This window comes from Lepidochelys kempii, chromosome 8 (assembly GCF_965140265.1).
Source record: "Lepidochelys kempii isolate rLepKem1 chromosome 8, rLepKem1.hap2, whole genome shotgun sequence".
Taxonomy (NCBI): domain Eukaryota; kingdom Metazoa; phylum Chordata; order Testudines; family Cheloniidae; genus Lepidochelys; species Lepidochelys kempii.
In genome coordinates this window covers 95,475,836-95,945,986 of record NC_133263.1, presented here as the reverse complement: position 1 = coordinate 95,945,986, position 470,151 = coordinate 95,475,836, and the positions used below count along the sequence as shown (strand labels likewise).

The following is a 470,151-nucleotide window of genomic DNA, read 5'->3' as shown; positions in this document are numbered from 1 at the left end:
GAAAAACAGCAGGTTGGTTTTGGAATTTTTAAAAGGGATATGCTTGAGATTGAAACGCCATAGAACGCCCCCTGCTTTAACAGTTGTTACAGTGGATAGATGTTACCATCAGGATTCTATTTAAAATAAAAAAACATTCCTTGCAGGAGAGATGAAAACCCCTGTTATAAATAACCCAGTTTTCAAATGTGCTATTAATTCACACACACAAATTAATTTACAATGTCATGCACAAATCCAGGCTTGTTTTTATTTTAAATTTACTGAAACACAAATAGTACAAAAAACAAAGCCAGACAAATTCTTAACCAAAGGGGATATCTGAGGAGATGGGTTCATTTTTAAAGACTGATAATGTCCCTTTAAGGCAGCACAAAAACCATGAGTCCTTTCTTATAATGGTTTTCAAATGACCTCCTAAATTAAGACAGCAAGGTCAAACTGACCACCCATTAACTAGTGGTGTGCTCAGCCGTTCCTTCATAATTTACAGATTTGTTTAATAAAGAAAGAAAGAAGTCCCCCAGATCAGTGTGATTTTTATCTTACAAAAAACAAATCTCTTTTCAAATGGAACTAGTAGCCAGTATATCCTGGACTTGGAAAAACAAAAGAAAAATCTCCAATCCACTTTAGATACCAAAAACATAATAGGTGGCCAGGTTCCCAAGATCAAAGGCTCAGTGCGATTCCTTCGGTCCTTTTTATGGGAAATTTGGCAGATAACTGTACAGGATTCCAGATAAATAGGACTATTCTACCTAACACACTCACTTAGGGTTACTGTACTTTGGATGCAAAAACTGTGTTAGTTATTTCGGAAGCAGTTATAGATTCATTTCACACAGTAGATCCATCATGCATACAAAAAAGCAAAACGAAACCAACTACCTACTTTAAAAGAAAATTGAAGCTGCAAATAGTTAAACCCTCAAAAGTTAGGAAATGCTAGAATTAAGGTTGCATAATTAAATAATAGCATATTTTTCCACAGGACGTCTGCCTCATGCAGTGGACAGGATGAATGATGCTCACCGAATGGGTGACTCTAATATTTTGTTTTCTCCTCATTGGCATGAGGGCCACACACTGAGCATATTCAGTGCAGGGTGTGGATGGCATGCAGGAAATGCAGAATTGTTAATCCCCTCCTGGGCATTTCTGTGGCGCTCATCACCATACCATCAGAGTGCTTCACGAATGTGAGTTAATCTATCTTCACAATACCCCCTGTGAGGTGAGGGGTAGCAGTATCCCCATTTTACAGATGGGGACCTGAGGCACAGAGATTAAAGCAAAAATTGTCAAAGGTGTCCCCTAAGTTTAAGGGGCAAAACTTGAGACATTGCACCTGAGTTTTCAGCATACTAAGGCTATGTCTATACTGCACTTTTGTTAAAACTTGTCGCTCAGGGATGTGAACACACCTCCCCCCCCCCCCCCCCAGATGACAGAAGTTCTAACAACGAAAAGCACCAGTGTGAACGGTGCTTCATGGGCGGGAGACGCTCTCCCGCTGACAAAGCTACTGTCCCTTGTTGGGGTTGGTTTTATTTTGTCATCAGAAGAGCTCTCTCCTGGTGACAGAGTGGCTACGCTGCATGTCTTACAACAGCGTAGCTATGCCATTGTAAGTGTAGACACGGCCTTAGTACTGTACAGCACTTAACATGTTCAAAGCACAGCCCCCGCTGACTTCGGGTGCAGCTGTGAGCACTCAGCACTTCTGCAGATCAGACACCAGCTTTTAAATTGCAAGGCACACACAGTGGCCACCTGTGAAAAGTTTGGTTTATGGGAGCTGCCCAGCATCACACAGAAACTCTGCAGCAGAGACAGGAATAGAATCCAGTTCTCCAGGGCACCATTCAACTGCCTGAACCACAAGTCCACCTTTTCTCCTTCTGCAGTTCCCAACCTCATTCACTCCACACCTTCTAATGCATCCAGGTTCCATGGCCCACTGGGGACATTAGTTGGCAGCTCCTTCATGGAACTGCAAGCATGGGCATGTACCCAGCGTGGTTCACAAACTCCCGACACCTGCCCCTTTTGTGGCAAGAGGGAGACCCTGGCACACATCTATGTAGAGCGTGTCAGGTTGCAGCTCTTCTTCCGGCTCCTTCAGAACCTCTGACTGAGGTTCCGGCTGCACTTTTCCCTGCACCTCCTGATCCGGGCACACCCCATCCATTGGTCCATCACATCATGGGACCTTCCCATCAACCTCCTCCTAGCACTGGCCAAGATGGCCACCCATCATATCAGGAGGAGGATGTTGGACAGATGTTCTGCAACTGTGGGGCCCATTTCTGTTCCCTTGTCCAATCATACCTCTGAGCAGATTGCCCTCGGACAGCATCCACTGACTCCCTAAACGTCTTTGAGGAGTAGTGGACGTTGTTGGGGGCTTTCTGCTTGGTGTCCCCTTCCGGTTACCCAATTTTTACCCTATGACCTTCAATCACTCTATAGCTGACCTATCAGTCAGGGCCCTTAAAGAAAACCTGCACAACAGTCTGCACAAAAGACAAGTCTGGGAACTTTTCATAACTTTGCTAGACACTAAAAATCATGGACTGAATATTGTAATAAGACATAAATCCATGTGTCTAATCTGTAACTCACTACCCCCACAACTACTTCTTCCCCACTTCCTTTCCGCCCTATGACTGGAGGGCTGTTAACGAGCCTCTTCATTTTGAATGGTCCCTTGAAATGTGTTAACTACTTATGCTAAATCTGTTCCACCTGGTATTTCCCAGAGACAGACTGAGTACATTTCCCAGACCTGAAGAGCTCTGTATAAGCTCAAAAGCTTGTCTCGGTCACCAACAAAAGTTGGTCCAATAAAGGGTATTACCTCACCCACCTGGTCTCTTCAACCCAAACTTCTAGTATGGCAAAGTTACAACCAACTAAAAATGGGGCCCTATACTGGGAAAAGCGTTAGGTAACTTTAACCATAGGCAGCACTGCCAGATCTTCCTAGAACGACCTTGTTAATATAAAGGTGGTGTGGCAAACAGGGTTGAAGTTTGTTCACTTATGTGCATGTAAAGATATGGACTCAGGTCCCAATCCTGCAACGAGATCCTAGAATCACAGAAACGAAGGGTTGGAAGGGACCTCATGAGGTCATCTAGTCCAGCTCACTATGCTGAGGCAGGACAAAGTAAACCTAGACCATCCCTGACAGGTGTCTGTCCAAACTGTTCTTAAAATGACAACCTTCCTTAAAAACCTATTCCAGTACTTCATTATCCTGTTAGAAAATTTTTCCTTATATCGAACCTAAACCTCCTTTGTGGCATATAAAGCTGATTACTTCTTATCCTACCATCAATGGACATGGAGAACAAGTGATCACAGTCCTCTTTATAAACAGTCCTTAACGTCTATGAAGACTTATGTTCCCCCTCAATCGTCTTTTCCCAAGACTAAATATAGGTCAGATTTTCTAAACTTATTTTTATTACTTTCTTCTGGACTTTCTCCAGCTTGTCCATATCTATCTTAAAGTGTGATGCTCAGAAACGGACACACCAACTGAGGCTTCAGAAGTGCTCATGAAAGCAGGAGAATTTCCTCCTGTGTCTTACACACAACACTCCTGCTAATACCACCAAAAACATTAGCATTTTTTGCAACTGCACCACTTTGTTGGCTGGTATTCAATTTGTGATCCACTCATGGCATGAGATCCTCTTAGCAGTACTTCCTACTGCCTAACAGTTATTCCTCATTGTGTATTTGATTTTTCCTTCCTAAGTGAAGTACATTGCACTTGTCTTTATTGAATTTTACCTTATTTAATTCAGACCAATTCTCCAGTCTGTCAAGGTCACTGAACACTAATCCTGTCCTCCAAAGGGTTAGCAAAATCTCACAACTTGGCGTCATCTGCACATTTTATAAGTGTACTCGCTATTCCAGTGTCCAAGTAATTAATATTAAAATGGTATCAGACCCAGGACATGCCCCTATAGGCCCACTTCAAAAACATCCCCCCAGTTTGACAGCAAGCCATTGATAACTACTCTTTGAGTACAGTTTTTCAACCAGTTGTGCAGGCATTTTATAGTAATTTCATCTAGACAACCTATTCCTAGTTTGCCTATGAGAATGTCACATGGGACTATGTCAAAAGCCTTACTAAAATCAAGACAGATGGGGAGGAAGCTGTAAATGTGATCTATCCAGCCAATAATCCTGTCATATAGGAAGTTAGGCTGGCTTGGCATGATTGACTTTTGACAAAACCATGCTGGCTATTTCCTATAAGCCTATTATTCTTTAGGTTCTTACAAACTGATGGTTTAATAATTTGATACCTGGAAAGACACAGAACCAAGTTAGACTCATTGGTCTATAATTTCTTGTATGCATGCTCCTGCACCTATTCCGAGCCCTTGTTAGGATATAGATATTCAGGCCTGTCTGTAAAGACCTGTACTCTAATTTAGGTGTATTCTGATCACTTCGCTAATTACAGAGGTATAAAAGAAAGAATCAAAATCACTGCCTGCCGGTGTAAGGGCCTTCTCTCACTGTGACAGTCTGAGGCCCTGTTCTTAGGCTAAGGCCTTTGGCTAAGCAGCAGAAGCACCCATAAACTGGGAAGCAAATGGTCACTTCCTCACATTCCAAACTAAAGGAGTACTAGTGGCACCTTAAAAAGAAAAGGAGTACTTGTGGCAACTTAGAGACTAACCAATTTATTTGAGCATAAGCTTTTGTGAGCTACAGCTCACTTCATCGGATGCATACTGTGGAAAGTGTAGAAGATTTTTTATATACACACAAAGCATGAAAAAATACCTCCTCCCACTCTCCTGCTGGTAATAGCTTATCTAAAGTGATCACTCTCCTTACAATGTGTATGATAATCAAGGTGGGCCATTTCCAGCACAAATCCAGGGTTTAACAAGAACGTCTGGGGGGGGAGGGGGTAAGGAAAAAACAAGGGGAAATAGGCTTGAATAGAGACTGGGAGTGGCTAAGTTAATTGTATCCAATTTGCAAATGAATTCCAATTCAACAGTTTCTCGCTGGAGTCTGGATTTGAAGTTTTTTTTGTTGTAATATAGCAACTTCCATGTCTGTAATTGCGTGACCAGAGAGATTTGACTGGTTTATGAATGTGTTAATTCTTGACATCTGATTTGTGTCCATTTATTCTTTTACATAGAGACTGTCCAGTTTGACCAATGTACATGGCGGGGGCATTGCTGGCATATGATGGCATATATCACTTTGGTGGATGTGCAGGTGAACGAGCCTCTGATAGTGTGGCTGATGTTATTAGGTCCTGTGATGGTGTCCCCTGAATAGATATGTGGGCACAGTTGGCAACGGGCTTTGTTGCAAGGATAGGTTCCTGGGTTAGTGGTTCTGTTGTGTGGTATGTGGTTGCTGGTGAGTATTTGCTTCAGGTTGGGGGGCTGTCTGTAGGCAAGGACTGGCCTGTCTCCCAAGATTTGTGAGAGTGTTGGGTCATCCTTCAGGATAGGTTGTAGATCCTTAATAATGCGTTGGAGGGGTTTTAGTTGGGGGCTGAAGGTGACAGCTAGTGGCGTTCTGTTATTGTCTTTGTTAGGCCTGTCCCTCCTCAGGCCCTACGCTACTAGCACTCCCAGCTACCTTCGAGACACCACTGACTTCCTGAGGAAACTACAATCCATCGGTGATCTTCCTGATAACACCATCCTGGCCACTATGGATGTAGAAGCCCTCTACACCAACATTCCACACAAAGATGGACTATAAGCCATCAAGAACACTATCCCCGATAATGTCACAGCTAACCTGGTGGCTGAACTTTGTGACTTTGTCCTTACCCATAACTATTTTACATTTGGGGACAATGTATACCTTCAGATCAGCAGCACTGCTCTGGGTACCCGCATGGCCCCACAGTATGCCAACATTTTTATGGCTTACTTAGAACAACGCTTCCTCAGCTCTCGTCCCCTAAAGCCCCTACTCTACTTGCGCTATATTGATGACATCTTCATCATCTGGACCCATGGAAAAGAAGCCCTTGAGGAATTCCGCCATGATTTCAACAATTTCCATCCCACCCTCAACCTCAGCCTGGTCCAGTCCACACAACAGATCCACTTCCTGGACACTACAGTGCTAATAAACGATGGTCACATAAACACTACCTTATACCGGAAACCAACTGACCGCTATGCCTACCTACATGCCTCCAGCTTTCACCCTGACCACACCACACGATCCATCGTCTGCAGCCAAGCTCTGCAATACAACTGCATTTGCTCCAACCCCTCAGACAGAGACAAACACCTACAAGATCTCTATCAAGCATTCTTACAACTACAATACCCACCTGAAGAAGTGAAGAAACAGATTGATAGAGCCAGAAGAGTTCCCAGAAGTCACCTACTACAGGACAGGCCTAACAAAGAAAACAACAGAACGCCACTAGCCGTCACCTTCAGCCCCCAACTAAAACCCCTCCAACGCATTATTAAGGATCTACAACCTATCCTGAAGGATGACCCAACACTCTCACAAATCTTGGGAGACAGGCCAGTCCTTGCCTACAGACAGCCCCCCAACCTGAAGCAAATACTCACCAGCAACCACATACCACACAACAGAACCACTAACCCAGGAACCTATCCTTGCAACAAAGCCCGTTGCCAACTGTGCCCACATATCTATTCAGGGGACACCATCACAGGACCTAATAACATCAGCCACACTATCAGAGGCTCGTTCACCTGCACATCCACCAAAGTGATATATGCCATCATATGCCAGCAATGCCCCCGCCATGTACATTGGTCAAACTGGACAGTCTCTATGTAAAAGAATAAATGGACACAAATCAGATGTCAAGAATTAACACATTCATAAACCAGTCAGAAATCTCTCTGGTCACGCAATTACAGACATGGAAGTTGCTATATTACAACAAAAAAAACTTCAAATCCAGACTCCAGCGAGAAACTGTTGAATTGGAATTCATTTGCAAATTGGATACAATTAACTTAGGCTTGAATAGAGACTGGCTAAGTCATTATGCAAGGTAACCTATTTCCCCTTGTTTTTTCCTACCCCCCCCCTCAAACGTTCTTGTTAAACCCTGGATTTGTGCTGGAAATGGCCCACCTTGATCATCATACACATTGTAAGGAGAGTGATCACTTTAGATAAGCTATTACCAGCAGGAGAGTGGGAGGAGGTATTTTTTCATGCTTTGTGTGTATATAAAAAATCTTCTACACTTTCCACAGTATGCATCCGATGAAGTGAGCTGTAGCTCACGAAAGCTTATGCTCAAATAAATTGGTTAATCTCTAAGGTGCCACAAGTACTCCTTTTCTTTTTGCGAATACAGACTAACACGGCTGCTACTCAAACATTCCAAACTAGTCACATTGAAATCCGGTGCTATTAGGCTGTTAGGAATACAATCCTGTCCTGATAATGCCTATCACCTCCAGAGAAAGGGAAGTGCCTAGAAGATGTAAAAGGAAACTTAGTTTGATAGCATCTTGTCTGGCAAGAACTCACTTATCAATAGCTGGGATGTGAAATCCTCATTTCTTTCAGAGTAACAGCGTGTTAGTCTGTATTCGCAAAAAGAAAAGGAGTACTTGTGGCACCTTAGAGACTAACCAATTTATTTGAGCATAAGCTTTCGTGAGCTACAGCTCACTTCATCAGATGCATACTGTGAAAAGTGTAGAAGATCTTTTTATACACACACAAAGCATGAAAAAATACCTCCTCCCACCCCACTCTCCTGCTGGTAATAGCTTATCTAAAGTGACCACTCTCTTTACAATGTGTATGATAATCAAGGTGGGCCATTTCCAGCACAAGTCCAGGGTTTAACAAGAATGTCTGTGTGTGTGTGTGGGGGGGGGGGGGGTTTGGAAAAAACAAGGGGAAATAGAACAACATTATGCAAGGTAACCTATCACTGTAGTCCCGATTTCCCTATTGTTTGTCTGTATAATCTGTCTCGTTCTGTGATTGTTTCTGTCTGCTGTATAATTAATTTTGCTGGGTGTAAACTAATTAAGGTGGTGGGATATAATTGGTTAAATAATCATGTTACAGCATGTTAGGATTGGTTAGTTAAATTTCAGGAAAATGATTGGTTAAGGTATAGCTAAGCAGAACTCAAGTTTTACTATATAGTCTGGGAACAGGGAGTGGGGGTGTGGAATTGGAATCATGTTTTGCTAAGGGTGGGGGTGGGAATGGGAACATGGACATAGGTAAGGCTCTGTAATGTCAGAGCTGGGAAGGGGGACACTAAGGAAGGAAACTGGAATCATGCTTGCTGGAAGTTCACCCCAATAAACATTGAATTGTTTGCACCTTTGGACTTCGGGTATTGTTGCTCTCTGTTCATGCGAGAAGGACCAGGGAAGTAAGCGGGTGAAGGAATAAGCCCCTAACAGCCCTACTGAAGTCTATGGGGCTCTACACAGCTGTAAGAATGCACCTACACAATTCTCATTGCAGCATGGGGGCCTTAAAAAAAGCTTGGCATGATAGTTTTCAGTATGTCCTTTCCTAGCACCACTAAAAAGCAGATCAGCCTGCAATCTAGCTATTTTCCTAAATATGTTTGGAGCAGTGACCTCTGCTGGCAAACAAAAAGATTTGAAAAGAGTTATCTGCTGTCCTGTTCACCAAGTACACAGACCATTAAATTAAGCTAACCTTCTCCAAAACACCCCCATAAAATTACACTGTGCTAGCTTAGCATTGGCTATCCTATGCATGGCTGAATTACAGTGGAAAGTGATCCTTAGATATAATTTGCATCATCCTTTGACTGCCTTCAGCTTGAAAGGTGCTATATAAACTCCCCAAATCCTACTGAGTTCTCCCCAGAATTACCACCATGTACCAAATACATTAGCCAGTGAATGGTGCTTAAGAACCATTAGACTGTGCAAATAATAGATGTGATGAATGACATTTTGACACCTTGTGGGAGCTGTATATAAGTTGTTGTATGACCCATCACTTTTGCTCAGCATACTCTGTTACTTTAGGGAAGTTTACAATTGTTGATAAACTGGGGAAGAAAAAACAAATTCATTGGTCAGAGGTTGAGACTTGAAAAGTTAAAAAAAAAGAGACAAACATCAAAAGTAGAGAAAAATAGAGGGCAGAAGGGGAAAGACAGCTGATAGCCTCTGCAGCTGTTTGTGTCTGAGGGGCTAATCATGGAAGGAGGCACTGACCTAGAAGCCAGGCATGCCTCTCAGCGGCTGGGAGCTGGCTGCTCCACAAAAAGCTATTTGTAGGTTACAGACATTGTGCCTTGCTCAATGCAGTCTCTGTCCAAGAACACTACTCTGAAGGCCGAGACCGCTTCATTTCAGGGATGTATTTAGGCTTTGAGCAGAGGTTGAGAAATCATGCACCAGCTTTCCAGAGAGAAAAGTGGCAGGCCAACCGGCTAAATCTCAAAGTTTAGCTACCTTTGCCTACTAATCCCCTGTGGATACTTTGTTCATTCAGATCCTTTTCAAAGTTTAAGTGAGCTGTAGCTCACGAAAGCTCATGCTCAAATAAATTGGTTAGTCTCTAAGGTGCCACAAGTCCTCCTTTTCTTTTTGGAAAGTAAGAGGTCCATAGGTTTGTAAATAGCAAAGTTAATTTTACAATCCCACTTCAATGATTACTTATAATAGGCCCAGAACTTCAACCTTTATTTTAAAAGAAAACTGTGCACTTCAACAGCAGCTAGTTAAAGCTGCACCCAGCTCATTTCAGACATTCTGCTACCGTTAACTTTTTTTAGAAAGGTGACGGGTTCATAAAATTCTCACCACAACCAACCCCACTTGGTTGGATTTACTTTCACTTTCAACAGACAACATAGTAAACAGCAACAGCTCAGCTTAGTGAAGCAGGTCTTGCCACTTGCTGAATGCAGTTTGCCTTATATGAATTGAACTAATGCTGAGACCCAACTGTAGAAATGTTTTGCAATTTCTCCTCCACTAACCACACTGCAGACTGAGGCTGCAGTGATGGACAGGACAAAGAATCCCAATTTCATTTCAGACACAGGTTGCAAATAAAGGCTATTTTTATTTAGAGGCAATTGTATGTAAAAAGGCTGTAAGTGTTGATCTATTAGGCTCTGAGGGAAGTAGTAATTATCAGGCAGTAAAAAAAAAACAAACATTAAAGCAAATCTGGTCTCCCCCACGTCCATTTGGGCTGTATAGTAGTCCCCTCTTCCGTTTGTTACAGAGTAGGCATATGGATTTTATACCATTTAGAGATAAAGCAAAACAAACAAAACTAACGCTGTATTTAACAGGTTTCAGAGGAGCAGCCGTGTTAGTCTGTATTCGCAAAAAGAAAAGAAGTACTTGAGGCACCGTAGAGACTAACCAATTTATTTGAGCATAAGCTTTCGTGAGCTACAGCTCACTTAACAGTATCTCATGCTCATAACCCTATCAAGAATGTGCTTAAGAAGGTAGGGTGACCAGAGGGCAAGTGTGAACAATCGGGACCGCGGGTAGGGGGTAATAGGTGTCTATATAAGAAAAAGCCCCCAAAATCGGGACTGTCCTTATAAGAATCAGGACATCTGGTCACCCTATAAGAAGGGCAATGCCACCAAGGGTAAAGCTATGAAAAGAGAGACATGGACTCTTCTGTGACTTTTAATAGCCATCCTTTTGAGCAGAGAGCTGTAGCTTTTTAAAGAAATCACACAGTAATCAGTTCTTGCCTTGTAAAGTACCTCTCCAGCTAGTTCACACAGGATTCAGCAAATCCTACTCAATAGTAGTTGGGGGAAGATGTGTAAATCTCCATTGCAAAACAAGGGGGACCAACCTCAAACATTTAGTTTCAGACAGAAGTGTGCATTTCAAGACTCCTGGTATCAGCCATAATACAACTGGTTACAACTCATAGTACACAGGAGTTCTTCCTCATGTGCACCTTCCTACTGTACTGCTAAGACAACAGGTGCAGATTTTTTAAGTGTTTGAAACTTTTAACAAAACCATTTGAACAAGTCAGTACTAAGATGTAACTCATTGAGTTACCAGACCATATTTTGGCCGAGGTGTACAGTGTAATAATGAAAAATGAGTAAGTCAAATTACAAAAAAGCCAAACAGGCAACAACAAAAATCCTGCCCAAATGCCAGGCAGACCTTAAATTCAGTGGAAACCTTAAATTACGTGGGATTTAAACATCAAGTCCTTAAACTGAGGTTATCAGTTTATAGTAAATGCCAAGAGCACCATAGATGTCTCAAGTCTGTTCGTTTTTTAAATATAAAACCCTAATGGGTCACTGCAGAATGAACTACTTGCTACCTGTCATCAAGTGGCCACTGAATGCATCCGATGAAGCGAGCTGTAGCTCACGAAAGCTTATGCTCAAATAAATTGGTTAGTCTCTAAGGTGCTATAAGTACTCCTTTTCTTTTTGAGAACAGACTCTGTCTTAGAATGTACTAACACAATTAGCAGCTTGCAAGTTTCACACAGAGGGAGAGAAACAGCACCAAAAACCAGGAGACCTCCTAATTAGTAATACCCTGGAATTTAAACTATGGGGAATCAAACTCATTTGTGATTTTAATACAGAACTTCTTTAATATGATCCAACAGAGCCTTAGAATTGCTATTTGGAAATTCACTAGGCAAGCTTTACTAACTTTAATGTTTTCTACATGTCTTTATGTAGACCAATTTAATTTAAAAACCACTCATCAGTAACAATTCTGCACCCTCTTGAAACTAATATCCAAGCTGCTCGTTTCTCAAACTATATAGTTTATAAAGTAAACAGTACTTGCTTGTGTTCTTTAGATATGGCTTTCTGCACACCATTTTGTTTTGCAGCTATTTTGCCATCAGACAATAGCTATATCCTATAGCACAACGTTCATACTTTTGAATCACTTAATGCACTAACTCCTTGCACTAAAGAATGCTAAGGGCCAGATCTACAAAGGTATTCAGGTGCCTAAAGATGCACATAGGTGCCTAGTGTAAGTGTTACAAGGGGCATATCTGCATCTTTAAGTGCCTAAGCACCTTTGCAAATCTGCCCCTCATTCTTTAATATGAGCTTCCAGGCAAAACATACCTGGTAAAACAAGTGACAGATTAACCCTGTTCGCCTCAAAAGCGGGTACTAATCTCAAGATGAGAACTGAGGTTTCTTCAATTGCCAAGAATATTTAAACAAAGACATTTTTAAAAAAAGAGCTTTATTATACAAAAGATCAAGTAAAGTGATCCAAACAGAAGATTTTTGTAATTCTGCTAACAGTTGAATTCCATGATTTACATTTAAAATACACTTTTTGAAAAGGCCGCCAAACAAGACAGGAAGACTGATTAATAAGTCCCACTTTCTTCCAGTTCAAGAATGCTAAACATGTACTGTCCATCTGTAGCAGTATCAGCAACGTAACCTATTTAATTTACTTAACTATTCTTTGAACTCCAGGAACTGCTGAAGTCTTTTCTTATGCTCTGCAGACACTTGAACTTCACTAGAACAAAATACAAGCATAAAATTAATTGTACATTAACATGTTACATCAACTGTAGAGCAAAGCCTCATGTCAAAACATTTTAAGTACAAGCTGAAATCAATAGTTGGGAGTCCATTAGAAATCTAGAAAACCCAGCTGTGTTATATAATAAAAACCTACATTCAAATATTAAGGGCAAAGACAAGCAAGTTCAGATTTGGAGTTAGATACTTTTTAAACCTGCTCTCATGTATGAAAGTATTAAATAGTTTTTATTACTGAAAGGTATTTGTTCTTTTAAACAAGATCCTAAACAGTAATTCACTTATAAGTATTTAACAAATTCATGCAACTCTTCTCCCAATGTAAACAATCTATTTTAAATAGATCTCTCTGGAGTCTGCAAAGGAAAAATCCCTTATAAAGTAGTTGTTGCTCATGTGTTAGTGTTACTTTCAAAGTTAATAGCACGGTGGCCAAATGCCAACAGAAGAACGATGATCTCATAGTTCATGTAACTTCCATCGACTCGCATGTCCACAAATTAGGAATGAGGCTGCCTATTGGTTTTACAAGAACAGCACAGCCAGCCAGAGCCCGACAGTCAAAGCCCCATGTTTGGGGGCTATCAGGACTCTACAGATGATTATCCATGTGAATACTACACATTCATCGCCATTAGGAGGGGGAAATCGGAAAATTCCCTTTGTGTTTTCAACAGCTGAAATTGTTACTTGATGTCCTGTGACGGTCCCCCTATTGGTGGGACTTGCCTTTCCATAGGTACACTTGGGCCATGCCTACCCTTACAAGCTTAGAGCAGCACAGCTGTACTGCTACCCGCGTGCTGCTGTACGAGCTCTCGGGGAGCCATGTTATGCTAACGGGAGAGAGCTCTCCTGTTGACATAATAAAACCAGCTCAATGAGCAGCGAAAGCTATGGCAGTGGAAAAGCATCTCCTGCCAACACAGCACTGTGCACGCGAGTGCTTAGGACGGCAAAACTTTTGTCGCTCGGGGGTGGTTTTTTCACACCCCCGAGCAACAAAAGTTTTGCCGACGTAAGTGCTAGTGTAGACATGGCCTCTGTTATACATTCATTTAAACAGAACCAAGCAGGAAGCTGCCAATACCAAAGGCCTTACTTTAGATGTTCTCCAAAAGTAGTAGTGACCCGGTATATCGCCGTTTTCAGGGATGCTCTAAGCGCAAATCGTAGCGTTTTGTAGGAGGTATCCATCAGACTTCCTGAAATCCTGGGTGGTTTGCTGGAAGCATGGGGCAGCTTGAAATGCTTATCTACAACCTGGATTGACAAGTGAATGAGAAGAACTGTTCTGCCGAATCCATTTCAAACAAACTCTAGCAGCACAGGTGGTTGTGCCAAGTAAAGCGAAGAGACTAACAAATAGCAAATTCAGAAGTTTCACCACTGACGAGTAAAAAAAGATTGGAGACAGCTTGACCCAGCATTCCTTCTGCATCTTGGCCAATGGAAATACAGGAGCAGACTTTCCATAAATGGAGAATCTCATTTTATATTCTTTGAATGCTGAACATAGTACAAACAATGAAGTAAAAGGAAGAATTCCCAACTTTGCCATGACTAATCTTTTAGAAATAAGGAAGCAGTTCCATTGCATGTTTTTGGAATGTCTTAGGCTGACTAATTTTAATTCTCTCTAAAATTCTGAGAATCTGCCATTAAGACAGAACAGTGATTACAATAAATGGCACATAACATTACCTTGGAGACATCTGTGTGATTAACACACTCCCAAATACATCATGTACTGATACGATAATTGCTTCTAGAGTAATGCTTTAATATTTGCTGAGAAACATGGAACAGGTTTGATCTCCTGAAATTTGCTGGCTCTGAAATTGAAATGCTGTACATTACATGTGAGGGATGTCTGTGATCAAGCTGAAGATTAAATCCTAAACGCTTATGTTGACACTATAATAATAGTTACTTCCATGAGACAATGTTTATAATTGAGCATTTTGTATAATTTATTTAAAAAACTTTCCAAGTGCAATGTCAGTTAAGAAGGATCTAATGAGGTATTTATTCAGTCTAAAAAAGGACTCTGGTGCTTTGTTTAGCTTAACTGAAGATTACGATAAGCCATTTTAAGTGGTGACAGAAGTGTTTCATTTTAAAGTCAGTCAGCAGTGCCACAGTGAGACACAGGAAAATGAACAGGAAAACTTCCCCCTTGAACTAATGTTGCACTAAGGAGATGTCAAGGATCCTCACCTCCTGAAGAGTCAGTAAGGTATTCAGAATAGCTGGCAGTGTAGTTTGGACAACTCCAAATCTGTCTTCAGTAAATGAGGCTGCTACCAAACGAGATAGACCTCCAAGCAAAGAAAGAAGTTAATATTAAGTCTAATATAACTAAGACCTAACTAATCTTAATTTAGCCTCCAAAAACGGAACAAACATGCTGCAATTCTAGGGATTTAATGGGCCAGATCCTGGCCCCCACTGCAGCTTACAGCATCTGCAATCTGAAGATTCCACTAGTGTGGGGGAGATCCCTCGAAGTATAGTGCAGCCAGGTGCAGGTTACAGCTGTCCTGAGGCTGCTCTAACTTGCTCCATGGTATAAACTATCCCCAGATTTGTTGCCTTAGCTGCCCATCTACCTTTGCTGCCTTCCCCATCACCTTGCAAGTCTTACACTTAGAGATCACCAGAACTAGCTCCATAGCTCTAACTAAGCATTATCCCGTTAGGAACCATTAACAGTTAGTTAACCCACACTGCCCATTTTGTATGGGCAATACTTCCTCCACATATTGGTAAAACTTCCACTTTATTTTTTTAAATCCCTTCTCAAAACTTACCTCTGCCAGGATACCCACAAGTCACTTCCATCTGGCACTGGTAGGTAAATGGCAAGCTGTCACATCTGTTTTTCTGCCAAACTATGTTTAATTTATAGTTCTTATCCCCCTGAACTCACCCTTGTCCCCTTTGTCTTTTGAATTCTGTCTTATGTAAATTGCCAGTTTTCTAGCACAGGGATTGCAGTGTTTAGTTTGCTGTACAGTGCCTAGCCTAGCACAATGGGGTTTCTAGGTACTAACATAATATAAATAATCAGTCAATTATGTTGGTCATGACTAGGCAGATTGCCAGCAGGAATTATTGCTATAATATCTATTGCTCATGTGTCTATTTAAAAAACTCTCCAAACTGGGCAAATAGCTATCTGATGCAACCATGCGTTTTCATCGCTGTTACCTTTGTTCTCTCCACTCCACCTCCCTCTATTACTTCCACCTATTGTTTGTCTTAACTCAGAATGTAATTTCTTGGGGCAGGCACAGTCTTCTGATGTTTGTATAGAGAATGCTTGTGTTCTTAAGATTACGTTATTGTTTAGTATCACAGCATCTCACACTGCTCTGAGATTATCCAACAGGGAACCAGTATAGTGCTGGCTTCTGTGCTGAACAGGGAAAAGTACTGACAGCGTGCGCCTTAATTGAAAATGGGTTTCCTTTTGTGGTCTTATAGTACAAGTTCAATGTTGCATACGCTTCACTAAAACAGAAGTAACTTATTGCCCCAGAGGGGTATCAACTGTGGGGATTAAACCCAGGATTTTTGGATCTAAAACCATGAACATCGACTGCTTGAGCTAAAAGATCCAAGTCTGCTATTGGCTTTGAGCTAGCAGAGTCCGATCTATATAGTCCAGCCACTAGAGGTGGACAAACAGCCACATGGTGTGAGTGTGGGTTATACTTACAATAGAAGAGCTTTATTTAAATCCATTTACATAGTAATGGATACAGCAAGTCTGGAATTGGGGCCCTTTCATGATGTCCACTGCTATTGTACCACAAACCCAGAATAACGAATACAAATTCAAATGGAAGTTGCTTACCTTCTAATGCCCAAATGTGCATTTGGGCATCAGAAAAGACAGCCTGGATCAAGGCCTCTGGATGCTGAGGAGAAAGCATAAGATTTCAGAAAAGCATATAGGTCCCCCCCCCCCCCCCCCAGTCACCCAGCCAAAGTTGTTTGTTTCAAATACAACCCCATACATTCTTTAACAAGACTATAAATGCATGCCCAGTATACACAGTTATACAGTGTAGTCCCCATCGAAAAAGATTTGCTATAGAGTTTTATTGGCGTCTACTGTAGATACCGAACCATTTAACTGGGACTTGCCTTCTCTAAATAGTTATACCGCGCTCATCTCCATTGCAGATGATGTCCACCATGGGATCTGCATGCCTGCACAAAATAACCACGCTTCAAAATGCGGGGCAGACCTAACCCAGGATCTGGCAAGCTACTTGTATTTATGTACCTCCTTCCACCCTGACAGAAAAGGCTGCAGGACCCACCTGTAAAACAGGCAGCCCTCAGAAGATGCATGGGAGGCCAGGGCCATTTAAAAGCCCTGTACAGGCACATTAGCTCTGCCTCCCGAGTGGTACCCCCAGTTTCCTGATTGCAGTTGCCCACGAAAACCATGAGTGGGGACTTCACAAAAAATAGGGCTATATAATCTGTTCTGACTAACTTCAATGGGGCATGAGCAGTGCTTAATTTGTAATGAAAGAGGTGCTGGGGCTGAAGCAGTTTTTTTACTTTCCTAACAGACACAGCAAGCCCAGAGGTGCCGGGGCTATGAACTGCCAACCCTAGAGATGCCGGGGCTCAGCCCTGGCACAAATTAAGCCCTGTGCTTGAGGGACAATGTACATGCCATAGCTCCACTGACTGGCCCAATATAGCCCAGTCTCTACCCCAGACTTCAAAGAGGTCTCTGTGGGGCCAGAACTGGGAGGCATAAAAATTGCCATGAGGCAGCTGAACCCCTCCCTTGATCCTAGGCAGAGGAGATCTGCTTGCAGAGGGTCCCTCTGTGCAGAGACATGGGGGGACATGACCTGACCCAATGGTAATGCTCATTTAAGTCTATGAAAGATTAAAATCAGAATTAAGGGAAATCCTTTGAATAATTTTATCACATTATTGGATCACGTATGTCAATTAAACTAAATCTACAGTTTAAAAAATACTGAGCTCTATCTATCTATTTTATTTAATCTTTTGTGCCAATATTAAGATTTTAAAAAAAAGTTTCTAGCAGGTTGACCATCTGACGAAAGGATTTATGGAAAGTTCCCGTTGTTTGTCCACATCACAAGAACCAACCCCCTGAGAAGTCTGGTTTTAAGTGGTATAACAAGAGACTGTTATCTAGCAGTTAGTGTAGTGATATGAAGTCAGGATTCCTAAATTCTAATTTTGGCCCTGATGCTATGTGGGACTTTGGGGAAATTGCAATTTATGCACCTCAGTTTACCTGTATAGAAGCATTACTGTTCTTTCACACATGATTCCAATATTGGAGGCTTCAGTACAACAGTATGTAAAATGCAGTAAGACCTTGGAATAAAAGATGTTCTAGAAATGTTACTACCAAATTTAGAGGGTTCACTTAATACAGGATTAGAACCCACTTCTGCCTATGTGTTTCTGGTGTACCCAATCAAATGCTGTCACAAAACATACATTCATCCTTACCTTGCTGAAGAAATACATTATCAGCACTCGTTTTGACAAGAAACTCCTAACCTGTGTAAAAGAGCGAAAAAATGAAGATTAAAAAATAAATATACACACACACACAGGCAACCTTTCTGATATGCAATTTAACCCTTCCACAACCTTATAGTCCCTAAACTTTCTACACAGAGAAGAGTGTTTTGAAGAATTAGGATGGTTTTTAAAAAAATTTTTAAAAAATTAAGATTAGGTCAGATAATCTGAGGAGAAAGGTCATACAATAAGATGAAGTTTCCCTTTAAAAAAAACAAACCAAAAAACCCCAATCTTACATGCTACATACAAACCAGTTAAAACCAGCTTCTGTTTTTGTAACGCAATTTTTACTCCACCTGCTCTTGCTTGTTCTGGAGCCATGTATAAATAAAGCTTGGTTGAATTGCTTCATTACCAACTCTTGCAACAGAGATCACAGGGAAGGACGCTTGAGGAGAGCCAGTCATTTGCAGATCTACAAGAGAAATCCAGTCGAGTTTGAGAAAAATAGCTACCCTCCCCATAGACCGATCATTTAACTCCAAAGATAAGGATTTGTGCAGTCAAGACAATATTTCAATTATACCTACAGAGAGGATTGAAACCGAAGATCCCCACCTGAACTTGATGTCCACAGCTTTGGTCCTCTTCTCATAACATGAGGACTTTGGACTGATCCATGCCAAGGAGAGTTTAAATCCAGAATTCCAGCCTTGCGATTTAGAGCAGGAGAACTGAAAGGTGAACCAAAAGAGCTTCCAAGATCAGATGTAGATGATGCCTTTAGAGGCAAGAGGGATGATTTAACCAGGGAAGGCACGTGGGCTCTAGAAACGACATTAGACCTCTGTGTCTGGAAGGCCATTTCTTCTGTAACAGCTGCTTCTGGTGATAAAGAACACATTGCATGGAGACATACAAGCTGGCATATGTCAACCCATTTTTCTACTAGTGTCTCCCCCAAGGTTACTATTCCCATAGCTATTTCAGCACTCAATTTCTGGTGAGAGTTCTTAATGCAAGATATACGGTTTCCATTGGAAGTCTATTACCACCATTACATTCAGAACCCTTACTTTTTAGTCTATATTCAATCTCATCTATGGATTTAAGAATTGTAAAGCTAAGGGGGACCTTCATGGATATATATATATTTTTTTAATACACACCAATACAGATTGACATTTTCTATACAATATTTGTGCTTCCAGTTCTTATTCTGAGACAATTTGGTAAACAGCATGTCTAGCCTCTCCTTAAAGTGTTATTTGCACATTCCTACACCAACACTAGCTGAATCATAACAGCATGTCTTTTGGGGGTATGCAGGTTTAAACCTCATCACAACAGCTATTGTGAATCTTCTCCCATACAAAGATACCTGAAGATCTCAGAGATCTTCCTACTTCTCCTGTAGATGGCTGTTTCACTCTCCCATTTGTAGCTGCAGCTTCCTGCTGCATAATCAGCTTCTGCGTCAAGTCACTCAAAAGATTCAAGCACTCTTTTGATATTGCTGTCCAGTTGTGAGGATGCCCACCTACCAGAACACAGAAAAATTATTTGAAGGCACAACAGATGTTCTCTCTCTACTCAAGTCACAGGTACCACCAAGCCTGTTTTGATAGTTGTGTTTATGTTCTGCTTTTACTTTTAGTACAAGCTTAGAGAATTATCTGAAACATGACATTCCTAGGAAAGCCATGCTGCATTTTCACCCTGAGAGAGCTTTTAGTGACCAGATACGCGACAGACAGTTGCCCAAATTCTACCTTCAAGTCACACTTGCTGCTCCCAGTAATCTCAATGAGAGTTTCATGGGCAGGTTGGAGGGCTGAATTTGGGCCCATTAGTTGCTTAGTAGGTTTGAGACTTAAGACAACCAAAAAAGTGATGTCAGTTATGGTAATAAAGAGATTTGAAGCTAGTCCATAACACCAGAATGCCTGATGAGGTGCAACAAAAGTTCCCCAATGGACTCAAGACAGTTTTTATTGACCTCCTACAGCATCTCTTAGTATGTTAGGAGTCTCATACACTTTATTTTATATCACAGCAACTGTTTGCTTTCACAGCTGCAGGGTTGATTCATTTGTTATGCTTGGTTCCATCTCACTTACATCCTCACAGTAGGCTTTTATGCACATCTGTTATACTATCATTTGGTTTAAACTTATGATCTGTTATGCCAATACCACTCTGCTTTTGATACTGTAGGTCGGGGTGGCCAACCTGTGGCTCCAGAGCCCCATGCGGCTCTTCAGAAGTTAATACATGGCTCCTTGTACAGGCACTGACTCTGGGGCTGGAGCTATCAGTGCCAACTTTCCAATGTGCTGGGGGGTGCTCGCTGCTCAACCCCTGGCTCTGCCACAGACCCTGTCCCCATTCCACCCCTTCCCGCCTCACCTCCTGAGCCTGCCATGCCCTCACTCCTCCCCGTCCCCCCGAGCCTCCTGCATGCCACAAAACAGCTGACAGAGGTGTGGGAAGGGAGGGGGAGGCGCTGATTGGCAGGGCTGCCAGTAGGTGGGAGGCGCTGGGAGCAGGGTGGGGAGCTGCTGACGTATTACTGTGGCTCTTTGGCAATGTACATTGGTAAATTCTGGCTCCATCTCAGGCTCAGGTTGGCCACCCCTGCTCTAGGACCCACCTCACAGTTATCATTTAACAAACAAACAGCAGGCACTAGTATTTGGCGAGTTTAGTAGAGGACACAACACTATCAAGGCTCCTCAAAATGATGCCAGGGTCTTTTTATATATAAGTCCCCGTGGTTTATGAAGCATGCTTCAAATTAGTAGATTATTTAAAAAAAAATCTTATGATTAGAACAATTCTTAAAAGTTTATAACCATGGAGAATTAATTTTACCAATACCTGGCTGACTGAGGCTGAAGACCTCTTGTCGTCGCACAGGAGAATACTGGGAAAGTAACATCAAGTCCTGTAAGGCCAAGAACTACAAAGGAGGAAAATGTTTTAATAAGTTATAAAAACAAGTTGACCATTTATAATCACTTCAGTCAAAATCTACTGGTTTTGTTTTTGGATTTCAGCACAGAATTCTTCCTAAAAATGCTATCCCTAATGAAGTCAATGGGATTTGTGCACAGATACCATAACTGTGGGCAAAACTCAGCCACATGACTGAAAAAACATTTAAATCAGGCTGAACAATGGGAGAATGATTCCCTCACTTTGACCACTGAAAAAAGATTAGTTTCATAGTGGGGCTGTTGAGTGAATCAGAACTTTGTAGGAAACTCTGCAGACTTTATGCCCTTTCATTTGTCATTGAGTAGTCTAAAGTACCAATTTCTGGCTCTAGTGGTTAAACACAAGACAGAAATCATGGAATTTACATTGAAACGAAAGCATCATTTTAAGGTACGTTCTCTCTCTCATTGCCTGCCACGGCTACATAACAAGTTAGTCACGCTATTTAAAAATTGTGTCAGTGCTTTTCTGAACATTTATCAAGGACCAAATAGATGCCCCAAAATATTGTGATTCAGTGATGCACAGACCTCAATGGTTCAGGAGCCAAATTAGCAATCAACATTACCCAAAAGAGCCTCAGTAGTGTGAATTCATTGTTTCATTTACTATAATACTCTATATTCGTACTACATAAGCATCCTGATTGATTAATAATTATATCACACAGTGATTTAATATCATGTGCTCCAAAAAGCAGCAGGAGACACACTAAGGAGCCACTTGCAGCTCCCAAGCCTGAATATCACTGGTGTGATTTCTCAAATCCTGCAGATATAAACAAAATGCAGTTATAAATTACACTTTTAATAAAGATGAGATTACAATTTCAGGAATCATTACAAACTAGGGTTTGCACATGTTAAATTCTGTTGATGGTCACTTCTCTTCTGCAAGCCCTCTTCCAAAATGTAATAGAACTGGAAACACTGGGAGTTGTAATGCATCTCAGCGGTAGTGTTAAAATAAGCTATAAGTCTCTGAAATCATTAACTACAGCACTTGCCTGTGCAAGGAAATATTCTCAGCTAGATCATTTGTAAAACACCAATTTGAGACTTCACACCTCAAAATAAAAGCAACCAATTTAGCAAATTGGTTCAAGCACTATATTTGTCACTTCAGAACGCAAAGTTCTACATTTATCGTGGTTAAATTCACAGGACGTTTGCCACTACAATTTGTGAATAATGTTAATTTTGTGTTATTGCCTTTTAAGAAATATATATTTTTACTGAGGACAGGAAATCCAAGGAAATGTTGGGTCTTGAAGATAGGAAACAGGGATAAACAATAGGAGATATGCAGCAGCATCAGAAGCATTGAGTACACAAAAATGTGCATATATTTAATCTCATACATGTAATTCTGAACAGTGCCTATTCACCTGACAAAGATACAAGCTTGAAAAGCAGTTAACAAAAAGTGAATGGAATTTCATATATGCTCTGTTTTAACAGAAGTGTTCAGTATTGTACACACACAATTGACTACATGATATAAAATACCAGAAACTGCTTCCTTCTACCTAAATTAATCTTCCTTCAGCTTAAACACTGATCCTGTACCGCAAACAAACATAAGGTATCACTATGAAATCTACAGACAGAAGTTTAAGCACTGCACAATGTTTCTGACTGTTCTGAATTAGGCTGATTTTTTAAAGGAACATTTGCTGCAGTCAAAATTATTATACTTAAGTCTCCCATTATCTGCAGTCAGGGAGTCTTAGGGTATGTCTACATTACAAAACTATATTGACCTAAGTTACGTTGACATACAGCCACCACAGTAATTCAATCACTTTTATGCGTCCACACTACGGTCATTGCGTCAGTGGTGTGCATCTTCACAAGGAGCGCTTGCGCTGATTGAACCGTCAGTGTGTGGCATTGTGGGATGGCTTATGAAGGCCAGCAACAGTCGATGTAAGCCATGCAATGTTTACGCTGACATTGCATCGACCTAAGAACTATGCCTCTCGTGGAAGTGGAGTTAAGTTGGCATTGTGGGTGAGTTACCTCGGCGGGAGCTACATTTTAGTGTAGATACTTACAGAGTTAGGTCAATGCAAGGCAGCTTACGTCAACCTAATTCTGTAGCATAGACCAGGGCTTAGCGAATACACATATAATATCAACGTGGCAGTTCAGATACCTTTATAATAAGGGGAGGGTTGCTGTTTAAGATTTTAGGCAGGCATTGGTCTGTTTCCTCAGCAAAAGTTGGTTGAACAGGAAAATGATGTGCCTGAAATTAGAGAAAACAACTAAATTTGTTCATAGAATCATAGAATATCAGGGTTGGAAGGGACCCCTGAAGGTCATCTAGTCCAACCCCCTGCTCGAAGCAGGACCAATTCCCAGTTAAATCATCCCAGCCAGGGCTTTGTCAAGCCTGACCTTAAAAACCTCTAAGGAAGGAGATTCTACCACCTCCCTAGGTAACGCATTCCAGTGTTTCACCACCCTCTTAGTGAAAAAGTTTTTCCTAATATACAATCTAAACCTCCCCCACTGCAACTTGAGACCATTACTCCTCGTTCTGTCATCTGCTACCATTGAGAACAGTCTAGAGCCATCCTCTTTGGAACCCCCTTTCAGGTAGTTGAAAGCAGCTATCAAATCCCCCCTCATTCTTCTCTTCTGCAGGCTAAACAATCCCAGCTCCCTCAGCCTCTCCTCATAAGTCATGTGTTCTAGACCCCTAATAATTTTTGTTGCCCTTCACTGGACTCTCTCCAATTTATCCACATCCTTCTTGAAGTGTGGGGCCCAAAACTGGACACAGTACTCCAGATGAGGCCTCACCAATGTCGAATAGAGGGGAACGATCACGTCCCTCGATCTGCTCGCTATGCCCCTACTTATACATCCCAAAATGCCATTGGCCTTCTTGGCAACAAGGGCACACTGCTGACTCAGATCCAGCTTCTCGTCCACTGTCACCCCTAGGTCCTTTTCCGCAGAACTGCTGCCTACCCATTCGGTCCCTAGTCTGTAGCGGTGCATTGGATTCTTCCATCCTAAGTGCAGGACCCTGCACTTATCCTTATTGAACCTCATCAGATTTCTTTTGGCCCAATCCTCCAATTTCTCTAGGTCCTTCTGTATCCTATCCCTCCCCTCCAGCGTATCTACCACTCCTCCCAGTTTAGTATCATCCGCAAATTTGCTGAGAGTGCAATCCACACCATCCTCCAGATCATTTAGGAAGATATTGAACAAAACCGGCCCCAGGACCGACCCTTGGGGCACTCCACTTGATACCGGCTGCCAACTAGACATGGAGCCATTGATCACTACCCGTTGAGCCCGACAATCTAGCCAGCTTTCTACCCACCTTATAGTGCATTCATCCAGCCCATACTTCCTTAACTTGCTGACAAGAACACTGTGGGAGACCGTGTCAAAAGCTTTGCTAAATCACTAGTTATATTATGCAGAACAAACGCTGAAATAAACCATTAGTGAGAGACCACAGTCAAGTTAATTTTTGTCATTTGCCAACCTGACAAGCTACAAAACTATATACCCAAAAGCTTTGACATCTTGTTAAACAAGCCGTGGTTTTTAATGCAGCAAAAACGGACTTCAATATCTATTTTTAAACTGACAAGAATCAGACAAGTCACTCAATTTATCTTAATACCCTTCAAATAATCCTTGTGGTTAAACATTAGGGACACCATCCCATATTTTACTATGTCTTACGAAAAAGCCACAACATAACACAAAGTGATGCACAACCGATTACCAGAAGGGCAGATCAACCTAAACTGTATTGGTCAAATAGCAAGCTCAAAGTTAGACATAGTTAGCTGTGTCCTAAGGAGTCAAGGTCATTAAAGGGGCACAGTCAGTTTTAACATTTCTATAACTCCTTAGGTTAAAATTATTTGTTTTAAATCATCTAATTTAGCTGTCATTCTGATGCTCACATTTGATACTTCCGGCTTTCTGGTTCTCATGCTACAACATTTAGACTGCAAACGTTGAAGGGAAATGTTTAAATCCCAACACAAAGCTGATTTAATTCCATTACAAGTATCCATCAATGTACTTCTAGTCACATTACATTTAGTTAAAATGATATGATGTACAGTTTGGGCGTAGACTCCCGAGCAGTTTCAGATTTAAAGCAGACTATCCTTGAAACCATTTTTTTTCTTCCCTCCATTTCTAAATAGAAACTTTAAGTTCTATCACATTAAAAAAACAAACAGCTAATAAAATGACTTCAAGCAGAATACGAATTGCTCTAGGAGACCTACCAGCTTACACCACATTCAACTACTTTTGGTGAGCTGAACAACCTAAAAAAAACCCCACCACATCACCTTCTATGGGTAAACAAACTTTCCCTGTGATCTCTTCTGTTGAATAGCCAAAAAATATTTTATAAGGAAACCTCAGGGTCTAGAGGCAAGTTTTGAGGCCTTTAATAAATGGGACACTTTCTTCAGAAAGTTCCAATTTGGAAATTAAGGTGGACTTAAAACAGACCAATAGAGAAACTAAAAATGCCAGTTTTAGACTCTCAACAGGGCAGCAATAAATTATGTGGAATTCTTAAGGATTCTACAAAGGTGCATAGGAAAATGTAATTATTTTTAAATTATACTAAAAGCTGAAGTAATCATATCCCTGGATTTCCTGAAGGACTTGAGAGGGAGGACTTCTATAAATTCATTTGAATCTTTGTATTTCATTAATAAACTTTAATCCTCCTATTTGAGTCTCTGAAGTTGTTTTTATTAAAATAAACTGCTTTGGCTTTCAATTTTTGTCATGCTTGCCTTACTGATATTACCCTGGCACAGTCTTCTAATCACAGAAAAGTTACTTATATTTTGAAAAATAAAGACCAAATTCTCCCAGTGTTCTCAAAGTAAAGGGGAGTACATATCTCCTCTGATATTGCTAAAACTTCCTGCCCATGTTTGTAGAAAAACTTCATTGCATTCTGAATTTGTTTGTAGGTCAGTATTTCCCAAACTTTTGGAAGTCACACTACCATTCAGGAACATGAAACCAACTGCAACCCCTTTCAGCCCTGCCATAAGTTGTCAAAGGCCTGCTCATATTTTACATTTTCACAATACAACAACACCTCCTCTCGTCTTACATGATTTTATGACTAGTAAAATGATTAATGTAGATATTTAATCATTAGCATTTGAGCTAGCACCTATTGAAATAGGGCAGTTCAAACCTCAAAGCTATCGTTCCAGGATCTCTGAAAATTGAGGTAGCCATCACTGCATCAGTTATAGTTGACTCACATTTTGAAGGTTTTCTCCATCTTCATACCAGCTAGAGATTTTGAATGAAAGCTGACACTCTGAACAACTGAGATGCCTGCCCCATATTTTAAGAAAACATTGCTTTAGGTTTTAAAACCTCAGCCCTTTTTTTTCCTGCTAAGCTGCAGCTCAGCAAAGTCTACGAAAAAAAATAATGTTATGGGGGGATGGGAGGGATTTTTATTCTCTGCTGTCTTACAAAAAAAATATCTAAACTAGACAATGAGGAATAAGACTCCAATTCTTTACCATTGGGACTCCACTGTTTCTTTTATTGAATCATGGTCTCAGCTTTAAATACATTATGAGTCATATTAAAATAAATCTTTTTAGCCATATTAATTTGATGCTTAACAATTAAGTAAAAGAGAAGAAAAATTTATTAATTCCCAAGATGCTTTGAAATCTCTTTCAATAGCTCAGCCTGTATTCTGTTAAACCAAAATTGTTTGCATTACAGAGTTATGTACTTTGGGGACTTTGTTTGAAGTTTCTAAAAAGGTACAGTTCACCAAATGTTGGCTGAGCACATGATGCTCTCTCATTTCAAGTTGAGCTACTGCAATAAAAAACAGATATTCTCCAAATATTAGTTTTCCATTTAAACTGTAGTTGTCTATAGACGCCACAACCTTTCTATGCTATTGGAAAGGGGAAGGAAAATGGTTTAAACAATCAAAGAGGGGATGGGAGATATCCATCAGCTAGTCTCTGCATTAAAGCATGGGCCCTGCTCTGTAATGTTTGAGAACCACTGGTTTAAACTATTCTAAGTGAATATTGCTTTTAAACATAAGCATTTTTTCCCCCACAACATTGATGTCTTCCCCATATAACAGTCACCCAATACTAACCTCTGTAGCATAGATTTTGAAGAGTAGCCATGCAATGTGCCAAGTAATCAGAAGAAATATACCACATAACCAGGTATGGTAGAGCAAGGATAGATCCAGAAGACCAGTAAGTGTGTCAAGAGGATGAAGTTTACTGGGGGTAAAAAAAAATTTGGATATATCTCTCCAAACACATTTAGTATTGGAAAATGCTTATAATTGACTACTGCAACACAAAATATTTAAGGATTAAAGCTTACTATGAGAAATTTAGTTACTTGGACAAACATTTTATCAAAAACCCATTTAGTTCTTTTTACTTGTTAGCACTGATAGCTCTGTAAGATCCAAAACTCTTCAGTCAACTAACAGTGATGTTAAACTCCCAACATTTGCCATTTTAAACAAGGAATTGTCATAAGTAAAGAGATTCTACAAAGACTGGGAGGAGAATATATACGGAATACATGTATGTGATGTGAGGGAAAAATATTCCCTTCTTGTATTCTAAAAGGCAGTCATTTGTACTACTTACCTATCTGTATGAAGGTCCATTGTGGTACTTATCCATGCTCTTGGAATGTAACCTAAGCAGTAACAGAATGACATGTAAAATAGATCTCAAACTTTGAAGTGTACAAAAAAAGGCTAGTAAGAAATTTCATGTCAGAATGAAGGTAGATTATACACAAATGAAGACTGGCAACATGTGTATAGTGGAAAAAGGTGATATTTTTCAGAGACTGACTACAAAAAGAATGGATGTCTTTTAGGATTAAAGCCCCTGACTAAATCAGGAGACGTGGACTCTACCCCTCAGTCTATTAATGGCTTCTCTAAGGGTCTCATACAAGTGACTTCTGTAACAGGGCTAATGCACATCTACTTCACAGGGCTGTTACAAAGATAAATGTCAGTACAAGACTTTGGAATCTTCAGTGGAAAATGATCTAGAATACTTTGCATTTCCAAAGTACCGTCATTACCTATAGAATATAAATATGGCAAGTGGAAGAGGAATACTTCAATATCCTTTAGGCTTAGAATACAAAATGGCCATGATTGTGTGGCTGAGCCAGTAAGCCATTCATCTACACTTTACCATAATGGTGAAAAATGCTTATTTTACTTACCTAATAAAAAAACCTAAGCACCCTGGACAAGTTATGTTTAGGGCTGAATAATAAATATTAATTGGTTAAATAATTCTCTTAGTATATAGGGACAAGAAAAAAAAAGTGTCAGAACTCTTACCAAAAAAATAATATGCAACACAGATGTTTCTAACCAAGTACAGTGATTCCACACAACTACGTTTAACCAGCAGGGGCAAAGATCTTCTGAAACGTAAGTACTTGTATTGCTAAAAAAAAAAAAGATAGATTAGTTGAAGCACTCTGCATTCAAAGGAAATCAAGTATGATAAAGTCCTCAAACAAATGCAATCAACCTGAAGTCTAGTCAATTTTAAAAGATTAATTAGAAGTAGTTTCGGATGTTGCCCATAACTCCTGAGTCCCCCGGTTGTAGTTTCTGCAATTGAAATCAGAAAGAAAATGTGATTGTACAGTCTTTTTCCCTCCCCTGTTTCTGTGGGGGGGGGGGGGGGGAACACAAGTAGAAAAAATTTACCACACAGAAGAAACAGGGAAATTGACTATACATACACACAAACACAATTAATTTGTGCCAAATGCACAAAGTAAATTGCGAATGGAGGAAAGTATGTTTCTTCTCTATTCTCTTAATCAGAGCCTCAGGTGTTCTATTCTAAAAAGCAGGAAAATATTCAGACAACAGTAGGATTTTTAAGTTTATGACAATCCTTCAAAACCATGAAATAGAGGCAGATAGTCATATTACATATTTCCTTTGGAAACTGAAAAGAGTCTCACCAATAAAATGTATGCAAGATTTACCTTCTCATTTAGATAAACAGTCTCAGAAAAGGAGAGTTGCCAATATGAAACTGCAAGCTTCTAAAACTATATCAGATTTTATTATAGGAAGCACATGTAAATTTACTGACAAACCAGCACAAAACATGGTGTTGATACTCTTAATTTAGTTTAAACCTGGCATGTATCAGTTTAGTTTAACTAAATCTGTTTAAGACACCTTCAGTTAAACCAGTACACCTGTGTTTAGACCAAGCGTTGGTCTAGAAATCAACTGGGATCCATTACTGCTCCTAGATTCTGAGGTAGTAGCAGTAGCAAGAGTCTACCTCTTCAGGTACCCTTCAAAAGCACCCAGTAGCTTCAGCTAGTGCAGAATACAGCAGCCCACAAGCACTATACACATGTAACCGTAGTGATTGATGGCTGACTTTTTGCTTGAGTGTGATTCAAGCGGTTATGATTTATGTTTGAATTAGTTTAGTAACCTATTCATTGAAAGCTTGTTTTTCCCCTACATCATGAGGCTTAGAATACACAGGCCACTCCTGATGCAAGTTCCTGGAGTTAAACTCAATGGCAGGGCATTCTCACATCTGGAATTCACTACCACAGTGGTCCACCTGAGCCAGAATTTACCATGCTTCAGGGCTGTGTAAATTTTACTTGGTTGTAACAGTAAGATTTTTGGTTTATTTTAACATTAGGATTTTATGGGATCTGGGGAGGGATTGCTAGGATTTAAGCTAAAAGCCTTGTTTGGTTTAATAAAAGAATGCAAGTGCTTGGCCACTGGCACCCACATATGTTTTGATACTGGAAGTAGACCAAAAAAAATAAACAACCCTCCAAGTTTACCCTTTGTCATTTGAGCTGATTAGATATTTATCTTTACAAAGATTTTTAGCCTCTTACCTGTATGATTGGAAATGGCAAATAGTTCATATTGTTAACAAGGTACAAGAGACTATAATTGTAGCCCATGAAAGCTCCAGACAGCAGGAGGAAGACGTGATACTCATTTAGGCACATGTGTTGAACAGCACCATCTAGGCTAAAGTAAAGAAATGATTTATAACAACATATAATACTGTAAATTACTATTCTAGACTTCATTTTAGCTTCTAACTTTAGTTAAGCAGAGCTTTGATTTTATTCATCTGATTGGTGTAAATGAAAAATATTCCCAAGTATCAGCGAGGGATGTATACCAGAGCAAGTTTTATCCGAGCTGCTAGTCCTATTATCTGTTCTTGCTACTTGTCTATCATGGGGTGGGGGGGACTAAGATCTTCTGAAGATGCCATATAGAACAGGAGACAGGTTCTTAGGTCATTTTACAGCTGAAGGGTCATTTGACCTTTTCAGCATTGAACCTGCAGCAAGGGAGATTTAGGTTAGATCACGGACACTCAGACTGAGGCTTGTGAGCCACAAGTAGCTCTTTATGTGTCTCCTGCAGCTCTTTGCAATGCACGATATTAAAACACTGATTTAATTATTAACCTAAGTTATTAACTGACCAGGATGTTTTTACTACATTATTAACCAATTGTAGCTGATAAAATAATACTTGGTCATTTTACTGTGAAATTTTTTTATATACACCTCTACCCCGATGTAACACGGTCCTCGGGAGCCAAAAAAATCTTACCGCGTTACATGTGAAACCTCATTATATCAAACCTGCTATAGAGGGCTGGGTAGGGAAGACTGTGCCTCCCCAAACAGCCTGGCCCCGCCCCCTATCCAACCCCCACCTACTTCCCACCCCCTGACTGGCCCCTCAGAACCCCGACCCATCCAACCCCCAACCCCCTCCCCCCGGCTCCCTGTCCCAACTGCCCCCCTGAGACCCTCTGCCCCTTATCCAACCCCCTGGCCCGGTCCCCTTAACACGCTGCTCAGAGCAGAGTGTCGGAGCCAGACATGCTGCCGCCATAGGTGCCGACTCTGAGTGCTCCAGGGCTGGAGCACCAATGGAGAAAAATTGGTGGATGCAGAGCACCCCCCGGCAGCTCCCCGCCTCAGCTCACCTCTGCCTCGGAGCATGCCACCGCTCCGCTTCTCCCGCCCCCCCCACCGCGCCAAACAGCTGATTCACAGCAAGCCTGGGAGAGAGGGAGAAGCGGAGAGCTCGGGGGAGGAGAAGCGGAGCAGAGGTGAACTGGGGTAGGTAGCAGTTCCTCTGCCCCCCCCCCCACCCCGGTTACTTGCTGCTGCCCCCCCCCACCCCCAGCTCACCTCCGCTCCGCCTCCTCCTCTGATGCCGCTCCGCTTCTCCCCCCTCCCTCCCAGGCTTGCACAAATCCCATCGTACCGTTTAAATATGAATATATAGTACTATAGTAAATGAAACAATGAATTCACACTACTGTGTCTCTTTTGTGTAATGTATACCAATTAAGGTTGTGGAATCCCCCTCACTGGAGGTTTTTAAGAACCTGTTAGACAAGCCACATCAGGGAATGTCTAAGTATTCCTGGTCCAGCCCCAGCGTAGGGGGCTGACTAGAAGATTGAGATCCCTTCTAGTCCTACATTTTTATGATTCTATAGTCCATTTCTATTAATAATCATAGTAACTTAGAGGGTCAGGGCTTCTGGTCAAACTTTAAAAAAAAAAAAAATTATCCACAGCAGTGTTTGTAAACTAATCACTTGTCATTCTTCACTGAAGTACTCTTCTCCTTCCAGTACTCATACTAAAGCAAGTTTAAGAACAGACACACAATTGCTCATCTTTTGCTAGAAGTTAAAGGGTTATTTCCTCTAGGAAACGTCCAGTGAACTCATTTTAGTACAAAACGGTACTACTTGCACAATACTTGGTTCCACTATTAACAAAAAAAGTCACCTTTCTGAAGCTGTGCAGGGTAAAGCAAGGAACTGGAACTTCCCCTTAGTCATAACTGCAGCACACCATGCCATCAGCATTCCCATTATAGCATGAACAACCGAATGGATAACTTGCCGTGGGTGAATAATCTTTCCTAACAGTGCTAATCGAGAGCAGGGAATAGAAGGCACAACTGCAAATAAAAAAAAAAAAAACCATGGAGGATTATCATCTACTGCTAAATAAAACTCATAGTTTGCGTTTCATTTGCATGTGATACCTTTGACACCACAGAACACTTTAGTTATAATCAACCATAAGCTGATATAAATAGAGAAAAGTAACTCGGCGGCACAGAGGAGAGTTTCAGGCGTATGAAGTAGCACAAGGATAACAGCAGATCCCCTTCCTACTCCAAAGTGCAGTTATATTAGTGGGGCAGAGCAAAATGGCTGGTGAATACATGGAAATATATAGCACTGGAACAAGCTTGTACAGAATTTTGAATTGGAAGAGGAGCCTGTCCAGGGGACACTGCTCCGTTACTACATTCACCGCTGGTGATCTAACTTCCCAAATGCAAGTGGATTGTTGAGGCTACATACAGAATCCAAATTTTATGGAAGAACCTGAAATTAAAATAGTTATTTTAAAGAGGATCAGGGGTTTTTTTATTCAGTGTTTCTGACCAGAGCAAGTCAATTTGACTATTAGGAAGTGTCTAACACTGATGCCACCATTAGATACCTAATTAAAATAAGCTTTAAGGCATTCCACTTTCAATCAATCCATACAGCACTGTATAAAGCCAATACATAAAGTATAAAAACAAAATCCTTCAAGACAGTCCTCTCATTTAGCTAAAGGTTAAATATCTTGTTGACAGCAATTTTCATAACTCACCTGCATAAAATTCAACATTGAAGATGCTTATTATCAGTATCACCAATGACATAAGAAGGATACAAAAGATGACATAGGAAGTATACCAATCATTGAATGAATCTAAAATGAAAGAGAAGACACTGTTCATAAGGTGCAATAGTACAGTATAAAGCTATGATACTAGCAAATGTTTAATACTGAGCATCTAGGTACATAATGCATAATCACAATCAATAGGTTCTTATTTCATTAAGAATGTAGTATTTTGTAATGTGCAGCTGCACAGTGGTTCTAGATAAACAATCATACTTCAATGAAGCATGTTGTGTATCTTAGTAATTGGATTGGTCATACATGAAAATACAGAATCTTGCAATTTAATTTGGACACATGCATGTATTTCTAACATAGCTGAAGAAATTCCCCTTTCAGCAATAGCACCCATACCTAGACAAACCTTACTATGAAAATTAAGGCCTGGTCTATACCACAAAGTTAGGTCGGTGCAAGGCAGCTTACATGGACCTAGTTGCACACGTGTCTGTACTTAAATCCATCTCCCACAAATGTAAGTGCTGACATAACACCAGCCCCCGAGTGGTGTTGAGCCGTGGTCAATGTACTGGGTTCAATATACCATCAGTGTACACACTGCATTACCTGTTGACCCTAACAATCCTCCAGCAGCTGTCCCACAATGCCCAACAGACCACTCCAGCCACAACTGTGAATTCCACTGCCCACGGGTCACAGACTGAAAGCTCCCCCAGCCCTCCCTTTAAAACCCCAGAGAATTCCTGAAATGCCTTTTCCCTGGTTGTCCAGCTTGGTGAGCACTCCTATCTGCTCTCCGTTGTTGTGCACAACTGCCCCGCTAGCCATGCTGGCTACACGCTCCAGATGTGCTCTGACCTGGAGTAGACAGCAGACATTCGATCTCCTGGGTCTGTAGGGAGAAGAGGATGTGTAGGCACAGCTCTGATCCAGCTGTAGAAATGTCAACATCTATAAGCAGATTGCTTGGGGGAGGCAGGTAAAGGGGTATGACAAGGACCAGCAACAGTGCCTCGTGAAAGCCAAGGAACTGGAGCGGGCATACCAGAAGGCCAGGGAGGTCAACAATTGATCCAGTGCGAAGCTGCAGACCTGCTGCTTTTACAAAGAGCTGCATACCATCATTGGGAGAAAGCCCAACACTATCCTGACCATCACCATGGATGCCTCTAAGGCGCCAGAGTCACAGGCCTCTACCATGAACAGAGAGAAGGAGGTGGTGAATGAGGAATATGAGAGAAAGGCAAACAGGGGGGTCAGGCTGTGTCATGAGTCAGGTCCTGTTTTTGACTCCACCGCAGTCCAGCCAGTCCCCGCAGTTGAGCACAGGCATGCACAAAGCAGGGGAAGGAACCTCAGATAAGCATGAAAAATTTTTTCCAATTACACTGATAGCACCCCCAACTTAGCAAGACACAGCTACTGACTTTTCATTAATTCAGTGGTTTTCAATGTGGGGTGAGACTATGTCTAAGATTTCCATAGTGGTCCATACTTTCATTTGGAATTTTTTTTAAGGGTCCACAAGTGAAAAAAGGTGAAAACCATTGCATTAATTTACCTGTACTATAAAAGGTAGTGGTACAACAAAGACGTAGAGCTGATATCTGCTTCTCATTCCCCTCCAGACTGAGACAAAGGTGGCCATGCAGAGCAGTTTGTTTACATACAGACGAAGGTCCCTTGAATCTCCTGAGAGCTCTCATTGAAACTTGCATGGAGGTACTCTGCAGTCCTCTCCTAAAGGTTTCTAGGGCTGGCAGTCTTATTTCTTCCTCTGTGGTAGAACACTTTCCCATGCCATTTGGTGAGGACTTCAGCAAGAGTCATTGCCATAAAGAGGCTAGCAGCATACAGGCCTGGGAAGCTTCGGGATGCCAATAGCAGTTGTGTTCTCTGCTTTTGTTATCCTCAGGACTGAGATATCAGCTAAAACAACCACCACCACCTGTGGAAAAGGGTGCCAGTGCTCTGTACTCAGTTTCATGCAACCAAGCAGTTCCCTCCTTATTTCCCTCACCCCTGGCGAGTCATATTCACCATGACTGGTGCCATGAACAAGCACTCCGAAAAAAGAGTGCCAATAAGCAGGTCTTACTTAAACACCTAGGGGAGCAAAAGAAGGGGGGAATTCTGAATCCTAAGTTTCATTTTCCATTCCTACTATACGGACAATGGTACCTCTATGTGTTTTACGTGGTGATGTAGCTGTTGAGGCCTTGAGAGGTACAGTCTCCAAGTTTAACAATCCCAGGCTCAACTGCCATTTCAGTCAGTGGAGAACTGCAGCACAATGCCTCCCCGCCATGGCCTCAAGGCCTGCCTGCCTACCCCTACCACTCCACACTGGGGGAAAAGCATCGACAACCACAGCTTCATATACACTGACCTGGGAGAGCCATGGTTGATGTATGGGTAGCTACAACTGACAGTGTTCCCTGCTCTTGTTTGTTTATTGAGATTCTAAATGATTTTACGTTAAAATGTATTTACTTTTAAATTCTTCAGATTTTTTGTTTGTAGCTGTTTTTGTAACTGAATACAACTCTCTTGTTTTGAAAATTATTCATGTTTATTAGTTAAAAACATAGGGTGGATAATGCCTGCTGGCAGTGAGAGTAGTGCTGTTGTATACTCACAACCCATAGGATCAGTGCCAGTCGTCATCATAAATGACCTGTCATCATAAAATGTACAGCAAACACCACAACATTATTAACTGCACTGTCAGTGATATATGCACAGATGTGCAGCAAGCACAAATCCTGACAGATCCCCAAGCTGCAGCACCAGGTTGAGCACAGTACACCACAGCACATTACAATGGCTAGCTGCTGAAGCGGTCTTTCAAAGCCGCCTTATGCTACCCAGCTCCTCACTGAGCTCATTTAACAGCCCTTGCGTCTGACTGTTCAAACTCAGACAGCCAGTTCACCTCAACCTTCTACCTATGCAATAATCCCCCCCCGGCTCCTGCCTTTGCTTCACAAATATCATGCAGGACAGAACAGGCAGCTATAACCACTGGGATATTTTTCACACTGAAATCCAATCTGGTGAGGAAACAATGCCAGCACCCTTTCAATCTACCAAAAGCACATTCAATTCTTATTCTGCATGTGCTGAGCCTGTAGTTGAATCTTTCCTTGGTGCTGTCAAGGTGGCCAGTGAATGGCTTCATGAGTCAGGGATAGGCTGGATCCTATGCCTACTGCCATTTCAACATTGCCAACGGTAATCTGCTGGACAGAAGAGAAGGTCCCTGTTTGTAGCTCTGTGAATGCTGTAGCTCTGCATGACAATAGCCCCCCACTGTGGATTTTTCTACTCCAGAATTACTTCCCACTGATTGGTAGCAATCCAAAGCATTGCAAGTTGACAGTGTGAGCATTACTCGCTTCTCCACTATCCGTGCAGTTCCCAGTTTGGTGTCCATGCGTTGGACGACGGGGTGGAGGGGAGAGCTCAGCACACAGATCCAGGCACGTGGCCTTTTGCATCCAAAAGTTCTACAGCCACTGCTCATGTCCCAGACCTGCACTGCAATCCAATCCCACCAGTCAGTCCTTATTTCTCAGGCCCAGAAGTGGCACTTCCTCATCCGCAGCTGCTCGGTGAACGCTACCAAGAACCTTGAGTTGGTTCTTGCTATGTCTCAAGGCAAACTGACCACATGGAAATCATCAGGCTCCCCGCAGTTCTTCTTGCCACTCTGCAAATACTGGAGTATCATGCATCCTATGCTTGCAATGGTCATGACCATAGTGCAGAGCTGTGCAGGCTCCATGCTTCTGTCAGAGATGGCCGACAGTGACAAGTGCCATGCAGGTTCATAGGAAATTGAAAATAGATGCTAAAATTATAGGATAGAGATATTATGGGATGGATAACACTGAATTATGGGTATTTGACCACATTTCTCCCAGTCACCCTTGTGAGACTCCATTCTGCCCCACCATGCATTGCCAAAACCACCCAAAAGACAGTGCACTGAACAGTGGCAGGTTATATACTGGGATACCTACCCATACAGCACTGCACTGTGCATCAACACAAGCACTCCTAGTGGGTGCCTGCATCGCCAACCCAAGGAGTCAAGTATGCGCACACACACACGCAATATACTAACTGTGAAGGGTGTATGCCAAAACTTGTGTTGGCAAAACTTTTGTCGTGTAGAGAGGCTTACAATATTAGTTATTTGGTAATTACTTTTTGTTTGTTTATTCCTTTTTCGGAAGGGTAGGAGAAGATGACAGCTCCCTGAAAGCCTGAATGTCACAACTACTAGGATTTCCAGTTGGTGTTTACTAGAGACCATCAACACCACTCCTGTAAACATACGTTTTCCTTTTGCACTCTATTTAATATGTAGCATATATTTATCTCCTTCCTCAGACACTTTAACAAACCATTGAACCTTTGATAAAGATAAGTATCAGCCTTTATCATTTAAGCACCGAGTTAAGTTATATATTGGAAAGCATATTTACATATCAGTTCCCACAAATTTAGAAAGGTCTCAAATGCAGGTAAACCAGTATCCCTAGAGCACTGATTCTCAAAACTCTGGTTCACCAGTGGTTCTACAGAGCACCTCAACATAACTCAAAGAATTAAACACTTTGAAAACCAGACAGTGGAGGGTGATTTATGAGATGAACTTTCACTTACAAAGGATTCCACAGGGAAAAATAGTTGGAAAACAGAGTTCAGTAAGAGTGGTGAATTTAAAAATTAAGGACTTGATTCAGTCTTGAAATAAAGTGATTCCCAGGCTACGCAAGCCCTCCAAAACTCAGTTTTCAGCACAGTGCCGTTGCCAATATAGTTATTTTTAATTTAATCAGAGCATAAGCAGCAAGCAGAAATAGAATACTTTAACAATTGCACAGAGGGTTAAACATTTCACGTGCAGGGAAGGACACCTACTTGAAATCCATTGTACAGGATGAAACAAGTCAATGCTGCTAATACTTATGAAGACTGCCGTACACAGAGGTAGTAGTAGTATTGACCAGGCAATACTAGCAGCCACTCTCCAACCCAAAACCTAAAAAGACAAAGGAAAACATGAGTAGGAGTACAGTACAAATCTTAAATACTGTCTCTGTAAACCAAATACCAGCCAAACCACCACATAACCCAATTTATCAGAGAAGTCAGATACTTGTGCAATATTGTCCACACCAAGCATTCAAAAAGCATGCAGCTGGTCCCAATAAACCATGAGATTAACCTAAAATTCATGAGATTTTAGAGATAATAAAATTGGGGTTCTTTTTAGTTGACTTCTGGTTTGTGAACTTTTATTGTGTTTTATTATGGCAACTGCATCGTGTTTTCAAGCTTTTCCCTGCAACCATGAGAGTTAGAAACATACAAGTTTGATTTTTTTAAAAAGGAAAACCAAGGATTGGTCTATACCTAAAACTTTGGTCAACCTAACTATGTCACTCAGGGCTGGGAAAAAAATTGCACCCTCATGACGTAATAACATCAAACTAACCCCCTCTATAGAGGCAGTTAGGTCAATACATGAATTCTTTTGTCCACCTAGCTACCACTGCTCGTGGGGGTGGACACACTCCAGTAATGAAAAAATCCCTTATATTTCTACTGCAAATGCCTACATTACAGTGGCATAACTGCAGTGCTGCAGCTGTGCAACTTGTAGCATAACATACCATGAGAGTCTCACATAATCAGTCAACTCCAGCAAAGTTTGTAGTAAAATGGCAAGAACTGGTAATGCTGCTTGTGACCTGCTGCACACGTGAAAGCGAACATTTGTGGCAAATGGCAAAAAAGAATGAGGACCCATGATTCATTGTTCCTGAAGCAAGATCTCTTTTGATTGTCCCCATTATGTCCTGAAGTTAATTTTCAGGCTGGGATCTCCAAGAACCCGAGTTTGGCGCTTAAGAGCCATTGAAACGCAACAGGATTCAGGCATTTAACTCCCTTTGGCACCTGCAGAATTGCAGCTCCCAGGGGTTCAGTCACGTTCCGGATCCCGCCGCCCAAGGGCGGCCAGTCACTGCGCACCCCCCCGCCGCCTGCGAGGCCCGCATTACCCAGCCGGGCACCGGCATCGAGTCCCGCCGCCCCCTACCGACCCAGGCAGGCGGCGGGCACTGCGATGCTTTCGGCCAGACCCGCCACTGGCCGGAGGTCCCCGCTGTGCGCAGGGCGGGCTCCACACACCCGGTGCAGTCCAGGGCACCAGCCCCAGGCGGCCAAGCCCCGGGTAGGGGCCCTGACGCGCGGGATCAGGCCAGGCCACGGTCCACCCAGCTCCCGTAGGATCAACCCCGCAGAACAGCCCGGGGGGGACCGTCGCTCGGCCTAGGGGACCCAGGACCGCTACTCCGCTTCCTAGGGGCGAGGCCTGAGGCGGTTGCCCCGACAACCGGGCCTGGGGCCCCTACGCTGCCGCAGGGCGGGGGCCTGAGAACGGCGCGGGGCGCGGCCCTCACCTGCCTGAGCAGCGCTTGCTGCTCCCCACCGCCGCCTGCCCTCATAGTCCCTGCAGCACGAGCCCCGCTGCCGCCGCCATTCAAAGCCGCCAGCGTTCAGGCCCCCACTTCCTCCTCCTCCGGGGCTGCTCATCTCGCTGCCTGTTGGAGCCACCCATCAGGCGCTGCGAAGGCCAGCCCCCGCAGGGCCCCCACAACCGGAAGTGACGAGGGCAAGGGAGCTGAAACTACAGCCTCTGAATCGGGCAACGGCCGAGCTTGCGCTGTACGGGCACGACCCGTCCCGGGCCTCCCGGCGTGCCTCGCGCCCAGCTCCCGCTGAGTGACCCGCGTTAGCGCGGGTCGCCAGACCGAGTCCAGTCCGGCTGTGACTTGGGTGGGGGGCCCTGGCGCAGTCCCGGGCTGCAGAGCTTTCTTTTAGCCCGTGTGTTCTCACACACAGCGCTCATTACTCACTCCTGCCCCTGGCGCTTCCTCAATACTGCTCGTGTGGCGAGGAACTGACCGTCGCCCTGGGCTCTTTCCACAGCTGAAGGGGACACAAGAGGCTACGTTGTGAGAAGAGTAATGGGATGACCCTAAGCAACCAGAGCCGTTTGAAGGCACTGCACTGCTGTGGTTTAAAAAAAACAACAACAAAACTTGTGAAGACAGAGGGAAGCGGAAAGAGGAACCACAGGGGCCGGCTGTTTAAAAAAACCCGCACATATACAACACTAACACTTCAGTAAAAATGAAATCTCAAGCTCACACAGCACAGAAACTGACTTGTGATCGCCCATAATGAGATCTCGTCCCATAATTGTCACAAACAACAGTAGGACAGTGGCTTCAACATGCCAATTATATTTAACGTTGTTATTTAAGCTCCAACATAATACCTCTTGTTAGGCAAGGTGGTTTTGACTCTTAGGAGTTTCAGCTGGACATTAAACTTGATAATATGAACAAACATCTTGTTGCATAAATGATGTATTCATCAAACATCCAGAACAAACCATTTGGGACAGATTTTTTTCTCAGACTAGCATAAATCTAAAGCAACTTCAGTGAAATCAGTAGAGTTATTCTAAGGAACTGTAGCAGACCCCAGAATTTAGGAGCCAATTCCCCATGCGCACATACTTTTCTTAGAATAAGCAGAGACTATTACCTGGAAACATTTTAATTTTTTCCCCTGTACCTTGTTAAAAATCAAAACTAGTAAAGGAAATGGAGGACACCACAACACTTGCAATCAGTATTTTGTTCTAGGAAAACAGAGTAGGGGGGCTTCTTCCAACAAGATTTATCTGTTGTGAACTGATGCTTTATATTAACATTTAATGTACATTACACACCTGTTGCTTTTTCTAACACCCATCAACTTGCATTTTTGTAGTCTAATACGTAAGCAGAGCATCTTTCTGTTCAAGTGTGCATCAAACAACACTGTAAAGGAAAAGGAACACTGAAAGCCAGGGCCCCCTATGGCCCATCATACATCTAATCACAGATTATGGGTAAGGCGTGTTTTTTTTTTAATTTAAAGAGAAAAATCTGAACAATTCTGCACCTATTACTTTTGAATGACTTTATGAGAGCCCATTTTTTCCTCTGTAGTTAATGGCTAATTCCAGTGCATGTATGCAATGAGGAAAGCAACTATCATTCTAGCAGTATCTTATACTTAAAATACTGCAAATTTAAATCCAACAGTATTTAAATTAAGGCTGTAGGGGTATCTATTTAATGATTAGAAGAGGAAGTGTTTACATTGCAGTATGTGAATTACACAAGGAGTGGTACAATTTATCTAGAGCAATACTTAGCACTTTACCAACTTTAATATTAATTCTTCCTCGGAACACCTGCCTCATTTCAGAAATGGGGAAAACCAAACAAAGACTGAGACACAGAAATCCTTGTAATGTATATATAGGAATAAGAAATCTTCCTTTGTCAAAGGCCACACTGACAGGAGGTGATGTTAGAACAGAGGTTCTTAACTCCTTAATTGGTCCTTAGTCGGTTAACCCATACTGTTGTTGACAAAACATAATAAAGCTACCACACACATGGGATTATTAGATTTCAAATACGGCTGTCTACCGATTAAAAAAAACTAATCATGATTAATCGCACTGTTGCTAATAGAATACTATTTATTTATATATATTTAGAATGTTTTCTACATTTTCAAATACATTGATTTCAGTTATAATACAGAATACAAAGTGTACAGTGCTCACTTTATTTTTTATTACAAATATTTGCACTGTAAAAAAAATAGTATTTTTCAATTCACCTAATACAAGTACTGTAGTGCAATCTTTTTATCATGAAAGTTGAACTTACAAATGTAGAATGATGTAAAAAAATTAACTGCATTCAAAAATAAAACAATGTAAAACTTTAGAGCCTACATGTCTACTCAGTCCATCTTCAGCCAATCACTCAGACAAACAAGTTTGGTTACAATTTGCAAGAGATAATACTGCCCGCTTCTTGTTTACAATGTCACCTGAAAGTGAGAACAGGCACTCGCATGGCACTGTTGTAGCCAGCATCGCAAGAGATTTATGTGCCAGATGTGCTAAAGATTCATGTGTCCCTTCATGCTTCAACCACCATTCCAGAGGACATGCGTCCAAGCTGATGACAGGTTCTGCTTGATAACGATCCAAAGCAGAGCGGACCAACACATGTTCATTTTCATCATCTGAGGCAGATGCCACCAGCAGAAGGTTGATTTTATTTTTTGGTGGTTTGGGTTCTGTAATTTCCCCATCAGAGTATTGCTCTTTTAAAGACTTCTGAAAGCATGTTCCACTCTTCCCTCTCAGATCTGGGACAGCACTTCAGATTCTTAAACCTTAAGTGGAGTGCTGTAACTATTTTTAGAAATGTCACATTGGTACCTCCTTTGCCTTTTGTTTCTTGACTTTAGCAAAGCTTTTGACACGGTCTCCCACAGTATTCTTGTCAGCAAGTTAAGGAAGTATGGGCTGGATGAATGCACTACAAGGTGGGTAGAAAGCTGGCTAGATTGTCGGGCTCAACGGGTAGTGATCAATGGCTCCATATCTAGTTGGCAGCCGGTATCAAGTGGAGTACCCCAAGGGTCGGTCCTGGGGCCGGTTTTGTTCAATATCTTCATAAATGATCTGGAGGATGGTGTGGATTGTACTCTCAGCAAATTTGCGGATGATACTAAACTGGGAGGAGTGGTAGATACGCTGGAGGGGAGGGATAGGATACAGAAAGACCTAGACAAATTGGAGGATTGGGCCAAAAGAAATCTGATGAGGTTCAATAAGGATAAGTGCAGGGTCCTGCACTTAGGACGGAAGAACCCAATGCACAGCTACAGACTAGGGACCGAATGGCTAGGCAGCAGTTCTGTGGAAAAGGACCTAGGGGTGACAGTGGATGAGAAGCTGGATATGAGTCAGCAGTGTGCCCTTGTTGCCAAGAAGGCCAATGGCATTTTGGGATGTATAAGTAGGGGCATAGCCAGCAGATCGAGGGACGTGATCGTTCCCCTCTATTCGACATTGGTGAGGCCTCATCTGGAGTACTGTGTCCAGTTTTGGGCCCCACACTTCAAGAAGGATGTGGATAAATTGGAGAGAGTCCAGCGAAGGGCAACAAAGATGATTAGGGGACTGGAACACGAGTTATGAGGAGAGGCTGAGGGAGCTGGGATTGTTTAGCCTGCAGAAGAGAAGAATGAGGGGGGATTTGATAGCTGCTTTCAACTACCTGAAAGGGGGTTCCAAAGAGGATGGCTCTAGACTGTTCTCAATGGTAGCAGATGACAGAACGAGGAGTAATGGTCTCAAGTTGCAGTGGGGGAGGTTTAGATTGGATATTAGGAAAAACTTTTTCACTAAGAGGGTGGTGAAACACTGGAATGCGTTACCTAGGGAGGTGGTAGAATCTCCTTCCTTAGAGGTTTTTAAGGTCAGGCTTGACAAAGCCCTGGCTGGGATGATTTAACTGGGAATTGGTCCTGCTTTGAGCAGGGGGTTGGACTAGATGACCTTCTAGGGTCCCTTCCAACCCTGATATTCTATGATTCTAAATCTGCTGTTTGTTTTAAGAACACTTTCACATGTGCTAGGTCATCATCTGAGACTGCTATAACACGAAATATATGGCAGAATGCGGGTAAAACAGAATAGGAGACATACAATTCTCTCCCAAGGAGTTCAGTCACAAATTTAATTAACACTTTTTTTTTTTTTTTAAACGAGCATCTTCAGCATGGAAGCATGTCCTCTGGAACAGTGGCTGAATGTTTAGCATATCTGGCACGTAAATACCTTGCAACACCAGCTACAAAAGTGCAATGCGAATGCCTATTCTCACTTTCAGGTGACACTGTAAATAAGAAGCAGGCAGCAGTATCTCCCATAAATGTAAATAAACTTGTTTTGTCTTAGTGATTGGCTGAACAAGAAGTAGGACTGAGTGGACTTGCAGGCTCTAAAGTTTTACATTGTTTTGTTTTTGAGTCCAGTTATGCAACAAAAAACACAAAATCTACATTTGTAAGTTACACTTTCACAATAGATTGCACTACAGTACTTGTATGAGGTGAGTTGAAAAATAGTATTTCTTTTGTTTATCATTTTTACAGTGCAAATATTTGTAATAAAAATATAGAGTACTGTACACGTATTCTGTGTTGTAATAGATATCAATATATTTGAAAATGTAGAAAAACATCCAAACATATTTAAATAAAGGGTATTCTATTAAGTGCGATTAATTTTTTTTAATCACAATTAATTTTTTGATTTAAATAGTGTGAGTTAATTGCAATTGACAGCCCTCATTTTAAATAACCTCTGGAGTTCGTTATAGGTGAAGCTGGTAGCGTCACCTATAGGCAAGGCTGCCTGCCATTACCCATTTACGAGCGTTGGTAGTTGTTTATAATGGATTTTTCAGTGTGGTAGCTGAACTGAAAAACAAAAAGTTTCAATCTGAGTTTTCATTTTTTTCCTCACCAACAACTGAAAATTTCATTCAGATTGACTTGAATTGACATTTTGGAAAGAAATGTCACTTCTACTCAACTTTTTAAAAGTCTCCATCCTCCCTCTCTTTTTTAAATTCAGTCAAAAATAATTGCTGAATTCACAAATAAATTGGATTGCCTAGAAACTACGTGTTTTGGCACATTCACTATTTGCTGAACAGATCTGAGCTAGCTCTAGCTTATAACTTACCAAACTGTTTAGACTCAAGTTTCTCACGTTGAGTATGGGCGCCCCCTCCCCTTTAAGTTTAAAACACTTTAATGCCTTAGAGCAGGTACTTGAAATTTGGAAGGGAGGTCATGCTGATGCCAGAAGTGTGCTTTTTGCAGTCGTTGTGAAAGTTCCCAAACTTGGCCAAGCTGTAAACCTTCAAAAATCTGAGTGCCTAACCTGAGTTACCTGGTTCCAAATTTACTGAAGTGCTTAATGCTCATAATTGCAACTGAAGTCAAGAAACGTGTTTTGAACACATGAACTGCTATAAAAATAAGTATTCAGGAAAAAATTAGAGCTTAGGTGTTTTAAATTGGGAACCTGAAGATAGGGAACACTTGACAATTCTGGCTTTATACTCTGGCTCAACTCTGCATCTGCATCTGGCTCAACTCTGCATCTGTAAAATAGGGACAATATTACCACTTAATCTCAGAGAGGCATACAAGGCATTCTGTGGGTATGTCTCTACTTCAATCTGGAGGTATAATTTCCATCTTGAGAGACATACCGATGCCAGCTCTCATCAAGCTAGTATACTATGAACAGAAATACAGCCACGGTGGCATGAGCGGCTACCCCTCCAAGATGATAGCCACCTGCAGGTGTGTCTAACTCCTCGAGCCACGGCAACTACATTCTTATTTTTATCATGGGTATATCTCCTCAAACCAGAAGTTTCACCTCAGTCTCAAAAGACAGCTATACCCACTATGGTGAGAGAAACCCCCATGATGAAATTATTAATTTTATATTCAACGTGGGGCTTGGATTGTGTGCATTAAATAATGAAATGTGAGGGATAAAAATAAATAGTGAAAGTAACCGTTTGCCGAGTTCACTGAATGAGGCAGAGGTCCTGTGGAAAATTGTCACTAATTACACAATCACATACTATCAATGCATACACACAAGGGGGCCAAATAAAGGTTGCATGGGAAACCTTAAGTCTGGCAGTAAACGCTTGATGTGCAACCTTAAAATGATCTTTTAAAACAAAGTACATTTTTAAAAAGTGTGATTTAAAACTAACTCAGCAAAATTCTCTCCTCCATCCTGGTTTGTAATTTAGTCTTGTAAAATGAAATTATCTGAAATATGAAAAATCCCAATAGACTGACAGAAGTGAAATTGTACAAGCTCTTCAGAAAAAAGTTCATTAACAAACATCTCTCACCTGTGAAAGAACTAAAATTCAAGACCACCCTCAGGAGCATTTTATTCTGAGATATACACTGCAATGAGTGCAAGGTATGCAGAAATTAAGAAAAAAGAAAATCCCTGTACAAGGAATAAGATCAACAGTATTAGAAGTCTAGTAGCATTCTGATGAGCATTTAGATGTCCATGAGTCATGTAACTGTACTGGCTCTTCCTTTTTCAGTTTTTGCAATTTCCATTTTCTTCAGTGAAAAAATATCTAAAATAAAATTACTGTACAGATGGGGAATACAGGCATTGTAATCTGAAAAACAGAGAAGTAGGACCAATCAATATGAAAATTCTCCACAGATAAGAGATTAAAGAGTGTACATGCATTTGTGTCTAAAAAGGGTTCTGCCGTACCATTGCAGAATTCAATTAGCCACTGGGATAAATTACTTTTTGGAGGAACGTAAAATCTTCAGTTTATTCATTATCGATAATCATGGTAAGTAAGGGTAATTAGATTGCGCCTGATCTTTGCTAGGATTAACTGGTTACACTGAAAAGAAGTCTAAGAACAAGTGGCTAATCAATAAGTACTAATAATGCTCTACTAATTTTCACACACACACCCCCAGCCCCCTTTGGTCTTCAGCCTTCCGTGGACCAGCTCCTATGGCATCGGCAGTATCCCTGGCTATCAGGAAGCAAGAATTCACACCATCCCACACAAGGAATTCAGTCCATATGCCTCAGATACCAAGAGAAACATGTTCAGAAAGAACATCAATCTCCCTATATACAGAAGCTGGTGCTGTGAAAACTATCATGTAGAAGTTAGGTTAGACATTCCCCTATCTTCTGATTTGAATGATAATGAAACAAAGGTACAATTTATTATCCCTTAATTTTTATTTTTTTATTTTTTTTTAAATAATTTGGTTTGCACAATATGTATTTACTTTTAAATAACCTCTATTAGCCCTTCAGCAAGTACAAAGTTTTTCCCCAACTTAAAACTCTTAGCAGAAATAAATATTTATTAAGTAGAATTTTTTTTTGGTAATATTTGTTTACTGAGGGTAAACATCAAGAAAAGGTAAAGCATCTAAGGAAGAGTTATTTTGATAGCCATAATATATATTAAAAGGGGAAATTATTGAATACTGAATGGTATATGTGTACTGATCAGCACAACATTTCTAATAAGACCCACAGACTCTTTCCAACTTATGTGCAGTAACACAAGTTCAGCAAAAATGGCCCCAGACATTTGTCTTCCTAATATTGGTAAGATTTTTGAAAAAAAGTGACTATAGAGCTGAAAATTTAGATTTGATTCTTACCTTATTTACTGAGTCTTTGTTGCTACTATTGTTCCATTTTGAGCAGCTGCAGTAGGTATAAGAACATTCAGGTCAGGAGCATCAAAAAAGTATGCCTACATTATTAGATGGGAGTAGGAGTGAGAGTTAGAAACAAGACACAACTTCACCTTGACATGTTCATTTTCACAAGTTATATTTTACGCAGATACAGTTTTAGCATTTAGGCAAATTTTAGCTCTTTTCAAAAAGTCACACATTGTTAATTCAAAGGGTTTCTGTGGAAGGATCTTGATGTCAGTTTATTTGGTTGCTTGTAATTTTACTGTTGGAGAAGAAAAGAAAAATACCCACCACACAGAAGCCCCACTGAACTTCCGCTGGAGATTGCCGGTGAAATCCTGGCCCCTCTGAAGTCAATGGCAAAACTCCTATTGACTTCATTGGAGCCAGGATTATGACCTCCATACGTTGTAATTTGCATTGTACTGAATTTATGTACTTTGGAAGGCTAAAGGGTTTAACAGACCTTCTTGGGTTTGAACCTGTGGTGCAAAGAATCTAGCTATTTCAAACCTGAAGTTTGGATGATGCCTCCTCAGCTTTGTACAAAAGGGGGAACAAAACTAGTAGTAGTTTATGTTCTCTTCATTACACTTAGCACTAGGTTTTCCTGTTATTCTACTGGAGCTAGTTAGTTTACAGAGATAGCAAGTTTTTATCTTACACATAAATAGAAAACACTATATACACTGAACATTTTATCATCTTTAAAAGAATAACCTTTATACTTACCTGAATTAGATGTTAATTGCATATGATACAGATTAATGCTTTAAAAGGTTGCTGTCATAAATGCAAGGGATACTTAAGACTGCTATATGAGGAACAATTTATGCTAAAAATGTAACCATCATTGCTACTTTTATGTAGAAACTCTAGGAGAGAGATCTACAAAACATTTTGTGCTATGTTTGAATATTCATGCTTGTCACATGTATTGAGTTTTTTTTAGAACAACATCCTTATGTTTATGCTTTGCAATTATCAAGAGATCTGCTAAAACAAAAAGCTCCACAAACCCCCTTGATTTTAATATAAAGCGGTTATTGTACAGATTGATTTAATGCAAATAATATATATCTTAGATGCTAAGAAAGAACATTATCATACCAAACAACCAATAGCAAGCAGGGCATGAAGTAGTACAACAGTCACCATAGTAGCCAGTGCAATCCTTCGGTTATCGTCTCTAACAGCAGGCCAAAATGTCATTACTAAAACTGACCCCGAAAGGCACAGAGCAAACATTACCAAGATCCATCGTACAGCTTTTTGTGGAATAATCCACAAAATCTGTTTAAAAAAAAAGAGAGAGAAAAGGCCTTATTAAATATCAAGATATATTTATTTAAGTCACTATTTATAGCATAACAGCTCCATATATCACATCCATTCACCAGAACTGTTAGCAGGTACTATTCACGCTTCATTTGGCACCAAAACATAAAGGCTTCTATCACCCAAGCTAAGAGGAGACTCTCCATTAGCTGTATCAGTACCAAGGTTTACTAGCTGGAACCAATGAAATAACTGTAACAAATAAGAACTAAAGATTACAGTGAGAGCACTTCAATAAGAGTTCCACTGGTTTGAAAGAATTTACCAGTCCCTGAGATATTCTCTAAAATGAAGAATTCTAGTGTAAGTGGTAAAAATCTGTTGACATTTTTTAGGTTGCCAACTCTATGTCCTGTAGGCTGCAGCCACTGAAGGAACACATTACACAGATAAGCCGGTCTAGTATTCCATCTAACAGAGATAAATGGCATAAATACACAATAGGCAGCCTGTTACATAATTTAAGGAGTTAGAGTACTCATGTCTCACAGGATACACATATGAATGTCATGTACTTTCCAGCCAATCTTTTCATTTGGAAGGTAAAAACATATACCAGCCAACATAGCCACGTAAACTTTCCATTCAGACAACATTTAATAAAAATTCTTGAGATGTTTAGAATACATTGGATGATGCTCTTTAGGCCATACTTACAGCTGTTGGAATATAAATAAAGAGTGAATAGCCATAGACACACACTATCTCAAGAAACGAGTAGGAGACGATGCTCATAACTTTGCTATTTCTCCACATAAGGAATCCCCAGAGAGCCAGAGGAACCAGCCAAGCATAAGCATAGATAGCTGTTGCAGCTATGGACACTGTAAAGAGACATTAAAGAGATTTAGTAACACTAAACACCATCATTAATTGAATTTTTTGCTTCAAATTAAAGTGCTACTAGGAACAACTAAGATTACTTTAAGGAACAATGGCAACTTTTGCATTTATGTCTTTTTTTTTTTTGTTCTTCTTTTTCTTTTTAAAAAGTCTACCACTATTATAAATTAGTGCTTAAGATTATAGGGGAAAGGTTTTTTTTCTGTTTTCAATGTTTTTATTTTGACTATATAAAAATGACATCAGTTTCAGTATTTTCTGTGGGTACTCAATTTGCCATTTGTGTGGAACCATGGAAAGAAAAACCCACTTAAAAAAATAGAAAAAGAATATTAAGGACCACAAAAACTGGGAGGAGAGCTCAGGAGGTGTAATATCTGAAGCTACTTTTAATTCATTTATTTTAAATTGACAATATACCTTTAAATATGTCATGCATTTAAAAACAAGTGTTCTTTTATAGGTATTGCATTCTCTTTCACAATATAAATGAGAGCCAAAGGACAGGCAATTGCTTACCCACTCTCTAACTTCATTAGAGCAACTCATAATGATTAAGCTTTCTTTACTGATTTTGCATCCCATCATGAAGTAGGAACTTCAAGCCTTTTGTTAAGTGGACTGAGTGATTATTACTGTATGATCTGCTGAAATTCTATTTAACTTCTTACATGAACACTATCTATCAAGAGATGTCTATACACCTACAACTTTAATTATTTTTGCATCTCTCTGGAAGTGGAAAGAGACCGTTATCAAAAAGTTAAGATAAAGCAAAGCTATGACTTCTACATACAGATTTGTTTAAAAAAAAACCAAAAAAAAAACACCCTAAGAGATAAGGAAACAAGAATGAGAACTACTTACACACCTTTTCTGAACTCAGGCACATACCGATATGCAGGTTTACCCAGATGGATGAAGAAATTTGAAAGATTACCACTAATAGCAATGGCAAAGACTAATGTGGCACATATCCAAAATGGACCTTAAATGGAAACAAATCAATTTAACAACAAGGTAGTTCTACTGCACCCCACCCTTGTACTAATTTTAACAAAAGAATGAATTTCAGTAATGTAGCTATTAAATAAGGTTAATGTTACAATTGGTACACACCATAAAGATCTGGATTGCTGCGTATATATAGTCTTACAAAGTTTTTTCCTGGTATTGGGAAAACCGAGCCTTTTATTCTATCTAGGACCTAGGAAAAAAATACAATCATGTTACTGAAAACGAGAAAATGCACTATGAAATAACTATAAAGCATCTATAAATATTAGTCCACAGTTAAAACTGTTAAACCGCTGTAATTCCCTTTGTGTGAAGTAAGAACTAATATGAAGAACAATTACAAACCTGATATGTATCCACATCAAAGAAAGTCTGGTAGTATTCAAATGTCCAGAAGGGGGCACTTTTCTTCTGTCCTGCAAGTAACTTGTAAATAGGAAAGATAATTCAATAGAAATTATTACAATCATCCAATTTACTTAGTAAGTCATTTAATGCCCAGTAATATTACTTACACCATAGTTAGAAATAATTCTCTTACTTCCCATTATTCTCTCTCTTTCTTTCTCTGGTATTTGTTAACAGCAGAAGATATTTTCTATGGGGTTGCATATTCTAGATGTGCAAATAGTTTTGAGATTCCTACCTCCTTTTTGGTTAGGAGGTTTACAAGTAATATAACTTCCATTAATAATTAAGTGTCTTGTTCAACTAGCCTTTCAAGTCTAAAAACCTCAACCCCACCCCTTATGCTGTATTACCACCAAGTCTCTTGAAGTCAACTACATCTGAGCTTCTTCCAGTCGCCACCTTATAATAGGTGTAAGTGGGAATTAAAGTATGTACTTCCATCAGAACTGACAGAACCACCAAAGAAGTTCCCTGCTCCTTCCTGATAAAAGTGTTGACTGTTGTAAAAGGTATTTAGATACTTCATGTTGATGGGGGCATTATAAATGTGTTATTATTACCTCAGTTTTATCTGAGTCATCAGTCCCCAGTAACTCATCATCCTCCTCTCTCCTAGAGTCTTGCAGAAGGCCATACTGATTCTTGGGGTTTTCACTAGGCTCATCAATACTTATTGTGGTGGCATCTGGGTTTCCTGCCAGCAAGTTAGCTGCATCATCAAATTCTGAAAATAAGCACATTACAACAAAGGTGATTTTCAAGGTTAAAAAAGAAAAAAAGCTTAATTTTAAGACTGATATATCATCAATCCTTAGGCCTTGTCTACACTGAAGTTTAGTTGATGCAAGTTACACCAACAATCCAAAACCACTATAATTACATTGCTTGTGTATGTTCACACAACGCTCCTTCTGTCAGTGGCGCGCATCCCTAGTTGATGCTCTAGGGACTGACAGAGAGATCGAGAGAGAGCAGTACACTGTGGGTACCTATCCCACTGTGCTATTCGCTACCTTCTGCAGCTAGGAGTTGTGGGAAGACAGAGTGGATTGCAGTGCAACATGGGTGTGGGCTCAACAGCCCATGATGCAGTTTTTTCTGTCCCATCATTCCATGGGCTTCTGATTGCGTTTCACACCATTTTTCAACAGCCCCTGCAGAGTAATTAGGCATTTCAACATTTCCGTTTGCTCCTCCATCACTTTTATCATCCACTTCTGGCCGATTAAAATTGCTCCTGGCTCTCCCTCCTGTCCTGCGTATTATATAATTTTCATTTACAGTCTCTCTCGACACCCTGTGTTCTTGTTTTTCGGTGTCTAAGGATTGGAGCACCTCTCAAAACGGGTCTTTCTTGCTCCTCCTCACCCACTTTGCCAGTGCATAGGGGGTTCTCCTGAAGGCGTCTACAGAAGCACAAGAAACAATACACAGAAGCATGATTGTTAGTGCACTCACAGCATCGAATCATGACAGCATCATATCATGATAGTAAAATACACCTCTTTTAAAATACAAATCAGTTTCTCACTGTCCCTTGGCAAGAACATAGCTAAGGGAACACCCTAAACATGGTGAGTTCAGCCGGGGCGAGGGTGAAAGGGGGGACAAAAAATAGGGCAAAGGATCTAGGTGTTTTTTTAAGGGGATCACTGCAAATGACTAGGGACAAAATTGTAAATTCTGCCACCATTTTCTACAGGAGTGGGGGGGTCACTGAAACCAATATCTCACTCCTGAAAGCAAGCAAGAACGCAAGGGTAAATCTGCAGGCATGCGGCTTCAGACCTGGTCCCTATGCTGGTTGCCTGTTTGACAATTAAAGTGGGAAAGTTTCTTACAATGGGGGAAGGAATAAAGCAGCTCTGCCAAGGAACCTTCAGCAGAGGATTGGTGAGTACCTCCAGGAAAGTTTCCCAGAGATCTCGCTGGAGGATTCTCATGAAATCTTAGTGTGCATTAACACATGGATCCGCCCTACTGCGTAGCTGCACAGGGGAATGTGAAGCACACACAGACACAGCTAGTTGTGTATATTTCTATCCCTTAACTCACTTCTAGCATACAACAAAGCAAAGGACAGCTATACCTCATATAGCTGAGCAGCATCAACTCAGAAAGATCACTTACCAGAGCTCCTCTTTCCTGCATCATGTGTGCCAGAGATGGAGTGGTGGGACTGGCTCGAACCCTCCTGGGTCAAGAAGAGGTCCTGGCCTGCCACTGTACAGGACAGCCCATCGCCTTTCACATCTCATCCTCCAACTCAACCTCCTTGTTCACCACTTCATTTTCAGGGTTGAATCCAGTCTGATGTCTCCAGCCCCCCCGAAGTGTCCATGGGGCTCTTGGTGATGCAGGTGGGTTCGCCGCCGAGGATGGCATCTAGCTCCCTATAGAAGCAGGTCTTCAGTGCAGCATCTGAGCAACGGTTTGATTCCCTTGCCTTTTGGTACATCTGCCTCAGCTCCTTTATCTTTGCACGGCACTGATGTGTGTCTCGTTTGTAGCCCTTATCCAACATGCCACAAAGTTCCTATGGCTTGAGTGGAGCTGGGACTGCACAGCCTCCTCTCCCCACAGCGCCAGCAGATCCAACAACTCAAGTGTGCTCCAAGCGGGAAAGTGTTTGCTGCGTGGAGCCACCATGGTCAGCTGCGAATATGCGATGTGAGCTCTCCACGACAAGCAAACAGGAAGTGGAATTTCAAAAATTCCCAGACCTTTAAAGGGGGAGATGCAGACACTTGTGTATCTGGGTACAAGGCAGTGGGGTTTGAACTGCTGACCAGAGCAGTCCGGATGGGCACTGTGGAACACCTCCTGGAGGCCATTTACAGTGACATAACCAAGCGCAGTGACTACACTGACAATTTTATTGTTAAAACTTTTGTCGCTCAGGGGTGTGAAAAAACACGTCCCCCCGAACAACAAAAGTTTTAACGATGAAAAGCACTGGTGTGGACAGCGCTTCGTCAGTGGAGCCATGCTCCTGGCGACAAAGCTATCACCCCTCGGTGCAGATGGTTTTATTTTGTCGCTGGGAGAGCGCTCTCCCAGAGATAAAAAGCGGCTACACAGCGCACCTTACAACAGCGCAGCTGCAGTGGCAGAGCCGCACCATTGTAAGATATGCGGTGTATACATAGCCTTTGTCAAGACAACTTTGTTTCTACACCTCTTGCTGAGGTGGTTTTATTTTGTTGGCAAAGCAAGAGAGTTTGTTGGTGGAAGGAGCACTGTAGTGTATAAACCTCCACTGTTTTGTCGATGAAAACTGACTTTTGTCCACAAAACTCTGTAGTGTAGACAAGGCCTTAGGGTTCATGTTACTAGCGTGGGCATGCCAAGTGTGAATGGTTTCCTAAAGCATCAACTAGCTCAGGTTAAGCTGGGTGCTTGTTCAGTTAATGGAGTGCTCTGCCTTCTCTCCAACTAGTCTGCCTTCTGTGTGCTAACTATATATCACAGACTTAGCTCCCCATCCTTCAGTCAGAGTCACTGGACAGATCTTTATATCCACAACCAGTCAAGTGGGGCCCTGCACTGGTGCAGGCAGCTGCCTGTGCAGAACTGATTTATGATTAGACAGCCTTAGTCCTCAAAGATATCTGCTTTAGAAATAACTTTATCTTTAAAAATAAGTTTGACACTATGTCCATTTTAAGGTCTGATCCTATGTATAGGTGAGAACGTTCTCATCTCTGCACCCACTGAGCCAGTTCTGCTCAGCTTCAGCTCCGAATTTACATGAGTATAACCAATGTTTTCAGTCAAGATAGAAATAACATTTAATCGCCTAAGTTCTTTGAGATGCTCATCTAAAAAGATGCTATGCAAGAGTGAAACAGTTAAAGACATTATTTGTGTAAACTTGTGTTACTTAAACTCACATTCACAGGGAACCAAAGCAAAGGCTGCAAGCACTTTAAAAGAATCAATTACTGTCACTTGTTCATTTTTCTTAACATGAAAGTTTTGGCCCAAGTGTAATTTGACAATTTACCTTGAAACTTTAAATCATCCACAGTCGCCATTCATTCACTAGGCTCTAGAATGAGTATTCAGAGCTTTAAAATATCTGAATAGCAGATCAAAAGTTAAACATCTAAAATGAAAAATAAGTGACTGAAAATATTTTTTAAATGCAGTTTTTCTCTCACTACATTGATGAAACAGGTATTTGTAGCTTCCCCCTCTCTTCAGCATGAATAGTATAGGTAGGGTATTAAGATTTCCTGCAAAAACATAGAAGTTTAGATATTACAATGTCATTATATTCAGGCATATAAGGAGATTTAAAACTAGTTCTGATGTTTGTGGTAATGAAGATCCAATACCACAGAGTAAGGGTTTATCCCTAACATCCTGTCCAAATACCACTTTGGCTAGTTACAGTTTCCTTTCTTTTCCTCCTACTGTAGTTAATATTAATGTGATATTCTTCATTTCTTGTCCTAACCTGTTGTACAATGTTCCAGTGCACAGTTAGTCAGTTTCACCCCAGAAAAGGTGTATTTCCATGGTGGGCACATATATTTCAGCTACCTCATAGGAGTGTTATAGAGTGCAATTCATTTCTGGAGTAGTATGCAGACGCTCAACTAAGAAATGTAGAAATTATTGAACAGCTGGAGGGGGACACTCAGGGGGCAGTTTCCATCCTTCCCAAGGGTCCCTGCATCTTCAGGCTGGCCCTAAGCCACAAGCAGCAGCCAGCGCTGCAGGGACAGACAGGCAGCTCCCACGGGAGGCTCGGGAGTGGTCATAGTCCCTCCTGGGCTCGTCACACACGGGGGACGTATTGTCCGTTCGCTCTACGTCAGGTGGGGGTGAGTCTGGCAAGGATCCCGGAACATCTCCGGGGAGCGGCTCCTCCGTGCGGGAGACAAAGGGCGGGGGGGGGGAGGAGACGGGGGTAGCTCCCCTACTAGCATCCCCCCGAAATGCACCCGCCGGGGGAGGCGAGGAAGGACCCGGGCACAGGGGAAAGGGAGGAGCACCTGGACCCCCAGCCCAGCCCGCCGACCCGGGGCCCGGCCTTTGCCCCCCCGCCCCGGCCCGGGCCTGCCCTGCACGCGCCAGCCGGGGGAGGCTCTCCGCGGCCCGCAAGAAGCCGGTCCGGGCCAGGGCTCTCACCTGGCGGGGCCGAGCGGCTCGTGAGGCGGCGGCGGCGGCGGCCTCCAGGAGCTCGGCCGGGCGTTGAGGAGATCAGCGGAAGGACCCAAGGCCACCGCGGCCGAGCTGTGTTGCCGGAAGCGAGACACTGACGGCTGCCCCTCGCTCCGCCCTGTGACAGCGACAGGAGCCCCTTGGCTGCGCCAGCCAATCAAGAGCTCAGCTACTCCCTTCCCCCCCCGCCCTCTCCTCCGACACAGGCCTGAGCCCCGTTGGTAACGCCGGCCAATCAGGAGCTCAGCTCTCCGCGCGCTCTCCTTCTTAAAGAGGTAGTGCAGGCCCTGGGGAGGGGATCAGTGGGAGCAGCCTGCGTCACCCAGCTACGCGGGCAGTGCCTGATGACGTGCTCGGCAGCTGTGACCAGCACGAGCTGGGCAAGTCACCGCCCCCTCCCCCCCCCAGCTCATGCCAACAGCACCTTTACATACACGTACAAATCCTCAGCCCGTTGCTGCTTCACAGCTCACGCAGTACAACTCCTTTAAGAATTGTTACAGATTAAAAATAAAAAAAAAAAAAAAGGCGGGGGGTGGGGTGGGAATGTTTCTGGGATCGCTTCACTTGTAAAGTCAGAGAGTCAGGATTTGATTTTATTTATTTGGTGAGTAGGGGCAGGAGGGAAGGAGTAACAGGGCAGGGGAGATTCAAGCAATAGTCCTGATGTTTTTGTAAGCTTCAAAACGTGCTTAAAATAGTTTTGTTTTGTTTTTTTTTGGAAATCTATGTAGCGTTTCCAGAATGCAAGGATCTACTGGGGTGAACTGCATACCTCATGTTGATAAATTCTTTATACCACACTGACATATATAAATACATCTTTCTTTCAGGAATTATGTTGAAAGGGTTCGTAGAAGAAAGGGTTAAGTCTTTAATGACAATATCAGGGATGAGAGAATGTTTGCTGAACATACAGAGCCTTTATTAATTAATGAGCCAATGTTTGTACAGTGCTTTGAAAATGAAAACTGTTTTATAAGAGCTAAGGCAGCTGGCCCCAAACCTGGAAATTTATTCATGTACTTAACGTTAAGCACAAGTAGTCCCAGTGACTTCGGTGGGATTACCTATGTGAGTAAAAGCAAGTGCTTATTTTCAGGATTGGGTCCCAAGTTATTATAACCTTTATTCTGCCAGAAAAGCATCCAGTATGTAAGTCAGTCCTCTCATTTGTAATGCATGAATCCATTTGGGAATAAGCCTTAAATGTGCATTAATACAATTAACAGTAATAAAACATTCTTTATTGCAATTAACATCCTGATTTATTTTCAAGATACACAATGTAGTAGTGGAGTATATTCTGTTCTCATTCACACCCTGTGCACTGACATGTGTGGGACTGTGAGAGGGTAGAATGTGGCCAGACACGTGACGACTTTCCAGCCACTATTGTCTTAGCGGCAGCCTCATTTCCCCTCCTCCATTACCTTTGCTCCCGCTCGCTTACACGGTTTCCCTTTGGAAGCAGGCTGTCTGCCTCAGACAAAATGTTCAGAATCAGGGTCATTATACAGAAGACCTTGATTCTTTTGTATGTATCTCTGTGTGTTGCTGTTGGTAAAATGCTGATGATATTGTTCCCGGAAATGATGAAAAGATATATTCTAAAACAGGGGCAAAAGAGCAGCATAGGCATCAATCCAAAGTTCAGCTATGAGAATTGGGGTCCGACTTTCTTCAGCTTGAAATATTTACTCTTTGTTTTGAAAGTGAAGTGGAAAAAGCTGGAAGATGAAGCATTTGAAGGATATAATGCTCCCAACACCCCCGTGGCAGACTTCAGGGATGAAATGCATCACATCCTGGACTTCATGCAAGGTCAGTACAATCATCCAAATAAGTTGAGTCCTCATAGTTAGGATGGTAAATTAAATAGACCATTATATTCTAACTGTTTGAGACATGATGTCTGGCGATTGGGAGACTAAGTGATGGTTAGAGGGTTCAATTACAGAATCTGCAAGGCAGTTTAGATTAAAAGTAACTATCTTCAGAGGGATTTGTTAAGTAGAAAAGAATATATCACATTCTAACACTGGAGTTTCTCAACCATGTACACATTCTGGTGGTTTTAGAGAAAATCTTTGTTTGTCTTTGCTACTGCACTGTTACAGTTTTCTAATGCATACAGCTATTAAATTTGTGGCCTGCTGTCATGGATGTTATGGGGAAGCATTTACTGAAAACCAATACAATAACTTGTCCTGGTGAAAGAAGAGGCAAATATAACCAGAACCATGTACTTAATATATTTTGTATACTGTTATGCACAAGTGGAGAAAGCCTGTACACCACCATCATTAATCAGATTAAAGTCCAGAAAATGGATGATGTTTGTTACAAAATAATGCTGAGGGAGAAAAATTTGGTTTGTACTTTGTCCTCCACTTTTGATCTTTGTAGCACACATTCTTAATCATTAACCTGCATGCTCTAGTATCCAGTATATTAACCAGGGCTTAAAACCCCCAAAAAACACAATTTCAAAATTGATATAGCATGGTTTGAAAATCAGAAAGGTATATGAGCAATGTATTGGGAAGTGGGTCCAAGATTAGACCTTTTCAGAGTGGGATAAAAGGATACCATCAGATTTTGAAATTAAGCACAGCCAATAAGGAGATCATGCACACTTTCAGATTACATTATATGACTCTGGACTAAAATAGATGTTTTTAAGTCCTTGGAAGCACTCTTAAATCAAAAGGAGTACTTGTGGCACCTTAGAGACTAACATTTATTTGAGCATAAGCTTTCGTGAGTTACAGCTCACTTCATCAGATGCATCGATGAAGTGAGCTGTAGCTCACGAAAGCTTATGCTCAAATAAATTTGCTAGTCTCTAAGGTGCCACAAGTACTCCTTTTCTTTTTGCGAATACAGACTAACATGGCTGCTACTCTGAAACCACTCTTAAATCAAGGTCCTGCAAACACAAGAAAGTGTTCTTGTAAATATTTGTGCAGAAGCTTTTTGTTAGGTCCATGCATAAGTGTTTGCGGGATCTGGCCCTTAAGCACTAAGCAATCTGGGGCAGGAAACATTTACTTCTGTGGCTTGTACAGAAGTTATTTAATAAATAATAACAACAAATAATTAGAGTTCTGCCTGGACAAGAAAATTGCTGAATCACATTAAAAGCATGAAAGCCTGGGATACATTATCAAAAATATGGTTAAAGTTTTCCCATCTGGATGTCTATAACTATGCACCTATAACAAAATGTAGACATTTAAATAAAAAGGAACTGATTTTCAGAATCTCTACCTTCCCCTGACATCAGCTGGAGCTGTGAGATCACAACATTTCTGAAAAATCAAGACAGTTGTAATTAGGTGCCTACAAATGTATTTGAGAACCTAAATTTAGGCCTTCAGGTTTGAAAATTTGGACCTTCATGGGGTTTATTCGTTAAGGAACATGCATAATATATTTTAACAGGTTTCAGAGGAACAGCCGTGTTAGTCTGTATTCGCAAAAAGAAAAGGAGTACTTGTGGCACCTTAGAGACTAACCAATTTATTTGAGCATGAGCTTTCGTGAGCTACAGCTCACTTCATCAGATGTTTACCGTGGAAACTGCAGCAGACTTTATATACACACAGAAATCATGAAACAATACCTCCTCCCACCCCACTGTCCTGCTGGTAATAGCTTATCTAAAGTGATCAACAGGTGGGCCATTTCCAGCACAAATCCAGGTTTTCTCACCCTCCACCCCCCCACACAAATTCACTCTCCTGCTGGTGCTAGCCCATCCAAAGTGACAACTCTTTACATAATCAAGTCGGGCTATTTCCTGCATAGATCAAGGTTTTCTCACATCCCCCCCACCCCCATACACACACAAACTCACTCTCCTGCTGGTAATAGCTCATCTAAACTGACCATTCTCCAGGTTTAAATCCAAGTTAAACCAGAACATCTGGGGGGGGGGGTAGGAAAAAACAAGAGGAAACAGGCTACCTTGCATAATGACTTAGCCACTCCCAGTCTCTATTTAAGCCTAAATTAATAGTATCCAATTTGCAAATGAATTCCAATTCAGCAGTTTCTCGCTGGAGTCTGGATTTGAAGTTTTTTTGTTTTAAGATAGCGACCTTCATGTCTGTGATTGCGTGACCAGAGAGATTGAAGTGTTCTCCGACTGGTTTATGAATGTTATAATTCTTGACATCTGATTTGTGTCCATTTATTCTTTTACGTAGAGACTGTCCAGTTTGACCAATGTACATGGCAGAGGGGCATTGCTGGCACATGATGGCATAGATCACATTGGTGGATGTGCAGGTGAACGAGCCTCTGATAGTGTGGCTGATGTTATTAGGCCCTGTGATGGTGTCCCCTGAATAGATATGTGGGCACAATTGGCAACGGGCTTTGTTGCAAGGATAAGTTCCTGGGTTAGTGGTTCTGTTGTGTGGTATGTGGTTGTTGGTGAGTATTTGCTTCAGGTTGCGGGGCTGTCTGTAGGCAAGGACTGGCCTGTCTCCCAAGACTTGTGAGAGTGTTGGGTCATCCTTTAGGATAGGTTGTAGATCCTTAATAATGCGTTGGAGGGGTTTTAGTTGGGGGCTGAAGGTGACGGCTAGTGGCGTTCTGTTATTTTCTTTGTTAGGCCTGTCCTGTAGTAGGTAACTTCTGGGAACTCTTCTGGCTCTATCAATCTGTTTCTTTACTTCTGCAGGTGGGTATTGTAGTTGTAAGAAAGCTTGACAGAGATCTTGTAGGTGTTTGTCTCTGTCTGAGGGGTTGGAGCAAATGCGGTTGTATCGCAGAGCTTGGCTGTAGACGATGGATCGTGTGGTGTGGTCAGGGTGAAAGCTGGAGGCATGCAGGTAGGAATAGCGGTCAGTAGGTTTACGGTATAGGGTGGTGTTTATGTGGCCATTGTTGATTAGCACTGTAGTGTCCAGGAAGTGGATCTCTTGTGTGGACTGGACCAGGCTGAGGTTGGTGGTGGGATGGAAATTGTTGAAATCATGGTGGAATTCCTCAAGGGCTTCTTTTCCATGGGTCCAGATGATGAAGATGTCATCAATATAGCGCAAGTAGAGTAGGGGCTTTAGGGGACGAGAGCTGAGGAAGCGTTGTTCTAAATCAGCCATAAAAATGTTGGCATACTGTGGGGCCATGCGGGTACCCATAGCAGTGCCGCTGATCTGAAGGTATACATTGTCACCAAATGTGAAATAGTTATGGGTAAGGACAAAGTCACAAAGTTCAGCCACCAGGTTAGCCGTGACATTATCGGGGATAGTGTTCTTGACGGCTTGTAGTCCATCTTTGTGTGGAATGTTGGTGTAGAGGGCTTCTACATCCATAGTAGCCAGGATGGTGTTATCAGGAAGATCACCGATGGATTGAAGTTTCCTCAGGAAGTCAGTGGTGTCTCGAAGGTAGCTGGGAGTGCTGGTAGCGTAGGGCCTGAGGAGGGAGTCTACATAGCCAGACAATCCTGCTGTCAGGGTGCCAATGCCTGAGATGATGGGGCGCCCAGGATTTCCAGGTTTATGGATCTTGGGTAGTAGATAGAATATCCCAGGTCGGGGTTCCAGGGGTGTGTCTGTGCGGATTTGATCTTGTGCTTTTTCAGGAAGTTTCTTGAGCAAATGCTGTAGTTGCTTTTGGTAACTCTCAGTGGGATCATAGGGTAATGGCTTGTAGAAACTCGTGTTGGAGAGCTGCCGAGCAGCCTCTTGTTCATATTCCGACCTATTCATGATGACAACAGCACCTCCTTTGTCAGCCTTTTTGATTATGATGTCAGAGTTGTTTCTGAGGCTGTGGATGGCATTGCGTTCCGCATGGCTGAGGTTATGGGGCAAGTGATGCTGCTTTTCCACAATTTCAGTCCGTGCACGTCGGCGGAAGCACTCTATGTAGAAGTCCAGTCTGCTGTTTCGACCTTCAGGAGGAGTCCATCTAGAATCCCTCTTTCTGTAGTGTTGGCAGGGAGACCTCTGTGGATTAGTATGTTGTTCAGAGGTATTTTGGAAATATTCCTTGAGACGGAGACGTCGAAAATAGGATTCTAGGTCACCACAGAACTGTATCATGTTTGTGGGGGAGCCGTATGGAGTGGAAATCTATCAACTGCATGAAGAAACTTGTACAGATACAGACAGACATCATCTTCCTTTCCAAATGCAAACAGATGGACATCGTACCAAAAGGACTGAAGGTCAAAAATCCATTACAATCTACATACCACACAGACTATGCTGACAGCTTGTGCCTCACGCTCTCAAAGAAACTGCGGAATCACCTGATCAAGATCCTCTACAGCAAACAGGGAAAGATTAAGAATGAGCTCTCAAAAATGGATACTCTCATAAAGAACCAACCTTCCACACAAACTTCCTCGTGGCTGGATTTTACTAAAACTAGACAAGCCATTTACAACGCACACTTTGCTTCTCTACAAAAGAAAAAAGACACTAAACTTTCTAAACTACTACATGCTACAAGGGGCCACAGCAATGGTTCCCTCACCCCACCTAGCAATATTGTTAACCTATCCAACTATACTCTCAGCCCAGCAGAAGCAGCTGTTCTATCTCGGGGCCTCTCCTTCTGCCCCTCCACCCCCACAAACATGATACAGTTCTGTGGTGACCTAGAATCCTATTTTCGACGTCTCCGTCTCAAGGAATATTTCCAAAATACCTCTGAACAACATACTAATCCACAGAGGTCTCCCTGCCAACACTACAGAAAGAGGGATTCTAGATGGACTCCTCCTGAAGGTCGAAACAGCAGACTGGACTTCTACATAGAGTGCTTCCGCCGACGTGCACGGACTGAAATTGTGGAAAAGCAGCATCACTTGCCCCATAACCTCAGCCATGCGGAACGCAATGCCATCCACAGCCTCAGAAACAACTCTGACATCATAATCAAAAAGGCTGACAAAGGAGGTGCTGTTGTCATCATGAATAGGTCGGAATATGAACAAGAGGCTGCTCGGCAGCTCTCCAACACGAGTTTCTACAAGCCATTACCCTATGATCCCACTGAGAGTTACCAAAAGCAACTACAGCATTTGCTCAAGAAACTTCCTGAAAAAGCACAAGATCAAATCCGCACAGACACACCCCTGGAACCCCGACCTGGGATATTCTATCTACTACCCAAGATCCATAAACCTGGAAATCCTGGGCGCCCCATCATCTCAGGCATTGGCACCCTGACAGCAGGATTGTCTGGCTATGTAGACTCCCTCCTCAGGCCCTACGCTACCAGCACTCCCAGCTACCTTCGAGACACCACTGACTTCCTGAGGAAACTTCAATCCATCGGTGATCTTCCTGATAACACCATCCTGGCTACTATGGATGTAGAAGCCCTCTACACCAACATTCCACACAAAGATGGACTACAAGCCGTCAAGAACACTATCCCCGATAATGTCACGGCTAACCTGGTGGCTGAACTTTGTGACTTTGTCCTTACCCATAACTATTTCACATTTGGTGACAATGTATACCTTCAGATCAGCGGCACTGCTATGGGTACCCGCATGGCCCCACAGTATGCCAACATTTTTATGGCTGATTTAGAACAACGCTTCCTCAGCTCTCGTCCCCTAAAGCCCCTACTCTACTTGCGCTATATTGATGACATCTTCATCATCTGGACCCATGGAAAAGAAGCCCTTGAGGAATTCCACCATGATTTCAACAATTTCCATCCCACCACCAACCTCAGCCTGGTCCAGTCCACACAAGAGATCCACTTCCTGGACACTACAGTGCTAATCAACAATGGCCACATAAACACCACCCTATACCGTAAACCTACTGACCGCTATTCCTACCTGCATGCCTCCAGCTTTCACCCTGACCACACCACACGATCCATCGTCTACAGCCAAGCTCTGCGATACAACCGCATTTGCTCCAACCCCTCAGACAGAGACAAACACCTACAAGATCTCTGTCAAGCTTTCTTACAACTACAATACCCACCTGCAGAAGTAAAGAAACAGATTGATAGAGCCAGAAGAGTTCCCAGAAGTTACCTACTACAGGACAGGCCTAACAAAGAAAATAACAGAACGCCACTAGCCGTCACCTTCAGCCCCCAACTAAAACCCCTCCAACGCATTATTAAGGATCTACAACCTATCCTAAAGGATGACCCAACACTCTCACAAGTCTTGGGAGACAGGCCAGTCCTTGCCTACAGACAGCCCCGCAACCTGAAGCAAATACTCACCAACAACCACATACCACACAACAGAACCACTAACCCAGGAACTTATCCTTGCAACAAAGCCCGTTGCCAATTGTGCCCACATATCTATTCAGGGGACACCATCACAGGGCCTAATAACATCAGCCACACTATCAGAGGCTCGTTCACCTGCACATCCACCAATGTGATCTATGCCATCATGTGCCAGCAATGCCCCTCTGCCATGTACATTGGTCAAACTGGACAGTCTCTACGTAAAAGAATAAATGGACACAAATCAGATGTCAAGAATTATAACATTCATAAACCAGTCGGAGAACACTTCAATCTCTCTGGTCACGCAATCACAGACATGAAGGTCGCTATCTTAAAACAAAAAAACTTCAAATCCAGACTCCAGCGAGAAACTGCTGAATTGGAATTCATTTGCAAATTGGATACTATTAATTTAGGCTTAAATAGAGACTGGGAGTGGCTAAGTCATTATGCAAGGTAGCCTGTTTCCTCTTGTTTTTTCCTACCCCCCCCCCCAGATGTTCTGGTTTAACTTGGATTTAAACCTGGAGAATGGTCAGTTTAGATGAGCTATTACCAGCAGGAGAGTGAGTTTGTGTGTGTATGGGGGTGGGGGGGATGTGAGAAAACCTTGATCTATGCAGGAAATAGCCCGACTTGATTATGTAAAGAGTTGTCACTTTGGATGGGCTAGCACCAGCAGGAGAGTGAATTTGTGTGGGGGGGTGGAGGGTGAGAAAACCTGGATTTGTGCTGGAAATGGCCCACCTGTTGATCACTTTAGATAAGCTATTACCAGCAGGACAGTGGGGTGGGAGGAGGTATTGTTTCATGATTTCTGTGTGTATATAAAGTCTGCTGCAGTTTCCACGGTAAACATCTGATGAAGTGAGCTGTAGCTCACGAAAGCTCATGCTCAAATAAATTGGTTAGTCTCTAAGGTGCCACAAGTACTCCTTTTCTTTTTGCGAATATATTTTAAAGTACCTTCATACTAATTTGCTGTACAGTAGCATTTAGAGACCTCAGCTGAGATTGAGAGCCCATTGTTCTAGTTGCTGTACATACATTTAGTAAAACAGAGTTCCGCCACCCCAAAATGCTTACAGTTTAAGGCTTGGATCCTGCAATGAACTCCATTTAGGCAGATGCCTGCACCTGTATGGAGCCCCATTGACTCCATCAAGACTTTGTGTGGGTATAGGAGTCTGCCTTCATAAAACTTATTGTAGGATTGGGGTCTGAATAAACCGGATAGGGCCGGGGTAGGAGAAGGAAAGCATTGCTATGCCTATTTTATATACTGATACTGAGGTACAGAGAAACTAACGGCCTGATTTTCAGAAGAGCTCAGCACCTTTGAAAAATCAGGTGATCAGTGACTTTGCCCAAGATAATACAGGAGGTGTGTCAAAGGCTAAGAATGGAGCCCAGATTTGAGCCCAGGCCTTAACCCTAACGCTGTCCTTTCTCGCATCACCCAATTAACATGATACTTAAAAATCGTTTCATGTCTGTTACAGACAACAGGCCTTTAGTCCTGAATTTTGGAAGCTGCACCTGACCTTCATTTCTTTTCAAATTCAGCGAGTTCAACAAGCTTGTTGAAGATTTTAACTGCATAGCAGATTTCCTTATAATCTATATTGAAGAAGCTCATGCAACAGGTACAGTATAGAAAGCAAAACATTTAAATGTATGATGAAGCATAAGATATGGATCCTTCTGTCCGAATCATGGTAGGGGGAAGGGCTCAACCGCTCTGGAGCTTACTTCTGGTTTATGTTTTATATTCCTAAAAGTTCATGCTTCAGGGATTCAGCTGGCCACCCACAGGGGTCAGGAAGGAATATGTTTCCCCCAGTATAGTCTGTGTTTTTTTTTAAATCTCCTGCCTCTAAAGCATCAGAGATGGTCAAAGCTGGAGATGAAACATTAGATGAGGATGGCCAGGGCACCGACCAGTCTCTCTCTCTCTCAGGGTTTAGCTGGCTAACTCTTACTCACAAGCTCAGGGTCTAAATGATCACTATGTGGGGTCAGGAAGGACTTTTCCACCAGGTCAGACTGGCGGTGTCCTTGGGGGAAGGGGTTGCCTTCTCTGCAACATGTGGGTGTGGGTCACTTGCCAGGATTATCTAGGTATCTATCACTTAATCATTTCCCAGCCACTGCAGGGGTTTGAGGCACTGGTGCACTTGCATGTCTCCTATTCTCTGCCTGTGGCACATAATTTAGTCACCTCTGGGCTCTAAATTTTTCGTCTTATTTCAGTTGTTGGGTTTAGTGTCCGGGTGCTGGGTGGTGTTGGTGGCCACTTATATACAGGAGGTCAGAGTAGATGATCTGGTCCTTCCTTCTGGCCTTAAACTCTATGACTCAATAATAAAGTATATTTGAGAGAAGAATGAAACTGCAGACAGGATGGAAAAAATCTACTGAAATTCAAAGTAACAGTGTCAATGTGAAGAACCAGTTTTGGGCCCTTATCCTGCAATCACTTGTGCACATGTTTAAACTTTACACATAAGTTGTTCAGTTGAAAATAAAATGAAGATACCCATGTGTAAAGTTGAGCACATGCAAGTCTTTTCTAGATTTGGGCCCTGATCTTAGTCTGCATATAAGCAGTGGTGAGCTAGAGCCAGTTCGCACCAGTTCATGCGAACCAGTTGTTAAATTTTGAAGCTGGTTTAGAACCGGTTGTTAAAGGGGTTCGGTAAACTGCGGCCCGTGGGACTGTCCTGTCCGTCCCGCCTGAGCTCTCAGCTGGGAAGGCTCCCCTGAGAATTTCTACTCACCCGGCGGCCCTGTGGCCCTTCGGTGGTATTTCGGCAGCAGGTCCTTCAGTCACTCCAGGTCTTCGGCGGCACTTCGGCCTCGGGCCCTTCAATGCCACCAAAGACCAGGAGTGACTGAAGGAACCAGTTCTTCAGGTTCTGGCAGCTCATCACTGCATATAAGCACATCAGAACAGCCATACTGGATCAGAGCAGCAGTCCATCTAGCCCAGTATACTGTCTTCCAACAGTGGCCAGTGCCAGATGCTTCAAAGGGAAAGAAGGGAACAGGGCAATCTCAAGTGAGCCATCCCGTTGTCCAGTCCCAGCTTCTGGCAGTTGGAAATATAGAGACACCTGGAGCATGAGATAATAGCCATTGATGGACCTATCATCCATAAACTTACCTAATGCTTTTTTTAACTCAGTTTTAGTTTTGGCTTTCACAACATCCAATGGCAACTAGTTGCACAGGTTGACTGCATTGTGTGAAGTACTTCTTTGTGTTTGTTTTAAACCATCTGCATATTAATTTCATCAGATGACCCCCAGTTCTTGTGCTATGTGAAGAGGTAAATCATTTCCTTATTCACTTTCTCCACACCATTCATGATGCTATAGATTTCTTATCATATTCCCCCTTAGTCGTCTCTCCCAAGATGAACAGTCCCAGAATTTTTACTCTCTTCTCTTATGGAAGTTGTTCCATACTCATAATTTTTGTTGCTCTTCTCTGTACCTTTTTCAATTTTATCTTTTTTGACCAGAACTGCCCACAGTATTCAGTATGGGTGTACCACAGATTTATATAGTGGCATTATGATATTTTCTGTCTTATTATCTATCCCTTTACTAATGGTCCTAACATTCTGTTAGCTTTTTTGACTGCCACTGCACCTTGAGCAGCTGTTTTCAGAGAACTACCTACAATGACTCCAAGATCTCTTTCTTGAGTGGGAACAGCTAATTTAGATCCCATCATTATGTATGTGTCGTTGAAATTACATTTTTGAATGTGCATTATTTTGCAGTTATCAACATTGAATTTCATTTTCCATTTTGTTGCCCAGCTATCCAGTTTAGTGAGATCCCTTTGTAACTCTTCGCAATCAGGTTTGGATTTACCTATCTTGAATAATTTTCTATCTCACTGCTCACCCCTTTTTCCAGATTATTTTTGGATATGTTGAACAACACTGGTCCCTGTACAGATACTTGGGGGACTCCGCTCTTTACGTTGACGTCCTGAAAAATGACCATTTATTCCTACCCTTTGTTTCCTGGCTTTTAACCAGTTATTGATCCATGAGAGGACCTTCTCTCTTATCCCAGGACTGCTTACTTTGCTTAAGAGCCGTTGATGTGCGACCTTGTCAAAGGCTTTCTGAAAGTCCAGGTACACTATATTCACTGGCTCACTCTTGTCCACATGCTAGTTAACACCCTCAAAGAATTCTAATAGATTAGTGAGGCATGATTACCCTCTACAAAAAATGTGTTGACTCATTCCCAACATATTGTGTTTATCTGTGTGATAATTCTGTTCTCTGCTATTGTTTAAATCAATTTGCTTGGTACTGAAGTTAGGCTTAATGGCCTGTAATTGCCAGGATCACCACTGGAGCTTTTTTAATAATCAGCATCACATTAGCTACCCTCAAGTCATCTGGTACAGATGCTGATTTAAGCTATATGGTACAGACCACAGTTAGTGGTTCTGCAATTTCATATTTGAGTTCTTTCAGAACTCTTGGGTGATTACCATCTGGTCCTGGTGCCTTACTGCTGTTTACTTTATTATGTCTTTAGCTAGTTGCTCTTCAAATTCTTTCTTGACCTGCCTAATTATGCTTTTACATTTGACTTGCCAGTTTATGGTCTTTTCTATTTTAATCAGTAGGATTTAACTTCTAAATTTTAAAGGATGCCTTTTTGCCTCTAACCACGTCTTTTACTCTGCTGTTTAGCCAGAGTGGCATTTTTTTGGTCCTCTGTTCTTTTGGGAGGGAGTGCTCTATATTTAGTTTGAGCCTCTCTTGTGATGTTTTTAAATAGTTTCCATGCAATTTATAGGCATTTCACCCCCTGAGACTGTTCCTTTTAACTTCCATTTAACTAGCTTCCTAATTTTTGTGTGGTTCCCCTTTTTGAAGTTAAATGCTACTGTCATGGGTTTCTTTGGCAATTTCCCCCCTGTGAGGATGTTAAATTTAATTATATTATGGTCATTATTACTAAGCAGTTCAGCTGTATTCACCTCTTGGACCAGATCCTGTGCTCCACTCAGAACTAAAGGAAGAATGGCCTCTCCTCTTATTGGTTCCATAACAAACTGTTCCAAGAAGCAGTCATTTATGATGTCTAGACATTTTACCTCTGGATCCTGTCCTGAGGTGACATATACCCAGTCAACAGAAAAATCGTTGACATCTCCCATTACTGTTAAAAAAAACATTTGGGGCCTTGTCTAGACTAGGAAGTCAACACATTAGTTTTTAGAAGTCCGTCATAGACAAGGCATACTGCTTTTAACATGTGTGAAAGGGAAGACTTTAGGCTTTAATTTAAGCAGTTTAGCACATATTAATTAAAAATATGTATTGCTTTGTCCACGCTACAGTTTTAGCTAAAACCATACCATTTATCCAGGCTAGAGAAGGCCTTGCAGAACACAATCTCTCCACTCTACCAACATTCTAACAATGTGCCACCTTCCTATGTCTTATTAAATAGTTGTGGAACAGCTGAAAATGACTTATTCTCTAGTTTTTAAAAAAGCTTGCTTATGTTACCCATTTTACATTTGAAATATTTAAATAGTATTTACACCATACCAATTTGAAGGAATAAAATGATTTGTGTGGGTTAGCAATTGTTTGTATATTAATGAGAAAGACAGACTAACTAATTTTCAAAATCAGTTTAAAATTTCTAAGTAACATACTCCACTTCCAGAGATCTGAAATCTGTTACTAGAGGACCAGAAACAGCAGTGAGTAGCAGCCAGTCAGTGGAATTGTTAGAACTCCTGTGTACTGATGGCTATCAGTTGGAAACTATATAAACACCAAAAAGAAAAGGAGTACTTGTGGCCCGATTAACAAATTTATCTGAGCATAAGCTTTCATGAGCTACAGCTCACTTCATTGGATGCATGCAGTGGAAAATACAGTGGGGAGATTTTATATACACAGAGAACATGAAACAATGAGTGTTACCATACATACTGTAACAAGAGTGATCAGGTAAGGTGAGCTGTTACCAGCAGGAGAGCGGGGGAAGGGGAGAATCTTTTTTAGTGATAATCAAGGTGAGCCATTTCCAGCAGTTGACAAGAACGTGTGAGGAACAGTGGTGGGGGAGTCGGGGGGAAATAAGCATGGGGAAATAGTTTTACCTTGTGTAATGACACATCCACTCCCAGTCTCTATTCAAGCCTAAGTTAATTGTATCCAGTTTGCAAATTAATTCCAATTCAGCAGTCTCTCCTTGGAGTCTGTTTTTGAAGTTTTTTTGTTCAAGAATTGCAACTTTTAGGTCTGTAATCGAGTGACTAAAGAGATTGAAGTGTTCTCCAACTGGTTTTTGAATGTTATAATTCTTGACATCTGATTTGTGTCCATTTATTCTTTTATGTAGAGACTGTCCCGTTTGGCCAATGTACATGGCAGAGGGGCATTGCTGGCACATGATGCCATATATCACATTGGTAGATGTGCAGGTGAATGAGCCTCTGACAGTGTAGCTGATGTGATTAGGCCCTATGATGGTGTCCCCTGAATAGATATGTGGACACAGTTGGCAACGGGCTTTGTTGTAAGGATAGGTTCCTGGGTTGGTGTTTTTGTTGTGTGGTGTGTGGTTACTGGGGAGTTGTTGCTGGGGAGTATTTGCTTCAGGTTTGGGGACTGTCTGTAAGCAAGGACTGGCCTGTCTCCCAAGATCTGTGAGAGTGATGGGTCATCCTTCAGGATAGGTTGTAGGTCCTTGATAATGCGTTGGAGAGGTTTTAGTTGGGGGCTGAAGGTGACGGCTAGTGGCGTTCTGTTATTTTCTTTGTTGGGCCTGTCCTGTAGTAGGTAACTTCTGGATACTTTTCTGGCTCTGTCAATCTGTTTCTTCATTTCAGCAAGTGGGTATTGCAGTTGTAAGAATGCTTGATAGAGATCTTGTAGGTGTTTGTCTCTGTCGGAGGGGTTAGAGCAAATGCGGTTGTATCGTAGAGCTTGGCTGTAGACAATGGATCGTGTGGTGTGGTCTGGATGAAAGTTGGAGGCATGTAGGTAAGTATAGTGGTCAGTAAGTTTCCGGTATAGGGTGGTGTTTATGTGACCATCGCTTATTAGCACCGTAATGTCCAGGAAGTGGATCTCTTGTTTGGACTGGACCAGGCTGAGGTTGAGGGTGGGATGGAGATTGTTGAAATGATGGTGGAATTCCTCAAGGGCTTCTTTTCCATGGGTCCAGATGAAGATGTCATCAATGTACTGCAAGTAGAGTAGGGGCGTTAGGGGATGAGAGCTGAGGAAGTGTTGTTCTATGTCAGCCATAAAAATGTTGGCATACTGTGGGGCCATGCGGGTACCCATAGCAGTGCCACTGATGTGAAGGTATACATTGTCCCCAAATGTGAAATAGTTATGGGTGAGGACAAAGCCACAAAGTTCAGCCACGAGGTTAGCTGTGACATTATGGGGGATACTGTTCCTGGCGGCTTGTAGTCCATCTTTGTGTGGAATGTTGGTGTAGAGGGCTTCTACATCCATAGTGACAGGTTTCAGAGTAACAGCCGTGTTAGTCTGTATTCGCAAAAAGAAAAGGAGTACTTGTGGCACCTTAGAGACTAACCAATTTATTTGAGCATAAGCTTTCGTGAGCTACAGCTCACTTCATCGGATGCATACTGTGGAAACTGCAGAAGACATTATATACACAGAGACCATGAAACAATACCTCCTCCCACCCCACTCTCCTGCTGGTAATAGCTTATCTAAAGTGATCACTCTCCTTACAATGAGTATGATAATCAAGTTGGGCCATTTCCAGCACAAATCCAGGTTTTCTCACCCTCCGCCCCCCCCCCCCACAAACTCACTCTCCTGCTGGTAATAGCCCATCCAAAGTGACCCCTCTCTTTACAATGTGTATGATAATCAAGGTGGGCCATCCATAGTGGCTAGGATGGTGTTTTCAGGAAGATCACTGATGAATTGTAGTTTCAGAAACAGAAGACTGCTGAATTGGAATTAATTTGCAAACCGGATACAATTAACTTAGGCTTGAATAAAGACTGGGAGTGGATGTGTCATTACACAAAGTAAAACTATTTCCCCCACCACCCACCCACTGTTCCTCACACGTTCTTGTCAACTGCTGGAAATGGCCCACCTTGATTATCACTACAAAAGGTACCCCCCACCACCACCACTCTCCTGCTGGTAATAGCTCACCTTACCTGATCACTCTTGTTACAGTGTGTATGGTAACACCCGTTGTTTCATGTTCTCTGTGTATATAAAATCTCCCCACTGTATTTTCCACTGCATGCATCTGATGAAGTGAGCTGTAGCTCATGAAAGCTTATGCTCAAATAAATTTGTTAGTCTCTAAGGTACCACAAGTACTCCTTTTCTTTTTGCGGATACAGACTAACACGGCTGCTACTCTGAAACCTGTATATACACACCATATTTCAAATTGTACTTACAGCGTCACGGGGGCAATAATCTTCTGAAATCTATTTTAACTCAGAAGTTATGTGAAAAAAAATTAATTCCCTCTGTCACAGGTGTTATAATTTAACACTTTACACTGGTTAACAAATCCCTATGTGGTTATATCGGATACTCACAGAGCTAGAACTTCAAGATAATCAGACGCCACCTTTCATTATAAGCCTACCATACATACACAGAGAGAGAGACAGAGAGAGTTTCACTTTTATATCTATATCTATATAAGGTGCATATTATCATCCCTATTTTATAGACGGGGAAACTGAGGCATAGATAAATGAAGGCCTGCATGTTTGGAAGGGTCCACTTATCTTGAGTACCCAACTTGACAACCCTATGCTCTCATTTTCAAAAGTCCTGAGCACTCACAGAATCCCATTTATCTCAGTGGGAGTTGTCAGTGCTCAAGCTCTGATCAATATCTGGTTCTGTAGGTCTCAAGCTGGGCTCCAAAAAATTGAAGCCTCCCAAAATTATGCTGACAGTTATGAAAAATAGGGTAAAGTGACTTACTCCAGAGTCAATGGCAGAGTGGTATGAGAACTCAAAGTTTCCCACTTACCATCTCCTTTATGAAGGGCTTGATACATTCAGTAGGCATGTGTAACCCTCCCTCGCTGTCAGTCTCTGAGGGAGGCCACGCCTCTTTGCTACAACTGCCTTCCTGTAAGTTTAAACGTTTTGCAATTTCTTTGGTTACTCATGTTATTAACTTAGCTATTGGAATTATATCATATATAGATTAGTGTGCATAATATTACAGGCAGGGCTAGTAGCCCTGCCTGTTGAGTTTCTCTGACACTTCCCCTTATAAACTATTTTTCAGTTGCTCATAACTTTGCCAAACTATCTATTTGGGCTGAAATTTTCCATGCTGGGTGTCTTCTCTCAGGCTGGCGTTTTTTTTAAATTTCAGAAAAATGCTTCAGCTGTTTCCAAGAACAAAGCTAGGAAAAAAATATATATTTTGCCCCTATTAAAAAATTCAGCAATCTTTCCTTTAGACAGATTTAGTAGAGACTTGAAATTTGGCAAAGGGTGGCTTTTGTGTGAGGGATATACCTTTTGCAATCCCTGTGAAAATCCACCCAACTTTGGCCAAGTTATAAACCTTAAAAAAAAAAAAAAAAATCACAGTTTGCACATGCTGAATAGAGACTTCTTAGATTTTCAGCAGCTACATTTCTGAAGATCCTTTCTGAAGTGGGCATGTTCCAGCTTGGGGCTGAGCAAGACTTTCCCTGCAAATGCAGCTCCGGGCTGCTGAGACCCATGCTGGGTTTGAGCACCTAAGCAGAGCAGGGGGATGGTGTCTCCTGTGCTCTCAATGGTATGTGATCATGTAAATGAAAACTGTATCATAATACATATGCTCGAGCGGTCTGAATTAAGGTTGCACAGGCAATCCTAATTCTGGCATTTCTTCATTTCTGAGTGCTTGACTTTGCAACCTTGATAACGTTCTATTAAATTGATTTTTGGGGCATGTACACACACAATATATAATCACTCTCCCCTCTCTTTTTTTTTTTGGAAGATGGATGGGCTTTTGAAAACAACATTGTTATTAAAAATCACCGAAACCTTCAAGATCGAAAAAAGGCTGCACAATTTCTTTTGAAAGAGAATCCTTTATGCCCAGTGGTTTTAGATACTATGGAAAACCTGAGCAGTTCAAAATACGCAGCTCTGCCAGAAAGACTTTATCTGGTGCAAGGAGGAAAGGTTGTCTATAAGGTAATGAACTCTGAACACATTACAGTGTGGTTTTAACTTTTAAAAATAGCCCTGTAATATCCCATAGCATATTTGATGGACAAGTGATTAACATTTTTCATTGTGTTCCATTTCTAATAACGTTAGTTATCTTTAAGCACATTGTTCATTGAATAATGATTAGCAACAAAAAAGTCTTGGCATTGATGTATATTTTTTATGTATGTCTTGGCTCTGCCTCAGTATTTATGTTGTCCTTCCTAAAGAGACAAAGTGAAAGCCTACTGAGCATAGGGCTGGAAACAAAGAAACCCTACATTCTAACTCCAGCTGTTTCCCCAACTTGTTGGCTGGCCTGAACCTCTGCATAAAAGTCTACTCATGTATAAAATGAGGACAATAATACTTACCTAGCTCACAAGGCTGTTTTGAAGTTTGAGTTAATATTTGTATAGTATTTATAGATATAAAGTGCTAATTATTATCTGGTAGCTGGAGACCATGCCTGTTACAAGAATCTACTTCTATTTAATTTAGATTATCTTTCAAGTTTCAGCATTAAACTTTCTAGTTAAAACCTTATTTTACTGTGTAATTTACTATACTGATATATATCTAAAAGTTTGTACATAAGACTTTAGGACAGACTCTCTACTGTACCGTTTCTGCTTGGTGCGGAAGAAAGGGTGGCCATTAGGCAGCCACTTAAGGCTCCCTGATGATCTAGCTGGCTCTGGTGCAGGCTGCTCTAACCTGGCTCTGCTGCAAGCTGCTCTAACCTATGCACAGCTAGAAATGGGTCTCAAGGGTTCATCTACCAGTTGAACACAGTTGCAATGCAACACGCTCAGGTCACTCCTGCTCCTGCACCAGGGCTTTTGGGTGAGTGTGGCAGGAGATGGCTGTGCCAACTATGCACCACTGGAGACTCCCCCATAGAGTATATCTGAACAATCCTGTATTTTATTTACTTTACAGGGTGGAGTGGGACCTTGGAATTACCATCCACAGGACATACGTGCAATCTTGGAAAAACTAAAATAGGTGAACAAATCAGAAGCCCCAAAAATAAAGTGGTCCATCTGGAAAATGTGGTCACTGAACAACTTGCTCTGGCCTTTTTTAAAATATATTTTTACTGCTGTTTATTTTAAAATAATTATAGAAATCAGAGGTTAAAAAGAATATATACTCACCCAAGAGAAAAAGAAAATGGGTAGACAAGGATATAGTATGAGTTACACCTTATTCAAGAATCAGACATCAATATGGCTTGATTCAACACCATTTGAAATTAATGGAAAAGCTCTCTAAGAATGTTAGCCCAGATATGGAGTCATAGCTGTACCCATCAGCTACAGGTCAGCATACAGGAAATACAAGTAAAACAAAACAGAGAGAGAATAACAGGAGTAAAGAAATCAAAAGTGCTTTTATAGGTTTCATCACTACCCTGTTCATACACCCTTGGTCCAAAATTTTTCATATAGTGAAATTACTTGTCTCTAAAAAAAATCCCTGATGTTACTCCAAATGTGTAATGGCTTTCATACACCCATTCTTAATTAGTTTAGGTAGCATCTGATATAATAAAACTTAATATTAAATAACAGAAAATAACTTGTGTCTATATTCTCTACACCTTGATTAGCTCAAGATTTCTTGTAATTAAAATATGAAATAGTGAGTGGCAAGAAAAAATATATTTTATTCCACTGACTGCACCTCTAATTTAGTGCCCAATCCTTCAGCTCTGATGAAGGTAAAATTCCCACTGAGATTAATGGGAGTTTTTTGCCTGCTTTAGGACTGCAAGATTAATCCTTTTGAGTTTTGAAACGTGGCCTTATCAGTGAAACTTTACTAGTAATGCATCCTGGTGCCAACAGATTCAGATAATGTTCAGTATCACTGAGACAGCAATGGTACAACGTGTTATAACTAGTCACTGAAGTACTTTTTGAAACTGAAATCTATAAAATAAATATTACTAATTAAAAGCCATACAAATGGCTTGGATGAATGTTGGAGTAGTGTATTAGCAAACAAAACAAATGATTGCACATTGATCACTGTTTAAAAAAAAAAATTTCTATTTACAGGCAGTTTTTCTAAATGTTCACTTGCACACACCCCAGCAGGTTTATGAATGAAACAATTTGTATTAATGTACATCAGCATTGGTTCTATTAATATTTGTTTATGACAGTCATAGCATAAAGCAAAGGCAGCTGTGACCTGATTTGAGAAAATATTTATAGAGGCAATGAGCTAAATAGGAGCAATTAAAATATATTAAACCATCTCGAGTGGCTTCAGCTTGGTATTTAAATATTTCAGTAGAAGTTATAATCATCCTCTTTTCTTACCTAGGGTCCTCAGCTGATGTTAATGAATTTTGGAAGGACTTCTTTTAGGGTTGGGGGAATGACCTCAAGTTTGAATATTTCACACTTTTATTTTTTCTGTGAGGGAAATATTTTACAGAGAAACAAATATTCAATGGCATTTTAAAACAATGTATCTTAAACAGCCTTTTAATATCAACATATTGCAATTCAGAAGTGGAATCAATCGTATGTTAGTGGTTAAGCAAAAAGCAATTGTTCATTTGTACTCTACATTGGAAAACTACAAATGTATTATCAGAGTTAATGGTTATACTGCATTACACATTAAATTGCTGGGGGAGGGGAACATACTGGAGCCATATTTTAAAAATCCATTTTAATATAATGTTTGAATAATAAATATATCCTTTATGCTACAAATATCATTACAAAATATTTGAGGCAATTGTGTAAATTTGATATTAAATATTTTCTGCTACTCCTTCTGCCATCACTGTGTGCACTGAAACAAAATGATCAAAGGCAGATTTGATGATGAATCGCAAGTAGGTAGCTTGGAATTCAGGAAGCTGTAGAAGAGAAAAGGAGCTTATTATTTTCATTGTAATAATATAAATGTTCAACAAGCTTCTGCAAAGAAATTTAAAATATAACAGAAGGATCAAGACATTTCTGCATGTCAGTTTTCAGAGCTTTCTTGGGTTAGAGGAATCCAAAATAGCCCTTCTCTTTCCTTTGAATACCTGGAACTCATGAAACTTTGAAGACAACAGCTGGACCAAGAGAGATTACCACACTTCTTCAGATAGATATTTAGCAAAGTTAGGAGCTCTAGCTATATGGATTTTTATACCATAATGTAGAAGCACATATCCAAGACCTAGGGATGTATCCAAACCTCTAAAATAACATGTATTGAGTTGCGCGAATTGAATGCATTTTTAACTAGTCTATCCACCCCAATTACATGTGGCACTAATGCTGTATGTTGAATGTACTCACATAAAATTCTTCCGTTTGAAGCGCCCCTTCTGTGTATTGTAAATCTAGAAAATAAATTTTATATCAAACAATGAGTTAATATATATATACACAATGCTGTGATAAGTTTCTACTGGACTTGAAAGTTCCTGGAAGTTAAGGATTGTGAGTTTACATTGTATGCAAAAATTATTAACAAGCTGATTAAAGAATACAAACCATTTTAGTAATGTTCCAATTTAAATATACAAACAATTAAACTGGTTTTTTAAATGTTCCTATGAGATATAAAAAACTGTGTTGCATTATACTACTCAAATATGCTTTTAATTTTTGAGTATTAGATAAAATGTACAAGTAGTACTTTTAGCACATATATAGTAATTTATATCTTCAAAGTACTGTACAAACAATTAATCCTCACAATTGTCATTTATGGAATATAGGTAATACAAATAATAAATACATAAATAATAAAATAGCCCTATTTTATAGCTGGACAATCAGAGAGCGAGGTTAAATAGCCCACCTCAGGTGACAGAGTGAATCAGTGACATAGCTGAGATTAGAATTAAGTTATGCCTGTTTGAATAGGATATAAAGGGCCAAACTGAGATCAAGACCCCATATTGTTAGGCACAGTTCTTCGTAACATCCTCAGTACACTAAATATAATTCAAAGACACAGGAATGAACACTTAATCTTATCACAGGATTTAATTTTTTCCATTTTTCTTACATGTGGCATATGGTTACACAGTTTAAACAGCTCATCATCATCATACTTTCAGTGTTTTATTATTTGTGGACTGGCTAAGGCTTCAATCCAGCAAACACTTATGCACATGCTTAACTTTAGGGCTCATAAGCATTGGCAGGATCAAAGCCTTTGTCTTTCTAGACAAAGGTTTATTAAATGTCAAAAACTATATGACTCAATTTCTGTGATATAAAATATAGCTAACATTTTAAACTTTCTGCTATTCTAGTTTTCATTATGCCACCATCCTCACTTGATGTCAAAGGAGCCAACACAGAGCCCAATCCTGCAAACATTTATATATAGGGCCCTACCAAATTCAGTCCATTTTGGTCAATTTTATGGTCATAGGATTTTAAAAATGATAAATTTCATGATTTCAGCTATTTAAATTTGAAATTTCATGGTGTTGTAATTGTAGATGTCCTGACCCAAAAAGGAGTTGTTGGGGGTGGGGTTGCAAGGTTATTGTAAAGGGGGTTGCGATACTGCTACCCTTAACTTCTGCGCTGCTGGTGGCTGTGGTGCTGCCTACAGAGCTAGGCAGCTGGACAGAGGCAGCTGCTGGCCAGGAGCCCAGCTCCAAAGGCAGAGCTGCCGCCAGCAGCAGCGTAGAAGTAAGGATGGCATGGTATAGTATTGCCACCCTTACTTCACTGCTCCTTGCAGATCTGAGCCCTCAGTCAACAGCCACCACTCTCTGGCTGCCCCACTCTGCAGGCAGAGATAAGGGTGGCATGGTATGGTATTGCCACCCTTACTTCTGCGCTGCTGTTGGCGGGGTGCTGCCTTCAGAGCTGGGCATCTGACCAACAGACGCTGCTCTCCAGCTGCCCAGCTCTAAAGGCAGTGCAGAAGTAAGGGTGGCAATATTGTGACCCGCCTAAAATAACCTTGCAACCCCCCTGCAACTCTCTTTTGGGTCAAGACCCTCAATTTGAGAAATGCTGGTCTCCCCTATGAAATCTGTATAATATAGGATAAAAAGCACACAAAAGACCATATTTCACAGTGGGAGACCATATTTCATGGTCCGTGACATGTTTTTCATGGCCATGAATTTGGTAGGGCCCTATTGAAATCAATGGAACCACTCACATAAGGAAAGTACTTGTATGGATTAGGCCCATAGCATAACAGTTTATGCTTTTTTTTTTTTAAACAACAAAACAGGGTTTCCTGATAGTTTAAATAATGAACATTCAAATATAAACCTAAATTTACAAAACTCGGGGTTGAGAGAAACTAACAGAAGAGTGAAAGTTCGCAAACAAAGATTAACCTCTGCCCCTATCCTCAAATACCTACTGAGCACACAGCAGCACCCAATTTAACATTATCCTGATATAGATTGTTGTGCTCTGGAAAATGTTTTAACTCTCTCAACAAGGCAGTTCTATTGCTATACTGTTTCAAGTCGCACTGTTTTTTCACATATAATTTTAATGTGGATTTCCAGTATATCACTCTGGTAACATTAATGGAATATTCATTTTTTTATGGATTATGTCCATAGTAATAAAAACAGCCAATCACAATCCTTTCCAGTATACCAAACAAATGTTATAAACTTTATTCTTCTAAAGGTATAGAAATATTAAGACAATGAGCAAATACATAAAGGCCAACATAATTTCCACCCAATCAGAGCTGCTCCACATTTGATTACTTACCTTTTTCAGTACACACTTCAAAATCTACTGGATCTTTAGATAAGCTTTTCTCAATCCTCAAACTCCGCACTAAAATATATTTAAAAAGAAATCAGCATAGACTGAGCACTGAAGTCTACCTAGTTTCATGTTACTGTTTTACTAATAACAAAAGTACTTAACATCATGTATGACTTTTCATCTTCAAAGAATTTTGCCAACGTTAGTTCGTTAACAGTATCCTGTTGGGTATGTAGGTAATCTTATCATCATCCTCATTTTACAGGTGGGGAAACTGAAGAAGAAAGTTTAAGTGATTTGCCCAAAATCAGCTAAAGCTTGAGTTCCTAGTTCCTGGGTTCACAATACTTCTTTTTCTTTTTTATAATATCTTTTCTCACATGATTACAGAAATTTGACAAAATGTAAACAAAGGAGATAGAAGTTCATACTATGAAATTAAAAAGCAACACATTCAAAACAGATAAAGAGAATATACTTTCTGATGAAACATAATTAATTTACTGAAGTGTTTGAAGCAAATTATTAATTATCATTTATAAGAGAAATAGTACAATAAAGTTACATTAGCTAGGTTAAAATTATCAGGTCAATTTATCCTCATGCTTCAAGGCATAAATCACTAGCTCAAATCGGGAAAAATAATTCTCTTCCTCAATATATCATAATGATATGATGCACTATTAGGAAAGATGTTCATCTTTCTCCAGCATATCCTGCTTCCCCAATTGGGCCATGCAACATACTGGACTCAAAGGATCACTGGTTTGCTGTTTTAGCTACATTCTTGTGTATTATTTTTTAAACTATTAGCTGCAGAATGTGATACTACTATGAAAATTAAAACATGAAAATACATTGTGTTCTTACCTAAGTAACACTGAATTGTGAGTTTGCTGATTTTTACACATTTATGAAAGCTAATAATGAATTCCTGGGGGAACATTCCTGTTGTTGTCCAAAATGTTTCTGAACTTCTGTTGTTAAAAAAAAGCAACACAACTTTTTATTTGTTACATTAAGTACGATATATTTGTGAAAGAATGAGATCTGCAAAGTAATTTCTATTTAGGCTCCTTTGAAAAGGAACAATATACATCTGAAGATTCATTACAATATCAATGTTTACCATATCTTCTCTTTCTCTTACAAACAGCCTCTATTTCCTTTACTACTTGCAAGTCTGTTCATCACAGAATATTCCCAGATTCTTGAATCTGACTTCTCATTGGCCACTCAGTTCAACAGCCTGTCTAAAATTTGGGTTTGAGTGACTCTCACCTAGAAAGATCCTATTTAGATTAGCTTCATTGTCATTCCCTCCCTTCTCCTTTCTGCTGCATTTCCCATTCCCTCAATAACAACAACAAATTCTGGCAGTTAAAGACAATTCATACCTGCACATTACACCACGACTGACCCACCCATTATGATACAGTCTTAATTACATGACTACATACTATTTTTCTGCAGAACCCCTGCCTCATTCAGTGCACAAGATGGATGGTGCTTTGGGAATGAATCAGGATTGTGCAGTGAAGGAGGCTGTTGTCTGTAGGATCCCTGCTTCATTTGTTGCAGACGTTGAAGGTGTCTAGTGAATGCAGTGGAAAACTGTAGGAATAGAAAGGATGGTCTTATATTTAAGGCAGATGAATGCTGCCCTGGAGAAACGGATTCTATCCCTACCTCTGTCATAGATTTCCTAGGTGATGCTCGTCAAGTCACTTAAACCAAACTTTTCACAGATGGCAACTGTGATTCCTCATTTTCTAGGTGCCAACTTTAGATCCTGGGACTGAGCACTCACAGCTGCAACTGAAATCACTGGAAGATGTGCTTTGAACACATAAAGTCCAATAAAATATTAAGTACTTTGAAAAATCAAGCCACATGTGTCTCCTATTGGGCACCCGCAATTATTGGACATTTTTTACCTTACTGTCTGTGTGCCTCAATTCCCTAGCTGTAAAATGGGGATGATAATAATGCCCCCTCATCTCACAGGGATGTTGTGAAAATTAAGGACTATTTGTGAAGCATTCAGATACTATAGTGGTGAACACCACAGAAAAATCCATAAGGAAATTAATAAGAACATAAGAATGGCCATAACGGGTCAGACCAATGGTCCATCTAGCCCAGTAGCCTATCTTCTAACAGTAGCCAATGAACAGAACAGGGCAATTAACAAGTGATCTATCCCCTGTTGCCCAGTCCCAGGATCTGGCAGCCTAAGGCTTAGGGTCACCCAGAGCATGGGGCTGCATAATAATTCCGTCTTCAGAGGAGGCTTTGAATAATGTGCAGTAAATTAGGCATAGGGCCACAAACTGAACAACAGGGATAAAAACAAATATTGAATAGCTGTGCATTAAGTGAGTACTGTCCATCCTGTGCACTGATTAAGGCACATGTCCTGTGGAAAAATAGTTTGTGGTCACGTAATTACATACGGTATCATATAATACATATACATACAGGGACCAAAGTAAAGTTGCACTGGCAACCTTAATTTGGTAATTCCTCACTTTTGAGTGCTTCACTTTGCCACCTTAATGTTCTTTTAATGTAATGTAATATAAAAACATAATAGCATAAAATCCAGTGAAAGAACAAATGAATGTTAATGACACCAAAGCACTTTATTTCTCCAACAACCTTGACTTACATAAAGAACCAAAAATCAAATCTTACCCATCAATGATGTTTTCAGGGGGGTATTTTTCATCACTTGATGTGGCTAGAACAACTTCAGCCCCTGCAGAACTAAGGCACAGGTCTGTTGATTTCATCCTTTCTTGTTAGCCTGCATGAGATTAAAAAAAAACAAAAGAACGTTCTTAGAATATCACTGAATGGAAGTGTCTGTCCTCTTGTTGCCTAGCAGCCAAATTCAGTCCCTAACAGGAATTCAGAGAAACCATGTTACACTCTTTATGAGCAACAGTCTAGTCTGTCTCTTTTAAGATCTCTATGATTCAACCACCGATATTTCTTGAGTTACAGTCAAAACAGTCCCCTCACACCACACTGCTGCCCACAAATAGTTCCAGTTCTAAAGTAAGAGTAGCTGCTTGCATTTCTAATTGTATTCTTTATTAAAAGACTGAAAATGCATTTTACATAGTCAAAAACTCCTACGTTCTAATTAAGAAATATAGTGACAAGGATTTAAGTAAAAATACTTTTTAAAATCATGAGTGTTTGCTGTAGTGCTGCCAAAGTAACCAAACTCCTAATAAATGATAATATATAATTATAGTACTTTGTGCTTTCTATAGAAATCCCAGAGAACTTTACAAAAAATAGTTAAGCCTTGCAATAAATATCTTTATAAGTTAAAGTATGCCTTTTCCCTTCTGGTATTCCCCCTATTTCCTCGGTATCTCTTCAGTTTTCCTATTTCTTTCCTGATTGTAGGTATTTTGGACCCTAATCCTGCAATGAGATCTATGTGGGTACAGGTCCTGGGTCTTTGTCATGAGAGTGAACAATGAATTATATGTGAGCTGGCAGGGTGATAAGACATCTAAAAAAAGTCAATGTCATTTTGAGCTGAATACACAGAGGCATTATGTCACAGAACAGAGAACTGATAGATTTTCTCCATATCGCATTGCTGAGACAACAGAAATAACGGATTCAGTTATAGGGAGCTGAACACCAAAAAGTTATAAACAGTTTGCAAGGAATTCAGGGAATGGCAACAATAATTAGGAGACTGGAAGGCCTTATTCAAGAACATTTAATAGAACAATGACTAGGGTGGATAACCGCCTGCAAGTGTTGGGAAAAGGTAACAAACAAAGAGGGAGAAGAATCATTTAGGGATGTCAATGGAGGAGTCTAAGAATAGTGGGATGAAACTGAGCACATGATAATTTAGGCTGAATCACAAAAAAGGTTTCCTAAAGGGGTGAGGTCAACTCTGGAATAATTTCCCATGGGACGGGATGTCCATCACTTAATTTAAATTTACACTAGTCCAAGCTTTGGAAAATATGAGGGACAGGGCAATTATACTAACCTCCATCATCTCCTGGCATCCCTCAGCGCCTCCCCATGTCCCCTCCAAATGCCAGAGCCACCTCCCAATACCCCACATCCCCTCAGCGCCTCCCCATGTCCCCATCAAATCTGAGAGACCCCTCCCAATACCTCACATCCCCTCAGCACCTCCTCATGTCCCCTCCAAATCCCAGAACCCCTCCCAATACCCCACATCCTCTCAGCACCTCCCCATGTCCGCATCAAATCCGAGAGTCCCCTCCTAATGCCCCACATCCACTCAGTGCCTCCCCATGTCCCCTCCAAATCCAAGCCCCCTCCTAATGCCCCACATCCCCTCAGCGCCTCCCCATGTCCCCTCCAAATCCAAGCCCACTCCCAATACCCCATATCCCCTCAGCGCCTCCTCATGTCCCCTCCCAATCCCAGAGCCCCCTCCCAATACCCCACATCCCCTCAGCGCCTCCTCATGTCCCCTCCCAATACCCCACATCCCCTCTCCATGTCCCCTCCCAATCCCAGAACCCCTCCCAATGCCCCACATCCCCTCAGTGCCTTCCCATGTCCCCATCAAATCCCAGAACCCCTCCCAATGCCCCACATCCCCTCAGCGCCTTCCCATGTCCCCATCAAATCCCAGAGCCCCTCCCAATGCCCCACATCCCCTCAGCGCCTCCCCATGTCCCCATCAAATCCCAGAGCCCCTCCCAATGCCCCACATCCCCTCAGCGCCTCCCCATGTCCCCATCAAATCCCAGAGCCCCTCCCAATACCCCACATCCCCTCAGCGCCTCCCCATGTCCCCATCAAATCCCAGAGCCCCTCCCAATACCCCACATCCCCTCAGCGCCTCCCCATGTCCCCTCCAAATCCCAGAGCCCCTCCCAATACCCCACATCCCCTCAGCGCCTCCCCATGTCCCCTCCCAATCCCAGAGCCCCTCCCAATACCCCACATCCCCTCAGCGCCTCCCCATGTCCCCTCCCAATCCCAGAGCCCCTCCCAATACCCCACATCCCCTCAGTGCCTCCCCATGTCCCCATCAAATCCCAGAACCCCTCCCAATACCCCACATCCCCTCAGCGCCTCCCCATGTCCCCATCAAATCCCAGAGCCCCTCCCAATGCCCCACATCCCCTCAGCGCCTTCCCATGTCCCCATCAAATCCCAGAGCCCCTCCCAATACCCCACATCCCCTCAGCGCCTCCCCATGTCCCCTCCAAATCCCAGAGCCCCTCCCAATGCCCCACATCCCCTCAGCGCCTCCCCATGTCCCCTCCAAATCCAAGCCCCCTCCCAATGCCCCGATGCATCCGATGAAGTGAGCTGTAGCTCACAAAAGCTTATGCTCAAATAAATTGGTTAGTCTCTCAGGTGCCACAAGTCCTCCTTTTCTTTTTTCCATATCCCCTCCAAATCCCAGAGTCTCCTCTTCATGCCCGGGGCCCCTCCCACACCCCCATACTCCGGGCTCTCTCCCCACAGCCCCTCCATTACCCTGTCACCCCAGCCCCTATCTCCCCTGGGTCCCCGCCCTGGCCCAGGGACTCGCCTCTTGTCTCGGGCGGAGACGCCGCGCGCTCCCGCCTGGGGCTCCCGCGGGCTCTCTGTGCCCGCGCGCGCGCTCCCCTCGCTCAGCTCCCCCGGCGCGTCCCCGCTCTCCCCTTTGTGGCCCCGGGGCGCTCCCGGGGCGGGACTGGCCTGTGTCGAGCCCCGGCCCTGCGAGCGGCCGCGCCGAGCGGGGGCAGGTAGGCCGGGGGTTCGGGCTGGGGGGCTCGGGGAAACTTTCCCAGCGCCCGCGAGAGCCCCGGGCTCGGAGCGACGGACCCCGCGGGGCGGGCCCAGGGAAGGGGGCGCTGCCCCGCCAGGAGCGAGCGGGCGGGCACGAACCTACCCCGGCAAGGGGAAGGGGCCAGCGGCCCGAACGCCCCCCCGCGCCCGATGTGGGCACCGGGCGGCTGAGGGGGCCCAGCCGGGCGCGGCCAGGGCTGCGCGGGCCGGGCTCTGCGCCCTGCGGCACGGCCCTGTGCAGAGGGGCAGCAGACGCCGGGCTGGGGAAAGGTTCCGCGCAGGAGCCCCCACTGGGGCCGGGCAGCGCCTGTTGCATCCCAGAAAACAGCCGCCGACCGCCCGCGGCCGCCAGGTGGCTGCGCCGAGCCCATCCCGGCGTCAGGCAGAGCCAGGCGCTGCTGCTGCTCCGCGCCGCCGAAGGGGGCAGACGCCGACCCCTGGGCATGCCGCTGCCGGGCGATGGTGCCTGCAGACAAAGTGTCCCCCTTTGCAGGCCCAGCCGGTGTAATGGCAGTGCAGCTGAAAACCCCGCAGCCCGGCCTGCGGCGTTGAGCAAGGAGATGGGGCACGAGGCAAACTTCTGTGGCGCGCTCACACTTTGCCTCAGTCCTAATCAGTCATCCTTTTAAGGAGCAGGCCCCATGTGCAACGTACAGGACTATTTGTGTGCAATAGTTGTAATGTAATGAGCTGTAGCTCACAAAAGCTTATGCTCAAATAAATTTGTTAGTCTGGAAGGTGCCACAAGAACTCCTTTTCTTTTTGTGAATACAGACAGACACGGGCTGCTACTCTTAAACATGTTAGTACTGTTGATCAAGGAGTACTTGTGTGTGGAAAAGACCTGTCATTCTGAAGCAAAAGTCCTGAGTTCTAGTCCCCATATTTGTTTTGCTGGCAGCTGAGGTGTATATGTATCATACGCAGCTTTCACTGTACGGTATGGGTACACTATAATGTGCTGCCTAGGGCACCAAAGGAAATTAACTTGGAATTGATATCTTTCCAAAATAGTATCATTTGTTTCAATTATTTATCCATCTCTCATTCTGTTTTTGCAGAAACTGTCAAGGGGAATGTCTTACTGCCTCAAGTCTGAAAGCCTTTTGGATACAGGCCCAATATATGTGCGTGAAAATGGGCACCTGTACATGGTAAATCAGGGTTCTGGAACTGTAAAAAATGCCACTCCAAAACCAAGGCCTTTTAGACTGTTTTCCAAAGGATTCTCTGTGGAGCTTTGTATGAACAGAGAAGATGACAGCGCAAGGAGAGAGAGAACAGATCATTTCATCTTTACTTATACTAAGGAGGGCAATCTCCGGTACTCAGCCAAGTCTCTCTTCGGTCTAGTGTTGGGTTACATTTCTGACAATGTTGATCATATTGATTCGTTGATTGGCTTTCCAGAGCAGATTGCTGAAAAGCTTTTTTCTGCTGCAGAAGCAAGGCAAAAGTTTACAGAACCAGTTACAGGACTTAGAGCACTACAAAAATTTACTGAGGCTTATGGAAGTCTGGTGCTTTGTTCATTATGTTTACAGAATAGGTAAGTGCATTCAGTTATGTAAATGTGAGTCTCCACCAGTGTTGTTGCTTAAGTGTTTCATTTTTTTACTTAAATATAAACATTTTCTTGATTTGGATTATTAAATTATATTTGTTCACTCCATAAAGTATTGTTGGTAAATAGCGCTTGATTTAATTCTTATGTGTAATGCAGAACCCATAATACTGCCAGTTAATCCTCCAAATCCACACGAACACATTCGACAACCGGAATTGAAGGATAAAACCTGCAGCTTTATTTTTAACATGCTAACGTTTGGCATTTGTATGGTGCAGGATAGTTTTAGCCATGTCAGTCCCAAGGTATTAGAGAGACAAGATAGGTGAGGTAATATCTTTTATTGGACCTTCTGCTGGTGAGAGAGACAAGCTTGTCTAACTTAACGTACCTCACAGGGGTGTTATGTTAACAACTAAATTATGTCTGAACTAATAAAAATCCTTCTCTGTAAGTATTTAAACATTTATTTGGACTTGTGTAGCCAGCAAAACTTTCCAGCACGCAGTCCTAGGGGGCTATTCCATGTCTTCTATTGCATTTTATTTTAAGGGTACCAGTACCCCCTAAGGCACGGGGGAGAAAAGGATAGCCTTGTAATTATATCACAGGTTTTGAAGTCAGAAGACTAGTATTACAGTTTATTACTATTTGTATCTAGAGGTGTTGCATGCCCTCCATATTAAATACACCTTGACCAGGAAAGTTCTCCCTCTCCCCTCTTCTCTGGACAAGTTCTAACTCAACAAGAAAAGTTTTTCCCTACAAGGCTTAAAATAGGATAATACCCCTCTAAAACCTTGTCCCTGGTGAAGTACCTTCCTATGTTATAACAATTTGTTGGGGGTTTTTTTGTACATTCACACAGTTTATGGTCTTTTCAGTCCTTTAAATATGAATCAGTATAAATCAAAGCATATAGGCTTGGATGCCAAAGGTGGCATGAGCAATATAGGAAAGGTTTAATAAAAAACATCAGGTGATCCAGGTGTCACTTCATCCTCAGAATGATCACATTTCTTGCCAGTCTACTCATGAACTACCCTTTTCATGAGTGAAAGATGACTTCTGTTGAAGGATCTTTGTGTCTTCTTTATTTCTCTAGTCAAGGCTTTTGTTTTTGGCCATGAAACATCAGTTTTACCATTTGGCAAGCAGTGCTGCCAGAATTGGACTGATATAGCTTGAGATCTAGTTGTAATAGCTGTCTTTGCAATTTGAAGTCACTAGTTATGGAGCAAAGTATTTTTTGAGTCAGATCAGAGCCACAATGTTGGTCTAAGACACTGAGTAAGTACTTGAGCATGTGTTCCACATGGGCTGCAGCCTGGGTAGATAATGAAGAGAGCATGCTCATTTGGGGCATTTTTCCCATGGCAGCTGGCATTATGCCAATATGAGTAGGCACCTTCTAGGACTGTACCTTTATGCATCTAAACGTTGATAGCTTTCTGCTCTTTACAGATATCTGGTTATTTCTGAAAAACTTGAAGAAATTAAGTCTTTCAGGGAGCTGACCTGCTTGGATCTTTCCTGTTGTAAACTTGGAGATAACCATGAATTGCTAGAACATATCACCAAAGAAGCTCTGTCTAGGTACCAATTTATTTATATGTTTAACTGACCAGCATTTTCTTTTCCATCACCAAGAAATTCACAGAATCACAATCACACTGTCTCTTTAAAGGAAAGTTTTACAGGCAACAGACACTTTTATTGGGGTTTTTAGTTGTTTATAAATTCTCTTCTTCAGGTGAAAAAAGCAACCATCAGAACTAATAACACAAATTGTATGATATCAAGCATGTATTGAGTCTTTAGACATGATCTACAATTATGAAAGTTTGAAATAAAAGTACTCTACTATCTAATATAAAGACCAATTGTTTTGCATATTTTTCATTTTCTGTTTATATTATACACTCAATATATAGTATATTCATATATATTGCAAAACTTAGTTTTCAACTCTTGTAGACTTTCCCTATTAAATTTGCTTATTGATTTTTTGGGAGAAAACTTTACCAAAATAATCGTTTTAACTGAATCAGTATGTCAGCATGAGATATTCCTAATTTACGTATTTTGTCCAGTATGTGTTTGCTAAAATGTTTATATAACAGTCTTTTCAAGCTACCAGAGATCTAAAAGGTAGAAAATTGTGGAACTTTATTAGATAAGTTAATTATGTTTATGAATTAATAACTGTTGTTACTACATAAGACTTCCATGCGTTTGATTCAAGGTTGTTTTTAAAAGGATGCTGTGGAAGTGTATCTATAAATTTTTGGGGATTTCATTTATTCTTGTTTGCAATACTTCCTTGTATCTCCTACCAATTTTGTCCTTTCCTATATGTCAAGCAAGGATTTTCTTTCTCCAGTTTTGAATGGGTTTGAAATTGACAAGCCTAATTGTCCTTAACTTCTAGTTACAAAGAATCTTATTGCTGGTGTCAGCAAGCTGTTGTGTTCCAGTGTTTCCTGTGTCAGTGAAACTTTGGCAATAGTTTGTTAGGTAATTGCTTCAGCAGAGCCTTCAGAGGCAACAGGGAAAATACCAAAGAGGCCTCTTGTTTTATTGGTCCTTTTAATATCAGCAAGCGAGTGGTAGATTGAGCAGGTGTTAGGGGAAGATTGTAGACTTTTCACATGAAATGCTAATAATTTTACTAAAAACTTTGAAATTATTCCTTTACAAACTAACTTTACATTCCTTATCCTAGTGTAACTCGGCTCCTCCTGAAGGATAATTGTTTGTCAGATGCAGGCCTTCGCAAAATGACAGCGCCAGTTCGAGTGATGAAAAGGGGACTTGAAAATCTCTCTGTATTAGATTTGTCTTGTAAGTGTGTCAAAGTGCCTCATAATTTAAATTTAGAAAAACATGATTACTTCTCATCTAGGGTTCCTCCTAGTGAATATTGAAAGCAGACAATTGTTCAAAATTAGCCCCTATATCAGGAGTCCAAACAAGGACTTCATCGACAACTTGCCAGAAGCCACATGTTGCACCGATAGCCTTATCCTGCTGCACTGAAGTCAGTGAAGGCAGAATCAGGCCCTTGATTGGCATAAATACAGCATTTAAATGAACATTTATGCATTCCAAAATGGAACTCAAACTCGTCAATATCCAAGCTGAGTGACTCAGTACTAAATTTGTAATCTAAGTTTTGTATTTTACTACTACTACTACATGACATGAACCTAACCTTTGTCTAGTCTTTCTGCTAGGATGGTCACTATTCGACAGGTAAACTTTTTACATGGAGAACAAGACTAATGGCTTGGCTACACTTGCAAGTTACAGCGCAATAAAGGAGTCCCGGGCGCACTAGCTCACTACCTGTCCACACTGGCAAGGCACGTAGAACACTTTGACTCCGCAGCTACAGCGCTGCTGGTACTCCACCTTGGCGAGTGGAATAACATTTGTTGCGCCCTCGCTGGAGCGCCGCAGCACCAGTGTGAATGAGGTGTTGCTTCTCCTAAAGTCAAGTGGCCACTCTTGTCATTGTTTGGAATCGGCTGTAGAAATGCGGAAATGCACTTTGAAAGCTCCATTTCTGACAGCCAGCTGCTTATCTGCTCTGAAACAAAGCAAGCCATTAGTGTGGAATGCTGTGTGAGAGAGAGAGGCAGGGGGGGTCTGCTGCTGTCTGAACTTACAAGACAGCATGCTGACATGCTCTCAGACCCCCAAAAACCCACTCTCCCCCCACATACACACAACACACTCCCTGTCTAACTCCAGCCGCCCCCCCATTTGAAAAGCACATTGCAGCCACTTGCATGCTAGGATAGCTGCCCATAATGCACTGCTCCCAATGATGCTGCAAGTGCTGCAAATGTGGCCACACCAGTGCGCTTGAAGCTGTCGGTGTGGACAGACTGCAGCGCTTTTCCTACTGTGCTCTCCGAAGGCTGGTTTAACTCAAAGCGCTCTACAACTGCAAGCATAGCCATGCACTAAGGTGACAGTCTTAGTCTCAAATACAACATCAAAAGAAAATTTTCAGGACTTGACATTAAAAAAGGGTACTGATTATAGGTGGGGCTCACAGCACCACCCTGTTATGAAGGTTGCCTGTCACTTCCTATCATGTGTTCTCAGTTGCTCATAACTTTACCATACTTTATCCATTTGGGGTGAAATATTCTATGCTCGGTGTCTGATTTAGGCTGATTTCTTCTGGACAATGATTCATTCAGCCATTTCCAAGAACAAGGCTAGGGAAAAATGTTGTTTTGCCCATGTTAAAAAAATTCTGGCTGCCTTTGCTTTGAAAAGCTCTATCACCTCCATGCTCTGGATAGAGACCTGAAATTTGGAAGATAGGGGCCTTTGGTGAGAGATGGGCCTTTTGCTGACCATGTGAAAATCTGCCCAAATTTGGCCAAGTTATAAGCCTTTGAAAAATTACAGTGTGCACATGCTCACTGAACACTTTTTTTAGATTTAGCAGTTAAATTCCCTACAATTGCTTCTGCACTGAGCATGCTTCAACCTGGAGCTGAGTAGAACCTTCCCTGCAATTGCAGCTTTGTGCCATGCTGGGTCTAAGCACCTGAAGTGAGATCAGGGAGCCTGTCTTCCCTGTGGTCTCAATGCTGTCCCCCACTGGACCAGGCAGTATGAAGGAGGATGCTGTCTGATTCAATTTTTTTTCCATTTTGCTTTTTTCGGAAACCTAAAAAAATTGCACACAAAATGCTACTTTAAAAAACACTTCAGGTTGCAAAGTCAAGCACTCAAAAGTTAGCCTTAATTCTGATGTTTCCTGTCTGTGTAACCCTAATTTGGCCCCCTTGTGAGTATGCAGTATGATAGTCTTTAGTTACATGAGCACTTACTATTTTTTTTTCCTCACAGCACCCCTGCCTCATTCAGTGCATGGTCTGGACCTACTCTGGGGATGAGTCAGGGTTGTATTTTGAAAGATACTGATGTCTGTCAGATTCCTGCTTCATTTGCAAAAGTTGGAAGATGTGTAGTGAATGAGGCAGGAGACTACAGAAAGAGAAAGGGACAGTCTCTCAGTTAAGGTAGTTGAATACTGCGCTGGAGAACTGGATTCTGTCCCTGTGTGATAATGGGCAAGTCATTTAAAAGTCAGACTTTTCACAGGTGACTACTTGCTTGCATGTTCCTCATTCTCTGGGTGCCTGACCTGAGACCCTTGTGACTGGCTTACACAAGTGCTGAGCATTCACAGCTACAACGGAAGTCACTGGGAGCTTTGACTATGTAAATGCTATATAATGCTAAATAGTTTCAGAAATCAGGTCCTAGTTGTTTCAAATTAGCCACTCAAAAGGCATGGATACTTTTGACCTTAATTTCTGTGCCTCAGTACTTCATTTGTAAAATGGGGATAATAATTCCCCCTCTTCTCACAGGGATGTTGTGAACATTAACAAATGTGTGAAGCACTCATACTATTGTGATGAGTGCCATAGGAAAGCTCATGAGAAAAATAATTCTGTCTTCAGAATAGGTTTGAATATTATGCAGTAAATAAAGTATAGGGCCACACATTGAACAAGGAGAAAAGAAAATATTAGGAATAGTTGCTCATTAAGTGAGCAGCCTCCATTCCATGCGCTGAATGAAAAATATGCAACCATGTAATTAAACACTGGATCATAATGCATACACCCCAGGGGACTGGATTAAGGTTGCACAGGCAGCCTCAACACTGGCATTTCCTATCTTTTGGTGCTTGACTTTGAAGCCTTACATTAAAAGAACATTAGTTTTCATGTGCAATAAATGTGTATTTACATATGCACAAGTATGGCTTATTCATTTATAATGCTTAACCTAATTGAAGCGATCTATGAAAGCTTAATTTTGCTCTGAAGAGGAAAAAAAATCAGTTTCAAATAACTTTCAAAACATGGAGCATGTTAATATAAATGTGCCAGAATAGCTTATAAAATATTTACCAGGGGAATAATTGCTTGCTTGCTAGTATAACATTTATATTGTCTTTTTTCCATGCCTACATCTTAATACTTTAAAAAAAATCCATTTTGCAGGACACACTTCTATAGTCATGCAACTTAATCTAATCTTTTTTGATTTTATAGGTAACCCTGAAATCACTGATATGGGAATTGGGTACCTTTTTTCTTTCAAGAAGCTGAATTATTTGGATATTTCTGAAACCGGTCTCAAGGTAAAACAGAGTTTCCACCCAAGTCTGTTACATATATATAGCATGATCAAATGCTTTTCTACACAATCTGCTTTATATTCTTTTTCCACTAGGATGTTAAGGCAGTCATTCAGAGGCTCCAGACCCAAATAAGCTTAGTTCATTCAAAAGTGCCTCTGAAAGAATTTGATCATAGTAACTGCAAAACAGAGGGATGGGCAGAGCAGGTATGTTCATTTTTTGTTTGTTTGTTTGTTGCTGTTTTAATTTCTACAAAACCGAAGTATTTGTCCTTTTCAGTCACAAGTCATTTCACCCAGTGAGGTTCTATATCTTTTTAGTACTTAACTCTGAGAAAACAGATGTTAAAGAGCTTAGAGAATGAACATGTTCTGCATTCTTACATGCCAGAGGAAGTATCCAGAGGTTGCATTGACTGTTTGCTGACAGCCAGGATCAAACCTACATTTGCAGAGAATAAAGCAGAGTGCAGGTATTCTCACTTTGTCAAATAATGTGCTCAGACTGGGAAGTCTCTGCGTGCACCCAGTGAGATCACTTGAAGCAAAATGAAGCATTGCATGCTGGAGCTTCTGTATGGGCAGCTTTCAGCTGCATTATAGAACTCTGAGCCACATTTGGATGGTATGGCACACTTTGTTTACCCTTCTGTTAGGGAAATTGCAATTGCAGGGATTTCATTGTAACAGACTGGGGTATATCTATACTACAGAGACTGTATTGGCATAGCCACATCCCGATAACTATGCCAGCATAACCGCACAGCGTAGACACAGCCTTCAGCAACTGAAGGGATTTTGCGGTGGTATAGAAACATTACCTCCCTGAACAACGGTAGCTATGTTGATGGAAGTATTCATTCATGGACATAGCTGCGTCTACCCTGGGATTAGGCTGGCATAGCTACATCTGTTGGGGTATAGTTTTTTCACACCCCTGACTGAGATAGCTATGTTGACCTGACTTCTAAGTGTAGACCAAGTCTAATACCATGTCTGTGGGAGGAAAGTTGCACTAGTTTAATTAAATTGATTTTAAATCAGTCTAGTTAAACTGGTGCAACTTGTGTGCGTGCCATACCATCCAAACGTGGCTCAGTGTTCTATAATGCAGCTTAAAGCTGCCCATACAGAAGCTCCAGCATGTAAGAGGAGAATCACAACCATAGATACTCCTACTGTAATGGAAGTGTTGTAAGGGGACATGTTAGCTGCGGGTGTTTTTTCTGTTTCTCCACGGTCCTTCATCTTGCTTCGTATATACATCAGAATTCCTGTTTGATAAGATAGTATTCGTAAGAATTAGAGGAAGGAATATTTTACTTAGGTTGCTAATACTAAAAGTTTTTACTGAAAACTAGTGTTGCTGTATAAGTCATCTCTGACGAGTAATAAGGCATAAAAAAAGCTAAAGAGTAAGGTGTAGAGTTGTTTCTGATGATGATTTCCTTTAAGAAAATCATTCAAAATAATTTAAATCATGTTTCAGACAGTGTTGCAGTGGGAGCAGTTAGCTATGAAAACCGTCAAGCCCAAGGAAAACTTGAAGTCCAGAACAGCAGCTCAACACTTCTGTACGTAACTGTGTGAGGTTCTGAATAACTTGTTCATTAAATTTGTACATTATTTTTACACTAAACTTATTTAAAAAAACAAAACCAAATAGTGGCATATTGAATGTACACCTGCAGCCACTTGTGAAACTGAGCGTTTTTCACTTATACAACATCTTTAAAGTTACAAAATATCTAAAAAGTGATGGACCTTGCTTTTAGTGAATATATATTTTTTATGTGATGGAATATGACTTAGGTAAATCCAACTCACTGACAGCTTGAGCTCAAGTGCGTTGAAACCAATGGGAGTCTGTTGGCCTCAGTGGGTTTTGGGTTAGTTCTTGAGGCAGCTGGAATCTGGTGACTCAGGTCATTTTCAGCTTGGTCATCTGACTTTGTACAAAGTGATTAAGTTAAGCACAAAATCCTCCCTTTGTAATATGATTAGCACATTTCCCAACAAAAAATGAGTAATATAAAACAATCTTATGTGTTGTATTGATTAAATACAACCAAATATTGAAAAATTGATTTCATTTCTAAATATTAAGGATTTGTAGGTGTATTAAAACATGGCTTAACAAATGATGACTAGCTTTTGTGCCAAGCACATACTGAATTAGAGAGCAGGCTTAACTCTGTGTTTTGGGTTTTTTTGTAGATGGAAAGAGATGCAGGATAGAAGAACCAGTCAAGAGCACATTGGTGCAGACTAAAGCAAAAGCTTCTGAAAACTTGCAGTTCTACAAGGATAAAGTACAAAATTGCCATTTCCCTTTATTGAAAAAGGAGGCTGCAGCTAGCCACCAATTAAAGAAAAATAAAGAGAAAGGTTTAACTGAACAAGAGAGAGAACGAACTTCAAAGCAGACACACACGTGCCTGACCATGGAAGATTGGGACTTGTTGAATACCTATTGATTCAGAAAGATTTCCCTTTTTTCCTGGTGGTAAAGTTGTTAGAAGTATCAATATGAATTTGTGTATGGAGAAAGGAGACAGATATTTTTTAAACAGCAGTAGCATAGCAGCAAATTATAGCTACTTGTGTTGGGAGAGGGGAGTGCTAGACCCAAGAGGTGGAGAGATGATCATTCTAATGTATATTTTCTATACATAATAATTTTTTCAAATAAATTTTGTCATCCTTAACTAATGCCTGTGACATGCATAACACATTGAGGGAAATGGTTCCCCTTAAGTCTTGCTCCGTACAGCATCCCCAGTGGCAGAAACTCATTATCACTTAGCCTGACTGCCTCTCTTCTGCTCAGTAGCACTCTACATAACACCAGTTGTAGAACTTGAAACTTACTTGGGTTGAGAGATTCTAGTTAGTCAGGTCCTTTTGCTAGTGTGAAAGCATTGTGGGCGTCAGAGTTTGAAGTCATCAATATGGTAGCAAGTATGAGTCTGACTAATCTATGTCTGTAAAATGTCATTTGATTGTATAAATCCTTATCTAGGTAGCACATACACCTCACCCTGTGAGCTGTACCCAAAATGCTGTGGATAGAGCCTAACAAAGAAAAGAGAATAAATTTATGGGAGGGGTGAGATATAAAGTTAAGTAACAGCTAATTTCTGGCAGACAATTACTTTGGAATCAAAATTGTAACATGGAAATGGGGAAAATATTGCAGTTTGGTGCATTTCAAGATTAAACTCTACATTTTACTCTGAGTTACAGCGGTAGAGTTTATAGAGTTAAGGTTCTCTTTTTACAAACCAATCAGTGGCACTTTACACTTGTCATTTAAGAGACTTTTGTGGATTGAAACATGTTTAAGCATGCAATTATCACTATCTAGAAACGTTTATATAGAAAAGTATTGATGTAGCTATGGGAAGTGTTGAAAACATGTTGAATTGATCTACTGCATCTAAAACAGTTCTAAATTATTCTACGTAAATCGAGTGGAACCTCCTAACTCTAGTTACCTTGAGGTCTGTCTGTCCTACAAACACTAAAGCTAAGAATTTCAGTAGTGATTGTGGGTGCCTAACTTAACACCTTAAAGTTAGGCACCTAAAAGTTGAGGCACCCAGAATTACTAATGACTTCTGAAAATTGTGGCATGATTATTAACGCCAAAATTTTACTTCAGTTTGTTTCTTCTAGTAGCACTTAGATATCCCTCTGGTAATTCTTTCAAATAGCTGTTTTCAAGCCAGACACACTCAAGAAGTGCATCCTTGGAATTTGTAAGCAGAGTTTCTTTGTTTGGGGGGGGTCTTTATTTCAACCTGCTAAAAAGACAGAAATATACAGTATTCCCACATTCTCTGCTTGTTGTTCTACTGACATATTTGCACTCAAGTCACTACAAAGCAAAACAATTGTAAAAACAAAGTAGGTTTACATGCATGTGCCATCCAGGAGAGAGTCCCAGCACCATCTGGCTTTCTCAGGGTCTCTCTGCAGGGTATGGATCAGCGTTCCCATCACACTCCCCATCAGTACCCAGCCCAAGCCAGGGAAGCTAATGATCCAACCAGGGGACCAAATTCAGTGATGAATCCTGGTCACGTGCCACCCTGAGGCATGTATGCTAAGAAGGTCTCTCCATCTTGTGCAAAGGTACTACTTATACTCCTATGCCTTTCTCCATCACATGTTGCCAGAAACTAGGGATACTAACAGTGGATGCCATGTTGGACAACATTTACCATCCTGCCTTGTTCTCAAAAAGACAATGGCTGGAACCACCCACCAAAAGCACCTGATTCTTCACCACCAAGCAGCCCATGAAATTGGCCTTGGGTCCTAAAGCCAATGTGGGCTTTTTTATAAATGCCCTGAGACTACTTGCTCCCTTTTAAGGACTGTTCCCAACTGTTTACATAGGCAAAGCTGGAACAGGGTAGTACTGGACATGGAGGGTTTGTCCCCTTCTAAGCCTCCAAATTCTGTGCACCCCCCTGCATTTAGGTTAAAGATCTAACAGATGAAACTATGTGCATGATAAGATGGAAGACAGACTGAAAGTCTTATACTTAGATTTGTTATGGTAATATAGAGTAAAGTCTGACCAAAAAAACCCCCAGGGTTGTTTTTAAAAATAATGTTGGTTAAATTCTTTTTAAAAATCAAGGCTTCAAGGCACTTTTTATGTTCCCAGCCTCAATATTGATCACTAACTCTTCTCATCCTGTCACTTCTGCTCTTCTTTGGGACTAACAGACGTCATGGCTGTAACTCACCAGTAGTGGAAATCATAGTGTAGATGGGGTTCAAGCATTTCTACCACTATGTCATCTAATCCTACTATGGCTTTCAGGGGTGGTGAGTTAAGTTTGTGGAGTTTGCTAGCGTAGACACAACTTGTAGTTTAAGGAGTGAAGCTTTAGTCTCCTACTCTCTTTGGTTTGACCCTGCAGGTAACATACTAATTCCCATTCTGACACACATGTCCTCACTGTCACATTTAGTCATCCTAAGGGACATTTGTACGTCTAGTTATTTAGGTTTCTTTATAGGCAGTGTTAAAAATATTTGAGGAAACAAGCATCCAGATGTAAGCACAGTGTAATGCCAGCTCCTGTGTTTGATCTATGGATATTGATATCTGACCATCAAGGAACCTCTGTATACCCCACTAATTCTGGTGCACTGCCAACTACTGATGAAACTGAGGAGAAGCGATGTAGTTATTGCTTAGGTGAACACCCCCTGAATATAAGAAGACAGTACTATGTGATGGAGTTCTAAGTTCTCTCACTGGGAAAAGTTACTCAGCCTTTTGGTCTTCTATCTTATCCCTCTATACAAAACTACATTCTGGTATATCCTTCATGAAAGCTAAATTCACTCTTAAAAATGACTGCACAGCACAGCATTAATATTACCTCAGCTTTTGTGGACTAAAGCAGTGTTTCACAACAACCCGTCTGTGGACAGGTGCAGGTCCCTGAGATCTCCCTGATAGTTTAGGAAGGCCGCAAGCTGGTTCTTGGTATCAAAAAGGTTGAGAAACACTGTTCTAAAACCACCCAAATAAACCCCCAAAGCCAATCCTGCTAATGCACAAATTCTTGGAAGAATTAAATGAGTGTGATGATATATTTAGGGTCATTTCATATTCTAAACTGTTGTGGGGTAATTGTTTTGCACTGCTAAAAAACTGCTCCTCTTCACCAGTGAATGAATGAACTATATATATATAATTCTGGTCAGTTTGAGGTTAGAGTATTCTCTGAGCTTGAAACATTCTATACTGATGTGCGTTATTCTTTGGTGATAGTTAGCTGCCTGCTGCATTGACTGAAATGATTTCTGGTACTATTATTGTCACACCTTCCCATATTCTCTAGATCAGTGGTTCTCAACCAGGGGTACATGTACCTCTGAGAGTACACAGAGGTCTGCTGGGGGTAGATCAACTCATCTAGATATTTGCCTAGTTTTACACCAGGCTACATAAAAAGCACTAGCGAAGTCAGTACAAACTAAAGTTTCGTACAAACTTGATTTTACTGCTTTGTATACTGTACACTGAAATGTAAGTAGAGTATTTATATTCCAATTGATTTTATAGTTATTGGTAAAAATGAGAAAGTAAGCAATTTTTCAGTAATAGCGTGCTATGACACTTTTGAATTTTTATGTCTGATTTTGTAAACAAAGAGTTTGAGTGAGGTGAAACTTGGGGGTACCCAAGACAAATCAGGCTCGCTACCGCTCTATATCCTCTTCTTTCTGAAACTCCAACTTCTTTTCTCCCTCTTCAGTCTACCTGAGCAATAATTTTAGCCACCTACCATGCCTTGTTTCCACATACAGATTGGAAGAGAAAAAAAAATCAAAATATTTCCTAAGGCATAATTTACTCCAGAACTGTTAGCAAAGCTAAATTCCATACTCTGCGTTGTCTTAGCACTCTGTGCAGAAAGTGTAGCCTAGTGAGAACTTGAATGATATATGCAAGGGTGCTATGCTGCTCTTGTATTGTTATATGAGGTTTTTCTCAGGGAGCTACGGATGTCAAAAGTCAGAATTCCACCCCTCCCCTCTTATCTGTGACATGCCCTCCAACTCTAGTCCATACACACTTTAGTTTCTGTTTTGTCATATCCTTCAAGATATACTTCTTCCATGATGCTCGCAAGAAACAAGTCTATAATGAAGAAATACTTAAAGAGCCATCTAGAAATATACATGCTTAAAAACTAGTTACATGGTTAGGGTTACTGCTGTAAGCCCTATCCTTTCCCAGCCTGCTCCCTGTCTATTGATTATGATGCCCGATTTTGGCATCATGTCTAAAATGAGGCAGTTGGTTCTTATTTGTTCTATAAAACACCTAGAACACTTTTAGGTGTTATACTACTTACTCAATATTTTTACAAGAACATAAAAATTACCCAGAAAGATCAAAACAAGTGGTCCATAAAGGTCAGGATCCTGTTTCTGACAATGGCCAGTATCAGACACTTAGAAAAAGGTACAAAAAACCCAGTGGTAGACAGTTACAGGGTAAGATTCTTCCTAACTCCCTTTAGTTAGTGACTGGTTTATGCCCTGCAACTTCAGGGTTTATATCCCTTCCAAACACTGATTATTTTAATCCTTACTAAAGTAACTCTGGATGTTCTCATCCATAGAAGTGACAACCCATTTTTTGAAACAGGCTAAACTCTTGGCCTCTGCAGTATCTTGTGGCAATGAGTTCCACAGGCCAATAATGTATTGTGTGATTAACAAGCCATTTTTATCTTTAAAAAAAAAATAGGCTGCCTTTCTATTTCCTGGAATGCAGCACATTAGGTGCAGCTCACTTGTACCTATGACACCGGAGGGGAAAAAAAGCCATGAACCCTTAGGTGAAACATTTTTCATTATGGGCACTTCCAAGCTGTCACAAAGCATACCATAAGCATACATAAGCAAACAGCCTAGGACTTCAGAACCCAACTGGGACCTGATCCAACTTCCACTGAAGTCAACAAGATGCCATTGAGTTCAAGGGGAGTCGGACTGAGCTCATATGTAGGACAGAAGGACCAGCAGTGTTATCTCCACATCCTCCTTACTCCTCTTAAGAAGTGTGCAAATATTATTCCCCATAGATTGCCACAGAACACTCCCTTGTTTAATATGGGGAACACAAACTATGATTATAACAATTAAAACAAAACAGGCTTAATTTACCAACCCAATATCAGCTTTACTGAAGTGTTAAATTAGGGTGATTTTCAAGTCAAAACTACTGAGCATGACCTGTATTTCAAATCCTATTAATCTGCCATTAGTATTCAGACAGCTAGGAATCTCTAATTAATGTTTTGATCTTGGACTGGAATTCTTAAATTCTGAAGTGAAAATATTTACTTATGCAACTAATGCTTTCTAACCATGTCTCCTCTTAGCTGGGGCACTAAATACACTGCAGCATTTTATACAAATGGGGAAAGGAAGACATCCATTATAGCTTGGTTTTACGTCTCTGCAGGGATAGGTTACCACATACAACTTTAAAGGTTGCTACAGTAGCTGTTCCATTACATAGTCTTTTACTGTGTCATTCGAGATAAAAGTATGAGTCAGAAAACAGTAAAGCCATTTTACAAAGGATGTTTCAGATCTACTGTTGTAACCCAGCTACAAACAACAATCAACATTCTCCATTTACACAAGTCATGGGGACACCCATAGTTTTAGATTGCACAGGCCACAGAGAAAAGGAACAGACTGACATATGCATGGAGGTGGTGGTGGGACTAGGGAAAATACTGACTGATGCTTATTTCTGGCTTATTAACATAGATCTATTGTATTTACTATAAAGCTGCGCGTCTTTCAAGCCTAACATCCCTAATCAGGAATGCACTGGCTGAGATTTTCAAAGCAGTCTAAATGGATTGCATCTTTCTTTAATTCCAGTGGAAGACACCTGTGTAAGCTTCTTAGACTGCTCTGGAAGTCTCAGCCACTGAGCCGGTGACGGCGAGTTCACTGGTGTGCGAACAGTTAATGGGCTCGGTGTCACAGAGAAGCAGATGAGACACCTGATCTTTCTGTGGCCCACTTCTCCAAGGGCTGCCACTGAACCGGTTTTATTTTCTCACTTCAATACTTCCTGGTACAAGCCATACAGTAGCCGCCTTACCCTGTGGTTGCCCTGAGAGTAGAAAGCTGCCACTCCACAACTATATCTTTGTAAGAGATTAAACATACTTTAAATCCTAGCACAAGGCTTACATTGGCAGTAACAGGTTATATGAAGAGAGAAAGTGGGGTTCATTCTTCCGTCATAGGGCACCCCCACCGCTTCCATCTTGCTCTGTGTTTTTCTTTTTACAGACTGCATAGACTCTGCTTGTAAACCCCACCTGTGGTTCATTTACATCCTCCCCCCACCTTATCTACAACAACGTATAATCCTCACCCCTTGAGGCCTGGGACAGGAGAGGGAGGAGCTCTCTCTGGGCTCTGGTGCTCTCCCCCTCCCCCTCCTTGCCCACTTCCTTCCTGTATCGTGTTCTGCTCCCTAAGCTAATGTGTTAACTAATGTTTTAATTATCTCCAAGTCTGACCCATTCTAATCTGTCAATTAGGCGCAGTTTCATCCCCCACTTTTACTCTGGGGCAATTTAATTGGTGATCCAAGTGCAGGTACTGTCACTGTTGCCCCGCAATGTGTCCCACAGCTCCCGCGCTCACCTGACAAAGATTTTTCTTACCACACACTCTCCCTCCCTTACCAGAAGGGCTTCCTTGTGGGGTTCTTCCTCTGTATTCAGGATGATTATCCAGGGCCTCCTTATAGGGTCTGCCCTTCTCCACGGGCAGAACACACACTTAGAATTGTGGGGACAACCTCCACCCACTGTTCTGGCCTACAGGTCCTCACACCATTAGCCCTCCAGAGTGCCCCTTGTCCTACTCTCACCCCTTCTGTCTTGTGGTGGGCTCCCCCCCATGCCCCTGGTTCTCCTATCCCGCCAAACTTAACCTGAGCTTTTTCCCCTTGGTGTACCTGTCAGGTGGTTCGAAGGGCTACCCAACCCACATTAATGATCTCAGGTTATCTTTACACACTGGGCCTATGTCCTTATTTTCCATTCCTGCCCCTTCAGTGTCTCAGGGCTCTCCCCTTATGTCTTGGCATGCATTCTCTTGTCTAGTAGTGCCTACACCTTGCACCTTGTTTTCCTTCCTGTCCCCCTCAGTCTCTAGGGTAACTCTCTTGTCTTGGCTTGTCTCTTCTTGTCAAGAGGCATTTCCCTACCTGGGGCCCCCCAATGCCAGCTTGTCTTCCCAAAAAGAAGGGCCTCTAGTTGGTGCCCAACACAATAGGGAGGTGTAACCTATCTACTACCCCTACTTGTTTCCAAGTGAGCATCCCATGGACCTCCAGGGTACCTCTGCCACAGGGCAGTGCTATTTATCCCTATGGACACACACTAATTTCAGACTACCTGGAACCATCCAGTGGGGTTTAACCAATGCCCGCTGGACCAGAAAGCAAGGTGGGGCTGTGTCTACGAGGCCCCTTTAACACTTCCTCCCCACCATCACAGAAATGGTCGACAGTTTATTTTCTTTCCCCTGTCTGAGAATCCCAGCCCAACCACCGACCTTGGCAAAACACCTTGCATTCCATGTATGGACAGCCTCTTTTCAAGTGTCCCCGCTGCCCACTCCCGGTAAAAGGTAAACGTACGAGTACTTGTCAGAGCTTCTCTGGGCTCTTCTCTCTTCTTCTCTATGCACTTCTAGGCAGGGGGTTCCCCACACTTCTTCCCTGGATCTGATCCCCTAAATGGTCGGCCTTCTTTCCTGGGGAAGCCTGCTTCCCCAAACTCCTCTGTCAGTTTAACTGCTTCATCTAAGGTTCCTAGCTGATGCTGTCTGACCCAGACCTGCATGCTCTCAGGGAGGCTCCAAAATCAGAGCATTCCTAATCTCCCCCACAGTTTGGGTGTCCAGTCTCAGACATCAGACAGCCCATCCATCTCACAGCTTAGAACTTCTGTCCATACTTTTCAGCAGACAGGCCCACCCAATCCAAGATGGCTTCCTTCACCATCTTGTAGTCTGAGGCTTGCTCATATCCACCCTTCCAAAGGTGCCAATTAATGCATTGGGGTCATCCATAGGGGTCATATCTTACAGAGGCCAGTCCCTGTACCCGTTTGCCGTTCCCTGCCATGGGACTCACTACCTTTGTCATCGCTGCTGCTGCACAGTCATTTGCTCTTGGATGAAGTCATACAGGCTTTTTTGCTGTTCTGCCTGCCAGGCGAGCAACACTTGCCTCTCCAGGTGGTGACACTACTGGAAGCTTTGCAAGGTCTTCTGCATTCTCTTTTGTTGTTCCGCCAGCCATTGCAGGTTCTCCTCCATTATCCAGGCTGCCAAACCTGCACATCAGGCCCTCCCCTGGAGGCTCTCTGTCTGTCCAGGATCTTACCTGTACAAATCCCCACATGTAAGAGCATGTCCCCTCCGCTCCTGTCTCTCTCTACACACTCGGGCTGCTTGGAGACTCTCCGCTCAGACACCACCCATGGTGTATTTACAGTGTTCCCCCATCACCTTTACAGGTGCAATAATATATAATTCCTCAGGCTACCAAGGCTAGGAAAGGAAGGAGATCTCTCTCAGGCCTGGGCTCTCACAGCCTGCCTCTCTCTCTGGCTCCCCTTGCCACTCCCTTCCTGTCTTGTTCTACTCCCTCGGGTTAATTTGTGCTTTACCTCTCCCCAGCCCATTCTAATCTGTCAAACAGGCACAGCTATCCCCCCGCTTAGCCTGAGGTGATTTAATTGGTGATATAATGATCAGTGTGGGCACTGCTGTTGTTGCCCAACATTCTGACACACACCCCAAAGGCAAACTTGCTTCAATCCATGTTTCCATTTCTCCCTCTGTTCTGGCCCTTATTATTAGCTGAACAACGTACAAACAAAGGAAGATAAGGTCCCTACCATCATAAACTGACCATCCAACTCAGACACATAATACAGGCAAAACAAACAATACTCCACCTGAGGGACCAGTCTGGAAGCCTGACAGAAAGATAGCCTTTAGTAGGTTGTTGCTGAATGGCTTTGCAGGCAAAGTGGTTTTGTAAGGTGGGTTTCTCCTCTCTGCCTTTTCCTCTGTTTGAAATTGTAGCTGTTTCTGTGTTCTGCTTGGTACCTGTGGTCATTCATTTAGGCATCTGGTTTCTGCCACAGAGCACTGGGTTTTCTGCTTGGGGATTGTGAAGAGGTCCTGCTCCTAAGTGCTGAAGCACAGAAAGGACATGATGATGGACACTCGAAGTTCAGGGCTAGAAAGGCTCCCATGTAACACTTGCACACGTGCAGAGCTCAGACTGTTCTACCCAACTCTAATGTACACTTCTGTGCTCACCTCACTTTTTGGGGTGGCCCTTTGCCCACCATCGCATCTTGTCCACCTGACCCCCTATAAAGTCGCTACTATTTCACCGTGGGATGAGCAACTGGGTCTTACACATACACCTGGAGGGACTGCTTTATGATCAGTCACAAAAGGAGATACTACAACACAACGTATACAGTACTGCTAACAAATGGTGTCTCCGTCCCTCACAACAACAAACTGATGGAAGAATACAGGTAACATTTTTATATCACTTATTTTAAAAGCCTTATATTAAAATTCCCCCTCATTTTCACATCAGAAATAGTTCTGCAGAAAAGAAATAGACCCAATTTAATTTCAGGGGATATTTACCACGATTTATTTTTTTAAACAGGTAGACAGCAATGCGACCTGGTTTCATATAGTTTAGAGCTATAAAAGACTCAGGAAATTTCTCCTCCTTTCATGCTAACAGATTAGTGATCAATTAGCAATGACTGCTGTTATCAAAACCAAAAAGAGTGTGAGGTCACTTATTGGTTTTATTATTATTTTAGTTGATACTTAATCTGTATTTGTCGTTTTTTTCCCTAAAAAGGAAAGAAAAACTGTAATTTCCTGTCTACTGTAATTTCCCTCCTCTACCTGCAGACTTGCATATACAACTCAACAATCACAACCTCAACCCATAGGTAGCACTTTGTATCTTCAAAGTACTTTACAGGTGGTAACTAGTTTACCATCACCACACCCTGGGAGGTAGAGCAGTATTATTATCCCCATTTTACAGATGGGGAAACCAAGACATAGTAAGGTGAGCGACTTGCCCATGATCTCACAGCGAGTCAGCAACAGACAGGATTAGAACTGTGCGATTCCTAGTTTCCAGTCCTCTGCTGAGTCTGTTATATAGTACTCCTCCTCCTTTCAGTGCTGTTGCATGGTAGTCAGGAAACCACTAGGCCATGCCATTTTCAAACAAAAGCTTCAACCCAGGGTATTAAAGCAGCAGCAGGAGAAGACTAGCAGGTGAGAATGCAGACCATGCCCTGAGGGGGTGTAGCTACCTCTTGGCTCTAGGTACTTCATCTATTGCAGGCATACTCATCGGACCAGTCTGAGCAGTGCTGGATTCTGTCTCGGCAGAGGGCCCTGGGAATGCAGGTGCAATACTCGTAAAACACTGGTGTGCAGCTCCACCACTGAGTCCCGCAAGGAGGGCAGCTAGCCACTAGGGTGAAAAGAAAACAGGGGCCATTGGCTCTTCTGCTTTTCTTATGTTAAAATTTATACTTTACGTTGGCAGATCTGAACTCTCACCTAATAGATATCGAAAATACACAAGAAAGAAAAGCTTTCACCCAGCACCAGAATATTTAACCGTAAGCAGCCACCTAATTTCTTAGAGGCAGTAGATACGGGTGGGTACACGAACCTGCCATGTAAAAGGGTCCCTTAGTCAGTACTATCTCCAGAAGTCAGGGACAGTTAGCTACCAGTGAGAGGAGCAGCCAGTTAACATTCATGACATACAAATGCCATTACTCAAATGTTACTATCTGTATATCTGAAACTAGCTTCCCTAGATGCAGCTGCTGATATGCATCAGTTCAGGTCTGCATGTTGTGGCTGAGATTTTCAAAACAGGCTAGGTGATTTAGATACACAATTCCATTAATTTCAGCAGATGTGTCTGCCTTTCCTAGGCTGCTTTGAAAATCCTAACCTTTAGCTTCAATTTTCAAATAGGCACCTTTTTAGGTGTTAAATTCCAGCTGGCACTTAGTAAGCTGCTGTTCATAAGAATCAGCCATTAGTTTTGAATTTAGGCAGCTGATTACAGTCATTCTTTGAGAGAAAATCAATCCAAAGTCAGCGTACACCAGAGAATGAATGGCTCAGGGGATTGGCAATGGGCTATGAAGCCTTTCACCTCTAGGTCGTAAGTCTGAATATGGCCCAAGTTGTTAGTGATCAAGAGTTATTAGCATCAGATGTCTGCTTGGCAGCGTATGTGACATTAAATTGGTGGTGACAATCCAGTGACCATTGAACAGATGTCTACATAACAAAACCACCATATCTGGCATGCTTGTTGACAGTCTCAGCAGACAGACCAAGGACTGAGAGGGTCATAGCACCTGAATGAAGGGCAAGGTTGAAGTAGCTTTGTGGGATGACTTGAAGAAGTCTGCACTGTTGTTACTCACATTCTATCTATCTCAGGGGTTCTCAAACTGGGGGTCGGGACCCTTCAGGGAGTTGTGAGGTTATTACATGAGGGATTGCGATCTGTCAGTCTCCACTCCAAACCCAGCTTTGCCTCCAGCATTTATAATGGTGTTATAAATTAAAAACACTTTTTTATATATTTAAGGGGGAAATCACACTCGGAGGCTTGCTGTGTGAAAGGGGTCACCAGTACAAAAGTTTGAGAACCACTGATCTATCTTGTGGGTAAAAGGAGGATGTCAGTCTCTGAGATTGTCAGTCCACCATCCTTTACAAACACCAAGCCCTTCAACTATTTTTTACATCAGTGAAAAAAAGTGGCTGACTTACAGGCCCCCTTTTCATCAGAACAGTCTCCACAGTCATTTGCGCCATTACACTTCTTATCAGCATAGATCCAGTATACAGGGTTGCTGCAGCGGAAGATCAAGTATCCTGGAAGGCTACTGGGCAAATCATCTACAAGATGAGACACCTGAAGATGGTGAAATGTTCTGACTTCACTCAACAACAGTTGGACATAAATATAATGGCTGAGAAACCAATTATTAACTATTAATATTATTTTACACTTCTATGTTCTCCTTCCATGCAAAGATCTCAAAGCACGTGAAAAATATTAAACTACATGACCCCCCTGGTAGATGGAGGGAAATGTGCTTATTCCCCATTTAAAAATAGGGAAACTGAGGTACTGAGCGTGTAAGTGACTTGCCCAAAGTCTCATGGGAAGTTTGCCTCAGAGCCAGGTGTACAGACCAGATCTCCTGGTTCCCTGTCCGCTGCTTTAACAAGACCATCTGTTCTGTCACTGACTTAGCCATAAATCAAAACCAGATCTTCCACATGCTAACACGATGCTCTGTCACTAGGGCCATTTAATCATATTATGAATAACTTCATCAAAGGAGGAGGGAGGCCTCATGATTAAGGCTCACAAGTGCAAATCAAGGGACCTGGACGCTTCTGGTTCTGGTTCTCCACAGACTCCTGGTGCAGCCTTGAACAAACTGGTCATTCAGCAGCTGGGTTATGAAGAGTTCTGTTCAGTTATTCTGTGCTAAAGTATGGAGCTTTGAGTATGGGGGAACATGAGGAAACCAGGGGTTGTGAGGAGCATGCACAGGAGGACTGGAGAAACCATCACAGGGAGAAGATGTTGAAAAAAAAAAAAAAGCTTACTACATAATTTCTCCTGCTCATCCTCTCCATTAACACACTCTCTGATTCTGTTGCAGATCCTACTGGCTGGAAGGCAAGTCACTCTGTCATCACATAAAAAGCCAGTCTGGTTACCTGAAGTCACACAGAAACGGTTCACTGAAAAGAAATCAGGACATAAATGAGCTTAGATACTGATTGATCTAACTAGGGTGATCAGATTTTACAGGGACAGTCCTGATACTTGGGGCTTTGTCTTATATAGGTGCCTAATACCTCCCACCCATCTTGATTTATCACAATTGCTCTCTGGTCACCAGATCTAACAGACATTTCCACATTCACCAAGAGCACAAGGCCCAGACCAAAAAGATATTTTTAACCAGAAGAAAAAAATTAAGAACTTCAGGAATTCAGTTGCCACCCTGGAACTGACCAGCGGTCTATTTATACATGGATCCTACCTGCTAACATGCTCTTCTACATTAGAGGCCTAAGTGTATTAAAATGTGATTACGCCACCCACACAAAGTACTAGAGATTTACAACAATCCTATTAAAGATCCAAGGACAAGTGTACATTCCGAGTAGTGCGCGTCACCAAGAGTTTGGAATGGAGCAAATTCATCTCTCTCCTTCTCTTCCTCTCCCGTCTCCAGGTTTCAAGTGGCGCCTTCTATGTCTAACTTATTGAAAAAATGGCAGCACTTTGGCTGGAGGTTCACTAACTTGTTTAGACAGAAAAAAATACCAGACTGACCTGGAGTGGGTGGTGGGAGTCCAAATGTGACGGCAAAACCAATGACAGCACCTACGACGCCGAGTGCAAGCAGTGCAATAATGGAGATACAGAGGCATCTTCGAGTACAACTTAAACATGCCCTGCATTCATGGCAGTGATCTGTGACAATAAAAGGGACCTAAATGTCAGAGGATTCACAAATGACGAGCAGGGGTTAAAGTGAGTTGAACATTGTAAACTGCAGTTTAAGCAAACAGACTGCAAAATTCTCACATTCATTCATTATTCAAAGTTATTCCCTAAGTTTTTGAGCAAAGAAGAACTGGAAATATTTGAAATTCAAAACATGTGCTGTGTTGGTTAGTTTCATGGATCACGTGATATCATTTTTGTTACATGACTGACTGTCTTATGGTACTGGGTAACAAAAGCGCACATACTGGCAAGTATAATTTAAAATTGAGAATTCTCATTGTTGTTGGTTACTATTTAGAATGTCCTTTCGGCAAACATCCGAGCTTAACATTTGGTTTCATAACTACTTATTATTATTTGTATAGTGGTGTTGCCTAGAAACCCTCGTCACGGACCAGGACCTCATTGTGGTACGCACTGCACAGACAAAAAACAAAAAGATGCTTCACGCGCCAAAGAGCTGACTCGTGCTAACTAGGCTTGTTCACTAGAATATTTCCAGCAAAACGAACACAACAGGAGTTGAACTCAGTCAGAGCAAATTTAGGTTTAAAAATTAATGTGAACATTCACCAAAGTTTTTTTTACACCTCAGCTCTGCTTCTAATATCTCAAAAATCTATGAGCATAATCAGTTGTTAAGGATTTAGTCTGTGTGTTCTCTCTCTGTCAACACACTCCTTAGTAATGCTGTCAGTGCCAGCAGACCAGCGACACAGTAAGTTGAAACAGAGGCGATAATGTGCAAGAACTGAATGAAAGGTTAAATTCAAAACTATACCGAACATATTCAAGTGGACTGTGAAATGAGAAGAACTTTGCTCCCCTACAGTATCTTTCCTCAAGGAAGCTCAAAGCCCTTTACAAAGGTGACGGGCGCTACTCTAATAAAACCTAAAGTAAAGCAAGCTATTGTCATTTTACAGGTGAGGGTAACTAAGGCACAGGAGAGTTAAATAACAGAGAAAGTCCGAGGTAGGGCTAGGAGTAGATCCCCAGGAGAAATGCTGGCCCATTAAATGAGTGGCAAAACTCTCATCAACATCAATGAATTCTTTGCATCAGTGTTCACCGCAGAGGGTGTGAGGGAAATCCCCACACCTGAGATGTACTTTTTAGATGACAAATCTGAGGAGCTGTCTCAGACTGAGGTGTCAATAGAGATGGATTTGGAACAAACTGCTAAATTAAAAAGTAATAAGCAGGGCTCTACCAAATTCTCTGCCATAAAAAATGCGTCACAGACTGTGAAATCTGATCTTTTGTGGGCTTTTACCCTTTGTTATACAGATTTCATGGGGAGATCAGCAGTTCTCAAATTGGGGGTCCTGACCCAAAAGGGAGTTGCAGGGGGGGGGTCGCAAGGTTATTTCAGGGGGGTCGCAGTATTGCCACCCTTACTTCTGTGCTGCCTTCAGAACTGAGTGGCTGCAAAGTGGCAGCTGTTAGCCAGGCGCTCAGCTCTGAAAGTAGCGCCCCACCAGCAGCAGTGCAGAAGGAAGGGTGGCCAGACCACACCGTGCCATCCTGACTTGTGCACTGTTGCTGGCGGCAGCTCTGCTTTCAGAGCTGGGCTCCTGGCCAGCAGCTGCTGCTCTCCTGCCGCCCAGCTCTGTAGGCAGCACCACCCCCAGCAGCAGCGCACAAGTAAGGGTAGCAGTACAGCAACCCCCCTTAAAATAACCTTGTGACCCCCCCCACATTCCTTTTTGGGTCAGGACACCTACAATTACAACAGTGATATAAATAGCTGAATTCAAGAAATTTATGATGTTTAAAATCCTATGACCATGAAATTGACTGAAATGGACTGTGAATTTGGTAGCGCCGTAGTAATAAGTCACCAGGACTAGATGTATTGAATTCTGTAGGAACTCAAATATGAAATTGCAGAATCACTAACTGTGATATGTAACCCAATGCTTAAAATCAGCCTCTGTACCAGATAATGGAAGACAGCTAACGTAATGCTGATTTTTAAAAAAGGACTCCAGAAGCAATCCTGGCAATTACAGGTTGGTAAGCCTCACTTCAGTACCAGGCAAATTGGCTGAAACTGTAGCGAAGAATAGAATTATCAGACACATTGATGAATACAAAATGTTGGGGAAGAGTCAAAATGGCTTTTGTAAAGGGAAATCATGCCTCACCAATCAATGGAAAGAGGTAAATAGCAGAGTGCCCCAAGGATCTGTATAGGGACCAGTACTGCTCAAATTATTCATCAATGATCAATTATTCGTCAAAGGGGAAATAGTGAAGTGGCAAAGTTTGCAGGCAATACAAAATTACTCAAGATAGTTAAGTCCAAAGCTGGCTGCAAGGAGGTACAAAAGGATCTCGCTAAACTAGGTGCCTGGGCAACAAAATGGCAGATGAAGTTCAATGTTGATAAATGCAAAATAATGTACGTGGGAAACCATAATCCCAACCATACATAAAAAAGATGGGGTCTAAAGTAGTTGTTCCCACTCAAGAAAGAGATCTCGGAGTCATCATAGAAGTTCTCTGAAAACATCTGTTCAATGTGCAGCAGCCATCAAAAAATCTAACAGAATATTAGGAACCATTAAGGAAAGGGATAGATAATAAAATAGAAAAGTTTATAATGCCACTATCTAAATCCATGGTACCCCACATCACAAATACTGCGTGCAGTTCTGGTTGCCCCATCTCAACAAAAATATGTTAGAATTGGAAAAGATACAGAGAAGCAAAAAAAAAAATGATTAGGGGTATAGAACAACTTCCATATGAGGACAGATTAAAAACTAAAGGGGAATATGATAGAGGTCTATAAAGTCATAAATGGCGTGGAGAAAAAGTGTTATTTACCTCTTCACATAACATAAGAACAAGGGATCACCCAATGAAATTAATAGGCAGCTGGTTTAAACAAAACACAACACACAGTCAACCTGTGGAACTCATTGTCAGGGGAAGTTGTGAAGGCCAAAAGTATACTGGGTTCAAAAAAGAATTAGATACATTAATGGAAGATAGGTCCTTCAATGGTTATTAGTCAAGATAGTCAGGGATGCCACCCCATTCTCTGAGTGTCCCTAAACCTATGACTGACAGAAACCAGGACTGAATGAAACCAGGACTCTTCAGTTCATTCCTTCTGAAGCATCTGGCACAGGTCATTGTAGGAAGACAGGATACTGGGTGAGATGGACCATTAGTCTGACCCAGTACAACTATTTTTATGTCCTAATGGAGCAGGATGTTCCCTTAGGATATCAAGACTCCTACTCTCACCACTAGCATGTTACATTCTGCTATAGGGACCAAGCCAATACTAATGAGAAATTGTTACAGAATAGACCCTCACAATGACTACTTAAAGACCAGAGAAAAGAATTAGAGAGTTGGGGTTGTAATAGACCATTTAAAAAAAAAAGAAAAAACAAAGCAAAACCTAGGAAATGAAATGCTAAAACTGCATTTTTACAACCTTAAGGTTGCACAGTTAAGTGCCCAAAAGTCAGGAAATGTGCAAGTTAAAGCTGACCACAAACCCTTAGCTCTGTTCCCTATACACCATATTATGTCTACAAATTCAGCATCACATTTCCATAGCATCACACGTTTCTAAAGTAATCGGGGGGGAAAAAACCCTTATTTCAGTATGTTGTTTGAGAAACAGTATGTAATCTCATAATTAAAGACTGTCATAAGACATCAGTCCAAAGGAGTAGAATGCATGTTCCACCTTATTTTTTTCTGACCGTGAGTGTTTATCGGCAAAATTGTAATGTTGCATTAACATAGTGTTTGCATTTAATTAGCAATTTGTCAAGTGCCAGCTGTGCTCAGTGGTGTACAAACAGGAATGAAAGCATGGTCTTTGCCCCACTGTTGTTGAGATTTTGGCCCCATTTGAAACACTCACAATTCACCTTTGTACAAAGAGTACACAGGGAACAGTTCATCTCCAAAGGCAAACATTTCAGAAAATCATGAGCATGTGAAAATAGAACGTGTGTTTATGACAGGAAAGTGTTTACAAACATTAAGTATAATGACTGCAACCAATGTTACCACTGTGAGAATTATAGCAATAAAGTGCCATTGCTTCCCGACTTTCAAATATTTCCCACTGAATTTTATTATTTTCACATTTTTATTTTTAAATGTACAACAACCAACAATGGCTGAAGCTGGCAATGCAGATGTCACCCAGATGAGTATAGGACATTGTTTTTTTTAAATACATGAAGAACTTGCAGGGCGTTTAGACATTCTTCATGAGTCTCTTCCTTCACAAAAAGATTCCGTTGCTACAAGATGTTGCATGCAGTACTATGTACCAAATAGCATGCCATTTCCAGATCAGAAAGAGGCAGTTTATACCCATCAGTCTTATATTCTAGACAGTTTTCCTATCATTAGTAAAAGAAAAGCCACTCAAGAGACTGTAAAACATTACATTCTTCTTATCCACATAATATAAAATACAAGTATCTATTGATTTCTACTTCCTTTACCAAGCCACTCAATTATACTTTGTTAATTACCTCTTTCTTCAGGGGAGAACTTTGTTGAATCAAATGAGATTCTACCAAAATTTCTCTATAAAAAACAGAAATAAAATACATAGCTTAAAGAAGCAATGTTTACAGGTAATTTCAAATACTGTTAGTTACATTTTTCTGGTGCTTCTGTGTCATTTTATACAGGAATACATTTTATACATCTCATTACCTTTACATAAAAAGAAAGATCATTTCATCTTAAAATGTGGAAGATATTTCATTAACAAAATGGTTGCTAGATTGTCTTTGCATCTCATTCACCCATTTGTAAAGCAAAAGCTAATAAAATTTCAGCATTTAAGATAAATGTTTTTCTTTTGGTGGAATTACTTTTATTTATAAACTATTAGATATTGTACAGCAACCAGCAGGAAAGAGGCCAGACAAACTGAATGCATATCAGCATTCTTTAAAAAGTCATTACATTTATCAAAGGAGATAAAATTACCTGAGGATGAGTTCTGCTCATATTTAGGTATAGCCACAATGTTTTACTTAGTAGTAGTTGTAAAAGCCTTGGAATTTTTTTCCAGGACAGGGTTCAGCCATACCATTTACAGGCAGATCGTCTTTCAGATGGCTCTGTTTTAATAGGAGTCTACACCATGAAGGGCACTGCTGCTGTGTTACTTGGTTACTAAGAGAAACAGAGGTAGACAGGAAAGAGCCATTCTAATCTATAGTCATACACATATGATACAGGGCCTGATGGATGGCAGGAGAGGCAGCATCAGCATTTTCTCTGGCTCTGGGCGGAAGTGAGAGGGAGTTGGGTGGTCATAGCCTGGTCCCTAGTGGACACATTAGCAAACACCACACCGCTCAGCACAACTAAAGCTGTACTTGGAGCTGGGCTGGCAGGGCGGGAGGAGCTTTGGCAGAGCTGCAGGAAAGGCTGTGGTCTGTCTTCATTAGCTGGCCCCAGCCAGAATGCTGAGTGTCACTGTGTTAACAAACAACCTTGAAGTTATTGTGTGCTGTAGACACTAGGTAACTGCCATAGAGCGTTGGTGTGGGATTTCTGGAAGTGTTTGTCACCGGCCTGACTTTGCTCCCACTGAAGTGCGTGTACAGCTCCCACTGCCTGCTGTGGGAGCAGAGGCCCAGAGGCACTTTGGAAAAGCCCGTCCTTCTGACCTTGCCCATCTGATTCCATTTTTCATCTTTCTGCCTTCATTGTCAGGGAAAGACGCTCCCTTTGGTTTGCGGGAAAGTTCTAGAAAGGAAATAGACAGCAGTGCCATGATATGCGGCCCCAAGCTGAAAGGGAGATTAAAGCAACCAAGGACAATTGTGTGTGTGGCAGGTAGGAAAGGGACAGATCCTTTCCCCAAAACAAAGACACCATTAAAGACCCTCCTCCCTCATGGAATCCCAGAGCCCAGTCGCCAGCCCTAGCCCAGATATCTACAGTGCAATTTTGTAGCCCTCTGAGCACATAAGATTTATTGCTTGGCCCAAACATACAGCAAACATTGAATGAGATAAGGTCATGCTTCATTTGTGATGAGATTCTAGGTGATGCAGCAGTTTCCATATATTTAAGCACCTTGGGCTACCCTTTACCTACCAAGTTGAAATTTCCAGGCCCATAGCACATCTTAGGTCAGCCTCTGGCTCACACTGATGCTCCCCTAATAGTTCAAGATTGCCCTTGCAGTCTCAACAACATGATAGATACTGTCCAGGCATAAAGGGCTAGTTCCTGCCCCTGCAAGGTTTACGGCCTAAATGACTGTTCTAGGAGAACATACTCTGGCAGGGGGAAGCAGACTGGTGCCCTAGAAGTTTGTTAAAGATACACCATACAAACCATTTATGGAAATACTACATATAGCCAAAATATTGATCCAGCGGTTTAAGGAGTTTTGTAATATCCTCAGTTGGGGTTGCTGTTCCTCTTTGGGAAGACTACTACGTTGAAAAAACAAAGCCACAAGCGGCTTGGCATGCTGTCTCCTTGCAGTTTTCGATATGCTAAACTTTCTAAGCTTAGACCTAAAATGGTGGTGTAAGTTAATGCACAAGGATTTTCAATTAGATGTTCTGGTACCCAGTAATGCTGAGTGTAATTGCCTATGACCACAACACATACAGAATTTACAGCTGCTGTTGAGGAGAGTAAGACTATAAGGATGTGCCTCTATAAAAATAGGTCCTCCCACTTGGCTCGTCACATAAGCTTTTTAAAAAGGCAGAGTGTCAAAATAGGAATGAAAAGAATTTAGTAAAATCCCCAGGCAGCACATGCTCAGGGAGGCTAGTTATCCAACATCCTCTTCTTGGATCATTCTGAATAATTGGAATGATCCTACCCCGCATGATCACATTCAGGATCCAAAGCAGAGTTAACAAATACTCATAGCTCCATATTCTGCTGTTAAGTCTAAGAACCCAGCAAGAACATTTCATCTTTTATCAGTCACTAAGAAATCAGAGACCAGCATACTCTCTGCTGTACCCTACTAGATAACACTTGGGTTTACGCAGTGGGATTATATATAAATCACAGCTCAATTAGGAACTGCCTTTGGCCAAAATCAGAACCTTTGTACCTCAGCTTCTCTGTCTACTAAAGTAATATTTGCCAGCCTTGTAGGGTGATGCAAGCCCTAACTAGATGGATGCAGAGTAATAAAGTCAGTGGAATAGATAAGCATATAAGCTTATGACTTCCATTCACCTACGACTCTGATGGTAAAATAACTAAGCTATGGCCACTGTACCATGGGGAGCAGGAATTATCAGTCTTTTGTTACTTAAATCATACAGTGCTTATTGAGCAACAGACATGCTAGGATTCCAGTTTCTAAGTTTAGATGTTTTTGAGTTCTCAAAACAAAACAAGAGAGAAGAAGAGGTCACAAGTACATTAATATGGGGAAGAGGAAGGTGAGGAAGTAGTTGACAATAGTAAACAATAGTTAACAATATCTTAAAGCAATTTGCTAAAGTTTTAATTTTTGGGCAGAGCCCAAGCCCAAACCCAAATCACTGCACACAAAATTAGTGTTTCAGAAAACAGAGCATCTGAAAATAAGGAAGTGGAATAGAGATTGTTCTGCCATCTTAAAAACTGGTAAATAGGACCTAGGTCTGCTCCAACAATGGTTACAAACTACTGTATTTTCAAACGCCAAGATGACTGAATTGCAGTCTGTATTTAGAGTAGGAACTTCTGGCATTAATTTTATTCTGATAACAGAAGATATATCTGGATAAAACCTGAAATTTATAATACTGTGAAAGTCTGGTTCTTTGGACTACAGAAATTATATTATAGAAATTAATACCTTGAGAAGTTCATTACAGGAACTCAACTTTTGCAGGTGTCACCCATAGAAGAGTGTTACTGAGTCCTGGACTTCAGCATCTATTCATTGTATAGTGACATTTCAGGTAAGTAGCAAGGCTCAAGACTTGAACTTTTATATCTATTGGTTGATTTTTTTTTTCTTCCTTTCATTTCTGGTTTTCAGAAGTTTAAGCAGATATTACAGCTCAAAATAAAAACTAGAAGCTGTTGATTAACCCAAATATAATTAAAAATTTAAACATTTGAAAACATCCACCTTTAGAAAGATAAGTTAAGAAAAAACAGTTTTACACTCATGAGTTAAAAATTAAAGTCATTGACATAATGAAAGCTGTACTATACATAGTACTGAAACAGGCAACTGGACAGTTATACTTTCAGTGAGGCTATATAAACACGATTTCCAGCACTCTCACATCACAGGGAAAACAGATTCAATGCTACATAGATGCTATATTCAATGCTAGTTATAAGTCAAGATTTGGGATAATTAAAATGTCTTCAGAGACTGCACTGCAGACAAAGTTAGTGCAAAGAATACCAGCCATAGCCACAGCCTGGTATAAAGTCTGCATTTGTACCTAAAGATTTTAAACTGTCATTGCACAAGTTACATTTGATACTAGCACATCAGCATTCTGCATTAAACAAGGCTGTGTACTGATGTCTGAAGTACATAACTGCCTAGAAATGAGAGTCTTAGGACTGATTACTACTACACATATAGAAAAAGCTATTTTTCTGCATCAGATTATGGAAGTGTTTTTAAAGCACTGCACAACCAACCATCACATTTTGAGACCCTTGTATAACCTAGGTATTTAATAAAGACATCACGTTAAGAACAGCATTTCACTCCAATTTTCATGGTTGTAAGTCAGATCCTCTTTCAATGCCACATCAACCAAAAGTTACTATGTAATTGGGCTTAAATTCAATGTTTTATACAATAACACACTAGACCCCTTGAAGAATTAGATTCTGAACTTCTTACGCCTTCATGACAAAAATGTTTGGTGCACACAGTTTTGAAGAGAACACCGATTTGTAGCAGCTCTATGTATGCTGAACACATATAGCAAGCACCACAGTGTATGTGGTATGCACTCTAAGTATGGACCCATAATACATGATCTATAACCACAATAATATAGTCCTCAAACTTTAGAAACTCACCCTTTTCTAAACCTCACTCTCAACCAAACTTAAAATTATTCTTCTGGTTTTAATTCATGTAATGAGCTATTCTCTGGAACATCTCAAGTATAATTTTTGCTAGAGTACAAAAACTATGCAAAACCAGTAGATTTCTATGGCCTACTTCTTACCTGAATGTAGACATAATCAGACAAAGTTCAAAAAGTTAAGGCTCTGAGATAGAATTTTGGCCAGTTTCTAAACATTTGCAAAGAGACTTTGTAAGGAAAACCATCACAGTCCCTTCTTGCTTATAGATGCCTAGCAGGCACCACTAGATCATAGCAGCTATAGTAAAGAACAAAACTGTGTTGGACAAACTAGCTATAACAATATTCTCTCATATGGTTACTGAATTGTATTATTTACTAATGTAGCAGAATGTGATCAGGTGGCATATATTGGGGGGATGCTGTAGATGAGTCTCATACTGAGTGCATCATGGTTAATTAAGAGTCATAGCGAAAGGCTACAGTCATTCTACTTTTCTAAATCCATTCTCAGTTTTCAGTAATCAATTTTTTTCTGACAATGGAACAACTGGACCCAATTAGTTAATCAATACAGCAAAGGGAGTTCCTTCAGAAAAAGTATGATCTAACCTAACAAGCTATTGAAGAGTTTAAGGCTAAAGTTTGTCAGATGAATAAATAAGCATGTCACTTGTGTGTGTGTAAAAGGATGTGTCAATGAGTCATTAAAAGCTTGCATTTCTGACAGTCTGAGCTCAACCTGCAGTACCTCAATAATGCTCTGCATATTGATAACTCTAGAAAAAATATATTTCTATTTTTGGGAAAAGGGTTTTTCCCAAACGGATAACACAATACAAACGGATGAACGGATAATACAAAATTTCTGCAAATAGTTCTATAATTAATGTTCTTAGTTCCTCACAACTGAAAATGCCTGACCTAAGCATCTTCTGCCCACTTAGAATTTATATTCTACTTTTACAGAGCTAATTCTGATCTTTCATCATAGAACAGTTAGAAATGACTGATTGAAAGTGCCATGGTAGAAGTGTAGAGAGCATGCTTACAGTTTGTGTTAAGCAAAAAGGACACATTACAAACTCCAGTGAAAGCAATTACATATATTTGAAAAAAAACAAAACAAAAAACAAAACCCTGCAAATTAAACATGCCATTCTCTTCACTACTAGAAGAAAACAAGGATTCCATAACAGACTGATTTGTTGATTCTGTAACTTTATTTGCATTTAAACACTGACCGCTATGCCCCGCATCTGAAGAAACCATAAAAAACCACCAGGAGTTGATAGAACTGCTAGAATTAGTCTATTAAATTCTTTTAAACTATTTAAATTGCTGAATGAGCCAGATTAACTTTTGTGGGTAGAGGTCCTGCTTCTTCCTGTTCATCAGTCTTGCATCGAACAACAACAAGGGCAGAAGCTGGGTATCTGGTCAATTTTTGTTCATTCGTGTATTCCAAGTCTCCATAGATGCTCAACTTCTGAAATAATTAAACTTATTTTAAAAAGATCATATCATTACAGGTTCTGAATGCAAGACTCAAGACATGCTTAGCCATAAGAACACAGAAAGGCCATAAAAGGGTCAGGCCAACAGTCCTTCTAGCCCAGTAGCCTGTTTCCCGACAGTGGCCAATGCCAGGTGCTTCAGAGGGAATGAACAGAACGGATAATCAAGTGATCCATCCCGTTGCCCATTCCCAGCTTCTGGCATATAACTATGAGCATACATTTCTCAGGGAGGTTTTGAAGGTCCTCAAAGTAGCAATGCTTCAACTCTTACTATGAAATATTTTCCATGCTATCTAAAATTCACGTTCACAGTTGAGTCTGAGTCCCAGGCTAGGACTGGTATGTTCCTGTCAGAATGAGTGTGGTACTTGCCAGTCTTGCATATTTTTAGAGGAAGGAAAGTGGGAAGATGTCAATTCAGCAAGTCCCTTCTCCCCTCCTCCAATCAGGTTCCTGCCACTCATGCCCATAGGTTCTGACCATTCTCAGCCTTTTCACAATCTTATTAAAACCCTTTTAATGGTTTAGTGAATGCTCCCGGTAATCATACTTCTGCTCTGGCAAAAAGGTATTAGAAACAAATTTCCAGTTGTCAAACATGGTTACCATGGGGAAGAGGAGCCAATGGGAGCTGCAGAGCCAGCGCTTGGGGTGAGGGCATCGCACGGAGCTCCCGAGGTCACCCCTGTGCATAGGAGGCAAACACGCCAGCCGCTTCCAGGAGCCATGCAGAGCCAGAGCAGGCAGGGAGCCTGCCTTAGCCCTGCTGACTGGATTTTTAGTGGCCGGGTCAGCACCAGGGTCTCTTTTTGACTGGATGTTTCAGTCAAAAAACAGACACCGGGCAACCCTACGGCCCACAGGTAGATCTAATTGAGTATCACTGCCCTAAGCACTGGGATATGGGAGGGTATTAGATCACATCTTAATCTCTTTTGCTGAAGTTGTTCCACTCTGTGTGTGAACACTGTAATTAAACAGTTATTGGAATAAGGACACAAACTTGGGTTTCCCACCTCCAAGGTGAGAGCCCTAATCATGACACAGCAGTCACTTCACTGTCTCTGTCACTTATACAAAGTGGAACAGCTTCAACAAAATGCTTGAATAGTCGTTGGGCTAAAGAGTGAGAATGACTATAGCCTCACGGTTATGGGCACTCACCTTGGAGATGGGGGACTCACATTTATGTCCTTGGTCCAATGACTAATTTACTTACACACAGTTGAACAACTTTGAGAGATCGAGACCTGCCCCAAATACCAATAGGGCACGCTTCTGCCAAGTGGGAGACCAAAGTTCAAATCCCTGCTCCAGAGCACGCAGAGAGGGGAACACAGGTCACCCACATCCCAGCTAAGTGCCCTATCTACTGGGCTAAAGACTATAAAGGGAGGCACCCCCACAACCTTCTCCCCCCATTTTGTGAATCTAGACCATACATTTATCTTTATTTTTAAAATGTCACAACACAAAGTGCTTCATTTTGAGGCAGATGAAACATTTTGTTAAACCCAGATCAAAATGCACCGACCTGATCTGCCAACATTTTTAGTTTGATTCTAGCATATTTTAATTTTGCAGAACTGCCAGTGAACCAAAACACCAGCTCTATACCTAAAGACCTTAGAGCATTTCAGGCAGTAAGTAATACGAATAACTGCACGGTGCCGTAAGCTATAAAATAATTAGCTTTACCTCAGATGGAACATACTGCTGTACCGCTGTAGCAACAGTAGCACAACAAATCCAGAGTAGCACCAGTACGGAGAGAACAAGTGTAGTCGTTAAAATCCAGCCAGAGTTTCTGAAATGTAATGAACATCGTTAAAGTTGTTTAACAGGTTAAGAAAACAGGATATTCCTAAAGACATATGCTGGCCTTTACCAATCTGCGTTCCCAGGTCTAGATCATTCAGTTGAATGCTTCACTGGAGGAGCCTGGGAAACCAGCCTCCCACCCCACCTTAGCTACCAGTCTTCAGGTACAGGATAGGGAAGCAGAACTAATCAAGTCTGGCAGTTTTTTTACTAGATCCCAAGCTGACTCCTGCTTTAAGCTATTTAGCATACAAATCTCTCTATTAACTGCATTTTGTATGCATGACAGCTAAATCTCTAATCTCTCTTTCTGCCTTAAGAACCTCATTATGCCAGGGAAATAGCAGCCAAATGGTTAGCACAATTCTAAAGAACATAACGGCCATACTTGTCAGACCAATGGTCCATCTAGCCCAGTATCCTGTCTTCTGACAGTGGCCAGTGCCAGATGCTTCAGAGGGAATTAACAGAATATGACAACCGAGTGATCCACCCACTGTCATCCAGTCCCACCTTCTGGCAGTTGGAGGTTTAGTGATACCTGGAGCATGGGGTTGCGTTCCTGACCATCTTGGCTAATAGCACTGATGGACCCAACCCAGTTACACTTTTGGCCTTCACAACATCCCAGGGCACTGAGTTCCACAGGTTGACTGTGCAGTGTGTGAAGTATTATTTTCTTTTGTTTGTTTTAAACCAGCTGCCTAGTAATTTAATCTGGTGACCCTTAGTTCTTGTGTTATGTGAAGGGGTAAACAACAACATTTCCCTATTCACTATCTCCACAACATTCATGACTTTATAGACCACTATCACATCTCCCTTTAATCATCTCTTTTCTAAGCTGATCAGTCCCAGTCCTTTTAATCTCCCGTCATATGAAAGCTGTTCCATACTCCTAATCATTTTGTTGACAGTTGATGTTGATAAATGCAAAGTAATGCACACTGGAAAACAATCCCAACTATACATATAAAATGATAGGGTCTAAATTAGCTGTTACCACTCAAGAAAGATCTTGGAGTCATTGTGGATAGTTCTCTGAAAACATCCACTCAATGTGCAGTGGCAGTCAAAAAAGCATACAGAACGTTGGGAATCATTAAGAAAGGGATAGATAATATGACAGAAAATATCATATTGCCTCTATATAAACCCATTGTACACCCACATCTTGAATACTGTGTGCAGATGTGGTTGCCCCATCTCAAAAAAGATATATTGGACTTGGAAAAGGTTCAGAAAAAGGGCAACAAAAATTATTAGGGGTATGGAACTGCTGCCTTATGAGGAGAAATTAATAAGACTTTTCAGCCTGGAGAAGAGACGACTAAGGGGGGGATATGATAGAGGTCTATAAAATCATGACTGGTGTGGGAGAAAGTAAATAAGGAAGTGTTACCCACTCCTTCTCATAATACAAGAACTATGGGCCACCAAATGAAATTAATAGGCAGCAGGTTTAAAATAAACAAAAGGAAGTATTTTTTGACAACGCAAGGTCAACCTGTGGAACTCCTTGCCTGAGGATGTTGTGAAGGCCAAGACTATAACAGGATTAAAAAAAAAACTCGATAAATTAATGGAGGATAGTGTCCAGCAATGGTTATTAGCCAGGATGGGCAGGAATGGTGTTTGCCAGAAGCTGGGAATGGGTGACAGGGGATATATCACTTGATCATTACCTGTTCTGTTCATTCCCTCTGGGGCACTTGGCATTGGGCACTGTTGAAGGGGTAGATGGACTTTTGGTCTGACCCAGTACGGCTGTTCTTATGTGCCTTTTCTGATTCTAAAATATTTTTCAATGTGAGGTGACTTGAACTGTATGAAGTATTCAATATGTAGGTGTACCATGGATTTTCTGATTTTTGTATCTATTCCCCTCCTAATTATTAACATTGTTAGCTTTTTTGACTGCTGCTGCACATTGAGAGGATGTTTTCAGTGTACTCATAATGATGCCAAGATCTTTCTTGCAACTAATTTAGACCCAATTATTTTGGATGTCTAGAAGTGTGTGAACGCATCTGGCTGCTCAGTAGCAAAGATTAAAGAAAAAGAGCAAAGTTATATTTATCCCATCAACCTAGAAATAAAGTAAAACTGCTTATTTATACAGCACCTTTCACACTAGACAATCCCAAAGTACTACACAAATCAATCACTTCACCTTGACAGGCAGCCGGATCTAGGAAATCAGTGAAATTAACAGTTTGCTGCAAAATATCAGTAGTGTGGGACAGGAAATGACAAATATCATGGTCAGCTTAAATTGAATGGAGAGATTAGGTTGGCCAAATAGCCAACAAGTATATTGTGGCTAATATCTATTTTCTTGAGAAGGGAGCAGTGAGCTCTTTAACACAAGTGCTCAGAACCTCCCTTTTAGCATCTCCTCCAAAACATCATCTTTCTTGAACACAGTTCTGTCATTTTGAGATTTTTCTGATGGAGGCAATGACATGTAAAATATATGGGGAAGGAATGTCATCCTACCCTTTAAGCTTTTATAAGACAGTAGAAGATACATACATAGAAAGACATTTGAAAAAGCTCTTGCTTTCCTCCTCTTCAAAAAATCCTCTGTGTGTCTGTGAACCTCCTGGCTGTAGGTCTGCTGAAATATCACAATGACAGCTCCATTATAAGGTTACATTTAAAAAAACAACAACAAAAAAACACCCAAGATTTATGTTTAAAATCTCTAGTCTCATACAGTCCCTGTCTATATGAAGACATTGATAGTAGACAACTTCTTTAAAATGGTTCTAATTCCAGTGTGGCAAGGGCATAAATACCATGCTATATTTAAAATACATTTTAAAAGGAGTTTACTACTGTGGCCTTTGTTGCAATGTACACAGGGTGACAGTGAGAGTGACAGGCTGCCCATAATGACATGCACTTTTCCCTTTGTAGAAGATTTGACTTACTCTTGCACGTTATGAATATTTTCATTTGCACTCTAAAGAACCCAAACCAACTTACAGGATGTTTCGCTCAACAACGATTCTTTCAGATCTGTGGTGTCCTGTGGAATGTATTGAACTTCTGGCTTTGACTAAAACAATAATGAAAATTGTAAGGTCTTGTTTGTATTTCATAAAGCTTCAATTAACCATAAAATTAGTCATCCCATAAGCATCATTTACATTTGCAAAAGAAATGAGAAAATTTTGTGACACTACCCATTTAAGTTAATTTTGCTTTCTACATTGCAAATCCAGTGACCACTACAAAGATAGACTGACTGCTGCCAAACATTAAGCATGCAGTTACTTTCTGAGACTGCTCTACTAACTGTTCTGTGATTGGAAGAAGCAGGAGATCAACAGTTAACACCCAGGACACACAAAGTCTTGTAAAAGTAAAAAAGCAAGCAAGCACCTGGAATATAACTATTTTGCCATCATCTGCTTGAAGGTAGAAGGTCCATGAGGAAGTTATGAAGCTCTGTGCTGAGTCCATCATGTCACTCCAGAATGATCTCACCAGTGTCAGAGGGAAAAGGAGATGAATCCTTGGCATCAGGGACATTAACTGTAAACACATCACTAACTGGTTTTCAATTTGTTCTGTACATATTCGAGCAATTTAACACTGTCCCCAATAAGGTTTTAGTCTTTAAATAGAGAATTTCTCTCCATCTTTCTACACACACACACACACACACACATTAAATTTGAAAAAAAAAAAAAGAGAATGTGAGCAGCAGAAAACAAGTAGGTGGCATTTGACAAACATGCTACATGCTTACTTGCTCTTGTCTCAGTGCAGCAAATGGCTGCTGATTCTGGCACCCAAGATGGCAAGCATACTGTTCATCGGACTGGGAATATGCTTCAGTACAGGCTGCAAAGAAGAAAAGTTGTGTAAATTGGAAAATAATTTCACATTTTAAGTCAACAACTGAAAGCACGAGTGTAAGGTGTAGGTACAGTCTGATAAGGACTCAAGTGACAATTTTAAAAACTCCCAATCCCACCTGAGGAATAATATGAGAGCAATATACCAATGCTGGTACTGGGTTCTTTGGGCTGATGCAATCTAGATGATTGATCTAGAATAGGCATAAAGCTGGGTTGTCTAAAAGCTGAGTGCAGCAACAGCATTTGGTCACAGAAATGAGGAAAAGCAAAAAACAAACAAAATAAAGAGCAATTACTGGTATAGTAAATTCCAACAGAGTGACGTAAATTAACACGGCCTCAACCCAGTAGAATAGGCAAGGATTTTGTTCCAGAGATGGCATGGATTATCAGAACTTGGGCTGATAAAACCCTCCCACAGTACTGTGGCCTTCCCTCCCACATACTATGGAAGAGTTTAAGTTTTGCTCCAGGGGATGGAACTGGGATCCCAGAAGGAAGTAAACTAACAGAGAAATCCATCAAACTTCAGAGAGCCATAGCATAACAGGGAACAAGGGAGGGTTTGCCCATCAGTGTTGCATGAGTATAGTTAGACTTTCTATACCAATTTCAAGCTTTATCAAAAATGTAAAGTCAGTTCTGCTCTTATTTCCAAATATCTTTATCCAATATTTAAAATAAAGGACTAGCAGTACAGAAGCCAGAAGATTTGTATTCTATTTGTGGCTTAGCCACCCACCTGTATGACCTTGGGATAAGTCTCTGCATCTGGGGAACCGAAGCACAGAAGTCAAGTGGGGATAATCCTCTCTCACTAGGGTATTGGGAGGCTTAGGCCAGAAGGCACAAAAAGAACAGACTTGACAAGTAAAAGTGCATACCAAACATTAGTACTATCTATTTCCTCACAGGAGAGGAAAATGAACAAGCATAGAACCAGAAATGGGCAGTCTATGGAAACAGGGTAGACAAAGATCTGGCAGGGAATGCACAGTAATCAACCAAATATCTGAGTGTGGAGGTCTCAGGAGCCTGAGCAACAGTCCTATGGTAAAACAGTCACAAAGTCAGACAATGGCAGCCACAGAAGCACCTAGAGACAGAACTGAACAGAATGATCAGGAAGTGCATCACAAAGCACAGGACAGCCACCAAGCAATGAACAAAATCAGTGTTCTAAGATCACTGCAAATGAACAGGCAGAAGGCAACAGTCCAGGGTGGAAATGTTGTATAGGAAAGGAGGCAACAATAAAGACTCAGCTCTACATTTGGACTTTTGCTGCCTCACCCCTTTTTATGATCTCCCTTGATTGGGGTTTGGCAATTGAAAAGAAATGCCTGTATCACAGCTGTGCAAAGGATACTGCTTCTCTGCAGCTCTCGCCTATTCCCAGCTCATATAACACAGCTCTGTATTGTACTAACATGCCTTTCCCCAACTCTCTCTGCTGTTGGAACTTGCCACTGCCCCTTTTGCCTTCAGCACACGATTTTAAAATGTGCTTTTTTTTGTGTGCTCTTTTTAGTGCTGAGTTGGCACTTAGGGAGAGATGCTCCCTCTCCTGCCTCGCTTGCTTGGCACCACGCTTTTGATCTCAGTACTAGCTTGGTATATAATTTGTAACAAGTATTTTCACAGTTTTAACTATCAACATTCTTCTCTGATCTTCAGATAATTAATCCTTTTAAACAATTAGTTATTCATGAATGTTTGATATTTAATGGCTTAATTCAACAAGACATACACCCAGCTCCCAAGTTGTTTAACTATATGAAAGGCAGAGAATGTAATTAAGATTTGTTTCTCTTTCCATAGTAAAGAGATTGTAAATTTGGGTTGAATGAGGCCATATTAGTGATGTAGTACACAGTTCATCAAGATTTGTGCTTTGTAAAGCAAACATTTCAGCTGAAGTAAATACAAACCCATACGTCCCAACAAATAGGGCTATGAAAATCATTGCAACTGATGTCATTTATTATGTTATGTCATTGCATAATGTTACATGGAGTAAAAGAGACACTATTAGTTTGAAAATTACATTGTCAGCTAACCATTTTACACCTAATATGGTTACATCACCTAAGTTTTTCCCTTGGCCAAAGGACCCTTATGTTTTAAAGGCTCACAAAGCAGAAATCCCTTTTAAAAATTTGAGAAATTTTAATGAGTGCTCTATCAAACATTTTTTTAAGAGTAATATCAATTTTAAAAAAGTCAAATTGACAGTATCCCTTTATACTTTTCCACTCTTCCCTTCATTTGTCTCTTCATATTACATCTTGTGGAAAGAGCACAGAATTATCTTACCAGAGTCACATTCCAGTTTGGTCCGATTCAAGTCAATTCCATCATCCACAAACTGACAAATAGAAAACAGTCTGCAGCCTCGCTGACATGCATACAGTTCCTCTTCCTGGGAAGTTACAAGAAAAGCAGGGTTGCTAAAGAGATTACTAATACTCCACCCAAGAACCTAGGGTAGCAACAAGCAAACATTACTACTTTTCTGAGTACTATAAAAGCTACCTTGGAAATTATTCTAGCAAAAAACCCCAAACAAAAAGAAAACCTTAGAAGTCAGCCAAACACCAAGGTCTGTACAGTCTAGAACAAAAGCAAATTCCAGTTCTTTAAAATTATTGGGCAACTTTGATATGGACTTTCTTAGTCCAAGCAGAACACGGTTCTTTATTCAGCAAGGAGCCAGCCTTGAATAGACAGATCACTAAAGTCAGCAAGTTCAAAAATGCATTTCTGAAAAATGACAGCTTTAAAAATAAAGGTACTAGCTGCTAAAGAATCGAAGTAGAACCTATTAACCTAATCCATACAGAAAGTTGGCAGTCCTTACCTCTCAAAGATTTAATGGGAAATGCTACCAGTGAGGAGTCATAATGCAGGTGAATGGTATATTGTCAAAACACCAATTATTTGTTATGGGATATAATTAGAAGTAAAAAGAGTTGTCAAAATAAGTAACCAGAGTATATTTTGTGGCGCACTATTCCTGTGTCATGGCTACTTACTTGTCAAAATATCCAGTCAACATACTATTTAATGGTTTTGCTGAGGGAAAGAGAGAAGAGTATTCCTTTATGTAATTACAAAACAGATACAGCAAGTGTATAAAAAAATGTATATCAATGTTCTTATTTGATTGTCACCCTCTTTCTCTCCTTTCATATGTTACAGTCTTAGACTGTAAGTTCTTCAGGGCAGGGACTATATCGAGCTCTCTGTATAATGCCCCTATCAAGATTATAGTATGGTAGCATTCAGAAGACAAAGTAAAAAACAACTTAATGCTTCTCCCAATAATTAATGAAGTGCTATAGTAGTTTGTTTCACAAGAAAATACTCACTTAGCTGTGAGAAACACACTCTTTTAATTACTAGAAGTACCATGTGGCAGAGAAATGGGATCTGTGAGGTAGACTTCATTTGAGGGCTTGTCTAGTCACAAAAGTTGTATAGCTAGAGCAGTACTGGTGTAGCTCAGACAATACAACCCTCCGAGTGTGGTCACAGTCATACAAGCATAGCTTATTTCCTCATGGAAAGGGGAATAAGCTACACTGGTATATGGCACCTTTGTATTAGTGTAACTACAGCCACGCTAAGTCGCATGAGTGTAACTAGGAGTTGTAACATTATAACTATTTAGATAAAAAAACATGCCCCCAACTAGAGTAGCTATACCATACTGGTAGAAAAACTGTGTTTAGATGAGGCAAGTACCTACTTCCCTGGTATCTTAGAAATTTTGCTTGTTTTTTTTATAGCAAAGCAATAAAAATAGAGAGTTAGAAAAATATTCCACATTGTGAAACTCTTGTTACTACAAGGTAATATCTTTTACTGGACAAATTTCTGTTGGTGGAAAGCACAAGCTTTCAAAAAGCATCTGACTTCTTTCCACAGACCTGAAGAACTTTGTGTAGTTTGAATGTTGGTATCTTCCTCCAACAGAAACTGTTCCAGTAAAAGATATTAGCTCACCTACCTTGTCTCTCTCATATGTTAGGACCAACATAACTAGTTGTTTGTAGTGTTGCTGTAAACCATTAGCATTGTTCTGCATTTGACACCATGTGAATCTGTTAACAGGAAAACTCAAGACAGGTCTTTTGGCTCTCTCCTCATCCTTATGGTTGTCACCTGCTTTACAGGTGAAGACAGGACTTTGAATCAATTATTAAAGGAACAAGGCAAACACACCACACCTTACCATATAACCTCTTGCAAAAAAACTGGTGTGTTTCTTTCAGACACAGATGTTCTATAGGTTTTTGCAGCATAAAATATCAAAACAACTGCCAAACTGGGTCAAGATTTTATTTTTTTTAAATAAAGCCTAACAACTTTGACTGTGTCTCTAACAGAAATATCCTGCTGCAGAAAATATGCCACAGATGTTGACATTCATATTGAATTGGCTTTGGCAGGTATGATGCACACACAGATTATCCTGATAAGTCTTAATAAAGTTTCTCTTTCATGAGTTAAACAAAACAATGAATGTATTTTTCCAAAATAAAAGTTTCCTGCCACCTCTATTTCTATTTGGTAGCTTAGTGGTAGATAGTGCTTAAAATCAACACAGGATGGATTGTTTAAGTCACAAAGGACTCAGTAGGAAGAAAATTGTGTGTGTCATTTTATTGGCCTCTTTATGATGTATACTATAATGATGAGCTCAAAGTGTTTAGTTTTTTTAAAAACTCTAAAAGCTACAAGAAACACCAGAGTTTCAACTTCCTTCAAAAACTTGCCAAAGTCCTCCAACAAAAACCACTGGAGTCTGAAATTTGATCTGCAGTAGGAAAAGATTTGGGGTTGGAATTAAGGAAGAAAGATGTTTAATTTTACAATGATTCAAATTCCCAAACTTTGGCCTTTTTTGCAATTGGTATCATACTCAGACATCTCAACTTGGGGCATAAAGTTCCATATTCTTGATACACATTTCATTCCATCCACACAAGTCTTTGTTGCTTCCACTCATTGTTGAGGTATACACATCACAGTTACTGACTCAAATCCATGATTATGTAGTTTTATTCTAAAAATATTAATTCCACACTTCAAACTTTCTGCTCTATTACCCTTCTCCCTCATTTGTTATTTGTGCACCCCACATTTTGAACTCAACTTGTTTTACTTTATTCTCTATCTGCAGCAGTATATTATCAGTCAAAAATTCACACAAGACTGAAAAGAATAATGAATTTTCCAAATTCCAACAATAACTCAAAATTCTATAGAATCCTGAACTGATACTGAACCTCAATATGAAACAGAGCTAGGGGGAACAGTTTTCCAACACCTTCCTTTTATAAAGATAGATACCATGAAAGACATCTGCCTAAGTTAACTAGAACCCGGGAGTGGGGGGGTTTGGAGTGCTCATTTTTTACAACTCTTCAGACTTCATCCTCTATAATTCAAATGTTTTATCAGTGTCATGATTCAGGACTTTTTACTTGTCAACACACACAGATATTTTGTATGGTTTTAAAGCCAGAGCAGCCCAAATCAAGTTGGTATTGTTTCTTTGAGGGAAGGAGGAAGAAGAAAACAGGACACATGGAAACCCCACAACAACCTCTTCCCCCAAGAGATTATATTTTACAGAGAGATTACCGACTGCTACACAGAGCTCTTCCTCAGGTCTACTTCCTTCCCCAGACCTGAAGAAGAGGTCTGTGTAGTTCAAAAGCTTTTACCTTCCACCAACAGAAGATGAACCACTAAGAGATATTACCTCATCTAGTCCAGGGGTTCTCAAACTGGGGGTCAGGACCCCTCAGGGGGTCACAAGGTTATTACATGGGGGGTCATGAGCTGTCAGCCTCCACCCCAAACCCTGCTTTGCCTCCAGTATTTATAATGGTGTTAAATATATTGAAAGTGTTTTTAATGTATAAGGGGGGGGTCTCACTCAGAGGCTTGCTATGTGAAAGGGGTCACCAGTACAAAAGTTTGAGATGTGTATATAAAGTCTGCTGCAGTTTCCACGGTAAACATCTGATGAAGTGAGCTGTAGCTCACGAAAGCTCATGCTCAAATAAATTGGTTAGTCTCTAAGGTGCCACAAGTACTCCTTTTCTTTTTGTTCTAGTCTATCTATATCCCGTGGGAAGGGGCCCGCGAAAGGAACCGGGCATATCTCGGGGTTGGTGTGTGTAGGGCGAATCTTCCTGGCCGACGGCCCCGTACCTAGAAGCACCTGCTACCAGATAAGGACTCACCAACAACCAATGGACCAGGGTGAACAAACCTCAGAAGCTATCGGGCGGGGGAAGCGGGTCTTCCTCATCCCGACAAATACCTGAGAAGTCTCTCTTATGTTCCGGCAACACTTGCCCAGCTTGTCATGCCAACTGAGCCTCACTGAGTTGAGCCACATCAGGGACGGTCCCAGCTGGGGAGAAGCCGGGGGAGCCCGGCGGAAGGCCCTTCGCCTTGGGGCCAGGGTGGAGGGGGCGGCGTCTGGCTCCGTGCCGGGCGGGGGACGGCACTGGGAGGCCTGTAGCTGGAGGAAGCGCCAAGGGAGCCCCATAGCGCAGGAGCGGCTGGGGGAGGGGAGGCCCGTACCCGGACAGGCTCGTTCGGGAAGGGGGCAGCGGGTGGGGGTCCCGTACCTTGGGGTAGGTGTGCAGGGGGTACGTCAGCTGACAGGCCCGGTGGCACGACGCCGTGCTCCCCAGCGCCGAGTCAAAGGCCTCGGAGGAGCCCGCGGCCGCCCAGCTCCTCCTGCAGACCAGGAGCAGCAGAAAGAGACCCAGCCCCGACAGCCTCCCCCGCAGCGCCGCCATCTTGCCCCTCCCTCTCCCACTTCCGGCCCTGCGGTGAAGACGGGGCTCGAGCGATATCGCGAGAGTTCCCTCGCCGCGGGGCCTGACGGGAGACGCAGTTTCCCGGTCGGAGGTGAGCTGGGCAGGAGAGGGAGAACCGCCTTCGCCGGGAACTACGAGGCGAGTCGCTTCCGGGCCGGGCCGCGCCGCGCCGCGCGAGTAGGTTCGGGGGAACCGTGTAACTGGCCTCCCGTGGCCTTCGGGGGTCGCTGCTGCCCAGCCCGGGCGCCCGAGCCCCGCCCCGCAGTCCCCGGCTCCCCAGCGCCGGGCAGCCGAACACCGCTCCCGTCGCCGCCCCTCCACGCCCTGCCGGACGCCCCGATTCCATCCCTCCCCGGGCCCCTCGACTCCCCCCACTCCCGCAGGCCGGGCCCCCCGACTCCCTCCCTCCCTCCCTCCCGCCGCGGGCCGGGCCCCCCGACTCCCTCCCTCCCTCTCGCCCGCCGCGGGCCGGGCCCCCCGACTGCCTCCCTCCCTCCCTCCCTCCCTCCCGCCGCGGGCCGGGCCCCCCGACTCCCTCCCTCCCTCCCTCCCTCTCGCCCGCCGCGGGCCGGGCCCCCCGACTGCCTCCCTCCCTCCCTCCTGCGCCCTCCCGGGGCCAGGCCCTCCAAGTCCATCCCTCCCCCTGGGGCATGAGCCGGGCACCCCATGCCCGTCCCCACGGTGCATGTTGTAACTCGTAGCCCCGCCCCTTTGCGTACCCGGCAGCGTCACCCCAAATCTCCAGCCAGCCCCAGGGAGCCACGGTAGCAGCCCAAGCCCCCCCCCCATTCCCCCCCGATTGTCTTTTGTGCCCAGCAGCTTCATTGAAGTTGGGGCTCAGTGTAACATTGCCATCAAAGCCCTCCCCCACCTTTCCCCCTATCTACCTGCAGCTCAGGCGCGGAGGTTAGTTTTGCTGGTATTCCTGTCAACAATCTGCCTTTAAGTTAAAGCAATATTACCAATACAGTTTCATAAAAGAAAACGGACAACTGTTTTCTCACTGAAACAGCTGCTGCACCTAACCAAAAACTTGGAGACCTTTAAGTGTCCATCATGGATAGATTTGTGATACGAAAACCCAAAGCCCAGGAAAGCCCTAGGAAAAGAGATCCAGGAGCAAAGGTTTACAAGCAAGCCACTATAGAATCTCTGAAGGTAAGAGTGGGGAGGGCAGAGGGAATGGATGGATAAGAGATCAGTATAGTATTTTCAGTATAGGCCTGATGTAGTTTACATAGCAACTTCTGTCCCAAAGGATCACAGAGCACTTGAGAGAGTACGTACAGCACCACTGAAATGCTGCTGCCTCTGAGATGGACAGCAGCCAAGAAGACAACAAACACTCAGCACAACAGCCAGGAGAAAGAAAATGTACTCCAAAGACGCTGGAGCAATGGCCTATTACAAAAAAGGCCATGGAACATTTAATGTGTATCTAAAGCAGATAGGACGTTGTTTTTTAAGCTCATCTAATGCACGTACACCATAAACTGAGGCAACATCAGATTTGGGTCTTGAAAGGATAATGTGTTAGATTCACCCTGCTGAGATATGAAGTTACAGTTTTAGTGAGTCCAAGTCATTTATATCTGATGCTTAGATGTGGGGCCCCCAAGGAATAGGCCTCTGAATTTCCTTTCGGACCATTAATGCTAACATGGGATTACTTCCCCCCGCTTTCTCTAGGGCAGAGGTGGGCCCACGGGACCGTCCTGCCCCGCCCCTGAGCTCCTGGCCTGGGAGGCTCATCCCCGGCCCCTCCCCTGCTGTCCCCTCTTCCCCATAGTCACGCCGCTGCGCGGCTCAATGCTCTGGGCAGCGGGGCTGCAGAGCCCGGCCTGACCCAGTGCTCTGTGCTGCGCGGCTGCCTGTCCTGGTGCTCCAGGCAGCGCAGTATGGGGGCAGGAGGCGGGTTGGATAGAGGGCAGAGGAGTTTGGGGGATGGTCAGGGGTGTGGATGGGGTCGGGGCGGTCAAAGGGCCGGGAACAGGGGGGTTGAATGCAGGCAGGGGTCCCGGGGGGGGGGGCAGTCAGGAAGGAGGGGAGGGGGTTGGATGGGGGGGCAGTTGGGGATAGGGAGTGGGGGGGGTGGATGGGGCAGGGGTCCTGGGGGGGCAGTCAGGAAGGAGAGGGGGGGTTGAATGGGGTGGTGGAGGGCAATTAGGGGCAGTTAGGGGTGAGGGGTCCAGGGGCGGTCAGGGAGAAGGGGCGGTTGGATGGGGCAGGGGTCCTGGGTGGGCAGTCAGGAAGGGGGGGGTTGAATGGGGCAGCGGGGGTCTGGGGGCCGTCAGGGGACCGAGAGCAGGAGGGGTGGATGGGGCAGTGGTCCCCGGGGGGCCGTCAGGGAACAGGGGGGTTGGATGGGGCAGGAGTCTCAGGGGGCAAGAAGCAGGGGGGATGGGATAGGGGGTGGGGGCTGGGCCATGCTTGGCTGTTTGGGGATGCACAGCCTCCCCTAACCGGCCCTCCATACAATTTCAGAAACCTGATGCAGCCCTAAGGCCAAAAAATTTGTCTGCCCGTGCTCTAGGGTGAAATTTTCATCCCTAATCAGTATTTCAGAATCCAATGCAACAGTCCCATTCAGTATCCTGTAAAATTGGGCACAGTTTAGTTTAGCCCTTTCACTTGAGCATTAGAAATTCTGTAATTAGAAGTGTAAGTGTGTGTACCTGCACTCTAGGATCCTAAAGGGCTGATGACCAGTAGCAATTATTCTATAGACTTCAGGCTTTATTTTATGAGATCTCCTAGGCTAAGACATGGTCAATAGTTCAATGAAAATCCTCTAAAGGAAGCCCAGGTTGCTGTAAGAAATGGTGTTGGTCATTTAGGTAACACTTCTCTCCCTACTGAGCCAGTGCTCCACCACACCACGAGGGGGCACTGGATTGCTGGAAATACTATTTGTCAAATAAATATGTGTGGTCATTGAAGATCTTATGGCAAATGTTAGCAAGGTGTGGTGTTACTCCTGTTGTTCTGGCCAAAATTCTAACTTGGGTATTTACAATCAGCTCATGTCCAAGTTTACCTGTGGCTTCAATTTTAGAAGTGATTTATTTCCTTACCTGAAAACAGTCATGTAAAGTTGACACAGAATGGCTGCTCCATTCCTCCCCACATATGGCTGCTGTTCAGTGGTGTGTGCTCTGTCAGTAAACAGTATAGTGGATAGGCTCTCTCCATCAGATTGAGAGGCATTCTATAAACAATGGTCAGATATTTGGTGACATGAGTACAAGATTCTGCATGATATAAGCTTTCTGAAGAAAAGATTTAGAATTTGTTTTGAAAGTTTTATGATTAATCACAAACAAAAAACCACCAAGACACAAACATAGGGTCAAATTTTCAGCCAGTCTCAGGTGGCCTGTAAATCTGTACATATAGATTTTGCAGCTCATACAGAGTAATTGCATAACTATCCATGTGCATAAGCATTTCTATGCTCATAATTCTGCAGCTGCTAAGAAAATGTAGCTGAAACTTGGACTCATAATTAGTTGCAGAATACATCTGTACAGTGTACAGTTGAGTATATGAGTCATTCGTAACCTATGGGATGTCATAATGCTCCAAGTAGCAACCCTAATACTAGAAGCATCATCCAGGAGTGCCATTCATCAGGCGCATGATTGTATTTATAAATGTTGTATTTAAAGAATGTAAAATGTGCATACACTATTCAAATAGGCAGCAAGAATGCATTTTGAGACACATTTAGAATGTATAGGTGGATCCAACACCACCCTCTCTGTATAGGATTAAAGCATTTGACAGAGATTCTCTGAGACATGTATTTTTCCTGAATCTCCACACTGAACTGGCTTTAAGATTTGCAGAACTTCATGCTTGATGGGGAGACGGAAAGGACACAGGCCAATTGGCCATTAATAATAATTTATTATTTGTATTACCATAGCACTTTTGATAGCACTCTTCCCCTTTTGATTTTGCTAGAAGTGGGAATGGGATGGTGAGTTTTCTCCCATTCAGGTCCTAAGTGCAGAAGTTTAAAAAAAAAAAAAAGAGTAACTTGCATTTCAAGAGTGAGTGAAATGATTCCTGCATATCCATTAGTCAGTCTGTATCTGAGCATTTCTAACGTGCCCATCACTGTAGCATCTGGGCATGATATAGATAATTGAAAAGGGCAATCTGTGGGTAGAGGTGCATGCTTTTCACCCCTCTCTTCTTACACCGCTTTCTTGAGTGGCAGTTTTTTCATTGGTTTCAGAGTAGCAGCCGTGTTAGTCTGTATCCGTAAAAAAGAAAAGGAGGACTTATGGCACCTTAGAGACTAATCAATTTATTTGAGCATAAGCTTTTGTGAGCTACAGCTCACTTCATTGGATGCATACAGTGGAAAATATGGTGGGGAGATTTTATATACACAGAGAACATGAAACAATGGTACTCCTTTTCTTTTTACGGATACCATTGTTTCATGTTCTCTGTGTATATAAAATCTCCCCACTATATTTTCCACTTTCATGCATCCGATGAAGTGAGCTGTAGCTCATGCTCTAATAAATTTGTTAGTCTCTAAAGTGCCACAAGTACTCCTTTAGTTTTTTCATTATTTTCCCCCTGCAGGTTATTTTGCAGCCAAGAGATTATTATTATTAATTGTGATATCACTTGTGTCCCCAGTCTTGGATCAGGGCCTTATTGTGCTAGGTGCTTGCAAACAGAACAGAAAAATTTTGCCTTGTACCAAAGAGGTATAATCTAAATATAAGACAGAGGAGAATACAAACAGCATATCAGCTGCATAACCATTGCTGAACGATTGTAAAAAGTCTTGCACTACATCTTACACGTAACAAGACTCAGGCTTCTTGTAATCTTTTATTTGGGAGCGTCACTGCAAGATGTTTGGGGTGAAAGGCACTATGTAAATGCCAGATACGTTATTGACTGGCTTCTTTCAGTCCCTCTGTGGTGCTCCCTAGCTCCTTTTCTGTACCTGCTCTGAGATTTCCGAAGTCAAAAACAGAAGTGGGGCAGATTCAGGCCCTGCCTGGTACTAAGTTGCTACTAACAATATTATAATTAGCTGCTTCCCCCATCCACTCCTTCTCATCCCCTCTTTATTAAGCCATTTATACAGTGGGCTTCCCAAAGTCTGAACACTTACATAACTGTCTTTTTCTAGGAGACATTTGCAGCTAATTGCCCAGTGTTTGGCAGAATAAGATTAAGAATCTCACTTTGCCCTCTAGATATTCCTGTCCTGATTTACAACAGGGAGCTGCTCTCAAGCAATTACCCATCATTTTGGACCATCACATATTCTGTGCTCTGGTTCGTGTCATGATCAATAATTCATGTGTCGATAACAGCCCCATTAGCTGAGATGAAGACCAACATCTTTATTTGCACTAAGAATATTCCACTTTCCTAATGACTTTTCTCTTTCCCAGAGAGTGGTGGTTGTAGAAGACATAAAAAGATGGAAATCTGTCCTGGAGCTTCCTGGCCAGTCTAAAGATAATTTGATTGAAGCTTTGGAGGAATTAAAGAAGAAAATACCTTCTAAGGATGTGTTACTTTCAACAAAAATAGGTGCACTTTGTATCTAATTTAGAGTGTGAAAATGAGATCGATTTGTGTCCTTTGCTTGTTGGATTTTTCCATACACATGGGAATTGTTGACACTATTTTTCTGTAATGGTCCTAAGCACTTTACCTTATTGTTGAATAAAATCCTGGTGGTAGGTAGCTACGTGGTCTGCAAAATTCTTAGTACAGCGAGGAAAGAGTTCTCCTTGAATTATTCACAGTTATTTAGGGCATGGCTACACTTGCAGCTATAGAGCGCTTTGAGTTAAACCAGCCTTCCTAGAGCGCAATAGGGAAAGCGCTGCAGTCTGTCCACACTTGACAGCTACAAGTGCTCTGGCGTGGCCACATTAGCAGCTCTTGCAACGGTCACAGAGAGCAGTGCATTGTGGTAGTTATCCCAGCATGCAAGTGACTGCAATGTGCTTTTAAAATGGGGGGTTGGGGTGGAGTGTGACGGAGTGTGTGTGTGTATGTATGTGGGGGGAGAGTGGGTTTTTTGGGGGGCTGAAAGAATGTCAGCATGTCTTGTAAGTTCAGACAGCAGCAGACCGCTCCTCCCGCCTCTCTCTCTCACACACACAGCATTCCACAGTAATGGTTGCTTTGTCTCGGAGCAGATAAGCAGCCGGCTGTCAGAAAAGGAGCTTTCAAAGGGCATATCCGCATTCCTGCAGTGATTCCAAACAATGAGAAGAGTTTCAGAGTAGCAGCCGTGTTAGTCTGTATTCACAAAAAGAAAAGGAGTACTTGTGGCACCTTAGAGACGAACCAATTTATTTGAGCATAAGCTTTCGTGAGCTACAGCTGATTAAGTGAGCTGTAGCTCACGAAAGCTTATGCTCAAATAAATTGGTTCGTCTCGAAGGTGCCACAAGTACTCCTTTTCTTAATGAGAAGAGTGGCCACTTGACTTAAGGGGATTACGGGGCGCCTCATCAGAGCGCAGTAATGCAACACCTCGTTCACACTGACTCGGGGCGTTTCAGCCAAGGTGCAACAAGTGTTAATCTTCTCGCAGAGGTGGAGTACCAGGAGTGCTCTAGCCATGGAGTCAGAGCACTCTATGTACCTTGGCAGTGTGGACGGGTAGTGAGCTAGGGTGCCCGGAGCTGCTTTAAGTGTAGCCAAGCCCTTAGATGTTGGCTGCTTATAATCAAGGGCTGGGTCACTCCCTTCCATGGTAAAATATGTGGGAGAAGGACTGAGGGGAAGGAAATCTCCACAAAGTTCCTTCTTGATTGGTTTTGGGTGGTTGCTCCCCTGTGGAATGAGATGTGGAACCCATCTGCAAACCCAGAGAAGTTCCCAGGATCTGCTGGAGGCCCAAGCCATCAGCATAGAGGCCCTGCTCCTTAGTACAGCTACCTCGGTGCTCCTTTCTTCCCCAAGGGATCCCCAACATGGAGGGGGCTACATGCTTACAACACTGACACAACTTGATTAATTTTCACAGGACCGGGGGACAGGTTGTGATGTGAGACCACCAGTTCCCTGCTCTCTTTTTGTGCAGATCCTGATCTTGCAGAGATCAACCCAGATGTACTGGAGGGGGAGAGTAGCAGGGCCAGGGCTGACCCCCCTCCTTTCTGTGCAAAAGCAGTAGGATCTTCATGCAGAGGGTCCTCTCTGCCTTCCTGGTCTGAATTTTGTAATTTAATTTGTCATCTGTAGCACATTCAGCCTTTCTATATCAGGTCTGCAGCAGTGACAGACGAAGCACAGTTGTGCTGTATGAAACCCAAGGAGTAACAGTGACACCGTCTGGCCAATAGTGTTATCAGTTAGAAATGACCACCAAGCAGAAGAGGAGGAACTGTGCCTTCTGCTTTGTGTTACGTCAGGGGTTTTCAACCTGTGGAATTTTTTATTGGAACTGATTTTTTTTTTTTTAAATTGGAATTTTTTAGGGATCCGCAAATGAAAAAAGGTTGAAAACCACTGTTAGGTAGTGTATCCCCTTTCAAAAGGCACATTTCCTTGTGGGTGCAGTAGCACGCTGTTTCAGAGTAGCAGCCGTGTTAGTCTGTATTCACAAAAACAAAAGGAGTACTTGTGGCACCTTAGAGACTAACCAATTTATTTGAGCATAAGCTGAAGTGATGAAGTGAGCTGTAGCTCACGAAAGCTTATGCTCAAATAAATTGGTTAGTCTCGAAGGTGCCACAAGTACTCCTTTTCTTGTAGAGCTCTGTGTATTTCCGTGGGCATGAGAAACGTCACTGATGGTGACTGGAAAACAGCAGGAAATCATTACTTCCTCACTCGCATGTAAAAACATTGCAAATATCACCTAACATCCACTTCCCCAAAGAATTTTTCAGCAAACATTTTTATTCTGTGTGAGCCAATCCTGAAGGCTTTACACTAGATTTACCATCTAAGTACTCATATAGCCCTGTATTGTCTGAGCACCTCACTACACACCTCTGATCTAGGAAAACGCTACTCCCATTTTACAGCCGGATAACCAAGCACGTAGGATGTTACTAAGGCAAAACCACCATTGAATCAGTGAATAAGGACTCTGCAAGTGTTGGCCCCAGTGTTTTCATATTTGCATTTGTGTTAAGTGCTTGGTTTTCTGCTGAAGCTGTCTAACGTACAATGCTTTGTGGCTGTTTTGTCACTAATGTGCACTGACAGGTCTGGATTACGCTTATCTACCCACCAAAGTTGAACGAACTCTCTTGCTGTTTCTATTTGACAGGTCACACGGTGAATAAGATGCGCAAACATTCAGACCATGACGTGGCCAATCTCGCAAAAGACGTTTACACTGAGTGGCGAACTTTCATCAAAGAGTATTCAAACAAACCATCGATAGAAGTCAGGAGTGATCCCAAAACAGAGACTCTCAGGAAGAATGCACGGAAGCTACTTTGCAATGCTCTGGAACTAGAGGTAATATTCTTAATACTCCTTTATTTTTATTAGCTTAAAGGAGAGTACATAGGTAGCTGCTGCATTGAGAGATCTGTTATTGGGGGTTTTTTCAAAAGGAGTTAGTTTTCCTTTGCCCAGATTACTCTGGCTATTGAAAACAAAGGTGAAAATGAGTCTGACCTTGCTCTCATTTACACACTCCGCAAACAGGACATCTGTGTGTCTGTTATGCTTAGATTGTATAGGGGAAAGAGGACGTTAATATGGAAAACTGTACATCCTACTATTTATTAGCTATAAAACCTACAAAAAAACCTCTTGGTTGTTCTGTGTTTCAGGGAAATTGTATTTCAGTAATTAAGTATTTGTAAATTAAAACTTATTGCAAAAATGTACAGAGAGGGGTCAATAATATATAAAGTGGTGGTAAATACTAGATCCTTGTGGTATCTTTAAGTGAATGAACAAGACGTGCTGTAAGGCTTAATGATTAGTTTGCCTGGTGTATTAAACTCCATCATAATTATCCTTTTAATTTGTTCATTAATTATCCTTTAAATAGCAAGTCAAGTGGTAGGCAATCAGGAGTTACAAGGCAAAGTTAAAGGTAATGTGTTCTTTAGCTTTATCTGGCCTTAAGAAAAACAAACACTCTGGCCAGTTAATGCATGAATGGTATGTTCTGAAGGGAGTTCTCACCTGTCCCCTTCAAATAGGGGTATGGTGGGTTAAAGGGGGGATATCTCTGTGGGGATGACTCAAGAGACTGATAAAAAAGAGAGGCTCCTTAATGCACTAGGTGGATTGTTCAAATCCAGCCCTTCAGATCTGTGTCAGTTTCTAGCACAGGGGCCAGGTGGTATGAACAGACAGGGTTTGCAGTGGCACAAGGTGCCTACAGTCTACCCTCTGCCAAGGCAATTCATGCCACTTCAAAAATAGGCAGTGCTGGGTAGAGACACCAGTGGCAGGGCAGGGCCGAGATTAAAACTGCCCTCTCCAAATAGGACTCAATGAAAGGATGGCAAGGAAAACATTGTCTGCTCCCCCATAGGCATGAATCTCCTCAGAATGCAGCTATCATCGGAGAGGTGTGGTTTGCTTCAGCATGGGTCAGTTGGCTGTATAGACAGTCACGGGGAAAGGAGGGAGTCCAAGAATTGGGAGTACAAGAACAATGGAGAGGGGAATCTGCAGGTGGGGACAGAGTACAAGGACTAAGTGGGTCAGCAGGGGATGTACAAAGACATGGGCAACTGGGAGATGGGTAGCAGAGGGGGGATAAAATGGGGCAAGGACTTGGGGGGTGAATAATACTCTAATAACACTCCAATGTTTTGGAGTCTCCCAACTGCAAAAGTGTGGGAGATTCCCCATCCCCATCACTAAAGGCAAAAGTGAAATTAAAAGTGTGGTGGGCAGTGGAGGTTTCATTTCTTCCTTTATTGTTTATTTCTTACATTTCTAAGCTGTGCCAAATTACAGATCTTGGCACATAACTTCATAATTAACATTTAGCAAATCCCTTTCTGCATTCTTAATTACACCTCCTTCCACACACACAGCCTGCATTTCCCTTTATAGCACCAGGCAAAGCTCCCAAGTATTTGGAGTGTCTTAAAATTGCTTTTAGGATCGAGCTGAAAATAGTATTCAAGGTGCCTTATATCAGAAAGATCAAATGTGAGATTTATGGAGACAATGCACTGTAGTTTGTAATTGCAGTTGAACTTGATACCCAAAGCTGGTTGCAGATTAGTGTCCTGTTGTGAGGGCAAAGCATTGCCTCCTAGCTGGAGATGTGAATGAGTTCCCTGCGACTGACCAAGTTGCTTGTTCCTTAATTGCTTGGGTGGAATTAAACTGCTCTTCCTGTTTCACATGTGATGGGAAGTAGATTTCCTTGAATTTGAGCTGATTAATGAAGAAACTCTGAAAACCACCGAACTCCAATTTCAATCAGTTGGTCTCCTTATTAAACATAAGGATCTAATTTTACACTTTGCTGTTTTCAGATTGATCACCCACTGGCTGAAAATATTGAGCGAGAAGCTTTTCATCTCTCTTCCCGTCTCATTAATGCACCATATCGCAGGACAGTACGAGCCCTAGTCTTCACATTAAAGCACAAACCTGAAACCCGAGCACAAGTGAAAACTGGTGCGCTCCCAGTCAGTGCGCTTTTACAAAACCATAAGAAGTGACTCAGAGTGCCTGATGGTGGACATGGGATTCACGTGCCTATGCCACATAGTGGGATTGAGAATTCCTTGTGTTTTAAGAGAGCAGGAGCACTGGTAATGTTAATCACTCTGCCATTGTAAGGACAAGATATCTCAGGATGGTGTCTGGGGCAAATTCAGTGGAGATGTAAGCGGTGGTGTAAATTAATCATCTGTGAGTCAGTGGACATTTGAGGGAGCAGAATGGGTGGGGTTGTAGCAGGAAAAGTACATAGGCCTCCCCTACTGTGCCTTATGCTTTCTTGTTGATTACCTTTCCTGCGACAAACCCACTCTTCTGGTCCCACAGAATGTAAGTTACATCAGCTGTTCAGCATGTACCTTGTATCAGCTTGCACTGGCAGAACCACACATCACTTGCACCCCCATTTGTCACATCTGAGGGCAAGTCTACACGACAGTGTTACATCAGGGTGGCTGCACTGGTGCAGCTTTGCTACTGTAGCACATCTGGGAGAGCGCTCTCCCATCCCATAATTACTCCACCTTCGCAAGAGGCAGAAGCTATGTTGGCGAGAGAGCATCTTCCATCGACACAGTGCCGGTGTGAGCAGCGCTTAAGTCGCGGTAACTTGCGTCACTCGGGATGTGCGTGTGTGTCTTTTTCACGCCCCTGAGCGACATGAATTACATCAACTTAAGCAGTAGCGTGGACCAGCCCTCAGTGTGACTCCCTGTCTCTTCCAGGAGCCATGAGCATAGTGGAACTATCAGAAAGGAGCAGTGATGTTCAGGGCCAGTCAGAAGGGGTGGGAGTTTACAATCAGAAGTGAAGGTGATGACTGACAGCTCTAGTTAACTCAAGTTCAAAGTCATGTTCCCTGCAGTAATACCCAGGTATTCCCAGAGCTAACTGCTTAGCAAAGTGAGGGGGCTTTTCTTCACTGTATTCCAGAGTTGGGGACTCAGACCATAGTCTTTTTTGTCTGGCCAGCTTTATCCCACTGCATCCCAAAACCTCAATGTCTCCCTAGGCCTTCAGGTAAACGAGGCCGCACCTGTATTTGCTATGACACTTCTTTGCTGGATATTCAATGAGCATCTCACCTTAAACATCAACTCCTACTTCCTGATTTATTTAAGCATGGTGCTTGTTTTTTGTTTGTACCAATGTGAGGAAAGCGTGTAATGAAATCTCTAAGTATAATTCAGTGGGAGAGTAAATCAACCTTTCATAAAGGCTCTTACCCCCCACAATAGACTAAATATTAATACTTTAGAGCAATTATGTGAACAACTTTTTAAGCAATAAACAGATTTTTAACCAGCACGTGTTTCCAGGTATTAATTAGTGGAAGCGTTGTCTTTTCTCCAATTGCCTTAGTGCCACGAGTCATGTTGTTCTTGATACGCATGCTGTTCCTGAGGCTGTGGCAGACACAGTCTCTCTCTGCTGTGCTATGTGTTCTGACTGCGTGCAGGCTGGTCACAGAACATAATCAATGAGATGAAACTAAAAGACTAGAGATGGCCAAGTACTGGGAAAAGTGAAACTTCTGTATTGGTGGCCCCGGAAGTGTGATGGGGCAAGGAGTCCAACATGTCATCGTAATGTCAAGTTGCTTCAGGAAGTACCTCTCCTAATCACTGCTGGTCAGGACTTGTATTGGTGTCTGTCTCACAAAGTGCCACTGAGTCAAGAGCGACTGTAAGTTAGGTGTTCACAACAGTCCACATTCAGATCCTCTCCTCCAAGAAAATGAGAGAGAAATGATTATCCACCCAGTTGTATCTGCCAGCTCCTTTTGTCTCCATGGATATTAAAAGCTGAAGCAGCACTCCACTCCAAACTTCATGGGGTCACTGCCTTTGCCCAGCACTGCATTCTCCAGACACCTTAAACTACTCAATTCTTTTTATTCATTTCAAAGCAATGACTCCCTAATTTAGAATAGTGTAATACAGACATTCATTTAAAATTAGAGATGGGTGGGCTGGAAACATGACTGAGTCAGATGTTGGAAGATGGCTATTTGCAATGCAATGAGTAACAGTGTGTTCTAGAGCATTAGGGGTGGATGTATGACTGATCATTAGGGGAGTAATAGCTCAGTGAAGACCTAACGCTTGGTCTGCTTGTTGCTACCCAGAGTGCCTAAACCACAATCCACTTCTCACAGGTAACTGGACCCAATTGACACAAGTTAAACACTCAAAACCATGCTGACACAGTAGCATGTCAACAGTATGCTGGACTGGCATGAAGGCGGTTCAGGATCAACAGGCTCTGCATTAGTCCTTAGGTTTTATTCCAGAAAGGCCATGGCTTGGTTTCCAGCTCCATTTTTGATTCAGGTCAATTTTACTCACTCTTTCTGTTAGATGTATGCATTCAACTTGAAATCACAAACATTAGGAACTTCCAACCATGGAGAGAGCTTTTTCCCACACAACTCTGTTGATATTCTAGCTGGGCTCCAGTCCTTGGCCCAACCTGGCCAAGTTGTGTTGAACTGTGTGGCGATTTTGGAAGGTGAGCAAAGATCGAATAGAAAGTGCAGGGAGGCCCCAAACTCTTCTTTGCTGAGGCAGTGAAAGTGCGACTCGAGGCAGAACTGTCTCTGGGGTGCCCAAGCTGTGATTTTTTTTTCTTGAATGATTATTTTAGGCAATATGAAGTGCAGTTCTACCCAGAGAACTGCCTGAGTACAAATGGCCCTGGCTCAGCCAGGAGACTTGCTCCCTGTGTACACTCAGAATCAGCTCCACTTCTGTTTTTACTTAAAGTTCCCCACTTAAGGGAAAGTGAGCTGGTTTCTTGGTGTAAACCAGTGGCTCTCACTCTTTCCCCACTACTGTACCCCTTTTAAGAATCTGACTTGTCTTGGGTACCCCCAAGTTTCACCTCATTTAAAAATGTACAAAATCAGACATAAAACTACAAAAGTGTCACAGCATGCTATTACTGAAAAATTGCTGACTTTCTCCTTTTTACCATATCATTATAAAATAAAACAATTGGAATATAAATATTGTACTTAGAGTTCAGTGTATAGTATATAGAGCAGTATAAACAAATTTTAGTTTGTACAGACTTCGCTAGTGCTTTTTATGTAGCCTGTTGTAAAACTAGGCAAATATCTAGGTGAGTTGAGGTATCACCTGGAAGATCTCTGAGCACCCCCAAAGGTAGGTGTACTCCTGGTTGAGGACCATTGTTGTAAACAATCATTCCAATTAAATTCCAATCAGTTACAACGAGGCAACCCAAAGGTGACAGAGCTAACTATGGCTTACAGCACCTTTATGCATCATGGTGATAGGTGGGAGAGGGGAAAATACCTTAGCTAGAGTGACTTTCCATGGCTGCAGTTAGAAAAAGCTTATTTTTATCTGTAAATTGAGCACATTTGACAATATACATGGAGCCCCATTAATGGCCTTTGGATAACGTTGCTTTTCAGAGTAAAACCAGATTTTAAGTTCAAGTGCAACATATGCATCAAACATACAGCTGGTGGGTCAGACTCAACCCACCTGGTGTGTTCATTTGGCCTCCATAACGCATTCAGACTGGGCAGAATCGCAGCTTTTATTTAAACTGAAAATAAAAAAATTCCTCATGCTTATGAAGGAAACCTTTCCAATGCAAACCAAGGGTAAAGTGATGTCACAATGCCTGCCTGATTCTGCAATCAGCCTGAAAGAACGTTTCTTGGACACATGAACTTCTCTGCCCCCTATTAATCTCATTGGAGTGTTGTCTAAAATGATGACAGTCTCATGTCAACATTAACAATTGTGTTACTGATAACATTGGTGATGGGAAAAAATTCCAGGTGGGGGAGAGGTTGGAACTGGGAGTAGAAGGAGGGAAGGAAATGCAGAGAGAAGAATAGAGAGAGACAGAAAGGAGGTTGGGGAAGGAAGAGAAATAAAAGGGCAGAAATAGCAGTGGGCCCACCCAGGAGTATGCTTTCCCACTGAGTGATAGTGAATGTGGCAATGGAATACTTAAAAAATAACTATCTAAAAATTTAGTTACTTTATAGAGACCCAATTCCCTCTTTGAGCTCCACGCAAACCTCTTACTGACATCAGTAGGTGTTCTGCTGTGGATGGAGGTGGGTATGGAGTTCCAGATTTATGCTTCCGTTTATGGGCTATGACTAAATGTGGAATTCAACCCACTCCACACAATCAATTTGACACCCACGAAGGGAAAACCATGCATAATCATCCCTTTTCCTGCCAAGTAAAATTACCTGACGAATAACGCTCCCTGTTAGGAGACCCTCAGCAAGTGGCATCTGTGACACAGGGGGTTAATGCACTAGACTTACAGTGCAATTCCTGTAAATTGCTGGTCATTTTCTACTTCTGGTTTTGTTTTGTAGCAGTTGTGTGAAAGTGGGCCAGCCAGAGTGCCAGCTAGGCACTTCCTAAAGCCAGGGACTCTCCGCAAGTCTTTGTTCTAATGAGGGGAAGTCCTGTTAGATTAAAAGAACCAAGAGAACTTCACAGGTGGCGCTCTTCATGAGAATGGTTCTGGGCAAGCTGGTTTCCTTTGAACCAATTTTGTTCCCTTTTTAAAGAGGAAATTTGAAAAAAATCGAGTACTAAAAATAGTCTGGAGAAGATGTTTGTTTCCTCCTGCACCCCTGCAATTAAACCCAGCCCACCAATAGTGTGAGCCAACACTGACCTGCAGGGTGAATATAGACTCATTGCAACAAGTGAAAGGAGACTGGAGACCTTCTCCTGAGGTAAGTAAGAGATTCTTTCCTGTTATTGCTTATCATTTTGATGCTTCTTGAACTGAATGGCAGACAGAAGAGCTGAGTTCATCCTCTTCTGGTTACAGCTAAAGCAGCCTTGCCAGGGCTGATTTTTATCCCTAGCTAAATAATTTGTCTTTGGAATGACTAGGGGTCACCAAATGGGAGGTATTTACAAGTGATTTCCCCAAGGCAGTGATGCCCAACGAGAGCTTTAATCTTCTGCCAATTACTCACGTCAGACAGGAAGTACAGAGTTAAGACATTCCACATTAGTTGCAATGGGGCAGTAGACAGGTGCTGTAATTTCTTTTTTAAAAGACTTCAAATATTATTCTCCATCAAGAGCCTGGTCCTGCAAGCTCTCCATGCACAGAATGCTCACTGTCTGCACTGGGAATCCTGTGGCTGAACAATTTGCAGGCTCAGAACCACACTAGATGGTGATAAAACATTATTAACCAGCTGTGCGCTGCATATTTCCTTAAAGCCCTATGCATTTGGATGATGCTTAAGGACATACTTGTGACTATCCATTTAGGACATAGGGCAGGGATATTAAAGAGACAAGGAGGGTGAGGTAATTTCTTTTATTGGCCCAGGTTCTGTTGGTGAGAGACAAGCTTTTGGGCTTACTTTGAGCTCCTCTTCAGGTCATTGAAGAACACCAATGCATAGGGAAGGGAGGACACCCAGCCCACCTGATGTATTTGTGGCCCTCCTCAGAGCCTGCAGAATCTAATTTTTTCATTTCATTCCTGGTTGGGAAGAACTGAGGATAACTGATGCAGTTGTTGGGGAGGGATAGCTCAGTGGTTTGAGCATTGGCCTGCTAAACCCAAGGTTGTGAGTTCAATCCTTGAGGGGGCCAGTTAGGGATCTGGGGCAACAATTGGGGATTGGTCCTGCTTTGAGCAGGGGGTTGGACTAGATGACCTCCTGAGGTCCCTTCCAACCCTGATATTCTGTGAATGTCTGCTTCAGGCAGCCTAAACAGTAGCTCTCAGAAGTGTTGACTCCCCTGTTCAACATTAGTCTTATTGGTTTGTTGACTCTGAAGCTGGATTGAGGGGAGTAGGGGTCCTCCATTTATAACCCAGCCCATGGAGCATCATTAAGCCTGGAATTTGGCCCACTGTACAGAATGAGTGCAATGTCCTGGACTCCCATCCACCCCACTAGTATTATTCACCATTTCAGTTATACTATCATTGATTATTTATGAGCCCCACTCCTGTGGGCGCCCATGGTACAAGCAAGATCACCCATGGCAAATGAAGCACAGAAAGGCTCCAGTATTAAAAAGGCCTGTTTAAATATATATTAAAAGCAGTTCTCGCACAGGTGCAGATACACTGGTTCATCTTCAAGGCCTTTTACAGACATTAACCCACACAACATCCCCATGAGGTGCGTAAGCAGGTATTAGCTTCATTTTATGGGGGAAGGGGGGAAACTGAGGCAGAAAAGTGATGTGACTTGCCCAAGGACATTGAGGGAGTGCCAGGATTATACTGCAGGAGTTCCTGTCTTTAAATCCTATGCTGTCAGACCACTAGGCAGTGCCTATGAGCTCTGTCAGTTAGACCAGATTATGGGATAATCCTTGCCAATTAGAAATTATTATATACAAACCAATAATCTCCATACATAGAGTACGCCTTGAATGGATAAACATCTAGTGCTATGAAGCTGTAAACATTAAAATGGCCAAGCAGTTTTCCCACAGGCCAATATTTATCTTAAGATGAATTTTCACTAGCCCAAATTCTAAACCCTTGCACTGTTTGGAACTGAGCAGGGAGGAGTCAGTGAGGGAGAAGCCCTGGGAGAGGGAAGGCCAATGTCACATGATTCCAGGGTCCCTGCCACATAAATAATGTGCTGCAACAGACCTGAGGCTTTGTCCAAAGCATGGGCTGAGCAGCACAGATGTCAGGATAAAAATCCCCTTTCCAGACTGCTCTGGGAAAGCCTGCTACAACCTGCTGGTTTTCTGGACAAGGCTGTTGCTAGCACAGCTTCAGCTCGAACACTGAGAGCACCTATGGGACAAGTCCAGCCAATCTGCTCTCATTTCCAATGATGAAATGATCCCAAGGCAGCAGCAGCTGGGTCACTGTACACATTAACCTGTGGAACTCATTGCTCACAGAGAACATAGCTAGCAATTAAAGAGAGGAAAACCCTGCACAGTATTTTATGTGCCTAACCATCCACCAAGGAACAGAGAGCTCTCTCCCCTGTGAACTCAATCCCCCCCTTTACTGTGACGTGGCTGAACCTTAGCACTGTTAGGAGGCCTCAGTTTTCTGCTCAATAAACATAACTCATGCTCCATTATCCTGTGTGCAGTCAGGGAGCGCCTTTCAGATGGGCATCTCAATGCCTTGGAAGGCAATAATCAATGGTGCTCCCCACCACCCCAGTACCAGTACAACCATTTTTGAAGAGGGGTGACCAGAGCAATTATGGGGCTCCCCAAGGGCATATCACAAGTCATTCTTAGAGCTGGGAGCAGACCCTAGCAGTCCTAACTCCCAGGCCTCTGCTCTGACCAACAGGCCACAGTGTAAAGGGCCAGTTGCTCAAACAAAGAGAATGCCTCTCATAACCATAAGAGAGAGTCATCACCAACCACACTGGTTCTCCACCTAAGCCCCCGACAGGCATCAGGGGGACGTCTGACCCATCCAATGTGTCAGCTACCTGTGAGTGAGCCACCAAACCCTAGCCGGTCCTTGAGTTTTTCTTTTCATGGATCATGTACCAAATCACAGAGGGGAGCAAGAAGCGCTTGCTTCTTCCAGTGCATGGTATCATCAGGAAAGCTGAAGCCCTGGATGTTTAAAATAAGCTAGAGACGGATCTCTCAATATATCGTTGCATTTTTAATTGTCCATATGCTCAATCCATTATGTTTCTCCAGATGGCAGGGATGCTTAACTACTACTTCCTCATCTGGGCTGTAATAATGAGGATCTCTGGCAGGCACCTGGCACCGAAAGGTAAAATACAAGGTCTACGCACTGTAAACTAAGAAGCAAAAGAGGGGTGAATTCACAGCTTCTAGCCGTTGCTTGCAATTGAGATCAGTTTAATCATAGGGATGTGATCATTCTATTATTATTTGTATTGCAGCCACACCTCAGGATCCCAATGATAGACCCAGCCCCACAGTGCTAGGTGCTGCACAAACGCAGCCCTGCCCTGCCCCCGAAGAGCTTACAACATTGTGTCCGACGCTAAATCCCAGTGCGGGTAATATTCAGTGAAGTCTTGCTAGTGACAGAGGGCTTGATCCCAGCACAGGGCAGATATGGGGTGTTGTGTCTACAGAGGGCTTGATCCCAGCACAGGGCAGATATGGGGTGTTGTGTCTATAATCAGAAGGTGGAAAGCGATGAGCAGGCCAGACAGTGTGAGGAGACTGATCCTGGATGACATAAGCGCTGTGCAGCTGCCATGCTATCCGGCCTAACAGCAGGAGCAAAGCCAGAGTGGGAAACATGCAGGTCAGCAGCTCATTAGCATGATGGGTCATGCTTGGACCCAGGTCTCTGACCACAGCCTGCCCTGCGTGTGCATATAAGTAAAGGAGCAAGCACGCCAAGGGCTTGGAACTTGCTGCCCTGCAGTATTCTTAGTACTCAGCCTGACTTGCCTGGACACGTAGCTTCCATTTGCGCTGGAGTGCATCAACTCGCTGCATGATGGGCAAGGACTTGCAGGGTCAAAGCTACAAGAAAGGGTTCTGGGCAGTGGGAAGGCCAGGCAGACGGGGCTGGGCACTGGCAGCTGTTTCTGTTCCCTGAGGTGCACAGGGGGTCAGAGCTCCACAAATAGCAATCTGTGTATCAAGACCCTGAGGCCTTAATCCAGGTGTTCACAGTCACTGGGGGAAGATAAACATAGCATGCATGTGCAGAGAGCCACACTGCTAAATAACATACCTTTGTGGCTTCCATTGGCTTCCTCCCGCCCCAGATAGCAAATGCTACTTTTCCATTATATGGACCCAGGGCCTGCACAAAAATAAACACGTCAAATACATAAAATGTTCGTTTTAAGTATAGCAGAAAAACAACCGGAGTGATACTTTTTTTGCACTCTTATCCATCAAGATAGGTAAACAGATGTTTGCTTCTAGAGTTAGAACAAAACAAACCCCATGTGGAGACTGTGCCTGCCAAGGTCCAGCCTGGAGCAAATTTTACAGCTAAATTATAAGCCCCTGAAAATAGTGTCTTAGAGTTATCACTCCACGAGACACCTAACTAGAGGCTGGAGGGGAAGACAGCCTGGCTGTGATGAAGGCTAGGCAGAGACGATCTCCGGTTTAGGCTGTGTAAAAAGGTAACGTTCCCCCTGTGGGTATAGATGTATATTCGGGGGATATGCAAGATGAAGTGCAGTAAGATTATTGTGGCTTTTTTGAATGTTAACTCCTCCCTACATAGAGCATTCTGAAGATTACCAGTAAGATGCTCCCTAGTTCCGGTGGCATAATGAAAATGGCCATTGATCTGTTTGATGATATATCACTCCATTCTCCCCTTGCACTCTCTAGGAGCTTCTTCCTCCTTACACCTGCGGTGCTTAGTGCTTTATCCAAAGTGCATGTCATGCCACTGGACTCCACAGGATGGTGCTGCATCCAATACAACATTCCACCTCAGATATAAGAGGAGGTAAGTAAAACTGGGTGAAAACTTTGTCCCAGCTATGAAACATGAGCCTTGAATTATTGCATGTTTATGGGGACTCCACGGCATCCAGCAAAGGGGAAGTAACTCTCTTTTTTTGACATTATATAATTCCCTGCACAGAGTTCCCCCTCTTTCCCTTTATTCTAATGTATTGTGAGTGGTGTGGGCTGCAGTATTTATTTTAGTAGCTGCACTGTACTGTCCCCTCAGATGGCAGGTGGGAATCAAAATAATTGTCTAAGTACCTTTCCACCCACAGAGATAAATTCTCCAGCATTGGCCTTCTTGGTGTTACTGCGGGTGTCTGGATTACTCCTTTAGAATGCTGTGGTTAGAAAGAAGTCGCACCAGCTCTTGTTAAGTGTGTATCTAAATCACACACACTAATGCGATGGCCTTTGAGCTAGCTACTCTTTCAGCCTCTCCAGCAGCACAACGTGCGGCATACCTCAGCAAAAGGCGCTGGGGCGTTTGCAGCTGAACACACCAAGTGCACCTTTCCAAGCATCCGAATGGACGTCCCAGTGGTTGACAAAGCACATGCAGGTTCCATCAGCAGTGCGATGGGTTGAAAAATTAACTACCTAGAGATTTCCACATGCCTAAAGAGCGAACCCAGAAAAATCGCAGCTTTAAAAAGAAGCTGCCTTTGGGAACATGCCCAAAGTGCAGGGGACAGTGGGGTGGGAGGGCATCGTGTGTCTTCTTGCATAGAGATCTCTGGGTGGGACGGTCTCCTCACTCTTTGTTCACTTGGTTTAGGGGAGTAACAGAAACCGAAGAATGCAAAGACTATGTCACCAGTGGCCCCAACTCCTGCTATTTCAGCCGCACCAACCTGTGCCTGTACTGGACCTATGAAATCTGGGTGGAAGCTGGGAACCAGGTGTCAGAGAAGCTGATTGTTAACACTGAAGACATTGGTGTGTGGGGTGTGCGTGGCAGGGCGTGTTTGGGTGGTTGCTTCTTTGTTTAATCGTTTTTATGGTGGAGAGGAAATTAGAGCAAATATTCACATTTGTGTCCTGACCCTGAGCCCACTGGAGTTGACGGAGAGACTCTTAATGACATTAATAGGCTTGGATCAAGCTCTTAGAGCACAGGTAGGCAACCTATGGCACGCGTGCCAAAGGTGGCACGTTAGCTGATTTTCAGTGGCACTCACACTGCCCGGGTCCTGGTCGCCGGTCCAGGGGGCTCTACATTTTAATTTAATTTTAAATGAAGCTTCTTAAACATTTTTAAAACCTTATTTACTCTACATACAACCATAGTTTAGTTATATATTAAAAACTTATAGAAAGAGACCTTCTAAAAACGTTAATGTATTACTGGCATACTAACCTTAAATTAGAGTGAATAAATGAAGACTTGGCACACCACTTCTGAAAGGTTGCCGACCCCGGCCTGAGAGGAAGGTGTCATGCTCCAGTGGTCTTAGAATCATAGAATGTCAGGGTTGGAAGGGACCTCAGGAGTCACCTAGTCCAATCCCCTGCTCAAAGCAAAACCAATCCCCAATTTTTGCCCCAGGTCCCTAAATGGCCCCCTCAGGGATTGAACTCACAACCCTGGGTTTAGCAGGCCAATGCTCAAACCACTGAGGTGTCCCTCCCCCCTTAGTTGAGGACTGGGAGCCAGAAAAAATTGTGATATTGCTTCCCTCTGTGCCCATATGCAAACCAAACGTCCTGGGTCTGTTCCCCCATCTATCAAGTAGGAATAATACAACTTCACCTTGGTGTCGCAAGGGATAGTTATGACTGAAGCTTTCAAACGCCCTTTGTAGAGAAGTGCTGTTATTTAGGCCAGGGGCTGGCTATTCCTGACCAGGTAGGCCTTGTCTTCACTTGGACAAAAGGTGTTTGTACCATGCGTTAGCTAAGCCATCATAATTAACATGAGTTAAAATCTTGGGGCGTACAAGCCAGTTTTCAGTTTTCACGTCTTAGCAGGTCAAACCTCAGCATGCTAACGTGTGAAAACTACCAACTGCCTTGTCCGTGGTGGGGTTTTAATACATGCTAACTAACACATGGTAAAACACCACTTTTTTTTCCTGGTGTGGACCCACGCCCAGTGTGAACACAACCCCCCCACAGGCGCACTCTCTGCTTTTAACATTCACAATGTGAACAAAAACCCAGGGAAGGTCAGATCCCAGTGTTGCTGCTCCTCTAATTATAAACAAAGGAGCTTCAGCCAACAGTGTAGCTCCAATAGTCTCTGGTGCTGAACAGGAGAGGGGGCATCGAGCCATGGGGCAAAGCCTCTGGGCCTCCCTTGTCTCATGTGATTCCATCCAGGGGCAGGTGCTGTGCAGACCCCTTCCTTACAGGGCTTTTTACACTTCGAGGCATCCCAGTCGCTTTATCTTGGCCTTCACCCGGTATCTGCTCTCTCCCCATCCCTCTAGACAGCATGCTGCATTTAACACAGCCTCCCAATTCCTGCCCGGCTGCAGCTACGCTTTACTTTCTTATTTTCCCTTCCCCACAATGGTTCCCACAGCACAATTACTTTTTGGAGGGGAGGGGTTGGGACAAATGAGGATTACTGGCCCAGGAGTGCAATATCTCTAACTCTGTCCGGGTGCCATAAAACCTGCCCTGTTCCATTTCGATGCAGCGTGGTTCTTGCAGCGTGAATGTGCTGTTTGCCACTGGCTCAGCTCTGCGCCCCTGCCTGTGAGCCGCTTCCCCTGAAATCGATGGGGAGCTACTCACATGCAGCAGCAGCTCCAGAGTCAGAGAACCAGGCCCCTCCTCCTTGTGTTTAAGGCAGAACACAGAGATAGCGGGAAGTAAACTGATCAAGGAGTGTCCTGTGGAAGGGCCAGGATGAGTCAGATTTCAATTGGATGAGACTCTAGAAAGCCAGCATGTCATACCTGTGAGCTTAGAGCCTCTGAACATTCAGAGCAGGGCGATGTCTGATAGAGGTCCCTTCTGAACAGTGTCAGGGGACTGGGATCTAACGCAGCATGCCCCAACCACCTTGTAGATGGCTCTAAGCCAGGTCACTAGCCATGTCTTTTAAGGACTGAAACATGATTCTAATACGGATTGTTCTCATCTACACAGGCAAGACCCAGCAGTAATAAAATACAGCTGGGGCTCTGCTGTGTGCTAATCCAGTCCCCTGACACTGAGAAATGTGCTGCAGTGACAGGCCCATGACTAGAGCTCTTTCTTCCCATATTTTTTGTTTGGACAGCATGTTAACTCCCAAGCAGGGGGTGGGTGGCAGCTCCTGAATGTAATGGGCCTCCTTCAAGGGCAGTGGTGGTTAAAATGCTCCGACATTGGCTCCAGTTTCCCTCTCTCCCATCTCTTTGCTGCTAGCTTCTCCTCACTATAAACTGCCTTTTTTCCCCCTTTTTGTTCAGCCTACAGCAGCATGAACTACCCATCCCCCCAGCTGCAGAGTGAAACAGCTCAGCCTTTTCCTCCGCTGGTGGCTGTTGCTTGATTCAAGGCCAGGTTTGGGGGGGCCGGGAAGAGAGAGAGAGAGCATGATAGGAGTAGAGTTTTTTTCTCTCTCACACAGAGCAAATGTGCGATAGGAGTCTCTCTCACACACACAGTCTGTGAGAGTCGTCACACACACAAAGTGAGTGTGCAATAGGAGTCAAATCTCTCTCTCTGTCTCTCTCTCTCTCTCACACACACACACACACACACACACACACACAAACATACACAGAGCAAGTGTGCAATAGGAGCGGAGTCTTTCTTTTTGCCACAAGCCGGGACTGGTCAACAGGATGGATTCCTCAAAAATTGCCCTGTTATGTTCCTTCCCACTGAAGCATCTGGCACCAGCCACTGCCTGGACTAGCTGGACCATTGTTGGTCCAGTTCTTATATGGATGTATGGCCATTCTTACATTTCCATCCAGGGACTGCCCTGGTTACTTCTGCACTGAGAACGGTTTGTCTTCCCCAAGGGAGGGGTTCTTTCTTCGGACACACAAATCTCTCCACTCTGATCCCTCAGCAAACAGCCTCTTCCCTTCCACGCTCCGGGAGGCAGCTCCAGAAACCAGCAACTGTAGCACACACTACAGACTGAGGAGCAGGAAAATCACCTCCAGATTGAGAAGCACATACAGTAGATTACTCTGTCATAATACTTCTCTGCCCTATTGTACCTAGAAGAATGACATTAAAGACTTTCTTCCCAGTGAGACTTACTCTTAGTAACATGGAGGGCTCTTGTCTATCAGCCAATGAGATTTCTCAGGATTTCCCCCACCCCACTTCCTCGAAGACTTTGGCGTGATTGAGAAAAGCGGCCTGATTCAGGAAAGCAGCACTTAAACATGGGCATTCCTGAATCGAGGGCTTTGCTTGGGGGAAGTGAAGTTATAGGCCCTTGTGCAGTTATGTAACTAAGAGCACTGGGGCCAGATTCTGGGAAGAGCTTGCTGAAGTCAATGTGGTTTGTGGTGCTCATCACCACCACTTGCGTTTTTTCGGTGGTTGGGCTTGGGAGGAGGGGAGTTCCTTTGGATCCCCATAAAACCTCAGGGCCAATCTTGCGCTGGCAGGACTCCTACATTGAGCAGTGATGCTGGCAGATATTTTAGGAACATCTGTTTCACAAGTGCTGCCCACTAAGACAGGATAGCACAGGGCAATTTTACTGCTAGTGGCCATGGGCTCCTGGTGAGAAGCTATTATATTGGTTACTGTCAGCCAAAAGAAACTTTGGTTTGCTTTTAAATAGCAAGACTCACAATGCTGGCTTTAGCCAAAATTCAAATGGGAGCTGCACTCCCTGTCCAGACTGCTGAGATGGCAGTTTCCTCATCCATTGTAGATTAATTACTCTTTGCTATGGGGAAGATACTAATAAATTTGTTTTAGTGATTTTCTCCTCTTGGGACGGGGGGCGGGGAGAGGGGGAATCTTCAAAAACAACTAAGTGACTTAGGTGCCAAGGCCTAGATCCTCAAAGGTATTTTGGCACCTAACGCTCATTGATTTCAGTCATGCCTAAATACCTTGGAGGATCTGGGGCCTAGTCCCATTTTCAAAATGATGTAGGCACCTAAGTCTCATTGAAAACCTATGGGCCTTAGGCTCCGGAGTGTATAAGTCACTTGAAAATGGGACCTAGCCATCTCAATCACTCAGGAGCTTTCAAAAATTTTACCCTAGAGCATGAACAAACCACCGATCACACACATACACATGGGCATGTAGCCAACCCTCCGCCCATGTCCCCACAATGTGAGTTTAGCCCCTCCTTTCACCTTCTTCTTCCTCTTTTTTTTTTTTTTTTAATAGCTAAAACTGAACCACCAGAGGGCCTGAAGGCCACTGGATTTGGTACCCACTTATCTGTAGAATGGGGGTACCCACCTGGTGTGGCAGCCTCCTATTTCCCACTGGTGTTTGAGCTTCAGTACCAAGAACAGGGGAGTGGCGAATGGGAGGTGAGTTACTTTTGCTTTCCTGGCCTTCCATGAGCTGCGTCTGCAGTATAACAGGTGTGGGGGCTTTCCTTACCAAAGCCCTGGGGAACCATGTCTGGTTTGCAAGGAACCTTGTGCCACAGAAGTCTGCACACTGCCTGGGAAACGTGAACGTGGGATAGGAACTTTCAGAAGATGGGGTGTTCAACAGCAGCAGAGCAACTGTGTCACAAGTAAAACACAACAGTAAGCAATTGTGTCATCCCTGGTGTAGCTTCATGGACTTCACTGGGCTTACATCAGAGATGGCTCTGACCCTGTGGTCAGTGTCCTAGGGTATTGACTTGTGAGCTCAGCATTTGACCATATGTAACACCGACAGACCCTGGTCGTTGGTGGGTGGGATCGAATCTGGGACCTCTGGAGCTAAATGCATGAGCCTTTACTGCATGAGCTAAAAGCCACGTGGCTCTTAGCTACGGCTCTAGAAGACAGGCTTCAGAGTAACAGCCGCGTTAGTCTGTCTTCGCAAAAAGAAAAGGAGTACTTGTGGCACCTTAGAGACTAACCAATTTACTTATTCATCTCTAAGTGGTCTCCGTGCCACTAGAGGGAACAGAACACCACAACCAGGTGGTGTCTGGGTTACACATACACTCTGGAAGAGCACTGAAAGTGACTGAAAAGAAATGCCCCTTTTAAGAAACAGTATAGCCATTGGCCAGGAGTGTGGACTAACAAGCCGAACCCTCTCTTATGTCTATGATTCTCTCAGAAGAAACGACTACCCCAACTCAGGATCCAAACTTCATGGCCAGATTCTGTCCCGTTCCCACCCCTTTCTTCCCCTCTCCTACCCCTTTCGGCCCCCCTGGCAGCATCAAGGGCCAGTAAGCTGCCCTTTCTGGGCAGCTAAAGATTCTTCCAGCATAGGGGAGTCCTTGGCTGGCACAGAGCCAGCATACCCAGCTCTAGGCCGTGTCTTCCTAGCCCCCCACCCTGCCCAATGTGTGGAGGTGTCCCCGAGCATGCTTCCGGTATGGCTGGAGCATGCTGTGTTCTAGCACCCTCCACTGGCATAACAGCCCCTCTCGAGTTGTGACAAGCCCGTGTAGTTTTGAGCAGCCCCGCTATAAACTGCGTGAGTCTTGGAGCCTGTAAGCCGGTGGAGCTCCACTGACTTACGCAGCGTTGGGCAGATTCATACATGCTGGCCTGGGTGTTGTCCTAACTGGTCTTCGACAGTTTTGCCTGCAAATGCATTAGCTGTGGACACAACCAATGTGACAGCCGCACTATAATAAAAACGGTTTCGAGAACAGTTCTGAGACCCCACAGAGTAAGTGTAGATTTCCAAGTGCTTGCTCTATAAACTATATCGATATTTTACTTGCAGTATGTCATTTAGCCACTAGATGTCTCTGTGTGCTATACATTTCTAGGTAGGTTGAGGTCCCTGGTAAACAAAGGAGACAAAGCTGAAACTCAGGCTGCATGGAAGTCTGTTTCCTTCTGTCTATAGATCGCAGTTGTTTTCTTTAATGAGTGCCTCCTCTTTAAGACAGACTGTGATTCCATATACCATGGAATATTCTAAACAATGGTTTTTGAGAATAAATAAAAATTTGTTTAAAAAGGAAACATATTTATTTAAACAGGTGAGTCCTTCCAGTGTGTGGTTTATTGGTCCAGGGTCCCAAGACCTCCTGCATTCTTCTCCTGGTGCTGACACTGATTTATTTTATGGCCTTGAGACAGTCACTTTGCTGTGCCTCAGTTTCCTTGTTGCGTGCATAACTTAATGTATGTAAAAATGCTTTAAAGATGCTGAGTGTTAAGTATTGTCATCTTTCTTCCTCTCAGTTATTTCTCCTAATTGAAGAATAAAGGGGGCAAGGAATTATTGTTGTTCTTGGGAAGTGAAATGAAAGTAATTTAAACAGCTTTTTCTCTTTCTCCATGTTAGCAAGAGCCTGATGTGGGTGAGCAGACCAGCTACTATGTTTATGATGTGAAGCCAGACACCGTGTACATCCTGGCGGTCCGCTGCAAGAACTCGGATGGGAAAGGCTTTTGGAGTGACTGGAGCACCCCAGTTACAGTCAATTCTGGCCAAGCCACAGCAAAACCAGTGCAATCTCAAGCACAGTGAAATAGAAGATTCACCACACAAGGCAATGGTTCATCTAGCCCAGCATGCTGCCTCTGGAAGTGACCTACACCGAGAGCTTTGTTAACAGCATCGCAATAGACAGGGCGATATCGGGTCCCAAGAGCAGATTTTTTTTTGTGATTCATTTTGTGAAAACTACTGCTTCTTATTAAGTAAAAGAAACCATAAAACCTAAGGTGCAGTCTGTATTATTGTTAGCTAGTAGGAAGGTGCTAACGCTCTGACTGTGCTTGGTCTGTAAATGCTGAGCTATTTGTGCGAGCTCGAGTTCCCAGCCCCAGTCCTAGCTGGGACTGCTTTACAAGCCAGAAGGCCTTACTGACAACCATAGAGTTGCAACTGGAGCTGGGAAAGGTATTCTTCACTTCCTGCAGCAACTCCCAGATTCCCTGTGATAAAATGATCAGGGTCCAGGGACGAAACAGTTAAGGCTGGTACGTGAGGCAGCAGCATTAAGTTTGAAAGTTAAAAACAACCCAAATTACACTGAAGGTTGTAGAGGAAATGGCCCACCTGTTGATCACTTTAGATAAGCTATTACCAGCAGGACAGTGGGGTGGGAGGAGGTATTGTTTCATGATTTCTGTGTGTATATAAAGTCTGCTGCAGTTTCCACGGTAAACATCTGATGAAGTGAGCTGTAGCTCACGAAAGCTCATGCTCAAATAAATTGGTTAGTCTCTAAGGTGCCACAAGTACTCCTTTTCTTTTTACTGAAGGTTGTGTGGTTGTGCTTTCAGAGCCATTGTTTCAGGCTGCCTTCAGGCTTAGGGATAATTCTCAGCAGATACACATGGCTCACAGTTGGAAGATTATTATTATTATTACTTCTTCTTCTCCAACCATGAAAGCTAGAAACTTACCACTTTTAAAAAAGAAAGCTGAGATTCTGCAGAATCTAAATATACCGTGTAGGCCATATGAATATACCAAGTGGGCTCAGTGTTTGACACCTCTGCTTAAGAAAGAGCTAGGGTATCGTTTGTTTTTGTGACCGGGTTAGCTTGGAAACCTGGAATGTATAAAGCATTCCTGGAGGAAGAGAGAATGTGTGTCTCATAGCTCTCAACTCTTCAAGACTTGACTGTGTGACACTGGCCTTTAAAATGTGAGGCAAACCCATCAAATAGTAGGTGTAAGAACATAAAACCCTAGTAAATTGCTACATTTATATCGCACCTACAAACTAGAGATACATCCAATGCCATGCAGAGTCAGCCTCCTTTGGAGCAGAGTGTGGTAGATGATGTGCAAACAGCGATGAACAGTTTATTTTGGCTAAGCTAAACCTTTACGGTCATGAAAAAGTGCCATGAGATCTATGCAGAGAATCTGTGGCTTCAGTTTTCAGTGTTATCCAGAAGCCCCAAACACAGTACATAAGAACAGTCATATTGGGTCATACCAAAGGTCCAGGTAGCCCAGTATCCTGTCTCCTGACAGTGGCCAGTCCCAGATGCCCCCAAGGGAATGAACAGATAATCAAGTGATTCATCCCCCCACAGCAAGTGACATGGTACTCAATTAATATCACTTAAAAGGAGGAAGGCCTAAGCTGACCACACTCAGCTTTCTACATAGACACTTTGTCTTATGAGAGGCAGGGAAGTATTATGAACTGAGTTATGGAGAGATTAAAGTCACATATTTTTAGCTGACCCAGGAATGGAACCAAGGTTTTCAGAGTCAGGGCCCAGTGCCTTAACCACAACATCATCCTTCCTGGGTTTCTAAGGAAAAGCTATATACTCCAACCCCACTATTCAACCCACCCTTCAGTTCATTAATGCATAAAGGTTTCAGCCACCCCTGTTTCATGATTTTCTATTTCTGATGTCAATACATTGCCATAGCAAGTCATGAGCGAACTGTGCTGCATGGTGTAAGGTGCAGAGAGTGGATTAATACACAAAACCAATTCTCTGGGCCTGACAAAGTGCACGTTTGGCCGCACAGAAGGGAACAATTGGCCCAAGTGACAAGTTTCACTTCAGTGATGAAGAAGTCAGCAAGTGACTGCTTTACCTACCAAGTAGTTCCAGATTGCTAATTGTTTGCACACCCTCAGATTGTCAACACACCATGCACTCCAGTTACCCCTCTCAGCTCCACTGCTCAGCCCAGAAAACCAAAAAAGTCACCATTATGGTGTCTCTAGAATACCTGAAAAAATGAAACGCATTTGCTGTTATTAATGAAAAATAAGAGCGTCACATCTCAAACAATGAATTGAAAGTTGTTGGCCAGCTACGATTAGTTCAAAAATCCTTTATATCAGCAACATATTGGAGACGTTACAGTTAGTGAACAGCATAAATCTGGAGATTTATTTTTCAAAAACCAGCCCTCCCAGCCTTAAGTAATATCCTTTAATTCGCCATTTTATATTACAGTGGAAATAAGGATACAAAGGCCTTCTGTACCATTATTAACTCATCTCTGAAATATTCAGATCCTCTTAGCGCTGTAACCTCTTTCAGAAAGTGAATTTTTCAGAAAGTTATAAGGTAGGTGAAAACAGGGTTATCACTGAAACAGGTTTGTAACCTTAACTGTAACATTGACTACTGTGTAACTATGACAACATCATAGTGTGGTCACGTGCCAGGGAAAGACAACTCTTGGGGAGAACAAGAAATACCAAGAAGAGCTGCAGCATAAAATTTTAAAAAGAAGACTCTTTCTGTATGGGTTGAAGTTAGGGCTAGGTTTTGGATAGTTTAGTTTAGCCTGAGGTATTCAAGTGTTCACAACCCACAAATGCGACCAAACTTTTGGAAATATTCAGCTCCCATTTAGGCACGCAGGCCACGGGTGGGTCATTAATGTGCTAGGATCATTTGAAAATTTAGCCCATACTGTATGACTAATTAATTATTTTAATGAGGTGCAGCATTTCCCATTGTTATCTCCACCACTAGTGTTTTTGAAACTATGAAGATATGTACATGCAGTTCTGAGTTAATATTTGTATCGGACCAACTTCTGCTGGTGGAAGAGACAAGCTTTGGAGCTTCACAGAGATCTACAGAGAGTAACCAGAGCATAACAGCTAAATACAAGGTGAAACACACTGCTAAGCATAAGGGGTTAAACATGTTATAAGAAATCACTTAAAATGAAGAGGGTAGTTAACACCTCTGCAGTCATAGGACAAAAGAGGGTTAGCAGAACTGCAAACAACACATATTATACAGTCAGAAATAGCGGTACCTGCAGTCTGTACACAGAAGCAGATCCAGTTACATCTTTTCTGTTTGGTGTTCCTGGAAGAGCTCCAAGATGGCCACTGGTGAGTCATATGAGCCTCCAGGTTCTGAATTCTCTTGTTAAAGATACAGCGTAATCATTCATTTACCCGAGGCGTCATGGACCAACGTCATCCCTTGAGTAACTCTATTGACATCAACAGTTACCTCAGGGATGACTTAGGCTACGTATACACTACAGCTAACATCCGTATAGGTTATGTTGTTCAGGGATGTGAATGAGCCACCCCCCGAGCGACGTAAGTTATACCAACCTAAGTGCCGGTGTGGATAGCTTCTCTCCCTGGCATAGCTATCGCCACTCTTGGGGGCTGGAGTAATTAAGTCGACGCACTAGCAGCGCTGATGCAGCTGCACCGCTGTAAGCTCGTTAGTATAGCCATAGCCTATGTCTCCACTGGCTCAGGTTACTGTGGACAGTAACACAAGGAAACTGCAGAGTTGTAAAACTAAACTGGCTCTTTAGTAAGAGAATTCTTTTCAGAGATGCGGCAATTGCTGCTAGCATTCGAGCCATGTGCACACAGACTGACTTCCTGGGGCCTCTTCCAAACTCCTCCCTCCAGGTTCCATGCAGGGTGCGGCAGTCACCACTTTTGTCCTCCCCCTCACACCTCAGTGAAAGCACTAATCCATGACTCCAGGCCACATTGTTCAGAATTAGCCACTGACTCTGGGGACCTTCATTTTCAGGTGTCCTACATGAGAGAGTATGAGCCTCAAGTGAACAGCACCAACAGCTCCAGCAGAAGCCAGGCCCAGAGAGTGCAAATGGGGCAGAAAAATTCTGAGCCACCTTGTCCACCATGCTCCTCCTGTCATCATATACCTGCAGGATATTTTTATGGCTGTATAAGCAACATCCTTACACTCACATAGTTAGAATGCATTCCCTTGCTTGGAACAATAGCACAATGTGTATTACCCTCCCAGGTCTTTCCCCATTGTCCTTGAGTAGGTTTGTATGCAGACACGTGACAGATAGACCGCACCTGAGCTAATGGAAAAGCCTTTATCTTCTATGTAGAGTAATGAGCTCGTTTGCGCTAAGCAAAATGAGATGATAGGAAGTGGCATTCAGATCAGAAGAAGAAAACCATCAATAAATAAATAATAACAGTAACAACAATAATACCATGTGTGTCCATAATGCCTTTCACTGGATAATCTTAAAGTGCTTGGCAAACATTAATGAATTGAACCTCTCAGAATCCCTGTGAGGTAAACAAGTATCATTATCCCCATTTTACAGATGGGGAAACTGAGATGCAGAGAAGTGAAGTGACCTGCTCAAGTTTACAGACAAAGTCCTCCTATGCCTTAACCACTAGACCACGCTTCCTCTCTGAAAGCAAGTTTGATGAGACTCAGTCACATTTGTCTTAGTAACCGCGCAGTATCAAATGCCACATTCCAAGAATGTCAGCCACAGTCTGGCATATCAGACGACAGAGACAGAGAATTAATGTTATGGCATGGTGGGGTAGTTGCCACCACACTAACTGTGCACTTCCCCCCCCCCTTTTTTTTTTACATCCTTATGGTAAAGTGGTATGTGAAAGACAAAAACAATACAGTGTTAAAAAATAAGAAACACATTTGAACTAGAAAAGATTTAAAAACACTTAAATGTTTTAATTTTATTTTTTCAGTTTTTGGGTGCAATTTTCCCAGGTTGTCAGCAATTACACCAAGGAAACTGCTTGTACAGTAGTCTAGTCAATTTCTCACATGAGTGTCTATGGAGCTTCAAGGCGACAATATTAAGCACAATTTCAGAGAAATTAAGTGCAGCTCAGTGCTGATTTTAGTGTGCTGAGTTTGCTACGGTTCTCTGAGCTTAGGAATACTCTTGAGTACTTAATGCAGCTCTGTAAACTATATAGACATTTATTAGTCCCTTTTGGCATCCCTGAATTTCAGGTTGAGTGTAAGCTGGTAATCTTTGCTACCAGTATTTTCAGGTTAATAAGGGTCTAAGGAGATTTTTTACATGATCAGCTAGGAAGACATCAACAGAACTCTCTGTGGAATCTTCATTATTATAGTAAACTGGCTAGTTTATATGTGTACCACTGCCCTCTACTGGATGGACTCAGAACTGCTCTACTATGTGTCATAGGCCCCATGCTGATAGCAAATAAAGAAGATTCTCCTTTAGCTCCTGTAAGTTGGATCTGTGCTTTGAGAATAATGATCAAAATTTTTATACTTGCTTCTTGTCAGAAGTTCTGAGTAGCCATGGTGTATAGCACAGTGACAACCGGAAGTTCTAGGTGACCACATCATGATTAATAAATTTAGCAGCTTATATCACTATATTTTCAAAGCACTGTATGAACATGCCAATGCTAATGAAGCGTCACATCACCATTGTAAGGGTAGAATGCAAGTAAACCACTATCTTCAATTTACAGATGTAGTGGCTAAGCTACTTGTCCAAGGCCAGGGACAGAGGCAGGATTTGAATGGAGGGGTCCTGAAATCCCAGTTTTGAATGCTGGAGACATGGGGGCTGGATTGCTCAGAGATTGGTAATGAACATAAAGTTATAAAATCATGGAAATGTAGAGCTGGAAGGTCCTCAAGAGGTCATCTAGCTAGTCCATCCCTCAGCTCTGAGGCAGGACCAAGTACACCTAGACCTCTCTGATAGGTGTTTGTCCAACCTGTTCTTAAAAACCTCCATAGCCTCCCTCGAAAGCCAGTTCCAAAGTTTAACTATCCTTATAGTTAAAATTTTTCCCCCCAATATCTAAACTAAATCTTTTTTACTGTAGATTAAGCCCATTACTGCTTGTCCTACCTTCAGTGGACATGGAGAACAACCAATCACCAACTTCCTTATATCAGCCCTTAACAGGACTCATCAAGTCCATAGTCACGGAAAGTTGTCAGGAGTCTGTTTCAGGAGTCTGCCTTTGTGAAATGGCTTAGTGCTCTCAATCCCGTTAGCTTGTGAAGTGCTTTTAGTATGAAAGATGCTGTCTCTGGCTTCAACCATTGAAGTCTTTCCATTGACTTCAATAAGCATTGGGTCAGGCTCTAAAAATGTACTATTCTGAATCCACACCCTCTAAAGACAAATGTGTAAATGCACAATAATAAACAAAGGACCAAAAAAACCCTACGATCCATTTCCCCAAAGTAAAGGAGATTTTATAATATCTCAGTATTTCTAGTAGTTTTTTTCCTTTTCAGAACAGATGGTAGCAATTTTCCATCACTGCTGACCTGGGCCAGAGCATGTCTAGCAGTTCAGAGCTGAATGGATCCATCCATGGTTATCAGTGGTTCCCACGCTGTGGCCTGACTCCCAAGACCTAGTGCTGATGGTCCACTGAGAACTGGCTGGGCATGTGGTGCTGGCTCTCCTTTTTGTTTCCATTTGCTTCAGATTGCAAAGAAGAGCCGGAGCATCTGGAACAAGGTGGAGGAGCCAACCTAGTGGGGGCAAGTGGATGAGGAAACAGGATTTGCCCTGAAAGGCTACAGCCAGCAGTGAGACTGCAGCTGCCGGGCAGAAACAGGAAAGGAATGTCCAGTGGAGGGGAGGAGAAGGCAATGAGGCATCCAAGGACAGGGAATATGCCTAGGGGAAGAAAAGAATGGGAGAAGGTGGGAGGAAGAGGCAGTTAAGCATGTGAAACCTGGCAACAGCCAGGCAGCAGAGAAGCACAAATAGAGGGAGAGGGGGACGGAACTGATGAGAAGGAGGATGAAATGCAGAACCAAAGTGAGCAGTGGGATTAACATTTTTTAAAGGGATAAAACACTTATTGCATTAAAGAACATTAAAAGTACATGAATACGAACTTTCCCACAGAAGCAATTTCTGGGAGGAGGAGTGGCCCACTCAACAGTGAATGACAGAGGAAGTGTCCATGAGATGATCTGTCTATTAAGGTCTGATCCAGCCTCTGATAAAGTTTAGGTTTCAGAGTAACAGCCGTGTTAGTCTGTATTCGCAAAAAGAAAAGGAGGACTTGTGGCACCTTAGAGACTAACCAATTTATTTGAGCATAAGCTTTCGTGAGCTACAGCTCACTTCATCGGATGCATACTTTCCACAGTATGCATCCGATGAAGTGAGCTGTAGCTCACAAAAGCTTATGCTCAAATAAATTGGTTAGTCTCTAAGGTGCCACAAGTATTCCTTTTCTTTTTGATAAAGTTTAAGAACTCGGGTTCTCTGTCTTACTACCAGTCCCCTCAGTTGAGCAATCCTGTCTCTCGGGAGAGGAAAGGGATGGAGAGGAGTAAAACTCATTATCAGTGAATCTCTGCCAAAGGTGTTTCAGCATTTAATAACAGTCCATTTGGTATAGGTCATGCCATCTTGGCATGGCTATTTAATTTTCTGAGCTCTAATTTGATACCTACATTTAAAAGTAAGCTAAAGGGATGGGAGGGAAAAATCAGTCCCCTGCCTGTTAGCTGAAATATCCTTGCCCTGCAGTTTCACTAGGCTCTTCCTAAGGTGGCTAAAAGCAATAATTGTCTACATGGGATTCAAACACTGAAAAACCACACTTTGGAACTCCACTGAAATTGGAGCTCTCAGTAAGTGAGGGCTTTTCTGTTCCATTAAGACAAATGAAGCTGAGCTGGGACGGAATGCAACTCTGCTGCCCTTTAGCAGAAGATCCATTTGAGCCACTTTTACATGAGAAACGGCCTCAATTTCAAAGAATTAACTGAAAACAGATCTAAACTGAAACTAGATCTTCTTGCCCTTTGTTACACTTTGCAATCCCTCTCTTCCTGTTTTATCCTTTATGATTTCAATCCAACTATTTCATTTAACTCCGTACAGCATTTCGGATGCTGTTTGCCATGAAAGGAACTGTGAGCATCTTGGACATTTCCTGGCCCTCATTGGTGGTTAGCTTTCGTTTCTCTCAGAGGTTTTGATTCATTTCTCAAGACCTTTTCAGAGGCCTCACTACATCTTCACTCTGCGGGCTCAAGGCTGGAAATGTTTCCTGAGGAAATAATTGTGCCACTTTGGATCACGATTTTGTATTGACATTAACTTGCAAAAAGGTACTAGCTCCTCTATCTTGTTATTCTTCATGCTACTCTCCATCGCTTTTCATTGGCGCCCTCTAGAGTTCACAAATAGGTATTGCATTTTTCCACACCTGCGCTATTGCCTTGGCAACAGCTACAACAGACATGAAGGTCCCTTTATGCCTCTCTGGCACCATAAAGGGGCATAAAATCAGGCATAAGCATTCCTCTGAGAATATTCATCCCACAGAAGGCCTCTCCAGAGGGAGTAGAACTGGTGTGAGGGTGTTGCAGACTGGTACAGGGGCAGATTGGGAACATGCTAAAGGTGTGGCCAGAACACACTAATGCTGTGATTCTCTGCTTCCCAGGGGTCATATTCCTTGGGAAGCACCATGTACTTTATAGCAGACTTGAGGATATTCTAACTTACGCTGAGGGTGGCATGGACCTGCACAGCCCTGAATATGGGGTATGCAAAGACAGCTTAAAGCTATTTCCCCTCACTGCTCCCTCAGTATCTGCACCAAGCCAGGAATGGGATAACTGAGGGTCAGACCCAATCGATTCACCAAGGCAAGATCCTGAGAATGCAGTGGAACTAGTTTACTTTTGATTAGCTACTACTGCAGCAGATATTTCCAGCTCTCCAAAGAACCCCCATCATGGCCATTGTCAGGACAGTCTGAAAGCAGGGGCTGTGATTTTTGAGAATCGTCATTTTTGGAGGTTGTTGCTAAAGACATATGAGCTCAAAGCCTGAACTAAGTGGAAGGGTTCTCCATGTTCTACCCGACCGGGAGGAAGGACTTGCAGCTAGACTGGGCGCGGAGCAGGGCATTGGGGATCACCCATGCAAGGGTATCTGTAGAACTCCTGGAATGCCACTGAGAGGCTAACCCAGTTTCGTTCTGCTGTACTAGGTCTGTGAATAAACTGAGGGTTTGCAGTCTCCAGGGATTTCAATCCAGCACCTTTCACCAGTCCTAAATCCACTCCCAAGAATAAGCCGTTTACAAATATTGCAGAAAAACAGCCCAGCTTTATTGTAATTATTTGAGTTACGCAAACACTAACTGCAGTACAGAGTCCTGTTGAGATTGGAAAGGTCAGCTGGATACAGGAGCACTGGCCTCCACCAGTCAGATACGGTTTGCAAAGCTACAATACAGCCATTGTCCAGGCCTCGTTGTCAACCATCGCTCTTTGTTAAAGCCATCAGCACATGATTTATAACAAGAAAAGGAGGACTTGTGGCACCTTAAAGACTAACAAATTTATTTGAGCCTGCAAATTTATTTGATGCATTCAGTGGAAAATGCATCCGATGAAGTGAGCTGTAGCTCACGAAAGCTTATGCTCAAATACCTTTGTTAGTCTCTAAGCTGCCACAAGACCTCCCTTTCTTTTTGCGAATACAGACTAACACGGCTGCTACTCTGAAACCTATGATTTATAACGTTACTTTTAGACGAGCTATTTACCCTGATCCAAGCGAGGCCTCGCTATATATGCAGTAATGCAAGCTGTGGCCCTGGCCAAGCCCTGAAATCAATGCTTGAGCCTGTGCTGTCTGTCAGCAGCTAGGGAGCAGCGGGGCATAGTGATGCCAAGGCCATGTCTCCTGTCACCCAGCCATGATTCTGCCACCAGCCATAAGGAGGGGGTGGCATAGAAGCCCTTGCACCAGCTGTACTTCCCTGAGAGATACCCTTACAACGGGGTGATCCTTCTGTGGCCACCTACCTTGGCTTCAGGGCCACTGGGGTTGACTGTCTGGTTCAGAATTGCCACAGAGCAGCCAAGAAGTTGGATCACTGACTCCATCCAACCCTTTATTCCATCAGACATTTGCTCTCCAAGAAGATGGCTTAGATGACGCAAACATCAGGCCTGATGTCCGCAGGTTTTCTAGAATTACAGGTTCATACCCTGGCAGAGTCACATCCACTCCTGATGTTACTAGGCACGTGTGGATCATTTGGCAGTGCATTTCAAGACGACATGGATATTAAAGACACAATGGCACTTATTTTTGTGGGTCTAGGGGGGTCTGACTTGATGCCATTGACCCAAATCACTGGTGTGCTGTGAGCCAGGTGGCTGTCACCCGCTACCCCAGCTGGCTGCATTTCAGTGAAGCAATTCCCATCTGACGCTATCAAGCAGTGTAGTTTTAGTAGACTGTGCTCCGGAAGAGTAGCCAGGAACTTCTGAATGCTAGTGTTGACTCTGCCACGGGCTTGCTGGGGGGTCCAAATTTTCAAACATGGCCACCCTTTTTTGTGGCTTCACAAGTTTTGGATGCCCAACCTGTGATACGGATGGTGGGATCTGGTTTTCAGAGGTTCTGAGCAGCTCCCATTGATCTTGGCTGGAGTTGTGGAATCTCAGCACTTCCAAATATCAGCTCTTTCAGATGTGTCCAGCTGGGCACTCAAACACACAGCTCCCCACATAATCAGTGGCTGCTTTTGAAAATGGCCTTAACCTTACTCAGTGACTCAGTTTCCCTATTTCTAAAATGTGGAGAACACTGGTTTACCTATCTGAGAAGGGTGCCAGGTGGTAAATGTCTGTAATATGCTAACACATGCTGTACTATCATGTGTATAGTTATATGGCTCTCAGGGTGCCTTCATGAGAGAAGCTATATAAATGTACCATTAGGCTACTAATTAAGGGTGGTGAGGTGAATTACTGTCAATTAGTCTGAAGACATCACAGTGGTATAAAGCTTTTTACAGGTTAAGAAATCAAGGTCCATAGTTATTAGAGAAGAGGAAGTTTAACAGAGGACCTGAGTGAGGTGTGCAAAATTCTGAAGGACAGTAAGAAAATGGATGCCAAAACCTATTGGAGAAAATTAGAGATTCCAGTACATCAGGGTATGAATTGAGGCCAAGAAAGGACCAAGCACAGAGGGAATACAAGAGACATTTCTTTACACAGAGGGTAATGAACGAGTGGAATGGATCACTAACACCAGCCAGAGCAGACACATCTGTGAACATATACAAGAACAAGTCAGACAAGCACTTACAAGAAGAAAACATGACAGGGTGCAAACATTTGACAGAGAGGAGATAAGCTGCATGGCTGCCTTTGCCCTGAAATGTTCCTGTGCTTTCAAATTACATTAATCAGACGGGCTATGGATCACCTGGGTAATCGCTCTGAAGGGACACAACCTCAGTGGGTGAAAATCGGCACAGCTCCCTCAAAGTCCGTGGAGCTATGCTGAGCTACACCAGCAGAGAATCTGGTTCATAAGGGAGGGTCCTGTTCATATAAGTATTGGAATTATACCAGACTCCACCTGGGCTGAGCCCCATAGAAGTCTAGCACCTTTCAAGGTAGAAGGCCGTGCTACATGGAAGAACTCTCATTATTCAGAGGATTCCTCGTACTTCTCATGAGGAGAGTAAGACTACAGTAGATCAGAGTAGCCCTCCCTGGTTTGGCTGGTAAATAAAAACACTGATCTGGGTAATGGCCTCCTTCCACTGATCTATATCTCCTCAGAAGATGGGTAAAAAAGAAGAGAACCAGGAGTTCTCTGGTTAAAGTGCTGACTACATCGCTGATGCTCAGAGAATGAAGATAAACACTATGGGACAGATTGCTTATGGGAGGGAACATCCATCCATGGCTGGATCTCTGTCTGCACTGAAGAGCACCAGTCCAGGGCTGCTTCATGCAGAAGAGGTTCCACTGATGTTCGGGGCTGGGACCTGGAGAACGACTAGACCAGGCCAGCTGGAGGCGACTAGCGCTGCTCCATGGCACAGTGTCCCATGGATATCCAAGCAGATAATGACCCACCCGTAATTCCCTTTGGATCCTCTCTGCAACAGCTGCTGAACAGCCATGAGGGACCCAGCCAAGGGAGACCAATAGGGCCAGGAACTACCCCTGCAGACACTGTCTGTCCACACACATCTAGGGGGTCCTTTGGGATGCAAGGCCTTGGACCCTGTCTCTTAAGGGGATGCTTTGCAGGAAATGCCCTGCGTGACCCTGGCAGTGATTTCCTGCCCCACTCCTGTGGCCATTTCTGTAGCAGGAGAATCTGGCTCAGTGTGAACATAGTGAAGTTTCACTTTCCATTTTGGACTCTGGCACTGCAGAGCTCTTGGACTATTTCATTGGGGGTAGAAAGGGAAGGAATCGACTGTAATTACTGTGGCTGCCCGGTACACTGAACCCCTAGAGTGCTGGTAGCATGCCTGGCGTACTCCAATTGGGATGGTAACAGGCCTTGTAGACACTAGCCCAGGGGTTCCCAGTATGCACTCAGAAACATGGCTAAGGAAAAGGGTATTTGACTAGGGCTGGCAGAAAAGGGAAAGGTGGCTGATACCGGAGGTACAGAGGCTTAAAGAGCCAGAGCTCAACATGAGTAATAGCAGTTCTTGTTTGGGGACCTCCTGGGCAGTCAGCGGAGAGTCAGGGCTTTTCAGGCCTGGGGTGCCCTCTCCAATCCAGACTCTGTTCCAGCCAATGGGCAGGTGCAGAGTTCCAAGCAAGGCTCACTTAGCATCTCTCCCTTGGGGCCCCTCTGCACTGTCTCCCTGCTCCGTTGCTGCTGCCTCCCCGCTAAGTCCCACATAGACCTACACCCAACTGTATTATCCGGCAGCCACAGCCTGTTTCACGTGTGGCTCTGTCCACAATTCCTGGGACTTCTCTCCAGCCCCCTGTTGCCATGCAGCTCTGTGACACAGAAGCCCATTAGTGCCAACGAGTAAAGGGTTCACTGTTCTGTACTAGCAACTCCTCTCTCAGACCCGACAAACTCACTATCCCAACCCCAAAGCTCACTTCCCTGGCATTTATCTGTGAAGGGTAGCATGTGGGGTCTCTGCTGAAAGCTTGTAACTTTTCAATACTTGTACCCATACACACATCTCACAATGATTAATATTTAAGGAATAATGCAACTTTATTGAAAATTATACTTTATGGTCCTGAAGGGAAAGTGGGTCACCAGGGAATCAGATGTCTCAGTGTTGGCCCATTCAAGCAGGAGGGAGTTGTCACCTCTCCCTAGCTAGCTGATTATGTCATGTATTGCTCAATTGTCCACTCATGCACCAACCCAGAAAAGTCAATGGAAAACCATCAAAGATAATTATCACAGGGTGGAGAAAGACACTCTCTGGATGGATTCACTGAGAAAGTATGTTGATGAGTTGGGGTGCACTGGGTCCTGGCTCCTTGGGGCCAGAAAACACTGCAAGAGACTAAACTTTGGGGTCATCATCTACTTTAATAGCTAGGAAAGGTAACTATTAATAAGTGCAGGCCTAGTTCACATTTTATGATTTTGTTTTTTATGTAAAGCATTTTTTCCCATCATTCACATTTGTTTCTAGTGAATCTCTATTCTTTCTTAAATACCTTTCCTTTTCTTTTACTGTAATTCAACCCAGTGCTATGTCTGAGACAGAAGCAATGATCTAAAGTAAAACTGGGGTTCACAGCTCCCTTGGGAAGAGAGGGCCTGGGATGTCTATGTGTATCTAGAGATCAGGAGCCGGATACCACAGGGTGGGGACTTGGAAGGGAGTTGCAGGCTGGGGTACATCTATTGTCAACCTGCAGAGCAAAGGCAGGGCTGGTGTAGCGCAGGAGAGAATGCTTGAATGGCTGGCAGGCTGGTGATGTGAGGGAGTTGGCACAGGCAAGACTCCCTCGCACTGGAGGCAGGTGGTAACAAGGTGACTCAGCCCTGGTTGCTGCGAGAAGCATCCCAGACTCCCACTCGCAAATAGAGCCCAGCCACTTTCTGACTGAGAGCTTCTCTCCTTAGCTGGCCAGGGAAAAGGGCAGAGCAGTGGGGAAGAGGCTGAAAGGCTTTGCAGATCCAGCAGGTGATCTTTCTCCTCTACAAGTGTGCAGAACTCCACTGAAGTCAGTGGGAGTCCTAAACATGAGGACCTGTATCAAATCAAGTAGGTTCATTTTTCAAGAGCAAAACTAAAAGCTACACAGAGTATCTTTTCCTGTCGCATAGCACAGGTCCACTGGCTGCAGTCAGAGGTCCAAGGGTGTCAGTCCTGGCTCAGGGACAGTTTATGCCCCAGAAGATTCAGCCACAGAAACCTATTTGCAGACTAGGGATTTGATTCTGCCCTCTGCTGAGTTCCTCGTGCTAGGTACTCAGCAGCCTCCACTCTCACCAAGCTCCATAGGAACTATGGATGCTCAGCACCTCGCAGGATCAGGCTGCTAAGAAGTTTAATTATATCTTTAAGTTGCCTCAATTGTCAAATCTTGAAACTAGTCTCAAGCTGACAGTTACATACGTAGCAATTAACTTGCATAAAAGATTTGCAGACAGTGGGGGGTTTTGGCCCTGTTTCCCGAGCATGTACAAACACACATACACAAATACACACACACACACGCACACTAACAAAACGTTTCCTTAATGGAGCTTAACATGGTTGGCAAATACTCCACCCATAAATCTTGCATTTAGCAACGCGTTGCTCCAACAAACACTGAATCAGTCAAGACCCTGATAACAAAAGGCTCCTTGTTACAAGTGGCATGTGCAGATTCATTTCTTTTTTACCTCCCCAAATGCCCTTTATCTGTGGGACTGTAAATATCAATATATCAGCCCCGCACTCTTTGTGCAGTGTCTCAGCTCCTTGTAATGGAGTCTCTTGGCTTGTTTCTCTCCCCTCCTTTTCTTTTTTTTTTTTTTTTGCTTTAGAAACTATTTATAAAGAAACTATTGACCTTGGATCCTCAAAGGTTGTGAGACATTGCCCTTCTACTCACCACCTGCATTTAGCAAAGGCGATCTGGGAGATGACACTTTTACCAAAAGAAATAAAGCAGGGTCCCCTGGCTGTAATACACTGATGAAGCCAGAGGTGCATGGTGTCACAAACATAGCAAGTAATAATAAACCTTTGTATTTCTCTATAGAGATTGCAACCCAAGGATCTCAAAGCACTTTACAAGCACTCATGAACTGCGCCTCACAGCATGCCTCTGACTATAGGATTTATATGGCCACCATCACTGTAGTAACTGAGTAGCTCAAAGTCTTTAATATAGTCATCCTCACAACACTCCAGTGAGGTAGGGCAGAGCTAGTATCCCCATTGTACAAATGAGGCATAGAAAGACTCAGGGTGAAATTTTCAGAAGTGCCTAAATGATTTATGAGCCAGATTTTTAAAGATATTTCAGGTGTTGCTCTGCTCAGCATTGCACGGCTTAAGCCATTGAGATGACTAAGTCCCATTTTCAAAAGTGACAGGCTCCTAAAGCCCAGATCCTCAAAGGTATTTCGGTGTCTAACTCCCATTGACTTTCAAGAAGATTTAAGTCACACACACACACAAACATGTAAACATGATGCCTGAGCTTTTACAGTGATTATTTTGTCTGCAATTTAAGGGATTTGAATAGTAAGACTTGTATCTCTTAGTTAGGGGGCTGAGACTAACCCAGTTTCAATTCTCTGCTCTGCCACTGACTTCTTGGGTGACCATGGGCAAGTCACTTGGGTAGGTTTTGTGGCTAGCAGCTCTGATGGAGGACCCCCAGGGGGCCTTGGGAAGTCTGTCTACCTAAGAAGTTACATTGTGCTGTTCACGGCAGTCATTTAAATCATAGGACTGGGATTTTCAAATGAGCCTAAGGCACTTAGGCCCCCATTTCCCATAGAATTTCAGAGGGATTTGGGTGCCCTACTCCCTTAGCTTCTCTGAGAAGCCCAGCTGTCTGCTCTCTCTCTCTCTTTGATTTTCCCCATCTGTGATACTTAGCCAGCCACAGAGGGGCTGGGAGGCTGAATTCCCTTGTGGTTGTAAAGTACTCAGAGACCCACACACAGATGAGCTATAGAAGGGCAAAGTATAGTTTATTTTTATTGTTATGACTTATTACTGTTATATAAATGGCTGAGATCTACGTATGATGAATGACAAGCAGTCATGGGATAAGAGGGAAGGTCCTCTCATGGATCAGTAACAGGTTAAAAGACAGGAAACAAAGGGTGGGAATAAATGGCCAGTTTTCAGAATGGAGAGAGGTAGATAATGGTGTCCCCCTGGAATCTGCATCCTATTCAACATATTCATAAATGATCTGGAAAAACAGTGAGGTGGCAAAGTTTGCAGATAATACAAAATTACTCAAGATAGTTAAATCCAAAGACTGCAAAGAGTTACAAAGGGATCTTACTGAACTGGGCATCTGGGCATCTAGATGGCAGATAAAATTGACTGTTGATAAATGCAAAGTAATGCACAGTGGAAAACATAATTCCAACTAGACATATAAAATGATGGGGTCTAAATTAGCTGTTACCACTCGAGAAAGAGGTTGTGGAGTCATTGTGGATAGTTCTCTGAAAACATCCACTCAGTGTGCAGCGGCAATCAAAAAAAGCAAACCATGTTAGGAACCATTAGGAAGGGATAGATAATAGACAGAAAATATCATAATGCCATGATATAAATCCATGGTACACCCACATCTTGAATACTGCGTGCTGTTCTGGTTGCCCAATCTCAAAAAATATATATTAGAATTGGAAAAGTACAGAGAAGGGTAACACAAATGATTAGGGGTATGGAACAGCTTCCGGATGAGGAGAGATTAAAAAAAACAACCTGGGACTTTTCAGCTTGGAAAAGAGACGACTACGAGGGGATATGATAGTGGTCTATGAAATGATGAATGGTGTGGAAAAAGTGAATAATAAAGTGTTATTTACCCTTCACATAACACAAGAACCAGGGGTTACCCTAATGAAATGAATAGGCACCAGGTTTAAAGCAAATAAAAGGAATGCACAGTCAACCTGTGGAACTCTTTGCCAGGGGATGTTGTGAAGGTCAAAACATAACAGGGTTCAAGAAAGAACTAGATAAGTTCCTGGAGGATAGGTCCATCAGTGGTATTAGCCAAGATGCTCAGGGATGCAACCCCATGCTCTGGGTGTCCCTAGCCTCTGATTGCCAGAAGCTGGGAGTGGACAACAGGATGGATGACTCGATGATTGCCTGTTCTGTTCATTCCCTCTGAGGCACTTGGCATTGGCCACTGTTGGAAGACAGGATACTGGGCTAGTTGGACCATTGGTCTGACCCAGTATCACCGTTCTTCTGACATAGCATAATTGTCCAGTGCAGGCTCATGAGCAGAAAATGACAGAATATGCTGCAGGTGACTGGGAATTCCAACTTCCTACTCAGTGCCACTGTCTCTTGCTCTGGTCAGTTGAAGAATGTAGGTTAAATCAACGCAGAAAAGAATTAGCATGGAATTAGGCCCATTCATTACTGCGGGAACAGTAGTTGGCATTTCTAAGTACTGTAATGTAAACATTGTGATTAGCCAGCACCGGTCTTGTACACATAGGCTAAGATGCTGAGGCCATATATTACCTTTTAGTTGTCTGAATGTGTTTTACCAGAGTAGAATTGTATGGAATCATTCAACTGGCTACCTTCGGTGGGGTTACCGAGGGTCATCGGGATGGGGCTAAATTCATCCTTGGGGTAGTGCCAGTGGTTTCGGTAGAGTTGTACCCATTTGTCCTGAGGATGAATTTGGCCCTACATTTTACAAAAACAGCCTTTCATCACAAAGGATTCCCAAACGCTTTGTAGGCAAACTCACAAAGTCGTCATTCATGGACCACTAAAAGGCAGCCACTTGGAGGAAGAACATGGCTGCTATCTAACACCACACATGAGCATCACATGTTAACAGGCCACTTCACTTTGAATGGTCTCTTACAATGTGTGTTAACTACTTATGCTAAACAATCCGTTCCACCTGGTATTTTGCTGTGATGCTGCGAGAACCATTCCCAGACCTGAAGAGCAGCTCTGCGTGACTTGAAAATGCGTCTCTCTCAACAACAGAAGTTGGTCCAATAAAAGATATTACCTCACCCATCTTCTCTGAGCAGTATCACATAACACTGTAGGATAGAAAGTGACAGATCATCTAATCTGATCAGGGGACTTCAATGTCTCATCTAAAAGATGCCTACTTCCAGGAGAAGTATGTCCTAACCCCAGCCCAGGTTACTGGTGTAGTACCAATGTAGAAGGAAGAATGCCACCTATTGATTCACCAACATCACTTCCTACAGTCTCTTTGGATTTCCTTTGAAGATCTGACTTCCAAGAACTGACCAGTCTTAATACTGCTTAGTTTCTCAGATCCCAACCCTAGCTAGTATAGCTGCAAGTTGATGCCTTATGTAAGAAATAAGAAATCTACCAGTAAAGCATTTGATTTCATACACGTGTGACTGTCTTGAGGACTACCAGAGATTACTGCTCCTGCCTTTCCTGCCACTTGTCTGTCGCCGCAGGACTTTGTGTGGGTGTGAACCCTTTGGCAGAGGCCTGTGCATGAAATCTTTTAACGTGGGTAAACCGGTGCGCAGTCAGTAACCACATGAAACTTGACAGGAGGAAAACCCTGACCCAGTGGCAAGGAGCCGCAAGACAACCAGGGGCCTCCCTCCTCCTGCAGCCCTCATCTGCCTTCACAGCCTCAGAGTACTAGAAGTTCCTCTATATGCACCTGATCCACCATCGGGGTCTTTTGAAGTTTGGACCATGATGAGTCAGGAGCCTCGCCTCAGACCTGCTCACCAAGGGGGACCCTACCAGGAGTATAAAGGCTCCGGATGATATAGCTCTGAGGATCTTTAGCCCATGCAAGCCTCTCCACCATGACAAAGTTGCGGTCCATCAGAGAGCAACACCAGGAACTGTTCATGGCATTCATTGACCTAACCAAGGCCTTTGACTCTATCAATTGTGATGCCCTATGGAAGGTGCTGTGTAGGTTTAGCTGTCCACAGAAATTAATTTCCATCATCAGACTGCTCCATGATAGGATGACTGCCACCATTCTGTGCAACGGCTCAGAGACCAAACCATTCATCATTTGCATTGGTGTCAAGCAGGGCTGTGTCATTGCTCCAACATTCTTCTCCATTTACCTTGCCATGATCCTGATTCTCATTCGCGACCGCCTTCCTGACGGAATCGGGATTCAGTATCACATGTATGGCCAAGTCCTCAATCTTCAACATCTCCAAACAAAATCTAAGATCACAAGAATTGGCAGTATGCAGATCACTGTGTCATTCTTGCATACCCAGAGGCCGACTGCAAAGTACCCTAAACCTTTTTGCAGATGCCTATCACAGCCTAGGTCTCTCTCAACATCGGGAAAACCAAGGTAGCCTACCAGCCCTCACCTGCGCAAACTACTCTTTGTACTCCACAAATCACCATCAGTGGAGAACCCCTGGAAAATGTGGACCATTTTCCATACCTTGGCAGCCACCTCTTCCAAACAGCCAGCATTTGACACAGAAATTGAATACAGGATCCACAGTGCCAGCACATCTTTTGGAAGACTATTCAAATGAGTCTTCAATTATAGGGATCTGCAAACAGGTACCAAGATCCTGGTTTACAAGGCAGTTGTCATCCCCACCCTTCTCTATGGGTGTGAGACCTGGGTAATCTACAGATGACATCTGAAGAAGCTGGAGTGGTTCCAGCAGCACTGCCTGAGGAGGAGTCCCAGGATCAGCTGGGAAAACTGATGCACTAACATCAACGTTCTCTCTGCAGCCAACATCAGCAGTATAGAAGCGCAGGTCATGAAACACCAACTCCGCTGGGCTGGCCACTGTGTACGTATGCCTGACCCTTGCCTCCCAAAGCAAGTACTGATCTCTCAGTTAAGTCAGGGAAGAAGGGCTTGTGGAAGGTAGCAGAAGTGTTTCAAAGACATACTGAAAGTACACCTCAGAAAGGGAGGCATCAACCCAACAAACTGGGAGGACTTGGCACGGGACAGAACACAGTGGGGCCACACCATACACCACACTGGCACCTCAGCTTGCTTGGTGGAGAACAGATGTGATCACAAGACAGAGAAGCAACAAAGGAAGAAAGAAAGGGCACAACACTCCAGCCAACAACGTCGCCTCCGAGATTATACCTGTAATCTGCAGAGCAAGAATTGGGCTCCTCAGCTACTTAAAAACTCACCAGTGAACCCCGTTGGCAAATATCCTCGCATCAAGGGATAGCTGAAGAAAACTGTCTGAGAGTATGTCTACATTACAGCTGTGCTGCTGCTGTAGACTGAAGGGGTTTTTCCATCAAGGTAGGTAGTCCACATCTCTGAGAGGCCACAGCTAGGTTGATAGAATCATAGAATCATGGAACTGGATCTGGAAGGGACCTAGAGGTCCCTGAACTCAAGGCAGGACTAAGTATTATCTAGACCATCCCTGACAGGTGTTTGTCTAACCTGCTCTTAAAAATCTCCAATGATGGAGATTCCACAGCCTCCCTAGGCAATTTATTCCAGTGCTTAACTACCCTGACAGTTAGGAATTTTTTCCTAACGTCCAACCTAAACCTCCTTTGCTGCAATTTAAGCCCATTGCTTCTCGGCCTACCCTCAGAGGTTAAGAAGAACAATTCTTCTCCCTCTTCCTTGTAACAGCCTTTTATGTGCTTGAAAACTGTTATCATGTCCCACTCACAGTCTTCTTTTCTCCAGATTCAACAAACCCGATTTTTTCAATCTTCCCTCACAGGTCATGTTCTCTAGACCTTTCATCATTTTTGTTGCTCTTCTCTGGACTCTCTCCAATTTGTCCACGTCTTTCCCGAAATGTGGCGCCCAGAACTGAACGCAATACTCCAGTTGAGGCCTAATCAGTGCGGAGGAGAGCGGAAGAATTACTTCTCGTGTCTTGCTTACAACACTCCTTCTAATACATCCCAGAAGGATGTTTGCTTTTTTTGCAACAGCGTTACACTGTTGACTCATATTTAGCTTGTGATCCACTATGACTTCCAGATCTCTTTCTGCAGTACTCCTTCCTAGGCAGTCATTTCCCATTTTGTATGTGTGCAACTGATTGGTCCTTTCTAAATGAAGTACTTTGCATTTTTTCTTATTGAATTTCATCCTATTTACTTCAGACCATTTCTCCAGTCTGTCCAGATCATTTTGAATTTTAATCATATTCTCCAAAGCACTTGCAACCCCTCCCAGCTTGGTATCGTCCGCAAACTTTATAAGTGTACTCTGTAGGCCATTTTCTAAATCGTTGATGAAGATATTGAACAGAACTGGACCCAGAACTGGTCCCTGCGGGAACCCACTCTTTATGCCCTTCCAGCATGACTGTGAACCACTGATAACTGGTGGGAGACTCCTTCTGTCAACCTAGTTGCCTCAACACCAGGGATTACGTCGACCTACCTCCGGCACTCAGGGCCCAAATTTTTTCACAGTCGTGAGCGACATAACTAAGTCAATCTAATTTGTAAGTGTAGACCAGGCCTGAGTCACAATCCTGTTGACAGGTTTCAGAGTAGCAGCCGTGTTAGTCTGTATTCGCAAAAAGAAAAGGAGTACTTGTGGCACCTTAGAGACTAACCAATTTATTTGAGCATAAGCTTTCGTGAGCTACAGTTTATGCTTATGCTTATGCTTAAAGCTTATGCTCAAATAAATTGGTTAGTCTCTAAGGTGCCACGAGTACTCCTTTTCTTTTTGCGAATCCTGTTGACAGCTGTTAATAATACTGCAGGTAAAACCAGCAACAGGAGGATTTAGCCACATGATGTGATGCTATTATAGAAATATTATCCAGTTAGCATCCTCATCAGAATGGACCCATGTTCAAGGATAATGCTGCTAAAAAGGACTCCCGGATTACCCACTCACATGCTGTCTACCCTTAGGCTGAGTTGCTCATCCTTTGAATGACCCTGTTTGGACACACAGTATTTTAAGGTCTCGCTGCACTGCAGTACAATTTGTTTTGTTTACACACTCCAGCTTTTCAAACTAAACGGCTTCCCTTATCTATGGCACTGAGATGCTAGAGGGAACTTGACATGGCTCTGTAACGGGATCTGGGCAGCAAGAGAAAATCTCGCAACAGCAAGCACAAGGATCAGCAGCGGTTGGGGACACTGGTGTGAGGGAGCCACTTGCATCACTCTGCAATGGCTCCTGCTCTAGCAGACCCAGGAACTATCCTGGTGGGGGCTGGAGGTAGCTGTGGCTGGGTCATACAAGGTGCTAACAGTCAAAGGGAAGCTGCTTTCGAGATGAGGGGGGGAAAAAGGAAAATATGGGAGGAGAGATCACAGGGGGGCTTGGAGGGCTTGCAGCATGAGCGTCAGGAGAAAAGGCCTTTTCTGTAACAGTACCTCGCTCTAGTTTTTAGAGCTATTGGACTACAAACTGGTCACCAGCATAGTGCTGAAGACTGCACAGCCTGGGGCTTGCTGAGGAAAAGTCCACATTTGGGGGAAAGAAGAAAATCTCTCTCTCTCTCTCGTTTGTCAAGTGGATGAAGCTGCTCAAAGGGTTGGAATGTGAGAATAAGTCCTGGGAGACATGGAAAGAAGGGAGAGCAGCTGAGTTGGTCACAGAGGTATGATAAATGCAATGTATCCTATGGCTGTTACAATGGGGGGGGGGGGGCGTGCGCACACGCAGTGTAGACCTGAAGAAGAGCTCTGTGTGGCTCGAAAGTTTCTCTCTCACCCCAACAGAAGTTAGTCCAGTAAAAGATATTACCTCCCCCACCTTGGCTATGTGCGTGTGTGTATAGACCGATAGGGACGGGCTTTATATCTACCCAGTGTATTGTATTTTAAAATTCAGCCAAAATTTATTTATAGTGATATTTCTAGCCAGAGGCAAAAAATATTACAGCCCTTACGGTAGCCCCACCACTGGAAGCAGCTGTAGGAAGAGTCATGAAACCCAAGATTCAGATTCCTAAACCCAATTGACAGATTGAAAGAAAAAAAGTACAGCTGAGAAGAGGAGCTGTTTCCCTAGTGCACCGATTTCTCCAGAGAGCAGAAAGCAGATGGAGGTTCAACCCAACCTCTGTTTCAGGACATGGAAGCTGAGCTTCCATTTTAGCAGCTGCATTGAAACTCTAAGCCCAGGATCTAGGCTGAAAGGACACTGGCTGTGCATGTGTGTCTGTGACGGGGAGAGAAGGCAGGCAAGGAGGAATTGGGCCAAAGGCAGCATCCTATAGCAGCACGAGTCCAACCACAGCAATCACCATGAGGATACCGGCAAGAATACAGATGCTAATGAAGACAATGTCACTGGTGTCCTGGCTCTTGCTCTCATCGGCCTCCACTGCTTCTGAATCCTGCCCGTGGGACTCCACCAGGTTCTCCGCGAACTGGTTCAGCTGGTAGGGGTCAGAGCTCGAGATAAGGTTTACTGAGGCTTCTTTCCTCTTAGGCTCGCACTGCACTTCATACTCATGAATGTCCTCCTGGTTCCCAGCCGAGAAGTCGATATACAGGATACTGACAATCACAGACGTGTGGTTTCTTTTCTAGAAGACAAAGGTTTTAAAGGACAAGGGTTTGTTTTTACTTGTCAGCCTTTCAAATTAATAAAAACTAAGCCTCCAGAGTAACAAGTTTCAGGGCATGGCTGGAGTTAGGCTCCTCCCAGGGAAAGGAGAGTTACAGGGTATTCATGGCATTTCATTGCCAGCAGCCTGAAAACTTGCACTGAGAACGCGCATTAAGAATAAGACAGTGTATGAGGGTAGGCCATGGGGCAGAAACCAGGTTGATCAAATTCCCTAGAAATAGGGAGCCTTATTTCACAGGGACGTTAATGAGAGTTGCAAGTGCTCAGCCACTCAACCATGTCAGGCCAACGCTCACCATAAAGGTCTGGGAGTTGGGACTTGTAGATTCTGTTCCTGGCTCTGGCACTGACTTGCTGTGTGGGCCTAGGGAAGTGACTTGGGCCAAGTTTTTCCAAAAATGGCCACTGATTTTTGTGTTCCTCAGTTTTTTGTCCAGCACCTAGGTCCTGAGAATCCCAAACTCCAGCTGAATTCAAGGGGAGCGACAGGACCTCAGCATCTCTGAATAAGACCCAAGGAGCCTCATGTTGGATATCCAAAGTAATTCACCCAGAATCAGTGACCATCTCTAAAGAGGTGGGCCTTTCTGTGCCTCAGTTTCCCCTTTTATGAACTGGGGCTAGTTTACCAGGGGCCAGAGTGTGAGAGACCAGAGCTGTGTCCAGTGCACAGAGTGCTTTGGATGCAGCAATGGTGGGGCTTGCTCATGCCAGGCAGGGGGAAATTTAATCAGAGCTGCCAAAAGCATGTGCATAGTTTTATCTGAGTAACTAAAAGCTGGGTACACAGTGCCCTCTGCTTCAGGCCTGTGTTCACGTGGGGAGCAGCTTACAGTGACCCAACAGAACATAGCCTAATTCAACTGTACAAAATTCTGACCTCGAGCAAGTCACTTCATCTCTCTGTGCTTCGTTATCCCCATTATACAGATGGGGCTAATAATCCCTTTCTCGCAGACCCTTTCGGTACGTCTACACTGTGATAAAAGACCCACAACAAGCCCAGGCTCAGGCTGTGGGGCTATAAAATTGCAGTGTAGATGTTCAAGCTCAGGCTGGTGCTGGGGCTCTGAAACCCTGCAAGTTGCTCCAGCCCAAGTCCAAATTCTTCACTGCTATTTTTAGCCCCATAACCCGGCCCTTTGAGCCTGAATTAGCTGATCCTGGCTCTGAAACTTGGTGCTGTGGGATTTTTTTCCCCTCTGCAGTGTAGACATACCGTTAATCTTGTATATTTGGATTGTAAGCTCTTCAGGAGACGGACTGTCTCTTACTATGCATGCATGCATGTGCATCATTGGATGCAGATTTTTTATCATCTTACTGTATTTGTTTTAGGTAAATAGGATTCACTCCTTATTGTACTAATCACTTACCTGGGACTCAGTACCACAGGTGTCGAACCTGGTGTGTATTTTAAAGTTCAGGCCAACCACTTGGGCAGGACAGGCTGGGGTCCCTAAATAAATCTTATTTCTCTCCAGCTGGGCAAGAGACTGCACAGGAATCTGGATCTGGAAATCTGTTCGCGTGCAGCTGACGTTCACGGGAACAACTGTTGGGGGGGAAGAAAGAAGCTTGTCTAAAATTCACAAGACTGCGCCAAGTGGGGATTTTACAGTACAAGGCAGTTCCCATAGCTGAGACTAGCACTGTAGCTATTGTCATCATGTCATACAAAGAAGACTACTAGTGGCATCCACAAGCAAGTGACCAATGTTGACAATGCTTGCAGTTTTATTGTGAGTCTTCTGATATATAATGTTTTTCTTAAAGCCCCAGCTGCTGGAGTCAGGTGATTATGTGAGAATTTCAGCTTTCATTTGAAAAAAAAAACGCAGTAAAGTTTCTAGTCCTTACGGTAGTGGAGAAGAGCTTGAAAGTGCATGATCTGAGTGTAACCTAAAGGCTCAGAAAGGAGAAGACAAAGAAAAAGAACCCTACATTTATCATTTTTAAAAGTCTAATGAATTTTAAACCCAATCTCAGATTTTCTGGGGGCCTGACTCATGATTTGTGAACACTTGGGGTTAGCAAGATTCTGCATCAGCATCCATTGGGAACACCACAGGATGTGTATTGGATCCCTTTGCTTCGGGATGTGATTCAGAGCACTTCTGACAATCTAAAAAGACTTGACCATCCTGGGATCTAGTTATCCAAGATCCTGCTGAAGCCGCACGTTTCAGACCAGTTTGTAACCCATTATTGGCATGCTTGGCTTTACCAATTGTGTCCGCACACCACATGGTTAATACTTTGGGTCTGGTTCTGCCAGCCCCCGCCCTGGGGGAGCAGTGGGGTGGGAAGGATGCCAATCAAACTGGTCAGCTAAAGGCTGCATCCCACAAAGAGGGCTGAGAGCATGTGCACAGCATTCTGCCTTCCTGTGGTCCCCATGGGGCAATGCGGCTCAGTGCCACCCCAATGCAGGGCCATGGTAGTGTCTAATGTGCCCTTTAACGATGTGTAACTCCTGCCCCAGGCCTAGAGCAGTGTAGGATTGTCTTCTTGTCACCAGCTGAGCACTCTGTTTTCTGCACTGGTGAGGGAACCCTCTCCTCAGGCATGTCTATGTAACAGTTTGACTGGTCTGCCTTCCTCCCCGCTCTCTGTGAAATACTCTGGTCCCAGTGTGGATCCACCTCAGGCCTGGTCTACACCTAAAACATAGGGCCACCGCGCTACATCATGCAAAATTTCATGCCCCGTGCGACATAGTTAGATCAACCTAAACCCCGGCTGTAGACACAGGTAGGTCGCCAGAAGAATTATTCCATCGACATAGCTACCACCTCTTGGAGAGATGGATCAACTGCATTGATGGAAAACCCCCTTCCATCAGCATAGGAAGCGTCTACACTGCCGTGGCACAGCTGCCGGGCCGTAACTGCTGTAGCGTAGACAGTCTGTGCATGTGGTACGTGGAGCTAGTTCTCAAAACATGGGAGTCTCACGGTTTCTGTTATCGACCCTGCTGGTCTATCTTGCAGCTGTGGGAAACGTTACACCCAGCACCAGCAAGGCAGCAGCTTCTCAGGACTGGAATCCCTCAGTGAGTCAGGCACGGGTATGAAGCACCACGTGGCTGAACAGCATGAAGCACAGGACTGGGAGCTCGGATCTTCCGCATCCTAATATTGGAACGGCCTTGAGTACATCGGTGTCCCCGGGCTCTACTCCTCCGTGTCCCCCGCTCTAGGAAATGGGGTAACAATACCTACCTGGCAGGTGTGTTGAAAAGACGAATCAAGGTGACGCTGAACTCTGATGATGTAAAATGCTAGGTTCGTGCTGGTTCTTCACGGCCATGCACCTTGGGCAGTCATTGACCCCACTTTACTTTGCACTAGTGTAACTGCCTACCTGAGGAGCAGGGCAATGGAGAATCAGGCCCTGCATCTACAGTTCTACAGAAAGTGTTGCATCTGTGTCTGCCTATATAGCAGCTGGCCTTTCTGCATGGAGAAAAAAGCATAGACACCAAGGGGAAAGGGAAATAAGAACAAAAAAGCCCATTATATTTAAAGGTACCTCCCACCGAGCCCAAACACTAACAATATGAATTATTGAATTATTCTAATGAACTCTGTTAGAATCAGACTCTTATGAAACTAATAAGATGCAACAAAATCAATAGGGAAAAAATTGTGTCACTTTACTACACTTAGTACATTATAGAACCATTAGAAGATTTACCAAATAAATAGAGTGCATTAAATCAAGGGGAGGAGAAAATGGATCCTCGCTCTTGGGTTGAAGGCTTCCTTTAAAATGACCATAAATCACATGGACAGCCCAACTAACATCCTTTCATGGGTCCACCTAGACAGAAAAATATTTACGCTAATTACAAGAGCCTGATACAGCCCTCTCTCTGTATGTCATTTTATATACTTTGCCCATTACCGCACTGAGCACACCATGAATCATAGAATCATAGAATATCAGGGTTGGAAGGGACCTCAGGAGGTCATCTAGTCCAACCCCCTGCTCAAAGCAGGACCAATCCCCAACTAAATCATCCCAGCCAGGGCTTTGTCAAGCCTGACCTTAAAAACTTCTAAGGAAGGAGATTCCACCACCTCCCTAGGTAACGCATTCCAGTGTTTCACCACCCTCCTAATGAAAAATTTTTCCTAATATCCAACCTAAACCTCCCCCACTGCAACTTGAGACCATTACTCCTTGTTCTGTCATCTGCTACCACTGAGAACAGTCTAGATCCATCCTCTTTGGAACCCCCTTTCAGGTAGCTGAAAGCAGCTATCAAATCCCCCCTCATTTTTCTCTTCCACAGACTAAACAATCCCAGTTCCCTCAGCCTCTCCTCATAAGTCATGTGTTCCAGTCCCCTAATCATTTTTGTTGCCCTCCGCTGGACGTTTTCCAATTTTTCCACATCCTTCTTGTAGTGTGGGGGCCAAAACTGGACACAGTACTCCAGATGAGGCCTCACCAATGTCAAATAAAGGGGAACGATCACGTCCCTCGATCTCCTGGCAATGCCCCTACTTATACATCCCAAAATGCCATTGGCTTTCTTGGCAACACTGTTGACTCATATCCAGCTTCTCGTCCACTGTAACCCCTAGGTCCTTTTCTGCAGAACTGCTGCCTAGCATTCGGTCCCTAGTCTGTAGCGGTGCATGGGGTTCTTCTGTCCTAAGTGCAGGACTCTGCACTTGTCCTTGTTGAACCTCATCAGATTTCTTTTGACCCAATCCTCTAATTTGTCTAGGTCCCTCTGTAGCCTATCCCTACCCTCCAGCGTATCTACCTCTCCTCCCAGTTTAGTGTCAGGACTTCCACTGGGGCCTTTTCTTTACATTCTCCTACTGTTCCACTGCCACTGAGGGAGTGCCATTCGTGGCATTTCTAGTGTACTTGCCACCATGGGATCTAACCCTGCTAGTGCAGACCAGACGAATGAGAGCAGTTTCAAGCCTCTACGGTGTTTGTTATGCATTGTCCATTAGTGCCAAGAGATCCCAAATCTGACTGGGCCCCAGCTCTACTAACTGCTGTACATACACACGGTAAGAGGCAGCTCCTGCCCCTTGTAATACAAATAAGCAAGGGACGCCAGATTGCACAGGGCACCCACAACAGAGGGAGGAATTGAACCCTCTTCGCCAACAGCCCCATCTAGTACCTTACCCACCAGGCCACCCTTCCTCTCTGGAACCAGAGCAGAACACTCTGCCATTTGAATCTCTACTCCAAAGAAAGAGTCACTGCAAGGGAAACTTCACACAAGAGGCTCATTCTGTGCAGTACGAAGCAATCCCAGGTTCCATCATGAAAATGGTCATGCTCCTATGCAGTGGCTGTTTAAGGTAGGTTTGTACCACACAGACTGTTAACTGCAAGCGGATGTGTGTACACAGATCACTGGCAGGTGTAGGAAAGTAACATGCAGAGATAATTTGCTGAGGAAAATAGTGGTTTTACATTCTACTTTTTCCTTTCAAAATTTAACATTCATCATATGGATTTATGCAACGGGGTCTAGCAGGATTCAGGAGACTTGGCTCCCTGCTCTGCCACTGACTTGCTGTATCACCTTGGGGGAGGCACTTGACCTCTGCACCGGTTTCCTCCATCTTCTCCTCCACCTTTGTCTGTCTTGTCTACTTAGTTCCCGCCCTGAAAAGCTTACACTCTGTCGCTCACTATGTGTATATACAGTGCCTAGCACAATGCAGCCCTGCTCTCCGTGACAGCTTCTCGATGCTACTGGAAATCAAAGAATAAACCACAGTGATTATGAGGCGGGAAGCAGAATCATGGCATGGCCACGCTACACAATTAAGGCATCCTCCTTGATGTCGGTAGACAGCCTTCCCAATAATGACGTCGCTTGTACACGGCTACACTTTGCTTCTCCTGTTGGCGATGTGCTTCCTCACCAGGAGCGCTTGTCTCGATTGTACGGTCAGTGTGGGGCACTGCGGGATGGCTTCTGACAGCCAGTCTCAATCGATGCAAACGACACAGTGTGTACATGGGCACTGCACCAACCTAACTACATCGACGTTGACTCGATGCCTCTCATGGAGGTGGAGTTAAGTGAGGGCTTGACTACACTAGAAATGCTACAGTGCTGCAGCCGTGCCACTGTAAACTGTCTGGTGAAGACGTTCTAAGATGACGGGAGAGAGTTCTCCCGTCGGCATAATAAAACCACCTCCGCGAGAAGCAGCAGCTACGTCGGTGGGAGAAGCTCTCCTGCCAACATAGCACTGTCCACACCGGCGCTGAGGTCGGTGTCACTTATGTCACTCAGGGGGGATGGCTTATTCACATCTAGGGTTGCCAACCCTCCAGGATTGGTCTGGAATCTCCAGGAATTAAAGAGTAATCTTTAATTAAAGATTATGTCATGTGATGAAATCTCCAGGAATACATCTTACCAAAATTGGCAACCCTACTTGAGCGATGTAAGTTGTACAAACGTAAGTGGTAATGTGTACAAGCCTTCAGTGTAACGGGCAGTTACGTCGGCAGGAGTGAAATTTTAGTGTAGTTGCTTCTATAGTTAGATCGACATAAGCGCCTTGCGTCAGCCTAACTCTGTAGCGTAGGCTAGGCCTCAGATTCAGAACAGACATTAGGAACCAGATCGACATAGGCAGTTAGGCTCCTACCGTCCACTGAAATCACTGGACGTTAAGAGCCTAAACGTTAATGTGGATCTGGGCCCAGAAGGCTAAATGCAGCAGCTCACTCATCATGTGAATTATGACAAAATCAGAGTGACCCAGGATGGATCTGAAGGCAGAAAGACCTCAGCAATATCTCGGCTCTGTGAGGCTACGTCTACACTAGCACTTTTGTCGGTGCAACTTGTTGCTCAGGGTATGAAAAAAAACAACAGCCCAACCGACAAAAGTTTCACCAACAAAAACGCCGGTGTGGAAAGCGCTGTGCTGGCGGGAGGCACTCTCTCGCTGACATAGCTACTGCGGCTTGTTGGGGGTGCTTTGATTATACCGGCAGGAGAGCTGTCTCCCACTGGCCTAGAGCAGCTAGACAGGAGAATTTACAGCGGCGCAGCTGCAGCGGTACAGCTGTGCCGCTGTAAGGTTCGTAGTGTAGACACAGCTAAATAAGGGCCATGTCATGCCCTTAACAGGCGTGCATGATTGACACCAATGGGAATTATACACATGGGCACAGACCATACTATGTCCTGGAGTACCATCTGCACTTTGAATGGCCTAGGTTTGCTGGTCAGAATGAAAACTTTAGTGTGACTTAAAAGGGAACCTTTGACTGTAGTATTTAGTGCACTTTCTCAAGCTCGTGTGAGAGGCAGCTCAACCTAGTGCTCTGAGCACAGAGCTGAGAGTCAGCAGCCCCTGTGTGAACTCCACAGTGACACTGGTCCTTCCAGCAGACTTGGGCAAGTCGCTTAGCTTCTCCCCCTCAATTTCCCCATTTACAAAATAGAGAATGCTTATGAACCTCCCTCACAGCAGCATGGTGAGGGTTAACATACTCATTTTTAAAACGTACTTATTAAACAGACTTGGTGTGATCTATTTGAAATCATAAACCTATATGTTTATGGGCTGCTAAAAGGATCTGTTGCTGACCATATGTACTGCCGCTTCTTAGTTAGAGGCATTGGGCCTAACTTGGCCTCTTCATATAATTATCACTAGCGTCTAATGGAAAATATGTCCGAATTAAAAATCCATTGGTAAGTTACAGACTCCTTATGCCAGGAGCAGACACTAGTCAAAAATTAATATAGAACACTTTGCACTTCTCTAGTACATCCAATGATTTCAAACCACTTCACAAATACTAATGAATTAAGCATCATAACACCCCTGTAGGGAAGGGAGACATTATCACTGGTTTACAGATAGGGAAACTGAGGCACTGGGTGGTTAAGTGAGTTACCTCAGCTCACACAGGAAGTTGGTGGCAGAGCAAAGACTAGAGCTACCTCCTTCCAATTCCTCAGTCCTATCCTTTCATCAGCAGACCTTCCTCCCTCCCCTTTGCTCCACTGAGTTTTCTGAAAATGCCAATGGCATGAAGCAGATTAATCCCTTGCCAAACATAAAATTAGGCAAAACGGAAGACTTTCTGGAGTCACTGTGGCTGAAACCAACTAGCTACTGTCTTTTATACTGCAGAACCCAGAAGAATCCTGCACCCAGAGCACACCACCAGTATAATTTGGGGTGATTGTGTCTCTGTGCATAAGACATTCCGATGTTTCGCCAGGGTTTCAGAATCTCATACATCAAGTTTGAACTTTGATGGCTGAGTTATAAAACGTTAAGTACATGAGGTTTGTAATCACCACACTGATTCCACCTTAAACTACAGCAATGCTACCGAGCTCAGCTATAATCCCCCTTCTCATTCTATTACCCAACCCAAGAGGTTACCCTGCACTGTGACTGTAAGGGGAGGAAAAAAGAAAGCACAGTAGAGGCTATGCTAGTCCCATCCGCAAACACTCACAAGCAGCTCCTTAGCTAAAAGCCTTCTGAATACTCAGAGAGGATCATCTTGAGCAGAAATAGGTCATGAATCATCCCTGACACACAGGTCAGCTCCAACACAATTATCTTGAAATACAATGAATGCCATCAATTCACCCCCTTTTGAGGAGGCACAAAGGTTGACAACTATATGAGGAGCATTACACAGCAAGAAAGCATCTGGGCAGCTCCTCCTGCCAACTATCTCCATATCCTGGAACCTCCAGGCTGACAGAGTGTGGCTTGGGTCGTTTCCAAAGACACAGCCCTTGCTGGTACCTCACAAACCCCAGGATACTTATGTGGCTTTACAGATAGAACGCCCAGGAAGCTCTCACTGAAAACAGAGTCCACAGGACACTTTTATTTCCAAGGGAATATTCCTTGTGAGAGTGAGTCTCTTGCTGAGCCTCTTGCCAGTCTGCTATGGACCCCCTCCCCCCAAAAGTGGGCTCACTGCTTGTGCTAATTTCAGCCATTGAAGGTAAGGAGTAAGGGCCTCTGCCAATTCCAGCCAAACCTCCATCCTGTCTTGAGGGCAGGAGATTAGTCCCCAGATGTGGGAGACATGGGGGATATAAATAATAATCAAAGAACAGGAGAGAGAGTTTAAATAGGTCCCCACTAGGACACTTCAGGTTCACAGATTTTAAGGCCATATGATCATCTCATCTGCTCTCCCACATGACAGAGGCCAGAAAACTTCTCTTGCTGGCAGGTTGAGGCATGAGCTTTCCAGGACAGGCAAGAACATATTCTGTGGGACATCGGGATTGCCAGTCTGGATCAGACTCATGGCTCATCTAGTCCAGTAACCTGTTTGCAACAGCATCCAGCACCAGATGCTTCTGAGGCAGGTGCATAAGAAACCCCATAGAAGGTAGATGTGGGATAATCGGCCCCTCAGGGGAGTCTCAGAGTCTAAGACCAGAAGGAGCAACCAGATCATCTAGTCTGATCTCCTATATATCACTGGCCAGCAACACTCACACACTAAACCCAACAACCAAAATGAGACCCACGTATTACAGCCCACAGGAGACTAGACTAGTATGTGCCACAGGCAGAGAATAGGAGGGGACCAAAGTGCACCAGTGCCCAAGGCCCCTGCAGTGGCAGGGAAATGATTGAGTGAAAGATACCCAAATAATCCTGGCAAGTGATCCACACACTGCAGGGAAGGCAAAATATGTGGAGTGTGGCCATCAGCTACAGCCTGAGCACGTGAGCAAGAACCAGCCAGCCCAGCACCTGAGAATGAGAATGCTCGGAGCCACCTCAGAGCCCTGGTCCGACGCATCCCACTCAACGTCCCTTTTCCCACTGTGGCCAACCCTGATGCTTCAGAGGAAGGCGATATAAACACAAAAACAAACCACCATCATCACCACACAACCTCCCAGAATACATGGAGGAGGGGGCGTGCACAAAATCCCTTCCTGCCCCCTCCTGGTGGCCAGCTGAAACTCTGAAGCATGAGCTTTCAGGAACATAGACATAGACCAGAAGTGAGCCCCAGGGCCGCCCCCGCCCCACACACACATCCCAAGCAACCCCATCATACAATTGCACTCTTAAATTTGTCCAGCTATTTATTAAAACTAATTGTTTGCCCCCACAACTCCTATTGGGAAGCTGCTCCAGAACCTCACCCCTCGGATGGTGAGAAACCTTCGTCTAGTTTCCAGCCTGAGTTTGTTCATGGCCAGTTTATACCCATTGGTCTTGTGCAAACATTGTCCTTTTAACTTAAATAGCTTTTCACCCTCCCTGGTATTTGCCTGCCAAATGTATTCAGACTCAGAGAGCAATCATATTCCCTCTCAGCCTTCTTGTTGCTAGACTAAACAAGCCATGCTCTTCCAGTCTTCTCTCATAAGATAGGCCCTCCCTTCTCCTGATCATCCTAGTAGCAAATCTCTGCACCTGTTCCAGTTTGAATCCATTCCTCTAGAACCGGGTGACCAGAATTGTGCACAATGTTCCAAATTTAGGTCTTACCAGTGGCTTGTACAGGGGCATTAAACATTTTTCTCTTTTCTGGAAGTGCCTAGCCTCATACAGCCTAGGATCGTGTTTGCCTTTTCTCTCCTCTCCTCTCTCCTCCTAACTTGAGGATCTTGCTCCTTTTCATAGGTGACTGGAGCCAAGTTTGGCCATGTTATAAGGCTTGCCTGTTAAATCAGGCTTTTAAGTTCTTGCCAATCAGTGGAAGGGTGGTTGTTATGAATGAAGGGCAGGAGTTTACTGGAGGATGCCCAGATGCCATTGTGTTAAGTATTCGAACAATAGCTTATGTAAGTTTGTAGCTATCTTAGCAAGACAAGGTTTGGGAACACAGGTACTCAGTTCCCCAGTCATGGTTTGGCCAGTCTCCTATGCACGACCCTATCAGCCAAACTCCTGCCTGGTGTCACTCCACAGGCTGAGTCACCAGGCATAAACATGGCCTAGTGTTTTATTTGTTCAGTGTCTCAGAACCCTTCCATCCCAGATCTAGGTGGCTGGGTTAGTATATAACCCAGGGACTACTTCTTTTTAAAAGTGTCTTTGCAGATCTGATTGCATGTGTGAAATGCTGATACAAAAATATGTCATGCACTTTTTTATGACTAGGCATTTGAACAACGGAGTGTCCAACTGATATGTAGGGTGACTGGACAGCAAATGTGAAAAATCGGGACGGGGGTGGCGGGTAATAGGAGCCTATATAAGAAAAAGACCCAAAAATCGGGACTGTCCCTATAAAATTGGGACATCTGGTCACCCTACTGATATGTGCAATTACGGTGGTTGCAGAGGTACAGCTGGGTAATCGCACATGCAAAGAGCCAGTTATAACTCCCCACTGGCTAGCCTTTTGCACACTTGCCCAATTTGCATGTGCAATTATAGTAACAGCATGCATGCAAAAGTTTGGTGCACAAATTTGCTCAAATTTTTGTGCATGTACTTTTGGAACAATTTTTACTGACTGTCCCCATATTTATAATTCTCTGAAGCCTTGCCCTACAACTATCAGCAGGGAGCGAGGGAGAACCGGATCAATGCACTGAGTCATGCCTTACCTCCAATATATGCTACCGAGAACCCCCTGTTGGCCGTGTTCCTGTCTGTGTGGAGGACCAACAGCAGTTTGTTTCGAGTGGATGTTATGGGAGACAGCATCTCTCTCCCACACCACTTCCCCAGGAGGAAAGCTTTCTCAGTGCCTCCATCAAACACTGCCAGATGGTCGTAATCACAGCCATCTGTTAGACTGTTCCGCCCCTCCAGAGCCAAGTCCAGGAAGAAGACTTTGATTCGGTATCCTGGGGGAAGCTGGATGGTCCAATGACATTTGATATTGTTGGGGTAAAAGTTGGGATACTGAGGACTGGAGAAATTTCCTTTGATGGCTGTGTATACTTCCTGGCATTCGCCTGGTTAGAAAAAGAAAAGGCATTACCAACCAAACCAAAACCTCTGGTGGAGGGAGCAGCTGCTGGGGGGTTCCCTTGATTTTATTGCTAAAATATATCTCAACAATTATCTTTTCCACATAAAGGTTTCACAGCTACATACTGTATAATCTGCCCCAAACGTTCAAAGAGTTAGGGGGGTCATTAGCTGCACAATTGTGGCCAGACTCCACACAACGCAAAGGAGTTCAAGAATAGTGAAAACAACGCGCACCCATGCAGGGCTTTTCAACTGAGGACATTAGTGTGCTTTGGCGAAGAAGGGAAAAGGGAAAAGGGAAGTCTACAGACAGGGAAACAGAAGTTAAAAGCTTAACATGTCACATGACCAGGCCATAGACAGGGGTCATGGTTACAGCTCAGAGCAGGAGTCAGGGTCAGGCCTGGGTTAACTGGAGTGAGGCAAGGCTGGGACTAGGCAGACACAAGGACTGTCATAGCCATGGGCAAACGCTTTGCGCAGCCACTGCACGGCTGCTGCAGCTGGCCTTCAGAGCCAGTCTGCTGACTCTTCCCACCAATCATGCTGTGTGGCCTATTTGTCAGCCTGCTACAGGCCAGCTGTGCTCGTTAGGTTGCCTGGAGATTGGCTCTGCTGTTGCAGGCCCCGATTCCTGACAGTGCTACCTTGCCGAGGTCACTGGGAGCTTTGCCATTGACTTCAAGGAAGCAGGCTATGGCCCTAACTGAGGGTGGGTGGTCTTGACCCCGACCTAGGACACAGGAATTGTAGGTTCACTTCCCAGCTCTGGTACAGGCTTCCTGCGTGACTCTGGGTAAGTCCCCTGATCTCTTTGTGTCTCAGTTCCCCATGTGTAAAATGAGGCTGATACCATTTCTCTACAAAGGTGCCCCATAAACATTTTGGGGAGGCTTCAATGCTATAGTAATTGGGGCCGCAGAAGGACCTAGATAGGAATGACTTGCTCAAGATCACCCGGCGAGCTGGGACAGAGGTGGGGATAAAACTCTTTCCTCCTGAGTCCTAGTTCAGTCACCTGCCCAGTGAACGATTCTGTCTCTCTAGAGTTAAAGTCAGAACGCTCTTAAATGTACTTTTTATTTAAATGAATACGACCCAGACGCTTGAAGGGCCTCTTCCACCCTCTGGGAGCCCCTCAGATACTAAGGCTTAAAATTCACAAGCATGACATCAAACCATTTCACTTGCCAGTCTGCACCCAAAAGATCTTGCCATTGGTGGAGGAACAGTAAATCTATACCTCCTTTGTGAGAGCAACACCCTGGGACAGTGGTTGAGAAGGAGAGGGCCCAGAGGGCTTCCATATATCCGGTAACTTACGCTGGACAAGCAGTTGCCTCCGTACCTGAGAAAAAATAAGCCTTGAAGCCTCTACCTCCTATGTTGAAGTCTGACTTGAACACCAACAGGAGCTCATGCGTGGAAGAGACGATATCAGGGGGTTTCATATTCCCACAGTAGTGGCTGAGATGCATGTTCCCCATAGTGGGCCCATCATAGACGGCCACATAATCAAAATTGCATCCTTCGTTGTTTTCTATCTGAAAGTCAGCAAAAACCAGCTTGATGACGGAGTTGGGCACTGCCCGGATGATCCAGCGGCATTCAGCATTATTAGGGTAATTCTCGGGGTAATCGGGGCTTGTTATCACGCCGGAAAGGCCCGTGAGCACTCCCCCACAAACATCTGGAAACAAACACAGACAGGTTACACACGTGAAGCAGAGGGAAGTCCCATAGCCCACAAAGGGGATGGAGAACATCCACACACATGTCCCAACCCCAGAAAGAGGAACAAAGGAGGCAAAGAAACAGCTTTGGGGTGTAGAAGGCTGTATGTTGTCTCCAACTCCATAAGGAAAAGAAGTTTCACACCAAATGAGCAGAGCAACCCAAGTTTCATTCCATTTGGAGACTGATGATGGACTAATGTACTGGGCCTGGGAGATTCCTCCTTCAGGGGGCATTGTAGGGAAAGTGTTTTTTACTCTCCTGTCCTGTTTTTTACTAGTCAAAATGGTACATCACATGATGCTCATTCAGCACTACGGTCCCATTGCAGGGCTGAATCCTTCTCTGTTATACCTGTGCATCCCTGCTGTTCATTGCCCAGGTCTAACAACACAGTTAAGCAAATAAGCCTGGAACCCCAGGATTTTGCAGACTCACTTTTCAGACCTGAGCTACACTTTAAGCCTGACACTATGCGAGACCTGTAATTTGTGGGGGCGGGGGGGGGGGGGGGGGGAGGAGAGATTTTTAGCAGAGTTTATTCAAACACCCTCAAACAGACCAGATTCGCATCAGAACTGAGCCGGGTGTTCATCACATCCCTAATTATTTCACTCTGTATAATCCTTTAACTCTACTTTGTGGGACACTGTTTGTTTCAAAGGTGCTTGTGTAACAGTCTCTTTGTCCACTGCTATGCAGCAAACCTAGACGTTTTTCACCCAGGCATTTCATGCATTAACCTTTTGAGGAAACACCACATAAAAACTGTTCCAACCTTTCCGGTAAGTTGCAGAAAAGCCTTGACTGGCCACGTGCTTATCCGAGTGAAAGATGATGGACATGACATGCCAGGAAGAAGTAAACGGTGGAGGGGAGCTCTTGCCACAGAACTTTCCCAGGAGATTCCCCTCATCCTCGGAGAAGCCGTTGTAGATTTTGAGGTAGTCGTAGTCACAGCTGTTGTGATATTCCAGGTCAAAGTGGTCAAAGGTCAACAGGGCCGAGGATCCTTCTGTGACCACTATGAGCCAAGTGCACTCAGTGTCATAGGGGTAGAGTCCAGGGAAATTAGGGCTGGAGAAGTTGCCATATGGTGCGGAGAGGACTCTGCCACATTTGACACCTAGAGTAAACAAAACTTTGCTTAAAAAAAACAAACAAACCACAGAATATTTATCTGCTTGGTAAATCTCCGAAGCTGATGATTTGCAAACCAGTTACAATAATTGCTCTTTGGAGCTGCTTGCTCTTAAAAGTGTCTGCACTTCAGTGGTGCACAAAGTGATTTTCTGTATATTTGCAAAGTACTTCGGGCAAAAGAGGGCAGGAGCCCAGAAGTGGGATTTTAAGATGGAACTCAACGTGGTGGTGATGCTGTTGTGCCAAAGTCATTTACAGAAACAATAATTAATAGTGATTTATTAATCTATTTTCATTCAGGGATAGTTTGCTCACTCACTTCCCAATCCTTTGCCCCTCTAATCTAAAGATACTGGCCCCTCTCAGGTCATTGAGTTGTTTATATTATATCTATAGATCAGGGATCGGCAAACTTTGGCACGCAGCCCATCACGGAAATCCACTGGTGGGCCAGGACAGTTTGTTTACCTGCAGCTTCCGCAGGTTCGGCCAATCACAGCTTCCACTGGCTGAGGTTCGCCATTCCAGGCCAATGGGGGCTGCGGGATGTGGCGTGGGCCGAGGGATGTGCTGCCCGCCCTTCTCGCAGCTCCCATTGGCCTGGAATGACCAGTGGGAGCTGTGATCGGCTGAACCTGCGGACGCTGCAGGTAAACAAACCATCCTAGCCCGCCAGTGCATTTCCCTGATGGGCTGCGTGCCAAAGGTGCTGATCCCTGCAATAGATGAATACACATAGCTACACAGGAGAGCTTTCCCATTCTAATTCATGCTGCCTGTTTGAAATCTTCCTCCAGGAAACGAGTTCCATGTGGTCCTTTCTGACCTTTTTCTTCCTGGAAAAAAAGCACAGTGAATCTGAAACCAGTGGAGACACTGGCCTCAGTTATACCCTGCTTGGAAAGCTGCCTTCGCACTCCAGAACTCACTGACTGTCTGGGAGATGACAACAATACTAACTGAATCTAAAAGGCAGATCTGACACCTCCAGCACCCCATTCAGAAGGATGTTGTGCTGGGTGGCCATTCCCTCCGTCTCCTCTATGCAGACCTCTCAGGCGGACCAGAGATGCTACTGGGTATGAAGCAAGTATCTTCTTGGAACATTAGGAGTCATAAAACATCAAGAACCACAGTAGCGTATCCTGCCACCCCCAATACACAACAGCAACCACACAATGTTCCTGGCTACCATTGAGCATATGGAGAGCTAGCTGGGGCCTGTATTTTCCCCACAAGGGGACTGGACCATCCATTTACTTCCAAACGTTGTCTTTTAATCAGTGGAAGAATATTTTATTGAGGAAAAGTCCACAGAGGAGCTTGTTTGGAAAAGGCACCTGTGAGAAAATATACCCCTGAATTCACCCCGTGCACACTATTGTAACAATCTTTGTACAAAGTATGCCTCATGAGGTGTCATTTGAAAATTCAGAATTTGCTGGGCATTATTGTCCTGGTAAAACATGTGTAGCAACATTGTGTGTAAAGTTATAAGATTCTACTAAACATGTTTCAGGTCTGGGGATGGCCAAACCAGTCCCTCAGAGACAAAGGGCAAGCTCACACCTCAGCCAGGCGTAAATGAGGGCAATAGGCCAGTACCTGATAAATGGCCATTCTTTAGTAGGAAAGGAGGTATGGGCGAAAAATCTATATCTTAACAAAAAACAAAAAAACAGCAATAAGTTCTCATCCAAACAGACTTTTTGTCTCCTGAATCTCAGTTGGAAATGCTTTCCAAGGGAGAGACTGACACTATACAAAGGGGGACAAACACACCGAGGGACCTCGTCCCCTTCTCCTCCTCCTTCTCCTCCTCCCTCTCTCTCTCTCTCTCTGTCCACCAATTCACTGCACCAGAAGAAACAAAGGAAGCAGCCATTACACAGAAAGTTGTCCTGGCCTAAGAAGTTCAGCCAGTAAGACTGTTGAGAACGTGTGGTGAGAAAAACTGTGCTTTGAATTTATCATAGTTCATTAAGTTAGGCATTAGTTGTGTTTGCTCTTTATGTTTCTTGTAACCATTCTTGTAACCATTTCTGACTTTTATGCCTCATTACTTGTATTCACTTAAATCTAGTTAGCACACTTGTTCTATCTAAGTGCGTGTGTTTGAATTGAAGTGTTTGGGCAAATCCATCTGGCATTACAGGATTTCTGCATATCATTTATCTTACTAAAATGCAGGACTTTATATGAGTTTGTATAGTCCGGGAGAGGGCTGGGCAGTACAGTACATACATTTCTGGGGGGAAATCTGGAAGTGGGAATGTGCTGGGGTCACCCTGCAATTTAATTCAGGCTGGCGGGCTGCAATGCACAAGACATAGCAGGGAGGGATTTATATGCTAAAGTGAGCAGTCCGAAAGTGGAGGCAACAACAGAAAAACGGTGTAAAGGGCACCCCAGGTTAGCAGGCAGGGGTGACCCAGTTACTCACTAGTCTAGATTGTATCCTGAGTATGTCACAGCATACAAACACCTGGCCCCTGAAAGCATGAACTGTAAAACAAAACCACTGTCAAAGTAGGTGAGTACTCAGAACTGTCAGTCTTGTCAGCATTCTATTAACTTTCATCTTTCCAGTGCTAATATGTTGGGGGGGAGGGGGAAATATTTAAAGCTGGTATATGAAAATCTAAGCTCAGAGAAACAGGAGTGAAAGGCTTGATTCATTTACCAGTGAGTTATGGATTTACCGATTGATTTTCAAATGAAAACTTTATACCACGTCTTCTTCTTCTTCAACACACAGCTGAACAGTTGGCCATAGTGATCGTTCACCATTTGGTCCATTCCTGTGCGGCCACAAGGGCTTGATGGCCCAAAAGTCCAACATCATAACAGACTTGACGAATCCGTTTAATAGGGGGTCTGCTTCTGGGCCACCCTTGGTTGGTGGAATTTTATCCCGGATGTTACAAGCCACCCGGGGAACGGCGTTCACTGGAACCTCTTGTGGCATTCTTGCGACATGTCCAAAAAGCGTAAGGCGTTGTCTGTGAACAATGACCCCAGTAGTCTGTAGACTGGCATGACCATAAACATCTGCATTACAGATTAAGTCATTCCACTTTATGCCCAATATACGACATCGGCATTTTGTGTAGAAAACCTCCAGCTTTGCCCAGTCTAAGCAGTGTAGTGTCCATTGTTCGCTCTTTTATACTGCAATGTAGTTACTATAAAATAAAGGGAGTGTGAAGTAGCTGGCAAACACCTACAACTCACCAGAATCAGAGAGTGGATGAATGTGCAGTTGTGCTAAGCATATACCACCAGGGCCAGCCCTAGACAAAATGCCCCCTTAATTTGTTAAACTTTTGAATACCTTATTTTTTATTGCATTTGTAGCCCATTTCATGACTTTGATGCATGATTTACATGCATGATTTATCTCTGTCATATAAGATGATAAATTTGCATGCTAGGATCTGTAAATCTGTATTTATTCATGCCATATATAAGCAAATAAAAAAAACTGTTTCCTTTAAGCTTACAGAAACTTTTTTAATTTTAAGAATAACTGAAATGTACTAACATTAAGAAATTGAACTTTGCACGAACATTGGGTGGACTAGTATTAAATAGCGTTACAGTAGGTGACAGCCTTAGACTGTTAACCGTTGTCCTTTAGTTCAAAAGGTTGCTTTTCTTGCCTTTGTCCTCGTGAACTGAAGCACAGCGTCAGAGAGATTCAAAGACTGGCCAATGGCATTTTCAAGCGACAAAATAGCAAGTGATGTCAGTCTCTCATCGGTCATCGTCCATTGAAGATACATTTTAATGAGCCTGAGCTTTGAAAAGCTGCACTCACGACTCACGACTGTGACCAGCAGCATGAGCAGAGTCCTCAAAGCTATCTACACATTAGGAAAAGTGTCCTTCAGCTCTGCATCATAAATGAATTGGAGAACTTGGAGTGGAGAGTGCTTCCCGTGTTGCAAAATGTGACAGATGTTGTCTAATTTGACATAGAGGTCTTTATCATTGACGTCCGAACATTCCCCAAGTATCAGCATCCTGTGAAGGTCAGTACAATTGTTCAAGAGTGTTCTTCTGTCTGCCAACAGCTTACTAAGGTTAGGGCTTTTCGTGGTGCTTCATTTGTCCAAACCTTTCTTCAATGGATACTCGAGGAGTGTGAACAAGAGAGCAAAAATACTCCCTCTTGAATTTTTCTTCCGAGCTTCCCATCATCTCATCTCTGCCCTCATAACCAAACTGTCTCTTATTCTGATGAATACGAGTTTGCTTGAAGACAGGCTCAACTCCTAAGTTTTCCGCCATTTCTCTGGCAGCAGTGATGGCATCTTCAAATCCATTGTCTCTGTAGGCCACAACGAAATCAAGGCAGTTTCTCATCAAAACAGTAGCAGTCATGATGTCCATCGACTGAGTTTGTAATGCCTTGCTTACAACATTTACTTGGAACAGGATATGGTGCCAAATCACAACTGAGACCAGAGATTTGAAGTCAGTGATCTGGTATGCCAGGCTTTGTGCCTTGTGTCAGATAATGGTCTTGGCTTTACTTAGACTCATAGACTCATAGATATGAAGGTCAGAAGGGACCATTATGATCATCTAGTCTGACCTCCTGCATAATGCAGGCCACTGAATCTCACCCACCCACTCCTGCAATAAACCTCTCACCTATGTCTGAGCTATTGAAGTCCTCAAACCATGGTTTAAAGACTTCAAGGTGCAGAGAATCCTTCAGCAAGTGACCTGTGCCCCATGCTGCAGAGGAAGGCAAAAAACCCCCAGGGCCTCTTCCAATCTGCCCTGGAGGAAAATTCCTTCCTGACCCCAAATATGGCAATCAGCTGAATCCTGAGCCTGTGGGCAAGATTCACCAGCCAGACACCCATCCCATCTAAATTCCATCACAGGCCATTGGGCCTATTTACCATGAATAGTTAAAGATCAATTAATTGCCAAAATCATGTTATCTCATCATACCATCTGTATGACATCTGTAGTATGCAGACTGCACCAGTTCCATCAGGCCGTCGTAAACCTTAGTCACTCGGTACCTCACTGACCTTATGCTGTCAATGTGGCTCTCCCTAAGAGTGTCACTTAGTGGCTTCACTGTCAGATTTGTAACATTGTCCATGAGGATCTTCCCCCTGATAGTTCATGCTGAAAACAGGATGCATATTTTTTGCAGTACTCTGAAGAGAGATACTGAATCTAAAGAAGATGACGCTGCATCTCACACAACCAGGTTGAATGAATGGCAGCCAGAAGGCCCGAAGAAAGCTCTTGGATTCAGCTCACGGATCCTTGCCTAAACACCACTGTTTCTTCCTTCATGTTCACACCATTGTCATAGCCTTGGCCGCCGCAGTTCTGAAGGTTAATTTTATTCTCATTCCAAATGTTCATAAACAGTTCTGTTTGGCCTTTTCCAGGAGAGTCATCCACAGGACGGAAACAGATAAAGTGTCCCTTTACTTGGATACAGCCATCCTCATCATCAACAAATCTTACTGTAAATGACATCTTTTCACTGTGATTAATGTTGGGAGTGGAGTCCATTATTACGGCGTCGTACTTTGCTTTGCTGAGCTGCAACAATATGTTATCAAGCACCTTCCTTGCCAAAAGGTAAATCAATTCATTTTGAATTGTTTTGCTGCAGTAATGGTCCATAGCTTCTTTACAAACTACTTGACGTAGGTGCTCACGCATGAAATCATTGTATTTCCCAAGGAGCTCAACAAAACTGAGGAAATTACTGTTATGTTCAGTGAACAACTTGTCCAATGAGCCCCAGAAAGCCAAATTATTCTTTGCAAGAAGAGGGTAATTGAGATCAGACACTTGAGCACGTTCCTACAATGCTTGGTTTCTACATTAACAATGCTCTGCTTTTCTGCATCTATGCATTTATTCAGCTTGAGCCTCGACTCATCCTCCATCCATCTGGAGTAGGCCATAAAATGGCTGCGTGACTTTTCATGTTGCTTGAGAGCATCAGTTAAGCTATGCCGGTAATTGTACACAGAAAGCGCACGCAACAATTTGGCATTCTTGTAAAATATTTTGCAACAAAAACAGAACACTTTGTCAGCTGATTTTGAGTAAACTAGCCAAAGCTGATTCAGTTTCTCACCATTCTTGAGCATTCTTTCACAGTGTGACTCTGAGAAGTGTCACTTCTGCTTATTTACTGGAAATGTCATATCCTCGATTTTGCTCAGCTCGTTCAAAACTGTATGATCAATATCAGCAGAGTTTAGGATCGCTGGTCATAAAGCAGGATCTGATGTATCGATTTGTGGTGTGCAATTTTTCTCACTGCTGTTTCTGTCATCATGTGAGGCTGATTCTTCTATATAGTTTCTCTCTTTTCATGTAAAACAGATTTTTCTTTGTCATCACTCTCCTTTTCATGTGAGCCACATTCTTCTTTATCATCACCCTTCTTTACATCGCCAGGAAAACTGGACGATTCTCCACCACTTTCCTCACATTTCCATTTCTTATCTTCAGGAAAATCTGCTAATTCCTTAGCAATAGGGCTTCCATCACTTACACTTCACTCCTCAATTTCTTCTGCACTGAGACGATTGCTACTGCCTAAAGCCTGGCCTTTGTTGTTCGGTTTCAGATATTTTCCCATCAAATTTGTCCCTTGCTGCAAACTAGATTGCAATTGCGCATTTTGCTTTCTATACTGAGCTCCTGAAGGCTTCTTCAGGGACATCTTTTATTTTCTTCAGGAGAAAACAGATAGTGTTAGGGAGAGCAAAAGTCTATGTTCCGCAGTCTTAGAAAGTCATCAAACATTACGTGTTAAGCATGGCAAAAGAAGTAACAGTATTTCTTTTAAATTGTTGCATGGAAAGGGATTTGGTAGTTATTTCTGGCATCTCATTAAATATGTCCTTTATTAGTCGCTACTTACACGCTTCAAGTCTTAAAACACAAGTGTACTTTCACAATTACACAATAAAACAAGGTTCACAATAGCGCAACTGTGCTCTCACTTCATTCTTATATCTCACTGACTGATTGGCAATGCCCCACCCCTTATACACCCATGAGGGCATGGCTGACAACATTCTAGGAGGTTCAAGGAAAATGTAGTTCTCAGAAAGTCTGGAAGGTTCCATGAGATTCTACAAAGGTCCAGAACATTCTAGAAGGTTAGTGAAAAATGAATCCACATAAGGAATACCTGAAACATTTTACTTCAAACCTTTTATTTTCCCTTTTATTGCTAACAACAAAAACAGCACCCCAAGCCCAACGCCCCCCCACAAGCCCTGCACCCCAGGCAGTCGCCTGGGTCGCTTTCCCCTAAATCCGGCTCTGTATACCACATTTGGGAGCAAAGAAAGACCTTTTGTCCCTTCTGAGGTACATGTGTAGATTCCCAAACAAGTCAATATGCTCTCAGTCTGGGCAAAGTCTATTGCAAATCAGTCACATTGCTTTTCATTATGCTTGGCAGTGCTGTGACCTGCTAAGCATGGAGGATCTCGGCATAAATGTGCATTGTGATGAGAAGTCAAAGACAAACGGTTAATGTACATTTGTGTGTTTGGGCACCTGCGCATGGGCAGGATGGTCAGATAGCAAATTGACATGGTAATTACCAGGGATAGGCGATAAAGTAATGAGGGGAAGGTATTAAACTAATAATGTTATTGAAATAAATAGCTAAGCGGGGAGCCTGCAGGGGGGGTAAAGGTTACTTCAGAGACAATTACTGATGAATTAATAGCTCAGTGCTTCAAGGTACTTAAGTGAGCGCAGTAAGTGACACTGGCTCATGAGCAGCCAGCACCATGTGAGGCCTTTGGATTAAGAGGGAGGTTCACTGAATTCAAGTGGACTTATTTCGTGTTGCAGAACAGATGACAGTGTGGTCTAGTGGCCTGGGAGTCAGGAGATCGGAGCTGTAGCCCTGGCCCTGCCACTGACCTGCTGTGTGACCTTAGAGGTGTCATCTCACCTCTCTGTGCCTTGATATCACCTCTGATTAGACTGAAAGATCTTTGGGGCAGGGAGTGTCTCTGACATACATACATGTGTACATACAGCATCAAGCACAATGGAGCCCCAAACTCAGCTGGGACGTCTCAGTGTTATTTTATAATATAATATTATATAATATAATAATTCTAATTAAGACATAAATGGGAAAAGGGGGACAACCCACTGGCCCAGCCCCACCAGATTTAGCAATTCCAAGCCCTGCGAGGTTGAACGACATATCCCAGCTGGCTGGAGTTGCCGTAATTTTGACTGACAGCTTAAGTACGTGTTCCTGGAGGAGTTAAAACACACAGGGAAGCTGCCATGTGCCTGGGGGCTCGATACAGAGCTGGTTGGAGCGACATTCTGGATGTGGTGCTGCACCCACGTGAGCACTTCTACTATTTTTGCCCCATCCCGCTCTGAGGCCACCACGAAGACGATGTGTGCATTGTAATTCTGTGTGCAGCGTGCACAGAGCAGCAATGCAGCATTCCCGAACCTGTGTCCACTCATTTCTCTTCCAGCAAGGAAATACCCCAGCCTTAGGCTAGATCCTACAAAGTGAGCACCCTCAGCTCCCACTAGCTTCCAAGGCACTGAAGGGATCAGCATCTTGCAAGAGTAGCTCCCAGAGTCCACATCTATCCTGACTAACTCAGACACCAGGACAGCCCCAAACTCCTGCCCATCCTCTGAACTGAAATCAAACCCTGGGAGGATCAAGAGGGTATAGTTTAACTTTTGGGTTGCTCATGTTTTGTGCACCTTTGACTTCCTAGCTCCACTGTGAGATGCTGTTGCCACAGGACCTCCACTGATTATCGGTGAAAACATGACAGATTTCATAGCCTGATCTGAGAGATGCATGTTCTTAGTCCAGGATCAAGTCCACATTGCCTTCATTTTACAGACAAGCCAGACCTAAAACTCTGCACTAAAAACAGCTCTTTGCTGAAGTTCTGATCTGGGTCCAAATTGTGTGACTTGCCTCTGTGTCTTTCTAATGAACATCTGAATTCCTCCAAGGGAGGGAGTGTAAGTCTCTCTAGTTAATTTAGTGACAAAACCAAGCTGTCAATATCTGACTCTACAAAATCCTTAATGTGGCAGTGAAATTTTAGCCGGAATTTCCTCTGCTGGACTTTCCCTACTTCTGAACCAGTTTAAAAGAAGAGTAGTTTGTTGCGATGGTGGGTTTTTAAAAAAATAAATACTTAGAGAAGCAAACAAATATTTCAGAAGAGTAACTGGAGACTGATGTAGAGACTTCCACAGTGCCACCCTTCAGTCTTTCACACACTACAAGAATGAAACACAAATTCAACCAAGCAGCATTCTTAAGCATTTGATCCTGTGTCAGTGTCTGGTGAGCAAAAAGTGACCTTCCGCAGGCCAGACACATCACTACATAGAATCATCGAATATCAGGGTTGGAAGGGACCTCAGGAGGTCATCTAGACCAACCACCTGCTCAGAGCAGGGCCAACATCCACTAAATCATCCCAGCCAAGACTTTGTCAAACCGGGCCTTAAAATCCGCTAAGGATAGAGATTCCACCACCTCCCTAGGTAACCCATTCCAGTGCTTCACCACCCTCCTACAAAGAAGGTCCAAGTGCTGATGAGTAAGTTAATGGCACAGGTTTTAGTGATGCGACTTTAATATTTCATATCTATAGTTAAAAAGCAAATCCAGAACTTCCACACTGCTTTAGACCCAGGCCTTCAGCTGGTGTACGTAGTCCATTAAGTTCAATAGAGACACCAGCTGAAGAACTGGCCCATGCAGTCTACTGTGTAAATAGTTGGGACAATGCAGCGGAAACAGGGCAAGGGTGCCACCAGCAAGGGATAAGGGTTAATCAGCTTAACATAAGCAACAACAAAAAACCCAGAGCAACTGCAAATGCCCCCCAGCCTGGCACTCAACTCAGTCCGATGACCCTGGGGGCAGCGGGAGCCCTGCCATTCACTGCCTGTCTTCCAAGCAGTCATTTGATAGCCTATCCCCTGAGCACATGTGCAAGAGGAAGAAGTTTGGCTAAGATTAACCACTTGCTTACTGGAGAATAGGGAGCAGCCCTGCCCCAGGCCACATCTGCACACACTGTACTGTCTATACATTAAAAATCTAAATAAAACAGAGCCATTTACAAATGAGTAAATACGGTAATAATAATAACGCATAACAATGCATAAGGGCTTGGCCTGCAACTGCTTCCCCACATGTCTAGTTCTGTTGCAGTCAATGAGACTGTGTGTGTGTAAGGATGGCTCATGTGAATAAGGGCGGGCAGGATCAGGTACTAAAACAACATCAGATATTGATAAACCAGACAGACTATCAAAAAGCCCATGAAACGGGCATCGTTCATTCATGCATACACACAACAGGGGACCTAGGAGCGTGCCTGCTGCCAGAGTCCTATAAGAGCTACCCCAGCTGGACATCAAAATGATGGAGCCCCTGGAAGTTAACCCTTGGTGCTTTGATGTAGAGCACAACCGAACAGAGTCTTACCTTTCTTAGCATGCATCCTGTTTGCCACACACAAGAAAGTCATTGCCACAAGACACCCGAAGTGAATACGCCGCATCCTCAGACACAGCTGTGCTACGAGGCAAACAAATCTACTGTCGTGAAACAGCAAGGATCTGCTCAAAGCCGCCTAGCTGAAAAAAAATAAAAAATAAAAAGTAGGAGGCCGGTAGTATTAATAGAGGAATTAATAATTCATTGCATGTTTGAATTAGTAACCTGATCTATTCCTTGATCCCTTCACTTGGTTTTAATGATCTGGATCAAATGTCCCTAGGATTTACACTATACCAGATACCTTGTCAATACGCTATATTTAGAAGAGATATTAATGTTTCGGCTATGGTATATAACTGCAGTAAGTCTGTGCTGACAACGTGCCCTTCTGGGGCTATGAAAATAATTTAGACAATGCAAGACAGTGAACCAAAATGGGAATTTCAGCCTTAACACAGAAAAGTACCTTAGGAATTAACTTGATTTATACCGCGGCACAGGCACTCGCTGCACAAAGCCAACTGTTGATAAAAGCAAGAGAAACAGAGAACAGATTTGAGTCCATATTTTTAAACAAAAAACACATTTCACTGCTGTTCCCAGCAATGTCATGCGATGCGCATATCAAAGACCCAGGGATCTTCAGATGCAAAGGTGCTTGCTCAGTTATCTGCCCAAAAGCTTGCACTGGTTAGTTAGTAGTAACTGCAATTCAAAATGGCCAGTGAAATAAGCAGAAGGATTTTGTGCTGCACAGCAGGGCCTGGAAGGGGGAGCATGTTTAACCATCATTTAGCTGGTGAAAAACAGATGAGAAAGGGCAGCCCGTTTTCTGGGCTAAGTCTTGTATCTTGGCTTGAGTGGCAAAAAGCAGCAGCCTGAAAACCTGGCAGGATTCTGGCAAAGCTTGATGGTTCGTTACTACCTGTGAATGTGGTTGGACATAGCCTGATGTTGAAAAAGGAAACTTGTATATATTCAAGGGGCAACAAAGCAGGTTTGCTTAGCTGAGAATGTCCTGAAAGATTTGCCTCCAAAAGATTATACAAAAGTTATTTTAAATTGACTTCCTTCCCCCTAGTGTCCCAACTCGACTTCCCATTTTAATATATTGCTTTTTTAAAAAGAGGAACTAACAAGATGCATCTGCTATGATCAGACCCTGTGTCCTCTTTGTTTTATACCTTACCCTTTCTTTATGGTCATCTCTTGCTGTGTTTTCTCTCTTAGATTGTAAGCTCCTAGGGGCAGGAACATGCCCCTGTTTATTGTCTGAAAAACACCATGTTCATCTCTGGTTATTATTAATAATTATTTGTATTACAGTAGCATGCAAAGGCCCCAGCTGAGAGTAGATCCCCATTTTGCTAGCCCCTGTACATACATATTGAAAGATTCAGCCCCTGCCCTACAATCTGAATAGACTAGACAGGCAACAGGTGGAAGAAAGGAAATATTATCTACATTTCACAAATGGAGAACAGAGGCACAGAGAGATGAAGTGACTTACCCTAGGTCACACAAGAATTCTGTAGCAGAGCAGTTCTGGACTCAGCTCTTCTGAGCCCCTTTTTCTTTATGTGGCACAGTCTAAACAATAAATAGTTATGTGTGAGAGGACCGGGATTGGTTCACCGGCATGTCTGACTTGCCTTTCATCTCCCGCTGTGCACAGATAGGTTGCTACCACTCCAGGTTTGTTGTTGTAACTCCTCTGTTGATTTTTTTTCTAGCCCAACCTCCATGAATGCTGAGAACTATTTCACAGCATTCACTTACAAGAATGCATTAGCATTTCAACTGAGGGAAGCAGGGGTTATTTGGTGCTGTTTTAAGTACACACTAATGCCCGAGTTAGCCCTGGACTCCCTAAGCAGGGGAGTCTGCCCTCGTTAAATGTGGTGAGATGAAGCATTGCTTCTAGCGTGGTATGATCAGGCAAAACACCACGTCCTCAGCAGATGATGGCGTCATGTCCTTATCATGTATCCGTGCTGAGCTGGTGAAAGGTGCTGAGCTGGCAGTCTTGGAAACCAGGGTCCTCTCTTCACTGATGAGGTACAGCTGCAGCAGCCACGGTGAAGATTCCTCCATGTCGTCAGCCAATATGCTTTAACCCTGATGGGGCGGGATCACTTCTGGGGATGAGAATAATTAAGCCTCAGGCCCATTCTGCCTTGGGAAGGATAAAGAGGAAGATATTAAGTACGAGGATGGTTTTTCTGATGTGGTCACTCAGCCCCTAAGAACAGGACTGGGACCCATCAAGTCATTTCACACAGGCATTCCAGCAGTTGTCAAATAATGCCAGTCTGGGATAGAATTCAATCCAAGATTTTAAAGGCTGTATTCCATCACCAACTCGCATCCCCTGCATTTATTCAGACAATAGCCCAGCCATGTTCTTTGTTAATTTAATTTTATCTCTAGTCTCATGATACCTGGTACTTTCCTGAAATCATCAGCTCCTGGAGTAAAATGCTTACATGCGAACCCCAGCTTTTAATTTTAAAAAAAAACCCAGTACGTTTCTAGCTTTCATGGCTGCAGAGAAAAGCTTGAAAAATGTGACCTGACTGTAAAGTTAAGGTTCAGACAGCAGAAGCTCAAGAAGAAGAACCCAACAATAATTTTTCTCTCATGCTTTTTGAGCCAATCTCCTGATTTTTGAAGGCCTGGGGTTGGTCATATTGAAGTCATCATGCTCATTGCCTCAACAATGTTGTGTATTGACAGGATTATTCCTGCAAGTAACATATTTTGGGTTGGTCATTCGACCAGGAATGGTGACTATGATGGAGGTATTCAATGGTTACCAATCAGGGTAGATGGGCAAAATGCTAGATCTCCCATCGGACATTGATGCAAAGCCTTCTAATGTTAAATCCAAAGAGGTTCACAAATGTTTTATGCCAGATCCAGGTCACATGGGCTCACAGGCCCTGAAGTTTGAAATCTTTGTGGGTGCACACAGGGAAGGGTTAGGGTCAATGCCTTTGTGCTCTGCCTGCCTGAATCTACTTATAAAGCATCAGCTTCTGTGCACACTAAGTGTGAGCTCATCGGGGGACTAGAAGTGGGGCTAGTGGCACTGCTGGAGAATACCATTTGGCCTTTCCAGGCTCAAAGGTGGGAGAGAGCAAGTGGGCACCGTGGTGGGGTGTTTACCCCACACTGGCATACAAGAGGTTACTAAAACCCTAGGGAGGCTGCACGGGAAACAGCCAATAGGAGAGAGACAGCGAGGAGTAGTCAATCAGGGCTCAGGAGTCTCACAGAAAAGGAGCTGCAGGCAGAGCAGAGGTTGGTTGCTGCTGGGAGCACAAGGGGTGAGAACTGTGTCCCTAGAAGGCTGAAAGAAAGCTAGCAGCATGGACAGGTCAGTTGCTGGCAGGGACCAGGGGAACAAGGGAGAGCTCCTGGCTGACTCCAGGGACTGAGCAGCTGAGGGCCCTGAGGTAAGGGGGAAGGAGGAGCTGGGGCCATGGGGAAATGGTCTAGGGAATCGTAACAGCAGTGAGAGGAGTGAGAGGAGCAGCAGGAGGCTGCTCTACACAGGGACCCTGGGCTGGGACCTGTAGTAGTAGGCAGGCCCGGGTCCCTCCAACTCACCACTGGGGAAGTGGCAGGATTTGGACTGCAATACTAACCGCCAGAAGCGGGAAACATGGATGGTGACACGGCCGGGGGTTGAGCTACGAAGAGGACACTGCAGTTCCTAGGGCCATGGGAAGGGCTGCCTGCAGACAGAGCAACAGAGTGCAAACCACGGATGGGAGGGCATTGGCGTAGAGCTAATCCCCAGGAGGAGGCACCAGACTCGTGGTGAGTGATGCGCCCCCTGACAGGCACAGTCTAAACGCACTGGCCAAGCACAGCCACAAAGTGTGCTCGTGGACAGCCAGCTAGCACCAAAAACTTCCCAGTCAGAGGTTCACAGACATGAACAGAACTAGTCTGGGCTGCTGCTGGTTCAGTCACCGCCGTCCTCACTCAACATCAGTGGGAATCTCTAGAGTAAACTAGCAATGACACTGCTGGCATCTGTACACTGATTTTCCTCCTACACTAGGATTACCATCCCCAGTGCCCCGAGGACATCCCGAGACACTATGGAACCATTGGTCAGGAGGCACCTTGGAAGCACAGGGACACCACAAAGATGGTCCTGGCTTCCAATAAAGCTCAGGAGAGCTGTGCATTTTCAGTGCTGAACCCCTCTCCTGGTAGACTGGCGGGTGGGGCAACCCACTGCTTCCAAAGAAGAATTGGTCCAAAACAACATTTGTCCAAAGATACTGAGGGTACGTCAACACTGCCATAAAAAACCTCTGGGTACCGAGTCTCAGAGTCAACTGACCTGGGCTCAGGGTGCTATAAAGTAGCAGTGTAAACATTCAGGCTTGGGCTGCAGCCTACATTCTGAGACCCCAGGAGGGTCTCAGACCCCAGGGTCCACCCCGAGCCCGAATATCTATGCTGCAATGTTATAGCCCCGCAACTCAAGCCCTGCAAGCCTGAGTTAGCTGACCTTGGCCAGTTGTGCTCTTTTATTACAGTACAGACATACCCTGAATTTCCTGTCTCCTCTTATTATTGTGTTGTATTACAATAGGTCCCAGAGGCCCCACCAAATATCAGGGCCCCATTGTGCTCGGCACCATACATACGCATAGCAAGAAACTGCCCCTGCCCCAAAGAGCTTACAATAGACAAGTCACAGAGTTGCATGGGAAACTGAGGCACAGAGGGGTGAAGTGACTTGCCCAAGATCACACAGCAGGTCAGTGGCAAAGCTGGGAATAGAAACCACATTGCTTGCCTCCTCTCATTCCTTATCCTCTTGACCATACTATTTCCCATGGAAATAACCCCTACAGGAAACAATTTAGTCCTAGGACATTGCCATATTGTTATAATTTTATGACCTCAATGTAGGCAACATTCCTGAACTGCTTTACTTAATATCACCCCCTCAGATTACTATGGATGTTAGTTTCACCAGCCACATGCTCCGAAGCCATGAAGAGTTTATGCTTACAAACGGAGAGCCATGCCAAAGAACCACCAATTTTGTCAATAAAGGGCCGGATTTCTAATGGTTAATAGAGTAACATCTCACCAGCTGACTGAGGGAGAACAAAGCAAATACTATATAAATAATGCTTCTTTCTTCTGCTCTCTCTCCAGAAAAAGAAATGCAAATCTTGTTTGCCTTAATGTTTATGGAGGGTGGAGGCCTGGATAGAGTCAACACAGTAGCCAGAATAAGTAGCAGGAGGAATGTCAGCCATCCATTTTGTACACACTGGAGGGCAGGCAGTCATGTTAAGTAGAAGTGGCTTCATTTTATTTTAACTTAATCTTGTCAGTGTTTAACGTGGCTGTCACAAGGAGAGCAAAGCACCTTGAACAGAGGCTACACCAAGGCCATCTGCAGGTAGGACAAAAACAATTCTTCTTCCTATCTGTCAGTGAGTAGAGTGTCACCATCCCTGGAGCCCATGAAATACAATGGGTGGTGGCTGTAGTGTGGCCCTACTGTGTAGACATTAAGCCTGTTACCTTCTGAGTGCACATTTTTACATATTTACCTTTCTTAATACAAAATGCATTCCAGATTTGCAAAGGGAAAATCTTTTTGGTACACTGAGGGCCCGACTCTGCTCACTCAGATTTACACCTGTGTAACTCAGCCGATCTGATGGGAGTTACTCCGAATTTACAGTCCTGAAAGTGAACCCAGAACTGGATCCTGTCTCTCCTGGCCAATACTATTGGCATTCTCAACATGAGAAAATACATGTGAGCAGCTCTAAGACAGGCAGTGAAAGAATAATGCCATTTAGGAATGATCCAGGCAAGATAGCAAGCACATCGTTTACCAAAGGCAACCCTGAACACAGTAATGTTTTTGTGACTGCCTTGTAATCTAAGGAAGAAGCAGATCATTTAGTCTATGCCACTCAGATGAACTCTGTTTTGAAATCTGATTGGGTGAGACAGCGCAGCCCTAGTCTTTAAAAAGTGCATGATCTTGGCTCCAAGATTTCCAAAGCCAGAGATTAGTGATTTTGGATGACTCAGTTTTTTGGGTCTGAACTTGAGACACATTAAGGGACCTCATTTACAGGGGAGGGTGTTCAGCGCCTTCTGAAAACCAGGCCCCTTCAGGCTGGGCACCCAAAACCACGAACCACTTTTGAAAACAGGGCTCCAAGTCAGATGGGGACAGTGCACCTGACTTTTAAAACTTGATAGACTGGTAATCGCTCCTAATTAGTGTGGTTGTTTCTCAAAGACAGTTGGTAGCCTAGAACTAAAGATAGCAAAGCCACCCAATGAAGAAAGTACTGAAGATGAATGGTGACTCATAGGCAAGAAATTGATTATTACAGAAAACGTTTAAAACCTTGGTGAATTGCAATGTTCTTGCTCGACAGCTCATGCTCCTTTTTGTGCAGACTCTTGTAAAGCGGATGTAATCAGCTGAGGATAATCAAGACTTTGTGTTGCTTCTGAAAGATTTGCTTCTCGTGCCGTGCCACATTAGCCAGGGAAACGCAGAAGACAGCAAGCGTGTCATCTGTCTCCCTCCTTCTAAGGGTGAAATTCTCTGGTGCGGCAACAAAACAACACTCAGATGAATGCCAGGAAACCAAAAGACCCAAAGGCCTCAAAAGAAAGAGTGACAGGTGCTAAAAAAGTCACTTTCAATGCAGCAGGAAGAGAAGAAAGGGCCGCCTCTAAATCTAAGCCAGTAAGACATGGTGCATTTATTAATTAAGCAATAGGGATCAATACCCAAGACATTTCTTGTGGATTAATGTCCAGCTGGGAGGAGCTGACAGCCTGAGGGACATGAACACCAATCTGTCATTAATCCCCAGGAAATGCTCTCTGCCAAGGTCATTAAGTGCCTGGATTTATTTTATGGGTGATAATAACAATAATCATACTTCCTCCCTTAACCCCACCCCAGGAGAAGTGCTTATAGAGCTATGCAACAGCAGCAAATCAAATACAGTATAGGGTACACATGAATACAGACTGCCCTCTTCAAATACAAATGCTCAACATGTGTGTGTGTGTGTGTGTGTGTGTGTCCTATTTAATATCAGCGAGGAAAAGGCATTCAGTTACTGTGGTGCTGGGGCCCATGTAAGAACCTAGATTAGCAAGGTGATGTATCCTCGCCCAGAGATGCAGGGCATTCACTGCCCCCATTAACACTCACTGTGGGTGGCTGGGATGTGCAGTGGGATGTGTGGGGTTGGCTGGGGTTTGCCTGTTTGGTTAAAGGGTTCAATTGGTATTTTTGTTATCTTCACTTTGGGGCAGGCCAAGGGTTTGAGCTGCTGGGGCAGGATGGGTGGCTAGCGGCTCAGTGAGTGTGTCACAAAATTCCATTTGGGGAAGAGTCCAAGACGGACGCCATGGACCAGACGCTCCTGCAGCTGGTGTCATGACACTGGCATGTCTCTTCACTCAGACATCCACACACACTTACTTCTTGGTCCGTATATTCCCCTTAAGTCCCCAGATGCTCCTGCTGCTGGCGGTTACTCACCTTCCAAGCTTCAGATGGGCATAGAAACCACAAGAGCTTCAGAAGCCACAACTTCTAACCCAGCCACTGTCAGCCTGAGGGGACTTCTAGCCGCCCAGAGACTCACTAAGGAATTTAAGGTACTGTGATTATTGCTGTAGAGATGCTCCTAATCAGAGCCTCTTAAGAGCAAGGCTCCAGTGACCCTTCTGCTGTGTCCTATAGCTGTAACCATCCCCCTCAAGCAGACACCAGGAGGCTTCAGAACATGAGCAAAAGAGGCTAAAAAGAGGCTGCTAAAAGCATCTTTTCCAAGGTCCTATTAATGGGCACAAACTGTAAAACGGAGCCTGGGGCCCTGTTGCCCAATGCAACCTCCACAATTCCCAGCCCTCTGCAGGCCCACAGCCTTTGCTCCCCCCCCCCCCCCACACACACGCAGGTGATCATCCCCCACAGGCAGTGGGACAAAGCCCAGTGGTTTTGATTAGCCCCACCCCTGTCAGGCTGGCCCCGATTGCAGAGGTTCGAAGCTGTGCTGTAGAGCTCCTTAACCTCGCTAGCATGGTTAACAGAGACATCCGCATGCGCCCCTTTCCTGGGGACCATGCTCAGTCCTGGAGTGAATCCCTGAAGGAGAGCCAGTCAGACTCTCTTTATCATCCCACCTACCCTTTGAAACTGGCCTCCGCTAACATGATTAGCCCTGGGATTAAATCCATTTGACTCATGGCACGAATCGATGATGATGTGTTTAACTCCCCTACCTGTTTAAGGCAGCTGCTAGCAGTGGGCTGGCCATCGACTCTGTCGTCCAGACACAGCCACTGTTTTCGGGCTCAGGTAAAACGTATAATGCCTAATACTGGGGCTCAGGCATTTTCTGTTGGAGACAGTTCCAGGATGTACAGTATAGCTAGAGATGCCGGCTAATAGTCTGACAGTGGATAGCTCCCATCTAAGCCACAGAGTGTATTAAAGGACTGCCTAGTTAAACAAACAAAGCCCGAAGGAGCCCTTAGAAAAGTGCTACAGTAGGAGTGGAGATGTTAACCACAGCGTCTGGGACAAATTCCAACTCAGACAATGACATTCTAGCTAAATTCCCCTCGCCCAGGGCAGGGAGTAAGGGGAGCTGGGGTCTGTTCCCAGCTCAGCTACTGTGACCGTCTGTGCAACGTTGTCAAATGACAGCATCTCAGCTATAAAACAGGGATACTGACACCGGTACCTGCCTCATGGGGATGGAGTGAGGCTAAGCTCAGTAACAGTCATAAGGTGCTTTGAGATCCCCTTATAGCAAACAAAATAAGGCTGTATTTGGATGCTTGTAAGTCAAATGCAGGCTATGTGAATACAGATAGTTCAATATGGCTGTGAATATAGTGTTGTTCTTCAGTTCCAGCCCTAAAATGTTGTGTATTGTTGCTGCCTTCAATTCCAGAGGTGGCTGTGTTGCAGTGGTAGGTGAAGTGATCCGTTATCTGCCTCACAGGGACATTGCAAAGCTTAATTAGTTCACCTTTGTAAAGTGCTTTGAGATCCTTTGATGAAAGATGCTGAAGAATGGTGAAGGCTACCGCAGTGTCTGCAGGCCCCATTGTACTGAGCCGTGCACACGCCCACAGTCAGCCACTCCCTGTCCTGACGAGCTGACCAGTGTGTGGGTATGAAAGGCGGCCTGGAGCGTTGTTGTCTTGCTCATGTATCTTAGCACCTGGTAAAGCATGATTTGACTTGTAGAACCGAGCCACTATGAAAAACAAGTCAAGACTCCAGATCTCTCGTCACAAGCCCATCACCATCATCAATGAGAAGGTACGTGTTCTGTCCGCCTAGCACAAGGTCTCTCCGATGACATGCTCAGGGCAGTTTTCTCTTGGACATTCCTGGGGCTGAGGAGAATGGTGACATCCCCTCAATTAGCAATGAAGACTGAATACTCTATGCCAATAACAGTGGGACACACCACAGAGGAGTTGCCCTGTCTAGGAACTGTTCCAAGAGCTTTGAAGATCTGGACTGGGCTGGGCTCAGGCCTCTTTCAGTGACTAGGATACGTGCATGTTTCAGGTACCAGTGGTCTATATATGATAGATCCAAAGAGTTCAGCACCCAATGTGCACTGATTCTGGTGCCTAAATGGAACCTGAGCTTATTTGAAAATTTTGCCCTTTGGGCCTGATCCAAACCCCACTGACATCAATGGGGTTTGTATCAAACCTATAGGAATGCGTCTTTTCTAGCTGAAGAGGTGTGGTCCCAATTTGAGTAGGCTAACACCAGCTAAAATCCTAGTGAAGACCAGGCAGTTGGTAGTGTTTCACATATTAGTGGGTTGAGTTAAAGACTATGCAAGATCCTAGATCTAGCACTAGGATTTTACCTCATGTTAGTTACCGTGTGTTAGCTAACTTGAGTTAAGAACACACCTTGTTTCTGAGTGAAGACAAGGCCTTCATGTCTGATTTTCAGTGGTGCTGAGCCCATAACTCCTGCTTTGGGTCAGGCCTTTGCTGTTCAGAATAGCCGCCATTGCTACACTCATGGATAAAACTACAAGGGTTGTGATTAGTCCTCGCATTGCTTGGAACAGACTGATCATCTGGGCTTAGAAAGAACATGCTTCCTCCAGGCTCGCTTATTGTACAGGTGGCCAGAGCATTCCTAGTTTCCCCTGCTTTCCTCCAAAGTATGCATCCATCACTGGCCACTGTCAGCAACAGGATGCCTGCCTGGATGGCTCACTGATCCGGTCTGGGATGGCAGTGCCTAGGATGCTCTTATTTGTGTGGTTTATCTTCCCCATTCCATCCAGCTGCACGCCGTGTCCCCAGTTTGTGCTATTTGTTGTACCCACTGGATACAACATTACTCAGGAAGCCAGGAGAGGGGGTAGAGAGCTCTCTACCAGGGAGGCTAGCAGTGATGTGCTCCTAAGAGACAGCATATATCAGCCTCATGACACGTTCACCCTCGTGTGACCTGGGGCCTGCAATTCAGCTGCTGTGCCTGAACTGAGGGATTGCTATTTGTCAGCTAAGCAGTCCTGGGCGAGGGGGGGAACGGGATGAGGAATAATGGTGACCAGCCAGGTCAGTCCTGTCAAAGAGGAGTCTTGCCATTAACAGCAAAGACCTCTGCATCAGGCCCACAATTGATTAGTTTGTACTGAAACCATTTTGCTTCACTAGAAACAGAGTTACGCCATATCTAGGTCTCACACAGTTTCTACCATGTAAGAATCTATAAACCACAAGTTGAAAAAGACTTGGATTAATTTAAATGGAAGGGATGTTATCCAACAGTGGGACTTCAGAGCTGATCAAGGGTTTACCACAGTACCAAGTAGGGAGAGGAATTACTTAGGCAGGAACACGAAGTAATGAGATGAAATTAAGAAAGAGAGTATCTAGGCTGCGTATTGGAAAAACCTTCCTGGCAGGGAGCTGCATTAGGGGGTGGACTTGTCTCCTTGGGGAAGTACTGAAAGCCTCATTGCTAGGTCATGGGTCTAGCACTGGAAATGTCCTGTAGGGACCAATCCTGCATTGGCCAGGAGATGAGCTGATCTCTCTGATCCCAGCATTCTGACATGAAATGAGCCATCTGCATCTCCAGAGATGACTCTGCCCACACACAGCACTAAGAATCCATTTAATAATTGATGCAACAATCAATATCGAAGCATTTTTTCAATGAAACTCTTCCTATGGGATATTTCTCTGTTCTGCTCCTAGAGTCTGTTGAAAAGTGGGAAAACCCATCTTCCTTTAGTAAATAAAGAGCCCAGGCAGCATCCTGCTAACTGAGCATTAGTGTCCCACACAGGCTGGGGCTGGAGTACAAGAACAGCCTGTCTTTGCAGCATGGCTTTCAAGCTCAGCACACTTAGCAAGGGCCCCTACCTCCTCCAAACGGGGCTGCCTGAGCAAGGGAAGGTGTAAATCCGAGGTTAGGCAGAGGGAATCTTAACCTAACCCACCAAGACAAAACACTAAGTGGAGTGGGGGAGAGTGTCTGTGGATAGTGGAGAATAAAGATCATTAGGGTCTGCCCAGACGTGAACTCTATTTAGAGCAGTGGTCCCCAAACTGGGGGGCATACTTCCCCTCCCCCCCAGGGGGGCACAGAGGAATGTTCAGAGGGGCAAGCCCCCAAGGGGAGGGGGGAGCACCCCACTGCCCCGCCCCTGGCCACAGCTCTGCCCTCATTCCCTCTTTGCCCCCCAGGCCAGTTCCGCCTCTAGCCCCAGCTCCCCACTCCCCCATCCCCAGTTCTGCCCCCAGCTCCGCCCAAGCTCCTCTGCTGAGCCAATTATGCAGTAGTTGGCGGGGGGGGGGTGCGGACAGATTCCACTACTGTAAGGGGAGGGTGCGACAGGAAAAGTTTGGGCACCGTTGCCTTAGAGATTGCTGCGCTGAGAGCTGCTGTTTAAGGCTCTTCACATTTCCAGGGCCACCTCCCACACTAAGGGGAAATTCCACTGAAGAAATTCCCTCCTCCAGGGAATGCAGATGGCTGTGCTGGTGGAGCTGCATACAAAAATGCCACCCTCTCTCCCTGCAGTCTGCCTTTGCAGGCTTGCAACCCAATAATATTCACAGCCTAGTCTGTGTGTCTCTCACTTCCCTCCCTTCTAGCCAGGAACAAAGAGAGAAGGCTTAGCAGCAGAAGGGCCAGACCAGCTGGGCAGGGTTCTGCCCCATCGTGTTCCATATGTGCTGAAATACCTAGGCATGTTGGGGTGGAATTTAAAGTAACAGTTCCAGTTTTAACTCTCCCATTCTTTGCTAACTTGAAGTTATACCCTTGCATTTTCAAAGAGTCACACTGGGTACATCGATACTGCAGCTGGGAGCATGCTTCCCTGCTCAGACATGGACTTGGACACACACACACACCGATGCAATTTGCTCAAGCTAGCGTACTAAACGTAACAGTGTAGTTGGGGGTATCACAGGCAGTGGCTCAGGCTAAGTGCATGTGCGCATAGCTGGGGTTCTGGGTGGATTTGTCCTCAGGTAGCTAGCCCAAGTCTCCCCCGTGCTACCCCAGCTACACTGCTATTTTTTGCGTGCTAGCTTGAGCAGAGCTAGTGCACCTGCCTAGCCTACCCAAGTAGGGGAGCACGCTCCCAGCTGCAGTGTAGACGCACCCACAGGCGTTTAGCAAAACCTCTAGATTTTCAAAGCTCAATGCATGTGAACAAGTCTTCGAAAATTTGGCTTATAATGGTCTAAGATGATGCCTTCCCCTGTGTTCCTAACCAGGGCCAAAGTACAGCCAGGTACTGAAGAATCTATCTCAGGCTTTATGACACCCAACATATGTTGGGGCAGGACTTGGGAGTCAGCATGGGATAGAAGTCCTACTAGAGAGGACAGGTTCACAGAACTTCCCCATCTACCACAATAGTATAGTGGCTGCCCCCAAGGCGGTTAAAATATGGTTTGATATTCCAGTGCAGACCTAAGCAGGTTTTAACCATGTGTCCGAATTGGGCAAAAGCCCTGGATATATCTTAGCATTTACTGATGCTGGGGAACCAGAACCACATTTTGTGTTGTGGGGACAACTGTATTGTGAGCCAGCACTCTGACCCAGTTCCATTAATGTGTGTGTGTGGGTTAATTCTTGACTCCCAGTAATTGGAGTCAACCCTCACTGACTTGCCTGGACGTTGCCTGGTTAAACCTCGTAGCTCTTTGAAAATGTAGAGATTCACATTGTTGGAACAGAATTTATTGTGGTTCAATTGTAACACACAACAGTGTGTGTGTTTGTACAGGGTCTAAAACCATGGGGCCCCAATCCTGCCTAAGGGTGCTGGGCGTGACCGTAATACAAATAAATTAATTAAATCATATTATAGCATTAGGTCTTTGTTACAGAGTCCAGTCTCGTCGGCAATACCGAAAGAGAAATCCTCTTGTGGCAGAGCGGAAGGGCTGCTAAGGGAATATTTACCGACCAAACGCACCAACGTTACTCTTATGAGCCTGCAAAATGTGCCAGTCTCACTATTGCTTTAAGTGAAGAAAGAAAACACTTGGTCAAGCAAGTCACTCCTCCTCGGTATAAGTTAGTTGTCAACGTCACCATTGGAAACAAAAGCAAAGATGAGACTGTGGATATAGTGGTGGCTAGCCAGTGTCTGTGGGACCCTCATTCAGATAACTTCACATCCTCCCAGTATGTGAATGAGACACTTTATTGTGTTGTTTTGGTTCATGCTGTTTATTTCGAGTAACAATCCAAATACATCTCCTTCGCATAGGAAGAGCTTAGGTATGTTATTAGCTACAAGTAAAGAGAGACACTCAGACACGGGTGTTTGATGACAAACTTGGAACTATGCCATAGCTACAGCATACACAGTGGGAAGAAACTCTAAAACAGAATAAAAATGCTAATTGACAGATGAATTTAAAGATGTGGAGAGAGACTATGTGCGCCATACATCACATGTACACTTATGTGTACAAGATGCCTTATCATATCCTATAACAATACCTGGCTCTTACATAGTGCTTTTCACCGGTCTGCCTCAAAGTGCTTTACAAAGCTAAGTATCCTCGTATCACTGGATGTATTTTTACCTAGCAGCTTCTATGCACTGCCCCTTTCTCCCCCCACAATGCTAGAGCATTCCAGAACAGCCCTGTGGAAAACCCAAACATTACTCCAGATATGAGGCAGTGTTCCTGGGAAGTTCACAAAGTCAGTTCTGGCAGCCCTCTGCCTATGGAAAAGTCAGGCATTCACCATGAAATAGCTTTTCTACCTTGAAAGTAGCTTCCATTTCATAAACAACAGAGATTATCAAATGCTTGGGAGCAAGAAAAGCAAATAATCATCATCCCTGAGAAACTGAGGTTTAACAGCAGCTAGAACATCATGCACACACTTTCTCAAATAGATTTTTAGGATACATTTTTATTCTCCATGTGAAGTGTTGTACACAAATGATAAAGGATTTTACATTTTTTGGGTATACAGTGCAAACCCATACCAGTGCATCAATACATCATGAGGCAAGGCTCCATAAATGCACAGTGACCAGAAGTACTAGAGTATGTCTAACTGCATTGTAAACCTGGGTCTCCGGGACCCAGGCTCGTGGACTCAGTGTTTCCAAGCCCGTGTTTGAGCATCCACACTGCTTTGTAAACCTGGGTTTACAATTGCTGGATCCAGGTCTCATAGCTGTGTTAACGCATCCATACTATTACACTACACAGACCTTCGGTTTGACCTATGTTCACACTGCAAAATGAGAGGGCTTGGACTTGAGTCACAACAGGAGTCAGGCTCTGACCCACCGCCCTAGGAAGGTCCTAGGACCTGTGTCCTGATTGCTTGCTGACTTGAATCTGACTGATTTGGAATGGGCTCAGGTTCAAACCTGCATCAAAGCCTGGTCTTTTGTGCAGTGTAGACATACACTTAATGTCCCTTATGGCAATAACCTCTGGATTAAGAGTTCCCAATAGTGCACAGTGACATGATAGACCCAAATGGCTTTCAGGGTGTTAGTGCCATGACAATGATGCACAGATCGGAGCAGAGTTACTTACCTTCTACTTTTTAATTACAAAATGAAAGTGATGACACAAAAAAATGAGGTAAAAGTAATGTTAAATGTCTCTTTCATGAAACTCTGAGTTACTGCTTCCACTATCATTCTTCTCTTTCCTGGCTGTGCCAAGTTATTGTAGCAAGTATGGTTTGTCAGCTAGCCTGTAGGGATTTCTAAAATAATATATTAAGAATTATATTAAAGACACTGTATAAAATATTTTATACAAAAACATATGAAAATATATGCACGAGAAACCCAAACTGGTCAAAGGACAAGTTCAAATTGATGTTTGCATAGGAAACAGCAAACAGGTGCATGCTTGGTCTGCACTTCTTTTCAGAGGAAGCAGGTCTGGAACACACTGCTAAAATACAAAATAGGAATCCTCTTTGAGTCCTATGGCTTTCAAACATCTAGTCATATCTTCATTAAATGCTACTGAGCCACAAATCAGCACAAATGGCTTTCTTCTACAGGAATTTATCATTTTCTTAATCAAGTTCTCAGTTATACGGCCAGTGTGTGTGTTTTCTTGATAGCTCCAAGGAAGTTTTTCCAGGGAAGATTCCTGGAAAAGCAAAAAGTTTACACTGTATCAAGTTATTTTAGAAAAAAAGGATGATTAATACTTTAAAGAGTTAATGCTTAGACCAAACATCCGACCTCCCTTGACAGTGTTTCATCTGAAAGTTTACCCTTCAGGAATGCATCAAGGTGGTTTCTTCCAGGTCAATAATTGATGTAAATGAACCACTGCCACAGCTGTGCTTTTCCAGGACAATGCAAATCACAAAGCCCAGGATGAATCAAGTGTGAGCTGGGAACAAAGCATTCTCTGTCAAGGGGATCTGGCTGTGGAACAATCTTTCAGAGGAGATCAGGCAAATCCAGAATCTGACCATTTTTAGGAAATGTTGCAAAACATTCCTCTTTGAGTCAGCCTTCCCATCAGAAGTGACACTCACAATATGAAAACCTCCCTCTATTCCCAACCCCCTAGCCCCCCTCTGCAAAAATAAAACCCTACCCCAAGCAGAGTTTTGACCCTGAAAAGGGAGAAATGCCAGATATTCCATGAAGTCCACTAGGGCCTTTGCTATTGTTATTGATTTTATGTGAAAGGTGCTCACATACTACCATGATGGGCAACCATATAAAACTGATTGATAAGTAGACAGATAGAATTATGAAAAGGAAGCTGAACAACTTGGTGTTTAGAACAAACCTCTTATGAGAGGAAATCACAATGAGACAAGATAAGAGAAAAAAAAGTATGGACTGCCATGTATTGATTAGTGTCAAACAGGCACCACTGTCCTGTACAGGATGGAATTTCAAGACCTCCTCAACGTTTGTGACCATCTTATTCTTTGGTGGCTGCCCTGCAAAAAGGTTTTTAGGAGCAGAAGGTCGTAAGTTCTACTCCCCATTGCCCAAACTGGCTAAATGTGGGACCCAAAGTTCCACAATGAGGGACACAAAAAATTATACATGCAGGAAACTTAAAATGCTGTGTGATTCACACTGTTAGCATAAACAACTTTCTACAATCTGAATGCAATGAATCTTTATTTCTGATGTTAATAATTTTCAACAATAAAAGTGAGGGAACACCAGATTTGTGTGGAATGTACATAAATTTGAGACTAAATGAGCTGCGCCCCTAAAAATGAAGGCTACTTTAGAGGTAGGCTCTTGTCCATGAATTTGGTATAGTTAGCAACTTTAAGTATGTGGCCCCAACATTTTTACACATAAACGTGACATTGGCTTCATCAGAGGACTCCAGCGTGAGATGAGTTGATGAATAGCTGGGTGGATACATGCTGTAAGGTGAGACACCAAGCTAGCAGTGAACATTTGTGATGACTGAAACTAGCTAATGAATGTGAGCAGCGAATGAAAGGAGCTAACAAATCAATGCATGGGTGCTGAAAAAAGAAGATCCTTTGGGTGCAGTTTGTTTATTGTGAGTTTCACAGGGAGCTGAGAGTTTTATAAATACAATTTTTCAGATGCAGCAATGATCAATTTGGAGGGGGAAAATATTCCATGGTGGACACAGGGCAATGGGAGCTTCCTAACAGAACCTTTGTGAAGACAGGTCAACTAATGAGTGATACAGTTGAAAGTCTGCTAGTTAGTATGAACAGGATTTAAGAACATGTTATCGGACAGATGCTACTGGATCAACACATGGCCTTGTCCACTGGTAAGCAATCAACTTAGATAACACTGAGGCAAAAGCAGAGAAGGCAGAGAGTTGTTCACCACAGAGAACCCAGGGATGAGTGTATTTATATCAGAATGTTACCTGGCTAAGGACGTAACATGTTCTGACGTTCCAGTATCGAGACTGATCTTGGAGAAGAGGTTTCAAGTAAATATTTTCAAAAGTCTGGAAGCAACCAACCAGGGTTATAAAGGTTTCATCATCTTCATTTTCTGTTATGTACTGGAGGATGGGGAGCATTGGTGCTATGCCAGTACCAGAGGCAAGCATAAGAAGTTCTCCATACTAGAAATTAAGTGGAGGATTTTGATTGGATTATAGTAATTGGAAATGGAAAAACCTATTAGATTACTCCATTCCTCTGAAAGGGTGCGATAGCAGGCCTATAATATCAGATATGTTCTCTCATGGGGGACTGTGTCAGGTACATTTACGCACAAAATTTAGTTTTTTCAAAGGCAAGATTTTACAAAACCCAAGCTCAACAGAAACATTTTCAGGATTTAAAAAAAAAATCAAATGAAAACGATTTTTTCTTGGATATGAACATACCCCTGAGTTTTAACCTTGATTTCAGCTAAAACATGTTGAGCCTCAGTTCAGCTGCACCCCTTGCCAATACCCCTTATCAGCAGTGGTTTATATTTCCATTGTAGACATGCCCTGAGATAAAGATGAAAGCACTCAGATCACATGTTGTAGATTGTGGTTTGGACCGCTGCAGGAAGGAACTCTTTCCTTCTCTGTACAACTGTTTGGTGCATTATGGAAGTTCTCTACCTTCCTCAGCAGCAGTGGACATTCCAAACAAATAATAGTAATACTTACCACTTTTTATCCACAGAGCTCAAAGCACATACAAAAGATGGGTGAGCATTATAATCCCCAATTTATAGATTAGGAAGTTCAGGCATGAGGAGGGCTTGATTTTCAGAAGAGCTGAAGGACCTCAGCTACTTGCCCGAGTTCGCACAGCATGTCACGAGAACCCTGGTCTCCTGATTCCCAGTCTGGTGGCCTGCCCCCTTTAGCCATGGCTAGGGACTGGATATCGGACTGGATGAACTACCAGGTCAGATCTGATAATGGCAAATCCTACGAATCCATACAAAATCAGATGAAGTGCTCACAGCCAAATGAATCACTCTCATTCAAGAGCTGCATTGAGGACATCTGAGCTGTATCCCAACAGAAAAGTTAGTGGCCTGTGGAAATCAAAGCCCAAAGCTCCATTAGACTGAGAATAGATTTGCAAACTAAAGGGCCCACTCCAACTCCTATTGACTTCAGTGGAAATTGGATCCGATCTTTTATGAACAAATCTATCCTAAGTGCTATGAAACTTTCAGCTTCCTTTTATACAGGCCACTGATTTATACAGTATACTAATTCTTTGGAACTGCTATCAGTGGGAGCCAGGGGTGCTTAGCACCGCTCAAACCAGGTCCTATAGATGCCTAGGGTACCAGTAAGGCTGGTTCCCCGTGGTACAGTTTGCAAAACCTATTCTAATTTATGAATTGGTAAATTAGCTGAGCAGGCTAGAAGCAGGGTACAGAGATAGTGTTTTGGGACTATTTTGCGATATATTTTGACTGTCCAGTTTATTGTGAATGACCTATTTAAATTGCTGAGCTATATCCACTTTTAAAGTAAGATAAGTTTTGTTGTATTTTGGTAACAAATAGCTCTGAATGCAAAAATAAAAGGGAATTTTATTTTCAGGTGTTAGCAGAACTCATAAAATATTTTCCATCTATTATCATTATTCATAAATAATACAAATAATAATAAACAGTTTGAGCTTCTATGGTGACTTTCACCCAAGGGTCAGAATGTGTTTTATGAGCTGTATTTACAGGGATGATTCACCCTCTGTTAGGATGCAGTCACCTCTGGCAATCCAGCATAAACTTGATCCTCGAGTTCTGAAGGAGAAGTGAAGAATAACTTTCCCAACTGAAACAGCAGGGGGGATTTCAGGAGGCAGAATCTAATTGCTCTACCTGGAATTTGGCCAGATCCCTGGGGTTTTCACACTCCTACGTTGCAAGTGCCATGGGATCTCTAACAACCAGAGCCACAATTCTACATCTCATCAAAAAGGTGGGGATTAAGTAACAGTCCCTATGTTTGTGGGAAATCTCTCCAAAATTTGATATAGTCATTTTTGCTGGGGGTCTGGCATCCATACATGGGATCACTATTTGCAGCATCATGGACATAAAACTGCACACCTCACTGAAGTCTGCATAATCTGATGATACGTCATGGGCCGCATAAATATATCAAATGCTTGAGATCTGGCCCTGGGACCAGGAGTTTGACACCTCTGCTCTGGTCAAACTTGGTCTTGAAACATCAATGTAGTTCAAAGTGATGCAAAACAAATTTGCACTAATTTTTGGTGATAACTCTGACCAGGTTTCTTCGTTTCAACACTAATAAAAAGGATGGTCAGCAACCCTTGCTAGTGTTTTATAATCTCCCTCCTCCTTACATATTTTGCATTCTAACAAGATCCATTTACTCCAATCAACTTCAAATGCTGTAGCACTGTACAGTAAATGTGTAAATCCTTCAAATAATCAAAATAGTAATCTAATTGACAATCTCTCTTTGGTACATTACACAAAGTGAGCTGCCATGTGCTGAGCCATTCTGTATTTATTATATAACTAACCTGATTAGGGCTATATGGGAAGCCTCCAAATGGCCCTCGCCAAAAGACTGTGTCTCCTTCAATCCAGGATTTTACATATTGTGACATTAGCCCAGCCTCATAGCACTATTTAAAAAAATCACACAAAAGGAAAGAATAATTATACTTTGCTGGAAAGTTTCCCAGCTTAAAGTTAATTACAAAATTATCTCTGTTTAAACAAAAGGGGGGAAAACATTTCAGGGGTTTAAAAAATGACTGTTCTATTTGCAAAATAATATAAACTTGTAACAGTAGCAAAGTCATTTAACTGAAATGATACTGGATTAAATCCAGCTTGAATATAATGTAAACACAATACACACTTATGAAGCCTACGCTTTCTGAAGCTACGAAAGCCTATCAGAACTCTCATTTACAAAGCACACAAAGAAGAACTCCTCACAGTCAAAAGCACAGCAAGCTTTCCTGTGTTCTCCAGAGCTCAGAACCCAGCCACGTAACATGGTTATTAAATGACTGGGAGCTGGAAGTGCATTCTGGGTATTGATATTCAAATGAACACCACATATTGTATACTTTGTTTCAGATCTCCCAGATGCTACAATGGCACAGCAAGTAACTACTGAACCAGAGTCAGGTTTCCCATCTGAAATGTTAAAATGGGTATTTTTAGTACAGATCATCTGAATGTGAAAGGATGCTCTGAGATTTTACAAAAATATTGACATGGACCTCACTAAAAAAGGCATTCACAAAAACTGCTCTTTTTCCTAACGGGTACAAAACCACTGTGAAAACACTGTTATTTTGTTACTGACAGGAGTCAGAGCTTGCCTGCAATAGAGGAGGACACAAAGGGAAACGCTAAAACCATGGGATCATCCAGTTAGTCCTGTTACTATCCCTAGTGGCATCCATGCTGTAAGATACTATCAGAGACATTTTACATTCAATGGGGCTTGCATCTTGGGTAGTCATTTAACACCTATGCACAGTGGGTGGAAAATGTTATCAGATTAGAACGGTTTGTATGGTAAGCATCTTACACTCACCTGCCACAAGCATAAATGGCAACACAAGGTATAAGGCAGTAGCAAATTAGCATTTACTTCCTGTTCCCTACAGCACTGGGGGAAAAGCATTTGGAACTGAAACACTCTCCACACCCAAATATCCCCTCTCAATCTAAATGAGAAATGTCTGAACTGGTTTATAATTAATTTTTGTAAACAAAAAGAAAAAATATCTCCTGGGGTGAAAACTTCTACACTCAGTTTTACACCAAAAGAAACTGTAACATTATAAAACTACTTACAGAAGGGTGTAAAAGTATGGCTTGGCACTTAAGGACTAGAGGCCTAGGGCTAGCCAACTCTGATTACTGAAGGAACTGCTCCAGCCCACCTGTGCTGTGGGCCCTGAGAAAGACAGCTGATTCCCCTATAAGGGGCAGCAGGAAGCTGTGGTAGAGAGTGAGGAAAGGTTCTTGCAGGGAACATGAGAACTCAGAGCCAGGAGGATGAACTCCAGCCAAGTAAAGCACGGGAGTGATTGTTAAATTAGGACCCAGCTCTGGAAAAGAGGAATGGGGACTTTCTACTGAAGGGGAGAGAGATATTGAATGGGGGTTGGGGCCTGGAGGGCAATGTGTTTCTGAGGACTGAATAAATTGGATCCCAGAAGGGGACTGTTTTAAGTACTGTGAACTGTGCAGTTCTTAAGGGGCCCCGAAGAAGGGGAAACAGAGTAACCCTAGGCCACAAGGGGAGTGCTCAGAAGGTGGCTGACCCTGTTACAGAGGGTTATGCATGGTAAATAGCAACTCCCTCACTCTAAACTGTAATATCATAAACGTGATAGTGTAACAATAAGAAACAGAGGGGTTTGAACTGTACTTGGATTGCACAGTAATAATAATATAGTACTTCCCAAAATTGCCTGAATAGTGTGAAATATACTACAACCTACACAGCAAGTTATAAAAATGGGTACTTTCTGAGGAGGTGTTGCAGGTCTTTTATTACTGCCAGAGAATCACTATAGTTCCCTTTGGGATGAAAGGTTTTATATAAAGGAAAGGTATTATTACAATCATTACTATTATTATTGAAACGCAAAACCTGTGTAATAAGCACGTATACATGAAATTTCACAGTCAACCTATAAATGTATCCTATTAATGCACCTCAAATGTAGCACTTTTCCCCGATTGCCACAATAGTGAAATAACCCACCCATAAATGTCTTTTATCAAAGCTACACACATTTCTAAAGGACTACGTTCTATCATACAAATGAATAATAAATCCTCAAAAGTATAAACTCCTGGGAGACAGGCAGAGGTTGTACTCTAATCTGCCTGGAAGCTGTAGCTCTCAGAATTTTACACGTGGAGTAAAATTCATCCTCCCCCCCCAGAAATTAGCAGAGATATGTAAATTTGACGAGAAAGATGGAACTGATTTTGATTTCCTTCACAAAATAATTATTTTTGCTGACTCTGGTCCTACAGTCTTATTCAGGCAAAACTTCCACCTAAGTCGAGGGGTGAAATCCCAGCCCTGTTTAAGTCAATTGGAACTTTGCCATTAGCTTCAATAGAGCCAGGATTTCACTCCAAACAGGTCTCAGTATCAGTTTCTAAATGTGAAGACCACAAAACAGATGCTTTATGGTTCTACACATTTTGCAGGAAAATTTCAGTTTCCCTGAAAAGTGTCCTTAAAGCAAACAACCCCTCAAGAAGCCTAATTGCTGAAGGTTCATCTTGTGATAAAGGCATTGACCAGGGATGTAGGAGAGCTGGGTTCATTTCCTGCTGTATCACAAACTTTCAAAATCCTCCATTGGCATTGACGCTGCACTCACATGACAGACTTTAGGGGTGAAACAGGACCAGAGGGGCATCATTCCCCCAGGGATTGAATGGACAGGATTTAGAACTAAGCCCTGATCCTATTCCCACCATAGTCAATTGCAAAACTCTGGCCTTGATTTTGTAAGGATCACTTAATAGGGAATATGTTGTAAATCATTTATTTACAAAAAGAAAAGGAGTACTTGTGGCACCTTAGAGACTAACCAATTTATTAGAGCATAAGCTTTCGTGAGCTACAGCTCACTTCCTCAGATGCATATCGTGGATTTATTTACAAGACACCTTTTCTCTTTCAGTTTTGTGTACGTGAAATGACCACTCTTATCAGCAAAGCACAATTGCCAACAGAGTCCCAAATTGTTTACAATCTTATCTAATATAGACTACTTACTTTTATTAAAACTTCAAAGTATCCTTCAGCGTTTACAGGGCTAACTGGAGTATAAGCTCTCTGAACCTCCAAACCATTCACCATCCCTCTGAGAAGAAAAAAAGATGGTACAGGAAACCATTACTGGAATCACTGATTTATATTCTTTGGAGCAATGAGCAAAGGCTATTGTCTGAAACAAACAGCAGTCTTTCCTCCCCATGGGTCATCCTTTGCTGAGACAGATGTTCCCTCAATTAGCTACACATCCAGGGACTGAAATAACCTCAGATTTCTCTGCAGACCCTTTATGACACTCCCTAGTATTCCTCCAATTCTCTAGGCAATGGCACCACCTATGTCGCACATGCAGCTTCCCCAGACAAATCCGGCAAAGGAGAGTAACAGACATTTTGTGTGGAGCAGATGAATGTGCAGTATCGTGAGGAATGCTATATTGGTAAATTTGGATTGTATGCTGTTTGGGCTAGGGGCTGTTTTTCACTGTTTGTACAGCATCCAGTAAATATATAATAACTGATACATATCAATGGTGCCTACAGTCTGACCTTCTTCTGTATCTGACAGTGGTCACCATGAGAAACTAGCACAGATGACAGCTCCTCCCATGTGGCCCCTTTTTGGCAAATACTATGCCAGGGGAGCAAATGTTTTTCCTGACCTCAGCTGGCAATCAGCCACAAAGCACACAGACTTTGGATACAATATTGCACTGTGCTTAGCCACCCCAAGTTACAGGGCCTAACACTGAACTCCTGATTTAGTAGTTTGCCTTCATGCTGCTACATGGATATAAATCATCTGCTGAAACGACTACTTTTTCTCTTTTTCCTTCTGTTAATTGCTCTCCTTAGCCACCCTTAGTTCTCTTTCCCCACCACCAACACAAAGCTAATGTTGGGTAAAAATGAAGCTATGGAGTGGCTTTCACCATAAAATTAACAAACTTAAACTCATGAGTTCTTTCAACTGTATCATTACAGAAGCACAGAAATGCTGATTTACTTGGTATGAAATCTTTGTATATTGACAAACTGCATGTTAAGTCATGTAACGTAGCCTGTTTAATTAGAGACAGGGACAGTACCTTAACACAATATGTTGTCCTAAACTCAATCCCAGGCTGCTATTTCCTGGCAGCTGAAACGTATACTGGCAGGTGTCCTCTGTTAGCTGTTCCACAGAGCTTATCTTGAATGCAGTAAATGTATCTGGATTTAATTCTGAATTACTACTCTGCAAGAACAACAATAAGCATTACTGGGGTGGACAGCATCCTTTATTTCACTTTTATTTTTAAAAAACCTTGTGTGTGAATTTAGAGCTGGTGAAACTTAGGACCCCAGAAAAATGTGCCTTGAAAACTCTAGGGAAAAGCACAGATTTAAGGGTCTCTCTGCTGGTTTGTTTTTTGCAGTGTTGTTTTCAAAATCTAAGATGTCATTTTAAAAAAAAGTTAGATTTCCGATCCTACGACCAGGAAGAAAACCTTCTAAACATGACTCAGTGCAATGCTGTCTTTCTGACTGTGCAGAGAGAGTTCAGTAGAAACGGCTCTAAGAGAGCTTAAAATCCTAATGGGGACTTAGCGCTGAACTCCAGTGATGACCATTTTAAAAACCAACACCGTTAATTATTTCACTGCTGATTATGTTAGTAGAAACCTCCAGCTTTACCAGCATGGTTGGATATATCTGAAAGGGCATTTGACAGGAATAAAACTATGTTTTGAAGAGTCAAATAATTGAATGCTATGTCAAATATTAATTTTTTATCCTCAATATATGAACTTGAAAATGAAGTAAAATAAAAGTTGTCCAAGGTGAACAGTGAATGCTATCATGGTAGAAGAGATGCCAACACTCTGCCTTTTTCCCTAAAAACTTATTGCCTCATGCTGTGGAATCATCACCTATTCTATTCTACACAGGGCACATCACTGTAATATCTGAACACTTTCACTAGTGCATTAAAAATGTGCGTAACACCTGTCATGCATTGTTTGTTCTCTCATCCTCTCCCCAAAGGAAGACGTATGTGCAGGAAGGTGTCTTGGTTTGGTAGGATTTTAGAGGACTTTACATGTTGCTATGTATTTATGTTAGCGACAGCAAGATCAAAGAAATGCGCCTTGCGCTTGGAGTGGAAGATGGTGAAGTTTATGATGGCCCTTAATTTTCTGGGTGAGTTCATTCCACAGTCTCAGACTGGCCCCAAAGAAAGTTCTCCTGCACAAACAAGCTTTATCCTTATTGTATCACCTTCATGTGATGTGAGCTTGCTGCAGTGGTACCAGAAACTGTACTTTAATGAGGTACATAATGAAATCCAGAGAGTTTCGGAACTTTCATTACAGCAGATATTGTGGGGGAAGTCTACATTCTTCTAGTAAAAGACCATTATAGATCACCCCACCCTCAGCTATCAAACAGCTATCAAACGCTTACAAACACAAATGTGATAAAAGTACTGACTGACTGGATGCTATGAAAAAGGCCTTTAAAGTCCCTACCTCCTCCTTCTGTTTGCTCAGGAGGCTTCTGTCTTTCTTTGCTTTGGCTTCTTCCCACTGGGCTAGCTCCTTCTGATACACATCATAGACACACGGTTTGCAGCCACTGCCACAGCACTGAGATGGCAAGGGTTCAGTAGGCATAAGAGAGAGCCAGTCATCCTCACTTTCACTCATTACCTACAAAACACAACCCAAGCATCATTCACAGGGCTACTTGTTTTAAGGAAGAGGCACACATGAATCTGGTGCTAGCTATCTGCTGCTTTAGAGACATCCATCTCAATATGTTGAAGATTTAATTCAGAAGGCATCCAAACTTTATCTAGCTGAAGACACATCAGCTAACTTGATACAAGCAACGCTCCATCTTCATTTAGTGGCTGCAATCCTCTACTTTAACACAGAATTGTTATACTGCATATGACCAATGCCCTACAAAGTCTAGTATCCTGTCAGTGACTGTGGCCAATACCAGACGATACAGAGGAAGGTGTAAGAAACCCCTTATCAGTTTGGTGACCGGTTTATGCCCAGCAGAATAATTGTCTGTATTGTGTACACATTAGACAGAAAAAAGAATTTAACTGTGGATGTTCTCAGTATTCATATAAATTGCTATATTTTTTAAATCCTAGACTCAGCTTCAGTAACCAAAGAGGAGCATTGTGACCTAAAATTTATTATCTCTGTGGGCCTACATTAAAGATAAATACAGGGTGTGCTCTGGTCCCATCTTTATCTTGCATCTTTCTCTAAATCCCCTCCTTCTTTATTTTCTTTATTAAAGTGCTGTATTCAACATGAAAAGTAACATTCTAAAATGTGGCCTGCAGCTGCCCCAGCTTTTAATAGAGAGGTCCAACCTCTGGGAGGCTGGAAGATAAGCGATGCTGGAGAAATATAGGTGGTGGTTAGAGATTGGAACTTGACAGGGAGCAATGTTTAGTGAAATCAGTCGAGTGAAGGGCCATTTTGGTGAGCAAGAGAGTTGCTACAGGGTTAGAGATCGAATAAGTAGGTGAGGGCAAGGACTGGTAGAATTATCTTTAACTCCCCATCCAAATATCCTTATATTAGACAGTCCTAGATCATGTCCTATCAACAGAAGTCCCAAAACTGACCTCTGTGGAACATCATAACTTTTTAATGTACTGCTAAACTTGGTATTATTCTCAGTGCTTTGGCATATACTGTTAAAGAGTGTTTGATAAGAGCTAGATATTATTAAAGGCTCTATCATTCAAACATGAGGAAAATTATAAAACCACAAGTGGCAGCATTGAAGAATACTTAACACCTATAACCATTTTCATGGTGCTTTATGAGCATTAAAACTTATCTTCACACTTGTGACAAACATATTATTATTCTCATTTTACTGATGGAGAAATGGAACACTAAGGCCAGTATTTTGAAAAGCGGCCACTGATTTTAGCAGTCTAGCTGGAGGGAGCAACACGCTGAGCATCCATCACCCCTAGCAAAGTCAATAGGAGTCATGGGTGCTCAGCATGAGCAGGTACTATGCCCCTATCTTTCTGATGGAAAAGAGCCTAAGACATTAGGGAAGGCAGGTCTCTGCTTTGGTGAGTTTCCAATCTGGACTGAGAGTAGGCAAAAGGGGCCTGTACAACACAGGAGCAGTGTTTGGGGAGGGCGTTCAATATGCCCCTCAGCTCTGTGATTCAGGTATGGCTGTAGTATGATAAATCCATCTTCTCCCTGCAGTCCAGCCCAGCCATGCAACTCCATCATGCTACCAGGCAAAGGCGAGACTGGGAGCCTGCTGCTCTCTGTAGCTATGGGAGGTGGCAGCTAATCATCCCAGTTGGTGGGACCCAGAGTCAGGGCAGATTGCAGGGCAGCTCTCTTGAAGCCCCAGCTCCCGGAGTCACAGGATTATGGGAGAAACTCTGCATTCATGGATGGACAGTTCCAGCCTGTGCCATGGCAGAGACAGGCTTGAAAATGGGCCCCTCAGCTAGGGTTGACAGGTGTCCAGTTTTTGACCAGAACACACGCGGCTTCGGTCAGCACTGCTGACCGAGCCGTTAAAAGTCTGGTGAGCAGCACAGTGTGGCTAATGTAGTCTCCCTGCCTGACCTGGCTTCGTACAGCTCCCGGAAGTGGCCGGCATGTCTGGCTCCTAGGCACAGGGGCGGCCACTGGCCCCTGCCCCGAGAGCTGGCTCCGCAGTTCCCACTGGCTGAGAGCTGCGGCCCACAGGAGCTGTGGGGGCAGTGCCTGCAGGAGCAGGCAGTGCGCAAAGCCCCCTAGCCCCTCTGTCCAGGAGCTGGACATGCCGGCCACTTCTGGGAGCCACCCGAGGTAAGAGCTGCATGGCCATGGCCCACACCCCAAACCGCTCCCACACCCCAACCCCAGGTCAGAACCCCTTCCTGCATCCAAACTCCCTAATAAGGTCCACAACCCCCACTCCCTACCCCAGGCTTGAGCCCCATCCCACACCCACACTCAAACACCCTCCCAGAGCCCGCACCCTGCACCCCAACTCCCAGCCCTGAGTTGCCTCCTGAACCCCAAACTCCTCATTCCCAGCCCAACCCCAGAGCCCACCCCCTCAGCTAGAGCCTGCACCCCCACCTTCTGCCCCCTCCTATACCAGCCCACACCCCCTGCCCCACTCATAGCCCCCTCCCACACTCTGAACCCCTCGGCCCCAGCCCAGAGCCCCCTCCTGCACCCCAAACCCCCCATCCCTGGCCCCAGCCGGAGCCCTCACGCCCCCACCTCACCCCAACCCCCAGCCCAGAGCCCCCTGCACCCCAAATCCCCAGCCCCACCCTAGAGCCTGCATCCCCAGCCGAAGCCCCCTGCCCGGTGAAGGGGAGCGCGGGTGGGCGAGCGACGGGGGACGGGGCGAGCGGGGCAGGGGTGTGCGGGTTCGTGGGATTAGAAAGTTGTCAACCCTGCTGACTCCGCAGCTGGCGGGGCAGGGCCCGGCCCCGCTCCGGTCAGGACTCTCTATAGCCCAGGTGGGGTGGGCACCCCAGGGCGCGGGGCGCCTCTGCCCAGCCCCCCACGCACCAGGTCCCCCCAGAGGCTGCGGCAGCGGCCGCTGGCGCCCACGGGCCGTGGCTGGCGGAGGACGCTGGGGGCCCCCGGAGGCCAGGGGCCCGGCTGGGCCGGACGCGGGGGTAGCTCGGGGACCGACCGGGATCCCGCCCGCCGCTCAGGCCCGGCTCCTCACCCTGCCCCTGAGCCATCCTCCGGCTCGCGACCTACCAACGGCCGCGTGCCCTAGGCCACGCCCCCGCCATTCGACGCCCCCAGAGCCCGACTGGCGCCGCGCCCCCTTTCGCCGGGAGGGCGGGAACAGACAGGGCTCACGCAGGCGTCATTGGCCGGCGGAGCCGCCAGTCGCCGGGATAGCGAGCGAGCGCGCTGCGTACCCGGTGTGCCCCGCGCTAGGGAAAATGGCGGCCCCCAGTCGGTGACTCTTCCGGGTGGCTGGGCCGAGGAGGGCCAGGGCCGGAGTCCCTGACGGGAGCCGAGCATGGCGGGGTTGTGGTGGCCTGTGAGGCCGGCGGCCGGGGCGCTGCGGGCGTGGGGCCCGCGTGGGCCGCACCGCGGCAAGACTGTGCAGGCCCCGGACAGGCCGCTGCCCCGCACGCCTTGGACCACCCGCGGGCCGCCCCCGGGGGCCCCGCTGCCCCGCAGCTGGCAGGACAAGCGGCCGGTGCAGGAGCAGATCCCCGGGCTGGAGCAGGTCACCTACGCGGGCAAGCAGCACTTCGTGCCCTGGCTGGCCCGGCCCCGCCACCCGCGCTGGGAGCGGGGCTGGCACGACCCCCGGCACTCCCCGGGGCCGCGCTACGAGGCGATGCCCCTCTACAAGGAGCGCGTCTGCTACGTGTGCCACCAGCGAACCAAGATGCTGGAAGGTAGCGGGCGCGGGGGAGAGGTGGAGGGTGGGTGGGTGAGCCAGGCCTCCGGGGGCTGGGAGCGGGCAGCAGCGCCCAGCCCTGCCTGGGCAGGCAGCAGGGTGGGGGTGAGGTGAAACACCAGCCTCGGGAGAGCCAGGGTCAGTTGCCTGAGCTGGCACTGCTGTCCTGGGTCACTTTGGGCAAGTTGCTGCAGCTCTGTGCCTCACTGCAGCTGCCGTAGCTGGGGATAACAGCCGCTGCCCTGCCCGCCCCCATCGCGCTATTGTAAATACATGAGGTTGTGAGGTGCTCAGATGCTACAAGTGATGGGGTCATATACATACCTTAGATTGGGAGGAGGGGTGTAGAGGGGCCTGCCTGAGAGAGCAGGAGTAGCAGTCAAGGGACAATTACAATAATATGCAACAACTAGCTGCCAGACCTAGCCTATAATTAGGACCCTACCAAATTCAGGACAATGAAAAACACATCACACACTGTGAAATCTGGGGTTCTGTGTGCTTTTACCCTGTACGAATTTCAGAGAGAAGACCATCATTACTCAAATAGGAGGTTCTGACCCAAAAGGGAGTTGCAGGGAGATCACAAGTGTGGGGGTTTTTTTGGGGGGGGAATCACTGTATTGCCACCCTTACTTCTGTGCTGAGCGGCTGGAGAGTGGTGGCTGTTGGCCAGGTGCTCAGCTCTGAAGGCAGCACCACACCAGCAGCAGCTCCCAGGTAAGGGTGGGAATACCATACTATGCCATCCTTACTGCTGCTGGCAGCCGGTCTGCCTTTAGAGCTGGGCTCTCAGCAAACAACTTCTGCTCTTCAAGCTCTGAAGGCAGCACTGTCACCAGCAGTGCAGAAGTAAGGGTAGCAGTACCACAACACTTCCTCCAGTAACTTTGCAACCCACCTCCCCTCCATAACTCCTTTTTGGGTTACTACCCCTACAGTTGTAACATTGAAATTTCAGATTTAAATAGCTGAAATCATGACATTTATAATTTAAAAACTCCTATGACCATGAAGTTGACCAAAATGGACCGTGAATTTGGTAGGGCCCTACCTATAACTCAGGTGGAGGCTGCTTGTTGTCCTAAAACAGCTCATATCAAAAAGGCATTTTGCATTGGCTGGAGTGGCTGTAACCTGACTTGTGGTGGGGTGTGGGCTCTGCTGCGCTCTCCCCCCCCCCTCCCCCCGCCACTCACTTGTATACAAGAATAGTGGTGCGCATAGTAGTCTAGCACCGACTTTCTCAGGAGGGTGGACCAACAAAAATACTGGATTAGTCTGTAAGGGCTGCAGGTTAGGAACTATGTCCCCTTAAGGTACAGGGCTGTGTACAGTGGGGCTCTGACTTTTGTTGGGGCCCCAGCTACTATGATAATTTAAACAGAAAGCTAAAACTTTGGCAAGGGGTACAGGCTCTCTTTCTCTTTGGTATACCAGCACTTAATTTCAGATGAACTATGCATGCAGCAGAATGCAAGATCCCATTTATGTTTAACATTAAGTATAATATGCAAAGAAATGTTTTTACCCCATTCTCTGCTGTGCTATACGTAGTCCCTCATATCTTGTTTCCTTGTAATTCATAAGCCAATATATACTAGAATTAAAAAATGAGTAGGGAAAAACACTTATAAACTAACCTCTTTCAATAAATATTGCATGGTGTAACTTATGGTGCTAATGAGGCATGCATACTTTTTTCGATGTTGTACATAAATGAAAGTGGTCAGACTACATAAAATTAATGTTCCTGATAACTTGGTCATGCTGAGAAGTATTCTATATTAGTGGTAGCATAAGTGCTTAAGATTCAATAGGTAAAAGACCATTTTTATATTAACCCATTTATGGCATAGGTAACACTGCTGAATATCTTCAATAAATATATTTTGATTTGACTCCAAGGAGTAAGGCAAGCACTCTGGCTAACAAAGACCAAGCTAATGGAAGGCTTACCTCCAAAAGTACTTAGTATTATTGATGAACCAGCCAACCAACTAGAGAATCAGGATGAGCGAGTACAAAATGCAGTTTCTCATGCACGTGTCTGGAATACCACTGAACTTATTCCCAAGAGAGAGAGTTATTGGTAAGTCCTCAAAAGTTAAAGAAATCTTTACTTATACTGCAGCCTTTTCAGGGCAGCTCTGCTTCAAACAGCCCGTTAAAAGTATCAGGTTTTTTTAAAACTATATTACCAGCAGAACATTATATTTACTGTTTAATGTTACTGAGGTGAATTTAGTTTGTATCTGGTTGCCAGCACTCACTTGTTTACAGTTGTACTTGTGAGTATATTCAAAACTTGTTTTCATCTTATGTCAAAGTGTGTAACAGTCTGTGGGTTTGTACAAACTTAGTTCTATTTTGGATCACATCCTAGCTAATACAGATGTCAATTGTTTTAATAATTGAAAGTAAACATTATCATTGCCAACTTGGAACATGATTGGTATGTCAGATGGATTGAAGTATTAAACAAATCTGCATTAACCATTTGGAAACGTTACATATTTCATAACTTTCAAAGTCATTTTTGTATCCTATCCTACTAATCCTTGTCTCATTCTAAAGCCCTGTACTCTTGGAAGACTTGTTACATTTGTGTAGGACAATGGCTAGCAAGTATCCTTCCCTCGCTAAAAGAATGTTGGCTAGAGACTACAAAGTGGCAGCTACATGGGAGAGAGGTTAGTAACTTCTTTCTTTCTTTTTTTTTTGTAGAAAACACTTCTCTCTTTCTCTTTACTTGTAATCCTGATAGAATCCTAAAGAACTGATCATTTGTTTACTACAGTGTGTGCATGAAATCTGTACAATCTTTCAAGCCACACTTACATGGGATCAGTAGCTAGTGAACTAAATAAATAGAAGTGTTATTTTTGTATTCTGTGTAAAATGTTGTCTCCAGTTGGGCTGCTACTTAACAATCGTGGGCGGGAGGAGGAGGGAAAAGAGAGGTGCCTTGCAAAATAAATCAGTATTTGTGCAGTAATACTATTGTGACACTTCATGGTTGACTCTGCAGGGGTCAGCCTATGGCTTCATTTTTCCATAGAGTATTAAACATTAGCAAATGAAACCTAGGGCATCTTTTCCTTAGAATACATATTACAGTAAAATTATAGCAATAGAAGAATAAATCTAATAGTGTGGTAGATTTATTCTAAATTAAGTATGAATATTTAGTGAGTCTTTGTTTAATGTGTGCATGCAATATAATCTCTTTTTACAGAATCATCTATTCTTCAGGTTCGTGGCATGAATGGAATACTTTTGAATGCCATTAATCCATTATTGCCAATAGCCTCCAAGGATGAGATTCTGGCTACTGAAAACCACATTCTAGAGACCTTCCATCCCATCTCTCCTACAATTGATCTTCAGGAAGTTAATGTATATGAAGAACGAAATTATACAGGTAAAAGTTACGTAGCACTTAAACATTAGCTTGAATATTTATGTACTAGTGGACAGCACTAAAATCTTTAACTTCCCCATTCCCTTAAATGTTTCATGTGCTGAGGTTAGATGGTGTACAGTTGAGAATGGATTAGCCAATTGGCTAGTGCTGCTATAGGGTATCTTACATGTTCTTCACAGCAGTAAGTCTAACCTGTGTTAATACAAATTTAATAATTACTGAAGAGAGTAAAAGAAAGACTAACTTTGTATTAAACTGTTTTTTTGTATCTCATGGTTACCTATAACCCAGGTTTTAGAGAGGGTTATCCCTACCCTCATCCTCACACTCTGTACTTTGTGGAATCAGCCAACGTTCGTCCAGTCCGATTTAGACCAGAACAACTCCGGGCTAAAATGCTCATGTTTGCTTTTGGCAATGCACTGGCAAAGGCCAAGATTCTGTATGGGGTACGTATTAAAATGACTGTCATACCTTACTACTTCTATAGTAGAAGTCATTGTTCATGGAGGCTGTTGTAATGGTATTATCTAAAGGTGCAGTACAACTGGGGTGGTTGGAGATGAATAAATTGCAAGCCAGCAGCAAAGAGAGTTTTGCTTTCAAGTGTACAAAATTGGAGCTCCCAGACTTGAAGGTAGATTGTTGAAATACTTACTTACTACCTGCACTTTATCTTAACTGTGGAGAGAGGAGGTATCTGTTGCTGAGTTTTAATTCAGACAAATATAGCACAGAGTTTGTGGTTCAAGCTTTCCTATGCCATCCCATCCTTGTGCCACAATCCTGACCTAGAAGAATGAACACTAGGTGGGAGTGGGTAGTTCAGTCCTTAGCATTGTAGCTGAAAGTTCCAAGAAGGATGCCAACCACAGTGGACTTTTTGTGATGTGGACACCTCTCCCTTTGAAACGGGAGTGAGAATCAGAGGCCACTCGATGGCAATGACTTAGTCACTGTTGACCTGGATTGAATTTGAACTGATGACCTAGAGGTGAGAGCCTGTGAATTCTATTAAGTCTGACATTGCAATATTTTGAAATCTGCATTGATATCTAGTGATTTTGTAGGCCAGGGATTTATAGGTAACCTTTATAGACATGTTTTGATTAAGATGTTTGCCAATTCAGAGTAACACCTTATTATACCAATAGCAATTATTTTAGTGTGTTAATGAAGGTTAAGAGTAGACTGGCAATGGGTAGAAATCAGTGAAGCAACTGTCTTGTGTGTAACTGAAATGAAAAACTAGAACAGACATGTAGTTCAGTTTACATCTATATTCCATTGCCATTTGAATGATATTTAATTAAAATTAGGACTGTCAAGCGATTAAAAAAATTAATCGTGATTGAATGCATGATTAAAAAATTCATTGCAATTAATCACACTATTAAACAATAGAATACCATTTATTTAAATATTTTTAGGTGTTTTCTACATTTTCAAATATTGATTTCAGTTACAACAGAATACAAAGTGTACAGTGCTCACTTTATATTTCTGATTGCTTTTTAAAGTGCAAATATTTGTAAACGAAATACTATATTTCAATTCACCTAATACAAGTACGATAGTGCAATCTCTCTTTACCGTGAAAGTTGAACTTACAAATGTAGAATTATGTACAAAAAAAACTGCATTCAAAAATATTAAAACTTTAGAGCCTACAAGTCCACACTGTCCTGATTTCTTGTTCAGCCAATTGCTCAGACAAACAAGTTTGTTTACATTTGCAGGAGATAATGCTTCCTGTTTCTTGTTCACAATGTCACCTGAAAGTGAGAACAGGTGTTCTCATGGCACTGTTGTAGCCAGCGTTTCAAGATCTTTAGATGCCAGATCCGCTAAAGATTCATATGTCCCATATGGCTTTAACCACCATTCCAGAGGACATGCGTCCATGCTGATGATGTGTTCTGCTTGATAACAATCCAAAGCAGTGCGGATCGACGCATGTTCATTTTCATCATCTGAGTCAGATGCCACCAGCAGAGGGCTGATTTTCTTTTTTGGTGGTTCGGGGTCTGTAGTTTCCGCATCAGAGTGTTGCTCTTTTAAGACTTCTGAAAGCATGCTCCACACCTCATCCCTCTCAGATTTTGGAAGGTACTTCAGATTCTTAAACCATGGGTCGAGTGCTGTAGCTAGCTTTAGAAATCTCACATTGGTACCTTCTTTACGTTTTGTCAAATCTGCAGCAAAAGCGTTCTTAAAATGAACATGTGCTGAGTCATCATCCAAGACTGCTATGACACGAAACCTATGGCAGAATGCAGGTAAAATAGAGCTGGAGACAAACAATTCTCCCTCAAGGAGTTGAGTCACAAATTTAACCCATTATTTGTTTAACAAGCATCATCAGCATGGAAGCATGTCATCTAGAATGGTGGCCGAAGTATGAAAGGGCATACGAATGTTTAGCATATCTGGCACGTAAATACTTTGCAATGCTGGCTACAAAGGTCCCATAAATAAGAAGTGGGGGCAGCATTATCTCCCGTAAATGTAAGCAAACTTGTTTGTTTTAGTGATTGTCTGAATGGATTTGTATGCTCTAAAGTTTTGCATTGTTTTTGAGTGCAGTTATGTAACAAATCTACCTTTAAGTTGCACTTTCACGATAAAGAGATTGCACTGCAGTACTTGTATGAAGTGAATTGAAAAATACTATTTTTACAGTGCAAATACTTGTAATCAAAAATATAAAGTGAGCAGTGTACACTTTGTATTCTGTGTTGTAATGGGAATCAATATATTTGAAAATGTAGAAAAGCATCCAAAATATTTAATAAATTTCAATTGGTATTCTATTGTTTAACAATGAAACTGCAATTAATCGCAATTAATCTTTTTGTTAATTGTGTGAGTTAACAGCCCTAATTTAAATGCAAAATCTATATTCAAAACCTGTTTGAATAGAGTAACTTTCTGGGCAAGATAACACATTTGTTAAAGTCCTGGCTTTAAACCAAATGATTGCTGATTCTGCATCTTCTCATCCAGTGTCTGTTGTAACTCTTCCTCCACCTAGGATGATCCCAAAGTTTTAGAACACCCGGTAGTAGTACAAAGCATTGGTACAGAGGGTCGTATTTTCCAGTTCATGGTGTTCCAGTTAAATACAACAGACTTGGCTTCTAGCGCTGGTGTTAAAAACCTTGTCTGGATTGATTCTGATCAGTATATGTATGACTACATCCGGTATCTTCCAGGAATCAGGAAGAGAGTTGTCAAGGTAAGTTAACAAGCTTGAGAGAACTAGTTTACTCACCAGAATTATATAGTCGAAATCCTGCCCCTTTACATATATTTTGAGCCTTGGGCGCTTGTACAGATGGTATTGATATAGATAGGACAATAGGCTGTTTAGTTCTGATAAAACTTTGGTACACTGAATTAATAGAGAATAACTATCAGTCTGTTTGTTTTGTTTGTTTATATATATCCATCCATGTATTCAGCTGCATTGCAATTTATATTAAACTTGCTAAAATGGAGACCTCTTACATAGATGTACAATTTCATTGTGCTTATTGAAAAGTTATTCTCCAGTGAAGTAACTAAGGAAATGTATGTTTGCATGCAACAGTCAGCTTCAATATGAAGTAAATGGAGAGAATATTACTATCAGCTCCCCTTAGACTAGGAAGACTCTTCAATCTCATTAGGTAAATTCCCCACCCATCAGTGTAATGCCAATGGAAATACACTCAAACCCACTTGCCTGTCAAAGAAGGCTTGTTTCAGATAGACTGCCATAGTTCAAGTTGTTTTCGAGTAAAATAAAAGACTATTACTTGGCTAAGTATCAGTTCACTACAAACTGAATATCCAAGTCTCTTCTCCACAGTTTCCTCCTGGAATATATGGCTATCGACCTGACACTTTCAAGAAGTTTCTGGCACTGTATTTGCATGGAGCTGTGCAAGATTCTACTCATACCAAAATCCTTTAAGTTAATTTCTGCTATTTTTTCATCAGAAGATCGTACAGCTAAGCAAATGTGATAGTATACTGCTCTTAAATGAAGTAATCTAAGGGTTTAAAACCTAACAATTTTTGAAAATAAAGACTTTTTTTTAAAGTAAGTGTGTGCTGTTGAATATAAACTTCCATTGCAGTGGCTTAACTGTACCATTATACACACATGCATTAAGTTAATGAACCCAGCCATAGTTAGTACTTTCCCAACTTTCCACCATCACCAAGAGGGAATATACAAACTGCCATTTATTTCTGTTTGTAGGAGCAAATTCTGGATGTAGCAGCTGGGAGAGCAGAAATCCACACAGAGCAGAACCTGAGCACAGAATGTGTTGAGTGGGTACCTGACTCCAAAGCAAACAACACAATAGTTCCAAGTTGCATTATGTAGAAAACCCACCTTATAAAGCTTTATGCATAAAGTCTTGGGGGACAGTGTGCCTTCACAATCACCACACTTGGGTTTTACTTCTAGTATATTTTTGGATAACTTGGTGCCCAGCTCCTTATTAGTGATTTACTTTAGATTATCGTATTACCATCAAAATGGCATTTCTCTGGAGGCAGAGAACTGAAATTCTTCAGGGCACAATTACTGGTAGAGTCCTGTTAGCCTGCAAAGGTGTCAAAACAGTTTGTTTCCATAGTTACTAGTTAGGGGTGGGGAAAGGATGGAGCCCCTAGCTCGGAGAGAGCTCGGGTGGGTAGCCAGAGTCTCTCTCTGCTAGAGCTGCAATGACCACACTGCTTTTTAGCATGCTAGCTCAAGTCTGTCCGCCGGGGCTCGGAAGCTCACTCCCAGGTGTAGTGTAAACATACCCTGTGGTGCTTCAATAGTAAGTGGCCTCAGAACCACAATTCAAAAAAGGTATTAATTAAGTGGAGAGGGGTCAGAAGAACCACAAAAATGACTTATTAACAAGATCAGAAAACATGCCTTAAATGATAGACTCAAGGAACTCAATCTGTTCAGCTTAACAAAGAAGGTTAAGTGTGACTTGAGTACAATCTAGAAGTGCCTATACAGGGAACAAATATTTAATAGTATGCTCTTCAATGTGCAGAGAAAGGTATAACAAGCCAGTGGCTGGAAGTTGAAGCTAGACCAATTCAGACTAGAAATATAGTGTAAATTTAACAATGAGGGTAATTAACTATTGGAACAATTTATCAAGGGTTGGGGTGAATTCTTCCTCACTGAGAATTTTTAAATCAAGATTGGATGTTTTTCTAACAGATTTGCTGTAGGAATTTTTTGGGGGAAGTTCTATGGCCTGTGTTATACAGGAGGTCAGACTGGATGATCATAATGATCCTGTCAGGGCTTGAAATCTATGAATTCTTACTCACACACCCTTATGAATTTAGACTCTCTACCTTCAGATCAGTGTCTGTAATTGAAAGCAAGGAGGCTGGATTGGCTGTAGCTCACATGTAAGCATTTTCTCACTCCACACTCCCATGTAGGAAATAACATGATGGTTTGCAGTGTTAAGGCTCAGTGCTAAAGGAATTCTTGAGCATACTAGTGTCTCAAATCTGATACTAGTCTCTGCTTTCTTATCTTGGCTGATGCTCTGGGTAAAAACCACCTGGGTGGTCCTATAATAGAAAACAAAGAGCCTTAGCCCCTACTCAAATTGTTTAGGAAGTCAGAGTTTCACTAGCCAAATTCTGGGTTATACCCAGCAGTTTTACCCAATAAATCTTGAAGTCAACTTCTGTAAAATCAAGTTGAAAAATTCAATATGCAAGGGCAAATGCTGGGGGGGGGGGGAAATCAATTGATGTACTACATCTATCTAGATTATATTAATTCTGCTTGCCCAAGAGATGAATAGCTCATCTATTCAAATTGTGTTGGAGTCTATTCTTTGCATATAATTATATAGGAATAAATCTGGACTAATAGCTATACAAAAACTGCATTGCCTGTCAGGTGCCAATATATTGCTGCTCCAGCTTGGTTTGGCATTTGCTGTGTCACATGGCTCTCAGAACAATTACAAGCAGTTGGCCTAGAATAGGCTAGCCAATGGCCCTGCTCCCTTAGGTTCCTTTCCAGAATAAAGATGACACACTGCAGAAGCAACATAACCCAAGTACCTCCATGAAATTGGCTCCCTCCATTCCTGCTCTAGGTGCTAACTTATCCTAGAGAAAGTATCCTGAGGATGGTCAACATTTACAATCCTATTTGCACTCCCAGGACGGCCAGGTTTAATACTGATGCGGCAGGTACAGAAGTTTATCAGCTGTCAAACATGGCAGTATCTCCACCAGAGCTGGGAGAGTAGCTAGGAATGATGAACTCCTGCACCAGAAGTGGGCAGTAAACCCCCCCGGGTGTGGGGGGGGGGGGAAGGGCTGTACCACCATCTTCCAACATGTGCACAGGACCCTGGCTGTGCACCTAGATAGCGACCGTGTGGAAGTAACCTCCCTGCAGAGCTCAGCAATGGGAAGTTTACTGAGGCAAGCCTTAGAGCAGCACCACTCCTGGCTCTTGCAGCTGGTACTTTAGACCAGTGCTACTCAAAGTGGTGGTCCGTGGACTGGTGCCGGTCCGCGGGCCATCGGCTGCCTGTCTGCAACTCAAACTCTAAACCCCAGTCTGACAGCAGCTGGCAGGGCCCAGGATTCCAAATGCTCCAAGAACTATTGCGGGTTCATTCATGTGCATGTGGGAAGTAGGCAGGGCAGCGTTACACTACAGCCCCGCATGGAGCCTGGATTCCCACCGAAAATGGGAGGTTTAATGTTCATGTGAGTAGGAGGGGGCTCACAGATGGGAGAAAAAACAGAAAAATGCTTGTTTGGTTTGCTTCGGAGGTGTCAGTTTCCCCTACTGGCTCCCTCACAGCAGCGTTGGCACTAGCTGGAAGCACCCAGGCCTTAGTGCAGTAAACTGCTGGTTGCCAAAAGGTGGTGGCCCTGCCTCTTAAGAGTCCATTCCACCTGAGGCAAAGCACCACACATGCTTGTTCGGGTACAGCAGCTTTCAATATACTCTACTGGCCATTTAGACAGGCTGGTGTTGAGCTTGAGTCCCCTCTGAACACTTTCACTGACAGGCAAAATAGAAGGCAGGATTATTTACAGAAACCTTTAGGGCTCTCAGTACAGGAACAGCTCCACTTCACAGGATCGCTGCCTCCAGGAATGACTGGGGGTAGGGAAGAGAGATGGAGCAGTTCAAATGAAATTCAGACACCCCGCAGAAGAGACTTGAGTAGGCTGAAGCACTACCTTCTTATGGAAGAGGGTGAATAGAACTTGGAGATCGCTGGCTGGGGTGAGAGTGAAGAGAAGGGCAATTTAGAAAGGCAGTAAGAAAGAACAGTGCCCCAGAGGTTCAATAGGGGGGACACAGGCAGAAGCTTAAGGCTGCAAGAAGCCCCAGGGGGCCATTTTACAGAAGTGTGCCATTGACTAGAGCAGATACTGGTTTGTAGGACTGTGTCACGCACAGCTCATTCTTACATTTGCAGGCCAGGGAAGCAGTGATAGGCCCTTGCTAGCATGAGCTTTGTTCTGGCTAACATGCTTTGAAATCTAGCCCAGAGGGTGCCTAAAGCGAGTCTCTGGGATTGTCACTTAGCTAAATATAGGCAGTAATGGGGTGTCAGACATTGCAGAGAGAATGTAAAGGCCCCATGGAGGAACACACTTAAGCAGGAGCCACCAGTAAAAGCTGGACAGGCTCTACAGCAGAGGTGGGCAAACTACAGCCCATGGGACCCTCGTGCCTGGCCCTTGAGCTCCCAGCTGGGGAGGCCAGCCCCCAGCCCTCCCCTGCTATCCCCCCTCCCCCACAGCCTCAGCTCGCTATGCTGCCAGCACTCTGGGCTGCACGGCGGTATGGCTGCCGGTACTGGTGCTCTGAGCAGCCTGGTAAGGGGGTGGAGATGGGGTTGGATAAGGAGCAGGGGGTCCTGGGAGGCAGTCAGGAGGCAATTGGATAGGTGTGGGAGTCCCAGGGGGCCTGTGGATAAGCATCAGGGCAGTCAGGGGACGGGGGGGTTGGATGGGGGGTGGGGTCCTGGGTGTTGCGGTAAGGGGACAAGGAGCAGGGGCATTGGAGGGGCCCAGGGGGGCAGTCAGGGGCGGGGGCCAGGCTGTTTGGCACAGATTTCCCCACCCGGCCCTCCATAGAGTTTTAGAACCCCAATGTGGCCCTTAGGCCAAAAAGTTTGCCCACCCCTGCTCTATGTACAGAGCAGACCCAGCACCAGCTGGAGACCAGGCTAGGTTTTGTGAGCATCTCATATGAATGTAGGAAAAGGCGTATACTCAGTAACCACGAGTAATCAGTATTCTCAACATGCCTCGACTACCCCCTTGTTTCCCTCTCTTATGAGCAGAGAAATACCTCCTCCTCCGATTTCTACAGTACTGTGACAATTCTAAGCCTGGCCCCTGCAGGGACCAGCCAGAGTGTTTTGTGACAGGCTTTTCAAGCTGCTCCCACTCATTGATCTCCTGTCTGTACTATTTCAACAGGTATTCAGGGCTTAGATAAAACATTTCTCATGCTGAATCCTTCATGCTGTTCAAGGGGAGAGTTGTTTCTTAAACAGTATGTTTCCTTGAAGCGGGCCTGGTATAAAATCAAACTACGGCTTGGGCAAATAGTGCTACCCTGTCAACTCAGTACTCAACTGGAACCCTGGCTGGTACATACCCTCCTTGTGCATTTAACTAATGAAAACAAATGTGGGAGAGAATTATCCCTAGGCTAGGCCCCGGAGACTATTTTTTTTTGTGCATCTTGGCAATTTCTTATTCCTGTATTAACAAATTAGTACGTAACCCAACAAGAACCAACAGGAAAGTTTCTTCTGTACCTTCCTATACAAAAGCAACAGAAGCATAGATAAGGGCTATTATTCTTGTCTGATTTTCTAAGCTAAGGAGGGTTATGCCTGATAGAGCACGTAGTTGGAAGGGCATGACCCACCAGAAAAATCTACCATTGAACTGAGTGTATCTGCTGGCTGTGCAATACACAGTTGGAAAGAACATTACCCTGCACTAACATGCAGGAGATGCATGGGCTCTTGACAGTGGTGAAAGCATGGAGTTACTAGGCTTGCTCTTCAGGCATGGCCACCATGCCAAAGTGTGAAGGAATCATAGAATATCAGGGTTAGAAGGGACCTCAGGAGGTCATCTAGTCCAACCCCCTGCTCAAAGCAGGACCAATCCCCAATTTTTGCCCCAAATCCCTAAATGGCCCCCTCAAGGATTGAACTCACAACTTTGGGTTTAGCAGGCCCAATGCTCAAACCACTGAGCTATCCCTCCCCCCAATTATCCTGACTTCAGCAGGTTGGACCTGCAGCACAATGTTTTTCTTCCATAACTCACTCAGCCATGGATCTGAAAGTCAACCTCAGTTCTTTTCTGCTAATGCATCAGCACCTAATCTTGTGTTATTTTTAAGCTGAATTCTTAGCACCAAGGACAGAATTAAAACTGTAATCAGAATTTAAGTTTGCTGAGGACACATGGGCAGGAATAAAATCCAGTCCTCCTCCTATAGCTGTATGAGCTGTGCAGTAGGAGGATAAAAAGAAGTCAATGATAAAATAAGATTTTTAATTTAAATTATATTTTTAATGAAATACATTTTTCCTTTTAAAAATAAAAATATTTAAAATGAAATCTGAAATGATAATCGATTTTAAGGTCCAAAATGTACTATAATTTATTAAAATACTTCCAATTACGTAAAAGTAATTTTCAAGCAGTATATATTTGCTGCCAGAGTTTTAAAGAAGGTCAGACCATTGAACTGGTGGAAGGCACTGGCTACACACCTGGAAGCAGAGTTAGTTGATGTGCTAAACAAGCTGTTGACAACTGTAGCCACCTCTGCAGGTACAGAGAGAATATATCCTTCATTTCAGTTTATTCAACTAATTCATTTCAATGACTAGTTCATTCAAAGTTAGAAAACTGATTGGGAATGGAAAAAGGAAAGCTTGTTTTCCTCTTCCAATCTCCAAATAAAAACTAGGTGAGAATGTTTTAAAATCCTGCAGGACATGATTTGTGGCCACCAATCAGTTCAATCTACCAAGTACTATTAATTCTTCCTTGGTCTAATCAGTTTTAAATGAAAAACATGTTTTGATAAAATTTACTCCTTATTGTGTGCAGCATTTTTGATAGTTTTATTTAACTAAAAAACCAATTTTAAAATGTTTTTGTGCATTTTTAATTTAATTCCAATTTCCATCCAGAGCTCAACTACAAATCACAGGTAAAAAGAATAGAGCAAATAGAAAATGGTAAGTGATGCATTTCTTAACATACATTTATTCAGATTCTTAGTTTTTACATATTTTGTTATTTTATATATTTGCTTAAATAACTGTGTGTAGACATTGTGCAGCCTCCTGGTTAGTAAAAGGAAGAACCAAAATTTTAGTTTTGTTAGCTATAGTTTAGTTGTTTTTGGTTAATGGTTACCAACCAATAAGAATCAACCTCTCTTCAGGAAAACAAAAGAACAAATGCAAAACAGAATTAAAATCTACTATTTAAATCATGCCCAATTGCCCTGACCGCTAGAGCTGGACACAAGAGTTCAGTAGCATTCTCACAGCCACAGAGACTGGGAGCCATTGCAGAGTATTATTGTCAGAAGTATAAGGAGCTGGGGAAAGTTGGTCAGGCACACAGCATCCTCACTGTTTCCCTCTGGTAGTGGTTTCTTCCCCACCCCCAGAGTTTCAGGTTTTAGAGAAGCAACCTAGGCCAGCAGCTTGAGAGCTAGGAACTCCCAAAAAATGCTACCATCCACGCTGCCTCAGTTTCCCCGTCTCTACATCATGGATAATACTTCCCTGGGGCTTGTTGTTAGATCTTGAGGGGCTGAACATTTATACAGGGATCCCAGTCTGCTTCCTGTCCACCCTGTGACAATGCTGCTCACTGGAGCGCCTGGTCACCAGGGAGTTGATCTTCCAGCACTCTCCTCTCATGGATTTCTAAAATCATTCAGGGCTATTTTCCCCAAGGAGGGGTGGGAAACCTATCCTCAGCCACTTTGTCCCCTGCCACTCCTCTCCATTCAGCAGATGTCTCGTGGCTCAGTCTTACTATAGCAGAAGCACAGCATGGAAGGGGCCAGTGGTCCTCATCTGGTAGCTGTATTGGAGAGGTGGCTGCCTAACAGAAATGAAGGTCATATGGGGAAGGGAACAAACAAGAGGTTCCTTTTTAATGTAAACAAGATTGAGTTTTGGAATGTTACATTTCTGACGGTCTTGAGTGAGCATGCCCACCTTGTAATACAGTAAAGCCCTTGCCAGTGAAGCTGGTTTCTGAGAGTGGCTCTATGCTACTCCACAGGCAGGGTCATATTGGACTAGATGGATCAATGGTCTAATCCTATCCCATCTCTGTCACTGGCCAGCAGAAGCTGCATCAAAGAAAGGTGCAAGAGAAACCCTGTTGGAACAAGTCTTTCTACCAGGGAACACATTCCAGGCAGAAGAGTTCACTCAGCTACTCCCCTTCTAATACGGGTGTATTGGCAGATGCTGCTCTGACATCCTGAGTAGTGCAGGTTCCATTCGTTCTATAAAGTACGTTCAGAGCAAACATTTGCCATACAATCCCAGCACCACCATCGGAGGAGTTAAGCTGGGAGCTGGGGCCCTGCCTGGAACAGTGGGATTTGGAAATATTAAACAAGTAGGACATTACACTGCCCAAGCATATCTTAATGCCAGCGTGGACAGCAGGAGTGCAAATTCCAGCAGCATTACCCCAGTGTCAGGACACTGGGGGCACCCGACGACTAGGATAAGTCTAAACTAGTGTGATTGCCAGCTTGAGGAGACATACCCTCTCTAGCTCTGATTGAGCTAATGCACTAAAAATAGAACGCAGCTGGACAGGTGCAAGCTGTGGGACCACAAGTACGCACTTCGGGCTGCTGCTCCTCCTGCCAGAGCAACACTGCTATTTTTAGCAGGCTAGCTCAATGAAAGCAAGTGCAGGTGTGTCTCCTCAAGCTGGAGTTCCTGCCTTCCTTCTCAGGTGGAGACGTACCCTTAAACTACACTGTGCTGTATTCATTTCCCACAACTGCGGTGCAGAGATCACGATGGGAGAAAGGATGCCCAGGTGCCTGCTTTACACCTTTCACAGAGAAAAGCGTTTGAGCCCAAAAGACAGGTCTAATGGAATGAGAGTGCCTGGATACAACAGTGAAGAGGGCCACGTAGGGACCTAGCCTATTTATGCTGAGCAGTGACGGCCTCCTCAATGCATTCTTAAATCTGATAAACCACTGAAGCCTTAAAGGCACAGGAGCCCTGTTAGGTCCCACCTTAAAGATTGATCACCCATCACCATGGACATGGCACAAAGATACCATATATATCTGCATATAAGCCACCACCCCAATTTAGATGTTACATTTGAAAACAATTCCCTGCTTATAAGGGAATTAGACTTATGCAGAAGTATATATGGCCGCAGGGAGGTGCCAAGGAAGAATGGACACAATTTTAAGGGGTGCTGAAGAATCGTGACAGCCAAGTGCTAGAGGCCTTTTCAGGTAGATACACAGAGCTCCCTTCATACCTGATCCAGTTCTGCAGTGTCAGAGCAAAGGGAGTGAGAAAAGAGATTTCTAGGGGGAATATAATAGGGAATAGGCTGATGGAAAGCCAGGTGGCATAATATACCCTGCAGTGCCCTGACTCTCCTGTCTAAACAGGACCACCTGGAAGATGCTTAAACCCCTTCCTCCCTGGGGATTCAGGAATGAGGTGTGGAAAGCAACAGCAGCAGCTGGAGAGGAAAGTAGGAACAGCACAGCCAGGCAAGAGGCCCCTGGACAGCAGCCGGCTGGCTTGCAATTCTGGCAGCTGTACTCGCTGGCACAGGGAAGAGTTTGCATGCTGGCTATTCTGTGGGAGGGGGCCACAAGCCAAGGAGCTACAGAACCAACTGTCTATATGAGCTGTTCCCAAGGGGCCATTGAAAACAGTGCACCAGGATTAAAGGATTATCTGAGAGGAATCTGACACCTTCCTTGGGGTTTCACAAAGAGCAGGGGTGATTTCATTTGGCCCTGGGGGAGGCCCTCACACAGACTAAGGGAAGGCTGAGCCTGAACTTTGGCTTGTCAACTGCTTTAAAAACAAAAATAAAAACAAACAAACCAGCATTTCTCTAAGATGGGAGCCCATTTTGCTCCTTCAAGCTCTTACACCCTCAATGGCTTCTCAGGCCCTTAGCAGCCCAGCAAAAGAGATGTGAACGAGGGACGAGACATCTAAAAGCATGTGGGTTTCCTCTTTGAAGCAGGGCCCCGTAGGGGTCATCAACTCTGCCATGAACAGCATAGGCCAGATGAAGAAATGGAGGAAGGTTCAGCTGGGGGAGGGCAACATTTGAGTGCTCCCGGCCTAAAGGATTTTACAGCCAGAATCTGACCATTCTTGGGAATAAGTATCAGGGGGTAGCCATGTTAGTCTGTATCCCCGAAAACAACAAGGAGTCCGGTGGCACCTTAAAGACTAAGATTTATTTGGGCATAAGCTTTCATGGGTAAAAAACCCACTTCTTTTTTACCCACGAAAGATTATGCCCAAATAAATCTGTTAGTCTTTAAGGTGCCACCGGACTCCTTGTCATTCTTGGGAAGGCTCTTTCTCCTCAGTGAGGAGTGAACAGAACAGCTTTGAACTTAGTAACTTGTCCATAGCCACACAGTAATAAACTGAGACAGCCCTGACATCCACTGCAGCCACTCTGGGAAGAGTCAGACCAATGCTCTTTACGGTCTCTCTGAGCACAGTCATTGCAACGGTTATACAGGAGGAGGGAAGGGATGGCCTGGTTGAAAGGCAAGTACCGGAAAATCAGAACACTCATGAGCCTTCTCACTCTTATCTCACTGGGTCTTGGGGGCTGGGCTGGTTTTCAGTCATCCCTGACAATATTGTCAGTCCACTTTGGAAGCTCGGAGAACTTCAGCCATAGGAACAGCATCCCTTAAAGAACAGAAAAGCAGTCTAAAGGGCTTAAGGAACAGCGGGTTTCTGGTGTGAATGAGTTCACCCCTTATACCATACATAATGGTGAAATGGAAAGGGGAGAGCTCTTCCTATTGTTAACTCCCCATCCCCTTCCAGCTCTGAAGTGGTGCTTCATGTCTCTTACCTTCCAGGTTCTTTTGGTGAAGGACTTGCAGACTGAGCAGCACACGAGAGCATGCATCGCAAGTGCCTGCTATTCACTGGCATAGCAGCAGTGCGTGTGGGGCAGAACTTAAACCCAGCCATTTTAAGCTAATGTACAGAGGGTCTGTACTAGGGAGAGATCCCTTGTCAGGGATGGCAATGAAGTGAGCGGTAGCTCACGAAAGCTTATGCTCAAATTGGTTAGTCTCTAAGGTGCCACAAGTACTCCTTTTCTTTTTGCATGCTAAAATTAGGTATCTTAAGCTAATTAGCAAAGAAAGCCCAACACCACGAAACTTAAGAACAATCATCCTTTCCCAACAGGAGAGAACTGCTCGCTAGGAGTAGAGAATGTGGACACTATAGAGTTCAATCTCAAAGCTCTGTGTGGTAGTAAGGAACTGAGGGGATTGCAACAGCCCTGCCCTTTAGGCCATAGACTATGGGTTGTGAGGGGGCACTCGGAGCACAGGCGGGGCCCCAATGGGCTTTAGTATTGAAAAGAATCTGAACTCATTTGGACGTGCACTGAGAATGGAATCTTTGCATGTCCACACAGACAACTTTGCTTTTTCCTCTAATTGCTGGAAGGGTTTTTGATTCTCAGCTGTTGGGCCAAGTAGAGAGATGGAGAACATGAGAGCATCAGAAGATTCCAAATTAATCCCCACTCTCTCCCGCACCCCACACGGCATCAAGTTTAGCAAACAGCTTTCAGAGGTCACCTTATACCCAAGTCAAAGGATAAACTAGGTCCAGGATAGCAACAGCTTCTGCTCTCTGTACATGCAGATGGGTTGCTGGGTAGCAGGAAATACATGTTATCTACTCAGTAAGCAACCCAGCAACTCCTCCCTACTGTATATGCCTGCATAGGAGCCCATGCGGCACGGATACAGGTCAGTGATGTTAAAATACACTTTTAAAAATCAAATTTACAATGCTAAGCTTATTTGTGAGTATGTTTGGCACTTCTGTGCTGTTTTCATCCCAGCCCAAGAGACAGCTATTGGTTTTCCAACTCCTGTCTTTGAATGATAGGGCTTGACTACATGGGGAGGTATTCTGGAATAAGCTCCATGAGTGGACATGCTCATTCAGGAATTAGGGTAGAAATGCCTTATTCAGAATCAGAAAGTGGATTGAGCTAATTTGGAATATGGCAATCTTATTCTGGAAAAGGAATGTCCACACATGGATTTAATTGGGAATAGTTAATCTGCTTTAAGTTCACACCATCCCTTATTCCGGGTTAATTTTCACATGAAGACAAGCCCTAAGAGTCAGATGGAGAAGGATTTCATTTCTCATCAGTAACTGATAAAAACTATTTAAAGTTATATTGCATTGAAAGTGCTTGGAAAAAGCAGTAACTTTGCCATGCTTGACCTCTGCATACCCCCCATCAGGTATCATCTGTTCTAACATGAAAATACCACAATCCTTCCTTACATTTTAAATAATTGGCATGATCACACCTTGCTCTTACAAACTCCTTGCACCAGAGGATTTCAAAGCCATTTACAAAGGGGATATATCACCCCCATTTTGCAGATGGGGGAACTGCAGTACCAAGAAGTAACTTGCCCAAAGTCAGACTGAACAATGGTCAGAGTTGGGAATAGAACTGAAGTTTCCTTACCCCCATTTCCTCCTGCTGTGTTATCAGCTATTACTGATATTCACACAGGATAACCTGGGTTGCTCAAGGTAAGGAATATGCATATTTTCTACAGAGTGATGAGCACATAAGGAGGAAAACACGGTTATCTATATTTTCGTAACTGTTCCGTTGTTCATGTCCATTCCATTCTAGGTGTGTGCGTGCCCATGTGTGCGGTTGTTGGAAATTTTTGTCTTAGAGGTATCCATGGGGTTGGCAGTGGTGCCCCCTTGAGTGCTGCGCTCATGCGTTGATACATCAGGCACCGCCGGCCCTATGCCCTCTAAGTTCCTTGTTGCTGGCAACTCCGACAGAGGGGCAGGAGAACGGGTAATGGAATGGACATGAGCAACACATCTCCAAGAACAGTTATGAAAGGTAGGTAACCATTTCTTCTTCGAGTGCTTGCTCATGTCAGTTCCATTCTAGGTGACGCAAGCAGTATCAACTGAGGTGGGCTCGGAGTTCACGGTCTCGCAGCGTGCAGCACTGCTCTGCCAAAGCCAGTCTTGTCCCGGGCCTGCTGGCTAAGCGCATTATGGGAGGTAAACATGTGGAACAGACGACAAGGTAGCAGCTCTACAGAGCTCTTGGATCGGCACCCGAGCCAGGAAGGCCGCTGATGATGCTTGCGCTCTAGTTGAGTGTTCCTTGACTATTGCAGATGGAAGCACTTTCGCCGGCTCATAGCAGCATCGGATGCAAGCTGTGGTCCAGGACCAAATCCTTTGAGGAGACACCAGGTGACCTTTCATCCTGTCTGCCACTGCAACGAACAGCTACATTGACTTGCAAAATAGTTTTGTCCTGTCAATATAAAGGCCAGCGCCCTCCTGATATCCAGGGTGTGCAACCTGCGTTCCTCTTTGGATTTATGGGGCTTTGGGAAGAAGACTGGTAAGTATATGTCCTGGCTGGTATGAAACTGTGAAACAACCTTGGGCAGGAATGCCAGGTGAGGCTGCAACTGGACCTTATCTTTATAGAATACCACACAGGCTGGTTCTGAAGAGCCCTGATCTCAGACACCCTTAGGGTAGAAGTTATCGCAACCAGGAATGAAACCTTCCAGGAGAGAAGCAGGAAGCCAGAGGTTCGAAGGGAGGCCCCATGAGCCTTGACAGCACAAGATTCAAATCCCAGGGAGGGACAGGGACGTGAGGGTAGAGATGCTCCAGACCTTTCAAGAACCAGGCTGTCATGTTGTGAGTGAAGACTGACCTGCCTTGGAACAGAGGGTGGAAAGCTGAAATAGTGGCTAGGTGGACCCTGAACCATGTCAGGGACAAGCCCTGAAGTTTGAGGTGCAGAAGATAATCTTGGATATGTTGTTGTGAAGCCCAGCACGTGAACCTTTTCCACTTGGCCAGGTAAGTCGCTCCGGTGGAGGGCTTTCTGCTACCCAGCAAGACCTGCTGAACATGGGCCAAGCATTCCCACTCTTCCGCATTCAGCCATGCAGTAGCCATGCCAACAAGTAACACCTCCAGGTTCGGATGCAGAATACTGCTGTAGTCCTGAGACAGCAGGTCCGGCCAGAGAGGTAGTCACGGCAGGGCGGCTACCAGGATAACATTTGCCCTGTCCGGTTTGATCTTCACAAGGACTCTGTGGATCAATGGCACTGGTGGGAAGGCATACATCAGGGCCCCTGACCACGGGAGCAGGAAAGCATCTGACAGGGAACCCGTCCATCCCCTGGAGTGAACAGAACACGTCCACCTGGGGAGTTCCCAACTTTTGGAAGATCATATTGACTGTCTCCGGCTGGAGTGACCACTCATGGCGAGACAAGAAGGTCCTGCTGAGATAATCTGCTAGCACATTCCTGGTCCTGGGCAAACTTTGAGGCTTAGGGCCTTGTAAGTAGTTGTTTATAGTAGTTAGCGTTAAGTAGTTAAACAGAATCCCAGAGTGCCCCAGGCAGAGCATGTCCTAGTCTACCAGGTGTAAGCCCTGCGGCTACCAGATGAATGGCATGACGCACACAGAAGTCCCAAAGGCAGAGAACTTGGCAAAGGGCCAACAACCTGGCTCCGCCCTGCCTGCCTGATGTAATACATCATGGCAGTATTGTCAGTGAGGACCTGTACCACCTTGCCCTTTAGGTGGGGCAAGAAAGCCTGGCAGGCCACGTGAACTGCTTTTAGCTCCCTGACATCGATATGAAGGGCCAGATCGTCCCACAGCCACTGGCCTTGAGCACTGAGCTCGCCCAGGTGGGCTCCCCAGCCCAAAGCATCTGAGACCAGGGTCAGCGATAGGCCCAGGGCCATGAAGGGATCTCCCTCCAACATCGACCCAGGATTCAATCACCACTCCAGGGAAGACAGGATGTGATCCGACACCCTGACTACCTGGTCTAGGTCGTGTCTGTTGGGGATGTAAACAGACGCCAGCCACGCCTGCAGAGGTCGTAGATGGAGCCGGGCATGACTCACCACATATGTACAGGCGGCCATGTGGCCCAGGAACATCAGGCAGATGTGAGTTGTGGTGAGTGGGTGGTTCTTCACATGGGAAATCAGGTCTGACCTGGCCTGAAAATGAGCCACTGAAATGAAGGCTCTGGCTCGCGTGGAGTTGAGAACCCTGTGATGAACTCTATTTGTTGGACTGGTGAATCTTGCCCATATGCTCAGGGTTTAGCTGATCACCATATCTGGGGTCGGGAAGGAATTTTCCTTCAGGGCAGATTGGAAGAGGCCCTGGAGGTTTTTCGCCTACCTCTGTAGCATGGGGCACGGGTCACTTGCTGGAGGATTCTCTGCTCCTTGAAGTCTTTAAATCACGATTTGAGGACTTCTATAGCTCAGACATAGGTGAGAGGTTTTTCGCAGGAGTGGGTGGGTGAAATTCTGTGGCCTGTGTTGTGCAGGAGGTCAGACTAGATGACCATAATGGTCCCTTCTGACCTTCGTATCTATGAATCTATGACTGGCCTTAATATGGATTTTTGCTCTTTTATCAACAGGTCCAGGTTGCGGCAGGTGCAATGCAACAGATCGAGGCTCCTCTGCACTTGTTCCTGAGACCTGCCCTTGATGAGCTGGTCATCAAGATACGGGAAGACCTGGACTCCTCAACGTCTCAGGTAAGTGGACACTGGTGCCATACATTTTGTGAAGACCTTTGGGGCCAATGAGAGGCCAAAGGACAGCACCGTGAATTGGAAATGGTATCCTCCCATATGAAATGGAGGAAATGTCTGACCTTGGAACATGGAAACGGGCATCCTTCAAGTCGAGGGTGGCATACCAGTCTCCTGGATCCAGGGAGACCATGTGAAATTCCAACTTCCCGAGAGACTTGTTTTGAGGCGTTGCAGGTCCAGAATGGGTCTTAAGCTCCCTTTTGCTTTCAGGATTAGAATCCTGTCATGTCCCAAGGGACCTCCTCTTCTGCCCCAGGTGGGAGGGATGAATGAAGGAGTTTGCCAGAGCATCTTGACAATTTTAAGGACTCCGTCATGCACTGGTAGTGTGACATGGGCCAGGGTAGAGGCGTTAAACAAGGTGTCCGCCTGCTCAGCCATCTCCTCCACCTCCAGGCCCAAGTTCTCGGCCACCCATTGAAGCAGGGCCTGGTGTTCTTTAAACTCGTCCGGCGGGCTGGCCCTTGAGGGTCCCACAACTGCTTCGTTTGGGGATGAGGATGACTACTGTACCACCGGGGGAGGCCCCGGGGCATCTTCCACCATGGGGGGGGGGGGGAAGGGCGGGAGAGGCTTGGAGGTGGGTGCAGTCTTCTCTGCCTTGATCTCCGAGCAGGTCTCATGCACCAAGCCTGGTGCCGCCAGCTGTTGCTCTGAGGCAGCGGCCGCCGATGAGCACTGTGAAGGGGGCATTGCCATGGCTGGCATTTCCCATGCGCCCCAATAAGGCCACTGCGCTGGCCGCTGGCTGTGCTGCCAACGTGGTTCCAATGTAGATGCAGCCTTGGGTGCCCATTTGTGCTGGTGCGGTCTAGGCGAGGGGCTGAACTGCCCTTCTGTGCTGGAGGAATCCCCTTCTGGTGACCATGGTGGGGCTGCTGATGCCCGAGTTTGCCTGCTGACCATCTCCTGGAGCCAGGGGATCGGTGCCGGTATCGAGCAGACTGGTACCAGCGCCGGGGGGACCGGAGATGTGACTGAAAACGCTCCCACAGGACACGCGAGCAGGATCTGCGCCGAGAGGACAACCAGCCAGAGTGCGAACGGTGGTCGTAGTACAGAGACAGGCATCTTCCTCCAGGACACGTGCATCGAGATGGCGGGGACCGCCATTGTGGTGCCCGTGACCGAGGGCAAGCTGTAGAGGATTTGGGCTGTGACTCCGGCGATCTGCAGCACGGAAGTGGAGAGGGCTGCTTTGTCTCAGGGGATCAGCGGCGCTCCACTGCCCTCTGAGGGGTCTTAGAGGCTGGCTTGCCCCTGTGGGGAGCCTTCGCTGATTCCTGTGGCACGTGCTGCATCAGCGGCATGGGCGGAAGCTTCTGCTATCTGCACCAGGGGAGCTTGGGAAGGCGTCGGTGCAGTCAGTGGTTTAGGTCCCATACTGCTCCTGGGAGTCGGTAGAGGACCTTCTAAGGGGCTAAGGGCCCTGACCTGGGAGGCACGAATGCACAGCTCAAGAGTGGCTGGGCGGCCCGAAGTGGGTTCCTTGCCTAGTGACCCGTGGCCCTTCTTGCCCAGGGAGCCGTGCTTTCTCACTTCTTTTTGGGCACTGGCGATGGGGGCGCAGTGAGGCACCCAGTGAGTCCTGGTAGGGTGGCTCGGAAGCCAGACGAAGGGCGGACTCCATGAGGAGTGCCCATAAAACAAATGTCCTGCTCTGAGTCCGGGCCGAAGGTTTTTACAAATATGGCATTTATCCCTCATGTGTGGTTCCCCCAAGCACTTGAGGCAGCTGCTGTGGGGGGTCACTTACCGGCATAGGCCTGTTACTGTCCACACAGGGCTTAAAGCTGAGAGACTGGGGCATGCCCTGCCTGGGGCGAAGTCCCCACTGGGACTCTAACATCTAACTACACTTAACACTAACTACTACAAACAACTACTTACAAGGCCCTAAGGCTTAAAGTGATAAATACAAAAAACTGCCAGCCCTTGCTATGCAAGGAAAGGTGCTCCAACTAACCACCCTGGGCGGTACGAAGGAACTGAGAGGGCATAGGGCTGGCAGCATCCAATATACCGGCACATGAACGCGGCACTCAAGGGGGCACCACTGCCCACCCTATGGATACCACTAAGGCAAAAATCTCAGATGACCACGCACATGGGCATGTGCGCACCTAAGATGGAATCGACATGAGCAAGCACTCAAAGAGTAACTTTACACTGAACAAGAAGTCTGGCATTTGCAGTCTCAATTAAGACAAATCTGCAGCATTGGGCGAGATGGGAAACAAATCTAAATGCACAAGTCAAAGGTTTGTTAGAAACACAAATACTTTCTGGTTTTCACAAGGGTAACTTACCCTGCCAGTCGACCCTTATGCTAATGGACTTAGTAGACAGGGAGATTTTTCTTGGTGTTTTCTAAACCACACAGGTGTCACACAGCTCATCTTGCACTGAGTGGTCTGTGGGTCATCAGCAATGAAACCCTTCTTGGGGATGCAAAGACATTTTGAGAAGCAAATCATGGGGTGCAGTGAGCAGAGATGGGTCTAAAACTGATTAAACCATCTTCTGCAAAAACACCCCCCCCCTTACCCACCCAGCTAGAACATTCAGAGTGTTGCAACTGGTTCCTGGTTCAGGGCTTGTTTTGCACAGCCACAGTATACCATTCTTACATGATACAAGATACAAAATATGTTCCCCCTGAAGAAAAGCTCTCCAGAGAGCAGCATTAAAGCTGCATCACTCTGTTTAAGAGAGACATTTCCAGACCATTTATTAGAAAGGCTAGTTCAAACCATATTAAAGCTTTCCACAAGCAAAAGGAAAAAAAGCAGGAAAATTCAAGTCAAAACTTACCTTCTCTATGCCAATCAGTTATGAAAAATGGAGAGGACAAGTGTCAAACAGTTCACAACAAATGATTAGCAGTTATCCAGCATACAATCCCTCAGTTATCTAAAGATTGAGAAATCAAAACATTTCAGACAAGTTCTGAAGTGCAGAACCTCGGTAAAGTTTTTTCTCTTCACAAAAAAGACGAATCCTAGACCTGGTAATAGTTGTTCCACCGTAAGGTCAGAAGGTCATGCAGAAAAACATTTATGCACCTTGTCACTGTTCAGGGTAATTGCACCTGTATTTTGGGCTCTAGGCTCCCAGCTCCTCAGCCATCACCCCTCTTCTGTAGAGGCCCACATCTCTCCTCTGCCTGACCAGGGTTTTTCCAGGCTTAGAATCATAGAATCATAGAATATCAGGGTTGGAAGGGACCCCAGAAGGTCATCTAGTCCAACCCCCTGCTCGAAGCAGGACCAATTCCCAGTTAAATCATCCCAGCCAGGGCTTTGTCAAGCCTGACCTTAAAAACCTCTAAGGAAGGAGATTCTACCACCTCCCTAGGTAATGCATTCCAGTGTTTCACCACCCTCATAGTGAAAAAGTTTTTCCTAATATCCAATCTAAACCTCCCCCACTGCAACTTGAGACCATTACTCCTCGTTCTGCCATCTGCTACCATTGAGAACAGTCTAGAGCCATCCTCTTTAGAACCCCCTTTCAGGTAGTTGAAAGCAGCTATCAAATCCCCCCTCATTCTTCTCTTCTGCAGGCTAAACAATCCCAGCTCCCTCAGCCTCTCCTCATAAGTCATGTGTTCTAGACCCCTAATCATTTTTTGTTGCCCTTCGCTGGACTCTCTCCAATTTATCCACATCCTTCTTGTAGCGTGGGGCCCAAAACGGGACACAGTACTCCAGATGAAGCCTCACCAATGTCGAATAGAGGGGAACGATCACGTCTCTCGATCTGCTCGCTATGCCCCTACTTACATATCCCAAAATGCCATCTTCTTGGCAACAAGGGCACACTGCTGACTCATATCCAGCTTCTCGTCCACTGTCACCCCTAGGTCCTTTTCCGCAGAACTGCTGCCGAGCCATTCAGTCCCTAGTCTGTAGCGGTGCATTGGATTCTTCCATCCTAAGTGCAGGACCCTGCACTTATCCTTATTGAACCTCATCAGATTTCTTTTGGCCCAATCCTCCAATTTGTCTAGGTCTTTCTGTATCCTGTCCCTCCCCTCCAGCGTATCTACCACTCCTCCCAGTTTAGTATCATCCGCAAATTTGCTGAGAGTGCAATCTACACCATCCTCCAGATCATTTATGAAGATATTGAACAAAACCGGCCCCAGGACCGACCCCTGGGGCACTCCACTTGACACCGGCTGCCAACTAGACATGGAGCCATTGATCACTACCCGTTGAGCCCGACAATCTAGCCAGCTTTCTACCCACCTTATAGTGCATTCATCCAGCCCATACTTCCTTAACTTGCTGACAAGAATACTGTGGGAGACCGTGTCAAAAGCTTTGCTAAAGTCAAGAAACAATACATCCACTGCTTTCCCTTCATCCACAGAACCAGTAATTTCATCATAGAAGGTGATTAGATTAGTCAGGCATGACCTTCCCTTGGTGAATCCATGCTGGCTGTTCCTGATCACTTTCCTCTCATGCAAGTGCTTCAGGATTGATTCTTCAAAGCTTCAAAGTTCCCTGCTTATACCGATATCCCCAGCAAGCCAGACTGCCTAAACAGGCCAGCATCTGCACTTTGCTCTCTCCCCGAACGCTATGAACAGCTGGCATTGTCAGCAGTCACAAGTTACCAAACAGCTCTTTCTATGCAAGCACATTTATTCTTAAGGTAAAAGGCATTTCAGAGGAAAAAAACATTAAAAACAAACCCCTGCATGCATGCTAATAAGCTTACCAGAGATCACCCCAACTCCAAAAAGAGCTCTGACAGGAGCCAGTCCTTCAAACCCCACACTGGGGGTTTTCTGTAGTTACAGTTCACAACAGCCTTAGCTCAGAACGAGAACAGTCACATTAAAATCGGAGAGAAGAGCTGTCACGGAGTGTTTTCTTCAGAATAGCTACATTAAAGATTACCTTGTATTGCAATATCACCTGGGAATTACGGAACCCATTGTGCTCGGTGCTGCAGATTGGGTCTTTTCATATTGTGTGTGTGGGGGGGTGAGGGTATAAAAAAGTAACCTTCCCCTTGGAGTTACACCAGTACCTTCACATGATGTATGTGAGAACAGCACATGCTGACTGGATGTTTACGATTCGTTAAAAACAAAGCTGTAAACTTAACACTCCAATATCCTTTCTTCACCTTCAATCAGGATTTTGTGCATCTCCTGCAACAGATGCTGGCCACAAATAAAATCCAGCTCCTTTCCCTACATTCTCCACTTTGTTTTGAGCGTTTGCAGAGCCGGTGCTAGCCCATAGGGGGTCCTAAGTAGGAATATTTTAGGCTTCCCAATTCTAAAACAGACAAGCTCTTATAAAAAGAGAATGGGGGCCCCCTTGAGCTGCTTGGGGCCCTCAGCAACTGCTTAGTCTGCTGATGCCTATCACCAGCACACACAGTTTGATGTCACCTGGGAGCTACATTGTAATTGACCTTGTCTATATTTGTGTATAAAGCACTCCTGCTCTACAAATGGCAATCAACAATTGCATGAAGATGAGACCCCTGAAAGGGAAAAGGAGGAATTTTCAACTTTTTTTTTTTTTTTTTTAAATGAAGATGGATACCTGGCATACACTTAACACAATTTTCCTAGGGTGAAATTCTCTCTCAGCCCACAAGCCAGCATGAAGCCAGAGTCTGGGCTGTCTAGCCTACAATCAGAGATGGCGGCAGCCCAGTTAGGCACGCTCGCATTAGAGCTTTAATCTAGCTCAAATGGCTAAAAATCACAGTGAAGCTGTTGCAGCGTGGGCCTCAGGGCTGGCTGTGCAAGCCCGCCCGTAACACTGGGTACATACTTGCATCGCTAGCCAGCGCTGGGGTCCTGTGCCACCACATCTTCATGGCTAGTTTTAGCCAGGCTGGCTAGACTAAAGCTAGCGTGGGTATGTCTGAGCTGCAATCACACCTCTGATTGCCATGTAGACAGACTAAATGGACTCGGCTCATCTTGCTCCCACCTGCATAGCAGGCAGTGGTGCTCCAGCACGACTCCTCGTGCAGATCTAATGGGTGCCCCACACGTCCATCTGCACTGGCTGCTAATGGGCTCTACTTCCCCAGCAAATATAGGGGGGGCAGGAGGACCTTTTCACCCCACAGAGTCACAGGGCTTTCTGCGGTGTGGAGAGCCTCCCCCATGCAGAGAATCTCACTTTCCCAATGAGGCTCCTAAAGGTGCTTTTAAAATACTGACATCCACTTTTAACAGAAGGGTCCCCAGGCCCCATCAGTTCTCTCCCAATGAGCACGCTCATAGGATGGGGAATTGTAACATTCTTCCAATGGATAAGACACATGCTGTCCATCAACATTTCAGTTTTAAGACGAAGAAACGCTGACTTCGACCCCCCTCCACCCGACATTACTGTTAAAGCTTCCAATCCCAGCGTGGCTGGAGACAAGCTTCCAGAGATATTCCCACAGATCGGAGTCCTTAGCAGGCATAGCCCAAAGGAAACTATCCATACCATGGCATTCACTCATCCCACTGCCCCTGCCCCGGGGGCCCAGGTTCTACACAGCATCTCCTGAGAGGCCTAGCTCAGAAGGTGCAGCTTGACTTTATATCACCTTGGTGCAGCCCAGATTCTGGGCCACTCCGTGGGCTGAAATGGCCACTGGCATAAGGGGTTTTTCTAATTTATAGCCGCTTCTCCAAGGCGGCGGTGTAGCCCAGAACCCATTGCTACGGGCACACCTCTACACTAGGGCCCAATGGGGCGGGGAAAAGAGCACAGAGCTGCTTTCCTCAGTCTTCTGTTGCTCTGGGCTGAAGGAATTCTCCACCGGCCCCTGAGCGGCATCTCTGCAACTGACAAAGCAGTGGATAAAAGCTGGGGCTAGGATCTGCCACCCCTTCTAAACCCTACCGCTCTGTCTGGAACCGAATGTCTCAATAGAAGTTCCTTGTGGGGGAGGGGTTAAAACGGCCCATCCTCAGTAGATACACTCTCCCGCCCCCCCAAAACTGTACAGAAAGTGTTTGAGTCATTAGAAGTGCCCAGCTTTCTCATGGCAAATCCCAGTAACAAACAGCCGAGACCTGAACTCAAATGTTTATGTTTATATTTATTACAGCATGGAGGGGGGAAAAAACCGTTTCATTCAAAAACCATCCCATACCAATGAAGACAATAATTTAGCTATCCATTTTAAAATACATTAAAACCGGTCTGTCATTTCTCACTTCAAAAAACAAAAAACAAAACAAAAAAAGATGATCCATTCTGGAGACCACGGATGTATCAGCAATACAACAAATCTTCATTTGATTTTTTTTTTTATTTTTAAATATTAACCTGACTGTAACTATGAGACTGACACCCTTTCCCCCCCCAGCCCCCCCCTCACCCCCCCACGACCTTCTACAGGTAAAGCACAATTAAAATGCCTAGGAAAAAGAAGGCAAACATTTAAAAAAATTCATATGACACACTAAAAAAAGTTTGTCATCTCATGTCTTGCAGTCAGAATAATAAAAACCAGCCAATGTTCCCAAAAAACATCTCAATGAAGGGGTGCAGAAAAAAAGACATCCCTTTAATAAAACATTATCAACAAATATCGTACACAAACTACAATGTATAATAATTACTTTTTTTCCCTCTCTTATTTTAGAACCAGACTACAAGGTAAGAAAAAACACTGAAACAAGATACAATGTTCTCAATAATCGGCACAAAGGGAAATCCAGGGAGATAATATTTTACATAATGTGATATACATGGATCAGAAGTGGAGATTTATAAAACAAAGACCAACTACAGGGTAGTGTAATGTACATAGATCCCAGACTCTGGCGAGTGTCACTTTAACATGGTTGGTTGGTTACTTTTCTGTAGTCACCTCTACCAAGAGAAGAAAGGTAATTTTTTCATTTTTGTTTTTATTTTTTTTTTTTTGTTACAGAGTGAGCCTACAGAATAGCAAGTATACATTTGAATTACTTTAAAATATCTCCATCCAGTTCCAAAACACATACAGCGAAACCCTGATAAGATCACATCTTTTTTTAAAAAAATACAAAACCAAAAATCAACAAAGATGTTAGCTTGAGATCACAGTTACAAAATCCCAGGTCAGATTAACCCTTTCTTTCTCTCTCTTTTTGGTGGTAGTGGTGGGGGGGAAATATAGCTCAAGGATTCTCGCAGGGGCAAGTATTGAACTCTCCTTGTATTCCAAGAGGGGGAAAAAAAGACTAATACAGTGCATGCCACGGTCACAGATAGTAAGATCACAATTAATTCTTGAGGATGTGATCCTATGAGGGGCCAACTGCATTAACAACTTTCTATGAGGTGGAGGAGTCTCTTCTGGAGGAGGCGGCGTTGTGCTGCAAACAAGAAAAACAAAAACAAGAACACGCCTTCCGAACAAAAACCGCCAATTGTAAACTGTCCAGTTTATTTTCAAAAAAATAGGACTACAACAGAGACAACATGAGATTTCATATCTAGACTAGCTTCCTGGTGTAGCACGGCACAAACATACAACAGGTTTAAAAGAACAAAGCAAAGAGGTTGGAGTTGGGTACTGGAGGCTTCCATTTGTTTCCCAAAAAAAAAAAAAAAAAGTGTCATGTACATATATAAATCCTTCCGCACAAGAAGGATCTTGTCACGTCTTGAAATATTTTAAGTTTTGTCCTTCATGTTTTATGGAATAAAAAGTTCAGCCTTTTTATTGCATGAAACTAAAACTGGGGTTTGGCCCCCTCGCGTCTCTCTGCCAATACACCTAGCTTCTTCTTGCATAATTTCTTTTAGATCCTCCAAATGGCAGCTGACTCTCTTTATCCTGGAGAAGAGGAAGGGGGAGGGAAATCACACACTCATCGTCATGCTGGGGGAATACTGAAAGAGAGACAAGCACAGAATGAGTACTGGGCAAACAGGACTGAAATACTAAACGCGGCCAAGGCCAGGGAAGAGGGGATATGAAAGTAAGACTCGGGCTTATGAAAACTATAAAGCAACATAATTGGATGTAATAAATCAGAAAGATAGAATATGCTAGAGACTCTTAATTTATCAGCACATAATCCGCTGCATAATGGTCTTTCCAGGGAGAAAATAAGCAAAACAGTATGGGGTAGGAGGCAATTTAAATGCATGCATGTATATAATGCTAAATACAGTGAGAAAAAAAGAGGGGGAGCCTCTTGCATCTGTAGAGCTTGAAATCCATCGTGAAAATACTCTGCAGATCTCAAAGATGCGTGCACATTTGTTGGCAGCTGAAAGCGAGCATGGTTAGCGGTGTCTGCTCAGGGGCAGCTCGGAAACAGCAGGGGGTGTTGCAAGCCTGAGCAAAACTGCTCTCAAGCATCAATAGGGGGTCCCAAGATTAGACCTGCAGCTTCCCTGCTGTTCCAAACTGCAGCACAGCTGTATACGGAGCTTTTCACAGAGCGAAAATGTTTGTCTCTAGCTCACCACGATAGCTCACTTTCACCAGAGTCAATTTCACGCACACGATGGCTAGAAAGGGGGCCAGCAAGGTTTATTTACACCTTTATTAAAAAACCCTACCAATTGGGCACAGAGCCGGGTTACACAAGCACGTGACCCTACTGCTGTCATGTTTTTTCTCCCCCCTCAGCCTCATTTGTTACATGCGGTTGCCATCTTGTCTAGCCTACATGCTTTTTGGTTCAATACCTTGTTCAGAAATAGATCTCAAAATGCAGCGCAAATGGCAGGGAAGATTTTTTATCGCTACTTTTTGTTTTTCGCTTGGATGGGGGTCTCCAAAGCACAGAGGTTAAGCAACATTCCCTGGGTCAAACAGAAAGGCAGTGGCAGAATCAGGTTTAGGAACCAGGGCTTCTCCGCTCCCAGCCCTGTGCCGAGTCCTCTGGACCACAGCTAGATCTGTATTAAATGACAACATGCTTTCTCTACGATCATCAAAGAAAGCACGATCACCTCTGCCCCTCCAGACCTCAGGCCCCACCAGGAAGCAGAGACAGAGCCTTATAAATTTTGTGATCCCAAAAGAGAGGGGGCTTAGAGACTGGGTGTCTGAGCAACTCACATTGTCATTTTGGAAGGAATGGAGGAAGTTACCTCCCAGTTCACCATCATCTCTCGGAGTGCCCGGGGGGTTGCTAATGCCACTTATGTTGTTTGGAGAATTCTAAGGAGACAAAAGAAGGAGAAGGGGAGTATGCCTCAAATACGTCACTGAGCACAGACTGGCAAAATCCCTCGCTAACGACTGTGAGCAGCCGGTGGGAAAACAGGAGAGAACGGCTGTGTTTTATACAACCTTCTGTTCGCGCCGAAGCAAATGTCTCATGGGAAAGGGCTACAGGATGGGAGAAAGCCTCTGGTGTCCCTCTATTGCTCCCCCTACATTGGGGACTCTCCAACCACACACACAATTTTCTCACTGCTGATGCTTTATGAGGGAAGGACGGACTACAGTTGAAAGGAAAATGATTCACCTTTACGGTCACCAGAGTGCACACTTACTTTTGGAAGTCCATCTATGTCGCCTGACCCTATCGAGAGAGGGGAAGAAAGAGAACTTTTATTTGCAGGTTAGTGACATTCCTTGCTCAGAATTAATGCAGTTCTCCTTGGCTAGCCCATTCAGTGCTCGAGCAGGTGCTGGGCAGGTGCCTAGAATGCCATCCAGAAACAGGAGGCGGTTGCTACATGCAGCTACTCCAGGGCATTGCTAGCAGCAAGCAATACAGGTCACAGCTGTGTTAATCCCACACCTCTTAACATTTGCCTCTGGTAAAAGGGAACGGTGGGGGGCCTCAGCTGCCTTTCCTTTGTATGCTGGCCTCCAGGGAGTGGAGGACCGCTCACCTGACTGCAAAGCGCCGGGCACTCTTACTGAATGGCACTAGAAAAATGGCAGGTTAGCTGCAGGGGCCTTGGCTCTCCCTGTGGCACTCGGACACTGATCAAGCTATAGCATAGCTCCTAGAGCAGGACAACATAGGAGACAGACTCTAGGTTAATGGTGGCCTTTCTACTGCTTTCAATTAAACACCAACACTGGTTTTGCGTTTAAGCTCCTTTTCTGACTGAATCTATCAATGCTGCTCCAGTGAGACTGCGATAGTGCTCCATGCTACAACAGAAGAGTATCCAGCCACGTGGGCGGACAGGCAGCTGGCAGGTAGGTCAAGGCAAAAGGCGGCTGTGTGGGGTATGGGCCGGAGGAAATAGGGTGATTCTCAGACCTCTGAGAGCTCACAGTGCTCACGTGCCTCCAAAAATCACTGACTAGTACACCAGGAGCAAGGCAGGAAAAGCCACCGGACAATAGTATCTCCCTCACAGAGCTCTAATCAGCATTAAACAGCTTGTTAAGGGTCAGCTCTAGTGCGCTTCCCGCTCAGCCAACCTTGAGCTTACCTAACGATCCATTCATGTGGTGTGGTTCCATACCGCCCATGCCTCCCATTGGGCCATCAGAACCGGGCCCCATTGGGAACTGAGAAAGGAAACAGCAGAAAATGTAACCCCAAAATAAGAGACCCGTACTCCTATCAGCATCAAGCACACCAGCCCTCCCACTGGCAAAGATGGCCTCAAAACAGAGCAGAACGTTCTATGATCCAAATTTTGCCCAGACACGGAAAGGTGACCTGGCTCCCGTTGGGTTGGGAAGCAATATCCCTTGAAAACTTATCCGCCTCAGGAAAGTTACAGTCTTGGTCACTAAGGCTACGTCTACACTACAGAGCCCACATTGGCACAGCTATGCCTACACAGCCTCCAGTGTAGACAGAGTATGTGGAGAGAAGGAGTTTTTCCGACAGGGTAGGAATACCATGTCCACAAATGAAGCACTCTTCTGTCAGCACCATTGCATCTACCTGGGGTTTTTGCTGGCATGGCTACATCTCTAGGGGGTGCAGGCGGTAATACTTTGGTCCAGTTCTGGCTGTTGGATTTAGTGTGCGGATGGTGGTGTGGCCTGCGACATACAGGAGGTCTCAGACACTTTGGTGGTCCCCTCTGGCCTTCGACTCAATTACCCCCGACTCTATAGCTACATAGAATAGCAGGGCTCTGGTTTCACCCTCTGTGACCTCCACCATGAACAGTGTTTAGAGAGAAACTAATATCCCTCCTTTGGGACCATACACCCGCAGCGGACAGGGCCCCCCACCGTTCTGGAAATAACTCACTGTGGCAGGCTGATAGGACCTGAATCACAGGGCTATCAAGTCAGCCAAGACACCCAACGAGGCGAGCGGGTAATATGACGGGTGTCAGGCGCGATAGGGAGGGCTTCCTTTCTCCCACCTGGTTTAATGCTCTAAGGTGCTATGGTGAGCGGGGGTTCAAACCCCTCTTCCAGAAACACAGTCACAAACACACAGCAGTGAAACCCATGCTCAGACACATGCGTGTGACCCTTTCGCCCCTCCTGCCCCGCCATCAGACGGTCTGCCCCAATAAGAACGGCAGGGAGGGCGGGGACATGCACACATGTGGGGGGTGACCCCCAGCTGCCTTGTCAGCAGCACTCAGTGCTCTCTCAGCGGACAGAGGCACACACGCAGCAGCACAATGGTTCTGCAGCTACTTTCCCCCCCGTGGGCACAGGCAGCCCAAACAGTTACACTTCCTTGAAGCCAGGAAGTGATGTCTAAAGGGCACACATTCTCCCCACCAGCATATCCCCAAGTGAACCAGCCACTATAACCCAACGTGGGGGTCAACATGCTGTGCCCTACGAAGATTGGCTCCCCCCATTTCACTCCACTGTGCTTGTGACATCCTTCTCTGGCCATGAGGGGTTGTTCCAAGATCACTGCATGGCAAAACCACCTCTCACCTGAAGAGTGCGCAACCTGATCTACCATTGCAAATCCAGGCCAAAGATCTCCTGCCAGCACATTTCAATGGCTGGCTGAGGGAGCCGGCCATATTTCCTTACACCACCGTTCATCTTCCTTCCCCCAGTGCTGCTCATTCCCAGCAATCAGTGAGGCTTCAACATGATCACCTTAGCTAGATCTACCCCTCAACCCCCTGTGCTGTGAACGTCATCCATCTGGCTGCAGGGGGAACGGATGAGCCTCCCTTTGGGGCCTACCCATGCAGCTCCTCAAGTCAGACAATGGGGTTTGCTCTTGAGCAGTCTGAAGCCTGGGCGTCAAGTGCCTCACATCTGCCAGGCTCCTGACCCATGAGCACAGGGGTGCAAATTGAACCTGGCTCTGCCATTTTCCTGGTGAATAAAGCCATCAAAGCTAGCTAGCAGCCTGCACTCTCCATACCAAGCCGAAGAGCACTCCAGGATTCAGGCCAACTGGCAGCCTCTGCTCAGGCAAGGCCTAGAGACCCAGAGTACGGCCTGCTATCGGGCCGGATGGAGGAGCACTCTCCTCACTGCTGTACAGCTCCTCCAAGCCAATGCCGTCAGCTCCTCCCTTACCGAGCACCGAACCAAAACAGACTTCAGGTGGAACCGTCATGCTCTGACACACCCACCTTCTGGCACCACCATTTCTTTTTCTAAGTGGATGGGTGCAATGTCTTCCCACCCCCACACCATTCCTCCTCAGCACACAGACAGGAGTGATGGATCCTCACAGCTGATCCAGCCAACGCAGCCACTTATGGGTGCCACACTCCCATGCTCCACACTGAACAGGGGCAGGCAGATTCAATAACGCGTCACCTCCTTGCAGCAGGGCCCACCCTCGTTGGGAGACTGGAAAGCACCGAGCACAGAGTGGGCACTACTGTAAAGAAGTGTGGGAAGGTTTTTGTTTATCCTCATCACCTCCCTCATTTTGTTTCCCTGTCCCTAGATCTGCAAAGATCACATTACTGGAAATGGCCAAGGGAGTTCCCACTCGAGTCACTTTACCTTCATAAGCTGAAGACAAAACAGAGTCAAAACCAGCAAATATCTGTACAAACAGACATGCAGCCAACATGGGCACAAAAACACCCCCAAACCCGTCAATAATGGGTTTGACATCTTACTGTTTTATGTGCCAAGCTGCAGCACAGAATGAAGCTTCAGGGCCCAGTTATAAAGCCCCTTAAGGTACATCTACGCAGCCAACACCCACAGCTGGCCCAGGTCAGCTGACTCAGGCTCACAGGGCTGTAAAATTGCTGTGTAGATGTTCAGGACCCTGCAAAGAGCCCAAACACAACCGTTTTTAGCCCTGCAGCCCAAGCGCCATGAGCCCGAGTCAGCTAACCCAGGCCTAGCCACGGCTGTGCCACAGGTCTTTTATTCCAGGACAGACATACCCTTAAAGTCAAGAAAAGTCAATCTGGTCTGATCTTTTTCACCTGCAACACCCATCAACATCACAATGAACATGGCCCTCTTCTCTGCACTTCCCCTTATCCAGTTCATTGATTTGGGCTGTGATTGTCAGAGGAGCCCAAATCCCACTGAAATTCAGTTCATCCCTTGAAAATCCCTACCTTTGGGTCTAGTCAGTTTTGCTGTTCTCCCCTGAAGAGTCAGCTTTCCCTTTGGCGCGAGCTTTTGTTATTATATACTCACCCTCCCGGGGGGAGAGAGAGAAAAAAAAATCTCTCAAATGATCACAAAAATCCACCCACGCTGACAGAGGGATCTCAGAAACAGGCAGTGCTTGGAACCAATTTTTGAAAACGAGTAGTTTATAAGACGACTGTATCCCTTTAAATGCGACTGCTAACTGGATGCATTACTGACATGATCTTGGCCAGAGCAGCACGAACAGCCCCATTTTAATAAGCATAAAAAATTAACAAAGTTGATGAAGAGTTAATCACTTTCTGATGGTTTGTTTTATTTCTATTTTGTAACCAATGGCTGAAATCAATTAAACTGCTCTACCCTCAACTGATGAAGTTAATTATGATTTGTTATGGTATCTGATATGTAAATTATTAGAAAGCAGACTTACATTCGATCGACTGCCTCCAGGCGGTACTGGATTAATCATTGTGTAGATGTTGTCACTTGAATTGGTTGAATCTGTAGAACAGTGAAGCCCAGTAAGTCAGAGTGATTAATTCATTTCTTAATTAAAACAAACTCATGCCACTTGAACTCATTCTTTTGTATTTTATCACCTAAAATTCCCTGTAAGTACCACCATTTTCTGGCTAATTTGTATTTAATGAAGATTCACAAAGTTTTTAATCACAGAAATTCAACTGTGAAAATAATTCAACTACTGAGAATCACAGGGCTTGCTCGTCAGAAGCAGCGTAGAAAGATAATTTGCTTCTATGTATCACTTAACACCTCAGAATTATCCAAACATTATCCAAGATTATTACAATACCGGTATTAAAAACAAATTCCCGAACCAGTATGGAAAAGGAACCTGGGTCTTTATAGTGCACATGGTAACAGACAAACCATTTTAATCACGTCACAATACATAAATGCACGAATTACAAGTGTGCTGCAGCGACAGAATACTGGGGCAGTGACTAGCAGCACCCATTGACATATGGATTGTTTTATTATGACCTAGTCTGAAATGTAGGTCAGAGTTCTCATAAAAATGCAGAAGCAGAAAGACAGTCGTAATATTACATTTTAGCTCCACCCCTGCAGCTGTGAAATACCACAGTTACAGAGCAAGGCTACTTCCCTGGAGCCCACCCACCCGCCATCCCCTCCGATTGATCACTACAACAATTACAAAATCAGCCTTGCAAAACTGCCAGAGAAATTTACCAGTCCTGATGCAGAATCTACATGCCCACCTTTATGTGGGGAAGGAGGAAAAAAATCAATGTGGGAAATTTTAGTGACCCATCCAAAAAACAAGAAATTTGGGGGCGAGGGAATTAGCCTCCCTGTGACAAGCAGAATTTTGCAAAGCTGTTTTCAAAAGCCCCTGCAAGTCCACATTATAAATCTGACCACCACAATGACAGCCTCCACAGCCTGACTTGGTCTTTTTGAGGGAGAAAGCGTCACAGTTAACGTGTGTGGGGGAAGAAGGGGCACAGGAAACATTTGTAGTAAATAGAGATTGGATTTTTTTTCTGTAGCCAATAAACAAAGCCAAGGTTAAAAACAGTATTTTATTAAAGAGCAAGCGGTAGCTGGGATGTCAGCCCCTAAACAGTACAAAATGACTCCCTCGCTTTTTGTTTGCTAACCAGCCTGAAAGGAAAGAAATAAATAGAGTCAATTTTTTATAAGGACGTTTTGTCAAAGAACAAGCAGCATTTTGCACATTTCTAGTGAGGCATGTAAACAAGGCTGGTTCACTTTAGTAACACGGAGATTAAACGTGAAGTGACTGCTGCTTCTCAGGGAGACAAATCCGGACACTGAGAAGAGCTCCCTCCTCTTCCCTACTTCATATGTGCTCACACGTGCTCTCAGAGTCCCCCCGCACCGTGAATTTTCATCCTCTTGACACTCAATCCTGGGCGGAGAAGTGAATACAAAGCCCCATCCTAACAACTACCAAAAGCTTCTTTCAATACGATTGCACGTGATCAGAAATCCAATGGAATGGCAGCTGAGCGTGAGCTGAGGAGTTAGGAGGCTATCACTGAAAACAATCAGCAAATTTGGGTTTTTTAGTGCTGAATTCGTTGGCTGTTGAATTTTACCTGCAGGACTAGGCATGATCGGTGTTCCTGGAGGACCTCCACCACCAGGGGGCCCCTGTAGACAAGATTAAACACACGTCAAAAACCACTGTGATAACATATACTGCAATAGGTCAGCATGATCCTGCTGCTGTCAGCAACAATGTCTCACCTTGGTATTCAGCCAAGCATTAATCTCCTGCTAAAACCTTTGATGCACTCTCCTAGCCAAAGTACAATGCTTTGTTTAAGCCTCGAGCAAAATCAGAATTAAAAAAAAAAAAGCATCTGAGAGGTGTATATGGGAGAGAGTGGAAATCATTTGCAGTGTCCACGAGACCCCTTCTAAAACATTTTTTAGATTTACAGGAAAGGGAGGCTGTTCTGGGTACTCAGAAAACATGCAGATTTCTAGAAACAAACATTCTTACATTTTAGAATTTCTGCCTCTACCCAGACTTCTGTACCAACTCAGGATAGAGGGACATGGCTACGCTATATACGTTTAACTCACACCGAGAATCTATTTATAAGTCCGAATAAGTTATATCTACATACACATGTGTGTGTACAAAGAGTCAATGACCTGTAACGTATATACGTGAAATCTGACCACAAATCTGGCTAGAAATAAGAACTCAGCCCAGGAACTTACCACGTATGTACCAGGCGATGAAGAAGAATATGGAATCTATAAACAGATCATAGGAGAGAGTCACCTATCTGAAATGCAGCATTTCATCAGTAATATCCCGATTTACACATTTAACTCGGGTGCGCACATTCTGCTTTGTCAAACTGAAGCGGAAATTCGGTTGAATTACAGTAGTGGCCTCTGATGGGTTATAAATGCCCACCATGCACTGAATATGCTGGCACACAATATTTCACTTACCCCGTCCCTAAAACCCTACTATTGGCAGGATATAAAAAGGCAAGAAAAATTAATGGTTCAAGAGCAAGGTTGTGGGTGTTCTGCACTACATCAGACACATCTGTGGTCACCGAATGACCAGGCTGCTGCTGGAAGACCCTGTCTCCTTCCTTCCCCCTACTTTTTTTTTTTTTTTTTTTTTTTGTGTGTGTGCCCACAGTGCTGCACAGTATCACACCTTTTCCCTGAATCACAAAGAAAATGGACAGAAAACTGGCTAAGGAACAGATTAGAACAAAGAAACACAACTGTAACTTTTAGACACACCAAGGCAGTAACCAAATTAACGGAACACTGTGCAACATAAAAATCTTCTCTACTTAGCTGGGTGCTCGCTGGGAAGCACTCGACGGTATGGAGGATGGTGAATGTTTGCCTGGGGGTTTGTCCACATTAAATGGGTATAACACTACTCTCCTGTCCTGATACTCAGGCATGTCCACGTAATACCTGTACACTGGCTGGCTCGAAAGACGAGGCTTTAGTCAGAAGTAACAAAAGACGCGAGAAGGAAGTCATATTTGAAGAGATGCTCATGTACAAACTTTTGCTCTAGTCTAATACTGATAAAAAGACAGACACTTACTGAATTAGCACTGCTAGGATTAGGCCATGGTCTACCAGCTCCTGGGCCCCTAGAGTTTAAATGAAAAAGAAAAGCTTTTTATACATGGCACGTCAAGATACAGCTCAACAGCAATGTAGAACTGGGATTCCAAAGTAATTTCAAATCAAGGGTCAAAGCTGCTGTCAGACACCAGAGTTAAAGCATCATGGGTTTTGCCTTACATGTTAATTCCAGGCATGCCGGGGCCTAAAGAGTTGGGTGGAGGTCTCATTCCGCCGCCATAGTTCTGCAATGATAACCAAGGATCAGTCTACCATAACGAGAAGGGAAACCGGAGAAGAAAAGAGAAGGGAAAAAAACAAACAAACAAAAACAAGAGGGTTAGTTTGTGAAAATGAACTTTAATAAAAAATTAGATGATGATGAACATACAAGCAATTAAAAACTTTAAAATAAAACAGGACTATGGTATCTTTCCATTGACTCTCCGCAAGACATCACAGGCTGTTAAAGGTTTATACAGAAGCCAGACAGATTTTGCATTATGGCTTCCCTATTGCAGACTGGAGCACAGCACTGGGTTATCCTAAGCCTGGACCTGCCCTCTGGGAGTGGCCCACTTCAGAGGAAAGAGAATGCCCCGGCCAACCGTGCAATACAATTATTATGGAGTGAGGGAAATTCCCTCCCAGCTCCAGCAGGCATATCAGTTTCTGGCCTGTGGTTTTTCTTTTTTCCCCCCTTTCTTTTGTTTGGGGGTGGATGGACAGAGAAAAAAAAGTATCTGCTTGAAAGATCATTGCTACAGTGTAATGAGCAAGCAATGGGATGCATAGAAGAGATGCCAACAGCATGAACGTTTGCAGTAGCCTTCTAAATACGGAAAAGCAACCTGTCCTCCTAGGGTTGCATCTCAAGCTTAAAAAAAAGAAAAAAAGATTGGTCTTAAAGTCACTACAGAACAGTGTGCATTTCAGACACGCACGCACACACAGATTCACAGCCCGCAGAGTTGCAAGGGAAGGGACGGGACTTCGATTTTCCTACAGAACTGTTCAGATTGACCAAGTCACTGACTCGCACCTCTTCATGGTCAAATCTGATAGTGCGTCAGCAAGTAAAACCCAAACGCATGCACAGGGGGTGGGATGGAAGGTGACATGCAACACAGAAATGCTGTAAACAACTCAGGCACCTGCTCTCCTTTCTTATGTCACCCCCTGGCTTTGCCTATCACAGGAGTCTCCGATCAATGTACCTGATCTTATAAGAACATATCTATTGTAATGCCAAGCCAGAGAATGCTGTGGCTCCAGGAGCAGGAATCCTCATGCTGAATTTCTCTGCCTCTCTCCAAGTCAGTTGCCCATCACCAACGGATCTGGGCATGCCTTTCGCAGTGTGCATCAGCCTTGCTAAATTCTTCTTGTCCATTCATTCAAGGTAAAATAGCATTTGTTTCTTCTGTGCCTGGACCAGTTTATTTCCTCAGCAGTTTTGCAAGGCTGGTTTATCTAGGAAACCACCACTCCCACACACGGAGCTAAGCACCCATCCCAGCAAACCACGACTGTAAAACGGATAAAGAGGAGGAGGATGTTGACAGCCAGCGACTGGGAAAAACGGTGCAGTCACTAGATGAAGTGCCTGATCAAAAGGGTTCTCCCTCAGACTTGCTCTGCGCTCCCTGTGTTTGCGAGCATGGCAGTGCAAGTCGCTCACACCACCCGTTTCAGAAAACGCGGGGTGGGGGGGTGGGTTCCATTCAAGGAGAGGAACAAAACCTGTGTGGCTCCCGGGTTTCACAGACACACACTCCCATTTTCCCCCTGCAAACTTCTACTCACTCAACGGGTTTCCCCCATCTCTTTGAGAGAGCCTAGAGAACTGCCCCCATCCCCCACTTTAACTTGACTGTGCGTATTCCTGAGGCTCTGTATCCGGACAGCTGTCCCTCTGGGACTGGAATGGGACAACTTCTATTTATCCCCAAAGAGCTCTTGAGATACACTTACGCTGCACATGGCTAGTTCCCCTAGCATGGGTATAACAGCAATGGAGACCACGAGGTGCTGCTTAGGCAAACAGAGTAAGACACACTCCTGAACCCTCTGGGTACGTAATCTACTCCCCAAGCCAGGTGTCCCACTGCTGAAGTCTTTCCCCAAAGCAGGGAAAGACCCCAAGGCTCTGGCAGCTTCCTGCTGCCTCCCCGTGCCAGAGCCTTTCCCCGACATGTGTCGCTACGCATCACCGTGTGGACACAGCCTGCCTTTTGCAGTGGCGTGTAGCTCCATGTATCCTACATGCCCTCCCAAGAGGCATGCAGTGTAGACTGAGTCAGCGGCTAAGAGGCTCTCTTCTCGCCACGAATGAGGGGATAAATAGGGTCTCCAGCAAATTCCGTGTTCGTTCCTAGGACTGGAGATTTACCTAATGCTTGGCAGTGTAGTACTCCACTAATATTTTTGATTTACACCAGTGAATTTGGGGTTGGCTTATTTGGGAAATTTGGTTTCTCATAAGACAGAGCATTTTGGGGTTTGGTTTTTTTTGGTTCCCCTGGCATCATACCTTTATTTGTAACTCAAAGCACAACAGCTAGGTCAACAGAATGGTGTTGCAGGAGTACAAATATTTCATTATGGTCCCAATTCAGCAAAGCACTTAAGCATCTCCTTAACTTTAAGCATGTACTGAAGTCCCATTGAACTCTTTGGATTTAAGCCCACGTTGACATGCTTTGCTGAATTAGGGCCCATTATCTTATCTACATGCATACTTTTAGGAGGATGAAAAGGGTTACCCGAAGAAGTCACTAGCAAATCTTAATTGATCAAATCTCAGTTTCTATGCTGAACTGCTACATAAAACCCCATGTTAAAACTTAGTACTTCTAATTGGTGCTGAAAGAAACAGCCAAACAGGCCAAAGAGTTTTAAAGGTGTTAGAGAAAGGGGAAAAGGTGCCTTTGTGCTGAGAAGCTGGGTGTCAAGCTTCAGCAAAATGTGAATTAAAAAGGGAAAGTTATAAACCCTTGGAAGCCCGTATTTAATAGAAGCACTGACGCATCTAACCTCAGCAGCACCAACAAATGCCTTTTTACTGTTCACAGAATTAACGCTACAATCATTAAAAAAAGAGATCGGAAGTCAAGAGTTTAAAACATGATGCTAGATTGTAAAAGATGACTGGTTTTCAGTTAATATCAGGTGGCTGGTACATGCCTGCAGGTTACCGTTGGTTGGATAAAAATGTATTCCATACAAATGCTTATTAAGTAATATTTTAGAAGGTCTTGAAAAAACACTTCGGGAAGGTAGTGGGTGTGCAGCATGTACACGGATTTATTACACACAACAAAAAGGGTGACTTGTTCAATATTTTTGATTATTTCATGCACGCACTAAAGCTTCTGGGCATCTGCTTCTTGAGCATTTTGGGAAGACTCAAACATGCCAACCGGCTGATGAGACTGCACGTCCATTTTCACAGGCTTGCACTTGTTTAAAGGAACATTAAACAAGGCGCTCTCTCTAACGTACATGCTCTAATAGTCCCGGCATAAGAAAGCAAGCCCTAACACTCAAAACTTTCAATACCACCTGGGACTGGGGAAAACCTATACGGTGCTTGATTAAAATACAACAGCTTTCAAGTTCCATGGCAATCACCTTGGTTTGTCCAAACTGCTGAGAGCACCCAGAACTTTCATGGCACTTTTTGCTTGGCTGATGCAAGTGCAACAGATGCAGACTTTTGTAATCATACATGTGGGACTATTAAGAGCTTTGTTGTACCAGTTCCTGACAGTGTCAGACCATTAAAATGTATAACCAAGCTATTGGAATCTAAGCTTGCCTGCAAAGAATGCTTGGGATTTTTTCTGAGGTGTGGGGAATCTAGCCGAGTTTCACACCCATGCCCAAGGAGAGGGATGTACATTTTTATTCAATCAACTTTTCTCCCTTCTTGTCAGTATTCAATAGTTTCTCATAAGTTAAATAATTTCTTAACTCTCTTCACACAAGACCCCTTTAGCTCAACAGCCTCCTGGGAAACCTGTGCAACGCACATTCATTTATTCCAGGGTTACACAGCTCTGAAGACAACACAGGAAACAAGAAGTCAGGGAGGATAAACCTACGTCCGAGATATGGTAGTACGTTGTTTAAAGTCTATCACAACAAACAAACAGGAGTGAGTCAACATAGTAGCATACAAATTCACTTGTTAAAAGGAATCAACACAAAGACAGAATAGATTAACCCAGATCTACTTCATTTAAAATTTACTCATAATTGGACTGGTTCCCCCACTCCCTGATATGTATGCAACCAAAGAGGGATTTGGCATCATTCAGAAATCGGAAGATTTTCTCGGATGTCGAGCTACTACTCATGCTAGTGAAAATTCAGAGGAGAATGATATTCCGCTAACACTAAAAAAAACAAACTGAGGATTCTTCAGTAACGCCGATGTTTAGCTCCTACCATAAAGGAAACTAACAAGTTTGTTGAATCTCCTGGGAAAGGACAAGAGCTTCTGAAATATACTTGGAAAAAAGTTACAGGGAAAAAAAAGGAGTCAGAATTTTTCTGTAGCTCATGAGAAGATCACTCAGCATATCCCACTTTGGGGGAAAATCCCTAAACCTCATCAGCAAATTTTTCCCTCATCGAAAATCCCCAATCTGAAGTTTAAAGGTAAAATTGGGAGAGGGGAAAGAGGCAAGCGTTAGATTTATCCAGGAAAGAAAGAATGGCTTAAATGCCAGAGAAGTGAAATAGTCTATTGAATAGGATAGGGAAAAACAGAATACAGAAGAGGGAAGCTTTATGTTCCCGTTATAAATGGCTTACTTTTTTATGTGGGCACTCCCTTTCTGAAGTGTTATCAAGGCAAGTTGGATAATGCATTCACCATCACTACGTGGTCACAGCTAAACAGCACTGCCTCCAACTAATGAGCAAGAGGGGCTTCTGCAATATCCCTAATGAGGATGCTGAGCTCTGAAGATACAACTGTTGGAACGCGGGCTTTCCAGCTGCAATGCGCGAATGTAAAATGCATTCGTGCTAATGGAGAGTATGTGAGAAGAACTCCCAGCTCTTTAAACCCCTAGAGATTGTTTGGATGATGTTTTGCTTATAAACTTTATGAAGTCGTAAGATGTTATTTGGCACTGGACAGGAGTTTAAGTTTACCTGTGGACCAGGACCCATGGGGCCCATCCCTCGTGGAGGATTCATCCTTTGCATTGGTCCTCCCATGTTAGGGTGCCCTGTTGGGAGTAGAATCAATGAAGTCATTATAGCAGAGTAACAGTGTTTGGCCCAAAGCCAACAGAGAGACACCTTCAGGCATCCTTGAGCATGTTTACCTTGTTGTCGTGTAGGGTCCATTGAATTGGGCAGCAGTGGCTGTGTACCAGGAACAGCCCCTGGAGGCTAGAAAAATTGGGGGTGGGGGGGAAGAAAAGGGGGTAGGGGGTGGGGGAGAAAAATAAGCTCTCAGATATGTAACCAAAATATGTAGTTTAAATTCAAGGCTTTAAACACAAAGAATTCAGGTGACGTGGTCTATTTTCTGGGAAACGAGGGACTTGTCATAACTTCCTCTGCTTACCCACAGCTCCTACCTGTATATATCTGTGGAGCCATCTCCCATGACGTGTTTCTCTAAATCCCTGTAATTTGCCCAACTTCGCTTTCATAACCCTCCTACTTTTGTTTCACAGCCTTTAAAAAAAACCACCCCCAGTTCTCTTGTAATACTTCACACTACTGTACTAAAGGTCCAATTCCAAGCTTCTAGTTGTAAGTAAATAGAAGGAGGGGACCCACATGGCTGCCAGGATGAGAGAATGTCTGATCAAAGCACTTCAGTGAAATGATACTGATGCCAATGTAATTTCAAGGTATACACTTGGCAAATATGCTATGTAAATATATTAAAGTTATTTATTTGCCAGTGAAGAGACATTTCATCTGCAAAGATGATTTTAAAAATTACTGAATAGCTTATGAAGATGGCCTTAGGACTACTAAAAATGTATATTTACTCATTTCCTAGTATCCCGAACACTGTATTTCTTTTTTCAAAGTCATACTCCACTTGGACAACAAATCTAAAGTTCAAAAGAGGACTTCCATGTACAGCTCAGTGCAAATACAGAGGGAAAAAAAACACAGATACCATACACCTTGGGGAAGCAAACTGTAAACAATTTTGAAACACTGTTGCTTTTCTTTTATTTGAATACCAACATGAAATAGATAATGCTGTAAAAATTTAGAGACTCTCCAATAAGGAAGGATGTCAGTTTACGCAGGCCAGGCAACACATCAATGCCATGAGTAGGTAACTCAGGTAACAGAGGGAAGGTTTTCATTCCAAATCTTTATAGATTTACAGCTTGGGAGACAGAAGTAGGAAAATAATAAACACACTTTTCATATATGGTTCACATTGCTATTAACGTGTTTCTCACCTAATCGTTACTGCCTCATTTCTTGTTTATTTGGCCCTGCTGTAATGTTTTTGCACCTCTGGATCTAGCCAGTAACCTAGCTAAGTTGTGAGAGTATTTCTCAATGCAGCAGGTTTGGTTTTGTTTTTTTTTTTGGTTTTTTATTTTCAAGTCAAATTAGTTTTATCCTCCTCATTAACTTAAATTATCAAGTGTATAAAAACAAAAAGCACAGAACACCGAGATTCTGAAGTTGCAACATTACAAATATATCCCTCACAATGCCCGTTCACAAACATTTCCGGTACATCATTGCAACTTGAGATCGAAAGGAACCACGACTCCACCTTGACGCTATTAGACAAAAATCAAAATAGTGTTCTACAACATGTAATTTGTACAAGACTAATATCCAGAGCACTTACAGATAATCCAGCATTTTCCTTGTGCTGTCCATATTTCAGCAGCAAGAGCTTGGGACGTCTTGCAAGCCTGATTTAAAGGGACATTGTAAAACTGCCCTTTACAAAAAGAGTTGTCTTTCTGCATTTCACCAGGCCTGGACAGCACAGACTGACTTGTCTGTTTAACTTCTGCTCCTAATCAGTTTCACTTTCCTGTTTTTACACACTAGGCAGAAGCTACAACCTCTACCTAAGGAAAATCTGAACGCACCTGTGCACTCTTATGCATGCACATGTGAGAAAATTGTCGCGTAGCCATTCTCAACTGGTGGGACATCAATAGTCCTAGCAGGGTGTCAAGCAGCTGATCTCATCCTCTGGTCTTCCATCTTTAGGTAAAAGAGATGTGCTTAGCCACTTGACTTCAGTCCTCTTCCCTGAACCCACCGTGCCAGGCACCAGAGAGCATGAGATTAAGGTCCTAACTAGGGGGAGGTCCTCCATTGTAAAACACTCCGAAAAAAAGTTACATGGAGCTGCCTAATCAGTGTCATTTTCCATGTGCAGGTTTCTCATTGCAGGGCTGAGAGATTTCACCAGCACTAATGAGGATGAGAATTCAGAGAAGGTGAAGGAGTTGTGTAAAGCCGGGTGGACCTTCCTTCCTCAAATCCTCCCCATTCGCTCCCTATAACCCCAAAAGAAACATACACTGTCCAGGACAGGCTTTTTTGTTTTTATTTTTAAAGATTCCTCACAGCACAGGGAAAAGCTGGAGTTAAGAGTTTATACTGGTTTCAGTGCATTATAAGAAGTTTCATCTTATTTAGTACTTGGTAAGATAATCAGTGTTTATCTCTACCAACACAACACTTTGGGAACCAAATCGGTCTCTTGTAACTGACAAGCTTGTTGGCTGTAAGACGGATTTCTCTTTCACAAGTTTTTCTTACAATCAGACAGCTAAACAGAGATACAGGGAAAAAATGGATGCCTAAATGTTTCAAACAGAAAGAATGCATATGCACCATTTGTGAGTGAGTTCTGGTGACCGAAAGTAACAAGAGCCACTTACTACTGGGGGAAAAAAGTCATAGCAAAGTATTAAAAATTAAATGGCGTTTTCTAAATCATATTTATAAAACAGTGTTTTAACAGACAGCGTAATGCACTAACAAGAGTAACAAGGTTTATTTTAAAAGTTTACTGTTTACTTTGTTAACAGTAAAGTGACATCTTATTGGAATAGAAACTAAGTAGGTAACTATTTTTCTGATGTACTTTGTGCTACACCTTTTGCTAAAAAGAAACTGAAGGAAAGTAATTGGTTAAATTCTTAGCATATGCTTCAACAGGATAAATTACAACAAAATGCCACAATCTTAAAACTCCTGCACATAAACAGGCTATGTTCATAATTATATGAACAAAACCCCATTTTCTTTTAAGCTGCCATAACGAAGAGGATAAGCACAACTAAAATTTAACCCTGCAGCTGATCGAAGTGTTCTGGTGGATCATTTCTCTAACAGCAGGATTATATGCATCACTTTAATTTTTAAAGATTCCAGGGAAAATTTACATTTTAAGCTAGCTTTGTTGTAAACCATCATCAGTCGCATAGCATAATTTTGTTTATATCAGCTGAAATCATGGGAGACAGTCAGGGAAAACCAAGAAGTTGTGCGATTATAAAGGAGAACTCAGAACTGCATATTACATGGAAGCTCTTTTGATAGAGAAGAAGCTGTTGGCAGTGGACAGAACACAATTCCTATGCCAGGTCCTGATATTTACATTTATGTGACGGAGTTTCTACCAGCAAATGGTTTCTTGAGATTCAATGCATTACAAACCCTCATGAAAAGCGGAGAAAATGTTGTGATGGAATTTGTTAATCAGTGAGTTAATGTTATTTGAATTGTGATACCACAAAGTTGTCTAAGAATATAAGAAACCTTCAGCTCCGTGAAAGTCTGGTTTTCCCCCCACTGCCAAAAAAGTTTCAGTTTAAAATCCCCCATTTAACTCAGGTAACAGAGGAAGGAAATACAATACCTGGTTTCCCATTCTGATGGGGGGCCGGGGACCTCCTGCATATCGCGGTGACATAAAAGGCTGTAATTACATGAAATTAGTTCAATGACAGGATGCACTCACAGCATAGAGATAAAGAGAATTACTACATTCCATACAGACTCTGGTTACAATCTACACATTTTTCTGGAGAAATCTCTTTTTTAAAAACGAGTTGGTAAAAACAGATCTTCACACTCCATTTTTGTATTTTTCACAGATTTATTTTTGTTGGAGAGATGGTTTAACATACTTGGACAGTACTATATAAGGCTGCTAAAATTAGTGCATGGGAGACCCTGACTATTAGACACTTTCCAAGTGAAAAAGAAAATTGGTAAATGAAGCAAAAAAAACCCAATGCCAAGAACCAAAAGCCAAGCACTTAAACCATATATTCATATCAGTGCTATGAATGCAATTTAAAAAAAAACACAAATTAACAAAATTCTCACACTATCACAGCTATGTATATTTGAAACTTACAAATGGACTTTCTAATCCATTGTCAACTGAACATACAAAATCAAAAGGAAACAAACATTTCATATTGGCGCTGGCATGATGTTGGAAGAATAAATTTGAGGATCAGATCCCCAGCTGGCGTAAATCAGCGAAGCTCCATGAGGGTCAAAGGAGCTATGCTGATTCACATCAGCTGACAATCAGACCCAACAAGCTTAAAGAGCAAAATAGAACGCAAGCCCCGTTATCAGTGGCCTACATATTTCTAGTGTCTTTACCTGACTGTGGGGTCCCATCATGCTGTTAGGATTGTGAGGTGGAGGCTGTGCGTGTGGCGAGGGCTGAGAACCAGGTGGTCCCTGTGAGGTCAGACAGTAGAAGGAGGTTATAGATTAGCACATGAAAGCGCAGAAAGAGCTAAAAAGGATTTACTGGTGGATCTGTTTGTAGGGAGGCCAGTCTCGTTTTAGCTGAGTTTCTATTCATTTGTAATGAAAGAACAATGAATAATGATATATGCAAAAAAAATTAATTAAAAAAATAGAACATCTGTCAAAGCACACCAGCAACCTTACAGTAATGGTTTAGAATTCAACCAGTCTGCAATGACAAATACATTTGGATACGCTTTAAAAAAGTGTGTGTATGGAGAGAAAAAAGTCTTCTCCACTACCCTCCCACACCTTCCTGAAGGTAAGGAACACCTTAAAGGGCTTCCTTTTGATTTGTGGGTCAAATGGTTAATACAAGGTATTAAAAATAGTGTTGAGGCAAAGATCTTGCTTAGAAGCACATCCCATGTTTGTGCCAGATATTTAAGTTGAAGCCTAGTTTAGCTCCAATAAATGGATAGCACAACTCCAACCCATTTCTACATGCAGGGCTGTGTTATTACCCTTAAAGATGCAATATCCTTCCTCAAGACGAATTACCTAAATGATGCAAGTAAAGTTTCTTTTGAGTAAAGCGATACTAAACATGTCTGGGGGAAAAAAGAAAGATTAGTTCATGTAGCTTTTAACACCACAAGACAGCAGTTTCTGACATTTTGGGGTTGAACACCAATCCCCCCCTCCCCCCCTTTAAAGCATGAAAAGAAAGTTTGTTTGGAAAATGTGAGCTCTGAGCAAGAATACACTGATGCATGTTAATGCAAAAAAAAAAAAAAATTTTTTTTTTCAAGTCCAAGAACTTGTAATTGGTATAGAAAGCAAATAAGCCTTGTAAGTATGTTATGTGAAGCAGCCACACACTTCAGGAAAAGCACAGCAGCAGATGTTCTATACCTGCCACATTACTAATTTCAACAAGTGTTCGCCTTCTAGCTGCTGCCAGCAATGGCATGGTTTGTTACCATGAGCAATTTTCTTAATTAACAGACATTAATTAGCCATTTAGCAATTTTGCAAGCATTTGTTTAGCAGCTTTCCTAAACATGAATACCACTGTGATAATGGTACTGATTAGAGGGGTCCCCTAATTAACAGTACAGGGAAGGAAAATTGAAATCACATAAATTAAAAAGGGAGGGGAAGTTAATGAAGGCAGGACATTTGCACCTGCAAATCTTTTGTACTACAGAAACTTGAGTGCAACCTAAATAAAGTAAGAGGAATTTTTTTAAAGTGTTACACAGAAAGACACAGCCACAAAGATTAAAACAGAACAGCCCTCTGTCAATCTTCCATGTTTAGTTTATATGCTCATATAAATGAATCTGTTGCATTAACAGGACATACATAACTAGTACTACCTTGTAATTTATAACTAGTACAGTAAGGCAAGAATAGTTCTCTTACCTCTTCTAGATTCATTGTTCTTGGCAGAAGTATTAACTCAGAATTGCAACACCCCACCATGCCCCACCACCACTTCAAAAAAAACCCTCTGAATATTTCCCCCTGCTGGCATGTTTGCAGAACTGATGTCACCCCCTCCCCAAAGAAATCCTTCCAAAGTAGAGGAGACAAAGCTAGAAACATCGCAATCTGAACCCCAATCATTTTGTTTATTTCACTGAGGCCCTTTTAAGCATTCCCTTCCTGAACTGAAAGAGGAGAAAATCCCATAATAAACCAACTATCTACTGAATACCTACTAGACAAGCACAGGGAATGGAGTCTGTCCAGAGTAATGGATCTCACTAGGAGAAATCAGTCACATGCAAAAAAATATAAATAAATCTCATTTTGCCTTTCTTCTGTGATGGATCCACTATGCTAGACAGAAGTCAGACCTCCAGGGAAGCTGCCAGTGTGATCACCACCCACCAACCATGTGAAGAAAGTAAATTTGGCCCCGGATCCTGCAATTGACAACATGCAGATGGACTGTTGAGCCTGTGAAGAACTCCACTGGAGTCTATGAAGTCCACTCAACATGCTGCAAATTGCAGGACTGGACCTTAGTGAGTAAGTAAAACAACAGTCACTACAAATAAAAGAAAAAGGTGATTGTGGGTCAAATGAAAGACACCACAGAGAAACCCTTGCTAGTTAAAACTGCCTCAAGATTAAAGAGATCCTTTATGATGTACATTCAGGTAGCTTTGAGCTCAAAAATGGCCATTTCCCACAAGAAGTATTCTCTCTCTCTATTTATAGATTACACACCACTCCCTCTTCATCCTGAAAAACATATGCAGAACAGAGAGACGGGCCTGTTGTCCAAATACTGTATCCAAAGAGAAAAGACCAACTCAATTTCGTAACGCTCTGGGAAAGAAGGAATTGACCACAAGTTGGGAAGAAACCTATAAGACTGCTAAGAGGGCTGATGTTTCTCCATCCAATACCTTGCATCTTTGGCAGAATGAACCCCAATCTCTACAGCATTTCCTGGTGTGCTGATTCATCTACCTGGGGAATGGGATCGTTTGTTCGCTGTGGCGAAGCGAGAGAATGTAGCCGCTTTCATGAGACTGCCCAACGCCATGAGCAAGGCATTACACCTTCCTCCACAGATGAGAATGGTTCAGATAGAAATTATTAACCAGACCGCTTCCTGAGAATGAAAGTGCATTTCTAAGTGGCATAAAGGCTCATGACGGATAGTTCCTTTTCCCGTTGACTGCTTTAGGAGGAGCTCAGTGTTCTAAGCCAAGCACAGTCTAGGGCTGTCATGCAAACCTGCCCAGCCAGAGAGAGTTGTAACTACAGGTCTACAAAAATGCAATAAAAAAGGAACCCAGCTCGCTTAACCCTCTGACCAAGCTGCAAGACAGGTGAAAGGATCTGGTGAGTCAGGAAACAGACACCAAGGATGGCTGTTTGAAAGGAGCATTAGTAAGGGCCAGTAGCACCACTTAACGAGATTTCGGCTCCCCGGGTGACCTAATCAGGAGGCAACCGGCAGCTACAGCTACACACAGTGAGAGATATCAGGATGCAACCAATGACTTCAACAGGGGAGGGAGCGTGGCACAGTGATGAGACTAGTCTCAGTGAGCACCTTCTCGGACCTTGTGCAAAAGGCCTTCTTTAGGGGGATCCTAAGGTAACTCCTGGGGAAAAGGAGAGGCATTGTCTGTTGGGGCTTCGCTGATGCCAGAATCTGTATGGGACTCAGTAAGTCCAAGGCAGCAGCAGGAGCTGAGATCAGGAAGCATCAAGGAACCACGATATAACCAGGGCTTGCTCTATCCAGAAGAGCACACGGTTTGATGCTGGAATCTCTGCCCTGTACTGGAACATGCCTGCAGGCTCTGCAGCTGGATTCAGACTCTGCAGGGGGAGCAGACAGGCAGTGTTTTGCTGTAGTCCCCAAGGGAGTTCCAACCCATCTGTCAGCAAAAGGGGGGAGGAAGGGGAGAGAGAGAGGCTGGCTTGCAGGAAAGGCCATTACTGAAGGGGATACAGACCAGCACCCAGTGTGAAGACTGCCTTGCTGTCCAGCACACCAGGAGGCAGTGCAGACCTGGTGGTGTGCCAATGGGGCGGTAAGTGCTTGGGGAATCCTTCGGTGCTCACAAGCACTGCACTCCAAATTAAGAGCCCTGCGCCGAACATGCCAGGAAAGGCTGGGGGTGGAGGGGTCACTAGTCTTCCTTAAAGTCCTTCCATGAAGGTTCTCTTCATTCCAAGAAGCCAAGCTGGGTTGCAGGAATTGACATGGGAAAAAACAAACCAACAGGAACCTTGTTTCAGGGGTTGGGGGGGGGGGGGAGAGGAGGGAATTACCTGAGAGCAGAGGGCTTATCCCAAGAGCCACATAGCTTCAGAAACAGCACTACTAAACCACCCTCTCCCACCAGCTGACACACCCTGGAGAATTACCAAACTGAGCAGATACAATTCCTTTCCATTGGTGCTTAACCTAGCTATGGGCAAGTGTCTAGGTCAACCTAATGGTTTCACACACGAGTTACATGGGTTGGCTGCATATCTAGGGGCTTTCGCCTCTGGGGTATGGCAGGTTGTCGCATAAGGAAAAGGCGATATAAACCTGGCATGACCTGGAGGGGAACCTTAGTAAGCCCTGGTCTACACTAGGACTTTAGGTCGAATTTAGCAGCGTTAAATCCATGTAAACCTGCACTCATCCACATGATGAAGCCCTTTATTTCGACTTAAAGGGGTCTTAAAATCGATTTCCTTACTCCACTCCTGACAAGTGGATTAGTGCTTAAATCGGCCTTGCCGGGTCGAATTTGGGGTACTGTGGACACACTTCGATTGTATTGGCCTCCGGGAGCTATCCCAGAGTGCTCCATTGAGACCGCTCTGGACAGCACTCTCAACTCAGATGCACTGGCCAGGTAGACAGGAAAAGAACCGTGAACTTTTGAATCTCATTTCCTGTTTGGCCAGCATGGCAAGCTGCAGGTGACCATGCAGAGCTCGTCAGCAGAGGTGACCATGATGGAGTCCCAGAATCGCAAAAGAGCTCCAGCATGGACTGAATGGGAGGTACGGGATCTGATCGCTGTATGGGGAGAGGAATCCGTGCTATCAGAACTCCGTTCCAGTTTTCGAAATGCTAAAACCTTTGTGAAAATCTCCCAGGGCATGAAGGACAGAGGCCATAACAGGGACCCGAAGCAGTGCCGCGTGAAACTTAAGGAGCTGAGGCAAGCCTACCAGAAAACCAGAGGGGCGAACGGCCGCTCGGGGTCAGAGCCCCAAACATGCCGCTTCTATGATGAGCTGCATGCCATTTTAGGGGGTTCAGCCACCACTACCCCAGCCGTGTTGTTTGACTCCTTCAATGGAGATGGAGGCAACACGGAAGCAGGTTTTGGGGACGAAGATGAGGAGGTTGTAGATAGCTCACAGCAAGCAAGCGGAGAAACCGGTTTTCCCGACAGCCAGGAACTTTCTCTCACCCTGGACCTGGAGCCAGTACCCCCCGAACCCACGTAAGGCTGCCTCCTGGACCCGGCAGGCGAAGAAGGGACCTCCGGTGAGTGTACCTTTTAAAATACTATATATGGTTTAAAAGCAAGCATGTGAAAGGATTCCTTTGCCCTGGCATTCGCGGCTCTCCTGGATGTACTCCCAAAGCCTTTGCAAAAGGTTTCTGGGGAGGGCAGCCTTATTGCGTCCTTCATGGTAGGACACTTTACCACTCCAGGCCAGTAACACGTACTCGGGAATCATTGTACAACAAAGCATTGAAGTGTATGTTTGCTGGCATTCAAACAACATACGTTCTTTATCTTTCTGTGTTATCCTCAGGAGAGTGAGATCTCATTCATGGTCACCTGGTTGAAATAGGGTGCTTTTCTTCAGGGACACTCAGAGGAGCCTGTTCCTGCTGAGCTGTTTGCCTGTGGCTAAACAGAAATGTTCCCCGCTGTTAGCCACGGGGAGGGAGGAGGGTTGAGGGAGTAGCCACGCGGTGGGGGGAGGCAAAATGCGACCTTATAACGAAAGCACATGTGCTATGTATGTAATGTTAACAGCAAGGTTTACCCTGAAAGAGTGTAGCCACTGTTTCATAAAATGTGTCTTTTTAAATACCGCTGTCCCTTTTTTTTTCTCCACCAGCTGCGTGTGTTTCAATGATCACAGGATCTTCTCCTTCCCAGAGGCTAGTGAAGATTAGAAAGAAAAAAATGCACTCGTGATGAAATGTTCTCTGAGCTCATGCGGTCCTCCCACACTGACAGAGCACAAACGAACGCGTGGAGGCAAATAATGTCAGAGTGCAGAAAAGCACAAAATGACCGGGAGGAGAGGTGGCGGGCTGAAGACAGGCTGAAGCTCAAATGTGGCGGCAGCATGATGAGAGGAGGCAGGATTCAATGCTGAGGCTGCTGGAGGATCAAACCAGTATGCTCTAGTGTATGGTTGAGTTGCAGCAAAGGCAGCTGGAGCACAGACTGCCACTACAGCCCCTGTGTAACCAACCGCCCTCCTCCCCAAGTTCCATAGCCTCCACACCCAGACGCCCAAGAACGCGGTGGGGGGGCCACCGGCCAACCAGCCACTCCGCCACAGAGGACTGCCCAAAAAAAGAAGGCTGTCATTCAATAAATTTTAAAGTTGTAAACTTTTAAAGTGCTGTGTGGCATTTTCCTTCCCTCCTCCACCACCCCTCCTGGGCTACCTTAGTAGTCGTCCCCCTATTTGTGTGATGAATGAATAAAGAATACATGAATGTAAAGCAACAATGACTTTATTGCCTCTGCAAGCGGTGATCGAAGGGAGGAGGGGAGGGTGGTTAGCTTACAGGGAAGTAGAGTGAACCAAGGGGCGGGGGGTTTCATCAAGGAGAAACCAAGAGAAGAGAACTTTCACATCGTAGCCTGGCCAGTCATGAAACTGGTTTTCAAAGCTTCTCTGATGCGTACCACACCCTCCTGTGCTCTTCTAATCGCCCTGGTGTCTGGCTGCGCGTAACCAGCAGCCAGGCAATTTGCCTCAATCTCCCACCCCGCCATAAACATCTCCCCCTTACTCTCAGATATTGTGGAGCACACAGCAAGCAGTAATAACAGTGGGAATACTGGTTTCGCTGAGGTCTAAGCTAGTCAGTAAACTGCGCCAGCGTGCCTTTAAACGTCCAAATGCACATTCTACCACCATTCTGCACTTGCTCAGCCTGTAGTTGAACAGCTCCTGACTGCTGTCCAGGCTGCCTGTGTACGGCTTCATGAGCCATGGCATTAAGGGGTAGGCTGGGTCCCCAAGGATACATATGGGCATTTCAATGTCCCCAACAGTTATTTTCTGGTCTGGGAATAAAGTCCCTTCCTGCAGCTTTTGAAGCAGACCAGAGTTCCTGAAGATGGGAGCGTCATGTACCTTTCCCAGCCATCCCACGTTGATGTTGGTGAAACGTCCCTTGTGATCCACCAGAGCTTGCAGCACTATTGAAAAGTACCCCTTGCAGTTTATGTACTCGCCGGCTTGGTGCTCCGGTGCCAAGATAGGGATATGGGTTCCGTCTATGGCCCCACCACAGTTAGGGAATCCCGTTGCAGTAAAGCCATCTACTATGACCTGCACATTTCCCAGGGTCACTACCCTTGATATCAGCAGATCTTTGATTGCGTGGGCTACTTGCATCACAGCAGCCCCCACAGTAGATTTGCCCACTCCAAATTGATGCCCAACTGACCGGTAGCTGTATGGCGTTGCAAGCTTCCACAGGGCTATCGCCACTCGCTTCTCAACTGTGAGGGCTGCTCTCATCTTGGTATTCATGCGCTTCAGGGCAGGGGAAAGCAAGTCACAAAGTTCCATGAAAGTGCCCTTACGCATGCGAAAGTTTCGCAGCCACTGGGAATCGTCCCAGACCTGTAACACTATGTGGTCCCACCAGTCTGTGCTTGTTTCCCGAGCCCAGAATCGGCGTTCCACAGCATGAACCAGTCCCATTAGCACCATGATGCATGCACTGGCAGGGCCCATGCTTTCAGAGAAATCTGTGTCCATGTCCTGATCACTCACGTGACCGCGCTGACGTCGCCTCCTCGCCCGGTATCGCTCTGCCAGGTTCTGGTGCTGCATATACTGCTGGATAATGCGTGTGGTGTTTAATGTGCTCCTAATTGCCAAAGTGAGCTGAGCGGCCTCCATGCTTGCCTTGGTATGGCGTCCGCACAGAAAAAAGGCGCGGAACGATTGTCTGCCGTTGCTCTGACAGAGGGAGGGGCGACTGATGACACGGCTTACAGGGTTGGCTTCAGGGAGCTAAAATCAACAAAGGGGGTGTCTTTACATCAAGGAGTATTTCAGGCAGGACTTCACGGAGGGTTCCTATAAGAAATGGTGCACCTAAGTTATTGTTCTTATTGGAAGAAGGAGATTAGTCTGGCCTCTGATTGATACATGGCTAGATTTACTTCGCTGCACCTTCTCTGAGAGTGACTGCAGTGTGACGTAGAGGAATGAGTCCCCTAGACGGGGGGGTGGGGGGGGGGCAGCAAATGAGTACAAAACAAATCTGGTCTATTTCTTGTTTTGATACACTCCATCTATCTTTTCCATCTTTGGCTGGCAGCAGACGGTGCAGTAGGACTGCATGCCATCCTCATCTCATGGCTGCCCGGCAGAAGATGATGCAATAGGACTGCTAGCAATCCATAACGCCTGCCTGCTCACCATAAGATGGTTCAATAGGACTGACTGCAGGACTAAAGAGAGTGACTTGATCAAGTCACTCCAAATTTAGTCCCTGAGCCCACGTCTGCCCAGGCGCTCCTGGCCGACGTGGCCAGGAGCACCTCAGACATGACGATGATGGTTACCAGTCCTATTGCACCGTCTGCTGCCACAAGGCAATGGGTTGCTGCTACTGTGTAGCAATGCCGTACCGCGACTGCCAGCACCCAGGAGACATACGGTGACAGTGAGCTGAGCGGGCTCCATGCTTGCCATGGTATGGCATCTGCACAGGTAACTCAGGAAAAAAGGCGTGAAACGATGGTCTGCCCTTGCTTTCACGGAGGGAGGGAGGGAGCGGGGGCCTGACGATATGTACCCAGAACCACCCGCGACAATGTTTTAGCCCCATCAGGCATTGGGATCTCAACCCAGAATTCCAATGGGCAGTGGAGACTGCGGGAACTGTGGGATAGCTACCCACAATGCAACGCTCCGGAAGTCGACGCTTGCCTCGATACTGTGGAAGCACTCCGCCGAGTTAATGCACTTAGAGCATTTTCTGTGGGGACACACACACTCATAGAATATCAGGGTTGGAAGGGACCTCAGGAGGCCATCTAGTCCAACCCCCTGCTCAAAGCAGGACCAATCCCCAATTAAATCATCCCAGCCAGGGCTTTGTCAAGCCTGACCTTAAAAACTTCTAAGGAAGGAGATTCCACAACCTCCCTAGGTAACACATTCCAGTGTTTCACCACCCTCCTAGTGAAAAAGTTTTTCCTAATATCCAATCTAAACCTCCTCCACTGCAACTTGAGACCATTACTCCTTGTCCTGTCCTCTTCTACCACTGAGAATAGTCTAGAACCATCCTCTCTGGAACCACTTCTCAGGTAGTTAAAAGCAGCTATCAAATCCCCCCTCATTCTTCTCTTCTGCAGACTAAACATTTCCAGTTCCCTCAGCCTCTCCTCATAAGTCATGTGTTCCAGACCCCTAATCATTTTTGTTGCCCTTCGCTGGACTCTCTCCAATTTATCCACATCCTTCTTGTAGCGTGGGGCCCAAAACTGGACACAGTACTCCAGATGAGGCCTCACCAATGTCGAATAGAGGGGGACCATCACGTCCCGAGATCTGCTGGCTATGCCCCTACTTATACATCCTAAAATGCCATTGGCCTTCTTGGCACACTGCTGACTCATATCCAGCTTCTCGTCCACTGTCACCCCTAGGTCCTTTTCCGCAGTACTGCTGCCGAGCCATTCGGTCCCTAGTCTGTAGCTGTGCATTGGGTTCTTCCGTCCTAAGTGCAGGACCCTGCACTTATCCTTATTGAACCTCATCAGGTTTCTTTTGGCCCAATCCTCCAATTTGTCTAGGTCCCTCTGTATCCTATCCCTGCCCTCCAGCGTATATATATACCGATTTCTAAAAAACCGACTTCTATAAATTCGACCTAATTTCATAGTATAGACATACCCTAAGAATGGTTTCAGAGTACACCAGGTATACTGCTGCTTTGATGGGAATGGAGTAAGAAGACTATGACGACATATGACAGTTTCCCTACCACCAGGAGGTACTGCTTCTTCTAGGGTGACCAGACAGCAAGTGTGAAAAATCAGGACAGGGAGTCGGGGGGGGGGGGGGGGTGTCATAGGAGCCTATATAAGAAAAAGACCCAAAAACTGGGACTGTCCCTATAAAATCGGGACATCTGGTCACCCTAGCTTCTTCTATCTACATCCGGGGAGAGACCAATGAAAGTCATTAACCGTTACAGTTAAGCTGCTTTTTAAAATAAGGCTAAAAGATGGATTTCTCATTTTGCCACACATCTCAGTAACACCTTCTGCCTTTATCTTAAATGGACTTCAGTTTCAGAGCGGAATGGTCTACTGTTAATTGCACAAGGCATCAGAGGGATAAAAAAAGTAGTAAAGATCATTATCATTCCTAAAAGCATCGTTAGGGAACTGCTACAGGAAATCCAGTGGCTTCCCCAAAATGCGAGTACCTCTTTTTGGAAAAATCAAGGTAGCCAGCGACTTTTAATTAACTTTCAAGAAACTTCTAGCCAGTGAACACACATGCCCAAATGGTCAGTTACATTCCTCCAAAAATGTAAAGATCTCAGAGAAGAATTGAGAATAGTCAATGTCCTGCCTGAACACTGATTTCAATAGAATCAGTGACACCTCGTCTGTGGCTAAAGCTGTTATCGGCAAGAACATTTCAGCCTGGGTTCAACGACAGCGTGGAGAAGGACTGGAAGTGGCATAGGAGAACAGCACTGCTGAAGCTGTGCAGAGAACAGTAATGCACAGCAAGAGTTTCAAAACACACCCATCATTAAATTGCCCTGACAAATAAAGCTGCACTTTCGTCACAGCAGAGTTAAGCACCCACAATGCAGCCGTGACTCAGCTTCTGCCGAAGAGGAGTTTTCCATATACCAGCGTGCAAGTAGGTGTGGTTAACATACATTTAGGGCATTGTTGTAAAGCAGACTGAAATTTTGGAGCTATGATTAAAGCTTTAAGACCAGGAAATCTATTTCACAGAATAAGTGTTTCAGAGTAAAAGATCAGCAATTTGACAGAGAATGAATACCCCACCCCACCTTCAAATTGGAAGTACATCTTGGGATTTTTTGTGACTGAAATGCATCAACTGTGGACTCGGTGCTTTTCCCCTTAAGATGCTGTCTACCTTCTTCTAACAAGCCTTGTCATATGGTTTAGAAGGAGTTAGATGAGGGCACAGACTGCTTACAGTTGTGTTTGAGAACAGTTTCAGGTACCGTTTAAGCCACTTGGAAAAGGAGTTCGACACTCAGATATTTGAAAACATCCATGCCTCAATCTGGAATTGGCCATTGCTATTGCTTGGGGCTTTCATCTTTTGACCCTTCCATTCCTAATGGAACAGCTGCGTGAAGGTATACTCCGCTCACGCTCAACTAGCCCGGGCTTTTCCCCTGCTGAAGTGTTACATGAGAACAATCACCTGGGACAAAGCAGCAGAGGTTAAAAGCGACACTTGCATGCATGAAGCAAGCGCGCAGTCTGACATGTGTGTCACCTCCCACCCAAATTACATGGAAAAGCATTAGAGTGGTTCTGCCCTACCTGCCGGTGTTAATTAAAAGGGGAGAGATCAATCTCCGCTCTTAAGTAAGACTGATCAGCAAGTAGATCATTGCAATTCACAACAGCACATTTCTGAATTCCTCTAAAGAAAAGCTGGTCTTGGACTGGGATCTGTCTGCATGCTTCCAAGCAGACAGTCCTTTTTTCTGGTACAGCTTGCTTAATCTCCAAAAAGTTCACAATTTGCCAAAATACAGCTCAGCATAAAGAGCAGCAGCGGTTAATTGAGTCCTTTCCAAGAAGTTCCAAATCTTTGCCCCCTCTTCCCCATCCGCTCCACAATAGACAGACAGACAGTAATGGCCCTGTGCAAGCTGCAAGCACGCGAGAAATTGTAACATACTCCCAGGAAACTCAAGACTTTGTGAAACATTTTGTTGGCAAGCAGCACATGGCAGTAAATCAAATCCTCATGGCCACATTATTGTTCAATAGTAATGCTCATGACAGCTACTTCTGGATAATATAACTGCAGATGTACAGTTTATGCAAACATCTCGGCAAACACTGCATGCTCTTTCAACTTGTTATGCAGCATGGGAGGAGCTGGATGTTTTCAAACGGCAACAACAACAAGCATCTGAAAATGTTAGCTACTTCCTGTCTGCTACCCTGAGGCCACTAAATCCATTGTGCTCAAATTAAACTGCAGCCTTCCATTCTATTTTCTTCTGCTCTCCTACATCCCAATCCCTTCCAGCTTTTACAGCACCGCTTAAGATTCATTTCGTACCTCTTATTCAAAAAAAAAAGACCAGAACGTCTGGATGTTCTCTCTAAATATTTGCAGATGTTCTACAACCAAGGAGAATTGCATTTCAACCAAGAGTGCCTGTTGGATCTTTATTTTCCTAGTTTAAAAAAAAAAGACAATTGTTCTTTTGGCTATAAATCTATCAGTGAACTCATCTGACTGATCACAACGGTTCAGCAATATGGAATGCTTTAATGAGACGATGAACTGGCTCCAATCAGGGGAGCCAACGCTTCTATTGGGATGTTCAACATACATTACTTAAACTTGTCTAATAGGATGGGGCCAGACCCCCACACAAAAAATCCTGATTTTTTTAAAAATGCTTGTTCAGGTACAAGACTAATTATCAGGGATTTCACTCCGTATTAAGAGGGAAAAACAAGTGCTTCTGAGCAAGTGAGAGCTGAACTTTGTGATTATTTCAATATCTCTTTTAGACGGTTTAGCCCACTATTTCCCAAACTTGTGACAGCTGTGCCCCTTTTCAGAAAAATTGAACTCATTTCCCCTCCCAGCAGCCCTACTCTGGCTAGTTCTTTGGGTCATCCCCACTTTGAGATGGGCTGGGGTAGATGTTCTGAACATAATTCCTATTCTTTCTTACATACGTTGATGAGCAGTGAACAGTTAATTATGCTGACATTTGACACATTGGCATCTGACTTAGCACCCAATGGAACGAATGGGGCGGTCTGCAACTCAGACATCATTTCAAGTTCTTGGCCGAGATCTGCTTGAGTCTACATTGCTTATGCTCAATTCGCTTTTTGAAAGTTTTCTTCACAATCATAACAGCTAGAAACTTTTTTTAAATGAAAGAGGAGACTTCAGGAAACAACCTGCCCAGTCTCCCCCCACACTTTGGGAAACAATGGTTTAACTCATTGCTTGACACAAGTTGCTTTATCTTCTCTCAGGTACTTCTGAAAGACTTATCAGAGTGGTCTGGGAAGACAATTACAGATACCTGTAGGTGTTCTAGTCCATTTCTGTCAGCACGGCTCATTACCGTGGCCTTAACTAGACAGACTATGAGAAATATATTTCTCATAAATTGGTTAGTCTCTAAGGTGCCACAAGTACTCCATTTCTCAGAGACAAATCTATACCAATAGATAATAGAAGTGTTTTGTTGTTGCTGATGAGATTATTTCCACTCTATCTTTCATAAGCTCAACTTCTCAACCTTCTTGTAAAATATTAAACATGGAAAATTGCACAAGCGATCACAGTTGCATATGTGTGTCAATTTATGTTTCAAGAGTAATTTAGCACAAATGGATCATGTTTTATGAGATGCACACTTTCAGATAATGGGTTTTTTTTTATTTTTAAAAACATTTTTAAGTACCTCTAGGGGTGGGGAGAATAATGAAGAATAGTATAACAAGGTAAAGTATCAACACAACAAGTTATCTACAATTTATACTTCGCTAAAGGAAGGCATCCCACATTTTAAATGATATTTCTCTAGATACACATTCCAACATAAAAGAGGGTACCCAAAATGTGATTTGCCATCATTAGAGAGGTGTGAAATTGTATATTTTATTGGGTAGAAAAAGAGAATCTAGCCCCCCTTTTAAAAGATAGAATTCTAAGATGCCAACTGGGAAAATTAAATCACTAAAATTCTTTATTAGAGAAACTCTGGAATCCTTCAAAATAAGTGCAGGAATGTATCAAAGAACCTTCAACCATTCTATCAGAAAACACTGCAGAGATTAAAGAGGCATTTTCCATAGCAGCAGATACCATCATTCCCCCCTACTTTAGAACTCCACAGTTAATCACGACAACATTAGCAGTAGGTAAGATGCATATTAAAGGCATTAGGCCTGACTTGCTATCCAAAGGATTAATGCTCTACTTTAACTCAAGCCATATATGCAATAGTCAGGAATGCAACCGCATTTTACAGCCCAAACGACAGGAAACTTAAAAAAAAAAAAAAAACCAAAAAAACCCTGTCCTGCAGCAGCATGATTCATCATGTACTCAGGTTCAGGATACAGGGCTCTGGCAGCAGCTGAGCAAAATTCAGTGTTTAGCAAGCCATACCTCAGTTACTAGGAGACTCAAATGGCTGCCTGACCTATGGGCATCTGAAATGACGACTCTTACCTGCAAGTTTGGATTTAGTGTCCCACACATTGCTGAACAGCTTGGTTACTCTCCCTGCTCAGGGTAAGTGACAGTCAAGCAGGACCAATCCTGCTTTTGAACACTGTCAAACACCCATCCTTCCCCATAGCTGTGATATTCCAGAATCATAAATTAAGAGAAGGAAGAGACCAGCTATAGGTCACGGAGTCCATCCTCCTGACAGTTCACGATTATTCTCCATAGTTCCTTACATTTACTGTGGGCTTTGTGCAGTGAATTTAAATGTTTCAAATAATGAGCGCATCCCTCACTGCCCGTGGGGGAGACTGCCACAGGGCTAGAGGCTGCATTCCCAACTGCAAAGCTGACCATGCTCAGAAATGTTTACACTGCTGTAGTTTTACCGCTAGTTTGGCTGGGGTGTCACTTTTGTAATGCCGTTTTGGAAAAAATATTTTAATAATATTAATATTAATAGTCCATAAGTGCCTGACTTTCAATGGGACAAAGGCTCTTAAGTCACTTTTGAAACGTGTAGATGGACTGGGTAGATAGATGTGAGTTCAGATGTTAAGAGGAATTATTTAAGATGGTGCTAGGGGTAGATATTTCTCCCTTACTTTATGGGGCTGTATTCCTGACTATTACATGTGTATGGTTTGAGTGTGACAGAGCGTTAATTCTCTGGATAGCAAGCGAGGCCTGATGACTAACATTCTCTCACCTACTGCGAAGTCACTTATGAAAAACAGAACTTTAGTTCCTAAATCACTATGGTACTTTTGAAAGCTTATCCTGAGAGCCAGTTTACATTTCTCTCTACATTTCATCCCACCACTCCTAGTATAAACTTTACGTAGACTCCTTCCTGGCATCAAATGCTTCAAGCATCTCCTTCGCTCAACAATACTTATTTGTTCTTTTAACCAATTGTTCTGTCCCACAAATCAAACTCCAGCAGCGATAAGTTACAGACCACATGAGCTTTGAAAAGAAAAAAGTTATAAAAGACAAGACTTTCAATAACTCCTCATCTCCCTCTCCATATCCTCACTCCCCAAAAGAGTCACCCAGCTATGAAGTGACTTGGGAGGGAGGTGGCCCTCAGAACTGGCAAAGCAAATCAGAAATTAAGTTTACTGACAGGTAAGAATCCTCATTGTCTGAGATTGTCTTTACAACAATGCTCTTTAAAAATACACCCAATACACAAGGATTTAGTGACAAAATAAGAAACAGGTACTTACTGTCTGAAGAGCTCTACAACTTATGGCTGCACCTAGGGGAGAAGAGTCTAAACCTGCAACCCTTTGTGAATGCCAGAAGGGACCACTCTGCAAACCTCTTCTTTGCCAAGGCTCCGGCTACAATTCATGTCTCATGAGCTCTACTTTCCTGGGTGCAGGGAATTCTTTCTAGAACAGTCTTCTCCTATACACTTCCTGGTCCTTTAGCTTACGAGTTTGAATTTCAAAGGCTTACATTCCCTCCCACACTACCAAGATTATCAAAAGATTTCCATCTCTCTTGTCTTCATGAGAACATTTTAGTGCCCTTTTAGAATATCCAGCAGCCCCCACCACCACCTACAGTCCAAGTGTGACTAGGTTAGGACAATAGTTTGAGGGAGGAGTCTTGCATCCCAATTCCAACGAAAGGAGCATGTGACTCTTTGGCATAAATAATGAAAGGAAAGCCCACCCTTTCCCTGTAAGAACCCAAATACAGCTCTCTGCATGCCCAGGCTGCCAGCTTGGGAACTCTCCAAGGCAGACAACACTGTTTAGAAAGACAGATGGCAGAAGGTGCTTAAAGGACAATGAAGTTGCAATGCAAAGAAACAAAGGACAAAACAGGACAATAATTCTTTAAGCTGGTTCAAATTAATACTACCATCAGGAGGAGAGATCCTGCCAGAAAAGCCTCTTTTTCCCCATCTGATGGCTTTGCGAGGTCAGGAGCTTTCATTTTAAGAGGTATCAAAGCCAACCAACATGTGACTCCTCCTGGAAACTAATCAAAATGCCAGAGGAGGCCAACAAAGCCCACTTCCTCTGCAAGGAACCACCAAGGAGAGAATCTATTGGAAATCCCATCATATGCAGGGGAAGGCACAGGAAAACACAGTAACCAGTTCCAAGTATGAGAATGAGTCCCTTGTGGAACAGATCTGGCAAGTTCTCACCAATCCAAATACTAGGGCAATGTTGATACACCCATTGTGAATGCTTCCGCATGCACACACCACTCCCTGGGAAAAACTTTCTGCCTGCTCAAATAACCTCCTGCTAGATTACTTGTGCCGACCGTGAGGTAATGACTTCCTGCCCAGTTCGGTGGAAAGCAACTCATCTCTCTCCACAACAACTAGACCCTCGTTCCCCTGGGTTTGTCTGTTGGCACCTGTATTGTGGGCTTGAGTTTGCCATGACAACCTACTGTTGCAGAAGATTGTCTTGGAGCTCTCCAGACCACTCTTGTTGCTAATACCTTTATATGCTAAGCTTTTGGCCATCTCTCACAAACTGTCTGAGGCACTGGATGTGCTGGAGAGCTGGAAAAATGGGCTTTAGTTGTCAAAAGAAGCCAAGCCATAATTGAGCTCTACGCATAACGCCACAGCTTTCTACTCCCTAGAAAAGCAAAGAGGACTGCTGAAGGTAAAGTTATTCAAGTGCCCTGAGCTTCTAGGAAGAGAGCTCTTTGTTTTAGGAGGAGGAGGAGAAGCCTGGAACGGAGGCTTGAAATTGGGGCAATGCATCAAGAGAAAACAAAGAGCACTGTAAGGATCAGCCCTTGTCTCACAGGAAAGGGGGCAGCATTTGTTGCAAACTCTAAATTGCAGGTTTCTTATATGACTGAAAACCCTGTTCCACTAACTGGGCTGAACATCATTCCCAGATGTAATGGTCAGCCAGACAAAGCCAGCCTCTGCTGTGAGCAGCTGGAAGACTAAGACCACTACTAATCTTTAGTCCCATGCTCTCTTGGGAAGAGGTCATCCTCAATGGGGAGGGAAGATGTAGAAGCTGCTGGTGGAAAATGCAAATCCACTATGGGGAGCAATGTCCAGTAAGCATGTTGAACCCTGGCTAGACAGTATCATACCGCTTAATAGAGAGTTTTGAATCGAGATATCCCCATGGGGAACCATTAGAGATTTGATCTGTGTGGGCCCTCCTGGGGGCTAGGTATGAGAAGCCCATTGGAGAGTATTTTCCACAGGCAGAAAAAATAGGATAAGCCCTCACCCCTTGTATTTTCTTGCTGCTTCCTAGGAGTCTCATGACATTCACTTTGCCTGGGAGCAGGCGACAGGATGTTTTGCCCTTCTCATGCTGTCTAGCAAAGACAGATTCATAGAGGTGGTGGGTTAAGGAGAGGAAAGTTCTGTGGCTGTTGCCAACACTTTGTTATTCTGAGGGGTCCACAGAGTAGTGAGAGGGTAAGAAATCGGTGTCAGAAATTGCTTACACTCCAGTAGAGAAGCCCATGTAACAAGGCTAACTTGTGAAAAATGGTGGTTCCTGACATGGTAGCAGAGTAAGGAAAATCCCTTCCGTTTCCCCTTAAATTCATATTATATGTGAACGGCCCTGCCAGCAATGAAGCCATCCTCTTAAAGCCATCCTCTCCTGATGGCCTGAGGCTCCCACTAACCCCACCAGGGTGGACTGATGGTGGCTTCATTCTCTGGCCCAGTGGAAGAGCTGGGGTTGGCTGGCTACACATGTTCTTAATAAGTGCAAATAGGTCTGCTCTGTGCTACTGCTGTCCTTTCCCCAAGGCACGAGACTACCTGGGGGAGGAAAGTTGGAACTGTGGCAAGAGAGATGCAACATTCTGGCCCTCAAGCTCTGGATCAGGACTCTTCACGTAGCCTGTGAGGCGCATTGGTGGGGCAGCAGCAGCCCAGCGATTCTGATCCAGGGAGCCTAGAACTGCAGAGTCAGGCTTACACCCTCTTTTGGTCTATCCCTATTAACTAGCTAAGCAGCAATCTGGTGTCTACACTACTAGGAGGTTTTGGGTTTTTTTAAACCAATCAGTTCCCACCCCATATTTTTAGAGAGAAAACAGACTGCCACTGGTTTATGAGCAAGCTAAGGCATATGCTGAGCTTTACTACACTATCGGGAATGATGCGTTTATGCCGGAAACCCAAGAAGAAAATAAATGAAATGACAAGGATCTCCAGTTTTTCCATCACAAGAGAAATAAGTAACACAGAAGCACTCACACAATTCAATAAGAGCTACTTGGAAGTGTAATAATCAAGGCTTTAGAAATATTAATGAGAGACATCTGATGTGATACCAGAAAAGGCCTGGGAGCCTGAAAGCTTCACCTAGGGGGATCATGAGTTACATACAGTACCTCAGTTTCTCCTCCAGTAGTCTCATTGCTGTTTTACCAACAGGCTTACAAGACAGTAAACAAATACATTTATACTGGGTAACGAACGCTAAGGAGGCGAATGAAAAACGAACTCAGAAATCCCACCATCTTTCACAACTCCCAAGATCTCTAAGCATTAGGGGGCAGTATAGGAACACGGACTAGCTCGTGCTTTGTTACGGTGCACCTCTCACACTAACTGCTGATGCATAGCTAATACAGCCACCGACACTGATTTATGTTCAACTTTCCATTTCATCAGAGTGTGTTACAGAGCTACATACAGAGTTCAAACTTTGGAGAAAATATATAACCAGAGCGCGTCTCATGATTATTATATATGCATACATGTGTACACACACACACACACGGCATTTACTCATCACTAACCATGCCTTAAACTTTTGCTGGGAGCTCTTGAACGGTAACCCTTTTGTCCACTACTAGGAACAGGAGAGGTCTATTCTACTGCTGTTGACATTAGGCATAAATTTAGCTTTCTAACTAGAATGGGAAGAGCTTCCCTGATCTTTTTGACGGTGAGTGAAGGGAAAAAATGTTTTTGTACGAAAGGTCACTCTGAGGAGGAGAAGGGAATTTTAGCAGGTAATCATCCATGTGACCACAGTACAGTCACATGATCAACATATCAGAGTTTCCTGCCACTAGTTCATTAACATTCTGAACCCATATATGTGTACACAGCACTTGTTAAATACAGCGTTTCATTTCTGGCAAGGTGCCTGGCAGCAACGGGGATCTAATGACAATGCTTTACCATCAAAGTGGGTCCAAGCTTTGCACAACTGAAGGCTGCATTTACCATTTGCCACAAGATGAAAGGTTGCAGCTAATTTTTATAAAATGGAATAGACTATGCATTCTCCACCACAAACTCGAACACAAAATTGTGGCCTGCAGCTGTGGCATTGCATGCTGGGACCAGTAGTCTCCCAGGGCCACCATCATCTTGGATATAGCTAGATTTCAGAACTCTGCCACCCACGCATTTAGCCCACAGGCTATAGTGTAAATAGCTTCACAAAGAGTTTTTACAAACCTCATCAGCCCTAGAGAACCTCGTACCCAGCATTACGATGTGAGAGCCTGTTGAGCGCATAGCTGTGCACGCTATATTCAGATCTACTCCATCCCAATGACCCTATGGCTTCAACCACCACCTCTATTCCAATACACTCAAAACCTGCCCCCTTATCTCCAGTCTCTCCTACTCTTCAGGCTTTTGGCTCTGGATAGGTCCATGATCACCTCTAAACTAATCACCCCCCAAACTGACCACCTTATTTTCCCCTGTAATCTTCACTGACAACTCTACAGGCCTTAGAGACAGACTGGGCTGATCTTATTGTCCCCCATGACCCTTCTCTCCTTTGCTCTCCTTTTCCCATTCTTGGCCTTGCACCTCCTATCATGCTTCCCTTGACGGCTGGAACTAGTTCTTTGGCTTCATATGCCAGGCCTCTTCCTCCTCTAACCCTGCTAAAAACTAGCTTTGAAAGGCAATCCCTCCTCCTTTGGTATCCTCAGTAACCCCCAGACCTTCCCTTCCTGAATTATCCTGTATCTGGTGTTAAGCTCACTGGGGGAAGGGGTCATATCTGATTCTGAGGTGCCGATTAATGCTACCCTGTAACAGAATTTTTGTTCTGAAGTTACTGGAATCCATACTAACCACTAACAGACAAAATCCAATGTAGTGGGTCAAGTCTGGAAAACAATTAGGGCACAGTTAGAGCACCCCCTATATTACACCAAGTCAATGGTCTTCAGTGATCGGACTCCACATTATGCCTTTACTACATTCCGGTCCCATTCCTTGCCTCCATCTGCTAGTGGACTAGTCAGTCTGTTGCCCAGGCTGACACATTAGGGTCAGGGAGGGAAATCCTAGCTGCTTCAATCCTTTGCATTTCCTGTGTCCCTTCAGACATTGCCCTCTCCAACTCAGTGTTCTGTTCTCCTACGAAGATAAGAAACTAACTAAAAAGCAGCTAACAGCTCAACACAGAAACCCACTAGCAAGATGCCGGAGCAGGCAGAGCTTGCAGTCTCCAGCTTATCCAAAAGTGGAAACGATCTGAACACCGAAAAAAAAAAAATTACGGTGGTTTTGGTACAAAGTTCAGACACCGCTAAAACGTGGCCTCCTTTCCAGGGGTGAGGGAGACGGCAGTTGGGGCTAGCATTTAGGGAAGGAAATGTGTGTGGTAGAATTTGGGGTGGGAGGCAGCTTTTAGGGAAGCACTGCTTATGACAAGTGAATCATGTGGAGGGAGCCCTGTAGCCCACCAATGGACACCACGGCTACTAGAGCTGTGGGCCATTATAAACCAGAGGAAGGAAAAAAGAAGCTTAAATTCCTTCTGTCACTCCTACCCCACACCCACTTTGGTTAAATAAAATGTGTCACTTCTGGATCTGCTCCAACTTTTTTGAAATTTGAAACCCCACAGAGGTGTGAGGTTGCAGGCTGGGGCGGGATGGGTATGGACCAACTTCTCACTCAGCAGAATGAAAATTAAAACCCTGGAAACACATTTGTTATGTACACGGAACAGAACGCAAGTTGCTGGCAGCAGCTATAATCTGCAAGGCATCGCCTCTTTTCTCTTTGTCTCCTCCGATATCAGAGGCGCTTTGGTAAACCCTGCAACAGGCCAAATCAATATTCAGATGTTCTTATTTTGACATGAGCATGTTCAGGAAATGGGGAATTGTTTAACAAAAAGATCCCATCTCTCCACGCATGCACATCAACCACAATACTGCCACAACAAATCATGATCAGTTTATCAAGTAAAGCTGTCTATTGCCCAAGAACTTCTCCTGTATGCAAATCATGAACCCAGATAACAATAGCAACTGGTCAGAACAAATATTGCCCACCGACAGCCAGCTCATCTGTTACATGAACAAGCACTTATTCCTTAAGAAATAAGATCATAACGCACCAAGATTTCACATTGTGGCAATCAGCACATATACATGGCATACAAAAAGGTTCCAGAGAAATTAAAAACATCTTACAAGTAATAAATCTTAAAGCTTCCATTCCAAATGCTCTTTAAAGTCCTTCCCATTAGGATCACGCATAGATTATATTGCCAAGTCTTGAATCAGGGCATAAGTAAAATGAACCATGGAAATGGAGAGGACACTTACAGCAAATTCTTACAAGGTGTCTCCTTGACATGCAATGATTTTTGACCCATATTGAATCTGCTTCTGCCTGTGGCTACAATTTAAGCTAGTGTTTGTTAAATGCGTTCAGTGATTGCAGTTGGAAAAAATCAAGTGGTTAACCAGAGGGAAAAGGTTCCAAGAACCAAAATCCAGCATGTTTTGAATTATGCACAAGCCCGTTGTGACCGAAGAATAAATAAATTCTCCCCCCCCTCCCCAAAAAAAGCCATTTTGGAAAAATATCAATTGTAAAAAAAGAATCAGAGAGACTAATTTGCTGTGCTTACAAAAAGCAACGTGGAACAGCAGCAGAACGTTACAATTGATTGGCTACTTCTGGCATTTTTAATTAAAAAAAATTAATCAAGAGACTATTATCTGGGATCCTCTTGGAAACTGCAATGCTGACATTAAGAAGCCAAGGAGACACATGGACCAACACCACCAAAAAGAATCAGGAAGTTCAAAACCTACCTGAAAGAAACCTGGAGGGATGGGACCGCCTGGCATTCCATCATTAGGAGGAATGTTTCCTAGTACTGGACTTGGGGCTGCAGCTGCGCTCTGCAGGAAACAGAAAGATGGACAAATTGATTTCATGTCAGATTTAAAAGGCAACCTCTGCTGTCATACCCCACTATACCAATTAACCCACAACTAATCACTGATAGCATCAAAGGGGTATGAAATCAACCTGCACCCTCTATGCCCATTTTCAGAACACTATGCTAAAGCATTCAACCAAAATGGAAGCCGATGATGGTCTTTAGGTTTAATATCTTGGGACCAAATGTTGCTCAGGTCACCTCTATCTATGCCTGGGTGCAACTGAGGGCAGGGATTGACCCTAAAGTGACTTTTTAAACAACTTTTCCACACCATCCATTTAATTATGGTAAGTACGTATTTTAGAAATACAACAGCGGCATTCATTGGAAAAGAAATCAGCAAACATGCCCTCAGGTAAGGCATCATTAACTTGAGTTAAAAAAACAACAAAAAAAACCCCTTTCAAGATGGTTTGGAACAAAAGCACCTATGTCTCTTTCCCTATTGATTTTCTCTTCACAGATCACCAGTGAGGACTCTGAACCCACTGGTCAGGGCTTCCAGTTGACTTAACACCCTGTCCCCTACCCCTTCCCATTTATTTACTTCCTTGTTCCTGCACCACTATTCTCTCTCTGGTCAGCATGCTTCTGGGAATGGAGTTTACATTATCCATTAACAAACAAGAGGAAGAGCTCACGTTGCACCCTGTTCATGGCCCTACAAAAACTGAGGCTTTTTGGTTTTTTAAAGTAACCAAGATATTTAGTATCGTTAATCCATTGGAGAATCTGATTTTGGATTCTAATGTGTCGAATTTGGAACTATTTAAAAAATAAACTTAACAAGTCCTTGCTTTATTTTTCCAGATTTGCCACACTGTTTTGCTCTGTCCTCGAAGAAGATGCATCCCCCACCTTGCACCTTTTTATTATTTATTTTCCAGTAAGTGTCTTGTAATAACTGCAAATGCTTCAGCTCTACATACAGCCCCTTCCCTCCAGGTCCCTCACAAAGCTTTTGCATCTCCTTACATTTTAGTTGCTTGGACTGCATACCTAAACTGCAAGTGGCTCTGCTGAAAGCCTTTGTTTTGGTAGACAAATGATTTGGTTTTGTTCACCCTTGTGTACAGCAGAGAGTGCAGGTTACTTGGATAACACTTGTTCCCATTTAGCAACCGTATTCATATTTCCTCCCTCTATATTATATACATTGTGGGGCAAAGGGGAGTTCTCTGGCATGCATATCAAACCCGTAGCGGGCCGTGAAACAGAGAACACCTTCTGGGTTTTGCTGAGTGAACTGGCCATTTTTATAACGACAGTAGGTAAAGATAAACAGCTGCAAGACTAAACTGAGTATTCACTTTCAGTTTAATGAACCAATCACTCCGCTTTGGCCTTTCACCTGTGGAAACAAACGGAAGGATCTTAGTTTAAATTTGGCAGATTCTGCTTGTGTCAAAAGAATAGCTGTACACACTGAACTGGCCTGCTACTTAATGTAAGTGGCAGTTTCTGCTTGAAAAAAGGAGCAGCATTATGTAAGGCTGCTGCTACTCAGAAGGAAAAGAAAGATTTCTTCCCTCAACACCACAGCTGACAGAAATGTCCCTTCTAGGACAGCAATAATCATTCTGCTGTTTGCTCACTTATCTGTAGACGAGCACGCAGATACTTCCAGTGCCGTTTAAAGATCAGAGTAATTTGAAAACCAACGTGACCGAGTTTAATGCAATCAGTGATGACTTTCCTTTGAATTTTTATGATAAACTTGTGTACCTGATGTTACGTAACAGAACTATTGCTCTTTTCCTCCGGTCATTTAAACTGCATTCACAAAGGAAAGCCCACAAGATATCAAAACACAGCAAGATCCTCTTTCTTCTTGGTTTAAGTCCCACACCTACAAATCTCCCCTTCCCACCAAAACTTCTTTAGAGAGAGGAACACTGGAGAGTCCATTTTAAAAAGGTAAATGGCATCTCTTCAAGTGTTTATTGTAATTTATGCGATGGCAATTTCAACAAAACAAGAAACTCGGAAGACAGTCGAATGGGCAAGGTAAGCCTTATGACAAGTCAGGAACCAGCTGAAAAACACCACAATATTTCACCCAATTTCAGCCAACAAAAGCCCTCAGATTCAGAGTCCAGGCAGCGAGTTTGGGTTCAGAAAGCCCCATATGACAGTTAGCACATCACCCAACTGAATTCACCTCTCCTCCCTCCATAGCCTCTCTAGTCTATCCTTCACTCTAAGCGCGTCATTGGTTGTATGTATTTAAACAGGGAGGGGAGGGAAGCCAGTTTAATAGCACTTTTAAATTATTAAGCCAGTTTCAGTTTTGGGTAGAAAATTTGCCTCGAGGCTAACAACCTGTATGCCTGGGTTTCAGTTCAGTGTAATTTGAAACTGTCAAGCTATTTACACCTTGCTGTGAGAAAAGGCTGTGTTATCAATGCAAAGTACAAAACCCAACACAACAATACTAAGCAGAAAGACTGAGAAAAAACCTACTGAGCATAAATAAAGCCCCTCATATGCATGGGATCATTATTCTGCAAGTGGCACCTTAGAGACTAACCAATTTATCTGAGCATAAGCTTTCGTGAGCTACAGCTCACTTCATCGGATGCATACTGTGGAAAGTGTAGAAGATCTTTTTATACACACAAAGCATGAAAAAATACCTCCCCCCTCCGATGAAGTGAGCTGTAACTCACGAAAGCTTATGCTCAAATGAATTGGTTAGTCTCTAAGGTGCCACAAATACTCCTTTTCTTTTTGCTAATACAGACTAACACGGCTGTTGCAGAATAACAGGTTTCAGAGTAAGTGTTTTTTGAAGGAAAAAATAACAGCCTGGTTGTGGGGAATGCCCCTTTTAGCCAGGGCACAGGATGGTTTCTGCGCAAATTAGTTCAGAAGGAACTTTCGCGCTCCTGACTTTTGGTTTAGGTTTCTCTGCCTTTGCAGGCAGCCAGCTCCTGCTCCACCAGCCGCATGTAATGAGCTGTGAAGTCACAGCTATTACTTACTCCAGAATGGTTCTGGGCGCTGGCTAGTCAGGGGGGAAGCAAGGGGAAAGTGCTGCTTTAGATTGTATGGGTTTGTAGTTCGCCCCACTACCTGCATTATATTTTATAGCCAAATCAGTATAAAGCATTTTTATTAAACATTACAAACAATAAGGATCTGAAATAGACGGGCTGCTTCTAAAATCTTTTAGCCAGAACATGGCAACAATCTCTCCCCACAAAGCCATCCACAGCAAACATCGTAAGCCACCGCTTTCACCTTTGCAAAGCTTATTTGGACCAAAGGCAATTTACAGGGTGGATTAAAAAAAAGTCAAATTTAATTTTTAAAATTTAAATCAGATTTTATTTAAATTAATTAAAAAAAACAAAAACAAGCCTACTTACAATTACATTTCCAAATGAACTAAGGCCCTAAACTTCTTATCTAGTAAAGTCATTTAAATTAAATACAACAAATAATTTTAAGCAGTCCATGTTTGTTGCCAAGTTTTAAAGGAAGGCAAACCCCTGAACCGATGGAAGTCACTGGCTAAGCACCTAGAACCAGAGTTTATAGAAGTATTAAACCAGCTTTTGGACAGCCTTAGCCTCTTCTGCAGGTGCAGAGAGAACATTCTCTTCAATTCAGTTTATTGAACTAGCTCAGTTCATTCAAAGTTAAGAAACCAATTGGGAGCTGAAAAGGCAGGAGAGCTTGTTTACCTCATCCAATCTAAATAAAAACTAGGTGTAAGAGGATGAGCTCTACTAGTTCTAAAAATCTTGAAGAACATGATGACCAGAGACAATCAGTTCAATCAGTTAGCTACAGATAACATTTTCAGTGTTTCATAAATCAATTAGCTTTAAATGCAAAACGTTCGATTTTTTTTTAAAAAGTATCCAGCACTTAGGTAGTTTTATTTAAAGTAAAAAGTTTACATGTGCATTTTAATTGAATTTAAAATTACCATTCAGGTAGAACTTGACAAAAAAAATCACAAGTAAAAAATTAATCTGGTAAATAAAGAATGTATTTGCCATTTTCTGGCATAGTAAAAAATGTAAAGATTAAGAAGCTGAACAAATGTAACTTACATAGTTTAACTGCTTAAATAAGTGTGTACACACAAACTCTTCCTGCTTAGCAAAAAGTAGTAACAAAAACAGTGCAAAGGCTATATTTAGTTGCAAATCAACACGTTTTAATAGTTACAAACTAATGAGAACCAGTCCTTTAGGAAAAGAACTAAAAAAGTACAAATGTAAAACATGATTAAAATAGGTGATTTACTTGCTGATTTATATCATGATTGAAGTCAGTGATTTAAATTGTTTGATGTAAATTAATCCATTTTGTAAATTTACAGAACTAGATTATGAACCCTAAAATTCCAGGTTTAATAGCAACTGTCAACTCTCAGGAGGTGCTACCTAGACCAATCTCTGTAGTACTGGTTACAACATCTGAACATCCTTTTTGGTGGATCATACATTTAAGGAGCCAGCAGTGATTCTGTCAAATACGCACGTCCCATTCCTGTACACAATGAAGCAGGCCTCATTTCACCCCACCTCCACCAATTCTGATGGTCATAACTGGCTCTCACAAAAGCACAGGCAGGTGGAAAGCTTATTTTTATTTAAATTATTTCAGTGAATAGTATAGGGTGTCCCTAGATGAGGGAAGTTTATATCGGAGGCAGTGTGTGGTCTAACAGATCTCTGGAATGGGAGTCAAGAAGCCTGCTGAGTAATCTGCGAAAAGTCACTTCACCTCTCTATGCCTTTTGTTTTCCATCCCATTCATATTGTCCATCTTGTCTATGTAGGCAGTGAACTCACTGAGGCAGGGACTCTCACGTATGCATACAGTCCCTAAACACAATAGGGTTCTGATCTCTATTAGGACCTCGAGGAACTACCAAAATAAAAACCATATAACACACAAAAGAACAAACCCCTCATTTATGACTTCATTCCCCTGCCCTCAAGGCAGAACTGACTAGATGGGCTATTCAGGTCCCTTCCAGTCCTACACTTCTATAAGACGACAATGCTGCCCCAGTGCAACACAGGGTGTGCACTGGTGTAGCGCATCTACCGCTGCCCAAGTGAAAAAAAACAAACCCCCAAAACTCAGCCTAACACTTTTTGTCTCTACTATGTTGACTAAGTTTCTCACTTACCCATCTCCTCCCTTCACCACTCCTCTTCCCCCACCCATTTGTAGAAGTTAAGACAGCCTGCAGGTGTGTCATATCCCTTGCAAATGGCTCTAAGGCAATCAAGAGCCAGGCAACCCATCACTGCTGTCCCCAAAACCAAGCCTCTGTTGAATTCAGCACTATTCAAAGCCACTGGTGTGCTTCAACCAGGCTGCCTTCAACATACACATGGCCCCATCCATGCAAGCCTGTGTTTAAACATGACCTGACACTGGAGAGGGGGAAGTACCAGGCCTGGACCTTGGAATACTGTGGATGACATCACAAGTACAAGGAAGCAAAAGCTGAATGATGGAGAAGTGATGTTTATCCAGGCTGTTTAAAGCCTAGATTTGTTACACCACTTATCTAAGTAAAGCACTCGGGAGAAAACATTCTTTCCCTTGGGGATTCAACACCCCTTCAGCCCAAATTAAGGGCTGAGAATGCAACTGTGCATCAGAAGCAGAATCCTCCAGATAAAACAAGGAAGAACCAGATCTGACATTCCTGGTATTTGTACAGTTAAAAATAACTAGCAGGAAAAACAAACCCACCCATTTCAGGCTGTCTTTATACAATACAGAGCAGCAAAAAGGGGCACAAGCCCAATTTCTCTCCCCTTTGCAGGTCAGACTTTAGAAGTGACATGAAATCTTAATTCAAGCCCACTGAACACACTGCAGGTTCTCTGCAAGGCAGATGAATGCTTTTAATGAGAAAATATACAAGACCCAGCGCCAAACTGCAGCAAATCCACTTAACATTTCCTTTATAAAGCCCTCTATCATACAAAATGCTTCTCTCCGAAGAAGGCAGCACTGCAATAAAGCTGCCAGGCAGTATTTTATGGTTTCAAGAGATTTCCAGCACACCATAATCCCTTGGTGGGAAACCTCCCAAAGCTAAACAGATCCCAAAGCATTTTAGAATAATACAGTTCACATATCTGGGCACTTCAGGGCCCATCTATACCAGATACGAACTATGTGCCATAGAAAGCAGAGGTGTTGCGATCTGACTGGTTACTGCCAACGGGCAAAGAACACATGGGTTTAACACCATGTAGGGGGACCTAGGTCAACCTGAGCTAAAATACTCATTTATCAAGGCTACCGTACCCTGGCAATAAAGTCATCATGGCTGCCCTAAGCAATGGCAAAGAACTATGCACCACAAAATACGTTCTGCTAGCGTAAACAGAACCCTCCCCCACCATCTAATTTAGTTATTACATTTTCCTGGTTGAAACAGAATGTTGTGTTGCATTCTCTAGGCAAGAGCTAAGGAGCAGAGCAACAGGGCACAACACAAATGTTTTCAAGCCTGTGCCAATTTTCCATGAAATCCCAGAATTGTTTTTCCATGATCCATACCCCCACACTCCGTTTACATGTACGGTTCCATGCACATGTGGCACTTGGCAGAATTTAATAATTAAACACCCACAAGTGCCCGAGCACATTGCAGGATTGGAGCCAGACTGGCCAGTACTTGATGAATGATTTCAAAGACTGCAAAGTGAAATTTTATTTTTTAATTCTCCTCCCCAACTCCTCTGTTCTCCAGTAACACTAAGTTAAACATGAAGGTCCCTCTATACAACAGCCTACCTATGACCTAAGAGAAACAGTATATCCCCAAATGCATGGCACTTGGACCAGCTCTGCAAGAACACATGACATGAATGAATTGGCAGTGGCCCCAGTAAAGAGTCACTACAATGCCATCAGATGCCACACTAACATGCTCTACATTAAATGAGTGTCTTTTAAAGTGGTGAGTGGGTAAAAGCATCCACCTCTGAATTCACTACCAGCCCCTTGCGTTGCCTGGTATCAACCAAGAGTGTCTAAACCAGGTTAGCCTCCTCTCCTGCTACACTTCAACCCCACAACTACCTGAAGGGTGCACATACCAAGAAAAGAGGAAGGATGGTTTTGTGGTTAAGGCACTAGATGGGTGATCCGAGTTTGGCTCCCAGCTTTATCATATGCTTCCTGTGATATTGCGCAAGTCATTTAATCTCTCTGTGCCCAAGTCCCCCACTAGAAAAATAGGGCTACTACTACTTCTCCCCCACCCATTGTCATGTCTATTTGGATTATAAACTCTCCAGGGCAGGGACTCTTTCTTACTATGGGCTTGTACGATCTTGACTGGGACACTTAGGTACTCCAGGAATACAAATCATAGTTCAGAAGGGAGAACTGATAAGAACTGTGGGGTGATAAGAAACTAGGAACAATCTGGAACAACTGAAAATTTAGGCAGAAGATCCAGAAAAGGTATTCTACCCAAGAGGTCTAGCAGAGCGCTTTTCAAAGGGGAAAGGTACCCCTTGATGGAGACACTTAACATTAGACCGGGCAAGGCACTAGAGATTATAGAATCAGAGAAGTATAGGACTGGATGGGACCTGGAGTGGTCGAGTCCAGTTACCTGCACTCAAGGCAGGACTACATAATAACTGGACCATTCCTGACAGGTGTTTATCTAAACCTGTTCTTAGAATCCTCCAGTGATGGAGATTCCACAACCTCCCTAGGCAATTTATTCCAGTGCTTAACTACACAGACAATCAGGAAGTTTTTCCTATTGTCCAACCTAAACCTCCCTTGCTGCAATTTAAGTCTATTACTTCTTGTCCTATCCTCAAAGGTTAACAAAAATCATTTTTCACCGTCCTCCTTGTAACAACCTTTTATGTCCTGTCCCCCCCCCCCCCCCCGGGGTCTTCTCTTCTCCAGACTAAAACCAACCCAATTTTTTTCCAATCTTGCTTCACAGGTCATATTTTCTAGACCTTTAATCATTTCTGTTGCTCTCCTCTAGATTTTCTCCAAGGGGAAAATCCTGCAATGGCTGGAGGCACTAGAGTGACCAGATAGCAGATATGAAAAATCAGGACAGGAAGTAGGGGGTAATAGGTGCCTATATAAGAAATAGCCCCAAATATCAGGACTCACCCTATAAAATCAGGGCATCTGGTCACCCTAGGAGGCCCTGACGAGATGACACCCCCCCCTTTTTTTTTTCCCCAGTTGATCCATTTTCTGGCTAAAGAGGGATTCTTCACATGCGAGGGACCCACGTTACCACTGAGCCAGTTTGTCATACTAAGCACACTATAGTATTGGCTTGATTTTCCGAAGTGCTGAGAGGCCACAATTCCTACTGACTTCAATGGAAGCTGCAGGTGTGGAGTACTTTCAATACACCAGACTGCATGGAGAAAGTGTTTAGGAGCCCGGGAAAGAGTTTTCATTTTGAGGACGCCAAGAGCTACGGTATCTCTCGTGTTGCTTCAATTTGGGTGCGACATCAAGGAACAAAGTTCATTATTTCTGTCGTGCCAAGAGTGCCTGAGAGCTCCTCCTAAGCAGACAACACACACAAGTCCAGGGGGAGTGTGAGGGAAGAGATTGTAAAGCAAGAGGATGGAGCAGTGGTGCAACGGGTAGGGTTTCCTCAATGTAGGGAGCAGGACTGGAAGACTCGGATGAGAATGGGAGCGGTTACCTCTATAGCTTGGGCACAGCAAAGAGGGGGTAGCAAAGAAACGAAGCCAGGGCGGAGCTGACTTGTGCAAGGTGGCAGTATTCAAATTTGTTGCTGAAAGGGATTCGGCTATTTTAAGGCTGGAAGGGACGATTATAGTGCGATCTGCATAATGTAGAACCTCATCCAATCGCTGCTGGTTTAAGCCCATAAACTGCCGTTTGAGCTATAACATCTCTTTTGGAATGACATCCAACCCTGAATGCAAGAGCTCAAGTAATGGAGTATCTACCACTTCTCTAGGTAAGGGGAAGATACTGAAGGGATTCAAGAACCAGGCAAGGCAGGGCTATTTGCGCTTGCATTTTGGATGGGTTGAAGGGAGGGGGATGTCTAAGCAAGACCCACAGGCCTAGGTAAGAAGAGGATAACAGTACTCAATGTTTGATGATTCTGACTCCTCACATTTGATATTTTGGACAATTAGTAAAACAGACCCCTGTAAAGTCTCCCTTACTGCATGAGGGCATATCTGTTGTAACCGGATGTGAGACGGGTCTTCCTACTGTGGATATTTGCAAGGCACAGATTGTGATGGGGGTAAGCAGGTAAACAGTGTTATTTATACAGCACAAGATTAGGAAGTCTTGTGTGCAGCCATGTTCATTATCAGATTATACACACATGCTGTTTTTATTTGTCTAGTTATGTTAAAGGCTCTTTGCCAACCTCAATAAACACGCAGTATTAGGCAAATCACATCTTGTTACCTGCCTATTGACAGTCACTTCTGAGTGGTAAAACCTTGTTGGCCATGAGATATTCACATCCACGGCGGCAGCTGTAACTTTAGAAGCAAACATACTTGCACACTCAGAGCACTTACACCCAAGGATCTCCAAACTCTTTGCAGATGCAGCTTGACAGCCTACAAACAGGGACTACAGCCCAGCGATAAACTCGCTAGCCCAAGCACACACGGTATCTGAGTCAGGAGTAGGCGAAAGAGGTCTCATTTCCCCCCTCCCCCCCCACCCAAAAAATCCCCTGTTCTAAACCGATCAAGAAGGGGCTATCACTGGGTGGGAGGGAGAAGTGGGTTGTGGCCAGCTTCTCTTCCTATCTTGCTAAATGAAATGTGTGGGAGGGAATATCCCAGCTGGATTCCAGGCATGGAAAGGGTGGAGTACACCATTAGCTCCTGTCTGTTCATCTTCCCTAACTTTCTGGTGGTGACAGAGTCCAGGCCAGACTGACAGTGCTTCAAGCAATTCCAAGCCATGGTACTTTTATAAAATTCATGAACTCAAGTTCCTCAAATCATTCAGCAATTCCTGGGATGGTTCACATCTTTCCATGCCCCTGGTATTGTTGCTGGCATTCAACTTTAGTAGGGAGTAGGTAATTTACCTCCTTCCAGGGGCCTGAGCTGTGACTGACCTCGTGCACTTGGAGCATTGCATGATTTGAGACAGGGTAAGTTTATTCTTGGCGGGACACACAACTCAACTCATGGAACAGTTCTGAATAGATCTGTATTTTTTAAAAACAGAAGCAGCCAGTAGGATAGCAAAAATCTGGATCTCTGAGTTTTGCTTTCCAAACCTAGACATTCAGTTAACACACCAAGTTGGTACTCCAGCAGATGCCGTCTAAGCCTTTAAATCGCACACTAATTGCACTAATTGAGCTAACAGTCTCTGTTTCGTCTCCCTACCCTGAGTCAACCAGCGTCTTCTGGTACTGCTGTAGAGATCCAAGCTGTTGGCTTTAGTGTTATTTTGTCAGCCATTAAACGATTCATCAGAGTCATTAATTGATTTATTACTGCTGCCTGCGAGTATAGCTTTGCAAATAAAGAATGATGTAGGTCAGAACGCAATAGAAATTGGACAAAACACCACAGCTAGGAGCTGGATACTTGAATTATCTGTAGGAGAGCACTCATGCAGGCTCCCTGACACCAGGGTACACAAAAAGACTGTGTGTTGCTTGGCGGTGTTGCCAGAAGCCCTGCTAACTGGAACAGCCTATCAGCAGGGGGAAGCTGTGGTACTAAACACCAGCCTTCCAGTGCACGAGGAAGCCATTCAGGCTCTCACCACTGCCAAAAGCTAATAATCATGCACTCCTGTAATGCAATCCCCTGTACCTGGCAGCAGAACTAGAAACACAACAGAAAGGATGTGACAATAACTGAAGTGTTGGAGGTACAGGATACCCAAATTGGGCTTCAGCCAGACTGAAATTATTCAATGAAACGGCAGCCTTAAAACCCTCACTCTTCGAGATGTACATTTCTCTAGCACTTCCACAGTCCACTAATTTGTTGTGGAGACTGAGCAGCAGCAGATTATTTCAGCATGCTCCTTGTAAATCAACTGCCTCTATCCCCTTTCAATAGCGAACAGGACCCTCATCCCCACCCATTATGCTCTGTGGAGCAGAATTTTCCCTGGCGGAGATGCACAAAGTAGACCTGCATCTACAATCAGACACTTGTAAATCTGAAGTCCAGAGTGCATTAGCAGCCAAAGGAATCCATGTACGAGGTTTGGGCATCACCTCGTACACATGCCAGAAGCAGTCCATGTGTGTATGGGTGTGTCTACAGCGTGTAACTGGCAGCCTGTGTAGATCTTGTCCAGTAACACAGGAAGCATAGAAGGGAAAGATTTTCCTGTAGTGGAGCATAATCATACTCAATGTATTAAATTCATACGCAATGCAAAAAACTCTGAAGACCAAGGGCATAATGGTTTTAAGTCAAAATGTATATAGCACTTAAGGAGAGATTAAAAACAAGGCTGTTTTCCTAAACTAATCTTTAATATGAAATCCACATTACCCAACCATGTTAACTGCATTCAAGGGGGAAATTTTATATTGTATATATACACACACCCATACATGTAACTATTCACCTAAGCCTTCTGCAGCATGTGTCACAATCATAAGAGACATATCCTCACATGGCTCAGTGTGTTTTGGTGAAGGATCTGGAGCATGTCATTCCAGCAGAAGGTAGTGATGTAATCTCCACAGGAATAGTTATTCTGCTCCTGTATCTCACACCTCACTAGTGGTGCAATTTACACATCCGCAGACAGGACCCAGGGCCCACGACGTGAAAGACAAACAGCAATTCACTTTCCAAGTCCAGATTAACAATGAAAACAATTTGCCTCTGTTTAGGCGGAAGCCCTGTGTGCTGGACAGTGTCCAGTAAAGAGGGCTGTCACACAAGGACTAACCTCTAAATGAGACAGAGCCTTTCTGCATGCTGCATTCTAGCTGCAGCTGCTAAACGCTCAGTGTGGTACTTTAACCGCATATGGGGAAACCAGAGCTCAAATGCCACAATTCACTACTTCATGCTCCTGTGTAATGGAGGACCGAGGAGTTGTTTCGTACCAGCGATGTTGTGGGGGGTAGGCGACTTTGGAAGACGAAAGGGCATTTTGCTGGGCACACCCTGTTTGACATCACTTCACCACCCTTCTAGTTAGAGGCCTGGACAGGACGCGAGCTTTTCAGCACCACTGGATTACTGTTGAGTCAGAATTTAAGGCAAGAAGCGAGCACCAGATCTAGCCTGACCCCCTGCATATCACAGCCCACCAGCACCACCCACCTCCCACACATTAAACCCCCAAACCAAAACATTATAGCTCACAGGAGACTAGACTACAGAAGCCTGCTCTCCTTTATCAGCCACCTTACCAGCACTATCAGCTCCTACAGACCTGGAGCAGACCAGGACCGGAAATCAAAAGCCCTATGCTGAACTGATCCTCTTTCTAAAATTCCACAACCACACAGCCTACCCAGAAGGTATCAAAAAACCTGTAGCATGCAAGGCACACTCAGTTACAACATCTAATGAGCCCTATTTAAAATGTGGGGTAGAGTTTAAAGGGTGGTTATATACTATAAAAAGCGACTTTGTAAAAGTGGCAGCATCCCAGGGCTCCAGGTTTATTGCCTAGCTATGACTCCTTCACAGGTGTGCCCACTTTACAAGGAAAAAGGTATTTTCTCCTAACTACCAGCTTTGTAGACTCAACCCAAGATCGATGAGTCAGTCTGCCTTCTCAAGCATCACCACCGGGATAAAAGTTTCCGCAGGCTGAGTTCTGCCCTTGGTTACACACACAGAACCCCTCCGCTGCCTTCAATAAGCTTGCTCAGGAGTAGCTGATTGGAACGGTTGATACACAACAAGAGAAGCACTAGAGTCCTGCTCACTTTCTTAGCCGCAGAGGCTCTGCAGGGCTATTAGGAGTAAAAAGCAGGAAAACCCTATTCCCGCCACTGAAGCCAGCAGATACGCACGTATGCACAAGTGGCAGATCTGTGGAGCAGCGCAGTGGCATTTTTCCAGACTCACTTTTCAGAGCACAGGCACACTAAGGAAAATACACTCTCCTGCCTGTCTATAAACATCTTGTATGATTAGATTGTAAGTCTCTCGGGGCAGGGCCCATCTTTTAGTTCTGTTTGTACATAACTAGGGCCCTTCGTGCTACAGTAATACAAATAATAAAAGTTAGTGGAGGCACTCAGTTGATTAACAATTACACAAACAACAATATGTTCACTTCCATCAGACCCAACATCCAAAGGGAAATACTAGTCTTAAGCGAGGGAGCCAAGTAACTCAAGCAGATCCTGGAGTCTGAACACAACTCCGAGGCACGGGACACAGTGCCTTTAGGGCTCAGACTGAAGTGAAAAGGGGAATAATAGCAAAGTATCCTTTTAGAGCAGTAAAATAAGCTGGTTCCATTGTCAAATTGCTCTCCATTGAAACCCTGCAGCATCTGATAGGTAAGGAAGAGGCAAGAGGAAGATCGGTTGTGTGGTTAAGGCATTTGACTGGCACTCAAGAAATCTAGATTCTATTCTTGCCTCTGCCAGAGGCTTCCTGGCTGACATTCTGCAGGCTGTTTCATCCCTGTGCCTCTGCTCCCATCTGTAAAATGGGGCTAATACTTCCCTATCTCTCAGGAAAAAAGTTGTAAGGATAAACCCCATTCAAGCGTTCGAGGTGCCTGAATACCATGGTGATAGGTAATGAAGGAAAGCCCCATTAAAAAAAAAAAATAATAAAAGCTCAAACTGCCGCAACATTTCTGGGTTTTGTTAAGAGTCAGTAATTGGTCAAGCTGGCAAGAAATAAAGGTTATGAATATTCACCTCCCGACTCTCCATTGAGTGATCTGAGCTTCTGAAAGTTGATCAGTTATGACATTCCCAATGCGTACTTCAAATGTGTAAGTCATTGTTCACTGGATTCTTAGCATTCATTATTTCTTTCTACCCAACGACGGTCTGTATCAGTGGTTCTCAACCTTTCCAGATGACTGTACCCCTTTCAGGAGTCTGATCTGTCTTGAGTATCCCCAGTTTCACCTCACTTAAAAACTGCTTGCTTACAGCACAGTACTACTGAAAAATTGCTGACTTTCTCATTTTTACCATGTAATTGCAAAATAAATCTATTGGAATACAAGTATTGTACTTACATTTCACTGCAATACTGAGCCTGTTTTTCACTTGTGAGCCTTGTCTGAAGCCCAGACTCTGCCGTCCGGGGCTGGAGCCCAAAGTCCTGCACATAACTTAGCTTTGTGGGAGGCCACAGGCAACTGCCCTGTTTGCCACCGCCCAATGCCAGCACTGCATATGCAACCCCCTAAACCTGTCCCATGACTACCCTCAGGGCTTCAAGCCCCAGACTGAGAAGCATTGATCTAGATAAGCTGAGTACCCCCTAGAAGACCTCTACATACCCCTAGGGGTACACGTACCCCTGATTGACAACCACTGGTCTATATGATCGTTTTGCCTGGTGTAGGTCACTAATTGATGAAATACTAAAAAAAGGTCTCCATACAAGACCTATTTCCCAAGAGTTCCCCCTTTCTAATTTACATGGCACTATATTTCTCTTCTAAAGAACTGACTTCCTGCCATCTGCTCTCAAACCAGGCCCTGCTGCAAGCAGAGCAGTGAGGATCCTGATGGAGCATGCAACCTAGCCACTTTGGCTCAACAATAAAGGACATTTAATACTTCACCCTATCTTTCTACATGATCCTGTTCCTGATGCCCTATGGGTATTTCTGCAGCAAGTTGGACCGAAGTTCTGTGACAAGAATCTTTGGTTCACGTTCAGTCTAAATGATGCATCCAGTTCAGTTACTTCAGAAACGGACTGTTTCTACTGAATGAAAAATGAATAATTCTCACGGTCAGCATTTATTTCATTATTAAACTCAAGTTGACTCTTCCTCTACATGTTCAGTGTGCTGAAGAGTATGGGATTGAAAATATGCAAGACAAGAATCCTTCCCACACCTGGGCAGTAAACAAATCCCATTGCTTCTATAGTCACACATCAAATCCACCCCTTCCCTTCTATCCCAAGGGCTAATTCACATGTCCACAGCCTACTTACCACCTCTAATCTGGTCCAGGAGATGTTTTCTTTGCAATCCTCCTGCCCATCCAAAGCCCTCACCTGCCTGACATTTTCACTGTCACTCCCCTTTGAATCCCTTATGGGCACCCCATGGTGCTATGCACCAGCTCTTAACCCTGGCTTTTGAGGGCCCACATCCCTCAGTGCTGACCTGTATTTCCACCCCCCATTGATGCCAAAGTCAAGGCCTTTCTTTTCTTCTCCCAAGTCCTACATTCGTATCTTCTGCAGTGCCCACCTAGGTATGGAACACCTTCCTTAAGCCACTTTGCTAAGCCACGCTCTGGTCCCCCCTCTTCCAAATCCCTTCTACAAACCCACTTCTGCCATACCCTCAAGAGCTCAAAAGAAGAACTAAACTTAAGGGAACTATCAACACGTGCACATGCCTCAGTGACGTCTCACTGTCACCCTTCTCCTTCCTCCCCACCCCACCCCCCACAACCTGCAAGAATCTCATTAGCTGTGTCACATATGGCTTTCATACTCTTTGTGGCAGAAACTGGGTCTTCATTTGCTCCTACAAAGCACCTCACTCGCTTGGGTAAGAGGGACAACAGTTCAGTGGTTTGAGCACTGGCCTGCTAAACCCAGGGTTGTGAGTTCAATCCTTGAGGGGGCCGTTTAGGGATCTGGGGCAAAAATTGGGGATTAGTCCTGCTTTGAGAAGGGGGTTGTACTAAACCTCCCGAGGTCCCATCCAACCCTGATATTCTATGATTCAGCAAGCTGAAAAATAATTCCAGGGTACACAGGGCACTGTTTTTCCACTGAAAATATATTTTTCTTAACCTCCAGTGCTAGTGAAAGCCAGCAGTGAAGACCAAAGCCCACAGTCTAGCCACAGATTAGTCACATCTCAGGCAGCAGTACAATCTCCTCCTCCCCCCCCCCCCCCCCCACCCCTGATCTATTCTGAAAGGACTATCCTCCAGGGACTAAAGGAGTTCTGTCTCTATGCTAATTTAACCCTTGGCCTTCCCGCTGAGGTTGCTAGCTAGTACTGGAGGGTGTAATAATATTAATGAGATAGACACAAGTTTGTTAGAAATTGGACTAAAATAAACAACGTCATTAGGTGGTGGCTACTTAGAGTACATGAGCATTAGAGGCAAAAGGATCTGAGGCTCAGTAAACCCTTCAAGCCAGCCAGCCCTGCTTATGACTGGCTTTCTTTCCCCGTAACAGGGTGTCAAACAAGTACAAACAGTTCTATCAGACATAGCACTTCAGACTCTAGCAGATGGGTTGGGAGGGAGGCAAGACTGCTGCCAGGAAGCAAAGAGAAGACAAAAAAATTGATGGCTGAGCATTTGCGCATTAGGCTCAAGATATTCTCTTCCCCGGCCTGCCTTTCAGCTTGGCCCCAGCGTGAGAGTGCCCTATTTAACAAGGCAGCCCTCAGACAATGCTGTTGCAAGTAAACACAGCACTTCCATTCTCTCCCCCTTGTCAGGATAATCACACTGCCATCATATCATTTCTTTCCCATGTCACAAGTGGCACGAAGCAAAGCTGCTTAACGGGTCACACAGTTGAAAATTGAAGTTAACCTCAAGACACTTGGGTATATATTTCCCACTTGATTCACAGGCATAATTCCTGGCTTTGGGTCTCACTTCCCGAGCCAGTAGGGAGGGCAGGATATGGGGGGCTTTGTCTCGATCAATGCAACACCTGCTTGATGACTGAGAGGGATTTTTAAGGTCCAAAGGAAGATCAGCCAAGCCCTCAGCATCAGACAATATTCATACGGCCAGCATGTTGGAGAGGAGGGTGGGGGAATAAAGCCTTAGTGAATGTATAGTTTTGACTAAACATACAAGATCTCTCTCACACACACCCCCCTGCCTCCAACTCCTCCGGGTCCTGATTTTCACAGCTGGGCTATTCCAGGCAATACATCTTAAAAGTAGGGCATGGGAAGAGGAGGAAAGAGCAAATCACCCACATAAAGTGGCCTCAGAGGCTCTGTGCAGGGCCAGGGCCAGGGCCAGGGCCGACAGACATGTGCATTCCACTATCATAACACAGGTTCTGCACACTGGGACCCCTTCACAGAGCAGGGCCCTGAGCCACATCAAATCCGTGAAGAAAAGAGAATTGTTAACCTGAGGTGAAAACTTGAGTTTCTCCCCTCTCACTGCATTTCTTCCTCATAGAACTGGAAAGGGCACTTACAGGCCACAGCCACATCCCTTCCCCTCCAGCCTTCTAGTTCCACAGACCACGAAGGGAGTTTAGTTAAAGTAATGCATTTCATTAGGGAGTGTGGTGCATGGTGCTTAGGAGATGCGCTCCTGGACTCCATTTTCAACTGCTGCTGGTTTCCTGTGTGACTGTGGCCGGGTTATTTACCCTCTGACTCAGTCTGCCCATCTGGAAAATAGGAGCAGTATTATTTACCTAACGGGGCTGCTTGATTCATGTTTGTGGAGTACTTTGCACCGTACAGCCCTCTCATCTGAGGTTCTCTGGGTGTTGCCTGCTGCCTACACCACAATCACCGCAAATCAGAACAGCAGGAGGCAACTGGACACGGTGGTTGTGGGCCTAAACAGTAAGGGTAAATCTACACTGTGATAAAAACCCCTGGCACCAAATCTCAGAGGCCAGGTCAGCTGGCTCAGGCTAGGGGGCTAAAAATTGCAGGGTAGACATCCAGGCTCAGAGTGGAACCCTCTCCGCTAGCAAATTTTATAACCTTGCAGCCAGAGGCCTACGAGCCTGAATCAGCTGACCCAAGCCAGCTATGGTTCTTATCACAGCTGGCCGTACCCCTAGAGTCTCAGAAAGGTGCTTCTGGATGTATTGAAATAAATTTACATTAGCAGTGACTAAATATTAGGTGAGTCAGCAGTTACTTCACAAAACAACTCTGTATGGTGCTTTGTTTAAAATCTGCCCTGGAGGTACGCAACATGAATTCACATCCCCAGTACAGACTTCCAGAGATGGCTGGGACAGATGGGTGATCTGGTATCTATCTACTTCGCCGCCCTCAACATAGGCTTCGAGAGCATAAAGGAAAGAATTAACTTACCGGTCAGGACTTCAGCAGACGGCATAAACAGGTAAGACAATTTAATTGGACTCCAGTTAAGCCTTTTCATCTCATTAAAGCTGCCTTCATCTTATATAGTGAGGTTTTAAATTTAATAATAGAACTCTACCACACCTCACAGTAACCTGATTAACAGAGTATGGCACTATGTTGACCATTTCATACAGATCTAAACATCAGATGATTTCCTGCATTAGTCTCTTTGGGCTAGCAGTGTCTGCATTACATCAAATGATCCTCCCCGCCCCCTTTTTAGAGTTTACACCACACGACAGAGTAACACTGTTGTTTTGTAGACGCCATAATTTGTTACACTAAAAAACTGCAACATGCTAATAACGCTGAAGATTTTATGCAAACAGCGACAGCGTGCGGGGAAGGAGGAATTTAAGCAATGGTTCCAGCAGTTAAAGTTCAACTACTACGTCCATCAGCTTACAGCTTTAACATATTAAAATACTATATACAAAGTGTTTTCTCCACCATATTTCCCACCACCATTTTGTCTGCTGTTTCCAAAACTCCCCGAGGGGGATGAGAGGGAAAAAAAGAAAAAGCCATGAATGTAGTACCAAGTATTTGGGAATAGTTTCCATATTAACAGTAACAGCACTTTACTCTCTCTCTTACCGTGCTAATAGCCTGTAACTGTAATAATTCAAATAGACTGCCTCACTATTCCAGAGATTTAAAAGCTAGTGGCAGAATAAGGTATGAGCAATGGTCATACAATTTACATTTAACTCTCTCTTTCCATCTCTCCCCAATTAAGATGCAATGCATGGAACTAGCAACTTCACTACATGAGAAGCTGCTCACTATATATGTAGGAGTCACAGTTCCTTACTGTCCTACACAATTCAATTTAAACCTTGGAACAGTCTGAAGATGCATTTCCTCTACATTCTTAAAAGCTTCAGTATCGCATCAATTCAAATAGATTCCAGACTGAAGGCAAAACTTAAGCGCTCTTAAGCCCTGAAAAGAATGAGGGAGATGGTGCAGAGAGGGGTTGATGGCAATTTTCCATCGAAGGTCAGATGTACATTGCTCGTTCTAGCCAAACCCACAAACATTTAAAACAGGTGTGTCACAAATGCATATTCAGTGATGGTGAATACACACACACCAAAAAAAGAGGAGATTGTGGTAATTTGCAGAGGTTCCCAAAAGAGAACTAACAAAAGAGGCTAACATTTTCTCTGCTGTCAGTAAAGGAACTAGAGGTTTTGGAATAGGACATTAATTGCGTTTTACTTTAAGATCATGTAATAGACAGGCTATAGTGAAGATTTGGGTTAACAGTGGGAGGAAGAAAAAAAAAGACTCAAAGGATTGCTGTGGCGTAACTATGCATTAACTCTATGAATGGTATCCGAGAGCCAGGCTTCTGACCTATACTACGACCTCAAGGTTAAGGGGGGGGGGGCAGGGTAAAAGGGTATTTACTGCAAAGGAGACTTTTTGATGGATGACTAGTTTACTCTACTTATGCTTCTAATATTTTAGCAGATTTTTATGATTACTTATAATGCACCATCTCAGATAGCTGCATACCAAGGAAATCCTTAAAGTAGCAGTTTATTTTTCAACCAGGAACAAGCGTGTATTTTTCTATCCTCCCCCACAAACAAAACCAAACCCCACATTTTCACATACAAAGCCAGTGCTTTAAAAAAGGCAACACTGGTTCAATGGTGTTCCAGGCTAATACAGAGCTTTTTCCCTTGTAATGGATAATCTGAGACGGCAGCTACAACAGAGTAGCTTCAGACTCAAAACAATAGGATTTTAATCTTTTAAGGCGGTGGCCCCCTTATCCCTGGGAAGGAAACCCCTTCAGCCATTTACAAATTTGTAAATAAGGATCTTGGTAGCATCTCATGGACATCTGCTCAACAATCCTGACAGTGTTACTGCTAACATTTACAAACATCCTTACGCAAACACACATCACTCTCTGCTGATCTTGCTTTATCTAAATATATCCTAAGGAAATAAGTTGGCAGTGCTGCAAAATTTCACAGCAACCAAATTTAAAAAAAAGGAGAAAGAAAATCAAAATGAAAGCTGTAAGACAAAAGACTAAGAAAACAAAGGAAGATGAGCAAGATTCTTCGTGGGCTCACACATACACAGAGGTTAAATAAGGCCAAATATTATTTACTGGCAATTAATGGGTTGTTTTTTTTTTTAAAGCGATGCTTGCTCAGTAACTGTCTAATAAGCTTGTTTACACAGATATAATTGACAAGCTACTCAAAAGGATACAGCGCTAAACTGAAGCAAGCGACAGCTGTGCGCACGCATCCTCAATCATTCCGTTAGCTGGTCAACTGGAAAATTCAACTCAAGGGGGTTAAGCTACTCTGGTCCCCTTGCAATTCTGGATTTATCTAATTAATTAATTTATTTTTAAGATGCCGTAAAAGAGGTGATAGAAGGGTGTTTTCAACCTCATTCTCAATAAGTTTCATGGCAACTTCTTGTTTTTAGATCTACGGACTTTGGTTTTTGCCTCAGCTCTGGGAGTGCAGAGCACACATGCTTTCCCAGTGGCAGTTTCATGGCTCATACAAGAAGCCAAGCACAATCCAGTACGTACAAAAGTGGGTGAAGTTCCAAGCTTTCCTGTCTTACGGACTAGCTGGCAGGGAAAATCCTTCTGAAACCTGCAGTACCCTGTTTGGCTACACTGCCAGCGATGAGGGCAGGTAGTTTTAGCTATGGAAACTGTAGATTAGACAGGCACTATAAAAATAGACAAACAAGGGTCTCTCTTCCCATACGTTTGTTCAGCCCATGGCACATTCTGGGCAACACTATAACATAGTATAATAAAAACGATACTAATGCAATGTTGTTACATGTTTGAGAACATGTCTGGAAACGTAAAGTTGAGGTGTCAAGAATAATATAAATGGCTCATATTGCCTGAGGTATGTAACACGCTTGCCACAAAAAGGGGAAATTTTCACAAGTGCTGAAAGGATTTAACAGCACTAGTCCCACTGACTTTCAATGGGATTTTCTTCCCAACTCCATTCTTCACATTTTAAAAAAATTCTCCCAGAGTAACTAGCTAAGGCACTAGATAGTTACACAATTCCCTTACCCAGCGGCCCACTTCCAGAATGATGCATGTAATTACACAACTTAGGGAGGTGTTTTATTGTGCATGCATAGCCATATTTTACTCCTATGATTTTGTAACTTGTTTTTAACTCAGCTCTCAGTAATCATCCCTCACTGTGGATTGGCTTCAAAAATGTGAAGAGTTAGGGACTGCATATTAAATGGATTTACCCTGCTGGAAGTCAAGAGTAACTCCACAGCACTTACACTGGTGTGTACTCAGAATCAGGCTCTGTAATTAATTTTGTAAAATGGCAAATATATATTTAAAGCTAAAAAAAGTCTCTCGATATACACACATACCGCTAACCAGCAGCTGAAAAGATTTTCAGAAGTTCCCCAAAAGTTGACCTTTGGTGACTCCTTAGCCCAAAAAAGAAGAAAGTTTTCAGAAATGTACTGAGTAAATTCATGGCGTTCTGACAGATATTTTGCAACCTGAACTACAGCCTTCCCAATGTGAACACGCTGTGCTCTCGTTTCTTTCACTGGCAGCTTGGAAAGCGCTGACAATCGAAGGGTTACAAGGATTTATTTTAATGCCAAACCTCCAGCGCAAAATCAACTTCCAACCTAAACATTTAAAAAAAGTTTATGAACTTCCAATGCTGCCAAACAAGCTCAAATGGGTTTCACTGAAGCACGCAATTAGCAAGCTTAAAAAAATTATGTAAATACACAGATATTAATTACTATAAATTCTCCTCTAATAATTCCAGCAACAGAAACACCAGGCTCTTTTCCAGCAATCAATACTATCAATTTAAGGACCCACCTGCCAAAAAGTTATATAAAATAATTATATGAAACTCATTAGATAATGCAATTGCTTAAGGCAATTAATCTACCATTCATCTATTACCAAGTGTTCTTCAGTTTTATTGACCTCATTGCAGCATGACAATCAACACCACTATACTTTTCTCTTTGACACCCTAACCCACAGCAAATAGTTTCCACATTACTACAACAAAGAGGCATAATTCCTTTTTTTTATGGCTATACTGGCCACCTAAGCTCCCTCTGGGCTTGCTTCTTTCCTACCTACACAAGATTTAGAGAAAGCTTACAGTTCAATTTCGGAGTTCTGAAACAAAAGAAAAGTGACACAACAAAGCTGCTAGGAGAGGCAATTTTGCCAGAGTTTCTGCAAAGTTGTGAGCATTAAAGCAGATGGGTGTTTACTCCTTGCATCGCTTCTCACTTCATGTGCTGTTACCACCATGTTGTAATTACGAAGGGTCACTCAGCCACATGCTCATCAGCATACTTCCCTTCTGGACACACACATGTACTTGCATTTCATCTTCTTTTATGTTCACAATAAAAGCCTCATTAGAATGAGGCTAAGCAATGGAGCTCTCCAAATTCAGTTCTTATTTAGCTACCTTTGAAAAAGCTGAACTAGAAGAGAAATACCTCCCTCTAAAAGAAACTAATTGATAAGCTTGCTCCTCCGTCCCCAGTGCTATCTCCTTGGCAGAGCCTAAATTGACCCCAAACGGACAATGGGTTGACTTGGCCCTGCTTCTACCCATAAGGAAAGCAGAAAGCTCTCCCTTTTCGTAGGCAGTCTTTAACATCCACATCCCCAGTGGAGAGAGCAAGTGAGGGACTCCACCTGAACACACCCCACATGCTTCTGCCTCAATGCCACTGTCTGGCCACAGGCAGTGCTGAAGTGCACTTGGAGAACTTTACCTCCTCCAGAAACTGGAAGTGATCACCTTGACCACACACACAGGGGAGGGGTGAATTAGCTTTCCAGAAGAACAGATAGCAAAAGATTAGCCCTTGTAAGGGTAAGCAGTGATGCCCAATGCATGAGGCAGCTTTGCAAGAGCGTTGTGGCTCTTCAGACTGCTATGGCTAAGGTCGTAAGCAGCGTTCTCCACTGCATAGTGAAAAAAATACAGTAACTCTGCTGGTCAACTGACAGCTGTTACCCAGTGCGACTCACCAAAGGAACGCACGAGCACCAAAATGCATTCTGGTTTTATTGCCACCCCACACTAGTGTTTATTTATAAGCCAGTCCCGGGTTTTACCTGTTCCCTGAAAATCCGTCCTCTCATCTTCACGCTCAATGAGTTATCAGAGGTGACTGGGACAGGAAGGACGGTCCGAGCCTAACGCTCTAGACTGGTATGCAGGAGATCAGGGTTCAATTGCCAGCTGTACCCTAGGCAACTTGCTTACTCTATGTCCCAGAACCCATCTGTAAAACGGGGAGAATACCACCCCCCCAATATCATAATGAAGTTATCCTCACAACAGCCTTTCAGAGTAGCAGCCGTGTTAGTCTGTATTCGCAAAAAGAAAAGGAGGACTTGTGGCACCTTAGAGACTAACCAATTTATTTGAGCATAAGCTTTCGTGAGCTACAGCTCACTTCAACGGAGCCATAATGAATGGGATATGCTCAGATGCTGGCATGATAGGGGCCAGATATGTAGGAGGGCAGATTCCTGGACACCTATCCGGAAAGGGCATATGAAGGGTGACAACTCATAAAAGGATCAGAAGGTTCAACCTGTAAGAAGAGGCAGTGAAGTTCAGACACCCAGTGCATCTGGTGAAGAAGTTAAGCACTTTCCAGTATCTGAGGTGTCGTGGGGGTGGGGGAACAGGTGAGGGGAGGGACAGCAATTGTGGAAACAGAACAAGTAGCAGCAGCTTCAAAACAGAGAAAAAATTAAGATACTTAGGAAAAAAAGCTTGCCTGAGTGCAATTAAGGGATTAACTATCTAGTGAAGCAGCAAAGGCAACATCACATCACTAGGGTTGGTATGGGTCAGCTCTTCCCTTAGCCTGCACATCATCCTTTCTTGTATGGGCGCAAAGGTACTGAAAAGAAAGGCAGAGCGTGATATTGTGTTTAACACCACGCCTACTTGCTAGAGCAGGGAGAAATGGCACTTCACGCAGTGCCTATAACAGAGCAGAAGTAAGGAAGAGGGTTACACATTACATGTACATGTGTGTCTAGACAAAATTAACTACATGCAAACATACACAAGCCAATTGGCTGCATCTCTGGGTAAGGGGCTAAAGTGGAATGTGGTATCACCCAGCTCCTCTGTCACTGGGTAATCAATTTAAGAGGTTTAGTGATTTTTAGGACAAGTTAAGTCTGAAAAAATATTTTCCCCTTCAACCATGCAAACAGAGCCATTGTTTTCCAAACAGCTTTGAAAATTAAAACTTTGGAGCAGATTACTATGAAAACCACTGAGAGAGATATGTTCAGATCATAAGCTCTTCAGGGCAGTGACCATGTCTTGCTTGCTAAAAACCATTCAGTTATGACACTGTGTAAACACTAATAATTAAGTGAACAGGTATAATACGTCTTTAACCCTAAATCCCTTGTCAAAAGCCTGTTGGCTTCAAGAGATGGGACTGCTGTTTCTTAGTGCAAATGATTTTCACTGTTGCTTTCTCTGCCTTTTTATTTGGCCAGCTCAAATGGTAATGACATTTGGAAGGGGAGGAGGAGGAGGGCTAGATTTAAACTGAACCTAAGTGAAAAGAAAAATCCATGATAAAGCATGCACTGAACTATATTTACACTACTGAGTTATTCTTTTAAGAAGTCTCTACTTATCCAAAACGTTTACAGACATTGTGCTGCTCTGAATAAAGGTTTTGCCACTCATGTCGAGCTACACAGAATGCTGCATGATACTTTGAAAATCTGCAAAACCAAGATGTTGCTATTACTCCACAGCAAAAAGGGACACACAATGGGAAGTACTCTGTGCAGCCCCGTTTAAACGGATGGATCTTATCAATAAAATTACAGCTGTCCTATTTGTAAGGGTATCTTAAACAAGCATCAACTGATCATACAAAGTTAACTAAGCCATTAACTTTACATTTAAAAGAGCTGACAAGAGATAAAGGGTTCTGAAATTCAAGAAACCCAAATAAAAGCAATTAGCTTCACATGCTTCCCCCCCTCCCCCGCAATAAACCTAGGCAAGGGTTAGCAGGAAACAATTTTGTCTGCACTGAAACAATCCCCCCTCTCCTAGTTCTGAAAGTCAGATGCAAGGTTTTCTTTCCCCTCCCGAAGGCATTAGGTCTAGAAGCATACACACGTTGATATAATCTTTTCTGACTTGGTATTTAGCAATTTATCAGCTCTGGCTTCACTATAAGGTGTGAATGCTACAAAGAGAACAGTCAGTCAGGTATAAGAGGGGGCAACTGAAGGGAACTGCAGGATTGAGTCAGTTCTGAAAAAAAGGAATGATGGGGGAAACTGAGGCCAGATTCTGGGATCACAAATCAAGGCACTGATTATTCTGTAGAAAATGTTCCTACTTTGTATATTATCTTTTAAGAGGAGGGAAAAAATTAATGCAAATACTATGGACAGTCTCCCATTCTTGTTGTGCACTTCCAAGCATCTGAATGCCAAAATATCGCTTTTGCTTAAGCCTATTTTACTGCTAGCAGCTGTCTGTTATTATTCTACAACACCAATGGCGAGTCTGAGAGAGTTCTTCCAGAGCAGGTGAACGCCATCTGCCCGTCCCTGACAAGATGCCCATTTCACTTAGACAAAAAGCTGACAGCTATGTGGCCACCATCTTCGTGCAATAATATGAAAGCCTTTTGAAATGTTGCTGTAACCCCCCACAGATATTCAAATAGGCATTGTGTACCTACAGAAGCAACAACACTTCTCCTCTAGCATCTCCAGGTTTTAAGCCCCTCACAGGCAGGCTGGAGAGGAGCATGCTTTCAGAAAGGCCTGTAATTGACTTGCCTACTGATCTGTGAAGAGTAAGTTTTCCACAAAAGCCTTTTTTAAAAAAATCCCCCCCCCACGTGTAACAAAGTGGCAGGTTAAGAAAAAAATTACCATTTGTAGCAACTGGCTTTATAATTTATTCTACAGAACGCTAGTGATAAGTATTAAATACGCCAATAGAGCAGGAAGGAAATGGCTTAAATTGAGGCGAACAGGGTTGAGATGGTGACTGCCTTAACTATCCATCATCCCCAGGTATTTACTATCCATGTCCCTTCTCAGACAGCTTTTGAAGATTATCACTACTGAAAATGCTATCACATGCCCTCTCTCACCCCGACAGCTGGGGTACTTGGGCTACCAAGTTGGGAAGAAGATACCAGTCAATTAGAATTGATCCAAGCCACAAGGGCACCCCTGGACAAGGATGTAAAGGCTTGGGTGGTGGCAGACTACAGGAAGCCAAGAGGAACACTGAAGCTACAGAATCATTTACTGATGGACAGGTCTCTAGTATTGAGACTATCCCCGTCTGTAAACCCACACAGGGCCAAGACAGACTGCCTTGAAAAGTTCAGCCTCCCCCCATCACCACATGGGATCCCAAGATTCAAGCAAAGGCTGAAAATGCAGAGCCCTGAGCCAGAGAAGAGCGAACACCCAATGCTGCTCAACACTGCCTCTCTTTTGCTCTCAAATCTCAGCCCTGGTCTACACGACCAACCTATGTCGGTGTAATTATGTCGCTCAGAGGCATGGAAACCCCACAACCCTCAGTGACATAGTTACACCGCCCTAACCCCCAGTGTAGACAGCGCTGTGTTAACGGGAGGGCTTCTCCCATATCTAGGCCTTCTTAGCTGGAGGCATGGGGACCTGTAAGGTGAAGCACAATGGGATGGGAGCACTGGGGAGATTAAGGAGGTATTCTCAGGGTTCTTCGTGGAGGAATAAAACAGAAGTTGGCAATGGGAGGAGAGTACCAGAATCCTATTCTCGTTGTAGTGTCAGACGTAGGTTGATATGGTCCAGCCCAGTGGCAGCCCCCAACGTAGCCAGGCGTGACACTCTTAGTTCCCGGAGGAAGTCCCAGCAGCAGGGAGCTACCAGTGGATTCTCACTCCTGGCTGTTCAAAATGGGAGACTGCATCCACAATGCTCTCTTTGCAGATTTGGGGCACATCAGATCCACGTGAGAGGATCCTTAGGCCCCCACAAAGTTCCACTGAGGTCAAATGGGCTCCACTTGGGCCTAACTGTCCATCCACTTAGATCCCGTTGCCGGAGCAATGAGGCTTTGTTCATAAGTGCCCAGTGCAATGGCCAGAGCTTGTCACTAAGGGAGAAGGAGAGGAAGAGATTGCTAAAAGCCTGCTGGGACCACTCCAGTCACACAGGATGAGAGGAGAGCCATAGACCTTACAGTGCAGAATCCTCGCAGGGAGTTTGTCAGGTCACCACTGCAGAAGGAGGGGGATAAGCCAGTCTGGCTGCATCATATGGGGAAGAACCGGCTGTAACTTAAGGCAGTAGAACTAGGGGCCACCAAACGTTTTGCAGCTGAATGGCTGTCACAGACCAACATTTCCAGTCTGCCCAGGTCACAGCACAATCCCTCAAGTCAGCGCTGAGCCGGCAGTGAGGTTAAATCATGGGGTGTATCAGATGGCAGCTTGTGGGGTTAGGGAACACTTGGCTAGAAAGAGTAAGCCACAAAAGAAACACGGCTGAGGCGTGTTACAGTGAATCAAAGCCCAAAAGGGCCTGCTTTATCCTGACAAAGGGGAGGTTTTCCTTTGGCAGTCCTGTGCATTATAATCCAACCACAAGGTTTACGAGAGGACTCCCTCGGTGAGTCCTCAGAGTTTTTCACCCTGAAGGCATTTCAAAGGCCCTGCAGGGCTTGGAAATGGTACATGGACTTTGTGGTTGTATTCTTTGAGAGTGGACCAACTGCTGTTTAGCTTTGCGAAGCTCTCTGGACTGCACGCAACAATCACACAGGGGCGTTACCATGAAATTCTTTGTCAAGTATTTTTGGGCAGGCTTTTTTATATGAAAAAGGTGAGCTTGAAAAGCTTCCCGAAAAATCCTCCTAAGACCAAGTATCTTTAAATGCTACAAGTGAAATAGAATTTACTAGCTACACAGCCACACATGGGACTGTAAATGTTACATGTGGTGCGGGGACATTGGTGCCACCCTGAAAGTTTTTAAGGTTCTTATCACACAGGTTGCCTTTTAAATCTCTATTCCCTGCAAGATGGAGAAACCGAAAACAAGATGATGAATGCCACGGGCCCCTCACTGTAAGATTTGTTCCAGGACACTTGTGCCTGCCACGTCACTGGACCTTGTCTTCTTACTAGTCTGCAAACGACCATGTGCACTTGATGTAATGCAAACATAACTCATTCACTGGACAATGCACAAATATATATCCTATTCCCATGTCCTTAGAGTATTCCTTTCCAAAGGACACCCCACACACGACCAGTCTTGACTAATCCCTTTGTGCCATATGGCGCTTGAACCATTCAGATCCCAGATATGCCTCCAGAATATTTAGTGCTGAATGGGGCAGCACCTTGTAAGTGCAGCTGCAGCAGCTGGTACAAAATTCCAGAATGCCTCTGAGATCTGATGGCTCCAGGGAAAGGTGGTGAGGGATTAGACCCACCCAGAAACTCTGCTCCCCTCCCTTCCTTCTCTTAGGAACTCTGAGTCATGTCAAGGTCAGCTCTAATGCAAAGATGCTTGAGAGGCTGATGGGGAAAGAGACTCAGGCCTCTGCTGCAAACCATACAACATTGCCAGGTTCTCACAATTGCTGGACCACCGCTAAATGTTCAAACATTTCTGAACCGTTCAACCTCCGTTCATCCACAAGACTTTGCCTCTTCTCTCCCATTCCCCTCTGAAATGCATGATAAGGAGCAGCCATGTGATTTACAAGAATAGAGAGCTGGACCACTGCTCTTGTATCAAAGGAATTTATGCAGCCACAGAAGAGCAGGGAGGAGCACAGGTTAGATGGGGGACTGCCCCATGTTTTTTCATCTTTTTCTGTAGGCTCAAGTTTCTTATCTGGGCAAGGTAACCGACTCAGGAGGCCAAGAGCTACGTTTCCCCCTTCTCCCAGCTTTTTATCAGATTTGCAATCAGGCCTGAACACAAATTAGGCTCACTTTAGAGGGTAGGGTGTATCTGGTCTCCAATACAATGCAGCAGTAATGGCTTGAATAGTGCACACCTACTGCCAATTTCCCTCACATTGTTTATTTTTGCAGCTGCACATGTTAACCAGCACTGCAGCATCTGGACACCTTAAATTATTACTACCTCCAAAACACATTGAAAAAGTGACCACCACCCATGTAAGGTGACTAATGACTACTAACAAACTCTACTCAGGCGTATAGCTACAGCTCATCTCCCTGCTGCGACAAACACACTGAAACAGATGGACCATGCACTATGTCCCGAGTAGCACCATTTGGTTTAGCTTTTAAGTCCTCTAAATATCCGCAAGAAAATTACTAACATGGAGATTCTCTTGGTTTGCAGCAGGAGCAGCTCCGGTTCACCTCTGGAAATTAGCTCCTTTCCATCAGTAGGTCTCAATGTGCTTTACAAAGGAGACCTTATCCCCATTTTATAATGACGCAGAGGGGGAGCGACTTGCCAGCGCTGACCCAGCACAGCCAGGAACAGAACTTAGGTCTCAAGTACCAGCCCAATGTTCTATCCACTGGGCCACACTGCCTCTGATAACCACACCCAGTCACATCTAGTTGTTGCAAAGGGATCCAGGAGACCTGCCACCTGTTAGTGTTGTGCTGAAGCGAGTTTAACAACGTATTACAGGATGCAACAAACAGGGAAGACTGAACAGGCAAAATTTCAGTCCGCACACTGACGAGGGCTTTTTAAAATAAGCATGGGGACCTGTTTCCATGGAGTGATTAGTTTACTGCAGTTATCTGTGGGGTGCTGCTCCAAAAGCCAGTCTCCCAGAATCAGTACTTACTGGAGACATTTTAAAGTTAATAGACTAGCTTGAGTGATGGGAAGTAAATTTGAGGTAAGCTACCATGTAATTCAGCATTATTTGCTATCACGGTGGCTTTCTCCACACTCTGAAAAAGCCAGAGACTAATCTAGCTATAGAGGCCAGTCAGATTTCAAATGACCAGTAGGAAGATCCTTTGGCTCGGAAGACGATAGGTCAGAGCAGTCTGATTTCCAGAGTGATTTAACTCTTAGGTGTGTTCCAGAGCAGGATACAGAGTGCACATTGGGGGGGGGGGGGGGGGGGGCGCCCCGCGGGAACTAATTATGGCAACTGTACAGTGAAAAGGAAAGGAAAAGCCGATACAGCCTCATCTGTGCATCAACACAATGCAAGACTTCCAAGGACAAATCATTACATCTTTCTGCTACTGTTAGCCAAGGACGTCTTGTTTTCCCTTCAACAGGCATCTTACAGTCTTCCAAGATTTCAGCTACATCAGCCAAGTTCCCACTCCCAACAAACTCTCTGGACCACTAGCCAGAATGTTAAGTTGGTCTCCAGTTTGGGAGGTTTAGTTGAAATGCACTTGATACTGTGAAGTTCCTGGATGCTACATGGGGATTTACCTGCATGACACCCTCCCGTTAACATCTCTGGGTTTAATACAATTAAATCCTCCTACATTGCCCAGAAAGTTTCACCTTTCAGCATCTACTACCCTCACCTCCCATACTTGCTTCCAGATTTTTATTCCACCAGGGGTTAAAAAGACAAGAAGCCTTGCCATTGCTTACTGCCTTAATCAAGCATGAGGAAGCACCTCTGTGTTGGACCCAAAATTTTACTTACTGTAGCCTACCATGGATTTTGCTTGTTTCTAGGTACCCTCAATACCCACAACTCCAATTGCCTATGCAATACAAACTTCCAAGTTGCAGGTAGGGGAACCCCTTATCTAATAAAGCTCTGCAATGCTGCACATTTCTTTTGTGGCAAGATTTTGTAACCTAAAAGCAAAAGATCCCGATCCTGCTGAGACTTATGCACTTGGTTATTGGACCCTAAATCAAAACAATACTTTTTTTGTTTAAGCTTACTAGTGTTTGAGTAATGAATTTGAAAAAAATGCCTCCCACCCCATCAGATTTTTAGCTTGCAAAGGAACAGTCGGTTTGGTAATGCAAGCACTACACTGTTCCTAACGTTTGCAAAATTCACTTCTTTTAAAGATGCTTCCTCTTCGAAAGAAAAAAAGTTAATACAAGCTGGACACATTTGTGAATCAGTTAAAAACAAACTCAGCTTAGGGAAGCAGGCTCACAAGTAACCCTAACACACCAGGATTCAAAACCCTGACTTCTTCACCCAATAATAAATTGGAGTACGATGCAGGGAAACAAGTCTTAGGGCTAGTCTACAGTGGCAACGCTAAAGAGCTGCCGCGGTAGCGCTTTAACGTGGCTTGTGTAGTCACGGCAGATCACTGGGAGAGAGCTCTCCCGGCGCTCTTAAAACATAAAAGAAAAAAACACCTCCACAAGGGGAGTAGCTACCAGCGCTGGGAGCGCTGTCTATACTGGAGTTTTGCTGCGCTCAAGGGGGGTGTTTTTTCTCTCTCTCTCTCTCTCTCACACACACACACCCCCACCCCCACCCCCGAGCGAGAAAGTTGCAGCGCTGTAAATTGCCAGTGCAGACAAGGCCTCAGTATCAGGAGATTTTAGTTTATCACTGTCAAGGGGCAATATAAACAACAGAGGGTGGGGACTCATTTTAAAAAGGAGTTAATATCACAGGATCTTGTTTAGAGACCACCCCCCCCCCAACAATATTAAAGAAACACTGGTTTTGGAGTGGATGGGAAAAGAATCCAAAGGATTAAACAGAAAAACACTGAGACAAGGAAGGGAATTAAATGTGTGTGATTAAGTTGTCAGATCTATTCAACTCAAACAACAAGCATGGTCAAATATCCCAGCACTGGTTGAATTTGACTTGCACCCAGGAACTAACAGGCATTCGATAAAGAGGGGGAATTCTTGGGACTACAAACTGCCCATAGAAACGTCTTGCTAGGTTTGTTTATTTTGCTTTACCGGGTTCTTGAACTATCAGAGGCTGCTGGTTGCTCTGTGCATTCAGAGCTGGAGCCTGGACCGCTGAGACTGTTCACATGAGGGAGACAATTACATCGGCTCAGGAGAATCGGTGCAGTTCAGCAGGCACCATTTTCATCTAGATTCCCAGCAGGGCTGCGTTTCTGCTGAATTTTCAAACCAACTGGAAAAACGGAAATGTTCAAATTCCCCCCTACATACACAGTCTTAACCCTCATGTGCATATGTCTGAATTGAGCAGCGTAGGACCCAGTGTAATTGTCACCTTCTATTTTTCTTCTGGAAACTCATTTTTGTTGGCCAGATGTAAGCACCTCCCAGTGTTACATGCTTTTCTGGAACCCAGAGTTGTCTTATGCCATCAGAGTGACACCTATAGACTTACTCCTAACAGAGCCCACAAGCCCCTTGGCTTCCAGTACCATCTTTTGGAATTCTCTCAGTTATCGCCTAGTAGCTAAACGTTTGATCAGACTCAAGGGCAGACTGCAGCAAGGTGGCATGTTCAAGACGACACAGTTAGACACATGAGAGAAGACAGGCCACACAGCTTATTCAACGCTGGCACTCCCCCAACCTGAAGTTCCACCTAGGAACCTCTGAGCTTCTGCTTGAAGGCATCTTAAATATATCAAATACAGACAAAGCCAAGCAACAGTTATGGAGGCTCATGTCAGAGGCTAGGGAGTCCATCAAAGTGGATGCTGTTATGGAGACTGATTATAGAGGGTTCCTCATCAAATTGCTACATTAATGACACCATAAAACCGTGCCCACAAGCAAGAGGAAGGATGACCAGGAGAACAGACTGATGCAGAAGAGCGGACAAATCTTTGCAGTTCAGAGATGGCTTTGCCCCATGGCAGCAGTGGGCCAAAAGTGCTCACATGAAGGGCATGTTTTCCTCTGCAGCACACCTCATGTACTCCTGCTATGTGACATATTGCTGTTCTCAATAACACGGTCCTAATGTAGGCAACTCCAGGGAAGTCAAATGGTCCAATGCTTTATTGAGTGGTGGAACACTGGTAAACCTGAGATGGTTCTAACTATGTGGTGATAGCTTCTAGGGGTACTCCTCTTGACTTAAGCTGTCCCAGAGCTTCTCAGAACAGTACAGGCTGCAATTTGGCATGCCTTGGCCAGCTATAGGATAAGACCTTTTACCTCATTACAGACATATTGGCCTGTATTCAAATAGCCACAGATGTGCACGACATGAAGTGGGTATTTTTTAAAAAAAAATACATCTGCCTCACCCAGCCATCACTTCCTCCCCCACTCTACAAACCCAGAATCTACAGCGCGGGTGGGGAGACGGACCACACTTGTCCACTGTGCTACAGGAAACAATGAGACCTACCAGCTTGCAATGAACAGTGACTGTGGGGGTATGAACTTGCATATCTATAGATTTTTCAAGCTGTGCATTCACATTTTATGATTTGGAAACAGAACTGGATCGAGGAGAAAGTTGGCAGAATGCTGTGGGAGCTAAAATCTGGAGAGTTTGCACACTGCTAGCTCCTTGTACTAGATGTTTTCCAGTAAAGCACTGGAGTAAGTCAATCTGGCCTCTGCTGGATTATATCAAATTCTTGTTTTGGTATGACGGACGGCCAAAGTTCAAGAGAGGTCCAGTGCTCGAACAGCAGAGTTGTGACACATCCGTATGGAGGCTCTCTCAGCTTCTTGACACCTGGCTTTTGAGTTTATGACTAGCATCATTTACATGCACTAAAATTACATTTTAAAAATCTTTTCAACTTTGTTACGTATAACAATTTGCATCATTCAATGGGTGAAATTGGGGGCTTCGTAATGAGATATGGAGACTTTCAACTGAGATCACACGTTCAAATCAGGTTAGACTGGAAGTGACTAAAGTCTGTACAATACCCTTCATTAACACAAACTTCTGGTTGGGGGTGTGGGTGATGGGGAAAAGAGGGATGGGAAGCAGGCAGCACACACAACCTCTGTCCTGTACGTACCCCAGGAAAACAACTACTGCATTTGTAAGCCAGACTCCGATGAATAAATAAATAAAAAACACACTCTCAATGATTTCCTCAGACATGAAGGAATCAAGGCAGTACGTGAACAACAATGAATAGACTCGATATTTTAGTGCAAACCTATGAGAGATGACTTAGCTATAAGCCGGGCAATTCCCATCATGGGAAAGCTTTTTCCACATAGCCAAAGGAAGTGACATCAGAAGCCAGGGGCTTTTATTAGCACAGCACCCTGCTAAGCTTTACAAAGCGGCAATGTGGATTCTAAAAGGATCTCTTATTGCAGGGAAGGGCCCTTCAAATCTTCCCCCAGGCTGCAGCTTTTGTGGTGCCTTTACCACAACAGCCTTGACTGGATTCGTTAACTATCATCTTTAAGCTGGGCCTCCCTCGAATGGAATTACGGCTGATTTTACCGCGAGGCAATAACAGCAAAATCACCCCCCTCCATTGGGCCATAAAGGAACTTGCGAAAACAACATAATGCAGCTGGGATGCAGTCACAATGATTAGCTTTAAAAAGCTTGTTTGAGAATATTTTGATATATCTGCCCAAAGGTGCCTTTCCACTTCCAACACACATGGGTTAATGGTGAGGAAAAAGGAACAGGAAAGAGTTAAAAACCCACATATGCCATGGAAAAAATGAGCTGACGTGACCACAAGGAGCAACAGGGCCAAGAGTGAGGCCCCCCCATTCATCAGGCACGGTCCAGGGCTTCCGTGAGGGTCGTGCAACCAAGAACAGGGCCATCCAGTCTGAGCGTTGATCTACGCTGCAGTCAGAAGTGGGACTGCAGTTCAGGCAGGCAGCCCCGTGGTGAGCTTTCATCGAGCTAGATTGCTAAAGACATGGCAACACCAACTCAGCATGGGCTACACAAACATGCCCCATCTCCCGGGTACATACTCTTGTTTTTAGTCTGCACTGCATCTCTTCACTGTTACTTTGCTACCGCACGCCTACCTACACTGCTAATCACACCTCCAGCTGCAGTGTAGACAGCCTATAGTTGAAGGAGAGGAGGGAATGGAGACCTACCTTACCCAGCCTATCCACAGATGTAATCCAATTTCTTACCGGGAACTCTACTATATGGAAAGTGGGAGATTTAGATCAATATCTTCAAGACTAACTAGTGATTCTGCTTGTCCAACCTGAGACACCTTCAAGGATTTATTTTTATTTCTTCCCTCCCCCCCCCCCCTTTTTTTTTTTTTTTTTTAGAGTGGATGGTTGTTCAACACTTTTTGAATCAAGTTGCTTTGAGGTGTCTCTGGTTGGACCCTGAGAAACTGGGGCACCCAAATCACTAACTCCTATGTGCAAATCTCAGCCTTAGTGTGTAAAGATGCCAGAATTAAGGAATGAACCGTGTCATTCTTGTACATGAAGCGTTTTGCATGGCATGCTCAACATTCCAACTTCTTAAAGAGACATAATAAACAAGTAAATGTTGCGAGTAGCACCTATGATTACTGTAACACAAAGATCAGAAACCAGACTTTGTTTTTCAGTTTTACCCTGTGAATTTGAGAGGTCAGGTCAGGTTACAGCTTCACCCATTCACTTTGTGTAAGTCTCATACTCTGCAATAAGGGAGAGAAAACGACTGAGGGAAAAGAAAAAAAAGAACATGGCAACAAACCCACAAAAATTAACACAAGGCATCAGAGGCAAGGAAAACTGTGGAAACAACTTAACTCTTTGTCAACCTGAAAAGTAGCCAACTCTAGTGTCCCTTAATTTACTGTGGGATGCACTTAGATCACAGTCACTTTTAAAATGGAAGCCTGAAGTTTTGACTGAGATTTTCAAAAATGGGTGCTTAAAGTTAAGGTCATAAATAAATCCGGCTCAGTTCCCAATAACCTCAGACAGTCTCTTTCCCCACCCCCACCCCCCCTTATTGCTACATGAAAGCTCCACACAAACAAACAGAAGCAGAGGGTAGGTACTTTGTTTTTCAATCAGGTCAAGCTTATTTGGAAGCCTAAACATAGCTTCGGGAGCATAAACTTTAACCCTGTTTTTAAAATTCTTGACATGACTCAATGCTTACTCTTGTGGTTAATGAAAAGGCAGGGAATGCTTTGAGTAACTGTTTAAATCCAGACAGGAAGCTCAGTTTTACGTTAGCAAGGCTTTACGGGAACAGAGAGATTAATTCAAATTAAGGTAGTCAAACACACCCAGAAATCCTTGGGTACGTTCCCCCTTTAGGAGTAAATTGACATTTAATACTTTCTTCCCAGACACCCCTCCTCCTTTGTCTCATCTCAATTGTTGGAGAGATCAGGCAAGTTCTCAGGTTCCAGACTTTAAATCTGGAAAGGGAATACAAATACAGGTTTGATCTGATCAAGCAAACTCTTCTCTGGTCAGCCTAGCTGATCAGCAACACTTCTGCATTTTTGTTTATTAGGGACATTTAGACAGAGCAAGGATATCAAATTAGCCTATTTTAGAGCAGGCCTCATGCTGATGGGCTTAGTGTATAGATTTAAAATAGAAAATCAACTACAATTCAGGCTTCTGGTTTATAATACAAACAACTGTTTAAAAGCGGAGAACTTCTGAAACTCAGTTCACGATTTACTAGTAAAGTATTTCTTTATGGCTACATGGCGCAATTTCAAACTTCTGTCCACATAGCCAGACTAGTTTACTTTGCTTTTATGTTAGGAAATGCACAAGAGATTTAATATATTAAAAAACACACACAGATGGATGGATAAAGCAAAAAAAAAAAAGTTTTTGAGCAAAAGCTTATCTGAGAAATGCCTGAATTTTAGAAACGCGTGAATCTGGAAAAGGAGAAATTTGCCAAGTGCCAGAGCACACAATAATATACAATAGGAAAAGACTGCATTTGTAGACATGGTAAGTAGTAGCCATATATTAAAAGTAAGTGCACTAGATGGACATAACCAGACAGATTTCATAGTAAAGAAAGTGCCACAGGGCAGCCATGCAGCATAGACCACGTAAATAGTTGTAAAAAGAAAAGGAGTACTTGTGGCACCTTAGAGACTAACAAATTTATCTGAGCATAAGCTTTCGTGAGCTACAGCTTGCTACATGGCAATGGGCACAGAAGACCAGGATTTATTTACTCGTTAAGTAGACAGGAAGAAAAGAGGGTAAGCACAACTCTACAACAAGAGCGTATGGTCTAAATCGAATGGGTTCCAACTGAGATCAGTGAACACTGTTATTCTCACCTTGATGAGTGGATGCTGTCTCTGTACATATTCCCATCAGCATTAACAGGCACTGCAGAGCTGAGGTCCTCAAAACAGAACATCCCACTTCATGTACTGAGGGCAGGGAGGTGAGAATGAAGATGTTGAGGTGTAGGGGGAACAAGCAGGACAGTGGGTTAAAACCCCATGGAAGCAGTTGGTCTGTTGGCCCTAATGGTCTTTTCCTACTCCTAATATTGGAGGTATAATTACTAGCTTCCGTATTCTGTCAGCCTCTTGCTTTCTTCAGCGTACCTGGAGCCCAGCATGGATAAAAAAATTTGTATCCGCATCCGATCCGTGAACATGCTCCATGGATATAAAGCAGATATCTGCAGATTTGCAAGGCTGTAAGCATATCCTTGTGTGGGTATGCCATGTGTCAAACTAGAGAGACAAGGTGCGTGAGGTAATATCTTTTATTGGACCAACATCTGTTGGTGAGAGAAGCTTTCAAACTCACACAGGGGTCTTTTAACTCACCCACCTTGTCTCGAATATCCTGGGACCAACATGACTACAACAACACTGCGTAGAGGGATAAACTAGCAGATACAATAAATGAGTCTTTTCTCCTCCAGGAAGTGCCACTTTTAATTGGTCATTATGTGATCTTCAAAACATAAAGCTTAAAATAATTTGTCAAGATGAGCGCTTCAGCACTGATTTGTGATACGCTCAATATAGAGTTTTTCTAGAAACATCCATGCACAAGAGCAGCAGCCATTTGCATTCATATTTGAAAATGCTTACTGAGTAATTCTGAGACTGGGGAAAGTGAAACATCTTCCCAAGAGTCTTTTCTTGAGCTGGACTCAATAGCCGTACGTTATAAACTGGGTAAAGCACAAGTTAAAAGTGAAGAGCAATATTCATAACAAGGCAGCATCTGATTGGTTTTATAGTTGGTTAAGCAGCCTTGAGATTTGTACCTTGAAATGCAGTAATGAATGTACGATACACTCAAGATACTTTGTAGAACTGAACTCTCTGGAGTAAGCAGCCATTAAGAGTGAACATCAGATTAGTAGGCTAGAATGCAGAAATTTGGTTTGGATGAAAATGAACACGTTCTTCATGGAATTAAAGAAAATGTTTTGAAATAGATATCCATTAACCCCTTTCCCTGCGTATGGAGTTCACAGATGCTCCACTGTTTGGAGCATAAGAATGGCGTTCGGGTTTAGAACTGGAAATCAGGACTCATTCTATGTTAGTCTCTAAGGTGCCACAAGTACTCCTTTTCTTTTTGCGAATACAGACTAACACAGCTGTTACTCTGAAACCATTCTATGCCTGCTTATCATTTTTACTACAAACCCATAAGCAAGTCAATCCGCGACTAACTTTACCCATACATAAATTTGGGTATATTTACCTCCCTTCCAGAGTGCTTATAAAATACTTTAAGATCTTCAGGTGAAAGGCACATGCCACAAAGCATGATCTGCTCCAATCAGATCAGTCTAAACCAATTAAATATAAGAATTTGCTTGATGCATGTAGGATGCATCAAAATAGTCGATCTCCTGGGACACAAAGTATCACATAAAACAGGATTTGCCAGTGTGGCTGGATATAACAGTTATGCCCTTGCATTCCTCTGACTTCAACTAGTAGCCTGTTAGCACAGTAACTGGGACAACCAGCTACACCGCAGTAGTGAACAGCTTAAGAACGCTTTTAGACAAGGTAAGACAGGACAGCATATTAAGTGCATCCAGTTCAGTATATGCACCAAGGAAAGCTTTACATTTATGTGTACCTAAATGCAGTAAGAGGCCCACAACTGAGCTCTTTTCTCAATGCTACTAGAACAGAGGGTAAAGATTTAGGTTTTACATTGAATATACTGTTCTCTCTCCAAGTCAGATTTGACACCATTTTAGAGTTATGGCCTATCAGAAAAGTCCAGATGTTGAAACAGATTCTAAATATCTTAGTTCTTTGTGTCAAAACTTCTCTTTAGAAAAAGAACAAAATGGTTCTCCCATGTTTCCAAAAAACCCTGGCAAAGCACACTGTATGTGACTTACAGAGAATAAGTTGTAGAAGCCTCGACCTTGACTGCCCATCATATTCAGTGGTGAATTCTACTGTAAACGCTCGGAGATTTGATAGCAAACTAAACATTCCATAACTTTGCATACAATGGGGAAGGTGGGTTGAGGTCCACAGCTGTTGGTCTCCTAAGATTTATAGACTGAAATGACTTTAGCTCTCTTCCAGTCCTTTGGGAAAACTCCAGTTTTAGGGACAGATTAATGATATGAAATTGATGTAGTAGCAATATATCCTGCTTCGTAGTTTGAAAAGTTCTGCATTGAGCAGATGAAGTCCAGTGGATTTGCGGTGATTTAGTACCTGCAAAGTAATGTCTCCAATATGTCAGTAAATCTGCTAAATGAGGTGGTTTTGTAAGGGCGATTTTTAAGATGGATTGTCTGACATGGTGCCAAATTTTATCACTAGTTTAGTCCAATATGGAGTACCCAGACACACTGAGAAAGTTTTCTGGTTCTGAAACTTATCTGTATAGAAACTCAGCATGCGAGACAGATCCTTTAACAGAAAGGAGCTTTAAGCTTGATTTGTCTGCTCAGAAGAGAAGCAACCAGGTCTCTTCCCCAATACCTGTTTCAACGTGGGAGAAGGGAGTCACAGATACTATTTGGCTTCACTCATGCTGATGATTCAGACCGGTGTCGCCAGTGCCACGAAGGAAGCAATGATTTTACTGACGGGGTATGGAAAAGATGCCACAGCAATGCTGAGGGGCAAAAAATGGGAAGGAACTCCATTCCTGCACGTTTGTCTCAAATTTAGACCCCTGGCTGAGATTTTTATTCGAGACCCAAACCAATCTGATTCAACAGAACTCCTCTGGCAATCTAAAAAGCCAAGGAATGGGTGGTTAAGATGCTTACATTTCCAGAGCCCCTAGATCTGGCTGAGTACAGCAGCATTTAAGGAGAACGTTGGGATCACTGGAGGTTAACACCTTCAATATTTCTTTACTATCAAAAATAAGTGCATTTATGCATGCGCATGTATTTTATTAACGACAGCAGCTGAACAGATCATAGACAAAAGCTGGCTCCAATATTCCTTTAATGCCCAATCTAGGTGCAACATAGAAAGGATACAAGTCAGATGTATGACCTGAACATTTTAAGTAGCAGCAGACGTCTCAGTGTTGCAGATGTAGATGCAATACATCAGTTAACAATCACTTACACCAAGATCTAGCCCTCTAGATTTTGTAGCAAAGCTAACGTAAAGATCCATATCATATACATTATGATACTGCTCTTTCCCGTTACTCATGCTGATGATTCAATTAATTTAAAACAGCAATGAAATTCCTCCATTAACAACCGTTTTGCTCTCCAATCCCCTACCAGGGAGTTCAGAAGACATTGGCAGCCTGTGCAAATGTGGGTGGACAAGGAGGTAAGCAGGAAGATAGGGAGAATTTGGGGAAATAACTAAGAAAAAGGAAACAGTAGAAAATTTGGGGGGGAAAGGAAAGAAAACAGATGGGAGGAACTACAGAACATGAGGGCAGTGAAGTTGAGTTGGAGGGACAAAAGGAAACTGCGGGCAAATACTGAAAATGACAGATCATGATCCATTATAGCAAAGTAGTGAAGCCAGGAGGGAAACGGGGTATAAGAAGCAAAAGATGTCAAGTAGGTTGGCAGAACCGTGGATAGATTATTCAAAATCCACTGTTTGTGGAATAATCTATTAAACAGGTACTTCCTGTGGTTCTCTACCAGCTCTGTTGGATGATCAAATACTAGTTGGTAAACACATCAAAGATAGACAGATTTGAAGGCCAGGAGGGACCAACAATCATTTAGTCTGACACACTTGCATAACACAGTGTAAGGACTGTAGGACTTCCCTGAATTAATTTAATTTCTGCTCCGACACAACCAGTGAAATCCATTGAGTAAACAAATGAAAAATTATTTTGTTATTTGACTAGCTAATAACACAATGTATCAAATAGAAAGGCAATTCACAATCTACAATTAAATAAAACACAACAAACAGTACCCAGCTCTTTGATTCCTTTTAAATCACAGAGGGCATGGTGGGCAGGCATTTATCAGCCAGGTTGGCAGGCTTAATCTCAGGTTAGCAAGTGTTGGGCAAATTTTTCAAGGGCACCTTTACATTTTGGTCTTAGCTGCTTTTGGGACAACTAAGAGAGAGAAAGTTTCAAATTGAATCCAGTGAGCAAGCATGATCTAAAAATGTTATCCTCTATTATCAGCTGATAAGTCACCCAGCTCTGAGAATGAAACTGGAAGAGGAAAAAACTATTTTTTAAAACTATTCAAGAGACTCACTGACCATCTGTCCCCTCTCTTTAGGTACTTTTCCTGCACTCGCTTGTATTATCAGATGGCAGCAGGAGCACATCTTGTGGATCCAGGAGGAGGAGGAGTCTTCCCCAAGGGAGCATTAAGCTAGACAATTCAGACCAGGGTGTCAGACTCCTGTCACTTCCATAATTCATCCAGCTCATTTGCACTGCGGTCACCCTGTTGTGCTACAGTGAGACAGACTGCAAGCCCTTCGAGGCAGGGACCAAGTAGAAGACAGAAAAAAAAACAAAAAAAAAAAACAACTAGAAGGCTACAGACACAGGAGTCAAAACGGCAGCAAGGGGGTTATGGTCACCTGCAATCTTCACAATTAACTTGACTGAGCTGGCTTTGCAATTTACAGACCTTCAATCCGCTATTCTTCCCAGCTGCATCCTTCCCTTCAGTGCAGCTCCCACAACATGTTGTGCTGAAAATTCACTGGTTGGGGTAGGAAATGTAATCGTGGATGTGTCACTGGGACCGGGGGTTACCGGTAACCATGGAAAGGAGCACAAACCCACTAGAGACAAGTTATTCTTTTCGGGGGCTGGGGTGAGAACAGGAGAGGTTGCCATTCAGATATCTGCATTAATGGCCTTTGTAAAAAATGCTTGTTACGGATGGCTGAGAACACGAACAAACGTTTAAGCTAAGTTTAGCATCAAGTGGGGCTCATCTTTTAATTTCCTCAAGGCAGAATTGTTCGCCATCTAGAGCGGCATGAAAGCAACATGGCCACCTTACGGGTTTTCCTTTCTCTGCTGGTTGGCAAGTGTCAGAATAGTTGGCTTAACCAGAGCCCTCCCATCTGCTTTTGTTTTCAAATGTGCTCTTCAGTCCTGGGCTACACTCAGTCCCTAAAGTCAATGGGCATCTGTTCTCCTCCACCCCTTGCAGTCTGCCCCAAACTGCCATTCTGACAGCTATCAATCAAGCAGTAATATGCTGACCACAAGACCCAGTGGGACACAATTTTCAAGTCAAATGTAGCAGTTAGCATAAATAAAGCATTGCCCTGTTTTTAGGATTCTGCAGCTGCTGCTAGGGACTCTTCATGCAACAAAGAGGGGGGGAAGCAGGGGGAAGCAGGGGGAAGCAAAGGAAAATGGCAATTCTACTTTTCTGAGTCATAACAATTATGACGTTGTGATAAGGAACGCTTTTCTATGAATTTGTAAGCACCAGTAAACCTGTTTTGCAATTGTCCCCAGGGAAAGAGGCGAGAGATTGAATGGGATTGACGCAGCTATTTTCATCCTGACAAACCCAGCTACAACTTAACCATCCTTAGCCTCACCCACCCTATTCCTGACACTACTTGGCTTCTAAGCTTCCTTTTGCCCCTAGAATAAAGGGCTTGCTCTTTAAATACATTTAAATGGAAGATGCTTTTGTACGAATATGGTTCTGAAAGCCAGCATTTATTTTTGAACACTGAGTAAGAGAATACGTGTCATGACGCTCTCATTACGCATTTGTCAGAGTTTTCCAAAATACTTTGCAGAAAAGTGGGGAAACAAAAAAGAAAGCACAAATATTAAGAGAGCCCACTTCTCTACAACCACCACATTCTATACAAAGTGGGTCAATAAATTCCATGTGAAGCTAACCCCAAGCACACAGTATGCCCTGGAACAACTGGCTCTATGGGTTAGCATCTGTACTAGTTCTTACTAATGGTTCAGTGCTATATGGTCCTGACTATGCTCCATGTTGTCTCCCACCTCCTTCTATGAAGACCATGTAGTGATCAAAAGGACTAAATTTCCTGTTTTTCCAAAAATTTCAGGTTAATTAAGCCCAGAACAAAGATCAAAAATGTTCTCACAGACCTTCTGCCATAATTATCTAATTTCTGGCTTCAAAACCAGCATTTCAGCAGTTCCAACAATGCACATGTCAGTGATAGAGTAACCCGAAATTTCTAGGAGTTTTGTTGCAAATACACTGCCAAATCCTTTTCAGAAGTCACGTCTGAGGCGCTCTTTAGTCTGGTTAGAAGTTTCAATTGATCCATGCACCTGTGGAATGAAGTTTAGCGGGCCACAAACAGCTGAATTAAAGCTCTTGCTCCACTGACTTGGATATCTCTGCACAAGGAGGACCCCACCTTTAAATTTAGTGGAATACAATGCCAAATATATATTAGTACACCCTCAGGGATGTTCTGCCATATCATTTCTAAAGCAAACGAACACTGCACACAGCAAGCAACTGGATTATTGATACACAGCTCTTCGCTTACATGATTATACACATTGCAGCTATTCCACTTGCTGACTTGAAAAAAATTCAGCACCAATACCTGAAACATGATGTGTATCTGGCATATTTTGGTTACTTTCCTTATGTCCACTATCAGCAGTCATTGCAACACCAGGAAGATTTAGACTAACAGCACAGAAAGATGGGTGACTGGGCAGCCAACAACATTTTATAATGCTCCAAGACTGGCTTTAAATTCTCTTTTTAAAACTAGACCACAGACTATCACAATAAAAAAAGAACTACAAATTTCTCTCAGTGACATTCTAAGTATGCTCCAAAAAACCAAGATCCTTAAATCAAAGATGCATTTTTTTTAAGCTTGTTAGATTAGGAATAAACCTGTTTATATTTTTCCTTCCGTGAAAACAGCACCGTTGCCAGAATTAATGCATGCAAATGAATTTGTTTTCTATAAAATCAAATGAATTATGAATAATGTGAAGGAAAGCTACCATGAAAAGGGTGTTTAGTGTCTTGAGATGTTCTGCTATACACTACATTTTCTATTCCATCAATTTCTATGGCACCTCACATACAAGTCTGTCTCTCCTTCACTCAACTCCACATCTTTTCCAGGGCCTCAATTTTTTGACTGGTTACTGATTTTTGCCTGTGTCAAAGTGACTTGTCTGAACAGAGTGAGTTGCAGCTTTTTCGTTTTGAAACCCTGGATTTCATTATCCACCAACACTTTGCTGGAGCCACTAGACCACATTGCAATTCAGACATTTTATATGACCAGATATCGCCTGCCCTCAGCAGCAGACCATGCAGGTAGTAAATATACACTAGATCACAGTGCAGTGACCCAGTGATCCCAGGGGATCTTCTACAGAATGTCAATATCAGTAACACCCCTTGCTGACATTCTTCCAACTGTAATGCAGTTCGCACATTGCAAAAGGGGAAAAACAAAAGAGCAAGAGGCTGGCTCTTTCGCTGCTTTACAAAATTCACAAGACTTTCCAATGAACCCAAAGGAATCCACCACACAGGGATCAAAAGTTAACCTGTGTGGTCAGCTGTCCTTGACAGACAAGGCAGACAGATGTAAAATGAACTACTGGAGGTCTCACCAAGCCCCGCCTCTCCCCCTTCTGAGAAAGATTACAACTAATACCTGTGTGTCTGGGAGGTGCACAATGCAGGTGCATTTGTCAGTTCAGCTTATAAATGCCATTTTTTTGGGTAACAAAGTTTTATCAAGCAAACAGCAAGAAGGAAAGTCTCCATGCACACCAAGGAGAAAGCAGAGGCTGCAGGAGGAAAGAACTCAGCCCTTATGTACCCTATACAGTTCACAGCAAACCTACCTTTAGGCAACCCTAAGGGCATCCATGTTCTCCAACAACAGGTGTCCTGCACCTCCATTGCTAGGCCAAACAGCAACACTTCTCCCTCTGCCAATCCCAGTTACTAATCTGCAACCACTCCCTTCCCCAAGATCTCCCAACACCACCTCCCAGCTGTCTATTCCCCCCACAACACACACACACTACAGCCTCTCAAAGTCATCTCTCCACCTTCCCCTCTGATCCCATCCCTTCTCACCACCTCCCTCACCTTCCATATCAACCCCATTCATTGCCCTCAGACTCCTTCCCCTCTCCATATAAACACCCCCCTCCCCACCTGCTTCCCCAGCTACCCCTCCACCTGGCCTTCTCGTCATCACTTCATCTCTAACCTTCAACCCTTCGACTGATTTCTCCTCCCGCAACTCTGTCTTAGAATTCAGACTGGAAGACCCCTGACATTCTCTGATTCTGCTCCCAATAGGGTCTCGAATGACCTCCTGCTGGCCAAATCTCAAGTTGTCTACTCAGTCCAAACATCTCTGCTGCTGACATCCTCTCCTTGACATCCTGGACATATGTTCTCCTCCTACCCCTCTGACTGCATGTTCAGTGGATCTTATTTTCCTACTCCCCCACTTCTAGTCTGTGGGCATGTCCTCAGCCCTTTGCACTTCTCACTTTACACCATGTGTCTGGTTTCAGCTAACAGGATTCAGTGATCATTTGCATGCTGATGACTCACAAATCTCTCTCCACCCCTAAAGCCTTGCCTTCGATCCAACTCTACATCTCAGTTTGTCTCAGACATCTCCTCTTGAATGTCTGATCACCAGCTCAAACTGAACATAGCCAAACCCAAAACTTTCCAAGTCATCTCCTCTCCTACCACTGTACACCCCTCCCCCCGAATCTTCTCCCTCACTCATACCTGCAATCTGGGGATTATTTATTTTCAACTCCTTCCTCAGTCTTATTGTCTGGAGCAAGGCAATTTCCCAATCCTGCTGCTCCTTCCTCCACGTTCCATCCTTTTCTCTTCATTCTCGTATTTCCCTTTCAGGCTCTAATCACAACCCAGTTTTATTATTGCAACATCCTCCCTCCGTCCCCTCCAAGCGTTCAGCGTACACATTGCCCCCATACAAAAGGTTACCCACTGAACACCTCCTCTTCCTTGCCCAGTTTGATCCTGTAACTTCCCCTGTGAATCCTTCCATTGGCTTCGCCACCAGCATCATCCCAAATATAAGCCTCGTCACCACCACCAAAGCTTTTCATGACTTGGCTCATCCCCTCTCGCAAAACTGACATTGCTTGGCATCCCTCCAATCTTCCCATGCTTCCAACCTGGTGTGCCAGGTTGTCAGATTCTCAACTCTGGGCCTCTTCCACACAGCCCCCGAGTATGAGACACGCCCCTGAGCTTCTCCACAAGACCTCTAACCTGTCCACATTAAAGTCCCTCTTGAAGACTTATTTCTCCTGTGCTGTATGTAGTAAATCAAGTCTGTCTTGTCAGTTGGACTGCGAGCTCCTCTGAGCCAGGCATGAACTTCTTCACTTTTTGGGAAGTGCCCAAAGCACAAATCAGCCACCAGCATAAATAATTGGGGATCCATAGATATTTCTGAGAAGCCACAGCACCAAAAGATCCACACGCTCCGGATTTTGAGCGGCGGGTGTGTAGCATTACTACAAGCCAGGTCTCCTGAGTTCCAGTCCTGTGCATCACCCACCACAAATTCCTTCCATTTATCCGTGCAAGATTCGTGAGGATTGTTATAACGCTGAACAAAAGAAAAGGCTCGGGGTGGGTGGGCTGAGGCGTACACACGCGTGTACTCACTGTCTCACCCTCCTGCCCACACTGACCCCCGCTTCAGTTCCACCAGCCTGGAACTGCTGGGGCTGAGCTGGCAACCCACAAAAAGCCATGGTTTAAAGCAGTCAATGGGGAACATATAATAAGGTTGTTCTGAAAGTAACGAGGCAAACAACCCTCAGAAAAAAAGTCTGTGAAGCCACACTAGTCAGCCGGACGATACTGCAGTTGTTTCCATTTTGGTCCTTATCAGATGGTCACACTAACCTATTCTGAGATTAGGGGCTTGATCCTGCCCAGTGCAAAATGACAAAATGATGGGGAGCATGAATTGGAGTGTGAGGTTAACCAGAGCGTAGCTGAATGGGTGCCAAATGACCCCTGCCTAGCACCAGAAGCAAGGCATGAGGGAAGGGCTAAGGCCGGGGGGGGGGGGGGGGGGGGGGGCGACACAACCAGACAGACTCCAGCCAGCAGGAGCAGCTGCAGAAGCAGCCAAAGCTGGATCTTTGCACATTCAGAGATCTTTCTACAGCTTCAACTGGTCATTCTCTGCCTGTACTGATCGGCTGCTTGCTGTAAGCCTCTGTCTTTCCTCCCCTCAGTATTTCACACCTGCCCCTCCTTCCCTTTTCTCCCCACCTGGTCCCATGCTTCCCTTCAATTCACCCCCCTTCACTTTTCTTCCCAGTCAGCTGATTCCCCCCTGAACCAAAGCCACCCCTAAAACACAGGGGCAGTAATGTCTCATTTGCTGCCATCCTGGTGAACGCCCTTGCTTGTGTGTCCTACCCCTTCCCCCACCCTGCGGCTGTCTTGTCTGTTTAGACTACAAGCTGCTCAAGGCAAGGATTGTCTGCTACTGTTTGTAAAGGGCCTACTGCAGCGAGGGCCCCTTCTTGATTGGTCTTCAGGCACTACCAAAACAAACAAAGTTAACAAGAGTGTAGTTAAGTTCATTAGCATCAGGATTTTAAACCCATACAAGCCCAGTCTTTGCCCACATGTTGCCCCTTTTTAATCTAATGCTTCGGTTAGTTTTGAATTGTGGTAGCACCTAGAGGCCCCAACAAACATCACCCCCCCCCATGCGCTAGGTGCTGTATACACATTGGGGGAGAAAGTTCCTACCTCCAAGAGGTACAAGTCTGAACAGATAGGGGCAAGAGGGGAAACAGAAGCATGAAGGAGGAAAGTAATCTGCCCACGGTCACAGGGCAGGTCACTGGCAGAGGCTGGTATAGAACCCAGGTCTGACTCCTAGCGCAGTGTCCCAGCCACTAGTCCACACTGCTGCACGAGCAATGTAACAGACCAGGCACACTAGGAGAGCAACAATGACTTCTAAGTCAGGGCAGAGGACAATCGCAAGCACCCTCACATCCACAGAGCACTTCTGCTCTCAAGTGGGCTGGAGCACAGCCGTCCAGGTGTCTCCCTGCTCTGCACTGGCAAGGACCCGGGGGATGCAGGCTGAGGTGTGGTCAATTAGAAGGTTCAAGCTGTTTAATACTCAAATAAAGCCAGCTTTTAAAAATCACATGAGAACAGAGAGGCAGTCAATATACTCTGAACTTCCCCACTTTACTCTTAAATTGGTTCTGTGATAGGAACAAGTCTCTTGTTAGCTAACTCATAAGTAAAAAAAAAAATTACGCTTCCAAAATAAAACCATATGGCGTAAACCGCACAAAGTCTCCCCTGCCTGCCACATATCACTGCAACCAGTTCTGTATCTCAAGTGTAAACATAATCTGGTTTATCATATTCCCATAATATTTTAGGGAAAAGGGATTTGGAAGAGCTACATTTTCCTGGAACCAAGAGACGTGCTAAAATAATGCCAAGAAGTCCGGCTAGTCCACCATTAGGAACACTTTGGGAGGCTGGAATGAAAGACATGGCAGGAGCTTAAATTAAATTTCATAATTAAAATTATTACAAGATGGCAAAGACTAATTTTAGATCACACAGAACAGTTTTATTTTAAAGAAGTTAAGACTTTTTGGGGAGGGAGCTGTAGGGGGGAATGTATCTCCTGCGTCCAATAGCGTCTTCCGCCATTATCTGGCTAGAATAATTCACCTGAGATTCTTAGCAAAAACTACTCCCATGCTGCCCTCTACATCCCCTTGGCCACAACTCTTAAGGACTGCTTAATTTCTACTTCTTCAACTGAAGTAAGAAAGCAGCATCCTGAGGGCCCTGCAAGTCTCCTTGAATGGGAGCAATGTTGTATATCCTAGAGCACTCAAAGGATTAATTCAATTTAAAAGGAAAGTTCCTTCTGGTTAAGCATTTTTCAAGTGTGACACCAAGACAGACAAGCATCGCACCAAGACTTTAGATACATATTCTCATTCGCGTCGGAATACTGGACACCGGGCTGTGGGATTCAGCCCGCACTCCATTTGAGAGCGAGAACAGTTTAGTCCAGGAGTGGCCAACCTGTGGCTCTTCAGACGTTAATATTGTACAGGCACCGACTCCGGGGCTGGAGCTCAGGTGCCGATTTTCCAAAGTGCTGGGGGGTGCTCACTGCTCAACCCCTGGCTCTGCCGCAGGCCCTGCCCCCACTCCACCCCTTCCCGCCCCCTCCCCTGAGCCTGCCGTGCCCTCACTGCTCCCCCTCTTCCCTACAGAGCCTCCTGCACATCACGAAACAGCTGATCAGGAGGGGGAGGCACTGATCAGCAAGGCTGCCGGTGGGTGGGAGGCACTGATGGGGGGCTGCTGACGTATGACTGTGGCTCATTGGCAATGTACATTGGTAAATTCTGGCTCCTTCTCAGGCTCAGGTTGGCCACCCCTGCTCTAGTCTATAGCTCAAGCCACAAGTGTTCCTCCACCACCAGAGGATAACTGATTACTAGCTTGGTCTCTAGGCTTAATAAGAGACCCACAAAGATCTCAAATTTGGTCTTCTGGAGGAAGTTAATGCAGAAAAGGTGCAAGGGTTATATACACTTTACCGTAAACGAGACCTACTTACCCTACCTCCACAATCCTATTTAACCGCCCCTACACAACAAGAGAATTTATTTTCAACCTTGACTGTCATGGAGAGCAAGAAAACAAACTTGGCATTTGGGGTATACTGTAACATTAAATGCAAGCAAACGTGAGTTTAACACTGCAAGGGCTGCATGTGCAAGCACTACAAGCCAGGCAACTCCAACCCCTCACTCTGACCCCTGGCGTGCACACGTTACAACAGAAGCACAACCTCCAGCTCCATGCACGTGGGCTAGGCAAGTACCAACTTAAAGATGGGCAGACAGGCAGACTGAGGCGACTTGCTCATGGTTACACAGCAAGTTTCAGACCAAGTCTAAAACCCACGTCTATTGCATTAGGCGTAAGCTCTCCTGACCACTAGACCATAGGGCCTCTCTCTAGGCAGGACAACTTCTCCAGGCACTATCCTCATAAGCATCCATATGACAGAATCCAGAGACTCCAACGAAGATCAAGGGCCACTGAGCTGGGCACTGTACAAACACAGTAAGAGACAACCTGCCCTGAAGAGTTTACAGCCTAAACAGACAAGAAAAGGAGTAGGAGGGGAAGCAGAGGCACAGAAGTGAAGCAACTTCCCCAAGGTCACACAGCAAGTCAGTAGCAGAGCAGACCCCACCCAAATCCCAGTTCAATGCCCTAGCCACTGAACCACCTTCCATCTCCAGTTAACATGAACACCGGACCCTTAGTGGTTTTATTTAATTTATTAATATGGTGCTCTCAGAGGGCTTTACAAAGCCCCCATTTACAGGCAGCCTGACAGAAGAGTGGACAGAAATCAGGCAGGCCAGTTGCAGAGCAGAGCACAGAACACAGGATCTCCTACCACCCTGCCCTGTGTTCAACACCCTAATTCCTGGGGCATTCTGATGGGGAGCACAGTTACTGCAAGAGGATCCCTGTTGCTGGCCCATGGTTTTCCATGAAATATTTGGCCCACTGTTGGGCTAGTTCAGAGCAATTCAAGGGACCGAACAATCTACTGTGAAGCAGAGCTAGCTCTGTGCACACGCCCGGTAGGTCATTCCTTAGATAAGCATTTAAGGCTGCAAAAAACCTCCAGTGTATGTGCTTGGGATACAACTTTCAAATGCTTGTAACTGTAGAATCAAAACCAATTCCCTCGTAAGGCCAAACACCGCTTCCCAGCAAGGATGCCTTCCACGCCAAACTTCAGATGCCAGGCACTACCTCAGCAGCCGTGTTAAAGTCACCATCATTGTATAGTTTTTAAACAAGGGGGGAGGATGCTTTGTTTTTAATTTAATCCCAATGGCTGAACTATTTTTTTGCTCAAATTTTCACCTTTGGCAACAGACTAAACCTGGCGATCAGGTCACAAAGCTACTATCTGAAAACAGGGGCTTACTGAAGTACAAACTGCTTCGCAACTTTCTCTACCAGGCATCCATTATACTAGGAGATTACACTCCAGGTACACCTACAAAGTGTCTGGGGTCTTTAAGCATTATATAGTCAGGAGACAAAAAACAGACTGTCAATTTAGATGCCAACATATTTCAGATGGGACAGAGGGCTTACAAAATAAGGTAGGCTATACACTGATTTCTTCTGCTAAGGCTATTGTAATTTGGCTCCCAGTGTATTAGACCTTATTAGGATGAGTGACTGGATGGCTCAGGGGATTGGTAATGGGATATAGAGAGACTTTCACCTCTATGTCACCCTCTGGTTGAAATCCAGCCCAGCTCAGTAATGACTGAGTCTTTACAGTCTGAAAGCTGTTCAGGCTTCACCCCTTCCTTAGAAGGCATGAAGCTAAATCACAAATTGGTACCCTTGTCAACAGCCTGAGCAGAGGTCCAGGACAGACCAGGCATGGAGACAACCACCTTCTCACCTCTTCAGGCAAAAACTCCACTGCCTACTCCAAACCTGTTAGGAGCACTGTCCTATTACTTGGATTGAGGTAGCACCCCAGATGTTCTTCCTTTACATTTGAAAAGCATCTAGACGCTCCCTGACTCAAAGAAGGGAAAAGCATGACCAAATTTGCACTGCTTCTGCCCATGCTGAACCTGTTCCGTGAACAAAGGGATTCACTCTTTAGAGCTCTTAGCCCAGAACCCTTCACAAGCAGCACAGGTCTAAAGAGGAAAAAAGACTCCAGAGTTACTAACACACAATACTGGGTCCCAAGGAATAATGGAACACCCACCACCAACGTGCTACACGATTTGAAGGCCTCAGTTATCCTGCACAGCAAATCACTGCGGAAGGGTGTGGACAGTACCAGGGGATTCCTGATTGAAGCTCCTGGAAACCTGTTGGAATTTGGCCAGCTTGGAACACTTTAAAGCCTGTGCAGGAAATCCACTCTTCTTCCAAGCAATTTCACTCCAAGTATTTCATCCTGTTGTGTCCCCTCACCCCCAATAAAACTGTAACACACTCAAGATGTGCACTCGTGCACCCACACCTTGTCACTTATCCTCACAGATATATATGCCATCATGTGCCAGCAATGCCCCTCTGCCATGTACATTGGCAAACTGGACAGTCTCTACGTAAAAGAATAAATGGACACAAATCAGACGTCAAGAATTAGAACATTCAAAAACCAGCCTGAGAACACTTCAATCTCTCTGGTCACTCGATTACAGACCTAAAAGTGGCAATTCTTCAACAAAAAAACTTCAAAAAACAGACTCCAACGAGAGACTGCTGAATTGGAATTAATTTGCAAACTGGATACAATTAACTTAGGCTTGAATAAAGACTGGGAGTGGATGGGTCATTACGCAAAGTAAAACTATTTCCCCATGTTTATTTCCTCCCCCTCCCGCTGTTGCTCAGACTTCTTATCAACTGCTGGAAATGGCCCACCTTGATTATCACTACAAAAGGTTCCCCCCTCTTGCTGGTAATAATTCACCTTACCTGATCACTCTCGTTACAGTGTGTATGGTAACACCCATTGTTTCATGTTCTCTGTGTATATAAATCTCCCCACTGTATTTTCCACTGAATGCATCCAATGAAGTGAGCTGTAGCTCACGAAAGCTTATGCTCTAATAAATTGGTTAGTCTCTAAGGTGCCACAAGTCCTCCTTCAAATAAATTTGTTAATCTCTAAGGTACCACAAGTCCTCCTTTTCTTTTTGCACCCTTGGAAAGGAACCTGGTTCTGCCCTGCTCAGACTGAGTGAACCTCAGCCAGAATCCGCCAGTTCCCTGGCCTGGAACACAGCAGAAGTATCAGATTTCACAATCCCAAGGATGTTGCTACAGGGAGGTTGTGACTGCCGCAGGCTGAATCTTCTTTAAGCGGGCAGTGAACCACTGCCTCCTAGTATGACGACGTTCCAAGGTGATTGAAAACAATTAGTCTTGTCTTAAACCTCTCTATGCCTTAGCGGAAAGATATCAATCTATGGCACCTCATATGTAAATAGGGGTGGTAGCACCCTTGCAAGATGGAAATCTGAGTATTTCATATCATCCCTCGATTCCACCTATACTTTACATATCACACATTTTGCATTCTGAAGTGTCGCTGTGAGATCTGAAATAGAGACTGCTACTCATCCCACATATGGATGAACTTTAGTCACAGATAAAGTGCCCTTAGATGAAAGGTGCTACATGTAAGTGTGATATCAGCGTAGGGCTCTACTGAAAGCAGCTGAGAACCCTCCATAATCCTAAGGATTTCATAAACAAGACGTGCTAATAATGCGTACAAACCCTTTCATTTACACTAGTTTTGATTACAAGGATGTATGAAGCATACTGCAGAAATTGCCTGACAAGAGTTTATTTGGATCTTACTAATCTTGGTAGAACATTTATAGTACTTGCACAATTTTTGCTAGCTTTTAGGCATGTGCTGACTGAAATAAAATCATTTCAGTAAGATACGCTTTGGGGTGCCCAGAAACGTACTCAAGTGTCAAACTGCAATATCTACAGTCAAACAAGATGCTTCAGTGCACTTTATACCTAACCTAAGCCTTGCCCACACTTGGAACCAGCCCCATCTCCCGCAGCCAAGGGCCAGCAACTGATGCACCAGCACAAAACCCAACGGCAGAAAGGGCCAAAAGCAGTTTCGCTAACCACTGCTTCCAGCAAAAGGCAAGTTTGCAACCGTTCAAATCTCAGCTTTCCTTGTCTACAATCTGGATTTGCACAACTGCACCTAACACTGGTGCCTCACTTCCGATTGCTGGAAATTCCCAGTGGAGGCAAAGCTGGCATGGATGGCAGGGAGAAGACAGTCAAGCTATTACCTTGCGTCCAGAAGGAATGTCCCCACCCCACATTATACAAGAATAAAAGCCCTGATCCCACAAACATTTACACCCTTGAGTAATCCCACTGAGCTTAATGGGACTACTCACCTTGAAGTGATTTATGGGTGTAAGTGAATCCAATAGCATCACCAAAGCTGGCGACGTGTGGCTAGGTGACAGTATGTCAACACCCAGCCTCTCCGCAGAAGACTTGGATATTGGTTACAAAACCTTCCCAAGGACTGTTTGCCTTGTTGGTTTCCTGAGCACCAAACTGAACTCCCAAACACTTCACAGCAAGTGACAGTTTTTCCCCCTTGTTTTGGAGGGGGAAAAACAAAACAAAAACAACTCAGAATCTAGAGTCACAAATCCTCACTCTCCTGGCAGCTTCATGGAGAACACAATCACAAATGAAAGTTTATAAAGTAGCTACTCTGGGCAATAGCCGGACAGGCTGTAATCAATTAGAATACGTTTCTGGAGATGAGCTTGGCCCACAGCAGTTACCAATAAAGAGCAAAACGCACATTGCAAAGTCACTGCTCAAGCTTGCCAGCTGAGATTTGTAGCAACATGAGCACTCCTCTCAGTAAAAGTCAATTGTTCTATCCCAACTACAGGGTGTACGTCTACATTAAACTACTTCATTTACGAGTGACCATGAAACCGATCAGTGTCATTCTGCAACCCCATTAGCACACTGCTGGGTGATAAACCCACTGCATCGTCACCTGATGCTCTCTCTCTCTAAACTATTGTCTATTGTTTGTCTTTTGATTGTAAGCTCCTTAGGAGAGTTGGTCCCTTCACTAATGTGTGGTTCCGAGCACACTGCCCGCACTCGGAGGCAATCTTCTGTATCCAGGAGTTTAAATGAAGTGGACTACTCAGTTAATTTATAGCTGTAATCGCTAAAAATTCACACCGGTTAAAGGGGAAATCTAAACAAGTTGTTAGACCCCCCCCCCAAAAAAAGCCTGGTTAAAAATAGCTACATTTCAGCAGAGCCCATTTAGCACCCAAGCACCCATATGTTTTTTTACGAGAATACTGCATCTTCTAAATAAACCAAATAGTTAAAGCCTGGAGGTGAACAGTTAAGGGACTCAACCCACCATTTCTGTACCCCAGCTTAATATAAAGCAAGTCAGAACCAGGCTTTTCTTCATACTGAGCCAAACTCTCCCCTGAAGTAAAGAAATAAAACCATCAGTCCTTAACTTAGACATCTTAAGCATATTAATTGCCCTTCAATTTCCCATCCCTCCTTGCTTCATGGTCCCGTGGCTTGGCTCGGCAGGCCCTTACTTTTCCTTTCAGCGCCCTCTATGAGCATTTCACAGGCTCCCTTTTCTATTACTGCTTTTATGAGCCCATGGGTAACCCTTTCTCTGCCTATGTTGGTGTTCAGAATCACAAGTGTTTTTTTTTAATTAGGTAACTGGTGCTGGACCTTTCCCCCTCTCCAAAGAACAAAAGACAAGATGAAAGGGCATTTCTCAGCAAGGTGGTGGGGGGGGGGAAATCTACCATGAATTTGGCATTTCCAGGTCAAGCCGGATTGGAAACATGAGCCAAAGAATAAATTGGGAAAAAATTCAAACGAATTCAAATTTTGGTTTGAAAAAAAAAAAAAAAAAGAGGAACAAGAAGATCAGAAGAGGTGTACTACAATTAGGGTGTTGTGAAAATGTCCTCAAACTTCCTAGAAAAATCCTGGCCTGGAATGAGATGTGGCATGCCAAGTTTCAAGACGACTGGGGAGGTGATTAAGAACAGTTTGTGGCAGTGGGTTTGAACAAGATTAGGTTTAAGGATGATAGAACAGCTACCATCCTCCCTCTTCAAAATGTACTGGCAAGAAAGGTCTTCCAGACACTTTTCCATCTTTGTGTTTATGACTGAATGTGTCCAGTGCAAGATCCCATTTTTCCTACATGGGTAAGGAGGAGAAATTTGTTTCCTCCCCATGTACACCTTCAACAGGAAATCACTAAGCAGCACGAGGCTTGGCAATACTCACTGTCCACATTCTGCAGAATTTCTGGATACTTCCTCAATAGGACACTCGACCAAGTACCTATTCCATTAAGGAATTATTTCTTTTTGTTTGTAAAGCAATCACCGCGGTTTCTAAGAGGAAGAAGGGAAAAAAACAACAAGCAGCTTGGAATAACCTTTCCAGTGCTGATCGAACATGTGGCACTAAAATCAGTAGCTACCTAGAGAACTAGGTATTGCTCTGGTTTAATACCACCTTCTTCGCCCTCTGGAGACAGAAGCTGTTTGTGAAAACAAGATCGCTGATCTCAACTTGAGTCCCAAGCAAACATTTGTTTGGAATTATTCCCCCACCCCTCCCTGAACAGCATTATAAATAGCCAAAGACAACATGTGCCAGTGAATGGGACCTGTAGCCTGATCTATAGGTTATGTATGGGCTGACACGCAAACCCCCACAATAACACAACACCCCAGCCATCCAATGGTATTCCGCTTTCCTAAACAGAAACTGCCATTTGGTACGCCTGCAGTGCCGCTGGGAGGTGTAATTCACATATGCTAGCTCTGCTTGTGCATGCTAGACATAGCAGGGTGGGTGCGGCACTAGGGATATAAGTAAAGTCTTAGAAAACTTAATGAGTTGAACGATTAAAATTATATCACTTAACCAGTTACCTGGGGTCGCTCCCGCCAGCGCAACGAGGCTGGCCCCGAGGCCCCTCCAGCCAGCGCACAGGGGGTTAATAGTTAAGGCCGGTTAACAGTAAGCCAAATGCTTATCGGTTAACCAGTTAACCTTTTACACCCCCATGTGGCACACCTACTTACCTAGGATCTCAGGCAGGATCTTCAATAGAGGTTATCAGTTAAATTCCTCCTGAAAATTCTCTGTAAAAATGGTGCGGGTGGAGAGGGGTGGGGTGGTTAATAGCTCATCACCCAGCAGGAGAAATACAACTGTTCTAAACAGAGATGAAATACACTCCCAAATGATCCACAAGTACACTACTGATGGCAGCATTTCTTCACCCTCTCCATGGCCTGCTCTTGGAACTGCAGGAACTCTGAAAAATCCCCACGAAAAGGGATAAAATCCCTAAAAATCAAGATCAGTCTCAGACTTCCGTGGAGACAAGATGCTCAAGTAAAGGATTTTGCCTTCTGATCCTTTAGTCTCTGCTTCCTTCGTGGCAACTTCCATCTCCACGCAATCCTACAGCTAAAGCATAGTATAGCTGGTATGCCAAGAACCACGCCCTGAGTGAGGACCATTTACTTTTAATCCAGAAGGCTGTAAACCGGGACTAGGATCCCATGAGGGTCAGGGTGGGTCACTACTTGGATTAGAAACTGTGCGCTGCAGAAAGTACTCAGCGGGTCACCACTCCCCCAGAGCCAGTTCCGAGCCAACGAGGCAGTCCCGTCCATGCAGCGGTGTGTGACTCCTGTCTGGGAGCATGCAAGGTGCTTGCACACAGTGTGACCAGGGACAGCTGCCGGTGAGCCTGGTGCCTGCCCCAGCAGGCAGGACTGGGAGCAGCAGAGCCAGGCCAGAGGAGCTGTCTGCGCTGGGTGCAGACTCCTGCAAGCCGTGGCCCGACATGCTACTGCTTTTGCCGCTGCAGTTCCTGGCCCAGTCGCTGGCCCTGGCCAGTCTCGCTCATTGTTGCTAGAGTCCTGCAGCTCTGCAGATATAAATTCTGTATCCGCGCAGGGCTCTACCAACCTCCCTTTCGCATCACTCATATTCACCCATCAGCATATACATGCACAGGGGGAGTCACGGTGCCTTTGCTACAATGCTTCTGACCAGCTTTTAGGCTACCTTAACTGGTGAACTCAGCCAACAAGCTGATCATGTGCCTTTAACCCTTGGGAACTTTTCTCCCCTTTCCTCTCTTCTGCCTATAACATGCACATATACAACAAGGCAAGAGACCAACCACTGGTGAGCGGGGTCAATAGACAGCATGTGGAATGGGGACACGGGGACTCATTCTGAGAGAAGAACAATTTTAGTGCAGAAACTTAGGCAGGAGAGGCGCTCACAAGCTGTAGTAATGAAGCAGCCCTGTACTGACCGAGCCTGCACAGAAGAACATCTGAACCTCTGGCTATCCATTAAGTTAAGACAGGATTTGCTGTACTTTAGTAACTGCAGAACAGGCACCACCTGGCATTTGTATCGACTCCACCGTCTCTTCAACAGGCAAGGGTCCAAAAACTCCTCTTGAGGTGCAAGATAAACGGTCATAGGCAGAGAAGAGAGATCGCTCGCTGGCTTACAGTCACCAAACAGTCCCGCACAAGGGGAGGGTGGGGGGGAGGGAAGCGTGGCAATGGAGAGAGCTGAGATACCATCCCATGACTCTTACTACAGACATCCTGTCCATCCCCAAACACAGACGCTTCTGGCTGGGGTTTACCAAGAGATGGGACAAACTTTCACAACAGCTCTCACTAGCAAAGAGGCCCTTTTCCCCCCTCCCCACATGCCAAGCACTGAGCGTGTGCAAGATACTTAGCAGAAAGATTTACTGTGGCTGGAGCCAAAGCTTAAGAGATTTATAACATTCAGCCTTCAGATCACTTTCTAGAAAGACTCTCCACTGTATTTTGGCTAGGGGGTCTTTGCAGCAAGTAATTTTTCTAATTGATTCATTAGCTCTGCAGTCAATTAACATGTTCAGGAAAATCATGAGGGTACTAAAAGGCCTGTTCCTATTTGACTCTGTACACTATGTAATCGAGGGCTTCACATCACACCAATGCCATCTGAGACCAGAGTTCGCTGCAGCTAATGAGCATCTCATCTAAAACGCTGAAGTTTTCAGGATGCACTCTTTGGTCACAGTGCATTTTTCCTTCACTTGCCTTGAGGTGGGAACCGCAAGCTGTTTGATAAGTGCACTGCGAGGAGTTGCCTCGTTCCACCGGAGCTTCTGTAGATCCTCAGCCAACATATTATTTGCAACCTCCTACAGCAAGGATCAATCAATAGCCTCAGGGCTCAAACATCAGCTGGTAAGAGAACGAAGCGGACCACCAGCCAGAGGCTGGACACACAGGCTACAAACCCAGCAGCTGACAGGGTAGATTGTGGGGTCGTTGCCAGCCACATACAGGGGTCAATTGCCTGGAAAGGAGCACAGCCTTAGACCGCCAGGGCTGGGATTCCTATCAAGGTGTGCCCCTGTTGGGTGGCGGTGGGGATGGGGGCATTTTCATATCAACCCCAACCAGCAGATGTCTGAAATGTGAAGCTCTCATTCACAGCTGCTGGTATTTGGAAAGGAAAATAAAGCTCCTTCTCTCCCACTGGATCTGCAGGCCATTGGGACTCCACGACTCTGCTTTGCGCTCAGCTTTCAGGCTGCTGCCAGGAGAAGGGAGTCTCCTGTAACCTAACCCTCTCTCTCTCTGCCCCCCCCCCACCCGCCACCTCTTCCCTTGGGTTCCCTCTCCACAGGGCCTGCCCCCTTCCCTACTACTCAGTGCTTCTCCCACAGGAGCAAGTGAAATCAGCAAGGCTCTTGTCATTTTCTCTGCTGCCTTCCAAATCCTGAGTTTATTTATTTAGGTTTATTAATAGCATCTATCCATGCTCTAGGCACCTATAAAAATATTAACACAAAGGATAAATATCCCTAATATGCAATTTTACCACCTGAAGACACTTCACAGTAGCCTATCACTAATGCAGCTCCTAACTGCCTTTTGCAATTAAAGATCTACCATAGCTCTCAATATACCCTGCCCTTAATCATGTTCAATACCACCCAGGCCCTTTTGCACCACACCCTCAAGATGCTTGGTCAGACAAAAGGAGAGAGTTCCAGAGACAGGGAGTCCGGCCTTCCTGTATCACCACCTTTCACACCATACATTGATAGCTCAAGCCACAGCAATGACTGCAAGTGCACGGGTATCATGTAGGCAGACCGGTGGTCTCTTGCAGCCCAGGGCTCAAACCAGAAAGAGCTTTATAGGTCAACACCAACATCCTAAATTAAACCCCGAAATGAACTCTGAACCCGTGCAGATTTTGGAGAACGGACGAAATGAATGCTCTAAATATGAAGTATTACTTAAATGGACAGTCACATTCTGGGCCAAACTAAGTTTAAGAAATCTTAAGGGGCAGCTCTATGCAGAGTGTATTGCCAGAACCCGGTTTCAAGGTGACAAGGGCGGACACCCCATGGTGACCCTTATGCTGGTCCAGCTAAATGTACAGATGACAAAAGCAGCCTTGGCCACACTTCTGCCCCCTGAGTTTGCTCCCGGATGCTATGTGAAATGAGGACTTGAGTAGTTCACAGTCATTGCACTACCTCCAATAGGGCAAATATGATGTTTGTTCCCACAACCGTCTTCTGAGCCAATTATCCTCACCCAAGCCCCAGGTCTACCTAGAGCTGGAGTAAGTTGTTAGTCAAGTCTGACAAGATGGACCAAAGCGGAGTGTAATCACGGTGCTGAAGGCATCACAGACGACCACGCTTCCAAAAGTGCCTATGTTCATTTCCAAAAGTGACTTAGGTCTTCCAGTCTGACCTCCTGTATATCACAAGCCACCCAGCACAATACTGGAATTAGACCAAAGTCGGACAGCCCACAAGAAATTCAACTATTATGTGCCACAGACAGCCAACAGGAAGGACCAAAGTTCACCAATGCCTGAGCCCCTGCAATGGCAGGGGAAGAGTAAGTGCGCTATACCCAAATAACCCTGGCAAGTGACCCACACGCACTGGTGAGACCCCTGAAACGCATGAACTCCCCCTATATATTATAGGCCAGCATTCCCATTTGCATTGAACAGCGGTGTAAAGAAAAGTTTACATGCTACTCTGGGCAGTCAGAGTACCCCAAATCCCTAATTCTCCTTTGAGACTCATGTTCTACAAAAGTGCTGATAAGTCATTCACTGACCAGTCTGACACTCTACAACCTTGTATTGTCTTTACTGGGTTCATTTACCCCCCAGCCTTTAGATCCACATTTGCCCCCTACTCCCTCTGCTTTTGTTCAAACCCCAGCTTCCTATTTAAAAGGAGTTTGATGGCTTTTGTCCCTTCTGGCGTTGCATTACATCAGCAAATCAGAAAGGAGTTAGGTTCGCCAAGGTTCCAAAAGGGCCTAGGGAAATACCTTAGCACCACAGAAAATGAAATCCATTCTGCTTAGCTAATAAGACCAATCCTTTAAGCAAAAAGGAAATCCTATCTATAATACACAAGTTTAAAGAGTATTTATTGGGCTTGAGATTTGCTGTGTGATTATGGCACCAAGGGAGTTTGTGGATCACCTACAAAAGGCAGGTGAAAGAGAAACAAGTTGAGCATCAGTGCCTCTAAAAACAGGTTGCCTTACTAATTTATTTGTAATATCACAAAACTACTTGTAAATTGCACATTGTCTCCAACAATAATTGCCCCAACAAAACCAGGCCACACTGTCATTGTGATATTAACAAGGAACCTCTAGCTGGGACAAAGAAATTCAAAGTTTAAAAAAAATTATTTGCAAGAGGGACGGTGCGCCAAGCCTAGAAGGAGCAGTCTGCATTGTTCTGGGTAATCCAAACAGTTTTTGTTTTGTTTTGGAATGCCAGTAATTCTAGTGGCAGGAACAGCAGCTTTACGCTCAGAAATGAACCAGCTGGAGAGCTGCAGCCTCATGAAATAATGAAATGCCAAACCAACCCCTGCATCTTCCACAGTCTCTCAGGTCACCTACCAGATTAGAAGGCCTGTTGCTACGGCAACCATATCTTGCAAGTGCTAGCTGAACTTCCCCATAATTTTTAACCCTTTAACTAGAACAAGAGGGTAATGCCAATAATGCAACATACACAAATTTGGGGTTACTGTCTGTTAACACACCAGAAATTTCTGTTTGATATACTTGGTTTTAGCTATTTTCCTAGTAACGAACATTACTGAACAATATAAAAAAAGATCTAGCAAACTTCATATGCATCTGGCAAGGCGATGAAAAAAAACAACCCCAGGTTATGCATACGAAACATGAACACGCAAGGCAAAAATGGAACTTTTACTACCCCTCGTGGTCAGAATTAGTGGACTTGTATTACAGAATATGGGTAAACCCTTCTGTGGTAAACAGAAGGCAGACTGAAGCCATACTAAGGGCGACAGATGGCCAATGGCGGACTAGCACCTTCCAGTTGGCTAAAAGGAACCCACTGCCAAATGACAAAAGGTTCTCCCCCTCCCCACACAAATAGCGTCATGTCAAAGAAGTCCACCAGCGATGCCGCAGACCCGCCTGCACCCAAATGGCTACACAGCAAGTTCTCTCACTCACAAGCATGGAAGAATTTTGTATCGGCATGCCCAAGGCTTTACAGAAGTACAGTCAGAGAACATAAAGTAGAATGCTGGCACTGCCAAATGTTTTGTCAACTTTGTATGTAATTTGAGAGACGGGGGGACTCTCTAGGAATTCATCCTAGCTACGGGAAGAACAAATTATCAGCACGTTTTAGTTGTTCACAGGCCTTGAACAAGATCTTTAAAACAGGATTTTCTAAAGAGGAGTAAAGTTCAAACACTAGACTATCCCAGGATATTTCACAGTTCACTGGGAGCAGCTGAATGAGGGATCCCTCCGCTTTGCAGAAAGTTTATTTTCTGCCTCCCTCCTTCGTGCGGGTAATAAATCCGCCAGCTTGATCAGGATCACATCTGCCCCTACAGCTCCCACACATCATGACAGGGTGAAACTGACTAGAATCTTATCAGTTACACTCAGCTGCTGATTCCACCAGCCAAGCAAGCATCTAGTGTACAGCAGAATCAGAATGGGGGTGATCCTCAGGTAGGGAAAAAGAGGGAGGAGAAAAAGGCAAAAAGCTTGAGTATGGCACTAAAGGGGGATACAACTCAGTCCTCTGCATGTCACAAAGGGAGATACAATTCAGTCCTTTGCTCCCTAACAAACAGGAGCTAAAAGTTTCAAGAGGAAGGAGGACAGAGCCCGACGTCCCTAGTGACCCCCCCTTCTGACCAGCTAACTAACAGCATGTTGGAAAGACACTCAACTGCTCTCTGCTGGAAAGGTCTCTGCCAGGCACAGCTAAGAGAAGGGGGCAAAGAGCACACGTTGGGGAGAAAACAAGGGTTCTCTTCCTTGGAGAAGTTGAGAGCCCGGAACAAAAGGGACTGAAATAGAAAGAGGGGGAGGGTAAGATGCACAGAAGGAAGAAGAAAATGGAGAATGGCAGAACTCAAGGGTGAAGCAGACGAGAAGTGCAGGAAAGGGGAGGGGGCAGAGAGAAGGGGGAAGAAAGCACCTGCTGAGTTTTAATAGGACAGAGGTGTAGCCAAATGCACTCAGAACCCCTTGGAATCCTTCCCCCACTTGAGAATGTGCTGTAGGGAGAGAGGCGGCCCTTCCCTCCCGCCTCTAAGCTAGTCCCAACAAGCTCCTGGGCAAGTGAGGCGAATTTCAGGTTTTGCCTTTGGTCAGCATTAAGCACTGCTGAGGGGAATTACATTGTTTTTATTAAGTTAAATAAAAGGAGACCAGAGATGCTGGGATAGAGATAGAATGGCAACGGGGCTGGGGCTGGGCCCTGCAGCCACTGTTTCTAGAGTTTATCGCTGGGCTGCACACTGAACCTGAATCTGGTAATCTGCCAGCTCTTATTATGTAAGGGATACAGATATGGAATGTTTGAGAAACTACCCAACGGATTCTAAAAGGGACAGGCACCCCGCAATATGATCAGCTACAGTAAAAGCTTTAGCAGGGCTGCCTCACACTCCAAGGTAACACCCCGTGTACCCCCCAAAAATTAAAACGATGCCCTTGTTAGACTGCCACCCCCCCACACACCTCAAGTACTAATTTGACACTGGCGGCGAGGAGCATTTGGTCTGCAGTCAAAGCAATTTAATACTCTGTCATTCCGAGAGTCAAAATCTCTTTAGAGAAGAAAAAGCCTCAACTGGCAACAGAAACATTAACCATGTACTTGCCAGGTTCAAAAATATCCAGTGCCTGCCACAGTGCAGGGCCCAAGCAGTTATAAACAGCCGATTTCAGACATTTGTTAGAACCTCAAGAGGTTGCCCAGCCAAAGTGTGAACATGAGATGGTAACTGCACAATTCTTTACATTTGCCATTGTTAGAGATGTTCCAGTGTTGCAGGGTCCTTCTTTCCCCCCCCCCGCCACCACACCCCCGTTTTCCCCAGACTGCTCTCGGGTCGAGACAAGCTGAATGCCTCGAAGTTCATTCTAATTCATTTCACATTAATGAGTTCAAATGAGTAGCACCTAGTGGTTGTCAAGCATGCAAAAGTGCCATACATGTGGTAGTGAGAGAAGACTGTCCTGCAGTCCTTCTTTCAGGCAAAGTCCCCACTGAAGTCCATGAGATTTCTGCCCTGACCCGAAATGGTTTTGTTTTTTGTGGGGTTTTTTTGGGGGGGGGCAGGGAGGGGGCATGCATGCATGTTCACATCACAGCAAGCCTTGGAGGATGAATTCCATGGTGACCTGTAGAGGAAAGTACCAAAAGTCTGGTGCTGATATATACCCAATGCCATCAAAGTCAGGGCAGGAGCCAGGCAGCACATGGACATTATTAAGGGATGGGGCTGGAAACTGTTGCAGCTTATCTTAGGAGAGAAGCAGCCATCTTCAGAAACAGCAAAACTGGGCTAACGGTTCATTGCAGCACTTCCTCTTCTTCTGCTGCAAGGGTCTCCATCACACTGCATTATGGGTAAGGACCCAACCACCACCACCATTCACGGCAGATCACTTAACTTCTTCACTGGGTCAGTTCAATCCCCCATCTCCACTGGCCTTTCACTGAACTAGTTTTAAGCGTTTAAATAGTTTGCCTGGCAAATGCAGAACAGGCCAAACCATTTTAAATCACTCCCAGACACCGTGCTGTAGCTTTAGGCCCCAATACAGGTGTAGTCAATTGGGGGACCACGGGCCAACCCCGGACCGCCAGGCTCTTTTGAACAGACCCCAAAAATCTATTTATCTTTCCCCTCCCCATTATTATTTTCTCTGGAGTCTCGACTATACCTTTACCCAGAAATCTGGACTTTGAGAAAAATCTAATTGACTAGCCCTGCCCTCAATGCTCACACCAGGCAGGTATGCCTGGCTCAAAAGCCCAAACCAGTTGGAACCATGATCAACGAATGCTGTCACCCAAGACTAGTGCACACATCTTGTGTTTCACCTGTATCAGCCGTGGAGTGGAAAGGACCTGGGTTGGAGGATCACTCTGCAGCAGGTGCAGTGGGCAACGAGCTTTGGCCACTCTGCCACATGCAGCGATCCACCTGACCCGAGAGCACATATACAGCAACAGCAGCCCAAGTAGGTTTGTCTTGTAAGATAGTGCAGGCTATCAAGGCTTGCCATCTCTCTGAACTACCATGCCTCAGCCAGCCTGTTCCTCCCTTGATATCAGTGTGTACCCCGCGCACACCCCCCCATTACACATACAGTGTTTAGAGGTATGCTGTTCCCAAAAACACTCTTTGCTACAGAAATGCTCCTCTTTTTAAACTCAGCTCATTTACCACATTATATGACTCTACTAGAAATCTCTCCCAAACAGCTTAAGAAAACAGATTTAAAACACAAACCAGAAGCCTTGCTCAATCCCCCCCCACAAAGCCATATAGCTTCTTTATGCTTTCTCAGCAAGACAAGCCTGGTCAGGGGAGACCAGCAGTCCTGGCTTGGGAGCTACAAATGCGCATAGCTAGTAACAATTCCATAAGTTATAATGAAACAGTTTAGCTGCTCCCTCTCAATACACTCGTCCCTGCTCCTTGCCAACTGGCTTAAACAATAACTTAATTAGCTATGTATATCAACTCTCAACATCTGTAACCAGCAAAATTTACAACCCGAAATAAAGAGGAGTAACCTTCTCTACATTGAAAGACATTTAGGTTCTTGTATTACAGCTATGTGGACAGGCAAAATTCATTATCTGTAATAGCTGCCCTTATAACCAGATTAAACACAAAGGCATCAATTTCAAATTCCTTGACCGGAGGATGGGCTCCCTCCCTTCCATTGCAGTAGCCTTTCCTCCTAGACGAATTGGCAGCATTCAGACAAAACCCACCATTTCAAATTCAAAAGCTGGAGTTCATGTATATACAGATCTCCATTCCCCGCTCCACCCTCCAGCACTGAAAAACTCAACACCAGTTCCCTGGCTGCTGTTCATGAATCCCTGGCTGGTCACTTGATGGCAGGAGTGCTACTTATATGGCCCCCATTAATGTATCTAACCTCACAAATTTCTCTGAGGTAGGGAAATTACCACCATCCCTATTTTACAAATGGGGAGGGATGAGGGATAGAGAGACTTAGCAATCTTTCCCCAAGGTCACAGGAAGTTGGGTGGAATGGGGGAGCTGGGCTAGCACCCTAACCACCAGTCCATCCTTCCTCTCCCAAAGAAAGTGACCTGCGTGATCACCTGGTGCTATGATCACATCTATTTCACTATGACAACTAAAAATATGTCCATACTTTCCTAAAGTTACTTTTCCATCTGTGCATGTTATACAAACAAGGACAGGAGGAGAGGTAGCATGTGTGGTCATGAGCAGGAGGGAGGTAACCTACAAGACACCATGAAGATATGGTGCAAACAACTGAAGCCATCTGATGCAAACGCTGGAGAGAAGGAAGGGTCCTGAGGATCAAATTATTGTTTTTGCAATAAAAGAACCTGGTCCATGAGCTATGTACTTGGTTCCTTCTATCTTCCAAAAATGGAAAACGTGGGATGGAAGGATGGGGATGGTTTCATGTTCACTTATTTCAAATGCATGTTCCCGAAACAGAGATTGCAATACAAACCTGCCTCTCCCTGGTTTTCTATAAATTCTGTCCAATGGTCTGCCCATACACAGGAGTTTCAAAGGGGTCTCAGAACTGAAACGGAGAGGTGCCTCTTACAAAAAGATCCAAAGAAGTTGCAGATTCTGCAGGCTGAGTGCACTGCCTGCACCTTGGGCTCCTTGCATCTCTCCGTCCCACACACAAGCTCCCTGCCCCTTGATTTCAGGGACATGCTGCAACCCTCCGCCCATGCCAGACTGTATGCCCCCACCCCCGCATTCCCTGCTCTCCAACATGCTAGGGTCCTCCATCTTCCCCCAATGCCATGGGCTCTCCCTTGCCAGGGTGCTTCACTATTCCACTATGCCAGGACCATGCGTGTGACCCATGACCCTCTCTCACCCTTCTTCCATTTACTGAAGTCCTCCATCTGTCCCCCATGTGTCAATTCTGAGGTCCCCTAATTCTCAGGGCTCTGTATGTGGCCCTATTCCACACACCCCACTATTCTCTTTTATCCCCCCTTTCAGCAGGTCACTAAATTCAATAGGATTCTGACCACCAACACACAGAACATTCCCTGAGATGATGAACTGATCGGATGTGACATTTCACCATCCCTGTGTTACATCCAAACAGCACCGTGCCTTCGAATTGGCAGAGTTACGCTCAACAGCGCAATGTTACCCCAATGATGTTTAAAAATCTTATATTGAAGGTGAGAAAGGACAAAAATACCTGTTTTCTAAGCTGCTAATTAACATACCGTGGCCCTTTTTTGCGGGGGGAGGGGGGGGAATAGTTCTGTTCCTGATTGTGTGTGCTTCATGGGAATGATGAATGAGCCCTTGTGTAACGAAGATTCAAACAATACTATTTCACCTCCCCAATCATTTCCTACAAGGCATGTTCACTACAAATCAGCAAGCCAAGCAGTGATAGCCTGTTATTTTCATCAGATTACGCTAAGTGAATACTGCACTCAGAGCCTGCTTCCACCCAGAATAAACCATGTGCTTGAGTGAACTAACTTGCTCAACAGTCCCCTAATTGCTTCCCTCCCCCACCCCAAACCGATCAATATATTTGTAACAAAAGGACGGAGACACACGAGTACAACTAGTTGCTGAGAGGGGGACCAAAAGGGAGAAGTATGCCATCCAATTCCATCATTTCCAGCAACAAGACAACGGACCGCAGGAGCTACAAACACCCTAGAACATACTAAAACTGGACAATGCGGAGAGCAAACCGAGATGAAGCAACATTAAAAGTTAAAATTAATTAGCTGGCACACTGACAGAGAATCCATTGTACTGCACAATGAAGCAATCGAAAGTGCAAAGGCTTTATATAAGTAATGCTGAAAACTCCTTAATGACTGCAGGTAAAGATAGACGCACTGTTAAGACATGCCATGACACCAACCAGGCTCCAAGAGAAGCACGAGTAACGCTTCTTTTAACACAGCCTCGTAAAGCTCATCTGTGTTGGGTCCCATAGGCTTTAAAGAAAAAAGCCTGGATGGGAAAATATGAATAGTGTTCACCCCAGCCCAGCGTTCCAGGACTCACCCTGAGAGCAGCACCTTTGTGAAAAAGGGCTTTGAAACTTGGTTGAAGGTTTCCTCCTGGCCTTCAGACACCCCAGTATTGCATTACTCACTATATTTCTGATCAAGTCACTACAGTATCACTGATTTGTCAAGGTGGGCAACAATACAGGTCTGGGATAAGACCGCACACACAAAATCCATAGGAACAAAGTTAGTTTCAGGCGGCAGCCCACATCCTTTTATTAAATGGTGCCACTTCAGTCCCCAATACCCACTCTCTCTGCCACGAAACAAAAACCATGCATCTTCGGTACTCCTATGGCCCCTTTTACCACAGCAATGAGCACCTCACTATGATGTATTTATCCTCACCATCCCTGTGATGCAAGCAAGTACAATCATCCCCATATAGTGAGAGTAAAATGAGGCACAAGGCCTTTAAGTGGCTTGCCCATGGTCACAGACGTAACTGAATCTGGGTCTCCCAGACTAGCACCCTAACCTCTGTTCCATCCATCCTCGCCTAAAGGTTATTTTCCTACATGTATGACTTGGCAAGAATCTCAGGCCTCAGAATTACTCTAAGGCTGTAGAGGAAGCGATTTACACAGCCAAGATGATGAAGTCAAGACAGCAATGAGATGCAGACAGTCACCATTGACGTACCAGTCATAAGGCAATTACGAACTTGTCCCCAGCTTCTACAGTGAAATGAGCTCTGGTTGTCAAAGAGGGTTGGAGGAGGAGTAGCCAAGCCACTAAAAGAGTGGGAAACAACTTTTTCACTACAAACTGCCCCCAACTGCAGAAATTTCCACTTTCTCTAATCAGGACTTCGATGTACACGGTAGGCACCTTTGAAAGACCTGAGAGAAGGTAGATAGTCATGTCAAAAAAGAAAATCTTTTGAGCAGTGATCTGTATCAATGGAGCAGGAAGCCCAGAGGTGGCATCTTTTCAAGTGTTAAGGATGATCACCAGCAGTATAAGAATGGCCATACTGGGTCACACCAAAGATCCATCTACCCCAGTATCCTGTCTTCTGACAGTGGCCAATGCCAGGTGCCCCAGAGGGAATGAACAGAACAGGTAATCAAGTGATCCATCCCCTGTCACTCATTCCCAGCTTCTAGCAAACAGGTTAGGGACACCATCCCTGCCCATCCTGGCTAATAGCCATTGATGGACTGATCCTGCATGAATTTATTTAGTTCTTTTTTGAATCCTGTTATAGTCTTGGCCTTCACAACATCCTCTGGCAAGGAGTTCCACAGGCTGACTGTGCATTGTGTGAAGAAATACTTCCCTTTGTTTGTGTTAAACCTGCTGCCTATTAAGTTCACTTGGTGACCCCCTAGTTCTTGTGTTATGAGGAGGAGTAAATGACACTTCCTTACTTTCTCCACACCAGTCAGAATTTTATAGACCTCTATCATATCCTCCCCCCCATTAGTCATCTCTTTTCCAAGCTGAAAAGTCCCAGTCTTATTAACCTTTCCTCATATGGAAGCCATTCCATACTCCTAATATTTTTTTGTTGCCCTTTTCTGAACCTTTTCCAATGTATCTTTTTTGAGAAGGGGCGACCACATCTGCATGCAGTATTCAAGTTGTGGGCGTACTATGGATTTATATAGAGGCAATATGATATTTTCTGCCTTATTATCTATCCCTTTCTTAATGATGCCCAACTTCGTTCGCTTTTTTAACTGCCACTGCACACTGAATGGATGTTTTCAGAGAACTATCCACAATGACTCCAAGATCTCTTTCTTGAGTGGTAACAGCTAAATTAGACCCCATCATTTTATGTTTGTCTAAAAGCAATGAAGTAGCTGAGTTAAATATTGCACAGGGTTTCTTGCACCTTCTTGCAGCATCTGGTACTGGCCATCGGACTAGATGGGACCTTGATTCTGATCCGATCTGGCAGTTCCTACTTTCACAAAGCAATAGCCAAGGCCACTTCCTACCTTATGCAGCAACAGATAGCCCTCTTGCTCTCCGAAAATGGTTGTGACATCCCTAATGCTATGTTGCCTCACACAGAGAAACATCTAAGAAAGAGCCGTTCCACGCTGAATGGGTAACATGGGAACTGCTGAGTGGAACAGCTCATCTAGTAACCCAGTATTGAGATGTAGCCAGATGTGTCAGAGGAGAAATGGAGAATCCTGCAATGTACACTTGAAAGAGCAGCAAGACCTTGAAGTGGGCCCAGAACCTAGATGGAAGCTACAGTCCCAACTCAGAGCCCCCGCAGGAAGCAAGGGAAAACACCACAGCACGCTGCACATCAGGGAGGGAGGCTGGGAAAAAAGGAGAAACTCCTTCTGTTCTACCAACTGCAACTGGCTGGCACTTGAGAGACATTGGCTGGCTCCTGAAACAGCCACATCTGGTCACTCAGCTGGAGAGAAGGTCGCCAGGGAGCAGGTGCAAATGGCAGAGAAACTTACAGAACAAAGCCACACTTCAGGACTGCTTTATCATGTGTGTTAAAACTCATGCTGAGGTTACTCCGCCAATTCAAAGTGGCAACTCTGTCACAGTTCAGGCTCTCAGATAAAAGAGAATGGCTTCACCTTGCGATCCTGCAGGCAGATGGGCATAGGCTCCAGGAGACAGAATCCTTCTATGTGATTTACACACAGACCCCATCTGCGCCTCTCTTGGTTGGAGGAGGGGGGGGGGGGGAGAGAAGGAAAGGAGAAGGGAAGAGCCTACAATGAAACGCCTTACTTTTCAGACATGAATCCATGCAAGTGGGGACACAGGAATCTGGTCACTTCCACACAGCCTCCCCAGACCCAGTCTTCCCCCTCCCCTCCATGATGAGACCAGAAGACATGAGCACTGGGAAAAAGAGTTACATCAGTAATGCTCAGGGCAGCCATCATCTCCATTGCAGCTGCCAGGAATGAAGGCCATGCTGCTGCTTTGCCGAGTCCCATGACTGGGCACTGGGTCTCCCTGGCATGCAGTGACGGAACAGTGGGGTAAATCACCAGTCACATACACCAGGCAGCTCGCACTGTCACTCGAACACTGGCTGCTCCACCTAGCAGCTGCAGCTCCATCATAGGCAGGGGCTTCCCACAGAAGGTGGTGGGGGCCCTACGCGTTACATAGTCCATCAGCACCATCGTTTTTCTACTGAGGGCCAAGAGGAAAAGTCTGAGGAATCAAACACTAAGGCCTCTGAGCCGATATCTTCTGCTGCCAACTAGAAGAACCCACAGCTATCTAGGTGCATGTGAGAAGTTGTGTTTGATGGGGGTGGAGGTGTGTAAAAGGCAGGACACTGCTCACCACCATTTTGTTAGCCCAAAGGAGAAAGACTAGTCCAACTCAGCAAGAAGCTTGTCTGTTGGCTCTAAGTGGCCGACCACTTCTCAGCCTCGCCTCCCCGTTAGCCATTCCTTTGGCCTGAATGCCCTACCGATGCCAACCTGCTTCCTGTCACGTGAGGCGGTGGATTACCCACAGCAACAGAAAAATCCCTTCCGGCACAGCGAGGCTGCTGCAATGCCAGTGTAGATGTGGCCTTGGTCAGCCCAGAGCAAGGGGTTTTCAAACATGCAGCTGTACTCAGCCTTCAGAAGAAAAAAAGAGGCTTTGCTTGGTGCATAGCTGGGCTCCAGCCACCATTTCCACTTACAGTGTGCCCCATCTCACTTTGGGAGAGGTGGCCCCTAAACTGCAAATAAAAACCTGCTGACCCCAAATAGACAGGCTACAGCATTTTCTGCAAGGAAGCCCCCCTTGCTGCTGCTAATTTTGTTCACTGGAAAAAGGTCCTTCTTTCCCCTTATCCCTTTAACCTAATTGCTCTGTCCAAGCAACTAACTGGCTAAACTGAGCTACATTCCTTACAGTAAATAAGACACACTTTCATGCACTCACCTGGCAAAGCAGACAGGAGGGTTCATTTGACTAGCTGCCATTCTGAGCTAGCACTATCTATTGCATCCAGTACTTTCATTGTGTAACACCCTTAGCACCTTGCAAAACAAGAAATTAAGCTCGTTTTGCAGAATGGGAAGTAGAGACAACAGGATGAAGTGGTTTGCCAAAGCCCATGCACAGAGTCAGTGCCACAGTCTGAGTTAGAACCCAGAAGCCCCTGACCCAATCCATCTTGCCCCGCTGCCTGGAAATCCTCCATTCCACATTACTCACCCCCTGGGCCAAACAGCAGAACCATAAGTGTTCCTCACTGCCCTGTCCATAGCACATTTCTAGAGTGTGCCAGAGCTAAGCTACGGACTGTAGCCAAACAGAACTTAAATTTCAAGTTTATTTGCGGTAGCTTTGCCTTTCAAATGTAATAATTTGGATTAGCAACCAGGACTTGCAAAAACATCTTTCAGATAAGAAAGCCAACCCTGAAAGCTACACACTGTTTTAAGAGCAAGTTAAACACCCCCCTCTTCCTCTGGGGTAGGATGTGCCGGTGGACATGTCCCCTTGCAAGGCAGGTTTCACTTACAAGTGTTCAGGTAAGACAGCACTAGCTAGAACACATCCTCTGCTTTGAAAGCTTATTTGTATTTAGAAAAATCATCAGAGGTACAAGCTCAGCCTTGTGAAGCTCCATAAAGTAAACTCTGAAGCAAAAACGGCTCGGGGGAAAAAATTGTTACAGGCAGTAAAAGATGGGAAGCAAAAGCAGATTTTCACTACAAAAAGCTCCTGCATCCTGGGGGGATAAACGTTCAAGATCAAATATTTAAGGGTTTACACACACACTTTTTTTTTTTAAAAAAAACGTTAGCATAAGGCACAGCCAGAGGTCTTCCTTTGGACTTTATCTTGACACGACAGGCTGCAGAGTCACTGCCTTTATAAGAGACATCAGGAGCGGCTAAAAACCTCATCCCTTGGCAACCAGGCTGTCTCCCTTGTGGACCTCCTCCTGCCCTCTGAGTGAAAACAAACCCAGATGACAGCTCTAGTAGCAGCACCAGGCAGAAGCGTATGTCAGCAGGATGGCACGAATGAACTGCGTGGGTTGAAGCAACACTGCACACAGCCAGCACCCAACAGCAGAAGTGGCAGAGCCCGTTAAAAAAAAAAAATCTGCATTTTCTGTAGATTTCTTTGTGCTCCCACCGCCTCCCTTCCCTTCCCCCACCTTAATCCCCAGGGCAACAATCAGTTATGCAAATAAGCCCTGCCCCCATTCCTTCCACACGCCAGTCTAACTGCTCCGCATCTGCGCCACGTCCTTTGCGCACAAGCCACAGTGTTTCTATTGTTCGGCCCATGCAAACTCTATGCCACAAATGTTCCCTTTCGAATCGCGATCATCTCCATCTCTCGCTTTCCATCAGAGCACCTCTGCAGATTTAACCTAGTCTTTATTTTAAACAGGATTTATAAGGAAAAAAATCATCAATGTTCTAACGAAGTACATGCCCCCCATCAAGCCATGCACAAATTTAACCCATTATAAGCACCACACAGAAACTAGGAGGAAAGCTTCATTAAAAAAAAAATCCTTGACCTTAGCAAAGAAATAAAATACCACAGTTTGCTCATTAGGATTTCATGATGGACGTTCCACTCCTAATGGAAGTCCAGTGCCCAGCACCATACTTCTGACTTGGCAGAACCAATAGATTTCATATTGGGAAAGCGACCAGAAACAACATTTATTTACAATGCCTCCACATGGATGAGAGACACACCCCAGCTATCAGATGGTTGCTAAACCAGGTTTTTTAACCATGCCCTTCAGACTCCAATGGAGAAAGTTGGCAAACTGATCTTAAAATAAAAGGGGTTCAAAATATAGACAATGGATCTTAAACTTTTAATATTTTTGTAGTTCATAAAAAAGGATGCGGATTTAATGTTCTGGTTTCAAAATTAAGTCAAACATCCAGGTTAGGGTTCGGTTTTGTTATTTTAAACCTGAGCTTGTTGGAAATAAAAATATTAAAAGTTTCTAAGGAAAAAGAATAATCAACATTGGGCACCCAAAAGTCACACACACACACCCCCACCCCGAGAGAGACTTGTGCTTTTAAAACCACACTAGCACTATTCAAACTGAAATGCAAAGGCAAGTATCAGCCTGGTGAAGGTAAACTCTGAACAGCCGCCTGACAAGCTATTGCTCACTTGAGTATTTCTCCTTAGACAAACAGCGTACAGATGTAGATTCCCTAACCTGTGTCCATTCTGAAACATCAATATGCCAAAGAGAAATCTACAGATATAAAAACTGAAGACTTATGGTGTCAATAACCTCAATTTGTACTACAGCTTCCATCACCGCTTCTACCAGCCAAAGCAGTGCCTGCTCTGTAAAGAGAAACGAATCTCAAGCAGATAAAGCCGAGACAGAAATCAACTTTTAAAAACCATCTGTCTTTTCATGGCAATTTCCATGAATTAAGAGGAGTGACGAAGGCAGGCAGTCCTGTGGGTCAGAAGAGCGTTGGATGGCTCCATGCAAAGCATTATTCTCCCTGTCAAGCCCAGCACCATTTCACTAGCCTCTCTGTCCCCCACCACTTTGCTCTGCACACGGGGAGTCCCATTATTCCAACACAAGCAGTGTCCACCAACACATGTTTAACCTTTACATCTTCGGCAGAAGACTGGATTTTCCCCTCTTCCTTTAACACAAAGCACACAGGCCCAACAACAAAAGAAACTCACCACTGCAGTACCATAGCGCTCCTGCAGATGGACCTGTGTCACCCTCTACTTCCACAGCGTTACCCAACCAGCTTCAGTGCCCTCAGCATGTCTGCTGCCCAGAAGCCGCTAAGTGAAACTTTCCGTGCCTAAGCCCACACCTAACACTTAGATCGACCTAGCCACATTGGCTCAGGGCTGTGAAAAACGTTGCACTGTGTGTGACGTAGAGAAGTTGCCCTGAGCTCCAGTGTAGACACAAATGGCAGCATTCCGCCTGCGGCCTGGCAATCTAGCTACAGCCTCTCCGAGAGGTGGATTAGCTACATTGATGGAAAACCCCATTCTGTCGACAAAGGCAGCGTCAACACTACTGCGCTGTAGCTGTGCTGTTGTAATGTAGACATTCTCAGTCTCTAAATTTCACTTTTGTTTTCACTGGGTGGGAGGGGGCACACCACACAAGGGGCTGAGAGCCCCGCTGCGACGCTGGGCATCTCTGAGGAGTGCAAAAGCACTGTAGGCAGCGAAGCGAAGGCTTAGGTTAATAAACTCCTCAGGTCCACTGCATGCACACAACACAGGGCTGGAGCAGCTTGGGAGAGGAAGGCTGCAGGGCAGGCGAAATGGGGATAAAGAGGACAGGAAGGAAATGATGCTCTAGTCATATAAAAACGGGGAAGGAAGTCTTAGGTTTTCCAACAGACTAATCCACGAGTTTGAAGGAGAAAAGCACAAGGTTTTCAGTACGCACCCATCCTCACCTTGCAGTCCCCCACCCCAATCTCCCACCCCACTCCCTTTGCCAAAGCCAACAATGCCCTGTCACTGAGAACAGGCCCCACTCTCACCAGCTCCTTGGCAGGTAGATTCACTGTTGATGCAAGTGGCAAAGATCAGATGTTCAAAGCCGCGGACCTTTGTTTATTTTGAGAAGAGAAATGTTCCTGTCAAGTCAGGGCCGGGCCAGAAGGGGATGCTTTCTACACCGGGGAGAGGGGAAGTCCGCCAAAGCCACATTCTGCTAGAATCTTGAAAAGTGCTTTAATGATGCAACTCCACATGGTGAGGAGAGAGCACGGGATTCATTCCCAACACCCCTGTTCTGCTCCGTGCTCGCGCCCCAGACCATGCACCGTTGTGATCTCAAAAGGCACAAACTCCTGCTCATCCTCAAGCACGGTGTGTAATTTAACTTTCTGGTCAGAAAATAAAAGACGTGCTAATTCAGTAAAGCCAAGGAAACCTCTAAACTACACAGTGTGCTGAACTGGTAAGGCAGCGGCTACTCCTTGCTCCTCCCATCCTGCTGTATCAGGGCTTAAGCTTGCTACAAACCTCACTCTCAGCAAGTCACCAGGGTAAAACATCACCCCTCCCCCACAGTTAGCAGTAAACCAACAGCATTTTCAGTTTAAAGAAACAGCAGCACTCCCATCTCTGGCTCCATTTGGGGTTTGTTTTTTTTTTAAAAAAAGGCTTTCAGTATTCTTCCCTTAACTCCCCTTCCACCCTCAATTCTGAATCTCGCAGCCTTTCACCACGAGGTGATCACAGATGATCACAGAGCGGGGAAAGTGCTCGCTAAGTTAACGATCTTCACAATTGTTCTGCGACCTGAATCAGTTATCGGGCACAATTATTGCTTCAACAACCCTGTTACAAGCCCTGCAGACCCACTCATTTCTGCTCATATAAATTGTGGCAGATTACAACATATAGGTCTGTTTACTCAGAACCTGGTGAGCAGGTTTCAATGCCAACTCCTGACAAAAGAAGCCAGCAAGTGACAAATGTGATCTGAATTTTACCTAGTTATGGCTGTGCTGTGACAGATTAGCTGACTCATGGGAAGGGGTTTGCATAGGTTGTCTGAAAAGCTGCATCCACTCACTCCCCGGATGGACAAAAGCTATTTGGTAGGCATGGATAGAAGAGGGAAAGCTGGAACACCTAGCAGAAGGTTCAGAAGCAATCTGGTTTCTTTCTACATGTCCTATAAAGGTTATGAAATGCACAATTTACATACCGTTGTCCTCTGGGTTTGGTGGATTATTTTAAAAATGGCAAATCAGAAGGGGTACTTTCCACTTTCCCCAAAGGTATGAAGAGATTGTACAAACTGACAAGTATTTTCAACTAAAATGACACCCTACCATTGTTATAATGTATTACTTCTTGTTGGAGCACCTGAAGGGTCCCCTCCAACTGAGGAGCCAGATCGCACTGTGCTGGGTGCTGTAAATACTCAGAGAGTCTATGCCCCAAACAGCTTACAAACTACATGGAGAAGTCAGAGGAAAATCAAAGACACAAAGGGGAAGGTCACACAACAGGTCAACAGCGGCACAACTGGGAACACAGCCTATGTCTGCCAAGTATCAAGTCGGTGCTCTGCTCACTAGACCACACCGCCCCGTAATAAAAGAACAGGTCGCAGAGCGTTTACAATCTGCATAGGCAAGCATTTCTCCCCTTGCATTCACTCGCCAGCGGTTTGGAACTGAAAAGGAAAAAAGGTCAGCAACGAGCTCTCTTGACAAAGTACTCTTTTTTCCCCCCCGGAAGGGGGAGTTCAAGTCACTTTTGATTCTACCGTAATTGGTAAACAAAATCACAAGCACCAGCAACGTGTCAAAAGTTTATGCTTTTAAAGGACAAGCTCCACTCTGAGGCTCCTACTAAATAGCAGGAACGCTTATCACAAAATGAACTGTATCTGTGGTTCTTGGGAGATGAAACCTCAGAAAGCCATCCAACTGAATAGTGCATCCAAAGCCATTTGTCAGGCGTTAACACTCAGACACCCAACATTTGATGTTTAGTTGCGCAAGAATGTATAGAACCAAGGCAGTTCTATGTCCATTCTCTCGCAGCTGGACTACAGTCAATTGGATAAACCAGTTTCAGCATTAGGTTTCTCTCCTCTCCCATTCTTTAATCCTCTACCTTTACATGACTCCTTAAAGAAAGGAAATTACCCAACAGTGGTACGGACACCGCCTCTAAAACCCTGTGCACAAGCAAGGATTCTGCACAATCAGTTGCCATTTAATTTATTCAGCATCTGGGCAAAGGTTACTTTTTATTCGGTTTTACAGGCTGTTGCAGCTGCAGCACACAAACGCATATGCGGTATTCTAAAAACCCCGAGTATTCGGTTCGCTTCCTAGGACTGGCCTGCAGCTGTTTTCAATGGAGCAAGAGGTGGTTTGAAAAGGGAAAATATGTTAACAAAAGGTAGGAGAAAATCCAAGTTTCCAAGGTAAGGAAGGAAATGATCAGGAGAACAGGAAAGCCTCGCTCATACCGATACAAGTTGTACTGACCTAACAAATCTTCAATTGCCAATCAGAGAAGCAGACACACGTTTTCTCCTGAGGGCTGTTTTGCTTTGGTCTCATTTCTGTGGTTGGGTTTAGTATGTGGGTGCTGGTGGCCTGGGACATACAGGAGGTCAGACCAGCTGATCTGGTAGTCTCTTCCGGCCTTTCAACTCTAGAATGAAATTCTGCTGCCTCTGAACAAGAACCTTGCCCCACAAACACACCCTTTGCTGCACCCCTTGTAGTACCTGGCTGGCCCATACTGTTGGTTCAGAGAGCTCTCTGAGCGCCCCAATAAAAGAGGTCATCGTCACCCTGGCTTCATACGTGAACTGCATATGCACCTTCTGCTTCATTTTCTTTGTTCCTCTGAAAGGACCACAAAGGAAATGAACGAAGGCTTACAAGCTTTGGATTTATCCAGAGCTACAAATCTGTCAGCGTCTGGGCCCTAAAGAACACCCACCTCCGAACTTCCACTGAGACGGGGGTCAATCACAGACAAAACACCCAGAGCCCATGGAGGGATTTCTACAGCAAGCCTCTCAGAACAGCTCAGCCTGGGTGCTTGACATTACACATGGCTGTGTTTTCCTGAAGCAAACAATGGAATCCTGCATCACAAACAAAAAGTAGCCTTTTATACTGCCTGGGGAAGTGATTCCCACTCCCTAACCACCTACTACTCCTTGACTGGCTTCACTTTCCAAATGCCACCAAGGCCCCTCCAATGGTGACTAAAGCTAACAGTATGGGGGGCAGAAAGGGGGTTGTTGAAAAAATGACTCACTTCTGTATTACTGAAATCTCAGCACTAAACATCGATTGGCTAAAGGGTGATCAAAATGGCCATTAAGCAGGGGAAAGCAGGGAGGGGAAAGAATGATACAAAGTAACCCTCCTCCTGCTACCCCCAAAAAGCTAACACACAACACACGTGATCTCAGCAAGCAAGAACATTGTGTGTGTGTGTGTTGGTGGGCGGGGGGAGAGAGAGAAGAGAGAAAACACAGACATACAGACCTTTGAGCTTCTTAAGCCTTAGGTTGGGAAGTGTGATTTGCAACACCCACAGGTGGGGGGTGGGGGAGGAGGGGAGATTTCCTCCTCCCCAACCCCCAAACAACCACCACATCCAACAAATCTATGATTGGATCATTTTATTTGCTACAAGAGCATTGTTAGATTTGGATCTATCAGCGGCCTCAGTTCGTGGTGTGCTCAACTTCAGAGCTGGGGGGTGGCACATGAATTCCATCTGCACGTGTTTCCTGGCTATAATACAAAGTGATTTACTTTGCTACTGATGGTCTTCGAAAGACCATTTTTTAAAACATTTTGTTTAATGTAACTTTTTTCCACCCAACTCTTTCTCGGGTTTAAATCCACAAGGGATTTAATCTGAAAAGTTTGCATCTTCCCACTATTTGTTGACATAAAATAAATGTGGCGGTCTTACTTTACAGAGGCAGTCAGAATCAGAGGGGGGGAAAAACGTCTGTTTCTATTTGAAACTGTCAAAATTAGCATTCAGTAATTAAAAATCACACCCTTTCTCTTAATAACCTAACCAGCATGATACAATCAGGTTGTGCCAACTCTTTAATCTAATTGACTAATTACAGATTTTAATTTAGTCAGTTACTGAACAACTGTTGACAATTTGTTTTCATTAGGGACAGAACAGGATAAATATTTAGGAACCCCAATCACAAAGAATATAGCGCAAGTTCTGCGCCATGACTTCAGAGTGCCCTAAACTTGTTTTTCCATCAATATCAACTAAACGAAGGTGCAACTATCCAACACTTCAATAATCCTTGCTATATGCACGTTATCATTCCAAGGCAAAAAGAGATGGTTTTGTCTGCAAGAACCGTCAATGCTATTAAAACAGCGCAACTTTAAACTGAGAGCTTAAATGAAGGGGTGTATTTTAATGATACAGTTTTGCTTTTACATATCTTAAATAAACTTGTCTGGACAGCTGATATTTATCAGCTTTGGCTCATTAAAAGGTGAACTTCTATGGGGAGGGCGGGGAGAGAGAGACCTAAAAAGTTACGTAAGTGTCTGCTTTGGAGACTATTGTTGAAACTCTTAAAGGCACATGGATTTATTCTTCTTGAAAAGACCACCATCCTTTCCCCTCAAATGCCTCCATCCAAAAAGAGATGGGTAGACATGTGCAGAAGATTGTAAAATCAGCATGTTGCTAGGTTGGGAGAAAATTCTACGTTCCTTTTAGGGGTTTTACAGATAATCCTGCAAAAGTGCCAAATGTTAAGAAAATTCCTCTGTTCCGTTACCTATTGGGAAACTCTGGCCCTACTGAATGGATATGAACATGCCTTGGAGACAGAACAGGCATATTTCTTACCAGGGAAGCAGTCTGTTTAGTTTGTGCCCGTGCAAGCATCTCCTTACCAAAGCCACAAGGGAGTGAAGTTTGCTGGCAATCCCCTCTGTCCATGTCCTCTTTTCAATGGAAACGTGACAAAATCGGATTCTTCAAAATTACTGCATGGAACAGGTTCTGCTCAATGTTCCAGCATCACTGCTACTGTAAAAGATGCTGTGACCAGAGAGTGCAGTACAGATGTAACTGACTTCCTAGTTGGTCACTGATCGGCTACAAGAGGCTCCTAAATGACGGCATTAGACTCCTGTCAACCCCAGCCTTTGGAGACAAATTTTTAAATGGTAGAGTATGCAACAAAGTGGCTAGCATGTGTGCGCACCGATGTCCTCTAACAGACGGAATCTGATTGGCCTCATAGGCGCCATATTGCTCATCACTTTAACGGACGCGAAAGGAGAGGTGCTTAAGACCAGCTCTCTGAAGTCCTGAGAAGACACGGTTGCACAGCGTAGCAACCACTATGAAGTCTTACGATATGGGTCTACTACACATAAGCCAAGAACAACAGCTCTTCATTGGTGCTGAAGAGGTACCAAGAACCATGCACGTGAATGGTCTAGAATAGACACTGAATACCCAGAACAACTGCAACACGATTTATCAACTGAGTCCATGGCTAGCCTACCTAATACACATCCAAACACTTTACATCTCTTAGGGCAGTGGTTCTCAATCAGGGGTATGGGTGCCCCTGGGGTACGCAAAGGTCTTCCTGGGGTATATCAACTCATCTAGATATTTGCCTAGTTTTACAACAGGCTACATAAAAAGTAGTCAGTACAAACTAAAATTTCATACAGATGAAGACTTGTTTTATACTACTCTATATGTTGAGCTGGAAGTATAATATTTATATCCCAATAGTTCTATTTTATAATTATATGGTAAAAAAGAGAAAGTCAGCAATTTTTCAATAATAGAGCGCTGAGTCACTTTTATATTTTTATGTCTGATTTTGTAGGCAAGTAGTTTTTAAATGAGGTGAAACTTGGGGTACGCAAGACAAATCAGACTCCTGAATGGAGTACAGTAGCCTGGAAAGGTTGAGAACCACTCTCTTAAGGAGTCACAACATCCTGCCTTCCACACTAAGATGCACAGATTTGAAATGGTAAACAATCCTGTACCAAGAACAGAGGACATTGACAAAACAGATCTTAACAGCTACAATGTACAATGTTAGAGCTACAGTTTAGACCAATGGATAGGGGGAAAAAAAGAAAAAAAAAAATCTTTAAAACATCAAGATCATCCCCTACAGACACTAGTTTAAAGGGCACCAAACAAAGGCATTGTGCAATCACATTTAAACTAGCACAGACTGCCAGGTTAGTGGAAGTTGTGGAAACAAGGCCACAAAAAAGCTGAGGTTTTTTTTGTTGGTAGTGAAGGAGTAACAGGAGTGGAGAATACCTCTACAGATACCTTAGGGCACATCACCTCTCTGAGAAGGCAACACCTTCCACAGTACAGCACTTGCAGAGAACAGTCTTGGCCTGAGGAGTTGGCAGCTTAGTTTTGAGAGTTCAAAAACCACTGTCTGGATCCTATACTTGGTGTGTGGCCATTGAGGGAGCAGGACTGAAATACATATTATCTTATTCTGCCCAGATGAGGCTCTATTGAAGGAGCCTCAGCTTGTCCCCTATTGATTAAATTTGTGTGTTAACACCAATAATTTAAGCCTTTTAGAAAAAAATATTAACACCACACCTGCTGTCTCTGCATCGCGTAAGGCAGTGGTTCTCAAACTGTGGGTCAGGTATGAAAGACACCCCTCCCCATACCCCCAGTCTCTACTTGAGCCAAACCGATCAGAGAAAAGACTTCCAGAGAGCAGTGACTGGGGTTCGGAGACACACCTAGACCCCTCCTGACAAGGGTGACAAGATTAAGATGTCTCCATTAGCATACAAAATGAAGAACAGAGTCAACTCCCCTAGCCCCATCTGCATGAAAGATGGGACAGGGAGACATCTCCATCTGCATACAGAATGGAGAATGGAGAACAGAGAACCGCACTGAACTCTGGGACCAGAAAAGCAGGGATGCACTGCATCATGGGGGATCTCTGCTCCAGATGTTAATAAACCTATGCCTGCACACACCCAGCTCAGCAGTTACCAGGCCAATTCTAGTAATGAATCCTTGAATGATTTCCAAAATACTGAAGCAGCCTAGTTGCATTGTGAGCTCCCTGGAAGAAAACACCACCCATAGCGAAGAGTGATCAGCTCCTATTGTCTAGCCTAAAGAAAACCCTTGAGTCATCAGTTTACCTATAAACAAATCTAGCGTTCTCCCTTGAACCATTTTATTTTCTCGACAAAAATCCCTACTCACCCTCCAGTCAGTGTTCTGATGCATGGACCCAAACTCTGCATCTGTTCCACTGGGCTCCATCTAACTGATTGTGCTGGGGGCTCTGCCTGACTCCAGCACTCAGGACCCTGAGCTACCACCATCACCTGGGAACCCTGAACAGTTCAAGCTCCATAGAGTGGATGAGCTCTCTCTCTCTCTCTCTCTATTTTCTTTTCTATCTCAGGTATTAATGTAACTTATGTTGGTTTAGGCTCTCCTTGGGTAGTTATCACTACTATTCAATAAAGAAGGGGGTGTCACACCTTAAGAGTGCTGATTGACCTCGTCTGTTCAGACCTGCTCTGTTAGTGCGTGTGTGTGCTCATCTGGTTCTAGGGCTGGAGGAACCCAACCCTGGGGAACCTAGGTCCTGCAGGGTAGCTCCACTGGGAGGGGACTTGCAGAAGGAAGGAGTAGAGCTCCATATGAACACACAAATGACATAAGTAGTACAGTAAGTCCTCATTTAAAGTCATCCCGGTTAATGTTGTTACATTGCTGATCAGTTCGGGAACATGCTCATTTAAAGTTGTGCAATGTTTCCTTATAACATCCTTCGGCAGCCGCCTGCTTTGTCCACTGCTTGCAGGAGGAGCAGCCCGTTGCAGCTGGCTGGCGGGGGCTTGAACCCAAGTGGACCAGTAGCCCCATTATCAGCTCCCTGCTCCCCTAAGTTCCCTGTACAGCAGCCGCCCAGCAGGCTAGCAATGGCAGTTCAGCTGTCCCTCCCCCACTGCCATGTGCTGCTCCTGCCCTCTGCCTTGGAACAGCTCTCCAGAGCCTCCTGCTTGCTTGGTGGGGGGGGGGAGACGGAGGTAATGTCAGGGTTTCCCCCTGCTCCTGCACCCCGCTTACCCCATCTCCATAGAGCAGAAGGGACAACACAGGGTTCAGGACCAAGCGAGCTTCCTGGCAGGAGCTGTGGTCTCAGCTTGCTGATTAATTTAACAAGGTAGGGTACTTAAGAGTGGTGTCAGCATGCTTAAAGGGGAAACGCGCACCTCTCTCACACGCACAGGGTGCGTCTGTCTGCCATGCTGTCTCCCCTCCCTCCATTCATTCTGCCTTGAGAATGGCAACAAGGAGTGGGCTTAGCCAATTGTGGGCTTAGCCAATTACTAGTTAATCATTTCGCAGTAAGGCATTCCCTGGGAAATATCCCACCCTCTGACTCCACCACCTCAACCAAGCTTCACAATCATCATCACTGTGTACAGTATTTACTTGTTTGTTTAAAACTTATACTGTGTGTGCGTGCATATATATCACACACACTATACAGTCTTTTGTCTGGCAAAAAAAAATTCCCTGGAACCTAATCCCTCCATTTACATTCATTCTTATGGGGAAATTGGATTCGCTTAAAGTTGCATTTTTCAGAAACATAACCACAACATTAGGTGAGGAGTTACTGTACATTAATAGAATTACAGAACCCCAACCCTCAAACACCCCGAAGAGTAACCCTAATAAATGAGCATACCCAAAAGTAACGGGCACATCTGGTAACAGGGGTTGCCAGGACTAGCTTAGACATGCTAGGGCCCAAGCCCAAGGGCTTCAGCCCTGGGCATCAGGGCTTAGGTTATAGGCCCCCTGCCTGGGGCTGAAGCCCTTGGGCTTTGGTTTTGGGCCCTCACCTGGGACTGCGGGGCATGGGCTTTGCCCCCTCTCCACCCCCAAAGGCAGTGGGGCTTGGGCAGGCTCAGGCTTGGGACCCCCTCTTGGGGTCCTGTAGTAATTTTTGTTGTCAGAAGGGGTCCCAGTGCAATGAAGTTTGAGAACCCCTGGCATAAGGGATTTCCAAAAGGTACCATTTAACACAACAGGTGATTTTTAGACGTTCAAAAGAAAGAAAAAAACCATGGACTATTAGACATGTGAAGCAAATGAGATATTTTTGCAGAACCGGCCATACCATCTTTTCCAGGACTAATCACAGCTTTCCTTACACTGCCCATTAATCCTTTAGAAATGCATCTTTAAACAAGACAGGAGAAGTTGGACAGGAAGAGTTGGGTTGATTCACATTTTTAAAAATCATTTAAACCATTAAAAAAACAACCCAGTGCTTTATTTTACATACAGACACAATCTAATGATCTAGTATTCTTACCCCAGCAGCCGCCATAAGGGGGACAGACACCTTTTGAAACCTATATATGAATGCAAAGGGGGGGTGGAGGGGGTGGGATTGGTTTTTGTGTTTTTTTCAAATCTCGTGACCAAAGAGCGATTTTTCTCGATACTTCTCGCCCTCTCAAGTTCAGCTTGAAGGAGGTTGTGCAGACAGAATAATGCCACAAAAAGTATGTAGCGACAGTCAACTAGATTTAAGTTCATTTTCTGTAGCTTGAGGCCAAAATCGACTAAAGTGGTTCTGGTGATCAAGTTTTCTGCAATTCCCCATTCTATGTATTAGCTATTTGACGGAAATTCACTGCGGTATTTAAACTGGCAGTCATCACAGCTAACTCAAATTGTATTGGCTTTCACAATGTTGAAATGCTGAACTGCAACCATCAATCGGCCAATTCTGAGATAACGTGGTGGTTGAAATTCTCTGTCATGCTGTACAATCCCTTTGTAGCTCACCGGCTCAGAAGATGCACAATGAAACCTGCAACAAGAGTGTCTGGCAACACAGCGCACACTGTAATATGAGTGTGCTTACAGAGGGGCTTTGCCTAGAAGCAAGATAAAGGCAGCCGTGCCAACAACAGTAACCTCCAGAGAGAATATAACATTTTCTATTGGAAATGCACACAAAAATACTGAAACTGGAGACAGATTTTGGATATTTCTCCCTCACACTCCCTTTTGATGTTTTCACAACCCCAAAATGAAGCAGAGAATAAAATGTATCCAATTCGACCAGATTCCCACTGCACGCAAGATCCAAAAAATAAAGTACATTAATTGATAAGGATTGCATACAAAGTTCAGACAAGGTCAAATTAGAAGAGTCCACTGGAAATCAACGTATGCGGCTTAAAATGAACATAATTTTTAATGCTTTTTACTATTGGATCAACTGTTTCTGTAGATGTTGTGGAATAGGCTGGCTATAGCAAAGCTACAGACAAGAATAATTTATTGAGGAGTGTTGGCTTTTCACACACACTGGAAAGCTACAGTGTTTGGCTTGGTCTGGATAGAATAATGACCCCTAACACAATCCCGCTCTTATACATTACGCTCCCACTACCAGGTATTATGGCACAGCATCTCATCCAAAGCACAGCATCTCATCCAAAGCACAGCATCTTTCAAACTAAGCGAAGAGCTCAAACTCTGTGGAAACGGCATTTCCTAACCAGGTGAGGACCTGGGTTAATCAAGACGTCATGAAAAGTCGTGAGAGACTGAAGCGAAAGAGTGATTTTTATTTAAATATTAAAATGTGATGGGGGAAATTGGTAATTTCTCCTGCTGCTACTATTAGTTTTCATAAGGTTATATTGGGAAGTGAAATGGAAATTACACAGCATGCAAATACCACACTTAACGCTCTGCTAATGAAGCATGCTGCTGCTCTTACTCCGAGCGTGTGTTCCCTAAGCCAGCTGATCTTGAGAGATGTGCCTCTTCATGTGGCCAAATGACCACACCTCCAAGGTAAACAATGGGAAAGCAGCATGGAAGGGAAACTTTCCAAGTTTGAAGTGTATTTCAAACTGGTGTATGATTTCTGTGCTAGGCACCAGGCATGAGCGGTTCTAAGACCAAAACATCTAGAGCTGATTATTTTACAGTGCTCCATTTACACAAAGGTGAAAGTTGAGAGTAGTCCACAAGTGTATATCGGAGCAACTGCAAAGTCTATTGGTAAATAAATGTCGTTTTATGCATTGCAGACATGTGCAACCTCCAAAAACCAAGTTCTGTAATTGGTGATGATTAAACAATGTTCTACAAATCTGTGACATGCTGTATAATGGGTTATTTTTACCACATCCAACACACACTATTAGTTATCTGGCCACTCTGTTCATGATTTGCAAACCGCACAGGAACAGTACTGCCAGCCCCTTCACACTCAATGAGCAAGGGATAAGGAATCAAACCCTGGTTCGAACCACTGAGCAGCCCCATAACTTTAGGTCATGCAAGATTTGCAGGCAGTTCTTCACACATTTTCAACACTCCTTTCAGCTTCAGCAACAGATGTTCTGCTTTGGAACAGTAATTTAAGAGGAAGTTCAGAAGGTGACAAGAGCCTCCATTTAGACTTCGGCGCTCCTTAGTAACCCTGAGGGGATAAATTTTCCCCCGACTCCACCTCCCCAAACAAGAATATCCTCTGCCTCCTCATCCTTCCACATATTACATAAACAAAGACTGGGACGAACACCACCCTACAACAGAACTCCCAATGGAAAAGACCAGTGCGTCAACAAGAGACAGCTTTGGTGTTGCCATTAAAGGAGAATCTAGCATCACTGCCCCATGAACGTGCTATGTCTCTCTGCATTTTCAGAGCACTCACACAAGAGCCATGTACCTGTCTCTCAGAGAAACGGGTTCCTATTCACATAAAAAGGTTATCGTTTGCTCTCTTTCTTTGGTCAATATTTAAGTTTTATACAGGTAGTTTCCTCACCCTGTAAAGTACACTACATTCTCCTGCTGTGAAAACATTGATTCTTGAGGAAAAAACCCTTAAGCATCTGCAGTAAGCAACAACGTGAAGCAGAAACGTAATCAACCACTTTAAGGCCAATGAGAGGATGATGAGAATAAACTGTAAGTAAGAGAAGGGAGAGGAATGGGGAGAAAGCAAATCTTCTTATGAGTCTTCATAATAAAACTAAAAAGGTAAAGTATTAGGGCTGTTATGAAACTGTATTACACTGAGAATCAAAAAACAATCAGGATTGTGTCTATTTGCTGTAAGCTTAAAGCAACATGTATTAAAGAAGTCTGTGACTCTAATGCACTCATGCCTATTGTTAGAATTATTACCAAGCTAAAAAAGATTAATTTCTCTAAATACACTAAATCCTCAGACACTATTGTAAGGCTGCTGCTAGCATTGCTATATCTTGGCTGTGAATACCATCAAGCACACCTTTGTTGTGCATGTAAGACCCACCCCAAAAAAAATCTGGCTTGCTGTGCCAATCATGGAGTCTTAACACAGTCAGGAAACTGAAAATTACAGAAGAGATGCTTCAAGAATAACTGTCCACTAGGACACAGCTGCAATCTCCAGCAGAGTTTTCAGGAACTTGAGTTATCAAAGTTAGCCTTAATATGAAAGGTCTGCTGGCAAGTAGTCAGTCACTTTGTATCTCATGCTCTTGATTATGAAGTCTAAGCTTTTAATTCAATCTATCTAAAAAACAATACATGAAGGACCTTGCCACATCATTTGAAATATTCTGAAATCTGCAGTGCATACGGAATGGCACATGTGATACAAGAGTATTCACCAATGGTCAGCAAGTCACAAAACAAAATTCCAAGGAAGAGAGGAAAAATCACAGTAGAACACACAGACCCAAGGAAATCAGAGCAATTTCTGCCGGTTTCCCCTTGTATTTCTCTAGGGGACAGCTCAGCAATTCCCGATTGGCTTATATCAAGGGGGAATTCTACTTCTGCATCCTGAACCACTATTGAGACATTTATTTTTTAACCGGTTCTGAAAACATGTGCTAGCTTGATGGAAACACCACCTTTAACACATTCACAGCAAATATTTTCAAACAGCACTTCACTATTTATATCCCATGAGCTTTCATGCTTTGCCACCCCAGCAACAAATGCCTCACCAGGCAACGGATGGAGCAGTTGGAGGTCTTTAGTGTGGTCTGGAACTCATCCACTGCGTCATATTTACAGGACAAAACCTTACATATGTTCTAAAGGAGACTGGCAGATGCACAGGCAGGTTCACGGCAGTAACAACAGGAAAGGAAAAGGTTCTGTACCATTTTCTCCTGAAGATACTATGAGAGCTGGACAGGAAGAAGAGGGCTGCTGTTGCTGATAGTAAAATGAAGCTCACTGACATTTTCCTGTAGCAACCTAGCCCAAGCTTGCATCAATTCCTCAGTTCACATTCCACGGTCACTATCCTAACAACTTATGTTCAAGTTCATGTGAATGCTAGAGTCTTAATTGAGCAGTCTCGTCTGCCCAGGAGCATTTCCCCTCTCCACAGCTCCACCCTTTATTACCCTGGATTCCGCCCTGGAAGAGGTCATGGTAGAAGTGACACTGATGACAGAGGAAGATTCCCACTAGTCAAGTCTGATTTAAGTGCCAAATTGTTTCATAAAACACTCAGAGCACCAGCAAGATTATCTGGCTACTGCAGTTTTAAAGGTGTACCTCGGAGGCCATGCTGATATGACCTGATCCAAAAAGAACAAAGTCTGCTCTTATCAAGCATCTTAAAATCCTTCCACTCTGAAATCACCACTGCCAACAAGCCAGGGTCTTTAGAACAATTCCATCCCAGAGACTGACAATTTGCAAAGTTTGCCTAGGAGTACACATAACAGTCAGCCTAACATGTCCACCAACAGTTTCAGAAGGCTGCAAAGCCTCAAGCAACAGCAGCCCTGTGACTTCTAGTCATGGAGTTGCTCAGGAAGCATTTTGCCCTGTATTACCGAAAAAAAAAAAAAAAGCCAGCTGCCGATACCCTTATTATGCACATCTGTTATTTACCTGGGATCCCCTGGACATAAATCTGAAGAACAAACAGTCACTGCTTCACATCCAATCCCAGAATATAGCCTGTCCAACCTGTTCACTCCCAACCAATACCTAAATCATTTTCAAATAATTTCTCTCTTCCAGACACTCCACAGCCCTTAAAAACCAGACCTTCAACAAAAACGGGTTAAATAAAAAGACTGCAATGCAGTCTTAATGAAATGAAGTACCTTTATATTGATATTTTTGAGACAGGATTATTGGACGTCCAGCGCAAGCTTCCTAGTAGCCCTAAGTGCACTTTGTCTGCAATGAGTGGAGAGTCCGTGCCCCCCCCCCGCCACTAAAGAAACTGCACTTTGAAGATTTCCCCCTTTTCAGATCCATAGATTACATACCAGCCTTTTTGTTGCACAGAAAAAGGTAAAGGAGATGTCCTCAACATAAGAAATCTCAGTAGTGCTCCCCCAAAGCACAGCTACAGTAATGCTTTGGTGTCCATTGTTATACAAAACTACTTAATTCCACCAATAGTCGGAATACCTTTAAGCACTCAAGATAAACATCTGAACTAATTTACATAATTGCAACATTATGGAATACTGTTCAACCAAGTCAGAACACTCGTGATTTAAAAAAAAAAAAGTACGGCCAGTTGGCTAAGTTTGCTTTTGGTGTGTTGAAGAGGATCAAGCTATCTGACCCCCTAATTACAACAAGGATTAAAAATTGGTTACTCACGTAATCATGAAAGGCTTTTGCTTCACTTGAATGTTCACAAGTATCTCGCCTTTCAGGAGCTGCACAGTAAAGGTCCCAAAATACACTGCATGGCAGAAAAAGCAAAACAGGATCCAGTTACTAATTATTACCTATATACTAAACAGCAAATATACAGGGCCATAGTACAAACTGTGCCAACAGTTCAGTAAAGGTAAACAGCTTTCCACCTCAATTGGCCTGTAGTCGAGAACATTTAAAGTCCATCAGAATCATGCATCCCATTTCATTCCATTCAAACCTTCTAGCAACAACTCCAAATAAAAGCATTTCAAACTGGGTCACCTTAAACATTTTAAGAGACAAAATTAGTCCTGGTAACAGTTACAGTGAGCTGGCAATCTGCTGAAATGAAGAAAGGTAATTCATGGACTTCTAAAACCTCAATTTAAGAGGTTATCAACATTGTCATCTCAGGATGCCTCTTCTCTCCTACCCCCAAAAGGTGTTCCAGTAACCAGCTGTTTCAGCTTGTTCAAACCTCCTTTCTACACTTAAAATTTTGAGCAACCCTTTACAAGAATCCAGTCTGGAGCTTCAAGTTCCAGTGTTCATCTACTGAACCTCGAAATAACGTTTCTCACATGTAGGAAGTATTCCCACAATGAGTACAACCCAAACACAGAAATTTCACTTTGGCATGGGAAGCCATACATAAAACTCTCTTTGATCGCTTTGGTGTTGACTGCGCACAGGATTTCTAGTTAAGAACATCTCAAAGCGCCCCTAGACTACTCTCCCTCAGATACAGAGAGCCCCACTCAGCATAGCATGTAGGTACTGACTCATTACTTCTTGTTGACCTGCACTGATTGCAGGGCAGCATCTTGCCACTTGAGAGCCTGAAAGTTGACTGGATGGCAATCCAGTGACAGTATTAGCATATATATGGCAGCAGGCAGAGAGAATCCCGTTTTGCAGGATCCAAAAGCCTTCATTCTATACCATGTTCCCCGAACCCTTCTTCTTTAACCATGTTACCCAACATGCAGGCAGGGGCAGAAGTTAGACTGCCTATGTATGCAACATAACCCAATTCCCTCCACAGGTCCAGTAATACCACAGATCTGATCTTCCGAGACGAGTCTACGCTATATGCTTTGTATGTCATAAGCATCCTGCACTAAGTTGGCAAATGCAATTAGGAACTGGTTTTCTCAGCTTATACAACATTCTCCATGACTGGCTGCAGGGGAACTCACAGCGGCTCCAGTCTCAGCCACTCCCAAACGCAAAGTGTCTGCTCTGGAAAACTGGGAGGCGTGTATGCCTGGTTTTCCTGAATTTTGGCAATATGACCAAAATCTCTCTCAGTCTAGCCAGTATGTTTGTTTGGTTTTTTATTTAAAAAAAACAACAAAAACAAAAACACACCTGCCGCATGCTCACAACACTACTGCAAACTTTAAATGAAAAGGCATTTGAAATCCATTGACAGTAATTCATGGACGCAATTAGTCTTCCCTTGCTTCTCAGGGCAGAACAGTAGATTCTCCAGAAACTTAGGAGCCCTGCAAGTTTGCCACAACAAAACACCTTTGCCAAAGATAAGCCACAAAAACAGACCTCTTATTGGGTCTGTCTAACTGTTATGTCCACCAGTCGGCACTGAATGGAAAATGGCATCTCCTCCCCTCACCCAAAAAGAGCCCCCAAAAGATCAAGTCATCCTGAATCACCATCTCAAAGAAAGCAAAAGATCCTTTCTGCCCTTGCTTTAGAATGATGCAGAGGGACAGGCAAGCATTTATTTTGATACCCTGACTATCCAGTGAGAAGAAGAAAGAAACCAACAGGAAGTTCTCCCCTTCTTCCTTATAACAAAGGACAAGTTTCTACTCATGCCAAAGGAAAAAAAAATTTTATCCCTTAGTAAAAGGCCACAGTTCACCACCATACCCTGTTACTACACAGCATTTATTTATCAAATGAGACACGGATCAAGCCAAAACTTTTACCTAGGCTATTTTTTTTCTTCTTACAGACGGGTTAAAATCAAACATTTTTCTTTTATTTTTTTCAGGGGGAACTAGGAATGCACACTTACCACCACCATGAATGTAGAAACCCAGGAGGCTCTCCTAGTGTGATATTTTTTTCCCATCGGATCTACAAACAAGAAAGCGTGCAAATCGGTTAGATGAGGCGGAGCGAGAGGAGAGAGGACGCTCCTCCAAATAGCCAGGAGGCTCTGAGGCCAACTAGCAATAAATGGCAAAAGGTGATAAAAATTCAAAATGGAGGCCACAGTGGCTGCTTCTGAAAACAAAGGCTATCAGGGGAGGGGGGGGGTCAAAAATAAATAGAGACACTTACCTCTGATAAAAAGGTCTGTGCTGATTTCTGAGCTCCTACATGCAGCAAATATTCATAGACGTATAAAGCTAACCTGTAAAAGTACAGAAAGAGAGAGACACCATTACACTGGGAAATACTTCATGAAACCGTCCCACTCCGACAAAACAGTGCCTCCTCTCCTGGGAGATGCATGCCAAAACCTATGGCAGGAAAGGCCCCACCACCACCCCCAGAGTGGGAGCGATGGAAACTGCCCCTTCCTCTACCCCCCTCCCGCCCCAAAAGTTGACCCTACTTTCGTGCAGGAAACAAAATTACTTCTCAAGGCACATGCACAATCCAGCATGCAGCCAGCATCCCCAGTCACTGAGCCAGCCGCGGGCAAGCCAGAGCCCCAGCAACTCCACACACACACAAAAGGGGGGGAAGGTTGGTTCAACCCTGGAAGTGCATGAGGAAAGCTGAGGGTATAAGGATATAGGGAAGGGGCGGGAGGACAGAATGCTTCGTCTCCAGTCCCTTTGCCCCAACCTCCTCTGCCTGCCCCAGCTTACAAACTCCAGCAGCCAGCACTAAGCCAGGGGGCCAGACGGGGCACAGAGGTGGGAGCAAGTGATCGTGCCCAAACAAAGCCCCTCGCCCCTTACACTTGCATGGACGGACAGACAGGGTCAGACAAAAGGACGCGGTGGAAGCAGCACGTCCCCGTCGTCTCGTCCCGTCCGTCCCCGTCCCCCCGCCCCGGACAGAGCAGCAGCCAAGTCTGAAAAATGCCCTAAGGGAGACCCCGTGAGAGCGGAGCCTCCAGCCCAATCCGAACCTCCAGCTCCCCGAACCCCGCTCCAACATCGGGGCTCGCCCAGCGCCGCAAGCCCCGCTTACTTTTCTCGAGCCTGCCCGTCCGAGGGCACCGCCGAGCCTTTGCCTTTGGCGAACATGGTCCGCAGTAAGGAGGAGGCGAAGCCGCCACTGGCTCTGCCGCCGCTGCCTGGGTCTCTTCGGTGCCGCTTGGTCTCCCAGCCCCGATCCCCTCGCTCTGGCTCGCCCCGGCCTTGGCTGCCTCCCCGCTGGCTCGCTCCGGCTCCAGCTGTCAAAGCCCCAGCCCCAGCCTGGCCCCCATCACCCTGGAACCGCTCCTGCCCCAGCTCCTTCCCCGGCTGCCGCCGCCACCACCACGGCTACTCCGAGCTCAACCGAACGTGGCTACCCTGGGATGGAACGCGGCGGGCGTCAACGTTCCACAATTGATACACGCCCCGGCCAATCGGCGACCGGCGGGGGGCGGGGCCGCCCCGCCCCCAAGCGGCGTGTTAAGGTAACACGGAGCTAAAGGCGAGAGCTGGGCTCTTCCGCGGTAGGCGGAGGCGGCCGCCTTCAGCCTGCCTCGTAAAGGGCCCCATGGGGTGTGGGGCTTCTCCTGCTGCTGGAGGCCTGGGGGTGTGCTGGTCCTGCCTACCTCACCCTCTGGCTTCCTCTTCCCTCCCAGTGTTCCCACCTATCTCCCACGTGCCCTGCCCCCTAATCCCCCCACCCACCCTTCCCCTCTTTCACACCCCACCTCCCTCTCCACCCTGTTCCACCCCTATGAGCCACCCCCGCTAGCTCCCTCGCCCTGACGCCCCGTTCCCCTACCCTCCTCTAGTCCCAAGACCCCGAGCGGCCACCCTCCCCAGCCGCCCTTTTCCACCCCTGCCCCGCCTTGCTCTTAAATCCCTTTACCCTCAGCTGCCCCCAGTCTACCCGTACCCCCCGTGTACCCCCGTGCCTCACCCCCCCGCTGCTCACTTTTTTTCTTGAGGCTATTTCCCCTCGTGGGGAAGCGCTGGGTGCTCCTAGGCACCCAGCCCAAGCTGTCTCGGGGGACCATGCCACCCCGCGTCCGAATTGCCCTGCCGTTGGCAGGCGAGGACTCGGAGCGCCTCACGCCGGGGACAGGGGGGAGCCTGGCGCAGCGCCGGAGCCATCGGAAGTGACTGGGGGCGTGGGGCAGGCGCCTGCTTTTTAAACAAGGCAAACTTGAAAGTCCAGGATGAGGGAGGAAATTGACGAGGGTTCGAGCTCCGTGACCCAGGCGAGGAGCCTGGCTGGAGCCTGTCTTAACCGACAGAGCCACAGGCCAGAATTTGCAATTCATGCCTCTCTCTCCAGTGTGAAGTTAAAAACTCTTGATTGGGAGGAGGGGGGCGGGAGAGGCGGTGTTTCCAGCCCATTCCTTCATGTCTGTTTCTCTTTAAAGGTGATATAAGCTGGTTGGTACTGTCCCTTTAAAAGAGACAAGCTGAAAAAGCCGTGTACGCGCCGATTGGCTGCCTGTTTGGATATATCCTAAGGGGAGCCTTGAAACTGTTCGCCTTGGTTGATTTTTTTTTTAACTGCGCTGTTCCAATAAACAAGTAACGCCCCTCCCCCTTACATGCCTATCACCAAACAATTAGAGGCTAGGTCAGTGTCCCGGGGAAAACACAGTGGAAGTAGGGAAACTCAGCCTCCCGGTTAATCTAAGCTAAAACACCACACCAGCCCATTAAATTTCACTGCCGTTGTGCTAATGTGCATTTTTTAAAAGGGACTTTTCCACGCCAGGAAAGAGCGGTGTCTATGTGCCTGTCTGGAAAGGAGACTCTAGGTGGCTTTTTTTTTTTTTTTTTGGAGTAATGTGTGCCCATGAATGCAATGGTCTCCCAAAAAATGCGAAAGCCCTAAACGCTGTGCACGCCCCTTGACTTAATCTGTTCACTGCGGGGTCACTGAGATTTATTTGGAAAGGTAACTCAAGGGGGCTGCTGAGCAGTCTACTGTGGAAACTCTTAAGTTTTAAATAAGATTTGCGTGTGTGACTGTGTGGGAGAGAAGAGGGGTGGGCATGGAGCAGGGGAGGGGGAGACACACTCTACATAGAATATAAAAGGGTTTCCAGCCATTTTTTGTATCAGGAGTAAATCGGGTTTCTCTGAGCCAGCCAGCAGTAATCAAATTAGGCTGCTACAATTGTTAGTGTGAACTTCCTTAAATCTTTGGTTTGTAAAACACAAAGGTTAGCTCTCTTATCTATCACTCACTTGTCAGCCAAGTTGTAACCATCTCTTCCCTGCCCTTTACTTGCAAGATTATTATTAGAATATGGGCTACTTGTGCCCTTTGGGTGGGGATTAGCTATGTTTGTGAGGCACATTTGGACAAAATTCAGCTACTTCCCAAGAACATTTCTTCACCCTCACAGAAGACATGTGTAATTCCTGCAATGTTACTTAAATAAGGGATACTAATGCTAGTAATAATTCATTCTAAAAATAAAACAGTACCCTTTGCCCCACCACCAAAAACAAAAGCCTGGCGAGTATGGAGCAGTATTTTATGGCAAGTGTTGGCATATACTTTGGGAGCACAGCTGGTAGACGGAGATGGCTTTCAGTATGCACTACTGACTCCTGATGCCAGTCATTTGCACTCAGCCCCTTCCAATGGTCATCCTTCCAGGGATGGCTTGACTCCAGAGGCTCAGCAGACAGTGTAGGTAGCAGGTGAAGAGGAAAGGAGGGTTTCTGGTTTTTTTAAGTGCATGTAGGAAGCTCCAGGTGGAGAGTGCCAGTATCTATTTATTCCCTACAAATACTATTAAAGTAGATGGAAACAGGAGTGCGAGCTCTCAGTGCCAACCACAGAGGAGGGAGGACTGTGAGGGACTCCTCCATGTCAGGGCAAGGAGGAGTGAGATCTCTTTCTTGCTTTTATCAGAGTAGATCCTCCTCCTTACTTTAGCCCCTGGCACTTGCCTGCAGGACAGAGGGATACTGACATCATGCAGAGAGTGGACAGTTTCCCCACCCATGTTAGGAATGTCAGTTGAAGCAAACAAGAACAGCAGCAGTGGCAGGGTGGGACAACAGATCCTGTTTCTGAACCAGGGTTACTCTAAGTGGGGGGCTCTCTCTTTAGAAACTAGCTTTTTTTTAAATTTAAAGTGACATCACACTGGGGAAAACTTCAACAAAAAGATCGTGTCTTCAGGCTAAATGCTTGAGCCCGTTACCCTCTGCCCCATTTCTTTGCCATTTTTGCAGACTTCTGTTGTAGAATTTTCTGCTTTCTCCCTGACTGCCCAACTTCTGCTGGTGGATGCTGCAGTGAATCAGAGGCCGATGTTTGTGACATCACTTGGTTACCAGGGGAATTAGAATGATGTGATAGATTCAGCATTCTGACTTCACTGCAAGCCCAAGTAGGGGCATGCTGGGCTGGGAGGGAGCCAACCTTCATCTCCACTAAACATCTTCAAAAATGGGGAAAGGGATGAACTGTGAAAAATAGTAATTTATATTTTAAGTTTGTTATATTTGCAAGTTCAACCCAGGTCACCTGCAAATGCTCCGATCAAAAGCTACCTAAATGTAGTTTTATGTGTAGAATGTCCCAGACAGCACTGGTAACCGACATTCAGCACGAATAGTTTCATCCTGGTCTTCCCTGGCCTTGCCCTGTTCCATTTCCAGTCCCCCAAAGCTGCACTAGCCAGATCCTACTTCATGACATGTTATGCCAGCTAACATAGAGCCCTCCGCCACACTGGCATTTGTTATATGCTATGAAGCACATTTTAGACTGTCTTTTATTATCTCCAAAGCTATTAAAACATTCACCAAATTTGTTCAAACTGAGCAATCTAATAATAACCAGATCACTTATTGAGGGCAGGGCGGTTCCATGCTTTAGAGGGGGTTTAATGAAAATGGGGACTTCACAGCCTGGCAGCAGAAGAAATCTAATTGGCTAGTCAGAAGTCAGGCTGTACATGTATCCAGACAACCACCAGGTCACAATTCAGCCAGCAAGTCCTCCCTTAACTTAGCACATTCACCCAGTTTAATGCAAAACTTAATATTTCATTTAGACAACAGACTAGAAAACCACTCCAGGGAACAGTCCTGGATCAGTAGGATGAGATACATTTTTGGGCTTTTCCACTGAGGTTAGGTATTATTTTAAACCCTTTTGGTTTGTAAATGGCTTGATCCTGCAACCTCTAAGCACAACTTCCACTGAAAGCCAGTGGCTGAATTTTGAAAGTAGGACGTGCAGATCTCAGCAGGCAGCCAGGAGCTGAACCCTAGGATTTCCTTCTCTGCTGCTGGTTGCCCACCGTCTAGCAGCAGTTTTCCTCACACCGTTTCTGTAGAACAACTTGAAGCAATGGAAATAATCCTTTGCAGTTCTATAGCAGCTCTTGCTATGGAACTCCAAGCCTTCAATACATTTCAGAACACTACCAGGAGTTAGGTTTAAGTATTTGATTCATTGTACCGCTGGAGAATCTGAGACAAACGCAGGTTAAGTGGCTTGACCAAGGTCAAGCAACAAGTCTGTTACAGAGTCAGAAATAGCATTCGGGAGTCCTGATTCTAACCACAGTTATAATCCTTGTACCAAGCATTCTTCTCTCAAGATCAAGCTTTCAAAAGCTGTATTTTATAATCCTTACCTTTCCTTGTCTTCACCTTCCAATGGCCATTTCTATGGAAATCTGGGCATAAACAGGAACTGAAAGCCAGCAACTGAAACTAACAAGAACTGCTGCTCTCAGCTACTGGCTTATAGTTACAGTTTCCACGGGAACAGATGTTGGATCAGCACTAAAAATAAGGAAAAGGCTGGAAAGAGACCCTTTTTCACACTTTGCCTCTACCTTGATGTTGTTGTTCTGACCTCATTCTCCAAACAAGAGCCAGAAACTTGCTTTCAAAGTCTATAGCACTTCAAGCTGGTTAAAGAATTTTTCAGAATAAAATATTAACAATTATCATTTGCACTTTACAAACATTGGCCCTAACCCTGAAAACACTTACACACTTTAATAACTTTATGCACATGAGCAGTCCCATTGCTCTTGCAAACTGAGCATCATCAAGTCTCACAAAACTTCTGCAAGGTAGGCAATAACCCAGGCCCCAGTTCTGCAAATACTTACATGCAGGAGTAATTGCAGTAGTTCCATTGGAACAAATGGGATTGTTTGTGCATGTCAGTACTTGAAAGATCAGGGCCTCAAACATTTTGAATAGCAATATTTTTTTTAAAAATCTCTCTACAATGTGCTATGATCTGGTTAAAGTAACAAAAACTGTAAATGCCCCTGGAAGCTTTTAAAAAAAATTAAATAGATCTTTGCTTTAATTTGAAATCTAATTTCACAAAACACCACTAAAGTCAACACTATTTTACATGAGACCTGCCGCTCCTGGCTGGTTTAAGGCATTCAGTAAAGCTACAAACCTCCTCCGGTGGTGGTGTCCATGTAAGAAGTGACTGGAGCAAAGTTAAATCATTTTACCTGACACAATAATATGTTGTTTCAATAGAGTAACAGATTCTCACTCTTCTGCTGAATTTTGATTTGAGAACAGCTCTAGTGCAATGTGGCCCATCAGAATCTTTAGCCATAAGCGTGCAGGCTTTCTTTATACTTTGCTTTCCTGAATGGAGTCTTATAATTTAACTCTTTATCAGTGAGTAATAGGCATCCTAGCAATCTGATTGGTTGGCTCAGGTTCTGCCTCACTAAACTCCCTCTTTTTATTCTACAGTGCTGTGTGATCACAGAATATCAGGGTTGGACAGGACCTCAGGAGGTCATCTAGTCCAACCCCCTGCTCAAAGCAGGACCAATCCCAAATTTTTGCCCCAGATACCTAAATGGCCCCCTCAGGGATTGAACTCACAACTCTGGGTTTAGCAGGCCAATGCTCACACCGCTGCGCTATCCCTCCCCACAAGGCTGCTGCTGCTGGGTCTTTTCAAACATGTTCCCCCAAAGGCCAGTCCAGCCAAACTGTGCCTAGGAGTGGACAGCCTGGTGAATCCAGGCTGCCTTCGCTCAGTTACAGGGTGATCAGATAGTTCCGACTGGGACCGGATGAGCAGATCTGTTTGTGGTGGAGTAGCCGTCTGTCATCCAGTTTTGATTACTGTTCTTGAGGTGATAGGGGAGCTTCTGGTTTCGACTGGTGATTGAGACACACCCTGCGGATCTCGGGGGAGACATTGTAGGTGGAGAGCCTCAACACCTCCCCGTAGAAGGACCAGGTGCTAGGAGCCCTTCAACAAAAGACTGGTTTTTCCCGTGCTCAAACAAACAAACCAAAACAGCCCCACTGCTTGCTGCTGACAACCTTTTTTGGGGGGAAAAGGTACCAAGAAGATGGTGAAGCAACATAGACAAAAACTGGACTTGGATTTCCTTGAGCCTTTTCCACCTGTTTTTGGTGTGATACGAAGCCTTCACTGATCTCCTGGTGATGGCACATATAACATTTCCACACTGAATTTTTCAGATTCATCAGCTGCCCTTGATGCTGTCAGCTGTGAGGTATTGCTGACAAGCCTCTGGATCCTGGAATAGATTGAGAGGCAGGTCCGCAAGGACAGATTAAGTTGCCCTTGAGTACGCTCCCATTTTCTCTTTCACTGGACAGAATAGCAAGAGGCGATTGGTCATCTGCCCCAGGGTCTCAAATGTAGTGCTGCAAGATTCTGTCTACCATCCTCCCTGTTTAGGCCACTAGGGCAAATAGCGAGATGATTCGCCATCAGAAGATACAGCAGGTACAGTCATCTCTACGTTGCTGCTTCATTGGACCTGAACACTATCCCAGTGTCTAGCAAAACTGGGTTACAGATGGGAAGTAGCTGGCTGAAGTTCAGCTGGGATACAACAGGAATAATATTGGCTGCTTGGGGCAAAGAGGCAATGACAGAAGTAATGGATCTTCAAGTGTGTGCCTGCTGTTTATTTCTAAAGATTCCAATGCTGAGGTTTTATCCAATGCTGGGTTGCTGCTGGAAGTACAGCTAGCTATGTCATTTCAGCTGTGCTTGGCTAGAAGGTGTCAGACAGAAACTTTGCCTTGATTAGCCACACCTTTGTCACCCCATAGTGGATTACTGCAGCATGCTTTTCATTGGGCTGTCCCTGATGATCGCTATGATTTCATCTAGTGTGGAAGGCAGCCGCCCCCTCCTCACTCCTCCCTTAGTTTCCCACTTCTGCAGCCTAATGATCACATTAGTTTATAAACCAGAATTCTGGACACAACTGCCAATAAAGATTGGAAGGAATTGAAATAACATTTTACCATAGATATGAAACTTACTTCGGTAGCTCTATAAAGTTTAAACAGGAAATCAAAGTTTAAACAGAAGACCAGCAAGTGTATCTAGCATGGTCATGTAAGCCTGTATCAATTGTCTCATGTACAGTCAAGCTCTGGTGAATCTAGAAAAAGCTCAGTTAAGTTATTTCCCTAGCACAGGTTTCTCCTTGTTGGGTATTTTCTAGGGCCTTGCTTGGTTTTAAATAATGAAAGCAACAGGACTGCTTAAAAATGCTCTAATCATTTTAGCTGCTTTTCTCTGAAGTCCACTGCTCTTGGTTTCAACTGCCTCTCTTGAACCTGCTGCCATGTTGCGCACGTTTCTCTTCCCTCCTTTTAAAAGAGCTGAGAATGCTATGAGAATGTGCCATTGCCTTACGAATAAGAAGGGCAAAAGCAAGACTGGAATTCAGTCTACTTGCCTGAGAGAAAGAGAAGAACACACAAGCAGCAGCGGCTCCCAGTTGCAAAATGGCCACTCTAGGATTGTAGCTTCTACTTCTTGTGTTTCATGGCACAGCAGACTCCCTAGCTGAGTCCATGGCAGCTAAGCACAATTCAAGAATTAAAATATGTCACCTTCCCAATGTTCTTGAAGAATTTCATTATTGCTTTTTTTTATAGGGCCCCATTTTCCTGATGCTCTTACTAGGCATTGCAGAGAAATTTTGATACCGGAAGGCTTCTAAGTTTTTCTTATAAATACCCCCTTTCAATGGTAAATGCTTTGCACACCCAAATGAGATGATCAACCATTTCCTGGACCTTGCACCTCCCACATAATCCATTTTTGCCTTTGTTTATTGGAAACAAATTACTATTTAAGCCACAATGGCCATTTCAAATGCCAAATAGAGCCACTTCATGCTTTCTCTCAGGGTCTTGGAGTATCTCAGCATTTTCCACTCTTGGGCATGTTTCACGGAATCGTTTCCCCTTTGTTTCTTTTGCCTGTGTTTCCTGCCATTCCTCTGTTAACTCATTTTTAATTAGATTTTGAAACTCCACTTTATTTAAAGGGAATCTCTAAATCAGCTTGCTCCTTTTTAACAGCATTTTTTGCCGCTTTGTCTGCTGGCTCATTGCCTACTACCCCTACGTGTGCTATTACAGTAGACCCTCCGAATGGAGCTTGTTTGTAACTCTGAAATGTTGGTAACTGGACAAAATGTTATGGTTGTTCTTTCAAAAGTTTACAACTGACCATTGACTTAATGCAGCTTTGAACTTTCTTCTGCGTAGTAAACTTTTTGACTGGTCTGTTCATAAGTCTGGTGTCTGTAACTCTGAAGTTCTACTGTACTATGATTATACCCAACTGTGTCAATTCTGTTGTTAACAGTAATATTGCACTAAGTGTATCATTTCTGCTATCTGAAGGGCTATTTCTGATTGGCAGTAGTGATTGCCAAGATGACCGTGGCAGTTGGGTGTACATCTCTGACCCAATTTAATGTAAGCATTATCCCTGCCAGTTCAGCCATCAAAACGGCTACAAAATTTGATAGCCTTACAGCTTTCTTGATTCTGAGTGTAGGAATACACAATGCTTCTCCCACTCTTCCTGCACATTTAACACTTCTTTTCTTCTTTCAGTTTCATTATATAATTCCATATCTACCTCAGGAGGTATAATTTTCCAATTATAAAGCATTTGTCCACAGCTATAGATTTTAACCTCTTTTAGGCCTTTCTTTTCACTAAGATCCTTTGTCCACACTTTAACCCTACTGATGTGAGGCATATTGATTTTTTTCCCTACACGTCGACCACTTATGTCCCAGCATTCATTGTATGTTATCTTCATGTTACCATCTTCACTGTTTCCAATGATTTTGGCCCAAAAGGTTAGGGTTGTAGCTGTTTGGCTCAGCCAGATTTAAAGGGCCAGCCACAGAAAGGCATCATATAAAGGCAACCTTGTAGTGAGGGAGCATCAGAAAATATGTAAAAAGAAAAGGAGTACTTGTGGCACCTTAGAGACTAACCAATTTATTTGAGCATAAGCTTTCGTGAGCTACAGCTCACTTCATCGGATGCATACTGTGGAAACTGCAGAAGACATTATATACACAGAGACCATGAAACAATACCTCCTCCCACCCCACTCTCCAAAATATGTGGTTGTGAAAGGAACTACTCCTCTCTGTTACATACCACCACTATGTTACATAAATCAGTTGTAGCCTATAATCTGTTACATCAGTGTTTCCCAAACTTGGGATGCCACTTGTTCAGGGAAAGCCCCTAGGGGGCCCGGCCAGTTTGTTTACCGGCCACGTTCGCAGGTTCGGCCGATCACGGCTCCCACTGGCTGTGGTTCGCTGTGCCCAGCCAATGGGGACTGTGGGACGCGGCGGCCAGTACGTCCCTCGGCCCATGCCACTTCCCGCAGCCCCCATTGGCCAGGCACAGCGAACCGCGGCCAGTGGGAGCTGTGATCGGCCGAACCTGTGGACGGGGCAGGTAAACAAACCAGGCGGGCCCACCAGAGGCTTTCCCTGAACAAGCGGTGTCCCAAGTTTGGGAAACACTGTGTTACATATAAAGAACATAAGAACGGCCATACTGGGTCAGACCAAAGGTCCATCTAGCCCAGTATCCTGTCTTCCGACAGTGGCCAGTGCCAGGTGCCCCAGAGGGAATGAACAGAACAGGTAATCATAAAGTGATCCATCCCCTGTTGCCCATTCCCAGCTTCTGGCAAACAGAGGCTAGGACACTTCAGAGCATGGTTTTGCACCCTGCCCATCCTGGCTAATTGCCATTGTTGGACCTATCCTCCATGACCTTATCTAGTTCTTTTTTGAACCCTTTTATACACTTGGCCTTCACAACAATCATTTAGAATATATTATATATAGGAGCTCATGTTTATTTAGGATCCTATTTTAGTTCACAAACTCTTCGTCTTTGCAAGAGCTCAGGTAGTCTTGCAAAATTTTTCATTCAGAACGTTACATTGCATATATTGTAAATGATGTGTCTTCTTTTCCAAAGAACACCACTATCATTTCAACTAGTTCCTCAAGTCCCTGAATCATTCTGGTCACCATCTGCTGTACACTCGCTATTCTCTACGTATGTTCTTTTCCTTTCCTCATAAGAAGATGAGAAGTGAGAATGAGATGCCAAGTGTGGCTTCAAACAGCACCATACAAAATGCTGGAATAATTTCTTCTGACTGGTGTTCAATACCTCTGATTAAGCAGACCAGAATTTAATTAGTTGTTTTGAACTGCTTCTAAGCCTCATGCCAAAGGTTTTAGAATTTCAGCCCCCCAGATCCTTCCTAGTCTCTTTATACTTAACAGTATATGAGATCTCAAGTTATATTTCTGTCCTGTGTGTTGTCAGCCAACCACTACTCCATTTCCCTTATTACTCCATCCTCTATCAGCCAGGATACAGATACGTGCAGTTATTATTTGTTTTTATACAGTAGCACCTAGAAATGCTAGGATCAAGGCCTCTTTGGTGGTAGAAACACATAATAATTTAAAATCCCTGTCCCAAAGAACTTACAGTCTAAACAGATGAGACAGATCAAGGGAGGAAGGGAAAACAGGAGAGGTGAAGCGATTTGCCCAAGGTCACAGAGGGTCAGCAGCAGAGCAGTGGGAAAACCCCAATACAAGTCTCTGCTCCAAATCAGGCTGAGCATGAGTCTGAAAGCAGCTCTCCTACATCCGACATGAATGCTCTAATCCATGGGCTATAAGGGGATGGATTTCTCTCTGTTCTTTGGGGCCGGGGGAGGAATTGCTGGAAAGGGTTGACAAACTCCAGGGGAGTACTCAACTTAATTATCAGTCTGGTTTTTTTTTTAAACCATGCACTCTGAAGGTGGGTATTGGACATTGCCCATCCACCATACATTGGGGCTCACCCAAATTTCCATTCCTAGCTATGCCACTGTTATAACGAAGCAAAATAATCACTATTATCGACAACAGGAGTTCTGTTATGAAAGAAAACACAAATGACAGAGCACTTCTGTTATGCTGTCTTCTGTATGCCTTTCTGTCCAGAGTTTCTAACAGAGATTGCGCCTTTGAGAGTGAACTGTCTCTGGGGGCATTCTCCGTTTGGTACGTTAAGACCAAACTATATTGTTTCCCAGGATTGTTGTGAACTTAGCCTGAGTATCTGATTAGATACTTAAAAACTATTTATGTAAGGGCAAAATAATTTGTTTGAGGGCAGGAGGACCCTGTCTAGACCCAGATCATGGGAACCAGCCACCTCAGTACTATTGTGGATTTGGTCCCTACGTCCTACTTCTGTTCTTTGTGTTTCACTCCTGGCTAGCTTAAGCGGCTCCCTGTTCAGTTTGGTGGCTTCTGTGAATTCCTTTTTTCGGTGCCTAACTCTCCCCACACAATGCATGGGGAACCTGGGCACCAAGCTGCGGACTGTGAATTCTACTAGGAAGCAGGGTGCTTAGGAATTAGATGTTAGGACACTTGACTCCGCTTTGAGAACCTAGCCTAAAGTGACCATTACTGAGTAGTCATATTTTGCTTCTGATCTCAAACTAAAGTGGATAACCGTATTTCTATTCTCCATTCTCAATTGCTACAGAGTTGGCAGGGCAGGGTTGACTCCAGAGAAAACTTGATGCAGTAAATAGCAAACAAATTAACAGCAAAACATCACATGCTAATCACCCTGATACCTTGGATTAGGTCCTGCCTCTCTATCCAGTTTTCTTACCCCACTTGTGTACATCAGTGTCAACTGCTGAGAGGCTGGTGAGTCAGACCTTTCTATTGTGTTCTACACCTGCTTTCCTTCTAGCTCTTCTCTCCCTTAAAGGGATATCTAGCCGTGCAATTAAATATCCCCTCAATGAGCAAACCAGCATCATGGAAAAATCCTCAGACAGCTGAGTCATTATTGCTCCCACAGGGCAATACAGCCTCAGTGCATAAAGTGATCAAAATGGTGGGTGCTGTGTACAAGGGATTTCTGACAGGGCTGCTGAAAGGGAGCTGGTAAGTGTGTGTTTAGTTTAGATATAGAAATACTTTAGACAAGACTGACATAAAACCACATTGTCCTTTGTTTGGCTAGGGGAGGCTTCTGAGGGGACAGACCCACTTCAGTGTGTGGAGCCCTGTGTTGCTAGCACATGGGTTCTCCTGATTTCTAATGGGCAACAGTGGTGAGCTCTGGGGTGGGATGGGCAAGGGGAGTTCACTAGCTTGTGGAAAGGTCAGAGTAAACAGGCAATGAGACCTAAAAGTCTGTGGCTGCACAGTAGGCCGACCATATCCTAAACAGTGATAGGAAAGGGGAAGTGGCCAACTCCCATTTGAGTTCTGCTTTCCGGTTTTAGCGTTTCTCCTACCACAGTAAAGGGAAAGATACTCTTGCTTGCCCTGTCACTGCCCCCACACCCTGCCCATTTATCTGCAGGCACTGCTGGGGTGTGCCTCACTACTCTCAGGCCTGGCCACCTGCTAATGAACTGGCCCTCCCACCACCCCTTAGAGGTAGGGGACTGTTCTTGCTCTTATTTTGCAGAGCAGGAGGTTCCTTTACTTGCCCAAGGTCAAACAAGAAGCCTGTGGTGGAACTAGACTTAGACTCTAGGTCTCCTAACTCTCAGTCCTATGCCTCAGCCCAAGTACATCTTTCCTCCTGCTACGTTGATCTTTTATCTGATGCTGTCCTGAAAGCTCAGAAGTACAGTTAATTTCCTTGAGCTAGTTCCATTCTTGATTTGACTCCACCACTGATCTCTCCCCACCCCAAACTCCCTTGTAAAATCCTACCAGAATTGTTAGGCTTGTGTTCCTTACTGTTGGTCGAAGCTTTAGTTCCACGTATCTTTGCACTTCTTGATTTTGTCCAGGACAGACAGCATCAAATCTTCACATGTGTGTTCTCCTCGGATTTCCAACTTGATTTCTAGATCAAAGGACCTTCTGATTCTCTACTTTGGAGATTTGCCCATCACTAGTCTTATTCTATTCTCTGCTGCCTACCTCGGGAGTCTGAGCTCTAAGGGCCCTGGTACCTTGCCTACCTTGGTAACTCTAAACTCCTATCTAGGCTGGGAGCATACACATGCTGGCTGAACTGATTTCAATGTGGCTGTAGCGAGCAAATTTCTAAAGCAATCTCCCTACCCTATGTAGGCCAAGATGTTTTGTTTTGTACGGGTGTTATAAAGCCAGGCTGTATAAGCTGAACTAGATAACAAGATATGCTACTGGATCTAAAATGGAATTGCAACAACTTAATGTCCTACATGGAACTTACTGAACTGCTACAAATGTGGCCTATAGCACAGGCAGGGTTCTGGGAATTGTGGACTCATTACTTGGTAGCGTCCTAATATTTGGCGCTGCGGTTGGATTTTGCAACAGTATAAAACATACCAGTTGACCTAGAATTATGGCTGGGATCCTTCAATAGGCTTCGCGTAGGCAAATCCCTGCAATCATGCAGAGCCTTATGTGATGGGAACTCAGATTTGCTCTATGGCTTTTCCTGCAGTATGTGGGGCTTACAAAACCTCTTTTGAAAAAAGGATTGTAGCTGCTCTGGGTGGTGTCAAGAGACTGATCCTGAGAAGGTGGAAAAACTGTTGGTTTTCCCACTCTCAAAAGGTGGTGGTTGTTTATATGGTAGAAAACTACTCTCTGAGCCTCTTAAGAATTGTGACATCACTGAGGAATTGAAGAACTTCTGTCTTCTCTAAAGAGCTGTGCAGATGTGCTAATGAGGGATACATAAGGTACTAAGGGGCGGGGGCATAGCATCCAGGACACTGTGTGTGGCGGGTGGGGTTCTGCTTGTCTGTAGTTCATGTTGTCCCTATGTTTAGTATAATTGTTTTGTAATCAATAGTCACTTATTAAAATCAAGCCATGCTACTGATTACCCGAGATACAAAACCTGACAGGAACAGAGAAGAGTATTGGCACCCATCCCCATAGGATCTGGGCACTTCCCAAGTTAATTAGATTGGCCTAGGCTTTAATTAGGGGCAGTCCTGGCTGAGTTAAAGCTCTAACAGCTGTACTTAAAGACCTTGCAGTTTCCACCCCCAGTGTGGAGGAAACCTAACTTTCTTATTCCTTTTGTGAGGTGATCCTGTCATGTCTCTTTTTTTCCTTTCTAAAGTCAGTCTCAGGAGCTGGTCCCCTTAACTCCCGGACTGCTTGTTTACATTATTCTGCAGCGTGTGCATCTCCTTTGCTGCTAAACTGTCCTGGGGAGGGTTCAGTTAAGGCCCTGTCCAATGACCCCACAGATCTTTTGCACCTTTAATAGAAAGACTTTTTGCTCTGGTTCTTGCTTCATCTTAACTGAATTCTCAGTTGTGACTTTCCTTCCGTGGGTCTCTTATTGAACTCTGCAAATATTTCCCTTTTCTTCTTCCTTGGCACCTGGTATTACCTTCCTCTTCTGTTCATCCGTAGGACTGCCCGGCTTCAGTTCTAGGATGGAAGAAACCAGGTCACCTGGAGACATACTGCACAAACTGGGTTCGGCTTGAGTTCCTTGCAGGGCAGGAGTGCAGTAGATTGTGGGAGGAACACCCTTCATATTGTCAGAAGTTATTTTAACCCTTTCGCTGCTGATTCTTGCTTTGTAATGGCTGCTGCTGAGGTGTCAACGCTGTCAGGTCATAGGAGACTTAGTTGGTCTGTGGGTTAGCAATGGAGCAGGACTTGTTCATGCCCAGCCCACCTGGAACATCAGGTGGGACCAATGCTACAGTTAATAATCGGGGCAATGAAGGAAGGAAAAGAGAGTCCCCCATGTGGAATGTTGGGCCCTCCGGCTCTGTGAGGGATACAGCAGGAGAAGGGTGTGGACTGCACTGAGGCAATACTGCAGAGGAGCAGCATCAGGGTGAGCTCGGGGAAAACCTCCCTTTTTTTGCCACTGGTGAGTTCTGGTGACTTTGCAGAGGGGGGAAGCAGGGAATCCGTTATCGGTTTCTGCAGCCTTCCAGCTTTAGTTTTGTTTTTAAAATGTTGTGAGGAGACTGCCAAAATGAGCCCAGGCACAGCTCCGTTACTGAGTCTGCAGACAGCGCTCCAGGGCCTCTACTGCTGATCCTGCCTTTCCACAGCAGCAGAGGGGAACCTGGCACTTCCACATCTCCTATGCACAGCCAGGTGGCCTGCAGTGAAGCTGAAAAGAGTCCTGCCCATTTTGCTGTGGGGCTGCTTGGGGAAATCTCTGAACAGCAGCAAAATCAGGCAGTGGAACTATCTGCAAGGAGGAAGACTGACAAGTGGGCTGGGGGAAGAGCTGAGTAATAGAGCCGTGTGTCTCGCCCTCTAAAAGCAGTGGTGGGGATGGGCAAGGAGAGCAAGAAGGGCCTTGGGGGCATCCCATTAACTGGAACCCTACTAGCTAGAGACTGATCCAAAAGATGGAGCCCAGGGACTGCGCCCTGAGGGGAAGCCCAGAAGATGTGAGAGGGAGCTGGGCTTGTCACCAGGGTGTTCCCATTGGAATTCATTGGTGGGACTTGCTCACTGATCTTTCATCTCAGCTAATCATTAATGGGAAAAGGTCCTTCCTATTCCCTACAGGGGTGTGTGGGGGAGGGGGAGTGTCATGGAGAAGTGCCATAGCAAATTATGACTTTTTTTTATAGGCTTTTGGTCCATCTTACAGAACTTGTTAGAGAGCTCCATAGCATGTTTCGGTCACCCTACAGAAAGGGGAGCATTTTTCATCAAATTCTGTAGCTTTTAAGAGTCAATTCTATCAAGCTCTCTGTTCCATCCCTGCTAAATTCTATAGGCCTTTTCCATAACGGAGAAAAGGAAGAGATGAAAATGTTAAGCTTTACCTAATGCTGTAGAATCGGACGGCTCCAAGAAAGCAGCCAAAGGCCTGGGGTCTTATCCAAATGAGGCCTCTGCATCTTTGCCTATTCTGGAGCCTTCAACTAATGCACAGAAATCCAGATTCTCCCCCTAAACAGGTCCAGACTGACTCATCACTGGGCCCTAAGCAAACATTCACTTCTGGGCTCCTACCTTTTAATGTGAATAACTACAAACAGCCAATATATACATATGCATGCGTTTCAGCCAATATTTCTGAATTGTAAAAGTCTTTCTAATGCCACCCTTTGCTACTTGCATTTTTCTTGCTCTGGTTCCTTCTTTATATGCTTTGGTGCCCCCGAAAGAGGCATTGTTTGGTATAAAAGTCACAATGACAGGAAATGCAGTAGTAAAAGTGAGGAGGAGCAGAGATGGAAGGAAAGAAACATAAAGATCGGGGGCGGGGGGGAGGGAATACACTTCAGTGATGTTCCCCTCCAGTAAGTGCCAGTGAATTCCCATCTCTGCCTGATAGCTTAATGCTGCTGGAGAAGGAAGTGGTTCCTTTACCCACTTCCTTCCTCCCTCCTGGGCTCTGTTGGGAATAGGAAATGAGTCTCAGCTGTGGGGGAAGACAACCTTTGCCCACTCATCCACGGGTGTGGGTTTGCATGTGAGCTGAAACGACTTCACTTAAGCGGTGTTGTGACTCTGTGTGCCAGGTCACAGCGCCACTCACTCAAATTCAGGCTGGCTGCTCCACCATGGGGATGGAGCTATAGTGGGACTGCTGCAGCACCTACAGTCGTTCTAGGAAGACCGTCCGTGTCTGTCCCGTTCTGTATGATCTATTGCTAGCCGGAAAACAAAAGAATGTGAAATTAAAAAGCGCCATCGAATACTCCTTCTCTTGGTAAAGAATTGCATAGCATTTATATACTAACCACTGAGATTTACTAAAGCTTTCACATAAGGTTTCTGGAACAATAGCTCCGGTACAAGCGTGTCCCCTCTTCAGCTCTTCTCCCCTCCCCCAACATCAATTCTGTAATGGTTGCATTTTATGCTAAAAATGTTTCGGACTGTGGAATCCTTGCTGAACTGTTACCAGCAGTCACTGCAGTAAGATGGCTGTCTCATAACATTTAGCCTCTGAACTCAGCTTCTGTAGTATCTACACAGGTTTCACTTCAGTTTGTGTGCAGTGTCTCCTTAGAGCTTGTATTTGCGTGAGATCAGTTCCTTGCAAGTAATGCAACTGAGAGGTATTTCTCTAGTACTGCTCACATAGTATTTCCACCTCGTACACGTGCATGAATGAACCCTCCGAGCACCTATGGGCTGTAGAATCCCTCCTTTTAACTGCCAATGTTTGTGGCTTGTTGATTTCCTTTTTTCCTTTTATTTTGTATTGCTTGCTAGTCCCCTGCTGAATCTGCCTGGGGTTGGGGTCCTGTTATGACCCCGCAGAATACCTTTTGTCTGCCAGTTGTATGAAATGCAGGGCTTTCCAGACTCTCATTTTCCATGGACCTATGAAAAGTACATTGGTTTAAGCAGCTTAATTTTTTTCCCCTGCTTCTTTAATTGAAACAGTAGTTCTTTGTCACAGCAGTCAAATCAGCTGTGATTTATTGGTATACAGGAAGCTAACCCAGCAGGGAACTGAGGGTGTCTCTGCTTTAGTGAGATCATCTAAATGATGGGGAGGGGAGAGAAAAGCACCGTGAGGAGCTGCAAGTGCTATTCTGGGGAACCGAGCAGAACTGGTTTGCTTTAGAGATAAGGCCTTTGCCTGGGGAACTCCTGAAATTGTGTTCCTCAGTATACAGCTTCACTGACCATGTGGCTGGCATAACAAATGTATTCTTGTATCACATCTTCCATGTGATGTCACTGGATGAGCCTGGTGGCTGTGAAGCCATGTTCGAAGCAATTTTTTTTTTTTATTGCCCGGGGAAGTCCCCGGTCCCAGGCACCCATTTTGAATGCAGCTTTCTCTTAAAAATCGTTTACATGTGGACGTAGTGTTAATGGGACGGGTACACTGTTTTGAAGCATACTACAGGGTGCTAATAGAGTAAATTGGAAGGGTTAGATTGCATCCAGAAGTGGGCTGAAGCACAAAGTTTGGCTCCAGATCGAAATGTTCCATGGATCCGAGTGTGTTCAGATTCTCAGTAATCCCAGCTGAGCTCCTACCGCAAAATGTGCTGGGACTGTTCATGTGAAGCTGCAACTTGGTGTGGCTGTTTGCTCAGTTTATTTATAGACTTGCTACAGGCTGTCAGTGTTCGCCTGAAATGCCCCACTCCGTTAGCATGCGGTGTTCCAGACGGGAAAAGGTTAAGGGGGTTCTGCTAAGTCACTGAGCCCTGGTCAACACTGCAAACTTACCTATGTCACTCGGAGTATAAAAAATCCACACCCTATGAGTGATGCCTAATCCCCAGTGTAGATAGCGCTCTATCGATGGGAGGGCTTCTCCCATTGACACGGTGCAGCTCCATCTGTGCAGCTGTGCTTCTATAGCATTTTAAGTGTGGACCAGTCTGAAATCTCTTGGTCTGAGGGGATTTAGGATATAGGCTGTGTCCCAATAGAGGAGCTGAACAGCCAAACCCACAGAGAAGGTTTGATGTCCTCTTTCTTGCTCGCTTGTTAGTTAATAAAGCCAAACTCAGGAAGGGGATGATTTTTAGGCTTCACGTGTTGTGTGGACTCTGCTTTTAGAGGAGGTGGGGAACGCAGACTGCTGAGAAGACATTTCTATATTGCCAGTTGCTGTGGTATCTGAGCACCTTGCAGATCTAGAGCTCTTTGCACTTCTTTTTATGTCTCTGTTCTGCAGGTGTTTACTGGCAGGAGTGTGTGTGTGCAGAGCAAATGCAACTTGCCTAACTCTGCACTGTAAACCTGACCTAAGTGTCATGCTTAGCTAAACAGGTTATGTGATAAATTTCTGCTTCTGATGTCTAATCAAACAGCTTAGAGGTTGACTATCCAATAGCTCCAAGCTGTCAATGATGCACCAAACAAGAATTATTCCCAGAAACTACTTAGCAAATAATTCTGAATAGTGAATACATTTTGAGATCATTTTAATCTGTTCCGGAAAACTTGCTCCCAGAAAGAGGTGAAGTGAATTAAGTTACTAATTTCTAATTCATTTAGTGCAAGTTAAAAATTTTCTTAGAAACTTTAGACAATCCAGCGAGCCACGCTTGGAGTTGTTCTGACTTCTTAAAGCCAGGGTGATGATCAGATTGCTGATGAGACTGGGGTATATAACTAAAACAAACTCATCTGTACATTTTTTTAAAGTTTTTGGTGGGGGACAATCTTGGTGCATTCACCCCCATTTTAATACTTGACTGTTACTAAGCAAAATAATCCTATACGTTTTTGAATGTGTTTTTTTTTTTTTTTTTTTTTTGGTCTTTATGAAAAACCAAAAGGATTGGATAAGCATTTAGGCCAAGATCGGGAGGAGGGGAAGGGGGAATAGAGTCCTAACCCTAAATTCCTACATATTTTTTTCACTTTCCTGTATTTGGGTAACTAAAGAAATGGCTAGGTTTTCAAGAATCCTGAGCACATACCAGCTTCCATTGACCTTAGCTGGGATTTATGGCAATAGCCAATAGCTATGTTTCCCCAAGGACTTTCGTCTGACTTGACTAGTCTATATTTCTTTAAACAGCATTTTCAAAACAAACACCAAGATTGTTTTCCCAACAGAAAAAGGGAAGATGGCAGGGGAAGGGAAATGAATATGAACCAAGTAGTAACATAATTAATAGTGCTGTTAAAGGTAGCCATCAAACTATCCGCTGTACGTAAAATTGTGACTTGCCCGGGATCGTTGAGTGACTGACTCAGTGATGGAATCCAGAGCTCGGTCCTCTTCTCTAATCATGCTTCTCTCTCCATGCTTCAAATCTTCCCCCAGAGCTTTTTCAAACCTTGACATGAGCTTGCTATTTGGGCACCCCAGGAAACTCTGGTGTGAGTTTGTGGCTGAGAAGGATTTCAGTAACATGAAGAAGTACTGCTGGGTTATCCAGGTCATAGCTCACAGCCCAAAGGTTACGAATGCCTACCATGTCTCTTGACCAGTGTGCTCTTCAGGACTGGCATGGGAGCCCTGGTTTGGAGTTGGTAGCTCTTCTGGGTGAAAACTCAGGCAAATTGTCAATGCTCCTGTCTGTGAATGGTGAATTTGCAAGATGCTCTGAGAGGCATCTAGACTTCCAGGTGCTTCCTTGGTTCCACACCTTTTGAAACTGCCAGGTTAGTTGTTCCTGCGGCATCTCCAGCCTTTCTCTGAGCATCTAGCCACTACTGCTTCTGGCTTGAACCAGGAAGGGCAGAAACTCAGGGAAACAAAAACTTAACCTCTGTCCAATGTTAACCAATTTCTTATAGGCTCCACCCCAGTCTGAGGTTTGAGGAAGGTTCAGGGTCTGATCCTGTTTAACTTGCCCAGGTTCACTTAAACCTTGTCTGAAAGAGAAGCTGGTATTCCTCCGCCCGAGAATGGAAGCCATTGGGGTACCCTGGGTGTCTTGCTTGACTTGGCTCTGTGACCAATCCTCCCTGGCCAGGGAGCCTGTGCTGGTATCACTTTCTAGTGAATCGTACTTAGACAAGCTTCTTGCTAGGAAGGTGTTATGCCTCCCTGGCTTGCTTGGTACTCTACAAACCAGCTTGCAAACACCTGCAAGTATCCCTTGGCTTGCAAGCTCCTCCTTTGTTGGGGGAGAGGTCAGGGTGAGCTCTAAGCTGAGAACCAGGTTCCCACGGCACTTTCTAACGGCGCTTTGCTCCTGTCATAGAGCAGAGACGTGAACGTTCTGCGAGGCTGGGTGGGCCTTAGCTTTGAATGAGATATGGTGATGTGCTGCGTTGATACAGCACCTCATTGGGAAGGGTGCCAACGCTCTCTGCAAGCTATGCACCTACCACCCCGGAATGGCTTCTCCTGCCGTTGGTATGGAAAGGAAGTGGCTGGAGTGTAACAATCAGAATTAAAATGTGGCCAGTAGGACACTGAGGTGAAATGCCCTATTTCCTCAAAGTGCCATGGGTCTTTAATGATGATAACTCATCAGGACGTCCCTTTTTCATCTCATTTGAAGGAGGGAGGCATACATGCAGTAAACTCTGAGGTGCAGGAAATCTCTCTTAATGTGTCTTTATGGTGCTGATCACAATGGGCCCCCAACCTGGGCTGGGGTCTCTAGCTAGTACTGTCTTATAAAAAATACAAATTATGCCTGATATGCTAATTCCAGGCAACCTGTGTCTACAGGTTATCCAGCTGCAAACATCTGAGCAAGATGTCGCAGAAGAAGACTACCAGCAGGAAATATGGGTGGCGGTGGAGTGCAGGGGGAACAAAACTCCTGAGAGCACATCTGAGAGCCAACATGCAGGTGAGGCAGAAAGATGTGTCCTAATGGCCCTCCCACAATGATACAGGGCTTCTAATCCAAGGATCTTGATGTGTTGTAAGTCTCGTTGTCCCCGGGTGAGGTGGATGGTATTGGGAGTCTGAGGCACTGAGTTTGGATGGGCCCAGAGGTGCACAGAATAGTATTACTACTTGTCTTACAGTAACACCTAGAGGCTCTGGACCAAGATCAGAACCCTACTGTGCTAGGGGTACCTAAACGTGGTAAGAGATTTTTCCCTTCCCTGCAGAACTTGCCAGTTAACGAGAGCAGACACACAGTAGAAGACAGGAAGGAGTATCCCCACTTCACAGATAGGGGACTGAGGCACCGTGACTTGCCTGAGCTCACCCAGGAAGCCTGTGCCTAAGCTAGGAGTGACCTCAGATCTCCTGGTGGCTAAGGCACTGGAGCAGGGCTCTAATCACCCTTCTTCTCGAGGCCATGCTGGGTTGTGACAAAGCTGGGAGAATTGCGATTCCCACCTCCCCTGCTATAACAGGGGCGGTTCTCCTCCCTTCATAGAAAGCATTGATTTGGGCTGTCCCCTAGCCAGAAAGCAGCTCTCCTGCCTCTTCCAGGGGGAGCTCCTTTCTCTTGGACTCCCATTCCAGTCTGCCTGGCAGTGGTTCCAATGGGGCAGCAATGCTGTTGTTGGAGCAGGTGGCATGTTGGCTTGGCTTGCTCTGGGAGGTTGATTTCTAGGGTCCAGGGCTCAGAACAGGATGTGCCAGAGTTCGTTCCCCAGTTGCTGAATGGGTGGGGCAGGTGCACAGTGGTGGGTTTCCAAGGTGGAATCACAGAGGAGGAGCGGCCACTAGGCTGGGGACTGGCTTGAGGGAGGCTTGTTACCCTCTGAGTCGAGCAGGCTTTCGGAGTAGGGGCTATTTTTTTTTTTGAGAGAGAGAGAGAGAGAATCCGGTTCGATTTGAGTCACAGCACTGAGGAGTCTCCTGATTACCAGATCAGTAAAACTTGGTGTGTCGCCATTAGATAACCTCCTTGCTGGCAGTGCTGCCTTTCTGAGCCCTTGGAAGCTGCATTAACTGGCTTCCACAAGAGGCAAAAAGAAATAATTAAATGGTGCAGTCCTGTGACTTCAAACAGCTTCCGATCTTTCCTTCTGAGCAGGTTCCAAGCTGAGAACTATGGGGGAGGGATTGGCATGTGGAATCCACTGTATCTAGAAGCAGAAGTCTTGTCTGTATTACAATTCCACCTAGCCCCGACTGAGATCAGAGCCCCGTTGGGCCAGGTACTGTACTAACACCTAGTACAGCTATAAAGTTCCTGGTCTAAGGGTGTGTCCACACTGCACTCAGGGTGTCTGACTGAAGCACATATAAGCTGGATCGCTAACCATAGCTGGGAAGCCAGCTGGCCACCTGAGTACATAGCCAAGGGCACAGGCAGGGTTGTACTTGGGCAGCTGCCATGGGCACACTGCAGTTTTCAGTGAGCTGGCTCAGGTAGGCCTACATCTGCTGCAGTCAGGGGTGGGTGTGTATCTGAAATAGGCCAGGCCAGGCCAATGGTGGGAGAGGAAGCTGGCGCAGAGAGGGGAAGTGACTGGCCCAAGGTGACACAGCAGGTCAGAGGAGGAGTTCCCATGTAGCTCCCTATCCGCTAGCCTTGGCTTCCCTCTCTAACCCTATTCTCTGGGAATAAAGCAAGATTTATGCTGTTGATTAAAAGGTTTGGGAGCTCTTCACCTCAGGTTAACTGATCCAGATCTGGCCCAGTGTCGTCGTCGTCGTCCATTTACTGTAGTGGGTGTAAAATTAAGCTGCTGGGATCCCAGCTCAAGTTGATGTGTGTCCAGCTTTTACGCCTGACTTAGTTTCCCCAGACCGGGACTGAATGGGTTATGGCTGCTGAACTACTGGCTCTCCTCTTTGCAGGAAAGAGGGGGGGTGGGGTGTGGCGGCCAGGGGTCAGCTCGCTGAAGCCAGCACTGCTGCTTTCCGTGTTGTCCTCTCTCCAAAGCGCAGGGACTTGGCTCTCCGGGGCTCCCACTGCTCAAAGCACTAACTTGGTTCTGATCTATAAAAACCACGTCATTTTCCTTACAGTAAATACGAGGGGGGCAGCTCCTCAGCAGCTGTAAATTGTCACGGCTCTGCCCCTAGAGGTCTGGATGGCTCCTGTAGGTAACCTACTCCCTGGGGACGCAGCAAGAGGCGTATGAGTGTGAATAAGCAGTTGGCGTTACTTTGGAAGAGAACAGTCAGGGCTAATTGGGACACAGGGATGCTGTACAGTTGACCCAAACCATACACTTACTTCTCAGCTGCACAATTTCCAGCACTCTGGCCAAGGCATCAATCCCCCCGTGCATTGCACTAGTAAATAAACGAGGGGAAACCTCCCTTAAAGCAACATTTTCCCTGACCGAAAGTCCCATGCTATAAACTAAGAGCACAGCAACTGGGGAATACCACAGCAGGCTTCTATCTCAGAAGGCATTTCTGTGGCATCTGTCACTGCAGTAGCTGAGAGCTGTACGAGGGTTAAGAACCCAGTAAAATCTCCACCCCGAGGCACTCGGGTTTCCAGTTGACTCCGAGTGTAATCAGGTGCCTGTTCTGGACACTGTCATTTCACCGTTCTGTGCTACGCAGCCTCCCATCCCAGGAGCTGGAAGCACTGTACGAAGGTCAGTTCACTAAGCCTGTCCTTGCCGCAGGGAGGTAGGTGGCATCATTCCCCTTACCAGAGCAAAAACTGCAGCACAGGGAGGCTAATGGTATGTCTGCGCTGCCACCAGGAGAGAGCCCCAGCCCGGGGAGACCAACTTGTGCTAGTTGGGGCTCAGGCTAGCCTGATAAAAAGAGCTGGAGACATTGTGACTCGTGCTCTCAAGACCGCCCAAGCTGCAATGTCTATGCTGCTATTTTTAGTGCTCGCTCGAGCCCTGATGGTGCGAATCTGCCCGCCCGGGTGGGGAGGCTTGCTCCCAGCTATTGGCGGTGTAGACCTACCCTAAGTGACTTGCCCAAGGCTGCACAGCACATCTGTAGCAGAGCAGGAAGCTGAGTGCAGTCCAGTGCTTTAACCTCAGGGCTCTTATTTTCTCTTTGGAGAGACCAGGAAATGGACACAGTTAGTGGTGTACATTTGGTCTAGCTGCTGTCTCTCCCTGTGTTGTGAGTTGAGCTTGACAGCAGGACAAGCCCCGTGGCCACCAAGCCAGAGAGTAGCTGGGCTTGTATTCCAAGCTCCCAGGTGAGCGCCAATGGAGCTCCCAAGCTCTGCTTGGGAGCATCTTCAAAACGTTGCTTGTTTGAGCCACACGTCTGGCCGTTCCACAGCTACTTAGAGCTATGGTTTAAGCTTTGTGGACAATAAGGGTTTTTCTCCTGCTGGTGAGTGTCAAGCGTTGTATCTAGTTACATGAAGAAAAGGCGCAGTGTCTCTGCAGGGCGGGGTAGAATTGGGGTAGCGAGAAGAGTTTGCAGCCAGGTCAATGCTAGGAAAAATCAGTCTGTTAGAAAACAGGATGACTAACACGTCTTTGCCTTTGGCTGGCTGTGCTCTAACCGGGCCCAACATGCTTTTATATGGGATGCTTCCCCACCGCCACCCACAGAGAGAGCCAAAAAAGGCTGATGAGCCCACCTTCAGTTTTGCTTGTACTGTGCTGGTGCTTTGGCTCCAAGTGTCCTTCCTGGCTCAGGCTTTGCTATTTGGTGCCTCAGGGCAGGGCTAGCCTGGGGTTGATCTGTGACTAACATACCCAGTGTACAATCTTAGGAGAGAAAAACCTTCCTTTAAGCCCTTTCTCTCAAATCCTGCTGGTGGCCCCTTTCTTAAAGGGACACGATCCTGATAAATCAGCTGTTGGGGGAGCTGAGAGCCAAATGTCTTTGGGGTCTTCTGCCTGAGCTCAGGAGTTGGTTTGGGAGGGGAATTCTGAAAGCCTTCCATGGAAATTAGAAAGAAGTGAGCTATAGCTCACAAAAGCTTATGCTCAAATAAATTGGTTAGTCTCTAAGGCGCCACAAGTACTCCTTTTCTTTTTAGAAAGAACTTGGGTTTGTTTTAGCCAACACCCCCCTGCCCGCACCCCCAATGTAAGGAAGACCCCACCTGCTTCCTGTGAGTAATGGTCTCTACGCCACTGGTGACCAAAAGAGGTTTTCTTCTCCTATTAGCACAGCAGCAGTAGTGGAAGAATGAGCTGGATACTACCTTGGCTCGACTCTGCAGTTGAGTTAACAATTCTGAGGATGCTCAAGTTCTGCTCTCATATACCTACCTAACCCTGTTCTGCAGAATCTTTACTGTGATGTACAAGACAGGAAGATCCCAGCTTGACTCTGAGCCCAGGGTGAGTTTGTGGGGCTCTCAGAGAGGGAAATGTGGGGTGTGTGTGTGTGTGTGTGTGTGTTGTTTTTTTTTTCTTTTTTTAAATACTGCTGATAAACTTGGCAAATTTCAGCTGAAGAGTTGCTGGGGACTGAGAAACATGTAAACCCCTCCTGCCCCCCCCCTCCCCCCAGCATTTTCTGTCTGCACTTCTCAGAGCAGAACTGCATTTGTAACTGGGTGGGCTAGTGTAGCAATTTAGGAAGGAGACTTCTTTCCTTCTCTGTAAATGCGGGACGTGGCCATTAACTCCCTTCTGCACAGAGGGCATAATCCCCTCAACCATTATGTGCATAGGTAGCAAAATGTGGCTTCATAACTGAAAGGACGGTACTAAACACAGTCTGTTCCTACAGAGAAGGATTGGTTACAAAGAGAAGCATAGGCATGGCCCCCTAGTTTGGAAAAACGTTAGTGCGATATTCAATGGAATGAGCATCTGTATAGCAATGGTCTTGACTTTTCCAGGCCCAGCTGTTTCCTAGAAATACCACATTGAGCCCTGCTGGTGGTAGTTGTATCACCAACTCCAGGCATTCAAAATCATGAGTCGGGCTCCAAAAAAATTGAGTTTGCCTTCTGGGGTTTGAGCAGTTAGTGTTCCCTCGGGTCACATTTTCAAGCTTTTCTCTACAACCATGACGGCTGGAAACTCACTTACGTAATGAAAGCTGAGATTTTCATGTCATTGCTTGTCTCCAGACCTGGGCCTTTAAGAAAACCGTGGACTCTCACAGTACACTCATGAGTTGCTACTGCTTTTGGCCGACAGTTTGCATGAGGCAGGCAGGGCGTCTCTGGTGATCTTGTATCTCTATACAGATAGGGGAGTGTGGTGGACATGGAGCTGCTCGATGCAGCGTAGCTGTCACCATGTTGGTCCCAGGATATTCAAGACCAGGTGGGCGAGGTAAAAATCTTTTATTGAACCAACTTATCTTGATGAGAGAGACACGCTTTTGAGCTGCCCAGAGCTGCTCTTCGGGTCACATTAGGAACAATGCATAAGAGAAAACAAGAGCTCTTTGTGGCTCGAAGGTTTCTCTCTCTCTCTTTTGAGACATTGGTCCAATAAAAGATTTTTACCTCACCCACCTTGTTTCTCTTTGGGAGCTGCTCTGTAACTTGTACGTACTGCATATAGGAATGGCTACTGTGAAATAGCAGGCTGTCCGGAGGAGCAAGCAGGAGGGGGGAGATGAATAACCCAGGGCAAACTAACCCTTAGTAAATGCTTGAGGGTTGTTATAGGACAATGGCACAAAGCCATTGGCTCTGAGGAGTCTGGCTTGACCTCCTGCTGAGCTGGTTTTGATGAGCAGGGCCAAGGCTGAGAACCAGGAAACCGAGGGGACTCTCTGAAGAGGAGGGAGGTAATTGCAGAGTTGCTGTTTGGAGAGGTTTCAGAGTAACAGCCGTGTTAGTCTGTATTCGCAAAAAGAAAAGGAGTACTTGTGGCACCTTAGAGACTAACCAATTTATTTGAGCATAAGCTTTCGTTAGCTCATGAAAGCTTATGTTCAAATAAATTGGTTAGTCTCTAAGGTGCCACAAGTACTCCTTTTCTTTTTGCTGTTTGGAGAGGAACCAGGCTGTGACAGGCACCTGCTTGGGGGTCTGAAGAAGCTGGGCCTGCCTGGGTTAATGTCGGAGGGACGGTAAGCCCTAGGGAAGACAGATGTGCATTTAGACAATTGGTGGGGTTGGTTTTTTTTGTTGGTTGTTTTTTTTTTTTTTTTTTTAAAAAGCCTTTTCTCTTGTGCTTTGTTCCCAATGTGGTAAATACCAGTACTTTGGTGTAAGCAGGTTTTCTGGTCGCACTGTTCACCAATCTTTCGTGTCTCAAAGGGAAGAACAGGAGTTGCTGAACCCAGTTGGAGCTGCTGGGTAAGCAAAGTTGGAACACAGGGTATTGCAGCCTAGATCCTGCTCTTGCAAAATTCCATCTCAGGAGAGGTGAAGGCCTGAGGCCTGAGCTCAGCGGGTGTGCTCTAAGGGAGGGGAGCAGAGGTGGAACCAGCCCCGTAGCCAGACGCAGAATGTAATAAATTTGTTAGTCTCTAAGGTGCCACAAGTACTCCTTTTCTTTTTGAGAATGTAAACCAGCTTCTTAGTCTCCCTGAGAGTTAAAAATACATAATTTAATCTTCTGATGTATGGCCTGTTTCATCTCAGGGTCTCCAAGTGCCTCACATACATTAAGTCTCTCAGACACCCTTGGGAAGCAGCTAAGTTTGTAACTTAGGATTTCCATCTGAAAAATTCTTAAGGCACAATGAAATGATTTGCCCAAGGTAACTTGATGGAGATGGAAAGACAACCTAGGAATCCTGGATCCTACTTCCCTACCTGGAGCTCAGTACTGGGTAGAAAATCCTAATGCCGTATAAAGGGAACTGTTAACCCTACAACAATTCCACCCCTCCCCCAAATTGTTTGGGGTCAAATGGGTTTTCATTTCCCCCCCACCACCTTAAATCTTGCATTGCTACTAGGCAGTTTGACCTAAAGGATCATTCACTTAGACCAGCAGCTCTCAAACCTGAGGAACCTGAAGACCCTCATTTTGATTTAAAAATTTTCATGGACCCCCAAACTGGCTTCTAATTTTCCCTGGGGGTGCTCAACCCCTGCTCAGCCGCAGGCCCTGCCCCCTTGCCCCGCCTCTTTCAACCCTCTCCCTCAAGCGTGCCCCATCCCTGCTCCTCCCCTTTCCTCCCAGCACCTCCTGCACAGGGCTGGGAGGGAGTGGAGGAGTTGATCAGTGGGGTCGGTGGCCCTGAACATGACTTGTGGACCCCCTGGAGTACCCTCGTGGAGTGCCAGGGGTCCACAGACCCCAGTTTGAGACCCACTGACTTAGACCCTATTTTTACAAAAAACCCTCATGATATTTGTCTTCACATCTTTCAGGGTAAAAGTAGATTTTCATTTCTTCCCGTGGCAGTTGCTCAGTTTAATGCACTTTCCCTCCACAATCTTGGTCTAGTGTGGATGCATGCAAAATGGCTCAGAAAAATACATCAGAGGAGACTGAGACAGTGTCGTCTTCACTGTCCAAAAAGGTGCAGGGTTTTAATGAGGTAACTAGTGCACACTGGCTACCTCGCTGTAAAATTCTAGTGGAGATAAGTTGCAGGTAGTTTGTACTGCAAGGTAGCTAGGTGAGGTCAACACAAATCTTCCTGCACCCCACCTGTGGTTCACCTTGCCTAGACAACATTGCAGTAAAACGACAGTGCCTTGTCTCCACTAGGTTTTTACAGTAAGGTAACTAATGCACTTTAATTACCGTGTAAAAATGAAGAAACCCGAACTTCAGTGCCTGTTGGTGTTAATCCTGTTTGTTTCTGTAGCGTGTAAGGCCCAACCAGAAATGGTGCTCCATGGTGCTAGGCCCTGTACAAACAGGGTCAGAGTCCCCGTCCTGAAGAGCTTAGAATTTAAATAGACAAGACCTACAGGATAGTGGAAGGGGTAGAACACACGAGCAAAGTGAACAATGTGATGGCAGCAAACAGCATGTTAGTGCCATGATTTCTGGGGGCGGCAGTGGAGAAGGGGATCAGCTAAATGGAAGAGAGTGAAGGGAGAGGGGACATGGAAGGGAAATGGAGTTAGAGGGCTGGGGTGGGGAGATATGGGTGAGGAGGGTATTGAGCTGAGGTGAAGATTGAAAGGAAGGGGAAAGGGTTGGAGTAAACCATCAGCCCAGGATACAAGAATGTTCCATCCAAACCATAGAAAGCTCTGTGTCTCCAGCTTTTGGCGCTCAGGCTGTGGGTATAACGATAGCACATAGATGTTAGGGCTGGAGCCTGGGCTCCAATATCTATGCTATACTGGATGCATCCGATGAAGTGAGCTGTAGCTCACGAAAGCTTATGCTCAAATAAATTGGTTAGTCTCTAAGGTGCCACAAGTCCTCCTTTTCTTTTTGTGAATACAGACTAACACGGCTGTTACTCTGAAAAATATCTATGCTGCTACTTGTAGCCTTGCAGCTGAAGTCTGAGTCAATTGCCCGGGGCTCTGAGACGGGGTGCCCTGGGTTTCTCTTTGAAGTGTAGATGTGTAGATCTACCCTCAGGCACCACTGGAACCAGGTGATGTGCCTGGAGTTTTAGAGAGAGGCTCCAAGAGACAGAAGTGAATGGCAGTGTCTCAGATGCAGATAGATTCCTGGGTGGAGGGGTCAACAAAACAAAGCTCTTCCATTCTTGACAGACTGGTTTTCTGTACTGGCAGTTGACTAGATTCAGCCTGACTATTGCTCAGGGATCCTTCCTTTATCTACACATGCCTGGCAACCTGCGACAGCCTTGGGGCTGGGTGGGGCGGGTTCGGGGGGGGGGGGGTGTCAGCCAAACTTTCATAAGGCTGGACTGCAATCCCCTTACTCACACGGAACAGTGTCTTACTCCACAAGTAGTCATGGGGTAAGAGTATTACTCAGTGTCAGGGTATCTCCATTGATAAGTCTGACAAACAGATTGTAGAGAGAGGGATACAAAATCCTTGATCCTGGTCCCCAAACTGACATCAGCATGGTCACTGCATGTGCCCTTCCTCTTAGTTCCCACAGAATGGAATCAAGGTTTGGTAGAACGCCTTTCAAACTCAAGGCATTGCATGGCAATTTAGGCTAATGGTGCTGCTCCAGCAAGTGGACCAACTGTTGTTTACCAGTGCAATGCTCTCTTACTCCAAGAGACCCACATAATGGTGGCACTTGATACATAGCTCAATTGTTGTAATAAGGAGGACCCACCTTGTGTGTCTCCTAGATGCAATGTGGTGCCAGGATGGGCTTAAAAGTCCAACAATCTGGAACGACCTGCCCTTCAAAGATAAACCTGCTGCAAGAGGAAATGTTGCTGGACAGAAGTTGAAATGACTTTTGATATATTAAATGTCTGCAGAATGATAGGAGCCTTAGAAACCTGTGGGGAACATACTGCATGTGGTAGGTGAAAATGCAGTGGCAGCTTCTTGGCTCACATTTGAGAATGAGGTGGGATGAACTCTAGATGTCGTCTTACAGAATATTGATGGGTACTGTTCCCTAGAAAGGATCTTGCCACTGAAAGGCAACAGTGTTTCCCCTGTGTACAGTATCAATGGGAGACAATACAATGATTAATATCGAATCATAGCTTACATCTAAAACTTATGAGTTTGGAGAACTGTCAGACTCCAGTCACTCAAATATCCAGAGTATTTGCAGATCATTCAGTCATTCCTACTTTGAAGGAACAATCGAGGGATCTGCAAATGTTGTTAAATCATAAACTCAAAAAACAGATAAATCAGGAAGACACAGTAGCTGGCCTGGATGTGAAATAAAACCGCTTCTGGAAAGATAGCGTTACATAATGAATTGCACAGTGTCCACCGTAAGCTAGGACTCAACTGGGCTTTTTGAGTGTGTATGTGTGTGCATTCAATGGGAGTGCGAAAGTTGTTCAAGACCCTGTTCTTGCCGGGCTTTTAGTTTTAATTTTGCAGACCAAGCTGTTCAGCTAAGGGTGGTCTAATCATCCATGCTTTTGGGTGCTTACCTGGGGCAAACCCATCCATGCTTTGAGCAAACAGCCACACCCTAGTCACGCAATGCTAGGATGATGTAGGTTTCATGTGGCTTATTTCTCATGCTGTAACCCATGGGGGTGGAGAACCCTTCAAGTCTGATGCAGGGATCACCAGGTTCTAGAGGAGGACTTGCCAAGATTGTTCTTGCTGAAACACAGCCAACCCCCTTTGGCTAGGAGCTGCAAACTTGATGGCTCCAGCCCTGAAGTCCCCTCCCCTAATCATGATATGAATTCAAATGGTTTGCCCTAACTGTGTGCTCAGCCCAGCCCTGAGAAACTGTACTTAACCCTTTCTCTCCCACTTTTACATGAGGTTCCCCCTCATTCCAAAAACCAAATCTCACAAATTATGGGAAATAAGAAACACATGCTGTGTCATACTCATACCTCCTCTTGAGGTTTAAACTGGGGCTGAATGTTAATACTTGCCTAGACCAGGCCAGAAATCTGTCATCTCCCTGAAAATCGCCAAACAGATAAGAACAGCCATACTGGGTCAGACCAAAGGTCCATCAAGTCCAGTATCCTGTCCTCTGACAGTGGCCAATGGCAGGTGCCCTAAAGGGAATGAACAGACAGGGTACCATGAAGTGATCCATGCCCTGTCACCCAATCCCAGCTTCTGGCAAACAGGGGCTAGGGACACCATCCCTGCCCATCCTGGCTAATAGCATTGGTGGACCTATCTTCCATGAATCTATCTAGCTCCCTTTTGAACCCTGTTATAGTATTGGCCTTCACAACACCCTCTGGCAGGGAGTTCCAGAGGTTGACCATGCGTTGCGTGAAAAAATACTTCCTTGTGTTTGTTTTAAACCTGCTACCCATTAATTTCATTTGGTAGCCCCTTGTTCTTGTATTATGCGAAGGAGTAAATAACACTTCCTTATTTACTTTCTCCACACTAGTCAGGATTTTATAGACCTCTATCATATCCCTCCCCGCACCCCTTAGTCGCCTCTTTTCCAAGCTGAAAAGTCCCAGTCTTATTAATCTCTCCTCATATGGAGATAATTCTTGTGACTTTTAAAAGTCTGCTATCCCAAACGTTTCTTGGGAAGAAATCCTGGGGAAAGGAGCCATACCAGTGCTATTGTAGGAGTTTATGACTAAATAAACAGCTCCCACTTACAGCTCAATGACCACTTCACCTCCAGGAGTTATTCACTGATAAACTCCATAAATTTTCAGGAACAGCCATTTTATCACTACCAGTGGTGTCCTCCGTTAAGTGCTACAAGGTGAAGCCAACGGGGAGAGGAGGAAAACAGGACAAGCGAGCATGAGAGAGAGAAATGGGGTGATCACTAGGAAAAATTGATCAGATCTTTTCAAAAGGGGGTGAGTGGGAAATGACTGAAGGGGGAGAAAAGAGGTAGTGAAGACCCTCTTTGATAGAGCAGTAACCAGTTAATATCTGCTGCTTTTGTTTGTGCACTGCCCTTTGGATATTTCTGAAGCTTTGTTAGATGTAAGGAGGCCACGGCCAAGTAAGGTTGTATTTCAAAAGGCACAAGGAAGAGTTTATTGCTATCTCTGCCTGTATGTGGGCTTCCATGAAGTGATTTATTTGGACATATGATCCAAGTCGCTGCTCCACTGTTTCATTTATGACCTGCAGTTTATGGTAAAATTATGAAATGACATCTCTTTGCAGTGTGAAAATACCCAACTGCGTTCTCCATTACAAATGCAGTAGGAATGTGTTTCTGAAGGTGAATGTTAGAGAGTTTCAAGCTGCATTTTGTCACCCACGTGCTCTCTTCACTCCAGCAGATCATCTGACCTTGAACTAGGTGAACTTGGACAGTTTGGCTGCTGTATGTTCCAAAAGTGCCCTGGAGATCCAAGTACATGTGGGGTGGGGGTGGAGAAAACTGTTCCTTAAATCCCAGAAAGAGAGAGGAAATATTAAGTATAGCCCAGATCTACTTGCACCTTCATTACACCCATTAATGAGTGGGCACTAACACCTTCTCCAATCATTCCGTTCTTCCCCATGCTCAAAGGTCCTTTCTGTGGCATTGTTTGGGGAGGGAGATCTTGTATCTGAGCCATTACCTACTCCTGGCTCTACTGCTTCTGAGGCTATGTCTACACTACAGCTTATGTCAGCCTACCTTACGTCACTTGGGTGTGAATAAACCACCCCCTGAGTGACATAAGTTACACTGACATAAGTGCTGTGTGGACAGGGCTATACCTCCGCTAACAGAGGTGGTTTTATTCTGCTTCTGGGAGAGCTCTGTCCCGTTGGCATAGAGCATCTTCACTAGAAATGCTACAGGGGTGCAACTGGTGCAGTAAGGTAACTTCCTTTCAGGGGCGTGTTCTCATTCATAGTACAAAGTATGTTGCTTTTCAAGTGCCACTTCTGTCTGTCTCTTCCTGTCCTCAGACAAGTAGCCATGAACATCAGCCTGGGGTCCTGTAAGCAGTACTTCCAAATGGTCTTCATTGCCCCACTGCAGGAGAACTGCTCCTCATACACGGTCATCAGCCAGCTGTGACTATTCTGCAGATAACTGAGGCCAGCCTAGGTCTATCCTTAAGTATATGTAAAGTGCCTACACTGTGGTATCCAAGGGCGGTGTTTATGAACGTGCTAATCCAGCAGCGTTTCCAAGACCAATGGTAAAATTAATGCTTGATTTCCCCCTCACACTTACAGTAAAAATAGTTTAAATAATGGATATCAAGTAGCAGCTCTTTAGGTACCAGAGGTCAAGTACAACTTGACTTCAGGCAGCCTCCTAGACTTGACTTAAACCATGTAAGTAGAATATCCCAATGGAGTTGATCCGTAGCTATGTTAGACTAGCTCAGATCTGCCCCCCCCGCTACCCCTTGAGATGTGGCTGGGTTGCTATGACACTTTTTGGGGGACCCAGGGCTGTGAGCCACCTTGTTACCACCTGCTTTCAGTGTGAGGGAGTCTGGTATGTGCTAGCCGGGTGTTTGCTCCTTAACCCAACCAGCCTGTCCGCTCCTCTGAGCTACCCCAACCCTGCCTTGAAGGTTGGCAGTAGATACACCCCAGCCCCTGAGTCCCTCCGAAGTGTCCAGCCCCTGATCACTAGATATCCTCAGAAATCCCAGATGCCCTGTTCCCAAAGGAACAGCGTACCACAGTTAACCAGTTTTACCTTTGACCCCTGTTCCCGTAATGCACACAGTACTTGGGTTCAACAGTAAAACAAAAGGAAACTTATTTTAAGAATAAAGAGGTTCAAGTAATTACCAGTGTGAGAGATGGGAATGAAAGTTTACACACAGGGCTTAATTTGTGCTAGGGCTGAGCCCTGGCACCTCTAGGCTGGCAGTTCATAGCCCTGGCACCTCTGGGTTTGCCAAGTCTGTTATGAAAATAAAAAATTGCTTGAGCCCTGGCACCTCTCTCATTACAGATGAAGCACTGGTTCCATATGAAACAAAATCATAACATGCATTCTAGAACCTAAATTTAACTAACCAGTTATCCTCCTGTCTAAAAACGTTTTTCACCTAAAGTTTTTTTCTACATTTTCAACCAAACCTATCTGAGATCCCTTTTTCATGAAGCAAACCCACTGTTGGTTTACTTCCTAAGTGAAGGATGAGGGTGCACCTCCATGCCCATTAGTTATACCCCCCAAATTGTCCTTACTTGTAACCAGGGCTCTCCCTGGCTGTTTCACTTCGTCCTGCAAATTTCCTCTTTTGAAGATCTCACAATCCTTCTTTAACATTTGGCTCAGACTGCAAATGAAGGCCCATTGTGAACCATACTTAATTTACATGTAAACAGACAGACAAACATTTCTTGTCTGAAAGAAAACCTGCCTTTCACCTTTCTGGTGACCAGTCCCTAGTCATAGACCTTAAGAACATATTTTTGGTGTATATACATAATTCCTTACACAACATCCATATGGAAATTTTGCAGTTGTTATGATGACCTGTGTGATACAGGCTTTTATTAGAGACCTTGCATGGTGCCCTTTGGGTGAACCTAAGGGATCCCTGTACTCTTTGCCAGTTGGCATATTGAGGTCCTTGGGTCACCGTTGCCCTTCAAGAACACTGGACCGTGGTAGACTGGTCCAAATGTTCCAACTTTAATCTCTGGGATATCTCTGTGTGGATATAGGAATCAGTTGACTAGGGTGGGGAGTGATGTGGCTATTCAACAATAGCTGTCCTTGCCCAGAGAACAGTGAGCGAAATGGCTAGTCTGAAAAGAGCAGGAAAATACCTCTATTGGGAGGACACGACTCTGGGAACACTGAAGCCTGGAAAATGTCCTGGACTCATTAGCTAATCTTCTGGGGGTGGCACACACCTGTGCATCTTGACATTTGGCAGTGACCTAGGCGTGTGGCTGTCATGCTTGGGTCTTAATCTAGTTTTGCCTGTGGGTATAGCTGAGGGAGGGTGGGCAAACCTGAGGAGCCCAGCCCAGCAGGTAAGATTGTGCAGTTCAGAACATGATCTACTGCAGGTGGCATTGTGCTGTCTCCTCAAGTTGGCGGGAGGTGGACAGGAGGTGGAGCTCAGAGGAGAACCACAGCTCTTTCACTCCCAGTTTGAGCTCTGTTTAGTGAGTTGGGGATTGGCAGCGCACCTGAATGTAGTTCCTTCCCTGATCAGCTTCTCTGCAGGCTAATGCAGATGAGTTTCACCTTAGGAGTTTTGTCTTTTACTTCCTTTAGAAAACGCTTCCCTGTCCCCTTAAGGTTTTGTTACAACAGATTTGGCACGTCAAGCCTTGTCCAGAGTGTTGGCTTACTGGCAGTGAAAAATAGTTCCCATGCTGCCTGATCCAATGTCCATTGGAGTCCGTGAGAGTCTTTCGATGGATTATTTGTAGCAGCTAGAAGTCCTAGCGGACACTGAGAGCCCTAATTTTATAGCCAGGATTGCTCAGCGTGTGAAGTGTTAGAAACAGGGTCGGCTGCAATTGAATGCAGGTCTCCTATTCATTCCCCTGTTTTGACCGAATGGACAGTCCTTGCCATCAGTTCGAAGGCATGGGTCACTTGGCTGTCATCGAGGCTCTGAGTCTGGGAGTGTTCATACCCTAAGCCAGGAAACACCCTACTCCTGAACAGCAAGACACCTCTTTGTGTGGGTTGTGATTCCGTAACAGTTGTGGGTGCAAAAGGGGTCCTGGTAGCTCACCGCCTAGCAAAGCTTCCATGCACTGTACACAAGGCACAACATAGGTGCTTCTGGGAAAGCCCTCCAACATGGGCCGACTGTCAAAATTAGTCCATCTGTAGGCCAGCCAAGTCTTTAATACTGAAGCCTGTAAAGTCAGCTGTTTTATCGCTGTAGGGGAAAGAGAGAGAGAATCCTTTGATTTTTTTGTTAATAAGATTGTTACCTATGGCACTTGGGGTTGGAGGCTTTACAGCCATCAATGATGCATTTTCTGTTTTTAGCATGCAGTCGGACAAGGTGATGGGAAGATCTCTATTTATGGTTCTGCCACCCAGAGTGACTGAACAGATGGAAGGGGTGGAGAGAGAAATCCCCATAGATTAGATGTGCTGTAAGGTAAACATGCCACAGAAAGACCAGCGGTGATCACCTGGGCCTGGAGAATGTTGACATAGCTTCCTGGTGGGGGTTTAAGAGCAGACCTTGTTCTTAAGAGGGATGGCCTTGTTCTGTGTATCTCTCAACCCTGTGTTCTTTCACGCAGTGGATCTTGTTACATATTACCAGTGCAAACCTGTACAGATGACTTATTTTGGATAAATTGTAGATCTTTGTTTTTTTTGTAAGTAATATATTTAATCATTGTTCAGGTATTTTCTGTCCCCCAAAAGACCTGACGCTAAAAGCCCAAATTTTCTTTCAGAAGGATTTTGCTTTACTGAAAGAGTGGGTTTAATTTTATTGATTGGACTGCAAGTTGCACAGTAGGAATTTTTCTTCTCGTAGATTATGCAGAATTTGTTTCTTTTTTTTTTTTTTTTTTTTTTTATAAAGAGCAAGTGTAAAAGCTCTGGATGATACGATTACTACAACAACCACCACCCATGGCTTCTACATTTTAGGGTGTTGAAACCATTAGACTTCTGATGCAAAGCAGAGAAGGCATTTAAACAAAATGTGCGGTTTCCTTAATCGGTAAAAAGAATTTTAACAGTGGACACAGTCAGGCTGTGTCTATTCTCCGGGGACTACAGCAGCATTGCTCCAGCGCTGTAGCTAGGCCGGTATAACCTTGCCATGTAGATGCAGACAGACTACAGTGACGGAAGGGGTTTTTTGTAGTAATACCACCTCCCCAAATGACGGTAGGTACATAGAGGGTAGGGTGACCAGATGAAATGGACAAAATATCAGGACGCATGGGGGAAGCGCAAAAAAAAAAAAAAGCCGGAGTGGCCAAAGCCGCAATATCGGGACAAATGGTGTCCTGACTGCATCGGTCGGGGCACGGGACAAAGAACGAAAAATTGGGACAGTACGTCTGCTCACCCTAATAGAGGGAAGCATTCTTCCATTGACCTTGCTCCATCTACACCAGGGGTTGGGTCAGTATACAGCACTTGGGGGTGAATATTTTATGCCTGAGTGCTGCAGCTACGTTGGTCTAAATGTTAAGTATAGACCAGATCTATGTCACTCCGAGTTGGCATTTTACACCAGATGAAGTTAAGTTCTGCAGTAGGCAATGTTTCTCCCCTGGTATGATCCTTGTTGTAAGGGTGAAGAATGGCAGGTAGATTGGACTTGCAGGAAGCAAAACAAGGTATGTAAGAGATGGCTGCACCTACTTTCTCTAAAGGATCTGACCCAGCTTCCATTAAAGTCAATGGAAACACTCCTTCGTCTGTATCAGGCCATAACGAAGCAGCGCTCTAGTTCAAGAAGACTTCAGGAGGGTTAGGTCGCTGATCAGGTTGCTGTGGCTAGGTTTGAAAGTTTGAGCTCAAGAGCTAGATCCTAATGGTGCCACAAACTTGGGGGGAAGAGCAAGCAAAAAAGCAAAGGGAGATGTGCCCAAGTTACACGAGTCTAGAATATCTCAAACATCCACTCCTTCCTGCATTCAGATTCCTCCAGCTTGCCTTCCATCTAGCCATGCTGTGCTCTCTGGCTTCATTTTAGGAAGGCCTAATGGACAAATGCTGCTTCTGAACTTTGATTCCAAATTTCCTTTGCTTGCTTGAATGGCTGTTTCCCTAATGAAAACCAAATAGAGCTTTACATGTTGTTGTTGTTTTTAATCCCCTCCTCTGATCGCCTTTATTTGTTAGTGAAATGGTTGAGGGATCGCTTCCCAGGGGTTAAGTTAGATGGGAAAGCCTGCAGTAATAGACTGATGTACTGTACGGGCTATCACCAGCAGGAGAGTGAATTTGTGTGGGGGGGTGGAGGGTGAGAAAACCTGGATTTGTGCTGGAAATGGCCCACCTGATGATCACTTTAGATAAGCTATTACCAGCAGGACAGTGGGGTGGGAGGAGGTATTGGTTCATATTCTCTGTGTATATATAAAGTCTGCTGCAGTTCCCACGATATGCATCTGATGAAGTGAGCTGTAGCTCACGAAAGCTCATGCTCTAATAAATTGGTTAGTCTCTAAGGTGCCACAAGTACTCCTTTTCTTTTTGCGAATACAGACTAACACGGCTGCTACTCTGAAACCTGTACCAGGTTAGCATGTAATGTAACGTTTCATACAGAGCAAAATGCTTCGGGCCCTGTGCTTTCTCCCACTGATAAACGGAATTGCGTGCATGTCACCAAGATCTCAAAGTCCCTTACTTTGCAGTATGATTGGATTTTAACAAACTGTTTTCAAATTCTCATAGTGCTTTCTCCTTTAGAAATCTATAGGATGTGGGTGGGTTTTTCAGTTATTGTGGATCTATAATCTGAGATCCAAATTGCTATTATTTTTAATAAGCATTTACTCAGACCAGTTACCGGGAAGAAAATACTCTTGGTTCTGTGAGATTTTCACACATCAGTGGCAGTGGAGAACACTCTACATGGATTGCATTTAAATGAAGTCATCACAAGGAATCATTCCAGACAGTGTCTGGAGAGGTTGAAATCTACTGTTTGTTTGTTTGAAATACTTGGAATTTTTCATCCATGTTATCTTGTGGTGTGGGGCAGAAGGTGGAATCTACTGCCAGTGTAAGGACACAGCTCAGGGGACAGGTAAGTGTGACATCTTCATACTGCCCTGTCAAGGAGCCTTGCTCTTTTATATGAGGGCAGACGCCTCTGCATGAAGAGAGCTCAGATTCCACGCTCAGTCTTGGCTTCTTATTGGTGGCGTCTGATAGGAACGGTAGCTCACTGGGAACTGGACTGAGGAAAAAAACAATTCATTTCCAGCAGGCCACTAAGCAGTGTTGGGTTGGCAGCAAAACTGACCTTTGCTAGATTTGATCCAGTGGCGAAAGATTCCTTATCCCATTGCTAATCCTTAGAGCCATCCAGCCATCCTCTGTTGAATTGTGGTATGTCTCTAGCTCACATGTACATGCTCAGGTTGAGTGTTTAATACCCATTAAAATGTATATTTGTAACTTTTGTGAAACAAGCCAGAGATTCTTTCTTTTTAGATTCTCCCGCCCCCCACCCCCCACTAAAGTCCTCTAGCCTGCAATGGCTGCTGTTGTCAGACACAGTAATGCAATAGAAATGACTATAAGTTTTAAATATTGTGTTTAATATCCCAAATTACTCTTTAGTCTTAAAAATGGCTAAAGATCTGGGTTGAGATTTTTTCGAATCCGCTGAAGGATTTGGACACTCGTTTCCCACAATTCCAGCTCAGATTCTTGCCTTAATGAGGGATTCCCACCACTGAGAAGAGAAACTAAAGAAATGTCAAGAATAAGTACAGCCCAAATGACACACTCAAGTGCTCCAGAAAGCTGTTGCCAGGATAGTAACCTGACTGTCACTTGTAAGTCTCCTTAATGCAAATCAGCGACAATCCTCTTGAAGTATTGTAGAGAAGCATCGTCCCCTTTTTGGCCTTGCAGGTAGAACTATATGTGTTTGAGGTTTTTGTTTAAGGCCAGAAGGGACCATTATGATCATCTAGTCCAATCTCCTCCTGCATGACACTGACCATAGAATTTCACCCACAAATTGCTGCTTCAAGGCCAATATTTTTGTGGTTGAAACTAGAGCATATCTTTTTTTAGAAAGACTTCCAGTTTTGATGCAAAGATTCCCAGTGATGCAGAATGGTGAACTGTTTCAATGGTTAATTACCTGTACCCTTAAAAATATGTGTATCTGGCATGGGGGCTAGTGGAGGTACTAACCTTTCTTGCTTACCCAAAACTCCTCTCGGAGCAAATTAATTTCAGTGGAAGATCTGGACGTACAAGGATTGGACTCCAAAGGGAAATCCTCTTCTTTTTTTTTTTTTTTTTTAAATGGACTTTTTACAACCAAGTCAGAAACCCTAGATGTTTCAGTGGGCCGAAAAGAGCAAGCATAAAACTGTCTGTTATGCTACAGCTAGTTTCCTGTTTACTACAGCAGCTGCATATATAGCTTTGGGAACGTTAGTGTTGTTAGACAAGCCACTAATAATGTACCAAAGCATCCAGCTCTCTTGACACGTTTTTGTTTCAACCAGTTTCTAGACTGGAACTGAGTTAAAGGTCTTTTAAATGTGTTCTATTTCTCTCTTCTTGGAAAACATATGGCCCTTGAAGTTCTGAAACTTCCAGAAAAAGAATAAGCTTTAGTGTATGAAGGGTTTTTATGGAGTACCTAGAGACGCAACAAGAAAGTAGCAATCTGCTTGCAGATACTGTAAGTGCATATTTAATAAGTTCTCTTCATTAATTTATGAAGAACAGGAGAACTGGGGATGCCCCTTTTATGAAAACAGTGAGTTGCACACTAAGTTCACTGTCAGTTAATGTACAGATGTATTAGGCATACGTTTAGTAAGAGCTAAGTTCTGTGTCCCATATGGCTAAAGAAGTTGTCATCCTTGTGAGACTAGGTTTGGAATACACTGATTTTGTCCTTCTCCCCCATCCCTAATCTCATTCTTTTTTGGTTATGTGTAACTCCATGGATTCTTGAATGAGAGCTGATCCCGAACCATTCACCATGCGAAATAGCAGTGGTGTAAATTAAAACCCGAGTCTATCTGGAAAGTTCATCTGACCATTTCTTTAAGCTAACAGCTAGTGGAATAATACCCCTAAAATCTGTGGAAGGGCTGAGCTCACTTTCTCTGACTTAACATTTCTGCCGATTCATTTTCATATTATGTTATGAAGATGTGTGGGGGTTTTTTTGTTTGGTTTTTTTTTTTTTGTCCTTGGATGTAGCAAAGTCATCTGTGCGGTTGGTGTTTTGGCCAAGACTGACAATATCAATAACATAACTTTATTATATAATAACCCCTAGAGCTAGAGATGGCCAACCCCGCCCCCTCCGCCCCCGGCTGTTGCAAAACCATGATTTTAAATAAAATAAAACCAAATGGTTGGAAAAATCCATGCCCTTTAAAACATTCCAACTTGTGCAGCTTGGGGGCTGCGCAATGCTGGTGTGTGGAGAAAGCAAGAAATCTCTACTGCAGCAGCACTGTCAGGGTTACCCAGACGTGTGTAGGGAAACGTCTCAGCAATTCTTGTGTAGAGCAGGGAAGGGGGGGGGGAAGAGAAGGGGCATCTTGAAACTGCTGGCTGCTGGTTGCTGATTGGCGGAGCCCGGTGTCTCAGCGTTCCATCCATGGAACCCTCCTCCCTCTGCTTTGTCCATCCCGGAAGGAATTTCCTCTGCCGCGGGTGCTTGATCTATTGTTGTTTGTCGCCGCTGCTCTCCTGCCTGTTTTGGTCAGATCGAGTAACCCCAGTATCAAAACGGTGACACCCCCCACCCCCCATCTGCGGCATTTTATCCCTCCCAGCCCCACTCCCACCCCCCCCCCCCTTCTGCATGCTGCTTATGATGATGGCTTCATAGGACACCGAGGAAAAGGGGTCCTGGCTTTTCCCACTGCAGAGATGGTTTCAATTAAACATGGGCGGGGGGGGGGGGCGCTTGGTTTGGTGGGTTTAAGTTATCCTCGGCGATCAGATGCAAAACTTATTTGCTCTCGCCGGCCTCCCTGCCCCTCTTTTAATTAAAAAACAAACACACCCACAACAACAGTGCAAGCCCCCTTCCCCGCTCCCGCCGCTCTGGGCGGAGCTAGGGGACTCTCAAGTGCAAAGATCACCCTGGCAGTTGCCAAATCTTGTTTCCTCGTGCACGGAAACTCCTTCAATTTGGGACCAGCTCTAAGGCAGCTTCCCCCATTCAAAAATGGTTGTACTCCGATATAATTAAAATCCAGTGCTGAGCCCCTCTCTCTCGGTCAAGTAACCGCCACAGCTGCCGAGAGGTCTGTGGTTGGGATTTGGGTGGGGTGCGGGGGCCGGGGAAATGTAGTAATAGCTTGTTGATGTGGGGGGAGGGGCGAAAATAAATCAGCTGCATTGGTGGGTCAATGCTGTTTTTATTGCACATTAAGCTGCAAAGGGAGAAGAGAGAAAGGGAGGAGGCACCAAATATCTGGAAGGGTGGAAACTAGATTCCCCCGCTCCCTACCCCCCCCCCCCCCCGCCCCGGATCAGAGCTCCTGCAGGCTTGCCTGGGAGCTGCAAATTAATGCCTGGTGTGATGGGGAGAGGGAAGCTGAGAAGTGTAATGCCCTGCCTAAGAGACCCTGACACTTTCTGCATTCCCAGCTCTCTTCTCCTCCCCAGGGCTTTTGCGATGGCTAATTCCTCCTGAGGCTGACATTTGGCACTAGGGAGGGAGGAGGAAAAAGGGGGGGGGGAGAGAGAGGGAAAAAAAACATCCTGAGAACATCACCATGGGCGAGCTTCAGAAGCTCGGAGCAACATTGCCCCCTGGAGGCACGTGCCTGATACTTCAGAGGACAACCACTTCCTTTCCCAAAGGGAGGACTTTCCCCTACTTTGGAGGGTCTGTTTGTGGGAGAGGTTATGTGGCGTGAGGGATGATCAAACCCATTTGCTGTGCCTGACTGTAGTCTGTAATTTGGAGGCATTTTTAATCCCCATGATTTGGGGAGCAATCTTTGTTCCTCTGCTAGTGTTATATAAGCACTGGAAAGCTGGGGGCAGGTGTGGGAGGCATATTTGCTACAGAAGAATGTACTCTCTTTGGAAATAGTCTCTAGTGGTGACTTAGATGCTCAGAGTTTGTTGAAATGTAAAGGTGCTGGGGAGGGAAGAGGAGCTGGGCTGGGAGATTGCAGAAGGCCGGTGTGAATTGGCAGCAAATCATTCCTCGGGAGCAGTGTCTCATCACAGGCATGAGGGCAGGATGCATGCAAAGAGAGGGCCCAAAGAGTAGTCCAGGGAAGAAGCAGTTGCAGTTGTCGGGGAGAGGGTTAGCTTCCTGGGAGCATCCTTCCTCTTCCCTTCCCCCCTCCCCCCCCCTCAATTTTGGATGCAATCTGGAATGGAGATGCAGTCTGGGCACGAAAATGCTTCCAGAAAAATATATCTTTCTCTCCCTTGTGTGAAAATCAGCATTTATGCAAAGCACGGGCCCATAGAGGAGGGTACTGCATGGATGATGGCATTGCAAACTCCCCTGTTGAAAGGCCTCTGTCCTGACCTAGAGACTACCTAGGAGTAAGGGGATTTCAGTCTCACCTGCCTAATCCATCTTGGGGGTGCCTGAGACACCCGTATAGACTGAACTCTTCTGTTTGCTTCCTGTGCTATTCTTTGGCTTATGTATGTAAGCTTTCCCTACCTATGTGTTATCCCACTTAACCGGCACAAAGGTCCATTCAGTCCCTCACCTCTTTGCTGGGAATGCTGACAACCGTGCTGATCCATGTTTTGTGATATGGAAACCTTTTTGCTAGGCAATTGAGCGAGACTGTGAAATCATTTCACACTGGTCACAAAACAGGCAGCCTCGGATAGCTGCTTCAGATTATTATTATTATTCCTGATCTGGGCTGGATTTGGCCTGATGATTTCATGATGGAAAAACTCTTTCCCCTCTAACTTAGGTCAGATGATCTAGCCCTTCCTCACAGTCTTTGTTGAGGCTCCCTCTCCTGCCTGGAACCTGCACAGTTTGAAGTGAATTCAGAGCTGGTGAAGGGACCCATGTGACGATTCCTTCTGGCCACAGGGTGTGTAGCCAGGAAGCTTCCCCCTAGTGTTCCCTGAAAACATGACTTTGGAGAGGGGGGCCACTAGTGGTGAGGTTGGTTTCCACACCCATTTGGTTTAGGGACATCCATTGAGATTACAGGACTCTTGTGTGCAGTAGGCTGGCAGTGTTTGCCCGAAATGTCATATTAACAGGTTGATCTCCCATGAAAAAGGATAATTGGGCTCTTCTAGGTCAATGAGGCAGGTGACTTATTAACTCACCTGGATAACTGGGGAGATGGGAGTGGCTTTCTGGGAAGGAGGATCTAGAGTGTGAGCTGAGCATTCCTGAGGGAGGAACCTGTAAGGTAATGGGTTTGAGCTGATCTCTGTTCCATTTTTGTTTTTCAGGAAGGGGAGGGGAGTGAGTTTGGCCTTAACATGGTCCATAGATGCTGTTTGTAGAGGAGGCTGGGAAAAGCTTCTGGGTCCCAACTGAGATTTGTAATCTCTTTCTAACAAAAGAGGAAGCATTTATTTTCCCCCAAACCAGTGGGACTGAAATACAAGTTCCCAAATAGAGAACTCATGTACAACTTAAGGTCTGTTTTATAAGATCGAAACTGAATAATTTAGCTACAAAATAAAGGGGTAACTTGAATATCTGCTGTTGGTTGTGCTCTGCTCAAGGAATGTCTTATGAATTTTGGCTAGCAATGGCTGGCCAGTGTTTGTAGCCAATGCCCGTAGAGAATCTACTCAAGTACCAAAGTGTACTGAACAATCTGACAAGGCAGACTGATAGACAGGGATTTTCAGGGTGGAGTTGTACTTGATCCCATTAATAGACACACTACAGGCCTGGAAACTAATTGCCTGATCCTGATGGGACTGACTTCCACTGATGGGAGATATGAGTGCTCAGCATTGCTTAAGCTATGGCAATGAATGTGGACAAAGCCTTTCAGGAGTCGTATGGACAGAGTGCCCCTGAAAGCTTGTGCATCCAGCCTAGAACACGGACTATGGCAGAAGCGCAGCTGTAACAGTTAATGAGCTGGAAGAGCATTCTAGGTAATAACATGAGAACAAAGCCTATCAGGCAGACCGGTTTGCCTCAGAGTGCCCCTATTACTGCTGCAAGCAATGGCTTTTGAGATGGAGCAGAGTTTGCTCTGGCTGGGCGTAGCCATGGGCGCTGATCTGTGTGAAGCCACCTTCACAGATGGTAATGGAATCGGCAAACTACCTCCTGTTTCTATTTGGAGGCACTTTAGTTCCCAGGTCTTCCTTGGAGCTGAGGGCTGATGTTGGTAAATGATTCCAAGTTGTGAGTGGTTTTGTTTCCTTAAAAAGGAGCTGGCCCACAGTTGCCTGTCCGCTGACCACCATGGCCCCTTGAGCTTTGTGGGGAGAGCAGGGCTAGAACTCTGAGACTCCTGCTCCAAAGGCCTTGGCCCTGTAGCACTTGAGCTAGAGGAGACTTTGTTAGGTGCTGGCAATTGGGAGTGTGTAACTGCATGCACCCTTTCATGTTTTACTTAGCCTTGCGTATGCCCAGCATGTGGGCACAAAAGCCGGCTAATGGCTGAGGAGCTATGAGACACAGTTGAGTGTTTTCTGATTGCATCCAGTAGCAGGCAGTACGGCTTGCACACGAGTTAAGGACAGAATAAAGTGTCGTAGACGTTTTTTTAAGAAGACCGTACCCTGTCTTTGACCCCTTCTGTTGTTTCTGCTCTCCAAGCTCCCTTTGGTGCTGAATGCAAGGAAAAGTGGTGGTGCTGCAGGAACCATTCAGGATTCCTCCACAGCCCCTGTGATGCTCATCGGTTGATGGAGGTGTCGGCCACATGAGGCTTGGGGGAAGGTCTCTGGCCTCCAGCCGATGCAGCCCAACTGCACAGCGCTTGAGCGTATTGTGTGCTTTGCCTTTGTGAGATCAGTCCTCAATCACCAATGAGAAGGTGGAAATACAGAGAGCTCTGTGCATTGGCTCCCACTCTCTTACCCTGCTCCCCCTCCACAAAGGAAGGGGGATGTAGGCTGGACTTGGTGATGGAGAATGGCCAGATGTTTGAAACTGCAGCACCCCATTTGTCGTCTTCTCTGGCCGTAAAGTTAGTTTTGTTTTGTCACGGATGAAATGTTGTTCACTGATGTATGTTCAAACCAACTGCGTGTTTCCTCCCGTTTTCTAAAACTTTTTTACATATCCAAGCTCTGACTAAATGTCAAATGAATTCTTCGTCTTTTTTTTTTTTTTTTTCATTGTGGGGCATGAGCTCTGGATTTAGAAAATTAAATAAATATCAATGGAGGAGTTGGAAAAACAGGTTACCTTGTAATTGAATTTTTCCCCCTGCCACTAAAGGAGAAATTAGCCCTCCTGCTATCTTGTGTGGTCGGTGTTTGAGAACTTTTCAGTGTGTGGAATAGCTAGCTGAAAGGGTGGCATGACAGACGTGGCTCAGACTTTAAAGTTATTCACTCCTCCTCCTTCCTTTTTGTTTTCCTTTTAAAATAAATGTCATGCCGGCGAAGTCTACAGGATTGACAGCTCTGTGCAGCTAGCGCTATTTATCCAGACAGCAGGGTGCACCCACAGCGCAATGGGATGGTGCCAGTTCCATGAGATGGGACCCCACCCCAACAGGTGAAAAGGTAGCTTGAGTCTTTATGGTCTCCCTGCCTCACGTCCGCCAGGGCTCTTCACCTCTCGGAAACAGCCCCCAGTGGGCCTGACCGAAGTGGTGGATTTTTGTGATGTGGAACTTGTCCTCCAAGAACTGGACTGAGATCACTATCTGATAACCACTGGAGAGGTCTCTGTTTGTCTGGATTCAAGTTGTAGGTGAAAGGCTGTCTCTCCTATTACTACACCTCGGGGCAGATGTAGTTGTGGAACTGATGTCTGTTTTTTGTGTTCTGGAGCATTAGCGTGCTAAGCACTCTGTAGAGGCTACAGCCATTTTGCTCTCCGAGCAGCTGCAGCCTGTACAGAGGACACGTGCTGTGCTCTCTCCTGGAGATGCTACTCTTGTTCCGTTCTTGGCTTTCCCTTTTCTAAAACACAAATCCTGCAAATTGAAAGCGTGCCCGCTGTGCATGAATAGAACCCTGTGCCAGCCAGTCCCCTAATGTACCGATTCTAATTGCAAGTATGTGAAAGCAGGGGTGGAATCAATAGACGAGGCCTTGACTGAAGGCACACAGTGTGGCAGCTAACTTTTGTTATTGCTTGGAGGTTTTAGATATCGCTCTAGACACAGACTAGCGCAGGAGTGGGTGCTGCCCACGAGTGCCTCGCTCTGAGGCCAGGTTCCCTGTAGCCAAGAGTAGCTGATTGAAAGCCTGGCTCAGGCATGCAAAGTTAAGTGTGTGAAATTATGCTTGTGCATTTTCACATATCCAATTTACAGGTGTAAACATTGATAAGCACGTGCCAGAGGGGTATTTGTGCATGCCTGTGGTTAGCTAGGCCTCGCTGGCTATTGGCATGTGCAAATACCGTATATACACACAGGATATATGGAAGTTAAGTCAAGCATGAGATGTGGTTTGTGTGTGTGTGAGAGAGAAGAATTACACATGCCTAGCTTTGAATCATGTCTTCCTGGCTCTGGTGGGGGAAAAATCCTTTAAAATATAACAATTGCTTCCTGTTGTATCGGGCACACGTTAGCTAAAAGTGATCCAACATGTCGTACCGGCTCTGAAAGAGTCCAAGATGCACTGATAGCAAGGAAAACGTGCCTTTTTGTCGGCCATGATACAAAAGTGTAAGTTTCAGAGTAACAGCTGTGTTAGTCTGTATTCGCAAAAAGAAAAGGAGGACTTGAGGCACCTTAGAGACTAACCAATTTATTTGAGCATAAGCTTTCGTGAGCTACAGCTCACTTCATCGATGCATACTGTGGAAAGTACAGAAGATCTTTTTATACACACAAAGCATGAACAAATGGGTGTTTACCACTACAAAAGGTTTTCTCTCCCCTCCCCCCACTCTCCTGCTGGTAATTGCTTATCTAAAGTGATCACTCTCCTTACCATGTGTATGATAATCAAGGTGGGCCATTTCCAGCATATATAGAGAATAGAGACTGGGAGTGGCTAAGTCATTATGCAAGGTAACCAATTTCCCCTTGTTTTTTCCTATTCCCCCCTCCCCCCCAAACGTTCTTGTTAAACCCTGGATTTGTGCTGGAAATGGCCCACCTTGATTATCATACACATTGCAAGGAGAGTGATCACTTTAGATAAGCTATTACCAGCAGGAGAGTGGGGCGGGGGAGAGAAAACCTTTTGTAGTGGTAAACACCCATTTGTTCATGCTTTGTGTGTATAAAAAGATCTTCTGTGCTTTCCACAGTATGCATCCGATGAAGTGAGCTGTAGCTCACGAAAGCTTATGCTCAAATAAATTGGTTAGTCTCTAAGGTGCCACAAGTACTCCCTTTCTAAAAGTGTAAGTGTGGGCCAGCAGACTGGGAAGGTTGCTCTTGCATCAACTAGCTAGCTGGATCTGCTGTCTAACTTGCTGGAGGCTGCTCAGCGTTTGAGACAAGGTTCCATGGATTTCAAGGCATGATTGGTTGGGAATGCAGGGTGGGGCAGGAGACTTCTAGCAGCAGGAGGATTAATGCGGTGGTAAGGATTCCCATCTCCACGAGAAATACAGATGTCTCAGAGGCTAGCGTAGACTACCCAAGATTTTGATTTACTAGACTAATGTGCTAGTAGGTTTTGTCATTTGATAGTGAGCCTTTTTGGAGATGTCTATAAAACCATTTGTAATCAGGTTTCCAAGTCATAGACGGTTTTATTTTTGGCGGGGGAAGGGTGGTTGGCTGAAGACCATTTTCTGTGTATAGCTACAGTTCTTGCAGCTGGGGAGTAACAGCGTGTTGTAGAGTGACCTCCTAGAAGTGCAGGTGATGAGTAGTACTTATGTCCAGCCTTCACCATGTGTGAGAACATGATTTCCAGTGCAAGTGTAATGGGTCACTTGCAGAAAACCTAGACAAGCCTCTCAAAACCCTATTTCTGTCCTGGAGTAGAGTACGGGGCAGAGCCATGGACGCTGTGGTATAGACACCACCCTAAGGAAGTGTTAGAAGCCCCATCATTTGGGACATCAAAAACTAGACTGAACCTTAGAGAAAAAACACAGAAAGGAACAGCCCTGCGCTGACGCATCAATCTGGATGACCAGCGTGTGTGTTCTATGAATTACAATAGTGATGCACAGTTACATAGCAGGAGAGCTTTTACCGTTGTGCCTAGGAGCCCTAGTCATGACCAGGACCCCCTTGTGCTAGGTACTGTACAAGCACAGAACAAAGACTGTCCGTAGTCCAGGAGTCATGCCTAGGGATTAGAAGATAAACCAACAGTCAGTCAGGAATCTGAGCTGGAGACTGGGTTACCTGGCATGAAGCCAGGCAGGGGCAGAGCTGGAACAACCAGGCTGGAGCTTTTGCAGCTGTGGGAGTGTGTTTTGGGCCACACAGGCATGACTTTCTTCTTTCTGGGTGTGTGCCCTGAGGCCCCGCCCCCACTCTGCCCCTTCCTACAAAGGCCCCACCGTCACTCTGCCCCTTCCCACCACGCTCCTCTCCCTCCCCCGGTAGCGCCTCCCGCCTGCCACTGAACAGCTGATCGGTGGGTGGCTGGTAGGTGCTGAGCACCCACTATCTCTTTTTTTTCTTTTTTCTGTGGGTGCTCCAGCCCCGGAGCACCCACGGAGTCAGTGCCTGTTGTGGGCAGCTGCTGAACTCCTCCTGCAGCTTGTCATCCAGACCAGTGGGACTGGGTCCAAAAAACCTGTGAAAACCACAAGAAATAAGCGGGGTGGCGGTTTGAAACCATGCATTGTGATGCTGGGTGGGTTTGGGGCAAAAAACGCCAAGGGGTGAAGTCCAACGGGGCGGGGGGGGGGAAAGGGCAGACCTCAGAGACCAGCGGAAAAAACTGCAGGCTGCAACTGCATGAAAACAGCCAAAAGTAGCTTGTAATAAGCTGACTTGGCAACTCTTGTTGGGTTTTAGAGCCGGTTTGCTGCTCCTTGTAGCCAATTAGGCAGGGCAGCTGCGCTCATTAGGTTGCCCAGAGACTAGCTGCAGGCCCTGATTCCTGACAGACAATTGTGACCTCAGTACTTCATAGCTATGGAAAGCATCTGAATCGTCCTCTTGTAAATTCGGAAAAAAGGCTTCAAGATGAGGACAGCAGCATCAGATGCCTAACTAAGGCCTTGTTTTCACTATACTCCTGAGGGAATTCTGCACCTCCTCCCCCCCCAAATACGCACACAATATTTTAAAATTCTGCAAATTTTATTTGTCAACAAATAAATGTGGCTGCAGCAGGCCCCCACCTCCCCTGGTACAGGGGCTCAGCGGCTCCACCTGACACTGACAATGCAAGGGCTGGGCCTGCTCCAGGAACATCCTGGGACCCTGCCCCTCTGTGCCAGGCATATAGGTGCTGAAACTAGGGACGCAGGGGGTGCTGCAGCACCCCCTAGCTTGAAGTGGTTTCCATTCTATAACAGGTTCACGGTTTGGTTCAATGGCTTTCAGCACCCCCACTATATAAATTGTTCCAGCACCCCTAGCAGGCAAACCGGGTGTGGGTGGGTAGGCTCAGTCCTGCAGGATCCAAGTGTGGAGGGGCTTAGTGTGTGGGGGGGATCCAGGTGTGGGGTGAGAGGTTTCTATGTGGGGCACTCAGGGTGGGGGCAGCTCAGGGGAGATCTGGATGCACAGGCTCGTTGGGGGGGGGAGGGGGTGGTTCCGGGTGCAGGGGCAGTGGGATTCTGCAGGTGAAGATGGTTGGGGCTCAGTGTGTGTGGGGGGGGGGGGTGTCTGGATGTGGGGAGATGAGGCTTGGCAGGAGTGTCCGGGTGTAGGGATATGGGGTTGATGGGGTGGGGGTCCAGGTGCAGCTGGTTGGGGCTCAGCAGGGGGACCCAGATGTAGGGGGGTAGGGCTTGTCAGGGTACGGGTTAGGTGGGCCTGCTTGCCATCGGGGAAGCCCCAGCCGCTGCCGAGGGGACGCTGCATGCCGGGCTCCCACTTCCCTCTGCGATTCCCGCAACTCCTCTTCTTCCCTGTCTCATCCCGTCACCCCCCTTACCGTCGTATCCTCCCCCTCCCCACCCCTTACCCAGCCGGGCCCCACCACAGGCACTCACTGGTGCACAGAAAACAGGAAGGCTCCCAGAACACAGGAGCCAGACTGGCACTAGGACCCAGGAGGCAGTGTTCGGCTGCAGCAGAGCCAAGACTAGTAGCTTCCTTCCGCTGGGCAGCTCTGGGCTTTCAGGTATGCGGGGCGGGTAGTGACAGGTAACCCTGTGTACCCCCCATGCCTGGTCTCTGGGGAGAAATCCCCCCCCCACACTGAGCCATGGTCGTCCCCCCACCTCGTGCAGGAATTCTGCAGGGTTTCTGCAGTCCCGCAGAGTTTCCCTCCGAGTCTCGTTAGGAGAAACTCGTCTTAGCTTCGCTAACACGAGGCAAAATCCTAGTGAAGACACGGCCGCTTGCAGCTTCCGAATGCGTTAGCAAGTCGAGTTAGGCTAGACTCCCCCTAGTCATCTTAACTCTATCTGTGGTGGGGGAGTCCAATCCTGCTGTTAGCTAACTTGCATTAAGAGTACACCCTCTTTTCTGAGTGAAGACATTACTAGATTGCCTGGCTTTTTTCAGAGGTACTGAGGACCCCTGGCTCCTATTAGAACAAGTGGGCTACCTTCAGCATTATGCAAAGAATTGGCTAAATGAAACTTCTGTGAATCCTATTGCTTCCTGACCTTGCAGCATCTAGGTACTCAAGCCAGTGGCTTCAGGGTGTTTGTACCTCTGCAAATCAAGCCATGTAGTGAGATGCTTCATGTGGAGTTAGTTGCATGATTTGAATCATAGGCAATGACTTCTACTGGCGCCAGTGGGTGCTTGTCCCCCCCACTGCCCCTGTCCCTGTCCCAACTCCATCCCTACCCTGGCCCCGCCTCCTCCCCTGAGCGAGCCACGTTCCTGCTCCTTCCCCTGTCCTCCTGGAGCTTGCTACAGCTGTTTGGCGCCAGCAAGCACTGGGAGGTAGGCGGAGGAGTGGGGACGCGGCGCGCTCAGGGGATGAGGCAAAGGAGGAAGTGAAGCGGAGCGGGGAGCTTGGCTGCCGGTGGGTGCAGAGCACCCACTAATTTTTCACGGAGTCGGCGCTTATGAGTTGAGGACCCACATTTGAAATGCTTTGGCCTGGCTGGCTGCTGTTCAGGTCCGCTCCCAATGAGCGCGTCCGAGTAGATTCTGTCCAATGAACACAGATGTTCCTTGATTCTAAACGGCGCTGAAAAGGCCAACTTGTGTTTCTCTTGATGGGATGTTCTCCTGCGGCTGCAGCTCTGTGTGAAGGATGAGGATGGTTCTGCACTTGGTTCTGCTGCATATAACCTAGGCTAGTTCCGGAAGAGAGTCTGTCTGCTTCTAGTGGCTGATCCATATACAAGTTTTGTGTGTGTTGCTGCTTCCAGCTGATGGACCTAGGCTAAACTAAGTCGTAAAGGCTCTCACTTTTGGGTCCTGGGTTCAAAGCCTGCAGTCAGCCCATGGGGGTTAGGTAATGTGTATATAGTCGTTCAGTCAGCAATCAGCGTGGTGCTTGGCTGGGTGAGGGGTTGAGAATGGAGAGAATTTACTTTGTCTTGTTGCTTGCTGAAGGTTATTTGAGATTTTCATTAAAGATCAGAATGTCTGTACAACTCTGTTCACCTTCTACTGAGCCAATGAACATGACTTAAATTTTTTTTCTTGTTTAACATACTCTAAGAATCAACGGAACTGCTGATAGGTCAGAGTCTTCGCTCAAAAGTAATTAACAATTTTAATCAGTAGTGTCATGACATCATTAAATTTCGATTTCTTTGCGCGAGAAGCCCACTGATGAATGATCCCACGGAAGAACCGGCACATCTGGGAAATAATGAGAGTTTTTCACAAGAGCACAAAATCCAATATTTTGCCCTGTAGTTAGCTGAGTTCCAGCACTTGCAATGAAGGAGTTTTAATTTATGCAGAGTAATCGGCTTTAGTCACAAGTAACTTGTGAGCATCAAAGAGATTCTGACCTTTTTGGGTATTTTTCAAATAACGTTGTTCAGTCAGTTCTTCCCTCTTTCAAAAAGAGAGAATAAAACACACCACTAGTATCTCTAGACCCATCGGTGGCCAGAGGAGTAATGCCACACGTAGTGGTTCTAATGTAGGGTGGTCATAAACGTTTGCAGGCAGCTTTTTAAAAGATTAGTCTAACAGTAGTTGTGCCTGGTGGAAGTAGAGATGTTCTGGATAAGACTTGAATTTTGGCTGCTTTTTTTTTTAATCTTAAAAAAAAATTCTTGGTATAAAGTGTTGGATTAGTGACAGCAGAGACTTTTTTATTATGAGTATTTATTAATTTGTATTACAGTAGAGTCCGTAAAGTTCCCAGCTCAGCAGGGCCCCTGCGTAATAAGCACTTGACAAACCCATAGTCAGAGACCACTGCTGCCTCAGATTTCAACCTATATAGATGAGTTCTATACCCCTCCAACCCTCTAGGTCAGGGATGGGCAAACTTTTTGGCCCAAGGGCCACATCTGGATATGGAAACTGTATGGCAGGCCGTGAATACTTACAAACAGTCCTTGAGCTGCTCCTGGCTCCACGGAGAGCCCTCCGTGAGGGCCTTTCCATGCTTCATTCCAGAGAGGAGTAAAAAGCTTCCTTTGTAAATAGTCCCCTTGCCCAATGGGCTGGTTTCACACAACTCCATGCTCAAAAGGAAATGAGAAGCCAGTTGGTGCCCCTTCCTGCACCTTCTAATGTCTGGCAATGGCCTCAGCAGTTGAAAACCAGTCAGCTTGTTTTAGATGAGAAATATATAACTCCCCTTACTCCCTTTGCCTTTCCCGGAGGGACTCAATCCCAGGATTCATTATCTCCTCCTCCCTCACTGTGGGGCTAGCAGAGCTGGAGCTCATGTTTGGCATCATCTGCCAAGTCATGATCACAACCCGCCAAAAGTCTTACCAAAGCTACCCAATCAGGACCTGCTATTTCAAATGTAAAACCCAAACGCAACTTGGAGTTATCTTTACTATTCCTCTGGGATGTATAAAGAGCCCTAGCAAAACATTTTGTTGTTGTTCTTTGCAGTTCATATTTTTTTTCCAAGTCAAAGACCATCTAATGTGAGAGTTTATTCCCACTCAGAGAAACGTTCTTACTAGTGCTCCTGGTCCTTGATTAGCGATGCAAATATTTTTGCAAGCTGCATTTTTTATTTTACCTTGGGTCACACACATGCAGTCGGCTTGTTTGCTAGTAGGTCACCCTCACTGAATTGGATTTTCTAGTTGTGGAAGTCCTTGGTCAAATTTTTCATTAAAGCCAGGTAAATCCGTACTAACAACATTTGATTTTAATGTAGCACCACCAGGATCAGTCCCGAATACCTCCACTGAGGGCCAGTGGTGTTACTTCACAGGCAGACTTTGGTACCAGTCCTTCCAGAGTCTTTAGAATTCCAATCTGGAAGTTATCTGTTACCCTCTACAAGTGGTTAGTCTGTAACTGGAGTTCTCTGTTGAACCTTGTCTGCTTTAATGTTTAGGAGCATTCAGATGTGGGGGGAGGGGAGGAAGACCGCATTACTGTGTGTGATTTTTCTTTGAACACTGTATTAGAGATTCCTTCTGGAAACCCGTTATTGTCCTGTTGTAATAGAAAACTTTAATCTCATTGAACACGAGTTGATCGGGTTTAGTAAAAAACTTGCAGTTCTTTGTCCTGTGACTTTCAGAGAGCAGGAGGAAGAATCAATAATTCTTTTGATCTCCTAATACCTCTCCTTTAATGCATCACAGTTAATTTTGCACACCAACTTGTAATGATGATTTCCCTTTAGAGACTTACACTAATTTGTCATGTCGTCTTGGGCAGCAAACAGGCTTACTATTTTTTTTTTTGAGGTGTTGCTTTTCCTATTGGCTTGTTCCATGCTTTCCCCCCAAAGATACCATGTAAAAACATAAAGCAAAATTACAGCTCATAACCTTCCACTTTAACTTTTACATCTCTTTGGAATTAGGCTTGTGAGAGACTTCCTTTTCCTTGTTAGGCTGTTTGTTTGAGCGACAAGTGATTATTTTTGAGAGGTTTGCTAAATGCAATTGAAAACAGTTTCTCCTCCCCCCCCCACGTTGAAGGCAGCAGCACAATTAGAAACACTTTAGATGCTTGACCTATGCTCAAGTCTCCAAACAAAAGTTGCAAAGATAGGTCTGATGCTTTTCAGGCACAATTAGCATAATGCTGTAATTATGGTTTATAGCAGTTGTATTCCCCTAGCTATTACACTGACTAAATACATTCATCTGGGGTGTTCTGGCATGCTAACTAAACATACACACGTCCCCCCAGTCTACTGGATGAATACACAGACACACACACTATGTTCTTGTTTCCAATCTATCACCATATGCCTGTCTTTTACAGTTCTTTGGTGCATGATGCTCATAGAGTGGATAATTAGCTAAATGAATTAATTGACATTCATACTTGTAATTAGCAAATGGTTACAAGCAGCTATTCTCCTTGGGACAACTAAAATTTCTCAGGGACTAATGTTAAAATACTGTAAAATCATTAAGAGTAAATAATGAGGGCTGATGGTAGTGCATGATTATGGAGGTTATTTTCTTTCCCCAGTCATAAAGCCGTCCACATTGTAAACAAGCCTGTGCAAAAGAAAAGCATGCCATAAAATGTTCTGGAAACGGCACCTCTCAGGAGATGCAGTGGGACTGAAGGAAGTGTACTCCAGCTGAAACCCGAGCCAGATGGATGGCATGCAATCAATAGCACGTTGATAGCTACTGCAAGCACTTGTCTGTCTGCTATGACAAAATAAGGGTAGCGCCAGTTTTAGCGAACAGTTCTTTTTTTCCAATATTTACCACAGAGCTCTGGCAAATCAGAAATATACTAAACAAAGGTACCCTGAACCTACACAGCTAATCTCTGGTTCACTGATACAGACTGGTGTTACGGCATTGGATGTGGTGCCAAAGAGCCCATGCCATCTTCGGCTGCGGGTCAGAGGCGGGTCTCTGCTGGATAGAGCATGCTGAGACACTGAAGTCTCACGTATGATGTACTGCATCAGCTCTGTGCCCTGTCTCGGAGTTAATGATTGCTTGAGTAACACATCACCTGTCCCCTGCTACCTGAAGCCATGATAAGACTGGCTTGTGCAAGATGTTGCTCTGTGTCTACTACTATTCTTGGGTACTCCCTTCATACACAGGGCTTGCTTGATATCTCTTGCCCTGTCAGTTCAGGAACTCTGCACCTTTGGGAGCAGGCGTGTCTGGGGAGGATTTGACCCTGGGGGTGTGGGGAGGGGGAGGTGTCTGCATTGAGGGGCTTAGCTGAGGCAGTGCTGTTTTGACTTGTGGCCAGGTCTCCATAGCTGTACTGCCAGAGGCTGCCCAGTCTGTCTGGTTTGGATGTACTGAATCATTGCATCTTCTGGCTCCTTCTCATGTTCTCCTGGCTGACCTTATTTGCTCTTGTGGCAGGTCTCAGGAGAGCAGAGATTGCAGGGGCCTTGTGCAGTCTTCCAGGTGGGCTTTCTGTGGCTAGGAACCCTTGTGCCAGTGGGGGCTGATATAACTTGGCACTGTATCAGATAGGAGGGATGTCTTCATCTCAAAGAGCCACTTGCAACTGGCTCCTGAGTAGCTCAGAGTCCCTTCCACTGCCTCCCACGGGGTGAGAATCTGTGGGGTGGGTTTTGGGAGTTCTCTGCCTCTGAGGCTTGGCTGAGCAGAGGAGATGGAGAACAGGAGCAGGCTCATAGTCCCAGCCAACTTGGTGTAGGGGGGTCAGAAGAGCTGTGTCAGAGTTTTGCATTAGTTTTGCATTGCATTTGAAGTTCACCTGGCTCTAATTTCACATGGTGCATAACTTGGTAGCAGCTGCTTTGCCTCCCCACCCCAGGCTCGAGCCTGGCACTGTGGATATGGGAGGAGGAGTCAGTTTCTCTGCACTCCTTGGACATTCCCTGTGCAAACCTTTTCTAGTTGGGCTTTGTGCAGGGGGCCACGGTTTGACTCTGAGCTCAGGCTCCTCCTTAAGCAGCTGGTGAGTAGAAGCAGGTTTTGGTTGCCTCAGGTTTCTTGGGACTCCAGTGTGGGAATCCCAGTATGCAATAGGGCCCTGGTCCTGCACTGATGCAGGCACAGGATCCTTGCATGTGGCACTTGATGTGGGATCAGGGCCGGTGCGGTGTTTGTACAGTGTGTGATGCATGTGGAAGGATATTCCCACGACTGGAAACACAGAGCAGGAATCAGTTCAAATCTGGTTGGAAGGTAGAGTTCTGCTTTAAATGCAAAAACAGTCCAGTGAGAGAGGCTTGGTTTATGACTACTGTTTGAACATCAAGCACACTGTAGAGACGTAAGCAATCTAATGTAATTTCTCTGGTAGCTTCCCAAGACTACTGAAAGAAGAGGTTTAGAACACAATAGAGTTTTTTGCATTGAATTATTTTTATGAAACTTTCTTTTCCCTGTATCTTCAGGCAGGAATGTGCCTGATGTGAAAGCAAGTGGAAACAACACACCAATTGGCTTATCTATTTATAGGACTGTGAGATGCGAGAAAATTGGCGCAAACTCCATTGGTTGGGACACTTTTTTTTAAAACTAGGCTTGTCAAAGTGCAAGGAGATTGGTCTGACGTTTCTGGAAGAAGGAGCCTGGGGTCATAGACAGGATCACTGGTTGGCTGGTCATCTTGTTAATACTTTAAATTGCAGTAACGCCTGGAGCCCTCAGCTAGGATGGGCCTTATTGTCTTGTGCATGCACATAATAAATTACAGTGCTTGCCCCAAAGAACTTAGCCTGATGAAAGAGATACTGGGATGGAGGCGTCTAACAAGCAAGCAGTGATCGAGAAACCACTAGAATTTTTAGTAGTGAACATAACCTCTCACTAGTAGCGATCCCAGCTTGCCACCTGCCCAGCATGCAGTTGCGCTGTTTTGAAAAGAAGTGGCTCCAGGGCCAGAGTTGTGGATGAATCAACTATGGGGAGGTAGCACGAGTGGCGCTAACAGCAGACGGCCAAAGCACATTGCGGTCCGGGAGAGGAGGAAGGCAGGCTGTGATCTCACCTGAATTCCAGCTTGGGACTGTTTGAAACACTGAGCACAAAACAAGGCAAAGGCCAGTCTGTATCTTGGACTCCTAGTGGCTTGTCCAGTAATATCTAATGGCAACATCTCTTGGGGTAGAGGGAGATCTCAGAGGGTCTAGAACAGGTCTTCCTAATCCTGAAAGAGCCGTTCTGTAGGGAGCCAGCCTGCAGAGGCAGGGAGGTAGATTAGCTGTGACGCTACGGGTTGACCGTCCATCCCTCCCTCAGTCTCTAACTTCCACTTTCTATGGCTCTGTGGAAGAGGGACAGTAGGACAAATGCTGCTGAGTTGCATTGCCCTTGGGCTGATATGAGAATACTAAAGCCTTGTCTGTGCTAAGAAAATATCCCTGATGGCTGCAGCTGAGCCTGTGCTGAATGCAGGTTAGTGCATAAACCAGGACAAACTGCATGCCCAGCACCATTTCAGAAGTGGTGATGACAACCTGTGGTCAGCCATTGTCAGCAGTGGGTAACTTAGCCTAGACAAGGCTTGAGGGACTGATTGTGCCGTGCTTAGTCATGTAGAGGAGCACTTAGGTGAGTAGTCCCATTGACCTCCGCGATACTACTCAGTGAGTGGGGGCTAATCTATATAACAGATGCAGCATAATGCCCCCCATGGCTTTAGAAGTGGCTGATGAGGGATATCCTAGATACCGAGGGCAGGTTCTTGGGTGGTGAGTGGCTTCCTCATGGACTGAGAGCCTGAAAGACCTGCACAGAATATGAGTGATCCAAAGGTTGCTCCTTAAGCTTGGGATCCACCTTTGTATTTGTTGGGCAAGTCATAAAGTTGTTTTACCTACCAAGGCTTTCTAAATGCTGACCCTCAGTTGGTCCAAAACTCCATCCGGCGTGAAATTCTGTCAAAAGGACTAGGGATTTCATGGTCTACCTTATCTTCTTGGTTCACGGGCAGGTAGTGTTGGGTTCTTCAATACACTTCAAAGATTAGAAGCTCAGGTCTTCATTCCATGGTGTCTATAGCTAAAACTGGATTAACGGGCTGGTTAGGATTTAAGGATAACATATGAAAGAGTCTCTGCTCGGAGATTGTTCCATGCCTGAAAACATGCCATATAAATGCCACCTCATAGAACATTGTTTTGGTTTTCAACATCTCAAAGGGGCTGCAGAAAAGATGTCCAACTGGTGGTCCTTTATCTTAATAACCTGAAGAAGACAGTAAAAGCCATCCTATAGTATGTCGGGGAACTTAATACCTCTTATGTAGCACTCTTCATCAGTAAATCTCAAAGTACTTTACAAAGCAACAGCATCCCCATTTTATAGGTAGGGAAAATGAGACACAAAGTGTGTGTGGGGGGGGGGGGGGCGGGGGGTGACTTGACCAAGGTCACCCAGCAGGCCAGTGGCAGAGCAAGGAATAGAAACCAGATCTCCTGAGTCTGTCCAGTGTTCTGTCCACTAGGCCACACTGCCTCCACATTTCAATGCAAAAACAATATCCTCGTGGTAAGGGGTGGGATAGGCAGGGCCTGGTGCTCCATTCCTGTTCACCATCACTTACACCAGTGCAGAATGGGTGTAAAATGCTCCCATTCTGGTTTGGTATCCATTTGTCACAGGTGATGATGCTAGGTGCACGGCAGTGGAGAATCAGGCCCACAGCGTATAAAGAGACAAAGCCAACCTATGGCCCTCCCCGCCCTTCAGGAACAGCCAGGTTAGTGCTGCAAAACAGGGTTGATTGGAAGCAAGCACATTGATCCTGGGCGATTGGATGCTCCCCGTTTTTGTTTCAAACATGGTTCTTACTCTGCGTCCATCTCATGGATATGGACATGTAGCAGGCTCCCCCAATCCTGGCTTGTTTCGGAGATTTCTTGCCGGCTACCAAAACGATGCAAACGCAGCCGTGAAGGCAAAATAGCACTGCCCTGCCCCTTTCCCATGGCGAGCGTTCAGATGAACCATTTCAGCACAGGAATGGGTCCAAGCAGGTATGACCTGTCCTATGTTCTTACCTTTCTGCTGTTTGCTACCTAATGTTCCCTTTGCAGACCGATGTGGAAAAACAGACTCACTTCAGGACTTTTTTTGCTTTCTGTGGGAGGGGAGAGGCCTATGAAGAGAATAGAGGTTAAGCTCTTCAAGCAGGGATTTGCAGAGTAAGATTAGATGGTATGGGGTAAAATGGCGGAGCCCAGTGACCCATGACATTGGCAAAATAATCAGACACTTTCTACTAATACTGAACAAGGAACTCTAATGGAATTAGACGAAGGAAAACAGCGCTGTTCCTAAAACCAGTCTTTGCTTCGCTGTAATCTCTTCTGCCTAGAACCTCCCTCAGCCCCACTCCTGCTTGGCTTCCTGTGCCAGACTTAAAGAAACAGTACATATCCCTGGAGCATGTTAGGTCTTGAAAACTCTGGGGGCTGGGGTATTTCAGCACTCCCACCCTTGTTAGCACAGATGGTGGGAGAATTCTTTTAAAATCCTCACTCTGGAAGCACCCAAAAACTTTGCCTGTTACAGACCTCTTAGGGGATGCAGTGGCCACACAATGTGCTCTGACCATGTTTATAAGACATTGTGGCTTTGCCTGGGGAGACCAGACTATCTTAAATATACAGTTACAACTGCACTGAAACTGGGGTCCCTAAGATGGCTCTAATTGTAGAATACATGGGTGGCTGTGGATCAGACCCTAATCACTCAGACCTCAAGTCAATAGGAGTCTTTCCATTGACTTGCATCCTTTGTGGAGTCCATTAGGACCTGATCCAGGGGAAACAATGACTAGTCAAAGGGCTATTAAATGCATAAAATAAACTGAAAAGCAATCCACTATTTTCCTCTGATCCTTGTTGCTATTGTTACGGTAACTGTAAGAGTTAACTGTAAGTTAGAACTCGACTTCAGTCTGATTTTATTATTAAATCACTGATGTCCCCTTACAAACAGAACCAAGCGAAATCGAAAACACAGAATAATTCCTGTGGAGATTTTAACATTATTTCCCTGCTGAGTTTTGTCCCCAGTTATAAAATGCTCTGATCGCTCTTTCTTTAAGCCTTGGCAAAAGATGTGCAGTCAGGCAACACCCGACAAAAAGCCCCAACCGCTCAAGAGTAAAGAATATCTAAGTAGAAAACCACCCCCCCACCTTCTCAGCAGGCTAAAAATGGACACATTTACTCAGTAGTCAGCTTTGGCCTCCCTGGATCATGTCAGGGGAGGTTAGTGCTGTTCAGCTTCTTGAACCTCTGAACAACGGCAACTTTAAAAACTGAAACCGCGGGTGAATGTTCATTCATCAGATTGGTTAGTCTCCAAGGTGCCACAAATACTCCTTTTCTTTTTGCGAATACAGACTAACACGGCTGCTACTCTGAAACCATTCATCAATTGTGCTTCCTGGGCAGCCAGGTGGGACCACTGATCACCAAGTCTGGTCTCCAGCACAGCACAAGCCACGCAACTTCAAGTGACTCCTGTCTCCAACCCAATAATCTATAGTTGAACAGACTATTGCTTTTAGGCCCCAAGCCTGCAAACACTTAGCACATAATTTAACTCCCGTCCCCCCCCCGCCCCCCGAACTATTTACCATAGTAAATACCAAAGTAAGGCCCTGATGCGGCAGACGCTTATGCATGTGCATCAAAGTTATTAATTCAACCTTGATTTAAAGATGCCTAGTGACAGTGATTCCCCCACATCTTGTGGGAAGATGTTCCAATGGGTAATTACTCTCACTCTCACTGTATATTTAAAAAAAAAAAAGTGCACATTTGTTTCCAGTTTGAATTTAATGTCTGCATTAGAAATCAAATGGTAAAAATTAAGCCATGTGTGTATAAAAGTGTAGATCTTTTAATTTTCTTATTTCCAAGGCTCCTTTTAAAGGAGTGTAAGAATATGGCTCAATATATATTTGTATAAAGTTGATTTGGCTCCTAGAGAGGCTGTATGGTGTGTTACAAAAACAGCCATTCTCCTCTTCCTTGTAAGCTCCATTGATTCTTTCTACCTCTCTTGCAATGACACTGTGAAAAGAGTATTTTATCTCTTGTACCTTTTTGTTTTTAATAATCAATATTGTTATATTTAGCTCAATAATAATAATAGGGCCAGATTCTCAGCTATTGTAAATTGGCATAACTCCATTGAAGCCAATAAAGCTGTGTGGATTTGTACCCCTTAGATACCAGAGGTAAATTTACAAGATTGAGATAAATTAAACTGCAGAAGACAACCAGTTCAGGCCTGCTAAAGTCTGCACCCATTCAAGTTTCCCACCCACCTTACAAACATTGTCATCAGAACAAACCGACATTGCTCGGCAACAATGGACCACCCTCAAGATAGCTGATCAAGCAGTTTCTCAAAGCTGGCATTTACAAGTTAACACTTTCAGTGGGGTCACATACATCACATGTATAAGGAATCCAGGGCTAACCTGGGATAGCCCACTGAACTTTTATTTTATTCAAGGTGGGAGATGGAATAAAAACTCCACTGCAAATGCACAGTGTATTACAAACTTAAGGTCTTAAACCCAAAGCTGAGGAACAGGTGGAAAAACATTAGAATTCACAGACTAGCTGCTTCCTGAAAAAAGAT

The 470,151-nt window shown here is 44.3% G+C and overlaps 12 protein-coding genes, 1 long non-coding RNA gene and 1 pseudogene across 43 annotated transcripts; 5 read left to right on the top strand and 9 right to left on the bottom strand.

The window, feature by feature from the left end:
* Positions 1 to 12,237: 12,237 nt before the first annotated feature.
* On the bottom strand, positions 12,238 to 41,570 carry NDC1 (NDC1 transmembrane nucleoporin). Of its 6 annotated transcripts, none has more exons than XM_073357639.1 (19): positions 40,742 to 41,565; positions 39,406 to 39,930; positions 37,855 to 37,975; positions 32,887 to 32,988; positions 32,002 to 32,176; positions 30,061 to 30,199; positions 28,502 to 28,610; positions 27,783 to 27,834; positions 27,269 to 27,401; positions 23,267 to 23,359; positions 20,990 to 21,071; positions 19,491 to 19,649; positions 18,728 to 18,991; positions 18,466 to 18,584; positions 18,092 to 18,142; positions 16,431 to 16,494; positions 14,789 to 14,889; positions 13,671 to 13,831; positions 12,238 to 12,542 (listed from the first exon to the last, which is right to left on the bottom strand). In XM_073357639.1, exons 2-19 carry the CDS (start codon positions 39,532 to 39,534, stop codon positions 12,479 to 12,481), a joined length of 2,118 nt encoding a protein of 705 aa, XP_073213740.1. In that variant the 5' UTR covers positions 39,535 to 39,930; positions 40,742 to 41,565; the 3' UTR covers positions 12,238 to 12,478. The 6 variants fall into 6 exon arrangements, with proteins under 6 accessions (XP_073213740.1, XP_073213739.1, XP_073213743.1 ...); XM_073357638.1 differs by having other exon boundaries at positions 18,728 to 18,994; positions 40,742 to 41,562; XM_073357642.1 differs by lacking the exon at positions 23,267 to 23,359 and having other exon boundaries at positions 18,728 to 18,994; positions 40,742 to 41,564.
* Positions 41,571 to 45,846: 4,276 nt separating this feature from the next.
* On the bottom strand, positions 45,847 to 56,103 carry YIPF1 (Yip1 domain family member 1). Of its 6 annotated transcripts, none has more exons than XM_073357649.1 (11): positions 55,927 to 56,103; positions 54,794 to 55,025; positions 51,801 to 52,193; positions 51,348 to 51,511; positions 50,722 to 50,802; positions 50,479 to 50,566; positions 50,231 to 50,347; positions 49,174 to 49,340; positions 48,334 to 48,471; positions 47,137 to 47,231; positions 45,847 to 46,109 (listed from the first exon to the last, which is right to left on the bottom strand). In XM_073357649.1, the coding sequence occupies exons 3-10, from the start codon at positions 51,958 to 51,960 to the stop codon at positions 47,142 to 47,144; spliced, it is 1,005 nt and encodes a 334-aa protein (XP_073213750.1). In that variant the 5' UTR covers positions 51,961 to 52,193; positions 54,794 to 55,025; positions 55,927 to 56,103; the 3' UTR covers positions 45,847 to 46,109; positions 47,137 to 47,141. The 6 variants fall into 6 exon arrangements, with proteins under 6 accessions (XP_073213750.1, XP_073213748.1, XP_073213751.1 ...); XM_073357647.1 differs by having other exon boundaries at positions 48,289 to 48,471; positions 55,927 to 56,101; XM_073357650.1 differs by lacking the exon at positions 50,231 to 50,347 and having other exon boundaries at positions 48,289 to 48,471; positions 55,927 to 56,101.
* Positions 56,104 to 57,380: 1,277 nt separating this feature from the next.
* On the top strand, positions 57,381 to 77,330 carry DIO1 (iodothyronine deiodinase 1). 2 transcript variants are annotated; one of them, XM_073357630.1, is made up of 4 exons: positions 57,381 to 57,783; positions 65,703 to 65,846; positions 74,232 to 74,431; positions 75,389 to 77,330. In XM_073357630.1, exons 1-4 carry the CDS (start codon positions 57,453 to 57,455, stop codon positions 75,452 to 75,454), a joined length of 741 nt encoding a protein of 246 aa, XP_073213731.1. In that variant the 5' UTR covers positions 57,381 to 57,452; the 3' UTR covers positions 75,455 to 77,330. The 2 variants fall into 2 exon arrangements, with proteins under 2 accessions (XP_073213731.1, XP_073213732.1); XM_073357631.1 differs by lacking the exon at positions 65,703 to 65,846 and having other exon boundaries at positions 57,382 to 57,783.
* On the bottom strand, positions 73,109 to 86,301 carry IFT25 (intraflagellar transport 25). Of its 4 annotated transcripts, none has more exons than XM_073357634.1 (6): positions 86,081 to 86,301; positions 82,873 to 82,984; positions 81,046 to 81,152; positions 80,176 to 80,244; positions 77,764 to 77,807; positions 73,109 to 77,330 (listed from the first exon to the last, which is right to left on the bottom strand). In XM_073357634.1, exons 2-6 carry the CDS (start codon positions 82,968 to 82,970, stop codon positions 77,223 to 77,225), a joined length of 426 nt encoding a protein of 141 aa, XP_073213735.1. In that variant the 5' UTR covers positions 82,971 to 82,984; positions 86,081 to 86,301; the 3' UTR covers positions 73,109 to 77,222. The 4 variants fall into 4 exon arrangements, with proteins under 4 accessions (XP_073213735.1, XP_073213733.1, XP_073213734.1 ...); XM_073357632.1 differs by lacking the exon at positions 86,081 to 86,301 and adding an exon at positions 85,739 to 86,062; XM_073357633.1 differs by lacking the exon at positions 86,081 to 86,301 and having other exon boundaries at positions 82,873 to 83,155.
* LRRC42 (leucine rich repeat containing 42) lies at positions 85,745 to 96,435 on the top strand. Of its 2 annotated transcripts, XR_012160477.1 has the most exons (9): positions 85,745 to 85,934; positions 87,039 to 87,526; positions 89,009 to 89,140; positions 90,270 to 90,388; positions 93,640 to 93,728; positions 93,821 to 93,934; positions 94,049 to 94,200; positions 95,217 to 95,301; positions 95,945 to 96,035. XR_012160477.1 is itself a non-coding variant. In XM_073357629.1 (8 exons), the coding sequence occupies exons 2-8, from the start codon at positions 87,054 to 87,056 to the stop codon at positions 96,202 to 96,204; spliced, it is 1,272 nt and encodes a 423-aa protein (XP_073213730.1). In that variant the 5' UTR covers positions 85,756 to 85,934; positions 87,039 to 87,053; the 3' UTR covers positions 96,205 to 96,435. The 2 variants fall into 2 exon arrangements, 1 of the variants encoding a protein (XP_073213730.1); XM_073357629.1 differs by lacking the exon at positions 94,049 to 94,200 and having other exon boundaries at positions 85,756 to 85,934; positions 95,945 to 96,435.
* An 8,072-nt stretch (positions 96,436 to 104,507) lies between these two features.
* LDLRAD1 (low density lipoprotein receptor class A domain containing 1) lies at positions 104,508 to 120,107 on the bottom strand. Its single transcript, XM_073357628.1, has 8 exons — positions 114,936 to 120,107; positions 114,470 to 114,524; positions 109,773 to 109,913; positions 109,034 to 109,171; positions 108,182 to 108,310; positions 106,687 to 106,850; positions 105,277 to 105,518; positions 104,508 to 104,699 (listed from the first exon to the last, which is right to left on the bottom strand). Exons 1-6 carry the CDS (start codon positions 114,954 to 114,956, stop codon positions 106,705 to 106,707), a joined length of 630 nt encoding a protein of 209 aa, XP_073213729.1. The 5' UTR covers positions 114,957 to 120,107; the 3' UTR covers positions 104,508 to 104,699; positions 105,277 to 105,518; positions 106,687 to 106,704.
* An 87-nt stretch (positions 120,108 to 120,194) lies between these two features.
* On the bottom strand, positions 120,195 to 133,064 carry TMEM59 (transmembrane protein 59). 4 transcript variants are annotated; one of them, XM_073357622.1, is made up of 8 exons: positions 132,857 to 133,064; positions 128,520 to 128,625; positions 126,092 to 126,186; positions 125,722 to 125,874; positions 125,323 to 125,395; positions 124,867 to 124,948; positions 122,209 to 122,317; positions 120,195 to 120,479 (listed from the first exon to the last, which is right to left on the bottom strand). In XM_073357622.1, the coding sequence occupies exons 1-8, from the start codon at positions 133,028 to 133,030 to the stop codon at positions 120,324 to 120,326; spliced, it is 948 nt and encodes a 315-aa protein (XP_073213723.1). In that variant the 5' UTR covers positions 133,031 to 133,064; the 3' UTR covers positions 120,195 to 120,323. The 4 variants fall into 4 exon arrangements, with proteins under 4 accessions (XP_073213723.1, XP_073213721.1, XP_073213722.1 ...); XM_073357620.1 differs by having other exon boundaries at positions 124,867 to 124,951; positions 132,857 to 133,063; XM_073357621.1 differs by having other exon boundaries at positions 120,195 to 120,476; positions 124,867 to 124,951; positions 132,857 to 133,063.
* A 43-nt stretch (positions 133,065 to 133,107) lies between these two features.
* On the top strand, positions 133,108 to 145,019 carry TCEANC2 (transcription elongation factor A N-terminal and central domain containing 2). 3 transcript variants are annotated; one of them, XM_073357626.1, is made up of 5 exons: positions 133,108 to 133,189; positions 134,064 to 134,209; positions 138,484 to 138,625; positions 141,333 to 141,526; positions 143,524 to 145,019. In XM_073357626.1, exons 2-5 carry the CDS (start codon positions 134,108 to 134,110, stop codon positions 143,710 to 143,712), a joined length of 627 nt encoding a protein of 208 aa, XP_073213727.1. In that variant the 5' UTR covers positions 133,108 to 133,189; positions 134,064 to 134,107; the 3' UTR covers positions 143,713 to 145,019. The 3 variants fall into 3 exon arrangements, with proteins under 3 accessions (XP_073213727.1, XP_073213726.1, XP_073213728.1); XM_073357625.1 differs by having other exon boundaries at positions 133,140 to 133,228; XM_073357627.1 differs by lacking the exon at positions 133,108 to 133,189 and adding an exon at positions 133,582 to 133,957.
* A 6,352-nt stretch (positions 145,020 to 151,371) lies between these two features.
* On the bottom strand, positions 151,372 to 164,055 carry LOC140916257 (uncharacterized). The gene is made up of 3 exons (XR_012160476.1): positions 163,987 to 164,055; positions 152,423 to 152,494; positions 151,372 to 151,505 (listed from the first exon to the last, which is right to left on the bottom strand). It is a non-coding gene; the product is annotated as an uncharacterized lncRNA (long non-coding RNA).
* A 20,097-nt stretch (positions 164,056 to 184,152) lies between these two features.
* Positions 184,153 to 209,937, bottom strand: CDCP2 (CUB domain containing protein 2). Its single transcript, XM_073358268.1, has 6 exons — positions 209,862 to 209,937; positions 198,975 to 199,322; positions 197,811 to 198,152; positions 196,090 to 196,443; positions 185,891 to 186,069; positions 184,153 to 184,470 (listed from the first exon to the last, which is right to left on the bottom strand). The coding sequence occupies exons 1-6, from the start codon at positions 209,935 to 209,937 to the stop codon at positions 184,153 to 184,155; spliced, it is 1,617 nt and encodes a 538-aa protein (XP_073214369.1).
* Positions 209,938 to 216,519: 6,582 nt separating this feature from the next.
* LOC140916597 (uncharacterized) lies at positions 216,520 to 223,678 on the top strand (annotated as a pseudogene).
* A 668-nt stretch (positions 223,679 to 224,346) lies between these two features.
* CYB5RL (cytochrome b5 reductase like) lies at positions 224,347 to 238,984 on the bottom strand. 7 transcript variants are annotated; one of them, XM_073358261.1, is made up of 7 exons: positions 238,939 to 238,984; positions 235,690 to 235,869; positions 234,265 to 234,413; positions 233,178 to 233,265; positions 229,927 to 230,031; positions 227,325 to 227,528; positions 224,347 to 225,578 (listed from the first exon to the last, which is right to left on the bottom strand). In XM_073358261.1, the coding sequence occupies exons 2-7, from the start codon at positions 235,864 to 235,866 to the stop codon at positions 225,375 to 225,377; spliced, it is 927 nt and encodes a 308-aa protein (XP_073214362.1). In that variant the 5' UTR covers positions 235,867 to 235,869; positions 238,939 to 238,984; the 3' UTR covers positions 224,347 to 225,374. The 7 variants fall into 7 exon arrangements, with proteins under 7 accessions (XP_073214362.1, XP_073214361.1, XP_073214365.1 ...); XM_073358260.1 differs by having other exon boundaries at positions 238,904 to 238,971; XM_073358264.1 differs by having other exon boundaries at positions 227,325 to 227,408; positions 238,904 to 238,971.
* Positions 238,985 to 239,077: 93 nt separating this feature from the next.
* MRPL37 (mitochondrial ribosomal protein L37) lies at positions 239,078 to 247,117 on the top strand. The gene is made up of 7 exons (XM_073357619.1): positions 239,078 to 239,597; positions 241,508 to 241,691; positions 242,177 to 242,292; positions 242,838 to 243,023; positions 243,318 to 243,475; positions 246,061 to 246,264; positions 246,880 to 247,117. The coding sequence occupies exons 1-7, from the start codon at positions 239,210 to 239,212 to the stop codon at positions 246,982 to 246,984; spliced, it is 1,341 nt and encodes a 446-aa protein (XP_073213720.1). The 5' UTR covers positions 239,078 to 239,209; the 3' UTR covers positions 246,985 to 247,117.
* Positions 247,118 to 270,437: 23,320 nt separating this feature from the next.
* On the bottom strand, positions 270,438 to 407,260 carry SSBP3 (single stranded DNA binding protein 3). 5 transcript variants are annotated; one of them, XM_073357614.1, is made up of 18 exons: positions 406,694 to 407,164; positions 405,830 to 405,902; positions 405,561 to 405,622; positions 403,475 to 403,559; positions 312,172 to 312,261; positions 289,804 to 289,884; positions 289,043 to 289,102; positions 285,492 to 285,558; positions 285,316 to 285,392; positions 280,330 to 280,418; positions 280,127 to 280,175; positions 279,262 to 279,297; positions 278,628 to 278,682; positions 276,950 to 277,020; positions 273,432 to 273,510; positions 272,532 to 272,560; positions 272,092 to 272,193; positions 270,438 to 270,908 (listed from the first exon to the last, which is right to left on the bottom strand). In XM_073357614.1, exons 1-18 carry the CDS (start codon positions 406,747 to 406,749, stop codon positions 270,879 to 270,881), a joined length of 1,191 nt encoding a protein of 396 aa, XP_073213715.1. In that variant the 5' UTR covers positions 406,750 to 407,164; the 3' UTR covers positions 270,438 to 270,878. The 5 variants fall into 5 exon arrangements, with proteins under 5 accessions (XP_073213715.1, XP_073213716.1, XP_073213718.1 ...); XM_073357615.1 differs by having other exon boundaries at positions 280,330 to 280,394; positions 406,694 to 407,158; XM_073357617.1 differs by lacking the exon at positions 312,172 to 312,261 and having other exon boundaries at positions 406,694 to 407,260.
* Between the last annotated feature and the right edge of the window lie 62,891 nt (positions 407,261 to 470,151).

Bases quoted from the DNA above. Each gene is read 5' to 3' on its own strand.
- YIPF1 (XM_073357647.1), bottom strand. From the start codon at position 51,960: ATGCCTAATTACTCTGCAGGGGCTGTTGAAAAATGGTGTGAAACGCAA. The intron at 51,512-51,800 runs GTAGCGAATAGC...GCTTATTTTCAG, and splicing joins ACAACTCCTAGCTGCAGAAG to AATTTGATGATGCAGCTAAC. The intron at 47,232-48,288 runs GTATGATAATGT...CTAATAATGTAG, and splicing joins TGCTTGCTATTGGTTGTTTG to GCATACTTTTTTGATGCTCC.
- CYB5RL (XM_073358261.1), bottom strand. From the start codon at position 235,866: ATGAGTGAAAGTGAGGATGACTGGCTCTCTCTTATGCCTACTGAACCC. The intron at 234,414-235,689 runs GTAGGGACTTTA...TTGTTCTTGCAG, and splicing joins TGAGCAAACAGAAGGAGGAG to AGTAGTAATTCAGAATTAAA. The intron at 227,529-229,926 runs GTTAGTTATATA...CTTAATTTCTAG, and splicing joins TCCCATATAGCCCTAATCAG to TATGGAGAACTTCTTATGCT.
- TMEM59 (XM_073357620.1), bottom strand. From the start codon at position 133,030: ATGGCGGCGCTGCGGGGGAGGCTGTCGGGGCTGGGTCTCTTTCTGCTG. The intron at 128,626-132,856 runs GTACGGGACCCC...GTAACTTCCCAG, and splicing joins CCCTGCACACCTACCCCAAG to GAAGAGGAACTGTATGCATG. The intron at 122,318-124,866 runs GTATGTATCTTC...ATTACATTTCAG, and splicing joins TTTTTCAAATGTCTTTCTAT to AAACTCTGGCTGGATTTTAA.
- MRPL37 (XM_073357619.1), top strand. From the start codon at position 239,210: ATGGCGGGGTTGTGGTGGCCTGTGAGGCCGGCGGCCGGGGCGCTGCGG. The intron at 243,476-246,060 runs GTACGTATTAAA...TCCTCCACCTAG, and splicing joins AGGCCAAGATTCTGTATGGG to GATGATCCCAAAGTTTTAGA. The intron at 246,265-246,879 runs GTAAGTTAACAA...TCTTCTCCACAG, and splicing joins TCAGGAAGAGAGTTGTCAAG to TTTCCTCCTGGAATATATGG.
- TCEANC2 (XM_073357626.1), top strand. From the start codon at position 134,108: ATGGATAGATTTGTGATACGAAAACCCAAAGCCCAGGAAAGCCCTAGG. The intron at 134,210-138,483 runs GTAAGAGTGGGG...TCTCTTTCCCAG, and splicing joins CCACTATAGAATCTCTGAAG to AGAGTGGTGGTTGTAGAAGA. The intron at 141,527-143,523 runs GTAATATTCTTA...TGCTGTTTTCAG, and splicing joins GCAATGCTCTGGAACTAGAG to ATTGATCACCCACTGGCTGA.
- SSBP3 (XM_073357614.1), bottom strand. From the start codon at position 406,749: ATGTTCGCCAAAGGCAAAGGCTCGGCGGTGCCCTCGGACGGGCAGGCT. The intron at 285,559-289,042 runs GTATTGTATTTC...CAATTTTTCTAG, and splicing joins CCATCAGAATGGGAAACCAG to CCTCCAGGGGCTGTTCCTGG. The intron at 278,683-279,261 runs GTAAGTTCCTGG...TCTTGTCTACAG, and splicing joins CATCGCCTGGTACATACGTG to GGGCCCCCTGGTGGTGGAGG.
- IFT25 (XM_073357634.1), bottom strand. From the start codon at position 82,970: ATGAAATCAACAGACCTGTGCCTTAGTTCTGCAGGGGCTGAAGTTGTT. The intron at 80,245-81,045 runs GTAAGAACACAA...AATATATTTTAG, and splicing joins CACAATTCAGTGTTACTTAG to TGCGGAGTTTGAGGATTGAG. The intron at 77,331-77,763 runs GTGAGTACATTC...TCTCTTCTACAG, and splicing joins TTCAAACGGAAGAATTTTAT to CTTCCTGAATTCCAAGCTAC.
- LDLRAD1 (XM_073357628.1), bottom strand. From the start codon at position 114,956: ATGAGCAGAACTCATCCTCAG. The intron at 114,525-114,935 runs GTAATTTTATCT...TGTTTTTTATAG, and splicing joins TGAGCAGAACTCATCCTCAG to AGAAATTTTGGTAGAATCTC. The intron at 108,311-109,033 runs GTAAGCTTTTTT...CTCATCTTGTAG, and splicing joins TGAGCAGGAGAAATTATGTA to ATGATTTGCCCAGTAGCCTT.
- CDCP2 (XM_073358268.1), bottom strand. From the start codon at position 209,937: ATGCGGCGTATTCACTTCGGGTGTCTTGTGGCAATGACTTTCTTGTGT. The intron at 198,153-198,974 runs GTTGGAACAGTT...GTTTGTTTCCAG, and splicing joins TTCTGCAACTTACCGGAAAG to ATGTTTGTGGGGGAGTGCTC. The intron at 196,444-197,810 runs GTACGGAGGCAA...TTTTCTAACCAG, and splicing joins CAAGGCTTATTTTTTCTCAG to GCGAATGCCAGGAAGTATAC.
- LRRC42 (XM_073357629.1), top strand. From the start codon at position 87,054: ATGTCTTACTGCCTCAAGTCTGAAAGCCTTTTGGATACAGGCCCAATA. The intron at 87,527-89,008 runs GTAAGTGCATTC...TGCTCTTTACAG, and splicing joins TCATTATGTTTACAGAATAG to ATATCTGGTTATTTCTGAAA. The intron at 90,389-93,639 runs GTAAGTGTGTCA...TTGATTTTATAG, and splicing joins CTCTGTATTAGATTTGTCTT to GTAACCCTGAAATCACTGAT.
- DIO1 (XM_073357631.1), top strand. From the start codon at position 57,453: ATGTTCAGAATCAGGGTCATTATACAGAAGACCTTGATTCTTTTGTAT. The intron at 57,784-74,231 runs GTCAGTACAATC...TTTTTTTGGAAG, and splicing joins CATCCTGGACTTCATGCAAG to ATGGATGGGCTTTTGAAAAC. The intron at 74,432-75,388 runs GTAATGAACTCT...TTTACTTTACAG, and splicing joins GAGGAAAGGTTGTCTATAAG to GGTGGAGTGGGACCTTGGAA.
- NDC1 (XM_073357638.1), bottom strand. From the start codon at position 39,534: ATGAGCAGCCCCGGAGGAGGAGGAAGTGGGGGCCTGAACGCTGGCGGC. The intron at 32,989-37,854 runs GTAGGTGTCCTT...CTTTCATTTTAG, and splicing joins TCCTGTACAATGGATTTCAA to ATTCATTCAATGATTGGTAT. The intron at 18,143-18,465 runs GTGGAGTAAAAA...TCTTTTACACAG, and splicing joins TCCAGAACAAGCAAGAGCAG to GTTAGGAGTTTCTTGTCAAA.